Genomic DNA, 576,716 nt, shown 5'->3' with positions numbered 1-576,716 from the left:
ACATGTGTAGTTCTAAGTGCTTCAGGATGAGTTTACGCAACTCCCCTGGCCACCATACTCGCCAGATCTAAATCCATTAGTGAATCTGTGGGACCACCTCGATCGGGGTGTTGACACTGTGGATCCTCAGCCGAGCGGCCTGGAGCAGCTGGAGTCGGCATGGCTGCACATCCCCACCTGGAGCTTCCAGAACCGCACTGACTCTCTTCCTGCGCGTCTCGCAGCGGTCCGCGCTACGAAAGGCGGTCACTCGGGCTCTCGGCAGTGTGTTTCTCCTCTTTTTCTACCCTTCTACGATCATTCCTACAATTATTACTCCTGACCATTAAGTGTCACCTCACATGCCTATGAAACGCTATTCAAACGTCACTATCCCTCCTCCCTCCATGTTATAAATGCTAAAACTTCATAACTGTTTTTAAATTTATTTTTGTTTCTAAAAATTGTTGAAAAATAATATCATGTTACTCTAAGGAACGTTAACTATAAATCCTGCCGGAGTAGATATTCCTTTCGCAACTATAGACATGTATTAGTAGATAACGAGAGGATTTACTCTGCCTACGAAACCTCGACCCTTATCTATTGCTGCAATCATTAGAGTTGAGAACGCAACGGAAACCTCTCGCAGTATGTTCCTTTACGTATGGTTTCATTCTTTCTTGTCGTTATGTAGGTTATAAATGATTCTTCGTTTCCTCTTTTTATTTGATGTCAGTCTGAAGATGACCACTGGCTGGTAGAAACCGATTATGGTGCCGTGGAATGTTCATATGATTGTATCCGAAAGCAGAAATAAAGAACATAACTCACTCACTTAATCATTAAGGCAGCATTTCCTTTTTTTTCCATACAATTGAAAATATTACAAAGGAGAAAAATTCTGGTCAGAAAATGTTGAACGGTTGACACCTGCACCGGATACTTTCCGTTTTAAACAACGCCATTTTACATAGATGTTATTAATATTTCATAAACTGATCCGCAAACTGAAGAAAGTTTCCGAAAATCCCTATACGCAGTCAGTCGTTACCATTCGATATCATTTATCTATGGTGATACGGAAGATTTAATTTTTATTTTTAATAGAACTATATATTTTCTTAGCCACGTAAAATACGTCGTGAAATATAAGGTATCGTGGCAGAACTCAAGTCATTGCTCGCTATGAAACTTTTGGCAAACAAAAACTACTTTTATATCGAAGCTGATACGAGGTCTTCTGGAATAGCACTGTGTCAACCTCATTCTATGACGTTTACATAGGAATGAATATGACAATACCATTTTCTTGGCAGATATCGCAGAAAAATGTAGCTGATTTCTCAATTTTGTCTGAAGTTTCAATATGATTGTCGACACGTGTTGTGTCACTGCTTAATGCATTTCAAGCTATGTCTAATGCTGTTAAAACAGTAAATCGTTCCACCAAAAAAGAGTCTCCATAATCCTCCAGAAATGTTTGCAAATATTGAAAGAAATACTTCCAATACCTTGGCATCTTTTCAGAGCAGAAACCCCAAGTGTTTGCCCCCTTGCATATGACTGGACATTGTTTTAAAACTAAGATTTTTCAGTCAGTGTTACTCCACTCAATCATCATTCCACTTAAGTGCATATATTTCTATTTTTCGGTAGGTTACTTGAGATAAATACAAGAATATGAAGCAAATGGCGTAGCTTCCATGCAAATACATTTTCACAATCCTCTCTCAACAAATAACTACATACACTTGGTCTTAGAGAGCGAGAAATGCGGGCCGCTCATGTTCATTCACTGTTTGCACATCAATGCCAGGCAGGACCTATTACGAAATAATAGAACCATCACTTGGCACCTCTCCAGTGCGTCTCATTTATGGTTAATAATTACGCTCTACATCGCTAATGTGAATTAAAAGTGAACCACAAGATTTGTTCGAAATATATAATATTAAATGCGGAGTTTTACTAGAAACGTTTGGTAATCCCTGTTGACTCAAGACGACTGGTCTCCTACTGATAGCAAAATGAGAAAAGATAACTGACAAGTGGTAAGTCGTAACGAGCGGGATGCAACATAAATGTGCAATTCCACAATAACAGTGGTCTCTGATTAGATTACGAAAACGACCTTCACAAGACAGCCAAAAAAACCATTTTCATTAGTTTACTCATCATCAGTAGTAAGGGGTGATCAGCAATAATTACTTGAGAGAAGGTGAACGTCTTATCCAAGATCACTTGTAAACAGTCTTTATTGTCGAACACCTGCTTCGGTAAGCAAGGCTACCGTCTTCGGTTCTCGATAAAAGGTTGTTACGTGTCTCCTTTTCTAGCTGTACAAATACTCTTTCTAATCCACTGTCAGGTATGCAGTTCATCTCGTCCTCCACATACCTGGCAATGGTTTAGAAAGAGTATCCTCTGGTACAGGAGACATGTAATAACCTTTTCTCAAAATTTTAGGATTGTAACCATCCTTAACGAAACCGGTGATCGACAATAAAGGTAGTTTACAAGTGATCTTGGATAAGAAGTTCACTTCCTCTCTCAAGTAGAACAGTTTTAGGTTTTATGTGAGTTTGACTGTAAGAAAACGAAATTCACATTTTTTAGTAATGAAAAAAATACTTACCAATTACGAGACACTTCCATGGTTACATCATCGGAAAATATTAGCAGAAACGAAATTGAGTAGGAATGGAGTATGGTAAGAACAGAGTTCCACACAATGAAGAAGAGCTGGGGTCAAGTGTAGATCCGAGCCAATTTTTGAGACGGGTTCAAATCAACTCCTGGGGAGAAAACCGCCCGCCAAAGGAAATACCATGTAAGGGTAACGTATTCGTAACATTGTTCTCAGTCTGTCTCGAGACTCAGCACGGTACACAAACAGCGTTCTGTATCTCGTACCACTTTAGAAAAAGAACATTTCCTCTCCCTGTCTAACAATGCACGATGTGCACAAGAAATTTACGTATCCGTCTGCGCGTAGGTTCAAAATGGTTCAAATGGCTCTGAGCACTATGGGACTCAACTGCTGAGGTCATTAGTCCCCTAGAACTTAGAACTAGTTAAACCTAACTAACCTAAGGACATCACAAACATCCATGCCCGAGGCAGGATTCGAACCTGCGACCGTAGCGGTCCTGCGGTTCCAGGCTGCAGCGCCTTTAACCGCACGGCCACTTCGGCCGGCCTCTGCGCGTAGGCTAATCGAATCTATTTACTGATAAATCAATAACTCATTCGGACTAGTTCACCAGTACTTTTCTTTTCATTATATTTCTAGGCAGTTCTCCAGACATCGCAAAAAAAAAAAAAAAAATTTGCTGCAATATACAGTGTAACTTTCCTACAAAAGAGATATATGTGTAGTTTTAAATGAAGCACGTGCTCTGTGAAAACGAAGAATATAGTGATCAACGTAAGAAAGACCACAGACGAGCTGAATGACCAGGTATGTCTGAAGTACCACGAATCAAATAATGAAAGACTTGCACGAGCCTGTAAAATTTGCACTGCGACATAAACCCTAATAACTTTGCGGAAAAAAACCACTCGCGAAGGCAGTATAGTCCGAGGTAGTTCCGTGTTTGCTTGCTTTCTCTGTTCGTCTTTAATCTGGAGGAATGAGGATACTGCAAACTAGACTTCAGTTAAATCTCAAAGAGTGTAATAAGTGATGCGGCCTATTGGTTAAGGCTCTCGATTTTAAATATTACGAAGTAGGATTAAATCTCCACCCAGCCATGGAGGCATAAGTTCTCCGCGGATCCCGTAGATCACTTAAGACGAATGTTGTGATGTTTCCTTTGAAACGGCCCCTGCTGTTTTCTTGCCTTATTCTTGTCCCATAACGTTGGGTGAACTGTCTCTCGCCACCTCATCCCTAACCTTATTTCGTTTTTGCTGCAGTCACATCTTTCACTCAACCGTCGTGTGTGCACTGCTACGTATTTCTTATGGTGTGTGAAAAATATATAATGGCCAGCCAAGCAATCATGTTTTAATAATTTTGTTGGTTGCAATAGTACTTGTCTCGCAACCCTTTGTATTCGCCTTAATGACGATGTTATAGATTGTCCAAAATTCACCTTTGTCATTATCATCTTTTCATGAGCATTACCTGTCAGTGACCATCACACTACCTGGATGTAGATCTCTGATCTTAGCACATGGAACTTCACCGTGCCTTCAGCTTCTTGTTATTTGCATACTCCGCGAGAAAACTGCCATTGGTCTGCATGTGATAAAGAATTCTTTGCATATTACTGTCACTGAACCTTATATCAGTATACGATGGGAGCAGAATCAGAAACTAATTTCATTTTGCTTTCTCGTGATATTTCGTGACAGCCGTGCTGTAATTAGGCAAGAAAATAAATAGGAGAATCTTTGGCAGGGACGTACAGACAGCTGGATTTCGACATCAAGATAGCACAGAGATCATTGTTACCTATGCGCTCGCTTTGAAATCTCTGGAACATTAATAAACTAGAAAATAATTGTAATGTGTATCCCTCTTGGAACTATAAATTCTGTTTGAACCTCAGCTAACAGAGGGATTCTTTTCTCTACATCTACCTAATCCCTAGATTTCGTGTATTTCGTCGCTTCTAACAACTGTTTCTAGTGCGAACAGATACGAGGACAGATGTTGGATACTGCGACTGCCTGATAGACAATTAAAGCCGGATCCAACATGTTACCTGCTGTATACAGCCTGTAGCGTCGTTCTACTTGGGATGACAATGAACGCAGCTCATCTTACCTTTAGGAGAAGCCGTATGGCCCCGGGAAACCAATGGAGACCAATTATTATGTTCTTTTAGACTCATAGCTGAAATCTAACGAATCGTGGGGTCGGTAAAGAATAACCACCAAGCACACTGGTAGAAAGCAAGAAGTTTAAACACCCAGTCACAGCCTCCACAATGGTAAAAAAATACTACTTCCGAATATCGGTACAGAATCAACTTACGGACTACCACAAATGGTAGCTCTCTTTAGATGTTCACAAATGCAGGATGATGCCTATGATAAGGAAAAAGGCCGGCCGAATATGGCCGTGCGGTTAAAGGCGCTGCAGTCTGGAACCGCAGGACCGCTACGGTCGCAGGTTCGGATCCTGCCTCGGGCATGGATGTTTGTGGTGTCCTTAGGTTAGTTAGGTTTAACTAGTTCTAAGTTATAGGGGACTAATGACCTCAGCAGTTGAGTCCCATAGTGCTCAGAGCCATTTGAACCATTTTGATAAGGAAAAAGAACTTGATAATATCAGATTACAAGAATAGTGATGAACTTCTTGAGGACATCACATCGTACAAATATTTAGCGGTAGTACTAAGAAGCGATATGAAGTGAAACAATCAGGTGTAATCAGTATTAGAGAAAGCGAATGTAAGAACTAAATTTTTGGAAAGGTTTTGAGAAAATACGGTACACTGGCAAAGGGAATCTCACGCACGACACTATTGCGACCAGTTGTATATCTCCAGTGCTGAGTAAGCAGGCACGACAGTGGGTATCGAACGAACTTGGAGACGCGCTGTTAAGATCGTAACATGTCGGTTTAGTCCGTACGGGAGTAGCAGAGGAAAGGGATGGGAAATTAAATGGGAATCGTTGGTAGAAAGGCAGTGTAGTTCTCGCTGAACCTGTTGGGTAAATTTGGAGATTATGTGTTCGAGGAAGACTGTGCAGCCATCCTGCTTCCACCAACGTGTTTCTTACATAGAGATCATCAGAACGAGATTACATACGTTAGGATGCGTACAGAGACCAACAAAAGTCACTTTTCCATCCATCGATACTCGACTGGAATAGGAAAGAAAATCAATAATATTGGTACGGTGTATCCTCTGCCACGCCAGTGAACAGTGGTTTGCGGAGTATCCAGGGTGTCCCAAAAAACACTCACAATCTTTGGGGACAGATTCCTTACGCCAAAACAAGAAAAAAGTCCAAAACATGTGCTCCAAAATGCATACGTTAAGAGCTAAGAGCACTTGTCCATCCTCGATACTATGAAACAGATCTCTTCTACTGGAAGGACTTTGGTTCAAATGGCTCTGAGCACTATGGGACCTAACTGCTGAGGTCATTAGTCCCCTAGAACTTAGAACTAGTTAAACCTAACTAACCTAAGGACATCACACACATCCATGCCCGAGGCAGGATTCGAACCTGAGGCCGTGGCGGTCGCACGGTTCCAGACTGTAGTGCCTAGAACCACTCGGCCACTCAGGCCGACGAAGGACTTTGCTTTCCATATTTTGAGAGGAGGTAGCGTGGATCAAAGCACGATAAAAACGTCCAGTGAACATGGAGCCTGAATGCACACTTGAGCCGTGGCGCCATCGAGTCAGTAGGCTGTTGTGTCTGCCGCCAGGTGTAGTGTCGACTATCCCCCTTGCGGCCCCATTGCCAATATCCGTGAGGAAGAGTTTGTATCTGTGGGTTCTGTCCTTAGAAGGTCTTTGCTCGCCGGTATACATACGGCTTTCGCTGGAGACTGGCGGCAGCGTCGCGACAGCAGGTGCTTACCAGGTCCGAGCGTCCGAAGCCACGAGCTGCGCAAGGAGGGCCTGCGCAGATAAAGGGCAGTAACATTCTGTAATCCTCGTGGTGGCTTGTGTCATTGTCTGCCTGCCCTCCTTATTATTTTCTTGTTCGTACCCGACCCTCAGCAGTTTTACTCGGTCGGCTCTTTGGTCGTAAATATAGGCCGTAGTATTGTACTATTGGTGTATTTTAGCTGGATCTTGTGGTTCCGCCGAGTGAGTTCTCTTGTAATAAGTGTTCACAAGTAATGTTTTAAGACGTTCCATCAGAGCGGTCTTAATAACTGACAATCAATTTAACTTTGAAAATATTAACAGCCAGCTGCCACCAGGGCTTTAGTCAAAATTGTCAGAAGGAACGGGTTGGGATCCCGTCGCAACCTAGGTTGCCGAGTGAAGTTAAGAGGTTGGTTGCTTTGAAGTAAGCCTTATCATTGTCATATTGTTTGCTAATCTGTCTAACCTTTAAGCACAGGTGCGTACCTTAACCCCGAAGCTTTCGACATACAGCTTTCAAATTAAAAGATAAGTCATCTGTTTTGAGTAATTAAATCACCCACGTCATCGATGGTGCTTATTAGTTTTCATGTGTTGCAAAAGGGCATTTAATAAGACAGACTGTTTCCAGTGCGATAATAAACACCGCTGTTTCACATTGATTACAAGACTGCCGGACCTGCAGCCCGCCCCTCTTGTAATCATTGCCATATTGTTTGCTGTTTTGCAACACATCACTTCCGATTTCTTTTGTAAAGATTAAAAGCTTATTCAATTTAAGGTTTAATGTCATAAGAATTTTGCAAATTTGTTCATTTTGTCAAAGAAAATGGTTAAATGCTTAGATTATCTGTAAAAACACAGTTTATATATTGTGAAAAGAAAGTTATATGGGTGGTCCTCCCTTCCACGTTTTCCTTAATTCCAGCAAGTACCACGTATCGAGCTGTGAGCACTTGTTCATGTTCTCTAGTGTGAAACACATTTCTCCTACTGAACAAATACTCATAGCTCTTAAGCAACTCATTACAGAGCTAATGTTTACTAAGTCTTTCTTTCTTGTTTTGGTCCATACTATCTCCTCACAAAATATGGAAAACAAAAGGTTTGCAGAACAAGAGTTTTGTTACACAGCATCGAAGATGAAAAAGTGCTCACAGCTCAGCAGGTATGCATTTCGGAGCCCATGTCTACTAGACATTTTTTTCTTGTTTTGGTGTGAGGAAATACTCGATAAAGCTTGTCCGTCTCTTTTTTTTTTTTTTTTTACCCCTGTGTTGGCAATTATCTATGGTAAGGAGGGTCTTTCGTCGCTTACTCTTCTGAGGTGTCTGCATTCATCTTCACCTCTTGATGGTCTTCACTGAGTGGCTGGTGGAATGGACAATGAATGCTCCATGCCGGCAGGAACTCCTCCTTTCCCCAGAGGTGAAACCTTACTCAGCTGCTAAGTGACACGTAACTACACTCCTGGAAATTGAAATAAGAACACTGTGAATTCATTGTCCCAGGAAGGGGAAACTTTATTGACACATTCCTGGGGTCAGATACATCACATGATCACACTGACAGAACCACAGGCACATAGACACAGGCAACAGAGCATGCACAATGTCGGCACTAGTACAGTGTATATCCACCTTTCGCAGCAATGCAGGCTGCTATTCTCCCATGGAGACGATCGTAGAGATGCTGGATGTAGTCCTGTGGAACGGCTTGCCATGCCATTTCCACCTGGCGCCTCAGTTGGACCAGCGTTCGTGCTGGACGTGCAGACCGCGTGAGACGACGCTTCATCCAGTCCCAAACATGCTCAATGGGGGACAGATCCGGAGATCTTGCTGGCCAGGGTAGTTGACTTACACCTTCTAGAGCACGTTGGGTGGCACGGGATACATGCGGACGTGCATTGTCCTGTTGGAACAGCAAGTTCCCTTGCCGGTCTAGGAATGGTAGAACGATGGGTTCGATGACGGTTTGGATGTACCGTGCACTATTCAGGGTCCCCTCGACGATCACCAGTGGTGAACGGCCAGTGTAGGAGATCGCTCCCCACACCATGATGCCGGGTGTTGGCCCTGTGTGCCTCGGTCGTATGCAGTCCTGATTGTGGCGCTCACCTGCACGGCGCCAAACACGCATACGACCATCATTGGCACCAACGCAGAAGCGACTCTCATCGCTGAAGACGACACGTCTCCATTCGTCCCTCCATTCACGCCTGTCGCGACACCACTGGAGGCGGGCTGCACGATGTTGGGGCGTGAGCGGAAGACGGCCTAACGGTGTGCGGGACCGTAGCCCAGCTTCATGGAGACGGTTGCGAATGGTCCTCGCCGATACCCCAGTAGCAACAAGGTCCCTAATTTGCTGGGAAGTGGCGGTGCGGTCCCCTACGGCACTGCGTAGGATCCTACGGTCTTGGCGTGCATCCGTGCGTCGCTGCGGTCCGGTCCCAGGTCGACGGGCACGTGCACCTTCCGCCGACCACTGGCGACAACATCGATGCACTGTGGAGACCTCACGCCCCACGTGTTGAGCAATGCGGCGGTACGTCCACCCGGCCTCCCGCATGCCCACTATACGCCCTCGCTCAAAGTCCGTCAGCTGCACATACGGTTCACGTCCACGCTGTCGCGGCATGCTACCAGTGTTAAAGACTGCGATGGAGCTCCGTATGCCACGGCAAACTGGTTGACACTGACGGCGGCGGTGCACAAATGCTGCGCAGCTAGCGCCATTCGACGGCCAACACCGCGGTTCCTGGTGTGTCCGCTGTGCCGTGCGTGTGATCATTGCTTGTACAGCCCTCTCGCAGTGTCCGGAGCAAGTATGGTGGGTCTGACATACCGGTGTCAATGTGTTCTTTTTTCCATTTCCAGGAGTGTATATCTAACATCCCAAATGGGATAATTAACATTCAGGTCAATCGTTCTAAGATTTAATGGGTAAAGATCTTACCTTCCCGCTTCATGAAAAATATAAATACAATCAATTTGTTTATTTCAATGTGTGTGGTTCCCTGTTAGGCGCGTTACTATCATATTTTTTCCTAACTTCCTAAAATCGATCACTGATGGTTTAAATGTCTGTCTGCTGGCAGTCATTACAAAACAGCTGATAAAATAGGAGTGCTAGCATTTATTTTTTTCTTCGCGACATTTGATTAACAAAAGTAATCACTACACTTTACTATGCACTAACGTTCAAGCAATTCAAGTGTAAAGAGCGTGCACGTACGCCTGTCATTAACAGAGCTAGACTTCGTTTATATCTCAAAGAGCAGTCTATCGTAATTTCATGTACACAACACAATCTGCGAATTAATAAATGCAAATGGTCTAACAAAGGCACGGTTCGTAGTTAAGAGCTCTGAGGGGGAACCGCCACAAATACACACATCAAAAAAAGGTTTGCATCACCACGGTTCCGAGAGTTCCGTAACGTGTACAGAAAATTGGAATGGAGATAATCATGAACATGATTTCCGCCCTTTTATTGCTCATTAAAACCACACATTGCGTCTTGTACCACCGTACAGCGAGACCTTCAGACGTGGTGGTCCAGATTGCTGTACACACCTACCTTTAATATCCAGTAGCACATCCTCTTGTATTGATGTATGCTTGTATTCGTCGTGGCATACTATCCACAAGTTTATCAAGGCACTTTTGGTCCATATTGTCGCACTCGTCAACGGCGATGCGGCGTAGATCCCTCAGAGTGGTTGGTGTGTCGCGTCGTCCATAAAAAGCCCTTTTCAACCTATCCCAGGCATATTCGATAGGGTTCGTGTCTGGCGAACATGCTCGCTACATTGTTCGAGCGATGTCGTTATCCTGAATTGAGTCATTCACAAGATGTGCACCATGGGGGCGTGAGTTGTCGTCCATGAAGACGAATGCCTCGCCAATATGCTGCTGATACGGTTGCACTATCGGTCGGAGGATGGCATTCACGTATCGTACAGGCATTACGGCGCCCTCCATGACCACCAGCGGCGTACGTCCAAAACAGTAGGGAACCTCCACCTGGAAGGGGTGTCTAAGGCGTTCATCCTGATCGGTTTGCCTCGAAACACGTCTCCGACGGTTGTCTGGTTGAAGGCATATGCGACACTCATCGGTGAAGAGAACGTGATTCCAGTCCTGAGCGATCCATTCGGCATGTTGTTGCGCCCATCTATACGGCGCTGCATGGTGTCGTGGTTGCAAAGATGGACCTCGCCATGTACGTCGGGAGTGAAGTTGCGCGTCATGCGGCCTATTGCGCACAGTTTGAGTCTTAACATGACTTCCTGTGGCTGCACGAAAAGCATTATTCAACATGGTGGCGTTGCTGTCAGCATTCCTCCGAGCCACAATCCGTAGGTAGTGGTCATCCACTGCAGTGGTAGCCCTTGGCCGGCTTGAGCGAGGCTGTCGTCGACAGTTCCTGTCTCTCTGTATCTCCCCCATGTCCGAACAAATTCGCTTTGGTTCACTCCGATACGCCTATACACTTCCCTTATTGAGAGCCCTCCCTGTCACAAAGTAACAATGCGGACGCGATCGAACCGCGGTATTGACCGTCTGGACATGGTTGAACTACAGACAACACGAGCCGTGTACCTCCTTCCTGGTGGAATGACTGGAACTGATCGGCTGTCGGACCCCTTCGTCTAATAGGCGATGCTCATGCTTAATTGTTTACATCACTGGGTGGGTTTAGTGACATCTCTGAACAGTTAAAGAGATTGTGTCTGTAATAAAATATCCCCAGCCAACGTCTGTCTTCATGAGTTCTGGGAACCAGGGTGACGCAAAACTTTTTTTGACGTATGTGTTTATTTTCTTGCCTAATTACAGCATGGCTGTCACGAAACATCATGAACACGCTAAGTGAAAATACTTTCCGATTACGCTCCAATTGCATTCTGATATAAAGTTCAGAACCAGAAAAGTTTGTTGTATCTCAACTGCAGATTTTTCAGCACTCGTTTAACTTTAGGACTCTGTATCTCAGAATGAACAAAAATGGACTTGTACCACTATTGAAATAAGCCCTTCAATTAACATTCAGATCAATCGTTCTAAGATTTAATGGGCAAAACTCCTAACTTCTCGATCCATGAAAAATATAAATTACGATAAATTTGTTTATTTCAATGTGTGTGGTTCCCTATTAGCCGCGTCCTAACTAAAATCGATCACTGTTGGTTTATATGCATTGGTCTGGCGACTGGCAGTAATTAAAAAACCGGCTGATAAAATAGGAGAGCTAGCATTTTTTTTTTCTTCACGAGGTTGGATTTACAAAATTAATCACTACACTTGACTATGCACTAATGTTTAAGCTATTCAAGTGTAAAGAGCGTACAGGTACACCTGTCATTAACAGAGTTAGACTTTGTTTATATCTCGAAGAGCACTCTGTCGTAATTTCAGGTACAGAACTCAATCTGAGAATTAATAAATGCAAATGGTCTAACGCTGGCGCGGTTCGTAATTAAAGGTTCTGAGGTGGAACCGCCCCAAAATATATATGTAAAAAAATTATTAATGACGTATAATAGAATTCAAACTACCAGAAAGCATTTCGCGTATTTTCCACGGATTTAATTAATGGGGCTCAACATTTTTGAAACGGTTCATATGTGATGATGATGATGATGAAGACCCATATTCCTTGACAGAGCGTAGGGGAACGATGCGGGAGACCCGCACCGCCTTATTAGGCAAGGTCCTGGCAGAGGTGGTTTGCCGTTGCCTTCCTCCGACCATAATGGGGATGAATGATGATGGTGACGACACGACAACACCCAGTCATCTCGAGGCAGGAAAAAATCCCTGACCCCTCCGGGAATCAAACCTGGGACCCCGTGCTCAGGAAGCGAGAACGCTACCGCGATACCACGAGCAGCGGACTCATATGTGATATCAAGCGATATTTTTCGAACGTGTAGTACCGAGCCTTAAGGCCGCACCTTGAAATGCCTCTTAGCTCTATGTAACAGAGGCTTGGGGGGCACGGTTTCTCCTTCTTTCCCTTTCTTGTTATTTCATCACTCCTGCCCAATGTGGGCAGGGGAGGGTTGACAGAGGCACAACTGCCGCTCTTCAGCCAAGAGACTGTATAAAATAAAACGTTACACACGTAAAACATGGGGATAAAAGATGAAGTTTACACATCAGAAGGGGAATCACTGGGAATTAAAATAACAAAAAAGGGTAGTTCCGGCTTCTTCGGAGTACCGCTCTTATGGGCGTGCCGAAGGCTCTGATGTTTCAGCCCCAGGGTGTCCCACCAAATCGCACACAATTTTCACGTTCCACTGCTTACATCATAAAGGAAAGGAAACTTACCTATCGAGTCCCTCTCTCCATATTATGCTATTATGCTTAAGTGTGTCATTAATGGACGTTTAATGGTATTATTTCTTAGAGCTTTTTTTTTGTCTCCTTTATGCACCGTTGGAGTAAGTTTGCAAATGTCTCGCCAGAGTGCACTACGATATCACCACCTACCGAGTTTCACGAATGATTAGAGGAGAAAGCGAGCGAAATTCATCCCGTGATCGAAGTATGTCCTTTTACTTTAGTTGCTTGCTGACAGCGGGTCATGTGTGTTATTAGCAAGTTTATTTTTGTGAATGTATTGTACATGGGTTTGTTTTCTTGCAAATAGGAGCAATGTACCACAAATTCGAAAACAAGACAGTATGATTTCAGTGTACAATTTGTCAAGTAACATTTCGGAACATACGGTTAGGATGAAAGTGAAGGAACTGGGTACGTCCAGACCCGATGTGCCGCGCGGAGCGGCCGCGCGGTTTGAGGCACCATGTGCCGGATTGCGCGGCCCCTCCCGCCGGAGGTTCGAGTTCTCCCTCGGTCGTGGGTGTGTGTTTTGTTGTTCTTAGCAGATGTTAGATTAAGTAGTGTGTAAGTCTAGCGACCGATAACCTCAGCAGTTTGGTCCCTTAGGAGTTCACACAAATTTGAACATTTAGGTCCAATGTAAACATGGATCAATAACAAGAATTGTCTAAAGCCAGGACAGGGTACACACGAAGTGTTAACAGAGCAATGTACAATGCAGCTGAGTGCTTCTGTGCGCTTTATCATTTAAATACGGTGAGTAAATTACCATGGTGGTTGTTCAGGCTGCTCATGTCAGCCAATGACGGCACAAGATCCGCGACATGGAAAGAAACTATTTCCTTACGCGTACCTCATAAACGCCGCGGTTTGAGCATACAAAACACTAAACATTTGAAGCTTAAGTTTAGAACCGAAGATACCAAAACCATTAAGCATGGTGCGAAGCTAATATACACCGTATTAAAGAGCTTTCCAAAATGAGTACGGTTTGTTGTGGTGAACTGTCAGAACTGTGACATTGGGGGGATAAATAGGCTACTAACAGATCTTATCTTGGAGTTAGCATTGAATGTTATTTGGTAGTTGATTGTGGAACGGGAATAAGATACAGCATGTAAACGTTTGGCTAGAGTGTGATATGCTCTCCCGCTCCCTCCTGATGTCTTGGTTGCGGTGACGTAGCGTAGTCCGAGGTCTAGGTCAGTTCCGATCGATAAATGTCGCAATCTTCCCCAGTGTGGAAACCAAGAGCCTCGCTTTGTCTAACGGACAAGTGATTGTCCTTTAAACACACATTTTTCAACAGCACGATATGTTTCCGTTTGTATAGATTTCGGAGACGAATGCAAGTCTCGCCTTTGTTAATAGTCATCTAAGGACACAGATTTTTTTATATTACATAAAAGAAAATTTCCACCGAAAAAATAATAATTCAAACCTCTTTTTAAAGCGCTGTTTTCGACATTTCCAAGCTTATTTTACGAAATTACATACATTAATGGAAGCTGAACGTCGTTATCAGCACTGTTTGTTTACACCGTCTAGAGTTCCCGGTAACAGTTATCACACGTTTTTGAGATATCACAGACAAACATCGCGTGGGCAGAGATATTCACAAAGAGGCTCTTGGTTAAAAAATTTTCAGTTGTCTGTCTAGGATGGGTCTAAGCTATAAGCTTTCGACAACCTCGTCTGTCCTTCTAACAGACATTTTTCAATAGCACAAGATGTTACCGTTTGTATAGAGTTCGGAGAAGAATACAGGTCTCGCCTTTTATTAACGGTCATCTAAGGTAGATAGTTTTTTATATCAATTTCCATAGAAACAATAATTCAAACCTCCTTTTAAAAACGACTGTTTAAACTGATGCTGTGGTGTTATTTTTGATTGAGTCGGTCAACGTACGTCATGGTGACATCATAGAAAGGACAAGGAATCTGCTTATGCCAAAGGTTATGTTGACGTCCCTGGTGGGGAGCTGGCGGTAACAAGACCGATCTCCCAAATAGTAATCAATTTAAATCTTTAGTAATGATCTAAACTTACGCAGCAAAAAATCCAAGAGTTTCTTCCGAAAAGTAAACATCGTTTCCAAAACAAAAACGTCGTAACACGCTTCACTATTATCATCATTAGCATCTGACATTAACTTCTATTGTTTCCCTGCAGCAAAATCAAATCTCTGATTTGCACCAACACCACTTAGATAGATTGTGTTGTTTGCGCCAAGTTTCTGACAGTAACAGAGTAAAAATTCAACTTGAATATCGTTGCCAGTAGCACCTCGTGTTTCATAATCGGACAGAAACACACTGATATTATTTTCAGCAAAGAAGAAAATTATTATTCATTCTTTTTCCGACGCGTGTTGTTACATCTGTTCAGAAACTGCTTCTGCTTGTTATTTAAACGGACCCCTGGTTAGTACAAATGAATGTTAAAAATGAACTTTCTATCAAAGCTGAAGTTGAAAAACGAGCATTTGAATCCCACTTGTCGAGGATACCGTCTCGGCGTAAACTGGTTCCACACCTCACCCGATACAGAAGAAGAATCGCTGTTCCATAATACGAAGAATTAGTCTATGAAGCAGATAAGAATAAGAGGGACGAAAAGTTAAGGAACTCGAAATAAGGCGTATTCTGGTTATTTCTACGACACTTACCTATCGAGTTCTTCCATAGCGCTTGTGTGTGTAGTCGGAAGAGACAGCAGACTACTTCGTCCTCCTGGAGCAAAGCTATGTCATGTATACTTACCTCCGTGACTTTTCTTTTTCTTTTGTATTAAATCATGTGATCTACGAGATTAAATGTCACAGATAAGAAGACAGTCTCAAAGTCACCTGCTCATGATTCGCTGCGTTTTAGGCAGAGTATGGCGTTGCGCAACTGATTTCTGCCAATTACAATTGCAACATCTCCAGGACGGTTTGACTGGCACTGTCTCCGCCGAAGAAGCTGTGACCTACAGAAAGAGGAAACTAATGGAACGGTACTACAGCTTCAGTGAAATTATAAATGCTAGAACAGAATAATATTAGTAAGATTGTGGGAATTCTGTACACCACGAATTAGAAAACACTACTAAAAAAGAATTTAATCAGTAAGAGCACCTCAGAACCCTTGTATCAGAAGAGAAATGAAACGGACAGGCTTGTAGCATAGACTGACACAAGAGAGGAAATTTACCCAAAATTTCCGTTTCTTGGTCTGGCCCAGTAAAATAAAAAAACTTTGAAAAACTCAGTATATGCAGAGAAATAGTAGAAGAATTCGTATGGCAGTAAGAGTACTCTCGCGGTTTTCCCACGCACCTGACTGCAACTTTGTACGTCATTCTGGTGATTCGACTTCTTATGCTGCCATTCAGGAACAGGATTACAGGGGTGTTTTCCAACAGGATAACGCTCGTCTATATACCGCCATTATAACCGAACAACCTCTACAGAGTGTCGACATATTGCCTTGGCCCACTAGATCAGCAGATCTGTCTGCTATGCTTGCATTCAACATGGTGGTGTTCACAACGGTTATTAATGTTCCAGGATTTCACATTTACAGTGGCTAATCACTCGCTTGCATTTTTCGTGGTCTTGCAATGTTAATCACTTAAATATATTACCTAGACAAATGTATTCCCCGAATTTCATTACTCTATCTTACTTATTTTTTGGTGTTGCGATTTTTTTTCGTTAGTGTATGATTCAGTAGACTCGCACATGTTGAATCAACGCCTTATTTATTGACGTCGGTTGTTGCAGGTTTCGTTCAAACTGGATCAAAAGCTTTCTAAAAACCTACGACTCACTGCAAAGTGGTAACTGTTACTCATACCCATTGCTCCTTTCTATAATTTTTTTCAAGACTGATAAATGGTCGACTGTGCTGTATCAGTTTTGAAGGACCGCTTGCCCCGTTGCTCCAGCAAAAATTCTTTGTCTTTTCTGTACGTTTGATGACAGTTTTGGTGAACATCTCGTGCATTAGTGAGAGGAGGCTGAAATGTCTGTCTTGTCCTTTTTCTTTCTTGTGCAGGAGAATAATTACTTAGTCGTTCCAGTCTTTCTCCAAAGGCATACAGTAAACAATTTTGCTGTAAATTTGCCCAAAGTTTTCACCGTTCTTACAAATACATATTTCCAGACTCCTCTCCTTGCTTTGTACCTCGAAGGGGTTAATATGTCTCATCTCACATTAGTTCTGGGATGTTATTATATATCCATTAATGATTATCTGTACTGTTGACTAGCTTTTCATTACACAAATCCTTAAATGCTTGTATAGTTTTCTCTGTTGCTGATTTAATTATGCCTTCTATCATCTAAACTGATTAAATGCGGTGTCCGCCCAAGATGTATTTCTCTTTTGTCTTCTCCAAATACTTATTGTTTTCAATTGTTTCTCTTCTCAGTTACTTTTTGTAACTAGTCGCCACCTCTTGAAGACATTTCTTCTTTAGTTTGGGTTAATTCAGCATATTCTACCAAGTACCTGTCACCCTTTTCTCGAAATTATCACATTGTCTTTAGAAACTGCCTCGTTCTATTTGAAAATTTCTTTTCTTTTGCTCTCTTAGTGCCATCTTTTGCGGTTCGCGTAAGAACTTTTGTTAAATAACTGCCCAGTTCCTCAATTGTCTGTATAATCTAAAATGACGAACTTGTTACATAATTTTATCAGATACACCTTCCAGTTCTTAAATAAATTCTCAGGCGCTGGCTGATGTTCCTGTTTCATTGCAGATTTGTGTATATTTATACTCTGATTTCCATAGTCACATGAAATCTAATGTGCTTTAGGACCCCCCCCCTCCCCCCCTCCTCCTGCTGCCTGCCTCAGTAGCTGAACCGTCAGCATGTCTGACTACCACACGAAGGACCTTGTTCTAGTTCAAGGTAATGCGAGAGATTTTTTCCGTGCTGGGAGGAGTAGAACGATATGCACTCGGGCTCATGAGCAGTGGAGGTTGTTTGAAAAGTTCTCTGAATACAACAGAAAGATACGCCTTACGTCAGTGACGCGTTTTTAGTTCTCTATGTAGGCTCCATGTAAACGAATGCACTTCCTCCAGCGAGATTCCATTGCCTTGATTCCATCTCGAAAACTAGATTCCTCCAGAGCTGCAAAAAAACTTTGGTTGTCAGTTCTTCGTAGGAAGAGAATCTCCGTCCACCAAGGAAAATCTAGGGCTTGGGAAAGAGAAGGATGTGTGATGGAGCCATATTAGGCGAAGGCGAAGGCGAAGGCGAGTGCGGCAACAATTCGAATCGTAGTTCGTGCATTTTTGTCAGGAGGACGGCAGCTCTGGGTGAACGCATATTGTGTTGATGAAAGATGAGTTTCTTCCTTGTCAGACATGGCCTTTTTTTGTGTCTCTTTGCTGTATCTGGTCCAGGAGGTTACAGTAGTACTGTCCCGTAACTGTTGGATCAGCGGAAAAAATACTCTATCGGCAGAATCCCTTTCACATCTGAGAAAACTGACGCCATGACCTTTATGGCCAAATCGCACTGCCTTTGATTTTTCTTGGTGGTGGTGAACTACATGTTCCCACTGCTATGACGGTTGTTTTGTCTATGCAGTATAGTTGTGGACCCGAGTTTCATTTGTGGTCACAAAACAGCGCAAAGCATCCTGTTGGTTGCTCTGGAAACAGGTCAAACACTTCCATTCTGTTGGGTTTCTGGTATTGTCTTAAGAATCGCGGCACCCATCTAGCAGATGATTTACTCATATCGACTTCCACTGTTATAATTTGAGATGTCCGTTAGGGCGACATCCCTTATAGCTTCAACAATTTCTCGCACTTTCTGTTGGTGCTCCTCCATAATCATTTTATGCACTTTTGCAAGATATTCTGTGCTGGTGTCACATTTTGGCCGACCACTACGCGAACCTCTTGTAAATAGGCTGTTTAGTTAGATTTTTGTGCTGGTAACGTGACTGTGCTGTGTGCAGTCTGTCGCTGGTTTGCATTGTTGGAATTTGCTATTGTAGTGTTGGGCAGCTGGCTGTGAACAGCGCGTAGCGTTGCGCAGTTGGAGGTGAGCCGCCAGCAGTGGTGGATGTTACGACTTTTGAACACTATTAAGGTAAATACATTGTTTGTTCTCTATCAAAATCTTTCATTTGCTAACTATGCCTATCAGTAGTTAGTGACTTCAGTAGTTAGAATCTTTTATTTAGCTGGCAGTATTGGCGCTCGTTGTATTGCAATAGTTGGAGTAACGAAGGTTTTTGGGAGGTAAGTGATTCATGAAAGGTATAGGTTATTGTTAGTCAGGGCCATTCTTTTGTAGGGATTTTTGAAAGTCGGATTGTGTTACGCTAAAAATATTGCTTGTCAGTTTAGTGTTGATCAGAATAAGTAGAGAGAGAAATGTCTGCGTACGTTCATTTCTGCTCAGCTGTTTGAAAGTCAAATAGCGTAAGGGGTTTACCAGCACAGTAATTCATAAATTTTTCTAAGGGGAGGTTACACACTATCTAAGCTGTCCCAACCAAATTTAAAGTTGTTCCTCCACTTGGCAACTGCTGAATACGAAGGAACAGAGTCCCCCAGCCTGTTCTAAAAATCGGCATGAATTTCCTTTGCTTTCGTACCTTTCTTTACGAAATACTTAACCACTGCTCGAATCTCGATTTTTTTCTATCTTCTCGAATCACTACACGGTAGCAACAACAGATTGACGTGCGCGCCATAGATCTCTACCCAGTACACTGACGCATCACGCGTCAGCACGTAAAGGATAACCTATTATCACGCGCGATCCTCATTGCGCTGGCGCTGACATCTGATGGTGACTTCGCGAACTTTTCAAACTACCCTCGTACTTGAATGAGAAGTATTGTCTTCAAGGTCTGGAAAACTGACAACGGGCAGGAGAGCAGTGTGCTTGTCCCAAATCGCGATGGCCACTACACATCGAAAGGTTCTTGCCGGCGACATTTTCTATTTTGTTATTCAGAAAAAAAGTGTTAAGTGCATACGTAAATAAGCTAGTGCTAATATACATGTGTAGAACGCCGCTCTGGTTGTGAAACAGTTGGTCTCCCCCCCTCCCCCTCCTACGCCCCCTCCCTCTCCCATGCTCCCCTTCAGTGTCTTTGCACTGCCGCCTGCCTCGTCTTCCCTCTTCATCTGCTGCTGCCTCCTGCCTCGTCTTCCCTCTTCATCTGCTGCTGCCTCCTGCCTCGTCTTCCCTCTTCATCTGCTGCTGCCTCCTGCCTCTTGGTACACTCTCTGTTCCCCCCCCCCCCTCATCCCCCCTTCCCTCTTTTTTCCTCCTCTCCGACCTCCAGTCCTTCGGCAGGTCCCTACCAGCGATTTTTATTCTTTGTGAGTGTTTCGTCGTTTCCAGTGGTTTTGTTTTTTAAGTGTCTCGCTCTGTGTGATTTTTATACTCTGGCCAACTTATAACTTGTGTTTGACTCCAGTGATTTTAAGTACACAACGAATTGCCAGCTGTGATCTTTTAACTTTATGTCGACTTTTTAATTGTCCCCCAATGTCTCCGTATCAGTGTATATTTTAACTCCCATCATCTCCATTTACTGTATTTTTATGTCCCCCCTTTTTACCCCCAGTTTTTGTGTAAGAGTTCCCTTTGCATTTTTGTTAAACCCATTTCGATGAAGAGAGATGGACTGTGCCGCTGCCATCCCTCCCCTGCCCGTACGGGGCAGGGGAATGAAATTACAATAAAGGGGAAAAAAATTGGTCTCTGTGGCGGATATGTGAAATAGTTTGAACGCTGATGTCTTACACAATTCCTCTTTCATCTCACGCCAAATGATCAGATAGGGACAAAAAAAGCATCAAGTCAGTGGAAACAGTAGCAAGTGCATGACAGATGTCTCAGGGCACACAGACTCCGTAAACAGGGTTAATTTAATAAAATATGGAGAGCAAATTACAATGACACTACCGACTGCAAGCAGTGTCTAAAACTCAGGAGTTGAATGCTCTAAATCAATGGTTCCCAACCTTTCTCTATGATTACACTTGAGTCCAATCAGATTTTAGCTAGTATTCTTCGCCCATCCCTCTCCCCTCCCTCCATCATCATCAGCTTAGGCCTATACTTAAACTTTACAATGAAAAGGAATTTTCTTTGAAGACTTTTATTTCAAAAACGATGAAAGATAAATGGAATTTATTTTATGTAGGTGTTTTATTAAATCACAGACTAATGAGTCGATGAGTCAACTGATACTGCTTATTTCTGACAACCTATATTTCATGGAATGATGTGGCAATTCTCAGTACATCGCACGTACTGTACCTTCATCTCTTCCTCGGAAAAGAAAGCTGACTATCGTCATTGAGGGCAGACACTTGTCACAAAACGTGCTTCTCCTGTGGCACTTCTCTCGCTAGCAACTTGTGCTTCACCAACACCCTGCACCAAAATTGTGTATGCACTACATTTATTCTTAGTAAATCACTTGATTGCTGGACTCCTTACTTCTGACATGGCAGAAATTGCAAGACTTCGCCGGCCGCGGTGGCCGAGCAGTTCTAGGCGCTTCAGTCTGGAACCGCGCAACTGCTATGGTTGCAGGTTCGAATCCTGCCTCGGGAATGGATGTGTGTGATGTACTTAAGTTAGTTAGTTTTACGTAGTTCTAAGCCTAGGGGACTGATGACCTCAGATGTTAAGACCCATAGTGCTCAGAGCCATTTGAACCATTTGGAAGACTTCAGGCTGCCAATGCTTTTTGTCTGATCAGTGTCATCAGTAGTAATAATAATAATTCAACACAAACTAAAAGAAATTTTACCAGACAATAGATAACACACACATTAAAATAGACAATCCACCAAACATAACAGACATGGAACACTTCTGGAGCAACATATGGTCAAACCCAGTACAACATAACAGGCATGCACAGTGGATACAAGCAGAAACAGACACATACAAGATGATACCACAAATGCCTGAAGTGATAATTTTGCAACATGAAGTCTCCCAAGCAATTAATTCTACTCACAATTGGAAAGCCCCTGGAAAAGATAAAATAGCAAATTTCTGGCTAAAGAAGTTCACCTCAACACATTCACATCTAACTAAATTATTTAACAGTTACATTGCAGACCCATACACATTCCCTGATACCCTTACACATGGAATAACTTATCTGAAACCTAAAGATCAAGCAGACACAGCAAACCCAGCAAAATATTGCCCCATAACATGCCTACCAACAATATACAAAATATTAACTTCAGTCATTACACAGAAATTAATGACCATACAACACAGAACAAAATTATAAATGAAGAACAAAAAGTCTGTTGCAAAGGAGCACAAGGATGTAAAGAGCAACTGATAATAGATACAGAGGTGACATATCAAGCTAAAACTAAACAAAGGTTGCTACACTACACATACACTGATTACCAAAAAGCTTTTGATAGTGTACCCCACTCATGGTTACTACAAATATTGGAAATATACAAAGTAGATCCTAAATTGATACAGTTCCTAAACATAGTAATGAAAAATTGGAAAACCACACTTAATATCCAAACAAATTCAATAATATCACATCACAACCAATACAGATTAAGCGTGGAATATACCAAGGAGACTCATTAAGTTCTTTCTGGTTCTGCCTTGCTCTTAACCCACTATCCAACATACTAAATAATACAAATTATGGATACAACATTACTGGAACATACCCACACAAAATCACACATCTGCTATACATGGATGATCTAAAACTACTGGCAGCAACAAATCAACAACTCAACCAATTACTAAAGATAACAGAAGTATTCAGCAAAGATATAAATACGGCTTTTGGAACAGACAAATGTAAGAAAAAGAGCATAGTCAAGGGAAAACACACTAAACAAGAAGATTACATATTGGATAAGCACAGCGACTGCATAGAAGCGATGGAAAAAACAGATGCCTATAAATATCTAGGATACAGACAAAAAATAGGAATAGATAATACAAATATTAAAGAAGAAATAAAAGAAAAATATAGACAAAGACTAACAAAAATACTGAAAACAGAGTTGACAGCAAGAAACAAGACAAAAGCTATAAATACCTATGCTATACCAATATTGACCTACTCATTTGGAGTAGTGAAATGGAGTAACACAGACCTAGAAGCACTGAATACACTTACACGATCACAATGCCACAAATATAGAATACATCACATACATTCAGCAACAGAAAGATTCACATTAAGCAGAAAGGAAGGAGGAAGGGGATTTATCGACATGAAAAATCTACATTATGGACAGGTAGACAATTTAAGAAAATTCTTTCTAGAACGAGCAGAAACTAGCAAAATACACAAAGCAATCACTCATATAAATACATCGGCTAGACTACTGCAATTTCATAACCACTTCTACAACCCCTTAGATCACATAACATCAACAGATATGAAGAAAGTAAATTGGAAAAAGAAAACACTACATGGCAAGCACCCGTATCATCTAACACAGCCACACATTGATCAAGACGCATCCAACACATGGCTAAGAAAAGGCAATATATACAGTGAGATGGAAGGATTCATGATTGCAATACAGGATCAAACAATAAACGCCAGATATTACAGCAAGCATATTATTAAAGATCCCAATACCACAACAGATAAATGCAGACTTTGCAAACAACAAATATAAACAGTAGATCACATCACAAGTGGATGTACAATACTAGCAAATACAGAATACCCAAGAAGACATGACAATGTAGCAAAAATAATACATCAACAGCTTGCCACACAATATAAACTAATAAAACAACACGTTCCCACATACAAGTATGCACAACAAAATGTACTGGAGAATGATGAATACAAATTATACTGGAACAGAACCATTATAACAGATAAAACAACACCACATAACAAACCTGACATCATACTCACCAATAAAAAGAAGAAATTAACACAACTAATCAAAATATCCATACCCAATACAACAAATATACAAAAGAAAACAGGAGAAAAAATTGAAAAATACATCCAACTGGCTGAGGAAGTCAAGGACATGTGGCATCAGGATAAAGTTGACATTATACCAATTATACTATCAACTACAGGAGTCATACCACACAATATCCACCAGTACATCAATGCAATACAGCTACATCCAAACTTATATATACAACTACAGAAATCCGTAATTATTGATACATGTTCAATTACCCAAAAGTTCCTAAATGCAGTATAACATATACCGTACAGTTAAAAGGAAGTCACGCTTGATCAAGGTCCGCGTCACTTTCCATTTTTGACCAGACATAACGTCTGAGAAAAAAAGAAATAATAATAATAACAGTAATAATGTTGTTGTGACTTCAGTCCAAAGATTGGTTTGATGCCACTCTCCATGCTACTCTATCCTGTAAAAGCTGCTTCATCTCCCAGTACCTACTGCAGCCTACATCCTTCTGACTCTGCTTAGTGTATTCATCTCTTCGTGTCTCTACGATTTTTACACCACACCATTACTAAATTGGTGACCCCTTGATGTCTCAGAATGTGTCTTACCAACCCATACCTTCTTCTACTCAGGTTGTGCTGGAGATTTCTTTCCCCCCAATTCTATTGAGTACCTCCTAATTACTTATGTGATCTACCCATCCTGTCATCACCATTCTTCTGCAGGACCACATTTCAGAAACTTCTGTTCTCTTTTTGTCTTAATTGTTTGCCATCCATGTTTCACTTCCATACATGGCTACACTCTGTACAAATAATTTCAGAAACGACTTCCTAACACTTAAATCTATATTTGATGTTAACAAATTTCTCGTCTTGAGAAATACTTTTCTTGGCACTGCCAGTCTAAATTTCATATCCTCTCTACTTCGACCATCATCAGTAATTTGGCTACCGAAATATCCAAACTCACCTACTACTTTAAGTGAGTCATTTTCTCAGCATCAACTGGTTTAATTTGACTTCAATCCATAATGCTTGTTTTGCTCTTGTTGACTTTCATTTTATACAGACTTTTGAAGACATTATCAATTCCATTCAGTTGCTCTTCCAAGTCCTCTGCTTTCTCTGACAGGATTACAATGTCATCGTCAAACCTCAAGGTTTTTATTTCTTCTCCCAGACTTTTAATTTCTGCTCCAAATTTTTCTTTGGTTTCCGTTACTCCTTGTTCAGTGTCAAGATTGAATAGCATCGGGGATAGGCTACACCCCTGTCTCAATCGCTTCTCAACCACTGCTTCCCCTTCACGCTGCTATACTCATAAATGCCATCTGATTTCTGGACAAGTTGTCAATAACATTTCGCTCCCCTCTATTTTACCCCTGCTACTTTCAGAATTTCAGAGAGAGTATTCCATCAATAATAATAACTATGTGTTAGCCCTACATCAGTGCAGTAAACACTGTATAGTTACCGTTGAGTTGTGTTGCAGTTAATTCATTATTGCGAAGTGACTATTTAAGCAATTTATGTTCTATTGCGGAATCTACTTACAATTCGGAGAAAACATTTGCATGAGACATTTAAGCGTATGCTATATATACGTCTCAACTTTATTGTCATCAATGCATGGTACAAAGTAAAAAGTATGTTGTAGTCGCTGGGCTACGTGAGAAAGATGATTGTACATTCGTCCCACCAGCTGTAACGTCAACCTCAATAATATATTGAGGTTGACGTTACAGCAATGGTTAATACTAGTATTTGATATAAAAAACGTCGTTATTTGTTACTTATGTAATCAGTACTACAAACGTACGAAATAGTGATAACAGTGACAGTCTTTTAAAAAACAATGTAGTTTCGTATCCGAAATACAACTGTGCGTTTGATTTTTAGCAGTCAGAAAATTTCATTTTACTCATCAGGGGTAATTATCTTCAGGATGCGAACTTCTGTTCTAAATCATTCAAAACTTTGCGAGGTGGATCACTATCATCAAAGAAAAGAAAACATCAACACTATAACCGTTTCAGTCCATATTTTGCTACCACTGAATATCAAAGGCCTTATAGCACATGATTTCCTGCACGCATAATCCATATGTCTGTTCCAGTAAGTATGCCTCACCCACAGGATGTATTTCATTATAGTACGTCATTGTTATTACAATTTTCACTTTAAAACGAAACAAGCTGTAAGGGAATTTCCTCTTATCATACTGATAACGTAAGATACCTATTGTGAGCATTGTTATCTGTTTCACAAGTAACTCTTTGAGAAGAATATATCAGTTGATTTAATTCCAGCTTTACTTAATTCACAGATTGAGAAAGCAGAGTCCAAGTTTGATAAGTGTAAGGAAGTGTGATGTTGAGCCGCCTTATTGGAGCTATGACTTTGCAGAAAACATCAACGAGAACTGGATTAGATGGAATTAACGAGATGTCATTTCAGGATAGGAGTTTGTCCACTGGATGAGTCACCGGAGCACACTGAATTGATAAAGGTGCCCGGCACAAGCAGTGCTTCCCTTTACGTTAAACAACTCCTGGGCACAGCCTACACCAGCGGCAGCCAGCCTGGCCCATACGGCACACTAGTTGACGTCCCAACTATCATGGTGGGCAGTAGGTGGTAGGGGTTTCAAAAACATTTTCATTAGGTTTTCATAAAATTTTGAGATGAAATATTTGTAAGTAATTATGGTTATTATACGCTTTAACTTGCTGTAACTCTCTTTTATAAATTTTATAAAAGTAATGTTACATTCCTACTTTATAAATTACCGGGACTGTGGAACCGATGGGTGGTTAGAAAAGTTTACTACTAAAAGAGTTAGAAAAGTGGGCGTTAGGTAAAAGAGGTTGACTACCCCTGGTGTACGTGAATGATTTAGTTGTTTTTAGAATGGTATTTCAGGAATGTGTAACTGTGAGAGAATTTATAGTTCTAGTGGGAGAGGATGAAGCAGAAAACACAGTAAGAAAGTTGAAAATATTGTGGGGTTTCGAAGATGTGTCCCGTGTTGAATGAGATGATGTTAGGTATTAAAGTATGGGCTCTACACAGATGAAATCGACAGTTAAATAGAGAGAATGAGGCTATGTTGTTTGCGAACGGAAATTTGGTCCAGTCGATTTCTATCAAAATGTTTTATTTTGGGGCGTGTTTAGTGGCGAGACTCTCATTTAATTTTTTGTCCATTTGCTACCTTCACAGCCACACTGAAATGTCAGTGTAGGCCTACTTTTTAATATGGTGTATGTGAAGGTACAGCTTGAACGATATAACCTGGTACGTGCACAGAGACGTGTTCTCTTTCTCAGCGTTGGGTGAGTCAACCTTTCCGTTTCAAAGGGGCAACCGCCAGCTTGGGCTACACTGTGCGAATGGAGATATGTGCTCACCAGATGCACAACAATTTTTCTCAACCGATTTTAAAGAAACTACACAGCCTCACCGCATTAATGTTATCACCTTTCAAAAGCCTGAACAGCCACCTTTTAGCAGTGCAGACGTGCAGCAAGAGAGTCAGTGAGCACTAACGGTGGTAAGGGCCATGCCAGCTACAGTGCTGTGGAAAATTGCTCCAGGTTGAGGAACTGTGACACCAACAGACTGATGGAGATGATTTCACAGATCCTCAACTGGGTTTAAATTTGGGGAGTTCGGAGGCCAGGGGAGTATGGTAAACTCACCCCGGTGCTCTCTGAACCACACACATACATTGTGAGCTGTTTAGATTAGACTAGACTAGATAAGATTAGTACTTGTTCCATAGATCATGAATACAACACTTCGCAATGATGTGGAACGTGTCAGGTTAATAAAAGGTGTCTATACAAGATATTACTCACACAAAATATTACATGACACTTTTTTGTGGGGTTGGGAAATTACCCACTTACTATATCCAAAAATTCGTCTAATGAGTAGAAGGAGTTGCCGTTAAGAAATTCTTTTAATTTCCTTTTAAATGCTATATGGCTATCTGTCAGACTTTTGATGCTACTAGGTAAGTGAGCAAAGACTTTTGTGGCAGCATAATTTACCCCTTTCTGAGCCAAAGTTAGATTTAACCTTGAGTAGTGAAGATCAACCTTCCTGCTAGTGTTGTAGCCATGTACACTGCTATTACTTTTGAATTCGTTTGGATTGTTAATAACAAATTTCATATTGTGGGGCTACGCTGATGATCTCTAGCTCTTTAAATAAACGTCTGCATAATGATCTTGGATGAGCTCCAGTAATTATTCTGATTACATGCTTTTGTGCAATGAACACTCTTTTACTCAATGATGAGTTACCCCGGAATATGATGCCATACAAAAGCAGAGAATGTAAATAGGCGTGGTAAGCTAATTTACTGAGGTGTATATCGCCAAAATTTCCAATGACCCTAATAGCAGAAGTACCTAAACTCAAACGTTTCACCAGATCCTCAGTGTGTTTTTTCCAGTTCAACCCCTCATCAATGCATACACCTAGAAGTTTTGAATATTCTACGTTAGCTAGTACCGATTTCTAATCGCAGTCTATATTTACTAATGATGTCATTCCATTTGCTGTGTGGAACTTAATGTACTGCATTTTGTCAAAGTTTAATGAGAGCCCATTTGCAGGGAACCACTCAATGATTTTCTGAAAAACATCGTTTACAATTTCACCAGTTAATTCTTGTCTGTTGGGTGTGACATCTATACTTGTATCAGCGGCAAAAAGTACCAGCTTTGCATCTTCGTGAATATAGAATGGCAAGTCAATAATATATTAAAAACAGCAGAGGACCCAAGACCGAACCTTGCGGCACCCCATTCTTGATTGTTCCCCAGTTGGAGAAATCACCAGTTTTTTGCATATTATGTGAACTGCTTATTTCAGCTTTCTGCACTCCTCCAGTTAGGTATGATTTAAACCATTTGAGCGCTGTCCCATTCATACCACAGCACTTGAGATTATCTAGAAGTATTCCATGATTTACACAGTCAAAAGGCTTTGAGAGATCACAACAAATCCCAACTGGTGACTTCCAGTTACTCAGAGCATTTAATATTTCATTAGTGAAAGCATATATAGCATTTTCTGTTGAAAAGTCCTTCTGGAAACCAAACTGACATTTTGTTAAAACTTTATTTTTACAAAGGTGTGAAGCTACTCTACAGCACATTACTTTTTCAAGAATTTTGGATAAGGCAGTCAGAAGAGAGAGTGGGCAGTAGTTGTTGACATCAGACGTGTGTGACATGTTGCAGTGTCCTGCTGGTGGATGCTATTTTTTTCAAGGAAGAAAGAAACTGCATGACAGGTCTCCAAGGATATGCGTACTGGTGTTGATCCATTGTGACTTCCAGAATGAGGATTTCATCCAAAGAATGCCACGAAAACATCCCCCAGACCATAACACTCCCTCCACCTGCCTGCACGCTTCTGATGTTTGTTGTATGGTAGTATACGCCATCGGCCATCTGTCGGATGGAGCACAAAACGTGATCCATTTGAGGAGGCCACCTGTCGCCGTTCAGTGGACGTCCAGTCGCGCCACTGGCGAGCAAACTCCATCCAGCCTTTGTCGCCGATGAACAGTAGTCAGCAAATATGCCGGAGCCTGCTGCAGCGGCCCAAACGCAGATACATTTGATGAATAGTCGTCTAGGAGACCATGTTCGTAGACATTTGGCTCATCTGGGTGATCAACTGTTCAATAGTTCCACGTCTGTTCGCCTGTATACACCCCCACAGCTGTCACTCACCCCTGACACCTGACGCCCGTGGTGCGACACAGTTGCCGTGGTGCGGCTTTTGGCTATCTCCATTTTGCCGTGCACAGTATACCTTAACCACGGTAGCACGTGAACAGTTTACAAACTTAACTGTTTCCACCCTTGACCCGAAAGCCACTGATCATGTCCGTTTGGGCGTGAGATACGTCGATCCGTTTCCACAACACGACTATGACTGCACTGTTCTCCGCGTCCACCTGACACGCTTTATATCACCTCCCACTGCTGGTGCTGCCACGTGCCGTCTGTGAGTGACTATTGCACGTTGACTTCGAACACAGGTCACATTAATGTGACTGGGCTATGCATTCGGTAAAAAAAAAATTGTCTCGCATCTCGTATACTCACTCGTCTGCTCTATAGTGAACTTCCTACCACTTGGTTAACAGGCATAAATATTGTGATATTTTGGTATTTAATAAGGCACTTTGTGAATTTCGGATAGTTTGCAATGAAAAATAGGGGTCACTATGAGTCTGCGTTTGGTGCATGTTAGATAACGCATTGTAATGTCCAAAGTAGAGGTCAGGTATTCAGTTGTTCTTTAAACTTCAAACGAGGTCTATATCTAGAAACAAATTCGAGGAAATGGATTGTATGTTTTGCACTCAATTTCAATCGTGATCGCTAAAGAGTAAGTGAAACATTCATGTCATCCCTCATATGTCATAAGCAGCTCGTGGTACCGAAACGAACTTTTGGCAAATGACAGCGTTCAAAGCGGAGAGAATTTTACCACTTAGGTAATATGCAAAACTTTATCTACTGTTATTTACGAATGACTACAGACTTTTTCAATGAAATAATATAATTCTTTGGAGGACAATTAATTTCTGGTGAAATGAGACTTAATACGGATTAGTAAAATCGTAAATGAAGGAATTTCACTTTTATTTTTATACCGAACATGTGCTTTTCATAAGCCGTTGATCTTAGTTGCCAGTTGTTTGATTAATAGCAGACCGTGTCCGCCCCTGGTAGATGAGTAGTCAGCGAGACGGAATGTCATGCCTAACGGCCCGGATTCGATTCCCGGCTGGGTTGGAGACTTTCTCCGCTCAGGGATTGGGTGTTGTGTTGTCCTTACCACCATCATTTCATCCCCATCGGCAAGCTAGTCACCGAAGTGGCGTCAACTAAAAAAAGACTTGCACCAGGCGAGCGGTCTACCCGACGGGAGGCCCTCGTCACACGGCATTTCCATAGTAGACCGTTCCAGGATTCTGTCGCAAATGCAGCTGAATTATCGTGCCATTGAGGTGATATTATGTAAACACAGATGGTTCGGGAATAGAAGCTAATTTTAACAAGGCAACAAGAGAAAGGAGCAAGGAAGAAAGATTGGGTTTAATGTCCCGTCGACAGTAAAGTCATTAGAGATGGAGCACAAGCTCAGACTGTGTCAAGAATGGGGAAGGAAATCGGCTGTACCCTTTCAAAAAAAACCATGCCGGCATTTCCCTGGAGCGATTTCGGGAAATCACGGAAAACCTAGATCTGGATGGTCGGACGCGGGTTTGAACCGTCGTCCTCCCGAATGCGAGTCCAGTGTGCTAAGCACTGCGCCACCTCTCTCGTTGACACGAGAAAGAAGAAAAGGTGTACAAGGCAGGAGAACATAAATCGCTCCCCCTGCTCCAGTTTCAGCGTAATCCTATATTCCTTTGTTTTTAATGTTAAACGATTGGCTCGTCAAATTATTTGTCATACTGGCATAATCTGATATTATGATCGACTGCAGACTCGCTAGGTATAGTTAGGTATAGTAGCCAACACGTGTTTGTGTGAAGTTTAAGGTAACGTACCGGTGAACGTTTGGAAAAATATTAACAATTTTCGTAAAGTTTGCGCGGGCCCCGCTAAATGACGCGAACTCTCAGTAGGATGAAAATTTCACGAATATAGGAATGTTTCTACGTGAACATTTTGATACATAGTAAATAATATTAGTTTTCACGTGGACTTTATTACAATTTCTTATGATGGCCAGCAAATTACATATTGACACTCTGGTACAAACTGGAAATTTATGCACCTACTATCTTAGATGCTTGAAATTGTAAGTAAACATTAAAATAATATTTTATCTAAAAAGAGGACTAAAATCAAGTCATTTAAGCCCAAAGTTTTTATTCTAGCAATACTTACATTTCATACACAAAATTAAGATTACTTCTTCGTTAGTAATCGGTATATATTTTTCTATCCCGTCGCTAGTATGTTAGTGTACGTAGCCTGCTTGCCTCCAGGTAGGACCCTGAAAGATTCCAATACATATCAGACCTCTAGCTCAAGCAGATTTTTCGTGCATGAAGTAAACGTACCAGAAAATATCATTCTCGGGAAATTCGGTTCAAAGTTATACGAGTATTTGATCTATGACTCATCTACATTCTAATTCACACCAGTTGCATAATCTTCTTGCTTTACATGTTCCTAAACTTTTCTCTTCGCTTTCTTTTTTCTCCTTGTTATTCTGAGGTCTTTAGTTGCCTAAAGGCCCCACTTTTCAGCTTCAGCCACTCTCATGGAATCAACTGCTAAAAGTAACAGCGTCATATTAAAACCAGGATATATTCCTAGCAACTGTAGAACTTCACACCTGCTAATTGCTCCACGTTAAAACAAATTACAGACATAATAACTTTGGACAGTGACAAAGTAGCAGCAACTCAAACTACAGAAGAGTTTATAAGGTAAGCAATGCTCGACAACCAAACATATACAAGGAAAACATAAGAGCGCGGCAAAGCTTATCTTCTAACAAGGCTGTCAATTTGAATAACAGCTGTACAAGGTATACGATCCCCGAGCAGGAGTCTTGTGACGACAGTCTGTGAAAGCAGCAGAAACATGGGTGCGGACGTACACCGAGAGATCATTAAGTTGATTTTCAGACGACTAAATTATATCAAATTCGGTTGTTTTAATTACCATTTTGTTAAAAAAACACTATTGATCTCACACGAAAAACAATCGATTTTTTGAAGCTATCTCACAGAGAATTTCCCTTAAGCTGTAGACGTATGTCTCCCCTCCCCTACCGCACTGTCCCGTCCGCAAAGGAACGCCCACTACTACTACTACCAATGTCCCCTCCCCTGCCATGATTTCTGCACAGCTAGGGGCCATATAATATTGCACGCACTCTACCTTCCCGTGAGTGAATCTAGGCATTTACCCAGGGGGGCGGGAGGTGTGTAAAATTGCCATTTTTTTATACGAGGTGGTCAGTTTTCGAGACGTATCGTGTCACTAAATATAAGTTTTACAAGCGAAAGGAGAAACTTATTATAGCGCAGAGAAAGTATGGTTATCCACTCACTTCTAGAGGTGTGTGAGAATTCTGTAATGAACAACAACTGTGTACTCCAGATTCCAGTGGAAGGGGGGGGGGGGGGAGTCTAAGTGACCTCTCTTGTGGACGTCTTCCCATTCCATTAAAGAACTGTAGTGGATCGAACTGGTCAGAGATGTGGCCATAAAAACAGAGTTTCGTAATGAAAGTTGTTAAAAATCAGTTTCATGATAGGGGCGTTTAATAAGCAATGCAACACTTTTTTTCTGAAAGCAGATGGTTTTATGCGGGATTACAACACATCATGTTATTCCGCACTCTTTTGGCTACAAAACCCTATTTTTTCAACACAATCTTCGTTCGATGCGGCGGCCTCATGGCGCCTTACTGGGGGCACCAGTATGGCCGCACGGCACCACTCCACTGGTCGACGTCTGGGCCAACGCCTCGCTACGTCAGTAAAGCCGCCATCGGCCACGTACTGCTTTCCATGGCCTGCATCCTTCATGGGGTCAAACAGATAGCAGTCAGAAGGTGCGAAATCAGGACTGTAGAGTGGATGACTAGCAGCCCAGTGAAGTTTTGTGAGCTCCCCTCTGGTGCACAGACTTTGTGGGAGGCCTTGCGTTGCCATGGAGAAGGAGAAGTTTGATTGCATTTTTGTGTCGACTGACACACTGAAATCGTTTCTTCAGTTTCCTGAGGATAACACAATATACTTCACTGTTCATTCATGCTCCATGAGGCTTTGAACTTTGTCTTCGGAGAAGAGGTGGTGTGGCCGTTTTGTTCCTGGTTGACACTGATGAACCCTTGCTTCGTCGCCTGTGACGGTGTTCGAAAAAAAAAAAATGCCACGATCAGCCTCATAGCGCGCAAGCAATACCGCACACGTGGTACCTCGGTGCTCTTCACGGACTTCTGCTGGGCGGAGAGGAACACAGCGGACACACACGACTTGAGTACCGAAACTGGTGTGTGTGTGTGTGTGTGTGTGTGTGTGTGTGTGTGTGTGTGTGTCAGCACTACCAACAGACGTCCAGCTGAGCAGCGAGCTGTTTGTGATTCATCGAACACCTCGAACGAGAGCGGCCGCGCCTTCAAACCCTGCAGGAGTCACGACTGTGTGCCGCCGGCCCGGAGGCGGTAAGATCGGACACGTCTGCGCTAGAACTGTTCATATTATTAAAAATATCGTGTATCCGATATATCGATATTTAGGTATAAATTCATTGTTGGCACTCGATACATCGAAAAATTATCGATCTCTCTGAGAATAGACGAGAAAAATATTGACTTTTCGTCCAAAAAAAATCTGCTACACACTGTAAATATACTGCCTGTTTTAAGAGCTGTATATTTAAGTCTTGGTTTATTATTAGACATTCTGTATGTTAAGAAGCTAGCAGCATGTTTAATCCCCTCAGAGCAAGAATTGACAGGAAAACGATGCACCTTCATGCTTGGCGTTAACCACTTTGTTAACAATGACAACTGCGTGTAAATGGGTCAATAAAAGGTGTCCGATGGGCCCATCGTTCACTTCTGTCACGTATCGGATTTGTGTGGAACACTTCAAGTCCACTTCCCTGGTTTTTTTTCTTTCTTTTTCTTTTTCAGTTCTGCAAACGCCAGCGAAGTAGCAGTCGTAGTGTCAAAATTGCGTGGTAAAGTTAAATGTTGCAGTTTCTGATGGTAGCGCCGACCGCCTAGTACGTCAGCATTTTCCATCACACCTGTCCTCCCACCGCAAAGACTAATTGCCGTTTAGGTTTTTGTTCATTTGTTTCAGCAACTTTTTTCGAAGAATGCCGATGTGAAGAAACAGCATCCTAGTTGCGTTAAACATTGTTTTTTAATGCAAGTGGTGTGCTATTTCTCCACATCTTGTTATTCCGTTCATACGTCCACCCCCCTCCCCATGCAATCGGACTTTTTCTTTGTGTCATCTATACTTGCTTCACACAGTCAAAGAGAAAGACTGGACATGATGAGACCTCAAAAAGTTGTAAGACTCCTTTACACAGTGAAAGTAAAATTATTTCCTACTACAATTTCAGAACTATTTCAAATATTGACCCAAAATTGGGAAAAAACTATAAAATAAAAGTATTGGCACTCGATGTTGCCTTTTCGATATCAATATATCAATATAGCTGATCCTCATCAACACTTTATGGAAGAAGTATCGATATTTCGACATTGACAATATTGATCATCTCGGATCTGTTAGATGACCTACTGCGGTATTCGAGAGTGCGAATATCAGTTTACTTGTTCCTAGTTAGTCAATGGTTTACAGCACGCTGCACTTCGTTAAAGTTTGGCGTTTGTGGGGAAATAATTTACAGTGTATATGCTACGTTAGCGATCGGGGACCTAGTGCGGTGCTCTTGATATGGAGAAGTGCAGCGAAAATTGACGGTACTCGGTGATATATTCCCTGGTTGGAGATGGGTTTGACGGAATTATGCCGTGCAAGCAATCGGTAGCATATTGATATGTGGTTGATATCGAGAACAGTCACGTAAATGGTATAATATTGTGGCAAACCAAGTAAAATACGTGAAATTTTGGAGAGTCTCTGTTGATCTATTGTGGACATGGGGCAGCGGCTGGTCAATTATTTAACAAAGAAGTTTGCCACAGAGTTAGCATACTAGGGCAATCTGTCTCTGGATGTGGTGAATTCCAACTGCTTCCTTCGAAGAGTTGCAGTCAAGTATTTGAAGGAAGCACTTGAGAATTCACGACATCCAGAAACAGATGGCCCTAGCATGCCAAAACAAAAAAAATGGCATATTGAACTGCCGAAACCGGTAGCGTAAATAAAATAATATAATTTCTCAATTTGTACCGCTGTTTCGCATTTTTTTGTTAAAATTTCTGGACAGTGGTAACTGTCCGCAAAGAGTGCTCTGATCATGCATCAGGCCAGAGTGTGTGTGTGTGTGTGTGTGTGTGTGGAGGGGGGGGGGGCAGTTGCTTCATCATGACGGTTGGCCGTGATGGATGACCAACCGACCTCGTCGGGCATATCTAATACTGTTTTGGGGTCTGTGTGTCCTCGCCGCGTATGTATGAGTCTTTCGTGGCCGATAGCTACATGCAGAATGCAGAAGTGATGATTTTGTATTGTGCAAGATACGAATTGTGTTTACTACAACTATATGGTACGGTGACACAATCGTTTGTTGCGATATAGCTGGTTGGAGATCAGTTTCATGTCAAAAAATTCAAGCTTTCCTCAACAGTGGCAGAGCATCGTAACTGACAAAGTATCTTTGGGGATAGTTTCCGTATTTCATGATATGCAGACCACTCTTGCAGGGTTTAACTGTCAGTGCAATATCACTGCTGCATGTTTTTCGATTTGTACTAAATAGTTTCCAATTGAAATTCTTGTAATTTTTATGTCTGTAGAACGTGGCAGATAGTGCTCCCACACCAGCATAAGCAATTGGGTGGGTAAATTCAGTAGAAACCTGTCAGAATACTCCATTGACCGGAAGTTACATGATGTCAGAGTGTCACAAGACATCCTTTGTGAGGGGGCATACAAGTCTCTACAGACTGGTCGAACAAGACAGGTGCAGAAAAATGTGTCTATGGAAAGTTCTGTGACGTCAGAGAGTCACGTGATATTTTCACCGTTCGAGTGTTCAGAGGCAACTCCAGGCAGACCAGCTCCCTCCGGTTCCAGCAGGTGGGATGCTGTCCCCCACCCACCATTATGGCTTTCGAGCATCTCCATACCAGCAGCTGTAGGACATCGAAAACTTACCGAAAAATACAGCCATTTTTCTCGTCTGTGGGACGGTGCTTCGAACTCTAGGAGAATCTTACAGACATCTGATCTGCTGTGTGTCTGTGTTTTTTCTCACAATGTGTTGTGGGTTTCAAAATGTCATTAATTTTTAGATATCTAATTATTCTGATTTTCCTGAGTGTGCTTAGACCCGAGTGCGCTTCGAAAAGCGAGGAAAATAAAAAATAACTGCATTCACATTCCTGACTCCAGCAGAAGATATGAGCTAAGTCCACTCAGCGTTTCAGAAAACTGATGAACACCACACCAGCTGTAGGTCTAAGAAAGTTTTCTCTCTCTGACAGTGCCTTCAAAGAAGCAGCCAAAACTCGAAAAGTGGTGAGCATCCTATTTATAGTTACAGATCTATTTATTTATTTCGAGTTGTAGAGTTTGAGTCTGTCTGTGAATTTTTTTCAGCCAGACAACATCAGCTGTCTGACATTGTCAATTTCGAGCTGTTTTGTGATTTTAGTCCGCAGCTCGTGGTTTGGCGGTAGCATTCTTGGTTCTCGATCTCGGGGTGCTGGGTTCGATTCCCGGCGTGGTCAGAGATTTTCATGTGCCACGAGATGACTGGGTGTTCTTGTGTCGTCTTCATCATCATTCATCCCCATTATGGTCGGAGGAAGGCAACAGCAAACCACCTCCACTAGGACCTTGCCTAGTACAGCGGTGCAGGTCTCCCTCATCATTCCACTACGCTATGTCAAGAAGCCTGAGACTTCGTTTCCATGTCCGTTGTGATTTTAGAAATAAATAAACTTCGTGCAAAACATCCCTGGAAATAGCTGAAATAATTAATATTCTGCACTTCCTTGGCTCCTGGAAATTGTTTAAATAAATAATATCCCAGACCTCTGTTTAAACAATATTTCAATGCCTTTAATGAGATCTGATTGACGATATATTAGCATACTGGTGTGAGATCCTTCCAGTCCAACAATCTAATGATAACTGAGCAATTTTTCCCACCTACTTTCAGAAGGGGGATGGGAGGGAGACTGAGGAATTTACCAGAGGAGAAGGAGTTACTTAATTTATCTATTTAAGGAATTAGTCAATTACATTGATATCAAAGTTGTCTTTGTATGAGATAGAGGGTTGGGGAAGGTGAAGGAGAGTCGTGGGTGGATTCTCAGTAGCACATATTATCACCTGGGGCTCATAAGTCGATTAACAGAACAATAGGTTAAGAGGAGGGGGAGGGGGTCGTAAATTAGTCAAGTTTTCCTCGAATTTATGTTTGCCCCTGAATGCGTGCAACCCGCACAAACGAAATGGCCCAGACCATAGTTTACCCTACTACTGACTCAAATCAACATATTCAGCTACTTGGAGACCATTTGCAGCCATTCACGGACTTCACGTTCCGAAACAATGATGGAATTTTTGTGGATGACAAGGCACTGTGTCACAGGGCCAGATTTATTCACCATTAGTTTTGAGAACATACTGTACAATTTGAGTCAAAGATTTGGCCATCCAGATTGTCGAACTTGAATCCAATTGGAATTTTACAGGACTTAATCGAGAGGCCAGTTTGTGCAGAAAATTCTACACTGGCAACTCTTTCGCAGTTACGGATGGCTATAGACTCAGCACAGCTCAACATTTCTGCAGGAACATACAACGATTCGCCGAGTCAATGCCACGTCGGGCTGCTGCAGTTCGTTGGGCAAAAGGAGATTGTACACAATGTTACGGAATATCCTGTGACTTTCGAGACCTCCGTGTAGCTAATAGAACGTTTGAATTTTTCGTAAAGGAGCCAATCAGTGTAGTTAGTCTCTAATTGTTTATCATTCCACACAGTTTATTCAGTAGTAGTCTGTAGTTTACAGTTTTCATTAAGTACATATAAAAAAGATAAAAAAAACGTGTATTTCCGAGCCAGGCACTCTCCATGCTGCTCACTCGAGGGCGGCGGCCATGAAGATCATGCTGCGCGAGCTGGTGATGGTATGGAAGGCGGGGTGCGGCTGGTCGGCGTACACCGCCTCGGCCAGCTCCTGGAAGCCGGCGCGGCGCGCCAGCAGCTGCGACGCGGCCCCCGTGAACATGGTGGCGGTGGCCCTGAGCCCCAGGGCGCGGCCCAGCTGCCAGCGGGCCCGCAGCAGCTGCTCGCCCAGCCCCTGGCCGCGGTGGTCGCGGCCCACCACCAGGCCCAGCGCGTACAGGCACTCCGGCACTCCGAAGCGCTCGAACACGTCCGGCTGCACCAGCGCCTCCACCTCCTTCACCGCCTTCAGTAGATCCGCCAGCTTCTCGTTTTTCAACTGCAACATACAGCGAGCGATCGCTTTTACCTTTAATGTCAGGTGTCTGTGACTTCGAAATTTATTTATTTATTGAGTCATCTCCTGCCTGTTTTGATGCGGACCACCGCAAATTCATCTCACGTGCCGACCTCTTCATCTCAGAGCAGCACTTCCAATCTACGTCCTCAACTATTTGTTAGATGTATTCCAATCCCTGTCTTCTTCTACAGATTTTATCTTCTACAGCTCCCTCTAGTAACGTGGAAGTTATTCCCTGATGTCTTAACAGATGTTCTTTCCTCCTGTCCCTTCTTATTGTCATTGTTTTTCGTATAGTGCTTCCCTCGCCGATTGTGCAGGGAACCTCCTCATTTCTTACCCTATGAAGTCTACATAATTTTCAACATTTTTCTGTAGCACCACACTTACAGCGAAAAATGTGACCTGTCAAAGACGTTTGACTGTGTGAATCACAGCATTCATTTAAGTAAATTAAACTATTATGGCGTCACTGGTAGTGCTGCAAAGTGGTTTCAGTCATATCTTACTAATAGAAAACAAAGGATGTCAATTAAGTAACACTTCAGCAGTAGGCAATCAGACATCACGTGATGGGGAACAAATTACATTTGGTGTTCCCCAAGGTTCCATACTAGGTCCACTACTGTTTCTTGTGTATACTAATGACCTGTCATCTGTTATAGTACCAGATGCCAAGTTTGTCTTATTTGCAGATGATACAAACATCCAATAAATAGTAAATCAAATATAAATATAGAAAGGGCAGCTAATCAAACTTTCATTGACATTAATTAGTGGTTCACAGCCAATTCACTGTCATTAAACTTTGAAAAGACCCACTATATGCAGTTGAGGACTTCAAAGAGATTTCCTTCTGGTGTGTGTATAAAATATGATGACATGGAAATAGGAGAAGTTGAGAGTGTAAAATTCTTGGGATTACAACTTGATAATAAATTCAGTTGGGAGCAACATACTAACGAACTGCTAAAGCGCCTAAACAAGTCTGTTTGCAAAGCGAATGATGTCAGACACAGAAGATATAAATATAAAAAAACTGGTATATTTTGCTTCTTTTCGCTCCATTATTTCATATGGTATCATATTTTAAGTCCACAAACAGAGAAAAAATTTTTAGACTACAGAAGCGTATAGTAAGAGTAAAGAGTAGTGTAAATCCAAGAACATCATGTCAAAACCTATTGAAAGAATTCGGCATATTAACCACAGCTTCTCAGTATATTTATTCCTTAATGAAGTTTGTTGTAAATAATATCTCTTTTTCCAACTAACTGCTTAGTACACAGTATCAATACTAGGAATAAGAACAATATACACAAAGATTTAAAATCACTTACTCTTGCCCAGAAGGCAAAGCATACTGTCGACAAGTCACCAGCAACCATTAAGTGTTTAGTTTCAGACAAGGTACAATTTAAACATAATTTAAAAGAATTTTTGGTGGTCATCTCCTTCTATTCAATCAACGAGTTTCTCAACAAGTGCAGTAGACCATTTTAATGAAAATTCATTATACTTTAATTTTTGACGATACTAGGTTGTAACAGCCAAGTAACTACCTACTGTGTGAATGATTGATGTATGGAAAGCAGATGAAAGTCTCAAGTCTGTAACTAGTGGAAGTTTAATTTTAAATCTTCTACATAATCTGACTGTTCTTAACTGTGGATCACTGAAATGAATAATTTACTTTAATTTTTGACAATACTTGGTTGTAATAGCCAAGAAACTAGCAAATGTCTGAATGATGGATTTAATGAAAGCAGATGTAAGTATTAAACCTGTAAATATTAGAAGTTTAGATTAAGTTCGTGTACATAATTTTACTGTTTATTGACTGAGGATCATTAAAATTAATGAAACTCAAGTTTTTCTAATTACATTTTTGTAATATTTATCTGACAAGTTCCACACTCAGGAGGATTCCCTCTTTTATGGGTCTATGGAATGAATAATTAATCTAATCTAAATATCAAATTTGTTTGTGTTCTGGTTTTCCCACAGTCCATGTTTCACTATCATACAATGCTGTGCTCTAAACGTACATTCTCATAAATTTCTTCCTCAAATTAATCCTAGTAGTGTACACCTCTGACATTCTCACGGGAAAAGTAAACCAGGGTCACTTATCCATTGGAGAAATTGCCTGAAAGTAGAATATTTTATAATGATATTGGAGTCTCGTGTACTGAACCAATTTCATGTCACCTCTGTCATGTCCTTTTTCAATCAATATTTGATTTAATGCCTCCAAAATTCGTGACTAAGTAAAAACTATCATGGAAACTTTTCAGTGAAGAAACCTGATAGTGATCTGGATCTAAAGACTTCGATTGCAGTTTAATTAGATGAAGATGTTATTCATTTACTCAATGCACATGTTACAAGAATATTCTGGGGTGTTCTCAGTTTTTCATAAATCCGTTCATTTATTATTTCCACGCTTTTGGAATATGACTTCAAGTTATCGGCAGCTGCCAGATCAGAGCTATTAAGGACAGCTGTGTGCCAATAATGACCATTCTTGCCGTGGACGACTGCATTTTCTTCATCGCCGCTGAAGATTTCTTAGGTTGATCAGTTTCGCCATTGCCCATGACTGCTACAGGACTAACAGCTTCAAAATCACTTTCATCACGAAAATCACTTACGTCACTTTGGTAACTCAGTTCTTCTAACAACGCTTCCCGATTAGCATCTTCCGTTAGTCAAATATCATTCCTACATGCCATTTTCACATAAATGAACTTCAAGCTCGGCGACAGAACAGTTACACAATGTGTACTCCAGGGTCACACTGACCGTTCAAAAAATATTTCTGTCAGATTAATTAAATAACAATGTCCTACAACTTTGAACGTCTGTCCTCTGCTAGATCTCACTCAGCGCTGATTTTACGAGGCGCATCCAGGAAGTGCTTCCTTACGTTGTTTCCTTTAAAGTAGACGTATGTAGCTAGGAAAACTGCGCATGCGCAGCAAATGTATGGCGTGGCAGTCACGTGCCGGCTGGGCAGGTCCGCGGCAGCAGTGCTCCAAAATCGCGTCTGTTATTCGTTCTCCAGCCGCCTGCGAGCTTCGGCCAGTGATAAGGTTCCTTAATGCACAAAACGTAGTGGCCATCGGAATTCATCCCCAGTTCTGTCCGATCTGTGGGCAGAAATGATGAGCAAACAGATGTTGCGTCGCTGGTATACCCGCAATGAACAGCGTAATGGGCGACCGTCCCTCATCAATGATCACCTGGCTGAGCGTTCGGATGGCTGTGTTAGTTCAAAACCATTAATGTGGTAGCACTATGGTGTAAGTAACGAGTCTTGAGCGGTTTCGTGCCTGTAAGTTATCATCCGTAACTATCAATGCGAATCATTAATTCCCAGTATTCTGCAACAGCGCTTATTTAAATGCGCAGTTTGATTTAAGCATGATATCGGACGTCACGTGGCTGTATATTTCCGAATTGTCAGCGGTAGCTTGCTTAGTGACAGAGGGAACCCAGAGATGCGAGTTTGAGAAATGACTACTTGCAATAGGTGTTTAGCTCCCCACTTTGCTACCATCTATCAGAGTGGAATTACAGTTTCTCTGGTACCGCGCGCCGCGGAATTTGAATCTGCGCCAGACGTCATGGATTTCGAAGACCCCTAGAGGTCTCTGCACCATCACGCCGCTAGCTGTGGCGGCGCGCGCCTCCTGGCCCGCTTTTAGTGTGGGGCGCCACAGTGGAGCACGTGGTCCCAGCGGCCAATAACAGTGCCCCCGATAGAGTACTTGAGCGCCTGCCTCTCTCTCTCAGCCAGCCCCCACCTGTCCCTCTTCTCCAGTATGCTGATGACATCGCCTTCCTGGCTCTATATCCTACCCTTCAACGGTCCGAACACACCCTCCAAACCCACCTTAACCAGTTCACCACTTGGTGTAACCAGTGGTTCCTCCATCTCAACCGATCCACAACCCAGGCAATTGTCGTAGGCCGCACCACCCGCTCCTTCTGTCTCCATGATTTCTACCTCACCCTTAATGGTCATCCCATTCAACTCACCCCCACCATGAGATACCTGGGCTTCACCCTCGACCGTCACCTCACCTGGACCCCTCACCTCCAGCTCCTGAAACTCCTGTCTGGCTGGACACGGGGATTGCATTCTTCCACCATCCTCCACACCTAGAAATCCCTCACCCACCCTATCCTCTGTTATTCCAGCATTGTTGCATCTCCGCACCCACCCACTTTTACAAGGCCCTCCAAATCCTCGAATGCCGTGCGCTCCGCCTCGCCTTCTGTATCCGCCTTCCTTCCCCCACACGGCTCCTGTGTGACCTCATCCCCTTCCCCCACCTCCTCCTGTTCCTCCAACATCTCTGCATCCTTCACATTATCTGCAGGCTTGATCCCCCCCACCCCCTGGTTTCGTCCTTCCTCTCCACCCCATGCCCATTGCCGCGCCTCTATCACTGTATCCCTCCCTCTCTCCACCTCCACACCCTCCATCTCCTTCATCAGGGAAATTTCCAGCACCTCCCATTGCCGGATGATGAACTTCGCCTTGACATCTACCCTTCCTTCCAACTATAACCTGGCCTCGTTCCCCCCCACCCCAGGGCCCCCTTCTTTCCTCTCCCCTCTTTGTTACTACAGCGAATGTGCCTCCTTCCCCCTCCCTGAGCCCCTGCCCCCATCCTTACCTCTTTCCCTCCCTCATCCCTCCCTGCCTGGCCCTCTCTGGGGCGCCCCCACAAATCTCCCCCCCCTCTGTTCCCTTCCCTCCCTTCTTCCCTCCTCCCTCATCTGCTTGCGCCTGGCGGATCCTCTGCTTTGATCATCATCAGTGTTGTGTTTAGTGGTGTTTCTCCTGTGCATCGAGAGGTGTGATTTTAATCGTGTGCTGGCCGTGTACTTTGTGTTACTATCAGTGTTTGTTATGTGCTACGCCATCCATCGATACTTTTATGCTCTGGTCATATTGCGCCTTGTGTTCTTTTAATTGCCCCAGTGTGTGGTTTTTTTTGTGTGTCTACTTTTTTACGGTTTTTATCTCCATTTTACAGTCGCCCCTTTTTTGTCTATTGTCTTCCATGATGTTCCCCCTTTTCTGTATGTATGTTCACCATCTTTTCTCCTTTGTTATTTTTAAATGTCTTCTATTGTTTGTTCTATGTCTTTCGGCTGAACAGCAGCGCATATGGCAGCCCGCGATGGGGAATTGAAATACAATAAAGGAAAAAAAAAGGGCTCAGCCAGCCAGTCTAATCTCGCGTACGTCTATTGACACATCGCCTCGCGTTAGACAGCTTACTTACTTACTTCCTTGTCCTGTGTACGAGTGGACGTGCTTGTCCGGTTTCCTGGAGACCCCGTCTCGTTGTCGCGTCCGTTCCGCTCTCCAGTCGGCCGCGTGTCCCTCCCCTCCCGCTGTGTTGTTGTCCGCGGGCTTCTCCTCAGGTCCCGCCGCGCTTTCCCTCACTTCAACTCCGCGATCGTCCCGGTCGCAGTTGCAACAGTTTCCATCCCTTGCTAATTTCTGTTTCTTTACGGATTCCTTGTTTGTGAGCATGCCCGAATGCCCGATATCGAGTCACGAACCAGATAATTACCCCATGAGGAATTAGAAGAGATTCATTCTGGATCCTAGTGGTATTCACTTCCTCTGTTGATAATGACAGTACTATAGTGCCGTAAACACTCATTGTCTTGGTCATGTTACACTTAATATTTAGCTCGAATAACAAATGTTAAGGTTTTTTAATACAAGTTAATGGTATCGCACATTGATTTCGTTTCCCATATTTATATTGTGTCTGTAAACTATCAAAGAGTGTGTGGAATGAAAGGGGATAAGTTCGTCACTGCACGGTTGCACCTAATCGGAGCATTTCCACTGCGATTACTTATTTGTTTATTGGTCAGTTTCATTACAAAAAGTGTAAGGCCTGAACGTTTCACAATAACCAGTCAGGATTCTGGGCGACCTTCGCACGCGCAGCGAATGATTCAGTCGCACACGAGGCGAGCCACGGCAAGGCAAGCGGCAACATAAGTTGTACTTCCCCAGTTTCTTCACACCTGTCGCCGTGGACGATAATCTCTTGACAAGACAGACCACGAGCAGTTACATACACCTCTTGCAGTACGTCATTAGATGCAACATCATGCTAATTTTTGACTCCCTATTGCAAGGAGTTCCTTAAAAAACTGATACGTAAACTTGTGAAAACCCAACTTGTGGGACATTGGAAAAACTGCAACCGCCGGCCGGTGTGGCCGTGCGGTTCTAGGCGTTTCAGTCTGGAACCGCGTGACCGCTACGGTCGCAGGTTCGACTCCTGCCTCGGGCATGGATGGGTGTGATGTCCTTAGGTTAGTTAGGTTTAAGTAGTTCTAAGTTCTAGGGGACTGATGACCTAAGATGTTAAGTCCCATAGTGCTCAGAGCAATTTGAATTTTGAAAAACTGCAACCGTTCGTTTGGGCTTTGTGTGCGCGGTTTCCTAAAGGACTTTTATCGCTCAAGTCTCGAAAAACAGGTTTCATATTTGTAATCACTGCTCCGGATATCGAGTGCCGGAGTACACTGGCGGAAATTAGTATAAGGCACGTGGTTATTTATGGAGAAAACGTCTTTATTTACGTATTTGGCATTGCACGAATTTCCCCTACAGTTTACAGCAAAGCAACACAAAATATATTCTCACTTCAAAACTGGAATTAGGCAGAGTATTTAAAAATTGATAAAAACGGTCTTTCCGGTGGGACGGGACGGACGTTGGCACAAACGCACGTCCGCTAGATGATGCGCGCCGTGGTGAATGTCAACAGTCTGCTACAGTTAACAGTTTGGAGCTGTGACTGCTGACGTCGTACGGCAGTTACTGTGAAAATGTTCCGTGGAAAGCCTCCATCGGGTGACGAGCAAGCAGGTATTAAGGCGTACAAAGAAATGAAGGTGCCCAGTCGACAGATTGCTAAGAAATTGGGGCGTTCCGGTTGTGTTATTGATGATTTTGTCAGATTTGGTGCACAGTATGACAAAAATCGCGAATATGGCCGGTCACGAAAACTGTCAGCATCAGATATGCGTTTCATTCCGCTTAAAACAAAAAATCAACGGCTTGTGTTACTCTCAAATCGTGGCTGATTTCCAGTTATCAGTCATTTCCACACGCTTTAAACAAATCCTGTCTCAAGACGCGAATCTGGCATTCAGGAGAGCTTCTGTAAAGTTTGGAAGGTAGGAGACGAGGTACCGGCAGAAGTAAAGCTGTGACGACGGGGCGTGATTCGTGATTGGGTAGCTCAGATGGTAGAGCACTTGCCCGCGAAATGCAAAGGTCCCGAGTTCGAGTCTCGGTCCGGCACACAGTTTTAATCTGCCAGGAAGTTTCACGTGCAATACTATATACGTAATACAGATGTTTTTTCCACAAATAAGAGATTGCCTTTACACCAATTTCCACCATTGTGTATGTATGTTTCCCCATGTTGCAGCGCAACTTCTTCTATGCTGCGAGCTGCCCGGTTCTGGCTGCAGAACTGCGTGTTCAAGAATAAGTTTGATATGTTTCTTAAGTACCGAGGCAAGTGAGGAGTCAAATATGCTTACTCAACAGGAATATTTTTCATGTTTCTTGAAATAAACCGCTTTTAGCTGTATATACTCTTTTAGAAGAACACTACCGATTTCGTGATGTTAAATCACATCTTCTGGTGTCCATACGTCGGTAAAAGATTTAAGTCCTGATACGGGAAGGTGGGGGACTCGACCTTCTTAAAATAAAATACACCAAACATGACGAAACTGGTTGTGTTGCTGTAAAAGTTCATATGCAATTAAAAAGGTTTATTCCAGAAATATGACTTACTTTAGTTGCGGCTGCCCTCAACAGGAAACTATTTGAATGGAACACTTTTATTAATTGTTGCCTCCCGTATAGTACCTCGACAGTAGCGACCCAGGCGGCGGTTGTGGTACGTATGTAGTGGGTGGCGTATGCTGAGACAGTAGAGGCCGCCAATGGGCAAAGACTTTGCTGTCCGTGTCGTGTGTCAAGTTTCGTGGCGCACCAAGGCTAGGTGGGTAGGTGCCACCAACCGTGGTCTGTGGCAACTGGCAGAAGGTGTGTAGGCATCATGTCGGACGCAGGACCATCGATGGTGGCTGGAGTGTCGGGCCACGACATCGATTTCGAAGCCTGCAGCCATCGTGGCTAGCTGACACCTCCTAAATCAGCGGCTTCGTGTAGTTGATGCTGATGCTCGATCAGCCTTGACCAGCTTAGCCGTACATTCGACCGATGACTGGTGTGGAGATTGTGGCTGTCTAATGCACGGCGCCAAAGCAATGCTGCCAACAAAAGTGTGCTGTGATAGCGGCTACACTCTTGCCATGTAGTCGGCTGTGGAAATGTTGTGTTCTTTAGCCATTTAGCAACCATGTCAGCCACTGACCGGAGGATGCCGCGTTTCAGTGGGATGCGGCAACACTGTCGCAGCTCACAGTTGGCAGAGCCCTAGTGGCTGGCCAGCATATCAGAAAAGGGTCGGAGCACTGTTTTGTAGAAACAACGAAAAAAGCAAGCCAAACTGAAACGAATGCAAAATCTTCCAGATTAGCGATCTTTATCACAACTTGAAATTAAGCGCGGATGTCATGTTTATATTAGTTTCATGGTTATATTACTTTCCACAACGAAACTTTGTCTCGAAACCTGGCAGAAAATCCAAAGAAATTCTGGTCATACATAAAGTATGCTAGCCGCAAGACGCAATCAATGCCTTCTCTGCGTGATACCAATGGAGATACTATCGACGACAGTACTGCCAAAGCAGAGTTACTAAACGCAGCCTTCCGAAATTCCTCCAGCACAGAAGACGAAGTAAATATTCCAGAATTCTAATTAAGAACAGCTGCCAACACGAGTAACCTAGAAGTAGATGTCATCGGCGTAGTGAAGCAACTTAAATCTCCTAATAAAAGCAAGTCTTCTGGTCCAGACTGTATACCAATTAGCTTCCTTTCAGAGTAAGCATGCAGTATTTCCATTCTTAATAGTCATACACAACCGCTCGCTAAACGGAAGATCCATACCCAAAGACGGGAATGTTGGACAAGTCACGCCAGTATTCAGTGTAGATAGCAGGAGTAATCTACTAAATTACAAGGCCATGTCATTAACGTCGATATACAGGGGGATTTTGGAGCCTATATTGAACTCGAACATTAAATATTTCCTCGAAGAGAACGGTCTATTAACACACAGTCAACACCGATTCAGCCGACCGGCGTGGCCGTGCGGTTCTAGGCGCTACAGTCTGGAACCGAGCGACCGCTACGGTCGCAGGTTGGAATCCTGCCTCGGGCATGGATGTGTATAATGTCCTTAGGTTAGTTAGGTTTAATTAATTCTAAGTTCTAGGCGACTGATGACTTCAGCAGTTAAGTCGCATAGTGCTCAGAGCCATTTGAACCATTTTTGAACACCGATTTAGAAAACATTGTTCTTGTGAAACACAACTAGCTTTTGGCTCGCACGAAGTGTTGAGTGCTATTGACAAGGGATTTCAAATTTATTCCGTATTTCTGGATTTCCAGAAGGGTTTTGACACTGTACCACACAAGCGGCGTGCAGTGAACTTGCGTACCTATGGAATAACGTCTCAGTTATGTGACTGGATTCGTGATTTCCTACCAGAGTGATCACAGTTCGTAGTAATCGACGGAAAACAGAAGTGATTTGCAACGTTCCCCAAGATAGTTTTATAGGCCTTTTGGTGTTCCTTATGTATACGAGGGATGGAGCTTAAATAGAGGCAACTATTTATTCACAACCGATACAAAAGAGTTACATGTTTTCACCTGTTACTGTCCTCCAGAGTAGTCACCAGCGTTGTGTAGAACCCGTTGTCAGCGATGTGGAAGGCGTAGTATACCATTAGCAGAGCCTGTTCTATTGATGGTGCGAATGGAGCGGTCTACTGCCAGTCGAATCTCTGGAACAGTGTTGAAGCGAATGCCACGAAGTGGTTCCTTCACCTTCGGAATCAAATCAAAGTCACAAGGACTTGAGTCCGGGGAGTACGGTGGATGGTACAGTACTTCCCAGTCCCATCGACCGAACGGAGCAGCCACAGCTTGCGCTGTATGCGCCCGCGCATTGTCGTGCAAAATGGTCGGTGGGTTGTGCAGAAAGTGTCACCGTTTCTTTCGCAAAGTTGGTCGCAGGTGATGCTCAAATAACGAACAGTAATACTGTGCACTGACGGTCTGCCGTGGAGGAACGTAATGCTTTAGGATAACACCATCACAGTCGTACACGAGGATCACCATGACTTTAGACCGCTCCATTCGCACCATCAACAGAACAGGCTCTGCTGACGGTATACTACGCCTTCCACATCGCTGGCAACGGGTTCTACACAACACTGGTGACTACTCTGGAGGACAGTAACAGGTGAAAACATGTAAATCTTTTGTATCGGTTGTGAATAAAGAGTTGCTACTATTTAAGTTCCAGACCTCGTATAAACGATTTGGGAGACAGTTTCGGAAGCCATCTTAGGTTGTTTGCAGATGATGCTGTCGTTTATCGTCTAGTAAAGTCATCAGAAGATCAGAACAAATTGCAAAACGATTTAGAAAATGCTAAATGGAATCCGTTAAACTTCGATTACACAATAAATCAGTCAAATCTAAAGCCTGTAAATTCAACTAAATACCTAGGAATTACAAGTACGAATAACTTAAACTGGAAAGAACACATAGAAAACGTTGTGAGAATGGAAAATCGAAGACTGCGTTTTATTGGCAGAAAACGTAACAGATCTACTACAGCGACTGCCTACACTTCGTCCTTTTCTGGAGTACTGCTGAGCGGCCTGGGGTCTTTACCAGATAGGATTAACAGAGTACATAGAATCAGGTCAAAGAAAGGCAGCACGTTTTGTATTATCATGAAATATGGAGGAGAGTGTCACAGAAATGATACAGGATTTGTGGTGGACGTCATTGAAACAAAGGCGTTTTCCGTTGCGGCGGAATCTTCTCACGAAATTTCCATACCAACTTTCTCCTCCGAAAGCGAAAATATTTTGTTGAGGCCGAACTTCATAGGTAGAAACGATGATCATAATAAAATACGGGAAATCAGAACTCACACGGAAAGATACAGGTGTTCGTTTTTTCAGCGCGCTTTCAGACACTGGAATAGAAGAAAATTATTGTGAAGGTGGTTCGGTGAACCCTCTGCCAGGCACTTAAGTGTGATTTGGGAGTACACATGTAGATGTAGATATCCCTGGACTGTTGCCTGATGCCTGGAGGCTCGTGCTGCAACACTCACTACAGTGGAGTGACAAAAGTCACGGGACGCCTCCCAATACCGTGTCGGAGCTCCTTTTGTCCGGCGTCGCACGGACTCAACAAGTCGCTGAAAGTCCCCGGCAGAAATACTAGGCCAGCTGCCTCTACAGCCGAAAGTGTCGCCGGTGCCGGACTTTGTGCACGACCGGACCCAGAAGTGTAGGATGGGATTCATGCTGGGCGACCTGGATGGTAAAATAAATTCGCTCGTGTTGCCCAGAATGTTCTTCAAACCAACCGCGAGCAATTTTGGCCCCGTGACAATGCGGATTGTATTCCATAAAAATTCCATCGTTGTTTGGGAACACGAAATACACGAATGGCTGCAAATGAGTCAACGATCGGTTCAGTTGGACCAGAGGACTCAGTACATTCCATTTAAACACAGCCCACACTATCATGGAGCCACCACCAGCTTGCAAAGTGCCTTTTTTTGGGTCCATGTCATCGTGAGGTGTGCGCCACATTCGACGCCTGCCATAAGCTCTTACTAACTGAAAACGGGACTCATCTGACCAGGCCACGGTTTACCAGTAGTCCAATTTCCAACAGACGTCGCCATGAGCCCAGGAGAGGGACTGCAGGTGACGTCGTGCCATTAGCAGAAGTACTCGCGTCGGTCGTCTGCTGCCACAGACCGTTAACGAAAAATCTCGCCACACTGTCCATCCATAAGCTAGTGCCAATAGTGTATTTTGACTTGTGTAAAGTCTGTGAGCAATATGAAACAACTGTCGGAACATAAGAACATACTATAAATACACCACACACACATTTATAACCTGTTCCAACACTTCGAGGTTCTCGTTATCATTACTTTCGTTAAGCATGTTCTGTGGCTTGCGGTTCAGATAAAACTGCCAATACAATTCCGATTATGAAGTATAACTACTACCTACACGATCTACACACTAAATTTGCTTGCGAACCCTGAACAACAATTGAGCAGCGCAGAGCAACAAAGATATGCTCTGTGCTTTGGGCCCATATTGAAACGAATATGCAAGAAATCAGTGAGACAGCTTTTCGTGAATGTTCACATATACAGTGAGGGGCTACAGATAAAGTTAAAGCTGGTTCACCGTAAGACCAAGAAGTATTAGGAGCATGCATTCATGCAAAAATCTCAAAACTGACGACGATGTGCTCTAGACCTTATAGTTCTCAGTGATTCAGTTGTGTTGCTCCATTAGCTTGAATGAGAATTCATCAGGGAGGCTCTAACAAACATTTGAAATAATTAGTCTTTGTAATGTATGTACCACTCCCAGCATTCCAAAAATCTGACCTCAGTCTCCAGACCCAGGACCCATTAAAATGTATAGGACGGCATGGAAACAGCGAGGAAAACTTGTATCTTTCGTAAAAATTTACACCATCAGTTCCTCCTGGAGAATAACAATATACGTTGCGACTGATATACAAATAAATAAAGCTTATGGGCCTTGTAACACTAACCAAAACGGCCTTGCTGTTCTGGTACTGCGATCGGCTAGAAGCAAGGGGAAACTACAGCCGTAATTTTTCCCGAAGCCATGCACCTTTACTGTGTGATTAAATGATGATGGCGTCCTCTTGGGTAAAATATTCCAGAGGTAAAATAGTCCCCCATACGGATCTCCTGGCGGGGACTACTCAGGAGGACAGAAGAATGCTGAAGATTAGATGGGTAGAACACATAACTAATGAGGAGGTATTGAACAGTATTGGAGAGAAGAGAAATTTGTGGCACAACTTAACTAGAAGAATGGAACGGTTGGTAGGACATGTTCTGAGGCATCAAGGCATCACAAATTTAGCATTGGAGGGCAGCGTGGTGGGTAAAAATCGTAGAGGGAGACAAAGAGATGAATACACTAAGCAGATTCAGAAGGATGTAGGTTGCAGTAGGTACTTGGAGATGAAGAAGCTTGCACAGGATAGAGTAGCATGGAGAGCTGCATCAAACCAGTCTCAGGACTTAAGACCACAACAACAACAACAACAGCAACAACAACAATGCAAAACATATGAAAATTATTATTTCGCGAGTGCGATGTCAGATACATGATTACTACTTTGTTTGTTCAACTGATTGGCACTCCCCTTAAAACTTCTGCAAAGTAGCAGTTTGAAATGTGTTTGATATATGCGTGAAGATAAGACTAAAGTAGTGCCTACGGTCGTCACCAGATGGTGTTGCCGCTTTCCACAGGTGGCTCAGTGCAGCCGAACTTCTTCTGGCTTCCGAGTGCGCTGGTGGTCATCAGTAAGACAACATGAGAGCAGACAGACGACCATGGGCAAATGTGAACAGTATGGTGTCTTTGGAGGGAAGGAGTTGTGGCGTCATGGCCGAACTTTACAAATTTTCCCCTTAATTTTATTAATATAAATGTGTGGAAACAGACATTGTAAAGTGCACAAACGAAAAGTATAAAATTTTAAGAATATATGAACTGTATCAGAGATACCAGAGCTGTAACCATAAATGTAACCTCTATACAGAAAAGGTAATCGACCTAAGTGATTAAAAAAACCACTGCACAAGAGTCCTTCCTCAATCTTATTTTTTGATCTCATTTTTTGCTTGTTTTGATCGCTCGCTCTGTGAGCTCGTTTGCTAGTTTTGATGTGATGTTACTTCAGCTGGGGGTTCAGCTTTAATTTTTATCTGGAGAATAAATATTTAACTAAATTCTTCTGTAACTTTCATGAATTGGCACAGAATTGTTAATTTACAACCAGGAGTTGATTTAAAAATTATTCTAGGGAACCACGGCCCTACTTTGGTGCAGACAAATAATTAAATGTATACGAATCATATAAAAGTATTACGTCCACAGACAGTTCAAAAGCTTAATTCTATAAATCTGTGATCAGTGTTAGACGGTATATGAAACGTTTCTATGATGAATATACGTTATCCCTATATACGCAGTTATGAGTAAATAGGCTGGTACAGTACCTCCCTATTCCGCTGTGGTGCCTCAATGCCCCCTAAGCTCACTTACACGCCATTGATGGCCGAGAATTGCATAATATTATAATAACAGGCCACCGTGTAACCGTCATTGCAGCAATGTATTTCTATTTCACAAAGTAGGCAAGAGAAAGGATCAAATATGTTTAGACAGTCTCTGTAGTATGATTTTGAATACTAGGAAAAAACTAAGGTTAAAGAACAAATAAGCTCTAATAATTTATTTATTTTTCGAAAATGTTTGCGTTCCGATTCTAAAGGTCATTTTACTCATATCGTTGATCGCCTGTACGGTAGATTCCATCAGACTACACACGATAAGGCATCCAAAAACACATTTCACACGATAAGGCATCCAAAAACACATTTCGCACACCAGCACTGGTGTAAGTTCAAAAAACAGATATAACAAAAAATGGTTCAAATGGCTCTGAGCACTATGGGGCTTAACATCTGAGGTCATCAGTCCCCTAGAACTTAGAACTACTTGAACCTAACTAACCTAAGGGGATCACACACACCCATGCCCGAGGCAGGATTCGAGCATGCGACCGTAGCGGTGTAGTGGCCACTGATACTTAAAAGATTGTTTCAGTAATTGTATCACTGTCCATTTATGAGTTGCTAAGCAACATATCAAAAAGCTGACTAAGCAATGATTAATATTTGTCGTATCCCGACAGTAAATTGCTTCTCGCTTGCTTTAAGCATCAAGACGATTACTATGCCGTTCATATAAGTCTTTGATAGTTATTATCAAGCTAATGTCCGTAAATTGCAGTTAATGTTACTGAACCAAACGCCCGATATCCAGCCGCGTATCTTAAACTCCGTACCGATATTTGAGAATCCGCGCGCGATTTGTCTGCACCAAAGTAGGGCCGTGGTTCCCTAGAATAATTTTTAAATCAACTCCCGGTTGTAAATTAACAATTCTGTGCCCATTCATGAAAGTTACAGAAGATCCGCACTCGACGACTACTCGATCGCGCACTCGAGCAACACGGAAGTTTTTCTTTCCTTTACAAAGAGAAAGCATATCAAGCATGATGCAACAAGGTGATTTGCTAGTTCAAAGCATATTTATATCTATCTCATTAAAACTCATTACCTTTTAAATGTGGTACATAATTAAATTCTTTACTCTGCAAATAATCAAAAAATTTAGAAATGAATTACATGTATAAGAAAATCTCAAGTTGATACGACGTCATGGGTCACTACTTGTTTCGACTCCCCTACACTCACGTGACGCAAAGTAGATCCGACTATATTGGACATAATCAGGTAATGCTAAAAAAGGGATAGCAACAGTTATCATGGGGGTTGTGCCACGTGTTCCCCATGTTTACTTCATACTAGCGGCTAATCTTTCTGGTACTAATACGAGGGTAGGAGTAGACAAAATGCAACAGCGAATAACAACATTAATGTGCTAATAGTAAACTGCAGGAGCGTCTATAGAAAGGTCCCAGAACTGCTCTCATTAATAAACGGTCACAACGCCCATATAGTACTAGGGGCAGAAAGTTGGCTGAAACCAGACGTAAACAGTAATGAAATCCTAAACTCAGGTTGGAATGTATACCGCAGAGACAGGCTGGGCAGTGAAGAGGGAGGTGTGTTTATAGCGATAAGAAGTGCAATAGTATCGAAGGAAATTGGCGGAGATCCGAAATGTGAAATGATTTGGGTGAAGGTCACGGTTGAAGCAGGCCCAGACATGGTAATTGGATGTCTCTATACGCCCCCTGGCTCAGCAGCTGTTGTGGCTGAGCACCTGAAGGATAATTTGGGAAATATTTCGAGTATATTTTCCCACCATGTTATAGTTCTGGGTGGAGATTTTAATTTGCCGGATATAGACTGGGAGACTCAAACGTTCATAACGGGTGGCAGGGACAAAGAATCCAGTGAAATTTTTTTAAGTGCTTTATCTGAAAACTACCTTGAGCAGTGAAACAGAGAACCGACTCGTGGCGATAACATATTAGACCTTCTGGTGACAAACAGACCCGAACTATTTGAAACAGTTAACGCAGAACAGGGAATCAGCGATCATAAAGAGGTTACTGCATCGATGATTTCAGCCGTAAATAGAAATATTAAAAAAGGTAAGATTTTTCTGTTTAGCAAAACTGACAAAAAGCTGATTTAAGAGTACCTGACGGCTCAACACAAAAGTTTTGTCTCAAGTATAGATAGTGTTGAGGATCAGTGGACAAAGTTCAAAACCATCGTACAACATGTGTTGGATGAGTATGTGCCAAGCAAGGTCGTAAGAGATGAAAAAGAGCCACTGTGGTACAACAACCGAGTTAGAAAACTGCTGCGGAAGCAGACGACAGAGGAACACAGAAACAATTAAAATAGCTCAAAAGAGGAAAGGCCGCTGGACCTGATGGGATACCAGTTCGATTTTACACGGAGTATGCGAAGGAACTTGCCCCCCTTCTTGCAGCGGTGTACCGTAGGTCTCTAGAAGAGCGTAGCGTTCCAAAGGATTGTAAAAGGGCACAGGTCATCCCCGTTTTCAAGAAGGGACGTCGAACAGATGTGCAGAACTATAGACCTATATCTCTAACGTCGATCAGTTGTAGAATTTTGGAACACGTACTATGTTCGAGTATAATGACTTTTCTGGAGACTAGAAATATACTCTGTAGGAATCAGCATAGGTTTCGAAAAAGACGGTCGTGTGAAGCCCAGCTCGCGCTATTCGTCCACGAGACTCAGAGGGCCATAGACACGGGTTCACAGGTAGATGCCGTGTTTCTTGACTTCCGCAAGGCGTTCAATACAGTTCCCCACAGTCGTTTAATGAACAAAGTAAGAGCATATGGACCATCAGACCAATTGTGTGATTGGATTGAAGAGTTCCTAGATAACAGAACGCAGCATGTTATTCTCAATGGAGAGAAGTCTTCCGAAGTAAAAATGATTTCAGGTGTGCCGCAGGGGAGTGTCATAGGACCGTTGCTATTCACAATATACATAAATGACCTTGTGGATGACATCGGAAGTTCACTGAGGCTTTTTGCAGATGATGCTGTGGTGTATCGAGAGGTTGCAACAATGGAAAATTGTACTGAAATGCAGGAGGATCTGCAGCGAATTGACGCATGGTGCAGGGAATGGCAATTGAACCTCAATGTAGACAAGTGTAATATGCTGCGATTACATAGAAAGATAGATCCCTTATCATTTAGCTGCAATATAGCAGGTCAGCAACTGGAGGCAGTTAGTTCCATAAATTATCTGGGAGTACGCATTAGGAGTGATTTAAAATGGAATGATCATATAAAGTTGATCGTCGGTAAAGCGGATGCCAGACTGAGATTCATTGGAAGAATCCTAAGGAAATGCAATCCGAAAACAAAGGAAGTAGGTTACAGTCCGTTTGTTCGCCCACTGCTTGAATATTGCTCACCGGTGTGGGATCCGTAAGAGATAGGGTTGATAGAAGAGATAGAGAAGATCCAACAGAGAAGAGGGAGCTTCGTTACAGGATCATTTAGTAATCGCGAAAGCGTTACGGAGATGATAGATAAACTCCAGTGGAAGACTCTGCAGGAGAGACGCTCAGTAGCTCGGTATGGGCTTTTGTTAAAGTTTCGAGAACATATCATCACCGAGGAGTCAAGCAGTATATTGCTCCCTCCTACGTATATCTTGCGAAGAGACCATGAGAAAAAAATCAGAGAGATTAGAGCCCACACAGAAGCATACCGACAATCCTTATCTCCACGAACAATACGAGACTGGAATAGAAGGGAGATCCGATAGAGGTACTCAAGGTACCCTCCGCCACACACCGTCAGGTGGCTTTCGGAGTATGGATGTAGATGTAGATGTAGATGCTGGTAATGTGTTCCTACGCAGAGTACGTACACGACGCGCCTCCGGTGAGAGAACGACGGTGCATGTTCCACTGAAATCAACTGTATTGGGTGCTGCATCATATGAATAAACTGGTACGTAGCATAGAAACCACGCATTTCTGGAGATACGTGCGTTACACCTAAAATGTCCTTATCCTCTCCAGTTTACTCTCCTGCAGTTTGTAAAAATACTCCGCACACAGGCTCTTTAGTCGGTATCTTTGTTAAGAAACTATTCCACCATACTTACATTGTGATTTAGAGCAACCACATTAAACAAAATTAATTCCTTGCTCTCCTGAATGGGAGTCTTCTATTCTACTGTTTTGAAACCGCCTTCATAACCTGGAACTACAAATAAAACTCGACTTACTTCACATTAACAAACCCCAAGTTTCACCCTTGTTCAGAGCCTTTGTTTGTAGATCCACATAAAACTGAGACCGGATAAGATAGTTAAAAAGAGGACCGTCTCCAAGAGGATTATGCAAAGCAAAACGCTACACTGTTGCAAGCAACCAGCGGGCTGAAAACAGCCTTACTTCATCCCGGTAGAATTTATAAATCAACCTGACGCCGAGTTTTTCAATAACTTTTTGTAAATAACCTTCTAAAATAATCATCTGACTATCTTTAGTCATAACATCATCCAAAGGTATGCCGGTCATACCATTATTACACTATTACACTACTGGCCATTAAAATTGCTGTTGTTGTTGTTGTTGTTGTGGTCTTCAGTCCTGAGACTGGTTTGATGCAGCTCTCCATGCTACTCTATCCTGTGCAAGCTTTTTCATCTCCCAGTACCTACTGCAACCTACATCCTTCTGAATCTGCTTAGTGTATTCATCTCTTGGTCTCCCTCTACGATTTTTACCCTCCACAATGCCCTCCAATACTAAATTGGTGATCCCTTGATGCCTCAGAACATGTCCTACCAATCGGTCCCTTCTTCTGGTCAAGTTGTGCCACAAACTTCTCTTCTCCCCAATCCTATTCAATACTTCCTCATTAGTTATGTGATCTACCCATCTAATCTTTAGCATTCTTCTGTAGCACCACATTTCGAAAGCTTCTATTCTCTTCTTGTCCAAACTATTTATCGTCCATGTTTCACTTCCATACATGGCTACACTCCATACAAATACTTTCAGAAATGACTTCCTGACACTTAAATCTATACTCGATGTTAAAAAATTTCTCTTCTTCAGAAACGCTTTCCTTGCCATTGCCAGTCTACATTTTATATCCTCTCTACTTCGACCATCATCAGTTATTTTGCTCCCCAAATAGAAAAACTCCTTTACAACTTTAAGTGTCCCATTTCCTAATCTAATTCCCTCAGCATCACCCGACTTAATTAGATTACATTCCATTATCCTTGTTTTGCTTTTGTTGATGTTCATCTTATATCCTCCTTTCAAGACACTGTCCATTCCATTCAACTGCTCTTCCAAGTCCTTTGCTTTCTCTGACAGAATTACAATGTCATCGGCGAACCTCAAAGTTTTTATTTCTTCTCCATGAATTTTAATACCTACCCCAAATTTTTCTTTTGTTTCCTTTACTCCTTGCTCAATATACAGATTGAACAACATCGGGGAGAGGCTACAACCCTGTCTTACTCCCTTCCCAACCACTGCTTCCCTTTCATGTCCCTCGACTCTTATAACTGCCATCTGGTTTCTGTACAAATTGTAAATAGCCTTTCGCTCCCTGTATTTTACCCCTGCCACCTTTAGAATTTGAAAGAGAGTATTCCAGTCAACACTGTCAAAAGCTTTCTCTAAGTCTACAAATGCTAGAAACGTAGGTTTGCCTTTCCTTAATCTTTCTTCTAAGATTAGTCGTAAGGTGAGTATTGCCTCACGTGTTCCAGTGTTTCTAAGGAATCCAAACTGATCTTCCCCGAGGTCGGCTTCTACTAGTTTTTCCATTCGTCTGTAAAGAATTCGTGTTAGTATTTTGCAGCTGTGACTTATTAAACTGATAGTTCGGTAATTTTCACATCTGTCAACACCTGCTTTCTTTGGGATTGGAATTATCATATTCTTCTTGAAGTCTGAGGGTATTTCGCCTGTTTCATACATCTTGCTCACCAGATGGTAGAGTTTTGTCAGGACTGGCTCTCCCAAGACCGTCAGTAGTTCTAATGGAATGTTGTCTACTCCGGGGGCCTTGTTTCGACTCAGGTCTTTCAGTTCTCTGTCAAACTCTTCACGCAGTATCATATCTCCCATTTCATCTTCATCTACATTCTCTTCCATTTCCATAATATTGTCCTCAAGTACATCGCCCTTGTATAGACCCTCTATATACTACTTCCACCTTTCTGCTTTCCCTTCTTTGCTTAGAACTGGGTTTCCATCTGAGCTCTTGATATTCATACAAGTCGTTCCCTTATCTCCAAAGTTCTCTCTAATTTTCCTGTAGGCAGTATCTATCTTACCGCTAGTGAGATAGGCCTCTACATCCTTACATTTGTCCTCTAGCCATCCCTGCTTAGCCATTTTGCACTTCCTGTCGATCTCATTTTTGAGACGTTTGTATTCCTTTTTGCCTGCTTCATTTACTGAATTTTTATATTTTCTCCTTTCATCGATTAAATTCAATATTTCTTCTGTTACCGAAGGATTTCTACTAGCCCTCGTCCTTTTACCTACTTGATCCTCTGCTGCCTTCGCTACTTCATCCCTCAAAGCTACCCATTCTTCTTCTACTGTATTTCTTTCCCCCATTCCTGTCAGGTGTTCCCTTATGCTCTCCCTGAAACTCTGTACAACCTCTGGTTCTTTTAGTTTATCCAGGTCCCATCTCCTTAAATTCCCACCTTTTTGCAGTTTCTTCAGTTTTAATCTACAGGTCATAACCAATAGATTGTGGTCAGAGTACACATATGCCCCTGGAAATGTCTTACAATTTAAAACCTGGTTCCTAAATCTCTGTCTTACCATTATATAATCTATCTGATACCTTTTAGTATCTCCAGGGTTCTTCCATGTATACAACCTTCTTTCATGATTCTTAAACCAAGTGTTAGCTATGATTATGTTGTGCTCTGTGCAAAATTCTACCAGGCGGCTTCCTCTTTCATTTCTTAGCCCCAGTCCATATTCACCTACTATGTTTCCTTCTCTCCCTTTTCCTACACTCGAATTCCAGTCACCCATGACTATTAAATTTTCGTCTCCCTTCACAATCTGAATAATTTCTTTTATTTCATCATACATTTCTTCAATTTCTTCGTCATCTGCAGAGCTAGTTGGCATATAAACTTGTACTACTGTAGTTGGTGTGGGCTTCGTATCTATCTTGGCCACAATAATGCGTTCACTATGCTGCTTGTAGTAGCTTACCCGCATTCCTATTTTCCTATTCATTATTAAACCTACTCCTGCATTACCCCTATTCGATTTTGTGTTTATAACCCTGTAGTCATCTGACCAGAAGTCTTGTTCCTACACCACGAATATGACGTGCTACAGATGCGAAATTTAACCGACAGGAAGAAGATGCTGTGATATGCAAATTATTAGCTTTTCAGAGCATTCACACAAGGCTGGGGCCGGTGACGACACCTACAACGTGCTGACATGAGGAAAGTTTCCAACCGATTTCTCATACACAAACAGCAGTTGACCGGCGTTGTCTGGTGAAACGTTGTCGTGATGCCTCGTGTAAGGAGGAGAAATGCGTACCATCACGTTTCCGACTTTGATAAAGGTCGGATTGTAGCCTATCGCGATTGCGGTTTGTCGTATCGCGACACTGCTGCTAGCGTTGGTCGAGATCCAATGACTGTTAACAGAATATGGAATCAGTGGGTTCAGGAGGGTAATACGGAACGCCATGCTGGATCCCGACGGCCTCGTATGACTAGCAGTCGAGATGACAGGCATCTTATCCACATGGCTGTAACGGATCGTGCAGCCACGTCTCGATCCCTGAGTCAACAGATGGGGACGTTTGCAAGACAACAACCATCTGCACGAACAAGTCGACGACGTTTGCAGCAGCATGGACTATCAGCTCGGAGACCGTGGCTGCGGTTACCCTTGACGCTGCATCACAGACAGTAGCGCCTGCGATGGTGTACTCAACAACGAACCTGGGTGCACGAATGGCAAAACGTCATATTTTCGGATGAATCCAGGTTCTGTTTACAGCATCACGATGGTCGCATCCGTGTTTGGCGACATCGGGGTGAACGCAAATAGGAAGCGTGTATTCGTCGTTGCCACACTGGCGTATCACCTGGCGTAATGGTACGGGGTACCATTGGTTACTCGTGTCGGTCACCTCTTGTTCGCATTGACGGCACTTTGAACGGTGGACGTTACATTTCAGATGTGTTACGACCCGTGGCTCTACCCTTCATTCGATCCCTGCGGAACCCTACATTTCAGCAAGATAATGCACTACCGCATGTTGCAGGTCCTGTACGGGCCTTTCTGGATACAGAAAATGTGCGACTGCTGCCCTGGCCAGCACATTCTCCAGATCTCTCACCAACTGAAAACGTCTGGTCAACGGTGGCCGAGCAACTGGCTCGTCACAATACGCCAGTCGCTACTCTTGATGAACTGTGGTATCGTGTTGAAGCTGCATGGGCAGCTGTACCTGTACACGCCATCCAAGCTCTGTCTGACTCAATGCCCAGGCGTATGAAGGCCGTTATTACGGCCAGAGGTGGTTGTTCTGGGTACTGATTTGTCAGGATCTATGCACCCAAATTGCGTTAAAATGTAATCACATGTCAGTTCTAGTATAATATACTTGTCCAATGAATATCTGCATTTATTCTTGGTGTAGCAATTTTAATGGCTAGTAGTGTATGTCGTGCTTTAGGTGGTCTAAACATTTCCTTCCGCACCTCTTCGTTGTTCTCACCAACTAGCCTAAATTTGAAGCATACATAGTGCTCCTGTGGCCGTATGACAGAACTATTTGAACACTCGTGTGCATTCTAAATCTCAGTCATTCCGACAGTTTACAGGAAATTCTATATAGTGTCATAGAAAAGACTGATTTCTGAAAGAGAATATTTTAGAAGGAGATATTAGGAAAGACGGCCTAAAACAAAAGAAAAATTGTGGAAAATTTTCAGATATGTTTAGAAGACATAACAGTAAGGAAATATCAACATACAATATATTAATACGCATTTTTCCTATACATAATAGTAAGAAAATATCAACGAACAAGATACTAAGACGCATTTTTTACTATCTTATGGTAGCATTCTTATACTTTGCAGCAAAGTAGCCAAATATAATGAAATCGATTTACAGATGGTCTCTTTGTACCAGAGTACATACCTTTGCATCTTTCTCATTTTAAAATTACGAGGCCTATTCAGAAAGTAAGGTCAGTACGGTCACAAAATGGAAACCACTGTGGCAATCAAAAATGTTTTATTTGCAACAGTTAGCTACACATTCCAAGCTACTTCTCTACATAGTCGCCGTTCCGATTTAGACTTTTGCCGCAGCGTTGTAGCAACATTCCAGTACCCTCGTCATAGAAGGCAGCCGCCCGTGCTTCCTGCCGATCCTCTACGCTGGTCTGCAGCTCGTTGCCTGTGCCACAACAATGTCTTCATAACCAGTGATTCATGTGAGCGGAGAAGCAAGTCAGGGAGAATCAGTTATGGGCTCAATTGTGGGTGATCAAACACTTCCCTCCTAAAATGCTGTCGAGCATCTTCATTGACCCTGCAGAGTGCGGCGGAGAATTGTCATGCAGAAGCAAAAGCATGACACCTGTGTTATGTGGGCTGCATGACATCAGGCGAAACCTCACACCAGGCGCTCATACTTGGTGAGGGACGCTGTTGTTGTAAGCATCTCCACGTGCTCCCTTTGTGCTCAGAACTGAACAGAGCGACGTGACGTGATAGACAGGCATACTAAAGGCACCGCCCATCGCATGTGTGCAAAGCTTCGTTGGATTTTCATTGTGGTTTCCATTTCTCACCCCATCAGGCCTTACTTTCCAAATAGTCCTCGAATTACTTGTGACTTGCGTAAAAGAAATGTGGAGATCTCAAAAGACCATACAGTTGTTTCTTTTATTCATAAATATGCGAGGCATAGTATAAAACATCTGCTTCATATGGACATTCATACATTAAAGAGACTGTTTGCCCCCCCCCCCCCCCCCTCAAATCAACCCCAGGTGGTACAGACAAGCCGTGTGTGAATTACTTTTGAACAAATTATCCGAAAACTGTCTTGAGCAGCTAAATCGACAGCCAACGCGGGGACGGAAATATTTTAGATCTGGTAGCCATGAACAGACCAGACCTCATCGACGGTGTCAGTGTTGAGACAGGGATTAGTGATCATGATGGTGTCATTACGACTATGGTTACGAAGGTTAAAATGTCGGTCAAGAAGGCTGGGAGAGTATTCTTACTAGAAAGAGCAGATAAGCAGCTGTTAGCATCCCTCTTAGTAAATGAATCGACTTCATTTACATCCGGTACGATGGACGTGGAAGAATTATGGGCAAATTTTAAACGCATTGTAAATCACGCATTGGACAAGTATGTGCCGAAAAAGTGTGTTACGGACGGAAAAGACCCACCATGGTTTAACAGCGCAATTCGGACAATGCTCAGGAAGCAAAGGCAGTTGCACTCGCGGTACAAGAAAGATAGGGAGAATGAGGACAGGCAAAAGTTAGTAGGGATTCGTGCTGCTGTAAAAAGAGTGATGCGCGAAGCATTCAACCACTACCACCGTCATACCTTAGCAAAAGATCTTGCTGAAAACCCAAGGAAATTCTGGTCTTACGTAAAATTGGTAAGCGGCTCGAAGGCTTCCATCCAATCACTCACTGATCAGTCTGGCCTGGCAACGGAAGACAGCAAAACGAAAGCTGGAATTTTTAAATTTAGCATTTGAGAAATCTTTCACGCAGGAGGATCGTACAAACATACCGCCGTTTGAGTCTCGTACAGATTCCCGTATGGAGGACATAGTGACAGACATCCCTGGGGTTGCGAAGCAGCTGAATGGATTGAAAATAAATAAATCGCCAGGTCATGATGGGATTCCATTTCGGTTTTACAGAGAGTACTCTACTGCATTGGCTCCTTACTTAGCTTGCATTTATCGCGAATCTATTGCCCAACGTAAAGTCCCGAGCGACTGGAAAAAAGCGCAGGTGACACCTGTATATAAGAAGGGTAGAAGGACGGATCCTCAAAATTACAGACCAATATCCTCAACATCGATTTGTTGCAGGATTCTGGAACATATTCTCAGTTCGAATAAAATGAATTTCCTTGAGACAGAGAAGTTGCAGTCCATGCATCAACACGGCTTTAGAAAGCATCGCTCCTGCGAAACGCAACTCGCCCTTTTTTCACATGGTATCTTGCGAACCGTGGATGAAGGGTATCAGACAGACGCCATATTCCTTGACTTCCGGAAAGCGTTTGACTCGGTGCCCCACTGTAGACTCCTAACTAAGGTACGAGCATATGGGATTGGTTCCCAAATATGTGAGTGGCTCGAAGACTTTTTAAGTAATAGAACCCAGTACGTTGTCCTCGATGGTGAGTGTTCATCGGAGGTGAGGGTATCATCTGGAGTGCGCCAGGGAAGTGTGGTAGGTCCGCTGTTGTTTTCTATCTACATAAATGATCTTTTGGATAGGGTGGATAGCAATATGCGGCTGTTTGCTGATGATGCTGTGGTGTACGGGAAGGTGTTGTCGTTGAGTGACTGTAGGAGGGTACAAGATGTCTTGGACAGGATTGGTGTAAAGAATGGCAGCCAACTCTAAATATAGATAAATATAAATTAATGCAGATGAATAGGAAAAAGAATCTCGTAATGTTTGAATACTCCATTAGTAGTGTAGCGCTTGACACAGTCACGTCGATTAAATATTTGGGCGTAACATTGCAGAGCGATATGAAGTGGGACAAGCATGTAATGGCAGTTGTGGGGAAGGCGGATAGTCGTCTTCGGTTCATTGGTAGAATTTTGGGAAGATGTGGTTCATCTGTAAAGGAGACCGCTTATAAAACACTAATAAGACCTATTCTTGAGTACTAATCGAGCGTTTGGGATCCCTATCAGGTCGGATTGAGGGAGACATAGAAGCAATTCAGAGGCGGGCTGCTAGATTTGTTACTGGTAGGTTTGATCATCACGCGAGTGTTATGGAAATGCTTCAGTAACTCGGATGGGAGTCTCTGGAGGAAAGGAGGCGTTCTTTTCGTGAATCGCTGCTGAGGAAATTTAGAGAACCAGCATTTGAGGCTGACTGCAGTACAATTTTACTGCCGCCAACTTACATTTCGCGGAAAGATCACAAAGATAAGATAAGAGAGATTAGGGCTCGTACAGAGGCATATAGGCAGTCATTTTTCCATCGTTCTGTTTGGGAGTGGAACAGGGAGAGAAGGTGCTAGTTGTGGTACGAGGTACCCTCCGCCACGCACCATATGGTGGATTGCGGAGTATGTATGTAGATGTAGATGTAGAACCAACATTAAAGAGAGAGTGCCTTACAGAATGCAAGAGTACGCAGATTAGGAACAGAAAACTGCATACTGCAGCCCCCCACCTCGAACTTTTCGCCGGGCCGGACGACCATCAGCATGTTGAAGGCGGCCAGCGGCCCCGGGCTGCCGTCCGGCTGCTCCACCAGGGCGCACAGGCTGAGGCGCTCCGACAGAACCATCCGCCACACCTCCTGCAGCTCCGCGAACGCCTGCAACGCAGATTGTGGACTACATTGAACCCGAAAATAGGGGCAGTACCAGGACAAAAAAATAATGCTCCGTCGAACAATTCACGATTTTAAAAAAAATTTGTTTTAACTTTGTTGTTGCATGCCCACCGTACCCCCACAGTCTCCAGTAAATGTAATGTGTGAAAGTCTCGTGTGCTTCATCTGTCTTTGAATGGTGTGCGTTATTGTACTTCAGTCATTCCGTATCAAATTTTGTGGCACCGAGTTTGGGAACCACGCCACAGTTTGCGTGGGAGACGAGCTGTAAAACGAACTGAAAACGCGGCTATACCGGACTTGTGGTGGTTAACAACACGCGTAGATTCGAGCCAAAACTGGCAGACTTTCCTGTCTCGTAAGTTTGCGCATTGCACATTCGGCTGTGCGAGCGAGTAGTTTTGCAGTCTCAACCATAAAAAATGCGCCATTTAAAGAGAACTATTAGCATAGTCTACTCACTTTCCTCGGTTACTTCTCACAAAGGTATTTGTGCTATTGACAAAGGATCTCAAATGTTCAAATGTGTGCGGATTCCTAAAGGACCAAACTGCTGAGCTCATCGGTCCCTAGACTTACACACTACTTAAACTAACTTACGCTAACAACAACACACACATCCATGCCCGAGGGAGGACTCGAACCTCCGGCGGAAGAGGCTCAGAGGATCTCAAATTGAAGGCATATTTTTAAATTTCGAGAAGGCTTTTGACAGTATACCTCAACAGTGACATCAAATCAAATTGCGTGCCAATGGAGTATCGTGTCAATTGGGTAACTAGATTGGTGATTTCCTCTCAGAAAGGTCACAACTCGTAGGAACTCACGGAAAGTCATCGAATAAAACACAAGCAGTATCTGGCGTTCCTCTAGCAAGAGTTACTGACCTTTTGCTGTTCCTGATCTACATAAATGATTTAGGAGACAATCTGAATAGCCCTCTTAGATTGTTTGCAGATGATGCTGTCGTTTACCGTCTTATTAAGTCATGAAATGATCAAAATAAATTACAAAACGATTTATACATGATACGGTACGGTGCGATAAGTGGCAGCTGCCTCTAAATAAGTGAGTACCAAAAGGAATCCGCTAAATTTCGGTTACGCGATAAATCACACAAATCTAAAGGCTGTAAGTTCAACTAAATAGTTAGGCATTACAGTTAAAAATAACTTACGTTGAGACGATCACATAGGTAATGCTGTGCAAAAAGCGAAACAGAGACAACGATTTATTGGAAGAACACTGAGGAAATGCAACAGGTGTACTAAAGAGACTGCCTACAATACGCCGGCCGCGGTGGCCGTGCGGTTCTGGTGCTGCAGTCCAGAACCGCGGGACTGCTACGGTCGCAGGTTCCAATCCTGCCTCGGGCATGGGTGTGTGTGATGTCCTTAGGTTAGTTAGGTTTAAGTAGTTCTAAGTTCTAGGGAACTTATGACCTAAGATGTTGAGTCCCCTAGTGCTCAGAGCCATTTGAACCATTTGAGAGCCTACACTACGTTTGTACGTCCTCTTCTGGAGCACTGCTGTGCCGTATGGGATCCACATCAGATCGGATCGACGGAGGGCACCGGAAAAGTTCCAAGGAAGGCATCTCGTTTTGTACTGTCGCAAAATAGGGGACAGAGTGCCACGTATATGATACTTGAATTTGAGCGGCAATCATTAAAGCAATGGTGTTTTTCGTTGCCGCATTATCTTCTCGTAAAATTTCAATCACCAACTTTCTGGAATATTTTGTTGGCGCTCACAGACATAGGAAAGAATGTTCATCGCCATAAAATAAGAGAAATCAGAGCTCAGCTGCCACACAAAGATGTAAGTGGTCGGTTTTTTTTTCCACACAGTTCGAGAGTAGAATGGTAGAGAAATAGCTTCAAAGTGGTTCGATGAAGCCTCTGACAGGCACTTAATTGTGAATTGCAGAGTAATCCACTGAGAAAACAAGAGAACTCCTTGCCGAGAAAGCAAATGAAACTCTCAAGGAAGTTTATGACTGGTCTATAAGCAATGAAATGACATTGAACATAAAGAAAACTAATGACATGAATTTCAGTTTGAAGAGGAAAATTGCCATTGTTAAATTAAATGTAGATAGCACCTCTATTGACTGTGTAACAAATGCAAAATTTCTAGGAATGAATATTGATTCTCAGTTGAAGTAGTGTGAACACACAAAGGTACTTGCAAACAGAATGTCATCAGCATATTACGCCCTTAGAATCCTATCATCGGTGTTTAACATGCAATGTCTTTTAGTTACATATTATTCATATGTACGCTCAATTCTTAACTATATCCTTTTTTGGAGAACAAATGCACAAAATATGAACACAATTTTCAAACTCCAGAAAAGAGCCATAATAATAATAACCGAAAATACTAGTCGAGCTCATTGTAAAGTTCTGTTCAAAAATACTGGGGATTTTAACTGCTCCATGTGAATAGATTTACCACTCAGGTGTACATATCAAAAATAACTTTGGTAATTACTGCACAAACAGATGACCATGCAACAAGAGCGAGATTCAACTTACATTTACCAAGAAAAAATAAAAATAAAACTCAAAACAGCATTTTCTACCAAGTAATAAAACTGTACAATAAATCACCGAAAGAGATTAAAGAAACTGCAAAAATATACTTCTTTAAAAGGGCAACTAAAAAGTACATGTTATGCAATAAATTTTATACATTGAAGGATTACTTATATAAAACAGAGTAGGGGTTTGATAAACAATACTATACAAATAAATAATAGTAATAATGATTATAAAACATCCAACATTCCACATAACACCTTAACTTCATTAACTTTATATTTTTTTCCTTCTTTTTTCCTTTATAGAAATACTTACCACCAAGCTATGCATAGCACAATACTAACACCTCTTCCACTTTCTGAGCTCAACATCTCACTCATTATGGAGGGATGCTGACTCAGGTTTTCAGGATTGCAAATGGGAAGTTGCGGTACAGAAAATGGACCAGAGATCACCAGTGTGTGTGTGTGTGTGTGTGTGTGTGTGTGTGTGTGTGTGTGTGTGTGTGTAGTGAGTGAAGTGTTATGAAACAATGTGTGTATAGTGTGTGTAGTGACTGATAGTGAGATATGAGTGAACAGTGCGGCATTACATTATTTAATAAGTTCTTTGTAAAAAAGTATTGTATACCAAGAGTAAATCTAATGATTGTCTCTAACTAGAAGTTTGTAAATATGTGCGTACACGAATTAGCTTATTTTAAATTGATCTAAATTTGTAAATGTTTTGACATGTCCTATATCCCTGTAAAAAGAGATCTATAGATGAATAAAGCTACTACTACTACTACTACTAATCATGTAGATGTATATGTTGATATGATTATGTGAATACAGCAAAGTAGAGCATAATCAAATGGTTCAAATAGCTCCAAGCACTATGGGACTTAACATCTGAGGTCATCAGTCCCCTAGACATCTGCTTAAACGTAACTAACCTAAATACAGCACACACATCCATGCCCGAGGCAGGATTCGAACCTGCGACCGTAGTAGCAGCGCGGTTCCAGACTGACGCGCCTAGAACCACTCTGCCACATCGGCCGGCACAGTAGAGCACGAGACTTTTGTAATGTTGTCTACTCTGAAGAGGAATGTATCATAGAAAAGACTCCGAAAAATAAAGAGTGCTCTATGAAAGTAGAGTAACATCGTTAGGAAAATTATTAAGATAAACAGTTCCCATAAGTATTGGCACTTTATTTGGCATTGTATAAAATCTTTTAGCTCAAATTTATTTAATTGGTTCTGTGTTGTGAACTGCCGACTCACGGCACAGTCGAAGTCCCGCCACGCTTGGTAGCTGGCACCATGTCGGTAGCTGGTAGTGATGCATCCCTGGTCCAGAAGAGTGTGCGCAAAACTGCAGAATAGCCGAGCGCAGTGCCACGGCACTGGAGGCTAGGAGCAGCCGGGAGTGACAGCGCAGAGTCGTCTGGTGTGGGACGAGAGAGCGACAGTAACTTTGAACTCGCACTGGGGGACGTGGGCAGCAGCTGCTGGTCGAGATCTCGAGTCCCGCGTGGATGGCGCCAGCCAGTCGTGTTTACATCCTGGAGTGGACGGTTCAGGGAGCTGGCCAGAGGGCAGCGGCACCTGGTTGCTGGCAGCCGGTGATAGTGGACCGTGTGTATGGAGGATGCGTTGGCTGCTGTCATCGTGGGGACTCGAAGCTAAACGAGATGTGGACAGCATGCAAAGAGCAAGCGAGCAAGCGAGGAAGCACAACAACAAGCAAGCAACTGAGAAAGGAGTCAGCTAGACAACACACCGGCAAGTTCGTATAGCCAGCAATGGAGGCAGCCTGGTGCAGTTTGGGTCCAAGGTACCAGACACTTGTTATCAACATGAGGGATCACTTCATGTTCCACACGAGCAGACAGTACCTAGGAAAATCGTGCCGATGAGACCCAAGCAGATATTTGCTGCGGTGTGTGCTAGTGGACGACAGCGCACAGGAAAGGTGTTGTGCCGGTTGTGCTCGGCAGAAAACGTTAGTTGCACAGACGCCTGTGTCTGGCTGTGTTTCAGCTTGAGCTGTGCTGGTTATTACGTTGCCGTAACAGCAGGGCTGCCGCGAGGCCTAATGTTTTCTGAAATAAGAATATATGAGAGGATTCTGCGCGAATTGAACCCAAAGGGTACACCTTGTATTATTGCCCTTTTTGTTTCGCTGTTTACCTTCCTGACTTCAAGATGGATGGCCTCAGCTGAATTCCTGGCCTGATAATTTCGTCCCGCAGGCAGCATGGTATGGCCTGGTTCAGTGTCCCTTAATTATCTATTTACTGTGTCTCTTGTTCATTAGTACTATTTGTCTTTGTTTTTTTGGGGGGGTGGGGGTGGGGGGTGGGGGGGGAGGGGGGAGTGTCCACTCCAGTTGGTCCAGTTTTGGATATGGTTTACTGAGGTAGAAACTTGTTATTTTTTTTGTCATTCCTTCCAGCATTTATAGTTATTAGTGATACAGTTGTCCATTGTTAGATGCCCTCCTTGTTATTCTAAAGTTAAAATTATAAAGTTAAAATTATTTTGAAAGTCGGGAATTTTATGGTTTGGCATTTGTATGCTACATTTTCAGTTAATGCGTACTTGCTGACTGAGTGCTGATCATATTCCTTATGTTTTACTTTCATTCATGGGCTCTGACTTATCCATTTCTATTGTTAATAAACGTGTTTATAACTTGTTAACGCGAAGTGCAGGGTGCCCATAAAGTAAGTATCCATTTTTTGGGAAACGTACATGTGGAGTGTTAGAGGTACCGTGAAGAGACATCACAATGTTAACAATTGCCGAAAGAATCACAATTCTGGAACATCGTTTACGTGGCAAAACCTACGCTGAGGTCCAGAGGCCGTTTGAGAGAAAGTATCGGAAGAGTTCCCCTACAAGACTTGCTATTCGGAAACTTGTCAACAAATCTCGGCGTACAGGATCTGTAGCTGATGAGAGACGCGCTGCGCTACCACCGGTCAGCCCACAATCTGCACATCGTCTGAGGGAAGCTGTCGAAGGAAGTTCAACGGCATCTACCCGCCGGCTGAGTCGTGAACTATCCATGCCGAAATCCACAGTGTCTAAAGTGCTTCACCACACTCTTAAAAAGAAGGCATATCATGTCCAGATGCTTCACCAGCTAGACGATGAAGACCATGCGGCACGAGCAGCCATCTGTCATGATCTGTTGGAGGCTGTAGCCGAGGAGGACCTGATGAATGATGTTATGTTCAGCGACGAGGCGTCATTTCATGTCTGCGGTGTCGTCAACAAACACTATTGCCGGATCTGGGCAGACGAGCAACCCCTGAATGCACTGAGTGGCAAAAGGACTCTCCCAAAGTCAATGTGTGGCGTGGTCTCATGAAAGATAGGATCTATTACCGGAGCAACCTACCTGGACATGCTGCAGTTGTTCTTGGAGCCACAGTTCCCCTGGACTTTTTTGCGTGGGGTTTCATCAAGAGCCGATTTTATGCTACCAGGGTGCCACATTTGACTGAACTGAAACGGCGAATACGAGAGGTGGGCTTGCTAATAACCCCTCAAATGTATAAGCGCGGGTTCCACGCAACCACAAGGCGATGGGAAAAGTGTGTTGCCAACGAAGGTGGACATGTTGAACAATATTAACTACTCTCTCTAATATAATGTTTATTGTGTTGTAGAACATCTGGAAAATGAAAATGGATACTTTCTTTATGGGCACCCTGTACATGGGCCCAACTTCATGCAATAAAGTATTTACATCAATTAATTTTACCACCGGGTGAGTAACGGGAAAATTTAGTGCTTTGGGGGGTGATAGTATTGGTAATTTTGAGCACAATACTTATGGATATATGTCCCATTCCGAATGGTCGCTGTGGGAGAACACGTTTACTGTACGTTGTTATTTATCCAAAATTTACCACAGTAGTGTAGAGGAATTCGAGACGAACAGTTTGATACAGGGCACTTATGATGAAGTAGGTCGGGAAACTATCTCAAATTCGCCTACAGATCTACTTAATCCACAGCGCTTGGGCGTCGCGCGAGATTTTCAATATTCTCTTACTTTCTCACGCAAACTATTAGCCGTAGAGTAAAAAATTAATAGCATCTTTTTTGTAGCAAACTGAATGTAATTTAATTTTGTACAGCGACACGCTTTAACTGTGGCCGCGGTTTTCTAGTTATTCATGGAAAACGTACAAAACTAACATTAAATGTTTTCTACTCGGGAAACCTTTCAGAATAGGGCATATTATGTCCATGTACCTTCTCTCCTAGCAGACGACGCATATCTTCGAAAAATATAGAATATTGCTATATGCAGCCAATATTACTTTATTTTCTTGTAAATCAAAGTATAAGTACCAGTATATGTTCTATAAAGTGACGAATTTGCATGAATGTCTTTTTTTATTTAACCACACAAAAAAGTGCCTTCCAGCATCTCACAGTTCTCGTGCTATCTAACCGTGGCTGTGCCATCTGGTGAAAAATACCGTGCAACAACGGTAGGTTCAAATGGTTCAAATGGCTCTGAGCACTATGGGACTTAACATCTATGGTCATCAGTCCCCTAGAACTTAGAACTACTTAAACCTAACTAACCCAAGGACAGCACACTACACCCAGTCATCACGAGGCAGCGAAAATCCCTGACCCCGCCGGGAATCGAACCCGGGAACCCGGGCGTAGAAAGCGAGAACGCTACCGCACGACCACGAGATGCGGACAACAACGGTAGGCCCTGACAAATGTGCGCAGCCAACAGGGTGACTGGAAGTTAAAATGTACGCTCATGCTCATAAATTAAGGATAACTGCAAAATGTGGTGCCACACTACGTGGCACTAAACAAAATTGGCGCTAATAGCATAGGCACATAGGGAGCACAAATGACACAGATCTGTAAGTCCACGGTACTGGTGATAAGTTGAGAAAACCGTCCCGAAACATATGTGCTACAAACGCCACTGTTTCCTACGGATGTACCCCGACAGCAATATGGGATATGATCACCATGAACACGTACACAGGCCGCACAACGGGTTGGCATACTCTGGATCAGGTAGTGGAGCAGCTGCTGGGGTATAGCCTCCCATTATTGCACCAGTGCCTGTCGGAGCTCCTGAAGTGTCGTAGGGGTTTGAAGACGTGCAGCAATACGTCGACTGAGAGCATCCCAGACGTGCTCGATGGGGTTCAGGTCTGGAGAACAGTCAGGCCACTCCATTCACCTGATATATTCTCTTTCAAGGTACTCCTCCACAATAGCAGCTCGGTGGGGCCGTGCATTATCATCCATCAGGAGGAAAGTGGGACCGACTGCACCCTTGAAAAGGGGGACATACTGGTGCAAAATGACGTCCCGGTACACCAGACCAGTTACAGATCCTTTGTCAGAGACATGCAAGGGTGTACGTGCACCAATCATAATCCCACCCCACACCATCAAACCACGGCCTCCATACAAGTTCCTTCTAGGACATTAAGGGGTTGGTATCTGGTTCCTGGTTCACGCCAGTTGAAAATCCGGCGAGAATCACTGTTCAGCCTATACCTCGACTCGTCCGTGAACATAACCTGAGACCACTGTTCCAATGACCAACAGGGGTCAGTGGAATGCACTTTGCTGATAAACCATGTCTGTTCAGTCGACTGTAGACTGTGTGTCTGGAGACAACTGTTCCAGTGGCTGTGGTAAGGTCCCGAGCAAGGCTACCTCCAGTACTCCGTGGCGGTCTGCGGGCACTGATGGTGAGATATCGGTCCTCTTGTGGTGTTGTACACTGTGGACGTCCCGTACTGTAGCGCCTGGACACGTTTCCTGTCTGCTGGAATCGTTGCCATAATCTTGAGATCACACGTTGTGGCATACGGAGGGCCCATGCTACGACCTGCTATGTTTGACCAGTCTCCAATCGCCCTAGTATTCTACCCCTCATAACGTCATCAATATGTGTTCTTTGCGCCATTTTCAACACACAGTCACCATTAGCACGTCTGAAAACGTCTGCACACTTACTCACTGCACCATACTCTGACATGCACCAACACACCTCTGCATATGTGGACTGCTGCCAGCGCCACCGTGCGACAACTGCAGGTCAAATGCACCTCATGGTTGTATCCCGAGGATATTTAAACCCGCAGACCGCCCACCAGAGCGTTGTTTCACCATGTATCAGCATTATCCTTAATTTATGAGCATGAGTGTATTAAGAGTTCAAATGGTTCAAGTGGCTCTGAGCACTATGGGACTTAACATCTGTGGTCATCAGTCCCCTAGAACTTAGAACTACTTAAACCTAACTAACCTAAGGACATCACACACATCCATGCCCAAGGCAGGATTCGAACCTGCGACCGGAGCGGTCACGCGGTTCCAGACTGAAGTGCCTAGAATCGCACGGCCACAACGGCCGGTGTATTAAGAGTATCATTCCTTGTACATCGGTTACTATAAATCAGTATTGTTTGATAGCAATGTTGTTGACTAAAGGGTTAATTATAGTACTTCCCCCACGAACCACGGACCTTGCCATTGGTGCGGAGGCTTGCGTGCCTCAGCGATACAGATGGCCGTACCGTAGGTGCAACCACAACGGAGGGGTATCTGTTGAGAGGCCAGACAAACGTGTGATTCCTGAAGAGGGGCAGCAGCCTTTTTAGTAGTTGCAGAGGCAACAGTCTGGACGATTGACTGACCTGGCCTTGTAACACTAACCAAAACGGCTTTGCTGTGCTGGTACTGCGAACGGCTGAAAGCAAGGGAAAACTACAGCCGTAATTTTTCCTGAGGGCATGCGGCTTTACTGTATCGTTAATTGATGATAGCGTCCTCTTGAGTAAAATATTTCGGAGGTAAAATAGTCCCCCATTTGGAGCTCCGGGCGGGGAATACTCAAGAGGACGTTGTATTCAGGAGAAAGAAAACTGGCGTTCTATGGATCGGAGCATGGAATGTCAGATCCCTTAATCGGGCAGGTAGGTTAGAAAATTTAAAAAGGGAAATGGATAGGTTAAAGTTAGATATAGTGGGAATTAGTGAAGTTCGGTGGCAGGAGGAACGAGACTTCTGGTCAAGTGAATACAGGGTTATAAATACAAAATCAAATAGGGGTAATGCAGGAGTAGGTTTAATAATGAATAAAAAATAGGAGTGCAGGTAAGCTACTACAAACAGCTTAGTGAATGCATTATTGTGGCCAAGATAGACACGAAGCCCACACCTACTATAGTAGTACAAGTTTATATGCCAACTAGCTCTGCAGATGACGAAGAAACTGAAGAAATATATGATGAAATAAAAGAAATTATTCAGATAATGAAAGGAGACGAAAATTTAATAGTAATGGGTGACTGGAATTCGGCAGTAGGAAAAGGGAGAGAAGGAAACGTAGTAGGTGAATATGGATTGGGGTTAAGAAATGAAAGACGAAGCCGCCATGTAGAATTTTGGACGGAGCATAACTTAATCATAGCTAACACTTGGTTCAAGACTCATAAAAGACGGCTGTATACATGGAAGAAGCCTGGAGATAGTAGAAGGTATCAGACAGATTATATAATGGTAAGACAGAGATTTGAGAACCAGGTTTTAAATTGTAAGACATTTCCAGGGGCAGATGTGGACTCTGACCACAATCTATTGGTTATGAACTGTAGATTAAAACTGAAGAAACTACAAAAAGGTGGGGATTTAAGGAGATGGGACCTGGATAAACTGACTAAACCAGAGGTTGTACAGAGTTTCAGGGACAGTATAAGGGAACAATTGACAGGAATGGGGGAAAGAAATACAGTAGAAGAAGAATGGGTACCTTTGAGGGATGAAAAAGTGATGGCACCAGAGGATCGTTAGGTAAAAAGACGAGGGCTAGTAGACATCCTTGGGTAACAGAAGAAATAAAATGGCTCTGAGCACTATGCGACTTAACTTCTGAGGTCATCAGTCGCCTAGAACTTAGAACTAATTAAACCTAACTAACCTAAGGACATCACACACATCCATGCCTGAGGCAGGATTCGAACCTGCGACCGTAGCGGTCGCTCGGCTCCAGACTGCAGCGCCTAGAACCGCTCGTCCACTACGGCCGGCACAGAAGAAATATTGAATTTAATTGATGACAGGAGAAAATATAAAAATGCAGTAAATGAATCAGGCAAAAACGAATAAAAACGTCTAAAAAATGAGATCGACAGGAAGTGCAAAACGGCTAAGCAGGGATGGCTAGAGGACAAATGTAAGGATGTAGAGGCTTACCTCACTAGGGGTAAGATAGATGCTGCCTATAGGAAAATTAAAGAGACCTTTGGAGAAAAGAGAACCACTTGTATGAATATCAAGAGCTCTGATGGAAACCCAGTTCTAAGCAAAGAAAGGAAAGCAGAAAGGTGGAAGGAGTATATAGTGGGTCTATACATACAAGGGCGATGTACTTGAGGACAATATTATCGAAATGGAAGAGGATGTAGATGAAGATGAAATGGGAGATATGATACTGCGTGAAGAGTTTGACAGAGCACTGAAAGACTTAAGTCGAAACAAGGCCCCGCGAGTAGACAACATTCCACTAGAACTACTGACATCCTTGGGAGAGCCAGTACAGACAAAACTCTACCAACTGGTGAGCAAGATGTATGAGACAGGCGAAATACCCTCAGATTTCAAGTAGAATATAATAATTCCAATCCCAAAGAAAGCAAGTGTTAACGGATGTGAAAATTACAGAACTATCAGCGTAATAAGCCACCGCTGCAAACTACTTACCCGAATTCCTTACAGACGAATGGACAAACTGGTAGAAGCCGAACTCGGGGAAGATCAGTTTGGATTCCAAGAAATGTTGGAACACGTGAGGGAATACTGACCCTAAGACTTGTTTTAGAAGATAGTGTAGGGAAGCTGCCTACTCACGCCATAATAAATTCACATCAGTCTTTCCATGGTGTGCCAGCCAGTCCGCTGTAACTAGCTCTGACATCATAAATGTTGCGCAATACTAAATCAAGTAAATAACCTGAAACGGTTCTAGCGTGTCAGGAGTAATACTAAATTAATATGTGTTGAATATCAGTTCGATAACTTTAACCATTTTCGAAATTTGGACGTTTTTCTGTAAAAATCATTAGCGCAACAGAAAAGAGCTAGAGACTTAAAAATTTATATTTAGATTCCTTTTTCATAATTATTTAATAGAAACAGTACTTTGGATCTCACAAATTAAAATTTTAGTTGAAATTCATAATTTTCTGGTTTTTGTCTTAAAAATTAAGGAAGCAAGATAGATTAAGTAGGCTAATAAATAAGGCTAGGATGTTTATATTTAAGTAGAATGGAGATCCGCTATAATCATAAAGATGTGAAAAGTTTCAATTGAATAACTATAAAACTATAGCGATAGCGTATCTCCAAAGGGCAAGTTCAGAGCTCGTCTACTGCGTGTAGTGTAATTAAATTAATTCTCTCGCCCAAAATATTTAACTTAGCCACGTCAAACTTTTATTATGATTACTTACCTGTGTGCTGAATGCACATTTAAATTGAGAGCTTCATCGGCCATCAACAAAACAAGCTATGATTTATTCGGTAACTTAAAGTGGTGCATTACTAGCCCAGCGGCTAGTCGGGAGAGCCAATTTGATCAGGCGTTCCCTTATCCGTCCGCACCGCGGCTTTATATATAAGAACGCTGCGCGAGGAAGAAGGCCCCAGTTCTCTCAAGACGCTGAATAGCACACCACCTGTGTCGGGAGTCGCGTCGCGTCGGTATCATTGCTATAAACAGCCTCGGATGCCGTATTAAGTTAAAAGTTACTCGGGATACGCGTAACCATGAAATCATTTTCGAGTGAAGTGTTAATTCTGGGATGACTTTAATTATCTATCTTCAGTTTGCGTATGTCGTATTTTCACGTGCCGGCGCGGGACAAACATTCTACCATTATTTAGCGTGGCAATTGATCAACATTATCATCAAATTATGGCGAGCATTCACTTAAACATTTAATTTGGACAGTTATAGTTGCATCAGCGCATCAGACTCTGAACTGCTCTGTTAGTCAGATTGTGTGGATTCATTTTTTTCATCTGTGACTTTCAGAATATAGCGAACGTTTTTTCACGTTCGTTTTTGATTATGAATCCCAGACAATCTCCTAATTCCTTGGAACTATAAGCTGTAGTATAAGTGTATTTCTCAGATGAAGTGGGCACTAGGAATTCTAATTACAGGCTTCACATTTTGCTAATCACTTTCTAGTTTCCAATACTGTAGTTAGAGAGCCAGTGTTGAGAACGGCAAAAGACAGCATAAATAATAAGAACATTTATATAACAATTAATTCCACCCGCCGCCCCACATATGGTTAATCGGCCGGGAAATGCATCTGTTTCTTTTCTACATTTAAACAAAAATTGCCACCAGCCGCCCCACAAATGGTGCATCGGCCGGGAAAAACAAACATTTATATAAAACATTAAAATCCACCAGCCGCCCCACAATAGGTTTAGGAAAGACAAACCTACGTTTCTACCAATTGTAGACTTAGAGAAAGCTTTTGACAATGTTGACTGGAATACTCTCTTCCAAATTCTAAAGGTGGCAGGGGTAAAATACAGGGAGCGAAAGGCTATTTACAATTTGTACAGAAACCAGATGGCAGTTATAAGAGTTGAGGGGCATGAAAAGGAAGCAGTGGTTGGGAAGGGAGTGAGACAGGGTTGTAGCCTATCCCCGATTTTATTCATTCTGTATATTGAGCAAGAAGTGAAGGAAACAAAAGAAAAATTCGGAGTAGGTATTAAAATCCATGGAGAAGAAATAAAAACTTTGAGGTGTGCCGATGACATTGTAATTCTGTCAGAGACAGAAAAGGACTTGGAAGAGCAGTTGAACGGAATGGACAGTGTCTCGAAAGGAGGACGAAAGATGAACATCAACAAAAGCAAAACGAGGATAATGGAATGTAGCCGAATTAAGTCGGGTGATGCTGAGGGAATTAGAATAGGAAATGAGACACTTAAGCCGGCCGGAGTGGCCATGTGGTTCGAGGTGCTACAGTCTGGAACCGAGCGACCGCTACGGTCGCATGTTCGAATCCTGCCTTGGGCATGGATGTGCGTCATGTCCATAGGTTGGTTAGGTTTAATTAGTTCTAAGTTCTAGGCGACTGATGATCTCAGAAGTTAGGTCGCATAGTGCTCAGAGCCATTTGAACCATTTGAGACACTTAAAGTAGAAAGGGAGTTTTGCTATTTGGGGAGCAAAATAACTGATGATAGTCGAAGTAGAGAAGATACAAAATGTAGACTGGCAATGGCAAGGAAAGAGTTTCTGAAGAAGAGAAATTTGTTAACATCGAGTATAGATCGAAGTGTCAGGAAGTCGTTTCTAAAGTATTTGTATGGAGTGTAGCCATGTATGAAAGTGAAACATGGACGATAAATAGTTTGGACAAGAAGAGAATAGAAGTTTTCGAAATGTGGTGCTCCAGAAGAATGCTGAAGATTAGATGGGTAGATCACATAACTAATGAGGAGGTATTGAATAGAATTGGGGAGAAGAGGAGTTTGTGGCACATCTTGACAAGAAGAAGGGACCGGTTGGTAGGACATGTTCTGAGGCATCAAGGGATCACCAATTTAGTATTGGAGGACAGCGTGGAGGGTAAAAATCGTAGAGGGAGACCAAGAGATGAATACACTAAACAGATTCAGAAGGATGTAGGCTGCAGTAGGTACTGGGAGATGAAGAGGCTTGCACGGGATAGAGTAGCATGGAGAGCTGCATCAAACCAGTCTCAGGACTGAAGACCACAACAACAACAACATAAAGTGAATAGTAATACAATGTTATGTTTCATAAAGTTGAAGTTGATTCGCTTAAATTTTTATGAACATTGTCTTCCGAAGTCATCCTGCAGATATGGACACTGAAAGCTTGGCTTTCAACATACAGAGCCCATCAGCAGTTCCTAGGTTATAACCACAGTAGACACGTTAATGACCAGTGTCTTGAGAAGTGTGCGGAGGTGTGCTAACTCATGTCTTGCTCGACGTCAAACTACAGTAAGATTTCCACCTTAGTGTTGAAGAAAATGTCTGTCTCCTACATTTCCCCTAGCCTCAGAACAGCTCACCCTGAGTTTGTCACGTAACCGTGTGACCAATTTGCACTTTTAGTTTCACCGATTCAGATGGTAGCTATAATCTGATTTTATGTTGGGCAACTCCCTCCTTTGTGTCTATTTCTCTCCCCTCAGGTCACGGCGCCTTCGTAGACAGCAAGTCATAAAATTTACCTACCTTACTTAACGGTTGGCTACTGACAACTGCCTCTCATTCCGTTGCATTACATTTAAAACAAAATCAGCTCTCCACCATCACCAGCAATCTTACGAAAACTGTAGCAACACACATAGTGTGCATCTGTGTGTCAAGATGGAACATCTGCTAGCCCGTTGAACCTGCAGCAGGATGGAGAGTCACGGACGTCACAGATCGACACATAATCATCGCGAGGATAAAAGAATTTCGCTAAAATATTTTATCACGTGTCTCTTTCTAATGTTCTCCCGATCACAGAGATTTGAACTTGCTTCTTATCCCGAAGAAATGGCAAACGATGCCGTCAAGGTGCTTCACATTCTTGCTTGATTTTAAATCAGAGTAACTTCCTCCGTATTTTGCTTCTCGAGCCGTATTCTTTGTTAACAAAGAGCAAATCAAATCCAGACTGGAATTTTTTTCCTTCCCTTTAAGCTATGTTGTAGTAAAGCTTCCTCACAGATTACACATGGATGACGGACGGATTTCCTTACTACCTACCCTTAATTTACATACATATATTAATTAGATATGAAGGTCTTATTTCAATAGTGGTACAAGTCCATTTTTGCTAATTCTGAGATACAGAGTCCTAAAGTTAAATGAGCGCTGAAAAATCTGCAGTTGAGATACCAGAAATATTCAAGTATATATACTATTCTCTCCCCCAGTCCTTTTCACCAGAGACAAAAAAGTGTTGCCTGTGAAAGACAGTCAGTTTTGCTCCATCCTGAAATTTCATATCAGCGCACATTTCTCTCCAGAGGGCAAGAGACACGGGGTAACACCTGAGCGGTGCATTACATGAGTGCCAACTGAGTCAGTAACGGTGGAGAGCCTGTGCGACGACTGGAAGAGAAGGAGACAGCTACACGTAACCTGAAGCTGGGAATCGGATGACTGGGTGTGGTGTGATCAATCAGTCATTCGAGCTTTTACGATGGAAAACAAAAATTACGGTTTTATTCCTGGTCTATTACAAAGTTTTGTTCTCTCATTTACTCTCAAGTCCGTGTAAAATACTTCTTTATTTACTCGACAAAACTCAGTGCCTAGGCTAATACACAGTCGACTCACATTGATGTGATAACCACTTATGTTCGACGTCAACGTGCAATAACCACACACAGATGACAGGTGGCTGCACTGGCAGTGGAGGGTGTTTATGGGGAACGTCGAAACGACTGGAGTTGCTAACTTAATGTAGAAACTGAGCGATTTATCAGACGTTCAAAAACGTACGATCATTGGCTTTCATCTACATCTACATTTATATTCCACAAGCCACCCAACGATGTGAGGCGGAGGTCACTTTACGTGCCACTGTCATTACCTCCCTTTCCTGTTCCAGTCGCGTATGGTTCGCGGGAAGAACGACTGCCGGAAAGCCTCTGTGCGCGCTCGAATCTCTCTAATTTTACATTCGTGATCTCCTCGGCAGGTATAAGTAGGGGGAAGCAATATATTCGATACCTCATCCAGAAACGCACCCTCCCGAAACCTGGACAGCAAGCTACACCGCGATGTAGAGCGCCTCTGTTGCAGAGTCTGCCACTTGAGTTTGCTTAACATCTCCGTAATGCTATCACGCTTACCGAATAACCCTGTAACGAAACGCGCCGCTCTTCTTTGGATCTTCTCCATCTCCTCCGTCAACCCGATCTGGTACGGATCCCACACTGATGAGCAATACTCATGTATAGGTCGAACGAGCGTTTTGTAAGCCACCTCCTTTGTTGATGGACTACGTTTTCTAAGGACTCTCCCAATGAATCTCAACCTGGCACCCGCCTTACCAACAATTAATTTTATATGATCATTCCACTTCAAATCGTTCCGCACACATACTCCCAGATATTTTACAGAAGTAACTGCTACCAGTGTTTGTTTCGCTATCATATAATCATACAATAAAGGATCCTTCTTTCTATGTATTCGCAATACATTACATTTGTCTATGTTAAGGGTCAGTTGCCACTCCCTGCACCAAGTGCCCATCCGCGGCAGATCTTCCTGCATTTCGCTACAATTTTCTAATGCTGCAACTTCTCTGTATACTACAGCATCATCCGCGGAAAGCCGCATGGAACTTCCGACACTATCTACTAGGTCATTTATATATATTGTGAAAAGCAATGGTCCCATAACACTCCCCTGTGGCACGCCAGAGGTTACTTTAACTTTTGTAGACGTCTCTCCATTGAGAACAACATGCTGTGTTCTGTTTACTAGAAACTCTTCAATCCACCCACACAGCTGGTCTGATATTCCGTAGGCTCTTACTTTGTTTATCAGGCGACAGTGCGGAACTGTATCAAACGCCTTCCGGAAGTCAAGGAAAATGGCATCTACCTGGGAGCCTGTATCTAATATTTTCTGGGTCTCATGAACAAATAAAGCGAGTTGGGTCTCACACGATCGCTTTTTCCGGAATCCATGTTGATTCCTACAGAGTAGATTATGGGTTTCCAGAAATGACATGATATGCGAGCAAAAAACATGTTCTAAAATTCTACAACAGATCGATGTCAGAGATATAGGCCTATAGTTTTGCGCATCTGCTCGACGACCCTTCTTGAAAACTGGGACTACCTGTGCTCTTTTCCAATCATTTTGAACCTTCCGTTCCTCTAGAGATTTGCGGTACACGGCTGTTAGAAGGGGGCAAGTTCTTTCGCGTACTCTGTGTAGAATAGAATTGGTATCCCGTCAGGTCCAGTGGACTTTCCTCTGTTGAGTGATTTCAGTTGCTTTTCTGCTCCTTGGACACATATTTCTATGTCAGCCATTTTTTCGTTCGTGAGAGTATTTAGAGAAGGAACTGCAGTGCGGTCTTCCTCTGTGAAACAGCTTTGGAAAAAGGTGTTTAGTATTTCAGCTTTATGCGTGTCATCCTCTGTTTCAATGCCATCATCATCCCGGAGTGTCTGGATATGCTGTTTCGAGCCATTTACTGATAAGACCATAACTTACTAGGATTTTCTATCAAGTCGGTACATAGAATTTTTCTTTCGAATTCACTGAACGCTTAACGCATAGTCCTCCTTACGCTAACTTTGACATCGTTTAGCTTCTGTTTGTCTGAGATGTTTTGGCTACGTTTAAATTTGCAGTGAAGGTCTCTTTGCTTTCGCAGCAGTTTCCTAACTTTGTTGTTGAACCACGGTGGGTTTTTCCCGTCCCTCACAGTTTTACTCGGCACGTACCTGTCTAAAACGCATTTTACGATTGCCTTGAACTTTTTCCATAAACACTCAACACTGTCAGTGTCGGAACAGCAATTTTCGTTTTGATCTGTTAGGTAGTCTGAAATCTGCCTCCTATTACTCTTGCTAAACAGATAAACCCTCCTCCCTTTTTTTATATTCCTATTTACTTCCATATTCAGGGATGCTGCAACGGCCTTATGATCACTGATTCCCTGTTCTGCGCTTACAGAGTCGAAAAGTGCGGGTCTAAAGGTGAAAACATGTCCGAAACTGCTAAGTTTGTTAACTGTTTCTACACCGTCGTGGTTAAAGTATACCATGGATGGCGAAGCGGCACCATTCAAAACCAGCGCCGAGGCAAGTGGGGCACTACAGGCCATAGATTACAGGGGTGAACGATGGCCGTGGGGATGTGTATGGGCGAACTGTTGTCCAACTGTTAAGCAGCTGACAGCACAGATGAATCAAGGGGCTACTAACAGTGTCTTCTCTGTGACCGTTCCGCGAACGTCGTTGCGTATGGGCCTCCACAGCTGGTGCCTGGCTCATGCACTCATGCTGACTGCTATTGATCGACGACAAAGACTAGAATTTACACACAAGAAACGCAGCTGGACGTCCAGTGAATGCGAGAGGTGAATCACGTTTTTAGGTGAATCACGTTTTATGTTACATTTGACAGATGGCTATTGGCATGTACAGCGTCAAAGGTCTGAAAGCAAAGACGCTGCATACGTTTCGGTCTGGAAGGCCAATGGTTAAGAACAAGTGTGCGTCCGCCCTTGGGGACCGTGCCCACACCCACAAGCCAGTTTGCTTTTCCTCGGTACAATGGTATCCATCAGCGGGACAATCCAACGTGTCACACACCTCGCAGTGCACTGCGTCGTTCAGAGAGTACCAGAATGAGTTTAATGTACTACTCTGGCCAGCAAACGTCCCGGAGTTAAACCCAATGGGCTATATGTGGGCCTACTTTGATCGTGCTGTTGGCGAAATGGATCATCAACCGAAAACCCTAGCGCAGCTAGCTACATCACTGGAGTCGGAATGTCTCCACATACCTTTCGATACTTTCCAGAACCTAAATGTCTCTCTCTCTGCACGACTCGCAGTGGTTCGGGAGGCAATATGTGATTATTCAGGCTTTTGATCGGCGGTCACAGTAACAGTATTGGACAGTGTATTAAGGCTGAAAATGGAATTTCTCAGTCCTCTTAAACTTTACGGTAATTATTTTTCAAATATTTTTTCACTTTTCGTTTCGAGATAGATCTCTTTTGTTCCCTAAACACGATTCAGAGAGTCTTGTCACAAACCACACATGTAGTTCACAGCCTTGACGGAAAGATGCGAAACTAATACTCTAGTATTTTTATGACTGTGGGATATTTTGATCAAAATTTCATCATTGTGAAAGGTTACTTCTTACTTTGTGTGTTTTAATTACAGAAAAAGGTATATCAACCGGTAATGAATGGTGAGTGTTCATGATACCTACTAAACGTGTCTAATGAGTGGAACAGATGGGTATCGAAAGACGTGATATCCGGAGGATGAGCATATGTACCTTATCGCCATCTTTCGGATTTTGTGAAAGGTTGACATGAGAGTATCGTACCGACAGATCGCATAAGCAGTTGGCTGTAGTGCAATTATTGCAGGGCGAATGAAGGCGAGGTGGAGTCAGGACAATAGCGCGATACGAAGAGCAAACACGAGCCCTTCCAAGAAAATTGAACCACAATAATATCACAAGGCAAAGAGACGGATCACAACAACTGAAATCCAAGAAAATTTTACAAACCACCCGGAACAGATTACTGCAACCTGGGTTGAAATCTCGAGTTGCCATGTATCGTTTACAGCTGGCAACATGCCGCAGACAACAGCCTGAAATGCTGCAGAGCCAGAGTGAATTCTTCAGTGATTCTCGCTTCTGTCCGTGTCGGTCAGATTCACGACCTGGCGACAGGTGAAGCGAAGCAGGGATTTCACAGATTCATGCCTCTCCATCTAGCTACTGGAATTGTGATATTGGGAGCTACAGGGGGAAGGAGGATAGAGGGGAGGGGGGGAGGAATAAATATATGGAAACACCGCGAGAAACGCGTGCTTGGGCGTAAATCCAGATGGTAGCCAAGCCTGCAGGTTGCGCTGCTAAATTTGACCACGAGCGGCTCACGTGCCGTGTCCTCAGTGCATCACAAGTGGCAGCTGAGGTCAGTAGTTGTGAGAGCGTTATGTCACAACTGAGTGAATCCGAATGTGGGCAAATTGTAGGTGCTCGTACGGTAGGCACTTCCGTAACCAAGGGAGCCTGAGTGTTTGATGTTTCAAGAGGTACCGAGTCGAAGATTCACACAGCACACAGGGAAAGTGCTAAAATACCATCCACTAGCCGGCCGGTGTGGCCGAGCGGTTCTAGGCGCTTCAGTCTGGAACCGCGAAACCGCTACGGTCGCAGGTTCGAATCCTTCTTCGGGCATGGATGTGTGTGATGTCCTTAGTTTAGTTAGGTTTAAGTAGTTCTCAGTTCTAGGGGACTGATGACCTCAGATGTTAAGTCCCATACTGCTAAGAGCCATTTGAACCATTTCAACCATCCGCTAAGTCAGAACAGAGCTACATGTCGCGCTCGCAAATCCTGACAGCTCCAAAACACTGCTCCATCAGCAGTGCATTTCAAGGCGAGTTGGAACTACAAAACCACTCATCACTGATGCATATGCTGTAAAAGGAAAGCGTGGTGCCAAAGCCATATGGACCACTGGAAGCAAGTAATTTCGTGAGGTGAGTCTTTCACTCTACTTCCAGCTACTGGCCAATGATTTGGGCAGCCATATCGCGGTATTGCATGGGCCCCGCGGTTACTCAGCAACGTCGCATTACTTGCAATGATTTTGTGACCACTTTGTCTGATCAAGTCCATCGCAGGGTACAATGTTTATTACTCCCTGGTACTCCAAGAAGACAGGACCTCTGTTCACACAGCTCGAATCACCCAGGACTGGTTTTATGAGCACGAGGATGAACTGTTGTACACCCCATCGCCACCACAGTCACCGGATCTCAGCATTATTGAGGCTTTGTGGTCTGCTTTAGAGAAATTTGGAAATTTGTGGTAAGGCCTTATGGGACCAAACTGCTGAGGTCATCGGTCCCTAAGCCTACACGATACTTGATCTATCTCAAACTAACTTACGCTAAGGACGACACACACACCCATGCCAGAGGCAGGAGTCGAACCTCCGACGGGGGGAGCCGCCCGGGCCGTGATAAGACGCCTCAGACCGCGCGACTACCCGGCGCGGCTTTAGAGAAAACGATGCGTAATCGCTACCTATCTCCATCGTTGTTATCTGCACTTGCCACAGTTTTTCACCAAAACCGATATTTGAAAATCGTACATGACCTGTGTTTCTCCAATCCGAAAGGTCTAGAGTCTGTTTTGACCGCCAGTCGTTTTCCTACGCCGTGCTAGGCATGGTATGCCGGTGTGTTTTTGGCGATTCCACAGTTTGTCCACCCCTGTAGTTGGTACAACAGCACTGATTTGGTAATTGTTGAACGGAGGCTGAATAGTAACCTATGCTGCGACAGCCTTCATGACCAGTGGATCAACTGGTTTATCCCAGCATGATAATGGAAGCTCCCAAACTCTTTTCTCACCAAATACAGTATACCTGGAGCAATGAATGGATGCTTGACTGGCTTGCCCAGTCCCCCAATTTGTCTGGGATGAGATGGGAAGACCATCCACTAGCGAGAAATCTTGATGAATTTACGCACTAAGTGTTCGATCATGGCAAGAAATTCCTCAAGACGAGGTTCGGAAGCTTTTTGCCTCAGTGCACCAATGAAGAAAAGAGTGGAGGGGGGGGGGGGGGGAGGGGTCACAACTCATTCTGATGTTCGTGATGGACATCAGTTCCAAATGGAGTGAAAGGTTAAACACAAGTTATGTGATGAAAATCTCACAAACGACTGATAATTCACGGAATAAAACTTCCCGTTTCCATTACTGTATAATGTCATAGAAACATTAAGTAATAGAAACTGAAATACGTAAATTAGTGTGACATCTTCATTGTCATCTGTTACGTCCCTAGATAGTATCCCCAGCAGAAGCTAAAAATTTGTCTAATGTTTTCCTTGGCAGCTTCCGGAAGCTGAACTGCCTGTGTCAATGAGGGGTACACTGTCAGATAGGGGGAAATACCGAGCAAGTTGTGGCAGACACAGAAGCTATCGCAGCACATGGGAATGACCAAGTACTCAAGCCTGCATGCGAAGCATAATGACATCTAGTGATACCATCATATTAGTGACAAAGCAGAGTGTGTAAGGAGGCGTACATGCAACGCAACAATAAGTGTTCAGGTGTCGAACCAGCAGAAAATAGCCTTTGTAAGGCGAAGTTGCGAAAGTCCGGATTCACTAGCAGAGCTTACAGTGAGGAAAAACCAGGGCACATGACATCATTGCCATCCCCATTCCTGCAGAGCACACGCGAACATAAATACCCTACTCATCTTACCTAATGTCTGACTGCCGACTGTCCGGTGTGCAATCTCAGTCCTTGTGTCAAGCTGCAGCTATCCACTGAGAGGAAAGGCTACGGAGGTCGACCCTCGGCGTGTCCAGCTGTCTTCGATCGTCTGTGGAGCCGCGAGTCCAGCTGGGAGGACGCTTCTGCTGCCAGATGCACTCACAGCGTACTGGCCACTGCAGCTGGGGCGCAGAGGCCACTGTCACCCTGCGAGCCCGCTCGGCGCGCGTCACCAGGACGCTGTCCGCCATCCACTTTCATCTGAGAGGGCCGCCGCTGCCGCTCGTCCCGTTCCCGAGGCTAACACCGACTTGCCTGCTCCTGTCTCCTAAACGGGGGCTAAGCGCTGACCCCTGTGAGTGAGCGAGTACTTCAGATGGACCTGGGGACGTGACTACGTACCGATCTCGAAAGTAATGTGTTGACGTCAAAGACTTGCAGTCACGAGAGTTTTGGGCTGCTAGAGCTGGAGGCCGCCGATGTCCACGGGTCGAACAATTTGAGCAACACTCAACGTCGAAGGATAGCGTACCTCTGGATCGTCGCGCAAGCCAAAGCACGACGTGATGGGCTCTTCACGCAGGAAGACGTCGGCCATGAGGCGCACGGCCTCCTCGTGGCGGTCGCCGGGCAGCTCCTGGACGAGGTAGGCGGGCGGCGCGTCTCCCCCGGCGCCTCCCAGCGGCCGCCGGCCCACGTGCCGCTGCACGACGCTCGGGAAGGGCACCGACTCGGGCCGCGTCCACGGCGCCATCTCCGACATCGTGTTGCCACCTGCCAGTAATATAAAATACGCTGATGGCCATTAAAATTACAGCTTCGTGAAGGAAGCAAGCATGGAATGTCAAACTGGCACCAACTGACTAACTGCTCGGTTATGCTAATGGTTAACATTTCAGCGCAAAAATAGGTAGGTGTAATGCCGTTTACGGTATGTGTAAGAGAAAGGTTTACACAAGTTCGTCAGAATATTATGATATGCCTGTGGGAAGAAGAAATATCTCGCAACATGTATCGGAATTCGAAAGTGGAAGGATAGTGGGCTACAGAGACTCTAGTTTATCGTTTCACAATACTGCTGCTCGCGTTGGTCGCTATTGGCCCCTTCACACTCACGAAGTTATCCGGCCGACCGATGAACGCACCAATTTCGTGGCAGCCTACACACGTCCCGATCGACTGCACTCACAGATTACAGCGCCTACCTGTTGTTGTGATTTGTTTATCCGAAGTTCATCGAGTATGTGTTTTACGAGATTATCTTTGGTTTTGCACATAACAAAAACTGGGGCTTGACCTGGCTGTTTCAGAGTTAACAACGCAAAAAAAAGCCGAGAGAAAGCTGTGGCCAAAGAAATGGCTGATGCAAAGAAACTCAGCCGCGCTCTGTTACTTAAGGAGCTGAAAGACATTGACTTCCGTGATTACGTAATAATAGATTAAACATGCATTTCAGAGTTGCTGAACATCGTCAAAGAATTCTTAACGAAAAAGAATACAATCCTGAGAGAGGCTGTAATCTGCGAGGAGAGGATGTTAGCTACTTCACGGTTCCTAGCCATTGACGGAAGTTCAGAGGACCCCAAATTCGTCCTCTCGTGTCCCCACAATGTCCGCCTCCGTAGCGTAGCGCTAGCGTAGCGCTAGCGTTACCGCCAACCACGCAGGGGGCCGGGGTTCGATTCCCGGCAGGGGACTGGGTGTTGTGTGTCCTTCATCATCACTCACTCGCAAGTCGCCGATGTGGCGTCACCTAAAAAGGACTTGCAATACGGCGGCTCAACTCCCCCGAATGGGGCCTCCCGGCCGACAGTGACATTCGATCATTTCCATCTCCACAGTTATTATCTATAATAATTCCTAAAACCTGCAACGTGATTTATAGTTACCTGAAGAACTACGTCATGGTCAAGTAAAATAAATAAAACAAAAGTTGTGTATGTAAACTTTTTTAATTTATTTGTGTATCTAGCGTAAAACAGGAACATCAACAAAAGCAAAATAAGGATAATGGAATACAGTCGAATTAAATCAGGGTGATGCTATGTTAATTAGATTAGGACACGAGGCGCTCAAAGTAGTAGATGAGTTTTGCTATTTGAGCAGCAAAATAACTGATGATGATCGAAGTAGAGAGGATATAAAATGTAGACTGGCAATGGCAAGAAAAGCGTTTCTGAAGAAGAGAAAGTTGTTAACACCGAAATAGATTTGTCAGGAAGTCTTTTCTAGGAGTATTTGTATTAAATGTACCCATGTATGGTAGTTGGTTCAAATGGCTCTGAGCACTATGGGACTTAACATCTGAGGTCATCAGTCCCCTAGAACTTAGAACTACTTAAACCTAACTAACCTAAGGACATCACACACATCCATGCCCGAGCCAGGATTCGAACCTGCGACCGTAGCAGTCGCGCGGTTCCAGACTGAAGCGCCTAGAACCGCATGGCCACCGCGCCCAGCTGTATGGAAGTGATAGATAGACAATAAATAGTTTAGACAAAAAGAGAATAGAAGCTTTTGTAATGTGCTGCTAACGATGAATGCTGGAAATTGACTGGGTAAATCACGTAACTAACGAGGAGGTACTGAATAGAACTGTGTAGAAAAGAAATTTGTGACGTTACGTGGTTGGAAGAAGGAATCAGTTAATAGGACACACTGAGACATCGTGTGTTGACCAATTTAGCACTGAGAGGGAAGTGTAGAGGGAGACCAAGAGAGGAATGCAGTAAGCACATTCAGAAGGATGCAGGTTGCTGTAGGTAGCCGGAGATGAAGAGTCTCGCACACGATAGGGTAGCGTGGGGAGCTGTATCAAACTAGTTTCGGAGTGAGGACCACCACCACCAAACCACAACAACATATATATAAGTTCCGGAAATAAAACCTAAAAACTGAGATACAGAAGGCCGACAGATTTTCATTCATACAATATGTATCTTTTACTCTATGTGCACATTAACCGCCGGCCGGTGTGGCCGTGCGGTTCTAGACACTTCTAGACACGGTTCTAGACCGCTACGGTCGCAGGTTCGAATCCTGCCTCGGGCATGGATGTGTGTGACGTTCTTAGGTTAGTTAGGTTTAAGTAGTTCTAAGTTCTAGGGGACTGATGACCTCAGATGTTAAGTTCCGTAGTGCTCAGAGCCATTTGAACCATTTTGCACATTAACCATTATGGACAAATTAAAAAAATTTCGTGCACCTCTATTCCTGTACTCCTCACACGACATGTCACTCAAACATTTCTAGTCCTTAAATTTCTTCAGTACCTCTGTCAAAGTTCCGCCCGTCGCGCACTCTGCACAGTAAGGTCCGAAAGCCCCGGCACTCCTCCCTCTTTTGGTCACGATGTACACTCCTTATACTCCTTATGTCTTTCTTTTCTTTTCAGATGGCGGGCTCAAGTACCTACAGTGTGCGAGAACGTCTTCCTGCAACTGCATGGGCTTATGAACGTGCACACAGCTTGAGAACTATTAGAAATGTGCAACAGGATTTTGCTGCACGATTCCGTAAAGAAGCTCCACCAAAGCGAACGATACTGCGATGCCAACAGAAACTCTTCAGAACTGAATCTACTAGGATCACTTTTTAAGTAAGAACCAATAGCGGCGCATCCTGTCCCGTGATGTCCGTTCACGGACGGCCACTCTTGGCCGGTCTCTCACTAAATTAAATTAGAATTATTTATTAATACCTTCAGCTGCTGACGGGCGTTGATATATATCAACAGGGACAGGTGAAAATGTGTGCCCCGACCGGGACTCGAACGCGGGACCTCCTCCTTACATGGCAGACGCTCTAGCCATCTGAGCCACCGAGGGCACAGAGGATAGGGTGACTGCAGGGACTATCTCGTGCACGCCTCCCGCGAGACCCACATTCTCACCTTATATGTCCACACAGTACATTCGTAGTGCCCCATCCAACACACTCATTACTCGTGGAAGACATTCCCATAAGAGTTCGGGTAATATGTGTGCATCAGCACAGAAGAGGAAGGTCATGGTCGGTATTGCCAGAACGATATACTTATATGGATATGGTGTCTGTACTTTCGGACATGTTCGAAAGAACAGACACCATATCCATATAAGCATATAGTCTCTCACTAGGCCGGCTAACGTTTCACGTCTCTGCCGGTGTTGGTTGTACGCTTATACTGCCTCGCCTGTCGCCATGCCCATTCACGGGCAGCTTGTTGAAGTTTATGGTGCAGGTGAAATGAATGATGGAAATGTGCGTAAATGGTGTGGGTTGCTTTATGAAGGAAGGACAAATGTTCATGATGTAGAACGATCTGGTCGAATTAAGACTTGACACGAAAACTTGACGGGGCAATTCACCAAAACAGGAGCTTCACTGTCGACGAGCTGTATCAGAAATTTCCACAAGTTTCAAGATCATTAGTATTTCACAATTTCACTACAAAAAAGTGTGTGCGAGAAAGATGCCGAAAATGTTGATAGAAGAACACAAAACAAAGTGAATAACACATTGTTTGTCCGTTTTGGAGCGCTATCACAAGGGTGGTGACGAGTTCTTGCGTCACATTGCGACCGGCGGTGAAACGTGGATTGCACGCTACACTCTAGTGAGTAAACGTCAATCGAGTGATCATCATTCAAACTCCCCGACAAAATCAAGAAAATTCAAACAAGAACCTTCAACAAGGAAAATCGTGGACGGTTTTTTGGGACCGGAATGGCATTCTTTTGTTATACCTTTTTTTGCCAAGAGGAATGACAATAAATGCTGAGAGGTACAGTGGAACACTATCAAAGCTTAGGCGCGCCATTCAAAATCGGCGGCGGGACTGCTCTCCAGCTGCGTCGTCCTGCTCCACAATTCCCGGCCTCCGGTTGCGGCGAGGACAGAGACGCAACTGCACAAGTTTCATTGCGAATTACTGCATCATCCGCCATACAGCCCTGACTTAGCACCAGCAGAGTTTTATCTGTTTCCAAAACTGAGGGGATTTCTTGGTGAAATGCGGATGGGAAAGGAAGACATGTTGGAAGAAAATGTTACTAACTTGTTTAACGGTCAGGCGGCAGTGTTCTTTGATGCTGGGATCTAGAAGCTGGAGCCACGAGTTGACAAATGTTTAAATGTTCACGGTGAGCATGTCGAAAAGTGAAAAAAATGTGCATATTGTACCTTGTGATACAATTTACTTTCACAAATAAGATTTCTCTCACTAAATTACAAATCAGGGAAAGAGGACAGATCGACCATCAACACGACAGTAGAAACGTGCAGCAGTGGCAGATTCTTTGACCAGATCTCCCATAAAATCATTGCGGAAAAGATCCGCTGAACTTGGAATTCCATAAACACTATGCTGACACATGAAAGAAGATCTGGAATGAAAATCTTTCAAGTCAAAATTCGTACATGAGTTAAGGACGAGGACACGCGGCGAAAGTATGAAGCTTGCTCAAGTTCTCTCGAACTGTTAGTGACACTCACAAAGAGAGGCATGGTTTTCTTCTCAGACGAATGTGCAATTTACCAGTCCTGTCAGAACAGAGGCATTCTTTCTGAAGAAAGGAAAATCCGTATTATTACCAAGACTTAGAGAATAATCTACCACATGTCATGAATTGGCCTGCAATTTCCAGTAGGCACCTCATAGGTCAGTAGTAGTAGAACTACCTTCGTACAGGAACACTCTGCATTGTTGCCAAATATATTCAAGATGGCGGCGATGACGTCATCCAAGATGGCCATATGTAGACTTGGCAACAGTGCATGACGTCATTCAAGATGGCGGATTTTGGTGGGAAAATAGGGCAATTTGTCTATGTCCACTAACCTAACCCCTAAAAAAAATGGCGGGAAATTTGATTTTTGGCGGGAAAATAGGCCAATTGGGCTATGCCACTAACCTAACCCTCCAGAGAAAATTGGCGCCAAATGCAAAATCCAACAGGATAATGGCTGCAAAAACCGTACTTGTCTTTATTATTATTCATTATTATTCATTATCATTTATTATCATTCATTATCATTTATTATTATTTATTATTATTATTATTGGCATACCTCCACTACAAAATTGCGCCAAATTCAAATACCAACAAGATAATGTCTCAAAAACTGTACTTCTATTTATTATTATTATCATTTATTATTTATTCAAGATGTCCGATTTCGGCGGGAAGAAAGCCATTTGCGTTACATCCAAAACAAAAATCTGTCACAAGTTCAAATTCCAACACCATAATCGATCACACGTACAAAATGGTCCACATGCTACGAACTTCGACTGTCCCTTATCTTTTTTCACTGCTAACCTATCAAAATCGTGTCAAATAATACACTGCACTTGTGCTAACGTAATTCACATCCTCTGATTTAGCAAGGAAAAAGGACTGAAGTCTTTATTTCAAGCAGTACAGTCATCACTTGTTCTCAGACTGACTCAGTACACATCCTCGAGATCGCAGCAGCTCCCAGTGCACTCGCCACTAGGTCCAGGCTCCAACTGACTTAGTTCAAGTCGTCGCCAGCAGAGGAGGCTACCCGTGGCGCCACCGGTCAGTGGTAGCCCGCCACTGGTCCAGTGGCCGCCCGGACTGCGCTACTTGCTGGACCCTGTAAACATGTGTCCGCCGGACACACTGGAACTTGCTGATGCCAACGTCACACACACAACCGCCCATCCATTCGCGATCCACCACGTAGTCGACATAGAATGCACTGCTACACTTTTGGCGCCAAATTTGTTTTGCTGGACAGGTTGGAGCCTGTCCATGCCTACCTCACGACGGTCGGTCAGCCGCTCGGACCACTAAACATGTTTTGCTCGGTCGAACCTGCCAATTCTGATGTCACAACCATTGGTTAGCAATTCACCACGTGGTTTCGTGGTGGACATAGAACACGCTTTGCGGCAAAGTTGTTTGCTGGAGAGTGGAATCTGCCCTGGCGTCACACAACCGCAGGTCCATCACGTGGCGTGCTCGACAAAGAATGCTCTCGCTAAGTTAACTGGCACAAAATTGTCTGCTCTCTCTCTCTCTCTCTCTCTCTCGCGCGCGTGCGTTATAACTGGACACGTGCCGCCGCCCCGCGGGTGTCCAACCACTTACGTTACACAGCCTCGATCGCTGCCTCCATACAAGTGCCGGTCATAGTCTTCTGTAAATATGCTAACACCCACATCGGACATCTAAGCTATCAATTGCCTAAGTACTTAATTTCATTTCAATTTTAATCGTATTAAACAATTCAATCCACAATTTCATAACAGTATCAATTGTGGTTCAATTATCTAATTTCAACTATTTTCAAGGTCGAGACTGCCACCTTTTCCTAGGAACCAGAGTCGAGTTTGAATTCGGGCAGTAAAGAAAGGTCACTAGTGCTTTCTCTACCAACCTAAGAAAATTGTTGGAAAGAAAGGACGCTTGTACTAACCTCAGCGACCCGACTGCCACTTCCTCCTAGGAACCAGCGCCAAGTTTGAATTCTGCCAGAAAAGAAAAGTCACTTGCACTTCCACCACCAACCTAAGACAATTGTTGCAAACAAAGCTCATGACCAGTAACCTAAGCCTCCAGGACGCAATGTCTTCCTATGTGTTTCTGTTAAAAGGACTCACCCTGCACTAGGACCATGGATGGAAAAACGAGTGTACTTTATTTAGGGATGGAGTATATGCATCACAGAACACACGTACTGACATGCCCCACACCATACAGACCTCCAAACCACTCCTACATAAGTCATTTATAATGCTCTACACACATGCTTGCTAATCGTAAACAGTTAAAAATAACACATCGGACAGCCTACAGACATGAGAACCGCTCATAAATAATGCAAAACATTTACGTGCAAATAGCCAAACAACACCTAATTTTCGGAAATAATTTCAGCGCAGACCTGCAAACTGCCCCTAAATAAGACAGCACAATCATGTGTAGACACATTAAGTACTCGTAAACTATTCAAATAGCGCATATTAAGGCCTACAGGGTCCACTCCCGAAATAATGCAATCAACGCGCGCAAGCACAGTCCCTTGAATACAAAGGAGGCAGCGATGAGTGAAGTATATGTCAAACCGCGCACAGCCCCTGCTCGGCTTCCGCAAGCATGAGGTGGCGGCATCTCCCGTTCAAACGTAACACCTGAGAAATTCCCATCCAAGTACGTGTTCACCTACACACACGTGCTGATGTGGTCGGCTGGGAGCGCAACCGCGAGCTGCAGCCGAACGCAGGCCAAAGTTGTATGTAGGCGCCGTTAATGACCGAACGTTCATTTACACACATCGCGCACTCCAAGCAGAGACGCGCGCGTTCGGCCTTCCTCACTCTAACTGCGATCCGGCGAAGGCGCTTCAGAAATCCACTCAGCAACAGCAGAACCTGCTTCCCCCCCTTAGCGATTCTAACGGACCATAAGTGACGATTGACTGACGCTTCACCGCGCACACCACAACCCCGCCTGCCGCCGCCACCGAACACCGGTGAAAGTCGCACTCCAAGCAGCGCTCACACCAGTCTCATATTTGACACATCTCCCGGTGCCGCTTGTCTCTGCTGTTGAATGAAGGCGTGTTGACGCACACACACACGTTTAACCATAACCATACTTAACTACCCAACACGGCTCTCGCCTCGCCGCAAAACGTCTGCATGACGACTCGCCATATAAAACGTTCTCAACATTATTCTTACATCACATGTCTTTGCAAAAAATAAGAACCAAGTCGACCTCTCGGGGACTGTATAGTGTCCCAGAAATAGTTAACGCTTGCTTTCTTCATGCCTCAGCTTGTATGCACAGAAATTCCTTCCATAACAGAACCTGTTTACCAAAATATCGCCTAATCCAGTCTTCCTCCCGGACATAACGTGATAGCCTTCCTGTTAGCAACATACGCAAACGTTCTCACCGCTCCTATATCACATCACAATCAATCGATCATTCTCATTAGCTCTTATCGAATTTACCGGTCGAATTACTAACGCCGTCGCTATCGAAGCACCACCCACTTTTTCTTTCTGGCGCTCTCTCGTTATTTTGCAAAGATTGCTAATTTGCACGGACAGTTCCCTCAATCTATACACACCCAACCTGTTCTTTCTTTCTACAGACGCTACACTCAATGGTAATAACCTATTTTACACCGATCACCATTTTTCACAGACAACTATAACGTCGCAATGTTGTGTACAGGTCATCAAATATAAACCATACTCGCAAGAGAATTGGACCGTCAAACCGAACTCCAACCAGGGAATATCACGGAGTATCGTCAATTTTCGCTGTATTTCTCGATATCAACAACACCGCACTAGCCTCCTGATCGCTAACGTAGCATATACACTGTAAATTATTTCTCCACAAACACCAAACTTTAGCAATGCGCAGCGTGCTGTAAACCACTAACTAGAAACAAGTAGAGTAATCTGATATTCGCACTCTCGAATACCGATGTCGGCCATCTAACAGATCCGAGATGATCAATATTCTGCTGGCCAGAGTGGCCGAGTGGTTCTAGGCGCTTCAGTCTGGAACTGCGCAGCCGCTACGGTCGCAGGTTCGAATCCTGCCTCGGGCATGGATGTGTGTGATGTCCTTAGGTTAGTTAGGTTTAAGTAGTTCTAAGTTCTAGGGGACTGATGACCGCAGATATTAAGTCCCATAGTGCTCAGAGCCATTTGAACCATTTTTTTTAATCAATATTATCTACAAACCAACTAAGGTCGTTCCCACGTCTAGAGAACAGGAAAATGTGTGTCCAACACACCACAATCCATATTCCCTCAACTAAATAAAGGCATCAAATGTGCAGAACCAGTTGACTGAACAATTTACGTGGGAGGGTATAACGCTCCACCGCAAACGCGCCATCTTCTCAAAGTTACACTTGATCAAGAAAGCAGCCCAGGACATACTTAGTTCGCTATTCGGTCGTCTAGAACATGATAAAGTTACCTTTCTCGAACCTATCTGCAACATTAAAAATCCAACATGGTCTTAGTCAGTCCCTACACATCTTGCAACTGTTCCCATTGACACAGCTTTGCACATGTGATCACACCATTTTAAGTCGAGACTGAGGAGAAGTCGGACAAAGCCGTATCCACCACCTTCTGCAGCCCGTCTAGAAACAGAGTGAACTGAGTTACTGCGACAGGACCGTGTTTTGACCATTCGGCGGAAATGCGCGCATTGTGGTGCGTCCCCAAACTATATACAAGCACTACAGATCCACATTCATTCAAATCTATAAGCCCAACATCCTGTCATCGTTATTCTCTACCCCCCCCCCCCAAAAGATAGGTTCGAGAAAGGTAACTTTATCATGTTCTAGACGACCGAATTGCGAATTAAGTATGTCCTGGGATGCTTTCTTGATCAAGTGTAACTTTGAGAAGATGGCGCGTTTGCGGTGGAGCGTTATTCCCTCCCATGTAAATTGTTCAGTCAACTGGTTCTGCACATTTGATGCATTTATTTAGTTGAGGAAATATGGATTGTTGTGTGTTGGACACACGTTTTCCTGTTCTCTAGACGTGGAAACGATATAAGCTAAAATAACTTCATCCGACATAGAACTCACATAGACGCCATTACTCGCGCGTTGACGCAAAGCTGCGTTGGGGGTCCAGCGGGGAGAGAGAGAGACAGAGACAGAGAGAGGGAGATAGAGAGATTTCGCAATGCTTCCCAAAATACCACAGCGCGCAGCCCTAACGGCATACTTCACCCCTCACTGAATTTACTCCTCAAACTGCTGCTGCTGCTTCCTGGGTCGAACATGTGGTGTCACCGCCTGACACCACACTTGCTACGTGGTAGCCTTTAAATCGGCCGCGGTCCGTTAGTATACGTCGGACCCGCGTGTCGCCACTATCAGTGATTGCAGGCCGAGCGCCGCCACACGGCAGGTCTAGAGAGACTTCCTAGCACTCGCCCCAGTTGTACAGCCGACTTTGCTAGCGATGGTTCACTGACAAATTATGCTCTCATTTGCCGAGACGATAGTTAGCATAGCCTTCAGCTACGTCATTTGCTACGACCTAGCAAGGCGCCATTATCAATTGCTATTTATCTTGTGATGCATGTACCGTCAGACCGATGTTCACCAATTATGGATTAAAGTTAAGTATTCCAACAGCTACGTACTTTATTTGCTAGACTCAAATCCTTTAACTGTTCCAGACCTCACGCCAGCCTGCGTGAGCTTAAACGCGTGCCTTTCGGCTTCACCTCCTAGTGGCTTGGCTGTCTTGCCAAGTCACAACAGAACAAACCTATTAAATACACACTTATTGATACACTACAGAGGGTAGTTTAAAGTTTCATCACCTCTACTCTAGGAGAATGATCGTATCCCACGTCCTATACCGTAAATCCCAAGAAACGCCCAGTGTGAACCTGTTTACTTGTTTGAAACACTGTTTTCTAACGCTCTTTGTACACTGCCAAACATTTCTTTTTTCTGCCACGACTTCGACCTCTATGTCACATTCTAAACTGGCATTAAGACGCTCTGATCCATGGCCTCTCACTGAAAACTAGACATCACATTATGTAAATCATATTCTTACTGCGGATAGCATAACACTGAATTATTTTTAAATAAAACACACTTACAACATAAGGAATGTAGAAGAGTTTGGCAGCGTTGTGCGGGGTTTAAAAACTACCGTGCGAAAGTCTTTCATGACCTCTGCATTTAAGTTCATATGTCGCCGTGGCAGAACAGATGATGGCTCGGCGTTCCATTTCCACTCATTGGTAATTTTGCACTCATGTACGCGATCGCTGTTTAGTTGCCAGCAGCCCCCAGAAGTTGTCTCCCACCCACAAAACTCCCCGCCCCCCCAACTCAAATAAGCTATGTCACTCAATTTTTATGTGGTAACCAATGTGTGGATGTGATGGAAAAGACACCTTTGATGTACTGTAATATTAAGCAACAGACTTGATAGTGCGAAGAATTTTACACTAAGTTCAGCAGCGGCCATTGACGTGAAGGCATGCTCCCCCCCCCCCCCCCTCCCCCAATTTCAGTATCACAACTACACCGCCCCTTTTACATCACTTTGCGAGTATGATTGCGAATGTGGGTAGATTACTATGCAGTACGTGCATTCATTGTTAATTCTCGAACACATACATGATCAAAGTATATCAGACAACACTCTACATATTTGTAACACTTCGAGCAGAATGTTTAATTTACGATCTATCTCTCAGCGTATGTGTCACAGAGCATTCTCCCCGACTCAGGGTAAAAGACCAACCTCACACAGTCATTGACCAACACACCTTGCAGCACCGCTAGAGAATTAATCTCCAAGCGATCAGAAAAAGAACGCTACACTCCACGTCTCGTGAATGAATATAGCTCCCCAAGCCCCAAACCATCCAAGAAGCCGAGATTTCTCGAGATGTTACCATGTCGAGGAGCTTAGCCCTCCTTATTGATATATAGTAACAGATTTCAAAGTGCCGTAATGTAATAGCATACAATTAAGAAGAACAAGACAAGACAAGACTTATTTTTATACGCAATGGACTTTGAGACGAATTGAGTTGGATACATGTTTACCTAAATCTGTTTACCGGCAAAAGCTGTCTACAATATTATATCGAAAACCTTTCACCCCTTTCAGACATACCTCCTTCTTCATAGTTTCTCTACGCTGAACTATCTTATCGAATCGTAAAACATTTCCTGTTCATGATACGTGCGCAATATAGCTTTGCGGAGACGTATAGTGTCCATTGTTCACATCCGATCATGGTTTAGAAATTATAAGGCCTACATAAAATGATACTTACTACCGGGGGACACATCCTACAAGGAGACAGATAAACGCAAAGCAGCAGCATGAGACATGTGAAAATTACAACTCATTCCGTCACTAACTCTGTAAACAGCGCATCAGTCGGGCAATGCATACACAGCGATTGCAGCGCGTCACAAGCTCTTACTGCTAAGTTAGTTATGACCCTGAAGTCTCGATTTTACACCCAAATGCAACAGGGGTGAACGCATAAATCAAAGCTCCTTTCGAGGAGTGTGTCAAGTTTATTCACACATAAGATGGAAGTCCTCTGATGACCGACAGGTTTACCGTTAACGGTCGCAAGTAGACAGTGCTTTAAAACACATATGGGACACGTAGCTGTATACGAGTAGAACACAGGCTATGTCACGTGACTGATGCATCCGGTACCTCAATAGACATACAGCATAATGCACCCTCAATGGGAAAAAAAAATTGACTGCCTCCCTTATTCCCTCCGTTTCGATGTCCCCGTTTTTCCAGGATTCCTCCTGTTGGAGCATACTTGGTCTGGTATACGAGTACAAATTGTTCGGTACGAACCAGAAGATAGCAAAGTACCTTCTCAAGTTCACCGCATCAGGCTCTATATTCGGTCGACATGTACCTATTCCCTGGTCACTTTTCGCAATTCTATCGGTTTGAGGTCAGATCTATATATGCGATCATGACATAGCATCTCCTTCTGTGTTCTAAAATGGATTGTAAATGTAGCACAGATGCCACCACCTAACCCAAATGAATTGATCAGGACATGTAATATAGCACTGCAGTCGACTATATCCAGTCCATCCACATTCGGAGAGCGTGACGTCAGAATCGGCGGGTTCGAATGAGCAAAACATGTTTAGTGGTCCGAGCGGCTGACCGACCGTCGTGAGGTAGGCATGGACAGGCTCCAACCTGTCCAGCAAAACAAATTTGGCGCCAAAAGTGTAGCAGTGCATTCTGTGTCGACTACGTGGTGGATCGCGAATGGATGGGCGGTTGTGTGTGTGACGTCGGCATCGGCGGGTTCCAGTGTGTCCGGCGGAAACATGTTTACAGGGTCCAGCAACTAGCGCAGTCCGGGCGGCCACTGGACCAGTGGCGGGCTACCACTGACCGGTGGCGCCAGGGGTAGCCTCCTCTGCTGGCGACGACTTGAACTAAGTCAGTTGGAGCCTGGACCTAGTGGCGAGTGCACTGGGAGCTGCTGCGATCTCGAGGATGTGTACTGAGTCAGTTCGAGAACAAGTGATGACTGTACTGCTTGAAATAAACACTTCAGTCCTTTTTCCTTGCTAAATCAGAGGATGTGAATTACGTTAGCACAAGTGCAGTGTATTATTTGACACGATTTTGATAGGTTATCAGTGAAAAAAGATAAGGGCCAGTCAAAGTTCGTAGGATGTGGACTATTTTGTACGTGTGATCGATTATGGTGTTGGAATTTGAACTTGTGACAGATTTTTGTTTTGGATGTAACGCAAATGGCTTTCTTCCCGCCGAAATCGGACATCTTGAATAAATAATAAATGATAATAATAATAAATAGAAGTACAGTTTTTGAGACATTATCTTGTTGGTATTTGAATTTGGCGCAATGTTCTAGTGGAGGTAGGCCAATAATAATAATAATAATAAATAATAAATAATAACGAACGATATTGAATGATAATAAATGATAATGAATTATAATAAAGACAAGTAAGGTTTCTACAGCCATTATTGTGTTGGAATTTGAATTTGGCGCCAATTTTTTCTGGATGTTTAGGTTAGTGGACATAACACAATGAATTATAATAATGAATTATAATAAAGACAAGTAAGGTTTCTACAGCCATTATTTCTGCCATTTTTTCTGGATGTTTAGGTTAGTGGACATAACACAATGAATTATAATAATGAATTATAATAAAGACAAGTAAGGTTTCTACAGCCATTATTGTGTTGGAATTTGAATTTGGCGCCAATTTTTTCTGGATGTTTAGGTTAGTGGACATAACACAATTGACTTATTTTCCCACCAAAATTCAAATTTTGCGCCAATTTTCTGGGGGTTAGGTTAGTGGAGGTAGCCCAACTGGCTTTCTTCCCACCAAAATCCGCCATCTTGAATGATGTCATGGCGGTGCTCCTAGGTGGCAGGGGTATGAACTAACACAGTTGGACTCCGGACCTTGTAGCGAACACACGTGCATCATGTAAAGAATAATAATAAATGATAATAAATGGTAATGAATAATAATGAGTAATAATAAAGACAAGTACGGTTTTGCAGCCAATCCTGTTGGAATTTGAATTTGGCGCCAATTTTTTCTTGAGGGATAGGTTAGTCGCATAGCCCAATTGGTCTATTTTCCCACCAAAAATCAAATTTCCCGCCATTTTTATAGGAGTTAGGTTAGTGGACGTAGCCCAATTGGTCTATTTTCCCACCAAAATCCGCCATCTTGAATGATGTCAGGTATTGTTGCCAAGTCTACACGCTGCCATCTTGGATGACGTCATCGCCGCCATCTTGAATAAATTTGGCAACAATGCAGGGTGTCCCCATACGAAGGTAGTCCTACTACTGTCGGTATTTCGTTGATGGTGCAATGAATCAATGTTCTTACTTGCGAATGTTCAGTGGACGGTTTATTCCAGAGCCCCAGAGAGTGAACATTCTCGGTGACAGGTGGCTACAACAAGACAGAGCTCGAGCTCCAGTCCACTACGCTCTCCGTGTTCATGAATTCCTGGATGATGTGTTATCCCAGAGGTGTATCTGCCAGCGCCGATCGAGTGGCCTACAGGAAGTCCAGATCTGACATTATGCGGCGATTACCCGTGGGGAATAAATAAGAAACATGTCGCCAGTCAATGATACCAGACTGCTGACAAATTGAAACATGGTGGTAAGCGAGGAAGTCACGCAAATGACATTGTGTATCTTCGGAAAATTTCACAGGACCTGGCGCCGCGTAAGTTTGTGTCGCTAAAATGATGGTGCCCATACTGATATTCTGGATCATTAAACAAGCTGGAACGTTGAGGATCGACATTTGTCAAACATCTGTTATGACATGTTCGAAATAAATAAGCATGACCAAAAACGGAGGAGATAACAGGACTGAAAATCCCACGCGCAGTGACAAAAGACGGCTTTACACAAGACACAATTTGTTGGGTGAATTTGAGAGGGGGGGGAGGGGGAGGGGGCCAGCTGTCGTTTAGGCCGAACCGACCGACATCCCGACAAGGAAAATCCTCCTAACTGACCGGCTGTCGGTCAAAATGACTACACACGTCAAATTTGACGGTCTGTCCGTCGGCCAGTCGCGGGAATATGTAATCGAAGGGCTAAGAGAGAACCGTACTCAACGCTGTGCTGGACACCAACGGCTCTAAGCGATGAGGCCGAGAGAGGGCAGACATACCGTTTACTCGGCCCCTCAGCCGTGTACCATCACAAATCCTGTCACCAACCGTGAGTAAGGAAATGGACTTTTGTTAGTTACTGCACTCTAAGTATCGACATCGACAGTGTGACAACTTCTGGAGGACCGCAGACTGTCTGCACAGAGGTGATTGTAGCGGCTTCAGAGAAGTAACCGACAGCTATGCGACCGACGACAAAATTGGACACAGTAGTGGCACAACGTCGCCTTTTAGGTGAGTATCGGTTCAGCATATAACATCACGATGGGTGGACACGCGACAAAAGTATGGTATAGATATGGGCAAACGTGAAGCTGGCGGCAGTACCGCGTACACAAGGTATAAAAGGGCAGCACACAGATGGAGACGTCATCTGAACTCAGGTCATTCATGTGGAAAGGTTTCCGACCTCACTGTGGGCGCACTGTGGGAATTAACAGATTGTCCTGAATGCGAAATGATACTTGGAGCTAGATGCATGGGACATTCCATTTCGGAAATCGTTAGAGAATTGGATATTCCGAGATCCACAGTGTCAAGATTGTGTCGAGAATACCAAATTCCAGGTATAGCCCCTCACCACAGACAATGCAGTGGCTGACGCCCTTCACTTAACGACCGAGGGCAGCTGCATTTGCTTAGAGTTGTCAGTGCTACTGCGCTGACAGTCACGAAACACAGCAGAAATCAATGTGGGACGTTCGACGAACGTATCCATTAGCATAGCGTGGCGATGATTGGCATCATTGGGCTGTGGCAGCAGACGACCGATGCGAGGCGTGCCTTTGTTAGCAGCGCGACAACACCTGCAGCGCCTCTCCAGGGCTCGTGACCACATTGGTTAGAACCTATGGTGAGTTACGATGGCAGCTAGTAAGAGCCGATGGTAGGGTTCGAGTGTGGCACAGACACCATGAAACAATGGGCCCATATTGTTACCAAGACTCTGTGCAAGCTGGTGTTGGCTCCGTAATGGTGTGGACTGTGTTTGTATGGAATGGAATGGATCCTCTGGTCCACCTGAACCGATCATTGCGAGGAAATGGTTCTGTTCGGCTATCTGGAGACCATTTGTAGCCATTCATGGACTTCATGTTCCCAAATAACGGCAGAACTTTTGTGATCACAATACGTCATGTCATCGGGCCACAATTTTTCGCCATTGGTTTGAAGCACATTTTGAACAGTTCGAGTGAATGATCTGGTCACCCACTGGACGTCTAGGGGACATAATCTAGAGGCCACTTCGTATACAAAATTGTGTACTGGTAACACTTCTGAAACTATGGCCGGCTACAGAGCCACCACAGAAGTGACCCGTTGTGCACGGTTTGTAGCTAAATTATTACAAACGCGAGAAATCTTCGAAAACGTTAACGACGTCTCCTTCCCGACGCCGTGGCAAACCTGCCCTCGGGCAATGCTCGTGGTGTTCGAAACAGCTGTGTTCCAAATGTTTCCACGATCGGCATCATCCAAGGAAATGCACCAAATCATTCGCCAGAATAAACATGTGAATAAAAAATGTGAGAACCGATATGAGAATGAAGTATGAGAGTATGTGAATTTAAAAAGATTGTAACACTCAACATACGATACATACATGCATAATAAATGTATGACACCTATTGTGATGCGTAGTCGTAATTTTACAGTTGAAATAATGCCTAGTACGTTGACTAGGACGACACCAAGACAGGAGCGGTCTCTGCATGAAGAGAATATAAGAGACGCGCAGCTTAGCCGCGGCCGCAGTGGAAGACGAGCCGTCTTACAACGCTACAGCAGTGACTTATGAAGTGTTTTATTTTGCTTGCATTGAAATAGCATACATCGAAGAACACTGCTTATTTGCCTGTCGCCACTTGCTTGAGACACACCTTTGTGAATACGCAAAGTTAAGTATTATCAATTTATCTTACTGTAATAAACTGCATTAATACGATTTGCTCGAATTGTTGTCTAGCTATCCGAGGAAACAGCTTCCTAGGCACACTATGTTAGATGAGTGGGCAGTTTACTAAAATCTTTTTGATCTGAACTGGGATTTTGTGAGTAGCAATCATATTTTGGTAAAATGACATGTTTTTTGTAGCTAAAATGTTGAAGGTGGTGATGAAGAATATATGGTCTCATACCATACAAAAGTTAAGTAAAAAAAAAAAAAAAAAAAAAAAACCGGCTTTGTGTAGCCAGAAGCAGAAGGCACAGTTTGTGTATCACATAAGGACACTGCAATGATTCTGACTTCAGCTTTGTCTACGGCTACCAAAAGATTATATTCTACGTCCAATCAGTTTTGGTAGACTTGATGTTCACTGAAGTGAAATGTATTGTAGCTTGTTGTTGTTGTTGTTGTTGTTGTTGTTGTGGTATTCAGTCCAGTGACTTGGTTTGATGCAGCCCTCCATGCTGCTCTATCCTGCGCAAGCTTCTTCATCTCCAATTGTAGTGGTTCAAATGGCTCTGAGCACTATGGGACTCAACTGCTGAGGTCATTAGTCCCCTAGAACTTAGAACTAGTTAAACCTAACTAACCTAAGGACATCACACACATCCATGCCCGAGGCAGGATTCGAACCTGCGACCGTAGCGGTCTCGCGGTTCCAGACTGCAGCGCCAGAACCGCGCGGCCACTTCGGCCGGCTCCAATTGTAGTCTAAACGTTTGTATTTATATTTAACATCGCATTAATGTTTTATGTGTGATATAGGCTGTTCATTAATGATGCGAAAAATCATAAGTGTTTCACTGTGTACTGTGCATAGTACACAGCAAAACACTTGCGGCACATTTTTAAAACTGGAAGTTCATTTGTTAATTAGTTTGCCAAATTGTTTTTTTCATTCCAAAATGTTGATAAGGAATTATTCTTTTAAAGAAATACAAAGTTTTTTCTGTAAGAAGTAATTTGCACAAAATTATCAAAATTATAATTTTTGTTTCACTCTGTACTATTCTCTCCTATTAGATTTGATGTCATCTACTACATGCTGTTTCCTTGGAAAACACATCTTATCACGTTAATGGATGTATTACATCAGTTTCGTGCTTTCTATTTTTTTATGTTTACTTACATTTGCCGTATCTATCTGGGACCTCGTTGGGACACTTTGAGATGGGGTTGTAGAAACGAAGTAAAAAATTTAGAGTATAACTGCATGGAATTTGTTACGTCTGACGTAGCTGGTGCATCATTTCCAGAAGATTTCACCTTTTTCAGTGAGGCTTTTTTCCCTTTTACATATTTATAAAACTCCATGCAAGCCAGCTGATAGTTAAACGGGCAGTGTAAGACTAATTCCACAGTCCCTGGCAGCATTCGATTATTTCTTTCATGTTGGCGTTGTGTGCGCGAATAGGAAACAAATACTCGCATAATTTTAGCAGTTGGCATTTGCGGTCAGGATTCTCGGTTTCCTTAAGAAAGTAAATCCATCTTTCTTCCACAGAGTGTTTAGACTTCCATTCTTCCGACTCACGCTTAGTTTATAAAAAGCTCTTCAGATACGTAGATTCCTGAAAACAATTGTCAACTAAAAGCCGGCATACCATTTTCAGTCAGGTATAGAACAGTGTTTTCAGTCATCACCCAATCTGGGGTTTCATATAGCGTCATCCTTCTACTAATTAAAAGAAGCAGGCAATTTCTCTAAGTAACCAAATGCTATGATATAAAAAGCCATTCTCTCTTCCTCAGATTTCGACATTAAATTAATTATTTCTTGGTCAGGGTTCTCATTCTTTAATTTGTTCGAATTCATCTTGGCTCGCATGCCAATAAAATTGGCAGTCTTCCTTTCATTCAGATATCTGTTGATAAATATATTTCCTATTTCATTTATCGAGACTATATTCTTCTCCAAGTTTTTTTTTATATTTCTTTTCAAAATATGACTGTAGAAATATGAAGTAAATTTCACTGATCGGAGTACTGGAAAAAAATCTGAAATTATTTTAGATGGCCTGTCTTCGGTATCAAACCTTGTTTTATAGGAATTCTCTCAACTGCGAGCATTACTGGCCCCCATCTTGTTTTTAGGTGAGATGGAAGAGTCTGACGATTGGCATCAACGTATAAGCTGAAAACTTTAAGCTTCTCTGTCCTTACCGTGTATATTAAAAATAAATGTTTTCATGACCATTATTGTAACGTCGACGGTTAAAGACTCCAGCAGCGCTTGATATAGCATTGTGGAGAATATTGGCACGGCATTCAATTTTCTAAATTTTTTCCTAGTTCTTCTTTAATTTGGTGAAACACATTCCGCTGGCCGTGTCAATGAAGCCCTCCAATAATGACATGGTACTGTCTCCATACAAAGCGGTTAATTCATCTAATAGAATTCCTTACAGTGTCTAGACAAAACTTTGCAGTTTTCTCCGATGTTTCGTTATTCAGCGAATCAAACTTCAACAGCTTGTGTTGGATTCCGTCAGATTCAGTAAAGTGCTGAACATTTTAAGGAAATACCTTTTCTCACTTGTGGTTCGATGTGTCGGGGCCTATGCCGTAAAATGAAACTTCTTGTTTTGGGACACTTATTTTTAACAATCGTTACAGCTTTGGTCCTAGCTACAGACTACTTTGCGGCGATTTTGGAATCATGATCCATCGCGGCACTCAGATTTACGGTACAGTCAGGAGAAATGGACTGATGATGCTTGACAGCTTAATAAGCTGATCCGTAGTGCCTTCCCTGACAAAAGACCACTCTTCGGTGTAATCTTCCATAAAGTGAAACTTCCTCTTTCCACCATTTGGCATTTTCGTAAGCTATGATAAGTTGATTAGACGGTAAGCAATAGACAATAACACTTTAGTCATCGAAGTACAAGTCACTATACACTTCATGCCCTATCTATCCGCAGTAAACACTTCAGATATTAGTAACTTTCACTCTTTGTTCGCATTACGTTTGGAAACAATGGTCTTAGCAGATCGCTGTTCCAATGGGAACTGCTCGATTCTTTCGCGTGGCGCTGCTTAGATAGTTCCAACCCCTTACTAATGGAGAAGTCTGCTAGTTTCTCGAATTATAGCACTACATCTAGAAGGTGCTTGCATCGTCAATGTAGGATACACATCTGTGAGACAACCTCGTCAACATAAACTTGTTGAGATAAATAAAATTAACCGAGGCTTTATTTACATGCTGCGCTAACAGATGGTGTTATTTCAGTACTTCAGGCGAGCTCGTAATAGTATTTTGCAAAATCAGGACAAAATAGGGTCTTGTCGGGATAACGGGACAAGAAGGTCCGTAATGGTGGCGGTCGCGATGTAAAGGGACAGAGGGCGACCCTGTGTTTACTTGCATAACTAAAACTGAACAAAATACGTTTTCAAAACTATTTTTTCTTGGTTATACAAAGATTAGCCAACGGCCTGTACCTGATTAGGTGAGCGTGGAAAAGCAAATGGTTCAAATGGCTCTGAGCACTACGGGACTTAACTTCTCAGGTCATCAGTCCCTTAGAACTTAGAACTACTTAAACCTAACTAACCTAAGGACATCACACACATCCATGCCGGATGCAGGATTCGAACCTGCGACCGTAGTGGAAAAGCACCTTACATTATCGTACAGTCATACCAACTCGACCGATCAATTCATACTGGTAGCTCGATGATCGCATGTGGCGCTGTATCACAGCCCGACAGACAAGAGATTTCAAATTACTGGTGAGGTCATCTTTTCGACCTTGAGGTTTCACGTTTTCCCCCCACTTCCAGAGCGTTAAATGGAATTCTCCGTTTCGACTGAAGCGTTTAGACTTCTGGATTAAGTATAGCCGGCTGTGTTCCACTTAGTCTACTACAATACCTGTGCCCTGTAGAGTAATGCTGAATCTGCAAGCCGTCGCGGGTCTCGACTGTCCACAGGATTTTAGATTAGTGAAAAGAAGCACATTGAAACATACTTATAATAGTGCAGGGTCTCCGGGTCTTAGGACGATTGTTGACACACGGCTCAACAAGCAGAGCGAAAGATATGAGTGTTACAGCACTAGCACAAAGCCGCTAAGAAGAGTTGTTCCATGCGTATGTATCACGCTATGCAGAACAGCACATAGGTGTTTGAGATGCAGACTTATAGGAATTTAATCAGTACGGAAGTAAAGAGGAAATGACTAGCAGCACTGTAGTTACCTTTTAACAAGAGAGGCACGAGGACACGCCAAGGCGCCGAACAACAACAGGGTCACGTGCTGACTCGCGCGGGAGGCGACGTAAGTGCCCTTGCCCCCTCCACAGGACTCACGCCCGTGCGTCGCAGTGGACCACGCCAGAAGAGAGCTAAATACGATGCGCCCCCATGAGTGACGTCACTGTCTGCCGTGGCTCGAAACCTGATGCGGCTCCACTTTTTTCCTTGCATGTTAATAACACACCTAACTCATGCTGTATCTAAAGGCCCCTATAAACGATCAAACAATTTGAAAAATATTCCTAGTTCAGACTTCACCAGTTTTGTCAAATTATTTGGCAGCGTGTGTCTTTGAAAGATTTCGTTTAACGTATCTGAAAGACATTGTGATTGATGGTCGATTTGAAGAGGGCGGGCGCTGTTTCTGCTAATGTTTCGTCGCGCATGTTTAGCGAGAAAGAGTTTTTATTACAATTTTATCTCATTGTATTGTGAGTTTCCACAATTGTGGAAAACACGATCAAAGATAAAAACAAAAGAGGACTGGCAATAACCGAAATGGTAGAGGTGTTGCGTCTTTCCCAGCCTTATATTACGCAGGAATACGTGAAGAAGAAAATGAATATTCTAGACACAACATGCAAGCGGGAGTGCGTAAAATAAAAAAATAATAAAAAAATCAATGATCTCCTATTCTTCCATGAACGACGTATATAATTTCCAAGTGTATTTTTTAATGAACTTTCCTTAGGGAAACAAATAGAAGACATCAGATTTCGCATAACTGTGTCGCCTTTTTCAGTGTAACTGCTAGGTAGTTCTACAAAGTTACTAAAAGAGTGACTGTACTTGCGGAGGAAGTTGATGTAATCATCAAGGTCTGAGTTCAATATTTCCTTCGGCGCGTTTTCATCGATGTATTTATCTCTAACTTTCAACCATTCCCTGGACCAGCGTCTTGTTTTCTATCTTTTCATTATACACAGCGCTAAAGTCAACCCAAGAAATGCTCTGTCTACATTGCTACACATTCCCAGGCCCTGATCTAGTAGGGGCAAACCGGGGTGTCTGCCCCGAGCAGCAATTTCAGGGGGCGCTAAATTCATATTCTTGAAGAAAAGAACCTTGTGACACGAAGCGCCTAGCATCCAGCCCACGTTGGCTATCGATTATTCGTTGGCTTTCAAACACCATGGTGGTTTTCGAACATTTTTGAACACAGTCTAAGTTGATTTCTGAACGAATCATAAGTTGATTTTTGAATGCATGCATAATGTACGTGATGCCTCTGCCAGGGGAGTCCCCGTCGCATCTAGAAATAATAAACTTTCCCGCAGACAAAAGGAGACGGGGCTATACGAGCTGAGCCGAATAAACACGCACGGTGGACGACAATCGCTGCTTGCTTATGTGTTTTATTGGGTGTGCGAGCGATCGGAGTTGTTATAATTATTAGCGAAATCCTTAGATCGAGACTACCAGAGTGGAAGTAAACGGAATAACACACAAGAAACGGAATAACATGTGACAAAGTTTACATATTTTCTTCTCGGTATATCCAAGAAAACAAAATTTTGACAGAAAATTTTTGCCAGATCGCTACACTACTAAGGGCCAGTTGTACAGTCCCCGGTTAGCAGCCGCTTAAGCTCAGTTCTCGGAATAGCGCGGAAAACGCGTTGTGTGAACCGGAGAATAAACGCGGGGTAACTAAAACGTTGATTCTGGAAGGGCTAGTGAAGTTAACCGGAGAATAAGTTTTGACAATGGTAGGAATAGCTAGAGAATTAGTGATGACAAAATTGTTTGTTAGAACGAGGAACGAGAAGAAACGGGGACAGCACGCAAAGTATATGGAACAACATGACGATTCCAAATTTATACAAAAATTTCGTACTACAGCTTTTCGATCCCATGCTTGAGAAACTGGAGCGTATAAATGAAATTTTAAACTATTAGGTAACATAAAACCTTTTGCTTGCAGTAGGCCTAATAGGCATTTGATATTGGTACTTCGAGAATTATATGCTGTCGTGTTATTTTTGTAAATGAGGTACATAAAAATGACCATATGTGCCAAAATAGTCTAACTTATTTAGTGTGTGTTACAATTGCTGCAATATTAGAAAGGCCTATTTCGTTTTATCTAACAGACGGTGACAAAACAGACGTAATCAACTTGAGAAACCACACCAGTCTTGGGTACTATTCGTATTAACAGCTTTTTCGGTATTAAAGAACGACATTTTGATTTTTCACCTAGCAAAACGTTTGACGAACTTTGATGAGGTAATACATTCTTTCGCAGACAGGAAAGCACGTAATGTAAAGCTGTAGCAAGATTAAAGAGAAAAAAATTTTGGGATCTAAGGACGGAAGAAATGTGTACCGTCTTGCTTGTCTCTTGTCTTTACAGGTTTTATGTTTCTTATATTCAATTTTACGTCACACAAACGAGAAAGTTATCAGCTAATAGGACACAAAGAGTGCAAATTTTCAAAAGTTCTTATTCTCCTGGGTACAAATAATCCTACCCAGTATTAATTTTGAGTTTTTTTTTAAGGAGTCTAGGTGTAGGATATCAAACCAGGCGACTGACAGCAAGAGAAGCACCGCAGAACATTTTAATCTTACTGTCCTGAATACAGGTTTGATGGCATCCATTACAAAATATACGCGTTTGAATTCCCCAGCGCGGAATACAGTAACGTGCGATAGAAAAATGCTTTGTGAAGTGGCCTGGCACTGCACTTTGGCGCACTTAAGACCAAATAACATGTCTTACATTTATTCCTCGAACATATACGTTTTATATATCAAATTCTTCTGAAAGATTTGCGCTACAAAAATCAACGTATTTTTGAAAAAACGATTTTTATTTTTGTCGTCTTATTTCAAACGCACGAGGAGGGTAAGGTGGGGAGGGGGGGGGGGGGGGTGGCGCCACTGTCAAGCTTTTGCCCCGATTCGGAAATAACGTAGATACGGAGCTGGCCATGCCCACTAGCATGGTTCGCCTGCACGGAAGTGTTGATATTACGCAGGACGATCGATGAACTCTGGTTGCACTGGATTCGTGACCAGGTTAAATGAGTTTGGAGAAGGGAACACGTCTGCTCCCGTAATTTATGTATTTAATTTGTTTGCGGACATTTTTACACATACTCTGCAAACCACTTAGAAATATTTGCTAGGGGCTGCTTGCCACTGTGTCATACAGTACGCTTGCTTCACGTTCCGTTCGCGTATCGAGTGCTGGTTGATTGCGTATGCATTAATACTACTGCTTCATCAAACGCAAGAGACTTTTTTTAAAGCCAAAGATGGGAATTGTGATCTCGAGTACGCTGCTAAGGAAGTTACATTTTCATTCGATACTGTTAAGACACGAGCTCTGTTCCAAAACATCAGACTATATATCTGAACTGGTTAAAAGGTTGTAGGCCTAGTCCCCTCCCGGGGAGGGGATGCCTTTCCTCAATCATTTGACAATAGCTTTCTCAGAATTTCCGAGAATCAAACGAACCTCTGACTATACGCACTGTCTTTGTATGTGTCCGATATCCCCATTAGTCCTATTCGGTACGGGTCCCACACACTTCATTGATATTCTAGGATTGGTAGCACAAATGTTTTATAACCGTTATCATTTGGAGGCTGATTGCTTTTTCCTAGTATCTTAGCAGTGCACCGAAGTCTGCTGTCTGCTTAACCTGCGACTGTGCCTATGTTATCATCAGTGGCGGCAAGTGAGTATAGATTCTGGATATTCACAAATTTTTAGATTCAGATAAATTTGAGAATGTGAAATTAATAGCATCTCCTGTATAACAGTTATGCTTATCAACAAGTTTATACCACCGCAGGCACTGTGAATATTAACAACAATAATAAGACGCATAACTTACCTGACAAAAGAAAGAATTGTTCTTGTGGGTTTTTGTTGTTTTGTACATAATTAAGCACAGTTTAGGGCGATATCGAAATAATGTGTAAGATTTCGCAACTCTCTGTTTCGCATTTTTGTATAAATGCGAGTTTTCGTGCGTTTCCATTTTTTCAGACACATGTACAAGATCCCTAACAGAGGTATTAGTTCACGGATTTACTTCCATGCTGATAATCAGGTATTTTGCGCTGCACCCAAACAACAACTTGTGCTAACTGTGCGCTTCCTTGCTAAACGTTCGCTCGCAGTCACACTTATTTGATTTCGTCACTCTCTCAATCATAGGATCTGTTATTGCAACCCTAGTTCCTTTGCGGCTGACTTTTCCTGGTAACTTATTTTTCTGTTTCCAGAACGAGATTTTCACTCTGCAGCGGAGTGTGCGCTAATATAAAACTTCATGGCAGATTAAAGCTGTGTGCCGGACCGAGATTCGAACTTGGGACCGTTGCCTTCCGCGGGCAATTGCTCTACCGACTGAGCTACCCAAAGCATCACTCATTACCTGTCCCCACAGCTTTATTTTGCTGTTAGCATTTAAAATATATTCAACATCATTCATGTTTACACGGCACATGAAGGCCGATTCTAGCAATGGCAAGAAAAGCGTTTTTGAAGAAGAGAAATTTGTTAACATTGAGTCTAGATTTAAGTGTCAGAAGTCTTTTCTAAAAGTATTTGTATGGAGTGTAGCCACGTATGGATGTGAAACATGGACGATAAATAGTTTAGACAAGAAGAGAATAGAAGCTTTCGAAATGTGCTACAGAAGAATGCTGAAGATTAGATGGGTAGATCACGTAGCTAATGAGGAGGTAGTGAATAGAATTTGGGAGAACAGGAATTTGTGGCACAACTTGACTAGAAGAAGGGATCGGTTAGTAGGACACGTTCTGTGGCATCAAGAGATCACCAATTTAGTGATGGAGGGTAAAAATCGTAGAGGCAGACCAAGAGATCAATACACTAAGCCGATTCAGAAGGATGTAAATTGCAGTAGTTACTCGGAGATGAAGAAGCTTGTACAGGATAGAGTAGCATGGAGAGCTGCATCAAACCAGTCTCTGGACTGAATACCACAACAACAACATGATTGTTGGCAAAGAGCACTAAGGGACTTAACAACTGAGGTCATCAGTCATCAACACAATTGTTTCACTATAGAAGATAAGTAAGACAGTTCATCCTTTTAATGTAGGAAGACTGAATTCAGTACTTCATATTTCTCTGTGACATATTGCATTTCGACACCAGTATGGTCACAAAGTAACTGAGTAGATGATTTCAATCCACTTCGTAATTTTGTATACGATTAAATGCTCTTAGGGTTATTGGTTGGCTCAGTCAGCAGATTTTTACTTTCAAATTCAGTGAATGATTCTGACATTGTTCTCCTTATGTTAATTTCTGCTTCTTTCAGCTTTCATTTGTCATCAACATTTTGACTTCACTTGAATCAGTGATGAAACACTCTTCAGTTTCAGAGCAACATTCTAAAACCACTAGCTGGTTGTCTACAGGTGTACCCGAAACACATAAAACATCAGTGGAAAAAATCTTACATAAAAATCATGTATATAGGCCTACAGGGCAAACACATTTCTTCAGTATACTGTATTTTTTGAAAAAAATGTTAGTTCAGTTCTTTCTTCTTCTTCTTCTTCTTCTTCTTCAAATTTTACAATGGAAGCCAACAATGTTTTTACAGGTGTGGCCTGTTTGCAAATTCTAGCTTTTATATGTTGCCTGCACATTGTAAAAGTAATTTCTACATGAAGCTCTGCGGAGTATCTGCAGAGGTTTTTGTGACATGATCTGAATTTTTGAATAACTGTTTTATATTGTGTAAAATACATTTTTAATAATTTCAACATCTGCAGTGCTGATGACTTGTGTAATGCACACTTTTTGAGAAAAAGTGGAATGAAGAATCTTTGAAAATATTGTTATATGATCTATGTTTATGTCTACATCAACAAACATCGTCAGGAATTTTATATTGTTTTCCACTCACAATCAGGAAGCACTTCTAGAACTTTTAAATAAAATATGGCAGATAGGATAAATCAAAACTCAAGGAGGGAGGCAGTTTTGGTCTCCTTCTTCAACCCATGGAATGACTAAAATATCCCCTTAAATACCTGAGTAGAGAACACTTCAGAGTTTGTGAAAAATTAATGTCTGACATAGATCCTTGAGACTGGGCAGTTTCTTAGTCACTCTCATTGTGGGTTCAGGAGGTATGGATCCAACATCAACAATCCGACAATGCTACAGGTGGCATAACAATAAGCTTTCCTACAGAAATGGGATCTAATAGGCAAATCTTTCAATATAAAAAAGGTATATAATAATATTTGGTGGGACAATATTCTTGACAGCTCCATCAATGTCACAACTAAGAACATTTGCCTATATTCATGTGATCATCCCTATTCCATGATTTATTTTGATACCAAATTGGCAAATTTATTTCTGGTGCATTCAGCAGAAGAAAAGTATTCCTCAAAGCATTATTGTAACTGAAAACTTTTCTATTATTGACACAAATAGTATAATATACACTGTAATGGGCTCTGATAGCAGTACAAGACTAGTAACATAAAAATATTTTAATATCCTAGGTCACACTTTTAAATGCCAGTAGTAACAACAGGTATTGTGAATGAGGTACGCTATGTTACCCACACTCACTATAATGAAGAGATAACTGTATGAAGTGTACTGCTACCTACATGTTCTGAAAATCTGTAGAGGCAATTTTGTGGATGAATTTTTTCTTAAACCTTGGATATGAAACCCTATATTTCTGTATGTTTGTATCTCTTGTGCAAGTTTCTGTCGAGCAAAAATATGGAAATACCAAAAACACAACACATTACCGTGTCTAATGCGAGTAGTAAAGCTGCTGGCATTCAAAACAGATTAGAGGATTAGAGTCTTTTTGGAATGGATGAATACATCACCTGTATGGTTTTCAAGGGAATCTTATACCACTTTTCTGGTAAAGTAGTGGCACGTTCAGGCAAAGATGATGGAGGTCGATAGTGATTACGTATCATTCTCTAAAAGGTTGACCAAAAAGGCTCAATAATATTGACGTCTGTTGCCTTTTGTGGCCGGGGGGGGAGATGCGACAATTCATTTTTGTGCTCACAAAAGCAGTTTTCGATGATGAAAACTGTCCAAACAGAGGCCCTATTATCTTGGAACACAGCATCAGTACTGGCAAACAAATATTGTACCCTGAGATGGAACTGATCATCCAAAATGATTGCACAGTCCTTGGCAGTTTTGCAACCTTGCACAGTAACCATGGCGCCAATTCAGTAAATCAATGTGACTGCCCAAATCATCACAGAATCTCCTACAATGTTTCACTCTTGGGACATACACTCAACCAGAAGTTGGAAACAGTGTGCAGCAAGACTCATCTGACCAAATATCTTTCTTCTCTTGCCCCATAATCCGGGTTTTATGGCTTTGGCACCACATTTTCCTGTTATGGGCATCTGCATCATTGATGAAATGTTTTGGACTTCCAGCTCACCCTGCAGTTCCCCGACTGAGGAGCTCCCTTCACGTTTTTAAATTTGTTAAAAGATGTCTTGAAGGCAAAGCTCTATCATAGGTAAATTTAAATTTAAGTCTGTGGGAAACACATCAAAGTTGCAAAAAACTTTCTTAAATAAATTTTGGTCAGAAGCTGAACAGGGAGAATTAAAAGTGAATTTTTGAATGGTCCTAATTATAGGAATAGGGACGGTACTTTGAAAGAGTTTTGTAAGAACCGACTTAAAAAATTAACACACCTTGTCAAATGATCTGACTAAATAACCTTGATTGATGCACATAAAAGATTACCAGAAAGCTTGCAGTGGGATTTAGTACACAGATCTGACAATTGTCTTGAACAATTTTTACAATATGTTGAAATGCTGGATAGGGCAGTAGAAAGAAGTATGTACCATAATAATTGGAATTATAGAAATCAAAATGGAAATAATTACAGAATCAGAGATAATGGTAACTTCTATCAGTGTGTACTAATAATTTCTACTCTTGATCAGAAAACAGTGTTATTGATTTATGCACTCGTAAATCAGGTGATGACTGTATTGGATCGGAAATAGGTGGTATTTTTTATGTAGGTGTGAATGAGAGCTGTGAAATGGCTGAGTCTGGTAGGTCTGAGACTGGCAAATTATTGGAAATTAATGTAGGTGAGGTAAGTGATTTTGATGGAGATCAGACTTGTATAGTTAGTGATGTTGTTGTTGAGGGAATTTTGGAGGAATAGGATGATTATGACTATTAGATATTTGTGATGTTTAAGAGTAATGAAGTTTCAGAGTTATCTATGAATGAGGTTGACAATACAGGTAAGGCAAGTGATGTTGTAAGTGAGAGTCATGGAATAACAGTCCAGTCAAAACAGTTTTTCATTAATGTCACACAGAGAAATGAACCAAACAGTAAAAGTGAGTTACATGTGAGCCTAGAGAATAAAAGCGAAAACTTTTTGAAGTTTGTTTGGGACCAGATTCATGATAACACAGATAAAGGTGCATTCTAGAATAAGTTAGATATGGTTAGTTAGAATTAGTATCCAAATAGGTGGAATGAAGTGAAAGAAGATTTAAGCAGGAAGTGTAATTTTGACAGTAATGTGTTTTGTGTGCCTTCTGTAGCAAGTGATGTTAGTTGTGCCATGGAATCCATTCATTATGTTCAATCTATAACTGACAACATGAGTAACCATGCTATGATAGCATTGAAGTTGAGAAAACCCTGTAAAGACAGTGTGGATGTAGAATTTGATGAAACTAAAGGTGATCTTTTGCATGACGTGTCTGACAACAGAGATGACAATTCAGGTTTTGGGTGTCCTTACATGGAGATCAAGACTGATCAGCGGGAAGGGATCTGTTTGTTTGATACAGGAACCACGATTTCTGGTATATCTGAACAGTTAAGAGACAAGATTAGGTATAGTAAGAATTTTGTGACCTAAGTCGAACAAGGCCCCGGGAGTGGACTACATTCCATTAGAACTACTGAAAGCCTTGGGAGAGCCAGTCCTGACAAAACTCTACCATCTGGTGAGTAAGATGTATGAGACAGGTGAAATTCCCTCAGACTTCAAGAAGAATATAATAATTCCAATCCCAGAGAAAGCAAGTGTTGACAGATGTGAAAATTACCGAACTATTAGTTTAATAAGCCACGGCTGCAAAATACTAACGTGAATTCTTTACAGACGAATGTAAAAAAGGTAGAAGCCGACCTCGGAGAAGTTCAGTTTGGATTCCGAAGAAATGTTGGAACACGTGAGGCAATACTGACCCTACGACTTATCTTAGAAGAAAGGTTAAGGAAAGGCAAACCTACACTTCCAGCATTTGTAGACTTAGAGAAAGCTTTTGACAATGTTGACCGGAATACTCTCTTTCAAATTCTGAAGGTGGCAGGGGTAAAATACAGGGAGCGAAAGGCTGTTTACAATTTGTACAGAAAGCAGATGGCAGTTGTAAGAGTCAAGGGACATGAAAGGGAAGCAGGAGTTAGGAAGGGAGTGAGACAGGGTTTTAGCCTCTCCCTGATGCTATTCAATCTGTATATTGAGCAAGCAGTAAAGGAAACGAAAGAAAAGTTCGGAGTAGGTATTAAAATCCATGGAGAAGAAATAAAAACCTTGAGGTTCGCCGATGACATTGTAATTCTGTCAGAGACAGCAAAGGACTTGGAAGAGCAGTTGAATGGAATGGACAGTGTCTTGAAAGGAGAGTATAAGATGAACATCAACAAAAGCAAAACGACGATAATGGAATATAGTCGGATTAAGTCGGGTGATGCTGAGGGAATTAGATTAGGAAATGAGACACTTAAAGTAGTAAAGGAGATTTACTATTTGGGGAGCAAAATAACTGATGATTTTCGAAGTAGAGAGGATATAAAATGTAGGCTGGCAATGGGAAGGAAAGCGTTTCTGAAGAAGAGAAATTTGTTAACATCGAGTATTCATTTTAAGTGTCAGGAAGTTGTTTCTGAAAGTATTTGTATGGAGTGTAGCCATGTATGGAAGTGAAACAAGGACGATAAATAGTTTGGACAAGGAGAGAATGGAAGCTTTCGAAATGTGGTGCTACAGAAGAATGCTGAAGATTAGTTGGGTAGATCACATAACTAATGAGGAGGTGTTGAATAGAATTGGGGAGAAGAGGAGTTTGTGGCACAACTTGACAAGAAGAAGGGATCGGTTGGTAGGACATGTTCTGAGGCATCAAGGGATCACCAATTTAGTACTGGAGGGCAGCGTGGAGGGTAAAAATCGTGGAGGGAGACCAAGAGATGAATACACTAAGCAGATTCAGAAGGATGTAGGCTGCAGTAGGTACTGGGAGATGAAGAGGCTTGCACAGGATAGAGTAGCATGGAGAGCTGCATCAAACCAGTCTCAGGACTGAAGACCACAACAATAACAACAAGAATTTTGTTGCTGTAAAGACAAAAGAAGCGACTGGTAAACAAAGCAAACTTGTAAACTCTCAAACTGTTAACTTTTAGGTTTGCACATGGATGCATAATGATGTCTAGTCTACATTTGCAGATTCATATGACTATATAATTGTGTTTTGTTTGTTACGAATGTAGTGTGTGAGATAAAGTGATTTCTAAACTTCTATCTTATCTAGTGACTGAGTTTAAATCCATACAATACTATATTCGCAAATTCATACAACTTTATAATAATGTTTTTTAATAGATTTGTGCTGTATCACCTTACTAGTTCATTTTTTCATTGCATTTAGATATGTTTATTAAAGTTTAATATGTGAAGACGTATTAATCCTATCTGACATTGTGGCGGCCGCACCATTCAAATGCATGAAGGGCTGAACTACAGCACAGTCGACACAAGTAAGCGATGTCCGGCATTCACTAGTGCAGCTATAACGCTACGCCAAATTTTGGCGTGGGCACAGCAATAAAGCCAGTTCTTAGCCAAGCGATCTAAGGCACTGCAGTCATGGGCTGTACGGCTGGTCCCGGCGGAGGTTCGAGTCCTCCCTCGGGCATGTGTGTGTGTGTGTGTGTGTGTGTGTGTGTGTGTGTGTGTGTGTTTGTCCTTAGAGTAATTTAGGTTAAGTAGTGTGTAAGCTTAGGGACTGATGACCTTAGCAGTTAAGTCCCATAAGATTCCACACACACACAAAGCCAGTTCGCTGCACGTTAATGACTGTAAGTGGTGATACCACACATCTCCACTTCACTGGTGACCCCGACGTGATCTGAGGTTAAAAACACATGGTGACGTATGTTCGTTGGTACGAGCGATGTGGAACCGCGAGTAGGCTGGTGCGTACACGCCCGCACATGAACAGTGCTCCGTAGTGATAAACTATCTTTTTTATAGCGAACTCTTTTTTGTATTGTTTTCTGTGTGTTTTTGTTTCATTCGGGAACTGACTAGTGTTATTCTTTTTTTGTGTGTTTTACTTTGTCGTGTTATTTTCATTGTGTGCTTTCCCCTTGTGTGAGGACTCGACTCTAAGCTAAGATGGTGACATTAGAAGAGTTAAGACTGTTTAACACCTGCTCACATGCAACAAGGGGCTGGAGAGTGAGCTACAAGCACAAACTACATGTGCGGATGCCGCGCAGCTACAGACAGCCCAGGGCAATTTTGGCATGCAAATCCCCACCACACTGATGCCTCCTACAATCGCCAGAGTGCCCACAAGCACTGGACAGGTGTTGATCAGGCTGCCGCCCTTTTGGCTGTGTGACCATGTAATGTGGCTCCACCAAGTGGAGGTGGCCTTTATGAGCAACCATGTAACCTGCGGCCTTTGCAAAATTTGGATATGTAGTGAGCCATTTCGACCAGAACTATGCAGCCGAAGTGTGGGATACAATCACTGCCTTGCCGTCGCTGTCACCCTACAAATAGCTCAAGGAAGAGCTGATCTGGCGGATCTCGTCGTCTGAAGAACAAGTCCACCAACTGCTACGGCAAGAGGAATGCGGCCACCGGAGGCCCTCACAGTTCCTGCACCACTTGCGGAGACTCGTGCAGTCTGACACGGTACCAGATTCACTGTTATGCACTATCTGTGTGCGCAGCCTCCCAGCTCAGGTGCAGGCAGTGATAGCAGAACAGACAGAGATGCAGCTGGACGCCATCGCCAACTTGGCCGACTGGGTGCACGATGCGCTGACAATGGCACCTAGCACCGTGGCCGTGGCAGGTTACGAAACCGTCCCCCCCCACCTCCGTGGCGGCATGCACCTCCCACACCCACATCTGATGCCAACCTGCACCAGCTAGTGCAAAACTTGTCCACACAGGTGGCAGCTCTCTCCACGCAAGTCGACCGGTCGGTGCGCTCGCAGAAAGAGGGGAGCAAGCATCGCAGCAGCAGCAGATCAGGCTACAGGTGGCATGGCTCGCGCAGCCAGCAACAGCCGCTCCAACTGTACCCCACAGACATCAGAGCACACATAAAGCAGCTACTGCTGGTACCGTGCCCGTTTTGGCAATGAAGAAACCAGGTGCTGCTCCTTGCTCGCACCCAAATGCCAGCTGCGACCAGACCTAGGTGCACCCAGCTGCTGTACAGTATCGAAGAACTGTTTGTGGCAGAACGGGGTGTGGGCTTGAGGTAGCTTGTCGACATATGTTCAGACCTTTCGATATTCCCGTGTTCTATGTTATGAGACTGCAGGCGGGTCGAGGCACTCTCCCTCACAGCAGAGAACAATTCAGCTATTAGAACTTATGGCACACAAAGCCACAATTTAGATCTATCTCTACGCTGCACCTTCTCGTGGACTTTTACTGTGGCCGACATCAATGAGCCCATCTTGGGCATTGACTTTCTGAGCCATTATGGGCTGCTATCCGACATCGCAAACGGCCAGCTCATTGACACGACAACAAATTTAAAGATAGTGGGACAGCACCAGCAGGCCACATTCTACAGTCTTAAACCTGTGAAGTGCCCCGGACCTTGAAAAATTCCCTGACCTCACCTACTCAGCCAGTGCACCGAGAGATATTAAACATTCAACGGTGCGCCACATAATAACCACACCCGGACCCCCCACATCGTGTCGCTCATGTCGACTCGTGCCTGATAGACTTGCAGCAGCAAAGGCAGAGTTCGAGGCCATGCTGTGGCAAGGCATCGTTCAACCATTGAGCAGCCCATGGTCATCGGTGTTACATTTAATACCAAAAAAAGACAATTGATGGCGCCCGTGTGGGGACTATCGCGCCCTTAATTTGCAAATGGTGCCAGACTGATACCTAGTCCCACACCTTCAAGACTTCAGTTATTCTTTGGTGGGCTGCACGGTGTTCAGCAGGATAGATTACGGAAACCCGTACACCCAAATTCCAGTGGCGCCTGAAGACATTGAAAAAACAGCTATCGTAAAGCCTTTGGGCTTTTTGAAAGCCTGTTTATGACTTTCGGTCTTCGGATTGCTGCCCAGACTTGGCAGCGGTTCCTGGATGGCATCTTGCGAGGCTTGGCATTTCGTTTCGCGTACCTCGAGGACGTTCTGGTGTATTCCAAGTCGCTCGAGCTCCACTGCTGCCAACTAACAACCGACGTTCAGCGTCTGAGTGAAGCTGACATCGTTATTAATCCAGTGAAATGCGAATTTCGTGTGACGGAAATAGAGTTCCTTACCCATTTAATTACCCCCACTGGATTGACGCCACTACCAGAGAAAGTGCAAGTGATACTGAATATGCCCCGTCTGCAGACACACAAAGAATTACACCGTTACCTCGGCATGTTGAACTTTTATCGCAACATCCGCTCAGTGGTGTTGCCATGCAAGAGCTGTTGACTAAGGTGTTACACGGTCCTACCTCAAAGAGAAAGACCCATGTGAATTGGATGGACGCAATGGAGCAGAGCTTCATGGACCCAAAATGGAGTCTCGCAGAAGCGATGCTGCTCGCGCACCCAGTACATGACACAGACATAGCTGTAGTCGTGTATGACATCAGTGCGGCATTACAACAGCGTGTCGGCACGAGCTGGCAGCCTCTCAGTTTTTTCTCTAAGAAGCTATCCAAATCACAATGCGCTTGGAGTGCTTATGACCAAGAGTTGCTTGCAGTGTATGCGGCAGTGAAATACTTCTGACTGTCCGTAGAAGCCTGACCATTTGTCATTTTCACAGTCCACAAACCGATTACTCACGCGTTCCAGAACAATCACACTCAGTGTTCACCGCACCAACTCCAGCAATTGGAGTACATCTCGCAATTCACGACAGACATCCGACACATTTTGGGGATAGACAATATCGTCGCCGATTGTTTGTACCGAGCGTGTGCCGTCATCTCACCCCTGTGAACGTTGAGGACGTCGCCCAAGTACAGGAGAGTGATGAAGAACTGCGACACTTCCGTCACGACATTTCCAGCGGCCTGCAACTGGAGCTGGTGCCTGTCCGTGGCTCTGCCCGGAAGATCTGGTGCGACATCTCAACTCGCATGCACGAACCGTTCCTTCTGGAGAAATTCCAGCGCAGTGCCTTCGACCATTCCCACAGACTGTCACACCCCGGCACCAACACCATTGCGACGCTCGTGGCTGCAAGTTTCGTCTCGCCCAGGCTTCGGAAGGATTGCTGCAAATGGGCGCGCACTTGCACAGCATTTCAGCACGTCAAAGTCGGGAGGCACACCCATGCACCCGTGCGCACCTTTCCTGATGCGACACGCCGATTTGTGCACGTTCACATGAACCTCGTTAGCCTGCTTCCTCTCTCTCAAGGCAAGCAGTATCTCTCAACTATGGTAGACCGCTTCACTCATTGACCGGAAGCAACGCCCGTCACGGACATCACCACGAGACGACCGCCACCACATTCGTCGACACCTGGGTGGCACGCTTTGCCTGTCCCAGTCACGTGACAACTGACCGCAGCCGCCATTTTGACTGTGCGTTGTTCACGCATGTCGCCAGACACTGTGACATCCGGTTACACAGGACAACAAGCTACCATCTGGCGTCAAATGGCTCCACGGGACTCTGAAAGCTGCCCTAACTTGCCACGACACCTCATGGCCAAGGGCACTCCCAATGGTGCTGCTCGGCCTGCGAGTAACGCCGAAGGCGGAGAATGGCACGTCACCTGCCGACCTCATTTACGGACAACCTCTGACAATCCCGGGAAATTTTGCCAAAGAAGTACCACTCCCACACAATACCGCGGCACCCACCCTGGCAGAACGTCTGCGTACTCACATGGCCGGCCTCCGAACGCATGCACCGATGTGGCAAGGCACTGGGAAGGTATTCATACACGCCGACCTGCAGCACTGCATGCATGTCATGTTCGTACCGACGCAGTACAGCCACCTCTCTGGTCGCCCTACTGTGGACTGCGCCATGTGATCACCCAGGGAGACAAAACGCTAGTCATCAAATGCAACGGGAAGCCATCTACAGCGTCAATCGACTGCATCGAGCCAGTTTACATCTTACCTGCTTCAGCAGCAATGCGTTTCTTCAACTCGGTGGAAGATCTGATTACAGACGACACTCCCTCTGCCAGTGGTCAGATGGAGCCCGCACCCGTAGTCGCTGGTGATGCACAGCTGCAGCCTGCTGTCATTGTGCCATCATGTGCGCCTCCCACCACCCCACCTAGGCAGCCGGCATGGCCACTGCAAGCGCCAGCACACTAAGTCTTGTGCACCGGCCACCGTGTCCGATTCAAACAGCCGTGCTGTGTCGCCAACATGCCACGCCACCCCAAACAAAAAACATGTGTCCGAGCCACCAAACGCCATCAGAATCCGGCATCCATGAGCCGTCATCCACTGTAGAGACCTGGCCTCCAGCTGCCCGCACCTTCGGCCAGTAACTCCTGTCGAGCCCCAGAAAATGCGCTCCACACTGCTGACAGGCTTGTCCGTAGCAGCTCCCAGACCCATGTCCGAGTCCCGACGGTACCGCACTCGTGCATATTCTCTGGACCTCAGTTGTCTCGAACATTGAGGTCGGTTCAAGTGTTGTGCTGTGTTCCTGCCACTGAGTCACTCGGCGAACTTGTGGTACAGTGCAACATATGAACACTTGAACTTGACACTCTCGACACCACTCTGAACAATGTAAATAGTAAACTTTTTCTGTAGCTCCTGTGAATACTCGGCGCTGTTACTAAGATGTCAGTGCCTTCGAGACGTCATACGAAATGACCTGCAGCGTGCACCTTCGCTGCGCATTGCTATGGACAGTTGTAGCCAGTGCCTGCCACCGCTGTCACTAGCTGACCATGTGAGGACACGACCACCGCATACTTGCCAGTCTGGTGCGCAGACCTTACAATACTGACTGACCCCAACCAACGCTGCCGCACTGTCATCACGCAGCGCACGAACTTTAAACACATTCATGCCACAGAACGATCGCAGCATTTTCTCAGCTACTGAGCTCCACTCTCCAAGGGGGGATCTGTGAGGCGGCCGCACTATTCAAACGTGCAAAGGGCTGAACTGCAGCATAGCTGACACAAGTAAGCGACACCCAGCATTCATTCATGAGTGCAGTTACACCACTACGCTGGATTTTGGCAACAGTGCATCGTGCACTGGAATGCACAGGACAAAGCAAGCAAACAGTGCGAGAGTGCGAGCTGGTCAACACAATGCGAAACACATCTCAGACTCCCCCACAATCGCGTATGTGCAATCTTAAATGCAGTCGTCTATTTCTCGGTGTGAACACTTCCGTTTGGCAGTGCCTTTCTCCTTTTTGCAGACATCACAGCGCCTCTGGTCACGCCAGGAGCTGAACATTCGGCGACACGGCTTTTGTCTCGCTCAGTCCACACAGTCACGCCATGGCTCATCACCGGAGTGTATACCCTCCGGGATTGGTGATCGAGCCTTACTGTTAGTGCAACACGCCTGTACGGATGGGCATTGGTGATGAATTGTATTTGTAACTTAGTGTAAGACTTGCGAAGAATAAATGTGTCATGGCCAAAACTGCTCTAGTCGTTCCTGTCGCCAAGCCTCCCCCTTGAACATAGTGCATGGGCATGGCAATAAAAGCGGTTCGTTGCACATTAATGACTGTAAACGGTGATGTCACACATCTCCATTTCAATGTAAATCCTAAATACATGGTTTTGTATTATAAATAGGGCAAGCATATGCCACGTGATGGGAGGAAGGTACTGAACAGCATATTTAGTACATAAACCAATGTTTCAGGATTTGATGTGAATGCTAGACAGGAAGTTATCTATGTGTTGGACTGTGTGATGGGTAATATAGGGAGGAAGCTGAAAGATGTGGGTGGATCCACTCCCCATACATTTGTACGGCTGTACCCTGCTGGTCCAGTTGACTCATAAGAGATCACAGGCGCTGGGTAATGTACTCAAGCATCTGTTAGCTACATCAGCCCTGTGACAGATTTGTAAATTGTTAGCCAAGAAATCATACTATATGAAGAATTCATGGAACTATTTGCTTAGGAAAACAATCACTGCTATGGACAGTGTTAATCCACATAAATGTATGTCTTTTCAAGTAGGAGGATTATCTGCCTAATACATTATGTTACTTTAAATCGGAATGATTTTTTTATCAATTGTAAATTAATCTTCTAGGCTGCTATGTATATAGGTTAGTGCATATGAACAATTAGCAAATAATGTGGAAGACATTTATGAGTATAGACAGTATGACAAGATATATACATTTCTGATTTCACACACTGATTTTAGTCCCCAAGCTAATGGATTATGTCATCATTCAAAGGTATTTATGACTCTGATTACCTATATTTATCATGAGCGCTGCAATATCGTATCTCACTGGAACTTGAATTGGGGGCAAACTCATACTTAACTCTGTGTTAGGTGCCCCTGGTCATCATGACTCTGTGAGCATACTCAAGAAGCACATGCAACTATTGATTGAGGCTAGATCCTTCTTATAATTATTCTTTATGTATCATTGATATGATTATGAACTTTATTCATTTTGATATGTTGAAACATTTTTTTGCTGATGTGTACCCAGTGTGGTTTGGATTCATGGGTCGGTCTCCACATCGTAAGCTTAGGCCCTAATATTTCTTCATTATTTTGTTCTTTCATGAGCCAAGATATCCTTGCATACTCCAGTTTATGTGGCTCGTTGTTTCATGTTATATCCCTACTCATGACTGAGTATATTCTACTGCTCTGTACCCATTTTTGCGAGTTTTTTGTGTCGGCACCTCGTCATACATTTGGGTTCAGAGTTTTTTTCTCTTCTCTTTTGGAGAGATGACTTTATGGATGTAAACTCGCAATTTGTAATTCTAGTAATTTACATAGTCCCTGTATTTATTTCTATAGATTAGTGTTGTAAAGTTGCAGCTTTAACTTTGCATCATTTGTCTTGTGACAGAATGTGCCACAGGTCTGAAAATCTGAATGTCATGTCCTGATATACGTATAAATTATGACTTGTTCAGTAGATATTTTTCTTATATTTTCTGTAATAGGTTATGTATCAGATACTTCTGTACATCTGTATTCTATCTTTTGGCACAATTTTGTACACCATATGGTAAACTTTATGGTAACACACAGAAAATTGTAAACACATTGTTTCCAAATTTTGCTAGACGGATATTGTAAAGATACACCCACCTTTAGCATTACTTTTCCTCGACAGAAGTATTTGACACCGGAAGTATTTGTGAATTTTGAATAGGTTAATATTACCTCACCTGTTTTTCTAAAAAATTTCACATGACTTTGTACACAATGTATTATATTACAAGCTAAAATCTGTAAAAATAAATTACTTTATTTTCTTTGTTACAATCAACATGTACTAGCTCTGAATGTACAGTTTTCTTTTTTAGACACATTTAAATTATGAAATATTTGACACACTTAAAATTTCTATTATTAATTATGCAATTTGATACTATGATATAGAAAACTGTGAGAGAATAAAATGTTCATGAAAACAAAAAATGCAGTGCAGGCAGTCTTCGAAATTAATTATATCAATTGGGACCATGAGATCCTAAAATATGGAAATTTCAGCTTCAAGGATCAGCCCCTAGATGTGAAGAACTGCAGCCAACTATGAGAAAAGAAGATAAGTAAAAAGTTTATTGTAAATCTTATTCCTCTCATATTTTTGAATAAAGTGACCATACCATTGGCAGTAGTAGTGACGTCAACAACAAATAGGGGGAAGGGGAGATTACAAGTGGTAACACTGGTTTCCATCAGATCATCAAAGTTACGTCTGATGGGCTTGGCTAGCACTTGGATGGGAGGCTGTCTGAGTCTGTCAATCGCTGTTGGCAAGTGGGATGCACTCAGCCCTTGTGAGGCCAATTGAGGAGCTACTTGACTGAGAAGTAGTGGTTCCAGTCACGAAAGCTGACAAAAGCTGGGACAATCTGCATTGGGTGGTGCATATTGACCGAGGATGAAACAGCAATCAGTTGGGCCTTCCAATGACTGATTGGATGGAGTTTAGTTTAGAATATAGCATAAATCTTTGATATGGCCCCTCTTGAAACATCAAATGCTTTGGCTATCTCAGTTGTGGAAGCACTCTCCATTTGAGTACCGACAATAAGCCCATGTTCCAATTCATGTATCTCCAACATAATGCACCCACACTGACACAGAACACTCTTATGACCACAAGTGACACTGGCAACATACTAAGTCCGCAATTTTGAACCAGGTTGTAGCTCTGTCGGGATTAAACGGCGGCAGTGTCGGTAAGCGTTGTAGAATGTTCGGAAGAACAGATTGAGTTGAGTTCGTCAGAGCACTGCCTGAAACGAGATGTTGTTGCTGTAGTATTCCAGCGGAATGTGCCTTCAGGGGCTGTGGCAACGACGGCTGTTCGGGAGGCAGCATGAAGGTGACACGCTCTGGTTGAGCGCGATCCGTCGCGACACGGTAGGCCGATGCGGCTGCAACACCATAATGCAGCTGCGGAAGCTCAACATGTTGCAGGTGTGTTCAGAGTGACGTGTCGCAGAAGACCAACGTAGATGAGGCACCGAGACGTGCCGAGAACGGTAGCGGAAGTTCGACTGGAGCCGGCACGTGGGAGACAGGTGAGAAAAAGTTAAAACTTTGAGAATGTGAGTTAGTCCGCAGAAACCTCAACGTTTGATCAGAGCCAGGGCCACCTGTGTTGCAGGGAGGCTGAGGAGGTGTGGGCTGTCCAGAAGCACAGTGTGGGAAATGATGTCGAACTTAGGATGGAATGTGCGAATGTTCACTGTTCATAGTCACTCCACTCAAAGCGGTGTGCAGATAAGGTGAATGTCATGGCACAAAACACTGAGGTGTAGGAGTGGGAAGGAGGTGGAGGTCAGGCACAGATAACAAGTTATTGTTTGTGTTGCAGTCCGAGGTATCGAAGTAGGAAGGCATGTGCTGATGCTGAAGCGAGGCAGGCATGGGCGTGGTTGGTTGTTGAGGAGGTTGACCTGTGAACGAAGCAGTTCTGGCCACGTGGGAGGTATCCATGTGGTACAGCACAGATTGCGGCGTAGCAAATCGTTGTCCTGGTGGTGGTAGGTTGTCCAACGAAGCATTTGCAGAAATCGGCATTGGTCCCGCACTGCACGGAGATCCGTAAGAGGTAACTGCACAGTCGATGAGGGAGGGCACATGTGGTGGGAACAAAGGCGTTTGATAGCCCAAGCCATGCACACTCCTAACCTCACTTATTGTTGCAGGCTCAAAAACGTACAGCGAAATCGGCATAATGATCGAGTGAGAGGCATCGTGTTGCAGTCCTGGCGGGTTTACATCGCCCGCAACACGATGCATGTCGATCACAAAATCCGGCATTAGGCGTTGGACCGAAGTCATTGTTCGAATGCTGTGTCGACGTAATACACGCGAAAATAACTGACGCGGAGGTCGCGGACACAGTAAAACGGAGAAAACAGAAGACGTTACAATTCGGGGTCACCAGTGAGGGAGAAGTTCGGGTCGGTTACACCAAACAACACTCCCATTTTGCAGTAGTTCGATTATTCATCTGAACACATCAAAGGCTTACACAGAACTGAAATGGCGGAACTGCACAAAGACAATGTTTATTTTAGTTCAAAGATGATACTCAGATCGATACTGGTGTCTCCCTCATCAGCGTCACAAAGTAAACTATAAACTCCACTTCTGTTACTTTTTCTGCAATTATGGAATAGAATTGCTGGCCAGTTCTTATATCAGGAGACAATCTTTTTAGCATTAATTACAGATACGTATGAAAGTACACAACACTATCCTAGCTTTTGAACTTATTTGTTCCTTCATCAAGGAGGAAAGAGGAATAGGCTGAAAAAGTGAAAAAGGAAGGGCAGATCCCAGGAAGAGAGAGAGAGAGAGAGAGAGAGAGAGAGAGAGAGAGAGAGAGAGAGAGACCCCCAGCTCTTGTGAGGAGGTAAATCAAAGATGAAAGAGAATACATTTTTGCTTTAACCTCCTTACGGGCATAAAATAATTTATAAGTATTCACAAAAAACAAGAATTTTAAATTTTGTTAACACTTATTGTATTACTGTGCTTAAGATTACAGAATAACTCACTTTATGCAATGATATGTATTTATTTACAGCATTTAATTATTTTATTGTGATAGTCACTCCTATTAGCATCAGAGTTGCTAGCATATGGAATGGGCCAGTGCTTTTATAATCTTTACATTCACCAGTTTTTCATAAAATTTATGATAATGGATATGGAATATAATGTAGGTAACACTCAACATTAATTAATATTATATATTAGATAATAAATTATATACCTTCTATAGTTGCTAGACATATATTTTTACTGTTTCTTTATGAATTTATATTTATTTTTGCACTGTCTTAATTTTCTGATATAGAAATGCCTAATCATCTGCAAATGAAAAGTGGTCTATCCTAATACTGATTCTTCCTAAGTTGTTTCCTAAGTTGTTTTCTAAGACAGCTAAAAACTAATGATGAGTGTCTCACTCCTTTTCATTTTCCAAATGTTGTGGAATGCCGCTCTTGAATTTAACTTCGATTTTGTACCTTTTTTGTTTTGCTAAAAATTGCAGTGGTTGTGAGGACCAAGCTTTGCACTTTCAGATTTGGGGAAAGAGATGTATAGTCCACCAAGTCATAAGCACTTTCATAAAACTGAAAAGGTGAACACTATTTTCTTGCTATAAATTTTTTGGTGCCTGACAATTAATTTCAGAAGTAAAATTTGATCTGGGTGAGATGTATTTAATCTGAAAGCTGCTTAATATTCAACAATTTTGCATTCAATTTGTTGTTGTGTGAGGTCCAGGAGACATTCAGATAGATTTTTCTATGGGACAGGAAGAAGGGAAATCCCTCTACAGTTATTCACATCCATTCTGTCTCCCTTTTTATGTACAGGATGTATTAATGTAGTTTTCCATTGATCTGGATGATTTCCAGTTTGTAAATACAGTGTGATATAAAAATGTGACATAACACAAATAACAGAATAGACTTTCTTACACATTATCATGTCATCTGGAACCTACAAAGTCAACAAATTTCATCCTCAAGAATAAACCCCTAGGTGTGACGAACTGGAGCCAATAATGAGAAAAGTAGATAAGTAATAAGATTATTTTTAAAGCTTGCTCCTCTCAAAGCTTATTAAATAAGTTAATTATTTTGAAGAGTGACGAGTAACAACGATGTGAGGGAGGGTAAGACTACAAGTTTGTCAAATGTTTTACATAATCAGTGCAACTTCTCTTAAAGTTTTTGGTCCAGATGATTGCAAGAGTTCTGCAACAATTCCATCTTCACCAAATATTTTGCTATTTTTTTATCCTTTTAATATGTCTAAATTGGTTTTTAGGGGAATTTCTAGTAGAAATATTCTGTGGATCAAGGGAAGTTGAGAAGTTTTTTAAAAATATTTGCAAATTCCTCTTCGGTTTTAGATTGTGATCTGTCAATATTTGCTCCTTTGCACCCTTCTGTATTTAAAATCTGCAAATCACCAATGATTTCCTGAATTTCTTTCTTACATTATAACTGCCAATTAGAAATTTCACATGATTTTATGGAATTTTAGAGGCTCTATTTTCTACCACCTCCCTTGACTTATTTACTTTTTCTGGGTTTGTTTTATTTTCTTGGTTGATTATCACATGTGCATTAATTACTGTGTACAATTTATATGTGCATTTCAAGGAAATTGCCATTAATCTGTGCACAGGCTTTACTTTGATTATGGTTCTCAGAATGTCTTGTAAACCTGTGAGTGCAATTTTAAGATGTGGCCTATTTTTAAGGATTACTGTGCCTTCTTTACTCTTTTTCTGAAATCCATGGTGTTCTAACTGGCAGTCCTGTTTCTTGCATGGCTAAAATTTGATTTTTTTTTTCGTTGACTGTTTTTATATTTTGTAGATCTTTACTGGCCTTGCGAGTAGTTTAATGTTGATTGTACCAAAGTGTTTTCAGAATTTTGATGAGGACTGGGATCACAGGCTTAGAGTAATAGTTCAGTGAAGTCATTCTGCATATGGCTATCAAAAATTAATTTCAACATCTGCTAATGGTCAAGCAATGTGAAATGTTCAAACAGACTACTCTGTATTAATACACATAGTGTAAATCTTTCAGAAAAAAACTGAGCGCTACTGCCAGATAAGGTGGTTTTGGAAGCCCCTCTTTTGGAAAATAATTTTGGTTTAATTTATCTACCAAGGCTCGTGCATTAGCTCCCTTAATAGGGTAAAACTTCGGAATTATAGAAAAAAGTATAAAGGACCACAAACAAATGAGTACACCCTGTTATTGAAATTGCCAAAGTACCTAACAAATCTATTGTTACCAAAACTCCTAGAGCATTGGGTAGTACTAAGTGCACCAAACCTTCATGGGAACAATGGATGCTTTGACACTCTGTCATACACCATCAAAGATGGCCAACCATTTTCTTACTCTTCTCCATATTTTGTCAAAGATTACTGTTTCCTACAATTTAGAAAATAATGTTCCTAGCTTTATAGTGACCATAGCTCTGAAATAAATAATGAATTAATGTATCTATAACTGCTGGGGACAGCATAATTTCCACTCCTCATCATCAAAAGGCTTTCTCCTGAACAATACACATTTATAAGGTGTATAATACTTTTACACAATTCCCTGTGTCATAATACTGTTAAATATCTTTAGATTTTCATCTTAATTCTATTATCTTTTTGGATACTCACACACCTTTCTGATTCTTCTATCTTCCTCTATCCCTGTAATGTGAAATAGCCAGATATTGTTCCCATCTTGCTCCTGTGAGTTCTCCCCATATTTTTCAATAGGCGTTCTATGCGAGGCAGCAGTTCTTCTATTATCCTGTCCTTTTACATACCTAATTTCAGTATCAAGCAGTTCGAGAAATAAAGCATTGTGTTAATCTTGGGTGTTTTAGTCCATAGTTTTGTAAGACACTCAACACTTTGTGATCTGCGCAAAACAACTGTTGCCTAACAAGATATCTCTCAAGTTTTTGAAAACCATAAGTGATTCCCAATGCTTCAAGCTCTGCAATAAAATAATGCTTTTCATGTTAGTGGAGGGTTTCACTAACCTTGTGTTTTATTCCACCATCTGTATTTGTCAAGAGGAATCATTCTACTCCCAAATCATACGAACTGGAGTCAGTTGACAAACAAAATGGTAATAAACAACTGAATGGTAGGGATTTTGCTGTTAAGTAATTTTTCCTCTAATTTTCTAAAATGTTTTTCACTCTCTTCAGTCCAAACTCTTACTGCATTTTTCTTTAATAACTTACTTAGACATGGCTCATTAATTTATTTGGCTCTTGCTTTATTTCCTTTTCATTAACAACATGTACCTAAAATGAAACATTTTTATCACAAATTCTGAGTTATTCAATTTCAACTTCTCACCCTCTATTGATATTACTTTCAAAACCTTATCCAAGACAGCAGAGTACTTACCATAATAAACTGGCTATAAGAATATCATTCTACATATACAATTACTTTAATCAGTAACTAAACAATGGAAAATCCATGATGGAATGTAACAATATTATGAAAAGGAAAGTTGCTACTCACCTTATAGTGGAGATGCTGAGTTGCAGACAGGCACAACAAAAAGACTCTCACAATTAAGGCCTTTGTCAGCAATAGACGATAGGCACACATACACACACAAATGCACTCATGCAAACACAAATGCACTCATGCAAACACAACTGCAGCCTCAGGCAACTGAAACCATACTGCATGCAGTAGTACCAGTGCATTATGGGAGTGATGACTGGGTGGGGGTATGGGTGGCTGGTGTGGGGAGGGAGGGATAGTTTGGTGGGGGCGGCTGACAGGTTAGATGGAGGGCAGGGGAGAGGTGGGGAGGGGTGGGGGGGGGTAGCAGTGGAAAAGGAGAGAAATAAGAAGACTGGGTGTGATGGTGGAATGATGGCTGTACAGTGTTGGAACAGGAACAAGGAAGGGGCTGGATGGGTGAGGACAGTGACTAACGAAGATTTAGGCCAGGAGGGTTATGGGAACATAGGATGTATTGCTGGGAAAGTTCCCATCTGCGCAATTCAGAAAAGCTGTTGTGGTGGGAAGGATCCATATGGCACAGGCTGTGAAGCAGTCATTGAAATGAAGGATATCATGTTTGGCAGCATGTTCAGCAACAGGGTGGTCCACATGTTTCTCGGCCACAGTTCATCGGTGGCTATTCATGTGGACAGACAGCTTGTTGGTTGTCATGCCTACATAGAACGCAGTACAGTGGCTGCAGCTTAGCTTGTAGATAATATGACTGGTCTCACAGGTATCCCTGCCTTTGATAGGATAGGTGATGTTAGTGACAGGACTGGAGTAGGTGGTGGTGGTGGAAGGATGTATGGGACAGGTCCTGCATCTAGATCTATTACGAGGGTATGAGCCATGAGGTAAGGGATTGGGAGCAGGGCTTGTGTAAGGATGGACGAGTATATTGTGTAGGTTTGGTGGACGGTGGAATACCACTGTGGGAGTTGTGGGAAGGATAGTGGGCAGGAATTTCTCATTACAGGGCACAACAAGAGATAATTGAAACCCTGGTGGAGAATGTAATTCAGTTGCTCCAGTCCTGGGTGGTACAGAGTTACAATGGGAATGCTCCTCTGTAACCAGATGGTGGGACTTTGGGAAGTGTTGGGAGACTGGAAAGATAAGGTACATGAGATTTGTTTTTGTACAAGTTTGGGAGAATAATTATGATCAGTGAAGGCTTCAGGGAGACCCTCAGTATATTTTGAGAGGGACTGCTCATCACTGCAGATGCGACGACCACAGGTGGCTAGGCTGTACAGATGGGACTTCTTCGTATAGAACGGTGGCAACTGTGGAAGTTGAGGTATTGCTGGTGGTCAGTAGGTTTGATATGGATGTAGCCATCTTTGAGGTGGAGGTCAACATCTAGGAAGGTGGCTTGCTGGGTTGAGTAGGACCAGGTGAAGCAAATGAGGGAGAAGTTGTTGAAGTTCTGGAGGTACGTGAATAGGGTGTCCTCACCTTCGATCCAGATAGCAAAGATGTCATCAGTGAATCTGAACCAGGTGAGGGGTTTAGGATTCTGGGTTTTTAGGAAGGTTTCCTCTAAATGGCCCTTGAATAGGTTGGCACAGCATGGTGCCATGTGTGTGCCCATAGCCGTACGCCAGATTTGTTTGTAGGTAATTCCTTTGAAGGAGAAGTAATTGTGGGTGTGGATATAGTTGGCCATGACAATTAGGAAGGAGGTTGATGGTTTGGAATCTGTTGGGTGTTGGGAAAGATAGTGTTCAATAGCGGTAAGGCCATGGGCATTAGGAATGTTAGTATACAGGGTTGCATCAATAGTGACGAGCAGGGCACTGTGTGGTAAAGGGAAAGGAACTGTGGAGTCGGTGGACGAAATGCTTGGTACCTTTTATAGAGAAGGGTAACTTCCAGGTAATAGGTTGAAGGTATTGGTCTACAAGAGCAGATATTCTCTCAGTGGGGCCACAGTAACTGCTCACAATGCGGCGTCTTGGGTGGTTAAGTTTATGACTTTATGAAGCATGTAGAAGGTATTGTGCGGGGAGTGGTAGGGGTGAGTAGAGAGATGGACTCCGCGGAGAGGTTCCAGGATGAGCCTAAGGATTTTGGTAGTGACTGGAGATCCTGCTGGATTTCTGGAATGGGTCACTGCAGCAAGGTTTGTGGGTGGAAGTATCTGACCGCTGGCAGAGTCCTTCTGCCAGGTAATCCTTGTGGTTCGAAACAATAGTGGTGGAGCCTTTGTCCACAGGTAGGATTATAAAGTTGGGATCAGTTTTTAGATGGAGAACTGCGGTTCTTTCTGTGCATTTAAGGTTAGTTTGCATGTTGTGGGATTTGGGTAATGGTGGTGAGGCAAGGTTTGAAGTTAAAAAATTCTGTAAAGTTAACGGGGTGGTGGTTGGGGGGGTTTCTGATTTGGGGGCAGTGCAGTTGGATCATCGTTGGATGGAGGAGTGAACTGAGTTAGGCAAGATTCAATATTGGTCTGTGGTTGAGTCTGATTGGTAGGGTTGGTGGCGAAAAAGTGCTTCCCCGTAGGGACCGAGAGAAGGAGAGGTCTTTAAAAAGTCCTGTATGAATGAATTTAGGAGTGGGGCAGTGGGTGAGTTCTTTGAAAAGGACTGATATTTCTGTGGGGCTAAGGCTTCTTGAGGATAGGTTCATGACTGTGTTGCAGGCCTGTTTAGGTTCTGGATCATGTGTTGTGGTGGGAGGGAGCTTTGGAGGATGGGATAAGTGTAGTAGGTCTGTGAGACAGGGTTTGTCAGCTATGAGGGGACTTGGGGGAGGTTCGGAGGTGGTTGTAGAGGTTGTGGACAATGGTATTCCAAGGAGGAAGTACGAAGTGAGCAAGATGGAGAGCTTTTTGAGGTGGTGTTAAAAGCATGTTGCGCAAGTTCCTGCAGGGCAAGAGTTTCAATGCATGTTACAAGTTCCAAGATTTTGGGATTGCATAGCAGGGGAATTTTACGGATGGAGAAAGGTACTCTCATCAAATTTCACACCCACTAATTCTACCTCATCCAGGCACATCTGCCATCTCCCTACTTCACACTTACCCACCCTCAGACCTGCTACCCACAGTAATCTATATCTTCTTATTATTTATTCTTTACTTTGATCCTTGTCACTTTTCGCCAATTTTAGTGAGTTTTTGCCTTTCACTACTATCGACTCCCTCAGATTTCGCCTTGTTTCCCCCTTTTGCATCCATTTAATCCTTTTCATAAATTTTCACAGATTTTCAAATTACTCATATCTGGCTGTCAGCCCTCCTTTCACAATGACCTCCACTTGTTCAGAATTCACAAATCCTTAGCCCTCACGAACATAGTACTGCAATATTGTATCAACCGAGTCCAAACCTCCACCTGCAAAATGCTCCTGCTATGCAATCCCAAATTACCGTAAACCATAACACAAGTTGAAATTCTTGTCCTGTAGGAACTTGAGCAACATGCGCAATGCCACATCAAAAAGCTCTCCATCTTGCTCAATTCCTACTCCCACCTTGGAGTACCGCTGTCCACCACCCCCACAACAACCTCCAAACCTCCCCCACATCCCCTCATAGCTGACAAACCCTGTCTTGCAGATCTACTACACTTACCACACCCTCCAAAACTCCCTCCCATCATCACTCAGAATCCAGAAACCAAACAGACCTGCAATACAGTCATGAACCTATCCTCCAGAAGCCTTAGCCCCACAGGAATATAAGACCCCTCCAAAGGCCTCACCCATTGCCCCACTCCTAAATCATGCATAACTTATTAAAGCTCTTCTCTCCTTCTCCCGGTCCCTACAGTGGAAACACATTTTTGCCACGAACCCTACCAATCAGACTCAACCAGAGATCCATATTGAACCTTGCCTAACTCAGTTCACTCCTACATCCAACTGTGATCCACCTCCACACCCACTGCCCACAAATCACCCCCTGTTAACTTTCCAAAATTTCTTAACCTTGAACCTTGCCTCATCATCATGACCCAAATCCCACAACATGAAAACTAACCTTATTTCCACAGAAAGAACCGCAGTTCACCATCTAAAAACTGATCCCAACTTTATAATCCTACCTGTGGACAAAGGCTCCACCACTGTTGCTTTGAACCACAAGGATTACCTGGCAGAAGGAATCTACCAGCTGTCAGTTACTCCCACCTATAAAGCTTGCCACAGTGACCCCGTTCCAGAAATCCAGCAGGATCTCCAGTCACTACTCAAATACTTAGGCCCATCCCGGAACCTCTGCTCGGAGTCCACCTCTCTACTCACCCCTATAACTCCCCACACTCCTACCTTCTACATGCTTCTGAAAGTCCATAAACCTAACCACACAGGACGCCCCATTGTGGCTGGTTACTGTGTCCCCACTGAGAGAATCTGCTCTCATAGACCAACTCCTTCAACCCGGAACCTACCCTCCTATATAAAAGAGTCACCTTCCTTGATGTTGACCTCCACCTCAAAGATGACTACACCAGGACCTCCTCCATTATCAAACCTACTAACCACCAGCAATACCTCCAATACGACAGCTGCCACCCATTCCATAATAGAAAGTGCCTTCCATACAGCCTAGTCACCAATGGTCATTGCATCTGCAGTGATGAGCAGTCACTCTCTAAATATACCGAGGGTCTCACTGATGCCTTCACTGACCGTAATTATCCTCCCATCCTCGTACAAAAACAAATCGCCTGTGCCTTATCTTTCCAGTCTCCCACCACCTCCAAAAATCCCACCATCCAGTCACAGAGGACTGTTCCCCTCATAACTCGGTACCACTCAGGACTGGAGCAACTGAATTACATTCTCCACCAGGGTTTCGATTACCTCTTGTCATGCCCTGTAATGAGAAATGTCCTGCCCACTATCCTTCCCACAACTCCCACAGTCATACTCCGCTGTCCACACAACCTACACAATATACTCGTCCATCCTTACACAATCCCTGCTCCCAATCCCTTACCTCATGGCTATTACCCCTATAATAGACCTAGATGCAGCACCTGTCCCATACAGCCTTCCACCACCACCTACTCCAGTCCTGTCACTAACATCACCTATCCCATCAAAGGCAGGGGTACCTCTGAAACCAGTCATGTGAGCTACAAGCTAAGCTACAACCAGTGAGCTGCATTCTATGTAGGCATGAAAAACAACAGGTTGTCAGTCCGCAAGAATGGCCACCGACAAACTGTGGCCAAGAAATATGTGAACCACACTGTAGCTGAACATTCTGCCAAACATGATATCCTTCATTTTAGTGACTGCTTCACGGCCTGTGCCATATGGATCTTCCCACCAACACCAGCTTTTCTGAATTGCACAGGTACGAACTTTCCTGCAACACATCTTACATTCCCATAACCCTCCGGGCCTCAACCTTCATTAGTCACTTTCCTCAACCATCCAGCCCTTCCCCTTTACCCATTCCAACACTACACAGCCGTCACACCCAGTCTTTTTATCTCTCTCCTTTTCCGCTACTCTGCCCCCCCCCCCCCCCCCCACCTGTCTCCTGCCCTCCATATACCCTGCAGCACTTCACTGTCCACCACCTCCACCAAACTATCCTTCCCCCACCCTGCCCCTGCCTCCGCCTCCTCCTCCTCCTCCTCCTCACCCCCACCCAGTCAACACTCCCATCATGCCCCTAATGAAACCACACATGTATATTAAGTCCAAGTGGCACTACACAATAGTCATAACACCTGCCTTTATGTAGAAAGGCATTATATTGCCTAGATTCTGGTGGCAGGATAATGTTTCAGCATCTGCAAGTTACAGAACATTATGTTAAGAATTTGAACCCATGGAATTTTTGCACGATTTCATCTATACTCACGGGCTTATTTCTTTCCCTAGTTATAATCTCATTTAATTTTATAGCATCCAAAGTGACCCTAACATGTTTATCTTTTTTATCCCAACGTACCAAAGAATTATTATATGAGGGTTGTACATAAAATAGGTTCTGTTTCTATTTCTATCTGCGGCAGCACTAGACTGCAGTTCCGAGCATGCGTGGCAGTTACTCTGACTCAATGAGAAGACATGTACACCATTTTCAGATCGCTGCTGCTGATGTGTGCTTTGTAGTGCTTCTTTATAATGTCAGCCATAATTGAAAATGCCGCCGCATGTGAAATCAGATCTGTGATTCGTTTTCTAAATACAAAGAAAGTTAAACCAAAGGAAATTCATCAGCAAATCTGTGAGGTTTATGGACAAAATGGTATATGTGATTCAATGGTTAGAAGATGGGTCAGACTGTTCAGTGAAGGACGTTGTCAAGTGCACGATGAAGAACGAAGTGGATGCCCATCTGTGTTTACTGATGAACTGGCTCACACATCTGAAGAGAAGATTAAGCACAATCATAAGTTTACACTTAGTGCCCTTGCTATGGAACTTCATCTCTTCTTACACCTAAAATCTGTCCTTCATGGACAACACTTCAACGATGATGATGAGTGGAAAGAACATGTTATCACATGGTTGAATACACAGGCGGCAACCTTCTATGAAGAAGGCATACAAAAAACTTGTGCCATGCTATGACAAGTGCCTACAAAATTTCGGAAGCTACATAGAAATATAGTTTAACAGTTGCAGATTTCTGTACAATAAATATTTTATTTCTGTATCTGTACACATTTGTCTTATATAACCAAATGGAACTTACTTTGTGGACATACCTTGTATTTACTACTTGCTCTCACGATTATCCCTACTTAACCATTTTCTCTATTTTTTCCCTTGCTGTTTCCCTTTTGGGTACGGGTGTAGGATAGGGTTGTATAGGAAAAAAGAAAGAGTTATGAGATTTCATTTCCAATACACATTCAAAGTCTTGGACTAAAGCTGGTTGTTCTGGAAACACTTCACTATTCCTTACCAAAACCTCTTCTAACTCCCTCTTCTTTCATCTGCTGTTCCATCTACATTTTTTAATTGTTCTTTAACCTCTTGTGTGGCCTGCTTATCTAGACCTTTCTTCTTACTTTCTTCCATAGATGTATGCCCAAAAGGTAAATCCATTTCATCATGTTTTCACTAACCAGTTTCCCTACAAATGGTACTTCATACCTCCTGTTTTCTCTTGCAAAATGAAACATTCCTTGAGAAAAATCCATATTTACCTTGCATTTACATGAAAATTTTGCACGAAGTATTATAGCAATAGTCAACACTGGTTTCAGAAGGATTACCTTCCAACAATTGAGTTCCAACAAAACATGAGATATACCATTCAGTTCACTTCCACTATCTAAAAGACACTTTGTTGGGATCCCTTTTCAGTAGTAACTATAAGCTGCCATACCTCTTTATCGTGACCACATTTTTTTTTCTTTATGCGACAAGTATTCATTTGCTCTGTCTCGAGGTAACTTGCCCTCCAAAGTTTCTAATTCCTCTGTTGCTCTTGTTGTCAAGTGACATGTGAAAGGACTCCTCCCAAGGAACAGTAGATGTCGGTGGTTGAGCGAAAGAATGGATTAAGGAGAGGTTGAACTGGTTGCCATGAGTAAAAAATAATGAATGTGAAATAAAGAAATTGAGCAATAATAACAAAGGTAACTATTAAACTTGCTGAAGCTATTTTTGTAAAAAAAAAAAAAAAAAAAAAAAGGGCTACTGGTAATGAAATTTTCAAGTTAAATTTTGTCAAAGTAAATAGTATATTGTTGTGAAATGATAAATAATGCTTTAAAACTATGTAAAATTTTTTTTTATGGAGATGATCAGCTTTGCTCCAATACAATTCGTAAAAATGGGTAATGTGTATGGTTAAAATTGGCATATACACATTAGCAAAGTACTACCATGTATGGAAAAGCAAAAAGCCACATATAAATCCTAGGATCAAAACCTGGAGAATTTGATTTGAAATGTAGCATTTACCCATTTACCCATTTACCCACTGAGTCACACAAAACTAGTTCTAAATTTCTCAAAGAGGATGCAGTGAGAAAATGATGAAAGTTTGTTTGACAGAAGTAACTGAATATTTTTATATTACGAAGAGAACACAAGTTTTGTTGGGTAGACATCACATTTGGTCAGTTAAAAATGCAAATGATACTGTACAGAACAATTTCTTTTAGTATCAGTATATATATAGTTCAAATTAATGATATGGTTATAATAGAGGGAAACATTCCACGTATCTAAAAACAAAGATGATGTGACTTACCAAATGAAAGTGCTGGCAGGTCGACAGACACACAAACAAACACAAACATACACACAAAATTCAAGCTTTTGCAACAAGCTTTTGCAACAAACTGTTGCCTCATCAGGAAAGAGGGAAGGAGAGGCAAAGACGAAAGGATGTGGGTTTTAAGGGAGAGGGTAAGGAGTCATTCCAATCCCGGGAGCAGAAAGACTCATCCCAGGGGGAAAAAGGGACACACACACACACACACACACACACACACACACACACACACACACACACACACATCCATCCACACATACACAGACACAAGCAGACATATTTAAAGACAAAGAGTTTGGGCAGAGATGTCAGTCGAGGCAGAAGTGCAGAGGCAAAGATGTTGTTGAATGACAGGTGAGGTATGAGTGGCGGCAACTTGAAATTAGCGGAGATTGAGGCCTGGTGGATAACGGGAAGAGAGGATATATTGAAGAGCAAGTTCCCATCTCCGGAGTTCGGATAGGTTGGTGTTAGTGGGAAGTATCCAGATAACCCGGACGGTGTAACACTGCGCCAAGATGTGCTGGCCGTGCACCAAGGCATGTTTAGCCACAGGGTGATCCTCATTACCAACAAACACTGTCTGCCTGTGTCCATTCATGCGAATGGACAGTTTGTTGCTGGTCATTCCCACATAGAATGCATCACAGTGTAGGCAGGTCAGTTGGTAGATCACGTGGGTGCTTTCACACGTGGCTCTGCCTTTGATCGTGTACACCTTCCGGGTTACAGGACTGGAGTAGGTGGTGGTGGGAGGGTGCATGGGACAGGTTTTACACCGGGGGCGGTTACAAGGGTAGGAGCCAGAGGGTAGGGAAGGTGGTTTGGGGATTTCATAGGGATGAACTAAGAGGTTACGAAGGTTAGATGGACGGCGGAAAGACACTCTTGGTGGAGTGGGGAGGATTTCATGAAGGATGGATCTCATTTCAAATATATATAGTTCATGAGATGAATCAGAAACACACAGTTAATACTGAGAAGAATGACATTTTAGAATCAATGGCAGATGAGGGGTATAAAGTTATTAGGGTAATAAAGAAAGGTGAGTTGCTACGAAATAATGATGTTTCAATAGAAAACATCAAAGATAGAGGAACATTTATACAAAAAGAATATTCCAAAGTGTTTGCATGCCGTTAGCAGAAGAGATAAATCCCGAAAACTGGAACAATGGTGTAATTATTGTACTGGACCAGAAAGGAGACAGATAAGGAATACTCTTGGCCTATCAGAAGGTTTTCACTAAAATTATCACCAAATGAAGAGTGAAAAAGTCATATTTCTATCAGGCAAAGAAAGAATCTCAGTTTGAAAGTGAATAACCACAGTGGACCATTTGCATGTTACCTGATGTAAAAGTATGAAACCAGAATTTGGTTGCAATAATTACATGTCTGTTGTTTGAAACTGATAAACAATATTTTTTTCAAAATAACTTTCATTGCTATTTATACATTTCTCCAAACTCTCAAGCACACTATGAACACCACTCCAAAAAAACAGTTCTTTTGAAGTAAACCAGTCAACGATCCATTTTCGTACAAATTGAAGTGTTGTTCAGTGAGAGCGTGTCCCAGTGATGCAAACAGATGACAATTGGACAGAGCAAAGTCTGGAGAATAAGCTGTATACCATTGTATTTCCCAACTGAATGCCTCGATCATTTCCCCAACCCATTTTGCTGTTGTGATGGGGCATTGTCATGGAGCAATACGACTGTGTTGCCTTTCTCCATAATCTCGTAGTTTATCATGTAATGCATGATTTAAATTGATCATTTGCTGTTGGTAGCAATTAGTGTTAATGGTTTCACTAGGTTTTAGCAGATCATAGAGGACACTCCTCTGATTCCCACCAAACACAGAGTATTGTCTTCTTCTCAAAGCGATTTGGTCTTGCAGTGGGTGTTGATGGTTTGCCTGGATTCACGCATGATTTATGAAACTTAGAATTCTCAAAATATATCCATTTTTCATCACCTGTCCCTATTCGATGGAGAAGTGACTCTCTTTTCTATCTGGTGAGCAGCATTTCACAAGTGCTCTTTTGATTTGCTTGGTGTCTTTCATTCATTTCTCGTGGAAGCCATTTTTCCACTTTCTGCACCTTTCCCATAGCTTTCAACTGAATAGAAATGGCTTTCTCTGTCACATTCAATTGTTCCATGAGTTCCTGTTGAGTTTGAAATTCATCTTCATCCAACAAGGCCTGCAATTCATTGTCTTCGAACTATTTTAGTGGTTTCCCTCGCTAGTCGTTTTTCACATCAAAAGCATCACTACTGAATTTTTTGAACTACTCAAAACACTGTTTTTCCCCAGGAGTAAGATCATCAACAGCTTCAACAAACATTCAATGCAATGTGTAGCAGTTTTCTTCAAATGATAACAGAAAACCAATACTGTCTGCAAACCATAGTTCGTAGGGACAAAACTTGACATGTTTACAGGTTTGAAACAGATACCTATGTATGGAACTTGAGTTGCTGTGTGTTGACATTCATCACCAGCCTTAACAGGAAGCAGATGGCACTGCAGACGTGGTCTCATGGGCCCTACACTGATAACTAGCACCATCTACAAGGAAATTCCAGTTTCATGCTTCTACACCTGGTACGCAAAATATTGAAGAATGGAACAATAATAGTAAATAGTAAATAGTAATAGTAATAGTAATTTTATTATCATTCAGCTGATTACAGCAACAGACAAAATCAAGAGCATATATTTCTACATAAACTATTACATCAATGTAAATTGGTTTACATAAAATAGATACACATTAGAATACAGTATTTTCATCTTCAAAAAATTCATCAGTGGTGTAAAACGGATTTTTCACTAGTAGCTTGTATAATTTCACTTTAAAAATATTTACAGGCAGTTCTTTAAAGTCAGCACTTACTCTATTAAACATCCCTAGTCCAAGAACTAGGTAGGAGTTCTGCGATTTTGATAATCTATGATATGGCATGTCTACAGATGTTTTGTTTCTAGTATTATGGCTATGAATATCACTTCTCAACACAAAATTGGAGACATTGTTTCTAATGTACAATAAAACATTGAGGACGAATAAATTTACTACTGTAAGACACTGCAATTTAATAAACAGAGGTTTACAATGTTCTGTTTTACCAGAATCTGTTGTTATTCTTATTACTTCTTCTGAAAAATAAAATGTCATTAGCATGACAGCTACAACTCCTCAGTAAGATTCCATAAGAGATGATACTTTGGAAGAAGGCAAAATATGCTGACCTCACACAGTCATTGGGAACATGTCTTTTAAATTTCTAATTAGATAAATAACTCTTGAAAGCCTAATGTGTGGTTCCCATGTCAATTTATTGTCAATAGTAACACCTAAAAATTTAACAGTTTCTAATTCTTGGTAGTTAGAAATCTCTTTGAGGCTAAAGTAAAGTGTCTGGGTTTTGTTTTCATGTAGTAAGAAGCCATTAGCTTTGAACCATAATGAGGACTGAGCAAGGGTACTTTTGGTCAGTGTTTTCAGTGTATGTAGACCAGAGCTTTTATGTAGAAAAGTTGTGTCATCAGCATACAATATTGTGTGAGAATTTATGAATAAGGGCAGGTCATTAATCATTAGTATAAACAGTAAAGGTCCAAGCACCGACCCTTGAGGCACTCTGTATCTAACATTAACCAAATTTGGTTTCTCCTTACCAATGCACACAACTTGTTGGCGGTTCTCTATAAAAGACCAGAACATATTTATACAGTTGTCATCAAAACCATAGTAAACTAGCTTATTCAGCACAGCGTCATGCTCTACGCAGTCAAAGTCTCTGCTCAGGTCACAAAATGTAGCCTAGGCGCAGTCATTAGCCTTGAACATATCTAGGACTAATTTTACAAGGGAATCCATTGCATTTGTTGTGGATGTGGATTTACCTTTCCTAAATCCAAACTGTTTATCACTAATTATATTTAGTTTACCCAAGCAGACACTAACTTGCTCATACATAATTGTTCCTAAAATTTTTGAAAAAATGGGTTATGAATGTCTGTAACTAGCAGGACAGTTCTTTTCCCCTTTTTTATTTATGGGCACAACTCTAGAAATTTTTAGTATGTCGGGGAACTTACTTTCAACTAAGCATTTCTTAACATACAAAGTGAAAGGACAAATCACACAATCAATAACATCTTTCAACAAATTACATGACATATCATATTAATCAACACTAACTGAAGGTTTGAAATTTTTCACTATTTTTAGGATATTGTTTGGGCTCACTTTTGTGAAAGTGAAGGTGCTTGGGGGAAGCTTTTTAATGCAGCTGTCCATAATACTAAGTGTATTTTCAGGGGGGTTTGTTTATTGAACTACTAATTTCTTCAATGGACTGAATGCAATATTTATTAAATTCTTCTGGGGTAATGGCAATTTCCTCTGTGTTTAGTGTGTGCAATGGAGTTTATTACACTCCAGGACTTTTTGCATTTATTGTTAGATGTTTACTATGTTTGCTATGTTATGCAGTTCCTTTGCTTCATTTATTGCCTTCCTATGGTTGTATTTAGCTTTAGCATACAGTTCTTTATACAGTTGTGATTTACTGGTTTTGTACAGACTAGAATACAGCATAACAGTATTTTTCAGTTACCCTACCTGTGGAGTATACCATTCCTTTGTTTTCCTTTTCTTGTAATTACTAAAAATATTCACTGTACATTTTTTCAGAGGACTGCTATTTTCAAATATATTTAAAAATACAGAGAAAAACTTGATAAAAACAATATCAGCTGAACAGTGTTGAAGCCTAATAAAACGTGTGTCCCAACTGAAATAAGTGAGGGCATGTCTAAACCTATCCATCCTCTCTCTGCTCACTGGTCTAGTAATCACAATTTTAGATTCTGGTTTGGTGTAGTCTGAAGTTACATTATTAAGACTAAGATATACTGCATCATGGTCTGAGAAAGTGAAACTAATTACATCAGTGGACATATACGTTCGCTTAATATTTGTAAATATATTGTCTTGACAGGATGAGCCTATGGTAGGTTTGCAGTTAACATAGTACAGTTTAAATTGTCCAAGCAAGCACATTTTTGAGCTCTGTCACAGTTTTTCTGTCCTGCAGGACATCAAAATGTGAACTGATATCCCTCCAATGACAATATTGTATTTTCTCCATTTCAGTATACATATGTACATTAGAGTTCCTCAAGTTTCTCCAGGAAGATATGGGGTCGCCACTCGGTGCCCTGTACACTACTACTACCACCATTAGTTTAAGGCTCTCAATTACTAGACCTGATATTTCAAAATGCATTTCATCACAAAGGGTATTGAGATCTATCCTGCCACAGTTTGGTGCAAGAGGTGTTTTTGCATATATTGCTACCCCACCACATAGGTGCTGTTTTCTGCAAAAGCAACTAATGTGTGTAATCATCCAACACTTTGTACCCAATTTCATCCTCTTTACACCAATGCTGACTTAAACATAGAATATCTACCATGTTTTCATTTGAAAATTCGTGGACTATTATGTTTTTATCTGCCTTACCCTGAATATTGAGGTAGCATATTTTAAACTCTACTTTAAGCATTTCCTTTTTTTGCATATTCTCTTAGTTAACATGACCTAATGTTACCACATGAAAGTTAACCAGGTTGTATCCTCAAGATACTAGAACACCCAGCCTGGTCTATGCATACAAGTTTTTTGTCATCTCAGTTGAAACATAATCCAAGCACATTACTGGTTTTCTTCTCTGGCTTATCCATTACTATTCCGAGAATTGTATCACTTAAAACACGTTTACCTAGATTACTGAAATGTTGACTATGCTTGGTATGCCATTCTCTGCTGCAACTACTGGTGTTAATTTAGGAGACATTCTTAAAGTGCTTACAGATAGCTTTGTATTCCTTGTTGGTCTGCTCCACTTCCTTATTCACTCATGACCACTGGGGCAGATCACGTCGATGAGGCACATTGACGACAATCACGTTGGTGAGGTTAACACTCCGAGAGTCTTCTTCAGTGTCGAAGTAGCTATCTTCCTCTCATTTCTGCCTGTCACTTGCTCCAGCCATTACCACTACAAAGTCTCTGCCCGTGAGGGCTGTGCTTTCTTTCTTGATTGATGTTGAAATGTCTCGTAAACCAGCTCCTGATTTAATGGTACCTTCTATTTCAAACTCGTTAATTACATGTGGTCCACTTTCCGTTAACATAGCTGCTAATTGTCTGGCACAACTGTCTGAATAAATCTTGATTTTACGTTTTTTCATATATCTTACTTGGCTGTCTGCTAAGTTTTGAGTGTCCTGTGTCCTGCACCACCTTATCAGATGAGTATGCTGATCCAGTTTCTATGTCATCTGTGTTTTGAAGTGAATTATATTTGTTATTTAATGGTAACACAAAGTCCTGCCTATGTTAATGTTAATATGTTTGTAAGAGCTCTCCTCTGATTTTACAGTTACCCATCTACTGTTAGGCCTGTTGTGAGCGGTTTTAGTCGTAGCTTACTTTCCAGCAATCCTTCCATGGGTTTGGAGATATTAAGACATACTTGATGATCACTCTCTTCCAATTTAAGCTTGAGTCTTCTGTTTTCATCACTCAGAATTTTTGTGTCCTCTCGTAGCTCAGCATTAATTAACAACAGATCATTTTCGGAAGATGAAGCACCGATTTTCACATCTTTGGTCGTTGTTTTACCACGCCATTGCTCCAACTTATGTGGATTTAATTCATATTTCTCATGCAGTTTTTTTAATTCGTCCTGCAAGAGTCCAGTAATTGTAATACATGATAGGTTTTCCTTTTTGATTTTGTCGATCTTCCTTGCTGCATTACAAGTACACGTTTCTTTATGATTAAGGGATGCAGCCTTTTGTTCACAATCTTGTTCACAATCCACACAGTTCCACATAGTTGCACAGTTATTGTCCCTTCTCAGGGAAGGATCAACCTTTCCACAATTAAAATGAAATTTATGATTACACTGGACACAAAACTTCCGCAACTGGCGCCATCTTGCACCTGAGTATGAATCACCTTTTTTTTTCTGGGATTCACATATTTTGAGAAAAACATCTGACTCAGTTTGCACAATATTTGAACTGGCAGTTCTTGAAAAACAAGACTGATTCAACTCACATCAGTAAAACCAAAACCAATTTCTTGGAACCAGTGGTACCATAATTGCAATTGGAAGCAGGAGTTAACCTAATATGCCAATGAACCTGCCACAATCCTTGCTAACAGACAATCTTCTGCCCACCAAGCTGAAAGGCCTCATTCCCTGCTCTTCAACAAATGTTTTGCTTTCTCCCAAAACTTCTTTTTTTCAAAATTTATTCCAGAAAAATTCAAAATTTTCCGGTTCCAGAATGTGCCAATATTAAAATGTATTTATTTCCAAAATTCAGTTCCATAGTTTCAAAGCCTGATTATTGTGATTTCATTAAAATACCTGATTTCATTAAAATACCTCATTTCATTAAAATACCTCATTTCATTAAAATACCTCATTTCATTAAAATACCTGATTTCATTAAAATACCTGATTTCATTAAAATACCTGATTTCATTAAAATACCTGATTTCATTAAAATACCTGATTTCATTAAAATACCTGATTTCATTAAAATACCTGATTTCATTAAAATACCTGATTTCATTAAAATACCTGATTTCATTAAAATACCTGATTTCATTAAAATACCTGATTTCATTAAAATACCTGATTTCATTAAAATACCTGATTTCATTAAAATACCTGATTTCATTAAAATACCTGATTTCATTAAAATACCTGATTTCATTAAAATACCTGATTTCATTAAAATACCTGATTTCATTAAAATACCTGATTTCATTAAAATACCTGATTTCATTAAAATACCTGATTTCATTAAAATACCTGATTTCATTAAAATACCTGATTTCATTAAAATACCTGATTTCATTAAAATACCTGATTTCATTAAAATACCTCATTTCATTAAAATACCTCATTTCATTAAAATACCTGATTTCATTAAAATACCTGATTTCATTAAAATACCTGATTTCATTAAAATACCTGATTTCATTAAAATACCTGATTTCATTAAAATACCTGATTTCATTAAAATACCTGATTTCATTAAAATACCTGATTTCATTAAAATACCTGATTTCATTAAAATACCTGATTTCATTAAAATACCTGATTTCATTAAAATACCTGATTTCATTAAAATACCTGATTTCATTAAAATACCTGATTTCATTAAAATACCTGATTTCATTAAAATACCTGATTTCATTAAAATACCTGATTTCATTAAAATACCTGATTTCATTAAAATACCTGATTTCATTAAAATACCTGATTTCATTAAAATACCTGATTTCATTAAAATACCTGATTTCATTAAAATACCTGATTTCATTAAAATACCTGATTTCATTAAAATACCTGATTTCATTAAAATACCTGATTTCATTAAAATACCTGATTTCATTAAAATACCTGATTTCATTAAAATACCTGATTTCATTAAAATAACATGTTAGTTTGTTAATTAATCAAATTTGAAAATTTCACTTTCTTGATATTTTACTAGTGAACTTTGTGAAACTTTTTGATTAATATTGTTCTCACACTAAATAGTGCCACTAATTTGGCAGTTTCCTAATTATACAGCTGTCATTTAAACAAACTTCCATCACTGTCTGTTGTGTCTTTGCCACTTTTAATTTTCGCATTTTTTATGTTATTATGTAACATGTAATAACATGCATTTTACCATTTTGTGTTTCTTGTACTATACACATCTATAAACAGACATAAAAAAGTCTCAGACAGTCACGGCCAAGTTTTGAACTCATGAGCAATGTACATTCCACTGAGTCAACATTTGTGAACCATAATCTAAAGTTATCATGTTATTCATTCAGTGCTTTGGAGAGAAAATGTAAATATCATGTTGTATCTCAGCTGGAAGGTAGCAGTCATTATTCCAAAAATCGATACCTCTCAGCGTCACATAAAATAATGAGTTATTCTGCCATCAGTGAACTATGAGATAGTTCATTAATGAGCAGAAGTTAATGATCTGTATCTGATATTGTGGCTCCTATATGTTACACAGTTGATCATCAACAGTAAAATATCATGAGCTAATAAACATGAAAAGATCAAAGATCTACTGCTGCAGTGCTGTGTCCTTTATTCAACAAATGTTCATGAAGCATATTAATGGCAGGACAATTAGAGCCAACAGACTAATAAAGAGAGAGAGGGGCTGGCCATAACTTACCTCAGCTCAGTAAATCCAATAGATACACAAAACAGAACAGAAAATTTACCTATCCTAGCTTTCGGAACTTTGTTCCTTTGTCAGGGAGGAGAGAGGGGGAAAAAGGGGGAAGAAGGGAAAGTGGATTCATTTACTCACAACCCAAGTTATGAAGCAACTAGGGAAAGGTAAACAGGGAGGGTAGCAAAGATGGAGACATGGGTGTCAGAGGGAAGCCAAAGATATTCTACTGTAAGTACTGTGCCAGCTTCAACCCAAAGAGGATGCCTACAGAAGTAAAGAGGTATATAGTATAAAGATAAACACAACTATGTAGCATGAAAAGATGCACGAATGGCTAAAGAGGAAAGGGAAAGAGGAGAACACTGAAGAGTAAATGGGAGTAAGGTTTGTTAATGTAGGTTCGGTCCAGGAAGGATGGCGAGATGTAAGGATGTGTTGGAGTGCAAGTTCCCATCTCCGCAGTTCCGAGGGACTGGTGTTGGGTGGGAGACACCAAATGGTGTGTATGGTATAGCAGGTTCCTAGGTCCCTAGAATTATGCTGGAGGGCATGCTACACTACTGGATATTGGACATCTCCTAGGCGGACAGTTTGTCTGTGCCTGTTCATGCACTCAGCCAGGTTAGTTATCATACCAATGTAAAAGGCTGTGCAGTGCAGGCATGTCAGCTGATAAATGACATGTTGTTTCACATGTGGCCATGCCTTAAATTGTGTATGTTTTACCAGTAGCGGGGCTGGAGTAGGGGGTTGTGGGGGGGATGCATGGGGCAGGTATGGCAGTGGGGTCGGTTACAGGGGTGGGAACTGTTAGGTAGAGAAGGTGATCTGGGAATATTGTAGGGTTTGACAAGGATGTTACGGAGGTTGGGGGGGGGGGGGGGGGGTGACGAAAGGCAACTCTGGGTGGTGTGGGGAGAATATTGTTAAGGGATGATCCCATTTCAGGGCTTGACTTGAGAAAGTCATATCCCTGGCAGAGTAATTTGTTGATGTATTCGAGGCCAGGATAATATTGGGTGGCAAGGGGGATGCTTCTGTGTGGTCTGGGGGTAGGAACATTGTTGTTGGACGGGGAGGAATGTATTGCTCAGGAGATCTGTTTGTCGACAAGGTCTGCATGATAGTTGCGGGAGAGGAAAGCACTGGTCAGGTTATTGGTATAATTGTTGAGGGATTCGTCACTGGAGCAGATACGTTTGCCACGAATGCCTAGGCTGTAGGGAAGGGAGTGTTTGATGTGGAATGGATGGCAGCTATCAGAGCGAAGGTACTGTTGTTTGTTTGTGGGGTTGATGTGGACAGAGGTGTGGATGTGATCTTCAATAAGATCAAGGTCAACATCCAGGAAGGTGGCTTGGGTTTTGGAGAAGGACCAGGTGAAATTCAGATTCGAAAAGGAGTTGAGGTTATGGAGGAAATTAAGTAGTGTTTCTTCACCGTGAGTCCAGACCACAAGGATGTCATCTATAAACCCATACCAAGCCAGGGAAAGCAGCTGTTGGGTCTTCAGGAAAGCCTCTTCCATGCAGCCCACAAAGAGGTTGGCATAGGAAGAAGCCATCCTGGTTCCCATGGCAGTTTCCCTGATTTGTTTGTAGGTCTGGCCTTCAAAAGTGAAGTAATTATGGGTGAGGATGAAGTTGGCAAGTGTGATAAGGAACAAGGTTTTTGGAAGATCTTCGGGTGGGCATTGGGAGAGGTAGTGGTCAAGGGCAGAGAGACCATGGGTATGTGGGTTGTTTGTGTAAAGGGATGTAGCATCTATGGTGACAAGAAAGTTCACGCAGTCTTTCTGCCACATACTCCACATTGTCAAGTACCACAGTTGTGGAGCCTTTATCCGCCTGGAGGATGACAATAGAGCAGTCTGTTTTCAGCTCCTTATTGGTACGGGATTCAGCTGGGGTGATGCTGGGGGTTGTCAAGATGTTTTTCAAGAAGGACTGGGAAGCAACAATGGATGTGAGGAATTCCTGAAATGTCTGCAAGGGATGGTTTTGGGGGAGGGGAGGAGGATCCATTTGAGAAGGCAGTTGGAACTGTTCTAGACATGGTTCAACACTGGGTATAGTATTTGGGTGGTGAAGTGATATTTCCAGTTGAGGTTCTGGGTGAATCAGAGGAGATCCTTAACCAGGGCAGTGTGGTTGAATTTAGGCGTGGGGCTAAAGGTTAAGCCTTTTGATAGAACAAACGTCTCTGGAGGAGAGAGGGATCTGGATGAGAGGTTTACAACTGAACTGGGAATGGTGATATGTGGCATTTGACTGTGGTTATAGTTGAGATTTGGTCTGTGTGGGGTATGTGCTGAGATTGGGAGTAGAGTAGGGTGGCTAGGCTAGGTACGCCGGCTATGAGGGGGGGGGGATTTGTTGAAGATGCTGTTGTGGTTGGTGTTTGTGGGGGATAGGGAGAGGGACCCCACTTCTTAGGTGTTGCACTAGCACTGTGGATAGTTTTTTTCAGGTGGCGTGTGGCATGGAACTCAAGTTTACAGCTGGCTTCTACGATGATGTTCCCGAGTGTGTTCTCCAAGCAGGGGTTTGAGAGGTGGAGGACTTTCAAGAGAGAGAGGAGCTGTTGGGATTGGTGGTTACACGATGTAGTGTAGAGATTCAGGACAAGTTGGGTAAGGGCTAAGGATTGAAGCTTCTGGAAGTCCAGGAGAGACTGGTGTGAGGAGGTATTGCACCCAGAGATGGGAACTTCTAAGGTAAGTCCCTTAGGGGTCATTCCAAAGGTTAAGCGCAGGACCGGAGGAAAAGTATGTGGGACTGCAGTTTGGCTACAGTGAATGCATGATCCAGAATGAATGTAAATAATGTGTTATAGGATTAGGGTACATAGTGGGTAACTGGTGGGTAGGGAAATTAAATAAATAAACTGAAAATATTAATAATAAGAAGGAATAAAACAAGGAAGGAAGGACAAGAAAGAAGCTGTTACCCAGGGTACCATTCCCTCCATCCAGACTAAGCTGCAGAAAATCCTAAAAATCCAAGGTCCCTCACAAGACCTCACAACGGCTTCCATAGACATACTCACTCCACTGAGCCATGTACCCCTACCTTCTACCTATTAACAAAATCCACAAAGAGAACCATCCTAGCCGTCCCATTGTGGCAAACTTCAAAGCCCCAACAGAACATATCTCAGCTCTGGTAGACCAACACGTCCAACCTATCACTCGCAGACTCCCATCCTACATCAAAGACTCAAACCATTTCCTAGAACACCTCAAATCCATTCCCACTCCCCTCCCACCCGAAACCTTTCTTGGCACCATAGATGCTACATCCCTTTACACAAACATCCCACATACCCATGGTCTCTCTGCCCTTGACCACTACCTCTCCCAATGCCCACCCGAAGATCTTCCAAAAACCTCGTTCCTTATCACACTTACCAACTTCATCCTCACCCATAATTACTTCACTTTTGAAGGCCAGACCTACAAACAAATCAGGGAAACGGCCATGGGAACCAGGATTGCTCCTTCCTATGCCAACCTCTTTGTGGGCTGCATGGAAGAGGCTTTCCTGAAGGCCCAACAGCTGCTTTCCCTGGCCTGGTTTAGGTTTGTAGATGACATCCTTGTGGTCTGGACTCACGGTGAAGAAACACTACTTAATTTCCTCCATAACCTCAACTCCTTTTCGAATCTGAATTTCACCTGGTCCTTCTCCAAAACCCAAGCCACCTTCCTGGATGTTGACCTTGATCTTATTGAAGATCACATCCACACCTCTGTCCACATCAACCCCACAAACAAACAACAGTACCTTCGCTCTGATAGCTGCCATCCATTCCACATCAAACACTCCCTTCCCTACAGCCTAGGCATTCGTGGCAAACGTATCTGCTCCAGTGACGAATCCCTCAACAATTATACCAATAACCTGACCAGTGCTTTCCTCTCCCGCAACTATCATGCAGACCTTGTCGACAAACAGATCTCCTGAGCAATACATTCCTCCCCGTCCAACAACAATGTTCCTACCCCCAGACCACACAGAAGCATCCCCCTTGCCACCCAATATTATCCTGGCCTCGAATACATCAACAAATTACTCTGCCAGGGATATGACTTTCTCAAGTCAAGCCCTGAAATGGGATCATCCCTTAACAATATTCTCCCCACACCACCCAGAGTTGCCTTTCGTCACCCCCCCCCCCCCCCCCCCCCCAACCTCCGTAACATCCTTGTCAAACCCTACAATATTCCCAGATCACCTTCTCTACCTAACAGTTCCCACCCCTGTAACCGACCCCACTGCCATACCTGCCCCATGCATCCCCCCCACAACCCCCTACTCCAGCCCCGCTACTGGTAAAACATACACAATTTAAGGCATGGCCACATGTGAAACAACATGTCATTTATCAGCTGACATGCCTGCACTGCACAGCCTTTTACATTGGTATGATAACTAACCTGGCTGAGTGCATGAACAGGCACAGACAAACTGTCCGCCTAGGAGATGTCCAATATCCAGTAGTGTAGCATGCCCTCCAGCATAATTCTAGGGACCTAGGAACCTGCTATACCATACACACCATTTGGTGTCTCCCACCCAACACCAGTCCCTCGGAACTGCGGAGATGGGAACTTGCACTCCAACACATCCTTACATCTCGCCATCCTTCCTGGACCGAACCTACATTAACAAACCTTACTCCCATTTACTCTTCAGTCTTCTCCTCTTTCCCTTTCCTCTTTAGCCATTCGTGCATCTTTTCATGCTACATAGTTGTGTTTATCTTTATACTATATACCTCTTTACTTCTGTAGGCATCCTCTTTGGGTTGAAGCTGGCACAGTACTTACAGTAGAATATCTTTGGCTTCCCTCTGACACCCATGTCTCCATCTTTGCTACCCTCCCTGTTTACCTTTCCCTAGTTGCTTCATAACTTGGGTTGTGAGTAAATGAATCCACTTTCCCTTCTTCCCCTTTTTTCTCCTCTCCTCCCTGATGAAGGAACAAAGTTCCAAAATCTAGGATAGATAAATTTTCTGTTCTGTTTTGTGTATCTAACAGTTGTACTGAGCTAAGAACTGGGCAGCCTCTCTATCTCTTTGCTAGTATTTGTTTCACATCTTTATATGAGATTTTCCACTAATCATTTAGAGTCAACAGACTGTGAGACCACCAGAGGTGCAGTACCAGGTCAGTAAGCTTATGACATTCCTGTGTATGAAGAGTACTAATCTGTCTCAATCACTTCCAAGAATACTAAATTTATAGAAATATATCTGTAATTAGCTTTGTCATACCTGTTGCCTCCTTTATACAAAGGAAACGCTGCACTCACAATAAGATAGAAGGGATCTTTCCTCTTCCAAATTTATTTACTAAGTATGTCGTGGGTCCTGGTAAGTAATGTGTACAGCTCTTAATTATTCTAGTAGATATATCAACCAACTCCTCTAAGTTTTTTCCCCATCATTTACACCATCCTCTATTCTTCTTTTTGTATAGCATTTTTGTCTTGAGTCATGTAGTGTTCATTGAAAATGGAACTGTTCATTGAAAATGGAACTATGGCGATGTTGGTTTGGATATTAAGGTGTTTTTAACTTGTTTAAATTGGTTTCTGTCATCTTCATTATATCCATAAATGTGACTTCATTGTACACTGAGTTGTCCATTATTCGTATTAGCCTCAAGACATAATGGCTTTTTTATATTGTCATGCAGACGAAGGTGTAAGTAGATGAATGATGAACACTAACTTCACTTAACGAAGGTTCATTCGGCACTTGCACGTACAAAAGTGCAGAGCGAACTGCCTCCAGCCAGAACACACATAGAGCTACAGAACATTCCAGTACAATGATTCTTGCCATTTGTGGATACTTCTAGAATGTACTCGAACCGAATATAGAAATTAAAATATTAGAGTGCAGGTGAGATTTGAACTCCTAACCCTCCATGCAACAGTCTCGTATCATAAGCGCTACACTACAGTGACTGTGCTACTCAGCTTCTGCTGCAACACTCCTCCCTCCTTAACAGAACAGCATCTCGGTGTTGCATCCTCCTAGTCCGGAAATGAGTCATCGGTCCTGCATACTCCGACTCCTGATGACTGATGTTTACCGCGGCAGTGATCTTCTTAGAACTTCTCTTGCCACTACATTCTTTATCATGTTTCCGCCTCTTGCCTGTCGCTGGAGCTTTGAGTTTACCCTGGGTTGCAGGATCCTTATAGCAGTTCATTTGAAGGACATGGACCATATCTCTGATCTTTCGTCGTCTTGTGTCGGGGTTGATATCTTCAACTTCATAAGTAACATCAGACAACTGTCTTACAACCTTATAAGGTCCAAAGTAGCGCCTGAGGAGCTTCTCAGACACACCAACCTTCCGAACAGGAGTGAAGATCCAGACGAGGTCACCAGGCTGGTAGACAACAGGGCAGTGGCTCATGTCATACCTTCGGCAATCTTTTCCTTGAGGCAGCAGCTTGCGGAATCGAGCTAACTGCCAAGCTTCCTCAGCTCTGGTTAACACCTGGCTGATGTAGTCGTCGTCCACAGAAACACGGTGTGCATCGTCGTCATCACCTGACACCTAAGCACCAGGAAAAATGGCATAAATCCTGTGGTGTCTTGTTTGGCGGTGTTGTAGGCAAACGTCACAGAAGGTAGCACCTCATCCCAGTTCCTCTGCTCAACATTGATGAACATTGATAGCATGTCCGCCAAGGTCTCATTAAGGCGTTCAGTAAGGCCATTAGTTTGTGGATGGTAGGCAATTGTCATGTGATAAGTAATGTTGCACCGATAGTTTATCTCTGTCACAAGATTCAATGGAAAAACTTTCCCTTGATCTGCAATTAACGACCTTGGGGCACCATGTTTTAATACAATGTCTTCTACGATGAATTTGGCTACCTCAAATGCTTCAGCTTTTTTCATGGGTTTTGTAATTGCATGTCATGTCAGATAATCAGTGCAAACAATAATCCATCTATTGCCACAACAGACGTTGGAAATCGTCTGAGGAGGTGAATCCCAACACGCTGGAAAGGTTTTTCGGCTGGTGGAATTGGTATGAGTCGGCCAGGTGGTTTCTGAGGAACTGCCTTTCTCCTCTGGCACTCTTAACAGTGCAATACAAAGTGACGGACTCTCCTAAATAAACCTGGCCAGAAAAATCCCTTGTGGATCCTATCATATGTCTTAAGTGCATGTGTTCAGGAATCGCTGGTAGCCACCTCTTTCCAAATGGATCAAAGTTTTTCTTGCAAAGTAATCCATTAACTACCTTAAATTGTCCTTTCACATCCTCTGACAAATTTAAGGCAAGCATAATTTGAGATATCTTGGCATCCCTTTTCTGCTCAGCAGAGAGATCCTGGAGTGCAGTGAGACAGTCACTATCTTCATCACAGTCTTGATGGTCTTGCACAGAGTTTCTTGAGTGATAGTCAGCAGCTTGTTGTTTTCTTCCACTCTTGTACACTATGGTAATGTCATACTCTTTAAAGACCTAGTGCCCACCAGGCGAGTCGTCCTGTTGGATCCTTAAGACCCGTCAACCAACAAAGTGAATGAGGTCTGTAACAACTGTGAATGGCCTTCCATAGAGATATTGTCGAAGTCTGCACATGGCTCAGATCACAGCAAGATTTTTTCTTTCTGTACTTGATTACGTTCTTTCGGCTTTTGTAAGTGTCCTAAAAGCATAGCCTATAACCTTCTCTTTTCCATCCAAAATTTGCACCATAGCAGCACCGATCCCATGCCCACTGGCACCTCTGTGTAGTTCTGTAGGTGGTCTGTCACCATACAGACCAAGTACAGGGTCAGTCGTCATGACCGATTCAGGGATTAGTGAACACAGGGTTGTCTTAGCAGGATTGATTATTGTAATCCCCAAATCCTCGAAAAATAAGAGAAAAATATACCTATTCAAAAAAGCAGATAAAAATTCACTTGACACCTTCCTGAGAGACAATCTCCACTCATTCCAAATTAATAATATAGGTATAGACCAGATGTAGCTTAAATTCAAAGAAATAGTATCGGCAGCAATTGAGAGATTTATACCAAATAAATTAACAAACGGCGGAGCTGATCCTCGTTGCTACACAAAACGGGTTAGAACACTGTTGCAGAAACAACGCACCAAACATGCCAAATTTAAACAGATGCAAAATCCCCACGATTGGCAATCTTTTACAGAAGCTCGAAATTTATCGCGGACTTCAATGCAAGATGCTTATAACAGTTTCCACAGCGAAACTTTGTCTGGAAACCTGGCAGAAAATCCAAAGAGATTCTAGTTGAATGTGAACAACAAGAAACAACCAATGCAACGGAGATACCATCAAAGACAGTGCTGCCAAAGCACAGTTACTAAACTCAGCCTTCCAAAATGCCTTCACAAAAGAAGATGAAGTAATTATTCCAGAATTCGAATCAAGAACAGCTGCCAACATGAGTAACTTAGAAGCAAATACCCTTGGAGTACTGAAGCAACTTAAATCACTTAAACATAATATAATGGGAGACGGTGGCAGAAATAATGAAAAATTTACAAATTATTTTTATTTGCTTATTTGATAGTAAATATAATTGAGATTATTATCCCAAATTTTCTCCTTGAAATTCGAACTACAAATGGCATAAAAAAATTAAAACTCTAAGCAGTGTAATGCGCCATGCTCGCTTTTCAATGTACCAAATGGAGAAAAAATTTTATTGCAGAATTTGGCCTGTGAACCTAGAAAATATAGCTTTAGAAGGCTGTGATTTTTTTGTATACATAACAGCAGTGTTGTAAAGAAGGCTGTGGAGCCATTTTCTGGTTCAATGTGTGGTATAGAAGGCTGTGGAGTGTTGTAAACAAGTTTTGTGCTGTTCAGTGGAATTCGAGTGACGCTTGATTTATTGTGCCATTCCTTGTGCAAGGTTGAATCTGTTGATCCTTTTTACAATGACTAGGCCTGGTAAAGCATTTAAAAAATATAGTAAGTCCCATATTTCCAATATAAAGCGAAAAACTAACACTGAGGTTAGGGTCGGGCCTGCAGATGTAAACATTAGCTTGTCTCCAAGTGCATTTAAAATAAAACTTGGGACAGGGATTGTGTCAGAAGAAACAAATCATGACAGAAATACAGGTTTCAGAATTGTGGATCTGGAAATGGTGGCCGAAGCACTTAGAAAAGCCTGCAAGTGCTCTGTTTGTGGGGGAAATGTGGATTTGGTTGATGGTGGAAAGAGAGAAGGTTTGGTTTGCACATTGCACATTTTCTGTCAAAACTGTGATGCTGACAGACCATTCAAGACATCAAAGGTCAGTAATAGAATCTATGAAGCCAATATGAGATTTGCTTATGGACTAAGATGTATAGGGATTGGAAGAGATGGTGGAAACCTTTTATGTGTTATTAAGAACGTGCCTGGTCCTCCCCTAAAATTTTCTGCAATGAATACTGCTCTCGTCAATGCAGTTGCAGAAGTGAAGAGAGCATGAAAATGGTAGTCCCGTGGGCAATTCAAGAAAATTGTGAAGCAACTAATAGCAACGATACAGCAGTTTCCTGTGACAGTTCTTGGATGAAAAGGGGGCATACATCACTGCATGGAGTTTCAACAATCATTAGTGTCGATACTGGGAAAGTATTAGACTTAGAGGTGAAAATATTGTTCTGCAAGTTCCTTGCACAAGAAATATATTGATGCAAGTAAAGAAACAGAATGGCAAGAAGCCCATAAAGCTGTTTGTAGCAGAAATTATGCAGGCTCCAGTGGTGGGATGGAAGCTACAGGTATGAAATTCATTTTCCATGTATCTTTGCAAAAGTATGGAGTAAGATACGTACAGTATTTAGGAGATGAAAACTAAGTGTTTTCAAGGATGCAGTTGAAAGTCAGCCCTATGGAAAAGATTGCACTATTGAGAAACTGGAGTTCCTACGCCATATTCAGAAGAGGATGGGTGGACGACTCCGAAGACTTGTTGTAGACAATAAAGGCAAGCTACTAGAGGATGGGAAGCCACTGGGAGGTAAAAACAGACTAACAAAGAAGAGAATTGACAGCCTACAAGTCTATTATGGTGCTGCAATTAGAAGTAACCTCACAAGCTTGGACAGTATGAGGAAAGCAGTATGGGCCATTTGGTTTCATTACTTATCGACAGACACTACATCTCAACATGGCCTCTGTTCTAATGAATGGTGAAAATTTTTGAAAAGTAAGGAAAGTGGGGAAGCTTATACCCATAAAAATAACCTTCCTTATGAGGTTTCAATGGCCATTAAACCAACTTTTAGAGCACTGGCTTCACCAGAACTGCTAGAAAAATGTCTGTATGGGAAAACACAGAACCCAAATGAAAGTTTTAATGCTCTTATTTGGAAAAGATGTCCAAAGACTGTTTCCAATTTGGTGGTCAATATTTCTGCTTTGGAAGCTGCAGCAGTGTTTAATGATGGGTATGTGGGCTTTACACCTGGAGTCTTCACTGAGCAGATACTGCACATCATCAATAAGCAAAGAATCGCGAAGGCGGAGACTTCAGTCCAGAACACACAAAAAATTGCTAGGCAATGAGGAAGAAATGGAATATGGATATGGGCAGTTTTAGCTAAGGTATGATAGATTTTTTTACATTTCATCCAAACTTTAAAATGATTTTTCTGCAACTTAAAGCTTATTTCATTATAGAATGAGGCTGTGCAATTTCGTCTCTTACACTGATATTTTCATTGTGTATCTTCCAGCCATTTTCAGCCTGAACCAAGAGACTGGCAATATGGTGCCATGAGGGACCTCCAGTTCTTCACTGTGGTGAAAATTTGCATTTTAGTCTGCAGCACAGATGCTGGTTGCCAGCAAAGAGTATATCTCCTGTGACAGGTGGAGAAAGCTCTCAAATTTTCATATTCTTTTTTACGTATCTTTAGTAGCAGCAACACTATGATAGTGTCTCTGCCATTTAATTATAGGAAGGGCAAGATTCAAGGACACCATCAAAATGACACTGGAATTAATACAAAAATAATTCAAATACAAACTCGTAAGCTAGCACAACAGCAGAACTTAACAGACTTTAGAGTTGATTGGTGCTATAGTTTTATGAAAGGTTATGGACTTGGCATGTGAACCAAAACTAAAATATATCAGAAAATGCCACAAGAGTATAAAGAGAAAATATTATCTTTCTGTCACTTTATTATTCAACATTGAAAGAAAACCAGTGTGGAACTATGCCAAATAGCGAATATAGACAAAAGTCCTTTGACATCTGATGTGCCTAGGAACAGAACTGTTGCCCCATGAAGAGTACTGAAACTGTAACTATCAAAACAAGTGGAATGAAAAGATTCACTACACTGCTGTCTTCTCATGTGGTGCTGACAATGCTAAACTTAGTAAACCAATGATCATTTTCAAGTGCAAAACAATGCCAAAACCTTCTGAACTATAGCCAGATGCTGTTGTTCATGTAAGTGACAAGGGTTGGATGTGTGAGGCTGGTGTGAAATTATGAATTAACAGACTGTGGGAGAGAAGGAAAGATGCTTTATTGAAGAAGAATTATCTTCTTGTGCCAGATCAGTTTAGCAGTCATTTGAAAAATTCTGTTAATGAGAAACTGAGACAGGGAAATACAGAGCTTCCTGCTATTTTGGGAGGACTTATTTCACAATTGCAACATCTTGATTTCTTGATAAATAAAAAAGAGAGAGGAATGGAACAAATGGATGATGGATGAAATCCAATATGAGTTCATGCTGAAGGGAGCTTTAAAACAACCTACAATCAAACAGGTGTGTCAATGGAGGATAAAGCAGTCATGGACTAGAGAGAAGACATTACTGTTAAAACTTTCAAGAAATGGGCATACGCAATGCTCTCGATGGCAGTGAAGACCATCTTATATATGAAGTGGGCAAAAATGACAATAAAGGGGAAGAAGAAGAAAGTTCAGATGACAATTTTCAGGCCTTTTAAAAGTTCAACTTGGCTTTACAAACTAAGAATTTTCTTTGGTCTGGTTTTTTCAGTCTAATACTAAAAATGGTATAAATGTTATTTTTTTAAAAAGTTGTTTAAAAATTACGGTGCTACTTATAGTCCGTAACATATGGTACTGCTACCACCATTAAATAACAGGGATGTAATAAATAATTTAAAGAACAATAGTAACAACTCACCGAACAGTAGAGACACCGAGTCCCTGAAAGGCACATAAGACTTGGCTAGATTGTCGTGACTAACTACACTGTGCCATCAATGCAGCTCCACTGGCGGGAGGGGTGTGCCATGTAGAGTTGGCAAGAGGGAATAGGAGGCAGGGAATAGGAGACATGTTGGGGAACAGTGGCTAATGGCTAAGCGAGAAAGGCAGCAGGTACATGGAATAGGAACGAGTTCTGGTGATCTCATTCTGACCACAGGCAGGGGGAGTTATGAACAGAGGATGATGACATGGAGGAGTTGATGGAAGAGAGAAATAGAACAAAGGAAAGGGGGAAAACTGCAGGTAAGAATCTGTAGGTCTAGGATGTCTTAAATGGGTACAAGACCAGGAGAATGTGCTCCCTGTGGCAACAGTTGCAAAACCCTCTCCACTGAGGTATATCAGGGCACAATGGGAAACATTCTGATTTGTCAAGGAATGTATGCTTGCAAAATTCTGACATCGATACAATGTAAATGACCAATGTGTTTCTTTTGAAAAAAAATAAGAAAATGTTTTTGTGACAAATTATTTTCTGAAAGTAAAGTGTTTTTGTTAATACGTATATATGTTGTGATTCCAATAACATTCAACTGATACAAAATTACACAGCTCTTTAACTAATCAGTTGTACTGAGAATTAGTTGTTTCATAAATAGATCTACATGTATGCAGAACATTTTCCTAATTTTAGAATCAAAAACTTCCAGAATTGTTATTATATAGTACAAAATAATTAAACCTATAACTGTGAACTTTAAAACTTCTCTCAACATTTACCCAATACATTTTTATACCTAATCTGCAAGCAGCAAAATTGAAGAAGATTAAGAAAACTTTATATCACATTCAGTATTCACAATATTCCATCTATCTCAAAAGTAGTATTCAAACAATGGAAAGTCCAGATAGAATAACAACAGTATCCAAAGGATAGATTGACACTTACCTAATAGAGGAGATGAGTTTCAGGAAGGTAAAAAATGTGATCAAGAGACAGCTGGACCTCCCAGTTGCTGAACATGCTGCCCAACAGATTGTGCTTCAAAGTTTGTGTCATTTGGATTCTTCCCACCAGCACCAGCTTTTCTGGATCATGCATGTGAAAACTCTCCCTCCAACAGATCCTTCATTCCTATAGCCCCCTGCCTTCAACAACCGCTAGTCTATCCTCCACCTGCCTATCCCCTTTCCTGCTCCCATCACAGTACATAATAATAATAATAATAATAATAATAATAATAATAATTTTATTGTCTTTAAGCCATTACAGCAATAGACAAAGTCATACATATAATACAATACAGTACGGTACATGCTATAGAAGGACAGAATTGTTAAAAACTTTACAGTTTAATATCACAGGTCATGAAATCCTTTACATTGTAGAATGGGTTTGCAACTAACCAGTACACACATGCCTTCTATGCCATCAACACACCTACAAGTCCTTTCCTCTTTTCCCTCTTCTCTACTCCCCTCTCTCCCTCTCTTCCTCCCCCCACCCCCTCCCACCACTATCCCATCCCCCAGCACAGCCAACCAATGCTGCACCTATTAGCCATATCCTGTCCACACCAAGTCCCTGTATGCTCCAACAGGCAGCACTAGCATCTTTCCTGACCCCTCCCTAGATATCTCTCCCCATACCCTCCACATGCCCGTCCTTACCTCCACTACCACACCTGCTCACATCAGACACAGTCGCAGACGGAGACGGAGCCTTGGCATCTGGAGACTGGCCACGTGTGTGCGAGTTATTTTTGTTATGTGAATGTGTTCTACTTCTGAAGACGGCCTTTGTCGAAAAGCTGGAAACATTTCAAAAGTAATATTCTATTTACAAAACTTCACAGCCTTCTCATAAAAATATAATTAACCACATATATATCAATATAAGATACATGTAGAAAAATGGCAGTGTTGACAAATTGATGATTATGTTTCACAAAAAATGGAAAATAACATGACAAATATCGCTTACTGTATGGAGGGTGTTTATTTAAACTGAAGACATCGAAATATCTCAAACTACAAATCAGATCACACAAAGTTAAAATTATAATTTGTTTGTGTAGAGGCGTACATACATTCCACCCCACCCCACTCCACTCCATGCATGGGTGTCGGAGGGCAACTTTGAAATCTTCAATGGGAACCCCCATTTTTATTGCAGATTATGATTTTTACAGCAAATCTACATATGTTTTGTCTAAATCATTTTCTGCATTTCACCACAGATGGCACTGTAGTTGGAGCAACAAAAACAGGTATGCAACCTTAATTTATGACATGATACTTAATGGCCTTCGAATATCCAGTGGCACATGGGACCCCAACTCCATGCTTTGAGGGTAGGACAGGCCTTTATTTCAGAGCTTTTAATTGGAAACCCATTCAAAATGTCGTATTTCTCCAACACATCAAACAGGGGATGACTCGACACACCACTGTGGCCGTGTAATGAACTATGCCTTATCATAACAACCAGTACACTGAGACCGGAGCTCATGCACCATGCAAGAGCTCATCTGTCATGCAGACATAGATCAGATAACAGCTCTAAACATTACAATACTTGTGCACTATTTGTTGTCTGCACACTTACCCATCATCTAGAAACCAGACATGCAAGTGGACGATGTATGATGCAACCACAGAAAAAAAGAAATGATCCTGATTTACGGAGAATTAGGAGGAATGTTGAGGCTGCAGAACACCTTTATGTCAGATGGCAGCATACAGATCAGCAAAAGGAAACAAAGCAAATATGTTACAGGAGAGGTTCATGAAATAGTTGTACTAGTGACAGCACACCACAATCCAGGACCCAGCAATTACACCATGATTCCTGTATGTCCATGGGTAGTACTGACACAATACTGTCTTGTCATAAGTATCATCCATACCATGTGTCACTGCACCAAGAACTTCATAGCACCAATTTCTGTAACCGGGTAGAGTTTTGCGAATGGGCACATCAACAAATGAAAATGACCCTCACATTCTTTGCTGAGATATTATTATCTAATGAGTCAACATTCACAAACCATGGTAGCACTAACCAGTATAAAATGAATTACCTAAGCATAGACAGTACCCACTGGTTACAGAAAGCTGACCAGCGTTGTCCTTGGTTGGTTCATATGCGGTGTAGCATCAATAGGAACTAACTGGTCCCTATTTTATAAACAGCACATTGAATGGACAAAAATATCAAACATTTTTGGAACAGAAACTACCAATACTACTGCAGGGTGTTGCCCCTAACATTTGACAATTACCCAATTAAAACACAGGAGGTATTAGACTGTGCTTGCACTGGTCAGTGGATTGGCAGAGGTGGCTCTATTAGTTGGCCTGCTACGTTGACAGATTTGACATCACCAGATTTCTTTCTGTGGGGACATTTAAAAGATAAAGTGTACCAGCAAGTGCCAACAGGCCTTGAAGACATGGTCAACTCCATCAGGAATGCCTGTGCTGACAATCCAGCATATATGCTTCTGTCCTGCATATGATCATTTGAAAAGTGGATCACTAAGTGTATTGAAGATGGTGGTACTATGTTTGAACACTTTCTCCAATTGGAAAAGTAGAGTAGCATTCGCCTCGAGCCAGGGTCACAGTGGTGCACTGAGTAGTCCCCTGTTCGATATGTTGGAGGAATACAATGTTGTGAAGGGGGTTTCCAATGAGAAGCTATGAAATACTGGTCTGTCCTACCCTCGCAACATGGAGGTGAGGTCCCATGTGCCATCGGATATTCAAGGGTCATTGAGTAGCATGTTACAAATTACAACTGTGTACCCATTTCTATTCCTCCGATTTGCCCTATTCTCAAAATTAAATAAATAGAAAAGAGGATTCCCGTTGAAGATTTTAAAGTTGCCGCCCCTGCCCCCCTGCCACCAATGCATGGGATGGGAAAGGGGGGATGGGAAAAGGGGTTAGAGTGTGGTGTCATTGGGTGTCCCCGTCAGAGACAAACAAATTGGACTTACAACTTTATTTTTTTTTCCGATGTGCAGTCTTCGAGATATTTCAGTATCTTCAGTTAAAATGAGCACCCTGTATGTAACAACTTTCTCATCCTACAGATTTCAAAAAGACATTAACCAGAATACCACAACTATCTCTTTAGCTAATTATATGTTTGGAAAATTAAAAACATTATAATGAAAAAGTTACCTTTCCGACCACTAATGGAAGAAAATTGAAAATCATCTCATAGCAGTTCCGTGTGTTTCAGAACGTTAATGTTTTACAAAATTTGTTATCTTTTCATACAAATTAATACAGTACAAATTTTATAGTGTTGCATTACAAAATACTATAACCAATAGTTTTTCCATTTCAAAAACAATTTCGTATTTCCTTTTCTAGTATTATTGACACCCCATTCTCTTTTTACAAAAAATTCTTCTAAATAGTCTTAACTTGAGGAATTTGCATTTCTCCTGGTATATTAAGTGTTCAGATAAGTTCCACGAATGCAGCTGGGTAATGTCTTCCACCACTGGACAGGTGCACACCCTGTCATTGTCAAGGCACAAATGCAATGAGGAAGCCCTGTCAATGGGAATTAAAAACCTTGGTATGCAGAGCATATGTGGAAAGATAACAGACACAAACTTTAAACAGTAGCACCAACAAACAACTTAAGATAATGTCAGATGTTATTGACAGTGAATACTGAATTAATAACCAACAGGTGATGCAGCATTAACTCTATTCTCTGACTACGGAGAGAGTAGAATTCCACACAGAATTTAACCAAAAACCTCCATTGCAATGTACAAGATAACTTGCTAATTTAATCTTTACTGCTTTCTTAATAACACTATCCAAATAGCTGAACGTGTATGCCAGAATCTCTGTGTTGTTATATCCCATAGTATGACCAGTGACAATGCAATATTCTGCAATAGCAGATTTGGTCAGCTGTTATAAGCATGTATGACACTTGTGCTCAGTGCACAACTCCTCCAGAGTCCTGATAGTCTGACCAATATATGACATGCCACAACTGCAAGGAATAAATAAAGATCCACCTTGAGAAAACCAAAATCATCCTTTATGGATTCCAAAAGGGCCTGAATTGTAGATGGTTGTCAGAAAACACATTTCCACACAATATGTCTAATCATGTTGGACAAGCTTCCTGTGTAAGGTAAATAGATTGTAGATATAGGTGCCACCTCACTGTTATCATTACTCACCCAATTCACAGTTGATTGAGAGCCTGATGTGTGTCTGATCTGTCCTTCACTATAAACATTCCGAGGAACGGTGTCCAAAACGGACTAACTTGGAACTCCTTCACAATGAGCCAGATGGTGACAACTATCAGTCTGTGGATACAGATCAATGTAAGTTGTTTATAGAACAGCACGTCCCAAGCTTCCTCCTTATCCACAAATCAAGGAAGGGAAGGCTGCCATCCTTTTCCCCCATCCTTTTCCACCTCTATCGTGAAGTGAATATTTCAGCTGATTGAATTCATATGCTCTAAAAAGGCATTTAAATCCTCACTTCCACGAGACTAAACAGCACAAGTATCACAAACATATCTGGGGGAAAAAATGCAGGTTTCAGTGCTACCAACTCCAAAGCATGTTCATCAAACTCTTCCACAAACAAATTGGCAATAACAGGTGACAACACGCTCCCCATCACAAATCCATCTGTCTGTTCACAGACGTGGTCAACGAATAAAATGTAAGTGGGAGTCACATGTCAAAATAGGTTCGTCTCAGTTAACCACAATGAATCAGACAGAGGAATGTGAGTGAAAAGGAGATGAGATCAAAATTAACTTAATACTGTTGCCATTCAAGTGCAATCCCTCTAACCTACATATGAAATTTGCTGTGTTCTTAATGTGATGCTTTCACCAGTGTACTGGTTGGCTCAACACAATACCAAGGTGTGTTGCTAAGTGTTATGCTGGACCATCAATGTTACTGACAAATATGGCTAAGAGGAACGCATTCCTTGTGAATTCCCAGAAGGGTATATAATCCAGGAGGGCCAGCACAATAAGACTTACGAGTCTAAACAGTCTCCTGTTGCAAGGAACTTTTCTTCAGATGTTATTAGTCTTTCTCTCAATGTATTCTGTGAGAGCAATACTGGCCCTGTGACACAATGAGTCAGATACTAAACAATGCATTATTTGAATGTAATATTGCTTGTCCAACAACTGTTGCACTACTCTTGTCTGTGGGTAAGATGACTGACTAGTCCAATATCATAAATGTGATAAGACTGGCACTAAGTAAATAAATAAAATAAAAGAAGGATCCATCCTCAGTGGACACATTGCAGTGCTCCCAGCTGCTGTTGTATTACTCTTAAGTGAAAGTGGCTTAGTCAGCACAGGACATGCTTATCTCCAAACATCCCCAGCAGCTTCAACAGAACTTATGAAATCAACAACTCAAACATTTGGGCATCAGTGCAAACTTTAAACCTCTTTCTGAAAATAGATAATGCTCTTTTTTTCAAGCTTTCTCCTGGAGATTGATCACAGAACACTGAGATGTAGCATTAGACCCCTAGTCATGGAAATATTCAAACTCTGCCAAATGTCAAGCAGTTACAGAATGAAATTCCCAGTCAGGACTGTAGCCAAGAAGCATAGTACAGCCAATCCCACAAAAATGCCTCAATTTTTTATACAATCATTAAATAAAGCTGAAATAATTCCTTGGAAATAAAATCCAACTGTCAGAACATAATGGATCTTTTCATGAACAAGAGCTAAACCAGTATGCTGCTTGATGTAATTTGTGTGGGAGAATTGATATGGTGCACAAATTTGAAAAACATTTGAACAAAACTCTTATCTCAGCAATGTTACTGTGAAGTTGTACTTTATTCCCAAATCATCTCAGGCACTGAAAGTTTGTCAGCTGAGTCACCTTACCTCAGATGGTTATAGTGAAACACAGATTAGTTGCAATGCACAATTGACCAACACTGAATCAGGTTGTTTGATGATAATAATGAGGGGGCACATAAGTCTGTGGCCTTTTTAAGTTTATACAGCACGCATTTTCAACAGGTTTGGCTGAATTCTGCGGAAATTTGATGTGAAACATGTTTTCTGAACACTATCTATATTTGAAGTCCTTTCGGAATTTGTAAAGAATGATCTTGGTCTGCCTAGGGTGGGTGTCTATCAGTTTACTTGTAGTTGTGACATGTCATATTGGTCGCCCCTCAGAACTGTGGAGGACTGATGTACTGGGCATAAGCTTCAAACACGCTTCCCACAGCTGAGAAAATCTGCTATCGTAGAACATTGCTTTTTCATCAGATATCCTACAGAATATAACAAGGAAAGTCTGGCATGCACTTACAACTATTGGGATAATGTTATTAAGAAAGCAGTCGAAATTAAATTAGCAAATGACTTCGTAAGTAGAGTTGCTGGTTTTTACTTAAATACTGCATGTAATCATGCTCTCCACCTGGTCAAAACACAGAGGGACACTGATAATACTGCCTCACCCATCAGTTATTAATGTTCACTATTGATAACTTTTGATGTTCATCATCTTTGGTTGTGTGGTGGCGTTTGTGTTTACGGTGGTTATTTTTGTGTTAACTTTCCACATATGCTCTGCAACTCGGGTTTTAAATTTCCTTGCACAGCACTTTCTCATTGCATTTGTGCCTTGAAAATGGCAGGGTGTGCACCCATCATAATACAAGCAGTTGGTGAAGACATTACTTGACTGCACTCCCATACGTTATTTGAACAGTTTCAGCTATACAGTCAGGTGGTACATAATAGTAGCCAGCAACAACACAACATTATTTATAATTTTACTTCATCACGCCACAACAAATTTTATCATAAAATTATTAGAGGTAACCAACAGAAATTTCTTACAGCCATCAGACCACACTAAACACTCCACAAACCATCTTATTCCATGATATTAACATATATTATATGACACACTTGAAAGTGACATATCAAACTTCAGAATAAAGTTCCCTAATCCTGACTTCATCATCAACAATATATTCAGCATCAGCATTATCTTAACATCATAATAACACTTCAACATAACACGTCAATACAACATTACAATTCATGAAGACTATCAATCGCTCATCATAACAAGAAGGCAATCCAAACATTTCATCATCACATTTCATAAATACTCGCAGTATCAAAACCCACATAGAACACTCCAACATTACAACATGGTACTCATCCTAAAATGTTCAAATGCGTGTGAATTCCTAAGGGACCAAACTGCTGAGGTCATCGGTCTCTAGACTTACACACTACTTAAACTAACTTACACTGCAGACAACACACACACCCATGTCCGAGGAAGGACTCGAACCTCCGGCGAGAGGGGTCGCGCGATTCATGACATGGCGACTAACCGCACGGCCACTCCACGTAGCAACACTCATCCTAACAGGTCCACATTACAAAACATATTCTCACCAGTGTATCCATATCAAAATTATTCTCATCCAGTTCTTGTTCAGTACTTTCAACTTCTTCCCCAAAATACATTAATACAAATTACTCACAAAAACTGCTCATATACAGCCCTATCTTTTACATATGGCCTCTCTCTAAACAGTATCCACTGAAAAATGCAATTGGAACAACATACAAAAGTTGTTAAGATTGGAAATTCCACTTCAGTGTCCTATACTCACAACTTTTCATCAATGCTTCAGTCATTCTATAATGCTTCAAACCCTGACTACAGTTCTACAATGTGACAACAGTAAATCAACAAGTCTGAACACTTTCACACAAATATGGTGTGACAGTTCTCTGAATACTGAGTGTTTTAATGTCTTCGTTACAAATGCCTAGGGGTTACAGATCACATCATGGGAAACAACTTCTGTTGTTGCTGTTGCATTGCTGATGCATTGTGATGGCACTGGCACCAGGTATCCTTTAGTATTCTTCATCCCGGGGATGATGGGATTTCACCAAACTAGCAGAGCCTACTATCCAGGTGTGCAGGATGCAGTGAATTGCTAGAATAATTTCCAACAAACATTTCTGGAACAGTTAGAGGCTCTTGTTGACAAAAGATGTAGTAATCATAGGAGTCCTAGAGGCACAAGTTGGAAAGGACAGAATGAATGATGAGAATGTAGTGGCCCATTTGGCTATGAAAACAGAGATACAGAGGGAGAAAGCCACTGACCACCAAGAACACAATTCAAAATGAGGGACAGCCACAAAACATCAAGAGACAACTGGGATGGAAGATGTTTATCTCTAATTGATTATGCTGTAAATGATGGAACAAGTAGATTGGTGACATGTGAAGGCTATCCCTAGTGAAAACCTGGATGGCAATCAAAAGTTAATGGTGACAACATTGCAAACTGCACTCAGCAAGGTGTGGCTGCAAAGAAAACAGAAGATAAACAGCTGGGAGCTGGAAATGGTGGGAAAGTGGAGTGCCTATGCACAAGAAATGAAATGAAATGAGTGTATGGCACCTATGACTGGGTAGCCCCATCTAGGGAAGTTCGGCCGCCAAGTGCAAATCTTGTTTTAGTCGACACCACATTGGGCGACTTGTGTGCCGGTGATTATGATGAAATGATGAGGACAACACAACACACAGTTCCCGAGTGGGGAAAATCTCCAACTCAGCCAATGTACAAGTAGTAAGGGATAAACTATCAACAAATAAAGCAAGAAGTGGAAAAGAAGAATGGGAAGAATTTAAGGATGCCTTTATTGGAGAAGCAACAGAGATTTGTGGAAAGACAAGCACCACAGTGAGAGAGCAAGAAATACCATGGTGGAACATAAGACTAAAGGAGGAAATTCATGTGAGAAACCAAAGTAAGAAGCTGCTAGACAAAGAAACAAAAACCAGAGGACTCTAGGAATGAAGAATGCATTGAACTACCGACCCAAGAATAGAGGCAATAAAAACTAGTTGTAAAACAAGTAGCAGCTGACAACACTATGGTATCAGAGGAATTGCAAACAATTGGATTGCTACATTCCTAACCAATCAACCGAGTGAGGTGGCGCAGTGATTAGACACTGGACTCGCATTCGGGAGGACGACGGTTCAATCCCGTGTCCGGCAATCCTGATTTAGGTTTTCCGTGATTTCCCTAAATCGCTCCAGGCAAATGCTGGGATGGTTCCTTTCAAAGGGCACGGCGGACTTCCTTCTCCATCCTTCCCTAATCCGATGAGACCGATGACCTCGCTGTCTGGTCTCCTTCACCAAAGCAACCAACCAACCTAACCAATTGGATGCAGAGTCAGCATGAAACACACTAATAGACAAAGCAACTCAATAACCCAAATTCTATCAAGTAATAAAACTGTAAAGCAAGGTGTACCACAGAGCTCAGTATTGGTACCCCTACTTTTCCTCCTGTATATTAATGACTTGAGCCTGAATGTAGATGCACACAAAACAATAATATTTGTTGATGACACAACTGTACTCCTTAAATGGGAGAATACAGAGGCTGTGCAAAAAGCTGTGAACTTCGCCACTGAACAACTCAGCAACTGGGATAAAATCAACAGATTAACTATCAACACCAAAAAACAGCCTCCATGAACTTTCACACGCCACAAAAATGCAAATTTCTCTCAGTCACTTGTCACTGTAAATAACCAGCCAATAGATACTGACACTGTTTTCAAATTCCTGGGTCTGTGGGTTCAAATACCTGAAATGAAACACACATACAAGAAAGGTAAATGCCAGAATTAGTACTGGCTGTTATGCATTGAATGTACTGAGATCATGTGCTATCCTGAAACATTAACCAGCGTGTACTACGCTTACATAAAAGCCCACCTAAAATATGGTGTGATATTCTGGGGAAATTCCCCAACTGCCTTGAGCACATTCAAAATACAGAAGAGAGCAATGAGGATTATTACTGGGAGCAAATCCAGAGTCTCCTGCAAACCCATCTTCAGAAAGTTGGAAATCCTTACACTGCCTTGTCTATACATTCTAGAGACTAAAATTTTTCAGAAACCACACAGTGCCAACTGACTCCAGAGTCATAAAAAATAATGAAATACATAAACACAACACCAGGAAAAACTCAAATCTGCATGTTTTATGTACAAACACTCAACTGTGTAAAAAGGGAGCTTTCCACATGGGCCTCCAACTGTTCAACAACCTTCCCACTAGTATTAGGTCCATCGAAGACAACATAAAATTTAGCAAAGCCGTCAAGTCGTATTTGTTGTGTCACTGTTTTTACTCTGTAAATGAATACTTAGAACAGTAATCTTGCTATTTTCGTTAAATAGAAAACATTGAGCAATATAATACATTAGGATACTAAATGTTAATATAGGTTAACAATGTTAACTGATATTTTCCGACATCTGCAACACATTGTGTACCATCAGATCACATGGAATAAATAAATACATGAATAAAATAAATAAATATATGCTGGGAGGAATTCACAGACAAACTCACACAAGACTGCAATGTCAGTAACAAACCTACAAAGTAATAAAGAATGCTAGGAACGGCCAAGAAACCATAAAAGTAAATAAAGGTAAAGTGAGAGTCTAGTCAGAAACATGACTGATATTCAGTAAGTAACGGGGGATTACTTCAATACACTCTTGAATGGAGACAAAGACAACACCTGGAATGATAAATACAGACCAAATATTATAAAAAGAATGGAAGTGAGAAAGAAGAACCACTACTACGTCAGTTTGAAATAGAGGAAGATTAAAAAAAAAAGTGCAAATGAAATACAGCAGAGCTGTCGAATAAAATGTAGATACGGTGAAGGCAGCAAGAACGCATGGAATCCACTGGTTCTCTGGAGTTGTGGTGCCGATGAGGTCGACACCAGTATCGATCTGAGTATCGTCTTTGAACTATGCTAATCATTATCTTTGTGCAGTTCCGCCATCCAGTTCTTTGTAAGCCTTACTTGTGTATAGAGGTGAATAAATGAACACCTGATTATAAGGTGGTGTTTGGTGTAAATGACCCGAGCATCCACCTCACTGGTGACCCCGAGTTGTAACGTCTTCCGTTTTCGCCATTCGCGGCCTCCGTGTCAGCTATTTTCGCGTGTATTACAGCAACACAACATTCTAACAATGGGTTCGGCCCAACGCCTAATGCCGGATTTTGTGATGGACATGCATCGTGTTGCGGGCGATGTACACCCGCAGGACTGCAACACGATGCCTCTCACTTGACGATTACGCCAATTTCGCCGGACTTTTCGTGCCTGCAACAATAAGTGAGGTTAGGATTGTGCACGACTCCAGCTTTCAGACGCCATTGTTCCCACCACAAGTGCCCTCCCTCATCAATGGTGCAGTTACCTCTTATGGATCTCCGTGCAGTGCAGGATCAATGCCGATTTCTGCAAACGCCTTGTTGGATAACATACCACTGCCAGGACAACGGTTTGCCACACCGCAATCCGTGCAGTACCACGTGGATTCCTGCCATGTGGCCAGAACTGATTTGTTCACAGGTCAACCCCCCTTCAGGCCATGACCACGCCACTCACTGTCGTGGCTAACGACACTCCAACCACTCCCTCCACGTCGGACTTACACACTCAGTCGAGTGACTTTCAGCTCCAATCGTTGAGCTCTTCTCCGACCTTGCCCTCTACTCTGGTCTCACGCACTCCATCGAGTGATCACATGCTCCCCACGTTGAGCTTACCTACAAGCACGATCACGCCCTCGCCGCCAGGACCTACTCCAGTCCCTTCGACCTCTCCCCCATCGCCTGCCTCGCCCTGTCGAGGTTTCTCACCCCCCCCCCCCCCCCCCCAATCTTGAACGTGCCCTCGATCGAGGTGTTTGTACCTGTCGCCCCAGACATAATCCACGACATCTCTGTAATACTACGCGATGACACACTGTTCGTCATGTGTTTCCCTTCATCCGGTGCTCATGACACAACCTCCGCCATTCCCTGCCACCTGGTGAAATGTGTTCCCCTCTTGCCCAATGTCGACCTGGACATGCTTCGTGTGTTCGCCATGCCCACCGGAGACATCATCATCGTTGCTCCATTCCTCCTGCAAACCGCTAGCCTACCTGTCGCCGCACGACCAGCACGCCCAGTACGACGCCCGGCTTGCTTCAATGACTTCCAGGTTCGGTGGCCGGACCTTCCTTCACGACATCTACCAACACAGCTCCCCGATGACGCTGTCGAGCTGACCGTGGTCTGACTCCCGCGGACCACCCCTGCTGATGCCATAGTCGCACCGCACCCCCCCCCCCCCCCCCGGCCTCTCAAGAGTACTCTGTACTGCATGGGGGGGGGGGGGGGGGGGCTATGTAGCGCCGATGAGGATGAGGTCGACAGCAGTATCGATCTGAGTATCGTCTTTGAACTAAGCTAAACATTATCTTTGTGCACTTCCACCATCCAGTTCTTCGTAAGCCTTACTTGTGTATAGAGGTGAATAAATGAACTCCTGATTATAAGGTGTTCTTTGGTGTAACTGACCCGAGCATCCAGTCTGGGAGAGAACAAGATCACTTATGATTGGGTTAAATGTTAAATTATACCATTATCTATAAAAGGTAATAGAAAACTACCTCAAAATTATAGAGGCATAACATTATTTTTGCATTGATTAAAAATTTTGGAAGCAACCACGGAAAAGAGACCTTCAAGGATAACTGAACCTCTCCTGAAAGAGGGACACTGGTGGTTAAAGAAAAAGAAGGGTGCAGTTGATCTGATCTCTGCAACAACAAAATTAATCTAAAAATCTCATAAAGGATAAAAGCACTAAGTTAGTCTTCCCAGACATAGAAAAAGCCTGTTAGTGTCCCAAGATCCAAAACTAGGGAATGAACGGAGAGAAGAAATGACTGAGAAAGTGAAGATGCCCTACAGAAGAAGTGTAAACTATGTTCGAATAGAAAATGGAGAGAATGAATGGTTTGACACTAAATGTTCATTCCAGCAGGGGAGTGCCTTGTCTCCATTGCTCTTCATCATTGTGATGGAGGATATCATGGAAAGGATGAAGGAGCAGTATGGACCTGAGATGAAAGAATTGGTGTTCAGGGATCATGTTATGATCTGGGGAGGTACAAATGACATCCAAGAAGCACTGCATGTATGGAATGGTCACTTTGAGGAATTTGGTCTGAAAGTCACTGAACCAAAGACCATAGCCACAAGGAGAATAGCCTGAGTTACAGCAGAATTCAAGACCTCTGAAGAATGTGTAACATTTCCCATATTTTGGAAGTGTGACAGATTATAAAATCTTAACCCTCAGTGAAGTTCTAAGCCGTCCACATAAAGCTGCCCAGTTTTACAAACTGGTAAGACACCTCATTTGGGACAACCATATACCACACAATATTGATCTGACAATCTTCATTACCTTCTATATTCCTAATTTTAACCTACTCACTGGAAACCTGTGCTCTCTCTCTCTCTCTCTCTCTCTCTCTCTCTCTCACTCTCACACACACACACACACACACACACACACACACACACACACACACACACACAGACAGACAGGACAGAGTGAACAAGTCCTGGCTCCTGAAATGAAGTTTCTTATACCTATGCTGAGGAGAAGAGAGAAGAATAAGATAATGAATGAAAGTAACAAATGGATATAGGTGTAAAACTCAGGGTTCTAGTGAAAGTCTGCCAGTCTAGATTAAGATGGTATGGTCACGTGAAAGAGATGGAAGAAGCAAAGATAACCAAAAAATTCCTTGAAATCACCAAAACCAGGGAAATATAATGTAATTAGTAACATAACACCAACAGCCTTGCCACAGTGGTAACACCGGTTCGTGTCAGATCACCGAAGTTAACAGCTGTTGGGCTGGGCTAGCACTTGGATGGGTGACCGTCTGGTCTGCCGAGTGCTGTTGGCAAGCAGGGTACACTCACTCAAGCCCTTGTGAGGGAAACTCAGGAGCTACCTGATTGAGAAGTAGCGGCTCAGGTCTTTTAAACTGACATACAGACGGGAGAGTGGTGTGCTGACCATATGCCCCTCCGTATAGGCATCCAGTGACGCCTGTGGGCTGAGGATGACATGGTGGCCGGTCAGTACCAATGGGCCTTCCAAGGCCTGTTCGGATGGAGTTTAGTTTTATTAGCAGGATAACACACTCATAAATGCATTGAAATCTGCAATCTTTTGGAGCCAATGGCTCCTCCTTCTGGCAGATGGATTGATGGGGAAGGAAGAGGGAGGAAGGAAGAGGGAGGAAGGAAGAGGGAGGAAGGAAGAGGACTGATCAGGTTTAGGAAATGGAAAGAGTTCGGAAAAGTCAGGTCATGGGACGCTTACCAGATAGGACGAAAAGGAAAGAGTCTGGAGTTGTGATCTGGTGATGACAATCCTTACATCATCATGATGACATCATTATGTCACTAAAACTGAATCCTCCTTCTGGCTGTAGTTGTACTGCAACCACAGAACTAAAATCTTACACACATTCAAGCATTCATTCATCATTTTTCATAGATCCATCAAAAAGGAGAATGTTCAGTGATGTGTAATGACTCTGATCATTGAAAATTAATGTGTATACTGTGTTAATACTATACAGCATAATGATGCACATGGTTAGGGGTTGAATTTAACCAAGAAAATTAGAAAGAAAGCTGATGCACTGAAAATAACTGTTGTTTATCTCTTGTTGACAGTTAAATATTTAGTTGATTACAATGACATTAAAGAAAAGCTTTTCCACAGCTGTAAATACAGATACTGTTTACAGTACATTAGTTTATTACTGCACAGCAGTTGTACAGTGAACACTGCTACATGTCATAGAACTAACCGATTTTCTTCAGTTTTTGAATCTACACGTGCAGATAAGTTGTAGAAAGAAAAACCAACACAGTGAGTTCTTAATTTTCTTTTGAACTGATTAGGATTCCCAAATTTTTACTTGATGTTAGATGATAGTTTGTTGAATAATTTTAGACCTCAATGTTTAACTCCACTAAACACTAGACAAAAGGGCATGTACAAGAAAATCATTTTTACCTTTTGTATTATAGTAATTGTGTGGATCAAAATTCTCAAGAAACAGATTTTGCTGATATCAATAAAAATCATCAAGGAATTAATGAGATAGGAAATGAGTGTAAGAATTAAAGAGGCCTCTAAAAGACATGCAGTTACCTATTTTGCACAATATTCTTACTGCTCATTTCTGCTAAATAAATACCATACTTCATTTGCTTTAGGTGCACCACCACAGAAGACAATTCCATAACACAGCAGGGAGTGAAAATATGTGAAATAAGACAACATAAATGCCAAAAGGTCAACAAAATAAGAGGCATTTCAGACATTGCAGTACGTTAAACTGAGCTCCTTTATTAGTTTTTCTGTGTGTTAACTCCATTTTAACTGATAAGTCATACTTGAATTCCATGGAATTTTATGCACTGTGTGTTATTAATATATGAGTATTAATGTCTTCTTCTGGTTGCTAGCAGGTCTTTTGTGTTTGAATGTGTGTAGTATGAGTCTTTGTGAGATTAAGGCTTACGCTGTTTGAATAAGATGTAGGCCTGAACAGCTGTCATCTTAGTTGTGACTGGTAATGTAGAGCCTGGGGCCATGATTAGTATGGTTGTGTCATTAGCAAATGTTATGGTTCTTCAACCACTTTTTAAAGTTATGTAGGTTGAGAACAAGACCAGAATCAAGCACTCATCCTTATGGGATTTCATATGTTACTGTCTTCCATGATTAGTATCATACCTGTGACAGCCTGTCAGTGGTGGTGGTGGTGGCGGTGGTGATGGTGAGGGTTGTATGGGCACACGACGGCAAGGTCTTCAGCGCCCGCTCAGTAACAGATTGAGACAGGTGTCAAGAAAATACTCAGAACAGTAACATAAAACAGAATGTAAAACACAGGTAACAAGCCTGTCAGTGTAACACTGATTTCTGTTATGAAGGTATGATTCCATCCATGCAATATCACAATATCCCAAGTAGAATTTTGTGATGCATACAATCATTGGCTTTGGTCAGGTCACAAAATATGCCTACGACATAATTTTTCTTGTTTAGCAAACCAGTACTTCATTTGTGAGATCTTATAAAGTTGATTCTGTAGATAACCATGTGAGAAACTCAAACATAGATAGTTTACAAATTCTTGAGGTAAATGAGTGAGTATTGTAACATAGGCCACTTTCTCAAAACTTGAAAATAATGGCAAGTGTGAAACGGATCAATAGTTGGAGTTGTTTTACATATTTCCAGTTTTATAGATGGGCAGAATTACAGCACAGTGGCATCTGTCAGGACATATGCTTAAGTCATAAACTGGTTATAAAAATACCTTTTTCCTAACAACTCAGCAGAAGATTTTAATATTCTGATATGAACGCCATCTCAGCCAACATAATAACTATGTGGAAACAGAAGTACAGCTTCAGAGAGCCAAGATCACTATTATACGGCATTTATTTTGACTGTGTTGCCATCAGAATAGAATAGGATCTTCTGCAGTACGTTTCACTGAATCTTGATCAGATGCATGTTATATCCTGTCACATCAAAGAACGATACTTCACGAATAGAACAACAGGCAAGGCAAGCACAGACTATTACATATAACGATGCACATATTGTACTGATTATACAAGCTCATGTTTGTACATTAGCAGAATGAAGGAGTCTGTTACAATGGGATGTACCCTCTGCCATGCACCTCACAGTGGTTTGAGGTGTATAGACAAAGATGTAGATGCAGAAATTTACTGCAGATGGTCTGATGATGGCAACGAATTATGCTGAAATTGGTCATAACAATAAGTACTGTACGATAGCATACTGACTGAAGTTGTACTTCTGTTTCTATGTTAGTCAAGATAGCCCTCTAATTACATAATGTCAAGTATATACAATAATAACTATGTTTCTATGGTTTGATTAAGTTTGCTATTTTCTTAAGAGTTGCACTCTTTTATACTAAGATCTGTTGATGGTGCACACAGTGTCTCCACAATAAATATAATGCATCTGTATATGGTTGTTTATAAGTGGATGCAAGGTATGCTGTCAAAGTAAGTAATAATTTAACTTGGTGGCCAGTGATTTAAATACATTTCCATTTCTATCAGAGCTGTTTTGCGGGAAATTCATTTTTGTTTGGGTCATTATTTTTGTTTGTTTTTTCTTTACAATTTTCCAAATTTTGCCTTATTCTTGGAGTTTTTGATCACAGAACGTGTGTTTCATTTTTTACATAAGAGGCCGGTAGATTTTAAAATACTGCTTGTCATATGGTTTCAAGTGTTAACTACAGAGTGCTCAGCACATTATGTAAAGTTTACTGTTGATAATACAAGATATTTTTGTTCCTTATCCTAGTTTCTGTTCAATTTTAACCTCGTTGTTTCACCGGAAAACAAGACTAAAGCGCTGTAGGAATGTTTATGAAAAAGTTAGATTTTACATCTTCACTGTTCAATTTATAAAGTTTTTCCCAGTGGTCCCCCAGAGTTTCTCTTTAAACACTGTGGTGAATGAATACATGGTTCTGTAATGCAGTATTTTTCTTCTATGATTGGAATCCAACTGGTCAGTATATTTTACTGTTAACATTTGACTATCATGAAATTTCATGCCATAATTTCAATGGCCAGTTTTTGAAGCACTCCGTAATTTGTGATTGAAGAGAGACTGTCACAAGTGCGCACGGGCTTGTATGTAGTAGATGCCAACCATTCAAGATCAGAAGGTATGTGTCAGTGCCCCCTCAGCACCATAGTTACACCTACAGTCTGGTTGGCCCACTGCCTTCCTCCAATAATTATTTTGTTATTTGCTAACCATAGTGGACCATTTTACATGATGCCCAAAGGCTTTCCCAATTACAGACATTGCAGTAAAGGCTGTGGCCTGGGCATTAGTTAAAGGCTGGATATACTGATTCAGAGTTCCCCAAAAATGACTACAGACCATGGCAGACCATTTGAGTCATTATTATTCCATGAACATTTCTGTGGTTGCCTGCACATTAGAACTGCCACTTATCACACAAGTGACAAGAAGGTGGAGTTGCTACATCACACCTTGAAGGATGCAGCAGTGAGCAATGGACCAAGGCTTTACCTCTAGTACATTGGGGTTTGCAGACTTCATTGAAGGGAGGTGTGAGCTAAAGTGCAGGCCAGCTGGTCTGTGGTGAAAATTTAAGACTACCACCTGAATTACTCTCACAAAACCCTTGGCTGTTATCACAGGAAGAGGAACTTACAGAGCTTGGGAAACATTTACAAAAGAATGTGACCCTACTCCACCCTTACACCTCAGCCACATGGCATAGATTTCATGCCATGTGGCTTAGGTGTAAAGGTGGAGTAGGACAAGGACTTGCATGAAACCTCGCATGTCTGGTTCAGGGATGATACTGTCTGCCCACTGTTAAAGCCACTGTACACCAACCATTCAAAATCATACAGAGGGGAACACACCTCTTCAAGATGAGGTGGAATGATTTGAGGAAAAACAGTATCTACCAAGAGTCTCAAGCCTGTACACCTGGAAGAGGATTCAACAGATTGGCTGCCTCCATTCTCTCCATCTACATCTTCAGGCTCCTCCTCCCACAACTCCCACCCCAAGCAGCTGACAAGGGCCTCATACTGAGTCGTGGAGGAGCAGCTGACACAAGAGCACCTGCAGTTACAATCACCCACACTACAACAACAAGTGATAGCAACAAGAATGGAGTGGGTAAACCAGTCAAATACTTATTTCTGAATAGTCCTGGGGCTCTTGGATTTAGAAGGAGGGTATGAGAGTGTGTGTGTGTGGTGGGGGGGGGGGGGGGGGGGTGATTTGACCTGAGGATCAACTGATCAGTCATGAACAGACAAGAGACAAGAGACAAAGTGTGCGTATGAAATATTTTAGGATTGTTATCTCTGTTCAGTGGGAAGTGCAGGTTCATGCGGTGTTCCTAGGTATTAATGAGGTATAAAAATAAAATGAATAAAAGGAGTACAGCCACACGTTTGGATTATCACTATACCAACAAAAGTCCTAGAAGAGTATCATCAAATACTAATATCTGATCACAAAAGTTTTTTTTATGAGTGTTTCTTCTGTAGGAAAACCATCAATGAGAATTTCAACAATCTTCAGTGTAGCTATAAGGGCATTCCAGTCAAACAAAGCATATACTTGGCCCCAACTAACAGCAAACAAATGAAATACACAGCAAGGTCGTTAAAAAATAAAATCAGGAGGCTATGATGAATTGTCTCTCAACACATTAAAAACGTGAATAGACATCTGATGCCACGGCCACAGCAGTAAATGAACATTTCAGACAATCTATAGGTAACACAAGTAAATCCAACTTGTAAGAAACGTAATGAATCTAAAACTTAAAACTACCGATTCATCTCAATTTGAGGAAGGCATTTATATCAGATTAATGACATTTGTAATAAATCCTAACTTGTTAAAAATGTATGTGATGAATAGAGCGGAAAAAATGTTACGCTTTAATTTCCCTAAATTTCATGAAAAATGTAATAACATGAGTATTTATTGTTATTCTCTAAACGTTCACCTCAAAAGTTCTTTAAGTTTCATACGCAGTTCATGTAGGTTGGTTTATATAACAGTGGTAGGAGAATGATGTCCATTTCAGGCAATAGTACACGTAGTTTAAGTCTGATGTCTCACAATAATTATTATTTGCTTAAAGATGTGGCTAGCTAAGAGCGTGACGACGACTATTCTCCTAAACAGCAAATTACATAGTGGAATATGAGAGCAGAATATGAGCTATTTTATTTTCAGGGCAAATGTGGTTTCTGTATGTACGGCTGCTGATGGCTTACACCACACCGATAAAGTAGTTTGAAAGATTAAAAGAATATGAGCTACATGGTACTTTAACCAATTTGACTGCTTGCATCATTGTATACTTGAAATAATTTAATTCTGATCGTGTGTGCATTTCTTGCACATTTTACTGCACCTGATTCATGAGTTCAGTCCTTCGCGAATATGTGGGCGGCACACCCAGCTTAGGCGAATTTTAAGAATGTTGTAGCAATGGCTGCCAACAATTAACACATCTGATACACTGAAAATGGCAAGAGAAAGGTGATTTACACACTTATGAACATTAAATAAAGTAAGTTATTGTATGTCAACGAACAATAATTATATTCAGAGATAAAAAACAGAAATTATTACATCACAGACCTTTCCATCCCGTATGAAAACGTTAGCGTGCAAGTTGGAGTCTTATTCTTCCAAGGAATCTAACATGAGTAAGTGATACTATCGCAGTCTTTACACAATTAGTATTAACAATGAACATTGTATTTTCTTGTATTTTGTTGCATCGCAGATACGACTATTATCTTAGTTTATTGGATTTTGTGCTTTTGTCACTTCATGTCTTTTCACATGCAAGAAAATATTCATTTAGCTCTTTTTCCATTTCCAGACAATACAAGCCCCCTGGAAAGGTTCGTCCATAAATGTCATTTTTTATGTTCAAATGTTTCCACATTGTCGGCTGGAGAATTATACTTTCATATAGCCAAGTTTCAGTAAACACTTTTAACACAAACACATGTGGAAAAAAAAATGATTCGACGTTAGGCCTGTATTAGTCATTGCATGTTCATTGACTAGTTCCGATAATAACATAGGTAGTGTTTAAAAGTATACAAAATTTGTGTCAACCTACAATTATCTGTGATGTACTTTACTGTGTGTGTGTGTGTGTGTGTGTGTGTGTGTGTGTGTGTGTGTGTGTGTGAATGCGGCTTGCAAAAGACCTCTGATACTTCCCCGAAACTTTAAAATTTGGTCCGCCATCTGGGTTCACAAGCTATAGTTTTGTATGCTGCTTGGAAGGCGGACCGTGGGTCTGCTCCTGTGATCTACAGAATAGGCCCAATGAAGGAGGCGAGTGGGAGCAGGAGAGGTAAAGCAGTTCGGTTCTGCATGTAAAGTAAAAACATATTTAATAGAGAATATTAGTCAATGACATATTCATAACTTTTGGTAAAGATGAGCACGTAGGTGCGAAGCTGTTGTCCATGTATCAAGCTAACAGTTACTAGTAGTTGGACAGACTATCAATGAAGTAACAAAGGCAAAATCTGTAATGGCCAGCTCCCTATGAAGTAGAAGCTGAGTTGCTTGGTCGTCTGCTCTTGACCAACTGGACAGAAAGCAGAGCAGTGCTCGTTGATCACCACAGCATCGACTAGAGGGCGCTGTGGTCGGCTTAGTTTGCTCTCGTAGCACCAACCTACGAGCATGCACCTACACTGTGGCATCAGAACTATCGACGTCACACCCCTCCTCCCTGAAACGGCGCACTGTCGTGGAATAAGGCTTCTGATGGCAGGTGGAGGGACCAAGGGGCCAAACTGAGGGGGGTGGGCGGCGCAACTGAGCGGGTGGACATCGGAACTGCCAGGGCATGTTGCACACCTGTGTCCTCGAATTGCTCCCAAGGGTGCGAGGAAAACACCCCATTCAAAACCTGCCCGGGGTGCACGCCGCCACTGGCTATGATCGGATGAGGAGGCAGAGCAACAACCTTCATGGGCGACGGCAGCCTCAGCATCCATCGACACCGGCACTGCAGAGGAACACGGCGGCGACGGCGGCTGGAGGTGGAGTCGTGGCGGCGGCAAGGGGCGCCCACCTGGCGCTGACGACTGGACCGCCGGCTCAGGCAGGGCCGGAGGCGCCGTCGGTGGAGACGTGGGCTGAGGTGGCGGAAGCCGCGAAGCCTCCAATTCTGCCAGAAAACAACCAGCGGCAGAAAACTGAGGATGGCACAAACGGCTCTGATGCCGGTGTCGCTTGACAGTGCCGGAGGGACCAGAAATGATAAATAAGGCGCGGCCAAACTGGCGAAGAATGCGCCCCTGCTCCCAGCACTACCTGCCAGAGGAAACGCGATAGAACACCAAAGCATGTGGCGCCAAGCCAGAACGAGGCGAGGCAGTGGGAGCACGCAGCGGTGGGTGCGATAGCTGCAAGAGTGACCGATGGGCGTGGCCACGTAGCAGTTCTGCTAGGGAACTGGCGCCTCGTAGCTGGGAGCGACAGGAAGCAACGACAGTCCATGGCGGGCGCTCGCGAAGGTGAGTGGCACACGACTTGCTCATCTGCGACTTAAACGTATGAACAAAGCGTTCAGCCTCGCCGTTTGGCTAGTGGTGGAAAGGGGCTCAGGTCAGATGGCGAATGCCATTAGCAGAACAGAACGCTTCAGACACGGAAGACACAAATTGGGGGCCATTGTGAGAGACAGTAACTTTACGAAGCCCCTCAATGCAAATGTAATGGCAGATGTAGTAGAAAACATGGGTACAACAAAAGGAAAGTTGCTGTACGCATCAATAACTATCAACCAGTGGGTGTCCCAGAAAGGAGCCGCGAAATAAATATGAACACGCTGCCAAGGTGCAGTAGGAGTCGGCGATGCAAAGAAGTGCTGGCAGAGAGCAGATTGATGCTCCGTGCAAGAGCGACAGTCGGCAAGAAAATTCTCGATTTGTTTATCAGTGCCGACCCAAGTGCAATGGCGAAGCACTAATTCCTTCGTCCACACTATACCCCAATAACCAGTGTGAAGTAAGCGGAGGATTTCCGACTACGATGAACGAGGTACAACTACACGAGACTGATCATTGTCAGTTCGTAACAAAATAACACCGTGGTGTGCAGACAAGCTGTGACGTTGCACAAGTAACGTCGAACAAGGGGATCACTAATCTGGGTAGCAGACGGAGGCTATTGAGTACGAAGCAACAGTAAAACAATCTGCCAAGAAGTATAAAAAAGATAGCTCTGAGCACTATGGGACTTAACATCTATGGTCATCAGTCCCCTGGAACTTAGAACTACTTAAACCTAACTAACCTAAGGACATCACACAACACCCAGCAAGAAGTATCGGCGGCCGTCGCGGAAGCAGAGCGACGAAAATCCACCGGAAAACCATCAGCTTATTCCTTATCGTGCCAATCAATAAACATGCATGGCAACTCAGAAGAACCAAACTCGCCGTCAGGACCGAAAGGTAAACAGGGCAAAGTATCGGCATTGCCTTGCTGGGCCGTAGGCGGAAACAATTTCGAAATTGTAGTTCGACAAAAACAAAGACCAGCATTGCAAATTTTGTGCAGTATGGGCTGGAACTGGCTTCGACGGGTGAAGCAATGACGTCAGAGGCTTATGGTCGGTGACCAAATAGAACTTGCGACCGTACAAAAAAAAATCATGAAACTTTGTCACTCCATATACAATTGCTAAAGCTTCTTTCTCGATTTGAGAATAGTTTTGCTCGGCAGAACTGAGCAACTTAGAGGCAAAAGCGATCGGGAGATCGACAGAATTAATGCGGTGCGAGAGAACCGCACCGATGTATTGAGAAGATGCATTGACAGCCAAAACAACTGGTTTAGAGGGGTCGAAAGGAATCAGACAGCGATCATTCAACAAAGCAGATTTGAGCTTGTGGAAAGCAGCATCACATTCCAAAGACCACACAAAAGGAACGTTCTTATGCCAAAGGTGCTGCAAACTGCGCTGCATTTGGTATAAACTAAACATAGTACGTAATTTTGCACAACACAGACTGAAGTTCTTTCAAGTTCCTGTGTGCTGGCAAGTCTCTAATCGCACGGAGATGTGACTGAGGGGTTGTCTGTAAATCATATGTCCTAAATACTGAACCTCAGTTTGAAAAAATTTGCACTTTTCTCTGTTACACTTGAGTCCTGCCTGCAAAAGTACAATAAATAAGGCACGCAAATTCTGCAAATGCCCGTTAGGGGTTCGACCTGACAACTATATTGTCCAGATAATTGGAACAACCAGGGTCAGTGGCATACAACTGCTGTAAGTAAGCCAGAAAAATAGCAGGAGCCGAAGCACTACCAAACGGAAGTCATCGAAACTTGAACAATCCAAGGTGAGTGTCGATCACAAAATAGCGCTGTGACTGTTCGCCGAGCGGAATTTGAAAGTATGCGTCCCACAAGTCAATCGTGGAAAAGAATTGTCTCACACCAAGCTTATCAAAAATGTCTTCAGTTCGCAGTAAGAGAAATGTAGCGACCACTGTCTGGGGATTTACTGTAGACTTAAAGTCAGCACAAATACGGAGACGACTGTTCGGTTTCTTCACAGATGAAGCCGAATGTGAAGCAGAAACAGGTTCAATGACACCACTCTCGTGCAAATGCTGAAGTCGGCGCCGCGCAGTGCGTGCGGTACCTGGCATGCGCGCTGGAAAATAGGCATGGCATTGTCTTCAACTACAACATGCGCTGCAAAGTCCGTGGCAAAACCAAGGCCATCAGAAAAGAGAGCAGTACAGATATTGCATAGTGTGGCTACACTGTCTGCATGGTCACTAGCGCTGATGCAAAGTACATTGTCCTGAATTGAGCGGCCAAAAAATTTCAAAGGCGACCATGCCAAAAATTTTCGTAGCATCACTAGAGCGGACCACATGGAAAGACACTGTACATGTCATTGCACCGTACGTGGCTTCCAAACTACACACGCCGAGCACTGAGATTTCCTGTCCAGTAAATGCAGTCAGCGTGGAATGTGAACGACGAAGCAGGGGTGAACCAAGCAAGTCATATGTTGATCTGTTCAGTAAAGAAAAAGACGCACCAGGGTCCAGCTGCATGCTAACAGAACGTCCACAAATGTTCAAAGTCACAAAACGTTTCTTCGCATCGCGCCGAATGCGAGAGGAAGTGTCTGGCAAAACTTGTTTATGCACACGAAGAACTGAAGAAGCACTTTAAGCAGAAGGCCTTGAAAAAATGGCATTAATGTCCATAGGCTGATGATGTGAATCATGATCACGGCAGTTTCCATTGCGGTGACGCCCACGCGAGTCACGTGATTTGGAAACAGGCTGTGAATTAGAGTTTCTCTTACTACACACAGCTTGCACGTGTACTTTCTTATTACAAAAATAGCTCTGTGCTTGACAGGATGGGCAACTGTCCTGTGGGTGGGCACGAAAACAGTTCGGACGTGATTTCAGTTTCTTAGTGGAGGCCAGGTTGGAAAAGTGTTTGCTTGTGCGCGAGCGGCGTGGTATGGCGCTCTGTGCTGGGGGGCACGCGTTGTGACGTGCTATCAGTACACACACCCGGCGTCGTTTTGAACGCGGAAGTAGCCATGTCTAATGTATCTTGTCTGTCTAGCAAGTCCATTACTTCCTGCAAAGACGGGTTTTTAAATCTTAAAATTCGCTCACGGATGCGGTGGTCCACCACATTCTGCGCAATCGAGTCTCTAATCATGATATCTGCATAGGAGAGTCCACATGAACAATTATGAAACGTCCCCTTAGAAAAATTATACATGACTGTGCTTCAACTGACATACAATATTTTTTGAGCAACGCAATCTGACTTTGAAAAATCCCTACAAGAGAAAGGCCCTGAGTAACATTAACCTATACCTTTCACGAATCACTTACCTCACAAAAATCTTCGCTACTCGATCTACTGCAATACAGCGAGAGCCACTACTGCCAGCTAAATAAAAGATGCAAACTATTGAAGGCACTAACTACTGATAGGCATAGTTAGCAAATGAAAGATTTTGATAGAGAACAAACAATGTATTTACCTTAATAGTGTTCAAAAGTCATTATATATATCTCAGTCCATGATATCCAATATTACAAATTTACTCTTTCTGATGGACACGTCCAGATCGTCCGCTCTCAAAATTCCGCCATTTCTCCCCACATCCACCACTCCTGGCGGCTCACCTCCAACTGCGCAACGCTACGCGCTGTTAACATCCAGCTGCCCAACAACAGTAGCCAACAACAATGCAAACCAGCCACAGACTGCACACAACACAGCCAGTGATTTTCATACAGAGCGCTACGTGGCGTTACCAATAAAAGAACCTAAACAGCCTACTTCGCATTCGGGAGGACGACGGTTCAATCCCGCGTCCGGCCATCCTGATTTAGGTTTTCCGTGATTTCCCTAACTCGCTCCAGGCAAATGCCGGGATGGTTCCTTTCAAAGGGCACGGCCGACTTCCTTCCCCATCCTTCCCTAATCTGATGAGACCGATGACCTCGCTGTCTGGTCTCCTTCCCCCAACAAACCAACAGCCTACTTACACAATTAAAGCCACGATCAGATGTTAGTCCCTGGAGATCCGCTAACCAAGATGTATTGGACTGGGTAGGACGACGCCGGAGACGAAACAACTTGTAGCATGCAGCTGCCACATTTATACTGTCACGGAAGTGGGAGTTCAATGCATAAATTACTTCTGCGTAAGTTTTAGTATCTGGGCGGGCAGTGGCGAACAATTTCACGAGCACAAGAATACCACTACACCCGCGTGGCAATGAAAAAGGCAAGCCGCTCTATACCTGGCATGTGGCGAAGTGTGCCTCGAGCTGGGCGATGTATTCTGGCCAGCGTTCAGTGTCCAGACTGAAGGCACGAAATGGCGGTGCTGTAGGCGGCGTCTGTGGTACCGGCGGGGGCGGTTGAGGCGCCGTAGTAGCTGCAGTTTGTAGTGTGACCAGTCCATTTAGAGCAGCAACAGCTGCATTTGCTGAGCCTGAAACCGTATAAGATCAGACAGCGAAGCCTGTTCCTGTGGCGAAGCCATCATTGACACAAAATAATGTCTTATAGCGACGGGTGGAAGCACACATTCCCTCACTCACACGGATATATGGAAAGAAAGATCAAGCAGTACCGAGAAAACATAGATAGAGGGGGGGAAAAATCCCACTCTCGTCGCCAATTCTTTTGTATCCCGCCTGGAAGGCGGCACGCGGGTCTGCTCCTGTGATCCGCGAAATAGGCCGAATGAAGGAAGCGAGTAGGAGCAGGAGAGGTAAAGCACTTCGGTACTGCATGTAAAGTAAAAGAACATTTAATAGAAAATATTACTCAACGACATATACGTAACTTTTGGTAAGGATGAGCACGTAGGTGCGAAGCTGTTGTCCATGTATTAAGCTAACAGTTACTAGACGTTGGACGAACTACCATTGAAGTAACAAAGGCAAAGTCTGTAATGGCCAGCTTCCTATGAAGTAGAAGCTAAGTTGCTTGGTCGTCTGCTCTTGATCAACTGGGCAGATAGCAGAGCGGCACTCGTTGAGCTCCACGGCGTCGGCCAGAGGGCGCTGTGGTCGGCGTAGTTTGCTCTCGTAGCACCAACCTACGAGCATGCACCTACGCTGAGGCGTCGGAACTATCGACTAAATGATGACTGACAACCTCAGCTGCCGACAAGTGTTGTTATTATACCTCAATGTGGACAGCTGAAAATGTGTGCCCCGACCGGGACTCGAACCCGGGACCTCCTGCTTACATGGCAGGCGCTCTATCCCTCTGAGCCACCGAGGACACAGATGAATAGCGCGACTGCGGGGACTTACTCCTTGCACGCTTCCCGTGAGACTCACATTCCCAACTGTCCACAATTCTACATATGTATTGTACCTTATAGACATTTGCCCACCCACTCACAGTTGGGAATGTGAGTCTAACGGGAAGCGTGCAAAGCCCTGCAGTTGCGCTATTCATCTGTGTCCTCGGTGGCTCAGATGGATAGAGCGTCTGCCATGTAAGCAGGAGGTCCCGGGTTCGAGTCTCGGTCGGGGCACACATTTTCAGCTGTCCACATCGAGGTATAACAACAACACTTGTCGGCAGCTGAGGTTGTCAGTCGTCATTTACTCCAGGGAAAAGCTGCACAATCATCAACAGTAAGTGTTCTTTCGAGAACTAGTTACTGTCTTCGTATATATAGGAACTATCGACGCCACATATAGAAAACTGGAAACAAAACCAGTCAAGAGCCTCTAAACTGAATCATCTAATTGTATATGTGACTATTAACTTAGTGAGTTACGTACTTTCAGGCGACTTTGATTCGTCAGCAGTTAGAGCAGTTTAGATACAAGGTAAAATTGACAATTTAGAAACATACATTACAACTGAAAATAATTTGCTCAAGTACATTATGACAGGTGACGTAAAAGTGTTGGTTTTTAGTATTGGCGTTCATGTGCTCTGCACTAGTAAATATTTTCAGTTCATATCGATTTCCATTGTTTAAACAATTGTACAGTCTTCGTTCTTGATACTTTACTTTTGTGTACGCCATCACTGGCAGTCATCCTCGGGGCTGGAACCCAAAAGTCGAAGGAACCCTAAGAAGGCGTAGCTGTGAGATGGTCTCGGTTTGGAACTTGCGCCATTTCCCTGTCTTGAGTTCACCGGACTGCAAGCCTTCCCAGAATCGCGTCTCATAGGAATTTCATGAAAACAATGAGTAGCATTAGCTGAACTAATTTATTCTGTGATACGCTCCAAGGGGAAAGTTAGTCTTGTGTCCATTCAAATTCCACAATCTGTGGGTATCACTGTTTCTGACTGTACTGTAATTTGCGATAAATAGTCATAATCAACTCGTTTAGGCTTGCTGTTCAATCACTGCACCATGTATAGGGACAATACGCCCTAGGTTTTGCACTATTAAAAGCATCCATCTAAAAGCCAATGTCAACAGTTTATTTGTGTTCCATTTTCCGGAGTCGGCAGAGCTCACAGCTGTGTACTGTGTAAGTATAGATACTATTACACCTTCAAGCTATATTCTCGGCGAATGGTCGTATCCCACCGAATTGACCGAATATACACCGAAATGCGGGGAAACTGAGGAAGTACCTGCGTATCTTCTGGTTTGCGCCGAACAATTTGTACATGGGAACAAGTTTGCGGCAGCAACAGGAATCAGAGAAAACGCCTAGACCTAAACGAAGGGAATGAGTGAGGCAGTCGATTTTTTTTCTGTCGAGGCAGCATTATACTGTATGTCTGTTGAGGTACCAGTGATACACACGAGTTGACTACTGTATATGATGCTTTTCAGGAGGACAGAGAACCATTCACCTCTAAACTTACTTGCATCTGCGTTAAAGGATAACAGAGAGTGGACGGGGTGATCGATTGAGATAGAGCTGTAATGAGGTACGATTTATTGGTTGACTTGCATTCTGGAGAAGGAGAAGTTGCTGCATGTCAATTTTTTTTTTTTTTTTTTTTTTTCTTTTTCTCAGTGCTCTGTCCGGATGCATCAGTCGCGTGACATAGCCTGCGTTCTACCTGTATAGAGCCTTGTGTTCTGTATGTGGTTTAAAGCACTGTCTACTTGCGATCGTTAGCAGTAAACCTGTCGGTCATCAGAGAACTTCCATCTCATGTGTGATCAAACTTGACACAGTCCTCTAAACGAACTTTGATTTATGCGATCCCCTCCTATCGCATCTTGGGTGTAAAATCGAGACTTCAGCGTCATAGCTAAGTTAGCGATAGGTGCTTGTGAGGCGCTGCAATCCCCACGTACACATTTGCCCGACAGATTTGCTGTTTACAGAGTTAGTGACAGAATGACTTGTAATTTTCGCATGTCAGAAGCTGCTGCTATGCTTTTATCTGTTCCCTTGTAGAGAAACATGGAAGAAGGATGTATGTCCTGCAATTGAATATTATTGGAATATTATTTGCGCTACATTCCATATGACTGATAGATTGGAAACGCAAGCAATCTAACATTATAGCCCGTTTTAAACCTTCCAGGTAAGGATGCTAGACTCTAGAATAATACTTTAGAGTTGATAGCTTGGTTGATTTACGTAAAAATGCGTCGAACTCCGTCCGTCTGTAGATCCACCACATATAAAAATCATCCGTTTCTTGTTCTTCTTAACCGTCCGCTGTTCCACCACTACACTTTGAAATCTGTTACTATACATTGATAAGGAGTGCTAACCTCCTCGACATGGGCGCATCACGAGAAATCTTGTGCACTTGGAGGGTTGAGGACTCGGAAAGCTCTATTCAATCACGAGACGTGGAGTATAGCGGTGTACTTCTGATCGGTTGCAGATTAATTCGCTAACGGTGCTGCAGGGCGGGTTGGTCAATGGCAGTGTGAGGAGGGTCTTCCACTTTACCTAAGAGAGCGAGAATGCTCAGTGACACCCATACACAGAGAGATAGATCATAAATTAAAACACTATGCTCGATGTGATAGAAATAGGTGGAGCACTGTCTGGCCTACTTTGGTGATTTATGTGTTCGAGAATTAGGCTAAAACTGAATGGATGTACTGCACAGTCATCTATCCATGTTCGCAATGATACTCGCAAAGTGGAGAAAGGGTGGTTTAGCTATGATACTGAAATTGGAGAAACATGCTGTCACATCATTGGCCTGTGTTGAAGTTGCTGTAAAATTGCTAAAATTGTTCACACTTTCAACTGCGATGATTATTATTAGAGTACATCGATGCCCCCCCCCCCCCCCCCCATGAACCATGGACCCTGCCGTTGGTGGGGAGGCTTGCGTGCCTCAGCGATACAGATGGCCGTACCGTAGGTGCAACCACAACGGAGGGGTATCTGTTGAGAGACCAGACAAACATATGGTTCCTGAAGAGGGGCAGCAGCCTTTTCAGTAGTTGCAGGGGCAACAGTCTGGATGATTGACTGATCTGGCCTTGTAACAATAACCAAAACGGCCTTGCTGTGCTGGTACTGCGAACGGCTGAAAGCAAGGGGAAACTACAGCCGTAATTTTTCCCGAGGACATGCAGCTTCACTGTATGATTAAATGATGATGGCGTCCTCTTGGGTAAAGTATTCCGGAGATAAAATAGTCCCCCATTCGGATCTCCGGGCGGGGACTACTCAAGAGGACGTCGTTATCAGGAGAAAGAAAACTGGCGTTCTACGGCTCGGAGCGTGGAATGTCAGATCCCTTAATCGGGCAGGTAGGTTAGAAAATTTAAAAAGGGAAATGGATTAGTTAAAGTTAGATATAGTGGGAATTAGTGAAGTTCGGTGGCAGGAGGAACAAGACTTTTGGTCAGGTGATTACAGGGTTATAAATACAAAATCAAATAGGGGTAATGCAGGAGTAGGTTTAATAATGAATAAAAAAATAGGAGTGCGGGTTAGCTACTACAAACAGCACAGTGAACGCATTATTGTGGCCAAGATAGACACAAAGCCCGTGCCTACTACAGTAGTACAAGTTTATATGCCAACTAGCTCTGCAGATGATGAAGAAATAGATGAAATGTATGACGAGATAAAAGAAATTATTCAGGTAGTGAAGGGAGACGAAAATTTAATAGTCATGGGTTACTGGAATTCGTCAGTAGGAAAAGGGAGAGAAGGAAACATAGTAGGTGAATATGGATTGGGGGGAAGAAATGAAAGAGGAAGCCGCCTTGTAGGATTTTGCACAGAGCATAACTTAATCATAGCTAACACTTGGTTCAAGAATCATAAAAGAAGGTTGTATACATGGAAGAACCCTGGAGATACTAAAAGGTATCAGATAGATTATATAATGGTAAGACAGAGATTTAGGAACCAGGTTTTAAATTGTAAGACATTTCCAGGGGCAGATGTGGATTCTGACCACAATCTATTGGTTATGAACTGCAGATTGAAACTGAAGAAACTGCAAAAAGGTGGGAATGTAAGGAGATGGGACCTGGATAAACTGAAAGAACCAGAGGTTGTAGAGAGTTTCAGGGAGAGCATAAGGGAACAATTGACAGGAATGGGGGAAAGAAATACAGTAGAAGAAGAATGGGTAGCTCTGAGAGATGAAGTAGTGAAGGCAGCAGACGATCAAGTAGGTAAAAAGGCGAGGGCTAATAGAAATCCTTGGGTAACAGAAGAAATATTGAATTTAATTGATGAAAGGAGAAAATATAAAAACGCAGTAAATGAAGCAGGCAAAAAGGAATACAAACGTCTCAAAAATGAGATCGACAGGAAGTGCAAAATGGCTAAGCAGGGATGGCTAGAGGACAAATGTAAGGATGTAGAGGCTTGTCTCACTAGGGGTAAGATAGATACTGTCTACAGGAAAATTAAAGAGGCCTTTGGAGAGAAGAGAACCACTTGTATGAATATCAAGAGCTCAGATGGCAACCCAGTTCTAAGCAAAGAAGGGAAGGCAGAAAGGTGGAAGGAGTATATAAAGGGTTTATACAAGGGCGATGTACTTGAGGACAATATTATGGAAATGGAAGAGGATGTAGATGAAGACGAAATGGGAGATAAGATACTGCGTGAAGAGTTTGATAGAGCACTGAAAGACCTGAGTCGAAACAAGGCCCCGGGAGTAGACAACATTCCATTAGAACTACTGATGGCCTTGGGAGAGCCAGTCATGACAGAACTCTACCATCTGGTGAGGAAGATGTATGAGACAGGCGAAATACCCTCAGACTTAAAGAAGAATATAATAATTCCAATCCCAAAGAAAGCAGGTGTTGACAGATGTGAAAATTACCGAACTATCAGTTTAATAAGTCACAGCTGCAAAATACTAACGCGAATTCTTTACAGACGAATGGAAAAACTGGTAGAAGCGGACCTCGGGGAAGATCAGTTTGGATTCCGTAGAAATGTTGGAACACGTGAGGCAATACTAACCTTACGACTTATCTTAGAAGAAAGATTAAGAAAAGGCAAACCTACGTTTCTAGCATTTGTAGACTTAGAGAAAGCTTTTGACAATGTTAACTGGAATACTCTCTTTCAAATTCTGAAGGTGGCAGGTATAAAATACAGGGAGCGAAAGGCTATTTACAATTTGTACAGAAACCAGATGGCAGTTATAAGAGTCGAGAGGCATGAAAGGGAAGCAGTGGTTGGGAAAGGAGTGAGACAGGGTTGTAGCCTCTCCCCGATGTTATTCAATCTGTATATTGAGCAAGCAGTAAAGGAAACAAAAGAAAAATTCGGAGTAGGTATTAAAATTCATGGAGAAGAAGTAAAAACTTTGTGGTTCGCCGATGACATTGTAATTCTGTCAGAGACAGCAAAGGACTTGGAAGAGCAGTTGAACGGAATGGACAGTGTCTTGAAAGGAAGATATAAGATGAACATCAACAAAAGCAAAACGAGGATAATGGAATGTAGTCAAATTAAATCGGGTGATGCTGAGGGGATTAGATTAGGAAATGAGACACTTAAAGTAGTAAAGGAGTTTTGCTATTTAGGGAGTAAAATAACTGATGATGGTCGAAGTAGAGAGGATATAAAATGTAGACTGTCAATGGCAAGGAAAGCGTTTCTGAAGAAGAGAAATTTGTTAACATCGAGTATAGATTTAAGTGTCAGGAAGTCGTTTCTGAAAGTATTTGTATGGAGTGTAGCCATGTATGGAAGTGAAACATGGACGATAACTAGTTTGGACAAGAAGAGAATAGAATCTTTCGAAATGTGGTGCTACAGAAGAATGCTGAAGATAAGGTAGGTAGATCACGTAACTAATGAGGAGGTATTGAATAGGATTGGGGAGAAGAGAAGTTTGTGGCACAACTTGACTAGAAGAAGGGATCGGTTGGTAGGACATGTTCTGAGGCATCAAGGGATCACCAATTTAGTATTGGAGGGCAGCGTGGAGGGTAAAAATCGTAGAGGGAGACCGAGAGATGAATACACTAAGCAGATTCAGAAGGATGTAGGTTGCAGTAGGTACTGGGAGATGAAGGAGCTTGCACAGGATAGGGTAGCATGGAGAGCTGCATCAAACCAGTCTCAGGACTGGAGACCACAACAACAACAACATCGATGGTGTCCTTTCCATCCCATCCGTGCACTTGTACGCTGTTGGTTGCCACATAATGACTGACTGATAGCGTTTGTTTGAGTTGTGGAAAGAGTTTTGGTGGATGGACAGCACCTTCTGCAGTGGACAGCACCGAAACACTGATCGCGTACATGAGTGCGATATGAGGAATGAGTCTAAAGGGAACGCAGAGCCATCAGATGTTCTGTCAGTGTGAGGGACGAGGCTAAATGTAGAGCTCGTGAATCACTTTCGGACTGTAGTTTGGAAACTTACGTCAACGCCGTATAACTCTTCCAGTTTGCTTATGTTGAAACTGTCTTTTATTTAAAATAAGCCGATGTGTGGCGTGTTATGCTATCCGCCGTAAGAATATGATTCACACCGTGCAACGTGTAGTTTCCTGCGAAAGGCCGTGGATCAGAACTTCTTAATGTCAGTTTAGAACTTGGCACAGGCCTCGAAGTCGTGGCAGAAAAACGAAATGTTTGACATTGTACAAAAGGGTGTTAGAAATCAGTGTTTCAAACAACTAAACAGGACCAGAGGGGGCGTCTCATGCGATTTAGTATAGTCTGTGGGATACGATAATTCGCCTAGAGTATAGGCGGTCAAACTTTAAAGCGGCCTCTGCAGTGCCTGTATATTTAATAGCATCGTGCCACAGAGGCGGCAGCAGCAGCAGCAGCAGTTTGAGGTGTGAATTCGGTGAGGGAATGGGTAGGAATGCTTGGAGGGCTGCACGCTTCACTATTCTGGGGAAGCATTGCGATATCTCTTTCTCTGCGCTGGACCGCACTGCAGCTATGCGTCATCGCGCGGGCACTGCCGCCTAGGTGACTTCTATATCAGATGAAGTTACTGCAACTTCTATAGTTCCTAAGTTTTCTCTGTTTGGGGGTGGAGAATAACGATGATAGCATGTTGAGGGTGACAGATTTGAATGGACACGGATCTGTACTACTTGTAAGTAGTTTGGGAATGCACCACAATGCGCGCATTTCCATCGAATGGTCGAAAACATGGTCCTGGCGCACTGACTGAGGTCGCTCTGTTTCTACACGGGTTGCAGAAGGTAGTGGGTATAGTTTTCTCCAACTTCTGCTCAGTTCAAACTTAAAATAGAACTAACACATGCGCGAAGCTGTAGCAATGGGCGCAGCTGCAGGATGCGTAGGGAATGGCTAAAACCAGGTTGTAATTTTACCGTAGCAGGCAGGTTCGGGGAAGATGACTCGTTGTGAGTTATGAGAGTGCCAGAAATGTAATTGAGTTGTGGTTGTAGTCATTAAAGGAATTGTCAGTAGGATCCAAAGCAGGTATGTGCTTGAATGGAAAGAGCTCTGTCCAAATCACGCACATCATTTCTAGCGGATAGCGTAACACTAGAGATCTGAGAAGGTAGTGTACATTTTCTTACGACCTCAATCGGCACATCATCTACTACTACTGAAACTTCCTGGCAGATTAAAACTGTGTGCCCGACCGAGACTCGAACTCGGGACCTTTGCCTTTCGCGGGCAAGTGCTCTACCAACTGAGCTACCGAAGCACGACTCACGTCCGGTACTCACAGCCTTACTTCTGCCAGTACCTCGTCTCCTACCTTCCAAACTTTACAGAAGCTCTCCTGCGAAACATGCAGAACTAGCGCTCCTGAAAGAAAGGATATTGCGGAGACATAGCTTAGCCACAGCATGGCGAATGTTTCCAGAATGAGATTTTCACTCTGCAGCGGAGTGTGCGCTGATATGAAACTTCCTGGCAGATTAAAACTGTGTGCCCGACCGAGACTCGAACTCGGGACCTTTGCCTTTCGCGGGCAAGTGCTCTACCAACTGAGCTACCGAAGCACGACTCACGTACGGTACTCACAGCCTTACTTCTGCCAGTACCTCGTCTCCTACCTTCCAAACTTTACAGAAGCTCTCCTGCGAAACATGCAGAACTAGCGCTCCTGAAAGAAAGGATATTGCGGAGACATAGCTTAGCCACAGCCTGGCGAATGTTTCCAGAATGAGATTTTCACTCTGCAGCGGAGTGTGCGCTGATATGAAACTTCCTGGCAGATTAAAACTGTGTGCCCGACCGAGACTCGAACTCGGGACCTTTGCCTTTCGCGGGCAAGTGCTCTACCAACTGAGCTACCGAAGCACGACTCACGTCCGGTACTCACAGCCTTACTTCTGCCAGTACCTCGTCTCCTACCTTCCAAACTTTACAGAAGCTCTCCTGCGAAACATGCAGAACTAGCACTCCTGAAAGAAAGGATATTGCGGAGACATGGCTTAGCCACAGCCTGGGGAATGTTTCCAGAATGAGATTTTCACTCTGCAGCGGAGTGTGCGCTGATATGAAACTTCCTGGCAGATTAAAACTGTGTGCCCGACCGAGACTCGAACTCGGGACCTTTGCCTTTCGCGGGCAAGTGCTCTACCAACTTTTTTTTTTTATTTTTTTATTTTTTTTTTTTTTTTTTTTTTTTTTTTATCTAGCGTCCCGATGCTTCCATAGTCAGCTGCTACGAAATAAAAGTATGCCCCAGGTGAATTTTGAAACAAAGCTTTGTATTTCCGACTCGTTTTAAGGTTGTGGTGCTCTTCCATTATATACTGTATGTTCTCGTCTATACTCGCATGTGTATTCGTAACTGCAAAATATGCAAACTGGCCGATAGTCCAAACATAGCTATTGTGCTTTGTTGCAGGAAAGAAATGCCAGTCTGGTTGAAGTACATCTTTAAGTGTTATAGCAGAGTCTGTGGTTCTAGTAATTATTGCGAGTTTTTTTCTAGTCCAGTTCCATATGTGGTATTGGTCGCGGCAGATGAGAATGTGTGCCAAGGTATCTACAGTATGGCAATGATCGCAGTACGGACTCTGCTTCATTTTGATATTGTGCAACTTTTCACCTGTGGGGACCTTCTCGTTCACAATGTCATACCACGTGGACACTACTTTGGAGTGGAGGATGGGATTGTTAATGTTTTTCCAGACGTTACTCCAGTTGACCGCTGGATATTTCGCTTCAATTGGGTTTTGCCTATGGTGTCTCGTGAGGTGGTAATAGGTCCTTCTGGTGTTAAGCAGCTGTGAAGTGTCTTGAATATAGCTCATTTCCAGGTAATAAGTCCGGACGTGATCGAGTTGAGCGCTGATGCGACCAACATCGACTGGGGCCTTTTTGCTCGTTGGGGCTAACCTGTTGAATAACGTTTTCGTAATTGTCGGATGGGGTGACTGCAGTATTTTGCGGATTCGGTCCATATATACGGCAGTGCATTGGTTCTTGATGTCTTTGACGTCCAAACCACCAGCGGCGCGGGTTAACACTATGGTTGGCATAGCGACTTTAAAGATGTTTCCGCTCCATATGAACCAATACGCTGCAGCTAAAAGCTTTTGCGCTGTATCCTTGGGTACTGGTAACACTGCTGCGATGTGATATATTTTGCTTAGCGCATAGCTGTTAATCAATAGAGCTCTCTGTATCCGATTGAGCGTTCTAGTTTTGTGTTCACGGAGAGTAGCCCTGAATATATGCAGTTTATGGTCCCAGTTGGCTACTGTCATCTCTCTTGGGTTGGCCATTAGAATCATACCTAAGTGGTTCGTCTTCTCTGTTCTTTGTAGCCATGTTCTTGGAATGGTCTCCATATTGGGTCCGACAGGTAAAATTTTCGATTTTTGTTCATTGAGTTTGGCTCCGGAAGAAGTGGCGTAAGCGTGGATGATTTGTTGAACGACTTCCATTTCTGAGTGCGTGTTAACTAATACACTGACGTCATCAGCATAAGCGTGACACACGGTTTTTGTACCCAACACCTGTAGACCTTGTAACCTGTGATGCAGGTTTAACAGTAACGGTTCTACGGCGATTGCGTATAGTGCCATAGAAAGGGGGCAGCCTTGTCTCACTGATTGCTTGATCGGGACTGGTGAACTTAGCTGACCATTAATTTTGATTCGAGAGGAAGTGCCGACTATACATTTGCGTATGATCTGAATAAAATGAGCACTGAATCCCATCCGTTGCATTACAGTTAGTAGAAAGTGGTGGTTGATGCGGTCAAAAGCCTTATCGAAGTCTAAAAACATGAGACCAACATTGCATTTGCATAGCCACGACAAATATATTATGTCTCTATATTCACATAGTGCATTCGACATTGATCTCCCTGGGACAGCACTCATTTGATAAGGGCCAAGTACTTTCGGCAGTACCGTCTTCAGTCTACAGTTTATGAGTCGGGTGAAGATTTTATAGTCGGAATTGAGGAGTGTTAGTGGTCGAAAATCCTTCAGCGTAGCGCTACGTGGTTTTTTGGGGATCAGTACAATCATTCCTTCGGTAAACTGAGATGGCATCTGCACGTCTCCCAATAATTCATTGCATATTTTGGTGAATTCCGGTCCTATGATGTGCCAAAAACAAGCATAAAATTCTATGGGTAGGCCATCTAAACCAGCAGATTTCTTTGTAGGCGAGTCTTTGATTATGGCACATACTTCTTCCTCAGTTATGTGGGCTACAAGGTCGGCGTTGTCAGTCGGATGGACCGTGGATTGAATGTTGGATAAAAGCGGCTCACTTGCCGTCGCGTCAGTCGCCGATGCGGAGTAAAAATCTGTATAATGTTGCACCACGTAGTTTTTAACTGTGACTTGTTGATCGTATTCGTTCCCCTGTTCATCACTGAGAGTGTGGATTAACTTTTGTTTACCTCTCTTGGCTTCCCGTATCACGTGATATACGGACGTATTCTCCTGCGTCAGTTCAATCGGAGGACGCGATCGAACTTTTTTCCCCTCTAGTGATTGTCGTACCAACGCCGTTATTCTTGCTTTGGTGCGTTTTATTCTAGAGCTGCTTGCTACTAATCCCATGGGGTCATCATATAGTTCGCGGAGGCAAAGAAAGTGATACTCCAAGGTGCGTTTTCGCCAGTACGCTTTCATGCGACCATATCGTGCGATGCATTTTTTTATCTGCGGTTTCGCAGACTGTAGCCACCACATGATGCGTGTAGGATATCTGGATTGCATCCGAAGACAACGCTGCCATGTAGCATGGACCTCCTGTTTCAGTACTGCGTCCTCCAAAAGTGACACGTTTAGCTGCCATACGCCCCTTCCCAGGAATGTTTTTTGTTTAGTATGCTTCGCGGTTATATGAAATGCGCAGTGATCCGAGAAGTTAAGAGGTCAAATTTCACAGTCAGTTACATTATGGATAAAACCTTTCGTTACATACAGCCTGTCTAGTCTGCTTGCCGAAGTACTGGATACGTACGTGTATCCTCGGGTGTGCGGGCGAAGGTGGCACCAAGCATCTGTCATATCGAGCCCGTTAATTAACAGCAACAGCTCCTCACAAAAGTTGAAGTTCGGGATTTGATCTTCTGGACGCAATACGCAGTTAAAATCTCCACCCAAAATTATGTGCAGTCGAGGATCCGTTATTAATGGGACAATTTCGTCCCGGAACAGGTTGCCCCTTGCTCGTTTTCCGCTGGATCCAGAGGGAGCATATATATTAACAAGAAGCAGATCATATATTTGTGCAGTTATGCCTCGTCCAGATTCAAGTATTGCTTTTGCTGTACATGGTATGCCGTGTTTGAACAGTATTCCTGTTCCACATTCATGGCCTATGTTTAAGATCGCCTCATATCCGTACACATCCGCTATTTTGGTTGTAACTACCTCTTGTAACATCGCTATGTCAATGTCGGCGGCATATAAGTAGTCCTTCACAGATTGTAACTTTACGTCCGAAACTATTCTGTTTACATTGAGCGTGGCGATTTTATACGCCTGCGTCATTCGGTAGTCCAACTAAGCGCATTCAGTGTCGTCAGACCATGCTGTCCCCGTATCAGTTCCGCAGCGGTCAACAGTGTCCATTGGTTCTTCAATTGGAGGGGCGAGGTTCATCTGTACGTCCTCATTCGGGTTGGGGATGTCTGGTTTTCCGATGTCTACCACGCCTTGCTTTCCGCTTCGATCTGTTTTAAGAATTTTTTTTGGTACGGGAGAGTTTTTTCTCCAGTTCTTGAATCTCTTCAGGGCTCGTTTTCGTGTTTGCCGTTTAGGTTTCACCGGCTGCTGTCTGATGTTGTCTTCCGCAGCATTCTTCAAATCTTCTAAGCGGGTGGTGTTTCGAGCTAAATTGTCGACCGTGCTCTTGGTGGATAATGGTGTCAATAGAGAAATCGGTTCACTATGAGGTTGCTCATTCCGGGATGGTTCTTGCATGTCATTCTCAACCGCGGAGGAATCGGATAATTTGCTGTGGCTCCCAATTTCTTTCGGTGTCCGTTGTATTGAAACCGTTACAGCTGTCACGATTTCCTTAGGTTCGGGTGGTCTAGCTTCTGTTGTGTCAGTGGTGGCAATCTGAGCTTCTTCTCGGGTCGGATGGTTCTCCGAATTCACATCAGGGCTTGGGGTCAAGACTTGGCCGCGGGCAGCCGTAGCGGAAGTCGCCGGCAGCGCAGTCATAGCCGGCGGTCGCGGCGCCTCGCCAGCCGGCAGCTGCGCCACTCGCCGCTGTAAACACTCAGCGCGGACGTGGCCGGGAGAGTTGCGCGCCGCGCACGTCCTCGGCTGGCCGTCGTATATAACGATGCCTCGGTATCCACAGACGCTGATGTATGACGGTACATGTTTGTGCAAATCGACCTTTAATTGCCTCACTCCGTTGAGAACTTGGAATTTGCGCGCGTTGGACCACCGTTCGGCAACATTGCTGAGAACTTTACCGTACGGCGCTATCACTGCGTTTATTTGTTCCGCCGGTACTTCGAATGGTAGTTCGAATATCCTGATAGGTTCGTATTCCAAACCCTGCATGTGTTACGGTGACTTCGCCTACGTTTCCATCACAATGCTTAAATTTCATACTTCCTCCGCAAGACTCAACTATTTTGTCACATAAGTTAGCATTCCTCAATTTCACAAATACAACGCTGCTCACTATCGAAAGATGCATTCCAATGACATCCTCTGAATCAACTTTCACTTCGTATTCCAACCAATCTTCGATTTCGTGTAGTTTAGGTCGGGCGTAATTGCGATCAAACGAGAATTTCAAAGTATCTTGTCTGTTCAAGTGGGCCATCACGGATTCATATTTCAAATTTCAATATGCGTAGAAGTTCTGCAACGATGCAAGACGCACTGCGACTTACCACGCCGAAGCACAGCAGACCGCGGCGCACGAAACTCAGCACACGTCCGCACAGCACGGCTGACGCGGCGAGACTGCGCTACCGAAGCACGACTCACGTCCGGTACTCACAGCCTTACTTCTGCCAGTACCTCGTCTCCTACCTTCCAAACTTTACAGAAGCTCTCCTGCGAAACATGCAGAACTAGCACTCCTGAAAGAAAGGATATTGCGGAGACATGGCTTAGCCACAGCCTGGGGAATGTTTCCAGAATGAGATTTTCACTCTGCAGCGGAGTGTGCGCTGATATGAAACTTCCTGGCAGATTAAAACTGTGTACCCGACCGAGACTCGAACTCGGGACCTTTGCCTTTCGCGGGCAAGTGCTCTACCAACTGAGCTACCGAAGCACGACTCTCGTCCGGTACTCACAGCCTTACTTCTGCCAGTACCTCGTCTCCTACCTTCCAAACTAATCTGCCAGGAAGTTTCATATCAGCGCACACTCCGCTGCAGAGTGAAAATCTCATTCTGGAAACATTCCCCAGGCTGTGGCTAAGCCATGTCTCCGCAATATCCTTTCTTTCAGGAGTGCTAGTTCTGCATGTTTCGCAGGAGAGCTTCTGTAAAGTTTGGAAGGTAGGAGACGAGGTACTGGCAGAAGTAAGGCTGTGAGTACCGGACGTGAGTCGTGCTTCGGTAGCTCAGTTGGTAGAGCAATTGCCCGCGAAAGGCAAAGGTCCCGAGTTCGAGTCTCGGTCGGGCACACAGTTTTAAATCTGCCAGGAAGTTTCATATCAGCGCACACTCCGCTGCAGAGTGAAAATCTCATTCTGGAATCTACTACTACTGTTTGTGTTCCTTCTCAATCAGTCATCGCCTATAACTCACTGGGTATATCGCGGAACTTCTGGTTTGGTCTCGAGACAGAACGCGCTACAAATACTATAGAATTATCTAGCTGAGGAGGTGTGAGGGAGTCGCAAATAGCGCTTTCATACCAAGTTCCTTAGCGGAATCAATTTCAAAATGCAGTAAGTTTATGGTGAGGTTGCATCGTGGCCTACGTTTTGGTCTGATAACAGACATTCCTACGGTCACTATCACGGTATTTGTCCGGAATGCAGAGGTAATGTCGTACCTCGATTTGTAAAGTGGGTATAGCTTTTAACATGGCTACTTGTGTACACCTGTAGAACCAAGACCGCTTGTGACAGTAACATACAGTAGTTGTTACAGTCGAGGTATTTTAACATCTGGTCGATAACGTCTCTCTTTCTAGTACACAGTGGTAGGACTTGCAAGGAAAAAACTTATGAGACGTGTCCACCCATGGCTAATTTTGTCTCACCATTATTTCGTATTGTAGGCAATCAGCTATTGACGAAGTATTATAATTAACAGCAAGGGATGCGTGATAGGTCCGCGTTTGAGCTTAAGGTTTATAAAGTATGTGTTTGTGCACAGGAAATGACTATGTCCAGTCGTAAAGAGGGTATGGATTTTGTGGTGTCACCGCCAGACACCACACTTGCTAGGTGGTAGCCTTTAAATCGGCCGCGGTCCGTTAGTATAGGTCGAACCCGCGTGTCGCCACTATCAGTGATTGCAGACCGAGCGCCGCCACACGGCAGGTCTAGAGAGACTCCCTAGCACTTGCCCCAGTTGTACAGCCGACTTTGCTAGCGATGGTTCACTGACTACAGACGCTCTCATTTGCAGAGACGACAGTTCAGCGTAGCCTTCAGCTACCACCTTTGCTACGACCTAGCAAGGCGCCATATTCAGTTACTAGGTCTTCTGAACAGATAATATTGTAACTCATGCACCGTCAAGAGCGACGTTCATCATTAATGGATTAAAGTTAAGTATCAAACTAATTATGTCTGCTTTCTGAATTCTAATTCCTTGCCATGTTCCAGACCTCACGTGAGTATAGTCCTTCCCCCCTCACGCCAGCCTGCGTGAGCTAAAACGTGTGCATTTCGGCCTCCTCTAGTAACACGGTGTTGGATCTTCTGCCAACACAACAGATTTGACTTGGAGTACTCTGATAGCAAAGGGAGAAGTATATCGAGTCATAAGGAAGGTAGTGATATTTATATTTCCAGAGCCACTGCTGGCAGCAGGGTGTATTTCGGATACTTCACTCATTGTCGAATGATTTTCAATTGAGACTGCGATCGTAAGATGGGCGGCTTCCTTGATCAAGTGGTAATTTGAGAATATTGAGTATGGAGGTCCATTTGCACAGGACCGATATTCTCTCCCATGTAAATTGTTCGGTTGACAGCTTCTGCACATTTTGCGCCCTTATTTAGTTGAGAGAAGATCCATTGTGGTGTGTGCATCTGGCATGAAGAAGACACGGTTGCCTGTTCTGTAGACATGGGAAAGACCTTAGTTGGCTCGTAAATTATAGTGAAGATTTGGAATCTGTTACGTAAGTGAGCTCGGTATTCACGGGTGGAAATACCATTCTTCATCTGTGTGTTTCTAGTTACTCAGTGGTCTAGAGCACGCTCCGCTTAGCTAAAGTCTCGGGTTTATAGAGAAATAACTTCCAGTCTATATTTTCAGAATTATGTTGCGTGAACAATCGGGAGGTTACTTGTGTGTGCTTGATATCGAGAAGTACCGCGAAAATGATATAATATTATGGCAAACGATGGGGAAACACTTGTTTCCGTGTAATCCCAGAGTCTGGAGATGGGTGTAGAAACACAAGCAAGGAAGCAGCAGTGTTTGGACCAGAAACAGCAGCGCATTTGTACTGAGGGGAAAGGAGCCTGTCTTTGCACATCAGTTCTGAGAGTGACTTCGATTCACTGAGGGCTTTCCGATGTACAAGGGGTGACTTTGTGTGGCACAGGATACGAATTGTGTGTTTACTACATCGACACGGTACTCGTCGATATATTGCTGAGTTGGGGATCGGATTCACGCACTAATATTCAAGCTCCTGTCCCCAGTGGGAGGACAATGTAATTGTGTAGGTGTCTTCCCGTATTTGACGATATGTATGGCACTTTGCGAGGATTAGTTGTCGGTGCAATATGGCGATCAGTGTAAAATAGTTTAATGCCGCTGAATGTCACGTCTGTAGAAAGAAAAAAAAAAGGTGGACGGTGCTTCCCTGGGACTAAAGAGCATCATGATGTAAAGGTGGTGTGAGTGTAAGCACATGATAATTTTTTTGGGTGCTGTAAAGATATATAGAGTAACTGCACTGTTTGTGTAAAATATGTATATATTGCATTGTAAAGTTACTGTTGCTTATGTTGTCTAAAATGTGTCTATATTGCATTGTAAAGTTACTGTGGTTTATGTTGTGGTATGACTAGAGAGGATGACTGTGTGTCCTATTGAGAGGGATGTATAGATCAGCACATCGCTAACAGCGAGAGATTTTTTATGTGGAAAATCACGTGCGCTCTAGATAATGAGATTGGTTCCAGAAGCACAGCCGTCAAGAGATACATTAACTGTACAACGATCGGAGTCAGACTGTAGCAGCAATCGTATAATGTAATTGTAGTTACACTGTCCTAACTTCCAATATCCTTGTGAGTCTGGTTTTTATTTGATGATCTACAGACAAGTTTATGGGTTTAACTGTCAATGCACTTTAGCGATCTGTGAAAATTAATTTTACCGCTGAAATCCCAGAAAGAAGAGGTGGATGGTGCTTCGATACTGGCGGCATCAGTAATTCGGCGGGTAAATTCGATAAGAGCCAATCGTAATGCTCGATTCATTCACATCCTTTGTGCTAGGATATAGGAGCCTCTACATAGTGGTGAGAATATTTGCGTATGTTGACAGCAGGAAGGGTAGCACGTGATAGAATAAGTACCACATTAGGTCTGCGAGGAAGACTGCATTAGACGTTATTCTGCGTTATTTTCGTAAAGAGGTTTTGTTAGGGCAAGAGTTTCCGTACATACAAGCTGAGACAACACAAAAACTCCTACAAAATTGCATGTTAAGTATTTCTGGGACACAATGCAATTTACTAGAGTTCGACTTGGTTATTATTCCAGATAGCAATGTGGCTTCAGTATAACATTGAGAATGTTGCTAGATGCACTTGCGATGGTAAGTAGCTAATCGAGACTATGCGTCAGCCACACGTCACACATGGGCCGTTAGAATCGCTAAGGAGAAAGCAGCTTGTGCTTTTCTGGAATGGATTTCTGCAGCATCTTCGACAGACCGCAGTTAGAGGGAGGGTAGCGACGAACCCACATGCATGGCCCAGCTTGGAGTATCTGACCTCTGTAAATAAGTCTTCGGCCCCATCAGATCGCGTCATCAATGCCGCCTAGGTGATTACGTATTCTGAAAAGAATTTCTCAGGTACCAAATATGAAAGGAATGCCACTGCCTCATGCGCGCAGGCATCTGTACATGGCTTTAAAGCTGACGGGGTCTGGTTGAGAGGGGGCGGTGTCTGTGTACGGAGTTTGCATGTCTGTGGCATTATTTTGTGAGCAGGTCTGTAAGCTGTCCTATGCATTATTTGGTTAGTTCACGAGTTGATTTCATGTCTGCACATCTGTCTACTGCATTATTTAGGAAGAGTCTGCATGTCTGTAATAAAATTATTTTGGTAATGTAGGAGTTGTTTGCGTGCCTGGAGAGCGTTATTTAGGAGTAGTTTACAGATCTGTGGGTTATGTGGCGTGACCCCAAGGATGTGTTTTGTATCAGTGTGATAAATACACTCCATCCCTAAATAAAATGTTTCAAAATAAATAGAGTGCACTCCTTCCTTGCTCTTCCCAGCAGCCCAGCGCAGCCTGAGTCATTTTCGCGCCATTTTCCCCTTACAGACCATCATCTGGGATTAGGTCACAGGAGGGATGACAGTACCATCTGGTGGTAGTAATGTGTACTAGGTCAGGTGGAGTCCAGATCGCGTGGTGGAGACATTGCTTGCAAAATAAAAACTTATATCCATCATAGGCAGAGTCATTTTCCCGCCATTTCGCCCCACCATCTTGGATGACGTCATGTGCTGTGCACGTTAGTACACTTTAGTACATGTTAGTGTATGTTAGCCTGACAACATTGGTTGGTAAAGGGACGTGGTGGTCAGTTGAGGATCACGGTGGAGACTTTACTAATTCCCTCTAAGTCCAGGTGGGCGTGACTTTCGCGAAAATACATTTCAGGTCCACGGTAGTGCTCTCTGGTGGTGTCAATATGTACTAGGCCTCGTGGTGAACAGAATGTATGTGGCCATTTTGAATAACGGTAGCCGAGTCATCAGATGACGTTACGGATGACAGCAACCTCTAGTGCACTCCTAAGTCAGTTGGAGTCTGGAGCTGTTGGTGAACACAATGTATGCCTCCATCTTGGATTACATCACAGATGAGAGCGCCCTCTGGAGGTGGCGCTGTCTACTAAGTCAGTTGGAGTCTGGAGCTCTTGGTGAACACATTGTATGGTTCAAATGGCTCTGAGTACTATGGGACTTAACATCTATGGTCATCAGTCCCCTAGAACTTAGAACTACTTAAACCTAACTAACCTAAGGACAGCACACAACACCCAGTCATCACGAGGCAGAGAAAATCATCGACCCCGCCGGGAATCGAACCCGGGAACCCGGGCGTGGGAAGCGAGAACGCTACCGCACGACCACGAGCTGCGGACAACACATTGTATGCCGCCATCTTGGATAAAGGTACTTGCGTCCTCACCTCACGTCATGGTAGCGCCTTCTGGTGCCGGTACTGTGTACTAAGTCAGTTTGAGTCCAGACCTCATGGCGAAATCACTGTTTGCCGCCATCTTGGATTACATCACAGATGAGAGCGATTCTGTTGGTGGCGATGTGTGCTAAGGCAGTTGGAGTCCAGAACTTGTGGTGACTACACTGGATGGCCATACTGCATGAAAATGATTAAATAAAGACTCTTGTCCCAGTCCTTTTCCCACGAGGTGGCGGCCGTGTGACTGATGTTAGTAGAAGTGTACTTGCTTTCGCGCCATTTTCTTAGCTTAGTAGAGATATGCGAATTGACCTTTGTTTACCCCCAAAATTCAAACTTGGGGCCAGTTTATAGGAAGAAGTGGCGGTCGGGTGAGTTAGGTTAGTGGAGGTAGGCCTAGTGAGCTACCTTCCCACGATTTTCTTTGCATAGTAGAGACAACCGGGGTGTGGTGCATTATCCTGTTGGAATTTGAACTTCCCGCCATTTTTTTGTGGGAGGAGGGGGTTTGGTTAGTGGAGATAGCCCAACTGACCTTCTTCCTGCCGAAATATAAACTTCCCTTCGAAAGCAGCCACCTTGAATGGCGTCATGGCAGGCATCTTGGATGACATCATGCACTTTTGCCAAGTTTACACACCGCCATCTTGAATGACGCCATCGTCGCCATCTGGGATACATCTGGCAACAATGCCGTGTGAGCCAGAAGAGGCTTTTTTTCTAATACTAGTATGGACGTCCTTTGTCTACATATCTGCTTCGAATGTAGGATATTAAAAACAAATAATCCATATTCGAGAACTGATAGGATCGACAGAACCAAATAAACATATCCAGTAAACAAGAGCAATGATGAGCACTTCTTCACCTTTACTACTGTGAAACACATCTATTGTTCTACTTAAAACACTTCTTTTGTACTGAAGAAGTGCGTGTAGCTCCTACGATATGCAGTTTGTCTAGTTTTAGTCGATACTGCCGACTCGCAAAGTATGGAATACCACTTTCCTTAACACCGTGTATATACAGGGTGGTCGGAAATTCCCGTTAAAAACTACTATTACATGTAGAGGGTAGTGAGTACAGAACATTTTGAATAGGAACCCATGTCCGGAATCATATCGTTTCCGTTCGACGACAGTTTCAATTCAGAGGTGTACCTCGTCAACGTCTGCTTAGGGCAAGAGAAACGTCTCGGAGTTCCCTGTCCTGGTATGCAACAGGGTAGACACGATGACGTGTACTACGTCAGACGATCCCCAGATATCACTTATTGTCCGCTTTGGTGTGAGACCGAGTCAATTACCTGTGCTTCACCGATAGGGGAAACATGGTGCAGTACACGTTTGCGGAATACACAGACATGCTCCTTGAGTATGGCGAAGCTGGAGGTAACGGAAGAGCTGCTAGTCGGCTGTATCACAAACGTTTTCCACACCGTCACCCTCCATCGCACAAACTGTTTGCCCAAGTTACACAACGGCTACGAAAAACGGGTGAGGAGGCAGGACTGTGGTGCTCCACGGCGACCCAGCACTCCCGAATTTGAAGGAGGTGTACTGGGTTGCACTGAAGATAGCCCGTCAACGAGATCGTGAACAACTGCGCGTGCAATGGCTGTTAGTCACAGTACAGCCTTGGACGTCCTGCATGAGCAACAATTACATCTGCACCACTTACAAATGGTACACACTATGGGTCCAGCAGACTATCCACAACGCGTCGCCTTCTGCACATGGTTCCTGCACCGTTGCATCGACGCGCCCCTGTTGCCACGTCGAGTTCTTTTCACAGATGAATGTAGGTTCACAAGGGATTGTGTTCTGAATGCTCGAAATAGCCATGTCTGGGCGGACGAAAACCCTCATGCCACGCATGTTCAGGGATTGCAAGACAGGTTTGGAATTAACGTCTGGGCAGGTGTTCTGGAAGGCCACGTGATAGGACCATACCTCCTTCCATCCAAGCTCACGGGTCCCACAGACTTAGTCTTCCTACGACACGTAAAGGCCCCGTTCTTGGAAGCTCTGCCATTGAATGCCCATCAGGAAATGTGGTTTCAGCATGACGGAGCACCACCTCACTTTTCACTGGCTGTCCGGAGAAATCTCAACAGATGTTATGGTGAAAGATGGATAGGCCGTGGTGGTCCAACTGCGTGACCGCCTCAATCGCCGGATTTAACCCCTATGGACTATGTGGTGTCACAGCCAGACACCACACTTGCTAGGTGGTAGCTTAAATCGGCCGCGGTCCATTTAGTACATGTCGGACCCGCGTGTCGCCACTGTGTGATCGCAGACCGAGCGCCACCACAACGCAGGTCTCGAGATACGGACGAGCACTCGCCCAGTTGTACGGACGACATTGCTAGCGACTATACGGACGAAGCCTTTGCTCTCATTTGCCGAGAGACAGTTGAATAGCCTTCAGCTAAGTCCATAGCTACGACCTAGCAAGGCGCCATTAGCCTTACATAGTTTGAGAGTTATCGTATAAATGTCTCAAGAAGAACGTTGTAAACCAACAAAGAATAAAGTTAAGTATTCGAGGAGCTGCATACTTTTCTTATTAGAATTCACTATTTATCCTGTTCCAGAATTCACGCCAGTCGGCGTGTGTGTACGCGTGCCTTTCTTTCGGCTACCCGTCACTGTGGACTGGCTGCCTTAGCAGTCCACATCAGACTACTTCTTGGGGGGTCGTATGAAGAGACTAATTTATGAGACACCTATAGAGACAGAGTAAGATCTGCTGGCACGAGTTCTGGCCGCTGCACAAGACACAGAAGAGACACCAGGTGGGATGGAGAGAGTGTACCAGAACATGCTTCGGACGTACAATGTGTGTAACAACGGAGGTGGTCGCCACATCGAGCCGCTGTTGCAATGCATCGGTACGTTGCGGCTGGTGGCGTAGGTGCTGGGTCTTGTTGTTGACTAATTTAAACCATAGGATTCAAGATGTAATGCAAATGCGTAAGTAATAACGGAACGAGCACCAGCAGCAGCGAGTACTGTTTGTATAAAGCGTTTTTGTACTTATTTGCTGCGCTTAGCTTTTAAATAGTTTTTCTGGGAAAACCTAGCGTAGTTTTCGCGTCTCGTATTTCAGTGAGTGTTTCTTGATTATCAGAGTAGCTCATCAGAAGATTATCTTGGGAATTTGTCACCGTATAGATTAGGGTAAACATAGTCATGTGTAGGGACTGTGGTTGTTGTGAGCGGACGCAAGGAGAATTGGCCACTCTTCGGGGGCAGGTGGAGGCTTTGTCTGTTAGGCTCATCGAGCTCGAGGCGCAGGCGTCGGCTCGTAGTGGCGTTGGGGCAACTGTGGTGAGACCTATGCCTACTTCGGTGGCCTTGGAATCACATGGAACCCCTGATGTCGCTGCGTCTTCCGGCAGTGAGCATCTTACCGGTCAGCCATCACTCCAGGGTGAATGGCGGACAGTGGTGGGCTCGCGCGTGCCTGGCCGAAAGGCGAAGGTGGGATCTGGCCGCGTGGCAGCTGCCTTACCCCTTTCCAACAGGTACGGGGTGCTTCCTAGTGGTGATGACATCGTTTCCGAGCCACCACAGGATGCCTCGCCTGTTGGGCCAGTGGCCGATTCTCCGGCAAGGTCCCGACAGTCACAGAGGGCGGGCCTATTAGTTATAGGGAGCTCCAACGTTAGGCGGGTTATGGAGCCCCTCAGGAAAATAGCGGGTAGGTCGGGGAAGAATGCCAGTGTGCACTCGGTGTGCTTGCCGGGGGGTCTCGTCCGTAATGTGGAGGAGGCCCTTCCGGCAGCTATTGAACGCACTGGGTGTGACCGGCTGCAGATAGTAGCACATGTCGGAACGAATGACGCCTGCCGCTTGGGTTCTGAGGCCATCCTTGGTTCCTTCCGGCGGCTGGCTGATTTGGTGAAGACAACCAGCATCGCACGCGGAGTGCAAGCTGAGCTTAATATCTGCAGCATAGTGCCCAGAGTCGATCGCGGTCCTCTGGTTTGGAGCCGTGTGGAGGGTCTAAACCAGAGGCTCAGACGACTCTGCGACTATAATGGTTGCAAATTCATCGACCTCCGTTATTGGGTGGAGAACTGTAGGGCCCCCCTAGACAGGTCAGGCGTGCACTACACACCGGAAGCAGCTACTAGGGTAGCAGAGTACGTGTGGCGTGCACACGGGGGTTTTTTAGGTTAGAGGGACCCCCCCTTGGGTGAAACGATAAAATACCTGACGGCTTACCAGAGAGGACATTATCATCGTCGATAAAGAACGTCCGTCCTCAGAGACCAAAAACAGGAAAAGTTAACGTAATATTGGTAAACTGCAGGAGTATCCAGGGCAAGGTTCCTGAATTAGTATCTCTTATTGAAGGAAATAGTGCGCATATAGTATTAGGAACGGAAAGTTGGTTAAAACCGGAAGTGAACAGTAACGAAATCCTAGACACAGAATGGAATATATACCGCAAGGATAGGATAAACGCCAATGGTGGAGGAGTATTTATAGCAGTAAAGAATTCAATAATATCCAGTGAAGTTATTAGCGAATGCGAATGTGAAATAATCTGGGTTAAGTTAAGTATCAAAGGTGGGTCAGATATGATAGTCGGATGCTTCTATAGACCACCTGCATCAGCAACCGTAGTAGTTGAGCGCCTCAGAGAGAACCTGCAGAACGTCGTGAAGAAGTTTCGTGATCATACTATTGTAATAGGGGGAGACTTCAATCTACCAGGTATAGAATGGGATAGTCACACAATCAGAACTGGAGCCAGGGACAGAGACTCTTGTGACATTATCCTGACTGCCTTGTCCGAGAATTACTTCGAGCAGATAGTTAGAGAACCAACTCGTGAAGCTAACGTTTTAGACCTCATAGCAACAAATAGACCGGAACTTTTCGACTCCGTGAATGTAGAAGAGGGTATCAGTGATCATAAGTCAGTGGTTGCATCAATGACTACAAGTGTAATAAGAAATGCCAAGAAAGGAAGGAAAATATATTTGCTTAACAAGAGTGATAGGGCACAAATCGCAGAATATCTGAGTGACCACCATCAAACGTTCATTTCTGAGGAAGAGGATGTGGAACAAAAATGGAAAAAATTCAGAAACATCGTCCAGTACGCCTTAGATAAGTTCGTACCGACTAAGGTCCAAAGCGAGGGGAAAGATCCACCGTGGTATAACAATCATGTACGAAAGGTACTACGGAAACAAAGAAAGCTTCATCATAGGTTTAAGAGTAGTCGAATCATAGCTGATAAGGAAAAGCTGAACGAAGCGAAAAAGAGCGTAAAGAGAGCAATGAGAGAAGCATTCAACGAATTCGAACATAAAACATTGGCAAACAATCTAAACAAGAACCCTAAAAAGTTTTGGTCATATGTAAAATCGGTAAGCGGATCTAAATCCCCTATTCAGTCACTCGTTGACCACGATGGCACCGAAACAGAGGACGACCGAAGAAAGGCAGAAATACTGAATTCAGTGTTCCGAAACTGTTTCACTGCGGAAAATCGTAACACGGTCCCTCACTTCAGCCGTCGCACGGACGCCAAAATGGAAAATATTGAAATAAACGATATCGGAATTGAAAAACAACTGCTATCATTTAGTAGCGGAAAAGTATCCGGACCAGACGAGATACCCTTAAGATTCTACAGTGATTATGCTAAAGAACTTGCCCCCTTTCTATCAGCAATTTATCGTAGATCGCTGGAAGAACGTAAAGTACCTAGCGACTGGAAGAAAGCGCAGGTCGTTCCCATTTTCAAGAAGGGTCATAAATCAGATGCGAATAATTATAGGCCTATTTCGCTTACGTCAATCTTTTGTAGAATAATGGAACATGTTTTGTGTTCTCGTATTATGACGTTCTTAGATAATACAAATCTCCTTCATCATAACCAACATGGATTCCGCAAACAGAGATCATGTGAAACTCAGCTCGCCCTATTTGCCCAAGAAATTCACAGTGCCGTAGACACTGGCGAGCAGATTGATGCCGTATTCCTGGACTTCAGGAAGGCATTTGATACAGTTCCGCACTTACGTTTAGTGAAAAAAATACGAGCTTACGGAATATCGGACCAGGTTTGTGATTGGATTCAGGATTTCCTAGAAGAAAGAACACAACATGTCATTCTTAACGGTTCAAAATCTGCAGATGTAGAGGTAATTTCGGGAGTACCGCAGGGAAGCGTGATAGGACCTTTATTGTTTACAATATACATAAATGACTTAGTTGACAACATCGGTAGCTCCGTGAGGCTATTTGCAGATGACACGGTTGTCTACAAGAAAGTAGCAACATCAGAAGACTCGTACGTACTCCAGGAGGACCTGCAGAGGATTAATGCATGGTGCGACAGCTGGCAGCTTTCCCTAAACGTAGATAAATGTAATATAATGCGCATACATAGGGGCAGAAATCCATTCCAGTACGATTATGCCATAGGTGGTAAATCATTGGAAGCGGTAACGACCGTAAAATACTTAGGAGTTACTATCCGGAGCGATCTGAAGTGGAATGATCACATAAAACAAATAGTGGGAAAAGCAGGCGCCAGGTTGAGATTCATAGGAAGAATTCTAAGAAAATGTAACTCATCGACGAAAGAAGTAGCTTACAAAACGCTTGTTCGTCCGATTCTTGAGTATTGCTCATCAGTATGGGACCCTTACCAGGTTGGATTAATAGAAGAGATAGACATGATCCAGCGAAAAGCAGCGCGATTCGTCATGGGGACATTTAGTCAGCGCGAGAGCGTTACGGAGATGCTGAACAAGCTCCAGTGGCGGACACTTCAAGAAAGGCGTTACGCAATACGGAGAGGTTTATTATCGAAATTACGAGAGAGCACATTCCGGGAAGAGATGGGCAACATATTACTACCGCCCACATATATCTCGCGTAATGATCACAACGAAAAGATCCGAGAAATTAGAGCAAATACGGAGACTTACAAGCAGTCGTTCTTCCCACGCACAATTCGTGAATGGAACAGGGAAGGGGGGATCAGATAGTGGTACAATAAGTACCCTCCGCCACACACCGTAAGGTGGCTCGCGGAGTATAGATGTAGATGTAGATGTATTCTTTTCAAATGGATTGCAACAATTGTACTGGGTCACACCTAAGTATATTCCTCACGTGGGTGTGGATGAAATTATCATCTGCATTGGAACTGTCGTAGAACGGAAATGATACGTTTCCGGACATGGGTTCCTATTCAAAATGTTATGTACTCACTACCCTCCACATGTCCTAGAAGTCTGCAACGGGAATTTCCGGCCACTCTGTATATTACAGAAGCAATACAAACAACAGAACAGGAAACATTAACAGTCAAATTCAATTGCGAAAAGATACGCTGCATCATATTTGTTAACAATTTCCTAATAGTTCCAGATTTAGAAACAAAATAAACAACATTTTGCAGGTAGTATCCGAAAATCGAGAAGAAAATAACAGTGGAATGTAAGAACAACAAAAAATGGTAATGGCAATGAGAAAAAGTAATAAACATATGAACACAGCAATAAAAACTGATGGCATTAAAACTACAGCAGCTCAGCCACTTCAGGACCAGAATGAGAGAGAAATAGATGCTTAACAAAAGTAAGGCGAAGAACAGCGCTAGCAAACCATTTATGCTTAAGTATAATAGTCTTTCAAGTAAACATAAAAGAGATAGAAATATAGAAACACACTTCAAAATGGATGATGTGGAGTACTCTTTTCTTTGGAAGTGAAAGATTGGATCTGAAAAAATAAAGTATGGCCCGCCTAAGATAACAGGATACTGACTGTAGTGGAAAATGACCAAAACAAGGTAGAAGGAGATAGAAACGAACCGCACAGTCGTATAAGAAGTAACTCTGGAGGGAAGCCTAAGAAGAGAAAATCTAAGTAGGAAAATGAAAAATATATATATCAATTATTTATACACAGCGTCTTCCTTACACATACAATTATGGAACGAGGCACTAAGGAAGAAACTAAGATGATGCCCGGGAAAGCTATCTTTCACGGCCATCAATATCAAAGCAAGGTAGAGAAATCAAAAATATACGACTGACAAAGTAGAGCAGTCGCTTCGATAAGAAATAGAGCTTATAAAAGTAATGAATAAATCGTAGGAATAACCGGAAATACTCTTAATTGTTCCACACGTCCATTGTTCATACCTGCAGAGGATATATTTCACCGTCTGGGTACAGAATTTTAGCACTCGGCTTCATAATGGAATTCAGTATGTTAATGAAGGCCTCTCCGTTGAGAATTCGCTCTATTCTCCAGAGAGGACCTGCCCCATGAGCCGAAAAAATGTAGCTCCATACAGCTACAGAGAACCGTCCACTTCTTTGTCTTTCGTTAAGACACATTGGCTGGAAGCGTTGTCCTCGTGGGCGGTATACCAAACGCAAAAAACATTTGCGTGTTAATGCAAACATTCACAAATTCAAGGGGTCACATTTACTTATCAGATGAGGGATGAACTACTAAAATAATGATACAGGGAACTGTTTATATTTATTATTTAGTTCCTACTACAAATGTAAAGTCACTAACAGCACAAAGTTATAACTTTATGGAGAAAATTTCTTGTCTCACCTGAACAGGGGCGTCACTAAAGGAAGAAAATATTTTTTCATCCGAAAAGATTACTCTACTCCAGCCAAAGTCGATACATTCTGCTGCAAAAGCCATGCGGCCAATCCTCTGATAGTCAGTTAACGGCTGCTTTATACAAGAGCTAGCTACAAAGTACATTACGTTTTGGAATTAAAAATAAATAAAGTATTGGAAATTTTTTTTATTATATACAATTGAAAGCCACACTTAAATACTACTTTTCTACATAGTTGCCATTTAAATTAAGGCACTTATCGTAGCGATGGACGAGCTTGGAAATTCCTTCGTCGTAAAATTCGGTCGCCTGCACCTTCAACCACGTGGTTACCTCTTCTTGAAGCTGTGCGTCGTCATCAAAACGCTGCATAGCCAACCACTTCTTCATTGCTGGGAATAAGTGGAAGTCGCTCGGTGCCAGGTCGGGACTGTACAGCGGATGAGGAAACAACTCCCACTTAAAAGATTCGAGAACTTCACGAGTGGCATTTGCCGTGTGGGCCCGGGCGTTGTCGTGAATCAGCGAGATCTTTGAGCCCAACTTTCCACTGCGCTTGTTTTGTATTGCTCTTCTGAGGTTGTGCAGAGTTTGGCAATACCTTTGAGAGTTTATTGTAGTGCCTCTTTCCAGGAAATCCACAAAAATCACACCTTTTCTGTTCCAAAAGATAGTCGCCATCACCTTCCTTGCAGACATTGTCTGCATGCATTTCTTGGGTTTTTGGGGGGAATTTGTGTGCCCTCACTGCATTGCCTGCAATTTTGTCTCGCAGTTCACATGCTTAACCCATGTTTCGTCACCAGTAACGATGCGATCGCGTAATGAGTCGTCATCTTTCTCGTAAGCGTCCAAAAACCTTAACGCTGCAGCCATTCGCTGATTTTTGTGAATCTCTGTCAAGATTTTTGGTATCCATCTTGCACAAAACTTGTGGTAACCAAGCTTTTCGGTAATGATTTCGTGCAACAAACTTCGTGAAATTTGTGGAAAACTCATAGAGAGTTCCGTTATTGTGAAATTACGGTTTTCACGGACCGCGGCATCGACTTTTCCGACAAGTTCGGCAGTCACTATGCTGGGTCTTCCACTTCGCTCTTCGTCGTGAACGTTAGTTCGCCCAGTTTTAAATTTTATGACCCATTGACGCACTCCACCTTCAGTGATTATGTTGTCCCCATACACTTCACAAAGCTGCCGATAGATTTCTATCGGTGTACAGTTTTTTGCAGTCAGAAACCTTATTACAGCACGCACTTCACACTTCGCGGGATTTTCAATTAACGCTGACATTTCAAACTGTCACAGTAACTCAACGGAGTACAGCACGAACCTCTCACTAGCACGGCAGGATGCTGACTGAATGGCGGAATGCCACGACACCAAGATGGCAGCGCTAGCCCCGCCCCTAACGGACACAAACGAAAACGTAATGTACTTTGTGGATAGCCCTCGTAGCAGCTCTCCGACAATATAATCCGGCGTCTTTACCTCTGCTCGTAACAGTCTTTCCGCTGCCGGGAAACTGAGACATCTCTTTCAGGGCACGGCAACTGTGGAATGGATTAGCACGTATATTCTCCAAAACACGTTGATCATGTACTGCAGTAGACACGCGGGGCCGTCCACTTCCTGTTCTCCGCCCTATATAGCCCCTTTCCTGGTATTCTTTCTACCAGCGTCTAGCTGTTCTTGCCGGTACTCCACACTTTTCTCCGGCTTCTGATGCCGAGTAGTTGCCATGCTCAATCAGTGCAACCACACGCACCCTACTCTCTCGATTCCACCGCGACTGCATTGCGACTGTCGCCCTTGTGACGTTACCACGCTTTGTATAAGGAGAACCATTCACAACTCAGTGGAGAAACGAAGACTGGCAAAATAAAAGAATATCTTTTTTCAGTTATCTGACACACAAAAATATAAACTTCGTCAAAATGCTTTGTCAATAATCACTATTAAGAAAGAAACGACAATCATGAGGCAAGATATTAAACGATGCTGTTGTTCATTTAAGTCAGACCACAAATAAGCAATAAAAGGTTAATTAAGGTTTCTGTCCCACTTATAATATTCATGTAATCCATTTGACTTGTTACTTGAGTAACATGTTGGAAAAACACCGCGCCCTCTTGACACTGCCACTCGCAGCGTGTGACGTGACGAGCAGTGGGCCCGGTCACGTGGTGTTTGTGTTGGCGAAACAGGAACGCTGCGGCAGCCTCTGTGACGTAGAAATAGCAGTCGGCCTTGACCATGATCACATCACTCGACTGCCCAAAAACTGACTCCCATTCTCAAATACAACGGAACTAGTGAAATCTGCGTTACCCGGATTTTTATCATCACAAAAACACCCTTCGCATACGCTACCAGACTCGAAAGCATTCATGAAACGAGTTTTTCGAAAAGCGTATAAATCACTTCTGCATCTTGTGACGTAAAGCATGGGCATTGTTACTGCCCACAGTGTTGTATTCCAGGGCTTGCTGTCAGCAGGCCCTTCTTCAGAAGTGGTCTTTCGTATTTTCGAATAGCTGCTCAAATGATTTGATGCTCTACAGAAAGTCAGAGCTTTATGGGTGTCTAACTTACGGTGCGACTAACACACGATATAACGCTTTAGGAAATCTCTTAGGTAGGAAACAATGAGAAAAGTTCGAAAATATTTCAGTACGTCATCAAGGAATGGGCTGAAACTAAAATTAGTGCTGGCCGCAAGCGAAAAGCTACCTAACGTGACCAGGTATTCTGTCAATTACACGTTGGAAGTAGTGCCCACGTGAGTACGCTGATGCTTTTGTATCAAGATCACATTTTGGTCTATCGGAACTAAATTCGACGGAAACTCATCCAAAAAATAGTTCAAATGGCTCTGAGCACTATGAGACTTAACTTCTGAGGTCATCAGTCCCCTAGAACTTAGAACTACTCAAACCTAACTAACCTAAGGACATCACACACATCCACGTCCGAGGCAGGATTCGAACCTGCGACCGTAGCGGTCATGCGGTTCCAGACTGTAGCGCCTAGAACCGCTCGGCCACACCGGCCGGCGAAAGTGGTCCAACTTTACGGCACTACATCAAACCCACTCCATGCTCGCTATGGTCAACTTGCCCCTCTTAATATTATTTCCTTTCATTCGGTCTGGAGTGTGCTGCAAATTGAAAGGCTCGTTCAGCGGTTCTGAGCGCTTTTATAAGCAGAATTTCCTGATTGCATCACGGTAAACATTGCACGTAGATGTTATTTCTCTTTCCTTGGTGTATAGCCTTTAATAAAAGGGTAATGAGCAGTAGTAAATATAAGTAAGGCTATGCAGAAGGTATTAGGTCAGGAAATGGGACGATGGTAGTCGTAGGCGTGGTTTCCGATGTGGGCAACAAAATAACTGCTGCGGCAGAAGTAAGAAGGATATAAAATGCTGCCTGGAAATAGAAACAATAGTTTTATTGAAAAAGAAAACCTGCTACATCCGAAAATGGATTCAAATATGAAGGCGGCTACCCCGAAAGTATTTCTCTCGGTTCCTGCTGTTATTTGATGATGTAGGTCATAGTCGGTAAGCATGGACAGTCGTAATAAATGGGCTTCAACCATGATGCGAATGATAGACGTGGGAATATTACTCAAAGGGTTGACAATTAGGTTTTCTGCTCTTTTTACACACGTAGGCATACCTTGAAAGTCTCTTCGGGTTTGCTGCCGGATCCTAAAATCAACTTGGCTCGATATTTCGGCGATCCAACTGTTCGCCATCTTCATGAAATGCTACTTCTGCTGATGAGTCCCGCTGAGAACTGACACAAGATTGCAAATCTACGTCCTATACAGGCCACCGTTCAGTACACGGCGCATGCGCCTATATAGGACGTGGATTTGCAATCTTGTGTCAGTTCTCAGCGGGACTCATCAGCAGAAGTAGCATTTCCTGAAGATGGCGAACAGTTGGATCGCCGAAATATCGAGCCAAGTTGATTTTAGGATCCGGCTGCAAACCCGAGGGGACTGTCAAGACTTATTACGCCGGGAAAGCCTACGTAATCACATGTAGGCATATCGCCATATCTGTCGTTCTGATTGTATTGTATCCGCATCCGTTCGTGAAGAATTCCTGCTAAGAAAACGGAATCTTCTTGCCTCTAACGCAGTCGAGGACTCACGTCGTACGCCTTATTTGGCAACTGTGTTGGCATGAGAATGATTTGCGGCTGTGGGACTGTGTTGTACACTACTGGCCATTAAAATCGCTACACCACGAAGATGACGTGCTACAGACGTGAAATTTAACCGACAGGTAGAAGATGGTGTGATATGCAAATGATTAGCTTTTCAGAGCATTCACACAAGGTTGGCACCGGTGGCGACACCTACAACGTGCTGACATGAGGAAAGTTTCCAACCGATTTCTCATACACAAACAGCAGTTGACCGGCGTTGCCTGGTGACACGTTGTTGTGATGCCTCGTGTAAGGAGGAGAAATGCGTACCATCACGTTTCCGACTTTGATAAATGTCGGATTGTAGCCTATCGCGATTGCGGTTTATCGTATCGCGACATTGCTGCTCGCGTTGGTCGAGATCCAATGACTGTTAGCAGAATATGGAATCGGTGGATTCAGGAGGGTAATACGGAACGCCGTGCTGGATCCCAACGGCCTCGTATCACTAGCAGTCGAGATGACAGGCATCTTATCCGCATGGCTGTAACGGATCGTGCAGCCACGTCTCGATCCCTGACCCAACAGATGGGGACGTTTGCAAGACAACAACCATCTGCACGAACAGTTCGACGACGTTTGCAGCAGCATGGACAATCAGCTCGGAGACCATGGCTGCGTTTACCCTTGACGCTGCATCACAGGCAGGAGCGCCTGCGATGGTGTACTCAACGACGAACCTGGGTGCACGAGTGCCAAATCGTCATTTTTTTGGATGAATCCAGGATCTGTTTACAGCATCATGATGGTCGCATCCGTGTTCGGCGACATCGCGGTGAACGCACATTGGAAGCGTGTATTCGTCATCGCCATACTTTCGTATCATCTGGCGCGATGGTAGGGGGGTGCCATTGGTTACACGGTTGGGTCACCTCTTGTTCGCATTGTTGGCAATTTGAACAGTGGACTTTACATTTCAGGTGTGTTACGACCCGTGGCTCTACCCTTCATTCGATCCCTGCGAAACGCTACATTTCAGGAGGATAATGCACGACCGCATGTTGCAGGTCCTGTACGGGCCTTTCTGGATACAGAAAATGTTCGACTGCTGCCCTGGCCAGCACATTTTCCAGGTCTCTCACCAACTGAAAACGTCTGGTCAATGGTGGCCGAGCAACCGGCTCGTCACAATACACCAGTCACTACTCTTGATGAACTGTGGTATCGTGTTGAAGCTGCATGAGCAGCTGTACCTGTACACGCCATCCAAGCTCTGTTTGACTCAATGCCCAGGCGTATCAAGGCCGTTATTACGGCCAGAGGTGGTTGTTCTGGGTACTGATTTCTCAGGATCTATGCACCCAAATTGCGTGAAAATGTAATCACATGTCAGTTCTGGTATAATATATTTGTCCAATGAATACTCGTTTACCATCTGCATGTCTTCTTGGTGTAGCAATTTTAACGGCCAATAGTGTATCTGCTACATCCATTTAATATTTTCTTGTCATCTCGATCAAAATTTGTGAATTATTACCACAGAAGGAGTGGTTTTGAGTAAGTAAACGTATTTCAGTTGAAAATGGTCGCTTCATGCAAAAGGTGGCCGTTGTCTCATGTTTCACGTCACGAGCTGTACACGTCAGCTACGATTATGGTAAGGGCAGTATTTACTACTGTGCGAACAAGGCACTGCTGCAGTAAAGTGCTCAATTTATGTAACTATAGCTGTTTTTTTCATTAGTTCTAGTTTTTCAGTAAAAGCTTTATCTTATCAATTCCTTCCGCTACTGCTCTTTTTTAAGTTCTAATGCCTAAGGGACCAAACTGTTAGGGTCATCAGACCCTAGACGCAGACACTACTTACACTAACTTAAACTAACTTATTCTAAGGACAACACACACATCCAAGCCCGGGGAAGGAGTGGAGCCTCCGGCGGAAGCGGCCGCGAAATCTGTGACACGGCGCAACTGTTATTCTAAAGGTCACAACTAAGAGACTATTCTTAACCCTCTGTATCATACGTGTTCTGGAAACCTCTCAGGATTTGCGACAGTACTATTCTTCGTGAATACCAATTTACATCAACAACAAAACAAGACTAATTCCATGAAGAGACTAGAATTAACTGTCAGTGACACGAATTTGTATCGTTTACATCACCTCGGTGTTCAAAAATGGTTCAAATGGCTCTGAGCACTATGCGACTTAACTTCTGAGTTCATCAGTCGCCTAGAACTTAGAACTAATTAAACCTAACTAACCTAAGGACATCACACACATCCATGCCCGAGGCAGGATTCGAACCTGCGACCGTAACGGTTGCGCAGTTCCAGACTGAAGCGCCTAGAACCGCTCGGCCACACTGGCCGGCTGGAAAGGGTAGTTGCTGGTTCACATTATAGTACACTAGCGAGAAGTACCGAATTTTCCTTTTTCTCTGTAAACATCCAGAACTAACTTCTGTAACAAATGCTAAGAAGATATTTGTCAGTTTGGCTGTGTCAGTTGCAACAGACACATAGGCTAAGATCAATGAGGGTGTACTTTGCTGTACAGAAACTGTCCGTGTCGTTTGGCACCGTACTGTATGAATAATTACGGTTAATAACAAAGTGTGACTATAAACATATGACTACCTGTAATACGGACATACATACTGTGTGTACATGTTATTCTTTTGTAATTTTAGGTGTATAGTTTGAGACGGGCGTGTCAGCTCGAAACTGGTAACCACTGCAGCAGAATTTTATAGCAGTGCAACTAGAGTTCCCCTTATTCCGCCTCCGTTACACTATGTCGGCGATTATTGCACAAACACTTTCTCCACGTACGAGTACACCATAATTTCTCTGCCACGCAAACAATCGTCTGGTGTGTGACGTTCGCGGGGGGTGTCCACTGGGGGTCGAACCACACAACAACCCTAGGTGCAGTGCTGTAGCCTGTTGTGAACCACTGAGGGCTACGGCGGGGACGAAGCCTCTCCGTCGTTTCTAGGACCCCGGTTCCATACAATACAAGACAGTACAAGACAGACACAATAAAAAAATTATTCAGTTTCCTCAGAACTGAACAGTTGCGGACCTACCATCCCGTGGCAGCATAAGTAAACTTTTCTTTGATTTTATAAGCAAAATTTTACAGCTTCTCTTATCATTTCGCGTCTACTAACTGACAAGTCGTCTCGCAAAATATCAAATACATGGTTACGAATTCGAAAGTTCTTCCGGTACTGTAACAGATCACCTTTTAACGCTTCTACCCTAAAAGGGAATTTGATACGAAGTAAAGAATGACCATTGCGTAGTACTTCTTCAATTTAGATTAATCTCTCTTTTTTGGCTTGGCTCTGAGCACTATGCGACTTAACTTCTGAGGTCATCAGTCGCCTAGGACTTAGAACTAATTAAACCTAACTAACCTAAGGACATCACACACATCCATGCCCGAGGCAGGATTCGAACCTGCGACCGTAGCGGTCACGCGGTTCCAGACTGAAGCGCCTTTAACCGCACGGCCACACCGGCCGGCAATCTCTCTTTTTTATGTAGCCCTCTGCACGTATTATAGTAGCAAAAAAAATGGCTCTGAGCACTATGGGACTCAACTGCTGAGGTCATTAGTCCCCTAGAACTTAGAACTAGTTAATCCTAACTAACCTAAGGACATCACAAACATCCATGCCCGAGGCAGGATTCGAACCTGCGACCGTAGCGGTCTTGCGATTCCAGACTGCAGTGCCTTTAACCGCACGGCCACTTCGGCTGGCTATTATAGTAGCAGTGACTTTTTATGTACCACGGAAGACTTCATCTCGACAGTTTTGTGGTTACCGAACACAGTTGTTAAACACTACAGATGTGCACTGCAGTGCCTTTGTAGTTCATTACTCTCTAGTGACATAAGCATTCCCTAATGTAGGAACAGATAGGCCCACTCCCAAATTTCTGTTTCTTTGTTCACGAGTCTTTCTAGAATGCTGTAACAGCAAGGGTCATGGTACTGCGTGGGTGGATTGCATCGTGCGCTACCTCTGCCTTGGATCCAGTAGTATCTGGTTATAATGCTCGGCTACACGTGCTCCGATTGTTCTGCTGGCTCAGTGTGTAACGTTTCCCTCGAAAGCTCTTAAGCTCTTCATAAATCTAACCTACACAGAACATACGCAGTGAATCTTGTGAGTAGCAACAGGTCTTGCTGAGTGAAAAGAAAATCTCTAGAAATCAGAAATAACAGCCTGTACGTTTTGAAGTTATTGATATACTGTGATTTCTCAAGAAAATTTAGAATTGATGAGGTGTCATGTTCAATCCATCTAGCACGTGTGTCTTCATTGATAGCTTGCCGTTTCTGGCGTAATATTAAAAATAAAAATATACCTTTGCTATATTTACAGCAAAACATAAAGAATTATTCTAATTAAACAAAATATTCATATTTGAGACACAACAAATGAAGAATACTTTGCATTTCTACAAAACATTTTAGTTTTACATCAGTTACTGTACTTACGATTTGTGATGGTTTTCAGCTATTCAGGAAGGAATCTCACTTTTACATTGTAATAGTGATCTGTGCTGGCTGAAGTATTTTGTAGCTAAATGTTTTGCAACTAAGCACCATAGTTCAATTCTTTGTACACTTTTCGTGGCATAAAACTAGTCCTTACTTCCACAAGTGTACATTTAGTTAATGGTGACAGCTGAACTTCGTCAATGACCATCTTTATAATCTCAGTACACAAAAAATAAACGTAAAACTCTTCTTTACTCGTTGCGCTCAATGACTTTTTTTTGTTTTGAAGGAGTTTTTGTGGGCTTTTATCTCGACCCACTAGGGTATCTTGGTTATAATGTTAAAAGATAGTTGTTTAGAGTGTGCGATGTCAATGAATATCTAGCGCTTCATCTCCCCAAGACTTTTTGGAACAATCTCCGAAACAGTTGGAATATTTTGAAGAGTTTCGTTGTGCTATGTATTCATATAAATTTGTTTGCGAATGGGGATGAAAGATTCGTTGTAATAATTCATATGAAGTAGACGGGGGTATAATTACTTCAACGAAATTGTTATTTGCAAAAAACAATGAACGCTCTGATATAAGAGGACCGTGTAATTTTAGATCAGAACCCATACTGCAAAAATTTGAGCCATGTGTGCTAAACTGACAAATTTTATTTGTATTTACAGAACTGTTATGAGCTTGTATCCCATCCAGAATATACATCCTGTTTTTGGATACTACTTTGTGGCTGGAGAGCTTGCGTTGTTTTCTATAACAACTGTTCTATCGAGTGTGGTTGACAATACGTGAGCACATCACTAATTTGCGAGCACTATCTTTTCTGTCTTCTACAAATATCTTTAGTTTCCTCATTAAAATAACGTCGGTCCATTTGTTCATTATGGCCTGTTTCTTTTTACTGCATTTTAATTTATCGTATTTCATGATAAAGAAAATGGTTGATCTGCAAAGCTTTCCAGAGGGACATTGATAACACCGACAATGAGCAGACAGACCATTCCACCAGAACCACCTGATGATGGCAGAAAGGTTATTCGCCGAAATATCTTGGGACTTCAACGATCGCATCCGGCTGGACACCCGAGAGCCCTGGAAACATGTCTGGGATGCCATGCAACGTGCTATTCAGCCATGCAGGATTCATGGTGTCAGTTCCCTACAGCACTACTTAGGACATTAGTTGAGTCCATGCCACGTCGTGTTGCGGCACTTCTGCGAGCTCGCGGGGGCCCTACACGACATTAGGCAGGTGTACCAGTTTCTTTGGCTCTTCAGTGTATGCCATTGTCATAAACGAATGTTTCACCATCGGTGATCACAACGAAACGATAGACATCGACGAGACGTACCTCGCAGTTCCTAAGTATGGCAAAGAACGTCTCCTGAAAAACGAAATCTAACACATTTGGGTCTCTGGTGGAAAGAGACAATCGAATTAGTGCTTTATTCTTCGTGTGTTCTCTCTCGGTAAAGTAAGTTTAGTGCCCCTGATCAATCGTTTTATTTGACCTGGTACTGATAGGTGAAACTCTTCATCTACATATATATACTCCGCTAGCCACCAAGTGGTGTGTAGCGGAGGACACAATTCGCGCCTAAGTCACATCCACCGCACTCTCCCCCACCACTGTTCCACTCGCGGATCGCGTGAGGGAAAAAAAGACTGTCTGAACGCCTCAGTACGAGCTCTAATTTCCCTTATCTTCGAATGGTGATCATTGCGCGATTTGAAAGTTGGTGGTAATAATATATGCTCTGCATCCTCGGTGAAGATCGGATTTCGGAATTTAGTGAGCAGCCCCTTCCATTTAGCGTGCCGTCTATCTGCAAGTGTGTCCCACTTCAAACTTTCTATGAGATTTGCAACGCTCTCGCGATGGCTAATTGTACCAGTCACGAATCTTGCCGCTCTTCTTTGGACCTTCTCAATCTCTTGAATGAGACCCAACTGGTAAGGGTCCCATACAGACGAACAATACTCTAAGACTGGACGAACTAACGTATTGTAAGCAATTTCCTTTGTTGAAGGACTGCATCGCTTCAGGATTCTACCAATTAACCGCAATCTAGAGTTCGCCTCGCCCGTTACTTGTGTAATCTGGTCATTCAAAAATGGTTCAAATGGCTCTGAGCACTATGGGACTTAACATCTGAGGTCATCAGTCCCCTAGTACTTAGAACTACTTAAACCTAACTAACCTAAGGACATCACACACATCCATGCCCGAGGCAGGATTCGAACCTGCGACCGACAGCAGCGCCGTTCCGGACTGAAGCACCAGGAACCGCTCTGCCACAGCGGCCGGCTCTGATCATGCCATTTGAGATCATTTCGAATAGTCACACCCAGATACTTGACGGACGTTACCGCTTCCAAAGACTGGGCATTTATTTTGTACTCGTACATTAACGGGGATTTTCGCCTTGTTATACGCAGTACGTTACACTTACCAACATTGAGAGATAACTGCCAGTCATTACACCACGCATTTATTTTCTGCAAATCCTCATTGATTTGTTCATAGCTTTCGTATGATACTACTTTCTTGTAGACTACAGCATCATCAACAAACAATCTAATGCCGCTGTCAATACCGTCAACGTTTATGTAAATCGTAAAAAGCAGCGAACCTATTACGCTGCCCTGGAGCACACCTGAAGTTACGCTTGTTTCTGTTGAAGTTACCCCGTTCAGGACGACATACTGCTCCCTGTCTGTTAGAAAACTTTCTATCCAACCGCATATTGCCGGTTTCTGCAGATGAGCTTCTCAGAGTCTAGAAAGGTCATTTTGTCTGAACACAAAATATGTTCCATGATTCTACAACAAATCGATGTCAGTGAAATTGGCCGGTAATTATGTGCATCCGATTTTCTACCCTTTTTTATAGATTGCTATGACCTGGGCCTTCTTCCAGTCCCGTGGAACTTTCCGCTGTTCCAATGATCTCTGACAGATGATGGATAAGAATCGTGCTATATTTGTAGCATAGTCAACATAAAATCTTACGAGGGTACCGTCTGGGCCAGATGCCTTTCTGGCGTCTAAGGATCTTGACTGTTTTACAATCCCACATACACTAAACATGATGTCAGCCATTCTTTCGTTTGTTCGATAACTGAAAGAGGGAACGGTGCTGCAGTCCTCTATCGTAAACGAGTTTTTGAAAGCTAGGTTTAGATTTTCGACCTTCTGTTTATCATCATCAGTTACATTACCCGTACTGTCAGCAAGAGAAGGTATTGAATTATTTGTAGCGTTCATAGATTTTACGTACGACCAAAATTTTTTGGGTTATTTTTAGAATCAGCAGATAAAATATTGCTTTCAAATTCGTTAAACGAATCTCTCGTTGTCCTTCTGACAGCTGCTTTCATTTCGCATAATTTCTGTTTGTCAGTGGGGCAGTGACTACGTTTAAAACGACGATGCCAAATTCTCTGCTTTCTCAGCAACTTCCTAATATCTTTGTTGAACCAAGGTGGATCCTTTCCCTCCCCTATATTTTTGCTAGACACATACTTCTCTAGCACATGGTGGACAATACCTTTAAATTCCGACCAAAGATACTCAATATCTTTGTGTCGCGCGGTGAATGCTTGGAGCTGACTATGAAGATATTCATTAATGACACTTTTATTTGCTTCCCAAACCAGAAAACCCTACACTGTTTCTTTGGTTTTTTTGCAACTTCCACTGACATAGAAGCCACAACGACAATATAGTCGCTAATACCTTCTTATAGATTAACTTCCTCAAAAAAGATCAGGTCTGTTTGTCGTCAAGATATCTAATGTGTTCCCATCTCGAGTTGGTTTTCTATCCAATTGCTCAAGGTTGTATGTTGAGAGCGCTTCTATAATAACTTCACACGGATCTTTGCTTCTGCCCCCTGCAATTAAAAAAAAAAATAAAAATAAATAAATAAAAGTAAAAAACCACTCCGTCTACAGACCACAAGTGGCCCATCGGAACCATCCGACCCCCTGTGATAAACGTGTAATTTTCTCAGTCAATGGATGCCGGATTAAAGTCTCCACCTATAACTAATGGATAATTTGCATATTTATTTCCTATGTACTCAAGACTTTCCCTGAAACGTTCTGCGACGTTTGTTGCGGATGCTGGTGGTCTATAAAAACGTCCTAATACAATGGTAAATCCTTGTGTGATTAATAGCTTTATCCAGACTATTTCACAGTCCGACCCAGTATCGATCTCAACGGCGTTTAAGCAGCTTTTAATTGCAATGAACACACCACCTCCCATAGAATCAGTCCTATCCTTCCTAAACATTGTCCAATCCGAGTTCAAAATTTCACTGCTTTTGTGTCAGGTTTCAACCAGCTTTCGGTACCTAATACAATATTGGCATTGCTACTGTTTAATTCGGAGAGTAACTCGGGGATCTTGCTACAGACACTTCGACCATTTACTAACATGAGATGAAGCATATTTAAATCCCTTGGAATAACCTGTTAAGGAGAACTAACAATTTTTATAGTTGGCACACCCACATCAGTGACATGAACTGGTAATTTTTCAGGCCAACGGTTTGTTTCCCGCCGGCCGCGGTGGTCTAGCGGTTCTGGCGCTGCAGTCCGGAACCGCGGGACTGCTACGGTCGCAGGTTCGAATCCTGCCTCGGGCATGGGTGTGCGTGATGTCCTTAGGTTTAAGTAGTTCTAAGTTCTAGGGGACTTATGACCTAAGATGTTGAGTCCCATAGTGCTCAGAGCCATTTGAACCATTTTTTGGTTTGTTTCCCGTGGGGAGGAACCTAATGTAGAAAAACCCCCATGTGCACGCCACAAGTACTGTACTACCCATGTCGTATCGCAGTTTGCGAAAAGAAGGTGTCGACCACGATTTTGCCAACTACTCTGTAGTGTCCTTTTCATCCGACGATCCATCTGCCCACACGGAAAACATTCAGCGTATACGGAAATCCTTAGAGGCATCTATTAAAAGAGGAAGTCGCCTGGGAGAAAGAAATGAATTGTGTTTTCCAGTACTAACCCCTGTCAGGGAAATATCTTCCATCTGAAAGTCTCCCCTTATTTCTCACAGATATTGCCCGAGTTTATTCAGCTGCCTTTATCACAAGGGGCATGGTCTACGGTAAGTATGTCGCTGACGAGGGAAGTAAATAAAATTATTCCTTTTCTTTACTGCATCGCTGTAATGTTATTCTTCCATTGATCGTTTCCTTTAGTTGATAATACGTTGGTGTTTTGTCGCTTACGTCGGCAAGTGTTCGACCGTGAGGCATTCAATACATATCGCTCATGATGCGCACGTGACTTCGAAGGGTTCTTACTAACTACCAAACTATTTTATGCACAAGAAGGATAGGATTTTAAAGAGATGTAGGGGAAAAGAAAAAAAAAGCTCCAACATAGTTTTGTTTCAGTATAACCATGTTCCAGAATTAAAGAAGTAAACTGGGCAGGAGCGAAGATCTCGCAACAGTAACGTTCTAAGCGAAAATAAAATAACATAAGCACTGAAGTCACTTATTGACTTATCACAGAGGCGATTTTTTTATTTGCGAAAACAAGTGATATCTGCCCACCAAGTTTGAAACAAGTCGTTACATTCTGAGAAATACCCAACAGGGGATCAAAATTTACTCAGCAGATTCCGAAACGAACATCGGCAAATAACTGACACATGAATATATATATATATATATATATATATATATATATATATATACTCCTGGAAATGGAAAAAAGAACACATTGACACCGGTGTGTCAGACCCACCATACTTGCTCCGGACACTGCGAGAGGGCTGTACAAGCAATGATCACACGCACGGCACAGCGGACACACCAGGAACCGCGGTGTTGGCCGTCGAATGGCGCTAGCTGCGCAGCATTTGCGCACCGCCGCCGTCAGTGTCAGCCAGTTTGCCGTGGCATACGGAGCTCCATCGCAGTCTTTAACACTGGTAGCATGCCGCGACAGCGTGGACGTGAACCGTATGTGCAGTTGACGGACTTTGGGCGAGGGCGTATAGTGGGCATGCGAGAGGCCGGGTGGACGTACCGCCGAATTGCTCAACACGTGGGGCGTGAGGTCTCCACAGTACATCGATGTTGTCGCCAGTGGTCGGCGGAAGGTGCACGTGCCCGTCGACCTGGGACCGGACCGCAGCGACGCACGGATGCACGCCAAGACCGTAGGATCCTACGCAGTGCCGTAGGGGACCGCACTGCCACTTCCCAGCAAATTAGGGACACTGTTGCTCCTGGGGTATCGGCGAGGACCATTCGCAACCGTCTCCATGAAGCTGGGCTACGGTCCCGCACACCGTTAGGCCGTCTTCCGCTCACGCCCCAACATCGTGCAGCCTGCCTCCAGTGGTGTCGCGACAGGCGTGAATGCAGGGACGAATGGAGACGTGTCGTCTTCAGCGATGAGAGTCGCTTCTGCCTTGGTGCCAATGATGGTCGTATGCGTGTTTGGCGCCGTGCAGGTGAGCGCCACAATCAGGACTGCATACGACCGAGGCACACAGGGCCAACACCCGGCATCATGGTGTGGGGAGCGATCTCCTACACTGGCCGTACACCACTGGTGATCGTCGAGGGGACACTGAATAGTGCACGGTACATCCAAACCGTCATCGAACCCATCGTTCTACCATTCCTAGACCGGCAAGGGAACTTGCTGTTCCAACAGGACAATGCACGTCCGCATGTATCCCGTGCCACCCAACGTGCTCTAGAAGGTGTAAGTCAATTACCCTGGCCAGCAAGATCTCCGGATCTGTCCCCCATTGAGCATGTTTGGGACTGGATGAAGCGTCGTCTCACGCGGTCTGCACGTCCAGCACGAACGCTGGTCCAACTGAGGCGCCAGGTGGAAATGGCATGGCAAGCCGTTCCGCAGGACTACATCCAGCATCTCTACGATCGTCTCCATGGGAGAATAGCAGCCTGCATTGCTGCGAAAGGTGGATATACACTGTACTAGTGCCGACATTGTGCATGCTCTGTTGCCTGTGTCTATGTGCCTGTGGTTCTGTCAGTGTGATCATGTGATGTATCTGACCCCAGGAATGTGTAAATAAAGTTTCCCCTTCCTGGGACAATGAATTCACGGTGTTCTTATTTCAATTTCCAGGAGTATATATATATATATATATATATATATATATATATATATATATATATATAATTATTATTATTATTATGTGCGATTGGACCCATACGGATCACGCAAAGCTTTTCCGATTCAATTTTTTAATTCTCCAAACTTCTCTCATTCTTTCCCCATGAATTCTCTTTCTTTCCTCTGTCCATTTTGTCCCCTGTCTCTTGCAAACTTCATTCTCGGGTTGTACTTTCCAACTATTGATTTTTTGCCTGTATACATTTCTGTTTATAACTTCTGAAGAATTTATTTGTGCATTTGCTAGATCTGTTTTGGTTTCTTGTATCCAGGGTATGGTTTTCAATTTTTGAATGTATATTAACATTTTGTGGGAGAGTCTGGGTGTTGGGAGTCTGTGGATATGACCGTAAAATTTTAGTCTTCTTTTCCGGATGTCTGCGGCGAGGTTAGATAATTTTTCTGTAGTTTTCCGAGACTGTAACCTGTATCCATCTTCCGTTCTTTTTGGGCCAAGAATCTTTCTGATAATTTTGCGTTCCTCTTTCAGGATGCCTTCCAGGTCGCCTTTTCTATGGAGTGTGAGTGTTTCGCTGGCATATAGTGCTTCGGGCTTGATTATTGTATTGTAGTGTCGTATTTTTGAGTGAATGGAGAGACACTTTTTATTGTAGATGTTGTGGGTTTTCCAGTATGCTCTTTTCAGTTTTTGCAGTCGAACTTTTTGTGCAGTTTTCTCTCCCCCTGTGGGTTCTAGGACCTCGCCTAAGTATTGAAAGAATGGAACTCTCTCAATTTGTCCATATTTTGTAGTCAGTTTTTGAGTTTCAAATTTTGAGCAGATGAATTTGGTTTTTTGGAAGGAAATTTGTAGCCCAACTTTTTCGGCGCATTCTTTGAGAATGACTATATGTTTAATTGCTGTGGTCTCGTTTTCTGCTAGAATGGCCACGTCATCTGCAAATGCCAAGCATGAAATTTTAATACCATCTTTAGATCTTCCTAGTTGTATAGGCTTCCAGTAATTTTGATTCTTCAGTTCTTTTTCCCATTCTCGGATGACTTTGTCTAAGACAAGGTTGAAGAGGAGTGGAGACAAGCCGTCACCTTGTCTGACGCCGGTTTTGATCAGGAAGGGCTCTGATATTTCACCCAGGAATTTTATCTTAGAAGTTGTGTTTGTGAGCGTTTCTTTGATAAGGTTTAGGGTTTTCGGATCGAGTCCTAGCTCCTCCAGGATAATAAAGATAGATTGCCTATCGATTGAATCATAAGCCTTTGCGAAATCAACAAAGGAACAAATGATCGGACTGTTTCTGACTGCTTTGTATTTTAGTGTTGTCTTCAAATTGAAAATTTGTTCTGCGCAGGATCGGTGAGGGCGAAAGCCAGCTTGGTATTCACCAATACTGTGTTCGAGTTGTTCTTGTGTTCGTTGAAGAAGACAAGCTGAGAGGATTTTATAAGTGACTTGGAGAAGGGAGATTCTTCGATAGTTGTTTATATCTGCCATGTCTCCCTTTTTATGCAGTGGATGAATTAGGGCGCATTTCCAATCTTCTGGTAGTTTTTCTGTCTGCCAAATGTCTGTGATGATTTGAGTGAGTTCTTTGAGGGAATTTGGTCCAAGATTTTTAAGTAGTTCTGCAATGATATTATCTTCTCCGGATGCCTTGTTGTTTTTCAGTCTATGAATATGTCTTTCGATCTCCTCTAGTGTAGGTGGTGGGGATTCTGGATTTGTGTAGATAGCAGTTTCTTGAGGGAATCTTGAAGAAGGTTCAGGGCAATTGAGGAGTCCGGAAAAGTATCTTGCCAGCTCCTCACAATTTTCCCGATTTGTAAGCGCTAGTTTTCCATCTGGTTTTCTGAAACATAGATTTCGTGAGCCGTATCCATTGATTCTCCCAGCAAAGGTCTTATAGAAGTCTCGTACATTATAGTTACGGAAATTTTCTTCAATAGACTCACACTGTTCCTTGAGGTACTTCCTCTTGACTTGTCTGATTGTTCTTGCCACTTGTCTTCTGGTGTTGTGGAAGTGATCTAGATTTTCTGGGGATTTTCTACTGTTATACTTCAGAAAGGCTTTCTTTCTTTCTTCCAGCGCTTTTTCACATCCAGAGTCCCACCAGGGGTGTTTTGTGTTCTTTTTCAATGGGATCAGTTCTTTTGCCTTCTTTGTAATTTTTGTTCGAAATTTTTCCCAAAAGTCAGCTGGTTCCTTTTCCCACTCCTCCTTCAGATTGGTTTCTTTGATTGTTCGTGTGTCAAATTTCATCATGTGTGTTTTCTTCGGATATAATTTTTTTGGGGTGAATTTCACTTTAATGCGTGTCAAGTAGTGGTCTGAGTCAATGTTCGCCCCTCTGCGGACTTGGACATCATGGATCTCTTTCTGTACAAAATAGGAGATGGCAATGTGGTCAGTCTGATATTCGCCGATCTCTTGTATGGGGGACCTCCAGGTCTTTTGTTTTCTAGGTTTTTTTCTCAAAGATGTAGACATTATTTTTAGATTATTTTGTTGGCATAGTTCAATAAATCTCAGTCCGTTTCTGTTGGTGAATCTGTGTGCTGGATATTTTCCTACAGTTTTTTGGTGTTCTTTCTCTCTCCCAATTTGTGCATTGAAATCTCCCATTAAGATTTTGATATTATCCCGGGGTATTTTGGCCATGACATCTTCAAGTTTAGTCCAGAATTTTTCAGTTTGTAGTTGGCGTTTTTTGTTGTCTATGTTTGTGGGTGCATGAACATTTATCAATGTGTATTTCTTGTTGGCGCACTGGATACGCATGGTCATGAGGCGGTTATTTATGGAAGAGACCTCTCTAATTGAGCCTAATATATTTCTGTGCACCGCAAATGCCATGCCCAGGAGTGGCGTACCATTGGCAATTCGTTTGTCAGTCTTGCTCTTGAAGATGCGATAGTTTCCATAGTCTATTGTATTTTCATCCGTGAATCTAGTTTCTTGTAACGCTAAGATCTTAATTTTTTGTTGGTCTAGCTCTGTTACTAAGTTGTGTAATTTTCCAGGTTGAATTAGGGTCTGAATGTTAAAGGTACCAATGTACATGGGAACCTTGGGACAAAGTTTGCTTGAGAACTCTGATCGTGATGGCCCGGGTTCCCCAGAATCCGAAAACCCAGTTGTCGTCTGTCGACGAGTGGATTGGTTACCACCTGGGGTAATTCTGTCATTACTCTCACGAATCATGATAGATTGTAAGTTTGGGGTCCAGTGTTTCCACTGGGTGTTTAGAACCAGGGATTGTCAGTTCCTGGAGCATATAATACAGCCGCACCTACTAGATGGACAGACGCTGACCTCGCTACCGCTCGACTCGAGTACAGACGCATTGAGGATTTGGAATGTGAGATTTTTTTTCAAGGTTTTCTCCTATAGATCCACCGTGTTCTGCGTTAACAGGGTCACCTCGTGTAGGATGTGGCTCTTCACCACGCACGGACGGTCTTGGACGTAGCTTCCTCAGAGGCAAAGGTCTTGCATACCTCCTCAGCTCATCCCTGGGGTGGTGAGGACCAGTACTGAGTCAACCCCAAGCAAAGGTGCTACCTCTACCAACCACCTTGACCCCATATATATATATATATATATATATATATATATATATATATATATATATATATATATATATGTGTGTGTGTTTGTGTGTGTATGTGTGTGTGTGTGTGTGTGTGTGTGTGCGTGCGTGTGTAGCAGATAGAATTCAGAATAGGCACGAGTGTCAATAAATTTAAAAATAAAAACTACACACACAGCTGAAAAAGGACAATCAGGGAAATGCAGAGATTTGAATTAATCTTACGTCTTTGTAGCAGACGTTTGCATCAACTAAGATCAATCACAGATGGTAAAATTAGTACTAAAATTTTAAAGCTTTATGTAGCAGGCTGTGAAGCAACCAGAAGGAATTGCTCTGTATTTATTTATTCATTTTAGATGTTATGTTCTGTAGGACTACATTGAGGAGTTAATCTCCATGGCCATCGAACCAGTCAGCACATGAAATTGTAACAGAAGAGTAATGAAAAGATAAATGAAATCTATATGTATCCTATGAAGACGAAAAGCCATAAGTTTAAATAAACATAATCAACAACGTAATTACTTAATCTTTCCAGGCGTTCCTCGACAGGGTAGAAGGCGTGAGCCACGAGGACACTTCAGTTTAGACTTGGAAGTGGGTTGCTACCGCAAAGACTTTTGAATTCACGTAGCAGCTTATTGAAAATGGATGCAGCAGAATACTGCACTTCTTTCTGCCTAAGAGTCATGGAGGTACATTCCAAATGTAGATTGGATTTCTGTCTAGTATTAACTGAGTGAAAACTGCTAACTCCTGTGAATAATTTTGGTAAACATTTTTGGAAAGCAGTGATCAATTAATTGTTATATTTTGACTAAAGTTCAGTCTTGATCACATCATGTATGTTTTAATAATATAGGTTTATATATTATTAAAACATACATGATGTGAACAATAATATGGGTTTATATATTATTAAAACATACATGATGTGATCAAGACTGAACTTTAGTCAAGATATCCTGTGAATAAGCTCATTTTGTTAACAACTAACGACATTAAAGAAAATATGCATTGACAGGCCAATGTCAGAATTCCAAGAATACTGAATAGGGCTCGACAAGAGGTTCACGAACTTACGGCTCATATTGCTCAAAGGGCCCGTTTCTGAGTCAGAAATACCGTTTTTGAATCAGAAGAGCTAGCCCAAAAAATAATACCGTACATCATAAGCGAATGAAAATAAGCAAATTAGACTACTCTTCGCGTTGAACCATCACCTAATTCAGATGCTGCCCTAATGGTAAATAAAGGAGCAATTAGTTTCTGAACGAGATCCTGAACATGGGCTTTTCACAGGAACTTACTATCTATGTGAACGCCCAGGACTTTGACTTGTTGAGACTCACTAATGATGTGCCCATTATGTATAATCAAAATGTCAGTTTTTGTTTAACTGTGTATTATAAACAGTAAAAACTGAGTCTTAACTGTGAATTAGCATCAGTTATTTTGAACAAGGCATGAACTTACACCTTGAACTGCGTTATCTGATACTATGTCAGCATTGCAGACAACATCCTTTACTACCTACCTGGTGTCGTCTGCAGATAAATATTTTAGAATAATTTTTAATATTAGAAGAGCTATCATTTACATAAATAAGAAACAGTAGCAGACCCAGCACCGAGCCCAGGGGCACCCCACGATTAATTGAGCGCCATTGTGCGTAGGCATTCTCAAAATTGTGGAGAATGACCTTCTAATGTCTGTTCTTAAAATAAGAGGTGAACCAATTGTGAGCCACTGCTCTTATTCATAATGGTCCAACTCCTGCAGTAACATTTTGTAATCAACGCAATGAAACGCCTTAGTTAAACCAAAAAAAGAGAGGCATAGCCTTCACAATCTTTTATTTAATTCGTCCAGGGTCTCAACTTTAAGTTGTTAAACCACTTCTAAAACCAAACTGTACATTTGACAGCAAATTATGTGAATTGAAACAATTTACTATCCTTGCTATACAGCCTTTTAAATAACTTTACCGAACACCAACGGTATGGAAGTAGGTCTAAACTTGTCTACATTGTCCCTTTCTCCTTTTTTATAAAGTGGCTTCACCACTGAGTACTTCAACCAGTCAGGAAACTGACCATTCCGGAAGGAAGGCTCATCGCCACTGATAGCCATATAAAATAATGTACACGCGTTTGAAGCAGACTCAGAAGGTTTACCAGGAACATTTGTGAGCGACGAAATCTCAGACAAGCAAAGGGCCTCAGGCATAGGAAAATTGAGTGACGGCCCGATTTCGGCTGACTTTCCAGAGAGTTGCTAGACAAATTCTAAAACAGACAGACAGAGTATAAATTAAATTTACAGAACAATTTAACACAACAGAAATATGAGGGCATATAACTGAGTCCATTTGGTCCAGTAATATCACATACAAAAATAAAAATCAAATAGCACTTTAAAAAAAACACACCCACACACACACACGTCTCCCGGAACTCTTACAATTGAATGAGTATTTCTCTTAGACAGATCCTCCACACAAAGGCATCGGCCAAATACTGCCAGTAGAACGCTCTATATCACTTTCATGTCAAAATAACAAACGGCGCTCAGAAATGACGGGACAGGGAGGGCGTGTTGTCTCTAGACACTTGAGGAACACTTAAAATGTTGCTCCCCGTCGTTCCTGTATCATGCCGAGCCAAATCATGGCCAGTGTATGTGGCCACGACCATCAACCAAGGCAGCAGGAACACCCACCAACACCCACCAAGTCCAACTGCACACCGTGACCCGTCACCGCACAGGCGGGGTGAAGCTGCGAGTCCCCAGTGGGCGAAGTAAACATCAAACGAGCAGACGCTATGTGAGCGACCACCACGAGCCCAAGTTGCAGACCGCCGCACTGCGCGACGTTCCACCAAAACAGCCAAACTTGGTCGACCGCGCCTTTTTTAAACTTGTTGGGGAACCGCGCAGGCGCTGCAGCCAAACAGCGGTACGCAGAGCGTTTCCTCAGACACAGACAGGAATCCTCAAAAGTACGCGCGTGTCCCGAGGAGTTGACAACGATGTGAAAATCTTTCAGGACCTGCAAAGTTCAGTTCATGCGAATAGTTGTTGCAACACGGTACATGTTCTAAGAGGGTCTACATTATCTCGGCAGTTTCAATATTTTTAACGAGAGTACGGTCAAGCCCGCGCATCATCTCGTTTTTCTTCTTTCCTTAGGAAGTACAAAATAATCGAAATGGTTTTGCAAATAAAATTATGACGTCTGTTGAGTAGTGAGATGGATGGCTGCGACGTCATTTACTTCCATATCTAAATTGGAAATTTGAAATTTACCCTGAGGTGACAAAAGTCACGGTATAGCTATATGCACATAAACAAATGGCGGTAGTATCGCGCATACAAGATATAAAAGCTATAACGGATCTTTTACTTTGGGATAAATTTATTTTATTTTTTGTTAGATGTTTCCGTTAAATAGCTGAATAAATTGTAATTAGAAATAATTTAATTAAGCAGAGTAGAAAAGATAAAGTCAAAGAGATGTTCATTGAGCGGACATTGTCGTAATGTAACGTCATTGCGTTGTTCGGTTGTTAAAACAAGTCGTTTGTGTTCCGTTCTGCAGTTCGGTCGTGCGCGTATATGAAAGGAATTAATTCGGCGAATAGAATAAACTTTTACATAATAGTTACGATTCGATGTTCTGACAACAGGGGTTAACGTCAGTGTTAATTTGAACTGTGGGCGACAGGATTAGTTTTGACAGATACGTGAAAACGGACGTAACGAAAGTTGTTCGCATATCGCCCTTGAACGTGACTTTTTATTTAATTAACGATAGCGGGCTCATTAAAAGCTATTATCTCATGATTAGGATCAATCACTCTTTCCTCCTAGATAGTGATCATTCATTAACATTTACGTCATAAGAAAAAGGATTATTAATAAAAGTGATGTTAAATGACAATTCGTGTTATTCCGTTAGTGTGGAACCGACGTAATATCTCTGAAATGACATCGATATATAATTTGTGTTAAATACTGAACTGAGATAGGAAGTAAATTGAAATTAGTGAACATTTGATAGTGAGACTCTAGAAGCAGAAGCGCTTAAGGTTTCTCTTCTCTAAAATGGCAAAACAGGTACGAACTTTAACTCAATAGTCGACATTATGTATTGCAAACACATTAGCATTTCATACTTATTTTGACGACGCGCTGTTAAACAAAGGAACGTTGAGTCTCTGTACGAGTAATAAAATTAAATCTAAAAACATAATTAATAACGGCGAACTCCACTTTAACAAACTGTATAGCGTGTCGTCATCGGGCAATAACTGCTCAACCCTGGAGACTTGTGTGGTGAAATTAGAAGTCGGGCATATAAAACAAACTTAAAAATCCATTCAAGCTACAGTGGAGTCGGCACAACACGACGTGGGCAGTTATAAAGCGCAGTGCGTCATTTGTACTCAGATCATTCACGTACAAACATTTCCAATGTGATTACGGCCGCATGATGGGAATTTACAGACTCTGAACACGGAATGGTAGGTGGAGCTAGAGAAATGGAACAGTCCATTTCGGAAATCGTTAGAGAATTCAATATTTCGCAATCTACAGCGGGGAGAATTTGCGGAGAACATCAAATTTCAGGCATTACGTTTCCGCATTTTCAACGCAGTTAACGACTGAGAGCAGCGACGTTTGAGTAGAGTTGTCAGTTCTAACAGACAAGTGACACTGCGTGAAATAAGCTCAGAAATCAAAGAAGGACCTACGACGAAATTACTCGTTAGGACAGTGTAGCGAAATTTGGCGTTAATGGATTATGGCAGCAGACCGCCTTTGCTAACAGCACATCGCCTGCAGCGTCTCTATGGGACCCGTGACCGTATCCGTTAGGCCCTTGACGACCGGGCAACCGTGGCCAAGTCAGATGACTTGCGATTTCAGTTGGTAAGAGCTGATGGTAGGGCTGGAATGTGGTGCAGACCCCACGACGCTATGGACCCAATCAACAAGGCGCTGGCTCCACAAAGGTGAGGGTTGTGTTTGCACGGAATGGACTGGGTTCTCTAGTTGTTCGGCTACTTTGAGACCATTTACAGCCATTCGTGGATGTCATGTTCCCGAACAATGCTGGACTTTTTAAAGATAGCAATGCGCCATGTCACCACGCCACAATTGTTTGTGGTTGGTTTGAAAAACATTCTGACAGTTGAAGCAAATGTTTTGGTCACCCAGATCGCGCGCCATGAATCCCACTGAACATTTGTTTGACCTAATGGAGAGATCAGTCGGTGCTCATCATGCTGCACCGGCGAGGCTTTCTCAAGTAAGGACGGCTGTAGGGTCAGCATGGCTCATTATTTCTGTATGGAACTTCCATCGACTTGTCGAGTCCACGCCACGTCGAGCTGCTACGCTACGCCAGGCCGAAGGAGGGCCTCCACGATGGTAGGAGGCAGCTACCTCATGACTTTTGTCACCTCAGTGTGTACCAGAGGTAAGTTGCCTGAGACACAGCTATTTCTAATTTGAAAGTGACATTCGTCTCCGTTACATATAGATGTCTCTGTACAAGCAAGTAAAGATTAGTATTCCGTAGGATTCTCGTACTTCGATAATACATTCTGAAGCTATTCTGCAGCGGAATGAAAGCTACATTGAAACATTCAGACCGCCTAAGATCGCGAATCGGACCATGATTAAAAATATGGATGTATGGTCTCTGGAGAAACATTCTAAAACTTCTTTTCACCAGTTATCCACGTTCTATGATGTTTGGAAGTGGAGGAAACTGAATATGTAGAAGTCATTCTAACAGCTAAAATATACATTGTTGCGTTCCTATCAGATCTAACACCTACATTGTTGCTTTTCTATCAGATGAATATGGTGTTACAAATACTCGAAAATTGTCGTCAAAATACGTTTGGTCGTTTCATACCAGCTGCAGGAATGTAAGGAGGGTAACGAGATAAGTTCTTTGTTTACAAGGGACTTTCCTTAGCGACCTTCATCTGACCTGCGTATAAAGGACAGCGGGCACATTTGTTTCAATGAGACTTCAGCTGCTAAATGTGCGTTCATGTTCATGGAGACTTGCTTACAACTATAGTTCAATTCTTTTATCTTGGCGGCTCGCGCATACCCGCCCAGACGCTGGAGATTTAGACACTGGACTCGCATTCGGGAGGACGATGGTTCAATCCCGGGTCCGGCCATCCTGATTTAGGTTTTCCGTGATTTCCCTAAATCACTCCAGGTAAATGCCGGGATGGTTCCTCTGAAAGGGCACGGCCGACTTCCTTCCCCATTCTTCCCTAATCCGATGAGACCGCTGACCACGCTGTCTGGTCTCCTTCCCCAAACAACCAACCAACCAACGCTGGAGATTGTTGCGTTGCCAGTTGCATACGACGCACGCGCCAATAGAAGCAGCGCCGTAGTATAGCATAGTTCGCAAGTTTACGTGTAGGGAGGAGCGCGCAGTTCATGAAGTAAAGCCACCACGGCCGCATTAACCCTTTCGCTGCTACAAAGACGTGCTCCCTGCATTCCGCGCTGTGGGCGATTTTGTCACTGCACTGCTCGCCTGTGCAGACACATTGTGTTCCGACTGCTTTGACACTCTTTATCATTCGATTCCACAAAAACTATTTGGCTCAAAAATTAGATTTTTACCTATCTTCTTGACTGATACCTTCCCCCCATAAATGACTTAATTTTGTTTCGATGTTCAACGCAGTTATTATGCAGCATTAAATATAGTAAACCTTTGCACGAAATTTTGAAGAGTTTGCAGAGGTAAAAGTCCATAGAGTATACTTTCCGTATGGTCGATTGTAGTTGCCACAATGTTGAGAATGAAATGTGGACAAGATACCTATATATTTCATTTAATTTAAGTACCACATAAGTTTCGTATGTAATATTGAGAAATATTCCACCTTTCGCGACTGTAACAAAAGTTTTACTTACACTGGGCACATTTGGCTTTATTTTAAAGCACTTCAATCAATCAAAAGGAAGTAGACAAAATACATTAAACAAAACTGTGGACTTACAAAAACATTAGGACTTGAATATACCGTCTGTCAGTGAAGTGCTCAGAGCTATGTCAAATATAATTTTTGTGTGTGGCACACACAAACATCATTTATTTGCTAAAACACTGATCAGCCAACACAAACGTTGAATATTGTGCTACCGCAGCACAAAACTACGAAAGGTGACTTGGCAATGGAGGACACAAAATACAGCCCTCTTATGATGCTTCAAAAGACAGAAACGCGTCTGGTCTAAATAAGTCGCTTATTACAGTTGCAGAAGAGGGATATATTTCAATACCAATGGTAAAACTGCGACTGTGGAACAAAAACAAGAAAGAGAACATGAATACCATTGTGTATGTGCCATACCTTTCACCGATGGAAGTGCTTTAAAATAAAGCCAAACGCGCCGTGTGTATATAAAACTTTTATTACAGTCGCGAAAGACGGAATATTTCTCAATATTACATACGACACCTATGTGGTACTTAAATTAAATGAGATATTGTTATACAGTAAATATTATATAAAATTTAGGTATCTTGTCCACATTTAATTCTCAACATTGTGGCAACTAAAATCGACCATACGGAAAGTATACGCTATGGACTTTTACCTCGGCAAACTCTTCAAAATTTCGTGCAATTTACTACATTTAATGCTGCACATCAATACAAAATTAAGTCGTTTATGGGGGGAAGGTATCAGGCAAGAAGACGTGTAAAAATCAAATTTTTTGGCCAAATAGTTTTTGCGAAATCGAATGATAAGTGTGTCAAAGCAGTGGGAACACCATGTGTCTGCACAGGCGAGAAGTGCAGTGATGACAAAATCGCGCACAGCGCGGAATGCGGGGAGCACGTGTCTGCAGCAGCGAAAAAGTTAATGAAGAGGCAAAGCACTAGAAATTTCATTCAAACGAATAAAATTCGTGAAGTAAGGCACTCCAATATTGTTTTTAAATAAAGAAAATATTACGCACTGCACAAGGTTTGTACTCATAACCTTTCACTTGGCAGCCCAACACCTTAACCATTCCGCTACCTCAGCTCATCGAACAGTGGAACTCCATAAGGACTCTAACACCTCACGCAACTACTTACAAACACTGTTGGTATGACTATGAATTACTCACGCTTCGTCGAAATACAATAAGGAATAAACAATACCGCTGTTCTTTATTGCGAAAAAGCAGTTCGTGAGATTGAAACAAACACCTTTCCTTGCTATCGCCTGAATTAGGAGTCTTATTGCTTGTTTGGTTTAATTAATAAATAGAATATGAAGCAATTGGTATAAAGAATGTTTTTTCCAAACTTTCTGTAAAAGAAAGTCTGCTTTCAAGACATTGCTTTTGTTCTATTACTTTATTTATGACTGAACGTTTCTAAAACTGAAGACACTCGTCCGTGCTCTGCACTGCTGTCGAGATCTGGCAACGTCGTTCTCTGTTCATTGGCTGACTGTGTTTTGTGACGTCAGATGCGCAGAACGAACCTAAACTCGGCCGCCAAGATATATGACGCGCACTTTAGTATCTATAGACTCTTTTTCGTCTGCGCTGCCTCCTGTACTGCGATCTTGACATTGGCCCTATGATGGGTCTTCAGTTGATATGTGCCATGTAAACCCACTAACTTCTAGTATAGCTCAACTGCCGGTTAGTTCCTTACATCCCAATGGCCGATATGGTATATTAATATCTAGACAGTGATCCACTCAAATCTCCATGACTTCAAGGACCCAGGGGACAAAAACCACAGTATGTACGACAATGAAAAATGCACCACATTGTAGAGCATCTCAAAGAATTTCTTATCAATACACCTCTATATTTGAAACTCATTTATAGCACGTAGAATATCGAGTCTATATTGAATTTCTTGCCAAGTTCTTTGTAACATTTCCTCTGTTACTATTGCAACGGCATTAGTGATACGGTGTCGCGACGTAGGAATATAGTCCACTTTGGCCGCATACACGCGGGCCTTCACGAATCCCTACATGAAGAAATCAAGCGGCGTAATGTCGGGTGAACGCGTAGACCAGGCAATGGGTCCTCCGCTTCCGATCCACACGACTGGGAAATTTCCTGTGCGGGAACTTGCGAGCAGCCGTTGACCAATGCGGCAGAGCTCCATCTTGTTGCAAAATGATGTTGGGATGCAAGTACACAAACTGCTCCAACATGTCCAGATACACTGACCCATTCACTCTTTGTTCCGCAAAGAAGAACGGTCCAACACTCCTGGCGTGCATTAGCCCGCACCTGACTTTTAGTTTAAGGCTGTCACTAACATGTTGAATGACAACGTGCGGATTTTGCGAACCCCAAATTGGAACATTACGGCCATTAACCCTTCCTGATAGATGAAAGGTTGCCTCATCTGAGAATAAACATCTTCCCAGGAAGTACATTACGCAAACTTTTGTCAGAAATAAAATATTTACAATCAAAAAGCACATTTTGCACACTGCTATTTCCGTATTCCGTATATGTAGCGCTCACAGATGATAGTTAAGTTTTAAAACGCACATTTCATTGTATGTTGTGTTTTTTAAGACTTAACGATCATCTGTGAGCGCTACATATACGGACACGGCTAAGCGCACAAAGTGCTTTCTGATTGTAAATGTTTTATTTCTGACAAACCTTTACATAATACGCTGCGTTTTATCAACCAATGGGACAACTTGCTGTGAGGTTCCAAATCACAATGGACACGTTTTGTAACAAACATTTTGGAAGACCAGGAGATGACAGCAAACCTTGTCGAAACCGGTTATCGATAATAAATAAGTGTTTGCGAAACTTCTTTGTAGATTACCATCAGCTGTTTATCTCTATGCTCATTGCTGCCAGTTTCGATCAGTAGACCATTATCAAGCCGAAGCAAAGTGTAAGCAGCTTCAGCTTAATAATGGTCTACTGATCGAAACTGGCAGCAATGAGCATAGAAATAAACAGCTGATGGTCATCTACAATACTGTGTCACAATTATTTGACGGCTGTAAAGCCCCACCTCATCGTAAATCTAAATAATTTATGTGACCTTGGATATAGAAAGAATTTTACCAAGTAAAACAGATCGCTCATTGTCATATCTCAACATGAAAAATTCCAATCAGAAATTTGTGCTGCTGCTGTAGGTTAACATTAATCACACACTTCCTGTTGCCCAGTGCTAAACAACGAGGGAAAAAGAAAACAGAAATAAAATAATCAAAAACATACAGATGAAAACTACACAAACACGTTGCCCCTGTTCCGTCCCCAAACGATCAGAAGCAAGTGACAAGGTGTGGCGGAACCGGCAGCCATTCCTCTGCATCGACGTCGTCACCGCTCGTTCCGAGATCCCCTGAGGAGTTTAAAAACGCCAAGTCCAACACACAGGTCTAAAATAACGAAAATATTCGTCAGTCATCAAACCTCGAATACTTTTGCAGTGCCGGACGTTATCCCGAGCCGGCCGAGGTGGCCGAGTGGTTGTAGGCGCTACAGTCCGGAACCGCGGGACCGCTACGGTCGCAGGTTCGAATCCTGCCTCGGGCACGTATGTGTGTGATGTTCTTAGGTTAGTTAGGTTTAAGTAGTTCTAAGTTCTAGGGGACTGATGACCACAGCAGTTAAGTCCCATAGTGCTCAGAGCCATTTGAACCATTTTGAACATTATCCCGAACAGCACTACACAAACTAAGACGTGTGGTAAGCGTACAGCATACGTTTTCAAAATCGTACTGGAAATCGACGTCAGTCATATGTGTAGGAGTAACTCCGTGTGCGGACAGCCTATGGCACCCAGATTCAGTAAGTGTTCTTCATTGGTCACCCCACTGGCCACATTCGGCACTGTAGGCAGGAAAGCTCGCTTCTGAGCTCGGCGCCACGGCGACTGAGCTCCTGGTTGCCGCCTGCACCAGAAGGAAGCGCTGGTGGAGGTCTCGTCGGCGCTGTGATACGTAACGCACGCAGGACACACATGTCCTCGTTGGCGTAGTGGGGGGAGCGGGAAGACTGCCTTAATAGTGAGTGCAGCGCGCGGCCGCTCCAGTCTGCAGAGGCGGCGCCGGGACGACGACATGGAGGGCGCAGCAGAGAAGGCGGAGCAGGGCCCGGGGCAGGGGCCCAGGCCCACGGTGGGCTTCAGCGACGAGGCCGTCGCCTACGAGGTGACCAGCCTGGAGTCCGAGTCGGTGATTTCCGACCAGCGCGCCATGGGCACCCCCAACCGCAGGATGAACCCGCACCCCAGGGCCTCCGCCAGCCCCATCTCCATCCTGCTGCTGTGGTAAGCGAGAGGCGCCCAGATTTTAGTGTTTCCACGTTTGTGACTGGCCTGCCTGTCAGTCCTTTTCATTTGTGTGTTTCGGGTGTCCTCTCCAGTGCTCTACAAATGAGGTGTGAGGTTACTTTGCGTACCTTTGTGGTAGACTATAAACGAGGAAGCTGCTACAAAGGCGCAGAAACGCAGGCACAGGCAATCACAGAGTAATAAGGGAGACAAGAGCACAGGCAAAAAGGTCATCTACATCCACTTGAGTAGACCACATAACTAATGAGGAGGTATTGAATGGAAGTGGGTAGAAGAGGAGCTTATGGCACAACTTGACTAGAAGAAGGGACCGGTTGGTAGGACATGTTCTGAGGCATCAAGGGATCACAAATTTAGCACTGGAGGGCAGCGTGGAGAGTAAAAATCGTAGAGGGAGACCAAGAGATGAATACACTAAACAGATTCAGAAGGTTGTAGGTTGCAGTAAGTACTGGGAGATGAAGAAGCTTGCACAGGGTAGGGTAGCATGGAGAGCTGCAACAAACCAGTCCCAAGACTGAAGACCACAACAACAACAACATCCACTTATTTAGGGTGTCTCAGAAGGAATGGTCTGTATTATGGGATATGATGGGAGTGACCATTTGAAGCAAAAAGCCCGAGAAACATGAGCTCTGAAATGCATACCTTAAGACCTATGAGCACGTCTTCATCTTCAATGCTGTGCAACAAATCTCGTCTCCTGCAGACAGTTAGTCCTAAAGAACAAACACGCCATGAAGGCTAGCTAATACGATCATTCGCTAAAGAGCACCCCTCACCTGATCTGGTGCGGGACTTCGTGTGATGTGGCGACCAAATAGTGGGGAAAGGGCTGTGAGTGGTAGTGTGCGGCAAGTGGGAATTTGGACTGAGGCAGCGAGTGTTTATGAACCCGAATATGTCAATCCGTAAGTTTAAGTGAAAGCAATCAACAATACAACAAGAATCAGCTTACTTTTTCAAGGAACTCCTCGACAGAATAGAAAGAGTGAACCATGAGGACACTCTTCAGTTTCGATTTGAAAGCGCGTGGATTACTGCTAAGATTTTTTAATTATCGTGGTAGCTTGTTGAAAATGGATGCAACAGTATACTGCACACCTTTCTGCACAAAAGTTAAGGAAGTCCCAACCAAATTCAGGTTTGATTTCTGCCGAGAATTAACTGAGTGACAGCTGCTTATTCTTGGGAATAAGATAATATTGTTAACAATAAATGTCAGTAACGAATATATATATTGAGAGGCCAATGTCAAAATATCCAGACTCGTGAACAGGGGTCGACAAGAGTTTCGTGGACTTCGCCACATATTGCCCGAACTGCCTGTTTCTGAGCCAAAAATATCGTTTCAGAATGGGAAGAGTTACCCTAAAATATAATACCGTACGACATAAGCGAATGAAAATAAGCAAAGTAGACTAATTTTCGTGTCGAACGATCACTCACTTCTGATACCGTTCCAATACTAAAAATGGCAGCATTAAGTCTCTGAACAAGATCCCGAAGGTGGGCTTTCCACTTTAGTTTACTATCTATCTGAAGACCTAGAAATTTGGACTGTTCAGTTTCACTAATCATATGCCCATTTTGTGAAATTAAAACGTCAGGTTTTGTTGAATTGTGTGTCAGAAACTGTAAAAACTAAGTCTTACTGTGATTACCGTTTGTTTATGTTCTACAAGCCATTAACTTAGGTCACGAAGTGGACTATTTGAAACCGGAGCAATGTTGCACACAACATCCTTTACTACCAAGCTAGTGCTATCAGCAAATAGAAATATTTTAGAGTTACCCAGAATACTAGAGGGCATATCATTTATATAAATAAGGAACAGAAGTGGCCCCAACACTGATCCCTGGGGCACCCCCCACTTGACCGTACCCCACTCAGACCCCACATTACAACCATTCTCAACAATGCGAATAATGACCTTTTGTTGCCTGTTGCTAAAGTAAGAGGCGAACCAATTGTGAGCTGCTCCCCGTATTCCATAATGGTCCAACTTCTGGAGCAATATTTTGTGATCAACGCAATCAAAAACGCCTTAGTTAAATCAAAAAATATGCCTAGCGTTCGAAACCTTTTGTTTAACCCGTCCAGTACCTCGCAGAGAAAAGAGAATATAGCATTTTCAGTTGTTAAACGACTTCTAAAGCCAAACTGTACATTTGATAGCAAATCGTGTGATATAAAATGATCAATTATCCTTACATACACAGCATTTTCAATAGCTTTAGCAAACACTGATGGCATAGAAATAGGTCTAAAATTGTCTACATTATCCCTTTCTCCCTTTTTGTAAAGCGGCTTTACTACTGAGTACTTTAATCGTTCAGGAAACTGACTATTCCCAAAGGAAAAATTACGAATATACAGGGCAAACATGTGTAGCACAGTACTTTAATACTCTGCTACACGCTCCATCATAGCCATGAGAGTCCTTAGTCTTCAGTGATTTAATTATTGACTCAATCTCCCTCTCGTCTGTATCACAGAGGAGTATTTCAGATATCTCAGAAAGGCATTTGCCAAGAAAGTTATATGATTTCCTGTAGAAACTAAATTTTTATTTGATTCATCAGCAATGCTCAGAAAATAATTGTTAAATACTGTACATATATCTCATTTATCAGCAACAGAAATATTTTTACTGCGAACTGACTTTATATCATCGACCTTGTGCTGCTGACCAGACACTTCATTCACAACTGACCATATGGTTTTAATTTTATCCCGTGAATTAGCTATTCTATTTGCACGCCACATACTCTTTGCTTCCTAATAAAACTTTTAAGCACGTTACAATACTGTTTGTAATGGGCTACTGCAGTTTGATTGTGACTACTTCTAACATTTTGATGTAATTCCCGCTTTGTTCTACACGATAATCTTATCCCACCAGTCAGCCACCCGGGCTGCCTATTACTGCCAGTACTCTCAAAGAGCATGAGAAATGTGTTAAGCAAAGCTTTAGATTTATCATCATGTCGTCGGCACTGTAAACATGCTGCCACTCTTGTTCCTTGACAAGATTTAAAAAACTCTCTATTGCTGTTGGATTAAGTTTCCTACATAGACTGTAATTACATGTGACATTTGTTTGAGTACAAAAGCCTTTTAGTGTTAAAATTTGTGCATCATGGTCTGAAAGGCCATTCACGCTTTTACTAACAGAATGCCCATCTAGTAATGAAGAATGAATAAAAATATTGTCTGTGGCTGTGCTACTGTTCCCCTGCACCCTACTTGGAAAAAACAGAGTCTGCATCAGATCACATGAATTTAGGAGATCCACCAACATCCTTTCTCTTGCACAATCATACACAAAATTTATATTGAAGTCACCACATATAACTAATTTCTGGTACTTCCTACAAAGCGAATCAAGAACCCTCTCTAGCTTGGGCAGAAATGCTCTGAAGTCGGAGTTAGGGGACCTATAAACAACAATTAGAAGTTTAGTTTCACTAAATTCAGCTGCCCCTGCACAACATTCAAATATCTGTTCAGTGCAGTGCCGTGATACGTCTATGGACTCAAATGACATACTGTTTTTTACGTACATAGCCACTCCCCCACGCCGCAAGGAACTCTTTGAGAAACAGCCAGCTAATACGTTTGTCCAGGCGAGCGTGACGATGTTCTGCAGACGGGTACGCGCAGCTGCGGCGGCTTACACCACCGTTCAGGCTGAACTGAGCCTCGTCAGGCCAGACAACCGACCATCCCTGCAAACCGTTCATCGGCGCGAAGCACGCCTGCAAACCACTCGCAGTACTCCATCCTTCGATCCGGGTCGTCCTCGTTTACTGCGTGCAGCGATTTCAGAATGTACGCTTTCCACTTCGCAGCTTTCAGAATTCGTCGTACGTTTGTTCGGCTTACCCCGCTTTCACGTGAGCCCTGCATCACAGATTTTTGAGGTGACCCAGTGAAATGTTGCAACAACTGCACTGGATGCTGGCCTTGATGTTTTTGGTCAGCCAGACCTTCCCTTATGCGCATCCCGAACAGTACTGTCGGTTTCGAATTTATCCCAATTACGATAAACTGTTGTACATGCTGGTACCTGAGTTTCGTACACATTACACCATTTCCGTTGCACCTCCATCACGTTTTCGTACTTCCAGTACCATTTCTGTACGGTTTTGCGTTGCTCACACAACAATCTTACTTCATTCATTGCTGCACTGTGATCTGCTGGAAAATGCGGACCAAGATCTGTTGTGGGAAAAAGAAAGAAAAAAAATGGACTACGCTACTGCGCAAAATTGTAACGATGTGTCATTTTGTTCCAAAGATATTTACTGTCAAACATTGTCTACATTTTTCTGGTCTCCTCTGTATTCTCCAAAATCATTCACCATTTTCTCTCTCATCTGCATACCCTTTGTATCCTCAAACTGGCTTCAGCGTGACACCACCCCCTGATACTTCTACTTTTTTCTAGATATGAGAAGAGGAAGACTGACAATATGAAAGGAAAATTAAATAAGGTCACTGGTAAGTCAAGTGCCTGGTGATCGTCAGTCACCTAGCATTGCAAAGACTGGAATGCCCTCTGAGGTATTTTTCCCCCAGCTCCTATTCTTGGTGTAGATATCCCTTTAGGTCAATAATACCGTGTAATCCTAACGGCTTTCCTCATTTCCAATATTCCAAATTAATTTTATTGGAAGAATTTTGGGAAAGCGTAGCATATCCTTTAAGGACACGGTGTATAGAAGGCTAGTGCAAACCATTCTTGAGTAGGTACGATATTGCACTGTCTGTGTTATTCAGAAATGCGATGCGAAGCTACAAGGCATCACTTGCTTGAAGCATAAATAAATGTCTGCGTGAAGCTAAATGTTATTAACTTTACACCAAGAAAAATATTATCGTGGCAATAACCTTCAAATCGTGTGCTACTTACATGAGTCTTCTATATGAATTAGTGAATTTACTCACGGCACTTTTGTTGCCTTATGCATGTAATCACTTTCAGAAGTCAAAGTACTAATCAAATTAACTAATTTAATAATACTGAAGCTTAATTTGCTTGTTTAGCCATGTACATCCCCAATAAAATAAAAACAGTGAATAGTAGATGGGGAATGAATGAGAACAATGGCGTATTTATGTTTACAAAATAATGACAGGTTTTATTAAACGTTTAGTAACTACAAATTTCTGGAGAACAGCTGATAGATCTTAAACAAAGATGACGAACACAAGTACGTTTAATAGGCAAAGCATACATTGGGGGTGGAAGCTATATAAATTCTTTCCTGAAATAGTCCCTTTTACAAGGTAGTCTGACTTTGTTTACACGAGTCGCTTGTGTGGGCCAACTCTGGGCCGATCCAGCAGTACTCTTCACCCTTTCGACCTCGACTCAGGCGGCAGCCAGAAACTGCGCGCTCTGGGCGAGGGGCGGTGCGCTGCGCCACTTGCGCTGTTCTGGCGCCTCCACGAAAACTTGCGAACTGCACGGTCTGGCGTGCGGATTACCAGAACGTGGGAAACTTCCCCATCAGAGCCCTGAAACCCGGCAGATTTCGGTGTGAGGTGCACCCATCCCTGGTCTGACCCAACCAATTTGACTCAGAGGCACGATGGCGTGTGCTGGAGTTGTCAAATATAGGACTGCTGATTCAGGACGTGTAACTTCACCCTCGTGACACACGCTATATCTGAGATGATATGCAGTTCCACAGGCTCTTAGTCCGCAGAAAAATACAGGGAAATGACCTGAAGTTCTCCACCAGGGGAGGCCCAGAAGAAGAAGTCAGCTGAAGAATCACAACCACTTTCCACCAAGCCTCGCTACGGGAGCCAAATTAGCAAACCAGTCTGACTGCACTCTACTCACTGAATCTCCCCTCTTGACTGTTCTGTTGGCCTCGTAGCCAATCCAGACACAGCACTGGTTTTCTCACACTGGGGAACAAGTCTCTCCTTTGCATATACCGCGAGGAGCCAATCAGCGCCTCCAAATCTCTCGTGTGTGAAAGAAGAAGACTTTAGACTAAGCAAGCGTTGTTCTCGCGTTAAGAATGGCCACATTTTGGCGAAAAACGTCTGTCTAGACAGGTCCACAGCGCCTCACTTTTGAGGTCGACCATTTGCAGTTTGTGAAAGAAGGCTGTTAAGCTTCCCAGACAGTGCCACGGCCGTGAAGTATCCGTTTATGCCGCTCAGTATAAGAGCCTGGCGTCACGGGGGAGGGGGACAGTCACAGTCCTACCTCCATTAGACGCGTACCCCAGCTGCTTCTAACATGAGAGTCCATGGAGTTTAATGACCTTCCCACCATTTTCACAAAAGCTCAGTTTACAGCGGTCTCTCAAAAGCCACCGACTACCAGCCATCCCACCCATCTTCCACGATAGACTGGCGCCCGGCCCAGGCGAAATGTTTTGCGAAAAGGCGTCCTCCTGTCGGACCCTATGGCAAGGAGGGGAGAGCTTCGACCCCAAGTCCCTCTGCAAGTAAGGACCACTGAACACAGTTTCCCAGGATGACCAGCACGACCAAGACGCTGCGCTCACTATGTATGGCCCCCAATTTAGCTCACTCCGTGTTCTCGTTGCCTCTGCTATGGCCCTCCCAAGTACAAGCTCCCTACAGGTCACAAGAACATTCTGCACCACAAACTCTTTATGAAGAAAAAGTCATTAACCACACATAGCAGATGTAGTACTAGCGAACACCACCGACAATGCGGCTAAAGTGAGGAGTGGAGTGCCTCACCGAAAGAACACGCGCTGCAGCGACTGCAGCCGTCATGAAATACATTCACAACTGCCAATATGGCAATCGTCAGCTGTATAATGGAATGACAATGGAAATTTGTCCTCGGCCTGGACTCGAACCTGGATTTCCGGCTTATCACGGGCAGTCTCCTGAGGGTGACTCATGGCCAGACCCAAACTCCTGTATGCCATCAACCGTGAATCTATACATCCTGTACTTCTACGTACACTATGTACACTACCGGCCATTAAAATTGCTACACCATGAAGAAATGCAGATAATAAACGGGTATTCATTGGACAAATATATTATACTAGAACTGACATGTGATTATATTTTCACGCAGTTTGGGTGCATAGATCCTGAGAAATCAGTACCCAGAACAACCACCTCTGGCCGTAATAACGGCCTTGATACGCCTGAGCATTGAGCCAAACAGAGCTTGGATGGCGTGTACAGGTACAGCTGCCCATGCAGCTTCAACACGCTACCACAGTTCATCAAGAGTAGCGACTGGCGTATTGTGACGAGCCGGTTGCTCGGCCACCGTTGACCAGACGTTTTCAGTTGGTGAGAGATCTGTAGAATGTGCTGGCCAGGGCAGCAGTCGAACATTTTCTGTATCCAGAAAGGCCCGTACAGGACCTGCAACATGCGGTCGTGCATTATCCTGCCGAAATGTAGGGTTTCGCAGGGACCGAATGAAGCGTAGATCTATGGGTCGTAACACATCTGAAATGTAACGTCCACTGTTCAAAAGTGCCGTCAATGCGAACAAGAGGTGACCGAGACGTGTAACCAATGGCACCCCATACCATCACACTGGGTGATACGCCAGTATGGCGATGACGAATAAACGCTTGCAACGTGCGTTCACCGCGATGTCGCCAAACACGGATGCGACTATCGTGATGCTGTAAACAGAACCTGGATTCATCCGAAAAAATGACGTTTTGCCATTCGTGCACCCAGGTTCGTCGTCGAGTGCACCATCGCAGGCGCTCCTGTCTGCGATGCAACGTCAAGGGCAACCGCAGCCACGGTCTCCGAGCTGAAAGTCCATGCTGCTGCAAACTTCGTCGAACTGTTCGTGCAGATTGTTGTTGTCCTGGAAACGTCCCCAACTGTAGACTCAGGGATCGAGACGTGGCTGCACGATCCGTTACAGCCATGCGGATAAGATGCCTGTCATCACGACTGCTAGTGATACGAGGCCGTTGTGATCCAGCACGGCGTTCCGTATTACCCTCCTGAACCCACCGGTTCCATATTCTGCTAACAGTCATTGGATCTCGACCAACGCGAGCAGCAGAGTCACGATACGATAAACCGCAATCGCGATAGGCTACAATCTGACCTTTATCGAAGTCGGAAACGTGATGGTACGCATTTGTCCTCCTTACACGAGGCATCACAACAACGTTTCACCCGGCAACGCCGGTCAACTGCTGTTTGTGTATGAGAAATCGGTTGGAAACTTTCCTCATGTCAGCACGATGTAGGTGTCGCCACCGGCGCCAACCTTGTGTGAATGCTGTGAAAAGCTAATCATTTGCATATCACAGCATCTTCTTCCTGTCGGTTAAATTTCGCGCCTGTAGCACGTCATCTTTGTGGTGTAGCAATTTTAATGGCCAGTAGTGTATATTCCAGTACAGGGGAAACATTTTGCTTGGAAGTCGCTTCCCCGGCGTCAGTGGAAAACTACGATATTGCAGTGCCTGTGTTATTTAGAAATGTGATGTAGAGTTCCTTCAGACACGCATTCTCAACCAGCTCCAGCAATAGACTCTACAAGAGATGCGTTCTGCGTCACGCAGAGGTCTACTTTTGAGATCTAAGAGAGCGTGTGTTCCGAGAACAGACCAGCAACATATTACTTTCTCCCGTATACGGCACAGTAAATGACCACAACGAGAAAATCAGAGGAATCAGAGCTCATGTGGAGCTTCACCAAAAACCATTCGCGAACTGAGCGGGGGAGGATGAAAAGAGAGTGGCACCAGAAGCACCCTCGGCCAGGTGTCTTGCGAAGTCCAGACGTCAGTGTAGACGAGGCGTGTCGTCAGCGGGACTTCTAATCTACATTCCGTGCTTTATTTTTTTCACAGCGACGTGTGGGTTCGGAACAGAAGAAGGAGCAACCGTATATGAATGCAGAAAAGATGTTGAAGAGTGTTTGACCTATGAAAGAACTTCCAATTTTGGCAGAGTGTACAATGTAACGATTGATAGTTCATTTTTATAGAAAAAACGTGTCAAGAAACATACCAAGCCCTTCTTTGCGATCCGTCATATTTCTATTCATTGTTTCGCGATCAACGTTTCACATCACATTATGTTAATTTGTAGTTTTGTTCTTAAGGAAATTGTAGGGTCTCAGGTTGAGAGTATGTAACGTGACGTAACAGCAGGCCTACATCTACATCTACATGGTTACTCTGCAATTCACACTTAAGTGCCTGGCAGACGGTTCATAGAACCATTTTCATACTACTTCTCTACCATTCCACTCTCGAATGGCGCGTGGGAAAAAGGAACACCTAAACCTTTCCATTCGAGCTCTGATTTCTCTAATTTTATTATTATTATCATTTCCCTCTACGTAGGTGGGTGTCAACAAAATATTTTCGCATTCGGGAGAGAAAGTTGATGATTGAAATTTCGTAAATAGACCTCGCCGCAAAGAAAACCGCCTTTGTTTCAGCGACTCGCGTATCATATCAGTGACACTCTCACCCCTATTGCGCAATAACACGAAACAAGCTCCCCTTCTTCGCACTTTTTCGATGTCCTCCGTCAAAACTACCTAGTAAGGATCCCAAACCGCGCAGCAGTATTCCAGCAGAGGACGGACAAGTGTAATGTAGGCTGTCTCTTTAGTGGGTTTGTCGCATCCTCTAAGTGTTATGCCACCAAAGCGCAGTCATTGTTTCGCCTTCCCCACAATATTGTCTGTGTGGTCTTTCCAGTGTAAGTTGCTCCTAATTTTAGTTCCCAGATATTTAATCAAATTGACAGCCCTTAGATTTGTGCGATTTATCGTATACCCAAAATGTATCGGATTTCTTTTAGTGCCCATGTGGATGACCTCGCACTTTTCTTTGTTTAGTGCCAATTGCCACTTTTCACGAAATACAAAAATTCTCTCTAGATCATTTTGTACCTGGAACTGATCGTCTGATGATTTTACTAGACGGTAAATTACAGCGTCATCTGCAAACAATCTAAGGGGACTGCTCAGATTATCACCTAGATGCAAATCAGAAACAGCAGAGGGCCTGTGACACTACCTTGCGGAACGCCAGATATCACTTCTGTTCTACTCGATGATCACTACGAACTGTGACCTCTCTGAGAGGAAATCACGAGTCCAGTCACACGACTGAGACGATACTCCATATGCACGCAATGTGATTAACAGTCGCTTGTGAGGAACGGTATCAAAAGCCTTCTGGAAATCTAGGTGTATGGAATCGATCCGAGATCCCTTGTCGACAGTACTCATTACTTCATGGGAATAAAGAGCTATCTGCGTTGCAAAAGAATGATGTTTTCTGAATCCGTGTTGGTTATGTAGCAATAAGCCATTTTCTTCAAGGTGATTCATAATGTTCGAGTACAGTATGTTGTTGTGGTCTTCAGTCCTGAGACTGGCTTCATGCAGCTCTCCATGCTACTCTATCCTGTGCAAGCTTCTTCATCTCCCAGTACCTACTGCAACCTACATCCTTCTGAATATGCTTAGTGTATTCATCTCTTGGTCTCCCTCTACGATCTTTACCCTCCACGGTGCCCTCCAATGCTAAATTTGTGACCCCTTGCTGCCTCAAAACATGTCCTACCAACCGATCCCTTCTTCTAGTCAAGTTGTGCCACAAACGTCTCACCAATCCTATTCAATACCTCCTCATTAGTTACGTGATCTACCCACCTTATCTTCAGCATTCTTCTGTAGCACCACATTTCGAAAGCTTCTACTCGTATTCTCTTCTTGTCCAAACTAGTTATCGTCCATGTTTCACTTCCATACATGGCTAAACTCCATACAAATACTTTCAGAAACGACTTCCTGACACTTAAATCTATACTCGTTGTTAACAAATTTCTCTTCTACAGAAACGCTTTCCTTGCCATTGACAGTCTACATTTTATATCCTCTCTACTTCGACCATCATCAGTTATTTTACTCCCTAAATAGCAAAACTCCTTTACTACTTTAAGTGTCTCATTTCCTAATCTAATTCCCTCAGCATCACCCGACTTAATTTGACTACATTCCATTATCCTCGTTTTGCTTTTGTTGATGTTCATCTTATGTCCTCCTTTCAAGACACTGTCCATTCCGTTCAACTGCTCTTCCAAGTCCTTTGCTGTCTCTGACAGAATTACAATGTCATCGGCGAACCTCAAAGTTTTTACTTCTTCTTCATGAATTTTAATACCTACTCCGAATTTTTCTTTTGTTTCCTTCACTGCTTGCTCAATATACAGATTGAATAACATCGGGGAGAGGCTACAACCCTGTCTCACTCCTTTCCCAACCACTGCTTCCCTTTCATGCCCCTCGACTCTTATAACTGCCATCTGGTTTCTGTACAAATTGTAAATAGCCTTTCGCTCCCTGTATTTTACCCCTGCCATCTTTAGAATTTGAAAGACAGTGTTCCAGTCAACATTATCAAAAGCTTTCTCCAAGTCTACAAATGCTAGAAACGTAGGTTTGCCTTTTCTTAATCTTTCTTCTAAGATAAGTCGTAAGGTTAGTATTGCCTCACGTGTTCCAACATTTCTACGGAATCCAAACTGATCTTCCCCGAGGTCCGCTTCTACCAGTTTTTCCATTCGTCTGTAAAGAATTCGCGTTAGTATTTTGCAGCTGTGACTTATTAAACTGATAGTTCTGTAATTTTCACATCTGTCAACACCTGCTTTCTTTGGGATTGGAATTATTATATTCTTCCTGAAGTCTGAGGGTATTTCGCCTGTCTCATATATCTTGCTCACCAGATGGTAGAGTTTTGTCATGACTGGCTCTCCCAAAGCCATCAGTAGTTCTAATGGAATGTTGTCTACTCCGGGGGCCTTATTTCGACTCAGGTCTTTCAGTGCTCTGTCAAACTCTTCACGCAGTATAATATCTCCCATTTCGTCTTCATCTACATCCTCTTCCATTTCCATAATATTGTCCTCAAGTACATCGCCCTTGTATAAACCCTCTATATACTCCTTCCACCTTTCTGCCTTCCCTTCTTTGCTTAGAATTGGGTTGCCATCTGAGCTCTTGAGTACAGTATATGCTCCAAAACCCTACTGCAAATTGAGGTCAGTGATATGGGTCTGTAATTCAATGGGTTACTCCTATTTCCTTTCTTGAATATTGGTGTGACTTGTGCTACTTTCCAGTCTTTAGGAACAGACCTTTCGTCAAATGAGCTGTTCTCTACGATTGCTAAGAAAGGCGCTATTGTGTCTGCATACTCTGAAAGAAACCTGGTTGGTATACCATCTGGACCGGAAGACTTGCCTTTCTTAAGTGATTTCAGGTGTTTCGCTACACCATAGATATCTACTTTTATGTCACTCATGCTAACAGCTGTTCTGGTTTCGAATTCTGGAATATTTACTCCGTCTTCTTTCGTGAAGGAATTACGGAAAACTGTATTTAGTAACTCCGCTTTGCCGGCCGGTGTGGCCGTGCGGTTAAAGGCGCTTCAGTCTGGAACCGCGTGACCGCTACGGTCGCAGGTTCGAATCCTGCCTCGGGCATGGATGTGTGTGATGTCCTTAGGTTAGTTAGGTTTAATTAGTTCTAAGTTCTAGGCGACTGATGACCTCAGAAGTTAAGTCGCATAGTGCTCAGAGCCATTTAACTCCGCTTTAGTGGCACCATCATCGGTAACATTTCCATCGCTATCGCGCAGTGACGGTTTTGACTGTTTTTTTGCCACTGGTGTACTTTACCTACGACCAGAATCTCTTTGGGTTTTCTATCATATTTTGAGACAATTGACATCCGCACTAAATTTCGAGCTTCCGTGAAACTTAGCCAGTCTTGGGGATTTTGCGTTCTTCTGAATTTGGCATGCTTTTTTCGTTGCTTCTGGAACAGTGTTCTGACGTGTTTTGTGTACCATGGCGGATCAGCCCCTGTCTCTTATTAACTTATGCGGTATGAATCTATCTATTGTTGTCGATACTGTATCTTTGAATTTGAGCCATATCTGGTCTACACTTACATAATTAGCTTGGAATGAATGGAGACTCTCTCTTAGGAAGGCATCAGGCCAATTTTTATCTGCTGTTTTAAATAGATATATTTTGCGTTTATTTTTAGTGGTTTTGGTTGATATGGTTTTGAGCCTCGCTGCAATGGCCTTGAGTTCACTAATCACTGTATCCGTCATGACGCTCTCTATTAGATTAGGATTATTTGTGGCTAAGACGTCAAGTCTGTTTTCGCAACCACTTACAACTCGTGTGGGCTCATGAACTAATTGTTCAAAGTAATTCTCAGAGATAGCATTTAGTACAATTTCGGAAGATGTTTTCTGGCTACCACCGGCTTTCAACATATATTTTCACCAACAAATCGAGGGTAGATTGAAGTCTCCACCAATTATAACTGTATGAGTGGGGTACTTATTTGCAATGAGATTCAAGTTTTCTTTGAAGCGTTCAACTATTATATCACCTGAGTCGGGGGGTCGGTATAAGGAGCCAATTATTATTTTGGTACGGCTGTTGAGTATAACCTCTACCCACAGTAATTCGCAGGAACTATCTATTTCAACTTCACTACAAGATAAACTACTACCAACAGACACCAACACACCACCACCTGCTTTATTTAATCCATCCTCTCTGAACACGGTTTGCGCCTCTGTAAAAATTTCGGCAGAATTTATCTCCGGCTTTAGCCAGCTTTCTGTTCCTACAGCGCTCCTACAGCAGATTTGTAACAGCATATTATTGTACCTCGTAATAGAGGAATGGCAAAATCCTTTGGGAAACACTGTCGAATTCGACCAGCATGCACATCATTCTTGATACTCGCCGATACCCTTTTTTCATTCGGACAAATTTCAGATTCGCCATCCGACAGGGACGTGGGGAACAGTGCAAACGCCAAGAAGTTATTAAACCTCATCCCTTCGAAACGGAAGATCAAAATACTGACAGACAGGGACCGTCAGCACATTTCATGTGTAATAACTGGTCAAGTAAATTTGGCAAACTTCATAGGAAACCATGACCTATGAGACATAAATCTTCCATTCTCGCGGAATAAATGTTGCAATGATTAAATTTGAAAATTTAACGTTATCGGCCTTACTGGGAACCGAGGCCATATACCTGCCATGTCGCTGTTGTGGTATTCATTTTGCAGCTAAGCTACTATTCGGACGTCTCTTCATATCTGCGTAAGGAGACTGCCTACACTACGGTTGTCCGTCCTCTTTTAGAATTCTGCTGCGCGATGTGGGATCTTTACCAAATAGGACTGACGGAGAACATCGAAAAAGTGCGAAGAAGAGCAGCTCGCTTTGTATTATCGCGAAACATGGGAGAGAGTGTCACAGAAATGATACAGTATTTGGAGTGGAAGTCATTAAAAGAAAGGCGTTTTTCGTGTCGACGGAATCTTCTCACGAAACTCCAATCACCAATTTTCTCCTCCGAATGCGAAAATATTTTGTTGACAGCGACCTACATAGGGAGGAACGATCACCACGATAAAGTAAGGGAAATCAGCGCTCGTACGGAAAGATCTAGGTGTTCTTTCTTTCCGCGCGCTATACGAGATTGGAATAATAGAGAAATGTGAAAGTGGTTCGGTCAACCCTCTGCCAGGCACTTACATGTGATATGCAGAGTATCCATGTAGATGTAGATGTAGCTGTAGATGAACTACTGCATCGTACATCCATCTGAACCTACATACTAACGTCAAACCTTGTTAGCCTCCTCTACAACTGTTAGTCTCGACACTTTCATCAGTTATCAAAGCAAACATTCTTAGATGTCGAAGACCTTGTCCTATCCAGCGGTCCCTTCTTTTAGCCAAAAACGTCAGCCTGTCATAAACGGAGTGTGTGATGATGACAATACAAAGTTTTATGAATGTGTCAATGTTAGAGTGCGAAGCCTGGTTCGGAAACTATAACACTCCCCGTCTGCTAACTACTGTACCACAACCTCAATGCCAGAAGCAGGTTGTAACATAAAACAATTTTGTAAAAGTAACTATGGCACAAAGCAACAGAGCAGTGTTACCCTCTGAGAGGAATTTTGTTAAGTTGACCGTATTGTTCCTAATGGAAGTGGCTTATCGGAAATGAAAGTCAGAATTACGTTAATATTGGAATAGTGACAAACAAAATTTTGCCTAGCAATACTATTTATAGAATAAGGGAAACGGTCGCCAGCCTAATTAGGCAAGAGAAAGATTAACATTCTCGTTTATGAAAGTAGGTATAAGTAACTATAATGGACAACACAACAGACACAACCTAGACTTAGCAACACGCGAGTGCAATGAACTCTAACACACATATGTTTTAAGATTGAAGCTAACAGTTAGAGCAGCAGGAACTATTTTCAAAATTATAACAGGTACAGAAAAACACTATCACTTTCAGGGTTTATACAAACTGAGTGATCTTTATACTGTTAATATGCACACAAGAGAGACAAACACTTGGCATACATGAGAATGTAACGTTTCACAACTGCAGCTTTCTCACTTTTACTACAACGAAACACAATGTTGACAAAATTGCAAGAACTGACTCTCCTTTTTAGAATTTACTACAGACAACAACGTGATCATTTACTTTATAAGACTCAGCCTAAAGTTTGAAGTTGGTAACAGCACTTTAAATAACAGTTTCAATAGGAAAATTATTATTGGACAAATAACCTTTGCTTTAACTCACTCTGTTACCACATTAGCTTTAACTATCTTTCTAATAAGTTCAAGATGCATTATTTAACCAAGCTCTAGGCTTCAACGTACTTTCAGTAAGGACACTCGGTAATCTCTTTACTTCAAACGGAGAGGACCCTGAGAGGTGTTATGATGAGGAGTAAAATCAAGGTAGGTAAATAAATTCCGATATGAATTACCTTATATTTCAGCACACTAACACATCCATTAGGCTGATCCTTCACTGTACATCAATATAGTATTACGTTACAGTGATTGCGCAATGTGGTGGCAACTGCATGTTGGTAGGTGGAATTACAGGTAGAATTGCCGGACTTTATCGTATCTTCATGGCGATGATTCATACAAATTCCACTAGGCCAACCACAATTTGCGCGCGCTACACAGTTCCGTTCCCGAGGGGAACCACACTACCTCTTACATACAAACTAACTAAGAACCCTAAGTGAGGATCAGCAATTTACATAACAGCAAACAAATACATTAAATAAAACAGAACATTTTCACATATTGACACTTCTACAAAAAATTATTCACACAAAATTACAATTACATACAATAAGTTCTGTTCCCTCCAAATGGGACAAAGAATACAAATTGCAGATACACTACTTTGCATAGAATCAAATCACGACATCAAAGGTTTGACAAAGAAAAGAATACACAATTTTATGCTATCGATTTGAACACATTCACAGGCGATCAACAATGTAACATTAAATAAAGCAAAATGAATCCATACAGCATAAGAGCTGTGGTGTTACAAAACCACTGAATCGGAAGTTATAAGCGTATATCAGAAAATTTCTAATTCCTCATTAGTCTGCCCTGATGCTAAGAATACAAATAAGTACATTAATGAAGTACTTTTAGTTATTTTTAGGGTCTGTTCTGAGCAATGTACAAACTGACCCCTCTAAACTCCAACTGGACTCGAGAATCGGAATGCAATCGCTAAAGAAACGAACAAATCAATAAGTAGCGTCGTATCAGGATTTTAAGAATGCTGGATAGTACACTAAGGAATATCACGCAAACGAATATTGATGTAACTGAATTACGGGCAGCAAGCAACTCTCAATTCTGAAGTACATCGAAAGATATCCTTAGTTTGACAGAACTGTTAATGTATTATCTGCTGCAATGACTCTGAAACAAATCAACGGTGTGGAATTGGACCAAGTAGTATATAGAACTATTCACAGCTGTACATCTCATCGTCATCAGCTATAACGATATATCGCATAGTCATTAAGGAGGGGGAGGGGGGAGGATGTCACCGAAAATGAAAAAAATTGCTCAAAAAACATTGCAGCCGTAGTTATTAATGTACAGATCTAAAATTTTGCATATGTAATGAAAAAGAGTTGTACGAGATCTGTTCAAAAAATTCCGGAACATTCGTAATTTCGCGCCAATAATGTGTTGGAGCGAAATGCGGTTGGTATCCCTGCACAAGCCAGTGTTTAACGTGTAGCTGCCGTAAGTTTCCGCTCATTCATGCCTGTTGGTGAGTGACTGTTGCACAAAAACGCCACATCACTGCGCTGCCTCATACTCCGTACTCTTCTGATCTGGCCCCTGAGGACGTGACTTTATTTCCATAGTTGGAAACCTCGTTGAAAGAACGAAGAGTTGCAACGATGGAAGAGAGAAACGAAAATTCGGAGACGGTGCTTCGCGCGATCGAGCGGGAGGCGGACCGAGGCTGGTTCCCGAAGTGGAAACGGCGACGGGAGCGGTGCGTCAGTCGTGGGGGAGAGTATTAGGAGGCGACCGTGCACAATAAGTAAAACGTGAGCGCAGAAAAAAATTTGAGGATGAAGTTCCGGAATTTTAGAACAGCCCTCGTATTTCAACGGAAAAACATAATGGCCGGACGGTGTGGCCGAGCGGTTCTTGGCGCTGCAGTTGGGAACCGCGCGACCGCTACGGTCGCAGGTTCGAATCCTGCCTCGGGCATGGATGTGTGTCATGTCCTTAGGTTAGTGAAGTTTAAGTAGTTCTAGGTTCTAGGGGACTGATGACCTCAGAAGTTAAGTCCCATAGTGCTCAGAGCCACTTGAACCAAAAATATAATAAAAGAGGTAGGATTAATACGAAGGTGAGTCAAATGAAAACCTTAAATTTGTAATAAGAAATCGAAATTTCACGCCGTTATCCTGTAATTTGGTGAGCGTGGTACAGACAGCGTGCAGAATGACCTGTAGGTGGCAGCATAGTGAAGATGCACACATACCGTCGCACTATCAGTATGAAAATGGCCGCCCCACTTGCGACTTGCACTAGGGAAGAGCAGCGTTCTGTTATTCGGTTTTTGCGTAGTGAAGGTGTGAAACCTATTGAAATTCATCAACGAATGAAGGTTCAGTACGGTGATGTATGTTTGTCACAGCAGCAAGTCTACGAATGGAGTAGGAAGTTCGCAAATGGTGTGACTTCAGTGGAAGACGCTCCTCGTCCAGGTCAGGCTCACCGAGTTGTGACTCCACAGAACATTGCAGCAGTTGAAGCCATAATGAAGGAAAACAGCCGAGTGACACTGAATGACATTGCAGCATGTTTACAGATTAGTCATGGCCCAACACACCACATTGTGCATGATGTGCTCCAGTTTCACAAAGAGTGTGCAAGATGGGTGCCGCGGCAGCTGACTCCTGAAATGAGAGAACGACGTGTTGATGCTTGTGAAGAACTTCTTCGGCGCTTTGAACGAGAAGGCGATGGCTTCCTTGCAAGAATCGTTACTGGGGACGAAACGTGGGTTCACTTCCACCAGCCGGAAATGAAGAGAGCGAGCAAGGAGTGGCGCCATTCCTCATCACCAAAACCAAAGAGGTTTCGAACAGAACCATCAGCAGGGAAGGTTGTGCTGACTCTCTTTTGGGACGAGAAAGGCGTCATTTTGGAGCATTACATGCATAGAGGGACCTCTGTCACCAGTGCATCATGTACAGATCTCCTAAAAAATCATCTACGGCCTGCAATCAAATCAAAGCGATGTGTGTTGCTGTCAGCAGGTGTCCTTTTGCAACATGACAATGCAAGGTCCCACACTGACCATACAACAGTTGCGACAATCACAGACCTGCATTTTTAGTGTCTTCCTCATCCACCATACTCACCAGACCTTGCCCCACGTGATTTCCATATGTTTCGACCACTCAGAGACGTAATGGGAGGAAAGAAGTTCCGTTCTGATGAACAGGTACGCCACGCGGTGCATGAGTGGTTGCGCTGACTACCGAAAGAATTTTTTCTGAAGGAATTTATGCACTTTGTATGCGCTGGAGGACTTGCATTGAGCGTGGGAAAGATTATGTTGAAAAGTGACACAGCGTTGTACAATAAATAATATTGTAAAAAATATTTAAGGTTTTCATTTGACTCACCCTCTTATTTTGTCAGAAATTTGAAATTTTAATTCTTTTATTGTCTTTTTTATAAAAAGCCATAACTCAGATTCTAATAATGCAATGAATTTGAAAATTTTATTGAAGTGTCCGAAGCAGGTTATAAGACCACTGAATACACTCATTAATTTATAGTGCAATTTGTATTATTAACAGAGTTTTGAACTTTGCACATCCAAAATTAAACTTTTTTCTACATACGATCCCAAAACATCAGAATTTAATTTAAGGGACTCGTCTTTTTCAGTTACAATCAGACAGCAACATGTTTCGAACAGCTCCTGAAAATTTCGTAGCATTAGCGCATATGCTTTTCGAGAAAAGGCTGCTGATAATGCAAAAGATGCAAAACCGACAAAATGGGGTTGAAAGATTTTCTTCTCATACTTCTACGTCTAATAAACTTCTAGTTTTAAGATCCTCCATACTCCTCATTCTCCAGGCTTCTCTTCTCTCCCCTTCGAATCTGCCTGGCCTGTATTTGTAGGTAAGACAATGATCTTTCAGCTTTCTTGATCCTGCCGTCATCGATGGTGTAAAATGCCTTTGTTGTGAGAACACCTGGATCTAGACCAGCTCTCTTCAGCACTTCCATTCTGTCATCATTTGCATCATTAAACCGTAAAACTGCGTGATAGACACCTATTTTGAGTGCCTCAAATGCAAAAAATTGTCCTTTTTGAGCGTCTAACCTAAATTAAATTACTGAGGCGTTCATTTGCATTATGTGTCTTTCGATGAAGGCACTTCCTCGGAAAATCACTGTCTGCAAGAAACCTGAAATTTGGCTTAATTGCATTCATCAATTACACTCGCAAAAGTTCTGCTGAAGCAATCAGTTTCCAAATGTCGGAAAAGGTGAAAGTGGTTGCCAGTGCACAATTTAAACAGTTAGACATTTTAACGGAATCTCTAAAGCTGCTACCACGATATAATTCTCACACAACTCAGACTAAACTCTGTACATTAAGAAAATATCATTTTTGAAAAATCTAGCCGGCCGGTGTGGCCGTGCGGTTCTAGGCGCGTCAGTCTGGAACCGCGTGACCGCTACGGTCGCAGGTTCGAATCCTGCCTCGGGCATGGATGTGTGTGATGTCCTTAGGTTAGTTAGGTTTAAAGTAGTTCTAAGTTCTAGGGGACTGATGACCACAGATGTTAAGTCCCATAGTGCTCAGAGCCATTTGAACCATTTTGAAAAATATATTTTTCGGACGCGAAGCCATTACATTGCTCTACCACAGACAGGAAAATTTGGCTGTGTTATTCCCGTGTCCCTGATAGTATCGAAGGCTGTACTGAAGCCAGCTCTCCATACATTCGTGACTGGATGTAAGCTTATGACACAAATCTCTGAAATGACCGACAGCCAGGTTTTGCGCGCCTTTCCGCAGAAGACTACAACATAGAATTCACACAACTCTTATCTTCCTACACGTGTGTTGCAAGGATAGCTTGTTATTACTCCGATGGTATTCCGAACAATAAGTTTTATGCGTATGTTACTCGCTGCCAACAAGAACCTGCTTTGTTATTAGCATAATGTCTGTTCTGCCCAGCGTAGCCTTCACGGTCCAAGGTCAAATGTTAAATGGTCTACAGTCTATATAAGATTACAGAGCCTGTAACTGGGGTACGGGAAACCTGGACAACGAAAGAAACTAATGAGATGTGTTACAGACGGATGCTGAAAACTGAGTGGACACATGTTTAAGAAATGAGGAGACCTCCACACAATCGCCCAGGAAATGAATGTGAGGAAAACGGTAACAACAAAAAGGGACAGGATGACAGAACTTGTGTTAAGACATCGGGGAATAACTTTTAAGGTACTATAGGAGTCGTCGAGTTTAAAAACTACAATGAAGTTTATGGCTGGAGGGTTCTGAAAAGAATCGTGTGAGTCCATGTCTCGTGATCACTTCGTTACAGCCAGGATATCTTTGAGATCATATGGCTCCCTCTGCTTCTCGGCTTTACACAATCATTCTGCTCGAAGTGTCACGTGTGACTGGGCAATAGCTACCCAACGGAAAACCTTCGGAGCAAATGAAGAAATCCTAAGTTTTGAACTACACGTCTTAAGCCAGTACGCCCGTAACTGAAGGTTACAACCTGACTCAAATAAAACAGAAGTTACATTTTTAATCCGCTCAGTAAATTGCCACACAAAGCCCATTATGCCAATTTTGAGGGAGAAAAACTTCGCCAAAACATGCATAAAAATACCTTAGGATCGCGACAGACACGGCACTTTCTTTTACGGAGCACCTGACACGAATAACTGCTAAGCTCAAGGGCAGAAATAGTGTTCTCCTTGACTTCGGTGGAACTTGCTGGGAAGACTGGTATACTCAATGGCGTAGTACTGTATGTCCCTCTGACTTAATAGTCCATATATTAAAAAGACAGATATACTGATTAATGAAACCATGCGCACTGTTATCGGAGCCATACGATATATTTCCACATAGTGACTACCTATCTTCCTGATATCAGATGGAAGAGCGAGCTACTACGCGAATACCAGAAGATGGCTGATTCCACCGACCTTCCAATACTGAGCGACGCATTCCTGTGGAGCGAAAAAGGTTAAGATCAAGACATCCGACTCATATCACAGCCGGATTCTTACCGAAAACGAATTCAATGCCTTCGGCGAATGGGGACGCTGTTGCCAACAAAACTGTCATCCACACTGCCTGTAACTTCCCCGCATCCTGTAGAAACCCCAGGATTTGACCAGCCTCGGACAATTTGGTCTGTCCTGAACAGCATCCAGACGGGCTATGAAAGATGTGCAGACACTCTCCGTTTATGACCACAGAACTGGTGCCATTGCTATAATGTGTAGTCGTACAAATATCTTTGTAAACTGCGCAAACTCCGTAATTACATACAGTGTCCTCAGTTATTTGTTCTACATCTACATCTACATCCATACTCCGCAAGCCACCTGACGGTGTGTGGCGGAGGGTACCCTGAGTACCTCTATCGGTTCTCCCTTCTATTCCAGTCTCGTATTGTTCGTGGAAAGAAGGATTGTCGGTATGCTTCTGTGTGGGCTCTAATCTCTCTGATTTTATCCTCATGGTCTCTTCGCGAGATATACGTAGGAGGGAGCAATATACTGCTTGTCCTCGGTGAAGGTATGTTCTCAAAACTTTAACACAAGCCCGTACCGAGCTACTGAGCGTCTCTCCTGCAGAGTCTTCCACTGGAGTTTATCATCTCCGGAACGCTTTCGCGATTACTAAATGATCCTGTAACGAAGCGCGCTGCTCTCCGTTGGATCTTCTCTCTCTCTTCGATCAACCCTATCTGGTACGGATCCCACACTGCTGGCCAGTATTCAAGCAGTGGGCGAACAAGCGTACTGTAACCTACTTCCTTTGTTTTCGGATTGCATTTCCTTAGGATTCTTCCAATGAATCTCAGTCTGGCATCTGCTTTACCGACGTTCAACCTTATATGATCATTCCATTTTAAATCACTCCTAATGCGTACTCCCAGATAATTTATGGAATTAACTGCTTCAAGTTGCTGACCTGCTATTTTGTAGCTAAATGATAAGGGATCTATCTTTCTATGTATTTGCAGCACATTACACTTGTCTACATTGAGATTCAATTGCCATTCCCTGCACCATGCGTCTATTCGCTGCAGATCCTCCTGCATTTCAGTACAACTTTCCATTGTCACAACCTCACGATATACCACAGCATCATCTGCAAAAAGCCTCAGTGAACTTCCGATGTCATCCACAAGGTCACTTATGTATATTGTGAATAGCAACGGTCCTATGACACTCCCCTGCGGCACACCTGAAATCACTCTTACTTCGGAAGACTTCTCTCCATTGTGAATGACATGCTGCGTTCTGTTATCCAGGAACTCTTCAATCCAATCACACAATTGGTCTGACAGTCCATATGCTCTTACTTTGTTCATTAAACGACTGTGGGGAACTGTATCGAACGCCTTGCGGAAGTGAAGAAACACGGCATCTACCTGGGAACCCGTGTCTGTGGCCCTCTGAGTCTCGTGGACGAATAGCGCGAGCTGGGTTTCACTCGACCGTCTTTTTCGAAACCCATGCTGATTCCTACAGAGAAGATTTCTAGTCTCCAGAAAAGTCATTATAGTCGAACATAATACGTGTTCCAAAATTCTACAACTGATCGACGTTAGAGATATAGGTCTATACTTCTGCACATCTGTTCGACGTCCCTTCTTGAAAACGGGGATGACCTGTGCCCTTTTCCAATCCTTTGGAACGCTACGCTCTTCTAGACACCTACGGTACACCGCTGCTTTCCTATAATAAATAATAATATTTATCGCATGGCATACGAAAATGGTTAAAATGGCTCCAAGCAATTTGGGACTTACATCTGAGGTCATCAGTCCCCTAGACATAGAACTACTTAAACCTAACTAACCTAAGGACATCACACACATCCATGCCTGAGGCAGGATTCGAACCTGCGGCCGTAGCAGCAGCGCGGTTCTGGACTGAAGCGCCTAGAACCGCTCGGTCACAGCGGCCGGCGCATGGCATACATTAAGAGTTTTTAAATCACAAGAACAGCCGTACATATATACTGCGCAAAGAAATTATCACTCTTCCGAAACCCCGTTACTGTCTCCCATTGCGACGCATAATTCTGAAATTTGGCCCAAAGATGCTTGCAATATTTCTCTGTAATGGCGAAAAAGTGTAGCGCCACGAAAAAGTTGCGGCCTGCAACGTCACCCTCTGGCTCAGCGGCGCTTCAAACAACAAGCTGTCGACACATGCGAAAAAAAGGACGTATCTCAGTCCATGTGAGCTCTAAGACGGGCTGACGGTGTCACATCGGCGCCAGATTTCAACACATTTCTGCTAAGAGCGATGGTGGACACGTCACACGATGAGGTGCTTCTTACACCCACTCTTAACCACGTTTCACACCTTCTTTTGACGCCTCTGCAATGAGGCTTAAGGACCGCGACACCTATTGCTGAAACCAGGTAGCCGAAGAAAACATTTCAGATACGCTGCCGCTTGGAACAGACACGAGAAACCCTAAGATGGTGGCACGGAGGGCGTCGATAAAACCACCTCTTCCCTTGGTGCGTTGATTCTCACGTATTTCGTGGTCGAAGTAACAGTTCGCAGTGCTACGAGCAACAGGACGGTGTTCTTGCCAGCGCTCGACGCTGGTGACAGCCCTTGGACGACTCAGTCCTACTCAGAGGGCATTGTGGGGCTGTAACCTCACGAAACGTGATCTGATCCCTCTGGAGAAGTGTGGCCGTAATTTTTGCTCTGGTATACAGAGTGGAACCACCAGCGACGGCTCAAAATGATACAACGAAATTGAGTTAAAGGGTGTGACGCATTTTCAGCCCTCCCTTTTCACGCCCTCCTGTGGTGTGAATACATAGGAGTGCAACACTGACATGTGCGTAAAAAGGGAAATGGTCCATCTAAGACCCCCAGTGTGGCAAAACTCTCGATGCCACCGACGTAGCTTTGTTGAGCACGTCTAAAATGTACTTGTCCGCGCTGAATCGTGCCTCTTGGCTGCTGAAGCCCTGAGGGTAGGCAACCCCCATGAAGGACCCCTAGGTTTGGATGGCCAAGGCTGACGTCGGAGAACGCCACGCTTTTGCACCGTTGCAGACTAAGGTTGGGGCGCCTCTGAGCCGAATTTTTCTTCGCACTGGGAAACAATTACAGGGGTTTCGAAAACGTGGCAGTTTCTGCGCAGTGTATATGTGTGGTTATTCTTGTGATTTAAAACTCTTAATGTATTCCATACGATAAATAATAAGAATTTTAAATATAGGGAAGATTAGTGCTCAGAGCCATTTGAACCAGAGCGATTTCTTGGTAACAGCTATGGCCTAATTCTTATTCCATCCTTGATTATTCCGAATTTGTGCACCGACTCAGATAACCTCTCTCTCATTGATACTTTAAACCGTAGTTATTTCATTGTTTTCCGTCATAGTGCAGGTGCTTCCACCCCTGTTAAACAAGCAGCTAATGTTACGCTTTCCTAAACGTAATTGAGTGAGAAAACGTTCGTTTACAGTATTCGCTCCCTTGACCCTACAATCATCTTTTGTGTGCACATTGACGCAAAATACACACTAAGAATAATATCTCTATCGACCCTGTTAATTCTGAATTGTTTGCGCGTCATGAACTTTAGCGACGGTTTTCTCAAGACCGGAAGAATGTTGACCCAAAATTTCTTACAGTCTTTCGTTTTAGGTTGCATGCAAGCTACCTGCTAAATGTGAGCAGAATTGATCGGCCATGTCCGAGACCCTCCCCTTGTTGGAAGAGCGTGCTTCACCAAGTCCGTTGCGATATACGTAACTTCGAAAATGACCACGGTTTAGTGTCATTCTTGATAAGCTAGAGGTGCTGTATGTGACAAAGCTGGTTTTATGTAACCAAAGGAACCTTGTCGTCAACTAACGCGCAGCGACTGTCTTTAAACTGCACTCTGGTATTTGCCAATCTTCTTGCAAAGCCTTCTGATGTAAGATTAAATTTATTATAAAATTTTGTGTGTGCTAATTTTATAATTAAAAGTCTGTTCACACTGTTTCTGTCGCAAGAAAAGTACATCTTCGTCTTTGCATTTGACACTGTAGTTATTTTTATGAGTTTCTCTTGACTGAGATTAGACATACCGCTGTATTATATTGACGGCATAATTATTTAAAGATACTCTTCAGTTTTATGTTATTGACTCCAATAAAAAAATACAATCATTGATTATCAAAATCGTGTTTGGAGTTTTGCCCATAACTCAGTGCCTCAAAAGTTATTCCACTGTAAAAAAAAAAAAAAAAAAAGGGTGTCTTATGGTGACGGCCACTTTGTGCTCTTCTGATTGTGTTCAGTAAAAGCACATCCCACGTAGTCGTTCAGTGTTCAGTCGGATCTGTCAGCGCAGATGAAATAAGGAGCAACTGTGCGAAAGTGCTGAACAGGTATGTGAAGCCCATACTCTGCAAACAAGAAAAATTCTAAAAAATGACTGGCCTTCGGTATAATCTTTATTGTCCCGTCTCAGAAACTGTCAGTATGTCCAAATCTTGTATTCTGGAAACAATACTAGTATTTTAAGTTCCCGAAGTAGTCGAATTCGTGACACAAGAAGTGGATTTAGTTGAGGCTGGAAAATTTCCCATAGGGCTTCAGTTTCTTGAACAAATCAAAGACTATACCCCGCTAATCAGCGTAAGGTGTGTGTGAAAAGGTACATTTCTTGTACCATAACCGTATATTAAAATTTATACCCTTCTATCTAGAGACGGACATGAGAAGAATGATTTCTTCTGCCTATCTGTACAAGTTATTATTAATGTAATTTTGTATTCACAATCTCTACGAGATCAACAGAGGGGAAGTTGAAACACATTTGTTGTTTCCGCCCTGGAATTGGAGTTTTCTAAGTAGGAAACACGTCGTCTTTCGTTGAGAATCCGTCAGCTACGATTTTTCAGCATTATCTTGTGTGCAACCTCGCCAGCCGAACAAACTAGTGAATTCACACCACCTTTCTTTGCCTATGCTCACTAGCTACACTACTGACCATTAAAATTGCTACACCAAGAAGGAATGCAGATGATAAACGGGTATTCATTGCACAAATACATTATACTAGAACTGACATGTGATTACATTTTCACGCAATTTCAGTGCATAGATCCTGAGAGATCAGTACCCAGAACAACCACCTCTGGCCGTAATAACGGCCTTGATACGCCTGGGCATTGAGTCAAACAGAGCTTGGATGGCGTGTACAGGTACAGCTGCCCATGCAGCTTCAACACAATACCACAGTTCATCAAGAGTAGTGACTGGCGTATTGCTCGGCCATCATTGACCAGACGTTTTCAATTGGTGAGAGATCTGGAGAATGTGCTGGCCAGGGCAGCAGCCGAACATTTTCTCTATCCAGAAAGGCCCGTACGGGACCTGCAACATGCGGTCGTGCATTATCCTGCTGGATTGTAGGGATTCGCACGGATCGAATGAAGGGTAGAGCCACGGGTAGTAATACATCTGAAATGTAACGTCCACTGTTCAGAGTGCCGTCAATGCGAACAAGAGGTGACCGAGACGTGTAACCAATGGCACGCCATACCATCACGCTGGGTGATACGCCAGTATGGCGATGACGAATACACGCTTTCAATGTGCGTTCACCGCGATGTCGCCAAACACGGATGCGACCATCATGATGCTGTAAACAGAACCTGGATTCATCCGAAAAAATGACGTTTTGCCATTTGTGCACCCAGGTTCGTCGTTGACTACACCATCGCAGGCGCTCCTGTCTGTGATGCAGCGTCAAGGGTAACCGTACCCACGGTCTCCGAGCTGAAAGTCCATGCTGCTGCAAACGTCGTCGAACTGTTCGTGCAGATTGTTGTTGTCTTGCAAACGTCCCCATCAGTTGACTCAGGGATCGAGACGTGGCTGCACGATCCGTCACAGCCATGCGAATAAGATGCCTGTCATCTGGACTGCTAGTGATACGAGGCCGTTGGGCTCCAGCACGGCGTTCCGTATTACCCTCCTGAACCCACCGATTCCATATTCTGCTAACAGTCATTGGATCTCTACCAACGAGCGGCAATGTCGCGATACGATAAACCGCAATCGCGATAGGCTACAATCCGACATTTATCAAAATCGTAAATGTGATGGTACGCATTTCTTCTCCTTACACGAGGCATCACAACAACGTTTCACCAGGCAACGCCGGTCAACTGCTGCTTGTGTATGAGAAATCGGTTGGAAACTTTCCTCATGTCAGAACGTTGTAGGTGTCGCCATCGGCGCTAACCTTGTATGAATGTTCTGAAAAGCTAATCATTTACATATCACAGCATCTTCTTTCTGTCGGTTAAATTTCGCATCTGTAGCACGTGATCTTCGTGGTGTAGCAATTTTAATGGCCAGTAGTGCATATGCTTATCAGGTGTAGACAATAGATATTCTAAATGCCTTATCCTAAAATTACCTTGAGGAGCTACTAAGATAGTACACTCTTATTAGACCTCCGGGCTACAAATAAAACCAAACTTTTTCACTCTGATAGCGCAGAGCAGGGTATCTTGTGTTCGTAAGGTCATTATAGCATCACTGACTTCAAGGGAATGTAAAGAAAGCTAGAAAGATATTTCTCTTTAGTAAATGCAGTATGATACATTTTAGATTATCTGAACAGTTAACCTTAAACATTCATCTCAGAGACTGAAAACTTGAGTATAAATGGACAAAGTTCAAGAACAGTTTACAGTACGCCTTACACATGTATGTGCAACGCAAATTTGTGAGGTATGGGAAACATCCGCTGTGGTTCGACAGCCGTGTTGGAAAGCTGCTCCGAATGCAAAGGGAGCTTCACTGTAGATTTTAAAATAACCAGAGACGCACTTATTACAAACAAAATCTGAATGAGACGAAATTTTGTGTAATGATGTAAGTGCCTGAAGCGTTCAAACAAAATGCTAAGAAATATTGGTCTCACATTAAATGAGTAAACCAATCAAAGGTATCTGTCGAGGCACACTGTACCAAAGTGCCATCAGAACTATGGATGATAAGAGGAAAGACCAAAACAATAAATTCGTTTCTCCTAAATAATTTCTACTTTTCGATCGTCACACGAACACCAAAATGACAGATATCGAAAATACTTGAGCGCTTGGTAGAAAAGCAACCAGAATCGCTCAACAGCGGAAACCGAATGAGCTTTGATGGGACACCTGTACAGTTCTACACAGGGTGCGTGGAAGAACTTGCTCCTCTCGTAACAGCAGTCTGTCGTAGGTCTCTGGAAGAACGAAGCTATCCTAGTGGTTATAAATATGGATAAGTCGTTCCAGTTTTCAAGAAGAGTCATTGAATACACTATAGGCGTGTATCGGTGACGTCAGACTTGAATTTTTTCACTCGCGTACTATGACATTTCTGGGTGTCAAAAATCTCCTCTGTAGGAGTCAACGTGATTTCCGCAAGCAACGATCGTCTGAAATTCGCAAGGGGAGGCCGCGACGTTGGGATCACAGATTTGCTTCTGACTTTCTACACGTTTAGTCGGGCATTAAAACAACATAATGGGCACTACTCTGGCAATTCCGACAAAATCGCAAGAGAAGAGTGTTACGTAGTAACTGATGTGTCTGTGCGTAGGTGGCGGATAGTAGACGTTATAGGCATAGTACGAGAAGAAGGTCGACAGTGCTGCGACGCCAGACGGCCAAGTCCTTCCCGTATCTCGTCAGTGTCCCCTTGACCGCTGGTTTGGCGCAGTTCACCCACCGTGTCGACGTCGAGCGGTAGTGGGGAAGGCGTCACTCGAAGGCTCCCCACGCCTCATTGACTTGCTGGCGACAAGTCAGGTCATATACAGATGACAAGTAGCCTGCATGGCGCACGGCTGCGCCGTACAGATTGGGGCGGAAGGAGGACCGTGCAGGTGTAAGCGCAATGGTTGGAAACGGCCAGTGGCCAGCGTTCGGCGCTCTTTATCACAGATCTAAGATTATGTGAGGCATACACCTTGTCTAGACGGCTTGCGGAATGACTGGTAAGAAAGGGATGGCCAGACCGGTCGCCATGTTGGACTCCCCACGTATCGCGAAGCAGGTGGTCCTACACAAATATAGGTAGTTCCTGGCACGTAGTATAGCGTGGAACCTATTCTCCGGGGTGCAGAGCGCAGTTAGATTCACCTCGTAGTAGGCAGTGGTCGTGTCGCCCTAGAAACAGCGGGGTGGTTTCCGGTGAATAGAACTGGGCGTGTTCGTGTCAGCTTGGGCATTAATGATGCGTACCCCCACGGCAGTGGGGAGCTGTTGGAAGGAAGGCGACGTCGGTGACGGAAATCTCGTGGCGGACGCGGATGGCCACTGTGTGGCCCGTAGGATCCACTCGCGGAGGCGTGGCCGGTGTGGTCAGACCGGCCGAGCGAACTTCCTGCAGGAGAGGGAAATCATTATCAAAAGCTCAGAGCATCTCCTACAGCAGGCGGATTTTCACCATGAGAACGAATGTCGTCGGTGTCGATTGTTGCTATCCGGTGGGCCTGGTGAAGGACTAATGGAGGCTGGTCCACTGTGTCGTCAGCGCGATGCCGCGGGTGTCGCAGGGGAACGCCAACCCGCCGGCCCCTGGGGCGCTCTGAGGAGAGTGCGGTTCGTGGATCGGCCCCGACGGCGCGGGCTCCTGTAACAGGCCTTCCTCCTCGCGCCACGCCACGCCGCGGGTGCGGGCACCGGCGTGTCGTCCGTTTTGTCTTCAGGAGACCATGTAGTGCGTCGTGGTGTAGTTTCAGCTACGATACGTCCACGAACCAGTTCAGCGTCCGCATTGGGCGATGGGGAGACGGGCGCGGGCACGCCGGTGGATGTCTCCGCGCTCATGTAGTGGAGTGAACTCTAGCGTGCGGTACCTACACACACGTACAGACGCGTAAAACTTCTCTCGTGATTTCCTCTGAATTGCCAGAGTAGTGCACCTTACTACTGGCACGTTATGTTGTTTTAGTGGCCTACTAAAGGTGCAAAAAGTCTGAAGTAAGTCTGTGAGCCCAGCATAAGGGCCTCCCTTTCGTCAGTTCGCACTGTTCGTCCACGACACCCAGAAAGTAGTAGATACCGGCGCCCAGATCTACGCAGTGTTACTCTATTTGCAGAAGGCGTTCCACAGAGTTCCACCAAATGATCAAAATGCGAATGCCCCGAATGAGAGGCAAGATTTATATCTGGACTGAACAGTTCCCGGTAAATAGAATACGGCATGCCATTTTTAATGGAGAAAAACTTCGAGATGTAAAAATAATTTTTGGCGTACCCTAAGGGAGTATTATAGGACCATAACTGTTGACAATATGTACTGTATAAATGACGTAGTGCATGACGCTGAAAGCTCCAAGAGGCTAATATGCTGATGTGCAGAGTGGTTACAATCAAACTATCGCTACTTGACAGGGACTCTAAGAAGAACCAGTGGTCGCAGGACAGTGAAACTTTGAGCAAATACCTGTAAGGACACACCGATAAGAAACAACGAATAAACCAGTGAAAGAAATACATTTCAATTTCCACATGGGAAGGTAACATCTGTTAATTGCGTACGATGTTTACGTTCCAGTTTACAGACGTTGCCCACTGTGACGACCACCTGCATCCATGACACACTGGAACCGCACTGCAGACCGCCATTCCAAGAGAAACTGTTGGCACGACCTTCTCAATGGCGGACCGTGGAGTGTTCAGCTGTCGTGGCACCGCTCGTGAACTGGAGCAGGTTACGGTGGAACGACCACGTAAAACTAATCACCGGAGAGGCAAATGCTAGTCAGCACAATCCGAAGAATCCTCAGGAAGCGTCGTCCATGAACAAAAGAGGTAATTCACAAAATACACGTTCGACCGGTACGCTAGTTCTGTTCGTCAATCTAGGACTCATACCAGACAGGACAGATTGAGGAAGTAGAGAACATCCAAACAGCAGCGCATTTCGTTAGAGGTTTGCATAGTAAGGACGGAAGCGTCAGGGAGATGCTCATCCCAATGACAGACGCTACAACAGAGGCATTGCGCATCACAGTGCAACTGACGGTAAGAAACTGAGAAGTAGTTCCTACAACACTCACCCAATGTATTGGCTTCCTCCATCGCGAATCTCGTGAGACGACGCCGAAGTTTCGTGCTCACACGGAAACCTGAACCATTCGCGACTGTAACAAGCAAGTGGGAAGTGAAAATACACTCCCCCACGTTTCTGAAATAAACCTCTTTCAGTTGTATACGAACTTTTACAGGAACACGATCGGTTTCGTAATGTCATATCAAATCTTCAGATGTACATCTACAGATAGGAAACGTACAATCGATATTATGATAAAAACAGACACCTAACAACCTTTGCTCACACGTCAGTAAAACATCTAAATCCGGATAGGGAAGGAGAGCTTGGAAGAGCAGTTGAACGGAATGGATAGTGTCCTGAAAGGAGGGTATAAGATGAACATCAACAAAAGCAAAACGAGAATAATAGAATGTAGTCGAATTAAGTCGAATGATGCTGAGGTAATTAGATTAGGAAATTAGACACTTAAAGTAGTAAAGGAGTTTTGCTATTTGGGGAGCAAAATAACTGATGATGGTCGAAGTAGAGAGGATATAAAATGTAGACTGGCAATGGCAAGGAAAGCGTTTCTGAAGAAGAGAAATTTGTTAACATCGAGTATAGATTTAAGTGTCAGGAAGTCATTTCTGAAAGTATTTGTATGGAGTGTAGCCATGTATGGAAGTGAAACATGGACGATAAATAGTTTGGACAAGAAGAGAATAGAAGCTTTCGAAATGTGGTGCTACAGAAGAATGCTGAAGATTAGATGGGTAGATCACATAACTAATCCGCTACGGTCGCAGGTTCGAATCCTGCCTCGGGCATGGATGTGTGTGATGTCCTTAGGTTAGTTAGGTTAAAGTAGTTCTAAGTTCTAGGGGACTTATGACCACAGCAGTTGAGTCCCATAGTGCTCAGAGCCATTTGAACCATTTTGAACATAACTAATGAGGAAGTATTGAATAGGATTGGGGAGAAGAGGAGTTTGTGGCACAACTTGACTAGAAGAAGGGATCGGCTGGTAGGACATGTTCTGAGCCATCAAGGGATCATCAATTTAGTATTGGAGGGCAGCGTGGAGGGTAAAAATGGTAGAGGGAGACCAAGAGATGAATACACTAAGCAGATTCAGAAGGATGTAGGTTGCGGTAGGTACTGGGAGATGAAGAAGCTTGCACAGGATAGAGTAGCATGGAGAGCTGCATCAAACCAGTCTCAGGACTGAAGACCACAACAACAACAACAGGGAAGGAGGGGGACTCAACCTTCCCAAAGTAAAATATTGTTACCCGCAACAATCAGTACATCACAGGCCAAATTGACGATCTGAAAAACTGACATGTTAAAAGCGCATTTACCAACAATGAAACGAGCAAAATAAGAAAACAAGAGAAGGTAAAAAATCAGCCCATTTTTAAGAAAACTCACTTTATATCACAAAGCGGTGGACAGCAACCCTTGAACCGCCTCGCCGTCCAAGGCCACACCGCTAGTCAATATCCTCATTTGTGTCGCGTGGCGCACTAGCTCCACCACACATACAGCGGGGAAAGTTACTAACATTTTCACGCATATACAAATATCATGGGAATGACTGAGGCCCCCGTTACACAACGTAACCATATAAACTATAAATACTTCAGCGTAAGTATCGTTAAAACCAAATAGACTAGATGCAAGAGACCGAGCGGGGTGGCGCAGTGGTTAGACACTGGACTCGCATTCGGGAGGACGACGGTTCAATCCCGCGTCCGGCCATCCTGATTTAGGTTTTCCGTGATTTCCCTAAATCGCTCCAGGCAAATGCCGGGATGGTTCCTCTGAAAGGGCACGGCCGACTTCCTTCCCCATCCTTCCCTAATCCGATGAGACCGATGACCACGTTGTCTGGTCTCCTTCCCCAAACCAACCAACCAACTAGATGCAAGAGCATATAACAACAAGCGCAGAATCAATAACCAATCAGTCGAACAACTACTGCATTATGTCCTTGAAAGGCAATCAAAGTTTGACAATATATTCTAATGTCCTAACTTTACCTCATTGTTAAGACTGTGTTGGAGGTATAGCTTTAGACACCACATAACTTCAATATATTCCGGAATGTTTAAGGTCTGCCTCTTTCACTTCTCGGTGTATGACTTTTACATTATTAGTTTCACTTGTTAGGAAGTGGCCAGAATGATTTAAGTGGTTACTTAAAGTAGGCTTGGAATTCCTGAGACTGGTGTTGTCGGAATTTGATACATAATCCTCTGCCAGTCTGCCCCACACACCTGGCAGTACAGTTGTCGCAAATGATGCAATATAAAAAAGTAGCTGCGTGCTTTTCACATGCTACCTTCTCTCTATGTACAAGTTTTTGGCCAAGATTCTGTGGGATAAAGAACGCTGGCCTTATCTTTCTTGTCCTTAACGTTTTGCCTACTTTCTGTGAAACTGTGCCAAAATAGGGTATCCTATTGTAACCAATGAACTCGTCTTCCCCTCGTCCAAACTTTAAGTGTGATTTGATCCCCATTTTACATCAATCTATTCCTAGCGAATTCTTTTTTACGCAGTACACCATCATTAATTTCATTATATCACTGAATTCGTATCCGCTGACATGTGCAAATTCTCGATCGTTGCCCCACACGCCGTGAAGTGGCTTGAGGAGATGTAGATGCAGATGTAGATGTGTGATCAATGGCCATTGTTAGTCCGTCCCAATACGGTTCCCAATTGGGCCTCATTCCGTTGTGGGAGATGCAAATGATTTGCAAGAAACCTACTTTATTGGATAAACTGCACTTTTCCATTATGCTACCATTAAACCAAGGCCAGTTATTTGCTTTATCTGTTATTGAGCCTACTTCATATTTATACGTGTATCATTTATGTGATACTCTCTCACATATCTCGCGATAATACAAAACGTGCTCCCCTCCTTTGAATTTTTTCGATGTACTCCGTCAGTCCAATCTGGTATGGATCCCACGCCACGCAACAGTATTCTAAAAGAGGACAGACAAGCGTAGTGTAGGCAGTCTTCTTAGTAGATCTGTTACATTTTCTAAGTGTCCTGCCAATAAAACGCAGTCTTTGGTTAGCCTTCCCCACATTTTCGATGTGTTCTTTCCAATTTAAGTTGTTCGTAATTGTAATACCTAGGTATTTAGTTGAACTTATGGCCTTTACATTTGACTGATTTATCGTGTAACCGAAGTTTAACAGATTCTTTTTAGCTTTCATGTGGATGCCCTCATACTTTTCGTTATTTAGGGTCAACTGCCAATTTTCGCACCGTACACTTAACTTTTCTAAATCGTTTTGCAATTTGTTTTGATCTTCTGATGACTTTACTAGTCGATAAACGACAGCGTTATCTGCAAACAGCCTAGGACGGCTTCTCAGATTGTCTACCAAGTCGTTTATATAGATAAGGAACAGCAAAGGGCCTATAAGACTACCTTAGGGAACGCCAGAAATCTTTCCGTCAGTTACTACGAACAGTCACCTCTTTGACAGGTGACGGCCGCTGTGGCCGAGCGGTTCTAGGCGCTTCAGTCCGGAACCGCGCGGCTGCTCCGGTCGCAGGTTCGAATCCTGCCTCTGGCATGGATGTGTCTGATGTCCTTAGGTCAGTTAGGTTTGAGTAGTTCTAAGTCTAGGGGACTGCTGACCTCAGATGTTAAGTCCCATAGTGCTCAGAGCCATTGGAACCATTTTCTGACAGGAAATCACCGACTCCAATCACATAACTGAGACGATATTCCATAGGAAAGCAGTTTCACTACAAGCCGCTTGTGCAGTACAGTGTCAAAAGCGTTCCGAAAATCCAGAAGTGCGGAATCAATTTGAAATACCTTGTCAATACCAGTCAGCACTAACAGTGGCAACATCCCACACCTCCTCCACTGGTGAAATCCAAAGCTGTTCACGAAAGTTCTGGTCAGGGCCCTCTGCTCGTCGAGTTCCTCGAGCGTGGAACCAGAATCAGTGCACAGCGTCATGAAGACACTCAGCAGAAACGCCCAGGAATGTCATCGATCAGGAACATCCTGTTGCACGATAGTGCCCGCACCCACACTGCCGATCGGACAAAAGCTGCTCTTCAGCGATTTAGTTGGGAAACACTGCAGCATCCTCTGTACAGCTGGAATCTGTCACCGTGTGATTTTCACGTATTTGGCTTCCTGAAGAAAGGCTTGAGTGGACGCCTGTTTCTGTCGGACGACGAAGAGCGAAAATGGCTGCGGTTGTGGATCCGTCAGCGGCTGACCGCGTTCTACGAAACAGACTTTGATCGGCTGACTTATCGCGTGTGGTGACTGCTTTTGAACGGAACCACTCCATGTTCCGTTGTGGCGGCTGTTTGCTTTTCATTTGGTTACCCCTTATGATTGGTATTTTCAATGAAACAAGTGTTTACATCTGAGACTACTTGACCAGGATGGAAGACTAACTGAATGTGATCCCCTGGAAGCAGTTGCCTGCGTATTTTAGAAACGTTTGTCAAGGAGCTGAAATAACGGTCATGTGGCTTCGAGTGCAAAGAAAGATTAATTCTCTCTTGGTATTTTCTCAGAAACTGACATTGTGAGCCCGTGGCTGTGTACAAAATATAGGTTGACTCCCAGACAGAAGATTACGGCAACGAGCCACTTTTTACAATGCTATTTATTTATTTAAACACCGCCGTTACGGGTTTCGAAACGACAGGTTCATCTTCACACGGCTAGTTCACGTTTTACAATACATTTTGTGTCTTGTTTCCCCATCTGTCGAATCTTCCTTGGGGTGGTGATGCCCTACAACCAAAATAAGATGTGAGACAACGTCTTTTTAATTATAACTGTGTCTCAGGTCGATTTTAATTCGGCCGGCCGGTGTGGCCGAGCGGTTCTAGGCGCTTCAGTCTGGAACCGCGCGACCGCTACGGTCGCAGGTTCGAATCCTGCCTCGGGCATGGATGTGTGTCATGTCCTTAGGTTACTAAGGTTTAAGTAGTTCTAAGTTCTAGGGGACTGATGACCTCAGATGTTAAGTCCCATAGTGCTCAGAGCCATTTGAACCATTTTTTTTATTTTAATTGATGTAAACAAATTATTGTTATTGAATGGAAACTGTTTCGATCGTGAGGCACAATTACAGTTAAAAACAATTTGTCTGACATCTTATTTTGGTTGTAGGGCATCACCACCCCAAGGAAGTTTCGTCAGGTGGCGAAACAAAACACGAAATCTAATGTGAAAGGTGAACTAGCTGTCTGAAGATGAATCAGTCGGTCCGAAACCCGTAACGGCGCTGTTTAAATAAATAAATAGCATTGCAAAAAGTGGCTGGTTGCTGTAATCTTCTGTGTGAGAGTCAACCTATACTTCCCTCCTGGTTGGAAAGGTAGCAGGGTCCACTGGGATGCTCCCCGGGTAGAATGGGAATGGAGAGGATACGTGTCAGTCGGGGGATATGTCGACCACTGTGTGTCTCAGTGTGGAGTACGTCCGCCGAGCTTGTCACTACGTCCGCAGGCTAATGAGTGAAGTTAATCAGCTGGCGAAGAGTGCCGACATCTCAGACGACTACATGATGGAACACTCGGTGGGTGACATGTGCAGGTGTCCCTCCCTCTGCACCTTCTGAGATACCAGTGTTGGTCCGTTCTGTGTCGCTGATCAGCAATAATATCTTTCTGCCAATGGTTGATGCTGTTGCTGATTGTTCAAACTTCATAGATCCACCAAGTGGTTGTTTTCAGCCGGTCGCTGTGGCCGAGCGGTTCTAGGCGCTTCAGTCCGGAACCGCACTGCTGCTACGGTCGCAGGTTCGAATCCTGCCTCGGGCATGGATGTGTGTGATGTCCTTAGGTTAATTTAGTTCTAAGTTCTAGGGAACTGATGACCTCCGATGTTAAGTCCCATAGTGCTCAGTGCCATTTGATTGGATTCGTTTTCTTCAGTCCCCACGGTTCATTAGATGTTAACAGGTCGTCAAAAAAGCCGTATGTGATTTTTATCAGTTTCTAGGCATTATACATCATCTCCTACAGGAAATATGGGCTGTGTCCAGGGTAGAGAAACACAACACTGTAGGGGTGTGCGTCAGCGGAATGGACCTCAACTGTTCACGGGCTAGCGTCTCGTGTCTTGGTATCTGTTCACGTGAAAATCGGTGGTGAGGGAGGACTGCAGCGAGTGTTGAAGCTGCCCTCGGCTGCAGAAAGTTACACGATTGGGCAAGTGTGAGACAGCGAATTTTTGGCTGTTTTGTCCAAAATATTATGGTTGCCTCGCTATATGCAATCACCCTGCATTCACTCGTGAATATTTAGCATAAAAATCTTGCATGTGCCCTTATTTGGCTGTGCGCTATCCTTTCACTAGAAAAATCGAAGTTATCCTTTTCATTCCCAACACTGAATTTTTCTGTATTCGTCCCATTTAACATCGCCTAATAATTGTAGGCCTACATGTTAACCAATGCGATATAGTCCAAAAGTGCAGCAGTAACGCTGTAAAAGTTATCGGAGAGTAGCTCGTGGTCTTGCGGTAGCGTTCTCGCTTCCCGCGCACGGAGTCCCGGGTTCTATTCACGGCGGGGTCAGGGATTTTCTCTGCCTGAGATGACTGGGTGTTGTGTGTTCTTCATCATCATTTACCCGCAAGTCGCCGAAGTGGCTCCAGCTAAGAAGGACTTGCAATACGGCGGCCGAACTTCCCCGCATGGGGACTCCCGGCCAACAATGCGATACAATCATTTCATTTCATTTTGTTATTGGACATTGTTAACATTCTTGTGGAGGTAATGCATTTATCATAAGGCAAGCACCTCTTCACTGCAGAACGTGCATATACTAAGTCATTCTCAATTTCCCTGTGAAAACACAACGATAATACTGTCATATACACAAGTGAAGCGGCAGCGAACAATTGGAGGCTGCTGATCACAATGTCAGCCAAACTGTTTACATACAATTTGCACTACAGCGATTCTGATCGTATCATTCGACCTTATGGACTCTCGACGTTACCGGTAGTATTGACAGCGAAATTTGTTTCTTTGTGCACTACAGTGATGTCGTTGCCTTCCGTACTAATCTCTCATAACACGAGAGTGGTCAAAATTTATGAAAATAATAAGTTATTAGAATTAAAGAATATCATTTCCCTTAAAACCACATATAAACGCCCGCTCTCTCTCTCTCTCTCTCTCTCTCACACACACACACACACACACACACACATACACACAAACACAATAAGAACTTACCTGTTAGTTCTAAAGCTTATGATGAAAATGAGAAATTCAGCACAGAAGGATCTAAAATAATACAGCAGAGAAGAAGTGGTTGGCTCATCACTGAAGACTCTGCGCCACAGTAATTTCTCCAGCCTTTAAGCTGGAATGGAGACTAGACACAAAATCGCTAAGTTTTAAAATTCGCCTCTTCGTCAGTTGAGTTTGCTTCTACCTTTTTGTCGTGATATAAAAGGTGCTCCATTAAAACGTGGTGTGTCGTGACCCAGGCGCCGGAAGCGCCACTGCTGGAGGCTCCTCCTGCTGCAGTGAGAAATCTCGCGAAGGAAGGCAGAACTCACTTTGGTGTGAGGTCTGGGTGACTTCATCCTTACAAGTGATGTGCATGAGGTCTGTCTGATAGTCCCCGACGCCATACTTCATTGTGATGAACCCACGCCATGCAGCTCAATGCACTTCACCCTAGACGAGTCGCAAACACAGTTTCATCTCGCCAGGCATCTCTTATGTATAAAGCGTCCACAACACGGAGGCTTTCGGTGCAGCGATAAAATATCGCTGCAATTCTCAGACTAGTTGCTGTCGAGGTCGCACGCTCCATGTGGAGCGAAGCCAAGCAAATAGACAACTTGAACTGTTTTAGATGGCTCGGGAATGGCAGACTGACTTTTCATTGTCTGTGATACCTCACTACACTGTCATCCCAATGATCCATAGCACATACAGTGAAGAAGCTACTGGTTTCCTAATTCTATCAAGTGCGAACGAGAGTAATCGACCCAGCTACGAGCGTATTTGTTGAACGAATTTCAAATCCAAAGGTTCGCGGTTGGGTCACCGTAATTTCATAGATCTAAAATAACACAGCAGAAAAAAACCTGTGCGTCACACTAATATCGCGATCCCGAAAGTTCCTCATGTGGAAAATACCTAGTTGTATCGAGGCTCGGATACCGTCTTAAACTACAGCCCAGCACCGCCCCCTCTTCCCCGCACCCTTCCCCCTCCCCGGACACTAAACCTCCCCCCCTAAATGAACACCTGCAAACCCCCCGCCCCCTCTCCTACCCCACTCCCTTATAGCTAGGTACCGTAGGTAAAGCAATTTTTAGATTGCAAGAAGACAAAAACATAACAGTACAACTAGATCATGCCTCGTAAACTACTGTGACGTTTATATTAATCATCCGAATTACGATCGATTTTCCATTTACTATTTACTCGTGATGGAAACGAAGTATACCGTAATCCCTCGCAGGTAGGCAGATGTGACATCAGATGACGATTAGTATCATTTGCGTACCCTACCAAGGCTCTGTGACCAAACAAATTATTTATGTATATATAGACATGTTGAGCAAGATGTATGAGACAGGCGAAATACCCTCAGACTTCAAGAAGAATATAATAATTTCAATCCCAAAGAAAGCAGGTGTTGACAGATGTGAAAATTACCGAACTATCAGTTTAATAAGTCACAGCTGCAAAATACTAACGCGAATTCTTTACAGACGAATGGAAAAACTGGTAGAAGCCGACCTTAGGGAAGATCAGTTTGGATTCCGTAGAAATGTTGGAACATGTGAGGCAATACTGACCCTACGACTTATCTTAAAAGAAAGATTAAGGAAAGGCAAATCTATGTTTCTAGCATTTGTAGACTTAGGGTATAAGATGAACATCAACAAAATCAAAACGAGGATAATGGAATGTAGTCGAATTAAGTCGGGTGATGCTGAGGGAATTAGATTAGGAAATGAGACACTTAAAGTAGTAAAGGAGTTTTGCTATTTGGGGAGCAAAATAACTGATGACGGGCGAAGCAGAGAGGATATAAAATGTAGACTGGCAATGGCAAGGAAAGCGTTCCTGAAAAAGAAAAATTTGTTAACATCGAGTATAGATTTAAATGTCAGGAAGTCGTTTCTGAATGTATTTGTATGGAGTGTAGCCATGTATGGAAGTGAAACATGGACAATAAATAGTTTGGACAAGAAGAGAATAGAAGCTTTCGGAATGTGGTGCTACAGAAGAATGCTGAAGATTAGATGGGTAGATCACGTAACTAATGAGGAGGTATTGAATAGGATTGGGGAGAAGAGGAGCTTGTGGCACAACTTGACTAGAAGAAGGGATCGGTTGGTAGGACATGTTCTGAGACATAGAGGGATCACCAACTTAGTATTGGAGGGCAGCGTGGAGGGTAAAAATCGTAGAGGGAGACCAAGAGATGAATACACTAAGTAGATGCAGAAGGATGTAGGCTGCAGAAGGTACTGGGAGATGAAGAAGATTGCACAGGATAGAGTAGCATGGAGAGCTGCATCAAACCAGTCTCAGGACTGAAGACGACAACAACAACACATATAGACATGCTTATTAAAAGAAACATAACTACTCAGATAGAACTTACCACTAGAGTTGCTTAACTGGAGCTGAACAAACGGTGAAGTGGACGGATTGAGCGGTAATGAAACGTTCGACTTTTGCCACCGAGTTCATTAATTCCTCGGAAGGTATCTTCAATTCACAAGTGTGTTTGGTTGTAACATTTAGGTCACTTCCATGAACGAATTGCCGAGATACGTGAGTAATGCATTTAGATTAATCTCCTGGAAGAATCGGCAAGATACGTCCGAAATGTGTTCACGGGAGTAATCTAATTATTTCATCTAAACAAACCTGAAGATGGAAGGTACCTTTCGAAACATGTCACTGACGATGTCAAATATTTTATTACTGTTTGGGGGTTGGGTTGTTTTGGGGAAGGAGATCAGACAGCGAGGTCATCGGTCTCATCGGATTAGGGAAGGAAGTCGGCCGTGCCCTTTCAAAGGAACCATCCCGGCATTTGGCTGGAGCGATTTAGGGAAATCACGGAAAACCTAAATCAGGATGGCCGGACGCGGGATTGAACCGTCGTCCTCCCGAATGCGAGTCCAGTGTCTTACCACTGCGCCACCTCGCTCGGTTTTTATTACTGATTACACAGTTTGCCATGTACGTCACCTTCTACCTACAGAGATGGACAAGAAAATGACGGACAGTGTGTTCTTGATGACAACGTAACAAGGTGCCATATGCGCACCTATTCTTTTGCGAATGATTTTTCAGTATTGCACAAAGAGAGAAAGAAGGAAGATATTATACCTCTCGGCGAGACTAGTACTTGCTCTTGAAGTAATACCACACAAGTGTGATGTTCGGAGATGCAAGGCCAACGAAGAAGTTTGCTACGAATGGTGCTGGAACGGAGGCTAAAGTCAGGGGCGTACTTGTCGCCAGTGACCTTGTGCTCTGCTATGAGTGTTTGTTTCCGAGTACACAATTAAAAGAGGCCAGAGGTAAAGACTGAAATTACCAACAGACTGCTTAGTTGTCGGTGGGTTAAAAAATGGTTCAAACGGCTCTGAGCACTATGGGACTTAACATCTGAGGTAATCATTCCCCTACCACGTAAACCTAACTAACCTAAGGACATGACACACATCCGTGCCCGAGGCAGGATTCGAACCTGCGACCGTAGCGGTCGCGCGGTTCCAGACAGAAGCGCATAGAACCGCTCGGCCACTACGGCCGGCTAGTTGTCGGTGGGAACTGCAAGGTTTTCCCCTCATGAAATTAATGCGGTGAGGTGCGTATCCGCACGTGTAGTGCCTGTTTGCACGCCTGCATTCGTCTAGAAAGCGCTACTGCATGCGAACGTTGCGTGTGATTCGCCTTATCACGGATACGCACTGCAAACAAGGGCACCTGGCAACAGACTGTTCAAAAGGCAGTAAATCACAGACTCGGAACAAAGGTGGGTTTCGCTGCGTAACGAAACACAACGAACATTACATAACTGAAGATGGGTGCGCATCGTGCTGTATCCCGACCTTCCATACAAAAGATGTTACTCATCGCTGCATTTACTTCAGTGATGTCAGTTTCTGAAAAGTGTACTGAGAATAGCGATCTTTTTTTTTTGTGGTTGAGTTTCTTCCCTTTTGGTGCCAACACACAGACTGAGCCTTACAAATAGAGAACTAAGACAAAATGAGAGTAGTAATAGGCCACGGCCAGGTTGAAGAAACTGCTCCAGCGCTAGGTTATGGCTGCTAGCAGGACGACACTGCCTGTCTTTGCATTTGACTTCTACCGAATACATGCCCCGCAGGCCTATATACCACACAGACCAGCTTTGTGGAATTCAGACATCTCATCACAGTTACTTAATCAGAAACGTGACTGAATTTCAATACCAGTGTCCTTTATCTGCATTTACTTAATTTAGCATTACTGAACTGGATCAGAAACGACTGGCCAGCATAGTGCAGCAGCCCCTCTCGCGTCGTGCCACGGGCCGCGTGAGACGCCGACAGCGTTGGGGATCCACCGTATTGCTTGACCGCGCAGTCGCTGCCCAGCAGTCACGGACATTTACCAGAGGCGCGAGCACTTGCTCGATGTCATCACGAGTATACTCAGCAGGACGGGATCAGTTGGAGAGTTCTCCCAAATAACTCAGCTGCAATCAGGGAGCAAAGGGATGTACCTCACACCCTGCACAACAGCTGTGCCCTCTTGGCCAGTTGTGGTTTTCGATGCATTTCTTCCCTGCCATCGGCCTTTAACTACGTATGTACACACGATTGGTGTCAACTTCGTGGCCAATGGGCTGCATGCGGCCCGTGACGAATGCGATCGCCAAACAATGTTTTCTTTCTTTTGTTGAAAAACAGATCTTTACATGTGTACAAGAGCCAGTCAGTCTTTCATTGAGTAATGAGTGAGTTAATCCCAGAGGAAGTCATGATGTGGGGAATGGCTATGGAGTAGGTTAGACCAGCTGGAAGGGTGAATGATTCGGCGATGTCATTGTCTGGAAGAGATGCTTTTAAGTTACTTAGGAATGGGGCATGAAGAGTGTGTAGTTATTGTGTTACTAGGGTATGTTGGTACTGGTTTAGCAACTGCATCTACATCCACGTGACTACTCTGCAATTTATACTCAGTTCTTAGCCGGGGGTTCATCGGACGAACTTCAAACTGTTTCTCTTCCACTCCACTCTCGAATAGCCTGTGGGAAGGTAGTGGCATGGTATTGTGTCTTACGGCAGGTCTCGTCATGGGTTAAGCCTCTTCCACTTTTGTCTGTCCATAGCCAGTCTCTCCATTTCTGAATATTTGCCTGCTTTGATATTTCCAGCATTTGATATCTTCTTTTTCCTCTTCCCCTTTCTCCCTCCACCATTCCTTCTATTAGTTCCTTCAATAAACAGTCCCTCCTTAGACAATATCGAATACGGTACCGTTTTCTTTCTCTGATGACTTTCAGTATGTTTCTTTCTTCTCCAACTCTTCTTAATACTTCTTCATTCCTTACTCGGTCATCCCATTTCACTTTTTCCATTCTTCTCCATTTCCACATCTCTAGTGCCTCCAATCTTCTTTCATCTTCCTTCCTCAATGTCCAGGTCTCCGCACCGCACAGTGCAACGCTCCAGATGTAACATTTGGCAAGTCGTTCCCTCAGATCTTTGCTTAGTGGTCCACAAACTTATTTCTGTTTCCTCTTGAATCCTTCTTTTGCCATTGCAATTCTTTTCCTAATTTCTGTTGAGCAATACATATAATCCATTATTACACTTCCCAAGTAACTGAAGTTATTCACCTGCTCTATTTCCTCTCCCCCTATTTTCATACGGCATTTTCTCCCCTTTCCTCCAATTACCGTGCTTTTCGTTTTCTTCTTGTTAACCTTCATTCCATATTCTCCTAATTTTGTGTTTAGATCATGTAACATTTGTTCCATCTCTCTTGCACTCTCTGCCATCACAGCCATGTCGTCTGCAGATCTTATACACTCCACGCTCCGACCCCCTATACAAACTCCTCTCTTTCCATCAAAGCTCTCATTCATAATTTCCGCCAGATAGGTATTGAACAGTGTTGGTGATAAGCAACAACCTTGTCTTACACCTCTTCCCAGTTCAATTTCTTCACTCATCACACCTCCTATTCTTACTCTTGCTCTCTGGTTCAAATATAAATTTCTAATCCGTGGGAAAAGGGAATAGTTAAATCTTTACGTGCGAGCTCTGATTTAATTATGAAGAACACTCCTCCCTAGGCAGTAGGCGTTAAAAAAATATTTTCATATTCGGAGCTTACTGCGTGGCCTGGAAATTAGAGAGGTAAGAATGGATCTTTGGAGACTAGTTCTAGTGTGTACAAGATATATGCATGTTCAGAGGGAGGAGGGGCTGGAGGGGACTGACACGATGCTGAAGGATTCGTGTAGAGGGTAAATGGATGTGTGAAACAGAGGCAGGAAGGGGGGGAGGGGGGGGGGTGCTCGTCGTTCAACGATTTGGACAGAGTTTTGGCATAGGCGAGGATGAGATGGGTAAAGGCTTTCCAGGTATGGAGGATGGTAAAGGGTTGCAATACCCATCTTCGGACGATTCGCAGTTTTAGTGTTTGTAGCCCACTGGGGGTCAACGAACTAGCCGCAGTGATAGCACCGGCTTCCCGTCAGACTACAGAAAGTAGGTGCTTCTAGGGTAGCACGTCGATAGGTGACCGACCGGTTCTGCCGAGAGCTGCAGGCAAGCGGGGTGCGCAGCCCTTGTGAAACCAACTGAAGAGCTACTTGACTGAGAAATAGCGGCTCTCGTCACGAAAATTAGCAATTGTCAGGAAAACTGTGTGCTGACAGCATGTCCTCCCATACCCGCATCCACTAATTCCTACCGAGTGTGGAAGAGACGCCGGTCGGTCGTTACCGTAGGGCCTTCCGAGGCCTGTTTGGACAGAGTTTGAGTTTTAGAGCCGGTTGCGGGCTTTCTGTTGGATGGTTAGTTGGCGGGGTTCCCATGGTAGTTCACAGACAACTCTATATGATAGGACGGTGATAAATGTTTAGGGAAAAGGTATGCAGACGGAAGTGGCGAGTGCTTCGTCCTGTAATTATTACCTGGCTTTTGGATGAGTTTACCTAAGGGAGCCACTGCTTTTTCAGGAGTTAAACTTCTAAGATGGAACGCAAGGACCAATTGGTGTTTCTTGTTCCGATGCTACAACCCAGACCAGTAATAGATACGTTACTTCAGTTGCGTCTTCACGATGCTGAATTCTGAGAGAAAGGCTTACCAACCATACCCTTCATTATAGTACATTTTCCATAAAACGTTTCCTAACGGACACTGTAGGTCTAAAATTTACCGCGATTTGTGATGCTGTCGTCGTGCGCTCAAGAGATTATAGTGAAGTGATTCAGGACTTGAGACATGATACTATATGTACTTCATTATAGTATTTTTTCACAAAACGTTTCCTAACGAACACTGTGTGTGTAGCACTCGCCGTGATTTGTGATGTGGTAGCCGTGCGGTCAATAGCTTATTGTGAGGTGATTCAGGGCTCAGGCGTGACACTACACACATCAAAAAAAAAAAACTTTTGCATCACCCCGGTTCCAAGAGCTTCTGAAGATAGACGTTGACTGTGGATATTGTATCGCAGACACAGACCCTTTAACTGTTCAGAGATGTCACTAAACCCGCCCAAAGATGTAAACAACCATGCGTGAGCAGCGCCAAATAGACGGAGGGGGTCCGACAGCCGATCAGTTCCAGTCATTCCACCAGGAAGGAGGCACACGGCTCGTGCTGTCTGTAGTGCAACCATGCCTAGACGGTCAATACCGCGTTTCGATCGCGTCCGCATTGTTACTTTGTGCCAGGAAGGGCTCTCAACAAGGGAAGTGTCCAGACGTCTCAGAGTGAACCAAAGCGATGTCGTTCGGACATGTAGGAGATAGAGAGAGACAGGAACTGTCGATGACATGCCTCGCTCAGGCCGCGCAAGGGCCACTACTGCAGAGGATGACCGCTACCAACGGATTATAACTCGGAGGAACCTTGACAGCAACGCCACCATGTTGAATAATACTTTTCGTGCAGCCACAGGACGTCCAGTTACGACTGAAACTCTGCGCAATAGGCTGCATGATGCGCAAATTCACTCCCAGCGTCCATGGCAACGTCCATCTTTGCAGCCATGACACTATGCAGCACGGTTCAGATGGGCCGAACAACATGCCGAAAGGACCGCTCAGGATTGGCATCACGTTCTCTTCATCGATGAGTGTAGCATATGCCTTCAACCAGACAATCCTCGGACCCGGTCAGGCTATCCCTTAGACACACTGTCCAGCGAGAGCAGCAAGGTCGAGGTTCGCTGCTATTTTGGGGTGGCATTATGTGGGGCCGACGTACGCCGCTGGTGGTCATGGAAGGCACCATAACGGCTGTACGATACGTGAATGCCATCCTCCGACCGATAGTGCAACCATATCGGCAGGTTATTGGCGAGGCATTCGTCTTCATGGACGACAAGTCGCGCCCCCATCGTTCGCATCTTGTGAATGAGTTCCTTCAGGGTAACGACATCGCTCGACTAGAGTGGCCAGCATGTGCTCCAGACATGAACCCTGCAGCACATGGCTGGGATAGATTGAAAAGGGCTGTTTACGGATCACGTGACCCACCATTCACTTAGAGGGATCCACGCCGAATCGCCGTTTAGAAGTGGGACAGTCTGGACCAACAGTTCGTTGATGAACTTGTGGATAGTATGCCATAACGAATACAGGCATGCATCAATGCAAGAGGACGTGCTACTGGGTATTAGAGGTACCAGTGTGTACAGCCATCTGGACCGCCACGCCTGAAGGCCTCACTGTATGGTTGTACAACATGCAATGTGTCGTTTTCATGAGGAATAAAAAGGGCGGAAATGATGTTTATGTTGATCTCTATTCAAATTTTGTGTACAGGTTCAGGAATTCTCGGAACCGAGGTGATGCAAACCTTTTTTTTATGTGTGTGTGTGTATATGCAGCTGCTGTCCGGAAGCACCAAGCAAGTACAACGTTCTTGTACCGACACTGGCTCGCAGCCTCCTCCACAGCGGTTGAGAAATTCGAACTCAGTCAGCCTCTGATGAAACGACGTGAAACATTAACCATCCTTCCTTACTTTGTAATTGGCTTTGCTGTCATGTACAAGTGATCTATTCAAACGCAGTATTTCTAAATCACGTTTTTAAAGGTGCCCACTTTTAATTTACCCTGGCGCAGTGGGAACATAGTCTTTCGCTGATTAGTTCATAGCATTTGCCTTTCACAGATATCAGTTCTAAACAAGGAGGGCATAAGGGAGTTAATTCGATCTTAAACTGATCGAAAATCTTGAGAATCACTTGTGCACAGCCTAGTTCGCGTTTTGGAGACACCAGTCCCACTGTTCACGTCCTGCAGGCTTACAGCGTTTTGCCGTTCAGTACAAAAACCACGCTTTTGTGTACAAGCAGGCGCTTACATACCTGGCAGGGTGCGTCGCTGCTGGCCGCTGGGGACGACGTGCTCCACCGTGGCGCCTTCACATTATATACGCGGGCCAAGAGAGACCTGTAGTGGTAATCGAGGTCCACGCCGTGTGGCGCGGATTCGAAAGCCGCGGCGCTCGGTGCCTCTCAGCACTATGGGACTCAACTGCTGAGGTCATCAGTCCCCTAGAACTTAGAAGTACGTAAATCTAACTAACCTAAAGACATCACACACAGCCATGCCCGAGGCAGGATTCGAACCCGCGACCGTAGCAGCAGCGCGGTTCCGGACTGAAGGCGGCGCTCGGTACCAGAGGCTACTAAAATAACAAAGCAGTGAATTGAGATAGCAGTTGTTATAAACTGCTGGAATGATTCATGATAATAATCTTGCATCAGCGATATCAGGTAAAGCAGCTAAAAAGAAGCTTTATATCTTAATTGGTTGGTAGTGTCCCGAATTATAAATGTTCTTTCCTATGCTGCATTAGCATCAATAATTGAAAGTGCGAAACATGGACAGTACAGAAAATCCTTCCAGATATGACTTCCTTTGCATGTGTTAATACAGAAAGGGAAGACTGTTTTGTTATATAGTTAACCGTCGTGGCTTACAATTATGATGTGTATATATGTTGTTACGCCCTGTTGCGAACCACTGCAAACAAAGAATTAACCAACCTCAACCTTATTTCCTTTCAGAAGAACTCTTCCATCTTCTTACTTACGTTTCTTCTACCTACCACTATATAGGATCTACTGATTGTTTCCTCTGGGACTCGATTATTTTCAATCAGTTCTCTGTTACTTCTGTTTTCTAATATTCTCTGTGATTCCAATTTCAGAAGACAGGCTCACATTATCTAACATATTACAAGAAAGCAAAATTGTTTGCAAGACAAGGAAACTGACCAAACACTAACTGGTAGAACTTCAAAAGGGATATTCCTACGCTGAAAATAGGAACCCTTTGGTATTACCGCGGAAGTACGTCAAGGGGGAGAGCTTTGTTCCCTGGTGTACAGCGCCGTATTGAGATACGCGATCAGGACCCAAGAGAAAGAAGTAAAAGGAATAAAATTTAGAAGGCTGCGCGAAACTAAAAATCGTCTACAACAGAAAAGATGCGAACCTTACAAAATACGAGAGCGTCCTGAAAATTAATGCCCCTAAATATTTTATTCTGTTCTCAATATCTGTTGAGGTATGACATGTCATGCCTATTACTCGGTCGACTTCGCTACGTTAAAACCTCTGCCGCTCGAGGGCTCCGAATTGTAGCGAGTAGCATGGCGGCGTGTAACGTAACTACGTCGGTGCGTGAGAAACAGCCTGCTGTTACCGAGTTTCGAATTCTAAGAGTTCCTCCACACACGAGAGTGGCATACCGCATACGAGCGCTGCGACATCCGCAGCAACCCGACGCCGTGGGCTCACTCACCGTCATCGCTCACCCTCCGTGCAGTCCCGACCTGGCCCCACCCGACTTTCATCTCTTTCCAAAACTTAAAGAACACCTTCGAGAAGTTTACTTTGATGGATGTGAAGCGATGCAAGAATAGGTGAGGTTGTTACTCCGTCAACGAACTCAAACATTTCACAGTGACGGTGTCAACTAAATGGTCTCTCGTTGGGAGGGATGGGTACGTCGCCAGGGTGACTATTTTTGAGAGATGGAGAGTAAAGCTGTAGAATGTTACTACTAACGTTTGCTTTATTTAGAAAGCATTAAGACTTTTCAAATTAAAAATTCGGAGGCACCACTTCTTAGCACGCTCTCGTAAACGGAGCAGTCCACTCCGTTGAAGAATTCCTAGAAATAGCTTTAGAAATTTGGCAACAATTCTCATGTATTCTCCGTCAAACCTGCTGGATGGGCGTGCCCTCTGAAGCTTTCCGCACGTAACACCCACCTGTATGCAACCCTGCCGCTCCCATATGTTTTTAATCACATCCACTAAGTCCTTTCGTATCTCTTGGAATCCGGCAAATAACTATCTCAGACCATGTGTTCACCTGGGCATAATTCTCTACAGTGGCAATTATGTCTCCTACTTCAGATTTTTCCCTCATCCATTTCCTTTGTTTTCCAATCTTTTAGTAATTTCAGCATGCATCTCCTCTTTGCTTGCTGAACAACCCTCAGCTTTTGAGAGAACTTCGCTTCATCAGACCATGACTCATTACTAACAATCAATAAACTTCTCATTTTGAAACTATTTAAAACTTAGTGTTGAAAACTATTTCGTTTTCACAACAGCGCTCTAGGCCATTAATGGTCTTCCTTCTTATTCCGTGCATCCAGTCACAGTCTTGAGTTACCCTGCGTACAAACACTCACATTGGCTGTCTACACTATCTGGTCGACAGTATCAGGACATTATGTGATGCGGAACTGACGAGTAGGTGGCACTCCGGATGGATCTGCCAGTACAAATAGAGGCAGGGAGCGTTGAATGTCAGAGGAGAAGCAGTCACAGAAGAGTGCATCGGCGAGGACAGCTCAGTGAGTTTTAACGTGGACTGGTCGCTGGTTGTTAGCTCAGTAACAAATCATCATCAGCATCATTCCAACCCTTCTAAAGCCGCCAATTCGACAGTCGGTGATGTGACTGTGAAGTGGAGAGGCGAAGCAACAATTGTAGCTGAACCAAGGCCAGACAGATCTCACGTACTGGCGTACAGGGACTGCAGTGCACCGCAGAGCGTCGTTGTAAGAAACGGTATGAAATCAGAAGAAGGAGTCGCTAGTGAGATCGAAAGTACTGGCAGCAGTCCAGCTAACACAGTGGCTGTGCGCAGCGAGTTTAAAAGAGCGAGGTCAACTCGTCCAGCAGCTCCTCATGAATCACACACATTCGTGTGGCCAGTGACATGGCGTAAAGGGAGAAGATGCCACTGGACAATGTAGTGTCAACAGTGAAGAACAGGGGATGGGAGGGGGGGCGTTACAAGAAGGAAGGCGGTGTTTCTCGAGGTCAGGGCGTGGTCGGTCGCCTTACTGCAGTTAAGTAAACATTAAATGCGGAAGGATATGAAGACATCACATCTTACAGCACTGCGTACTCCGTACAGTAGAGGAAGAGTTCCAAGCCTGTCTCACCGTACCAGTGCACCCTGCCAGAAACCAGCATCTCTGAGCCATGTTTTGGGGACAATAGCATTCCCGGAATGGACTGGCCTATCAAAAGTCCCGATCTGAAAGCAGTGGAACACCTTCTGGATGATTTCTAACGTAGACTTCGCTCCAGACCGTAGTGTCCATCACTGCCCTCTGTGGTTTCGGCTCTTGGGAAAGAATTCGATGCCGTTCCTCCACAGACAATCGGACACCTCACCGAAAGCAAACATCAATCCGTCATAAAGGTGACGCGTGAACGCACCCCTTATTAACGTCTGGATACTTTTGATCAGATAGTGTATACAGGGTGGTCCATTGATCGCGACCGGGCCAAATATCTCACGAAATAAGCGTCAAACGAAAAAACTACATAGAACGAAACTCGTCTAGCTTTCTGGGGGAAACCAGATAGCCCTACGGTTGGCCCGCTAGATGGCGCTGCCATAGGTCAAACGGATATCTACTGCGTTTTTTTAAAAATAGGAACCCTCATTTTTATTACATATTCGTGTAGTAAGTAAATAAATATGAATTTTTTAGTTGGACCACTTTTTTCGCTTTGTGGTAGATGGCGCTGTAATAGTCACAAACGTATAAGTACGAGGTATCACGTAACATTCCGCCAGTGCGGACGGTATTTACTTCGTCATACATTACCCGTGTTAAAATGGACCGTTTACCAATTGCGGAAAAGGTCGATATCGTGTTGATGTATGGCTATCGTGATCAAAATGCCTAACGGGCGTGTGCTATGTACTCTGCTCGGTATCCTGGACGACATCATCCAAGTGTCCGGACCGTTCGCCGGATAGTTACGTTATTCAAGGAAACAGGAAGTGTTCAGCCACATCTGAAACGTCAACAACGACCTGCAACAAATGATGATTCCCAAGTAGGTGTTTTAGCTGCTGTCGCGGCTAATCCGCACATCAGTAGCAGACAAACTGCGCGAGAACCGGGAGTCTCAAAAACGTCGGTGTTGAGAATGCTACATCAACATCGATTGCACCCGTGCCATATTTCTATGCACCAGGAATTGCATGGCGACGGCTTTGAACGTCGTGTACATTTCTGCCACTGGGCACAAGCGAAATTACGGGACGATGACAGATTTTTTGCACACGTTCCATTTAGCGACGTAGCGTCATTCACCAACAGCGGTAACGTAAACCGGCATAATGTGCACTATTGGGCAACGGAAAATCCACGATGGCTGCGACAAGTGGAACATCAGCGACCATGGCGGTTTAATGTATGGTGCGGCATTATGGGACGAAGGATAATTGGCCCCATGTTATCGACGGCAATCTAAATGGTGCAATGTATGGTGATTTCCTACGTAATATTCTACCGATGTTACTACAAGATGTTTCACTGCATGACAGAGTGGCGATGTACTTTCAACATGATGGATGTCCGGCACATAGCTCGCGTGCGGTTGAAGCGGTATTGAATAGCATATTTCATGACAGGTGGATTGGTCGTCGAAGCACGTTCACCGGATCTGACGTCCCCGGATTTCTTTCTGTGGGGAAAGTTGAAGGATATTTGCTATCGTGATCCACCGACAATGCCTGACAACATGCGTCAGCGCATTGTCAATGCATGTGCGAACATTACGGAAGGCGAGCTACTCACTCTTGAGAGGAATGTCGTTACACGTGTTGCCAAATGCATTGAGGTTGACGGACATCATTTTGAGCATTTATTGCATTAACGTGGTATTTACAGGTAATCACTCTGTAACAGCATGCGTTCTTAGGAAGATAAGTTCACAAAGGTACTCGTATCACATTGGAACAACCGAAATAAAATGTTCAAACGTACCTACGTTCTGTATTTTAATTTAAAAACCTATCTGTTGCCAACTGTTCGTCTAAAAAATTGTGAGCCATATGTTTGTGACTACTACAGCGCCATCTATCACAAAGCGGAAAAAGTGGTCCAACTAAAACATTCATATTTCTTTACGTGCTACACGACTATGTAATAAAAAATGGGAGTTCCTATTTAAAAAACACAGTTGATATCCGTTTGACCTATGGCAGCGCCATCTAGCGGGCCAACCATGGCGCCATCTGGTTTCCCTCTTCAAGCTGGACGAGTTTCGTTCTATGTAGTTTTTTCGTTTGACGCTTATTTCGTGAGGTATTTGGCCCGGTCACGATCAATGGAACACCCTGTATAGTTTGTTCACGACATCCCTCCGAATTTTAAGGGTGTGCGCAGAGTGGAGGAAGCAAGGTCTGTCCACCGTTGCCCGACACATGGACAGCCAAGGGAGAGTGGCGGTGCGAGTGGACGAGCTGTGCTTTGCTCAACCAGAGCTGACACTGCGTACGCACTTAGAACTTGGGCACGGAACGGCACGGCAGTGATTTCGCAGTGTCCGCTGTACACACAGGTACTGTACTTGCAGATCGCTGATGTTGGCAGGAGTCGGACACGAAACGCTCGTGCCCAGGAGTTGACAGAGTTCTGTCGGTGTCAGCCAATCCAGAACTAGGAGCCCCTCATTGAGGACATTACGAGAGTTCTTCAATATGCACTCTGTATATTAAAACAAGAAGAATTACCACATTATTTCGCAAGAACTATTAGATTTCGTATAAATTGATCTGGAGCTTCCTCAAAAACCGATGAATCCCAGGCAATGTAGTAATTCATACTGGTCAGTTTATATTCATTGTCCCCCTATATGATCTCTTCCACGGCATTGTATTCTATCCACTTCTAAAAGCAGTTTGTGCCTTTGTTTGCTCACATAATGATGCGGCATTAACAGAGACTTACAAAGACTTAACCTGGTTATAAGTTATGAGCTAAACCTTGGAACATCTGTACTAATAATAAAGTGACATAAATTATTCTGACAGAACATACGGAAGTTAAAGAGATGACAACATACATTACGTAAGGCAAACCTTGAAGAATAAGTGTGGGGCACTGCTTTGTTTGTTGAGGTTTAGATGCAGGTGACAACGATATCGCTCCGTGCGCAACCTTTGCTAAGTTTGCAAGCAGTGATAAAATAGTTGGCTTACGTTGCGGCAGTACACTCACACGCATTCAGCCAGAGTGATATACACACAACAAGGAGCACCGAAGCATGTGCGGCGTTACAAGTTCCAGTCCAGAGGGCAACTGCTATGTTAGCAGGTCGAGCAGCAGACTGTTACTGAGGTTAAACTTATTCAAACGTAGCAGTAAAACAGTATAACAAATTTCCCCAGTTTCTCGGTTCATACAAATGCAACGTAACTTCTACTTGATTAAACCAGTGTCAGCTGCTAATAAGAAGTATTTAATTACATAAACAGATTGTAAGAACGGAAATATTCAGTTGATGACTAAAATCCGTAACATGAGTTTTTATGTTCCCGATCAGGTTGTACAAACTTGTAGGACTTGTAGAGGGGACTAAGTACACAATATTTTGAACTGGAAACTATGTCTGAAAACGTACCGTTTCCTTTCTACAGCCGTATGAAATCATCTTTGCTAGGTAGATGTGCCACAGGGTAGTCATGGTGGGGACACGGGGGAGATGTACTTACGTCGATGTCCTTTGACGTCTATCCCTCCGCTCTGATGTGGTTCCAGCCTCATTCACGAGTCTGTGAGTGTTGGAGCAACATGGTTGAGTACCCGTTTGCAGAATACTCGAACACGGCCCTTCTGTATGACGAAGGTCACGGTAATGGAAGAGCTGATTAGTGAATGAGGTTCGAACGAGGTCAGGAACGTAGGATGGACGTAAAATGACGTCAGCCGATCCGACGTAGCACACCCCCTCCCCCCACTATGACTATCCTATTGCTTACCTACCCAGCAAACAAGTTTTCAAACGGCTGTAGCACAGAAATGATACGTTTCCGAACGCGTCTTCCAATTCAAAATTCTGTCTACTCACTCCTCTCTACAAGTTTATAAGTTTGTAAGGGCATTTTAGAGCACCCTGTGTAGTGGTACCATGTAGGCCTACAATGCGAAATGCTGTCTTATGAGTTACAATTATGAGCACAATGATGATGACGACGTGAGATCTCGAAACCACTTTCCGTAACGCATTATCTGTTATCAGTGAAAAAGTCCTACGTGGGGGTTGTGAGGTCCATTGAGGAAGTAAATAAATGTTATTGGTCCTCCATACCTCTACAGACCTGCTGTATTCTGTGTTAGCAGCTGGGAAGGTCAATCGCCTGATCTTTGCTAGCTTTGTATACCAGTTGTTTTGTTGTGGTCTTCAGTCCTGAGACTGGTTTGATGCAGCTCTCCATGCCACTCTACCCTGTGCAAGCTTCTTAATCTCCCAGTACCTACTGCAACCTACATCCTTCTGAATCTAACTTCTCTTCTCCCCAATCCTATTCAACACCTCCTCATTAGTTATGTGATCTACCCATCTAATCTTCAGCATTCTTCTGTAGCACCACATTTCGAAAGCTTCTATTCTCTTCTTGTCCAAACTATTTATCGTCCATGTTTCACTTCCATACATGGCTACACTCCATACAAATACTTTAAGAAATGACTTCCTAACACTTAAATCAATACTCGATGTTAACAAATTTCTCTTCTTCAGAAACGCTTCCTTGCCATTGCCAGTCTACATTTTATATCCTCTCTAGTTCGACCATCATCAGTTAGTTTGCTCCCCAAATAGCAAAACTCCTTTACTACTTTAAATGTCTCATTTCCTAATCTAATACCCTCGACATCACCCGACTTAATTCGACTACATTCCATTATCCTCGTTTTGCCTTTGTTGATGTTCATCTTATATCCTCCCTTCAAGACACCATCCATTGCGTTCAACTGCTCTTCCAAGTCCTTTGCTGTCCCTGACAGAATTACAATACCAGTTGGTATGTTTGAATTAATACAAATTTGCCTTAATGGCCTAACTGAGTCAATAAACTGGATTTAATTCTGCAACGCAACGGATAATGACATTACGATTGAACCTAATACATGGTGGGCATACAGGCATAAGAGGAAGATGACGTCGTAGTTAGTCCAACGATCAGTGTAAAGTGAGTAGGCTAACCTTTCTGTAATATCTTCAGAGCTGTTGATGCGATTCAAAAAAGTGACTGGGAGGAGAAGAAGGTGATGGTGGCGAGATGCTGGGTGCGATTATTCATTTCGAAGCTAATTGACAACAAGCTTTATTTATTACATAATGCTACAGACAAACGCCCCTGAGTACCCATCACAGGACGGCACAAAGTTCAACATAGCTACTAACAGGGAACTGACCCATTAATTAATATGATCCCTGATACAGCAATGAAATCGGGAGGAATCTGATTTAACTAGGGTCGCACATTTCACTTACATAAAATTGTAGCAAATAAGATGGAACAGTTTTCTGAAATTAATCATTTTTCCCAGAGAGTCACCTGTGACATTTACACAATAATGCTAGTAATCAACGACAGCATGTTAAATGATCAGTCCCTCCTCCATGAGCTCTCCCACCGAATAGTAACACATCTGTATCAGAACAGTAAACTTCTTTTTCTGTAGTCAGATGTTCATGTTCGTATTTTTTTAACCTATTGAAGATTTTTATTTTCATATGTTGAGGAACTTGAGCGTATAATTGTAATCAGTGTAAAGGAAATATAAAATTTTACCTTATTTCTTGTGCTATATGAATGATTAAAAAGATCCTCCATGAGTACTTTTGGTTTGTTGTATAATAAGATTGTTATCTTAGAAATACATAAGGACGGGACTGTTAAAAGTTACAAATTTTTCAGTAATGAACGACATAATTTTGGTGGGCGTGTGACACACATATTTCTGATGAGTTATCTGGTGCTTCAGTATACGTAATATATTGATGGAATTTCTCTAAAAAAGAATGTCATACTTGATCACTAATTAAAAATGGCTGTGGTGTACGTGCAGTGGCGCTGGATAGTATTTCCATTGCAGATACACAGCTACGAAACTATCACTAAATAACAATACTCCAACTGTAACGCCACATTCCTTGCAAGGGTGCTGACCCGTCACGTGTGTTTGCTAGGGGCCAGTAACAAACAAAGAAACACCAGGTCATTAAAAATGAATATATGTCATTGCAGATTACGGACCTATTTTTAATGACTGACCCACTGGTGAAATTGTTATGTTAACAATAACATTTTGAAGCACCTCAGACATTTAGCACAACTTCACCACTGCTTAAAAAATCAGACAGACAAGAGACACGAATACGTAGGTTCGTGCTGTACTGAGGAACAGTATGGCGGAACCTGTATTCTGATGTAAACATTCTGATGATGTGATTGTTTGCTCAAGATGGCGGCACGCGACAAAACCCAGATAAATATTCGAAGTGCTTTTCTTTTTCCTGGAGCAGGTGCAGCGCTATAAAAACTGTTTTGATGGTTGGAGTCAAGGGAGAATAGGAAACCCTGCAGATAAAAGACCATGTCTATTCTCTTAAGTCCCAGCAGACAGTCATTCTTCACTTGCCCGCCCAGCAATTGGTACTATCGTTATTTTTTGAGGCCACTCCAGCCTCAGTTTTACAACTTCTCTTTGGACCAAAGGTTGCAGCAAGACGACACACGCGCGGTAAACACTCGACACTTGACGTCTTGAGTCAGATATCAGTTTGCCTGCTCATTACCTTGAGCAGAATATAGGAATAACTGCAATCAGCGCGAATTGTACCGTATGAGTTTTTGAGAAGTTGAGAGTCAACCCGTTTAGGTGAAACCATGTTTCTACCGAGTGTACTAACAATATTAGTGATGTAATTGGGAATATTTTGAACATCACCGTTTTCAGCCAACATAAATGATTCATCTGTACCCATGTACAGTAAAATCATAAACACAGGGCAGAATAAAAATAGGGCTGTGAGCAGACCCTTGAGTGTCATGTGACAACGCACACAAAGGCTCACACATTTTCATTTTTGTCGTTAGCGCCCACATGTTGTATTACATCATGGCAACTTCTCCCTTAAAAAATTTTGTGTGAATGTGGCCAATTATGAGATGATCCAGGTTTTATAACGACAAAACGAGTATTTTTTGAAACGTTCGAAAAATCAACGATTACTCACGTAGCTTTTCTATCGGAAAATTTAATCAAACAACATAGTTTTGGTACTCAATCCAAGCAGAATTTTATGCTCTGCAGTTCTGGTAAACTTGGCTTTTTCGGTTCCATATTTAAGGGGGTATTTGAAAATAAACAGTCCGAAACTTTGGCTATTTTCTTCTCATAACGACTGAAGCTCCATTTAGAAATCGGGGCAAACTCAGATTATTGGTATCAGAGGCCTACTTGAGCGATTCAAAACAGTTTCCAGAATTGCACTAACTTTTTGGAAGGCAACTCCCCTTTTCGAGATGATTCTACTGGTTTATTAGTAATTCCGCTTTATTGGCGTTATCATCTGTAATATTACCTTTGGTATCGCACAGTGAAAGGTATTGATTGTGTCTTGCCGCTCGTGTACATTACCTACGAACTGAATTTCTTTGGAATTTCTGCCAGATTTCGAGACAGAGTTTCATTGTGAAAGCTGTTAAAACCGTCTCGGACTGGAGTGCACGCTATGTTTCGAGCTTCAATAAAACACAGTCAGTCTTGGAGATTTCTCATTTTTTTGTGTCTGCCATGCTTTTTTCCGTTGGTTCTGTAACAGTGTTCTGGCCTGTTTTGTGCTCCATGGGGGGATCAGTACCATCTTTAATTAATTCGTTTGGTATAAATCTCTCAATTAACACCAGTGCTTTTTCTGTGAATTTAAGCCATATCTGGTCTATGCTTACATAGTTATTTTGAATTCCTTGCCGCAGTGATAACACCATATGAGCGTGTGGGTTGCTATTCTGTCATTCTGCGCAACAGATTAATCTGAGATGTACCCTTTACCCTGTGGCTCCTGCAAGATGCAATTTCTACCCCCACTCTACTACAGAAGTCAGACAGAGAAATGCCTGAAAAACTTTCAGCAATAAATATCTTCTGGAGTCGTCCGCTGTAAGGAAATGACACAAAAATTCACAAAATTTCTTACGTAACTAGTGGGATACTTGGATACTGGAGTAGTGCTAGTTAGAGTAAGAAAAACATGAAACTAACGCCGGCCGCGGTGGTCTAGTGGTTCTAGGCGCGCAGTCCGGAACCGCGGGACTGCTACGGTCGCAGGTTCGAATCCTGCCTCGGGCATGGATGTGTGTGATGTCTTTAGGTTAGTTAGGTTTAAGTAGTTCTACGTTCTAGGGGACTGATGACCACAGAAGTTAAGCCCCATTGTGCTCAGAGCCATTTGAACCATGAAACTAACGAAAATTATTATTTATATTGCAAAAATTCTGAGAAATCACAATGGCACTTTTAGTTATGAACTGAACACGTTATTTCTGGGTTCTTTCCGGAATGTGAAGTTACCTCTCAAGGATAGGATTCGCTAATGAAATTTCTATACAAAGTTTAAGATCGTTATTGACTTGGCAGAATGGCTGAGAGCCGCACCTGCTCAACTTGAATAATTATCCGTTAGAATGTTGCTAGGTACGGTCGAGGCTGTTGCATGTGAAATGCAGTGAAGTGTACTGTTGTGGAGGAAATATGGGGCTCGCAAGAGCTGTAGCGCACAATACCGTAAGCTGCGATGACTGCTGTCTGCGCCGCTCGCTGCTGACAAATAAGACAACTCTCGTTCTATCTGGATTGACCTTCGCCAATCAAACTCTCTGTACGCCTTGATGAAGTCAAGGATTCCTATTCGCCCCTAGTCTAACTATTGGCGTGGTACACCGGTCAGGTAACCAGTCCACCACGATGCCACTCAAAAACTCGTCGCAGTCATTTAACTATAACTCTGTCCGTTCATACCACACAATAAGTGTGTCGGCCAACACAGTGAACAATGCTTAATCGCAAGGACTCAATATAGAGTCGCACTTCGATTCACTCTCGACAGTGGTGCTCTCCCAGTGAAGTACTGAGGAGAGACTTGTTCATCGCCCTTGGAGTACACATACGAGCGTGCACGCTCTCGTTACGTGTTCTCGCTCCAAGAGCGACAACGGAACGGTCCCTCTCCACGCCAGATGTGAAGGGGTATATCTTTCGGTCTCTTCCATTACTCCTTCAGCTCGAGGCATCAGAAATATCGTCTGCCAATCAGCATTGCTCTTTTAAAACGAGAGAATGACGTTTCGTTTAAGGTGACCAATCCGGAAATCTGTAGCATAGGCGTTTGGAGTTTGCTGTCTCCCTGTGAAAATATCTGAAACTGTGTGCTACGTGTAAAGAATGTGTAGGCTGGCCGCTCCCACACAATGTAGCGGAATTTGCTTTCAACCCGAACATGGGGTCGTTCTCCCTTTTCACTCGGGTCAACGCTGTCTGCTCTACAGGCGGTCACCGGCTGACATAGATAGGCTGAGTTGTCCTCTGAAGGGACCGGCCCCCTGGCGTGCGGTTTGCATCTCCAAGCTAAAGCTCTTGCCACTGTCATGTCTGGAACGTATGTGTGTACGCCAGCCTCGAGTATTTCAACCACAGTGCGCTTACTTGTTATATGCATATCGTTTACATGAATTCATACAACACTGACTTTATCTTATCGAGTTTGGGTTCGAATGAAGCGTCTCGATGTGCGAAATATGATTGTGAGGGTGGAATATGTAAGCAGTGAAGGTCAGGAGACCACGACGTCTTACAACCAGTTCCCGTCAGATCACTGAAGCTAAGCGCTGTTGGGATTGGCTGGCACTTGGATGGGTGACCGGGTCTGCGGAGCACATTTGGCAAGCAGAATGCACTGAGCCCTTGTGAGGGCAAATGAGGAGCTACGTGACCGCAAGGTGGTGGCTCAGGTCACGAAAGCTGACAATGGCTGGGTGCGCGGCGTGTTGACCACACCTAGTGGTGCCTACGGGCGAGGATGACACGGCGGTCGGTCCATACCGATGGGCGTTCCGAGGCCTCATTCGGAAGGGGAGAGAGAGAGAGACAGAGAAACTATGTCTCTGAAAAGTGTTTTAATGTATGTATTTTGCGGTTATTTCAATAGTGACAATGAATGGGTCTGCCTCACACCTTTCCTGATTCTCTTGCAGGCTTTCCGTAGGAGCTGACAACACCAGTCTGCTGAGCATAAAAAAATTGTGTTATCCAAGGAAGGAAGATTGGGATTAACGTCCCGTCGACATCGAGGTCATTAGAGAGGAGCAAAAGCTCGTACTTTCTCAAGGATGGGGAAGGATGCTGGCCGTGTCCTGTCAAAAGAACCACTCTAGCATTTACCTGGAGCAGTTTAGGGAAAACCTAAACCTGGAAGGCCGGCCGCCGATTTGAAACGTGGTCCTCCCGAAAGCGAGTCCAGTGTGCTAACCACTGCGCCACATCTCTCGGTACTGAGTTATCCAATCAGCCCTGTAGCGACCGTTTCATTTAAGTTTATCAAAACTCACCAAATCTAGAATGTCATGTATGTTTCATTAGATTTCCGAAACCTACCTTCCGATTTTGGAAGCGGTATTAAAGTTGCCAATCGAATCACCTCCCTCTTCTAAAACCAGAGTAGTTAAGCAAATTCCAGGGACTAGTGACAGTATTTATCATACTCCTCCCTCGCCCAAATGAGCTCAGGTGATGAAATTCACGCGTGCAGTCAGATTTCGTGCCTCCTATTCCCCGATGGACAATCACATCACCACTCTTTAGCGGAAAGTGTCCTCGGAGGCTGGCGAAATCCAGTTGAGGATAAGAGAGATGAGATTGCCGACAGCTTCCAAGCGACGAAGTAGTTGACATTCAGTTAAACCTACTATCAGCACCTAAAGAGTTTTCTTATTGTCGCCTACGTCACAGACGTCTCTGTAATCAGTTTCGATAACATCTAGATATTATCTCAGGTTCTTCAATAGCTTCTTTAAAGTAAGTTTTGATTATCACATCCAAGGCCGATTTCATTGCTGTTAGACTACAGCGGATAACTCAAATTAAGTGATTATCACGACACATATCTGTGTAGCTACTGTTATGAAACAAGCTATCAGCCACAGTAGTTCATCATTGAAACTGTACTGATAAACGACTTGTAACGTTCGTAGAAGAACACAAATCAAGTTAGATTTCATGCAAACTTTTATGGCGAGTAAGAAGAAAGTAGTATTTAATTATCGACAGCAAAAAAATTTTAGGAGATGGTAGAGGAAAAGTGAATTGGTGAATAAAGTTTTACGTTTCGTCGGTACCTCATCGAAGGAGCCATCCCTTATCATTCGCGCGCGCTGATTTGACATGAACATGGAAAATTTCAATGGAGAACACTAATTTGCCTGCAGATTCATCCGAATGGGAATATATATGTATCCTTAGCGATTAAGCCACTATAGCATCTTCAAGTACAGTAAAAAAAAAAATCCCGCACATGGAAATAAATGTGTCTGCGTATGGCATTCCTTCGAGCAGGATAGCACAACAAACGAAGACGCCGATGTGACGGGTACAGGTCACACAGCGTCTGTAGTATTGAGCAGTTCACTGCACGATAAACATGTCGTCTCGTCACGAAAAAGCAATTTTCGTTGTTGATCAGTGTTTTGACAGTCGTTCGTGTGCGTGTGTAGTAGATGCATTTTCTGGAAAACATCCAGATGCCGCAGTGTCGAGCAATTCAACAATAGCGAGATTAGTCGCTCGTTTCTGTGAATGCAGGCCAGCCGCCGACAAGAGGGGGACCAGGGGAACACGGCCTTCCTCACGACCGCTACATTGACTGAGGCGAGGGATGGGACGCTGCATTCGCGTTCAAATATTTTGAGGAGACTATCTGCCAATCACATGGTAGTGCTCAGAAAACGACGCAGGAGGTATAATATCGTTCGTATCGTGTTCGTACCATGGAATCGCAGAACTGGGCAGTGTTTTCTTGACCGCTGAGGTGTGGTTTCATCTTAGTGGACACCTGAATAGCCAGAAAATAAGAATTTGATCAATCGAAAAACTGCATGCCTCTCATGAAAACACCTTGCACTGTCAGAAAATTGGGGTGTGGTGTGCCGAATGGCGTCGTCGAACAGTAGACATGTTTTCTTTGAAACTTCAGTGAACGGTGTTGTGTACCAAGACATCACTACACAGTTTTTCACTTCGTGAAGCAAATGAAGGCTATTGTTGGTTGTAGCAGGACGGTGCCAGTTGTTACAAATACAGTGAAACAACTAATTTCGATAGTGAATTTTTCAGTGATAGAATCATTTCCAAAGAATTATGGCCCCTACGTTCTCCCGATTTATTTCCCGACTTCTTCCTGTTGTGCTACCTTAAATGAAGAGTCTAAAGAAACAGGATGCAAGCACGGTCGGAACTAAACATCAACAGGGCAATGGATAGTAATAATATCTATGTTAACTTGCTCCACAAAGTGACCTCAGGAGTGATAAAACGACACTGTGCGCGCTGAGTAGCTGCAGGAGGATACAGGACAATTTAGACAGGATCTTTATTACGCTGGTGCGTAAGTTCGCAGCACGTTTGTTTTGAATGTTGGTGTTCCAGCTGCTACGGTTTTATTTATCGATTGTCATTAATTATTTGTAGTTCAGAATTGTTAAGGCTTTCGTGGCCACTTGTTGACAAACTGCCTATTGGCTTCTGTCTCGGGTTCTTCGGCCGACGTTCATCTAATGATTTTTTCTGACGTTTCGCCAGCACGAGTGGCTGGCATTGTCAAAGCTTCACCCTCCATTGCCGGTGGTGAACTGGAGGCGAGCTCGCGGCCGCGGACTATATGTACCTGGCGCGCCAACATCCGAGGGCTTCTCCGCGGTCATTTCCGGTGCGGTTCTCCTCTTGCTATCTGCGACGGTCGTTCGCTGCAGTACGGGCACCCAGGATCCGTTTACCTTAAGTCTTTCTTCTTTCTTGTTGAAACTGTTCGCGTGTTTTTGGATTTCTACAGCTTCTCTGAACAAGCGCGTGTGATAGTGCTTCTCTACAGCCAGAACTTCCGTGTCGGCGAATTTTATTACGTGGTCGGTCTCATTCAGTGCGTGCTCTGCCACGGCCGATTTCTCCACCTGCCCCAACCTGCAATGTCGCTTATGCTCTTTGATCCTGGTGTTAATTGATCGTCCAGTCATTCCGACATAAACTTTACCGCATGTGCATGGTATACGGTATATTCCCGACATTTCAAGTGGGTCTCTTTTCTCCTTCGCCGATCTAAGACACTCTTTGATCTTCCTTGTCGGTTTGAAAATCGTCTTTACGCCGTGTTTGCGCAATATACGGCCGATTCTGTCCGTCACTCTGGGAATGTATGGCAGAAAGGCCATACCCGACGTTTCTTTTTCTGGTTCCTTACTTCGCCGAGTGTTTGGCTCTGTTACACTTCTAATGTAATTTGTGGAGTACCCATTGCTCCACAGAACAGTTTCCAGGTGTTGCATTTCTCGTTTGAGGTGTTGAGTTTGTAGTTCAATATTGCTATTTGAGTTTACATATTGTCACTTTGTCATTTGGAGATACTGAGTGCAGCTGTGGATGCTAGAAAATAAAAGAGTATGAAGTGGAGAAATCAGAACATCTCAGACATATTCTCCTGTTTTGAGTTCAGTAGAGGGGTGACAGCAGCAGGGGCAGACAGGTAAATTTGCGCCGTGTATGGGTAGAGTCCCATTGGACAGAGCACGGCGAAAAAAATGGTTTCCTCGTTTTAAGGAGGATCGTTTTCACATTAGTGGTTCAGCAAGACCTCGGGATTTGATGAGAATCGTTTAAACGCATTAACTCACAATGTTGTACTTCAGTGTGCTCGAGAACTGATAGATGTGATGGAATGTGATCATTCCACCATCGTGCGGCATTTGCAAGGAATGAGGAAGGTTCAAAAATCGGGTATAGGCATCACATTCTCTAAGCCAAAATCACAAAAAACAGCGGGTGGCCATTTGTCGATCTCTGCCTGCTCTTCATCAGTTGGCTCGTGGACAACAACACGCGTTCCTATCCTGTCCCATTACTGGTCACGAGGAATGATGTCTTGCGCTAACACAAGCAAAAGAAAAGAGTGGTTGAGCCCAAACAAAGCAGGAACTCCCCGTACAAACCTGCGAACATCCACAGAAGAAAATGTTATGCATCTGATGGAATAGCGACGGTGTGGCGTACTACGAATTGCTTCCCCGAGGTGTAATCGTCAGTGCTGACATTTATTGTGAACAAGTGAGACCTCTTGCAGACGCAGTCCAAGAACAACGACCAGGAAGACTGCGTGAAGTGGTGCTACTCCACGGTAACGGTCACCCACGTTCTTCTAGACGGACAAAGAACACTACACACCAATTGGGTTGCGAAGTCATTCCACACCCATCTTACTCACCTGATCTTGGGCCCTAAGAGTTTCAGCTTTTCATCTTTCTATCGAACAACCTTCTTCCCCGATAAAAATGCGCGTCGAACATGGTTCGACGAGTTCTCCGCCTCAGAGCCACGTGCTTTCTACAGTCTCGGAACCAAAAAATTACCCCCGTTTTGGCATACTGTCATAAATAGTGAAAAAGAATATACTATAGATGAGTAACGTCTCTATTTTGTGTATCTGTTGTGTTTATTAAACTTATGGAAAAGCGCTACCAGCTCATGCACCATCCCAGTACTTGGTGTGTTGAATGGCAGCTTGTTCTAAACGTAGAAAAATATAAGTGATTGCAGGTGGCTAGGGAGAATAATGATTCAATGTCCGAATACAGTATTAGTGGTGTGTTGCTTTACAGAGTCATATCGGTTAAATATCTAGGCAACACGTCGCAAAGAGATATGAAATGGAATGAGCACGTAAGGCCAGTTATTAGGGAAGAGATTAATGGTCGACTTCGGTTTATTGGACTGATTGTAGAAAAGTGTAGTTCGTCTAAAAAGGACACTTTTCTGAGTGCAGCTCCAATGTTTGCGATCCCCACCCAGGACGGATTAAAGGAAGGCATCAAAGAAATCCATAGGCGTGCTGCTATATTTGTTACTGGGAGGTTCGATCAACAGGTGAATATCACGGAGATGCTTCGTGAACTCAAATGGGAATCCCTTGGGGGGGGGAAAAATCGAGAAAATTTAGAGAACTGGCATTTCCGGCTTAGTTATTAGGGCTCATACGGAAGCATATTAACGGCCGTGTTTTCCTCGCTCCATATTCGAGTGCAACCCGAAAAGGGAGTGACTAGCAGCGGCTGAAAGTTCACTTCACGAGGCAGAGTATGTTGGCTTGCAGAATACGTGTCTAGATGCACGAGGGTTGCCCAGAAAGTAATGTATCACATTCTTTTTCTCAGCCGACAACAATGCTACGAATGCTGTATGTATGTATTATTTCAAGTATCCCGAGTGAGTGCTCAAAGTTTCCGTCACTTCCGACAGATACCGTAGGTGCAGGACAGTTTCAAAGTGGCATCTGTAGGTGATGTACGTTACAAGCAACGTGCCGGAAGATTCACAAACGCTTGTACAAAGTCTATGGAGCATCCGCAGTCGACAGAAGTGCAGTCAGTCGCTGGGCACGGGAGGTGAGGTCATCAGAAGGCCGCTCGGCGGAGCTCCACGATTTGCAGCCGTCGGGGAGAATGTTCACGGCTGTCACACCTGACACGATGCAGCCATTAAAGGACGCCATTCGTGGAAGACATTTTGAGGAAGATGAGGAGGTGATTCACACAGTGAAGAACTGGCTCCGCCACTGGACAAGGACTGGTACCGGCAGCGCATACACGCCCTCGTTTCGCACTGGAGGAAGGCCATATAATGAGATGGAGATTACGTGGGGAAATAGGGTGTGTAGGTAAAACACCATTCTTTCGTGTGTAATTCTCATTATGTGCAATAAAGAGTTCTTGAAGAAAAACTTGCGGTGCATTACTTTCTGGGCAACACTCTTAGATATCTTGATGCAAAGGGCATATTTTACTTGCGGAAACAGTAAGAGATTAATGTAGTCCGCTACGGTGACTTTAACCAGCAAATACAGTGAATAATGATTGATGTAACACCGAATAGATCTTCCTTTAGCAATCACCAAACCGGAAGGCGCAAAAACTGGAGGAGTGAGTGTGCAGCTTCCGTTTGGGGATTCAGATATTGGTTTTCCAATGCTTCCATAAATAAAGGCGAATGCCAGTACAGTCCCTTTCAAATGAACAGGATCTATCTTATTTGCTATATCTACTCACGCCAAGCTTTTGCTTCTTGCCTAGTGATATTGTCATTGACGGGAGGTAAAAACTCCAATTCCGAAACTAGAAACAAATGAGGTGACAATAGTTAGTCAACGGGTTCACAATCTGAAGCAATCAAGTTAAAATTCCTGGCCAGCGACCCAGAATTAGGTGTTCCTTTATTTTCGTAAATCATTTCAATCGTACCTAAATAGTTCTTTCAAAAAGACTGCAGTCTATTTGCAGCGCTGTCCATGTCCTAAAAAGGAGCTTAAGTAGTGGGGGATGGTGCATAAAAGCCCAGATAACGACCTTATCTCACGCTCATGGCCCCACTTCCAGGGAGATCGCCTTCCCTCTGCCCATAACAGCTTGCCAATTGCGAGAGGTAATTTTTAGGTCAGTATTTAAGCTGTACCTGTGATGTGTCACACCCACAGCTGTGGGGACGTTGTGTATGGTACATTCAAGGTCAGGATGTAACCTGATACCCCCGCCCATGTATTTTGGGCAGTTATGTCACTAAAAGCGAAGGTCACAAATCGACTGTGCCGGTTCTGATACCGATAATGATCTGATACAGGGAGGCGCACGAAATGTGTCACCATTTTGTTTTTGAATATAAACTTTATTGTCAATACAATCTGAAAGGAACATACACTACAATGAATAGCCGTCCATGGAGATTTGTTCTAACTCAGCACATGCTCGATATGTTCACCATTTCGTTTCCTAACTTCCTTCAAACGAACACTGAAGTTAGTGATTACCCTACGCACATGTCTTCCATAATTTCACTGCAGGCTTGAAGAATAAGTCTTCTGAGCTCCATTAAATCACGTGGACGTTTCGGGAAAAATTTTTCTCTTAGGTTCCCCCAAAGAAAAAAGTCACATGGATTGAGGTCTGGACTATTGGGGGGGGGGGGGGGGGGCAATTTTGTCCATCATAGAAGCCACCTGGAAACCTGAGTGAAATGATCTGCATGTCGAAATGCTCGTGTAAAAACTCCAACACAGTGTTTGCAGGATGTGGCCTTGCTCCATCTTGCACGAACCACTGTGTGTTGAAGGGCAAGGCAGTAGCAAGAAGCTGTGGAATGAAGCTATTGCGAAGCATGCTCAAATAACGATCGCTGTTCACAGTTTCTCCAAAGAAAAAGGGTCCAATAAGTCCGTGACTGGATATTGCTGCCCACAATATAATCCTCGGAGCATAATGTTGTCGTTCATGAAGCACTTGTGGGTTTTCAGTGGCCCAAAAGCGTACATTTTGTTTGGTAACCACACCGTCTAAATGAATATGCGACTCGTCTGAAAACCAAACGTTGTTGAGAGTTTCTTCCCTATCCTCAGCCCACTGAGCAAACAGTAGTCTCTGCTGCTCGTGTTTTTCAGTCGGCTTCTGTGCACAGGTCATCTTGTATGGGTACATATGGAGGTCACTTTTAAGAGTGCGTTGAACGGAGCGTCTGGGTATTCCCAGTTGCAATGCTGCTTTTGTACACGATTTCCCGGGACTTCCCTGTACAGCAACTCGTACCACTTCAATATTCTCCGGCGAACAAAGAGGATTAGGCCGAGGTCGCTTCGCTTCCAATACTGTTGCTTCCTGTACAGATTTATCGTACAACCTGTGGATGATCTTCTTGCAAGAGACCCATCGTGTGTTAGACTGTTGTCGAAAACGCCTCTGAGTCACACCAAGGCTTTTCGTTTCATGAAAAAGTAACACAATTGCCGATCGTTGCTGTGCCGTCAGTCTTCCATTGTCAGCCATTGCGGCTTACTAGTCTCCTAGCGGCAGTGTGGTGAATTACGCGTAATTTCCTAACTCATTTCTTTTTCCAAGCTCTGCTGGTACTGCTGTAGAGATCCCAGTGGGATATCTAATGTGCGTCGTAAACTGTGAAAGAAAGAATTGGTAACACATTTCGTGCGCCACCCTGTAGGAGATCACTCTCTCACTGACTGATCTAGGGCAAAGATGCTTTATAAGAGTACTTCATAGTAGAGGGTGCCCCATACCAATGTTTCACTCTCTCACTGACTGATCTAGGGCAAAGATGCTTCATAAGAGTACTTCATAGCAGAGGGCGCTCCATACCAGTGTTGTGTGGTAGAGGACAGGGTGTTCTGTACAAATGTTGTATGACAGGGGATGCTGTATGCTGATATTGTGTCGTTGCTAGTGCTCTGCTCCAGTGTTCCGTGCCATAGAGTGCATTGTACTGAGTGTGCGTGGCAGAGGGTGTTTAGGACCAGTATTGCGTGGCTGAGGGTGCTTAACACCAATTTTGCATGGCAGAGAGTGCTTTGTACATATACTGTGTGGCAGAGAGTACTTGCTACCTGTGCAGCACAGGATGTGGGGGGGGGGGGGGGGGGATGAGGGGGTGCTATCCGCACACCCTAGCCTTTTCAAAGTCTTGTGATATCTATTGTTTATTTCTGTAGTATGTAGAGAGAAACGATGCAACAATGTTTTTCTTTAATCCAATGTCAATAGCTGCTACTTGTTCAACCCAAACTTAGCTTGTGAAATTCTGCACCTAATCTCATGGTTGCGTCTACCATCCTTCATTATGCTGTTTAGTTCCTCGAACTGGGTACTTGTTTTACGTCCTCTTCATTCATATTGACACTTTAATACCAGGTGATTATAATTAAAGTGCAGTTACTCAGGGAGGTCCATTGTGGGCTGTAATTATCGTACGGCAGCCAAACACATTAGATGCTCTAATACGCTAATATAGAAACAGTTTACATCGAAAAAATTAGTTCTAATTTTGGCCACCAGGTACAATTCTGGCGCTGTACAATATCTCTTCGACGTCTCCGGTGCACATATCAAACGAACTGCGTAAGTGGTGGTTCAATAATAAAATTAACATTATGACTTTCTCGCTTGTCTGACCTTTGCTGCCCACATCCCGTTCCTAATCCATTTTACGTATAAAAACATTTCTATACATCTTTCTTGCATTCGCAGTGCGAGACTTGTACTTCATGTCGAAAATTGGAACTATTATTTTTTCCAGTGTTAATGGGGTCCGCATTAACGTTTTAGAATATTGACCAAGTTTCACTGCCATACGATAATTGCAGCCCGCACTGGACCTCTGTCACTAACTAAACTTAAATTATAACCATCATATCAAGACTCCATCTTTCTTATTGTCTTCATATGTCTCCCAAAAGACATTATTTCTGCCCTCTGTAGCTTTTAGAAACTGTTCAGATTCATGTCTTTTATCGAAACAGTTAACTTAGTTACCAGTACCTCAGATCATTCGACGCCAGTTTCTTTCCTCTTTCTTCAAGCTCATAGAATTCAGTTATAATTTCGTTCTAGCACGATAAACGTGATAAGCCCCTTCGTGAACCTAAAAACGAAGATGCAGTGCAAGTGAGCCTCGGTGGATATGACTTACAGCGAGATCAACCAGCATATTCCTGATTCTTCATTCCTCGATTCACTACAGTACTCCTGTTGCACTCACACACGTACCTTGTCGCTTATCAATACCAGGCAGACCAAAGTCCGTGCAGTCTTGTAAGCCTATCAGCTACATAGTCTCCATAATTAGATAAACACCGTCTTATCACAGAGACAGCGGTAAAACGACTAGTATGTAACAATGGTAATGATAAGCTTAGTTGCGTTTTGTAGTACACTACAATCTGCTGTCTAGGTGTAATCTTCTCCCGACCTACTTCCAAATGAATACAGTCGGATCAAGAGAATAGCCGACTGTAAATCAGGAGAAAAAGGAGACCCCTAACCTACGAGCCATCGATAATTTAATCAGTCACCAACGCAGAACCACGAATCTAATAGTTGTACATAACAGAGTGTGATACCACTGAAACAGTCTAGTTAATATCATAGCATTTTAAAGTCAGTAGTAAGTAACATAGTGTCTATATAAAAATGGAGTTAAAGTTCAGACCTTAATGATTAATGAATATTCTGATGAACGGTTCTAAATGCTGTGCTAAAATAGTGCTTCTGGAAACACATGCCAGTGTAACAGAATGCAAGCAAACACAGAAAATAAACTGGAATTTTAGTGAGGTAATAAATAATTGACGAGGGATCATTGAGAGCTGCGACTTACACGCTGGTATTTTCTTTCAGATAATAGTGGACGACAACAGCTGAAGTTTTTGGCTTCCGCCTTTGTGTTATTTCATACTATAAAACTTTCAACAATGAGTTAAAGGTCATAGTGAAGCAGCCAGTGACAACTTATTACACCCAAGATGCTTCAGTGATTGAAATGTAACAGCAATATTAAATTGTTTATTTGACCATTAATTGGTGTTGACTGACATCATTCAGTTTTTCTGACTATCCTATGCTTGTATCGTACAGTATTAGGCGACGGGAGACATTCTCATAGCAGCCAAAGTTAGTTAGTTTGTTACGTGTTCAGTTGATCAGTCTCATGGTAACCGTTACGATGTGGAACGTGTCAAGTGCATAAGAAATGCACACATGAATGAAGGTTTTTTTTAAGCTTAAAATTTTTGTTACCTACTCCAGGCCCTTAAATGGCACAAAAATACATAAATATAGATTTATTTATTCCTATTGAAAAATTCATCTGTGGTATAGAAGGAGTTGTCAAGGATATATGATTTCAATTTATTTTTAAGGCTGTTACTGCTGTCTGCCAGACATTTTATTTCGTCTGGTAATTTATCAAAGAGCATATTTTACCCCTTTCTGTGCCAAAGATAGGTTAAGTAGAGGATAGTGTAAGTCTTTATTTCTTCTGGTATTATAATCATGAATGTCACTGTTGTTTTTAAACCGGTCCATGTTGTTGACAAAAAATTTCATTACTGAGTAAGTGTACTGTGAGGCTGTTGTAAGAATTCCTAATGTTTTAAAGAGATGCCTACAAGATGTGCGACTATGAGTCGCATACATTATTTTAACCACTGTCTTTTGAACAGTGAATACCTTTTTGCCTAAGTGTTGAGTTACCCGAAAATATTATTCCGTATGACATCAGAGAGTGAAAGTATGCAAAGAATGTTAGCGTGCTAATTTCTATATTCTCAAAATTAGCAATTACTCTGATTGCAAAAGTTGTTGAACCTAGTCGCTTTAGGAAATCCAAAATATGAATTTTCCAATTAACATATGTACACCCAAAAACTTAGTATGCTCTACCCTGTCCAATGACTTCTGTTGATGTGATATATTTATTGAAGGAACTGTACTCCTTGCAGTAGAAAATTGGACAAACTGTGTGTTTTCAAAGTTCAGAGCAAGCTCATTCGCAGAAAACCAATCAATAAATTTTCCAAAGACGTAATTTGTATCATTTTCTATTGGAGTTTCTTTCACTGGATTAATAATGATGCTTGTGTCGTCAGCAAATAGTGTCAGTTTAGCTTCTTGTTTCAGATAAGAAGGGAGGTCATTCACATATATCAAGAACAGAAGGGGACCCATGATTAAACCCTGCGGAAAAACATCTGTGTGTTCAGATAGAAAACGTTTTTTACTACATTTGTGTGATATTTTCTGCAATTAATGAAAAATGAATATTTTGATGCTGTCTGTCGTTCTGACTTGTTCTCAAGCATTTACAATATGCCAGTTCTGAGAAAAATTATCTACCTCTCCTTTTCATTTTTTTCGCGCTGCCTTGCGCGTCTGAGTTTCCGAACAATATGATGTAAATACTCATACATTTAGGCACTGAAACACGGAAAGTCACTAACCTGTAATATATCACGTTAAAAGATCTCTCTCAAATTCTGACTAAAGTGCTCACATTGAGCTTTCACTTCTTACTAACGTGTTCAAGCTGATATTCGCCTTATAAGGCACAGTGTGAAATATAATATTGCATATTGTCATTTACCCAGTATGGGAGGTCACCCTAAAATATAGAACATAAGTAACATTCCTGTCATTCCAGAATATATCAGAACATTCCTGAAATTTCCAGAACATTTTCAACAGATAAACTTCATTTTAATACGTTATATACCCTTTACCTAAAAACGAAAAAATACAAACAAATAGAACTAACACACACACACACACACAGAGGCTGATATGTGGTCGTGGAGATAAACTGTCACGAAGGGATCTACGGGTTCAGTTTTATTCATGAATAAATACGACTTTCCCACCACTTACCAGCAGATCTTAAATGACAAATAACAGTATCTTAATGAAGAACTCGGTCATGGTGTTTAGAGCAAACATACAGAGGAGAAAGCACTGAGATGATATTTGCCAAGCAGCCGCACTAGGTACCGGTACATAAAATTTTCTTAAAAATATTCTCATAGCCCTGTTCTGTTCCCTTCTAAAAAATAAGGTAAAATTAAGCTGAAGTAGAAGGAAGGGATCGATACCACAGAGATTACAGAATTTTATGGTAGATTGAGAGAGTTCTACCTAATCCAGAGGAACGGCTGCGCCATTATTTCAAAATTACTCATGTCTTATGAAAACAAAACACCGCATGTACTATGCACAAATAGATTGTACTCCAAGGTAGACAGAAATGTAATTGTGCAGTTACTTTTTTTTAAAAAAAAGAAAAAGGGACAAGTACAAAGAAGCGATGGAAACTGAGTTTCTAGACTAGGCCCATGTAAGCAGTGATGCCCAGATGCGGTAGCTCCGACTGGGCTCCTGCTTTTTGCAGAGAGGAATGGACTGTGGGGATGTCGCAAGGTGAGAGCACAAAGGAAACGGGAATTAAAGTCAGGCACTCTACTGTGAGCCGACTAAAACTGCTTCGCAGCGCACACTCGTCCTTCAGTCAGAGCTGTCAGTCTCACACATGAACTGTCAGGCACTGCCACAACACCACACTAAAGTGCCAGTTCACTTGCAGTGTTCTATAGTGATGGGACATCCGATCGTTTTTAACGACTGATTTTGGCCAGTAGATTTCTTTTTCTGTTTCAGTCGAATGAAACAACCGAATGAAACCAGTCTCCGCGGCCACATCAGCTATATGTATGACTGACACCAGTCGATTTCAGTCAGTTGTATGAATGTTTTACTCAATCTCTGGGTAGCTTATTTCAGGAAGAGGTGATTTCTAAAAGTCATATATTTTCAAATTTTATATATTATTTACTTGAATACGAATTTTTTCTACTTCGGGCTTTAAATATGGATTTTTGGTTGCTTTTAAATGGTTAATAATAGTGTTACATTATAAGTTTCTGCTTAAATACACGAACATTTAATTTATATTTAAATTTATTGAAGATCTGACTTTCTTTTGTCGCAGGTTTGCACCCATCATCGATAACTCTCTTTTGGCAAATGCTGAGGTGACGTGAACACGAAATGTATAAAATACAAGTTCTTTAATTGTTTGGTAATTTTATCTTGCTTTTTAAGCAAAGACTGAAACTTGTCGAAAAATATTTGGCATCATTCATTACTTCTCTTTGAATTTCGTTAAAAAACTTTCAGAATATTAATCATCCTTGCAGATACTATATATCGCATTGAATTTATCGTGAGGATCACATTTTATCCAGTCAGATGATTTCTTCCATTCCCACGCCGCTGAGCGTTTCTGGATTTTGATCCAGACACAAAAGTTCACTACTGAGTGAAGGCCTATTCCTAAACTGAGCCAAAAGCTACTTATTGGCCCTCAACAAAATGTGAAAATCAGAACGACATTGACAGTGGCGACAGGCGATAACAAGTGCAGTCAACAACAGTAATTTAATAACGCCAAAATGATAGAATGTTTCCGCCCAGAACTGAATGTGAAGAGGATCAGGAGCCTCCTCCATTTGTCACTCCTAGATGTCCAGAGAGGGAAAGGGGGGGGGGGGGGCAAACTTAGTTACAGACTGTTTACATTGGTGGCTAGAGAAGAACTTAACTGTGAAACTGAAGTACCAATGTGTGAACATGAATAATACTTCTTCAGCCCTTCTCCTTCTCTACGACAACCTTGTGTTCACTAACCTCTCTATCCGTTTTGACGTTCTTTGTTAGCTCAGGATTATTTGTTGCTAAGAGGTCAAGTGCGTTTTCACAACCCTTTACTATTCGAGTGGGCCTGCGAACTAACTGCTCGAAAAAATTTTCAGAGAATGCATTGAGCACAATATCGGCTGATGTTTTACGCGTACCTCCGGATTTAAATACGTATTTTTGTCAACATGTTGTTGTTGTTGTTGTTGTGGTCTTCAGTCCTGAGACTGGTTTGATGCAGCTCTCCATGCTACTCTATCCTGTGCAAGCTTCTACATCTCCCACTACTTACTGCAACCTACACCCTTCTGGATCTGCTTAGTGTATTCATCTCTCGGTCTCCCTCTACGATTTTTACACTCCACGCTGCCCTCAGATGCTAAATTTGTTATCCCCTGATGCCTCGGAACATGTCAAGCTTTACGTATCTTTCAGTGCTTATGACGATTTGAGCATCAGTGCTTTCTATCAGGGTCTGGAGCTCTGCTACTTTCCCAACACGGCTACGACAATTTACACCTTTTATACCAGTGGATCCTACATCTACGTTCTTCCTGTGTCCGGCCTGCACCCTTTTCGTCTTTCCCCGAGATACACTAACCTGAAAAACCACACACTCCGTGCTGCACAGCTCCCGCTACCCGTGCAGCAGACTCCTGCGTGTAATGGACTCCTGACCTATTCAGGTGAACTCGAAAACCGACACCCTGTGGCGCATTTTGATATTCAGCATAGGCCTACCAGTTTTTGGAATTAATTTATCAGTTCCATCGTCTTTTTCTAACAAAATTTCAGGAGAAACCATTTCTATAGGCCACGGAATGTGACAAACAACTAAAACATCTGCTATTATGGGCGCTCCATACTTAGCTATAACAATAGCCGAAGTGCCTGCCTTACTTATAGATAGTTCAAAAATATTGCTCACCTTTCCCCCCATGGTCACGATCGACAAGTGTCGATATGAGGTAACTTAAGTAAAATATTGTTGTTGTTGTTGTGGTCTTCAGTCCAGAGACTGGTCTGATGCAGCTCTCCATGCTACTCTATCCTGTGCAAGCTTCTTCATATCCCAGTAGCTACTGCAACCTACATCTTTCTGAATCTGCTTAGTCTATTCATCTCTTGGTCTCCCTCTACGATTTTTACCCTCCACGCTGCCCTCCAATACTAAATTGGTGATTCCTTGATGCCTCAGAACATGTCCTACCAACCGATCCCTTCTTCTAGTCAAGTTGTGCCACAAATTTCTCTTCTCCCCAATTCCATTCAATACCTCCTCATTAGTTATGTGGTTTACGCATCTAATCTTCAGCATTCTTCTGTAGCACCACATTCCGAAAGCTTCTATTCTCTTCTTGTCTAAACAATTTATCGTCCATGTTTCACTTCCATACATGGCTACACTCCACACAAATATTTTCAGAAACGACTTCCTGACAATTAAATCTATACTCGATGTTAACAAATTTCTCTTCTTCAGAAATCCCTTCCCTGCCATTGCCAGTCTACATTTTATATCCTCTCTACTTCGACCATCTTCAGTTATTTTGCTCCCCAAATAGCAAAACTCATCTTCTACTTTAAGTGTCTCATTTCCTAATCTAATTCCCTCAGCGTCACCAGACTTAATTCGACTACATTCCATTATCCTCGTTTTGCTTTTGTTGATGTTCATCTTATATCCTTCTTTCAAGACACTGTCCTTTCCATTCAACTGCTCTTCCAAGTTCTTTGCTGTCTCTGACAGCATTACAATGTCATCGGCGAACCTCAAAGTTTTTATTTCTTCTCCATGGATTTTAATACCTACTCCGAACTTTTCTTTTGTTTCCTTCACTGCTTGCTCAATATACAGATTGAATAGCATCGGGGAGAGGCTACAACCCTGTCTCACTCCCTTCCCAACCACTGCTTCCCTTTCATGCCCCTCGACTCTTACAACTGCCATGTCTTTTCTGTACAAATTGTAAATAGCCTTTCGCTCCCTTTATTTTACCCCTGCCACCTTTAGAATTTGAAAAAGAGTATTCCAGTCAACATTGTCAAAAGCTTTCTCTAAGTCTACAAATGCTAGAAATGTAGGTTTGCCTTTCCTTAATCTATCTTCTAAGATGAGTCGTAGGGTCAGTATTGCCTCACGTGTTCCAACATTTCTACGGGATCCAAACTGATCTTCTCCGAGGTCGGCTTCTACCAGATTCTCCATTCGTCTGTAAAGAATTTGTGTTATCATTTTGCAGCTGTGACTCATTAAACTGATAGGTCGGTAATTTTCACATCTGTCAACACATGCTTTCTTTGGGATTGGAATTATTATACTCTTCCTGAAGTCTGAGGGTATTTCGCCTGTCTTATAAATCTTGCTCACCAGATGGCAGAGTTTTGTCAGGGCTGTCTCTCCCAAGGCTATCAGTAATTCTAATGGATTGTTGTCTACTCCCGGGGCCTTGTTTCGACTTAGGCTTTTCAGTGCTCTGTCAAACTCTTCACGCAGCATCATATCTCCCATTTCATCTTCAAGCTCTTCCATTTCCATAATATTGTCCTCAAGTACATCGCCCTTGTATAGACCCTCTGTATAGTCCTTCCACCTTTCTGCTTTCCTTTCTTTACTTAGAACTGGGTTTCAATCTGAGCTCTTGATATTCATACAAGTGATACTCTTTTCTCCAAATGTCTCTTTAATTTTTCTTTAGGTAGTATGTATCTTACCCCTAGTGATAAATGCCTCTACTTCCTTACATTTGTCCTCTAGCCATCCCTGCTTAGTCATTTTGCACTTCCTGTCGATCTCATTTTTGAGACGATTGTATTCCTTTTTGCCTGCTCCATCTACTGCATTTTTATATTTTCTCCTTTCATCAATTAAATTCAATATTTCTTCAGTTACCCAAGGATTTCTACTATCCCCCATCTTTTTACCTACTTGATCCTCTGCTGCCTTCACTATTTCATCTCTCAAAGCTACCCATTCTTCACCTACTGTATTTATTTTCCCCCGTGCATGTCAATCGTTCCCTAATGCTCTCTCTGAAACTCTGTACAACCTCTGGTTCTGTCAGTTTATCCAGGTCCCATCTCCTTAAATTCCCACATTTTTGCAGTTTCTTCTGTTTTAATCTACAGTTCATAACCAATAGATTGTGGTCAGAGTCCACATGTGCCCCTGAAAATGTCTTACAATTTAAAAACTTAAATCTCTGCCTTACCATTATATAATCTCTCTGAAACCTTCCACCATCTCCAGGGCTCTTCCATGTATACAACCTTCTTTCATGGTTCTTGAACCAAATGTTACCTATGATTAAGTTATGCTCTGTGCAAAATTCTACTAGGCGGATTCCTCTTTCATTCCTTACCCCCAATCCATATTCACCTACTATGTTTCCTTCTCTTCCTGTTCCTATTATCGAATTGCATTCACCCATGACTATTAAATTTTCGTCTCCCTTCACTATCTGAATAATTTCTTTTATCTCATCATACATTTCATCTATCTCTTCGTCATCTGCGGAGCTAGTTGGCATATAAAGTTGTACTACTGTAGTAGGCGTGGGCTTCGTGTCTATCTTGGCTACAATAATGCATTCACTATGCTGTTTGTAGTAGCTTACCCGCACACCTAATGTTTTATTCATTATTATACCTACTCCTACATTACCCCTATTTGATTTTGTATTTATAACCCTGTAGCCACCTCACCAAAAGTCTTGTTCCTCCCGCCACCCACCGGCCACCGAGCGAGGTGGCGCAGTGGTTAGCACACTGGACTCGCATTCGGGAGGACGACGGTTCAATCCCGTCTCCGGCCATCCTGATTTAGGTTTTCCGTGATTTCCCTAAATCGCTTCAGGCAAATGCCGGGATGGTTCCTTTGAAAGGGCACGGCCGATTTCCTTCCCCATTCTTCCCTCACCCGAGCTTGCGTTCCGTCTCTAATGACCTCGTTGTCGACGGGACATTAAACACTAATCTCCTCCTCCTCCTCCTGCCACCGAACTTCACTAATTCCCACTATATCTAACTTTAACCTATCCATTTCCCTTTTTAAATTTTCTAACCTACCTGCCCGATTAAGGCATCTGACATTCCACGCACCGATCCGTAGAACGCCAGTTTTGTTTCTCCTGATAACGACGTCCTCTTGAGTAGTCCCCGCCCGGGGATCAGAATGTGGGACTATTTTACCTCCGGAATATTTTACCCAAGAGGACGCCATCATCAATTAACGATACAGTAAAGCTGCATGCCCTCGGGAAAAATTACGGCCGTAGTTTCCCCTTGCTTTCAGCCGTTCGCAGTACCAGCACAGCAAGGCCGTTTTGGTTATTGTTACAAGGCCAGATGAGTCAATCATCCAGGCTGTTGCCCCTGCAACTACTGAAAAGGCTGCTGCCCCTCTTCAGGAACCATCGTTTAAATTACGAAAAAATTGTGGAGAGTGGTAACAAATGACTCGGTTTTTATCAACATCGAGAATCGATGTACTGTATTTGACATCGATGTTACGATCTTTCAGTGACTTGAGTATTGATAATATTGAAACATACATATATATTTATCAACGAACATTCCTAGTTTGGTGCACTTCTCGAAGCCGCAATCGATGCGTTGCTAACATGCACGTGGCAACGCTGAGTTACCATTCACTGAGAGCGTCAAATAAGAAGTAGTTTTTATCAAACTGTAGAGCAGTACAGTGCTACGTCAGCATAACAAATTGACATCCCGACCTTGTGACATAGCAATTTGTTTCCTTACGACATGTGTTGTATAAGATTTATGTTCTGCGTAAGGTACAGCGTGTTATTCGTTAATACACTTTGCGGATACGAGAGTTACCGTAAGTTTTCGTATCGTTTGCTGGTCACGGAAAGTTCTTAATACGACACAACACTATTACGTGTACAACAAAATCTGTTTGAACGCCGTTACAATATCAGCCTCAAAGTGGACATAATCCACTTGCCTTCTGACAGGATGGCAACATTTCTACGAGTGAGCGGGAAAGAGGAGCTAAAGTACCCACTTAAAAAGTCCAACAATTCAAAGCAAATATATAAAAAGTTAGCACAGGATCAACATCGTCGGCTACACCGTCGAAGTACTAGAGTTATTTCAATTTTTGGTTGTATTCGTGTACGCAATGTTTCTTATGTATTGCGAAATAAAAATTAACACAGTGGGTGTGGCAGCAAACTCTTATTCGGAAGAGAGAAACGTTGCTAACATCCTTTTGATCACCTTCATCAATTTTTTCCTTGGCTGTTTCATTAATTTAGTTAAAAAGACCTGGACCTATTCCGCCCTAGTTTGCTTGAATACTATATTCATAACTTGAATGCAGCAGGGTCTTTACACTCGAATTTCTGCTGGTTCGGCTACGGACAACAATGAGACTGTATTCTTCTCATAACTGAAATGAATCAAATACCAATGGCTTTTTGAAAATACGTCTTTATTATGTAGTTTTGAAGCTGAAACTACGAAAATTGGTATTTGTTTCTCAGTAAGAAATAAAATATTGCGAGACTCAACATTTTTGGAAATTCAGCTACTAGGGGATAAAATAGTGAGTGAAAGGTTTGTTTTAATAAATCATTATTAAAAAGCTACGAAAACATTTTTAGAGCTACATCTATAAAAATTGGTATTTGACTTCACGGTTAGAAATAAAATTACGTGTTACAGTGTTTTTGAAGCCCCTGCCCCCTAAGGGAGTGAAATATGGCATAAAAAGTTTTCATCTACATCTACATTTATACTCCGCAAGCCACCCAACGGTGTGTGGCGGAGGGCACTTTACGTGGCACTGTCATTACCTGCCTTTTCTGTTCCAGTCGCGTATAGTTCGCGGGAAGAACGACTGCCGGAAAGCCTCCGTGCGCGCTCGAATCTCTCTAATTTTACATTCGTGATCTCCTCGGGAGGTATAAGTAGGGGGAAGCAATATATTCGATACCTCATCCAGAAACGCACTCTCTCGAAACCTGGACAGCAAGCTACACCGCGATGCAGAGCGCCTCTCTTGCAGAGTCTGCCACTTGAGTTTGCTTAACATCTCCGTAACGGTATCACGGTTACCAAATATCCCTGTGATATGAAGATATATATGTGGCGGTAGCATCGCATACACAAGGTACAAAACGGCGGTGCATTGAAGGAGCTGTCACATGTACCCAGGGGACCCAAGTGAAGAGGCTCCCGAAGTGATTATGACCGCACGACGGGAACTAACAGAACGGTAGTTGCAGCTAGACGGGAAGGTAATTCCATTTCGGAAATCGTGTTCCGATGTCCAGTGTCAAGAGTGTGCCGAGAACATCAAATTCCTGGTATTACCTCTCACCACTTAATGACCGAGAGCAGCAGCGTTTGCGTAGAGTTGTCAGTTCTAACATGCTAACATACAAGCAGCATTGCGTGGAGTAACCTCACAAATCCAAGTGGGACGTACGACGGACGTGTCCGTCAGGACAGTGCGACTAAACCTGGCGGTAGTGAGCCGTGGCACCAGACGACCGACGCAGATCCATTTGCTAACAGTCTAACATTCTGCGTGGTGTCTGTTTGTTCTAAGTCGTGTCTCCGTACCACTTTCGCGCAACTACACCCTGAGCGTGTTTTTTAGGGAATTGACTAGTTTGAACCTGGGACCTGTTGCTGGTAAGGAGACGCTAGACCACACATGACATGTAGAGTTCAGAAGAGTTCAGTGAGACTAGCCATGATATAACCAAATACTTAATGATTTCAGCGTCAGCTCCACTGCACTCGCTGTAAAAGAATCTTAATACTAACTAAATTTAGTGGAAGGGGTTCAAGGCTTTCCTATTTTTAGTTAGCTGGTAAAATAACGTCGAAAAAGCAGTTAAGTTTACCATTGGAAATTTTATTCTACTCACAAAACATTGTTTATAAATTGCACTATTGATAAAAGGGAATGTTTTAATACAGGATGGTAAAAACCAACTGCGTTCAACAAAAATGTGAACGAATATTCCCTGAATGGGTTTCCAAGTTCTACAGTGGATCGAAGGATGACGTATGCCATATCACATCTATAATCTAGGTTTAAATAAAGTTTCACAAAAGAGAAAACTATCAAAATGGTCTACAGTGGCCCTCAATTATCTTTAATTACTTATCTAACTTGTCGTAAATTACAGTGGCTGATGTGGCTTCTCAATAACTATGTAACAGAAAAATCATCGCGTTTCAGATTTTTACTTCAAGTGGCAAATGTGAACACCACGAGCTTCAATTGACGATCGACACTAGTATTACGCAAAAAGGGGATGTAACAGATGAGACTTCTGCAGTTCTGAGTGAAGCCTTATGCGCTCAAAAATGCAGCATCGCGTGCGTTCATTTCCTTGTCGGTGTTCGTCAGGGGGCGGCGGCCGGCGCAGCTCCATACAGCTCGCTGTCTCGGAAGCAACTGTCTCCTAACTTCTCCTTACTACAATTTACCGAAGTTGGTTTAAAAAAAACTATCTGGCTGTGTTTTCATCTGACCAATCAGGGTCTCAATGTTAACCTTAAGCTCCGCCAACAAAAATTCTGTCTATCCAATGAGAAACGTTATACTTTTCGTGGTGGGGCAATGTTTTTAAAGTTTGCAACGTAACAGAGACGGGAAAAAGTCTCACGCTAAAACTTGCAGCTGGTGTGGTCCTTTAGTGTTATCGTAAGATCTATACTGTTCTTCTGGAGGGCTCTAGCTTTTAACGTGGGTTGGGGGGTGGTCGTAATGTAACAGAGACGCGAAAAATTCTCACGCTAAAACTTGCGGGTGATGTGGTCCTAGCGGTTAGCTGGCGGCGTAAGTGTCCATCCGTCCCTTATCGTAGGGCCTTCCAGCTTAACACGGTTCTGCTCTCGGCTTCTGTTCTCGTTTCTCCCCTCGGAACTGCGTCTGTCTCTCGGTGGGAAGGCATGACATGCATTTAGGCATTCTTGTGTTAGTCTGTGGTATTCCATTTGCTCACTCGTTACTCGTATTACTTTGGTTAATTTAATGTCACGATTTATTCGGAGCTATGTGACATACTACTGGATTTGCTTATCATGTCAGGGTTTTCATGGAAGGTGTTGGATTTGCCTGACACCTTACAACAGTACGTCATCGTCTGCATCGACTCTCCTGGACTCATGACCATGTCGGGTGGAGACGACTGGGAAACAGTGGTCTGGTCAGATGACTCCCGATTTCAGTTCGTAAGAGCTGACGGTAGGGTTCGAGTGGACCCAGGTTGTCAAGAACACAGTGTCCAAGATTATGGTGGCTCTGTAATGGTGTGGGCTATGTTTACATGGAATGGACTGGGCCCTCTGGTTGGTTCAAATGGCTCGGAGCGCTATGGGACTTAACATCTATGGTCATCAGTCACCTAGAACTTAGAACTACTTAAACCTAAGTAACCTAACGACATCACACAACACCCAGTCATCACGAGGCAGAGAAAAATCCCTGACCCCGCCGGGTCTGAGCACTATGGGACTTAACATCTATGGTCATCAGTCCCCTAGAACGTAGAACTACGTAAACCTAACTAACCTACGGACAGCACACAACACCCAGCCATCACGAGGCATAGAAAATCCGTGACCCCGCCGGGAATCGAACCCGGGAACCCGGGCGTGGGAAGCGAGAACGCTACCGCACGACCACGAGATGCGGGCTGACCCCGCCGGGAATCGAACCCGGGAACCCGGGCGTGGGAAGAGGCATTCTGGTTCTAGTCAAACGATCACTGACGGTACATGGTTATGTTCGACTACTTGTAGGCCACATGCAACCGTTCATGGATTTCATGTTCCCAAACAACGACGGAAGTTTTCTGGATGACAATGCGCCTTGTCAGAACATTCTCGGTAGCTCAGTCACTTGATTTGGCCATCCAGATAGCCCGACATGAATCTCACCGAAGATTTTTGGGACAGAATCGAGAGGTCACTTCGTGCACAACATCCTGCACTGGAAACACTTATGCAATTATGGTCGGCTCTGTGGCTCAACATTTCTGCAGTGGACTCCCAACGACTTACTGAGTCCTTGTCACGTTAAGATGCTGACCTACGCCGCGTGAGGTCCGACACTGAGTTAAAAGGCATCCTCAGTGTAAATGCACATGTTGGCCAAACCGCTGATTGTGCTGTTGTTCTTCACCACGAACGGCACCCACGCAGTGTCCTCAAGACATTGCAAGTGTCAACTGTTCTCAGAAAAGTGTTATTTGCAGTTGAGAGTGCATTATGTCGAAGCTACATGAATTCGAACCTGGGAAAATTGTTGGTGCTCTTACGGTGACTCATTCCGTAATGAAGGCAGCCGAAGTGTTTTCAAGAGGCACCGTGTCCAAGTTTTATGCCGCATGTAGGGAAAGCGGAAAAACGTCATCCCCTAACACACAACACGGACGTAAGTTGTGTCGAGTGATCGTGACGGACAGTCACGAAAGAGGACTGTAACGAAAAATAAAGACTACGACAGATGCAAAAGTCATTGCAGCACTGAATGTTGCACTCAAAAACACTATAGGCACCAAAACAAGAAGGAGGGAGCTCCACAACCAAGGAAATGCTGGGAGAGCTAAATTCCAAAACTACTCATCAATGATGTAAAATTCCCGTAACAGGAAAAGATGGTGCCGTAAGGCCTGGACTATGGAATAGTGGAAGAATGTAATTTGGTTGGATCAGTTTTCTTTCAAACTGTTCACAACTTCTGGCAGAGTTTACGTACCAAGAGCGAAACACGGCAATGGTTCAGTGATGGTTTGGGCTTCCATATCGTGGTGTTCCACACACCCAATGGTTACTCTGCAAGGTCACATTACTGCCAAGGACTATGTGACCCTTTTGGCTGAACAAGTCCACCCTGTGGTACAATGTTTGTTCCCAAATGGTAATACTGCGTTCCAGGACGGCAGGGCCCCTGTTCCCACAGCTCGCATCGGCCCGAACTGGTTTTGTGAGTACGAGAATGAAATGTTGGGTCTCCCTTGGACACCGCAGTCTCCAGATCTCAATATTATTGAGGCTTTGAGGGTACTTTGGAGAGAAGGTTGCTTGATCGCTATCCACTTCCATCATCGTTATCTGAATTTACCGCTATTTTGCAAGGAAGAATAGTATAAGACTCCCTTGAAAACTACACGTGACCCATGTTTATCCATTCCGAGACGACTAGAAGCTGTTTTGAATGCGAACAGTTTTCATACAACCAATTAGGCATGCTAATGTGTTGTGTTTTTGGTGTTTCCATGTTTTCATCCACACCGTTTACATACTCTGCAAGCCATCGTACGGTGCATGCCGCTGTATACGTTACACCACTACAAGTCACTTCATATCTTGCGGGCCGGAGTGGCCGAGCGGTTCTAGGCGCTACAGTCTGGAACCGCGCGACAGCTACGGTCGCAGGTTCGAATCCTGCCTCGGGCATGGATGTGTGTGATGCTGTTAGGTTAGTTAGGTTTAAGTAGTTCTAAGTTCTAGGGGACTGATGACCTCAGAAGTTAAGTCCCATAGTGCTCAGAGCCATTTGGACCCATTTTTGAACTTCCTTTCTTGTTCCTCTCGCAAACAGAGCGAGAGAAAAACGACTGCGTGCATGCCTGTGTGCAAGCCCCAATTTATCTGATCTTCATGGTTCTTACGCGAAATGTACCCTGGAAGAAACGGAACTGTTCTGCAGTAATCTTCAAATACCGGTCCCCTAAATTGTTCTAAATGTTTCATGAGAAGAACGTCGTCTTCCCACCAGGAATTTCCATATTCACGAGTTGATCGAACCTGTTGGTAACAAATGTAGCATCACGCCTCTGAATTGCTTTGATGTCTTCCTTTAATTCGGTCGGATGGGATGCTTAACACTCGACCCGCACTCGAGAATAGGTTGCACTATTGCTGTAAAAGCGTTCTCTACGTTATAGAAGAGAGATGATCACAATAGTCCTAAAACTGTGGCAAATCCATTGACTTGCAAGGAACTCTCTTAAGCTAGCGATCATCACATGTCACTAGAGATTATCGAAAACATCTGATCTCAATCACAGGTGGTACAGAACGCTTATTGATACCTAGTTACATATCGGGATATATGATGGTGTCTATTCGATTTAAACCAGGAGTCTAAATGACAGTCGCTAAACCCATGTAAATTCTGAGTGCTCTTGAAGATGACTACACAGTGCGAGTGCTAAACGTCATACAGGGTGTGCAGCTCTTTGATTTTGCATTGTCTTTTATTGAGAGTGTCATTTATAACAACTGGCGCGGTGATTTTCGCGTCTTTGGCATTTTGGTCAATCTTTGTGGTTCACGTAACAGAGAATTTAAAAAGCGCCCGGAGCCACCGTTCCAAATACCGCCCGGATGTGCTACGTAGACAGTATACTACATGCCCGATCATTCCACGGGTGTACTGCCGGTCCGTAGTGTCCAACGGGCACAATATTTCGGCGATCAGACACGTCGCCATCGTCAGGTGCGCTGACGAACTGAGCTCCTGGGGGCGGGCCACGTCTTCGCGACCGCCGGCGCGCGGGCGCGGACGGCGAAGAGGGCGGCCCGCGGGGGGAGGGGATTTAAATCGGCCGCCCGCCCCCAGGAGCTCAGTTCGTCAGCGCACCTGACGATGGCGACGTGTCTGATCGCCGAAATATTGTGCCCGTTGGACACTATGGACCGGCAGTACACCCGTGGACTGTTCGAGCAACAAATACGCCGGGAGAAGCTGAAGAATCACAGTATACTACATCTTTGCTGCACATAAACAAACAAATGAAAACCTTTCAACATTCCAAATTTTGTTGAATATAGAGACGTGCGCGATAAAACGCTGTTTCCGGAACGAGGAGGTACGCCAGCCCTAGATCGAATCCTCCTCTTGGATTAGCAACGGCCGGCCGCGGTGGCCGAGCGGTTCTAGCCGCTTCAGACCGGAACCGCGCGACTGCTACGGTCGTAGGTTCGAATCCTGCCTCGGGCATGGATGTGTGTGATGTCCTCAGGTTAGTTAGGTTTAAGTAGTTCTAAGTACTCAGAGCCATTTGAACCATTTGATTAGCAACGAGGTTGGAGTGACAGCCAGAGTGGAAGTGGTTTTTAGGCGGTTTCCCATATCCCTCTTGGTAAATGTCGGTCTAGTACCCCAAGCCCGCCTCGGTTACACAATTCGTAAACATTTAGACAACTTTTAGCTCACATTCACATAATAACACTACACGCAGACAGCTGGGGTACACATATCCCGTGCCGGGGCTTACAGGGTGGCGACAGGAAGGTCATGATTCCACCCCTTAAACTAACCACGCCAAATCCATAAATAACCATGTCCTCCCTACGCCTATGCAGGGAGAGAGCACAAGAAGAAGCAGAAACTGAATAGCGAACATCTCTGGTGCGGCCATTTCATGATATCCCACCATCTTTGAAACTTGTAAGGAAACTGGAAAAACCAAAGACAAGTCAGACTGCAGGAGCCACACTCAAGTTAGATGTAACACAGATTATTGTACTCCAATAAAAACAGGAAAAGAGATTATAGCAGTAAGATTAGCAAGTAGCGCAACAGGAGGATTTATTCTCAGTTGCAAGGAGTGCCGCAGAGCGAGTTACTGTAGCGACCTTAGAGAGCTGGCACAGTTGTTAGGCCACTGGACTTATATCTGGGAGAAGCGGGTTGCAGATCCTAGGGTGATGAATCTAATTTAGATTTTTCAGTGGTTTCCGTAGCTCCCCTTTGATGGCTGATTCTTTATCTTACCGCCGCGCGGGATTAGCCGAGCGGTCCAAGGCGCTGCAGTCATGGACTGTGCGGCTGGTTCCAGCGGAAGTACGAGTCCTCCCTTGGGCATGTGTGTGTGTGTGTTTGTCCTTAGGATAATTTAGGTTAAGTAGTGTCTAAGCGTAGGGACTGATGACCTTAGCAGTTAAGTCCCATAAGATTTCACACACACACATTTTCTATCTCACCCTAGGCGACGTGCGCTAGTATTTCAGCTTCTTATATCTTCGACATTGATTGAAAGTTAAATTCGAACCTTCCTTCCTTTCTCTACGAACATTGCGGCGAATAGGTTTTCTTCTCGGAACTGGAGCAAACTTTTCACCAACCACTATCCTACACGCCAACATGTACACGCAACGAGGAAGCGATGAACCGAAGAAATTAGTATAAAATATTTAGTTTCTGTAATTTGATCTTGTGCAAATGAAATGGGACTGTGGCTGGTCGAAGTCTCGAAGGCAATAAATACCAAGAGCCGTAATTTTATGCAATATGTTTATTTAGCTGCCAGTTTGAGTGCCTCGTTGGTACCACCTTCAGGCCTCTAGACACGTAACTAGGTAACTCATCTAAACGTCTGACCCATTATAGATGCCACTATATTCAATTTGTTTCTGTAGACTTTTTCTTGGTAGACGCAGGCCCTTCACAACTCTAACGACAAGAGGTATGAATGCTGGATGTCTACCGAGAAGAAGTCTACGAAAACAGTTGGACATAGTGGTACCGCCTCGCTCGGAAATAGGGTGGGGGCGTAGGGGTGGGGGGCGGAGGGGGCGAGCTTCTGCTCACGGTACACAGCGGCCTGCTGCTGGCTGAGTGCTGCCACAACCAGCACTGAGTTCTTCTCCTCCCACCCAGCACCCTCCACTCCCAAATGATCGTTAACCTCCCTGAATATGTACTCCACAAAGGGGGACAGCTTTTGGGGTTACCAAGAAAATTCATTCGAAAACAGTATAATAGCCCAGCATATTATTACTGCAAGATTTTTAGATGTGAAAGATCGCGGTGGCCGAGCGGTTCTAAGCGCTACAGCCTGGAACCGCGCGACCGCTACGGTCGCAGGTTCGAATCTTGCCGCGGGCATGGATATGTGTGTAATGTCCTTAGGCTAGTTAGGTTTAACTAGTTCTAAGTTCCAGGGGACTGATGACCTCAGAAGTTAAGTCCCATAGTGCTCAGAGCCATTTGAACCATTTTGAAGGATCCCATTTTATGGTTCCATGGAAAGAAATGTCACACTGAATCAGTGGTTCCAACCTGGGGGTAATTACCTCCTGAGGGGCAAAATGAAATTTTCTGACGGGTAAAAACTAAACGATTCGATTCCGTTTCAGTCACGAAACTAAATTACTTTCAAAAGATCATTACCATTACCAAAATATTGATTATATAAGTTATCAACAATAACTTTTTCTCAGTTTGCAGCATTAATGCTGAGGAGGTCACTGGTTCCTCACTTAGTCCAGCCACTTCACACATATGAAGCGCTCTCTCCCGTACATCGCTGATGATAAAAGTGAAACATATACGTAACAAATACTAAATATCTCAAGAAAATGTCCTCTCCAAGTTGTAGATAGTATCTGCAGTAATCGAGAAATTGCTTCATTACTTCCTTCGAAACAGATAAATGGATTAATTGACAGCATGACACAGCAGTAACTACGTAAGGACTCCTATAGTGCTGTTCACAGTTTTATTATTATTCTTAGAGTGGTAGACAAAAAGCATTAACAAGCTGAAGTCGTCCAATTTCTGCCAGTTCAGAAGTAAGGGGTGCAGCAATGAAGTGATTTAAGAACAGTATGTATAGTGCACACATCTGAACTTGTTTGGTTTTAAAAGTGGTTGCAGTAGATTAGATGATAGATCCGTGCTGAGAAGATGCTCTTGGATGTGGAACATGCAGTCTGCAGGTCAAGCAAGCGCCGCAGTGGAGACGAGTAACGCAGGCTAAGCATTTTTTGTAACAAGTGTGTACCCTCACTGTGGATAGTTAATTTTGTTTTCTGAGGAGTTGTGGATCGCCCTTGTGATGCACCATGAACTGCTCCGTCATTCATTCTGAGACACATGCACACACATACAAACTGAATGTCATTCATCTTTCATCATTTTAAAAATAAAAGTGTTGCAAGAAAAGTTTTTCATTCTACAGTTTAGTTAGGTGATAAAGTTGGTGATAATGTGCGGCAGGGGGGGGGGGGAGCAGAAGTCAAGGAGGGGGGGGGGGGATACTAGTTAATGTCTAACTGCACCCAGGGCAGGGGTAATGGCCTAAGAAACGCTGCGAATCACTGCACTGAATGATACGCATTCATACAGACGTGTGGAATCGCCTGATGAGATACGATTCGCATTGACCAGTGTGTTTTGTGAAAATAGTAAAATTCAGTGAAGCTGTTTATCTAGACTTTCATTCGGCCCGTTATTTTTGTGATCGTTTCATAGCTTTGGTTACTGATAATAACCTGACACCAGTGCCTATGAGTTTAATTTGTTCACCACAGCGCTGAAGATGGTCACTATATGATTGAAAATCGATTTCGCTGTGAATAAACCATCAATATTACGGCCAACGCTGACCTTCTTTCTAATTAAGAATGAGCACTGTAATTCACGAAAAAAAAATATCACTATCACGCTCCCCACTTTATAGCAAGAATTTGGAGCACATGGGTTTTAAAATGTGTTGTCTACGCAGGCACGGGAGTCTTACGTTCTTCTTGCTAGGGAATAAGTAAATACGGTCATGTCGCACTTGGTTAAGAAAATCTTCCTCTCTTAGCACCCCTTTCACTGGTAATAAACAGTCACGATGCAGCACACGTAGAGTCACTTATTCTTTCCACTACGATCATTCTATCGCAATATTTGCACCTGTCTATCATCAGGAGATTTAATAAGATGCTCTGTCATGATCAGATTTGACCATATGCTCATTTTGACGACGATCTGTTTGTTTTAAAATTATCGATGTTGCAATAACTAGTCTGTTTTACATGTTTATCGGAAGGCCTTTGGCGTCTAATCAAAAACGGAATTCCCACATTCCTTTAATATTAGATAAGTAGATATTAAGCCACGTAACTGAACGCAAGGCCGACAACAGCAAGGTCGAAGGCAGCTACGTTACAGCTTAGCAGATTTGCTGAAATGTTAGGCGAGACAGACACCTAGTTAACTGTACAAGAGAATCTTAAAAGCAAAACAGTGGGATTAACACTGGCTACTAACAGTGGCTATTTATGGCCACTTAAAGTGCCTCAATAAATTGCGACCCACAAATTTTAGAAAACAGGAATAATGGGGAAAAAGATAGAAAATCCTTTGAAGAATCCTGGAACTGCAAACAGATACAACTGACTGCTTCATATTTAGAAGGAACAATGAACCTAATAGAAATATCCCTGAATAGTCACCTCCCAAGCAACCTTGTTCCGTCGGCGTTCGTAATCTTAGTTTTATTCCTGCTATCAGTCCACGTATAATCTTTTACCAGTTGCCTGTACCTGTATATAGCATGCACTGCTTGTATGTGATTTTTCCCTTTATTCCAACTGCTTTTCACATTCTCTTGACAAGTACATGCTTTGTTTTTTACGCCTGTGAGAAAAAGGGGGAACAAAGATCAGCCTAACAAATTTTACAGTATTTCAGAAACAAAAAGAATAACGATAAATGGATCACTGTCCCTCAAAGGCTAAGAAAGCATAAATATATCACACTAAGACATTCGAAATGGAAAAAAAACTCAAAACAAAAATCTAACACTTTCAAGGTTTTCAAGAAGAGGTAAAAATGAATGAAGATGAATCTCCACTGAAATGTGCAAAAGACAGTAGGTCGATATAATGAAAAATAAATGTGAATAAAGGAAAAATAAAATGAGCCAAAAGAATAAAACATGACTAACAGGACTATGTGTCTCTAAGTTGGCTGGGTTCTAATCAAGAACTGCTATTATGTAACTAACCCAACAGGGTCAAGTATCAACAGATAGTTCAAAAACGATATATAAGTAAGTATCCCCGAAACGACATACTTCACGTGTTGGGAAAGTAACAACAAATATACATCAAATATAGTAATGTTATGTCGAGAATCCCAGCCTGTTACAAAGTTTTAACTAGTTACATGTAATCAGTGTTGTGTTGCTTCTATCTAAAAGTGTAATACATTCGCCGAAGCAGACGGAAAACCGCCTTAGAAACCATCCACAGACTGGCCGGCACACCGGACCTCGACACTAATCCGCCGGGCGGATTCGTGCCGGGGACCGCACGGTTAACCGGGCGCGCTAATAAAGCATTATTTATTCGGAAATTAGAGAGCAATGAAAGCATCGAAAGTAAATGATTGTTGTGCTCGCCTTCCAAAAACTCGATTTTTTTTCATGCTGCTAATTTAACCCTTCTGATGTAAATCTATGCTCTCCGAGTGGATGTAATGATTGGATGCACATTAATCACGTAATTTTAACACATGAAAATAGCCCAGCACATAGGCACTCTGTGGTGACTTATCTCGCACGAAGTAAAGCGGCTCGTAGAATAGATATAGACTTATTGTCTCAACATCAAAAAGAAGTGAATTACTGGAGAAATGTACGCAAACGGATTGTAGCTGCTGTAAAAATTTTGGCATCGAGAGGACTTCCATTTAACGGTGACAATGAAATCCTAGGATCTCCCAACAATGGAAATTATTTCGGATGTGTGGAATTATTGAATGAATTCGATCCATTTCTTGCAGATCACTTACAAAAATTTTGGAATTCTGAAAGAGGTAACACTTCTTATTTATCAGCGAATATCTGTAATGAGTTTCTCGACGTAAATGGAGAACAGGTCCTAAAAAAGTTATAAATGAAGTTACATCAGAAAAATATTTTTCCATTAGCGTTGACAGTACGCCCAATCTGTCTTATGTTGAGCAGCTAGATTTTATAATTCGGTACGTAAAAGACCGTGGTCCTGTTGAAAGGTTCCTGAAATTTATACCTGTTAAAGACCACAAATCTGAGTATTTAGCGGAAACCATCTTGAACTTTTTTAGATAATCATGATATTCCTAAAAAATAGCAGAGGAGAAAGCTACGAAATTGCTTCAAATATGTCGGGGAAGTATACTGTTCTACAAGCAAGAATCAAGGAGAAATGTGAATGTCCCCTTCTGTACCATGTGCGGGACTTTCACTAAACTTAGTAGCTGTTGGGTGTGTATCAGGAGCAATAAAGTTTTTTGAAAAGATTCAGAAAGTGTACAACTTTTGTCGAACTCTAACCACCGGTGGAATATATTGACAGAACATTTGGTTTCAAAACAAATTGTTAAAAATCTTTCAGAAACCAGATGGTCAGCCCGAGCTGATGCAGTAAGTGCCTTGCATGAAGGTCATTAACAAATTATAGAGACTTTGATGTCCATCACAGTAGATACAGAACAGGCAAGAGAAACTAGAGGCAAAGCCCTTAGTCTGTCCAGAAAAATGGGAAAGGTAGAATTTATTATTCTAATGGATATTCGGAGCTCCATATCCGAAAGAATAGACAAGACAAGTAATTAACTCAGGAAGAAACAATAACACTGCACATTGCAACTAATTTGTTCGCCTCACTTGTGATTTTATCATCAACTTCAGAGATACATTTTATGAGTTCGAATCGTGCGCCAAAGACACAAAACCCGGAATCTGATTACAAGGACCTACCTCAAAGAACAAAACATAGAAGCTCACGCCACAGATTTTTCGATGCCCCTGCACCGTCAGTCCAACTGGATAGAAAAGAGAAATTCAAAGTAGAAACCTTTCTTCCGATATCTGATAACCTGAGCGTTCATCTAAAACAGCGATTAAGTTCGTATGAGAACATTAGTCAACGTTTTGGTTCATTTTATCGCTTGAAAACTCAGAATTCCGAAGAGCTGAGTCGAAGTTGCAAAGAATATGGTGAAATTTATTATGAAGACGTTAACGAGCAAGAGATGGAAACGGAACGTCTGCATTTAACGGAATACTTGAAAATAGATTTAAGTGTCAGGAAGTCGTTTCTGAAAGTATTTGTATGGAGTGTAGCCATGTATGGAAGTGAAACATGGACGATAAATAGTTTGGAAAAGAAGAGAATAGAAGATTTCGAAATGTGGTGCTACAGAAGAATTCTGAAGATTAGATGGGTAGATCACATAACTAATGATGAAGAATTGAACAGAATTGGGGAGAAGAGGAGTATGTGGCACAACTCGACAAAAAGAAGGGACCGGTTAGTAGGACATTTTCTGAGGCATCAAGGGATCACAAATTTAGCATTGGAGGGCAGCGTGGAGGGTAAAAATCGTAGAGGGAGACCAAAAGATGAATACACTAAGCAGATTCAGAAGGATGTAGGCTGCAGTAGGTACTGGGAGATGAAGAAGCTTGCACAGGATTGGGTAGCATGGAGAGCTGCATCAAACCAGTCTCAGGACTGAAGACCACGACAACAACAACTTGAAAATTGTTCACAGTAAAAATGGGGGAACTAATAGTATATTGGAAATATATCACCTTTTGAAAGAAAACAAAACTGAAAACTTTTCCAAATGTAGAAATCGCATCGAGAATCTTTTTAAGCATGGCGGTAACCAACTACAGTGCGGAACGCTCCTTCTCCAAACTGAAAAAATAAAAAATGAACTAAGAAGTACAATGCTGATAGGTGTCATGCATAATTTTGGTATCTGAGTTTTTGGTAACTGGATCCATTGTGAGCGAGCAGCGATGTTGTAAGCTGTTTCGCAGAAGTTAAGTGAGTATCTTTGAGCTGTGCAAGGGCGCAGAGGAGCAGACAACGTTTATCTTTGGTAGAGTCGAGGTTCAACTGTGTTAGAGTTAGGCTGATAATATTAAGCAGTGTTAGTGAGGAAGCTATGGAAATATTATGATTCAAATTTATTGCCTCAGTTTATCATTTTGTTCAATCGACATGATTGTGAAACTGATTTGGAGGAAGAAACCTAATAGAACCTCAAGTAAATACAATAATGACGTTACTTTTTCTTTCACTATTGCTGTGCCATCGGACTAACTTGGTTATTGTAGTGAAAGTTGTTAGATTTGAGAGATAGGAAAGTGTATTGCTTGGGATGTTAAGAAGTTCATTAATTTTAAAATCTGCCTTGAGTTCTTTTCTGAATATACAAGAAAAGAACATAGTGGTGTCATTTTTGCGCATATTTCATTTTCTTACCAACCTTTCTCTTACGATTCTTTTTAATGAATTATCCAGCTAAGTGTGTTCGATTTGCAATTGACAGAGAACTCATTGCACCTCTCGAGTTTCTCTGTGTAGATACAGTAATTTGCAGCATTAGCATAGCGGCGGGCAAGGCAGGGCAGTACTGCAACGCGTTATCCAGATTAGCGCAAAATAGAGGCAAGGAGAAAAGATTATGATTTCTTTTATTTATTCAATCAGGGCCAACTTGTGATACAATCTTGCAAAGCCAATTACTCTAGGTTTCATGTCCAAGTTAATTATTCAGGCAGTTTATACTGTTCAAAATTCTCGCAGTCAGACTGCTAACTTTTACAGTATGAAAGACTTGCATTACGACAAGAAGATACTACTACAATGCAGCTTTGCTTTCACATTACGACAGTTGATTTATTATCACAGCTCAGTTTACAGCCAGAAAGGGTATTCTGCAGCTTACATTTTTATTTATTTAAATAACTTTCAGTACTTCAAGAGAGATTAACCAGTTTATCGTTGAGGTCCATAGAATGTGATATGCTCAAAAATACAGATTTTGAAGAAGTGATTAACGATTTTGCCCATCTCAAAGCTAGGAGGGTACCTCTTCAATCGACACACATTTATAAGCACTAACCTGCGAATGCTAAAAGAGTTACTTCTGTGGATTATATTTTATTATCTATTCATTTAATGTGACTGTAAAGAAATAAAAATATATCTAGAACCTCGACTATCTGCTTTCATTGTCTATTCTAACAAAATAGTGCTCTGTCAAGGTCATAGGGATCCGATTATTCTATGTACGCAGGGCCTCCAATAGGTGAAAGACGGCCTTGCCGGTGTCGGCGGATAAATACGATATTGCAGTGGCTGTGTTATTTCAAATTACGATGAAATGTCCCTGTGCTCGGATTGCCTAATGGAGCCGCCTCGGTAGCTCAGCGTGTTCGGTCAGAGGGTTAGCTGCCCTCCGTAATAAAAAAAGAACTGACCAGTGATGAACTTGAATAAGCGTCATGGGACGTCCGCACAGAACGAACAAAATGAGATAAAAAAATGGCAAGACGACCGGTCGCGATAAGCGGGAAATCCCGGTTCGAGTCCCGGTCTGGCACAAATTTCCACTGTCTTAATTCCATTATATGGATGATGGTTGTCCATATGCGCAATTCCGAATACATTTAACGAATTTCATAACGGCTGCAGTCGCTGCAGTGTCTGTCACTTTGGACATGCATACTTGTCGAAGTTTATGTTACCGTCTGCTGGTTAGCAAACAGCGTTTACTTGCAGGACTGGGTGTCCAAAACAATGCACGAATTGATGACAGCCTCAGTCGCTGCCTAAGGATGTAGAAGTTTTCTCAAAATTCCGCAGGTATTTTACACACACCGAATTAATCATAAGAACAATTCCGGAAAAGTTCATCTTGCAGCGCTGAGAAGAATGAAAGGCAGTTTGACATCTCACTGACAGATCTTAAGATAAGAGATGGCCATGGGGCTGGCAGCTTTGGTCATTTCGTTCTGAAGCATGTAATTAGTATTGGTTCAAGTGGCTTTGATTATGGATTCATAAGTAATTTTTAACAATGACATGCCAACAAAATACAAAGAGTAAACATAATATTTATACATACGGGTAATGTTATTGCTTTCAAATTTAGTTTGACAAGGATAAATACATTGTGTCCAATGCTCTTGTTTAAACGAATTCGCAAAGAAGTTGGCCGATACAACTAAATTAATTTTACAGTTTATCAAGACCATTGCACTCACTTGCTCACTCTCGGTGTTCTTCAGAACCACTACGATTTTGTTGCCTTTCTATTACATTCTTCATGCTTTAAAACTTGACTGAGCAAAAGGTCAGGCTCTCTCCATAAAAAACTACATTGATCTTGCGAAGATGTTGGACTTAATATTTTCCGTTAAGTTGCATTGTACGATAGAAATATATTGCAGGAAGGTATTTTATTACTAACCCCTACCCTACGTTACGTAGACAGCTCTGGATTATTTCGAACAGTGGTTCCCAACTTGGGGGGCGTTCCACTCCTGATTAGCGCTTGGAATATGTGAACACACAAATGTCTCCGCGGAAGCTCTAATTTCTCTTATTTTATAAGATGGTCATTTCTCCCTTGTGTAGGTGGGAATAAAAAAAAATATTTTCCCGTGCTGAGGAAAAAGTTGGTGTTGTCTTTGGTTCGCCTATCCTTCAATATTTTCTGTGTTATGGTTACAATTTAAACTGTTCATGATTGTAATCCGTAGGTATTTAGTTGAAACGACAGCCGTTAACTTTGTATTATTGATCGTGTAACGGATTCGTTTTAATACTCATGTGGAGGACTTCGCCCTATTTACTGTTCAGGGTCAGTTGCCACTTTTGGCACCATAAAGATATATTGTCTAGATCATTTTGCAGTTGCTTTCGATACTCTGATTCATAAGTAGACCGTAAATGACAACATCATCTGCGATCAATCTAAGGGCTGCTCAGATTCTGTCCTAAATGGTTTATACGGATTAGGAAAAGCAGAGGGCCTATAGCACTTCCTTGCGGAATACCAGATATCACTTTACTTGACTTAACGTCAGTTACTACGAACTGCGACAATTCTGACGGGAAATCACGAATCCCGAAGCACAACTGAGACGACAGTGCATAGGCACGCAATTTATTCCGAAGTCGCTTGTGAGGAACAGTGTCAAAGCCTCCTGGAATTCTGTAAATATGGACTCAACTTGAGATCTGACGATAGTCCGATTTACTTCATGTGAATAAAAAAATCTAGATGCGTTTCAAAAGGACGAATGAGTTATTTCATAATGTTCGAACATAGTACATGTTCCAAAACCCTACAGGAAATTTATGGCAGTCATATGGGTCTACAATTCAGCACACTATTTCTGTTTCCTTTCTTTCGTATTGGTGTGATCTTTGCAACTTTCCAGTCATTACGTACGGATTTTTCGTCGAGCGATCGGTTGTCTATGAGTGTTAAATGTCGAAGTATTACATCAGCATACTGCGAGAAGAACCTAACTGGTATATAAACAGGGCCGGATGACTTGCCTCTGTTAATAGACTTAAGTTACTTTCCTACCCAGGTGGTATCTATTTATAGTTATTCATGTTGGCAGCTGTTCTTGGTTCGAATTCTGGATTATTTACTGCATCTTGTTTGGAGAAGGACTTTCGTAAAACCGTCTTTAGCAATTCTGCATTGTCATCAGCGACATTTCCATTGCACGGTGAAGGCACTGACTGTGTGTTGCTACTGATGTACTTTAAATGTGACCAGAATCTCTTTGTGTTTTCTGTCAGATCTTGAGACAGAGTTTCATTGTGGAAACTATTAAAAGCATCTCGAACGGAAATCCGCTCTAAGTTTCGAGCTTACGTAAAACCTCTTGGAGATTCTGCGTTACTTTTTTTTATCTAGGATGCGTTTTTGGTTGTTTCTGACCTGTTTTGTGTACACTGGGGATCTGTTCCTTCACTTATTAATGTACTTGGTACGAATCTCTGAATTGCCGTCAACAAGGTAAGAGACCCTAATATAATCCTCGCTCCTAATTTTGTCCTCCTAGGAATTTTCCGGGTTTCCAGAGCTGGTAAGAAATGTTTAGCAGCGCAAACATGAGTTATCATTGTCTACTTTATTGTTGCGAGAGTTTGTTGTGTGGAGCACGTGTAGCATGCGTCTACGAAGGAATTAATTTTTTTACACTGAGGTGACTTACTGTAGTAGTCAAATTACCAGCCTACGATTTCTAGAGCCGGCCTCTGTGACCGAGCGGTTCTAAGCGCTTCAGTCCGGAACCGCGCTGCTGCTACGGTCGCAGTTTCGAATCCTGCCTCGGGCATGGATGCGTTTGATGTCCTTAGGTTAGTTAGATTTAAGTAGTTCTAAGTTCTAGGGGACTGATGACCTCAGATATTAACTCCCATAGTGCTTAGAGCATTTTGAACGATTTCTAGTGCGAGGACTGATTTCTGTTCAAATATTGGGCTGTATTTCAGTCGTGTGTCATAGTTTCTGGTGTGTAACCGTTAAAGTCGAGGGTGTGGCTTATGTTGCTGTAGCGGCCAATGAAATAAATCTGGGAATGTTCGTAGTTTTATCTTCTGTGCAGTCTCTATTTTCGTTCCAGCGACGAAATTTGGAGCTGTTATTCAACACTGATTTTGTTTGCTGTTAATGAAGGTTACTTTATTTTTTTATATGGGAAAACGCAAGGGGAGAGAACTGGATTCGTTACACGAAATGCTTAGTTTCTTATCGCGAAATATACTGCTTATCTACACAGACATACAAATTCATATGGTACACAGATTTGGGAGGCTGAAAAAACTTGAAAAAATTGTTTATTCATGACATTCAAGTGATTCATAGTAGTGCAACTGTCTGGCAATGTTAGGAAGAAAAACGCACTTAAATTAATTGTACTTTAGAGAATGTTTATGGACGACGTGAATAAGAACACGTCTTCTGTATTTCCGTTTTTGCAGTGTTAACGTTTACGTCACCTTCAGGACTTAAAGATGACGAAATTTGGGGCACCTATCTTACTGTTTCTTCGAATTTAAGCCACATCTCGTCTGCGCTTACGTGGTTAGTTTCGAAAGAGAGGAGACTTTCTCTTAGGAAGGTGTGAAGCAGAATTTTCGTGTGCTTTTTTAAATATAAATATTTTGCCCTTGTTATTGGTGGTTCTGTATTAGGGGTGTTGATAAAATATCGATATAACATTAATTAAAAAAAAAATAACTATATATGACGGCGATCTTTTTTCACCGATGAATCGATACATCGATATCAGAATGGCAATACCGAGTGCCAGTATTTTTATTTTATATTATATTTCTTTCGCAATTTTCGGGTAAATATTTGAAGTTGTTCTTCTGAAATTACAGTAGAACATAATTTTACTTTCACTGTGTGAAGCAGTCTTACTGCTTTTTGAGCTTTCATCGCGCCCAGTCTTTGTCTGTGATGTATGAAGCAAGTATAGGTGGCACAAAGAAGAAGTCCAGTTGGACTAGAGGCGGGAGGGGCGAATGGCGGTGTGAATGGAATAACAAGATTTCCGATGTGAAGAAATATCATATACCTGCTTTAAAAAACAATTTCTAAAGCAACTACTGTTCTATTTGTTCACACAGGCGTTCTTCAGAAACAGTTGCTGAAAACGACGAACAACAAAAGTCTAGACGACAAGACTGGGTTTTGCGGTGGGCCGTCTCGGCGTTCGGCGCTACTAACAGAGACTGCAACATTCAACTTCAGCACGCAATTTTGACACTACGATTGGTAGGTCGCCGGCATTTGCAGAAACGAACAACAGGGAAGTTGACATGAAGTGTTCCGGACAAATCCTGCATGCGACGAAACCGAACGGTGGTCCCCATCGAACTTCTTTTATTGTGTCACTTTTCATGCAGCTGTCACTGTTAGCAAAATGGTTAACGCCAAGCGTGAACGTGCAACGTTTTGGTTTCAGCTCTTGTTCTAAATGGAATAAGCAAGCTGCTTGCTCGTTGACGTACAGAACATCTAATAATAAACCAAAACTTAAATATACCGTTCTAAAAGCGGCAGTATATTTACAATGCGCAGACGATATTTTTCTGTCGATATATCGATACATTTTATCGATGTATCGGTGATCGAATTTGACGGTTTCTTAAATATCGATATGTTGCGTTCCCGATATTTTTAAAAATATTAACAATCCTAGTATGGATGTTACGGGCGCAATCGGAATATTATTGTTTCAAACGGTGAACGCATTCATCGGATCCGATGTCGCGAGATCAGTGCAAAGCCGTCCACGTGTACGTTATCTGAAACGCCGCGATTGTTGCGGACGATGGCGAGGCCGGCGTAATCGCGAATCCAGTGATAGGGCGGCTCGCCGGGGTCAGTCGGTGTCCAGACAGTCGCGAGAGCGGCCGCCGGCAGCACAGCAGGCGAGCAGGATGGACGCCTCCATCTCCAAGGGCAGGCCGCGCGCGCCCAACCCGATGGTCACAGCCGGACCACTCTCCATCCTCACGTTCTGGTAAGCCTCGCTGCACCGCCTGTTGCACGACCCTTGATTCAGTTCTCAAAAATCTGCCAAGCCTCACCGCACCCACTGAATATATCTTACTGGACCATTGGTCTAATCCTCAAAACTTGAATCTCACCGCGAAAAGTGGAGGATGGCGCACGATAAACTACTGCACTGCTCATTGTCGCCGCCAGCTGTCATCTATTGTTTCGAAGCTGTTGCTACTACGTTTTGTATTGTCAATATGAAAGCCGTTGTGATTTAGTTAAGACGTGCGAAGTAAATATCTCATCAAGGTTTACCCACTTCAAGAGAGAATCGCAGTAGTGGATGCCTACTGGTTCATTTAACAAAACGGGGGACATTTTTGAAAAGAAGGTTCCTGGCGCTCCCGTTCCAGCAGGATTTGGTGAGAAAGCGGCGCAGTTCGTGCACCCGCCTTAATAGCGAATATTCGAGCACGAATGATGACACGTAGATTGTCGCCACAATTGAACGTTTGTGTAGGTCTTCTTAACGTGTTTTACACCATACAGGGATGATGCCCTACAAAAATACACGTGTCCAAGAACTGAAAGAGGACGATAAAGCAAAACGTGTGGATTACTTCACGTGGCTATGTCAAACAGTTGAGTGGAGTGCTGGACCCGTCGCTGCTGTACTGTGAGGAAGCCTGGTCCCAACTGACATGACATGTGAACCCCCACAACACCAGATACTGGCCAACAAACAATCCTAATACGATTAATGAGGCATCTCTTCAAGGTGAAGAAAATCGGAGGGTGGCGTGCCGTGTCAGCAAGTCGGATTGTGGGTCCCATATTTTTTTAAACAATAGTAAACGCTGCTGCATATATGCGTATGTTTGAGGAATTTTTCGGACAGTCGACTGCCTGCCCCCCCCCCCCCCCTCCTGTCCCCATGAACTTTCGTATCCTGTCTCTCAACAGGATGGGACGATCTGTCACTTTACGCGAGTCAGTCTCTCGAATTCATAAAAGATCCACAGAAGAAAGGACTGTCAGCAAAGCACTGTGGCCGCCGCGTTTGACAGACCTAACTACTTGCGGCTTAGCTGTGGGGGTAGTCTAAAGGGGGAAGTGTACGCAAATAACCCACTAACGTTAGAATTGAAGGACACTATTTGTAATTAAATTTTGAGAACTGATGTGACACAGTTACGCAAACTGTACATCATCTTAAAGGCGCGCGTAAAATGGCACTGAAGCACGAGGAGGTCACTTTCAGCACCTAATGTAATGATATGCATTTGTTATTTCTTTACTATCCGGATATTACATATTTGTCAATTTGTTGTATTACCTCGTGGCGGGCAACAATTCCATAGTAATTAGCGGAGCAGTCTGTACTCGGAGCCGGCTTTGCTATCGCCAGCACGTAATAAATAGTGTGCTACCGACAAAGAACGCCCATACGCGGAGGCAAGTGGAGCAGCTTTCCCGCACCCCTCCCCCAACCCCTTGCACTTCCTTCCCACCCCCCTCCCCCCAGGGTGACAGAGTAAGGAAAAAGTGCGTGTCGTCAGGTATTTTTCGTTCAGGGAAATGATTTGAAAGACATTATTGCTCAAACTGTATTATGGCTGCTTAGAAGTCGCCATCCGTTTTCCAAAACATTAAAGATGCTCCATACTTCCCCTACAAATTATAGTATGTAGAACGCTTAGGACAACACTAAAATCGTATGACGTTGAACAGGCACACAGTTCGTGTGTGTGTGTGTGTGTGTGTGTGTGTGTGTGTGTGTCTGAGGAAGAGAGAGAGAGAGAGAGAGAGAGAGACGCAATATAATTTGTCGACCACTATCATTTCCTCTAGAGCTACGATCTACCAAAGGTATGGTTCTGCAGTTTCGGTTAAGTGCATAAATGACATGGTAAACGGTAGGATTACTCGTAGCACTGATAGCATTGGTAAAGAAAGAAACATAAATTTTGTGTAAGAGAAGAAACGGGAGCCGACGACTTGTCTTGGCTTGTTTGTGTTGCACATAATTAGAACCGCACACGTTAGTTCGTTGTGTATTTTATATCCTTGTAGAATATATTTTGCATTTTATAAGTAATAAAATTTAGTTGATCGCGCAATTTCTGCGCTTTTATGGAACCAAACCAATTACTTTTGGTGCAAGAACGGTTTACATGCACAAACATAAAAAAATGTGAATAACTGTTGTCGTTATTTTGTAGTCAATAGAAAGTTTTTCATCATGATAAAAAGCAAGACCGCTTATCACTGATAAATGCGAAAGTTGTTTATGAATAACAAAACATGTTTTATGTAAGTTCGATTAAGTTTTGAAGCGATGTTTGATGTATATTTTTTGCATTTTCTTTATTTTACATAACTTTCTTTAAGAAATGCATTTTCTAGTGCTGTTTAATAAATCTGCTTTTTGTTTATTTTTACTACAACATGCCTCTGTTTCCCAACATTAATCAATAATTTTTGAATAAAACTTGATTTAAACATTGACGATTTCAATTTTGTTATGAATACTGTTTATTTTTATGTCACAGACAGAAGGATAACTATACACGACAAAATGGTTTAAATGGCTCTGAGCACTATGGGACTTAACTTCTGAGGTCATCAGTCCCCTAGAACTTAGAACTACTTAAACCTAACTAACCTAAGGACATCACACACATCCAAGCCCGAGGCAGGATTCGAACATGCGACCGTTGCAGTAGCGCAGTTCCGGACTGAAGCGCCTAGAACCACTCGGCCACTGCGGCCGGCTATACACAACAAAAATGTTCCGTAGGTTATACGGTCCTTTATGTATGCTCTCAGTTTATAGACGTTTCACTGCTTCCGGTCTTGTAGGAGAATCAAGTAAGCCACTGATCACAAATGTAAGCAAAGCGATCGATAGGAGGTAACGCCCAATAGGTATGCAATACACCTAACGTACAGGTAATGCGGGTACAGCCTTAACTGATCAATGCTACTAGGAAACCTACCATAGCAGAACGCATACTTTTAGATAGTCTACCGTAACCCGCCGTGGTTTTATAACTCTTAATTTTCTCCCCTCCGTGTTTAATTCACGAATGACGTGAAAAGAGCGACTGTTCACAAGCATCAATATGAGCTACAATGCGTCTAATTTTGCAATCATGGTCGTTCGCGAGATGTATGTAAAAGGCAGTGATGCGTTGATAGTTTGTTCTTGGAACGTATACTATTGGAGCAAGTGCAGTAAACATCCCCCTGACAAAGAAAGCTCCTCCTGCAGCTCCGGCCATTGTCGTGTGACGACCGCCTCTGTGACTGAACGATATGATGACGAAATGTGCTGCACTTCGCTGATCTCTACCACTCCTAGAGTAGACTGCTCAGTAGAATGGCGCCAGTGGTGAGTTGGGAAAGGGAGAAACACCCCGAGGGTGTTATTGGCTGCCCTAAAAACATTGCCGTGCCAGTAATTTCATTGTCGGCTTTGTTATGTTTCATTGTCTGCCTTCTATGATGTCACAGTTAGTGTTGCCAGGTACAAAAATGGAAAAATCCGACTCAATGTTATATTTAGCCGGATACTTTGTCTTGAAAACAGGACTGTCTGTTTTAAACAGAAATATGGTGAGGTGTATATTTGTAGTCGTTTACTGAGAATGACGTAAGTTAGATTTTTGTGACACTAATCTCGAATGGATAATGGAATGTAGTCTAATTAAGTCGGGTGATGCTGAGGTAATTAGATTAGGAAATGAGACACTTAAAGTAGTAAAGGAGTTTTGCTATTTGGGGAGCAAAATAACTGATGATGGTCGAAGTAGAGAGGATATAAAACGTAGACTGGCAATGGCAAGGAAAACGTTTCTGAAGAAGAGAAATCTGTTAACATCGAGTATAGATTTAATTGTCAGGAAGTCGTTTCTGAAAGTATTTGTATGGAGTGCAACCATGTATGGAAGTGAAACATGGACGATAAATAGTTTGGACAAGAAGAGAATAGAAACTTTCGAAATGTGGTGCTACAGAAGAATGCTGAAGATTAGATGGTTAGACCACATAACTAATGAGGAGGTATTGAACAGAATTGGGGAGAAGAGGAGTTTGTGGCACAACTTGACTAGAAGAAGGGATCGGTTGGTAGGACATGTTCTGAGGCACCAAGGGATCGCCAATTTAGTATTGGAGGGCAGCATGGAGGGTAAAAATCGTAGAGGGAGACCAAGAGATGAATGCACTAAGCAGATTCAGAAGGATGTAGGTTGCAGTAGGTACTGGGAGATGAAGAAGCTTGCACAGTCTCATGGAGCAAGTTATTTATATACATCGTGGTCACGCTCTCATAACATTCTTGTAATAGTTAGAAACTGCTTTCACGTCTGTCAATATCTGCTCATTAACATCTAAGTGCAGAGTTCGACTGACTAGGAAATATTCATTCTATTCAGAATGCTCATGAGATATTCCTTAAGCTCATACTTGGTTCACTAAGTAACAGCGCGTAACTGGAATCACCTTGGAAGCCGTTATCTACACGCTGCGTCTTAAAGACGAATAGAGCGAGCTGAATTTTAATAGATCACTTATTGTGGAAACCATGTTCATTCCTACAAACAGATTTTCATTCTCCAAAATAGGTCGTAATACGCTAGCATAAAATATTTTCCACGAGTGCACAAAATACTAACGCCTTCAATAAATAGTAGTAGTTATTCATATCTGCCCCACAGCTGTTCTAGAAAACGTAAATGGCATGCGCCTTTTTCTAACAGGTTGTAGCGCTTCGATTGTGCAGCTACTTACCATAAACTACTGCTAGAAGGGGAGCAAGCTCTTCAACGTAATCGATGCAGCATTGTACAGGTAGCCTACATCTTTCCTACGTACGGCGATTGTAGAGTGAGATCAATTCTCTCAACAACCGTTGTTCCACTACTCGTGCGGTGATTGAGAGATGGAACCGTATTACGATCTTCTTCAGTGGAACAATTCAGTGTTTTAATTTGATCTGTATCTCAGTGTCACTTTCATTGTCAGTGTGATCACTGAGCGACTGTGTAGATAACTTTGATAACACTGCACACTAAGAAATTGAAACGTTACTAGAAAGCAGACTCACGTTAAGCTGCTCCACCACATTGGTGAAGGAATCATCTTCTGAAGACAAATTAATACTGTTGCGTCACAGGGTTGGATATTGTAAGGGCGTTCAAAAAGTATCCGTTTGAGGGCGTTGCTGCAGTGTAAATGCAACGTAGCGCGACTCCGATGCGGGTGTATAAACACCGACTTGCAGGAATGGATCAGTGTGGCACTTGTGTCTTTCCGATGCACATGAGGGAAACGCTGAAACGTGAGCTTTGGCGACGTTTTTACCAAACGCGTCCAAACAGGACCAACGTACTTTTATTCTTGGCTGCTGAAGGACAAACACCGGTAGACGTCCATCGGAGAATGAAGAACGTATATGGAGAGAAATAACGGCGTGCAATGAAAGCGAAACTTCCGTGAAAATTGAGACAATGGAAGCTGCTGCTTCGTGATGACGCACGTCCCCATGTCGCAAATGTCGTGACGCGTAAGTTTCTCCTAATCTATTCTGTACGATTATCACGCCTTCAGCCCCTCAAAAAAGGCCTTGAAAGGTTGACGATTTCTGTCGGACGGGGATGTGCACCAGACAGTCACGGACTTCTTCACGCTAGCAGGACACGGTGTTTTGCCAAGCGGGTGACTTCAATCTGGGGCGCCGGTGGGATAATTTCCTCAACGCTCGACGGCTATTTTACCTATTTGGTGTACCGATTCTGGACTGTACGGACTTCGAACGGAAACTTTTTGATCGATCCTTATAGTTTAACTCTTGTTTGTGCCGTGTATAAATGATGTCCTTGCTTTATTGATTACTAGGGAATCCCACTGTTGTTGCATCAAAATCAAGTCAGAAACATATCCAAAACAAGACGGACAATAAGCGAAATTTTCGCTAACATTGTCGATTTTTTTGCCCAATGTACAATATTTACGTGGCACAGTAACTGCATCTGAGGGTTTAACGCAGTCTCCTCCATTTTTCACGAAATTTCTTTTCAAGAGTTCCATTTAAAAACAGCAGAACTGATGCAGCGTATTGGTAGATAAGAACAACGGCCATTGGTCATACTGTAAAGCTACACACCAGGGGGCACGACGAAAAAAGAACCAAGCTCTAATGCTAAGTGGTAACTGCTAACGAAGAGAACGTGTTATACGTTAATATTGTGATTTTAGTTTACAACTGTGACAACTATTTATTCATGTGACAGTCGTGCAGTTCCGTATACATAATCGAAAAAAATGGTTAAATGCTGAACTGATAATTATAATAAATTACTGGGTGTTACATTGTGATTTCAGCTGCCGGTCTAAACTGGACAACAAAAATTTTAGCACATCGCATCAGTCGAGAACAGTACGAAAATTGCTTGATATGCAACCACAGTATCACTTGGACTGGGACGTAGGACGAACTCGCCTATGACCAATAGAGGGGAACATTCGTGCGGTCTCCTGATGTACATCTACATCTACATCTACACAGATATTCCGCAAGCCATAGTGCGGTGAGTGCCGAGGTTATCCTGCACCATTAATAGTCATTTCCTTTCTTGTTCCACTCGCAAATAGTGCGAGGGAAAAACGACTGTTTAAATGCATCGGTGCGAGTCTTAATTTCTCGTATTTTATCTTCATGGTCCTTACGCGGCAATAGAATCGTTCGGCAGTCAGCTTCAAATGCAGGTTCTCTAAATTTTCTTGACAGTGTTTCTCTCCAGGGATTCCCATTTGAGTTCCCAAAGCATCTCCGTAACTCTAAGCTATTGTTCGAAACTACCGGTAACAAATCTACGAGCCCGCCTCTGAACTGCTTCGCCTTCCTTGAATCTGATATGGTACGGATGCCAAACACTCGAGCAGTACTCAAGAATTGGTCGTACCAGCGTCCTATATGCGATCTCCTTTAGAGACAAACCGTACTGCCCTAAAATTCTCCCAGTAAACCGAATAATTTTATAATATAGGCAACTCACGATTAAAAATTAAGAATGAGTAGATGAGCGTTCTATGGCGATTCTCTCGAGTACGAGTTTGTTTGCCTTAATTCTCTTCTTCACGTAACAGAATAAGGCCGTTCTCTAACTAGATTTGCTGGACATTTCTGTGTGAGATCGACAGTCCATACTGCAGAGCCCCGAACCATCTACTTTGGGACACGATTGCCAGACAATAAATTTCTGTTTCTAGTACTCAAATAAATCAGTGTATCAAGCAATGGAAATGTCAGTGCCACAGTGTAACATTTATTGAACGTTCATACTAAATGAAGGGAAAAAAAACAGCACTGTGAGTCTACCCTGGCAGGCGAAGTGGGTGAGGGCACAAATGATCATTGTTGACATAATACCAACACCGTGTACACCTCGCGCACACACGGAGAGCCGGCTGGAGTGTCCGAACGGTTCTAGGCGCTTCAGTCCGGAACCGCGTGATTGCTACGGTCGCAGGTTCGAATCCTACCTCGGGCATGGATGTGTGTGATGTCCTTAGGTTGGTTAGGTTTAAGTAGTTCTAAGTTCTAGGGGACTCATGATCTCAGATGTTAAGTCCCATAGTGCTCAGAGCCATTTGAACCATTTTGAACACACGGAGAGCTAGAGGGAGAGGAATAGGGAGAGAGAGACAGATTTCTATATTTCAGGATAGTAAAGCAGAGAGGCATTTGATGTGTTTCTAAATAAACGTGTGCCACGCTGTTCCTCAAATTCGCAACAACTCTGTTCTTCGATCATCGTCCATAACATTTCGTAGCATGATGCCTCTCCTTCGTCTAGTATATCGCTGCAAAATCCTTACTGCTACAAGAACATTAACTTCGATGACAGTGGGTGTCTTAATACAGATACGGTCGCACGATCCTAAGATTAGTTGCGTTTATTAACAGATATCTCCTGTATGTGTTCACATGGTGCTCGTGTATTCAGCTGATTGCACCTATCTTTATATGGATATTCCCGATAACCGTACAAGACGAGACATAATGATGCAGTAAGCCGTGAACGTCGCAGATAACCTCGGGTACTACGAACCAGCAACTACTTACGTAGTGAGCAAAATCGTACTGTGAGGCATCCAAAGGCCATCAATAAAATACCCAATCAGATAATGCAAATTATTATATAACAGCTTTCTTCACTCAAGAAAACATGAGATATCATTCCTGGCGTTCCTTTTCGGGTAAACATGTCATCTACCATGATCTTCTTGAACCAAGTTATTTGACAGCTACCTTAATGGCTGATAGAAATGTAGATATCTGAAGACGGCGGAGCATGTGATATTTCTGAATTACATCGTTGATGGTTCCGTGAAGAAAAAGACGTCATTAACCTCAGCGTGTTATCACAAAGCACTCATTTTTACCAACAAAATCACCTCAGCTAATATGAAAGCATTTTTCTTTATATCTACGTAAACGTGATACCCTTCTAATGATTCAGTTTAGAGTTTTCTTCGTTCGCAATTGCAGATGTGGCAGATGGCTCTTATTCGTCGATTGGGTGATGTTTTACCGGGAAAGAAGACCAATAGTTCGAACATGGCCACTCACAAGCGATAGCGAAAACTTGGTGAAGTATCCTAATCAACGGAAGCACCGATAACGCACACACAAGTGCTTTACCGGCGTCATACACACCCCGTGTCCCTGTACTCGAATCTTCCTCAAACGGCAGAACTACGAAAAACTTGCACTATGTACCTAGTTGCGTTCAAATGATGTGGTCCGAAGAGTGAATAAATCATCTGGTGTTTTATTCAAGCAGTAAAAAGGACTCTACAGAGCGAGGTAGTGCAGTGTCTAGCACACTGGACTCACATTCTGGGGGACGACGGTTCAAACCCGCATCCGGCCATCGTGATTTAGGTTTTCCGTGATTTCCCTAAAACGCTTCAGGCAAATGCCGGGATGGTTCCATTGAAAGGTCACGGCCGACTTCCTTCTCCATCCTTCCCTAATCCGATGAGACCGATGACCTCGCAGCATATCAACCACCCAACCAACCAATAACGGCTCTGAATGACCCTGTGTATGAACTGAAGGAGCAGAGAAAGCGATGGCCAGAAATACTTTGAATTTATCCGTTTTTTTTTTCTTGAATATTCGTCATATGTTTCTCTGTAATAGCTGCCTAAATGATTCTCATACTTTAACAGCCAGAGTTTTCATCACGAGGTTCTATCAGATTAATCCAAGAATAGATCAAATTCGTTATGGGAACTAATTAATAGTCTCCAGAAAGATATATTAGATTCCTCTTCATACATGGATTAGTTACAACCAACGGAAATGAAGTGTCAGTAACTGTGGTAAGGTGCCACACATTAGAGCTGTAACCAAGCATCTCCACAGTTACAGGACATAGAACGCTAGCAGAAATGAGATGTTTACTAACGAGTGGAAAGTATCTGACGTTGGTTGGATTGATTTACAAGCAGTCTTTTTCTCGCTTGCTCAGTTTCAGAATCGACAAAAATATAAATCACCGTGATTAGAAACCTATGTAATAAAACTAGAGATCCAAAATAATTTGTAAATCTGTATAAAGATAAGACGCAAATAATTAAAATATCTGGAGAACAAAAAAAAAAACGAAAATAATTCAAAACTAAAATGACGTAAAAGTAAAGGAACAAAATAAGAAAAAAAGAATGTCAAAGTAATTTAATACCTAGCAGGATTCTTAAATGGATCAAACTTGTCTGTTCAGCCAAGTTTGGCAGCACATACGTTTGATAAGATAGTGATGAAACAAGGATGGAAATTCTCAAATCTATTTCTCGAATGTATGCTGCGGAAGAATACTCACGCACACCTTAATTTAGATATTCTCGCACGGAGAAAGATGCGAAACGTAGACAGCTTTCCACTTAACTACACAGCATTTAAATTTGCTAGACAAACAACGAAACTGCACGTGGAATGTTGTGTGTCGTATTCTGATTGCAATTCACAACACGCCCCTTGTCTGACGGACCTTATCGCGTAAGAAGCAGTTTCTTCCATGAAAATTTAAGAGTGCACAACTCGTTCCCTTGTATAAGAAAAAAAAAATACTTGAGCCATTCTCAGAACTACTACAGTGCTGTAGTCTTTATTGAAGTGAGGTTCACAGTCCACAGTGATACACTCTCACACTGTAACGTGATGTTATGTGACGGTCTTCAGTCCGCAGACTGGTTTGATGCAGCTCTCCGCGCTATTCCATCCTGTGCAAACCTCTTCATCTCCGAATAAGTACTGCAGTCCACATCCATTTAAGCCTTCTTGTTGTAGTCATATTTCAGTCTTCCTCTACAATTTTTACTCCTCAACCTCCCCCCCCCCCCCTTCGCTCCTCCCTCACCGCGCCCACACACACTCCCTTCCAATACCATGCTGACAATTCCTTGATGAATCAGAATGTGCCCTGTCAACTAATCTCTTGCTGTAGTCAAGTTGTACTCTAAATTTCTTTTCTTCCCAGTTCGATTCACTGCCTTCTCATTAGCAACTCGATCTGCCCATCTAATCTACAGTATTCTCCTATAGCACAACTTTTCTAAAGCTTCTGTTCTCTGCTTGTGTATCTGAACTGTCTATCGTGCACGTTTCACTTCGTACAAGTGTATGCTACAAAAAATATACTTCTTAACACTTAGATGTTAACAGACTCCTCTTCTTCAGAACTGTTCTCCTTGCTATACCCAGTTTCTATTCAGTGCCTCTCTTCTCTGGCCATCATCAGTTATTTTGGTACCCAAATAGCAAAAATCATATACTGCTATTAGAGTTCATTTCCTAATCTAATTTCCTCAGCATCGCGCGATTTAATATGATTACTTAGCATTACTTTGGTTGATGCTCCTCTTATGACCTCTTTTCAGGACACTATCCATTCCATTCAGGAACTCTTTTAAGTCCTTTTTGTTGTGTCGACCATTGTTGGAGTCAGCATGGACACAAACAAGGAAGGAGAGAGGCTGCGATGGACGGTGGCAGGATCCTAAATAATCTGTACATAACAGTTGTAGATCAATAGAACAATTTATTTCTATAAAGAAAATAAACATAACTTAACTTGCTTCCTATGCCTCCTATATGCAAGTACTTTTCATTATTACTAGCCGAAGAACGCGGCCAAGTGTCATCTTGATAATACTTAGCATTGACGCTCTCGAAGTCTGCGACCGAACTGGGTCTACCAGCGATGAGTGGCCGGTTGGGTCAGCGTTGAGAGGGGGCGCTGAGCTCTCGTCTTCCTAGAGGCGTGGCGGTGCCTGCTCTTTCCACTGGCGCTCGGGTCACCGCCTTCTCGATGCCGCCTCGCGGCGCTGCACTGGTCGGAATGCAGTCGATGTCTTAGAACTGCACACTTTTCTGTCTCTGACAGAATTACAACTTCGTCATCAAAAGACATAGTTTTTGTTTCTCCTCCCTGAACTTGAATTCCTTCTCCAAATAGTTCTTTTGTTTCCTTTATTGTTTGCTTAATGCACAGATTGAATAACATTGGGGATAGGCTACAATTCTGTTTCAGTCGTTTCTCAACCACTGCTTTCCTCTAGTGCCCCTATATTCTTATAACAGCTGTCTGGTTTCTGTACAGGGTGTATATAATCTTTCGTTCTCTGTAGTTTACCCCTGCTAAATTCTGAAATTTAAAGAGTATATTCCAGTGACCATTGTCAAAAGCTTTCTTTAAATCTACAAATGCTATGATCGTACGTTTGCATTTCTTTAACCTCCACATATCTTCTAAGATAAGCCATAGAGTCATTATTGCCTCGCATGTTTCTACATTTCTTCGTGACTCAAACTTATCTTACCCGAGTTCAGTTTCCAACTAGTTTCTCCATTATTCTGCAAATAATTCGTATCAATATTTTGCAACCATTCCTGTTACACTGATAGATCGGTAATATTAACAACTGTAGGCCCCTACCTTCTTTCGAATTGAAATAATTTCATTCATCCTGGAGTCTGTGGGTACTTCGCCTATATCATATTTCTTTCACACCCGGTGAACTATTTTTGTCACGCTTGGTTCTCCCAAGGATCTCGATAATTCACTGTTGTCAGCCACTACTTTCTTTGAAATCGCAATAGTTACATGCTTCGTGATGTCTGAGGGTTTTTCGCTTGTATCATATACCTTGTACACGAGATGGACTATTTGTTTCAATATTTTACAACTATGACTTTACTGAACTGATAGTTTGGCAACATTCTCATGTGGCGACACCTGCTTTCTTCGTGATTATGATCGTTACATTCTTCTTGAAGTCGGCAGGTATTTCACATGTAGCGTATATCTTGCACACCAAGTGATATAGCTCTGACGTAGTTCACTGTCCCAAGAACCTGAATTATTCTGAGGGAATGTCGTCTACTCCAGACACCTTCTCTTAAAGCGTTCTGTCACATTCCGCTCGCAGTATCATCTCACTGTATGTAATTTTACATTGTCTTGAAGACATTTCCCTTGTAGATCCCCTCTATACAGGGTGGTCAGAAACAGTCCGAAAATCTTATAAGGCTATTGCGGGGGTGATTGCGCTCAGAAATAATTGTTCAGAAAAAAAGTCCGATATGTTGCGCCGTTTCCGAGTTGGTTGGCACTGAAGTTAACCAATGAGGATGCCACGTGCACAACTTCCAAGCAGCCTGCCAGGGACAGTGTCGCCAAACGTGTTCTTCGCTTGGTTTCCCCAAAACGAACAAACGTAGGTTTTGTTTACCTAGCTTCAATTTATCGCTTCCGAAAAAGGCGCATATCACTCGTAATGAGCATTTCAACAAGTGGTACCTTAGCGCATTACCACATTTTAGCGCGTGCAACAGCTTGAATTTGCGATCTAATTCGCTAACTTCAACGCTAAATAACTCGGAGACGGCGCAACATGTCATTTTTTTTCTTAGCAATTAATTCTCAGCACAATGTCCCCTGCCACACCCTTCGAAGCTGTTTCTGGCCACCTGTGTATTCTTTCCACCATTCAGCTTTCTCTTCTTTGCTGAGCATAGGCATGCCATCTAGGCCAGGCTGTCCCAACCGAGCTCCAGGGAGCCGGAGCGCTCCGGAGCGCTCACTGCGGCAGCTCGGAGCCCGCGTGGAGGGGGAAAGCGAACTCACTGCCCCCTGGCCGCATGCAGCCGTCCGTAATAATCCGTGCTCAATGACAGCTATGACTAGCCGCGGGAGCTCTGTACCTCTATTGGAGGATGCCTTTCTATTCATTGAGAGGCATGGTCGACCGCAGTGTTTTGTATGTCATAAAGTATTTAATTCTGCGAAGAGGTACAATATACAGAATTAAATACAGTCAGGTAGAAGGCGTTGCACGCAGAGAACTGGTAGCCAGGCTTAAGAACGACATACCAGTAGACGTATGTTTAAAAACAGATTCGTAATACGGAGGGTGTCAAAACATGCAACATAGTTCGTGTTCTGTAATGCACCAAGAGGCACTGTGTGCTGAAACAGTAGAGCTAGGTGGCGTAATGAAAGATGTCGTGAACTGTGTGAATTTTGTGCGTCGTCAAAGGATTCCTGAAAGATGTGGAAGCGGAGTATGGGGATATATCTTACCACAGTACAGTTCGTTGGCTGAGTCGGGGAAAAGTTCTTGATGTTTTCTTTGCCATTAGTGAGGAAATACCCATTTTCTCGAAATGAAAGGAGAAGAAATGCGTTGTCTGAAAGATATAAAATGGATATCAGACCTGGCGTTCCTAGCTGACATAACTGTGCATCTGAATAATTTAAATCTGTCATTGCAGGGCAAAGGGCAGCTAATCGTTGACATGCACGACCAGATCAAAGCGTTCATGGAAAAGTTACGTTTATTTGAGAGGCAGATGAGTAATGGACATCTAACGTTCTTCAATCATCTTGCTTCTTTAAAACTACCTGATGGTACTACTTTCGGCGATTACCAAGTAAAGTTAAAGCAGCTCATCACGTCGTTTGAAACACGATTCCGAGACCTCACTAGTTTGGAAATGGAACTTATGGTATTCAGCACTCCTTTTTCAGTTTCCACCGATGACTTGTCATCGTCGCTTCAATTGGAGATTATTGATTTGCAAAATTCAACTTTGTTGAAAGAGAGGTACCACATCACGTTGTATTTGTTACGATGGTAGTTTTCATTACAGAAAAAAACATTTCCTAAACTTCACAACAATGCCGCTCAGATCATGTGCATGTTTGGATCTACGTTTTGATGTGAGCGGCTTTTCTGAGCGATGAAAACAGTTATAAAGTAAGGAACGATCGCTTCTTCAGGATGCAACAATGAAGGCCATCCTCCGCATTAACGCTGCGAACACTTTGACGGCTGATATTTCCGATCTTGCAATGAAAAGAAAATTTCAAACTACAGAGGCCCAATAAATTTAGTATGCAATTTCTTGTAAAACATTTGTTTCTTATTTATTCCCTGAAGATCGTATTTCCTGGTGTAGCACGTCGCCACGTCTTAGCAGCTAAGAGTGTGAGGTTGTCGATCTTGTAAGACGCAGCTGGCCCACCAAAACGCTTGCCTTGCCGCCTGCCTCAGCCAGCCGTGCCACGTGCCGGCCCACTTGACTGGTCACAGCGAGCGACGCGGCTCTCTGGAGCAGGGAGCGCTCCGCGGCTCACAACGGAGCCCACGAGCTGGAACAGCCTGCTCTAGGCTCTTGCTGTTTGTACAATTGCTTTTCTTTTCTCCAAAGACCACATTAATCTTTCTATAAGCGCTACCTATCTTTCGCCTATAGCCTTTAATGACAGACTCTAGAGATTCCTGCTTAGCCATTTTGCACTAACTACTAGTCTTAGAAGTCCGTTTTCCCTTTCGCCTGCTTTATTTGGTGCATTTTCAAAATTTCTCCTTTCGTACATTAAATTCAAAATCTTCTGAGTTTCCCAAGGCTTTCTACTAGGTCTTTTACTTTTATCTATGTGATACTCTGTTGCCTTCCCTATTTTATCTTTCAAAGCAACCTATTCGTTTCCTATTGTATTCGTTTCCCCTGTTTTAGTCTAACATTACCTGATGCTCCCACTGAAACTATCGACAACCTCTGGTTCCTTGTATTTATTCAGGTCTCATTTACTTAATTTCTTACCTTTTTGCGTTTTTTTTATTTTTTATTTTTTTTTTACTTTTACTCTGCAATATAGCAAATAAATCATAACTAGAGTCCACATTTGCCCCAGGGAATGTCTTACACTTTAATACTCTGGTCTCGAAAGCACTGTCACACCATTATAATTACAGTCAGTGTTAAACCTCGCGGTGTCCCGATGCCTCTTCCAGTATACAACCATGGTTGTTTAAGCAAGTATTAGCAATGATTAATGAATGCTCTTTGTGAAGTTCTGTCAGGCGGCTTACTCTTTCGTTTCATTCCCCCCAGTCCACGTAATTGTACAATTTCTCCTCCTCTTCCCTCCCTCCTACCAAATTCCAGTCATCCACCAAAATTAAATTTTCATCTCCTTTAACTACCCGAACAATTACCTTTATTTCATCATACATTTTTTCAATCTCTTCATCATCTGCGGAGCTATTTGGCATATAAACTTGTACTACTATGATGGATGTTGACTTCATGCCTGTCTTGGTTATGATTAAGCATTCAAAATGCTGTTAATAGTAGCTATTACCAGCATTCCTGTCTTCTTATTCATTATTAGACCTATCCCTTCATTATACCATCTGATTATGTGTTGAAAACCCTTTACTGACTTGCCACAGGGCTTTATTAATTCGTACTATATCTGACTTCAACCTATCTATTTCCCTTTTTAAATTTAATAACACACCTCTCCAGTTAAGGGATCTAACATTCCACTCTCCCACCCATAGATTCGAGTCCACTCCCGTAGATTCAATTGGAGGGTTATTTACCTCCGTAATATTTTACCCAAGTGTATGCTATCATTACTTAAGCATACAGAAGAGCTGCATGCTCTCGCAAAAAATGACGGCTATAGCTTTCCCTTACTTTCGGCTATTCAAGTACCAGCAGACAAGGCCAAATTCCCTGATGTTACAAGATAAGTCGGTAGGAATCACTTGTGAAGTGCTACAGAACTAACATTACTAGCTAACATCCATCCTACATCCCAGAATAATGAGTGCACCAGGATTAAACCAACTATAAGTAATTCCTTTAAGTCGATCACATGTTGTAAACAATTCACGCCACAATCAGTGCTTACATGTTTCGTTTGTATATATTGCCACAGCCACAATGTTTCAGATATGCAATGTGTGCAACCTGATGATGAATCACTAGACGATTCGAAACAGGTCATGTTAAATAAAAATGAAGAATCACGAAACGTAACTGGTTGCAGCAATTTCTAGATACCTTCATTCATCACAGTCGCACTGTTTCACGTCTATAATGGATAAAAGTCCTGTGGAGCAAGTTTAAGATGCGCTGAGGCGAATGAATTACGAGCACATATTGTTAGTAGACACAAGGACATTTCGAGACCTCAGCTCCGTGTGTTTCAAGAATAGATTGAGTGCCAATATGGCTTTTGAAGAGCCTCCTACGGACCTTCTCACATCACTGCGAGATATGTATAAGGGGCGAGCAAAAAGTTTCCGTGTGAGGGCGTTGCTGCTGCGTATGTGCAACGTAATGCGACACCGATGCGGGGAAATAAGCACCGACATGGTCACAGCACAGGACACAAAACAAGCACCTCGCAGGAAAGGCAACGTATCCCCTATTCACGACAGTATTACCTGTCGACACCTCAAAGACTGTCCTCTCTCCTGTCTCATCGCACTTGCAACCCTATATATACCAATATCTTCTCCACAGGCTACTACCCTGGCCTGTGGGAAACCTTAAAAGTCGTACTTTTCCTCAAGCTGAACAAACCCCTTACTGACATCTCCTCGTAGCGCTCCATCTGCCTCACCTCAGTGTTTAGCAAGGTCTTTGAATCCATCCTCTCTCAACACATCCACCGACATCTGCACCAACACCATCTGCTTCCCATTACCCAAAGTGGTTTGTGTCCCTCGTTGTTTACTGATGATGAACTCCTGAATCTAACCCATCTCCTATCCCAACAGCTAAACAACCGTCAATCCGCCATCCTTGTCTCCCTTGACTTAGACAAAGCATATGACTGCATGCGGGATTCCAGTCTCCTTTTCAGACTCCAGACTTAAGCACTTCCAACCAACTATGTCCACCTTACTGCATCCTTTCTCTCCACTCACCCATCCTATTTCATTGTCAACAACACCAATTCCCGTACCTCCCACCCCAATCCAGGAGAGTTGCAAGGTTCCATTCTCTCCCATCTCCTTTACGTCTTATACACTGCCGATAAGCCGTAACCACTTCCTCCCACCCTCCCACTTCAGTATTCTGGTGACACTGCTTTCCTCACCCTCTGTCATAAGCTCCAGAAATCGCAACGATCCCTCCAAATCCATCTCGATCAGTTTACTTCCTGGTGTAACCAGTGGCTCCTTAAGATTAACCACTCCAAAAACAGGCAAAAATTATGAGGCCCACCATCCACAACTCCCATCTCCACGACCTCTACCTCACCATTTATGACCACCCCATTCAGGTAACTAACACACTAAAATACCTTGGACTAACCTTCGATCATCAACTAACATGGAAGCCTCACCTACTAACCACCCAACAGAAAGTTCACAATAGACTAAAACTACTAACTGGCCGAACATGGGAACTACACCCTTCCATAGTCCTTAACATGGACAAATCCCTGATCTACCTCTCCTTTTGCTATGTAAATGTTGCGTCGATATCCACCCCTCCCAAGTTCAAAAGGCTCTCCAAATCCTCTAACGTCATGCACTCTGCTTCACTTTCTGTATCTGTTTATCTTCCCTCCACCGAACCTTTTCCAACTCATCAGATTCCCTCCTCTGCTCACTCACGCTGAACACTTCTGAACAATATACACCATCCACACTCTCGACTCCAATAATCCTATCATTTTCTCTCTACTGTACAATCCTCATATGCAGCCGCGCCTTAATTAACACAATCCTCCACCCCTTCACCTGTACACCTGTACACTCTCCCAAAGAAACTTCAACCTCTTCCCCCTTCCCAGATCGTGAACTCCACCTCAACGTTAGCTTTCCTACCAGCTGTAAGTCCACCCCACCCATTCCACCCCGTCAGAGCTTCCTCTCCCTCCCCTCCCTGCATTTTCTTACCCCCCCTTTTTTCCCATCTGCCTTTCATTCCGCATCCCCCTTTTCCCAACAACTATTCGAATCACCAATTTCTCAGTCTGGAACCGCGCGACCGCTGCGGTCGCAGGTTCGAATCCTGCCTCGGGCATAGATGTGTGTGATGTCCTTAGGTTAGTTAGGTTTCTAAGTTCTAGGGGACTGATGACCTCAGATGTTAAGTCCCATAGTGCTCAGAGCCATTTTTTCACCAATTTACGGTATACTCCATTCCTTCTCCTATCCCAACAGCCACTCCTCCATCGCTGCTATGCACCAGTCCCCCATCTTTACATCACCACATTCCTACCTTTCTCATTCGCCAAAATTCCCCACTTCAGCAACAGCCTCCCTGTCCTGGGGCATGTCCGTCCAGTTCTTAGTCAGAGAGAGGGTGCTTCTTTTAAATATCAGTGTTTTGGCATCAGTTTATAAATGTTTTTAAATGAGCACTTATTGTGTTTCGTTTTACCTTTTAGTATTAATGTTTTTAACTACCAGTGCAAGAGGTCATATTTTTCATACTTCCATTTTATTTTTCCCCTCGAAAAGTTTTAAATTCAGTTTAAATATCTCCCCTAATTGTTTCTTCTTTCTTGTTAATCTAATTAAAATTTATATTGTCAACTGGCTGGAGAAGGGGTTGCCTATACCGCTGATAGCCGGGCCCAACATCCCGCCCATATAAAAATAGTGTGACATTCGTGTCTTTCCGAAGTGCGTGCAATAAATGCGGAAACATGAACTATGGTGACGCCATTACCAAATGTGTCCAAACAGGACCAACGCACTGTTATTCTTTTCATGGCTAGCTAAGGACAAACATCGGTAGACATCCACTGGAAAATGAAGAACGTGAATGGGGCCCCATGTCTGTCAGAAACCACTGTTGTGAAGTGGTGCGTCACATTCCGTGGTGTTGCTCCATGAAAACTCACTAACCCGTGTGGCAAATGTCGTAACACAGAAGTTACGGCAGCTCGAGTGGGGGTCACTCATCGGGCACCCGCCTTGTAGTCCTGACCTCTTCCCACGCAAATACCACGCCTGCGGTCGCTTAAAATGGGGACTGAAGGACCGATCGTTCCTGTCGGACGGGGATGTGCAGCAGGTGGTTACGGACTTCTTCATACAATTAGGACACAGTGTTTCACTAAACAGATTTCTTCAGCCTGGTGCGTCGGTGACATGATTGCTTAAATGCTCATGGCGATTTTGCCTGTTTGGCATATCGATTCTGGACCGTAAAGCCTTCGTCCTTTATATGTTGACTATGGGTAGTGTTGGCGCACCTAAGGTGGCCACCAGTTCCTCTATGAATTGAAAGCCAAACAGTCAACTAATCGTAGTCCAAGGAATGGATGTCAACAGCAAGTGTTAGAGCTATACCACAATCATAACACCGGGAGTAGCCCAAATTTGAGTCGATAATTAAAATAAACTGACGGAACTCCAAGAAGGAGTTGTGCGCTGTAAGCGAAAGTTGGTAAGCGTGTTTCTCCTTCTGAAAGAAGATGCCTGTTCAGATTTCGTGCCAGATGCATGAGTGGCGCTATAGTAGCGCCTCTATGAGGATGCAAATCAGGTTTGCTATAAATATACTCTGAAATTGGACAATCGATGTTAGTCAAGATTGCCTTTAAGGCGACGAAGACGCCGTTATCAATTCCTCACAGAATTTATACGAGGTTGTGTAATGGAGCTACGAGAAGATGGGTATTTCTTTTGCGATTTTCGCTGCTGGCAGCGGTGATCACAAGAATGTACGGCCGCAAGGTGACTGGCCTCCGGACGGCCACGCGGCAGTGCTGGGAGGGAAGACCACCGAACTGCATCTGCAGCAACAATCTGGGCAACAGTTCCCACCACAGCGACACAACAACTGCTGTAACTCTGTTACTTCAAGGACAGCTCCGATCCAGACGCCCTGAAGGGTGCGTTCCACAGACCCCATAGCTCCGCCATTTGCGACTCCAGTGGTGTAAAGTGAGAGCTCATTGGAGGCCAGGGTGGAAGTCTGTCGCGCTCTCTGACGGAAGCTGGTTCTGCGTCTGTGCCAGTGAAGAAGGCCAGTCGAGGGCCTGCAGCCAGCCCGTCTTGCCGCTGGGCACACCGGGCCTACGTCTGGAGTTGTGGTCTGCCGTGCGACTTCGTATGACAGCAGGAGCACACTCGCGGTGATCCCACGCACCCTGACTTCAAGTTTGTACGTCAATCTGGTGATTCGACTTGCTATGCTGCCATTCACGAACAGCATTCCAGGGGGTGTTTTTCAAGAGGATAACGCTCGCCCACATTCCGCTGTTGTTACCCAACTTGCCCTACAGAGTGTCGACATGTTTCCTTGGCCTGTTCGATCACCAGATCTGTCTCCAATCGAGCACGTGTGAGACATAATCGGACGACAACGCCAGCGTCATCCACAAGCGGCATGAACAGCCCCGTATTGACCGACTAAGTGAAACAGGCATCGAATTCCATCCCACAAACCGACACCCTACACCTATACGACGCAACGCCTACACCTTTCCACTGCTGCGTTCCACATTCTGGCGGTTACACCCACTAGTAATGCACCGGCATTTCACATCTGCAACAGCTTATCTCGCTCTTACATTAACCTGTGGTCCTGCAATGTTAATCATTTAAATATTTTTCCTAGACAGATGTATTTCAGAAATTTCATTACTCTGCATTAATTATTTGTTGGCGTTGCGATTTTTGTTTCCGTCAGCGCACATTGCGTAACAAACAATTACATATGCCTTGATAAATAACCACATCGGAAAAAATTAGTCACCCCAATGAGACATCGGCCTAACAACGGGCATAATTACGTTAGGCTTGCTAATAGCCTCTTTTCGGCGAGGGAGATAGGTATGGCTCTTTCAGCTGCAGCAACTCATTGATGATGAGATCCCATAGAACGGCCAAACTGCAGTGATACTGACTGTTGTGTTTCACACACTGTTCCACATCACCTGAGACATTTTCTGTGGTATGAAAATAGCGAACTACTCGGGGTGCGATAGCGTACCTCAGTTTTGGTCAGACCAGGAAACTGGACGTGCCGCCCTGTGAACATGGCTGTTTCATCCTGGAGGACAAGAGTCTCAGCATGTTCGCCTCAAAGATGTAGAACAAAGGATCACAGAAATTGTTTAAGTAAACAACCTGGTTCATGCTCATGGTAATCTGAGTGAGGTCCAAGTAATGGCACAAGAAACACTCCCAAAACATCACAGAATCACCTCTGATATGAACTTCATTCTCCACATACTAGGGGTTAAAAGTTTCATTGAGCCGTATGGGCACTGGACGCCCTGCATATTTGAAAAGAGGCAAAATCGCAACTTGTCAGACCACACACTGCACACTACACTCCCCAATCAGCTACAGTCTATGAAACTTCCTGGCAGATTAAAACTGTGTGCCCGACCGAGACTCGAACTCGGGACCTTTGCCTTTCGCGGGCAAGTGCTCTACCATCTGAGCTACCGAAGCACGACTCACAAAGGTCCCGAGTTCGAGTCTCGGTCGCGCACACAGTTTTAATCTGCCAGGAAGTTTCATATCAGCGCACACTCCGCTGCACAGTGAAAATCTCATTCTAGCTACAGTCTAGTTTCTGTGTAGTTTGACGCTACGAAAATATACCGCTTCATGTATCACTATGAGAGCGGTGGCCTTTTGAGAGGTACCTCAGAGCAAATGCACCAATCAGTGACCTCCTCAGTTGGAAACTGCTTCAGATAGATCTACAGTCATTGACAGCAGAAATTCCTCTCGGGTTTTAAACCGACTGTCACTGACAAGGCGTACCCTTTCCTCTCGCTCCCATCTTGGTTGGGATCTTTTTGCGTAAACTGTTCCTACTCCATGTTACGTCACAGCGAGTGCTACACCAATCCTTGTAGACATTTTGGTCACACCGCGCTGATACACCAGCAAATAGGAAGGCTTCAGTCTCGGCGTGGTACTGAGCCCGTCCAAACGCAGTAGGTCCTTTCTTCCAGCTTGCCACGTTTCACGTCATGTCGCCTTACTCACCTGGTACCGACAACTGGCTGGCACATACACACCACTTCACTACCATAACTTAAAGTCAACGGTGGAAGATCATATGACCGCCTGGTCTACTTCTACACAAAGTATGCTCTTCAGAGACAGTGGCTAATATGTCGTCCGGTGAGCTTATTTTCCACTTCAGTCGGAAGAACGGGATGTACGACTACTAGTATTACTTGTCAGATTTAACTGTTTAGCATACACATCAGTTTTTAGGAAAAACGGCTACAAAATCGATATGCTGATATTTAGTAAGGTACTGAGGGAGAATGACGTGTGTCAGATAGCCTGTAGGTTGTTCGGCTCGGCGCCTAGCTTACGATCGTGTGAACTGTGAAGGTGATTTACGGCTCGCAAGCGGTAAGCGTCAAGCTCTACCATTAGAGGCTCTCCACAGCTCCTCTGAGCGCGAAGCTCTCAGTACTGGACTTTCGCTTAGCGCGTGAGAGGTCCATTGTAGTGGCAACAGACTAAACGACGCGGACGTTGGATGTTAGCAACAACTTCATTAAAATGACAAAAGCTTGCCTGAGTGAACCTGCTCATTCGTACGTTAAGACCGAGTGCCGGCAAGAAAAACCACATTGTTGTGAAATATTTTCTGTTTTTGTCTGAAATTAACGGCCCAATCTCAAACGAACTCTGAGGTATCTCTGGAGATTTCCTGCCAACAGGCTCCCTACAGAGGTAGTCTGTAGTCTTGTTCTCACGGTGCATAAGAAATAACTACCCAATGGACACCACTATCTCGTTGAATATTGAGAATTATAGAGTGAGAGGAGATATATCAAAACTAAAATCATCCAAAAATGTGTTTGCACACAACAACTAACATGATCTAATTTCCAGGTCTCTCCCTTCCTCCCTCTTCCCCCCCCCCCCCCCCCCCCCTCTCCTCTCTCTCTCTCTCTCTCTCTCGTCTCGGCAACAAATAGAAAATCGTTATGGCAATGTTATCACTGGAACCCGAATTCCATGCAAATGCATGTTTGCATGTTTTGGACATTTGGGGATAGAATGCGCATTTCGAAGATTTCATCGATGTAACTGGATGAATTTAGACATTTGTAATGCACATTACATCATCATTCTAGGATTAGTGCATATGTTACAATAACTAGCGTCATAGCACCTTTTTCTGTTGAGTTTCTCATATCAGTTACCCCAAAAGAGCAGAAAGTAATTTCGTGATTTTTGTTACAGTCAGTCAACGCCATAGTGACCTCAAGCGTCCTAATTCGGCTCGGCAGATGCAGGCAGAAGTCAGTATGCTTCGTGCCAATAAATTCAAGTAAAAAAGAGTCCTATTGTTGTTAAGGATGCTTCCACGTGTGTGATGAAGGCCGGGAAAGAAATTAAAATATTTTATCCTTACCTAAAGCGCGTTACATGTTTAAATAAATTACCGCAAATTTATTTAAATTAGCATCTCTTTGCTTCAGTCTTTTGAAAAGTCCTAAGTTATAGCCCCCTAACTGTTTTTTTCGGTTTTAGTTCGTAGACACTTTCGAAGACACTGACGCAGCTCGCGTTAAAGATGCGAAAGAGCATTCAAGAAAATCAATATGAAGCAAGACCATATTTACATCAAATCAAAGTTTGCAAATTTGTCCACAGCAATAACGAAGTTGGAAGACACAGCTAACCAGTGGAATCTTTGACACATATTGAAGAAATTCAAAAATTGAGAGGTGTGTGCTACAGCAAAATGCAAGATCAACAAAGTTACCTGATCAAACCTTGGTTTTGAGTTCATGAAGGTGACACGAAATCTAAAAGATTTCCATCTTGACCTGACTTTGTTCGAAATATGCTAATTTAACTATGCACCTGTCACTTCTTGTGACGTAGAAAAATAATTTTCTATGTCTCGAATGTTCAAATGTGTGTGAATTTCTATGGGACCAAACTGCTGAGGTCCTCGGTCCCTAGTGTTACACACTACTTAAACAAAGTTAAACTAACCTATGGTCAGAACAAAACACTCCCATGCCCAAAGGGGGACTCGAACCTTCGGCGGGAGGTTCAGCTCGGTCCGTGACATGGCGCCTCAAACCATGCGGCCACTCCGCGCGACTCCTATGTCCAGAAAAATGTTCTATCTGATAAATGCATGAGCCCAAATGAAGAAAATTTGGAAAAATTGTTTAATTTATACTGTTTTAGAAGAAAATAGAAATAAATGTAGAACTGAATTTTGATGCCACATGCAGTATTTATATTGTTTTGCTGTCTCATAGCGCTTGCTTAATGATATGATATTGCATGAATGTGTGCAAGTTTTACGACTTGATAGAGGATGAAAGTCTGCGCTCTAGTTATCACTTATTAATTAAGAACTCACTGGAGAAACAAAACATCATACTTCAATTTCATCAAGTGTCCCTGAATTGTAGCCCTACATTTGTATCAAAATCTTTACCTCTTTCTAATGTCCAACCCTTGTATTGTAACTTTTGTTCCTGCGGCAATTTTCTTCTTTATTGCGCTTATTAATATGTGTTCATTTTAAGCACTTTTTTGTTTTGAGCACTATAGCATGTGTGTAGTGATAAAGCTTTACCTCGTCCCGATTATGAAATGTGCCCTCATTTCTTTATTGTGCTTTATTATCGTGCACTAGTGTACTGACTGATCTGCATTATTGTATTTTGTTCTACGTTGCATTTGTTAGAAGGTACCCTAAATTTTGTTTCAGGTGGCTGAAAGACCTGTTCATACTCGGTTCCAAGAAAGACCTTGAAACCGACGACCTGTACGACACACTCGAAGGAGATCTCTCGGAGAAGCTGGGCACCAGACTGGAAAAGTACGTCGACTTTTGTACACCCGCCGTAATGGGCTGTCATTGTGTTTCCTATTCTAGTTTTACCTGACAACTGCTTTATCAGATTTTCATTCTAAACGGATCTGTATTAATTTTTGCATTTATCGCTTACCCGGGGAAGTCGGAAACATGCTAACTAACCTATTGTCTATTACAAATTTTCAGTAGGTTGGATTTTTGACACTCGTTCTAAAAGATAACACTGAATCATTATTTGGTTTCAGAGTAATTTAACAGACACATCTTAGCGCAGCTGATTCATAATAAACTAATAAACACAATTGTTAATAGAAATACCTTGAAACAGAAAGTGTGAAAATTGTGAAAATCAAGTGCATCCAGTAACAAAACTACACTGAACCGCCAAAGAAACTGATATAAGCATGCGTATTCAACTACAGAGATATATAAACAGGTAGAATACGGCGCTGCGGTCGGCAACGCCTACATAAGACAACAAGTGTCTGGCGCAGTTGCTAAATCGATTACTGGTGCTACAGTGGCAGGTTGTCAAGATTTAAGTGAGTTTGAACGCGGTGTTACAGTCGGCGCACGAGCGATGGGACAAGGCATATCCGAGGTAGCGATGAAGTAAGGAATTTTCCTGTGCGTCCATTTCACGAGTGTGCCATGACTATCAGGAATTCGGTAAAACATCGGCCAGCAAAAGATCCTGCAAGAACGGGACAAACGACGACTGAAGAGAATCGTCCAACGTGACAGAAGTGCAACCCTTCCGCAAACTGCTGCAGATATCAATGCTGGGCCATCACCAAGTGTCAGTGTGCGAACCATTAACGAAACATAATCGAAATGGCCTTTCGGAGCCAAAGGCCCACTCGTGTACCCATGATAACCGCACGACACAAAGCTTTACGCTTCACCTGGGCCCGTGAACACCGATATAGATACCGTATAGATACGACTCTGACACGTGACACGAACGTAAGCATGCTGTCTGATTACCTGCATCCATTCATGTCCATTGTGGATTCAGAAGGACTTGGCCAATTCCAGCAGGACAATGAGACACCCTACACGTCCAGGACTGCTACAGAATGGCCCCAGGAACACTCTTTTGAGTTTAAACACTTCCGCTGGCCACCGAACACCCCAGACATGAACATTACTGAGCATATCTGGGATGTTCGGAAGAGATTTCCACCCCCTCGTAGTCTTACAGATTTATAGTCAGACCTCCAGCACTACTTCAGACATTAGTCGAGTCCATCCCACGTCGTGTTGCGGCACTTCTGCGTGCTTGCGGAGGCCCGACATACATATTAGGCAGGTGTACAAGTTTTTTTCGGCTCTTCGATGTATAATTTTCGTAGGATAAATAAAAGCTATTTCCCATTCAATAGATCGATGACTCTCAAACATTTAACTGCCAATCAAACATACATGTCTTGTAAGGGCTGATCATGGCAGCCCGCAGAATTGTTACACCCCTAATTATTGGTGTAGTGGAACCTTTCCGTATTCTGTTATCAGTCTGTCCATATATAGGCTTGTCTTCAGAGGAAAGTCTAAGTACTGGAAGTAATGTACAGTACCCGTCACCTCGTTTCCAATGTTCTCGGAGAATTTCTGCAAAACACGTATTGTACGAGGGCGTGCTGAATTTTTTGCGTGAAACTCTTAAAGGATTTTAAAGGAAACAGACGCTATTAATTCTCTACATCTTACAGGGCAACCTCCCCATCGCACCCCCCTCAGATTTAGTTATGAGTTGGCCCAGTGGATAGGCCTTGAAAAACTGAACACAGATCAATCGAGAAAACAGGAAGAAGTTGTGTGGAACTATGAAAAAAATAAGCAAAATATACAAACTGAGTAGTCCATGTACAAGATATACAACATCAAGGACAGTGTGAGTTAAGGAGCGCCGTGGTCCCGTGGTTAGCGTGAGCAGCTGCGGAACGAGAGGTCCTTGGATCAAGTCTTCCCTCGAGTGAAAAGTTTAATTTTTTATGTAATCAACTTTGCTCTCCAAAATTCCAGGACATGTTCAGATTTGCTTGGACATATGCAGGATTTGACGGTCTGCACACGGAACAATTTGAAAACGTTAAAAACATATGTTTTCACAGATCTCAGGGAAAACTGTGTGACCGTGAATCTGTTGCAAATGGTTCAAATGGCTCTGAGCACTATGGGACTTAACTTCTTTGGTCATGAGTCCCCTAGAACTTTGAACTAATTAAACCTAACTAACCTAAGGACGTCACATACATCCATGCCCGAGGCAGGATTCGAACCTGCGACCGTAGCGGTCGCGCGGTTCCAGACTGTAGCGCCTATAACCGCTCGACCACTCCGGCCGGCGAAACTGTTGCATTCATTTGTTGCAGTTTATGTGACACTCTTATGTTTTCATCACTTTTTTGGGAGTGAATATCACGTCCACAAGAAAACCTAAATCGGGCAAGGTAGAAGAATCTTTTTACCCATTCGCCAAGTGTACAAGTTAGGTAGGACGACAACATATTCCTGTCATGTGACGCACATGCCGTCACCAGTGTCGTATAGAATATATCAGACGTGTTTTCCTGTGGAGGAATCGGTTGACCTATTACCTTGCGATCAAATGTTTTCGGTTCCCATTGGAGAGGCACGTCCTTTCGTCTACTAATCGCACGGTTTTGCGGTGCGGTCGCAAAACACAGACACTAAACTTATTACAGTGAACAGAGACGTCAATGAACGAGCGAATAGATCATAACTTTGCGAAAATAAAGGCAGCAAATTTTTCAATTTTTCACTCGAGGGAAGACTTGAACCGAGGACCTCTCATTCCGCAGCTGCTCACGCTAACCAGTGAACCACGACGCTCCGGAGCTCACATTATCCTTGATGTTGCCTCTCTTGCGCATGGACTACTCAGTTTGTATATTTTGCTTATTTTTTTCGTAGTTCCACACAACTTCTTCCTGTTTTCTCGATTGATCTGTGTTCAGTTTTTCAAGGCCTATCCACTGTGCCAACTTATAACTAAATCTGAGGGGGGTGCGATGGGGAGGTTCCCTTGTTAGTAACTTATTCTTCGTGACTACATTTTTATTTCTCAGCAAAGTCACCTTGGGGACAAGCACATTTCTCCCAACGAGAGACCAGTTTGTTGAGAGAGTCGCTGTTGAATGTTTGACTTTGTTGACGAAGCGACGACCTCACCTCTGCACGGACGCTTCATTGCTGTCAAAGTGAAGACTTCGAAAGCGTTCTTTAAATTTTGGAAGCAGATGAAAATCGGGTGGATCCAAATCGTGACAGTATGGAGGATGATGTACGACAGTGAACACAAGGTGTCGGACTGCTGCAGACGTCGTCGTGCTCGTGTGTGTGCTGGCATTGTTGTGATGAAGCAGGGAGTGCTTCGTGTGTGGACAAACTCTTCGAATTCCAAACTCGATTACAGCATCCTGTTTCTCATGCATCGAGGAAGTTACGTTACACACACCGTATTACACGCTACAATTCGAAGTACTCTCTCACCAGATGGCTGCAAATGTGTAGTCATGTAGAATAAATATGCACTCGTAGAATGTTAATGACGTTGGTTCAATTAAAAAAGCTTTAAGAGTTTCTACAAAAAATTTGAATCATTACTTTTCAGCAGTATTTGCTGATTTTGAAACCTATCGACATCAGTTTCTGAAGCAAAACAAAATATAGCTTCTACTACCATTTCTGTCTCATCCCATAGCGTTATATCGTAGTAGAAGAATAGTGTTGGATCCTTTCTTCTGACTTATTTTAAAATTTCGTCAATTATGTTCATGGATAAGAGTTGTGAGAGACAATTTGCTTGTTGAATCCTGCTTTTATTTTGAACCCGTCTGACGTCTGCTCTGAAGATGCACAGATGCCATGCTATCCTCATACCATTTTCATACTGTAGTGTTGATGTTCTAAGGCATTTTTTACTCACAGACAGTCCCATACATATTTATCTGGTACACAACTATAAGTTTTCTCCATTTCCAAAAGGCAATTAAAAGCATTTTACTTTTCTCCAACTGCTTCTCATAAAGTATTCTTGTAGTAAAACCGTGGTTAATAATTGACTTATGAAGTGCAAAATAACTCTGTTCTTCCTCAAGTGTAAGTCCAAGAGGTTTTCTAATTCTACCCTGAATAACTGACTCGCACTTTCAGACTGTGTGAGAGAAAAAGCAACAGCTCTATGGCTGGTGTGTTTCTTCTCATTACTTTGTTTAAAAGGTGGTATGACGATTCCCTGTTACCAATAACTGGATACTGCGCTTTCTTTCCACGCATTTTGAAAACTCTACTCTTTCTTTCCACACCGTATTGAAACTCAACACAGACACTGTTCACCAATCCCCCACATTGTTAGGTCCAGTAGAGTCTTATGTTTTTCCAGTACTGATAACGTGAAACATTGTGTCAAGAACACACGAACAGCTACTGGTATCATATGTCCTCTGTAGCTACCTTCTTGTTGTTCTGTTTATATGCTGTTGTCTCCACTTACAGCAAGATCAAACCCTAGTTTATAAATATAGTTTTTGAGAAGGACTAAATGTAGTATGTTCAGTAATGTTAATATTAATCACGTATACATTTCCAGTGAACTGACACATTCCACATTATTTCGTTATCCTCTACGGACCAGGTAACTAACAAATTGGTGGCAACCGTTTCGGACAGCTGTAAACTGTCATCACACCAGAAACTGTACAGAAAGTGTTGGATCTGATTCCGCAAGATCGAAGAAACACCACCCAAGACCACTGAAAGACATCTGAAATAAGTTTTTCTACATGTGAACCTATTCTGTCAGACGAACTGAAGATGAGAAAATTTGCTGCGAAGTTTGTGCCACAGGGGCTTTGGAGATGATCAGGAGCAACATTTATTTATTTAGCATCCAATAGATCACAAATGTGCTATAGGGTTTGTCATTTGATTACACATAACACATAACACATAACAACACATACACGTAATAAATGGACAAACATATACAAACAGCAAAACAAATTACATACATATAGTACATAAATAGTGTACATGAACTTATTATACAAAAACAAAAGTACGTGCTCATGATAAACAATTATAGATCATGAACTACGCCTTATACACAAAACGTATTGCGGATATTTAACAGATTTTTCAGAAGTACCATAATTACAAAGTTGAAAACATAATTAAATTTGTTTAATTTTTTAAAAAATAAGTACAGGTTTCAATCCACAGTCTGAGACAGGTATTCATTTACACTGTAGTAGCATTTTTCCATCAAGTATTTTTTTACTTCACGCTTGAAATTATTTTTGCCTTTCAATTCTTTAATTTGAGATGGAAGTGCGTTTAAAAGCTATATTCCTAAGTGGCTAACATGTTTCTGACTTCTAGTTTTTGCTAAATAGGGAATGTGGAAGTCTTTACAATTCCTTGTATTGTGATCATGGTAGCTTGAGTTGGTTTGGAGAACGCAGTTATTTTTACTGATCATTTCCAGGCATTTAAAAATATATATCGATGATATTGTCAGTATCTTTAGTTGTCTGAATAAGGGTCTACAGTGAGTTTGTGGTGGGCTATGTGTCATGATACGAATAGCTCTTTTTTGCATACTAAAAATGCCATTTAGTCTTGACCTGGATTTTCCCCAAAAACTTATGCCATAGCTTGCAACTGATTGGAAATAACTAAAGTACACCGCTCTAATAGATTCCTTGCTACATACCTTGGATATTATTCTTAAGGCAAAACATGCTGAGCTAAGTTTCTGAGTAAGATATACACTGTGTTCATTCCAGTTTAAATCTTGGTAAATTCGCATTCCCAGGAACTTTGTGGTGCACACTTTTTCTATTTGTTTGCTATCCAGCATAAGGCACATATTTTCCCCTTGACACTTGCTTCCATACTGTATAAAGTTTGTTTTCTTTGTATTTAATGTCAGCTTATATGAATAAAACCGTGGCTGTATGGATGAGTGCATTTTTTCTGGTGTAGTACACAATGATTCTTTTATATCACTAATTATGATACTCGCGCCATCTGCAAATAGTAGAATTTTGGCTGTGCTGTCTGGAGCCTGTATATCACTGATATAAATTAGAAATAACAATGGGCCCACAATGCTGTCCTGTGGAACACCTATTTCAATTTGTTTTGGTTCAGATATGAGTTTAAAATTGTGAAGATTGTTGGATGACCTCAGCTCAACAACTTGTGACCTGTTTTGCAGATAAGATTCAAACCATTTTTTAACGGTACCTCTGATACCTGTTGCTTCAAGTTTCCCTAGTAATATTACATGGTTCACAGTATCGAAGGCTTTGGATAAATCTAGATGAATTACAACAACCTGTTTATTTGACTGAACATTTCTCACTATTTCTGTTGTGTAGTCCAATATGGCTGTTTCTGTACTGTGCCCTGCTCGAAAACCATGTTGACTGTTATCTATTAGTTTATGTTTTCCTAGATATTTTGTAACCCTGATTTTCATTAATTCCTCACGTATTTTGGAGAAGGCTGGGAGGAGAGATATAGGTCGGTAATTTTCTATTTTATGTCTGTCACCATTTTTGTATACAGGTATCACTTTAGAGATTTTAAGTTTATCCGGAAATATCCCTTCACTAAGGGACAAGTTTGCTATGAGCACTATAGGTTTGGCAACGCATGGAGCAATTTTCTTAATTATTGATACAGGTACATCATCCAACCCAGCTGACATTTTGGATTTCATGCATTTAATGACTTTTAGAACTTCATGTTCATCTGTTGGGATTGCCATCATGCTGGTATTTACCATTGGAGTCGTCACTGTTGGTTGTTGCTTAAATTTACTACTTAAAGTAAGGGGAATATTTACAAAATAATTTTTTGCATAGTTTGCCATGGCATCTTTTTCTATGAGGATATTTTCATTATTTTTAAGATTGATTTCCTGTTCTTTAGTTTGACCCCCAGTTTCTTTTTTACCATTTTCCACATCATTCTGAACTTGTTACTCACATCTCATGACTGTCCTTATGGGAACTTAAACAGATGCTTCCAGTTGATGCCAATTTTCAAAGATTATCAGTGGTGCCAAAAGATGAATTTATGACTATGACCCTGAAACTAATCTATAATCCAGGCAGTAGGAAAGTCCTTCTTCACATCAGCGAAAAAAAGTTGGACATGTCAAGAGTAAGTCCTTACTGAACAGATTTTTTTTAGTATTGGAGAGTATTGTACCTAGAGGATAGTGTAGCTAGGAATATGTTACGTCTTTTTGGTTGGTGCTTCAGTTTAATGACTGATTTTAGAATCACATGAAGGAATGCCTCTTCGTGAATCAATAGTCCTACAACAGCTCTTGGTGGCCAGGCGACACAGACTCACAGATTGATTCACGGATCCAGTTATATGGCTCCTTCCGTCTATAGCGATTTTACGACTATGACGAGTGAGGCCTGAAGATGGCATCAATGTAATGCCGAAACTGGTAGCAGCACATAGAAGTTCATAAAATAATGTAAACATCTAGAAATCATACGGCTGTTGGTAAATTATTGCAACAAGAAGTTATATAACATGTGGATGGCACAGCAATACTTTGTACGTCGTTCACCATCTTCTATCTTGGAACAGAAAAATGTCTTTTCCCATGAAACATGACATATTTGAAAATTAAGCGACTTTCGTTAATGTCTTAACAATTTTACTTATTTTAAAACGTGTTAGTTCACAATAGCCTTAGTTTGAAAATGTATTTAACTGGTATCAGGTTTTCGATAATACTGCTACATAACATGATTTCTTTTACTGATTATTGGTGTGTAGCAGAGCAACAATGTAACAGATACATGACTAGACACAGTACTGACAAGGCTTTCTCGATGGCAGCCCTTTTAAATTTCGGTGGAATATTTGTTGCTGGGTAAGTGAGTATGTGGAACCTTGGAACATGTATTTACATTTGGAAAAACCTTAATTTTCCAGAATAATTTTTGTAAGTTTAGAAAGGGTGCAGCACATAAAAAGTGAATGCCACAATTTAAAAACAGAATAAGGACGTGTATTAAACTTCTCTTACAGCGCTGGCTAGACGCAAAAGTCTGAAAAGTATTGCAGCAAACAAAATTCTCTCGTATATATTGATGAAATTGTTCATACAAAGTTCGTCTCTGTGGGTCAGATGGCTAATATTGTGTTCTCTTGCTGTGTTCTAAGAAGTGTGATGGAGAACTTGAGAGAACGAATGGTCAGGGCTTCCATTGTGACAGTGCACCACCACATACAGTATGTTGTGGTCTTCAGTCGAGAGACTGGTTTGGTACAGCTCTCCATGCTACTCTATCCTGTGCAAGCCTCTTCATCTCCAAGTAACGACTGCAACCCACATCCTTCTGAATTTGCTTACTGTATTCATCTCTTGTGATCTCCCTCTACTGTTCCTACCCCCAACACTTCCCTCTAGTACTAAACTGGTGATCCCTTGATGCCTCAGAATATGTTTACCAACCAATCCCTTCTTCTAGTCAAGATGTGCGAGAAATTTCTTGTCTCACCAATCCTATTCAGTATCTTATCATTAGTTATGTGATCTACCCATCTAACCTTCAGCATTCTTCTGTAGCACCACATTTCAAAAGCTTGTATTTTCTTCTTGTCTAAACTGTTTGTCATCCATGTTTCACTTCCATGTGCTTCCTGACACTTAAATCTATATTCGATTTAACAACTTTCTCTTCATCAGAAAGGCTTTTCTCGCCATTGCCAGTTTACATTTTATATCCTCTCTACTTCGGCCATCATTAGTTAATTTGCTACCCAAATAGCAAAACTCATTACTACTTTCAGTTTTCATTTATTAATATAATTGCTTCACCATCGCCTGATGTAGTTCGACCACATTCCATTATCCATTATATTTGCTTTTGTTGATGTTATATTCTCCTTTCAAGACACTATCCACTCCGTTCAATGATCGTCCAAGTTCTTTGCTGTCTCTGACAGAAGTACAATGTCATAAGCAAACTTCAAAGCTTTTATTTCTTCTCGCTGGTCTTTAATTCCTAGTCCATGTTTTTTGTTTCCCTTACTGCTTGCTCAGTATACAGATTGAATAACATTGGGGATAGGCTACAATCCGGACTCACTCCCTTCTCGACCATTGCTTCCCTTTCGTCCCTCTCTACTGTTATAACTGCCGTCTGGTTTTTGTACAAATTGTAAATAGCCTATCGCTCCCTGTATTTTACCCGTACCACCTTTAGAATTTGAAATAGAGTATTGCAGTAATCATTGTCAAAAGCTTCTCTAAATCTGCAAATGCTATAAACATATTTTTGCCTTTCCTTAACCTATCTTCTATGAGAAGTCATAGCGTCAGTATTGCCCTGTGTATTCCTACATTCATTGGTTTTACAATCTTGTAGTTTATCACAGCTAATGCAGAAAACTTCCTGAAATTTGGAAGTATTTTGAACAATCTAGGGTGTATTGATGTTTATAAGAAACAATAATTAAGAAAATTATGAACAAGATTTTCTAAAATGCTTCTTTAAATTCTGATCCCATTTAATCAAATAAGGTGAAAAGGAACAAATTTTTACCACATATGTATGATATATTGGCTGAAGTACTAGACCTGTTCAGTTCTACACTTGAAGAATATTAACCAGAATAAAAATTATGATTTGTTTTAATTTTTAGAGTATTTTGCCTAGTTAAAAAAGTTTATTACTTTGTAATTCAGGTGAATCTGCAATAAAGTCTGGGTCTGCCAGGTAGTGATAGACCGTTAGAAGTTCCAAATAACAAATTAGTGCAGTATGTTAGAAATGTGAGGACATATGTGCAACTAAATTCAGAAAAATACAACTTACGAGAAAATGTGATAGAAGATTTCAGTTATATTAAAATTTGCCTCTGAACATCACTGAAGCATACACTTCATGCTACAGCATTAAAATTCGCCTTGGCATTCTTTTTTACCCGTGGCTTCACTGGTGAATGTATATTAATTATGTTTATATCCACATACGTCTGCAAAAATAACCATTAAATTCTTTTTGTTGCATGAGGTTTCTATAGAGATAAATACATTGTATAAACGAAAACATAATTGTTTAAAAGAAATTATATCTGCCTAACCGTAGATTCCTACAGGTAATCGATCTCTATGTGTAAAATTCTGGGGGTATTGCGATATTACTTCACAATCAGTTACTGATTATCAAAGCGTCTTCTTTGATAAAGGAAGTGGCGAAATGCAGACAGATGTGATGGTGTAGACTGCCTGACAGGAACAGAACAACAAACTAGTAAGAGTTTAGGATCCTCTACAAACAGCATCACTGGTAACAAAAGTTGAATCATTCTTGAAAAACTGACACGTATGTTCGTCTCAGTAGTGTGGACTACTTTGTGGGTAAACTAATTACTGGTACTACAGAGTTTTCTTTAATAGAATTTCTTGATGTGGGGCATTGGTAGTATTTATTACACATTGATGAGCATCTAGGGTGACAAAAATCTGTAATAACACGTAGGCAACAAACTTTCAGTTGGATGTAAACAAAACTCTTTACCAAAGCGGAAATAAACAGGATCAAAAATGATCATTTACAGATGCTAGCAGTGTTTCCAACATGTACAATGTTCTCCAAATATAATCATTGGAAACAAGAATTTTCCACCAGTTTTGAGATATACTAATGTTTTTCTATCGTTTGAATAATGGCCTCATGGCAGCATTCACGATGGTGACTCTAAAATTTAGTATATAGCTGTAAACCTCTCATCTGCAGTAATCGCCATTGTTAATGTGCAGGGCGAACACATGCTCCGAGATTATAACGTTTTTTGATGTGATAGTAACCTCTTTGACTGAAGGGCCCAACACTGCTTTATTGCTACATGTACATGTTAGTATTTCTAGGTATTTATGTATTATATTTTAATATACAGAATTAATAATGACTTCGTTAAATACAATGTTGATTTACGAGTAAAGCAGACTGCACTCGGTACATACGAGGTTTGAATTTTAGAACTTAACAGAATCCTACACATTCTACAACAACTACTTTGTTTTCAGCTACGGGTAAAAAGAGTAAATTCACTCTTCACCTTGTGAAACAAGCCGACAACGGGTATATCATATAAAATCACCGGAAGAAGATTCTAGTCAGGTTCCTCCTTGTCCTGCACCAAAAGAGAGTAGACCCACAAAATGAGGGTAAACCGTAGTTTATATTGTTGTAACTTCAAGTAAGATCCTTGTTTGAAAGTTGAGGTGATTAAATTATTTAAATATTATTGATGACATTATTTTTTACACTACAGATAATCCGGAAAAAGGAGCCAATACAGGGGCGAATTCCACTTCTGAGTTTGAAAGTCTTTTCGAACAGAGCAGGGAGGATGATACCTCCAGTGGCAGTAGTGATGTGTGTGATCCAAATAAAAACAAAAATGACCATAGAAATAACAACAGCACGGAAGATGACGACGACGATGACGAAGTTGATGTGGGAGTAAAAAGTACTAAGCAGCGCCGTAAAAGGAAAAGCAATCAGTCACTTCAAAGTTTGCAGAAAGAAAAACGTATGATGGGACAGCGTCATTTAGGAATCCAAAAAGATGAGTATGGCAAAAAGAGACCAACAATGAATAGAAGTAGGAGGGAAATGAACCACGATGTACTTGTAAACATTCTTCCTTAAATCGGAACAGGAATTGCAAGGATATTACAGAAGAGCAGAGACAGCTAATATTTAATCATTTCTTGGGGTGAAAGAAAAATTTTTGTTGGAAGCCATGTCTACTACGTTCCAGTTAAAAGACGCAGAAATAATTCAGAATCTAATAAATCTCACCGTTCTAACACACTATATTACAATTTTGTAATAGAAGGACAGAGAAAAACTGTCTGCAAGACAATGTTTCAGAATACTTTGTGCTTAGGCGAATGGAGTGTCAGAACATGGGCATCTAGCGCATCAGGAAGAATGCTTGCAAATGGGGTCTCAAATGCAGGAGAGACCAACGAAAGTTTCAGGTGAACGACAATCAGTATCAGATTTTTTTGCAGAGTTGCCGAAACTGGAATCGCATTACTGCCGTCGTTCTTCCACAAAACTCTACTTGGAGCCTAGCTGGCTGAGTAAATCAGAACTACATAGGGAATATATAGAATTTTGCAAGAAAAGAGGACAAATCCCAGCTGCTTACAAACAGTTCTGTGAGGTATTCGATGAAAATAATCTTAACTTATTTTCGCCTAAAAAGGACCAGTGCGATCTTTGTTGTTCTCACCAGACAGGCAATCTCTCAGACAATCAATACTCTTTGCATATGGCCCGAAAAACTGAGGCAAGGGAAGTGAAAGATAGTGATAAATTAGGACCAGCTAGAGTGTTTACTATGGACCTTCAAGCACTTCTGCTTTCTCCCAGACTAAAAGCATCTGCACTGTACTATAAAAGCAAACTAAAGGTCCACAACTTTGCCAACTATGATTTAAAAAGTAACGATGGTTATTGTTACCTTTGGCACGAGAGTGAAGGTGGACTGACAGCTTCGAAATTTGCCAGCATACTCGTGTATTTTATAGAAACGTACGTTCAAAATGATTCAGACGCTATTTTCTACAGCCGCGGATGCACGTACCAGAATCGAAACTCAGTCATGAGTAATGCACTGGCTCATCTCGCCAACCAGAAAGGCATTACGAACGTGCAAAAATTTCTGGAGAAAGGTCACACTCAAATGGAGTGTGATTCTATGCACTCCACCATAGAAAGAAAGTTAAAAAACAGACACATTTATACTCCTGCTGGCTATGTAGAAGTTTGTACTACTGGAAGACAAAGTTCTAGACCTTATGTTGTCAATTATTTGGACCACACGTTTTTCAAGTCCTATGATAAACGCTCGTTGTATTCGTCTATTCGGCCAGGATTCAAAATTGGGGATCCAACAGTGACTGATATCCGGTGTCTCAAGTATGATCCCTCCGGAAAAATGGAATATAAATTGAAATTCAGCGATACGAGGGAACCACTCCCAAGAAGGATGTCAAACATACCCAGCTCATTTACAGTGCACCCTCTCTACAGTTCACCACTAAAGATCAGTGCAGAAAAGTTTACGCATTTGCAACAACTACGGCTGGTCCTTGCTAAGGATGTGCATTCATTTATGACACACTGCCTCACATTTGTAATGAAAGAACATGTCTGTGCCTAAAAACTGCAACCGAAAAAATCCTTACAGATGTTTCATAATACACAAATAATGCAAATTTTAAGTCAGTATTTTTTTAAAGAAATTCAACATTCATTCATTTCAATTCTTAACCGTGCACTCGTTACATGCCTCTTATCTCCATCACTAACAAAAAAGTAACTGTAAAAACCTCGTAACTCCAAAAACCAGCAGACAATATGAATTGCAGAGTAAAGTCTTATGTACGAATGACCGGATCCATATTGTGTAGCAGAAACCACTACATTTGACTAATTAGGTCCCCATGTGATTTCTGAAATTAGTTTTTTGTTTCTCCTGTAAAATTTGACCAATTTGAGTTACGAGGTTTTCATTGCCCAGCGACGATATTGGCTTCCAAGAGATCTACTTTTAAGCCGATAGTTTAAAATAAAACGTAATAATTCTATTTAATATATTTCAGGAAAATTAGATACCGTCTCGCATAGGAAAGTAGGTGCTAGTGAATGAGTGATGAAAATGTGTCCCAGGAACCCTTTTGCCTTCCCGTATCCCAACTTGGTCGAAGGATACTGATGTCTAGCGTTAAATTTACAAACACCTATGGCCGTAAGAGTGGAAAAGAAATGAATACTTACTTTTATATTGCTCATAATGTCTATAGAACTCGCTGATGTGTAGAATTATAACGATACGATGAAACGAAATGCACAACATTCAAGAATGTCACAAATTCCTTCAACAGATGATTTATTGGGTCGTAACTGGTTTCAGCCCTGTGCCTGTCTTCAGACAGCGACATACATTTACTGTGCATAATACATATTTTTTCTTGTAGAAAGAAAACTTTTAATGTACCACGGTGGACAGAATACATTTTGTGCGGCATGTCAACTCAGAAGCGAGACTCTGTCGCCTAGCTGAACGCTGACCATTAAAATTACAACGCCACGAACAACTGAACGGACTGTCCGTACATCATCTGCTAAAGCTTGCTTCTAGCTGTTCAAAAAGAAGCTCCCACTGATTTTGTGCGGGCTGTCTGTTCATGGTCAAGTTGCCTAAGTATGGCCTAGAAAGCCAAAAGCCGGTTCGCAACGCAATATACGTTTGAAGGCTTGTATTCAAAGAATATTAAGGATGTCGCACATGGGCCATATGAACATATGCATGTTATATATAGTCTCTTCTTATATTTATTCTGTTAGGCACGAAAACCGATGTGGAGGCAGATGTCAATCATAACAGTGCTTAGTGCTTCTCTGCAAGAACAACTACTGTTGTGCAGTTTCCCTCATGCAACATTTTTACGATTATTGATTCGTCATAGGACAGCGAAATTAAAGTGCAAGTGCCAAAAAAGAAACAGAAGTTGAAAACTAAGTTCGAGAGTGAATGGTGTGAAGTTTACTCGTGGCTTCGAAAAGGTGAAGATGAGCATGATACTCACTATATCGTGTGTCTCTCATATTTTATTGATTCTCATGGAGGCGAAAATGACTTTAAAAACACACACAAACACTGTAACACACAGAACTTCTCCTCGACAGCCGGCCTCGAAAACGCAGGTGAAAATAAGTTCACTTTTTAGGCCTATGCGTGTTTTGTTCAGGTTTCGTAAAAATCCCGATTTTGTTTAGAAAAGACCTGGCATCACTGATTAATATGATTAGTAAATTGCCGCATAATTTTACGATAGAAGTTCCGCTTTTGGTGAAGTCTCAGAATTAATTTGTGTTTTTAATAATACTAATGAACCTACTTTACTAGGCATGTAAAGCTTGTAGAAAAAAGCATTATTAAGCGGAATGGTTGTCGTATGACAACAATATACAGACCAGGGAATTACAACTGAACATTGTTAACTCTATTGAAGGCTATTTAGAGTCAAATAATGAAGTACTTTGGACTATCAAGGAGAGACAAAAAGACGTAATGAGTGCTGCTATCAGACGCCTGAAATCAGCAGCCAAGATCAGGCGACATTTAAGAATCTTGATGACACTGTTTCCGTTTTTCTTGCTCAGGCTGTTGTAATACTGGCCGATGGAATTTATTTGCTACTGTGTGGAATAATTATCTAAATGATACTGAGATAAGGAATCGTGTTAAATAGTCAGATTATGTTATCTGAGAATTTATGAAAAAGGTAGAGTGCCCACTCGCGATCCCAATATTTCACACTGCAGGAATCTTGTGGACCTGATTTCGATGTAATCTGCAGAAAGAAACTGCCAACGAGGACAATGTAGCGAAGACTGCTGGACTCCAATAAACGTATGGCAGATTTCCGTAATCGATACAAGGAGACGTACCTTAAACATAGACGTCAAAGAGGGAAAAAAGGAACTACGGAAGATATCCTATATCAGTTATCTGTTGTTGACAAGTAGGTGCTGACCGTGTAATGAGTCAAGTAAATAATAGTAACCAAAACTGAGAACAAATTCTGACTGAAGAATAAAATCACAAATGAACTAAGAGTCCTTTCTCCTTTGACTGTTTGACGCATGTGAATATGCATCAAGGACATACGGTATTAAACCTTCCCCTTTAGATGATTTCTTCTCGGTAATGGCAGTTAAAAGAGTCGAAGAACATGAAAAGGACTCAGTACTTGAAAAGGAGTGAAACAGGCTTGTAGGCCGCTCCCCATGTTATTTAATCTGTATACTCACCATGTGGTGAAGGAGACCTGGGGGAAATGGGGAAATCTAGAGAGGAACTGAAGAATAGAGAACAGAAATTAAAACTTTGAGGTTTCCCGATGGCATTGTAGTTCTGTCAGAGACCAGCGGACTTGAAAGAGAAGTTGAACGATATACATATGTGTTTAACCATCATCTTCCAGTGATCCATTTTTAGACTCTATTGGTTTTTATTTTATTACTAATAACAGGGCATTTATATAGAATTCCACATATTACATTATAAACCTACATTATTGATGGTAATTGTTGCAATTTTTTATTAGTGAACACACAAACAATGGGATTTTTCTTGTATTTTAAAATGAGCCCACAATTTCCACAAATGCTTAGATCACTGGGAGGAAACAGTATCGTCTGGTGACACAGCTGTAATAAAAGCCATTCAGTAATAGCATTCAGATCTGGCAGTGCAGTTGGTGAGTGAAGTTTTCTTTATTTAGTGTAGCACAATTGAACAGAGAAAATGTAAGCACACTATGATGTAGTGTTTAAAGGTATTACAATGAATGATGTATTAGACATTATAAATAACGATAGTTTTGAAGGACTGATTGAGGAAAACAGTGAAAATGTTGATGTGGTTGTTGTTTCTCCGGATAATGATGCTTTGAAAGAGAAACCTGAGGCAGATGATGGTGCAACATGCACTGTGAATGTTCTGGATATTCCTGGATCAGTGGGAGTTAATTTTCAAAGTACTGAAAATATGCGTTTGGGACTGTAGGTAATGGAGTAATGGCTGCAGGGGATTGAGTAAACTCAAGAAAACAGAAGCCAACTGATGACTTACAGTAAAATGAAGCCAATATATACAAATCCTGAAAACGACGTTTCAGCTGATGCATTTCTAGATGAAATGAAAAGCAACATAAAGAAGCTTACTCCATTTGAAGTCAGAGAAAATACCTTGAATTTTAACACTTTTAACTACATCTTGAGGGAATCGGTGCGATATTAACAAGCAGACAAATTCCCAGATCATTATTCGCATGCAGGTTTATTAATTATTTTAAGCATATTTAAATACTTCACCTTTCTGTTATAGAACCAAAGTTGTAGATACTTTAATAGGAAATTGGTTAGTATTATTTACATAATATGGTAGAATGTAGCTTGGGAAATTGTCTCATTCGATATCCTGTGGTATGTTCACAACATGGATCACAAGGACACGAATTAAATATATAAAATATCGAAAATAATACAGACCAATTATAAAAGCACTAACATGGAAAGAAAGCTACCAGTACAAAAATACGTATGTAAATTACCTGATTATTACATGTTAATAGGGAGATGTACTAAAAGGGAGATGTTTCTTTTTACCCCATTCTTCTATACTTCCTCCGATAAATATTTTCCATAATGTCTATGACGGTAAGTTCGAGGTATGCAGGGTTGTGCACAGGGGTACCGACTACATTTCTTCCTGAGTATTGAAAATGATTCACATACCTACACAGTGAACCCTCTGTCACACACCATGCAGAAATTACAATGAAGCTGTAGAAAATAAGGACCTCTGTTTATACCATTTGTGCTAATTAATTCAAATTCTCTTTTCAGTAACTGGAATAAAGAGATAGCAAAGGCCGAAAAGGATGCTACATACAAACCAAGTCTCCTTAAGGCTCTTATAAAGACATTTGGTCAACAATATGGCCTCTTGGGGATATTTGTTGCAGTGTACATTGTAATAGTGAAGTAAGTACCATTTACACTTCTTATCCCTTCACTAAAGATAAAAATTCATGTTTAGTTACACAAAAAAGATTATGATTAAAGCAAATTTTGGTTGTTAAGTTTTCTTGTAACTCGTGATGCTAATACAAACCAGATTTCATGCCTGGTAGTCTTTTCACTGCATATTCAAAAGCCTAAAAATATTGTCAGAAATATTTCCACTTTTAATCAAACCCACTAAAAAAAAGTTGCAATAGGTACTAATAATTTAAGAGAAGCCCAAAGCACTATTAAAAAAAAATTTACAGTAGTCAGTGAATGTAAGCGAACAGCTAAACTACATAAGTCTGCTCTTCAAGCTTTATACAGCATAGAACATTACACGTAGGTAGTTTTTGCTCTCATTGTATGCTGGCAACAGGAATCTGCTTGACCAACTCTTCTTATAATCATCAACTTTGTTAATGCAGTCAGTACACTGGACATCTCATAAATGAAATGTCCTCTATACTATGCAGTTTAAACATAGCAAGGCCAGAAATCAGTCTGTCAATTTTAACTGACACTTCCTGTTGTTTCCCTTAGTCACAAATGGCTAGTATCAATATGTCTTCCCCAACAAGGCTCCAATTTCTTTCCATATACTTGTCAAATTGAGCAAGGAAACCATGGGAACCCTATATTGGGATGACTAAAAAAGTATTCAGTAGGGACACCACCATCTACACATAAAATGCATACACAAACTAGTGGTATGATGATTACACCTTATTATGCACAGCCACAAAAATACATATGTGAAGACATTAATGAGCTACAGAGAAAAGGAAGCAGCAAAGAAAATGAGAAGTTAAAGATACACTGTACTTGTCACTATCAATTAGCCAATTGGATCATTCTCACACTGCCCCGTCCCCAGGTAAGGTAAGCTTGTGTGTGGACAGCTGGTAGGAGATAGCAGGGTAGTAGTGCGAGATCTTGGTTCCCCTGTTGTCATCGTGGTGCCATCAAAAGTTGGTGGAAAAGCCCAGGGGGGGGGGGGGGGGGTTAACCTGCATGATGGAAGCATTGGTCTCACGTAGTTGTTGGAGTACAATCTGAAGGACGTGTCATGAAACCAGTGAACCATAGGTGGTACAAATGTGATGCATCATTGTGTGTATGGTTACACTGCTGCTGTGTGAGAAAACTGTTGCACTGGTGAGTTGTCTTAAGCATCCATAATGTTATGAAGCTGCTTGTAGTTCCCATTCCATTTCCATCAGAGTGGCTTCTAACACACTGTTCTCCATAATTATGTAACTTGTTAGTTCGACACGACTTTCATGATAGTTAACCATATTACGAAGATTGTGTACAAAATTGTGATGTTAGGACTCCCAGTAGCATCAATCATTGTTTGAAATAGAACTACTTAACTTGTCCCCCCTGTGAGTGGTGTGTGTCTTCGAACAATCATTTACACTAGGAATAGTGCAACTACTGATGGAATGTATCACTTGGACATTCTGTAAATCTACAGTCAAAGTGGTCTGCATGAGGGAACGAGTGGCCAAAGTAGGTTGAGCAATATCAGTTAACATGGAAGTCCACTTGTAGCTATTGGTGAGACCAACATCGAACACCAAACTTGTGACCATAAATGCGTATTATGGAATTAACTGCTGGTAAGGGGACCATACTGGTTTGTTTGGCTTCCAGGTAGTACATGGGTAGCAGCATGCAGGTCTGCAATGCTGTGTTATTAAAAACATTAAGCCAGAAGACTGGATGGTGATGAAGAGCCTCTGTGATGTAGTGGAGTGTCATGCTGGATGTGACAACGTTGTCATACTGCAGCTGTCAGCTCAGTGAGTAGTATTGTGAGGGTTGTGTATCATAGGACATCGATGGGTATTTTGTGGTAGGTGTTGTAGATCAATGTCATTCTGTGCTCCACCTAAAACAGATCACATTATGGTGCCTGGGTGCGAACACGGTTTTGTGTACTTTGTAGTTTTATAGCCACAACATCTCTGAAACTAGCAAATAACCACCCAAATTAGCTTGTAACGGCATGGTGCGGAATGGCACGGTGTATACGTGTGCTATTTGCAGCCGCAGTCTGTAGTTGCAATGTTTCTATCTTCTTAACCAGCTTCTCAGTGGTGGCTGTGAGAGTTCAGAAGTACTTGGGTATCCTCAAAAGTTCTCAGGTGGAGGCAGCATCACAGCAAAACAATGATGCATCAGACTCATCCAGAATGGATTGGCAGTCTTTGGTAGGAACAGGAGTTGTCATGGTAGCCACTGTGTTGTGCAAGTCAAGCTATGTGTGTGTTCTATTGGCAATGTGGTGCAACTTCCATAATAGTTGTCATTTGAGGGCAATTAGCATTAGCTGCATCTGAGTTGAGAGTTGTTGTAGTATGTAGTAGCAAAATGTCCCAAATAGTATCAGTTACTCCATGAAATGTCATCTGAATTCCAAAGGTTTCTTGTCACAAAGCCTCTCATACAGGATTTGCATGCACCTTTGATCTGTGAAGAAATAGCTCATTGAATGAGGTTACTGATCGCTAAAGTGGCATGTACAAAATTGTCTCAGATTTGCTGTTGGTTGAAAATGTTCTCCATGATTGAAAAACATATTTATGGTTGATTTTGTGCAATTGGAGGGGACCATATTTGCAAACATAATTTGAAATGACTGTGAGAGCTGACAGGCAGAAGTCTTTTGCTTTCAAAAGTGGTGTCAGCATGGGTGAAAGGACCAGGTGCATATTCACACTGGGATTAATGTCACTTGACACTACTGTATGGCTGTGAAAAGCATTGTTCTGTGGCTGAACATTGTATCTGGTGGCACAACTTATGGAGTTATTACCATGAAATTCCTAGTTGGATCAATATGCCTCACAGAATCCAGTAGTTGAAGTACAGAATCTAGGCGTCATAGAACCTCATTCTTATTTTTAATGTTGTGGATGGTGCTGTCGATGATGGGCATTAGGTATGGTAGTCATGACTTTAAGTATCTGTGCAAATTGTGGCAGAAAATCTATCCACAAGAACACAATTTCCTTCCCAGGTCTCCAATTAGATTGGGACATGAGGGAATAGGATATAGTTGTAGGTAAACGACTAAAATTCTCTCAGATACAGATTTATTAGCACTTCGCTTCTACACAGATACAAGTCCGGAGGCTAACTGCCGTTAGCAGCCAACGTCCTCCCAAAGCCTTCTCCTCAAAGATAACACACTTATACACTGAACAAATATCAATATTTATGGCACTCTACGCCACATTACAAGATGTAATCGATGTGACGAAAGCATCGTGGGGGCGGATCAGCCGCAGGATTTTTTATGGCAGGAACCAACAGCTTGTTAACAGTGAGCACATAGAAATCTCGTCCCTCAACATCAGTTCTGAAGTGTCTTATGGCCTCGTAAACTGCAAGTAATTCTCTGTCGAATGCTGGGTATTTCTTCTGCGCGTTGTATAGCTTTTTTGAGAAAAACTGCAGGGGGGTCGTAATATCATTGTATGTCTGACTCAGTACTGTGCCGATAGCATTGTCACTAGCGTCAGTAGTGATAAACATTGTGGCGTCCACACGTGGGTGAGCAATAGTGACAGCGGAGGCCAACAGCTGTTTTGAGTTCGTTAAATGCCTTGTCCATGTCTGGTGTCCATGGGACCTGGCAGGTGCCAGAAGTTTGTGGGCCAATGAGAGCATCTGTGAGAGGAGCCTGCACCGCAGAAGTGGCTGGCAAATGTTTTCGGTAATAATTAACTGTTCTGATGAACCTGCGTAATTCCCTATAGGTCTGGGGGCGTGGAATCTCTAGAACAGGCTCGATCTTGTCCTGCGGTGGTGTCAGACCGTCCGACGACACAACGTAACTTAGGAATGTGATGGATGACTGGTGCAATTGAGTCTTTTTATTGTTCAGTCCAATACCAGCAGCTGCTAAAATATCTGTCACGACTAGAACATGCTCCTCACTTTGTTCCAAAGTAGAAGCAAAAACCAATATGTCGTCCATGTATACGAAACAAAAGTCTAGATGGGATAAAGTTTGATTGATGAAACACTGCTGCGTTTTGGGGGCGTTTTCCAACCCAAACGGCATAAATTTGTACTGAAACAGCCCGAAGGGAGTGGTTATGGCAACTTGGGAAGTTAATTGTCCATTCAGAACGCAAGGAACATGAGCACTCGGGCATACACTGTCATTACAAGAGGGGGTGCTGATACAGTTTACAGAGTTCACAACATTGTCGTTAATGTGCGCGGGCACGGGAACACCAGATTGGCACGGACTGACCTTGTCTGTAGCCGACAAGTCGTCTGCTTGTAGTGTCGAGGCGGTGTTGTGTGGAGACCAACTCGTGGTGTATGTTGCGGAGATGCAGCAACATTTCCACGTGTTCCATCCGCAACTTTGAAGCCTCGGTGCACTCTACTAGCCACTTGTTTGTCCAAGATTGCAGCTCCAAGGATAGGTTTACACAGTTCTTAGCACAGCACACATGTTTGGTGTTAGCCGAACTGTCACTCGGCGAAGCGAAAGGAATATGTATGTTAAGGGGGGGGGGGGGGTAAAACACAGTATTTTGCACAAAATCTAGTGAAAACTGATAGTGCTTGAGGAAATCAATTCCGAGAATAGGTTCTTCAATTGTTGACACTAGAAACGTCCACTCCAGCTTGGACTCGGGCGAAAGTTTCACTGTATACAGAGTGGAACCCGAACACTGTAGGGTAGACAAGTTCACTGCACGAAGTACTGTTTTGTGTGGTTGCACTTTATTGGTTGCTAGGCGAACCGGCAGCAAAGAGACGTCTGTGCGAGTGTCTACCAGAAAACGTACACCTGATCGTAAATCGCGAAATAAACTCGACCACACTTACTGTTGTTGTCCGAAACGGAGTGCAACGTGGGATGGTGCCCGTTGTTTACATCGCAGGAGGTGGCACCGTAGCCTACCTGCGGTTGGAGTTTGGGTAAGAACACGGTGACTGGCATTTGCGAGCTTCCTCCCCGAATCTCGCGTGGAAGAAACAGTAAGGTTGGGCGGGCCTGTGCCCTTGTGGGTAGTTGCTAGGTGATGGAGTATGTGCCCCAGAGTCTTCCACAGAGGCCGATGCACTGTCATTGCAGGGAGTTGAAGGTGCAGGCAGGGCGGCTAGTTTAACGAACTTGTTATTAGCAGCACCAGACAAGGGCGTGGCGTCAGAAAGCGTCTTAGTGCAGTCACTTCCAGAATGCAGTGCACGGAGCTCACGTTGCCTGGCGGAGTATGCTCTGTCGGCGGCGTGTAAACGTTCATTTACTGGCCTATCTTCATATGCAGAGATTGCAGTCTGGACAGGCAAAGGCAGCTTTTCTGTCCAGATTTCTGTGAGTGTGTCATCAGGCATAACTTGCTCATCGATGAGAAGACGGATGCACCGCCACAGCTGGGACGGAGACCTGTCACCGATGCGCTCTTTGTAGATGAGCTGTTGCACATTTTCTCTCCTGATTTTCGAGACATGCTCCAGTATTGTCTGTTTCGCCACAGCATACTTCCCTGCTAGGTGGGGTGCTTTGACCAGACTGTAAATTAAATCGACGCGGTCCTGAAGATGGTTCATGAGGCAGGCGATGTGTGCGTCGTCGTCCAAAGCACAGACATTGAATGTTTGCTCAACCAGGTTAAACCAGAACTCTGGGTGAGCAGGTTTGAAGTCTGGTAGTTTCAGCAGATTCGGCCCGTAATGCGGGTATCGCGAAATTCACTTGACGCTGGGGGTCAGCTGAGAAGTGATGGACACTCGAACAGTGTGAGGATCGTAGTCAAAATGTGCATTCTCATTGACATGGTAGCTTGGAGAGAAGCCAAAAGTACTTAAGTATGCCGGTGAAAGTCCGTTATGCACACAGTATTCACTCGACCGTGAGTGGTGGGGCTGGTTGTAGATGTCGGAGTAATTACTGTCCATCCCAGAATTGTTGACTTGATTAGAAGCAACACAAGGATCCCACACATGTCCACTAGGGTGCACAATCGGTGTGACATTCGCTGTTTGGCGAGCATTGAGCACCTGTTGACTAGCCGGCGCGGAAGGATACACACGTGGCGGGAACTGATTCGAGTTTGAATTTACTACAGGATTTTCGAAAGTAGCAAAACTTTGCTCGACGCCACGAACTGTATTGAATTGTGCATTCGACACAGGAGTAGGAATGTTCCAAACAAAACTCTGTGGAGAACACGTAGAAAGGTCTAGGCTAACAAAGCCAGAGTCTGCGACCATTGACGGTTGGAAGAAACTGGCGGCACTCGATGAATTCCACTGCATGTTCTGGCTGAAGGATTCCGAAGAGTCTTGCGGCATGTCCACTACGATGGCAGGAGTGCTGGAGAGATGTTACTGAAATTCGGGTGGCGGTGAGTGCTGAAAGGCCATTGTCTGAAGCTGAACAACGGCCCTCGCGATCACGAAGAAACCCGACATGGTAGGCGCGTAAATAACCTTTGGGTGGTAACTCGGAAGCATATTACACAAAAAACAGGGTCACCAGTGAGGGAATAGGATATAGTTGTAGGTAAGCGACTAAAATTCTCTCAGATACAGATTTATTAGCACTTCGCTTCTACACAGATACAAGCCCGGAGGCTAACTGCCGTTAGCAGCCAACGTCCTCCCAAAGCCTTCTCCTTAAAGATAACACACTTATACACTGAACAAATATCAATATTTATGGCACTCTACGTCACAGACATTATAAACTGTAGATAAAATGCATACATGGACTTGTGGTATGATAATTATACAGCTACAAAAATTAAAGTGTGTAGAAATTAATGAGTTATGGAAAACAGGAAGCAACAAAGAACGTAAGTTAAACATGCATTGCACTTGTCAGATATCAATTAGTGATTGTGTCACTCCCACAAGTATATAGTCTTAGTTACTGCAGTATCTCATTGAGTGAACACTGGAACAAGTTTGAATTGCAGGAGAATGAATCATTTGAAAAGTTTGCTTTTGGATGCCACACTATTGTTGAGGATACTAAGCTGCAACTGAACACGGGAATGGGTAACATGATGTTTTCTCTGATGCATCTAATTGCAGTCCTAATTCAGATTATGCTTGAGGAAGTCTTCATGTATGCATAGAATAACACAACATTCAGCAGTTGAAAATAATGTGATTACTGTAGTTGAGTTAACCCTTTGAGCACCAATGATTTCTGCCTGAAACCACCATTTTATTAATTTTATTTTGAAGTACCAGTGCCTTTTGCATAAAATCACCAGTCCTATTGCAAAGCAGAGACATCTAGTGGCACACTGAGATAGTTAGTGATCATCCAATGCAAACCAAATGGGATAAGGCCTACAGTAAATCTTTACATCATACACCTGCTGGATGTGTAACGCATATTCTGGCTTCGCACATCATGCAGTGCAATGTATGCAGCAAGAATATGCACTACACCTCCAGCATGTTTATGATGTAAAGATTTACTGTAGGCCTGATCCCATTTGGTTTGCATTAGACTGTACCACTTGCTGTAATAAGGACACTGTGCAGTGTTTTTAATGCCATGACAAGGGGCATTTATTTACCTGCTGGGATATTTTATGCACAGTACCCCATGTACCCATCACTATCAAATATCAGCCAATCTGAAGATGCCTAAATAAAGGTGAAACACATCATTGGGAAATAATAAAAAATTTTAACACTGCAACACGGCCTGTTTGTTTCTTTACATCATACATACTGGTTGCTGTCATGAACTGGAAAACGTTTGGCAAGTTTCAAAAACTAATGTTAATGAAGAATCTAGGAATTCACTATGGCTCTGCTGCCTCCCCCTAGTTTTACTTCCATAGAGACTGTGAAGGCTCCCTCGTGGACTGTGAAGACAAGATTATACTAACTGCAGCATGTACAGAGGCTTTCAAGCAGTCTTTCTAACCATACCCTATATGAAAATAGAACAAGAAAAACCCTAATATGTGGTACAATCAGAAGCACCCTCTGCAATGCACTTTACAGTAGTTTGCATGGTATGGATGTAGAAGACATTGTATATATTTGTATGTCTCAGTGCCTGGTAAGTAAATACTCCTCTTCTGAATCAAATGATTTAGTGTGTGTGTTATAGGGACTGGTGACATTTTGTATGACAGAAATAATGGTAATTTTCATTGTATGTTAGTGTAGATCTTTAGCTTTAATTGATTATTGTCATTTAATGTTCATTTGACAAGTAACACATTTTCATTCAAAAGTGTAAGAAGTTGCTCCTTGTTTCACTTGCTTGTATTTTGCAAAAATGTAGCTCCTGCTGTACTGAAATCAAATTGTACTGTTTACACAGCACTTCCAGGCCAATACTTCTAGGTCTCCTCTTGCAGTATTTCACACCTGATACAACAGTCACGAAGGAGGCAGCTCTCTGGTATGGAGGAGGGCTAATCGTCGTATTGTTTCTGTGTCTCTTCATGGGTCATCACAGTGGCTTCATTGCACAGCAGATAGGGATGCGTATCCGTGTAGCTATTTGTTCACTTATCTACAGGAAGGTGAGTTTGTTTCACTGTGCAGTCTCTTCTCTACATCTCCCTCCTATTCTCAACTCCTCCCTCTGGTTCTCTTGATCTCTTACTTTATTCTGTTGGAGTGTATTTATAAGCAGACATTATCATTAAAGGAAAAAAAAATGGTGCCCAATTATTGAATAATTTCATAAGGTTATATCTTCACTAGCACTGAATATAAGTTCTTCGTCTTACCACAATTTCAGGCAGTTTGAAGTTTTTAAACTGATGCATTTAATCCAGGCCTTATGTATGCAACAGATGTCGACATGGTAGCCTCACTCTCTAGCCCTTTTTAGAAGGTCTGGTGAATAATTTCTGAAGGCTGTGACAATGCATTTCTTTAATTTGTTTGACATTAGTGTCACTTGTAAATCATGGGCTTAACAAATAGTCGAGGAATGAATCTAACAGTTAAATACCCACAGAGCAGCATGTTTCATTACAGGTTCATTTAGTAAGCATGAAAATATCACGGAGATGCTCAAATAACTCTAGTGGCAGATGCTGCAAGAGGGGATCGTGCACCTTGGTGTGGTTCACCCGAGCGTACGTTCCTAGGAGAGTCAGTTTATACATTGCTTCCTCTCACGTATATCTCGTGCAAAAACTGTGAATGTAAAATTATAGAGGTCAGGCCCACACAGAGGCTTACCAACAGTTGTTCTTCCTGTGAACCATTTGGGACTGGGACTGGAAAAGGGGAAATCACAATGTGCACGGCACACATAGTACCCTCTCCCACACACTGTAAGGTGACTTGTGGAATATAGATATAGAAGCAGAGGCACAGTGGTCAGTTGCAGAAGGTGTTCTAAGTTTGAAGATATATCAGGTAATGCCTATAACTAATGTCATAGGATATTCTACATTGTTGACAGTAGATGTTCCTGATGGACTTCCGCCTGCAGTGATTTTTGCGGACTTCTCACTCTCAGTTTCATCATCATTTCCACTTACAATAGTCTCCAAATGTGTCTTCTATCAAAGAATTATTGATATCACCTACAAAATAATACTGCAAAAAGAGTTCAATTTCCAGATTTTCACCAGAATGTCATGTGAACCACATCACAGTTACTCTGCACATATTCAGACAAATTCGGATATAATCCCTCCTATCTGCACTCACTTATGTAACTGGCATAGTGCTGCAGATTAACTAAAGTAGTTATATAAGCACTTAACTCACAACAAGAAAGTGCTTGTTCCTTGAATTTCTGCATCCTTAACAGAGTTTTCACAATGATTTTCTTGACATTAGAAGTTAATTTGTCCACATCACAGTAATATGATTATACCCCCTCTGCAACTCTGTGTAACACAAGTGCAAGGCAAGTAATGTACAAAACACAATCTCATAAAACTAACACACCAGCTGAGCATAACAAACTGGGACAAATTATTTCAAAACTATGATTCCAGTGCCCAAACAGTTTATGAAACATTCCACAATTACTTAACAGGTATTTTAAAAGCCCTTCTTGTTCAAAAGAAATACCATTAAAAGAGAAAGGGTAAATTGTGGTACACCAAAGAACTGGAGAATCTAAAAAATAAGCTACTGCTGTTGAAGCGCCTGGCCAAAGTAAACAATTCTAATGAAATTAAGGATCTCAAAAAAATCCCTAAGAAACTGTATAAGAAAGAGTTGCAGTCGGCGAAACAAAGATGCAACACAAATTTCATAAAAAATAGTAAAAACCAATACAAAACAGCCTGGTCAGTAATTAATACTGTTAAAGGTGAAGTCAGAAACTTCGACAAGACAGTCCCAATACCAGCAGATACGTTCAATAAATATTTTGTAAGCTGTGCTGATGATATCAAAAAGCTGATCAGTAAACCCAATGTAACATGTATATATTATCTGAAGAGAGCAAACCTAAATCATAATAGGGCCAGATCATCATTGAAATGCTTCAAAGAGGTACGCCGACATGAAGTTCTTAAAATAGTCAAAGAAATGAAAAATTCATACAGTACAGGTATTTTTAATATGTCAAACAATCTATTGAAAGAAATCATACATTACATTGCAGCACTATTATCATATTCTATAAACCTGCGTCTCATAGAAGGGTTTTTTCCTGATCCTCTCAAACTATCCAAGGTAACTCCAGTCTTTAAGAAGGGTGTCAAATCAGATCCTGCAAACTACAGACCAATTTCACTAATTCCAGTACTAGGAAAAGTCCAAGAAGGCATAATATATAAGCAGATGTATGAGTACCTAGAACTAAATGGTATGTTAAGTGAATCGCAGTTTGCTTACAGAAAAGGAAGGTCAGCTATACATGCCATAGAGCTCTTAGTCAGAGACATTCTAGCAGCATTTGAGGACCATGCGCACGCACAGGTAACCTTATGTGATCTGAGCAAAGCTTTTGACTGTGTTGACCTCTCACTTCTGCTCTCTAAACTTGAGTACTGTGGAATATGTGATAAAAGTTTAAAACTCATCAAATCATACCTCAATAAAAGGATACAGGTGGTGAGTTCAGGAAGTCATCTGTCAAACATATTTGAGGTTCAATATGGAGTGCCACAGGGATCTAAATTGGGACCACTTCTTTTCCTTGTACACATAAATGATTTACCAGGAAATATAGATGTAAAGACATATATGTATACAGATGACACAACTTTTCTATTTGTAAACCATGTACTTGATAACCTTGTAAGTGATATGAAATTGGCAAAAGAAAATGCAACATCATGGTTTAATGCCAATGGTCTGCTATTAAATGAGGAAAAGACCCAGAATATGTGGTTCAGTCTATCAAAGACTACAAAAATAGAAAAACAAAAGGCAAAGTTTTTAGGTATTGTACTTGACAACAGTCTAACATGGAACTCTCATGTTGATCACATAGTGGTTAGGTTGTCAAGAGTTATATATTTGTTGAAGAGACTGATGTGTTGTGTGACATTTGAGTACGTAAGGACAGCGTACTTTGCCTTCTTTCAATCTGTTTTAAGGTATGGGTTAATACTCTGGGGAAGCAGCAGAAAAATAAATGAAATTATGGTGATCCAGAAGAAAGCAATCAGAGTAATGGCTAAGATAGATAATAGAGCACATTGTAAACCATTGTTCATTAAATATAGCATTTTAACAGTAATTAATTTATATATTCTTGACAGTGTTAACTACATACTTGCTGAACTACCTAATTTAAGTGTAACAAATGAAAGACATGGCTACTATACAAGAACGTGTACTTCTCTGCTGTTTATTTATTTATTTATTTATTTGTGCTGTTGCCACAAAATAGGTTAGCTAAAACTAACAATAGTCATAAGTATATGGCAATTAAAATATATAACAAATTGTCTAAAAATGGGTCAATCAAGCCTGACAAATTATTTAAAGACAATGTTCATAACTTCTTGTTAACTAATCCATTCTATTCATTAGAAGAATTTTTAGAAATGCCTAATATCAACTTAAATATATAAAATTTTATTTTGTAAAATTAATAGGTTAAGTGAACTGATGAAGTCTATAGCATGTAATAATGCTGAATGACTAACAAAGAATCTGAATCTGAATACCACATACTGGGGCAGAGAATCTGAAGTCCCTTGGCTGCTGTAGCCATGTATGAAGTACTGTATTCTTAACAGCAGCGAAATACTGTCTCTGGTCGCACTATCTGGCCACAGTAGCTTCATAGAGTTGTCAAACAAAATGGCAGATGTCAAGTTGTTTACTCTCTTGAGATCTTCTCATATTAGGAGGAAAATTTCTCCAGGCCCATCAAATTTTATATCACCAGCAACACTTGCAACCAAAGATGAGATCCTATTTGGTTACATGGCAGCATTGTCAGACACTGCCATGTTACACAACAGAATCTACATTCTATACGCATATCTCACCAGATGACCCTAATCAAGTGATAATATAAACAAATATCGTTAATGTTCCTCTTTGACGTAGTTGTAAGTAACGTATTCAAGTTACATTCAGTGTTGGTGAAAACATAGCCTTATGAAATTGTATATTGTAAATGTTATTTAATTTTTTGTAGGGAAAATACTGACTGATTTATACAGAGAAATTGACTGAAATAATTTCTTTGTGGCCTTTCATGTGTTATTACTTTAACATTGTTACTTTACTGTTTCTTAAGACTTCCTATCTGGTTAAAACATATTGCTCGTATTTATAATATTTTCCAGACAATTCGTTTGAGTAAAGCAACGGCAGGACAAACAGCCACAGGAAAGATGATAAATCTTCTTTCAAATGATGTTAATCGGTTTGATTTTGTAACATTTTTCCTTCACTACTTCTGGATAACTCCATTAGAGACAGTTGTGGCAACATATTTCATATGGAAAGCAGTTGGATGGGCAGCTATTATAGGAGTTGCTGGAATTTTTCTTCAGACAATGCCTGTTCAAAGTAAGTTTTACATTTTCTGGAAGATCTTCCTTAGATGCTGTTGTTCATTTTGTAGCCATGGAACAGTCTGTAATCAGTCTCCTACTTGATGTATGATTTTAACAATAAACTTCTTATGGCATCCTAAAAACACACAAAGATGCCACTTCCACATTTTGTACCATGAGACTACTTTCTGAAATGTTAAATGAGACTCTAGATATTTGTATGTTTCTGTACTTAAGCGAACATTTTTCTGAAAAATGCTATTTTAGTGTCACATCCCTGGACATCTGGATCCTCCCCTTCATCACCAACTTTTCTGCATTGTGCAGATGGGAGTTTTCCTTTCTGTTCCCCATTTCTCCCCTCCTCTCCCTCCCCAGCAGCCTCTCAATGCTACACCTGTCAGTCCCGTCCAGCCAACTCTAGACACCGCATGCTCCACCAGGCAGCACCAATTCCTCTTCAACCACCTGTACCCTGCTGTCCCTCTCCCTTGAGTTCCCACTCCAGATTGTTGCTTCCGTTCAACATGTTTGTCTCACCAGAGTGGCTGGAGGTAGAGCCATGTGCCTCTGAGATGTGCTCGCTTATATGAATGTTGTGAGTTTCTCTTTCCCTCTCTTTCTTTCTTTTCTTCCTGAAGAAAGCTTTGGCTGAAATCTAATGTGTAATAGTCTTTGCATTGTGCCTGTTTGCAGCTCAACATGTTATTTTTATGGTGAGTATCAATCTATCCTTTATGAAACTTTTGAAAGGATGATGCAGTTGAATGGATAAAAAATCTTCTCATGAAGTGCCAGCAGGGGAACACATATATAAAGGTATTTAAATCTGCAAGCTTTCAGAGTCAGTGTTCCCTTCATCTGGCAGGAGGGTTGAAGGGGAAGGAAGAGGAATGAAGGAAAAGGACTGGTGAGGTTTAGGGAATGGGAAGTGTTCAGAAATGTCAGCCAGAACCCTGAGTCAGGGGGAACTTACCAGCCAGAATGAGAAGGAAAGAATGATTGTTCAGATGTAAAAACCTGAGTCCCCAACAATCAATATTTCCCTCTCATTCCATCCAGTAAGTTTCCCTTGATCTGAGGTTCTTGGTGATTTTTCCCAACACTCCCCATTTCCTAAACATCACAAGTCCTTTTCCTTCATCCTTCTTCCTTCTCCTTCAACCCTTCTGTCAGATGAAGGAGTCACTGGCTCTGAAAGCTTGCAGATTTAAATGCCTTTTTATGTGTGTTCTCCTGCCACCACTTGATGAGTAGATTTTTTACCTATCCAATTACTTTATGAAACTTCATATTAAAATAGTGGGAATATTGCTTATGTTATAGCTTATGTTAATTTAAAGTGTCTGTGTGAGAACACTCATAAGTAAATAAGGAATTGCCCAATGGGAAATTCTGTAATTCACTCTTAAAATGTCATTATATTACCCACAAGACATTTTATGGGCTACGACAGGTTGTCATGCACATATGTGCCATTGTGTATGACTCTTTTCTGTACAGCGATTGTTTTTGGTCCTAGTATTAGACATACACTGCAGTGTTATTTGTGAGAAATGTGAGACTTGGCAATGATGAAGGACATCAGTGAATATATGCAGTTTATTGTGACACAAGTGCCAAAATATTGTTTTTGAAAGAGGACAATATGCTTCTGTTTTCTAAAAAATATATCTCTGTAAGAACAGTTTTCCAAAAACTGATTCTGTGGCTCATTAATAAATGTAAATACACGTAGTAAACTAATTCATTTCATTTTCAAATAACCTACAGCTATAATTAAGCATACTGCAAAAGTAGTTGAACTAACATCCTCCTTAGATTTTTTTTGTGTATGGCACTTTTGATTCAATTCAAGATCTCCCTGCAGTCTTAAAACATGAACGTTGCCAACAAAAGTAAGGAATTTTACTCACTGGTGAAGTCTTTTCAAAATATAATAAACGTATTTTCTGTCTACATCAGTAGTAAAATCGGGGTTGCAGCATCAAACTGTTTCATGTATTAATAAGTTCCTTCCCATTTGGCTGCACTGTATTGTGTCATTAATTGTAATTTGATCAGTCTCAAAATATCAGTGTTCTATCATTAGATGCCAACTACTGTGACAGTAGACCTCTGCACTTATGTCAAACAAATTGCCATTACTTGAACGAAACCAGAAGCAGACACTATAGATCAGGGAAACTAGAGTTTAAAAACGTATCAGCTGAAATACGAGTGCATACTGAAAAATAATGCCACAGAATTTTGTATGAGAAAACTGCAAAAGTTTTTTAAATGAAACAAATATTATTGACATTCTATATCTTTACAATATCAAAGTGGTGTCCTCAAAGATGTTCTTTAAGTTTTTTAAATGGATGAAAATCAGATGGGATCAAGTCGGGACTGTATGAAGGATGACTGATGACAGTGAGCCCGAGGCATCAGACTGTTGCTGATGTTGCAGTGCTTTTATGTGGTCTGGCATTGTCATGCTAAAAGAGAAGGTGCTCCACGTGTGGATGATGTCTTTTAGTTTGGAACTTGATTACAGCATGCTGTTTCTCATGCAGAGAAATAGATAAGTTACACACTACAATTTGGAGTCCTCTAGCGACAGAGAGGTGCAAAATGTAGACATGAAGAGTAAACGTGTAGAATTCTAATAACATCTGTTTTACTTGAAATGTTTTAAAACTTATCAGATAAAAAATTCAGAAGCATTACTTTCCAGCATGCCCTTGTGTATAGGGCAATCTTGCACAGATACTGTAAACTACAACCTATTCATATTTTTTACCATTGTTAATACTTCCATAAAATAAAAAAATAATAACAGATACAGATGTGTTATGTACTCATTGCAGTGAAACTTTCTAGGTCATTATTTTGTTTTTTATTTTAGCTTACATAACACGGATGACTACAATGTATCGTTCAAAAATTGCTGTAAGAACTGATGATAGAGTTCGGCTAATGAATGAAATCATCACAGGAGTCCAAGTAATTAAAATGTATGCATGGGAAAAGCCATTTGAAAAAATGGTTGAAATTGCTCGAAGGTATGTCTTTATGCAATAACGCATCTTAAGAACTGTTTGTAATTGTCACAGTTGTAAATATCCTTGTATTTTATTAAGTACTGAGCAAGCCTAGTAGCACTTACTGCTTAGAAAAGCATCTACATGTAACAAGAATTTTCATGTATTATGTTCAAATGTTGTACAATGCAAAACAGTTGTAGATTTACATGTTAATCTGCAAGCTATTAAATTTAACAGGTTGTGGACTCTGGGTAGTTGGGTAGCAGAAATGACAATTGTGTTGGTTGCAGGCAAATCATTAATAGTATTTATTCATGGAATTGTGGAGCATATGTGCTAAGCATTCACACTATCATCCAGATAAGAATGAACTGATCTCTCAGGTAGCACTCCAGAGATGTCACTAAACTCAATGGTAACTACACACTGAATTTGTACACGATAAGTTGTCACTTGGAGTGCATGAGACAACCCCCACATCCACCTCCACAGCAGTGGTCGGGAGGCCTGGCAATGGTGTTGGAACCTCTTGTTCCTCTTCACTTCCTGCCTGAGCATCACTAGACATGTTGTGGCAGGCTAGAAAGCAGAGCATGACTGGACAATTTCTTTGACATGCTCTTCTGGCTAGTTGTTATTGTGACTGGTTGTTCAGGAATTAAGAGGCTGACAATTTGCACGTAAGTGGTATGAACCAACTTTCTTTCTGGCACTAAATGTATGGGGGATGCCCAAGGGCTGTCCACAGGGCATATTATTCCTGCCTGTACTAATTCATCAATAGCAGCCTTAGTAGCTCATAACCTGTATGGAGCTAGCCAATGCACCTTTTGAAAAACTGGTGGGGAGAATTATGTCAGATGTAGTTGGGAGCTTGAGGAAGAAGCACATGTTTTTGTTTTTTCGCTAAGTACCCTAATGTAAAATTGGCGAGAGGTAGAAATGGACCCTGCAGGGGTCTTGGATACTGTGACTGTTGAAGACCAGAGGTCATATATCCAGATTGAAACTTTATGCAGTAAAAAAGAAATCCACAGTGCATTAAGTGAAGTTTGTGGTGAGTTTACAGTGGACCACAGCACAGTTTCACTTTGGGTTAATTGTATTCTTGGTGGTTGTAAGACCTTAGATGATAATTCAAGACCTGGAAGGCCAAAAATATCAACAGATGCATGACGTGTGAAGCTTGTGGCAGATGCTCATGAAGAAGATCACAGTGTGACTTGTGAGGAACTCTCTGAAGACACAGGAATTCCCCCTACATCAGTATTCCATATTATGACAAATGGTCTGAAGAAGAGTAAAATTTCTACAAGATGGGTCCCACACTGTCTGACTGCTAAGAGAAGCAGAAATGCCTGGACATTGCAACTTTGCTCAAACAATGATTCAACCATGAAGGTCAAGAATTTTTGTGTTAAATAGTTGATATTGATGAAACGTGGATTAGAGATTTTGAACTGGAGTTGAAATCACAGTCCAGTGTGTGGAGAGCTTCAGATTCTCTACATTAAATAATAATTTTTTCCCCCTAAGGTAAGTCTTTCCGCTCCCGGGATTGGAATGACTCCTTACCCTCTCCCTTAAAACCCACTTCCTTTCGTCTTCCCCTCTCCTTCCCTCTTTCCTGATGAGGCAACAGTTTGTTGCGAAAGCTTGAATTTTGTGTGTGTGTTTTTGTGTTTGTTTGTGTGTCTATCGACCTGCCAGCGCTTTTGTTCGGTAAGTCACCTCATCTTTGTTTTTGTTTTTTTTATATATAATTTTTCCCACGTGGAATGTTTCCTTCCATTATATTAAATAATAATTTAGTGCACTCAATCAAAGCCAAAGCAGATGATATGATGATTTTTGCTTATGATCTCTAAGGAGTCATCATGAAAGACAGCATCCAATGTGGAACAGTTGTCACAGCAATTATCATAACTTCATGCACAATCTGCACAAAAAAATGCACAAAACTCAACCTCAGTTGCATAAGGCTAGGCCAGTCATATTGGCAATGTTATAGCCCCAACACCATGTGGTTACAGATGGGAAGTGTTGCCACATCCTCCCTACAGCCTGGATATTACTAACAGACAGTCATGGCAGATATCTATCCAGCATGCTCCAGGAAAAAATTGTGACATATAAGTGACTAGTGTAGTGAAACCTGGAGCAGGATGTAAAAATGTTGTAGACACTAACTCTCAGACGAAATTAATGCAGGAAAATGACTTTATCATCTGTATAATCGGTTCAAATGAAGTGGCAAAAAATGAAGCAGAGGTTTGCATGAAAACACTGCAGAATTTTCTACAAGCTAGCAAATGCAGAAACACATTAGTTGTCACACTGCCTCATAGGCACGATCTAATTTATAGTTCATGTGTAAACAAAGAAATTCGGAGAACAAACATTAAAATAAGAAAACTGTGTTCTCAATGTGCTAAGTGTGATGTACTGGATATAAGCAAGCTGCATCAAAATCTGCACATGAAGCATGGAATGCATTTGAACTATGAAGGGAAAAGGTTTATTTGCGATCGTGTTAGTGAAATAATTAAAGAAAGACTTCTAAGGAATAGAACAATCTATCAGCTTCCTGTACATCCTTCCAACAACAGCGATGGGACCCAACCTGCTTGAGCAAAGCAACCACCATCAAGAAATGAGGATTTTTACTGGCCATAGATGAAGACAGCACTTCCATAGTCCATCCTAGAAGTGTTCTTCAGATTAAAACAAAAGGAAGGCAGAGACAAATAAAGGTAGGTGATGAATCAGATATGCCAAGCAGAAACCCCAAGTTATTTTGAAATCTCTGCTGTAGAACTAACCTCAATAAAAATAATCATCGTTTGCATGTACAGAAGTCCAAACTCAAACATAAAAATATTCTTTAACCAACTTTAAGGTAGTTTTGACAGTATCAGAACCTAAACAGAACAGTTATAATATGTGGAGACTTTAACAAAGTTTCAAAAGATAGAGAAGATCTTATGGTTATTTGTGCAACATACAACCTGCTCCCAATTATAAATGCCCCTACCAGAGTTACAAGTGTATCCAGCACCACTATTGATATGATACTGATAAACAAGGATAGCCATGAATATGCAGGTAGAAACTTCAACACAGCCTTCAGTGACCACTATGCACAGCTTCTTGAAATATCTTCAATGCCAAACTTAATTAAACAAACAGAAACAATAAAAATAGGAAGGACCTTCAGCTGTCAAAACATTGAATACTTTAGGAATTTACTAAAGAAGGAAACATGAACTGAAATGTACGGATACTAAAACACAGATGAGAAGTTCAACATATTTATGGATATATTAACACATTATTTTAACATGTCATTTCCAGCTAAAAATCAGAAAATCAAATGTAGCAGGCTTAACAGAAAAAATTACTCGTTGACAACAGGTATAAAAAAGAGATGTGCTGAAAAACGAAGATTATATGAGAACTCCATGTCTTTCATAGTATTCAATGAATTCCTTGCATATTTCAAGAATTATAAAATGATATTTAAAAAAGTGATAAAAGAAGCCAAAGTAATGGCAAATGACTGCTATATAAATAATGCCAAAAACAAAATGAAAGCTGTGTGGAGTATAGTGAAACAGCAAACTGACAATGTTTCTCTTCAAAATTCCAATATTAAATTGAATTGTAATGGCAAAGAAATTAATGATCCTAAAGAAATAGCAAATGTGTTTGACACTTATTTTAGCCATATAAGTGAGCAATTAATCGCTGAAATCAAACGTTGCAATATAAACTGCCCAGTATCATTTGTAAATACATAAATCCTACTTCACTGTTTCTCTTTCCAACAACCCAGAAACAAATCCTGTCAGTTATCAGAATTTTACAAGTGAATCATTCCACTGAAGTAGATGGCATCCCAGACAACCTTATTAAAAAATGTGGAGATCTCATTAGTGAACCATTAGCTCACCTTTATAATAGTTCCTTTCAAATTGGAATTTTCCCATCATGCCTAAAAACAGCTAAGCTCAAACCACTATTCAAAAATGGAAAAAAGGATGAAGTCGCTAACTACAGGCCCATTGCTCTACTATCTGTATTCTCAAATATCATAGAAAAAATTTTTCAAAGAAGAGTAGTAGATTTTCTGGAAGAGCACCAAATGCTATCCACAGCATAACATGGTTTCAGGAAAGGCTGATCAACTGATACAGCAATTTTTGAACTATTAAGTGAAGTACTTCAGAGACTAGATAATGGCAAAAATGTCATTGGAATACATCTAGATCTCTCTAAAGCTTTTGATATCATAGATCACACAAAACTATTGCCTAACCTTGACAACATGGGGATTACAGGAACATCTAACAACTGGATAAAGTCATACCTAAGTGGTCGAAAACAAGTGGTTGAAGTGCAAAATCAAAATTTCATCAAACTCACTCAACACTATTCAAACTATGAAACCATTAAATATGGAGTGCCACAAGGTTCAGTTCTGAGACCTCTTCTATTTCTGTTATATGTGAATGATCTAAACAAATTCTGCAGGAACGTCATCCAGCTTGCTGACTATACAAGTGTGCTAGTGAGTGGGAAAGAAATGCAAAAGCTTCAGAAGTCTACAACAGAGACACTGAGCAATACTGAAAACTGATTGAGTCACAGCAAATTGGTAATAAATGCTAGTAAGACAGTGGCACTAAATTTCTATAATGTGAAAAAAGGTGAGCAAACTGTTCAGATTCAGATATATGACAAAGACCTTCAGAATGTAGACAGCATTAAGTTCGTAGGAGTATGGCTCCAAGATAATCTTAAATGGGGGACGCATATTGAAAAAGTTTGTCAGAAGTTAAGCACTACATGCTACTTAATGAGAGTATTAGAGGGATGCTGCAACAAAGATTCTCTGAAAACTTTGTATTATGCCTATATGTACTCACACAACTGAAATATGGAATTATTTTCTGGGGTAACTCTTCTCTTAGCCAAAAACTCTTTAGGCTACAAAAAAGAATTTAAGAATAATGGAAGGTGTAAAATGGAACAAAACCTGTAGACCACTCTTTAAAAAGCTAGAAATCCTCCCACTTCCATGTGTAAATGTGTATGAGATAACTGTGTTTGTGAAAAAATATTCAATGGAAAATCCCACTCTCTTCGAGAAAAATGAAAATATCCAGTCCTATAACACCAGGCAAAAAGGAGACTTTCATCTAGAGCCCACCAACACCACCTTTAATAAAAAAGGAACCCTATATTATGTGAAAGTTATTTATAATAAACTTCCCCCACAAATTAAATCAATAAATGACCTGGCAAACCTCAAGTCAACTGCTAAGGAATATTTGACTCATCACTGCTTCTATAACCTCCACAAGTTCCTTCAGAAAGTTCACTAAAGATTTGTGTCTTCGCCTTAGTGATGTATCACATAAATGTTACTAGAACTTTAATGGTTTACCATGTAAATGTTACTGTAATACAAATATTAATCTGCCAGTACAGTACATGCTCTTTCTGCTTTTAAATATCTACTCTTTATTTTTGTACAATATTTGCTCTGTGTATTGTAACACAGTGATCATTTAATGTGGAAATAATGATATTAGTGCAAATTTAATATTTTGCTATGCATTGACTTGTACTACATCAGAATGTACTATTTGTGTACTATATGATTACCAGGACCGATAAAACTCTACTCTTCTCTACTCTACATGAGTCCACCAGACTTTGACTTGTTCCTGAAGTCGAAAAAACCTACTATTTCTTTTTCATTACATTTAGATTGCTTTAAAAAGCATGATATGTATGTTTTGATTATGAAAGGTCTTCTAAATTAGAATCTGGAGATTCAGGATTCATCTTGACTACCCCTAGCATCACTGCATTTGTGTGCAGTACATCAGCAGAGGTGCCACTCTGGGGAAGGCGTTCATCTCTGAGCCAGTGTCAGTGACATCTTGTTCAGAAATACAGTTGCAGCTGTGCTAGATTGTGCTAAACTTGTTCGGCCAACCTGGCTTTACTGGTGACCCATTTTTGTTGTGTCATAACCTGTAGCAACTATTGTGCATCACACATGGTGTATGACTGACTTTATGGCATGGAACATTGGTGTGTGTGATTCCTGTAGTGTGTGTGAAACCAACACAATGATTCCAGAATGAAATTTTCATTCTGCAGTGGAGTGTGCGCTGATATGAAACCTCCTGGCAAATTAAAACTTTGCGCCAGACTGAGACTTGAAGTTGGGTCCTTTGCCTTTCAAGAGCACATGCTCTGCTGACTGAGTTACCAAAGCAAGACTCACGACCCATCCTCACAGCTTTAATTCTACGAGGACCTCATCTCCTACCTTCAAAACTTCACAGAAACTCTCCAGTGATGTCTGTTCTTTCTTGTAGCTAGTAGTCTTGGCTGCTGGGAGCACATATGGTGTATACAGCTGGCATACTCCTGCCAGTTGATGCACCTAGGTGTTTAAATGTGAAATCACTATTATTTGCTAACTTCAGTGCTTGGTTCCCTTTGGCAACTGATTGCTATGGCAGGTTAGCATTGCTGTTATTGCGTAATTTGAAAAGTTCTGTACACTATTTATAATTTGATTTCCCACATGTCATTTCCATGTTAAGTCATTGCTGATTGAAGGCATCCTGCTGCCCAATTTTTCTGTGTATACTACTTGCTGTATCTGCTGTTCCAGTGGCCTAACTAATCATTGGAACAAGATTTTTTTTCTGTATCAAATTTGCCATTGGCAGGCGGTGGTTGTATCTTATCACATTTAATAAAAGCATATTCACAGACATTGCTGAGTATTAAGGAAAACTTGGAATCATCTTCCTGATTTATGTGATGGCAAACTGTGTCATCAGGCGATCTGGCTAGAAAGAATCTGTGTTTAAACTACTAACTGTAGACTGGCCAATCTGGAAAAGAAAAGTATGAAACTTGCTATGCAACAATGAAGGTGTTTTGCATGTCACTGACAAGAGATTAGTGAAGACCCAGCCACTGGAAGAAAGTGTTACAGAATTATGAATAAAAATCACAAGAACTGCAAGAAAAAGTATGATTTTTATTGTAAGGGAAACAGTTATGCAAAATGTATGATGACAAGTAATATTAGTGATGAGGTGTATCAAATGGTAGAATACAAGAAAACAGCTAGTGGTACATCAGATTCCTTAAAGCAGCAATTACGTCACATCAGTTGTTAAAAATTTATACAGACTTTTTTTCTTTATTTGGATACCAGGTGAATATATTTCAGCTAGCATAGCAAAACTAAAAATAATTGTGGAATGAGTTGAAGAATGGACTTGCAGATAAAAATGTAAATGTCTTGCCAGTCCAAGAAAAAGTCTAAACAGCAGTAATGATAGCTGTGAAGATGTTAGTGCTGTGCTGATGCTAGATAGGATAAATAACTGTGTGAGCAATATGTTACAGGTGATCATTTTCATTTCCTGCTCTGATTTTGACTCTTCTTTGCCATTTTTGTTTCAGTCATTTTTAAATTTGTTGACACTGTCAGACATACTTCTGCTATGAAATTGTAATGAAATGCAGACGTTTAGCTGCTTAAAGGCATTGATAAATATCAACTGGGACAATTGAAAAATGTGTGCCTCGACCGGGACTCGAACCCGGGACCTCCTGCTTACATGGCAGACGCTCTATCTGACTGAGCTACCGAGGACACAGACAATTGTGTGGCTGCAGGGACTTATCTGTGATTATATGGACAACAAGATATACCTCAAATAAAACTATTACAAACAACATAGTGAATGAACAGTTGATCGTACAATTAGAACTGGAATGAAAGCCACTGTCAGCCATTCTCAAACGAATCTACGTGCATAAATCAGAGGCTGTTGATGATGAAACAGAGAAAATGCAAAGTGAAATAGAGGCAGCACTAATATTGTCTGTTGAGAAGGAGCATAAGGGAAAAGAAATTTCTGGAGTTCTGAAGTAAATTTCAACTGTGTTCATTGTGAACACTCTTGTCCAAAACTACATAGAAAAATCTGAGAGGTGCAAAAATAATGCACTATTAATAACAACTACAGTTATAATTATAACACTGCAAAGAATACGCAGATGCAGGTGCAAATGAAGAATGTAACCTATATATCTTAAACAGTAGGCCTAAAGGAAAAAAAGGGGAGGACCCATTTGTACATATACAAATTCAGAAATTTTAGTTGAAGACAAGGCATTTAAGGACACTATTACCAAATATAATATAATAGAAAAAGGCAGACCAGTCTGGGTTTATGTTTATTTGGATAACTGGTTTCGACCTTTGTTATTGTCATTTTCATATCCAATATCAAATTACTGCAAACTGCAGTTCATCTGCAGGTGGATATTCAGTTAACTACTATTTTTCATTTTTAAGTTTAGAATGAATTTTACATTGTTACTGATATTGAATTATTAAAGTGGATATTTGTGTTCCTTTTGTATCTATGTTTAAAAGTTGTGTGTGTAGATAGCCTCTTTTATCTTACTAAGGTGTTTCTTTAAGAAAGTTATTTCTACATAAGCTACAGATTTTCCTTCATTCTAGCTTTATCTTTTCAGGAATGAAGTCAAAGTACTTAGAGGAGCCAATTATCTGAGAGGTTACAGTATGGCATTTATGGTTTTTACTGAAAGAACATCTTTATATATCACTGTTGTTGCCTATGCTCTTCTTGGAAATGTTATAACAGCTGATATAGTATGTATAATTATCAACATATTTTAATGAACATATTACTCTCCCATTTTCAGAATGAAGTTTCTTTACTCTGATTTTACTTTTTTTTTCAGGTTTTCACTTTAGCACAATTTTTCAACCTTCTGCAACTTTGTTTGGCCTTATGTCTTCCACTAGCAATGCAAATGTCAGCAGAGGCCAAAGTTTCAATCTTCAGAATTCAGGTAATCACATTCTTCGTTATTGTCAAATTCAAGTACAGTGACAGATGTATATAGAAAAAAACAGAAATCAAACAGTACCTCCATATTACTATGCTACATAGCATTAGAGAAAATGAACTTTGCTATTCAAGATGTCAGTGATAAGTGTGGGTTCAGCAGCTTAGCACATGAATATAGTGACAGAAAAACACAACTTGCAGTAACCACTTACATGACCACTGCTACGTGGGCATCCGTGTGTAAGTGTTTTCCAAGTATCCTAAACCATTGGGCCAATTTCAACCAAACTTGGTACACACATCCCTTACTGTCAGGCAACAACTGCCATGGGGGTAAGAACAACCTACCTCCCATAGTTCAGGAGTTATGATGTCATAAAGACTAGGATGCATGAAAAACTGTCACATGGTGCATGCCGTTTAAATTTATTACTTCTTTTTACTAATTCTATTTGGAAACAGTGTCCACATATGCCTCTGAATGTACTTACAAAATTATATCATGTATGACACATATATCAGGAAATATGATGTCATAAACAGTGAGATGCATGAAAAACTGCCACATCCTGCAGGACATTTAAAATTATTACTTTGTTGCTACTTACTCTATTTGCAGCAAATTTTGCTGACAGTATTCACATAAACTGCTGAATGTACCTACATAAATACATCATGTGCAACACATAGTTCAAAAGATATGATGTCATAAACACTGAGACATATGAAGAAATGCCACATCATGCATGATGTTTTCATACTTTTCTTCTTTATTGCTAAGACACTTCTACAGTGATGTCAACTTAAGGAAATCCCTGACATCTAGGAGCACTTTTGACAGCTTGAACTGTGAAGTACAAACAGCTGTAGGTGAAAATGATAGCCATCTATAGAGCAATGAAAGGGTGTGCCATAGAGGCATTTACAAAATTTTGTTGTGAACACATGAGGAATCTGCACCAAGTGTATGGAAACTGTCAGTGACCATTTTTCTTAATTTGAATACTCTACTTACTCATTTGTACATTATGAGTTTCTTTGCAATATATGCCTCAGAGTTGGTATGTTTTTCTCATTCTTAGCACTTCCTACATTTCTCTTTCTTCCCTTATTCTTTGAAGTACCTCTGTATTAATCAATCTTTAGTCCACTTTGCTTTAACAATTTCCCCCCTCAACCATATTTAAAAATTATTCAAGTATTTTTTCTGTTTCTTTTGCACTGTCCATGATTTTCTGTCATATATCTACACTAAAGATGAAATAAATGACAAGGTACCTTACTCCAAGTGTCCATTGTGAGTGGTTCCCTTCATTTTCTGCTCAGAAAGTGGTTAAATTTGGCATTAATTCACTGGCAGAAGCAATTCCTGATGGGTTTAAAACCAGTTGTCATTGATAAGATGTGACTCTCATCTCTGGTCCCTGCCAAGTAGTATCTTTTTATGACTGCTGTTGTTATACTGTGTTAAATAGCTGCAGGTGCTACATCGTTGGTTCTAAACACAGTGGACAGTTTACACTGATACAGCAACAAATCAAATTCCTTCACTATATGCTCATGGACACATCCAAATTGATAGCTTTTTTCTGTCATTCTGTCATACCTCATCGTTGACCCATCTTACAGTGCTGATTGCGTACAACCAACTGGCACATACACACCACTTTGCTGCCATGACTTATGTGAACAGAGGAGGTTGGAGTGTGGGTCACATGGAACTTTTGTCCAGCTGTATGCCTATAGCACTTAAAAGTTAAAATTGTGGGACTTTAGGGGTGGGGTGAATATTTTGCCAGGTGAGATTATTTTCAAAATGCAATATTTAGCTGCCCTTTCAGATTTCAAGAAATATTGTTGTTTGTCTTAGTGTAAGACTAGTGTAATTAGTTTGAAACAGTACCCACTTTTTCCAATCTTTAAACCAAGTAATGCCTACTCTCATGTAACTAATTCCTTTTTTTGCAATGTTTTTATTACAGGAATATTTTGAAAGTTTTTCATCTTAACTAGTAACAATAACTGTATTCTATTCTATATTCATGTTGCAGGAATTTTTGTTGCAAGAGGAACATGTACCAGTACTACCAGCACCAGTCACATTAAGAGAAAGTGATAAAGAAAAACTCAAAGAAACGAAGACAGGGGTACAAATGAAGAAGTGTTCTGCTAAATGGTCTCCATCATCTATAACAGAAACATTAACAAATATCAGTATGGAAGTCCTGCCTGGGAATTTGTGTGCTGTTATAGGTCCAGTAGGTGCGGGAAAGGTATGTACAGCATAATATTGTTCCCAAAAGGTAGCATAGTTTATTTCATTTTAGTAATCCACATTCTCTCAAATACTCTCACTAACCATTATACAGGTATATGAATAGCTTTATGTTGCTATGCTCCAGATATTGTTAACACACCACTGTGCTACGTACATCATAACACTTCAACAATACCAAAACTAGCATAGATCAAATACACAGACCCACACACACACACACACACACACACACACACCACACACACACACCTGAATATCCTTTGTGAGTACAGTGGAACTTCACTTAATGAGCACCTCCCATAATGCGCAATTTGCAAAACAAGAAAAAAATCGTAAAAAAAAGACTCACTTGATGAGTGATGTTTTGCATAATGAGTGCTGATAATTTACTGTGACATCACCAACCATTCGCATGCAACAGGTGAAATGTTCAACAATATAAACACCTTTCATTTTTGGCAGCAGCATATGAACAATGTCTTTAGTCCGTATTGCTGTATGGGTTTTGTGCTCTTTCTGGTACAGTCTTAATGCAGCTTGTGATCACACATTTTTCTAAACTTGTGTTCACACAATGTATTTTTTTTTTTTTTTTTTTTTTTTTTTTTTTTTTTTTTTGTGCGCAAATTTTAATAACCTTCATAGAAAAGTCCCCGAAGATAAAGCTGCAAGAAGACGACCATAAGAGAAAGAAAATGACCTTAGAAATGAAACATAAAATCATTGAAAAACACGAACATGGTGTGATCATTGGTGATTTGGAATGCATATACAATCAGTCTGCATCAACTATTTGCACTATCCTCAAGAACAAGGACAAGATTAAGAAGATAGATGCTTCAAAGGAAATGTCAAGAGTATGTAAACAATGGTTTTGTATTCTGGACAATGTCGAAAGGTTGCTCCTTGTATGGATAAATGAAAAGTAATTGCAAAGTGACTCTGTTAACGAGAACATTGCTTGTGAGAAGGCAGGAATGATTTTTGCTGACCTCGTTAAGAAGGTGCCAGGATCATCAGTGCCCAAAGAAGTGTTTAAGGGAAGCTGTAGCTGGTTCAAGAAGTTTAAGAGAAGAACTGGCATCAACGACATTGTGAGGCAAAACAAAGCAGCCAGCTCTGACATAAAGGCAGCAGAGAACTTCATCAGCAACTTCAAGATGCACATAGATTCTGAGGGTTATTTGCTGCAACAGGTTTTAAATTGTCACAAGATGGGTTTATTCTGAAAAAGATGCCGAAGAATACCTTTAAAACAGCAGAGGAGAATGCACTGCCCAGTCACAAGCCACTGAAAGACCATCTTGCTCTGCTGTTCTGTGCCAGTGCAAGTGGTGATTTGAAAATTAAATGCTGCTTGCTTACCATTCGAAAAAGCCCGTCCAGCTAGCCAAGTGGTCTAACGCACTGCTACCCAAGTGGGAAGGCATGCTGGTCCTTGGCACGAATCCGCCCGGTGGATTAGTGTCGAGGTCCAGTGTGCTGGCCAGCCTGTGGATGGTTTTTTAGGTAGTTTTCCATCTACCTCAGTGAATGTGAGCTGGTTCCCCTTATTCCACCTCAGTTACACTATGTCAGTGATTGCTGCGCAAAGACCATTTACACATATGCGTACACTATAATTATTCTACCACGCAAACATTTGGAGTTACACTGACAAGGGGGCCAAACAGCACAATAACCCTGGGTTCAAGGTGGGTCGGTAGTGGGGTAGGTGGACTGCTGTGGCCTGTTGTGGGGTTGTGAACCACTGAGGGCTATGGCGGGACGAAGCATCTCTGCTGTTTCTAGGTCCCCGGTTGAATACATACGTACATACATACATACCATTCAGAAACTCCACGAGCCTTCAAGAAGTGTAAAGTCCAGAAGAGCAGGTTAAATGTGATGTGGAGGTAAAAAAAAAAAAAAAAAGAAAAGGGCTTGGGTGACCTGTGATCTTTTTTGTGGTGGATCAATGAAGTGTTTGGTCCTACAATGAAAAAATATCTGCTTGAGGTGAATTTGCCATTTCATGTCTTGCTTGTTATGGACAATGCTCCTGCCCATTGTACAGGACTAAAAGACCACCTCCTTGAAGAATTTCAGTTCATCAGCATCCAGTTTCTGCCTACCAACATCACTCCATTACTCCAGCCTATGGACCAGCAGATTATTTCTAACTTTAAGAAGCTCTACACCAAAGCACTCTTCAAGTATTGCTTTGAGTTGACTGAAGCTACCATTATCACTCTCAGAGACTTTTGGAAATATCGCTACAACATCGCTATCTGCATCAAATGATCGAAAAAGCTTGGGAGAAGCTTTGTCAGGAGTGCACTGTCGAGTGTGACTCTGAGGCATTTGAGTCAGTACCTGTGGAGCCTGTAGTCAACAAGGTTGTGTCTTTGGTCAAAAGAATGGGACTAGAAGTAGATGGCTTGTGGAAGATTGCAGGCAAGAAATGACCACTGAAGAGCTAATGGAGTTGCAGTGAGTTTCGCAGCGGGAAGTTGTGGAGAGGAGTTGCTCAGAGGAGGAGGAGGAGGCAGTAACAGCAAATCAGCAGTCTTCTGGCACAATAAGAGAAATAATGAAAGCATGGGAAGAGGTTGCATTGTACATTGAAAATCATCACCCTGACAAAGTAGTGGCTGCATGTGCCACAAATTTATTTGACGATAACGCTGTGTTGCATTTTCTATAGATAGCTTCCTACTAAAAAGAATTTGTTATGTGTTATGAATAATAAAGAACATAAAACAGTAAGTTTAATTTTCTTTGAATAACTGGCATGAATAAGATGAAACTCTTAGAACTTGTTCCGCATGAAACGTGTTATCAGATTTTATATTAATTTAAGTCAGATAAATTGTTTCATTTAATGATAGTTTTGCAGTAAATAAGTAACATACTGGAACAAATTATGCTCGCTATGTGAGGTTCCCTTAATTTCATAGCACCTAAAACAGCCTATTTTGTCTGTTTTTGCAAAATCCTAAAATATACCTATTTCTTTAGTGTAAGATAAAATTCTTGTATTTTCAAATGATTATAATTGTTTGGAAGCTTTGAGGATTGCAGGATTCAAGGTGATATCTGAAAAAAAATCTGTAGCTTATAGAGTCCTGGTCGACTGCCATTTTCCACAAAGAAAGTTTTTCATAGGGCTTGAACTGACCTCAGATGAAAAAAAAAGTACAAGAGGAGAGTTACAGGTTTCTAGCCATTGTAGTGAAAAAAAGCCTCACCTCTCCTCTTGGTGATATGTGGGCTCTCATTGTAGGGAAGCAAGGCCCTTGTCAAAGTTTTGTTATCCACCCGCCAAACTAAACTAGTAAGTAATGAACTGACAAGCGTATAATGTGTAACATGTTCACTGTTCAAAATCTATTCTAGTTTCAGTGTGTGAATAGTTAAACAGAAGAAAATGCTGAAAACAACTAGTTCAAAGCTTAGTCGTATAAGACAGAGGCTGCCAACCTTACTGCACTGTATGACAGATTGTAGATTATATTCTGAAAAGCATGCAACAGAGAGATTAGTTGTTATGTTTTTATGCCTTCTAGTTCTCACAGAACTGGATGTACGGGAGGGGGTGGGGGGCAAGCCGGGGTATCTGTTCCGGGTGGCAATTTCAGGGTGCACCAAATTCATATCCGTGAAGAAAAAGACTGTGTTTCACAAAGCACCAAGCATCCAGTGCACATCATCTATTGATTATTCGTATGATTTTGAAATGCATACCTGTTTGTTCTTGAACATTTTTGAATACATTCTAAGTTGATTTCTGAACAAATCATAAGTTGATTTTTGAATGCGAGCATAGTGTATGTGATGTCTGTGACTAGGGAATCCCCATCGCATCAAGAAATAAAAAACTTCTCTGCAGACAAAATGGGACGGGGCTATACCAGCTAAGCTGAATAAATCCTAACTGGTGAACACCAGTCTCTAATGAGAAAGTTTACATATTATCTTCTTAGTGAAGCCAAGAAAATGAAATTTTTACAGAAAATTTTTGCCAGAGCACTCCCCTACTAAGGGCCAGTTGTACAGACCCCGGTTAGCAGCTGCTTAAGTTCTGTTCTTGGAATAGCACGGAAAATGTGTTGTACAAACATGTAATGACGCCTAACTGGAGAATAAACATGGGATAACTAAACCAGTGATTGTGGCAGGGTTAATGAAGTTAACTAGAGAAAAAGTTTTGACAATGGCAGGAATTAGTGATGACAAGATTGTTTGCTAGAATGAGGAAGGAAAAGAAACAGGGACATCATGTAAATTATACAAAATAATGTTATGATTCCAAATTTATATAAAAATTTCGTTCTATTGCTGCTTTTTGATCTCGTGCTTGAGAAACTGGAGCATATGACTGAAATGTGGAACTATTTCCTAATATGAAACTTTTTGCTTGTAGCAGGTCTCATAGGCATTTGATATTGATACTTCATGAATTATATTCTGTTGTGTTATTTATGTAAATGAGGTAGATAACAATGATCATTTGTGCCAAAAAAGCTCGCATGTGTTACAATTGTTAGAATATTAGAAAGGCCTATTTCATTTTATCTATCAGGCAGTGACAAAATAGATGTAATCAAATCGAGAAAACACACTAGTCTTGGGTACTACTCGTATTAACAGCTTTCTTAATATTAGACAACAACATTTTGATTTTTGATGTAGCTAAAAATTTGAAGGAACTTCAATGAGATAAATGATTCTTTTGCAGAAAGGAAAGCACATTGTGTAAAGCTGTAACAAGATTACGGAGAATAAAAGTGCTGGGACCCAAGGATTGAAGAAATGTGTAATGGATCCTTGTCTCTTGTCTTATTTAATTTTACATCACCAAAAGAGAAAGTTATTAGCTAACAGGCAATGAAAAGTGCAAATTTTCTGAAGAGTTCCTATTCTCCTGGTCACAAAGAATCCAACCCAGTATTCACTGTGGGGAGCTTTTTCCTAAAAAACAAAAAAAACCCCAACAATAACAACATTGTCCTGAATATAGGTTTGATGGCTTCCATTACAAAATATGCTTGTTTGACATGCAATAGAAGAATGCTGTGTGAAGAGGCATGGCACTGTAGTTTAGCACACTTAAGACCAAATAACATCTTATGTTTCCTTGAGTGTATATGTTTTATGTATCAACCTCTTCAGAAAGATTTGCACTACAACATGAACATATTTTTTATTTTTTTTAAACTTTTGATGTCCTGTGGCGAATGCTCGATCAAGTTTTTGTTGCCCCAGGTCCAGAAATATCATAGATCTGGGGCTGGTTTCTCAAGTCATTTTGGAATTGCAAATTCCTTCTCACATCTTTCAACAGCTCAGCATATGTGAAGCAGATTATTTTCTAAATATTGTTTAAAGCTGAACTAGACTCAGCTGTTCACTTTTATTATAATTTTAAAGTTGCTGAGTCCACCTTTGATATAAAGGAAAAGTAAGCAATGTGAAAATGTCACACTGGTAGGACAAGGCATAAATATTTTTAAAATGATGCACCTAGGTTTCATTTTTTTGTAAGTTTTGAGTTGTAACGAACATCTGTTCAGGATTGAGGATAGTTCTAAAACTAAAGTTGCTAGACTGTATTGTATGTTTTTTTAAATTTTATTTTTCCAAAATTAAGTGCAGTGTCCCTTAACAAAACCAAATACTTTTTATGTGCCCTTCATTGTAGCACCTTGTTTCTTTCTTGTATTAGGTTCCCAGTGATAGAAAAGTCTGCCAGCATGCAGTGGTACTTAAAGAAAATGTTGGCAGAAAGAAAGACTAAAGCAAATGCTTTTAATTAAGGTAGCTGATGAATCCACAAAAAAGAACCAGTTTTGCAGTGTCTTATGCCATACTCTTGAGGCTGTAAACACCCCTTTTCAAAAACAAAAAAATTCCATTTTAAATTGTTTTCTTGAGAAGCACTGCCAATCAGTTTGTTCCTGCAGAGTCAACATTACCTAAAAATTATGTGGATTCATCTTACAGTGACCCATTGCACAGAATGCACAGCTATTGGGGAGTCTTGCATATGGATTTCTGTTTATGAAACTATTGACAATGTTGGTCAGTGCACTGTAAAATGCCATCCTTAAATGTGTGTGAGGAGGGAAGCATTTTGATTACCACTGATGCTGAGTGAGAAAAAATTTACAGTTTCTCTCATTCTATCTGTAGTCGGTCAGTGGTAATACTGAATTCTCAATCATATCACTGGAGCAACTTAATAATTTGGGCCTCCACCATTCACAAGTACAACAATGAGTGAAAACTAGAAAATTTTAATCACAGTTAATGAAAGTACACATAATAATTTAGCTGTCCCATATGATGGGATACTCAACTTTAATATCCGCAGGGGGTTTTGCTTGAGAAAGTCCCAGAATTTGGTGTCACTGTTGTACTAATTATTAAATAAAACACAGAGCATATCATTTTTCTCGCCGTATACTTGGGCTGATTGTCATGTACAGTGGTGGAATATACATTGGCCATTTGACAGCATCTGAAAGACTCTCACAAAAACAACTTCCGAAAGACAATAATTCAGACTGACTTTGTAACTCATGCACCTCTTCCTTTTATGGGACTCTGGATATGAATCGTAATATATGTAATAAACAGTCCCCAAGTCTTCTATATACACATATATTTTACCATAAATACTGATCCATTTGAAAACTGCATGAAATACGAAGGAAAACTGAATTAAACATGGCGGCTCATCAGAGCAGTTAATATTCCAAAGATTGTAATTTGTGTGGTCGATGTGACCTATTGACGCCACACAGTCCCCCATGCCCTCCCACCCCTCCACAGTACGGAAGAGGCCTATGAGACCTGAGGGGGCGGGGGGGTCATGTGGGTGTCAGCGTCAGTGTGAGTGGTGTGAGGCGGCAGGCGCACAACCGGAAGCTCCATCTCCATTGGGTCGGCGTGCGAAGGTGCGGAAGATGACCACCGGTCCAACTCATAATCCGAAAACCAGAGGGCGGGAATGATGCATAGGCTAACTTGGGAGTAGTGGTACAGGAGAGGAGGTGATGTGTGTGAGCCTTCCCCGAATGCAGACTGAGCCGTCCGAAGAAATGAAAGCTCGAACACATGACGGGTCGCACTCTTGTGGGAAAGACAAGCTGTGCACTATCTTGACGTTGAGTTCCTTGGTGAGGTCAAGTCTGTGCTGTTGGTGAGCAGTACAAGCACATGATTATCTAACACCATAATCAACACGTCGTCGACGTGGTCAGGTGGTACATTGCAGCGCAAAATGAAGGACGGGGCGTCCGCATCTCTAGTACCTGTAATGTCTTCAAAACCTATGATTGGGAATGATGATGACATGCCTGAGGAACCCGTGAACTGCGGTGGTGAATCGTTGGGTGGAGAAAGCCCAACCGTAGGTTGAATGGACTCATTAACGGGTTTGTCAGAAGAACACCTGCTCACGCAGTCTGACTGGGACGGCAGAGAGGGGTCAGACTATGAAGGCAGGCTTGAGCCTGTGTAGAGAAACAGTTTGCAGGTGATCTTTTATCATGATGTCAAATGTCGTCTCGCCCCTCCGGAGCACTTAGAAGGGGCCGAGGTAAGGGGGTTGTAAGGGTTGTCTGACAGAGTCATCGCTGAGCATGATGTGTGAGCAAGAGCTGAATGCAGTTGGCATGTAAGTGTCAGGTGGGGAATGGCTGACAGATGGGTGTAGACCAGATGTGGCCTAAATTCAAAGAAATAGTCTCGGCAACAATTGAGAGACTTATACCAAATAAATTAACAAACGACTGAGCTGATCCTCCTTGGTACACAAAACAGGTTTAAACACTGTTGCAAAAACAACAAAACAAACATGCCAAATTTAAACAGACGCAAAATCCTCAAGATTGTCCATCTTTTACAAAACCTTGAGATTTAGCGCGGACTTCCATGCGAGATGCTTATAACAGTTTCCACAACGAAACTTTGTCTCCAAACCTGGCAGAAAATCAAAAGAGATTCTGGTCCTATGTGAAGTATGTTAGCGGCAAGAGACAATCAATGCCTTCTCTGGGTGATAGCAATGGAGATAGTATCAAAGACAGTGCTACCAAAGCAGAGTTACTAAAATCAGCCTTCCGAAATCCCTTCACAAAAGAAGACAAAGTAAATATTCCAGTATTCGAATCGAGAACAACTGCCAACATGAGTTACGTAGAAGTATATATCCTCGGTGTAGTGAAGCAACATAATCACTTAATAGAAGCAAGTCTTCTGGTCCAGACTGTACACCAGTTAGGTTCCTTTCAGAGTATGCTGATGCATTAGCTCCATACTTAACAATCATATGCAACCGTTCACTCGACGAAAGACCCATACCAAGAGACTGGAAAGTTGCACAGGTAACACCAATATTCAAGAAAGGTAGTAGGAGTAATCCACTAAATTACAGGCCCAAATCATTAACGTCGATATGCAGCAGGATTTTGGAACATATATTGTGTTCAAACATTATGAATTACCTCAAAGAAAACTGTCTATTGACACACAGTCAACATGGGTTTAGAAAACATCGTTCCTGTGAAACACAACTAGCTCTTTATTCACATGAAGTGTTGAGTGCTATTGACAAGGGATTTCAGACCAATTCCATATTTCTAGATTTCCAGAAGGCTTTTGACACTGTACCACACAAGTGGCTCGTAGTGAAATTGCACACTTGTGGAATATCATCTCAGTTATGTGAATGGATTTATGATTTCCTGTCAGAGAGGTCACAGTTCGTAGTAATTGATGGAAAGTCATCGAGTAAAACAGAAGTGATTGCAGGCGTTCCCCAAGATATTGTTATAGGCCCTTTGCTGTTCCTTATCTATATAAACGATTTGGGAGACAGTCTGAGCAGGCATTTTGGGTTGTTTGCAGATGACGCTGTCATTTATCGATTAATAAAATCATCAGAAGATAAAAACAAAATTGCAAAATGATTTAGAAAAGATATCTCAATGGTGTGAAAATTGGCAGTTGACCCTAAATAATAAAAAGTGTGAGATCATCCACATGAGTGCTTTGGTTACACGATAAATCATTCTAATCTAAAAGCTATGAATCCAACTAAATACCTAGGTATTACAATTACGAACAAGTTAAATTGGAAGGAAGACATAGAAAATGTTGTGGCGAAGGCTAACCCAAGACTCCGTTTTATTGGTAGGACACTTAGAAAATGTAACAGATCTTCTATCGAGACTGCCTACACTGATGCGCCGTGTGGGATCCTTACCAGGTAGGACTGATGGAGTACATTGAAAAAGTTCAAAGAATGGCAGCATGTTTTGTATTATCACGAAATATGGGAGAGAGTGTCACAGAAATGATACAGGATTTGGGGTGGACATCATTAAAAGAAACGCGTTTTTTGTTGCGACGGACTCTTCTCACGAAATTCCAATCACCAACTTTCTCATACGAATGTGAAAATATTTTGTTGATACTGACCTATATAGGGTGAAACGCTCACCAAGATAAAATAATGGAAATCAGAGCGCATACAGAAAGATACAGGTGTTCGCTCTTTCCGCGCACTATACGAGATTGGAATAATAGAGAATTGTGAAGGTGGTTTGATGAACCCTTTGCCAGGCACTTAAATGTGATTTGCAGAGTATCAAGGTAGATGTAGATAATCAATACATCAAACTACGCAACACAACATTTCCACTGTATCATGAGGGTTATTGCAGGACTATTATTGGTTATTATCTGTGTTATTGTTTCCATGGCATGTAAATGTGACTTCAGCAAAAAATAATATTGACGGAATATCATCACAACTGGTGTTTGACCAATGCTAAAATTCCAGTTGTATGGCTCTTTCTCCTGTATGAATATGAAGCTAAAGTGTAGGACAAGAAGTGCAGCCTTTCTGCGTGTAATTTACAACATACATGTCTGCCATTGATCTCCAGGTCCACCCTGCATTCCACCCAAATGTGCGTATGCACGTACCATGGCACCCACAAAGAATGGTGTGATCCATGAATGTCCTATGAGGAAATACATGAAGGAGGTCACTGGGATTCAACCATTGTTCGGTACAGACATGTTAGAAGCCACGGAGAAGTTTAGTGCTGAAGATGATTTAGCAGACGTGAAGGCTTTCAGCTTTTGATCCTCAAGGGTGTGAACAAAACATAATGGCAGTCCATTTGGGGTTGGATGGAAAGGATATGTGGTAAGATGTTTAATACTATTGTTGGTCAAAAGCTTCAGAAACTGTCCAATGTGAACTGTGGCCTGTTGTCAGCGATCAGCATGCAGGACGCACCTTCTGTTGCGAAGATCTGCACCAGGGCTCCCACTGCTGCTTCCGTTGTCTGCTGGAGATGGATAGCATTTAAGGGAAGTGGGGGAAGAAGTCGATGATGATGAGCCACATGCACCCCAGGAAAGTGCCTGTGAAGCTGTCACGAACTCACTTCAGTGGCTGTGTCAATTCAGGCCACAGTAAGAAGGACTCAGATGGGGCTGGTTGGTGTGCTTGGTAAACAGTACACTGTCGCACAACCTGCTCGATATTGTTGCCCATATGGGGCAGTGGACGTAGCTGTGTGCCAGTTTCTTCATTGTGGAATTCCTCTTGTGGGATTGGTGCATGAGCTGAAGCACCCAACACTGCTGGGAGAACAGCACCAGCACCTGCCCTGGCATCTTCCATAAAGAGCATCACATCTAGCCAAACCTGAAGATGGTGTGACCAGTGAAATAAACAATGAAGGCATCTGCACCAGAAAGCTTGGGAGGCCAATATGACCAGGCATATTGCAGGACCTGTTAATGAAACTGGTCACACTTAGTTGTCATTGCAGTGTCCAAGGAATTTGATAGGGAACTCATTAAGTGATCGCTCCAGTTGGCTATCTAACTGAAAACAAAATATTTCCTGACTGTCAAATTCAAGATCTGGACTCATCAGGTCTTAAGATAGCACACCTGTGTTAGAATGCTAAGCACAGATGCAATAATAAATGGAATATTGAAATTCGACCAAGTAGGGACCTATCGAAGAAGGTAGTGCGCCTTATGCTCTGTCAGTTTAACCGTGGGTCCAAAAAGTGATTTATCATCAGAGATGAAATGAAATTTTCAATCATACAAAAAATGCATGATATAACACGGAAAACTATCTAATTTTGACCATATAATGTACTGGATAGATAAAAAATCTACTCAACAAGCAGCAGCAGAACACACACATAAAAGGAGGTTATAATTGGACAAGCTTTTGGAGCCATTGGCTCCTTCTTCAGGCAGAAGAGTTGAGTGAGTGGCTACTTCCTCAGGCAGAAGGGTTGAGCCCAATTGTAACCTTCTTTTATGTGTGTGTTCTGCCGCCGCTTGGTGAGTAGATTTTTTTATCTATCCAATTAAAAAAAATGCATGATGTATGTTTACCAAATGTCATGGCCAACACTTCTATTTCAATCTGCGAGCAGTGGTGGAGTAAGTTCCTTTGACATAAATGCGATTTGCATCTCCTTTCTATTCTCTTAACTTATGAGAGAGAACAATCCATATGGTATGTGGAGGTGTGTCTATGGACAGCTGATTTTAACCTCTGATTTCACTCTGTGGATTATTATTGAAAAGATGCACCTTTCTTATGGAGACAATTTAACAGCTAGGATGCATAGTAGTTCATTTTTCCTAGATACAGGCAGATGATTAATGGATTTAGGCACAAGCACATTCTGAATAGTAGTAGTAGTAGTGGTAGTAGTAGTAGTAGCTTTATTCATCCATAGAGCTCTTTCTACAAGGATATAGGATATTTGAAAGTATTTACAAGTTTAGACCAATTTAAAGTAAGCTAGTTCGTATACACATACATTTACAGACATCTAGTTAGAGCCAATCATTAGATTTACACTTGGTATACAATACTTTTTTTTTACAAATAACTTATTAAATAATGTAATGCCACACTGTTCAGTCATATCTCGCTACCACTCACTGCACACACTACACACACATTGTTTCATAACACATCACTCACTACACACACAAACGGAAACACACACTGGTGATCTCTGGACATTTTATGTACCGCAACTTCCCATTTGCTATCCTGAAAAACTGAGTCAGCGTTCCTCTAAAATGAGTGAGATGTTGAACTCAGAAACAGGAAGAGGTGTCAGCATTGTGCTGTGCACAGCTTGGGGATACGTTTTTCTAGAAAAGCAAAAAAAGAAGGAACAAATGTAGTGTGTAGATGCTATGTGGATAGTTGGATGTTTTATAATTATTATTATTATTTATTTGTATAACACTTTTTTTACCAAACCCCTACTCTGTTTTATCTAAGTAGTCCTTCAATGTATAAGATGTATTGCATAACAAGTAATTTTTAGCTGCCATTTTAAATAAGTGTATTTTTGTAATTTCTTTAATCTCTTTTGGTAATTTATTGTACAATTTTATTCCCTGGTAGAAAATGCTGTTTTGAGTTATATGTTTATTTTTTCTTGGTAAATGTAAATTGAGTCTAGCCCTTGTTCCATGGTCATGGACAGAGCTGTTTGTGCAGTAATTACCAATGTTATTTTTGATGTGTATAACTGACTGGTAAATGTATTCACATGGAGCAGTTAAAATCCCCAGTATTTTTGAACAGATCTTTACAATGAGCTCGACTAGTATTTTTAGTTATTATTCTTATGGCTCTTTTCTGGAGTTTGAAAATTGTGTTCATATTTTGTGCGTTTGTTTCCCAAAAAAGAATTCCATAGCTATGAATTGAGTGTACATATGAATAGTATGTAACTAAAACACACTGCATGTTATACACTGATGATAGCATTCTAAGGGCATAACATGCTGATGACGTTCTGTTTGCACGTACCTTTGTGTGTTCACACCACTTCAACTGAGAATCAGTATTCAATTCCTAGAAAATATGTATTTGTTACACAGTCTACAGAGGTGCCATCTACATTTAATTTACTTGTCATTTTCCCTCTTCAAACTGAAATTCATAGCATTAGTATTCTTTACCTTTGTTAAGCAAAGCTACAACTCTTCCCTGATTTTGCTGCTCTGGAAGTGTCCCTGATGTGAAGGAATCATTTATTATACTTGTTAAGGGATCTTGTATAATCTCTATGTATTGTTTCAGTACACATATTTTTTAGTTTTTGAAGAGTTTTTTTGACTTCATTCTCTGTGGTTGGAAGTAACATCATTGTATTTAGTGCAACATTATTTACAGGTGTTATATTTGTTTTGGGGAATTTTTGCTGTAACTTCTCTGCAATACTCGAGAAATGCTCGTTTACATAGTTTGCTCAGTGCTGTGGATCAGTTATTACTTTATCCCCCTCCCTTAGCAGTATGTTGTTCTGCATTTGTTTGCTTCTCCCCATTTCCTTTTTCATAACATCCCAGACTATTCTCTGCATTATACAGGGTGTTACAAAAAGGTACGGCCAAACTTTCAGGAAACATTCCTCACACACAAATAAAGAAAAGATGTTATGTGGACATGTGTCCGTAAATACTTATTTCCATGTTAGAGCTCATTTTAGTTTCGTCAGTGTGTACTGTACTTCCTCGATTCACCGTCAGTTGGCCCAATTGAAGGAAGGTAATGTTGACTTCGGTGCTTGTGTTGACATGCAACGCATTGCTCTGCAGTACTAGCATCAAGCACATCAGTACGTAGCATCTACAGGTTGGTGTTCATCACGAACCTGGTTTTGCAGTCAGTGCAATGTTTACAAATGCGGATTTGGCAGATGCCCATTTGATGTATGGATTAGCACGAGGCAATAGCCGTGGCACGGTACATTTGTATCGAGACAGATTTCCAGTACATAGGTGTCCCGACAGGAAGACGTTCGAAGCAATTGATCGGCGTCTTAGGGAGCACGGAACATTCCAGCCTATGACTCGCGACTGGGGAAGACCTAGAACGACGAGGACACCTGCAATGGACGAGGCAATTCTTCGTGCAGTTGACGATAACCCTAATGTCAGCGTCAGAGAAGCTGCTGCTGTACAAGGTAACGTTGACCACGTCACTGTATGGAGAGTGCTGCAGGAGAACCAGTTGTTCCCGTACCATGTACAGCGTGTGCAGGCACTATCAGCAGCTGATTGGCCTCCACGGGTACACTTCTGTGAATGGTTCATCCAACATTGTGTCAATCCTCATTTCAGTTCAAATGTTCTCTTTATGGATGAGGCTTCATTCCAACGTGATCAAATTGTAAATTTTCACAATCAACATGTGTGGGCTGACGAGAATCCACACGCAATTGTGCAATCACGTCATAAACACAGATTTTCTGTGAACGTTTGGGCAGGCATTGTTGGTGATGTCTTGATTGGGCCCCATGTTCTTCCACCTACGCTCAATGGAGCACGTTATCATGATTTCATACGGGAGCACGTTATCATGATTTCATACGGGATACTCTACCTGTGCTGCTAGAACATGTGCCTTTACAAGTACGATACAACATGTGGTTCATGCACGATGGAGCTCCTGCACATTTCCGTCGAAGTGTTCATACACTTCTCAACAACAGATTCGGTGACCGATGGATTGGTAGAGGCGGACCAATTCCATGGCCTCCACGCTCTCCTGACCTCAACCCTCTTGACTTTCATTTATGGGGGCATTTGAAAGCTCTTGTCTACACAACCCCAGTACCAAATGTAGAGACTCTTCATGCTCGTATTGTGGACGGCTGTGATACAATACGCCATTCTCCAGGGCTGCATCAGCGCATCAGGGATTCCATGCGACGGAGGGTGGATGCATGTATCCTCGCTAACATTTTGAACATTTCCTGTAACAAAGTGTTTGAAGTCATGCTGGTACATTCTGTTGCTGTGTGTTTCCATTCCATGATTAATGTGATTTGAAGAGAAGTAATAAAATGAGCTCTAACATGGAAAGTGGGTTTTTCCGGACACAAGTCCACATAACATATTTCCTTTCTTTGTGTGTGAGGAATGTTTCCTGAAAGTTTGGCCGTACCTTTTTGTAACACCCTGTATATTATTTTGTCATTAAATGACTTTTTTGCAGCAATCAGCACTTTCCTATGGATCTTTTTGTACCTATGATAGAAATTTATGAATTCTGGATCATTGCGACTCTTTCTCATGGAACTAAGGCATTTAAGTGTTTGGGAGGACTTCTCAATACCTGTTGTTATCCATCTGTTTTTGTGAGATGTTGATACGGACATGCATACTTTTCGAAATGCCTTTTCAAAGTTCAATTTAAATAATGTGGAAAATTTAGAGAATTTCATATTCACATTGGTTTCCTTATACATTTCATCCCAGCTTTGTTTTGCTAATTCTTTTGAAAAATCTTTTATTTTGATTTCTGATAGATGTCACTTGTAGGCTTGTAGTTTAGGGAATTATTTGAGGCCTGATTTTACTGTTGTTATTTGACAGAGGTGGTCTGATAGTCTGAGATCTTTTACAGCTGCATCACATTTATCCCTGTCCATATTTGTGGCCACGTGATGCAGTCACTGATGCAGCCACTGTACTAATCCTTGTTGCACTCTTGACCAATAGCCTTTACATATTCTGTGGCTTGCAGAAGGCCCTTTTTGCTGAGGATATAACCTAAATAAATGAGCAAATGTTGGAAGAAGGTGCATCTTAAAAGTTACACTTAAGTCCTTTATGTGCAAAGGCCACAAAAGCCGCTTGGATAATCCACAAATGTTTGTCTGTTGTGCAGCTAGTGCCCAGAATATCAATAGGGTAATTTACTCAATATAGAATTGTGGCAAGAATCTGTTACACAAATCTCTGGAATATGGCGAGGGCACTAGACAGGCCAAAAGGCAATCTGTTATATTGATTTGATGTAGTGTAAATTACCCGATCAAGACCAATATCTCCAGTGATTCTTTATCGAGACACACTTAAAAACATGCCTTTGTGAGAACAATTTTGTAGAATAGTTTACTAACAGAAATTTTAGGAAAGAGTTCGTCTAAATGAGTTTAGCGTTAAGAATCAGTGTCTGCCTGATTGTAGCCTTCATGTTTCCTTCCCAACAATCTTAACTTCATACTTATTGTTCAGTGGGATGAGGTAGGCTTTGCAAAATCCTGGACATGCTGCTGGCTTTAAGACAATATGCGACTGAAAAGCAACTGCTTTCCCTAAACCAGATATTAAGTATAAAAATGTCAATGACAGCATACCTTACTGATGAGCTGATGGAGTTTATTAAAAATGTGATGAAAATCCAAAAGCAGAATATGCATCAAGGTCAAATATATTCTCAACCAACAGATTCACAGCGACCAAACATGACAATATTTTAAAAGCCTGGTGATAAGTGATCATCAGTTGCATATGACCTAGAAGTGGCACCTTACGGTGGCCATCAGCCCGAGACTTTGTGTGCTTTGTACTGAGCAAGGTACCTTGCACACTCTGGGTGGTTTATCACCGTAACTGATACACTGGTATCTAAAAAAAAGTCACTGGAATGTATTGCACTGTTGCGTGCTGCAAAATTTTATGTGGCAACAACATATAACCACTGCCTGAAATATTATTAATGTGCATCAAATGGTATTAATGTGCATCAAATGGTACCACTGCTTGGTGCCTGTTGTGCTGTGGCATGCCGCTGCAATGTGACACTCACAATACTCATCCTTATAATGTGGACATTCCTGTTTGGAATGTGAAGAAAAACAATCTAGACAACTTGGACACAAATTTTATCACCATGAACACCACCTGCTACCAGCTTGTGGTTGTAGAGAATGCAGCTAGGTGGTTGCTGCTGAATGGAACATATTCCCTATTTTAGAGTCTATGGCCGCATCTCACTGCACTGTATCACTACAGCTCTGGACCACCTGGGAAATATCAAAGATGCAGACAAATTTGGTTGCACTGCTTGCAATATTTCAAATTCATTCAGAATTGGCAGCACTTGAGATAGGGAGGGATCTTATTAACTTAAATCTTGCATGAGGATCTCGTCATCTGGGGCTAAGTGAGTCACTATATCACAAATTAAACTTTCTGTTTATGAGTGATCTCATTCTAACAAATTTGTGAATATACTGAATCCCTGCAATTCCTTAGTCCAAGCTGCATAACTGCAGTGTATGACCTGCATTGTCATAAGAATCCTAGCTCCATTGCTGGATGAGCACAACATTACACATATTGATATGTTTGTACAGTTAATTTGCACATCTGATGTGGGTACAAAAATAGTATTCACTTAGTCATCTAATCAAAATGCCTGCATCATTACTATTTGAAGATGTATAATTTTGCATACTAATGACCAACACATATCTACATATGCAAAAAATGAAAGTTGACATCAGTGCCATCTCTGTCAGCCAGATAACTTAATGAATGGAAAACAGAAGGCTTTTGTCTACAAACTAACTAGTGGAGGAATTTTAAAGAATGGCAGAATGATGTTAGCATCATATTCGTGCAGAATCGATGCAGGGTCCACCATGGAGTTGAAGATGTAGATGAAAATCATAATGATGGTTGGAAAATTTCACTAACGTCCTGTTGTAGACTATATTTTAACAGTGTAATGTTCCGAAATGAATGAATGGAGAAAAGTATCTCATCTCTCACATAAATATAAAATGAGAATAATTTCTTAAAAAGCGGATATTTTGTGTGACTAAAAAAGCACCATTTTTTTCAACCCAGCACTTTTTCTGCCAAATCTATTCTGCTTAGGTGCTCTCTAACCAAAGATTATTCAAAGTTTATTAGTGACAGTTAACTGTCAATATATCTTACTAAAGAATTATATTATGAAAAGGATAATTCCTACTCATTATACAGCGGAGATGCTGAGTTGCAGATAGATACAACAAAAATTAAGCTTTCAGTAAGTAAGCTTTCAGCCAACAGGGCCTTTGACCAACATAGACAATACACACACTCACACACACACACACACACAGCAGTACTCTGGATTTGTTTGTAGGTAACACCCTCAAAGGAGATGTAATTGAGGATGAGGATATGGTTGGTCATGGCGGCTAGGAAGGAGGTTGTTGGTTTGGAATCCATTGGGGCATTGGGAAAGGTAGTGTTCAATAGCAGTAAGGCCATGGGCATGTTAGCGTATAGGGATGTGGCATTAATGGTGACCACATGGTGCCCTGCTTTTCTGAACAGTGCAACAGGAACCCCCCTGCAATACATCCTACATTCCTGTTATCCTCCTAGCCTCAACTTTCATTAGTCACTGTTCTCATCCATCTATCCCCTTTCCTGTTTCCATTCCAGCACTGCACAGCCCTTTATTTCACCAACTCACCCAGTATTTTTACTTCTTCTATTTTCTGCTAGCCCCCTCCCCCCCTCTCCCCCATCCACCATCTAACCTCCCAACTATACCTAACTGCCGTACTCTCCATCTTGTCCCTGCACACTCCCACTAGCAGCACTTTACTATCCCCTACCCCTACCCTGCTATACCTCCCCCTCCCCACCCCAGTCTCCTCCTTACCCTTACCCAGCTGCCTCTCCCATCATGCACTGCTGCTCGCAATCTAGTTCCAGCTGCCAGAGACTGTGGTCATTTGTGTGTGTGTGTGTGTGTGTGTGTTGTGTGTGTGTGTGTGTGTGTGTGTGTGTGTGTGTGTGTGTGTGTGTGTGTGCCTGTGTCTGTGTTATCTATATTCGACAAATGCCTTGTTTGCTGATAGCTTACTTTCTGGCAGTCTTTTTGTTGTGCCTATCTTCGAAACAGCATCTCTGATATATGGTGAATAGGAACTATCCTTTTCATGGTATTGTTACATTCCATCCTGGATTTTCAATTGTTTGTTTTTACTGAAGAAGTATTTACAGTTACTTTTCAGTGTCAATGTTAAGTTGCAAAGAGACAGGATGAGAAATTTTAAGTGCTTAAAAGTAAAAAGAAATGTTCTTAGAGTTTGGAACTTTTAGTTCTTTCCTTAGATAAGGCTGGAAAGGAAGGGCACATCATTCAGACACCACATTGAGAGGGACCCAACTGTTGTGAAGTTGATGCAAGACCATGATAAAGGAGAAGGTATCAAACAGAGTGAAAGTACAGAGATATTGCATTGATAAGCATTGTAAGGAGATGATAGAAGAATAGAGTGGGAAGTAAACATAAATTAAAGGAGAAGAGAAATGAAAAGAGGAATGAATAGCAGAAGAGGAAAACAAAAAGAAAAGAGAGTGCGCAGCTTTGTATATTGGAATGGCCACCACTGAGAGCATTTAAATGGACACAAAAGAATTGTCCACCTTCAGGAGACCAGCAATCAGCTCTTGTAACACATCATCATCATGGACTTAATGCCTACTAACAGTCCCCACTTTATTCTCACTGGTAGATTTTCATTATTTACTCAGTTGTTTACTCTGGTTTGAATTAACCAATGATGGATTTGGAGAAAGTTCTAGTGGATGGTTGCTTGCTATATTGACGTGCATTTGAATCTATTCCACTACCATAAAAGTACTCCTGCATGGTATGATTTAAAGAGTGTGGTACAGGATAAATGAAATAAATATGAGCCATAGCTTTACTGAAGTTGTTCGTATCAAGGAAAAAGAGAAAAAGAAATTGCTTTCATAATGTTATCTTCTTATTGTTTCAGAGCTCACTACTTCATGTTCTTCTCCGAGAACTTCCTCTAACTTCAGGATCAATAACAACAGACAGAAAAATTTCATATGCTTCTCAGGATGCTTGGTTGTTTGTTGGAACAGTACGTCAGAATATCTTGTTTGGACAGCCATATGATCACAGAAAGTATAAAGAGGTAGTAAAAGCATGTGCACTGAAAAGGGATTTTGAACTATTTCCAAATGGTGATAAAACTCTTGTTGGTGAAAGAGGTGTCTCTCTAAGTGGTGGTCAGAGAGCACGAATAAATCTTGCAAGGTAAAAGCAATCATGCATTTATCATTATTAATCCTGCAACTTTACATTTAGATACATACTGAGTTTGGAAGTAAGATAGCTGTAAGAGTAGTAAAATACAGGGTGAGCAAAATAAAATTGGACCAGGAAATATGTATAACAGTGGCAGGGAACTGAGCTTTGTTAATCAAAAGGAGAAGTATCCATCATTGCAAATGCTGACAACTGTGATTTATATGCATTGGTTGCTGTCACATGTCTGCATTTGCATATCTTCCACGTGCTCTGTGCCAAGTACTTTGCTATGTCATTATCTTTGACTGATTGATAGGAACAGATATTTTTAGTGGCCAGGTGAATATATCACAAAATAGTGTGTGTGATAAAACATTGTGTAGGAATAAACTTTTCATGGAGACATTGGGTCTCAAATTTATCTTCGATAAGAACACATGCAACAGTAATAAATTAAAACTTGTGCTGAGGCTTGGACTTGAACGTGGGTCTCCTGTTTACTAGGCCAATATGTTATCCACTACAGCACCCTGGCATTGTGGCCAACATCACTGCATTGATGATCAGTCTTTATCAAATGTACTGTTGAGACGCAGTATGTCTCCAGGACAATGTTATTCCATCAGGTCAACAGATCACCTACATGTGAGGTATAGGTAGGGTTTCTCCATTATGTACAACGCTGGGGTGCCATATTGGAGAGCCTCAGCAATACTGATGATTTCAGAATGGGAATTTCAAGGTGGTCTGAGGTGCAAACTGAAGTTCATATTAGGGAGGGTATTGGACCAGGGTAGTTTGTGTAGCTGTGTTAGCCACAGTGCCAGGCTGGTGTAGTGGATAACATATCTGTCTAGTAACCAGGAAACCTGAGTTTAAGTTGTGGCCTTGGCACAAGTTTTTTTTTTTTTTGTTTTTCATTACTTCAGCTATTATCCTTGTCAGAAACAATATGTGTTCATTCTTGAGTGTTACGCGAAGCACAGCTCATGAAAAAACTGTGCAGAGATGTTTGGTTGGCTCTGAGCACAATGGGACTTAACAGCTATGGTCATCAGTCCCCTAGAACTTAGAACTACTTAAACCTAACTAACCTAAGTACAGCACACAACACCCAGCCATCACGAGGCAGAGAAAATCCCTGACCCCGCCGGGAATCGAACCCGGGAACCCGGGCGTGGGAAGCGAGAACGCTACCGCACGACCACGAGATGCGGGCAGAGTTTAAGACTATATGTGTTTTGGCAAAGCCTCTAGTAAAGTTTACAATGTAAAACTTAGTGGAAAAATTGTGTGAAATGGGCTCTGTTGAGAGTAAATCCAGAACTTTCCAAAAAGAGTTTGAACATAAGAAAATGTTGCTTGGATCTAGTTGTAAATATTTTACGGGCCAGTTTTATTTCTTCCAACCTTTATACTTCAACATTAAAAGATGTAAGCTACACAACTTATTTTATATTTCACTTAAAAAATAGGAAGAACACATTCACTCAGAATAAAATTTAGAGCAGAATATGAAAGAAATTAACTTTGATTCTGAAACTACTGTGAAAGTTACCTGCTTACCCCTCATACTAACTGATATCCTCAGCTCTTGAATCTAAAGAACCTGAAAATTTGCAGGAGTGGCTTATAACATGGTTTTTAATTTTATTTTGGATTACATCTGTTGGAAGCTTGATGAAAACCTCATAGGAGATAGGACTGTACCCATTTTTGTCAAATTCCCTGTGTACCAACCAATTTCAGACTTTTTAAGGTCTAAAATGTAGCCACTACATGTTGTTCTCGATCCAGTGAAGGACCTCTAAATATGCAATACATATTCATATACTGGATATTTCGAATTTTCAGCATGGTTTTCATTTAGTTCCACATATCGTACAATTTTTGAGCTCTGAAGCTCTGAATGACTTATCTTCTATTTGAAACATATATCAATATTTAATAACATTCTTCTATTTACAAAATCTATCACCTTTCAAAAATTTTCCTTCTTTTTCTTACATTTTTTAATTTTACAAGAAAGAAAACATCTCTTACTTCTGTGGAACATTTTGAATATTTTGTTATCTCAGCCCATCCTTCATAGTTTTCGCAGATATCATCATTTTTTAATCTATGTTTAACAACTGTCTGTTGTAGCATTTAAAAAGTATTCAGTTACTATGTAACACAACTAATTGAACAACATTTATTCATTGTGTTTTGCAGGGCAGTCTACAGAGATGCAGATATATATTTACTAGATGATCCTCTGTCTGCTGTTGATGCACATGTTGGTAAACATCTGTTTCAAGAATGTATCAATGGTTATTTATGTAGAAAGACACGAATTTTAGTCACTCATCAACTGCAATATCTCAAGGATGCTGACTTGATTGTTATTCTCAACAATGTGAGTTCAACATTTGAACCAATGTATTGGTGCTGATACAAATAATAAGAATGCAGCAATGTTTTCCACACAATCTTGATAATTGCTTTTGTGCAGTTTCAGCATGTCACTCAGTGTGTTAGTCTCCAGCCATTACATAATTTAGCTGTAAGTCAGTACTCTTAGAATGAGTGTACCAGTATTGAATTAGAGAAGCGCTAACATGTCAAAGAACAATAAGTCAGTGATATGCACAAATCACACCAGATCACATCATACAGCAGGCTGAGACAGTTTCAGTCTGAATCCATTGCATATTCACAGAATTTGGTATACAGTTTCAAAATTTCTGCCTAACAAAATTAATACTGTGCAGAATTTCACTTATAATGAGTGAGCTTTCTCACAAATCATGCACAAAATTCTGATGATGAGCAGCAACAATGTAGATCAACAATCAGCTATTGTAGGAACCTCATATTACATTTGCCCATCATTCGGGAGTTGCATTTTGCATTACCATTAGTAGAATAAGTTAGTAGGTCTTGCAAACCACAGTGTGGTCTGATGACTCACAGTGTTGCCTGTTTTTCAAATAATGAATGATCTCAAGTGCACCAAAGAGTCAGTGAGCTGTTTGACCCTTATTGTGCAGATGGATGTAATTCAGGCCAGAGTAGTTTTTCTGATGTTTGTCATAGCATGACTGGTCCATCAGGTGTGACCAAGTGTTACTCATTCTTCTACACTTTCATGATGTGTAAGCTGTGGAGGTTCCTGTCTCCAAGATCACAACAGCCACGTTCACTAGGTTGATGCGTATTCCTGGTTTGACGAACTCTCATGCTTCCTGTTGCACCCTGATTGGTCTGATAAACCGTGCAATGTCAATACCATAGAAAAGTATGGGACTGTTTGGAACAGCAGGTGAAATGTAGGAATCAATATCGCCTCCATTTGCTTGAGCGACAAGATCTAATCATCACTATATGGCTTCAGTTTCATACGGCATACCTGAAGAAACTTATGGACTCTCTTCCATGCCACACTGTTCCATTGTCAAGGCTAGAGATGTAGTTACATGATACAGGCCTGAAGTCTCCTGTTTGTTATATAGTGAGCATATATGCAGTAGACAAAGTTTCTAAATAACAGTCCACAAGTTCAGAAATACACTCAAGTATATACAGACAACATTTTAATGACTAATCAATCGTCCATAAAATAGTTAATTACACTTATTTGCGAGATAACTGTAAAATGTTTTCTTTTGTGCAATCAAATACCTTAGCCAGACACAGACACAGACACTTCCATTTGGTGACACTTTGTCATTTTAATATCTTATTACAAGCTGACACACCTGGCATTGTCCAGGTATTCATTTTGCCAGTGTTTGCAGTCTAATATCAAAAAAATTTCATTTCCATATATTCATGAAAACACCTTTGAAATTATGAAAGAGTCATATAAAGAAATATGCATAATGTACAAATGTATAAGTACAGCTGCTTCACATATCTACTACTCGACATTTTTAAACGACTTTGTGGTAGTGCCTCTTCATAGCTCTATAGGTGGATATTGTTTTTGCCTACAGCTGTTTGTGCTTTGCAGTTGAAAGCTGTCAAAATCACTGCCAGGCATCAGGGATTTCCTTAAGTTGACTTGATTATAGGAGGGTTGTAGTAGTAAAGAATAAATGTATTTAAGCTTCATGCATGATGCGGCATTTTTCACAAATCTCAGTATTTATAATGTCATATCTCCTGTTCTGTGTCTCATAAAATAAGTGGTACATGTAGATACTGCATAAAATATGTGTTGCAAATAGAGTTAGAAGCAAAGAAGTAAATTTTAAATGTCATCCGTAATGTGGCAGTTTTTCAGGCATCTCATTGTTTATTAAGTCAAATATTCTGAACTATGATAGGTATGTGTTTCTTACCCCAACAGCTATTGTTGCTGACAAAAAGGGTTACGTGTTGCACATTTGGTTGAAATCAGTCCAGTGGTTTAGGAGAAGATGTGGAAACTACACACACACACACACACACACACACACACACACACACACACATACACACTTTTATAATATGTATAGATGTGAATAACTGAGAGGAGGACATTTTGAATTGAATGACTCTTCTAACATCCAGTCTGTCCATAATCCCACCCTTATTTTTGAAGAAATGCTCAAACAATCTCTGATAAATTAGTGTATCTGAATATTATTTAATATTTTGGAACCTCTTTCCATAGCTTTTTCGTTGAAAGGAATTTATTTTTTCTTACACTTTATTAAATTCTTGACTAAAACAAGCCTCACTAAGTGCTTGTGATTCTGCATCATACCTGTACTATAGTGCTTTTATGTTTTTGGTTGTATCAATTTTCACAGTTGTCTTAAGGAAGTGATTGTTATAAATGTTTGCTGCTATGTGCTGCCATATTGTTGAACAACCACTGACATAATATTTTCTTACAGAAATGGAAACTCAAGTAAACTTAAAGAGATGTGATGTATTCAATTTTTTTGCTGGAGAACAATATTGATACAGCTTCTGCTTCTTTTTATAGGGACGAATCGAAGACCAGGGTACTTTCAGTGAACTTATGACACAAAAAACTGACTTTATAAATCTGCTTGTCAGCAATCAAGAAGAATCAGAAAAGACTGTGGAACCATCAATGAAAAAACAACTGTCAGTAGGATCCACATATGTACGTTTCATTTTTTGTTATTACAATTAGAATATTGTCAGCTAACATTTGATTTTCATCACATAGTTTTATGTAATCTACACTGACTTTTAGAATTAGAGATTCATATTTTAGAAACTGTGCTCTTCTGGGACTGTACCAGAAAGTTAAGCCCTACTTTTCCTGATCCTCTGTCCTGCATGACTCTCATACTCAGTGCCTCATTCTCTCTCTCTCTCTCTCTCTCTCTCTCTCTCTCTCTCTCATTCTCTCTCTCTCTCTCTTCTCTCTCCCCCCTCTCTCTCCCTCTGCTCTCTCCACCCCACCCTCACCCCACCACTTGCCAACCAATTTCCCTCTTGTTCCTCAAGGGCCACTAGTTCTGAAAGCTAATATTTGTATTACATTTTATTAATGTGCATGCCGCTGACGAATAAGTGTATGCTTATATCTATTATAAACGATTTATTGCAGCAAAATAGCCATTATGGTTATACATTAGATTACAATCAATTGAGAGTGGATTACAAGGATGTATTGAGTGTCTGCATAATTCTTAGTAGTAGATTACATTCAGTGCAGGTATTATAACAGATTATCATTTGAACCATTTATTGCATAGTCTCTAATTGGTCTTGTCCTCTTGTTGCATATTTCTATATGGTATCTCTCACAAGACTGTCCACATAGTGTACACTTGCAAAGGTTTGATGGTTCGTGGTATGTTGTATTTGCACAAATTTCATGGTGGAATACATGTACTGCGAGTCTTGTAAGTACGTGTCTCATCTCAAAATTTGCTGCTGTCCAAGTGCGGTCGATCATGGCCCCGGATCCATAGAATTCCGTTGGTACTTCCTCTCTTTTCTTGAGTAGTGATCTTAGTAGGTTCTCCGATACTGATGTCTTGGGAAGTAAGAACCTTGTCCTTAGATCCTCTACGAGGAAAGATTCTCGGGCGAGAAGGTAGACTAATCTTGATCTTGTGGTTTTTGCTACCCCTAGTGCTCTTTTGATATAGGTTGCTTTTACTCTTTCCAATGTTTCTAAGTTCTTTTCATTTAGGTGTATCTGTATGATTTCTATCCCATAAGCCAGTATCGGTATTATTTTTGATTTGAAGAGTGCCATAGCTGTGTCTAGATTTAGTGTTCTGATGGAACTTATTTCGTTTATCGCTCTGATGGCCTGTGTCTCTTTCTCTGTTGTGCGTTTAGTGGAGCACTTTGCAGACGGCTGGAGTGTTATCCCTAGATATTTGTAATCTTTTGTGATAGATATTTGCTTTCCTTGTAGTGCAATTCTTGTCGTTTTAGGGATTTGCCTGCCTGGTCTGAATACCATCATTTCCGTCTTGTCGGTGTTGATTATGAACTTGTGTTTTGTGCACCATTTTTCCACGTCTTCTATAGTCTCCCGTAGTTTCTTTAAGTTATATCTATTCTTATGAGATTATCGTTCTCTTTAGAAAATAATTATCCTTTTAGGCATTTGATCAATTATTTCTTTTTATCCAGTATAGGCCACACTACTTTGTATACAAAGTTAGCTGTCACATTTCATATAGCAAAATTATGTTTATTATGTAGATAACAATAAATAGTATCCATCTTTCACAACTCAATGTTTAGTATTGTTTTCAACCAAACATTCAGTTATTTACATTAGGCATCATCAATGGCCTATAAAAAATAAAACATATAACTGAATGACTGTAAATAATTTGTTATGATGTGTGTAGTGTTCTCTGGCAGCACATTTAGGTTATCTTATTGTTTGCACTATTTGCAATTACAAGAGTGTGATCTAGCACATACTTTTATGTCCCATAATATTTTCATGTACAAAAGACAGATGATATTTATTCTTATGTACACAATAAACTTGACAGAAGAAGCACCTGAGGAAGAATGACTACAAATATTCATAATGTACATTGGCAAATGAAAACATTTTGACCACCGCCCTCTGAATTGTGCCAGTAGATTAATGCCTTACCAGTTTTTCACTGAACTTGAAGACAGACAGAAACTATCCTGAGGAAGCCTACTTATAAAGCTTCAAGAGCCAGTTTTAAATGATGAATGTAGGAATACACTAGAACCCCTTACCTACTGCTTCCATAGGGATCATGAAGACAGGATTAGATTAATTATGGCATGCACAGAGGCATTTTGACATCCATTCTTCCCACACTCCATATTTGAATGGAAATGGAAAAGGTCCTAATAACTAGTACAATAGGAAGTACCCTTTGCCAAGCACTTCACAGTATTTTGCAGGGTATGGATGTAGATGCAGATAAAGATGTAGTGGTGTCTTTTGACAACTTTATTTTTCATTTCAGAGCTCCGTTCCTGATGAAGATGAAGAAGATGATTTTGATGAACCTGATGAAACTGCTGAAATGATAGAAAGAGGAAAACTAAAAGGTACTCTTTACAAAGATTATGCCACAGCAGGATCAAGTTATTGGCTACTTGCTTGGTTAGTTCTTTTTTGTCTTCTGGCTCAACTTTCATCGACTGGGGCAGATTATTGGGTATCATTTTGGTAAGTGGTGCATATTTGCTACACTGAATTATCAATAGCAGTTTTCCTAATTTTATAGATGCAGTACCAGTAGCATTTAATGCCTACCATTTCATGAATGTGCCTTATGAAAATGAGTATGGTAGTAGGTCCTGGTAGAATGCAAATGTTTCAGGAGTAAAGGTAACAATGGACTGAATAGTAGATGTGTTGAATCACAACAGGTACAAGACTTGGATGAATCCTTTTTAGCCTAAGGAGCACACACATGCACACACGCACACACACACACACACACACACACACACACACACACACACAACTCAATACATTGTGCTGGCTGTGACTGCTCAAAAAATTATTCATCTGAAGAAAAGAAAAGTTTTCTGCCTTGTTCATCTGCCTCTCAAGACTCAGGACATGTGCTATTAGATGAGTTCTTACTTTTACTCCTATGTTATGTACAAGTAGATGATGAAGAATAAATTTCCATCCATTATTTGCCTCTTTTTCAGTTTTATGGCCTTTATTATTTTGGCATTTTGATTGAATTCACACACATTGCTAATTGGTGGTTTACTGTGAACCCAACCAAAACAAGTGAAATTGTTTTAATGTAATAATATGTAATGTTGTTCCAAGTTTGTGACAAGAAAACCAGAATTCCTTCTCAGACACAAATGATGTTAATTTAAAATGGGTGTTTGGTAAGAACGTAAATCATGAATTATGATGGAAAACATGCTGCCTGAATATAAAAGAACTTCAGGAATATGTGTGTTGTCTAGAATGAGAAAAACACAACTTGTATGGTAGTGTTAATTCCAAAACTGCATAAAGATTAGTACACAAGAGTTTCACTCTTCACCTAACTGCTGGGACTAACTTCTGAATTATTTCTTGCACCTTAAATCTTTCCTGATTTAGACTTTACAGAGCCATTTATGTTTCTTCCTTTTCTTTTCTTTCCTTTGATTATAGAATTGTAAAGGCTCTATCAACATTTCTTATTTTTCAAAAAGTTTTCCTGTTAGTCCCACATCAACTGTTTATGACTTAGCAGCTTGCAACTACACACTGATAAGCCAGAACATCATGACCACTGACCTGCCATCAGTGCAAATCCATTCAGGTGACAGCAACATCACCTGGTGAGGAATGACTGCTAGTCAGACACAGATACGGTGCTTGTGGCATCAGTGAGTGTGCTGTTTGTGTGTAGAATGGGGAATACGCACGATCCATCTGACTTTGAGGGCAGATTGTGATGGCCCGAACCTCTGCATGAGCATTTCAGAAACTGCACAACTTGTCGGGTGTTTGAGAAGTGCTGTGGTGACTGTCTTCAACATGTGACGAAACCAGTGTGAAACCACATCCAGACACCGTGGGGTGGGGTGGCCACCCCTCATTACAGATGTCGGATGTCATTGGCAGAGCAGACTGATAAAACAGGACACGTGGTGAACTGTAGTGGAACTAACATCAGACTAATGCTGGGCAGAGTACAAGTGTATCTGAACACCCAGTGCACCATACACTCCCAATGATGGGCCTCTGCAGCTGACGTTAATACAGTGACATTGGCAGCTATGACTGGGATGGGCACATGACCATAGGCACTAGATTTTGGCACAGTGGCAGAGCAATGCATGGTCTGATGACTCCTGATACCTTCTTCATCATGCTGATGGAAGGGCACAAATCTGTCGTCTTCCAGGGGAACAGCTTGTTGACACCTGTACCAGAGGATGGAGACAAGCTGATGATGGCTCTATTATGCTCTGGGGAGCATTCATGTGGGCATCCACGGGTCCAGTAGAGCTCATGCAAGGCACCAGGACAGCCAAGGAGTATCGTTCACTGGTTGTGGACCATGTACACCCCTTCACGATGATTATGCTTCCCAATGACTGTGGCACTTTTCAACAAGATAATGCTCCAGTCATAAGGCCAGGGGTGTGATGAAATGGTTCGAGGAACACAGTGCTGAGTTCCAACTGATGTGCTGTCCTCCCAGATTGCCAGATATGAACCCGATTGAACATGTCTGGGATGTGACTGAACATAGTGTCAGAGCTCATCACCCCCAGAGCAATTATGGGAATTAGGTAACTTGTTTGTGCAGAAATGGTACCAACTCCCTCTTGCAACCTATCAAGGCCACATTGCTTCCATGCCATGATGCATCACTGCTGTGGACATATTTGCAATCCAGCAGGTGGTCATAATGTTCTGGCTGATCATTGTATGCTTTCCATCCATTAAAAATATCATCATCATAAGAGGAACAAAAATAACCTTTCTTCGAAAGTATCATAGGTCATAAAGTCAGTTATTATTATTGTACCAAGCATGCTGTTTTGGAGATGATGAATTACAATATGTTCAATATGAAACAGTTGACACTGGACTACTGTGTCAAATGGGTTTGTATAATTCTGTTCTAAAAATTGTTTCATTTGTAATTGGAAAGAAACTTGACACTTTCCATCAACATTATGTTGTCACATGAAAGACGGGATGAGCAGTATTTTTTGGGCTGAATCCAGAATTAAATTGCAAATATCTGTGAAACAGTAGAGAAAATGTGGCTAAAGACTCCTAGGAAAGACAGTGTGTGTATATTAATAGGGGTGCAGCAACTACAGGTGGAAAGGTTCCAGCTTGCTCTGTTTCAAGGTGAGTTTGTGCTGTGGGTTACCGCAACAGAGGATGTCCTGGACAAACAGTTTCCATCTGTTCAGTTCAGTTCAGAGGAGCAAGAGCTGGGAATGGGTGGGATGATATAAATCTTAAAGCAGCTGGTGATGGTTAAGGCATTCATATTGTGCTCAATTTCATGGTTGAGTTTCTTGCTAGCAACATTTGTGGATATGAATTTATGTTGATAGATAGTTAAGGGGAGGTTTACCATCTTTGGAGTGAAAAAAGGATGTTTCTTGAAAATTTTTTTCTTGGGATGTGTTGTAGATATTAATGTCAACTTTATTAAAATGTTTATTGACGTTTCCTCCACAAACTGGAATTTTTTCGACCGGAATTGTCGAAGAGCAAAGGCGGAAGTGGCATCGGAACAAAACAAAATTTCGATGTAGACCTCCACACGCGATATGTCACAGGTCAGTTGGCTTGTCTGAAATCAAAATTGAGATGATGTTAGCGAAGTATATAAGATTCTATAGGAGTTGTACCTTGCGTAAGTTATTTGGACCAAAGGAAACAAAATGGCGGCCATTGGGAAAAAAATAGGGTTTTTGTCATCGATTTTTTGACTACGTCAGCCAAGTAAAAATATTTATAGTTGATGGATCGGAATAAAAGTGGCACAACTCCTAGACAATTTAGTTGTCAGAAACAAAGAATCATGCCAATCAGTTCAGTAGAATTGAAGTTACCATACCGCGCGAGAAAAAAAAAAAAATCATTTCGAGAAAAATGCGTTTGAAGTTTTGACTACATATAAATGCAATATTATGCAACTTACGTTAAATCTCCTATTCCAGGTCCATAAACTAGTCCTTCCTCTTCCTCATAGAGGTTGTTCTGCTCGACCTGGGCCATCCTGCGCTGCTCCAGAGCTGCTCGTACGGCGGGTGACAAGCGGTTTTCGGCCACTTGAATCCGGTGGTCGTCCGCATGCCTGGCAAACTGCATCGAATAGAGTCCCAGTGTGATGTCCATCATTGTCATGGCCTTCAGAATTGCTGAATACCCTTCTTTGAAGCTGCTCACTGACAGGGAAGTCACATTCTCCACAGTCTTCGCACCAGGATGCAAATCCTTGGGGGCTAACTTCCAAACACATGCGTTCAAACTTTCATTTGAATTTTGTGTGTTTCCTTCCAAGTACCAGTACAATAACTCGTCCTCTGAAAGGACCTCGTAGATCGGATGAATCACTTTTTGAACTTATCTGGAGAGTGGCTGGTCATGTTGATATTTGTCCAGATGTCCAGTAGCCTCTACAATGCAACAGTTACACCAACTAGTTTCCCCAGCCAGACAATTTTGGTGTCATGGGTGGTCATCCATCAAATACTTGTGGAAATACGTTGCCCAAATTGCCTTCTTCATCTGTCCCACTGAATTGGAATGCTGTCGGATTGCCAAGCCACAGTATGTTATAAGCTCCTTGATCACTTTATCCGTAAGCTTCCCTTGTCCTTTTCCTCTGATGCCTTTTCTTTTTTTGGCATTTCTAAGCCACGTGCCCATTCTTTTGTCTACATGTCCTACGCATTCTTTCTTCTTGATGGTCACGTCTGGGTACGGGTTACAATCAATGAGGCCTTTGAAAGTTTTTGTATCGCCGTCCCCAATATAGTACTTGTACTTCACACCCAATAACTCTTCTGAACGACCAAACATCTCCTCCATGGCATCAACCTCCATTTTGCCTGCACTTCCAGAATGATTCGTGCTGCATTGTGCTTCATGAGACTCATACCATTTTTCATACTCTGCGGGATCTGGTGACGCTCTCTTATCACAAAAACTCTGACAGAACAATGACTTTACTTGACAATCTGATACTTTCTTAGGATATTTGCCGATTAGTGAAGTTATTCCAAACAATGAGGGAAAGCTGCGCTTCTTCCATGATCCATCACCTGAGATTGATAAATGCATTCGTTCCTGACCCATCTGTCCATTTAGTTCATCTTCCTCAGATACTGCTCCCATCTGAACCACCTCAAAGACAGCCTTCACAACAATGTACACATTTTCCAGGCAGTTGTAATACAGAGTAATAGAGAAGCCAATTGACACACCCATGACCCCGCAAACGCAAAATAAGTTCACACTGCATATACCTTGTTCTAACAGATGCATAATGAATGTACAGTGACGATTAATTTCATACGACTGGTTCACCATCGGAGATGATTTGACATGACGTACGGGACACTTGCATTGTATAGTCAGCTTGAAACCAAGGCCTCATTCACTGGTCCAGGTGAATTTGACGTCACCATTGTAGGTCTTGCATTTTAATATTGTTGATAAAAAGATGAAGACTGCCAAAACGTCCAGCATTACATAGGAAAATCCAGGATCAATCTCGATGTCATCGTAGCCAGTCAATTTCAGATTTTTCATGGATGTGCTCGTGAATGTAGTCTCATGCTCAGCCATATGCTGGTTCCCTTTGAATTTCCTCTCAATCGAGCGACGGTCTCTCCTGGATTTTTGTGGCATTTTTGTCACACTTGTCACATGTGTGCTTGTTTACATGCCAGGAACACAGACTAAACTGATCCAAGAAGTGAATCTTACGTAGGAATGTATATCACAATATTTACCCATGGTCAGTAAATGAAGTAGACAGGCAGTGGCATCTAGTGATCACTTGAGTCAGTTTTAGTCATGGGAAAGCACATAGAATAAGTTTTCATGGCTACAAAGTCGAACTACCTGAAAAAAAATGGTTCGTGTAAAAGGCCGATTTCAGGCAGGTGTATTTTTTTCTTCAACCGAGAATAACAAACATTTCCGTTCTGTATTCAGAAAAACTGTTTCAGGGGTGGATTCTAAACACTTTTATGGATCCAAAAATGCAATTTTTAAAAATCAATTTTTTGAACCAAAAGATAGTAAACCTCCCCTTAATAGTCATATTCACATAAATCTCTTTACAGTAATGTTCTCTGTTGGGTGTGTGCTTGAGAGAGAAATAATTTATCCTGATACTTTGGAAAGAGCGTATGCTCAAAAGATGGTACAGTTTTGTGATTCCGTAATTGTGTCAAACTGCCACTGATTATTGACATGTAGGTACCTTTTTTATTTTGTTGTGGAATTTAAGTCTATAACTATACCAGTAGAGCTTGAAATGTTTTGATTTGCCATAAGCTTAAATCTATGTCCTCAACTGAGGCCTGTAACTATTGGCAAAGAGTGTCTGGATTTAATACATATTTTCGTTCTGTGAGGAAGATTAATTTTTGTACGTGCCTAGTGCCACAGTGAGAGCATCATTGTAAAACCAATCACTGGAATGTGTCTAAGCTGTTTTACATTATCATTGCTTAATGTGTTCAGTATGTTAGTTTTTAATGTAGATGCAGTTGGTGTTATTGTCACTCTGAGCAACTGTTAGTTTTTGATCTTTTGTAGTAACTTTAACTTTCTAAATATTTATCCAGAGACTGACCACTTAGATATTGTTTATTCAGTTTTTAAATAAAGTACAAACACCTTGCTCCTTCATATCCATGTTTGGTATAAACCAGTAGTTACATATGTCACTGCAGTGAATGATGAAAATATAAGATGTAATTTATATGTATTTACTAATTTTAGGACAAACCAAGAAGAAGCAAGGGTGAAATTAATGGAAGCAAATATCTCTGCTTCCATTTCACATGTCCAAAACATTACTGATTATGTCAGTACGGAAGATACTTTCACTGGACTTTTTTCTGCATTTCTGGATCCAAACAACACTGAATCAGTAAATGCTCAGTGGAAAAACGATACGGCTAGAAATGTTTCATTTGAAACATATTCAGAAGAGAATTTAAATGTTATTGGAACTAATTTTAATGCAGCATCTGGTGAACATTTATTAACAAGAGATCAGCACATTATAATTTACACAGTCTTCGTTCTTGGCTGCTTGGTTATAACTACATATAGAGCGATGCTTTTCTTTAAAGTCTGTATGAATTCATCTCAAGGCTTGCACAATAGAATGTTCAATAGTGTGTTAAAAGGATCAATGAGATTCTTTGATTCAAATCCTTCAGGTATGTACTTTATGACTCAATTAGATGTCCACATGAAATATTCTACACTGTACATGTTATTGTCATATTCAATAGCTCTTGTACATTAAATTAATTTCTTCATAAGCAACAAACTAATTCCATCAGTAAATTAGTATCATTTTATTTTATAAATGCTTCTAAATTTCAGACTTAAAAGCAGTATGTTTATGAGAATTTGCATTCTCCATTTCTTCTGATAATCTGTCTGTTGTACTTTTAACACTAATCTCTGATTTTTACTTTATTATTACCATTCAGAATTTATCACCATCTCACACCTTTTCAGTTTATGATTTAGGTATCAACTGTGGAATGCTGTATCTTAATCACATTTAATAGCTGCTGATCTTTCTCAGTCTTTTTTTTTTCTTTAAATCTGCAAATGATATTCATCTTCCTGATGATAGTAGATGATGTTACATTCACATTATTGGCCACTAGATTCAATGAATTCTTCCTAACATTATATGAAAGCAATAGGTTTACAAACTATTGCTGATGTCTCCCTTGAGTTTTTTCCATATGCTGGTACAAAGCCTTGATATTAATGTTAAGATTGCAACATACACAATCAATGCACAAGACAGACTCATAGTTTTTGCAGCTTTCACAAAAGTATAAATGTGGATTATCCACTCTAGGATAATATACATGACAGTTTTTTCTGTAGAAGATAAAGCAGAACATTAATAATCCACAGATTTTCACAGAGAAACTGCAAGTTCTCAAACACTGCAAATAGAGGAATTTTTAGACCTAGTCTTTAAAGCTAGACTCAGTCAACAAAAGTAATCACTTAAAATTAACTAAAAAGATTTACTTCTGTGTCATTTGCTCACCTTATTTAGTTCAGTACCGACAGTAATTTTTATTGCTTCTGTGTGTTATGCACAGCCTGCAATACCTTTTTTTCTTTCAGTGCAGTTCTTTGGTGTTTGTGCTTTTAAACATTTCTGTGTAAAGAATGCCATGTCTTTCTTGAAAATAATGTATGAAGCATCTCTTACCCTCTTGCTAAAAATCCATTTCTAAATATTTTTCGTTTCTAATGTCCACATGCACTGTACCTTTATATGGGTCTTTATTTCATATGTTAATCATATGTTGCTTTAAGGTCCTTATAGTAAATTATCACTGATTCCTTCATCATTTGGTATGTGTTTAATCTAAATTACTCTGATGTATTGAAGTTTAATCTTCACAACTATATCATAGTTATTCTGTACAAAAATTCCTAATTTTACTTATTCCGTCTTCATTTGCCTTCGTACTTTAGTTGTATCACCCTATCTCTCAATTTATGTTTCTTTTATTTGTTTTCTTTTTTGTACTTATTTCTTTTCCCCCAGTTTGCAGTCTTTTTACATATTCTCAATACCAGCACTTGCTATGTTCATTCAGTAGGACCTAATCATTATCTTATATTTAAATACTGTGCTGATTTAGTAAGATATTTAGCATATGGTATCTTGTGAAATGGATTTAAAACTTATCAGTTTATATGATACTGAATCATCACTTATGCACTAACCAGTGTAACTGTCACCACATTAATAAAAAATGAAGATCTTATATACAGCTTATATACAGGATGATCAGTCCTCAACACAACCACCTGACAGGTGACAGGGATTTCCCCCCCCCCCCCCCCCCTCACTTCCTGCACCTGCACCCATCCCACTGGTGGGCCTATTGTGAGGACTTTGTCTGTGTAAAAATCTTGTGCAGGTAGCATGTGTTTGTTAAATGATGCAATACAGTGTATTGACTGAAAGTGTTTCAAGTAAAATGGCAAAATACAAGTATTAAGTATTCTATTCACGAAAGAGTATTCGTTTATGACTCATAAATATGCACAGAATGAGCATCTGCAATAAGGAGGTTATTTATAGAGGAATTTCCTGATGTTTAAGTTCCTGATCAGAGTATGATTCATTGATTGATAAATACATTTCATGAAATGGAAACCATTGATGGGATACATAGGCAACCATGTACAGTACTCACAGAAGAAACTCTGGATAACCTTGGGAATGCTCTGGAAAGCTCTAGAAAATCAGTTCAGTGTTTCACAGCAAATGGGAATTTCCTATGGCTCTATTTAAGTAGCTACAAAATTACTGATGTTACAGCCCTACAAAATAAGTGCGGGGCAAGAACTTAAAGCAGGTTTTCTGAATTAATTTTGAATAGGGTGCATGTTGGAGAATTTGACCCTCATCTAACTTTATTTTCAGTCGAATCATGGTTTCACGTAAGTGGATACATTAATTCACAAAATAACCATTACTGGTGGTCTAGAAAACCTAATGTAATATGCAAGGCACCCCTGCATGGTCAAATAAAAGGACTGTGGTGCACTATTAGTGGTGGGAGAATAACAGGCTTTATTTTTTTCCAAGAAACAGGGAGAAATAAGTGGATAATATTTTGCAGCCTCTTTTGGCCGTTTAACTGAGAGAGAACATGCTTTCATGACCTTTCAGTAGGACTATGCAGCTGTGCATACGGTCAACTTCTCATTACAGGAAATTCATGATATTTATAAGATAGAGTTATTACTAACAACACATGGGTGCCTTATAGCCCTAATTTAACTCCCTGCAGTTTTTAAAGAGAAAGGGTGCACATCAAATCCACACACTTTAGATCAACATAAAATGAACATTTGTCAAGAAATTTCAGTCATTTCTCAGAGGGAACTGCAGTGTGTAATGAACAATTTCCTAAGCAGATGTCAGAACTGCATGAGCAATGAAGGAAGGCAGTTCCAGTGTCTCCTTGCTTAATTGACCTAAGTAATTTACTTTTCTTTTTAAATGTTTGTGTTAGGTATGATAGAAACAACTTATGCAACAATCTCTACTGTATTTAGTCTGGACCTCATTTCACCTGCACCCTGGGCACAGCAGCTAACCTTGCTCTCCAGTCACATGTCACGAAAGTGATTGTGTTAAGGACTGATCACCCTGCAGAAAACACCTATTCTTTCACAAAGTAATAATGTAATTTCCATTTTATCTTCTTACCTGGGTTCAAAAACTTTTATTTTGTAGGTCGAGTCCTGAATCGTTTCTCTAAAGATATGGGAGCTGTTGATGAACTGTTACCAAAGGCATTACTAGATTCTATGCAGGTAAGCCACGTAACTGATGACTTGTGACAACTTTTTTTTGTTAAGATCTGTAATTGAAGCAAATTCTTCACAATCCTTTTTCTTCTGTGTCTCACACATAATTGTCTCCAGAATGAAGCTAAAAAGCACATTACAATTTTGTAAAAAAAGAAAAAAAAGAAAAAAAAAGATCAATAGTTTTCTATTATTTTTTACAGATAAGTTTGACTGTCATTGGAGTAATCTGTATGGTAGTCTTCGTTAACTACTACTTTACTATTGTAATAATCATTATTGGGCCACTTTTCTACAAGATACGTCAGATATATCTACGTACTGCACAAGACATAAAGCGATTGGAAGGCAACAGTAAGTAAAGGAATTTTAAGAGATAATGTATGTACTTTGCTTCAAAGGACAACACACATAAAGATATTCAGCTATTTTACTACTACTACTATTACTACTGCTACTACTACTAATAATAACAATAATAATAATAATAATAATAATAATAATAATAATAATTTGTCAGTAGATTCACATACTAGTGCATGTCACTGTTGATCCTGTAGTTATCTGCTCAAAATGTAATGATAGTTTCCTCCTAGGTGAAACATTGCGGAAGTAAATTAGTCCTCATTCAGATCTCCAGGCAGAGACTACATGGGAGGATATATCAGCCAAAAACAGAATGTTAACTAGGTTGGGATTATGTAATGTTGCACTTACAAGGCAATATGTGAAACTAGACAGTATAAGGGAAGAAATGAAAAGGATCCAGAGAAAATTTCACGAATCAATGAAAGGTTATTGTCCAAAGAGGGAGTTTTGCAGTGAAGATCATAAGGGTATTTATGTTAGTGCAGAAGTAGCAATAATAATGAATCAGGAAATTTGCAATAGAGCAAACAGTTATCTGAAGCACCCAGTCGACAAATTTGTGATGAAATGGAATGGATATCCAACAGACATTGTAATTATACAAGTTCTCATTTGAAACAGTGGTAGATGACAGTAAAATTGAAGAAGTGTATCATAATATTAATTAACACATAAAATATGTTAAAGGTGATGAGAATTTCATCATAATGGAGACAGGAATGCAGTTATCAGTGAAGGTACCTATATGAAAAATAATATAATGGGAGAGACTGTGAACACAAGTTGGAGGAAAAGACTAATAATGGTAAGCAAAATAAGAGGAGAGAAAAGTTAGTATAATTCTATGAAGAAAACTAGTTGTTCTTGGAAATACATTTCTGGAGGACCACGTGAGAAGGTAGTATTTTGGCAGATTATACTTTTGAAGAACGCAAAGCAGGTAAATAAGTAAAATATTACACAGTCAATCTAGTAACATGTGCATCAACAATCCTCACAGAGTGCTACCTCAGAGAATGAAACTGATAATAAAATTAATATTTTAGTAGGACTAGGAACAAATGACAAGTAGTTTTTGTATTATGGTTAATAATGCTCTGCTGTTTAACTCCTACTGTTTTTATCCTACAACAGATGAAGAGATAATAAAAGTGATAAAGAAATTTTCTAATAGAACCTCCAAAGAAATAAATGGCTTTCTAATAAAATTAGAAAGTTAACAACAAATGAAATTGCCAAACTGCTTCACAACCTAGTTGATTCATGTCTGATGGAAGGTAGTTTTCCAGATAGAATGAAAATAGATAGTCTTACCATAAAAAAAAAGATCTACTAGCTCTGTCAACTTCATATCAGTTTGCCTACCACCAATTTTTTAAATTTCTTGAAAATATAATGCCTTTTACATTTATGCCATATTTTGAAATAAGTGACATCATAAATAGTACAGAGCTTGGATTCCAGAAAGGAAAATCATTTCAGTTGCATCTCAGAAGGATTGGGCAATGCCATAATCCTCATGGTATATTTTGTCACATATTTAAAGCTTTCAGTCTAGTTAATTGTATCATCTTAACAAAGGAAACTTAATGACTGTAGGATTAGGGGAACAGCTCTAAGCATCATTAAATCATACCTGCAAAATAGAAAACAAGCAGTAGAGATACAATTCAAACAAAAGGTATAGTTATCAGTTTCAGTTGAACTGTTACCCACATAGTTACAATATAAAATGAAAAAATAATTTTCTTGTAGAGTTTACCTCCATGTCTAGGGTTCAGAATGAAGGTATGTACTATGACTCTAAGCATACAACAAATTCATATATAACATTATATTAGACTCTCTTTATACAAATTATGGTATTTGAATATCTAATTCAAGGACTGAAAAGCTCTGTTAGTCACCTGCCACATTATATAACTTATATACACAATGTTTTTTTAGTGAGTGTATTTCATAATGAGTGTGTACCAATGTATTGTTTCTGGTTTGCATGAAACAGTTACAAAATATTGTCATTCAGAATGGTTAGTGCTGTTCAACACTTTCTCAATAGAATAAATGTTGCCTGTGCCTTTAAGCACTATGTTGGATGGTGTTTTCAAGCTCTATAATTATTGAATGAAGCAACTATTCATCATCTTCAGGCGATTTCTTCCATAATGAGCGGGTGCTTTCATCAATGTATTTCAGTTTTGTATCACTCTTATGTAAAACCTGAGAGCCAACAGCCGGCATTGGAAACACTGGTTCCCACACGATCACCAAAGTTAAGCCATTTCAGGCCTGGATAGAACTTTTATGGGTTACCATCTGGGTATCCTGGGTGCTGTGGGCTCATGGACATGTTAAGTTGACAAAGTGGCATTGTATTCAAAGACTTGCTCTGGGCCAGTGAGTCATGTGCCATTATTATTATTATTAATTATTATTATTGTTATTCAAAATCTGAGTGTTTGCAAGTTGTTCACTATGCTGTTCTTCAGCAACTTACATCCAGGTTCCAAGATCAATTTATTATAAAATTTTATTAGCTGTACCAGCAAATGTAACAGATTTTCTGATTTTTAGCTAGAAGTCCTGTTTTCTCATACATCTCTGCATCCTTAAATGGCCTCACCACGATAAGATCATCTGAAGCTGATCAGATAGTTGTGAAGGAATTTGACTATCTGCAGGTATGTACCATGAAAATTCATCTTTTTCATTTCAAAAAAATCATTACGTAACCAGAAATGGCAGACAGCACATGTATACATGAGGATGAAGTATTTTAGATTGAATCACTCACTTTTAATTTTGGGAATTCTTAATTTGAAATACCTGACTGATGTTCTTTCAAGAAAATACATTTGATTTCAACATCACTCCAGATCTGTTATTAGTGTATTTTGTTGTCAATTCACTTTACTGCTCTTTTACAAAGAATGAATGGGCTGATCCACTCATAAACCAATTGATAATGATGCATTGGTTATCCCTAATTTCATCCTCAGGTTGGAGAGTATTTAACAGTTAACAAAGTACATCTTTTTTATTTACTCACAATAATTTGTACATCTGTGTATCTTACAAGTATCATTAATGGATGATGCTATGATACCTCTTCCTCCTAAACTGAATGAGCTGGCTTACTGGTTAGCAGAGTGAACCCACATTTGAATGATGAAGGGTTAAATATCATCAGGCAGTCCAGATTTAGGTTTTTCAAGATTTCCCTTAATCATTCCAGGTGAATGCTGGGATGGTTCCTTTCAAAAGGTCATGAGTCATCCTTTCACAGTTTGATCTTGCGCACTGTCTGTAATGCTCATCCTGTTGATGGGACATTAAACTCCAATTTTACTTCCTTCCTTTCGCTCTTTCTAAATTATAATACACTTAAGTTGAATCGCATGGGTAAACCATCAGTTACATGAGGGTAATCCCAAAAGTAAGGTCTCCTATTTTTTTTTTATAAGTACATAGACCTGTTTATTTCTACAATGGTTTACATCAGTTTACAGCTTGAACATTTAGTTATTTTTCAACATAATCACCATTTCTGTCGATGCATTTTTGTAGATGCTGTGGCAGTTTTTGCATGCCCATCTCATACTAGCTGGCCGCTGTGCTGTTCAGAAAGTTATGAACCTCTTCTTTCACCTCGTCGTCTGAGCTGAATTGTGGGGACCACAATTAATGCTGACAGGTACTATGAGACTCTGAAAAAACTCAAACGGGCAATTCAGAACCGGAGAAGAGAATGTTGAGCAAGGACATACACATCATGACAATGCTTGCCCACACATTGCTCAGCAAACCATTGATCTCCTGCAACAGTTTCAGTGGAACATAATCACCCACCCACCCCATAGTCCTGACCTGGCGCCCAGTGGCTATCACCTGTTCCCTAGGTTAAAAGAACATTTGGCCGGAAAGCGATTCAGCTCCGACGGTGAGGTGAAAGAAGAGGTTCATAACTTTCTGAACAGCATGGCGGTGAGCTGGTATGACATGGGCATACAAGAACTGCCACAGCATCTACAAAAATGCATCGACAGAAATGGTGATAATGTCAAAAAATAGCTAAATGTTCAAGCTGTAACCTGATGCAAACCATTGTAGAAATAAACAGGTCTATGTACTTATAAACGAATAGGAGACCTTACTTTTGGGATTACCCTCATACATTGCAACTAACATCCATTATACATGTAGTCTGGTCAATAATGCTATAATTTCAGTGTGCACAAATACTGACATTAATAAGCGTAAGAATTTATGTTCACAAAATAACTTTTAGGGTTTGGGTTTGGGTTTTCGAAGCACAGTTACAATGCTTTCATATAGATCTCTTGAAGAAAGTTCCAGCTGTACTCAATTTCCATATACACATGTGCCAACACCTGTGGTACTGATAGTGTAAATACCATGACCTCTGAAGTTCTTAAAAGCATTGAATATAATGACATAAATAAAACCCTAGATGTATTCCCAAGAAAATAAACTGAGGGCTGTCTCTTTAGTATAGGTCTAGCTCATTCCATCCACTGTCCTGGAAAAGTTTCATCAAGATCAAGTGGCACTTGCAGTAGCAAGAGGGTTTGGTCACCATCCCACCAACATCATGTGCGCCAGTTATGCAAATGCATATTTGTGCCAACACACTGATGCTGTGATGATCTTTTCTGCGAATAAAAATACCCAAAGATCACATTACAAGTCAATCCACCTGATATTAACTTTGGAGATATTTGTAACGTGTTTCTGAACATCACATCAATGTTTTCAGCCTCATATTACATCATTCTGTGTATCACCTGCTCATACAAAGTATGACCTTATCAGGTAATGTAAAGTATATGTGATGATGTTTTGGGATTGGAGCACATTATCATTTGCTTCCCAGCACGATATCTTGACTATATATCTGTTAGGCGAGCTAGCAGAGGCTGACACAGGCTTCCCACATCACAATATTTATTGGCTAACCATATATCTTTTGCACATATGTCAATATGATTTACGTTAAGACCATCAAATCTTCTGATATATGGGCAGCAAAGTGCAGAACTAGTCTTCATGACAAATTGTCACTGCCAATGCCTCAGACACAGTTTAACTTGCTACAGTTTTCTGGCCCTCTTTACTGAAATATTGGAAGGAAAGGCAACAAATTGGATATTCTTATGAATTAGGCCTCCCCAAAATGGTAGAACAATAAGATAAAAAATATTATACACTATGTTTCTCTCTCTCTCATTATTTTTCCCTCCCACTCCTATCACCACAACTTGCCCCTCCTACCATATCCCACTACTAACATTATTCCATCAAGTGCCATTATTTTTATTTAGTTTCTACTATTAAAATTATGCCACACTGTAAATTATAGTTTAATATTTTCTTGGTTTTCAAGCGACGTCAGTTCGAATAAGTTCTCAAACTTTCGACTGCTATCTCTGCCATTGTCGTCAGGAGAAAAAACCTCTGACTGCCAGGCTTGGTGTGGTTTTGTGTTTATATAGGTAAGATTGCAACCTCTGGCACCAGTCAGACAGGACTGAAACAATTCATGCATGGGAAGTGAGCTGGCCACTCGTAGCAGCCTCGGCCCACTGCAGGAGCAAGTGACATCGGGTAGTGCGAGGGGCTAGCAGCACATTTGAAATTGCCACTCCTGCCTCCCTACGTCAGCCTTCTGTCTTTGCTTCCTTTTGATATCCAAAGCTCGCACTCACGCCCTACGATGTGTGTACCTCTGGTCTCTGTTAAAATTGTTTCTGTTTATTTTAATCTCAGCCACCTTCTTTATAATGGAATCCCAACATGTTGATGCATCAGCCAAGACTCTGACGTTTTCAAACTGTATTTTGTGTCCATTTTTCAGGCAGTACTCCGCTATGGTTGACTTGTCAAGCTGCCTTTGTTTAAGATGTCGCCTATGCTTAGTATAATGTTCTGCAACTGTGCAAATTGTCTGACCTATATCAATGCTTCTGCATTTGTAGGGGATAAGGGACACCATACACATTGAGCACACAAAGAGCTATTTCATCTCTAACAGGGCGCAGCATATCTTGTGTCTTGGGATGAGACAGAACACTGTTCTCACTCCATGTCTCTGCTGCATGCATCCTAACATGCTGCTCATTCCCCCACAGTCTGACAGGAAAGTAGCTGGCTTGGCCTCTTCTGCCAGTCCACAAGTCATCCATCTTCAGTGGCACTTGAAAGTATTGGCAACATTTCTCTTTCAATAACCATTCCCTCTGAACGCATCTCTCAAGTGCTGCAATTCAGATTGTAGTTGACCGTCATTAGGAATAACGTTTGCTCTATGTATTAACATGTTCAGGACAACCATCAGCATTCAAGTACTGATCAGTTTGCATTGGTTTCCTGTACACTGAATCACTAAGCAGGTCTCCTGCCTTACACTCAACTAAAACATTCAAGAGCAGTAGCTTGCCATCCACCTCCATCTTGATGGTAAATTTAATGTTGGGATAGACAGTGTTAATGTGATGATGAACTGTTGCCATTCATTTTCACTGTGAGGCCATATCAGCAAGGAGTCATCAACATACGTTAGGCACATGTTCAGAGAGAATGGTTATAGGAAGAGAGACAGTGCAAAGGTTTTCAGACGGCAACGTAGGAGCACACTTTGTGAATTGGCAGAAGAGGTCAAGCTGGCTGCTTTCCATCCATACTGTGAGGCAACAGGCTGCAGGTTAGGGTGTGTGCTGCAGAGGCACGTACTGAGATCACTGCTTTGGCCTACTCTCAAGATACAAGATATGCTGCACCCTATTAAAGATGATGTAGCTCTTTGTTTGCCCAGTGTGTATGATGCCCTTGAGAATGTGACAGCATTTATATAGGTCATACAGTTCGCACACTAGTAGAATGTCATACCGAGCAAAAGCAACATATTAAACAAAGGGAGCTTGACAAGTCAGCCATAGGTGAGCATTGCCTGGAAAAAGGACAACCAAAACCGTCTGAAAACATGAGAGTCTTGGCTAATGCAGCAACATATTAGGATTCCGTTATAAAGGAGGTGGCTGAGATTAGAATAAAGAGCAACATTGTTAACACAGCCAGTGGTACACACCCATTAGGGCATGAGGTCGAGTTTTGGACATTGAAAGGAAGCAAAGACAGATGCTCGATGCTTGTAGGAGGCGGGAGAGGCAGTTTCAAGTGTGGCACCAGCTTCTCGTGCCTCCTGATAACACTTGGTCCCACACCATGCTGGAGCTACTAGGAGCTGCCCGACGCACCTTCTGCACACGTGTTATTTCAGCCCTGTCTGACTGGCACCAGAGGCTGTGCTCGTGCCCATATAAGCAGAAAATCGTGCCAGCCCTAGCAGTCAGTGGTTTTTATCCCTGATAACAGTGGCAGAGATAGCCATCAAGAGCTCAAGAATTTTATTGGAACTGACATGGCTTGAAAACCAAGAAGATTGTATTCAGAAATGCCGCCTCGAAGACTCTGAGGGCACAATGAATTATTGACACCTAAATATATTGGTAATGATGACACGTTCCTTAGTTCTGTGAAGGTTAGATGCACTAATAGCTTCCAGATTTATTCTCGTAACAAAAATTTATTTGTAATATTCTTACTTGTATGCTTAAAACTAACACTGAAAACTAATTTTGAATGAGACATGTAAGTTACTTGTGTACTAATCACACAAGGGTGTGGCGGCAGCACCATCCGACGCACAAAGGGCTGAACTACGGCACTGCCGACACAAGCAGGGGCAGCTGTACCGTTACGCAGAATTTTGGCAACGGTGCGTTGCACACCGGACCGAACGGCGACAAAGCAGGCGGACAGTGCGAGCTAGTCGACGCGACGCGACACACGTCTCTCAGTTCTCCCGCCACGGGCCACGTGCGTCGAGTCAACGTGACTCCGCCGTAAATGCGTACACCCGGTCGTAAGCGCAGTCGCCGTTAAAGTGTCTTTCGCTCCTTCGTGGACATTATGGCGCCTCCGGTCGCACCAGGAGCAGATAATTCTGTGACGCGGCCTTTTGCCTCGCTCGGTCCACGCGGTCCCGCCGCGGCTCGTCATTGGAGTGTGTACCCTCCGGGATCGGTGACCGAGCCGTATGGGCGGACATTAGCGACGAATGTTATTTGTCATTTATTGTAACGGTAGGAAAAATAAATGTGTCCTGTCCAGAAACCGCTTTAGTCGTTTATTGCCACAAAGCCTCTCCCTTGAGCATAGTGCGTGGGCGCGGCGATAAAGCCGGTTCACTGCACGTGAGGGACTGTAAGCGGAGATACAACACGTTCCCGCTTCAAGGGTCTTCAGCAGAGATTATTCAGTTTTTTTGCTCTTGGCTCACCAATAGAGGACATACAATACTAATGACATGATTATAATAGTGAAGCTAGTTGTCATTAGTGGTCATTTAGGAAGCAACCATAGACATGTATGGAACTTGCAGTACTAAACTTATTTTTAAAATGAAACTTCTTTTAAAAATGGAAATCTTCAGATGGTGGTCTGTTTATTTGAGGGAACTGTCTATTCTCTCCTCCCCATTCTTTCCCTCTGTATATTCTTATTTCTTCTCCACAGATGAAGTATATCAGTTTACAATATCTATAATAACTGAACAATATGCCCCTGAATTCAATTTCTTTATTGTTTGGATCACAATAGCTCAATTTAAGTAGTACAGTAATCAATCAACTTGCTCGATGCATTCCTTTGATTTCTTGGACGTCATTCATAACCTGAATAATGGTTACCAAAACAGTGTATTTGGAAGTGATTGGTTTAATATGTTCTCATTGATGAAGTAATCAGAAATAAATACCTGTTGCACTTCAGAGGATGCATACATATAATGCACGTTATCTTTCTTCACATGTTTATGTACAAATTTTATATAACTGATTAATTACAAAATTTCTGTCAAAATATTAAATATTGAAACTAAAAAAATACCAGTTTTAATGTTCTCCTGTTTTTCAGGATCGACATTCGTCGGCTTGGCACACGAGTATTGCATGTAACACAGCATTTGGTATATGCCTTGACCTCATTAGCACATCATTTGCATCCTTTGTCATTGTGGTGTTTTTGACTATTGAGACAGGTAGGTTTTGCAGCTTGTTTCATTTCATTGTCTCATTATTTCATTAAAATAAGAAACTTTTGTCCATTCATTTATTGCACAAATCCTAAGCACAATTTCACATATTTATACTTTATGTTTACTTGTAATCATCAAATGTATTTGATATAAATAGCTTTAAAATAGTCTATGCTATGCTGTTCACCAGTGTAAATTACTAAAATAATTTTTGATTAGATGCTTTCTAATACTCATAATAATTAATTAATTTGAATGGCAGAAGCATTGTCTGTGTGTGTGTGTGTGTGTGTGTGTGTGTGTGTGTGTGTGTGTGTGTGTGTGTTTGCACTCCAGCTCAATAAAGGACTGATTTCAAAAGCTAGCAATTCTTCTTCCTCTTTTGAGTATGTCTGTGTCAAAGACTCAATGCTTCTGCTATTCAGTGAGTGGTCTCCTTTATGCCAGATGATTTACATTCTACCAGAAGTTTCCTAATATACTCATAACAATTTAATATTTTATATTAATAAATTCAAACAATTACTTCTCCTTTGAGGGCATTACCTACATACAAATCAGGGGTACATGTATGGGCATCTGCATGGGACAATCCTATGCCAACCTATTCACAGGTCATATAGAGGAATCCTTCCTAAATACACAGAATCCCAAAGCCCTTACCTGATTCAGATCCATTGATGACATCTTCGTAATCTGGATTGAGGGTGAGGACACCCATTCCATATTCCTAAAGAACCTCAGCACCTTTTTCCCATTCGCCTCACCTGGTTCAACTCAACCCAACAAGACACCTTCCTTGATATTAACCTCCACCTCAAAGATGGCTACATCAGTATCTCTGTCCATATCAAACCTACCAACCATCATTAACACGTCCACTTCAACAGCTGTCACCCATTCCATACAAACAAGTCCCTTTCCCTGAGTTATCTTTCGAGTCACCCACCACCTCCAAAGCCTCACCATCTGGCCACAGAGGAGCATTCACCTCGGGCTCAGTACCACCCAGGACTGGAGCAACTGAGTTACATACTCCACCAGGGTTTTCACTACCACCCATTGTGCCTTGAAATGAGAAATGCCGTACTCACTCTCCTCTCAAGACCTCCCACAGTGGTATACTGCCACCCACTGAACCTATACAATATTCTCATCCATCCCTATACAACCCCTGTTCCCAACCCCTTGCCTCATGGTGCATATTCCAGCAATAGACCAAGCTGCAAGAGATGTCCCATAATACATCGTCCCAACACCACCTGCTCCTGTCCAGCGAAAAACATCACCTATCCCATCAAAGGCAGGGCTACTTGTGAAACCAGTTATACAGCCTACAAGCTATGCTGCAACCACTGTGCTGCATTCTATGTGGGCATGACAACCAGCAACCTGTCTGTCCACATGACTGGCAACCAACAAACTGTGGCCAAGAAGCAGCTGGACCACCCTGTTGCTGAGCGCACCACCCAACGTGACCTCCTTCATTTCAGTGACTGCTTCACAGCCTGTGCTATCTGGATCCTTCCCACTAACACCAGTTTTTCTGAACTGCACAGGTGGGAACTCTCCCTGTAATATATCCTATGTTCCTGTAACCCTCCTGGCCTCAACTTTCATTAGTCATTGTCATTACTCACCTATCCCCTTCCATGTTCCCATTCAGACACAACACAGCCCTCTACGCCATCAACACAGGGTCAGTTTTTCCACTTCTCTCCTTTTCTGCTCCCCCCCCCCCCCCACCTCCCCACCCTCCATCTAACCTCCCAACTCCACCTAACTGCACTACCCTCTCTCCACCTTGTCCCCAACCCGGCCTCTCCCTTACATTCACCACCTTGTTGCCTCGCCCACCACTCGTTGCTGCTCACAGTCTGGCTTGGGCTGCCAAAGACTATGGCCACATATGTGTGAGTTGCATTTTCATGAGTGTGTGTATGTTGCCTATTTTTGATGAAGGCCTTGTTGGGTGAAAGCTCACCTTCTGACAGTCTTTTTGTTGTGCCTGTCTGCAATTCAGCATCTCCTCTGTATAGTGAGTAGCAACTATCCTTTTCATATTGTTATATTAATAAAGATATTTATATATGTAAAAACAAAGATGATGCGACTTACCAAACGAAAGTGCTGGCATGTCGATAGACACTCAAACAAACACAAACACACACACAAAATTCAAGCTTTCGCAACCAATGGTTGCTTCGTCAGGAAAGAGGGAAGGAGAGGGAAAGACGAAAGGATGTGGGTTTTAAGGGAGAGGGTAAGGAGTCATTCCAATCCCAGGAGCGGAAAGACTTACCTTAGGGGGAAAAAAGGACAGGCGAGTGTATACCTGTGTTTGTTTGAGTGTCTATCGACATGCCAGCGCTTTCGTTTGGTAAGTCACACCATATTTGTTTTTAGATATGTTTTTCCCACGTGGAATGTTTCCCTCTGTTATATTCAATAAAAATATTTAAGTTAATATGTAAGGGTTGTTTTTAAATTACCGCTACCAGTCACAAACTTTGTCAACTATTGTATTACTAATTTATTTAGCGACGTGTTTCGAGGGTTAAACCTCATCTTCATGCTAAATGGCATTACAAAAACAACTTTACAATAAGGTCATACTGATAGTCTTTTCGTAAATGCTGTGGTCATCCTGTGGAAGAAGAGAAAACTTAGTAAGAGGTGGTCTCACTTTGGAAGCTGGACTGATGTTTGCATGAAAATGTTTAGTAACAGTCACTCACTTTGTTCTTCTGGTGTGGCAGTCTCGCTGTGATGCGTTGCGGTGTTTCCATTTCCATGGCTCTCTTGGTCACTGTTCACCAATATAGCAGCTAACTTGGAAACACGATCACAAACAGTTCTGTAGTGCGGTGGACAAGATTGCGGGGACGAGGTGGAGAGAGGGTAGTGCAGCTAGGTGGAGTTGGGAGGTTAGATAGGGAATGGGGAGGGGGGACGGAGCAGAAAAGGAGAGAACTGTAGTGTATGGTAGCTTGTGAAGTATGTATGTATGTATGAATGTGGTTTGAAAAGTTCTCAGGATCACCACGAGATTCGTAAAGAAAGGTATGAAAGCAAAGGACATTCATGCCAATTTCCAGAGTACACTAGGGACTCTGCTCCTTCAAATTCAGCTGTATCCAAGTGGACAAATGAATTTAAATTTCGTTGGGAGAGCTTAGATGATGATCCGCACAGTGGTTGGCCAAGATGTGTCACCACTCCAGAAATCATTGCAAAAGTGCACAAAATGGTCATGGAGGATTGCCGACTGAAAGTGTGTGAAATTTATCATGCTTGCCAGATGTCATCTGAAAGGGTGTATCACATTTTAACCCGAAGAATTAGAAATGAAAAAAATATGTGCAAGACGGGTGCCGCAACTCTTGACGCTGCATCAGAAATGTATAAGAAGGGCCCTGTCGGAACAATGTCTGGCCCATTTCAGGAGAAATGAACAGATGAAACTTGGGTGCACCACTATACCCCAGAGACAAAACAACAGTCAAAGCAGTGAAAAAATGCTGATTCTCCACCACCAAAGAAAGCGAAGACAATTCCTTCGGCGGGAAAGGTCACGGCATCAGTGTTCCGCGATACAAAGGGGATGTTGTTTATAGATTATTTCTCCACTGGGCAAACTATTACTGGAGAATATTACACTAACCTCCTGGACAAATTGCAATAAAAGATACGTGAAAGAAGGCCTTCCCAAAACTGGAAATTTTTCTTGATGGACGAAGATTCACTTCAAACAAAGAACTGATAGCCGGAGTTGACAGCTATTTTGCAGGCCTGGAGGAAACTCATTTTTGAGATGGTATCAAGGCACTGGAACATCGCTGGACCAAGTGCATTAATCTACAAGGAGACTACATTGAAAAATAAAAAACGTTTCAGTGATGTAAGTACTTTTTTTCTATTTCATTCCGAGAACTTTCCAAACCACCCCCGCAGAGTAGATGTAGATCTTATAATGTGCCATCTTCTCTTCAATGGTGATCATTCCCTCCCTCACTTTCCCACCCACTGACCGAGCGGGGTTGCACAGTGGTTAGACACTGGACTCACATTCGGGAGGGCGACGGTTCAATCCTGCGTCCGGCCATCCTGATTTAGGTTTTCCGTAATTTCCCTAAATCACTCCAGGCAAATGCCGGCATGCTTCCTTTGAAAGGGCACGGCCGATTTCCTTCCCCATCCTTCCCTAATCCGATGAGACCGATGACCTCGCTGTCTGGTCTCCTTCTGAAAACAACCCAACCCCAACCCACCCACTGACAACTTTGTGGGAACTCTGAAGTTTCCTGTCTCAGATGTCTTCCCACTGATTCCAAAATCACAACTGGGCAATGAACAGTGATACAGCACATAAAAACTGATCCTGACCTAATAATTCTTTCCGTTGACCACCAAAGTAATCATGAGTTCAGCAACTATGTGGCCCTGAGTCTCTGTCAGCCCTCTGACACCTCCTGCAGTGAACTTCATATATATGATTCAGTGTCAGAAGCCCAGTGTGACTTCCAGACTTTCCTCCAAACAGTGAATCCACCGAAAATCAGGTTTCTTCTTCATACGCACACCTAAAACTTCCCCATGTATCTCCTTTCACTTACTCTCATAGCTACACAAATTCAATTCCATGGGTATGTGGGTGTTTTGGCTATAGCAACAGACCACACACAGAAAACTCCAACTTATTACGATAAGACATTTTTATGAATGTTCGTATAATTGCAGAAAGCACAAGAAAAACAATGCAGAAATTCATGACACACGTATCACTCAGTCAAGTCATAGACGGAACTCCAAAGAAGCTCCAGTCTCCAAAGACCATTTACTCTGCACTTCGCTGATGAAGTTACTGGTGGTCGACTGTCGCCACAGGTACTCCTAATGAACACTCCCTTATAGACTGTTGTAACAGTCTTAAAAGAACATACCCCTTGCTTTCATTGTGGATATTATATTCTTATACACACTTCCCATCCCTGTGATCTTGCTGTTAAGCAACACTCATTCCTAGTACACTTTTTTTTCTTTTTTTTTTCACAAAATCTACAATCTCCTTTTAACACATGTGGCCAGCCACATTCCTACTCAGTTCAGATTCAGATTCTGTATTAGTCATTCAGCATTATTACATGCAATAAACTTTGTCAATTCACTTAACCTATTAATTTTGTAAAATAGATTTTTACATATTTCAGCTGATATTGGGCATTTCTAAAAATTCTTCTAATGAGTAGAATGAGTTAATTAACAAGAAGTTTTTTTACTTTTCCTTAAATACTTTGTTTTGCATGCTTGAAGCATGTTTAGACAGTTTGTTGTATGTACGTATGACTATTGTTTGTTTTTGCTAAGTGTTTTGTGGCAAGAGCAGGGAAGTACAGATTCTTGTGTGTAGTCATTCCTTTGATTCCTTACTCCTAGTTGGTAGTTCAGCAAGTATATAGTTAACACTATCAAGAATGTATAGGCTAATAACTGTTAATATTCTATATTTAATGAACAGCGGTTTACAATGTGTCCTATTACCTACCTTTCCCATTACTCTGATTGCTTTCTTCTAGATCACAAGAATTTCACTTATATTTTCCTGTTTCTTCAGAGTATTAACCCATACCTTAAAACACATAGAAAAAAGGCAAACTACACAGTCCTTACATATTCAAATGTCACAGAGCACATCAGTCTCTTGATCAGATACATAACTCTTGAGAGCCTAACCACTATGTGTCCAACATGAGAGTTCCACTTTAGTTTTTTGTCAAGTACACCTAAAATTTTGCATTTTGTTTTTCTATTTTTACAGTCTTTCATAGACTGAAGTGCATATTCTGGGTCTTTTTCTCATTTATTTTCTTTGAATGTTGAATCGACAAATATAGCTTCAGAACTAACATGGGTTCAGCCACAGAACTCACTATGTCAACTAGTTTATGAATGACAGAGAGTAATCCTCTCTATCTCCTCTACCGATTAACCAACTTGTTTGGTACAGGTTCACTGATGTCTGCTTAATTGTATAGATCCCTGGCACAGACACCAATTGGCTTTCCCTCTAAAACTTCAGTACCTACTCTCAGATACCTTTTCTTCTGATTAATAAGCTACCTTTCTGTCTGTTGACCTCACATCTTTGATGATATCTTAGCAAAATCTTTCCTCGTCGTACCACATAACTACCTACCTACATGTTTTGACAGTTGGCACCCATTTTACATAAAATGGTTCCTCCTATGAGTCTAGGCACTTGTAGATGCTTCATTTGTAGTACAAGGGAACATTAGCTACAAGAAGTTATCATAAAGTTTTAGTTGGAATTTCAAAAAAATATAATTACATAACTGTTTTGTTTGTGTATAGGTACATGTCTCCAGCTCTGGTACACAGTCCCCACATTACAGTACTGTTGTATGCCACTATAGGAGCCAAGCAATATGGTACAGCCCATTAATAAACTGGAGTGTTGTGCAGTAATTTGTTTGTGGCAGCAGTGAAAATGTTGCAGCTGTGCCAGTCCAGTACAATGACTTCATCACTTGTCTGGTCTGGCCCGACACAGCTGAAGCATACTTGGGCTTTCCCTGTGTAGTAGGACTGCAGATGTCTACATGCAAAAAATGAACAAACAAAAGTTTAATTAACTTTACTTTTTAAGGTGGTGATTAAAACTTATGAATATCCTTCACAAATTGGAAAACTCACACTCTAGACTTAATTAAATGCCTTAGCTAATTTGCAGTACGCATGATAGCCTACTTCCATTCACTAATGAGTTATGGAGTCATCTTTTGAGGAAACTCCTCTCACAAAGAGAACATTTTCAAAAATCAGAAACGAGTCATTAGAAATGAGTCAGTCTTAGATCATGTCGTGTAATATGGTGACAACCCTGTCAAGGCTCTCAGTGCATAGACAACACTGCCCCCCCCCCCCTAATCCACAATACATTTCCAACTCCATTTCTTACTTTATCCTCAGTTAACTCTATGCCACTAGTAAGCTGCCACTGATCAGTACTGTCACATTATCCAATTACTCATTCACATGCTTTGCAGGGCCTTCAACAGCAGTCCACCATGTACTGAATGAAACACATCACACTGAAAGTCAAGCATTCATTCCACAAACTTGTGTATTTTGCCAACCTGTGCAATACTGTGGTCTGTTCCTTTGCCATGCCTGCTCCTAATGTCACATCCCATGGGCCTTCCCAGTATGCACAACCTGTATGCGAGAGCTGTCTCATTCGCCACTTACCACCTCTCATTGCAATTCTGTTTCAGACATTTCCTGCCCCTGTCATGGGTAGGACCCTTTCTGACAGCAAGCACGTCATTTACCAGCTGTGCTGCAACTATTGTGCAGTATTCTGTGTAGAAACGATAGTTTACCACCTACCCATCTACATGAATAGCCACTGCCAAATTGTGGGTAACACAAGCTTGACTGCTTCTTTGCTGAACAGTTTTGTCACCACAGTACTATTCAACAGCTTCCTTAATAATAATGACATTTGAATCCAGTCCTCTAGCACTTTCCTTTTCCCCAGTTACGAAAGTGGAATTTTTCCTACCACTAACACATCCCCAGATCCTGCAATCTCCCAGGCATAAACCTCCACTAATCCCATCCTGGCCATCTCTTGCTCAGTTTTGTCATCGTTAATGACACAGTTATGCCACTGCACGTAAAAGCTATGTGATTATTGATAGAGCTTCTCAATAGTCCCCATTTGCTCATTATCCCACTCATTTGCCCTTCCCTCCCTAGCCATAAGATGTGATTGTTGATAATGTAGAATGTACCAGTTATAATTACATCTAAAGGCTAATTGAAAAGCAGCAGAAATGGAGGACTGTATCAAACCAATCTTATCTTTGTTTGTTGTTTTATTTTTTATTTTTTTATTTGGTGTGCATATTCCACAGATCCGTACATGCGAGTGATTCGCCTGGATGTGGAGCGTATCAATACAATTGTACACAATTAATGCTACAGATTAGTAATATAATACAATGATATAGATATTAACAAGTATCACTTTTTCTCATTTACAAGCTGACATTTAACTAGTAGAGCAATTATAACATAGGAGTACACTGGATGGCCAAGCAGGTATTTTTTTAATGTACCTTTGAACAGCATTTCATTTGGTCTTGTACATTGAATATAATTAGGCAATGCCTTAAAAGTCCTTATAGCAGCATACTTTACTCCCTTCTGTACAAGTGATAAATTTTTTAGCTTGACATACAGATCATCTTTACCTCTAGTATTGTAGTTATGGTATGAACAATTTGTTTCATACTGAGCATAGTCTTTATTAACTTCATTCATCAGAGAGTATATGTACTGACATGTTGTGGTCAGTATACCTAAGTGTGTGAAAAGTTTTCTGCATGAGGGTCGTGGAGGAACCCCACACATGATTCTGACTGCTCTCTTCTGAGCAGTTAAGATTTTTTTTTTTTTTTTTTTTTTTTTTTTTTTTTTTTTTTTTTTTTTTTTTTTTTTTTTTTTTTTTTTGAGGCTGGTGAATTACCCCAGAAGATTATTCCATAACTCATTAATGAGTGAAAGTATCCAAAGTAAGCTGATTTTAAAATGTTGATGTCCCCAAAATGAGTAATGATTCTTAGAGCAAAAGTTGCTGATGACAGCCTTTTTAGAGTAAGGGACACATGCTGTTCCCAGTTGAGCCCTACTGTCAATGTGAACCCCCAGATAGCAATTACTATATTTTCTAGAGTTTTATTTTTTGTGTGGAACTGTATAAAATTAGTTTTTTTAATATTAACTGAAAGAGAATTAATTGAAAACCAAGCTGTAACTTTTGTGAGTATATCATTAACATCAGTCTCCAAATCAGCAATAGACTTACCATCTACTACAATGCTTGTATCATCAGCAAACATTGTGAATTCACAATTTTTACTAATGGACAGGGGTCCCAGGAGAGATCCCTGGGGAACTCCATGCTGAATTTTGCCCCATTCAGAATCCACTAGACTAGAAGATCCTTTGTTGCAGCCATTTAGAACCAACTTTTGTTTCCTGTCTTTGATAACCAAAGAAACAATAAAAATGTAATACAATCTGCAAATAAGCCCCCAACTCCATGTTTCCTGAGTGATAAAATCTATTTCACAGTGATCAAAAGTATATCGATTTTTCATGTGAAATAATATCACATAAGTCAAGTCCAGGATGTAAGTTTTTCATATGAAGTTGTGATAACCCAAAAGTGTAAAAATATTTTTTCCTGTTTTTCAGTATTTATAGAAGTTAAACTGAGGACAAAAGGTGATTTGCAATGCATCTGCACTATGCTAGAAAGCCACACATGGTCTTAAAGTTTTGTTTGTAGTTCACCTCCAGAATGTTTTATAGTCTCTATAGTTTAAGTTCTGGTATGTTTTGCTGTTAATTTTCTCTGAAACTTTGAAAAATGATGCCTCATGGGGAACAATGTTTATAAATGAACCCAGTATTGAGCAAAGGGATCTTGTTACAGGTATTCCAGCTGGTTTTGTTGGTCTCGCCATCTCCCAGTCATTAATGATCACTGGTCTGCTTCAGTATGGAATTAGGCAGACAACAGAAGTTGTTAATCAGATGACAGCAGTAGAAAGAATTCTTCAGTACAACAACATTGAGATGGAGGGTCCATTTGAATCAGAGCCAGGTAATAAAATTAACCAGTGATCAGCTCTGTAATTACCTTTTCTATAGCATTATGTTGTTTGTATGTGTTCTTATTTATTTTTTGGGTTCTGATTTCCGACTTTCTTAAGTATCTTACATTATTATTGAGAAAATATTAGCCAACTTTAACAAAGGATGTTCAATATTTGTTTGACTTGTCCTGTAGATTCTGATGTGGGGAGATGTGATGTAAGAACGCAGTCTGACACACTTGTAATATTAAGCAGTCACAAGTTCAGTGTATATACATCTTGAAAAACAGTAGCAAGTGTTGTATGCACCATGCAGCTATAAGCCGAAAAACAAATTTCAGTAATTAACAGAATCAAGATATGACCTCTGGTTTGATATATCAAATACATCTTAGAAATGATGTTTACAAGACAACCAGAGATCCCGTTAGCCTACAGCATAGGTGGAAGTCCATAAGTGACGGCACAGGACTTATGCCTGTGAACTCAGATGAATGCAAGACTGAACATAACATAATGCTTGCATTATGTCTGTCAGAGTGATGTTTTTGGATTGATATTTTATGTGTGCTGTTTCATCACATGCCGTTCACAAGGGTCCATTCATGGTCTGTATATTGCATATAACATTCACTAAGCTTTCTTGAAAAGTGATATCATCTGCATTCATGAATGCCATTTGTTCTGGCAGTCATAACAGTAATTTTTGAATATATGTTGTGATTAAAAATTTTATTAAAAATCAAGTGATGCTATCAAATGTAATTACATTGTTTGGCATCAAGTACAAGGCAGATACTGAAACACCATACATAAATTTTAAACAAAGTGAACCTCTGCCTTTAAAATCCTATGCTCAATAAGTTATTCCTATATACAATAATCTGCTATCAGAAATGAAAAGCTTGAAGTCTCTGGCACTGTTTACTGGAAACCCAAAATCCTTCTTCCCAGTCAATGACTCTGTACTGGCTTTACATGAATATTAGTTCAAACAATTTTGAAATTACAAAATTCAGGAACAAGTTTCAAGGTACCTGCTTAAAAAAATGTTTTCAAATAGATATGATTTTTGAGAATCTCAACATTATCTTAAATTTAAGTTGAAAAGAAGTCGTATAACTTATTTTTGTAGGTTTTTTGTATGTGTGTGCATGTTTGTGTCTTGCTTAATACCATAGTTTCCATACATCAGACTTAATATCAAACAACTGAATATACAGAATGAAATAAAAATAATTTTAAGATGATTAGATTCACTCAACACATAGAAGAGGCATTGGGCAACAGACAGGCGGATAGATCCTTCTCGAGATACAGGAAAACACACAAATTAAAACACGCACACAATTCACACACATATGGCCACAGTTATCTCTGAACCCCAAGGCCCAGGTGTGTGTATGAAAGTGTATGTGCATTTTTCTACGTATAGCTTAGTCTAACTTTGATTGTAGTTTTAAATAATGTGCTTTTGTCCTCTATGTGGCAAGTAGCAATCTGTCCTATTTCATATTACTGTAGACTTGGTATCGTCACACAGTAACCATGCTGAAGTCCATATCCAAAAGTGGGGTTGCCAGTAAAGTATAATAATTAGCATGAAAGCACTTTTATTACTAACACCTGTATACTGACAGAACAGAAATGAACACCTGGATGGAGATTACTGCTGTTTATACAAACACTGAATATTGCAGAATATGCAAACATTACAAACATAAGTAAATTTGAGAACCTTCCAGAAATAAATAACAAATAATTGCTGTTGGTCAGTTTTGAACTGGCAACCCACAGCATGCCAGATGGCGACACTAATCATTACACCACACTGCATACAGCATGGCCTGCAGGACTGCTCCTTCCCGTGGAGAAACAGTGGCCTGCTGTTTCACAGGTTTTCACTGGAGCCGACTACACCACCCTGGATCTATATCTTGTCAGAGGTTCTCTGTATGGCAGCACTGGCTGATCCTTGCTTTCTGCCTGTGTTGTCACATCCTCTTCACTGTGATGAGCATCCTGTTCAAGCTTTGCTTTTGTTGAATGGGTCTTCAGTTTCCTTCAACAAGAAGCCCCCATCATCAATCTGTGCCTCAGAACTGTAGCAGGGTTTCTGATGGAGGATATGGATGACATTTCTGTACTTTTGTTTAGATTAGATTAGATTAGATTTACTTTCATTCCAATTGATCCGTAGTGAGGAGGTCCTCCAGGATGTGGAACATGTCAGAAAAACAACAATAGATGACAAATATTTAAACTAAAACAAATAAGCTAATGTACCACAGGTCCCAAGTGGAATGATCGTCATTTTTTAATGAACACTAAGAGTCATTTTACAAATACTATTGCACTGAATTTAAAATAAAAAAGTTTTATATTTATTTATAAGGTAAGAAACATGTAATACAACTACTGTAATACTTATTTACAATGAACACATTACTGCACTGAAATGGTGCAGAAGTTAGATTATACTTACACACACACACACACACACACACACACACACACACACACACACACACACACAAATTTTCAGTGAGCACATTACTGCACTGAAATTGTGCAGAAGTTATGTTGTACTTATATACAAATCAGTTGGTTTTCCTCAGAAATTCATCAATGGAGTAGAAGGAGTTGGCCACCAATAAATCCTTTAGGCTTCTCTTAAACTGAATTTCATTGGTTGTTAAGCTTTTTATGGCTGCTGGCAAGTTATTGAAAATGTGTGTTCCTGAATAATGCACACCTTTTTGTACAAGACTAAGTGACTTTAAATCCTTGTGAAGATTATTCTTATTTCTAGTATTGATTCCATGAATTGAGCTGTTGGTTTGAAAAAGTGATATATTTTTAATGACAAATTTCATTAAGGAATAAATATATTGGGAAGCTGTAGTTAGTATCCCTAGTTCCCTAAACAGGCTTCTGCAGGATGTTCTTGAGTTCACACCACATATAATTCTTACTGCACGTTTTTGTGCCCGGAAAACTTTAGCTTGGCTTGATGAATTACCCCAGAAAATAATCCCATATGACATTATGGAATGAAAGTAAGCATAGTATGCCAGCTTTTTCATTTTTATATCCCCTATGTCTGACAAAATTCGCATTGCAAACAGAGATTTGTTAAGACGCTTCAGCAGTTCTGTGGTGTGCTCCTCCCAGTTGAATTTATTATCAAGCTGTAATCCCAAGAATTTAACACCGTCCACTTCTTCTATCTTCTTGTCATCATATGTTAGACATATACTCTTGGGACACTTCTTGATGAAGGGTCATCATCCCTGGCTTAATATGTGGCATCTGACAAGCAATGAAAGTTATGGTATGGCTCATAGTCACACTTTCTTCATAGGCGTAAAAATCCATACAAGGCTCCTGGTCTGTATCTCAGTGGCTGGTGCATGATGTTACAGCACTCTTGCTCCTTCTCCTAGTTGTCCAGGGTGTGTATGGGAGCCACCAGCTGTACTTCTTTGGCCCAGAAGATTAGGTGTTTCACATAGTCATTCTGAGTATTGTTAAGTTGAAACATGTGCAGTGTATCTTTTGTATTTCAGTCTTGTGACTGTAGAGCAAAAATAATGGTGTGAAGCTGGCAGTGCCTCACTTTGCAGTGTTACGTCTGAATGTCATGATGGGCAGTATTGTACCTCAATCTCTGTGTTCAGCCTCAGCATACACTGAAAGCATATCTGACAATGTCTTATTAGAGTGGCTGTTGGTAGTATGCAGTTGCCGTCCTGTGGGGTGACATTGCAGTGTGAAATTACCTCTGATAATTGTCTCAACTAGAAATCTTTTTTATGATTAAAGATAATCACAGAGGTGCTTTGCATTTCAAAATGATACTTTCTACAAGGTATCTAGCCTTTTTCAGAGATTTGACACTCAGCACAGCACAGTGGGTGAGGCAGTCATATCAGACTATTAACCTGTTTGTTGACTTCAAGAACCTCCTCAAGAGCCTTCACAAATCCCAGGTAGCAAGATGGTAGAGCATCACAAAGAAACTTCAAGATGACTGACCGTACATGAGCTATGATGACGAGCAACCATTTCTGCCCCATTAGATCACAGTTTCACTTATTCAATGCTCCATTTACTAATTGAAATTCTCCTTTTGTCATTCCCTTCTTTTTCAAGTCTTCTGTGGTTGTCATCAATACTGGATCTTCCCTCTGTTTAGCAGCAGTGTCATTTAATGCAGTGATGACTGAGATTTTGTCCATCCTGTTGTGGTCCACTAAAGGATTCCATGAAAGACAATTGGCATACTTGGATTTATGGTGATTTTTGTATACCATTGTGACAATATACTCCTGAAGCATCGATATCCAGCTTGTGAGCTGTCTAGAGAATGGTAGTCTATCATTTCATTCAATGTTTTGCCAAATAAATATGGCTGGAACTTGTTGATGGGTCAAACAAATGAATGGTATGCTTTCCTGGTTGTAGAGTAGTTAACGTCAGACTTGAAAACTACTCTAATGTAATGTAAGACTTGAAAACTACTCTAATCTAATCTAATCTACTCTGGCATCATAAGCTATCACCTTCTCAGCACCTCCAGAATTTGTACTTGAACTGCATGTATTCTATAATCACTACTGCCAGTGCAGTACACAGAGGTGAGAAAAGTCATGGGATGGCGATGTCCACATACACAGATGTTGGTAGTGTCATGTACACAAGGTATAAAAGGGCAGAGCATTAGCAAAGCTGTCATTTGTACTCAGCCCATTCATGTGAAAAGGTTTCCAACTTCATTATGACTGCACAGGTGGTAATTAACAGACTTTGAATGTGGGATGGTAGTTGGAGCTAACAGACAAGCAACATTGTGTGAAATAACCACAGAAATCATTGTGGTATGTACAACAGATGTATCTGTTAGGACAGTGTAGTTAAATTTGGCATTATTGGGCCATGGCAGCAGACAATCTATGTGAGCACCTTTGCTAAAAGCACATCATCACCTGCAGTGCCTATCCTGAGCTTGTGACCATATCAGTTGGACTCTACATTTACACCTACATCCATACTCTGCAAAACACCATGAAGTGTATGGCAGAGACAACCGAAAAACCTTGACCTGGTCAGATGAGTCCCGATTTCAGTTGGTAAGAACTGATGGTAGGATTTGACTGTGGCGCAGAACCCACGAAGCCTTGGATCCAAGTTGTCAAGGAGGCACTGAGCAAGCTGGTGGTGACTGTATAATGGTGTGGGCTGTATTTATATGGGTCCGGTGGTCGAACTGAACCAATCATTGACTGGAAATGGTTGATACTTGGAGCCCGTTTGCTGCCATTCGCGACCTCATGGTCCCAAATAATGATGAAATTTTCATTGATGACAATGTGCCATGTCACCAGGCCACAGTTGTTTGTGACTGGTTTAAAGAATGCTCTGGACAATTTGTCTGAATGAATTGGGCACCCACATCATCCAACAAGAATCTCATTGAAAATTTATGGAACATAATCAACAGGTCAGTTTACACACAAAATCTTGCACCAGCAACAGTGTTACAATTATGGGTGGCCATAGAGGCAGCAAGATTCAATATTTCTGCAGAGGACTTCCAATGACTTGGTGAGTCCATGCCTTGTCGAGTTGCTGCACAATGCTGGGTAAAAGAAGATCCGACACAATATTTGGAGGTATAACATAGCTTTTGTCACCTCAGTGTACGTCTTGCAAAGGACATGCCTTGGTACAGAATACTTCTTGAATTTACAGTAGTATCAGCACATCCTGTGAATACTACTCACATCACAAACATGCTGAGGAGTTAGAAAATCTGTGACTGCTATTATTTTTTCTGAATCAGGGCCGACCCCATGGGAATTAGCTAGGTATTCCAAGATTTTTATTTCTTAGGCTACAAAAAGGCACTTTTTCAGATTCAGTTGGAGGCCTGCAGACAGAATATACTTCAATATGCATGTCATATGGCTCAGACATAGGGAATGGCCCCTAAAATGCAGAATAATCAGCAACGATCAACAGCATGAAGATGCAGAAGGCAGTGGAAACCACCACAGCATTAAAGAGACATAAAGTATATCCACAGGATATGTGGCCTGTAAATGAAAAAGTATCTTGATAATCTCCTCAGTGGCAAAATATTCAAGGCTAATCCCCTTTTGGATCTCCAGGAGGGGACTGCCAAGGGGTGAAGACCATGAAAGACTGAACAACCAATGAAAGGTTAATACTCTACAAGTGGGGGCATGGAATGTCAGAAGTTCGAATATGGTAGGGAAGCTAGAAAATTTGGGAAAGGGAAATGCTAAGGCTCAATCTAGATGCAATGGGAGCCAGTGAAGAGAAATGGGAAGACAAGGGTTGATGGTCAGGTGAGTATTGGGCAGTGTCAACAGCAGCAGGAAATGGTATAATGGGAGTAGGATTTGTTGTGAATAGGAAGGTAGGGCAGGAGTGAGTTACTCTGAACAGCTCAGTGATAGTGTTGTTCTCCCCAGAATAGACAGCAAACCAACACCCACAACAACAGCACAAGTATACACGCCAATATCACAGACAGAAGATGAACAGATAGAGAAATTATATGAGCATATTGAACAGCTGATTCAGTGCGTAAAGGGAGATGAAAATCTAATAGTCATAGGATTGGAATGCAGTTGTAATGGAAGGAGAGGAAGAAAGGGCTATGGGAGAATATGGACTTGGCACTAGGAATGAGACAGGAGAAAGACTAGTTGAGTTCTGCAGTAAATTTCAGGAAGTAATGGTGAATACTCTGATTGAGAATCACAAGAGGAGGAGGTATACTTGGAAAAGACCGGGTGATACACCAATATTCGTTAGATTATATCATGGTCAGCCAGAGATTCCAAAATCAGATATTGAATTGTAAGGCATAGCCAGGATCAGACATAGACTCAGATCACAATTTAGTACTGATGAAGAGTAGGCTGAAATTTAAGAGACTAGTGAGGAAGAATGAATGCACAAAGAAGTGGATATTAAAAGAAAGGGCAGTAGCATTAAGAGTTCAATGGTAATTCCTCTGCTAAATGCAGAAGAGAGAGCGGATAGGTGGAAAGAGTATACTAAAGACCTCTTTGAGCTCTGAAAAACTTAAGATCAAATAAGGTGGAAGGGATAGATAACATTCAGTGGGAATTTCGAAATTCATTGGGAGAAGTGGCAACAAAACAAGTGTTAATGTTGGTGTGTAGAATGTATGAGAGTGGTGATACATCATCAGACTTTTAGAAATACATCATCCACCCAATTCCAAAGATAGCAAGAGGTGACAAGTGTGAGAATTATCACAAAATCAGCCTGATAACTCATGCATCCAAGCTGCTGATAAGAATAATATACAGCAGAACAGAAAATAAATCCGAGGATCTCTTAGATGATAATATAATCAGTTTGGCTTTAGAAAAAGTAAAGGCACCAGAGAGGCAGTTCTGATGTTGTGGTTGATATTGGAAGCAAGACAGAAGAAAACTCAGGACACTTTCATAGAATCTGTCAACCCAGAAAAAGCATTTGACAATGTGGAATGGTGCAAAGTATTCAAAATTCTGAGTAAAATAGAGTTAACCTACTTAAAGATGGGAAATATATAATATGTACAAGAACCATGAGGTATCAGTAAGACTGGAAGACCAAAATGAAATGCTGTTCAATTTATACGTTGAAGAAGCTACAACAGAAATAAAATAAAAGTACAAGAGTTGGATCAAAATTCAAAGTGAAAGAATATCAGTGATAAGATTCACTGATGACATTGCTTTCCTGAATGGAAGTGAAGAACGATTACAGGATCAGTTGACTGAAATTAACAGTCTAATGAATATGGAATATGGTTTTGGAGTAAATTGAAGAAACACAAAAGTAATGAGAACTAGGAGAAATGAGAACAGCATGAAACTTAACATCAAATTTGAGGCTCACTAAGTAGATGAAATCAAAGAATTCTGCTACCGAGGCAGCAAAATAACCTGCAATGGATGGAGCAAGGAGGACACAGAAAGCAGGATGGCACTGGCAAAGAGGGCACTCTTACTGGGCATCACATGTAGGTCATAATTTGAGCAAGAAATTTCTAAGAATGTATGTTTGGAGCACAGCATTGTATGGTAGTGAAATATGGCATAACTGGAGCAGATGAGAATTGAAGCATTTGAGAAGTGCTGCTACAGAAGAATGTTGAAAGTTAGATGGACTGTTTAGGTAAGCCATGAGAAGATTCTCCACAGATGTGGTGAGGAAAGGAATATATGGAAAACACTGACAAGAAGAAGGGACAGGATGATAAGATGCATGTTAAGAGATCAGGGAATAACTTCCATGGTGCTAGAAGGAGTTGTAGAGGGTGAACTCTGCAGAAGAAGACGGAGATTGGAATACATCCGGCAAGTAATTGAGGACATTTGTTGCAAGTGCTACTCTGCGATGAAAGGTTGGCACTGGAGAGAAATTTGTGGTGGGCCGCATCAAACCAAATACAGTGTGCTCAGAGCATTCACTGTAGGTCATACAAGGCATGATGTAATCTGTTCTCCAGATGTCTGTTCTTCTGTGGGGCATTATACTTTGCAGAGGAGTTGGTTGTACATGCATTGATCAGATGTTGGGTTGTTGACTGCTGTATAAGTCCGAGTTGACCAAGTCCAATCTTCCTGACTTTTACTTAAGGCAAATATTCATGCTAAAGTTTTACAGACCTCTTTATCAAAATTATCTATTACATGTTAACAACAGGGTCAACATTCATTGCAGTTATCTCTCGCTTTCTTGGTTTGACAGTCCTGCCTGCCATAAAATCTCTTCTCTTACAACCTATCATATGAGAGAGATGGGTCTTGGTAGTCTTCCATAACAGCCATAGGGACCACATTCACCAGTTGGTCATAGCTATTTCACTCAACACACATACATAAATGTACTCTCTCTCTCTCTCTCTCTCTCTCTCTCTCTCTCTCTCTCTCTCTTTCTCTCTCTCTCTTCTGTTCCATGCCCTCAATGCACTGGCACCACTTGATGCATTTCTCTGTTAATGTAACATCCTGTACCAGAAGAGGTTGCTGGATGTCATCAGTGACTCTTTTCATCAAGTGTTAGATTTTAGTGGCTTCCATTATTCTGTTACATTTGGATTCACAATGTGGCATAAGGCCAAAAATTCTGCATGTAAGACTGTGTCATTTCTTCATGTCATCGGGCCCTGATTTTCAGTTGTTCTTCCACTAAGCAGACTTGCTGCTGATTTTTGCCTAAAGTTTTCTTCAGTTTGGCATGGAATTTTCTGCAGCTATTGATCTTCTCTTTGTTATTCTTGAACTACTACTGGGCTATGCCATACAACTAAAAGTACACATTTGCCAAACACATCATGTCATCCTACGTCTCATATTTGGCAGCGTGGTCAAATACTTTCAGCCATTTTGTCATGTCCTGTCTAGTGTCTCACAGCTGACTTACAGGTGGTTTGGAATCTATTGGTGTTTTAAATATACAGAACTTGGGAACAGTGTGCTGCTTGTATTCGGTTCCTGTCTATGTAGGCAGTGGCTTTTACTTTGCCTGATTGAAGCCATAGCTACGTAGATGTTTTGAAGTACCTGGTGTCTCCATCAAACAATGTCATGTCATAATTACAAACAAATCCCAATCCAGAAGCAGGGTGAAAGCACGTTTATTACAGACATCAACATACATAACGGACTGAACTCTTGGACACAGAGTGCTGCTGTTTGTACAATCATCAAACATTTCATAATATGCAAACATTATAAAAACAGTAAATTTTGAGAATCTTTCAGAATACTAAATAACCAATAATTGTTGGTGGTCAGGTTTGAACTTATGCCCTGCAGTACCTTGCAGCAGTATTAATACTCAGTTGTTCACTGATAATAGAACACAGTAGCAATACTTCTAATGATAGGAAACTGGATCATATCTTTAGTATAAATCATGAAGCACATTTTTCCAAAGTTTTAAAACATATGAAAATCCTGATATTGTTTCTACTATTCATTCTTTTGGCTCCACACTTTTAAGAACCTTCAGTTCTTGTGGAATGCCCTTTATTAGAAATTTAATTGTTTTGTAATATGAAGAATTAGTGTCTATATTTCAGTGTTATGAACAAATATCTGGTTAGCTTTTGGAACTATTATGGTATGTGATGGCATTGTTAACCAATTTGCAGTAGAAGATCACTCATTTCCTGAAAAATTCTACTTCATTAAGTACTGGCTACCAAGGATTGTGCTACTGGATGATATTAAAATTTCAAAATAAACTGCAAGGTTATCATTTGCTAATATGTTTTCAGGAACGAAACCACCTCCAGGATGGCCAAAACAAGGTGCGATTAGATTTGAGAAACTATCTCTTCAGTATATACCAACAGATCCACCAGTTCTCAGAGGTCTAGACTTCAGTATAGAACCTGGACACAAGGTAAGTTGAAGTCTCATGAGAAAATCACTGTAACAGTATTCAGCTATTTGGAAGAATAGTTAAGAACACTGAGTGGCCAATATTTATTAATCTACATTTAAAGAGTGTCACCACTCAGTGTAACAACTGGTAATATTGCATACACCATTCTACATTTCAGTAGTCATATAAGGCTGATATTTTCCTAAAGACGATGGCATTGTGGTCCAACAAACTGAGACTGTTACTTTTATTTATTTATTTTTATCCATCTTTCAGCATTAACATGTGCAATCGATCTCGTCAGAAGAATTACAGCTGTTTGTACATTATGTTTTACATAACAAAATATTACATGGTAAAAATATAGCAGTGTTGTACCCTATTAGCTTATAACTGCCTCTACACCCATATCTATACATGACAGTAAGCCTTAATTTATCAATAAATTAGGTCATCTTTACAACTACTCTTAAATTCTTCTATACTATAAAAGGTATTTTCCTTCATCAACACTGGTTTTAGTTTTGAAAATATCCAGTGAAACCAATTGAGCCTGTACGGGTAAAGTGTTGAATAATTTTATGCTTATGTATTCATAGATAGATTGGGTATTCTTAAGCCTGGTTGTGGGTATATCAATCATATTTGTTTGTTGAGTATTGTGTTGATGAACAGATTTCCTTATGGTGTAGTGGTTTAAGTTTTCTTTTATGTTTAATAGGCAACAATACATGTAAAGAGGTGGGACTGTGAGAATTTTTAAGTCTTTAAAATATGGTGTACATGAGGTCTTGTTGTCAGTGATTCCATAAAGACGTCTAATTGCTTTTTTCTGCCAAGTGAAAATTTTTTTGGCTGCTGGGAAGTTACCCCATAAAATAATGCCATATTGCAGATGGCAGTGAAAGAAGGTGCAGTATGAATGAAGTAATAAGTCTTGTGTAACACAAGTGTGTAGTTTGGCTAATAGGTAGATAACTCGTGATAACTTTCGACATACATAATCTGTATGTATGTCCCACGTTAATTTCGAGTCAATGTGTATTCCTAGTAGTTTAACAGATGATAACTCAGTGTTACTGTTTGATAGACTGAAGATTAACTTGACAGCCTTTTCATGGTTCATACTTAACTCATTAGCTTTAAACCAGATATTAGACATTTTGAGATATTCTTCACTTTCCTCCTTCAGTTGGTTTATATACTTTCCTGAATTAGCTAATGTCATGTCATCAGCACAGAGGATAGATTTACAGGGTAAGTTACTCGGAAAGTCATTCACAAATAATATAAATAGTAAAGGGCTGAGCACTGAGCCCTGAGGAACAGCTCGTTTTATACTTAGAGTCTGTGACTTTTGGCCATTATGCTTTACAATTTGATTTCTATTGATGAGGTATGGTTCAATTAGTGAGAGTTCCAAGTGTTTGATTCCATAGCAACACAGTTTATCTAATAATAATTTGTGGTTAACTGAGTCAAAAGCCTTACTCAGGTCAATGAAAATGGCTTCAGCAGATAATTCTGACTTGAATGAGCTTAGTACAAAAGAGATAAGGTTTTCAACTGCTTTGATTGTTGATAAGTTTGATCTAAATCCATACTGAGAATCATTTAATATATTATTGGCTGATAGGTGTAGGCATATTTGCTGCATTATGCAATATTCTATTATTTGTGAGAGAATAGGCACAAGTGAAATTGGTCTATAATTATTGATATAGGACTTGTCACCATTTTTGTAAAATGGTATGACAACTGTCTTTTTGAGACATTCTTGAAAGTGTCCACTAGAGAGCATCCAGTTTATCAGTATGCAAAGAGGACATCTACAATTTTTTTAATTAAAAAGTTTGACAGGCCATAAACATCTTCAGATCTGGAGTATCCTAATATAGAGGTTGCTTTAATTATATCAATTACTTGTACTTCTCTCCATTTACAAGCTGACACTATATTTGTAATGTGTTGTTGAAAACTTCTGCCAGATGTGCGGTGAGCAATAGTGTATGTGCAAAACTGGAATTCTGGTTGCCCTGAGATGAGGTGCTAAGTTTGGAAGAGTTGACAAAAAAGTGATGGAAATCATCATCAGTGATGTTAGTAGCTTTGTGTTGTCTTTATAGTTCATACCCATACCTAGCTCTGCTTTTATTACTTTCCGTGCAGCCTTACATTTATTGTGTGATTTTTTAATGAAATCACCATTTGCCTTACACTTGGCTATTTTAAATTCAGATCCGTATTTTCTTTTCAGGTTTTTGTAAGTTTCTTTATCTACTGCTCCCTTTTTGACCTTATCATGGCAAGTAATTACCAATAGTCCAGTCTTTGTAATTGAGGTGAAAATCACTTTTGTAAAGTTGAGTGGCTAGGTTTCCTGACTATTTTGTTTTTTTGTTTTTTAACCAGTGGACAGCATGTATGGAAGATTTCAGAAATGATTTTGAGGAATGTGCTGAAGGCTTCATCAGCATTTCTGGAGGACTGTATGACAGAATTCCAATCTATAGACTTAAGTTCCTCTCTATATTTGCTAATATTTCTATCTGTAAATAGTCTCACACACTGAGTTTGTTCCTGGTCTTCTTTTGGTTTTACAGTAATTAGTCTCACCCATATACCTCCATGGTCCGACAGGTAATCGACATTAAATAAGCCTTGCTGAAAATCACATTTTTATACATTTGTTATCAGACTGTCAAGACTGGAGAAATGCCTTGTAGGACTTTCATTAGCACATAAGAGATAATAGGATGTTAACATATTTACTAAATTAACATTTCTGGCTGTCATTTTCCTAATGTCTATGTTTAGATCCCCAAAAATTAATATTTTGTATTTAGTATACTTCTGTATACTGATTGCAAGTTTTTCTAAACATTCTATAAATTGTTCTACATTACTTTCAGGAGTGTGATATAAAGATACAGTTATGAGCCGTATACTAGGTATAATCAAAGCAGCTGCTTCAAAAACATCTTTAATACATAAGTCACTAACCTCAAGAACAGAAAATTTTAAGTCTAGATCATTGCTAACTTATATGGATGAACCCCCATAAGATTCACTGGGTCTGCAGTAGTATGTAGCTGTAGTCTATAGGAAAGTACTATCACACGAAAGTTGTGAACAAATCAATGAGAATTTGCAGAAAATTAATGTGTGGTGTAATGACTGGCAGTTATCTCTCAATATTAGTAAGTGTAACCTACTGCATATAACAAGGCCAAAATCCCCATTAATGTATGAGTACAAAATAAATGATCAGTCTTTGGAAGCGGTAACATTCTTCAAGTATCTGGGTGTGACTATTCGAAATGATCTCAAATGGAATGATCAGATTAAACAAGTAACGGGTAAGGCGAACTCTAGATTGAGGTTTATTGGTAGAATCATGAAGCAATGCAGTCCTTCAACAAAGGAAATAGCTTACAATACGTTAGTTCATCCAGTCTTAGAGTATTTTTCACCTGTATGGGACCCTTACCTGTTGGGTCTGATTCAACAGATTGAGAAGGTCCAAAGAAGAGCAGCAAGATTCATGACTGGTACATTTAGCTATCGCGAGAGCATTGCAAATCTCATAGAAAGTTTGAAGTGGGACACACTTGCAGATAGATGACGCGCTAAACAGAAGGGGCAGCTCACTACACTCTGAAATCCAATCTTCACCAAGGATGTAGAGCATATATTATTACCACTGACTTTCAAATTGCGTAATGATCATCATTCAAAGATAAGGGAAATAAGAGCTCGTACTGAGGCTTTCAGACAGTTGTTTTTCCCTCGCGCGATCTGCGAGTGGAACAGAGGGGGGGAAATATGACTTAGGCACGAATTGAGCCCTCCGCCACACACCGCTTGGTGGCTAGCGGAGTATATATGCAGATGTAATTTGAAACCTGATGGTACATACAGTTTTATATCTTCTTCCTTTAACCAATGTTCATTTACACATAAAATCATTCTTTCATTACTTTTTAATAGTATACCAAGCTCATCAGCTTTATTTTTCAGAGACCTGACATTTAAGTGCAGAAATAAGATACAGTGTTTGTCACAGGAGGGGAGGAGTACAGTTTTATGGGGCAATGGATAACGTTTAATTGTTTATCCAGCCCTGGAATCTCTGTTAGGTGGTGGTTGGAATTCCTTGGAATAATCCATAAAAAATCTCCATTTCTCTTTGGTAATTTTTTGGGTCTGCTTTTGCTTGAAACATGGTTGGAAGTTTGTTTCACTTCACTGTCAACAAGTTTTATAGGAACATGTTTTCCCAAATCCAACTAATGAGTTATTTGAATATAACAGAGGGAAACATTCCACGTGGGAAAAATATATCTAAAAACAAAGATGATGTGACTTACCAAACGAAAGTGCTGGCAGGTCGATAGACACACAAACATACACACAAAATTCAAGCTTTCGCAACCAGCGGTTGCTTCGTCAGGAAAGAGGGAAGGAGAGGGGAAGACGAAAGGAAGTGGGTTTTAAGGGAGAGGGTAAGGAGTCATTCCAATCCCGGGAGCGGAAAGACTTACCTTAGGGGGAAAAAAGGACAGGTATACACTTGCGCACACACACACACATATCCATCCGCACATACACAGACACAAGCTTCCAAGTCCTTTGCCACCTCTGAGAAAACTGCAATGTCACTGATGAACTTCCAAGTTTTTATCCCACCTGAATTTTAATTCCCTTTGCAAATTTCTCTCTGGTTTTCTTTACTGATAGCTCAATGTACAAGATGATTAACACAGAGGAGAGGTTACAATTGTGTCTCACTCCTTTCACAACTGCAGTTTCCTGTCATTTTCATCTCTTATACAGCATGTAGTACCCCTTCTTTTCTAGATTTTTGTAAGTGACATGAAATATTAAACAATGGAAACTCAACATTGGATTATCAATAATATAAGGAAAAGCATAGATTGCTACTCACTGTAAAGATGACACATTGAGCCGCTGACAGGCACAACAAAAAGACTGTTACAATTTAGCTTTTGGCCAAAGCCTTCTTCAGTGAAGAAAACACACACACACACACACACACACACACACACACACACACACACACACACACACACACATATTCATTCACACAAGCAAGCACACCACATGCATAAATGATCACACTACCTCAGAAGCTTGGACTGGCTTCCCCAAATTCAAAGATAATTCTGTACATATGATACATCTATTGTGTGCAAGCATAAATTATAAATATAATGCAGCTTGTATTACAAATTAAATAATTGAGTTCCTCAAGGAAAATCATTTTAGTGCCAGCACCAAGGAAATAGCAGTGATTGATTTTAACCCCACTCAGTTTTGCATTTTCACTCTCTGTCAAACTAACTGCCTAAAAATATATTTGCAATAAATGTGCTTAGCAAATACTGCAATGATACCCTTGCACTGCGGACTGCTTATCGTTCATTGCTGTCATCCAGTACAAATTATGTAATAGAAGTGAGGGAATATGGAATAGTTGTAGGTAAACAACTAGGATTCTCTCAGATACAGATTTATTCACACTTCACTTCTACACAGATACAAGTCCGGAGGGTAACTCTCGTTAGCGTCCAACATCCTGCCCAAAGCCTTCTCCTCAAAGATAGCACACTTACGCACTGAACAAATATCAATATTTATGGCACTCTATGCCACATAGCCACATAGCCTGCCCCCCCCCCCCCCCCCCCCCCCCGCACAGTATGGAGTACGTCCCTGCGAACGGGGGGGAGGGGGAGGGGGAGAAGTTAGGAAGGTAACGTACAGTTCTTCCGCATCAGGCAGAAGCGGTCAACTGGTAAGAGACCGGGGGGTGAAACCCGGTACGTCGACTGCGAAGTCAGCAAGCGACGCCGGCGGCGGAAGACGACGTCCCGTCCTGGAGTGGAGGTGTAGCACTTCGTCAGCCGGCAGGCAGAGAATCACCTTGCCAGAAGGCCTAACAAAGGCACGCAAATTGCCACACGCAGCACTTCTGCTCAATTTAAAGCGGCACACCACACGAGATTCTGCACTTCCTCCCTCAACATTGTCACACGCGAGTACCACACACACCATATCGCCATCTACGACAACAGATAATTTATGTATGTCATCAGGGTGTACATGTGTTGTGAATTTTTGGGTGGCACCTGTACGAGCAATGGTAGGGAGGCAGGGAGGTGTGGGAAAGCCATGGCAGGGGGAAGCATCTGCTAAGAGGGGGGTGGCAGGTGCACTAGACTGCGCAGGAGACAACCTCGGGCGATCAGCTGACAGACGGGGGACCGTGACCGAAGGCAACGAGGAGCCAGCGTGGGTTGAACGGTGTGACAAAGAGCTGTCACACGAAGATGGTAACACAATGGTAGAATCCGAGTGGTTGGCAGTTCGACTGCGAGAGCTGCGAGGAGTGAAGCCCCGAAAAGATTGGCCACTCGAATTAGATGAACGCGGAGATGGAGCAGTGCTCGGCAGAGAAGCACGCTGTGGAGACTCAATACCCGAATGCATGGTGTGGGAAGATGGATGGCCGCTCGAAGCAGCAGTGGGAGAAATAGGGGCAGAATCAGGGAGGTTCACCTGAGGCTCAATGAAAGCTGGTTTCACTCGGTTGAGTGAGACCGTGGTTACAGAGGCTTTTATGAGGAGATCCATGTTATTCTCAGAGCGTTTGACGACCTTGTAAGGACCTGTGTAGGGCGATTGAAGCGGGGCTTTGACTGAGTCGTCTCTGGGAAACATGTACTCACAAGAGTCTAGCGTGCGCGGTATGTACACGCGCGGAGGTGTATGAGCAGCCGGAGGTGGCGGCTGAATTTTGCTGCAGTGCAAGCACACCCGCTCGAGAAGTGAAGGGAGTTCAGAGGGCCGTGGAAGTGGGGTCGGAGTGACTAATTCTCCAGGCAAAACCAGAGGTTGGCCATACACAAACTCGGCTACGGAACCCTTGAGGTCTTCCTTGAAAGTCGCACGAAGGCCAAGAAGCACGAAGGGCAGTGCCTCTGTCCAAAGTGAGTCATGGCAACGCAGGGCAGACTTTAAGGTGCGATGCCATCACTCGACAAGCCCATTGCTTTGGGGGTGGTATGCAGAAGTATGAATTTTGACAATACCACACATTTTACATAAGTCAGAGAAAACTGAAGACTCGAATTGTCGCCCCTGGTCAGTGGTGAGGTAAACAGGTGAGCCAAATCTAGAGATCCACGAATCTAAGAATGCTTGACTTACTGTCTCAGAGGTAATGTTCAGAATAGGCACAGCCTCAGCCCACCGAGTCATCCTGTCAATAGCTGTAAACAAGTAACGGAAACCCTCGGAGGGGGGAAAAGGGCCTACGAGGTCGACATGAACATGGTGAAACCGGCCTGGCGGTTGGGCAAAACAGCCAAGGAGTGGAGAAGTGTGCCTGGAAACTTTGTTCTGTTGACACACCATGCCTGCCCTTGCCCAAGACTGACAGTCACGGCGCATGTCTCTCCAGACAAACCGTTCAGCTACCAGACGGGTGGAGGCTTTGACACCGGGGTGTGCTAATGTGTGTAGTTTGTCAAAGACCTGGTGTTGAAGGGGCTTAGGAATGAATGGCCGCAACATACCAGTCGATTCATCACACCACACTAAGTCAGTTATGCCAGGGAAAGTAGAGTGTACCGGTTGGAGAGAGGAGCTGTGGTCTGAAATTAAGTGCATGGTATCGGGGTCTGCCGATTGCAACCGAGGTAGGTCCGTTAAGTCAATTAAGGTTGTGACAGCACCAACACGCGAGAGAAAATCAGTGACCACATTGTCCGCTCCTCGGATGTAGCGAATGTCATTTGTAAATTGCAAGATGTAATCGATGTGACGAAAGCGTCGTGGGGGCGGATCAGCCACAGGATTTTTTATGGCAGGAACCAACGGCTTGTGATCAGTGAGCACATAGAAATCTCGTCCCTCACCATCAGTTCTGAAGTGTCTTATGGCCTCGTAAACTGCAAGTAATTCTCTGTCGAATGCTGAGTATTTCTTCTGCGCGTTGTTTAGCTTTTTTGAGAAAAACTGCAGGGGGGTCGTAACATCGTTGTATGTCTGACTCAGTACTGCACCGATAGCATTGTCACTAGTGTCAGTAGCGATAAACATTGTGGCGTCCACACGTGGGTGAGCAATAGTGACAGCAGAGGCCAACAGCTGTTTGAGTTCGTTAAATGCCTTGTCCATGTCTGGTGTCCGTGGTACCTGGCGGGTGCCAGAAGTTTGTGGGCCAACGAGAGCATCTGTGAGAGGAGCCTGCACCGCAGAAGTGGCTGGCAAATGTTTTTGGTAATAATTAACTGTTCCGATGAACCTGCGTAATTCCCTGTAGGTCTGAGGGCGTAGCATCTCGAGAACAGGCTTGATCTTGTCCTGCGGTGGTGTCAGACCGTCCGATGACACAACATAACTTAGGAATGTGACGGATGACTGGTGCAATTGAGCCTTTTTATTGTTCAGTTCAATACCAGCGGCTGCTAAAATATGTGTCACGACTTGAACACGCTCCTCACTCTGTTCCAAAGTAGAAGCAAAAACCAATATGTCGTCCATGTATACGAAACAAAAGTCTAGATGGGATAAAGTTTGATTGATGAAACGCTGCCACGTTTGGGGGGCGTTTTTCAACCCAAATGGCATAAATTTGTATTGGAACAGCCTGAAGGGAGTGGTTATGGCAGTCTTTTCAATATCCTCCGGAGCCATATGGATCTGATGAAATGCGTGCTTACAGTCCAAAACAGAGAAGTACTTTGCACCTGCGAGCGCATGATTGAAGTCTGCAATGTGTGGGACCGGATATTTATCAATGATGGTGCGGGCATTTAAACGCCTATAGTCAGCGACCATATGCCAAGTACCGTCTTTCTTTTGGTCAAACAGGATAGGACTAGCCCAGCAACCGGAAGAGGGTTCAATTATTCCCCTTTGTAATAGATCATCCAATTGTTCTCTTGCAATTTTCATAAATTCCGGCTTCAGGCGGCGTGGGCATTGCGATATGGGTGGCCCATCGGTTAGACGTAACCGATGAACTGTGCCATTAGTGACCACTGCAATATGTGTTGCGGCCCGACAGTCGGATGTCCGTGAAGTGGAGCAGGCAGTCGCGGACGGCCAAAGCTGTGGCGCTGAGGGCACGGAAGTACAGGTGTGCCAACCGCTCATAGGCTGCGTAAAGGCCGCACGCGTGTTAACATGGGCGAGGTTGGTACACTGGTTCTTGGTAGCGGGCCGTGCTGCTACGAGTGCTGTAGGCACGAGTGGGCGTGGCCGGACAGCAGATGGCCGTAGTTCATTGCCACGAGCTTGGCAAGTTAATTGTCCATTCGGAACGCAAGGAGCATGAGAACTCGGGCATACACTATCATTACAAAAGGGGGTGCTGACACAGTTTACAGAGTTCACAATATTGTTGTTAACGTGCGCGGCCACGGGAACACCAGATTGGCACGGACTGACCTTGTCTGCAGCCGACAAGTCGTCTGCTTGTAGTGCTGCGAGGCGTTGTTGTGTGGAGGCCAACTCGTGGTGTATGTCGCGGAGATGCAGCAGCATTTCCATACGTTCCATCCGCAACTTCGAAGACTTGGCGCACTCCACTAGCCACTTGTTTGTCCAAGATTACAGCTCCAAGGATAGGTTTACACACTTCTTAGCACAGCACACATGTTTGGTGTTAGCCGAACTGTCACTCGGCAGAGCGAAAGGAATATTTTTGTTAAGGGGGGGGGGGGGGGGGGTTAAAACACAGTTTTTTGCACAAAATCTAGTGACAACTGATAGTGCTTGAGGAAATCAATTCCGAGAATAGGTTCTTCAATTGTTGACACTAGAAACGTCCACTCCAGCTTGCACTCGGGCGAAAGTTTCACTGTAAACAAAGTGGAACCCGAACACTGTAGGGTAGACAAGTTCACTGCACGAAGTACTGTTTTGTGTGGTTGCACTTTATTGGTTGCTAGGCGAAGCAGCAGCAAAGAGACATCTGCCCCAGTGTCTACCAGAAAACATACACCTGATCATAAATCGCGAACATAGACTCGACCACACTTGTTGTCTGAAACGGAGTGCAACGTGGGATGGTGCCCATTGTTTACATCGCAGGAGGTGGCACTGTAGCCTACCTGCGGTTGGAGTTTGGGTAAGAACACGGTGACTGGCATTTGCGAGCTTGCTCCCCGAATCTTGTGTGGAAGAAACAGTAAGGTTGGGCGGGCCTGTGCTCCTGTGGGTAGTTGCTAGGTGACGGAGTATGTGCCCCAGAGTCTTCCACAGAGGCCGATGCACTGTCGTTGTGGGGAGTTGAAGGTGCAGGCAGGGCGGGTAGTTTAACGAACTTGTTATTAGCAGCACCAGACAAGGGCGTGGCGTCAGAAAGCGTCTTAGTGCGGTCACGTCCAGAATGCAGTGCACGGAGCTCACATTGCCTGGCGGAGTATGCTCTGTCGGCAGCGCATAAACATTCATTTACTGGCCCATCTCCATACGCAGAGATTGCAGTCTGGATAGGCAAAGGCAGCTTTTCAGTCCAGATTTCTGCGAGCGTGTCATCAGGCATAACTTGCTTATCAACGAGAAGACGGATGCACCACCACAGCTGGGACGGAGACCTGTCACTGAGGCGCTCTTCGTAGATGAGCTGTCGCACATTTTCCCTCCTGGTTTTGGAGACGCACTCCAGTATCGTCTGTTTCGCCACAGCATACTTCCCTGCTAGGGGGGGTGCTTTGACCAGATTGTAAATTAAATCGACGCGGTCGTGAAGATGGTTCATGAGGCAGCCGAAGCGTGCGTCGTCGTCCAAAGCACAGACATTGAATGTTTGCTCAACCAGGTTAAACTAGAACTCCGGGTGAGCGGGTTTGAAGTCTGGTAATTTCGGCAGATTCGGCACTGCAGCCACTGCGGAGGTGCGCCCATCACTTCGGATGGAAGTAGAGCATGCAGAAGATAGCGAGTCCGAATTATTGGCGTCCCGTAATGCGGGAATCACGAATTTCAGAATTTCACTTGACGCCGGGGGGGGGGGGGGGGCGGCGGCTGAGAAGTGACGGACGCTCGAACGGTGTGAGGACCGTAGTCAAAATGTGCATTCTCATTGATGTGGTAGCTCGGAGAGAAGCCACAAGTACTTAAGTGCGCCGGTGAATGTCCATTATGAACACAGTATTCACTCGACTGTGAGTGGTGGGGCTGGTTGTAGATGTCGGAGTAATTACTGTCCAGCACAGAATTGTTGACTTGATTAGAAGCAACACAAAGATCCCACACACGTCCACTAGGATGCACACTCGGTGTGATACTTGCTGTTTGGCGAGCATTGAACACCTGTTGACTAGCCGGCACGGAAGGATACACACGTGGCAGGAACTGATTCGAGTTTGAATTTACTACTGGGTTTTCCAAAGTAGCTAAACCTCGCTTGACACCACGAACTGTATTGAATTGTGCATTCGACACAGGAGTCGGAATGTTCAGACCAACGCTCTGTGGAGAACACGTGGGAAGGTCTAGGCTAACAAAGCCAGAGTCCACGACCGTTGGCTGTTGGAAGGAACTGGCGGCACTCGATGAATTCCACTGCATGTTCTGGCTGAAGGATTCCGAAGATTCTTGCGGCATGTCTACTACAATGGCAGGAGTGCTGGAGAGATGTTGCTGAAATCCAGGCGGCGGTGTGTGCTGAAAGGCCATTGCCTGGAGCTGAACAAAGGCCCTCGTGATCGCGGAGAAACCCGATGCAGTAGGCACGTAAATAACCTTCGGGCGGTAACTCGGACGCGTATTAGACAAAAAACGGGGTCACCAGTGAGGGAATATGGAATAGTTGTAGGTAAACAACTAGAATTCTCTCAGATACAGATTTATTCACACTTAGCTTCTACACAGATACAAGTCCGGAGGCCAACTCTCATTAGCGTCCAACATCCTGCCCAAAGCCCTCTCCTCAAAGACAGCACACTTACGCACTGAACAAATATTGATATTTATGAGGTGACAAAATTGAAGCAAACCTTTACAAACTTTTAAAGATACAGAAGAAAGTTGTAAGAATGATTTTTGGTGCAAAACCAGGAGACTCATACCATGATCTAATCCCGAAAGATGGGATTTTAGCTGTTATAAATATGTATCATTTTAAATTGTTGTAGTTATAGTTGATTGTTTTATCCATAGATCATATTCGACAATGATATTAGACATGTCATGTTGCCAGTATTATTCAAAGTAAACAAATTTCTTTGAAATTTTGTCAGTGATACATAATAACAATTTTTTTATATAATGATAGCAGATAATCAATAGCAATCCCAGTTTTAAGGAACATATCATGGCATGAGTCTCATGATTTTGCACCAAAACTTATTCTTCAAGCTTTCTTCTGTAACTTCAAAAGTTTGTAAAGGTTTGCTTGTGTTGTGTCAGCCCATACTTTTATTCCGTAATTTATACTGGATGACAGCAACGCATGATAAGCAGTCCATAGTACATGGGTACCGTCTCATATTTGCAATGATGATATATTCTAATAAAAAAAAAAAGCACTCCATCTTCAGGCCACAAGTGGCCCATCAGGACCATCCAACCGCCGTATCATCCTCGGTTGAGGATGCGGATAGGAGGGGTGTGGTTAGCACACTGCTCTCCCGGTCGTGATGACGGTTTTCTTTGACCGGATCTGCTACTGTTCGGTCGAGTAGCTCCTCACTTGGCATCACGAGGCTGAGTGCTCCCCGAATAATGGCAACAGCGCATGGCGGCTGGATGGTCACCCATCCATGTGGCGGCCACGCCCGACAGCGCTTAACTTCGGTGATCTCACGGGAACCGGTGTATTCACTGCGGCAAGGCCGTTGCCATATATTCTAATAGCCTGCATTAATTTTTGCATCAGTATTGGGTACACAAGGAAAATAAACAAAGTTAAGTTTTTTTTGCCATATTGCTGAAAATGCTAAAATGCTAAAATGTATTTATATAAAGTGAAAACTAGTGTTTTTAGATCATGTATGTTTATATGTACTGCATAAAGTTGAGACAATTATACATAGTGAAAACTCATTTAAATCATATTTGCAAGAAATACACTTAGTCCATATGTTCTTTTCCATACTTGCAGCACAGCACTTGTTTCCCTTTCCTTCTTTCAGTAAATTTGTTTCCACATGCAAAAGGAAGTGTTTTACTCCATTTACAACTTTATATTTACATTTGGCTACAAATTTAAATGCAAGTACTGCTTCACCTTATACCACCAACATCCAGAGATGATATGTTCCTTCAGTGTTCTTTTGTAGGTGCTCAGTTAAATCAATCACATTGACCTGAACACATAAACAAAATGTAAATTATGACCTGCACAGACACAACACAGAAGCAATGACCAGTCCATCTCATAAGCCATAGAACTGCATAATATGAAAGAAACCCACTGTATACAGGATTGAAGCTTGCCAATACATTATTGAGATCAGTCACATCTCTCACCACTGCAAAATTTAAAGCCAGAATATTTTCACCCAGTTTTTGTTCAGACATTTATTAAATAACTAAACTAAAATACTAGTCACTAAGGTGAAAAGCTCTGTACCTTCATAACAAGCCCCACCTATAAGTAAAATACTTGTAAACCTGTCTTGTTACATCATTGTTCATAACAAGAAAAAATAGGGACATATGTATATTCACTTGTTACAAACTGATGAATTCAGAAAAATTGCTCTTGTGTCATCTGATGTTCAATAAAGTCATTATTATTATTATATTATAATAGTAATTATTATTATTTTCATCTGTAACATACATCTAGAATTCGTAAACAATGGAAGATTGCTAGTGGGATTCTTTTGTGAAACTTTTGATCTGTTGACTCTTTACTCAAGATGCCAGAGAATTATGGCTCAGTATGATTTGTAGGGCTGTGGTTCAGATTGTGTCTAGATGACAGACAGCAGATGACAGCTGCCACCTCTGTCTAGGATAACATGAATTGTGAGGTTATGTTGGGTTTGTGTTTGGATCATTACTACTCTTGATCTTTATAAAGGACATTACATGGTGTACATGTCAGAAAAGATATCATATTTCATTTTGCTCATAGACCACACCACTCTTATGATGAATGCTTTATCTAGCTGTGAATTGAACACTGCTTCCCTAACTTTGCAGAGCTTCTAGAGTGGATAACTTCGAATTGTCTGACATTCAACATCAAAAAGACACACGCATTCAGTTACACTAAACCAAGAAAGAGAGGTGAAGTTGTGGATATAAAAATTGCTTGTGCTACTTTGATTCACTTGTGACACATCACATCATCTTCTGGGATAAGCAGTTATAAACAAATACAGTTTTCAACTCACACAAAAAGAGCCATCATAATCATAAATATTCCTACGCACTATTGCAGGAAGCTGTTTAAGCAAGCATTATGCTAAGCTAATTACTTATTTTTAATGATGCTTCATTGCTAAGAATTACTCCATTTACAACACAAACAGTGCAGACCATTATCATGAAACAAGAAGTAATCATAATTTATATGTAGAAGGAAAATATCTCAATGTGGTATATGAATGCATTATAGTTCACCTTACTGAATTTAAACAACAGCTTGAACTCTATCTTTTGAATAAAACTTTTAATTTTGACCAGTGAATAAATTTAAGTATACCCACATAAATATAGTACCTGAAAATCATATAGCACTATTCATATTGCTGTTTCACAGGTTACTATACACTGAGCTAAACTTTTTCTTGGTTCAGTATACAGTATGTGCCATAAATACAACTGTTATTAATTGGCATTAACTCACTTGATAGAGGACATACAATTCTCTGAAACATGTAGTGGGAAGTATTATATAATTAAATATGACTGGTTACAAAATTTCTATTTTCAGTTGACAGTCGCAATGGTCACAAGCATACTTAACTTCAAATGTTTGCATTTAAAGATAAATTTCAGTTTTCAACTCCACATTACCAACAAGCACTTAATTATCAGCATTTTACATAATGAATGTACGTATTATAAAATAGTTGTCAAAATTACAAGTATTTGAAAATATTTCAGCAGGATGTTGAAGAACTAATACCAAATATAATTCTGATTACACTGCTCTGTATTCTGCAAATATTAATATCTGTGTAATTTGAATTACTGGTATCCAAAAAATTATTCTTAACCCATTAGTGAATTAAAATGTGAAGAATAAATCAATTCCTTCACTTTTAAATCACCTGTTGCTGTGATCTTGCATACTGAAAATGCGGCTGAAATAAAGTGCTTCATTAACTTTAGGATGTGGGTTTTCGAGTTAAAGACTATGATCCATATGCAGTCCTAAGAACTTGATCCTATTTACTTCTTGCATCTCACTGAAAAGACTATTTTTCAGTTTGTGGAATTATGTGCAAAATTGTGAATTATATGTATTGTGCCTAGTTGAAATTTAGTTATATACATTTTTCTTAGCTTATAATTATTATGATATACAAGTGGTCATTTAATATTAATGACTGAGAAAGTGAACAGAGTCCATATTAGTTAAAATATAACATTAAAAAATGCTAACTTCAATTTCAGGTTGGCATTGTTGGTAGAACTGGAGCTGGAAAATCATCTCTCATTGCTGCACTATTTCGACTGGCCAAACTTGAAGGAGCTATTTATATTGATGATGTTAACACACAGTCTATGGGTTTACATGATCTCAGGAAACGAATTTCAATCATCCCCCAGGAACCAGTTCTGTTTTCAGCAACTCTTCGCTATAACTTGGATCCTTTTGAAGAGTTCAAAGATCATCAACTATGGAGTGCTCTTGAAGAGGTTGTATAGTCTTCTAAAACATATTCTGTCCTTTTGTAATTTATTAGCATTAAATTGCAGTGATGTTTAATCTGTCTGTGGTGATATGAAATGTGTGATCTGCTGTTTCCGTACATCAAAATCTGTTACAATAATAATAATAATCCCCGTGGAGGCCTGGGAAAAGAATAGGCCTTCGGTATGTTCTGCCAGTCGTAAAAGGCGATGAAAAGAATAAACCACTAATAGGGCTAACCCCCCTTTTAGTGTGATTAGTTGGTTCAGGACAGAACTAATGAAGCCTCAGACAAGCACTGTCATTGTCGAGGACGACGCTTGAACCCTATGCCCGTCCTCAATGGTAACAACACTGCTAGCCACACGGAAAATGATTTAAATCCAAATAGAGGTGTTTTGCAGGATTTGCTTCCTGCAACCACTCTAGAAGGAAAACAAAGACAGAGGATGAGATGGTCAGATGAAGTTAACAGACACCTCATGTTCTGTTATTACCAAGCAACAAACTTAGGAATCAACACAACTGGATACAGACCACAAGTATACACAACATTTATTACCAGATACCCAGAATTAAACTTTCTAACAGAACAACGACTAGCTGATAAGATCCGTGTAATAATAAAAATAACAGGATACCCCAGTCAGAACTAGAAAACATCAAACAACAAGTACACCAAATACTCGAACAAAATAATGTGCAATCAGAAGAAGAAGAAAATACAGTAATGGACTCAAACATCCCAGAGCAAACAAACAAAGAACACCACACATCAATTAAACAATCAGAGGAAAATGAAATCTTAAGACAGCCACCAGAACAAGTACAAATAGAACGTGAAGTGACACACATGTTAGATATAGAAGAAAAATTTCAGCTAACATATATAGAATACAAAGACACAAATACAGACATTAGATCATTCTTGCATAGACCACCAAATAACCCACAAGTCGAAACAACAATAACAACTATCAACACAATCATACACAACAAAATAAATGAAAATACAACTATGGAAGAGTTACAACTACTGGTTTATATAGGAGCACTCACCACACTAAATATACACATTAGGCAGAGATAAGAACAAACCAACAAACAGAAGAAACCCACAAAACCAGCATGAAAACACAGGCTACAGATCAGAATAGAAAAACTGAGAAAAGACATCAGATAGCTAACACAATTTATAAGAAATGAAATATCAGACAAAAAACGAAAAAGGTTAGGTAAAATCTCACAACAAGAAGCGATAGAGCAGTTAGATGAAAAGAAGCAGAAATTACAAGCATTGGCCAAACGACTTAGAAGATACAAAAAAAAGTGAAAATATAAGGAAACAAAACCAAACATTCAACACAAACCAAAAGAAATTTTATCAGACAATAGATAACACGCACATTAAAATAGACAACCCACCAAACATAACAGACATGGAACATTTCTGGAGCAACATATGGACAAACCCGGTACAACATAACAGGCATGCACGGTGGATACAAGCAGAAACAGACACATACAAGATGATACCACAAATGCCTGAAGTGATAATTTTGCAACATGAAGTCAGCCGAGCAATTAATTCTACGCACAATTGGAAAGCCCCTGGAAAAGATGAAATAGCAAATTTCTGGCTAAAGAAGTTCACCTCAACACATTCACATATAACTAAATTATTTAACAGTTACATTGCAGACCCATACACATTCCCTGATACACTTACACATGGAATAACTTATCTGAAACCTAAAGATCAAGCAGACACAGCAAACCCAGCAAAATATTGCCCCATAACATGCCTACCAACAATATACAAAATATTAACTTCAGTCATTACACAGAAATTAATGACACATACAACACAGGACAAAATTATAAATGAAGAACGAAAAGGCTGTTGCAAAGGAGCACGAGGATGTAAAGAGCAACTGATAATAGATGCAGAGGTGACATATCAAGCTAAAACTAAACAAAGGTCGCTACACTATGCATACATTGATTACCGAAAAGCTTTTGATAGTGTACCCCACTCATGGTTACTACAAATATTGGAAATATACAAAGTAGACCCTAAATTGATACAGTTCCTAAACATAGTAATGAAAAATTGGAAAACCACACTTAATATCCTAACAAATTCAAATAATATCACATCACAGCCAATACAGATTAAGCGTGGAATATACCAAGGAGACTCATTAAGACCTAGAAGCACTCAATACACTTACACGATCACAATGCCACAAATATAGAATACATCACATACATTCAGCAACAGAAAGATTCACATTAAGCAGAAAGGAAGGTGGAAGGGGATTTATCAACATAAAAAACCTACATAATGGACAGGTAGACAATTTAAGAAAATTCTTTATAGAACGAGCAGAAACTAGCAAAATACACAAAGCAATCACTCATATAAATACATCGGCTACACTATTGCAGTTTCATAACCACTTCCACAACCCTTTAGATCACATAACATGAACAGATACAAAGAAAGTAAATTGGAAAAAGAAAACACTACATGGCAAGCACCCGTATCATCTAACACAGCCACACATCGATCAAGAAGCATCCAACACATGGCTAAGAAAAGGCAATATATACAGTGAGACGGAAGGATTCATGATTGCAATACAGGATCAAACAATAAACACCAGATATTACAGCAAGCATATTATTGAAGATCCCAATACCACAACAGATAAATGCAGACTTTGCAAACAACAAATAGAAACAGTAGATCACATCACAAGCGGATGTACAATACTAGCAAATACAGAATACCCAGAAGACATGACAATGTAGCAAAAATAATACATCAACAACTTGCCACACAATATAAACTAATAAAACAACACGTCCCCACATACAAGTATGCACCACAAAATGTACTGGAGAATGATGAATACAAATTATACTGGAACAGAACCGTTATAACAGATAAAACAACACAACATAACAAACCTGACATCATACTCACCAATAAAAAGAAGAAATTAACACAACTAATCGAAATATCCATACCAAATACAACAAATATACAGAAGAAAACAGGAGAAAAAATTGAAAAATACATCCAACTGGCTGAGGAAGTCAAAGACATGTGGCATCAGGATAAAGTTGACATCATACCAACTGTACTAACAACTACAGGAGTCATACCACACAATATCCACCAGTACATAAACGCAATACAGCTACACCCAAACATATATATACAACTACAGAAATCTATAATTATTGATACATGTTCAATTACCCGAAAGTTCCTAAATGCAATGTAACATATACAGTACAGTTAAAAGGAAGTCACACTTGATCAAGGTCCGTGTCACTTCCCATTTTTGACCAGACATAACGTCTGAGAAAAGAAAGAATAATAATAATAATAAAACATCAGTTTGCTCATTGCAAAGTTAAACTACATTTTAAAATTAAACTAAGTGCTCATATCAGAAAGTATTTAATCTTTGATTTTCTTCTATAACTGATATTGCATAATAATTTTGTTGATACCATCCCCCGACTTTTGAATGTCATTCTGTAGCCTGTGAAATTCATCTTCTGTTCCCGTTCCAAATTATTAATCTAGGTCAAGGAACATAGGACAAAAAAAGAGGCTTTAGTTGGAAATATCTAACACAATGGTGAAAATAATTTTAACCATTTTATTTACAGAAGATCAGATTTTTAAATTTTTTGGACCTTTCCTTTTCTAAAAACAACAAATCCCTCAAAATGTGACCCAGTTCTGTGTCAGAGGCTTTCTGGTGGCTGGGTCACTGTGAGACAGCAGAGGCACCCAGGTGCAAATACCAGACGTGCATCGGGCTGGCAGCAGTCTGATGTGAGTAGTGGCCTCACGACAGAAGCTGACATGATGATGGTAAATGACTCACCAATCCAACCGATGAACCAATGACCAACCCGACCAGATAGGCAGTCTTTATACACACGACAGCAAGTCTGTTGTGCATCTGTAGCTGCTAAAATCACGTTTGCCACATATCGAAGTGCTACTTGTTATAGTAAGCATCAGGCCACCTACTGAGAGGCAGATGGCAACATTGTGGCTCAATGTTAGGTTTATATATTGCTGCAGGAGGCCCCCTTCTTGGCATCCAGCCCGTCTAACTAGACCTATGCCTTTATAGCATAAATAGTGTGACATATAGAGAATTCAACAAAAATATGTTGTTTTCCAGAACATTTCAAAAGAGCATCAAATAAATTAGATTTAATGCTAGCTTAACCGAAACTACATTTTAACTAGCAACTTTCATTTGAATCTTTTCACAAAGTAAAATATAAAGCTACTTGTTTCAAACACGTAAAGAAATTCTCTGAAGGACAAAATTTAATCTTCGATGCATGTCCTATCATGGGAATCCCTGGAGGAAAGAAGACATTCATTTTGAAGAGCACTATTGACAAAGTTTATAGAACCAGCATTTGAAGCTGATTGCAGAACGATCCTGCTGCTGCCAACATACATTTTACATAGGGACCATGAAGATAAGATACGAGTAATTAGGGCTCATACACTGATTGCAGAATGATCCTGCTGCCACCAACATACATTTTGCCTAGGGACTGTGAAGATAAGATACAAGTAATTAGGGCTCATATGGAGGCATATAGAGTGTAAAAGGAAAGGTAATGACTATTTGTGGTTCAGGGTACCCTCCACCATGCATCGTACGGTGACTTGCAGAGTGTATGTAGATGTAGATGTTGAAGTAACAGAATGTGGCTTTTATAAATATCCTGAAACATACAACTTGAAGTTGTACAACATTAACTCTATGGATACTTCTCACAGAATCCAAATTTAATTTGTGGAACACACTAAAATCTCACTAAAGCATAACTTTAGTAAACCTCAAAAAAAAAAAAAAAATAAAATAAAAATAAAAAAAATAAAAATAAAAAAAATAAAAAAAAATTTATTGTGATAGATCAGATATCTACTCATTCGGTACAAAATTTCATGCTATAGAATGTATGGCAGAGTAACTTCTCCTGTGAAATATAAAAATGCATACAGTAGCATAAAAAACTAAAATCTGGCTTTTTTGTGATAGCTTGAATACATGTAGAAAATTGGCACAAACTTTGAGATCTTCTATTAACACATGGTTAAAGTTATTAAAATGATATCCAACTCCCTGTAAATTATTTCCAAGCATCGCCTTTAGTTTCTTGGACGTACCCCAGATGTTAAATTTTGTTGTCCACAATGATCTGTTCTCTCAGAGTGTAAGAAAATGTATCTGGTGATATGTTCACATCAAAGTTAGTTGTTACATTTATGCTCATATTACACCTTCTTTGTTATATCTCACTCTTGTGCAACATGAGTTGCTCAGAAACTGCTAACATTGTCAATAAACATTCAGGATACCATCGAAGCAGCTTACTCTAGCTTGTAGTAGACATGATAACATTGTCATTTTTCCAGGTAAATTGTTTCCTTTGCTTTCTGAATTAGGACCTTTAGATATGCCTTCTTCTGATGTGCACTTCTTAAGCCCACTGGAGTTGTCTGGTGATAAAGACAGTAGATTTATAACTGGGACAAGCAGTGTTCACATCCCCATCCTGTCAATCTGATTTAGATTTTCCCAAATCAATTTTTTGAGTGCCTGAAAAGTAACTTTGGTGAAGTCCATCCCTATTGTTCAACTTTTTATTAGTGTTTGATCTTTAATTACTTTAGATGAATTCAGTATGAATTTTTACAACTTTATTCATTGCTGTCTTCATCTAACATCCACCCTGTTTCACTGGCTTAACCACCACTCTGAGTTTCATATGACTGATGCACTCTAAATACATTTTAGTCTTTTTTACTAACTTACACCAATAGCACACACAACAAAAGTATTTCATCAACAAGCTCTGTAATGTCTTAGTGACAGTAGGTATGATAACAAAAACAGAAATTCCATGATGTACTGCTAGACCTAAGTCTGTAATTTCCAATGGCATACTGCTTCATAAGAATCACACTAGCTTCTTACCAGGTACCCAGCATTTCCATTTTCTAGAAGTTTGAACTAAACAGGCCACCTAGGAAATACACTAGTCTTATAATCCTTTAGAAGCACATGAGATTAATACACATATCTTGTAGATCTTGCATCTACTGACATTCTTCTTACAGCAGCTAAGCTTTTCAAGCAAAATTATTATATGAGCCGTAACATAATCCATTATTTCTAAGTATTAGTAAAATATTATTAATATATTCCATGACTACACACCTTATTTATATAAAGGCAGTTAATAATTATTTTGCCAAATTTACCTATTCTCAAGTGTGGGTTACTTTTGTTGGGAGAAAGGGGAGGGTGAGAAATAGGGAAAAATATTTAAAATGTACAACTGCTGGAGAGTGATGAATACGAATGAAGATGGAAGTAACAGTGAAGTGATAAATATGGTACATTTGCACTTATTACACTTTGTTTCAGGTTTCTGTCCTTATTTTTGCTGATATGTGAATTACATGATAGTTACTAAAACTAGTGATTCAGTATCTTTCTAATAATGTATGTGACCCTTGTACTGTTTAATTGTACTATGTGATAATGAGTTAATTGACACCTTTCTTTTATCTCAAATATTGTTCGCATTTATGTATTTCTATTTTTACAAAAACTACTTTCTTTCAAATATTTAGGTAGAGCTCAAGGATGCTTTTGACTCTTTGGAATTTCGGGTGTATGAAGGAGGCAGTAACCTCAGTGTGGGACAGCGACAATTGATATGCCTTGCTCGGGCAATCCTGAGAAATAACAGGGTTCTTGTTCTTGACGAGGCTACAGCAAATGTTGATCCACAGTAAGTTGTTATGATTTTCTTCTCAAAAACGTCACTTTATGTTTGACTATAGAGATCAGATTTGCTTGGTGTAACTACTTGAAAATATATACATGTGAAATACATGTACCCATCAAGTGGTGGTAGCAGCTTAGTAGACACATAGATAATCTGATATTGTTTCACACAGTTAAAAAAAAATAACCTGTCAATTTGACCTTCTGTTTGAGATGAAAGGGAGATTAGAACATGTGACTCTTTAGGTGCTCCTGCTGTATTTACTGACAGAACAATCCATGGGTGTACTGCCAATTCTTGGTGTCCAACAAGCAATCAGCTGTGTTGCCATTATCAGGTTTGTGGATGAAGTGATCTCAGGGGGCCACGCAGGTGACATACACCCCTTCCTCCTGACTGGACTCGCATTCGGGGGGACGACGGTTTAATCCTGCATCCGGCCATCCTGATTAAGGTTTTCTGTGATTTCCCTAAATCACTCCAGGCAAATGGCAGGATGGTTCCTTTGAAAGGGCATGGCCGATGTCCTTCCCCATCCTTCCCTAATCCGATGAGACTGATAACCTTGCTGTTTGGTCTCTTCCCCCAAACAACCCAACCCATCCCATCCCCTCCTCCCATTTCTTTGGAGTGGTATGCCATACATGATCTGCAGCAAACCTGCTGGGCTGATGGTGATGTTTGCGGCAGTGGCAGCAGAGGCACTATCAACAGCTTAGCTTGTAGTGTTTGCTGAATACTTCATCTTTTTCCTCAATCCTACTGAGGTGGTACCAATTCATGCTGAGACTATAGCCACAGTTGGTCATAATATTTTGAACCATTTATAAAATCCTGGTGCCCATATTTTTGGACAAATAGTGCTCTCCAGCTTATGGCTTGTTTGGCTGTAGTAAATAGGGGTTGCTGCAGGTGTTCATGCAAGTGTTCTTCTTCAAATGCCTTCTCTGTTTGCCCAGTACTATTAAAAATGCAAAGGTCCCAGGTTGAGACCCCTCCTTTCCACATCAGGACTAAAATGTTTTTCTGACGTATGTACACCTGAAGATGTGTTTTGAAAACACAAACCAGTCACATCCCGTTAAGGTCATATACAGCTGAAAGTGGTTTATTTCAGAAACATACAATTTATATTTTCTGTGCTTGTAGTACATAAACAAGTAATTGTTTTGAAAAATGCTACACAAATTAATGTTTTAAACATTGCTTTTCTCAGAAAGTGACTTTCAAGTGTTGTGTATTATTTTAAAAGTACAAAAATTCAGATAGAATTCAAACATCAATAATTTTGTAGCTTTAGTGTTACAATGCAATTAAAACATGAAATATTTTAATAAGAACTCAATATAGCACGTTTGACAAGATTCAAAGTGCTTTGCAAATACTTCATCTTCAGTTTTCAGATTTGCAGGGTATTATACGAAGTTGTGTCTCATAAATATTGTATAACAATTCAGATGGCCTTTCAGTCTCTTACAAATATTGTGACAATTATAAGACTAAATGTAGTTGTTACCTTGGCTTTGTTAACAAAACTTCAATTTTTTGCTATCTATTGAAGTACAATCAGGAAATTATGGTGCTGTAAGTATAGAGGTCAAAGACAGTTTTCAAAAGTTCATTATGTAAGTTATATATTTCATATTCCACCAACTGAGAGTGGAAAATGTTAGTAAAGAATCCGATTCACAGTAACAGGTAGTGTTTGATACCAGACCAGATTCTTTATTGAAAAAACCAATACCCAACCTAAAATGTTACAACACACCCCTAAAATTCCATAACAGATGGATTCTATCAACTTTCTCCACATGTAGGTTAGAATTTCATTGTTCAGAATACAACCATATTTGTCACAGTGTTTACAATGTTTAAATTTCTTCAAGATTCTATATTTCCAAGTGTGTAAATAATTACACATGTCAGCATCAAAGCATTAAAATAATCATATCAAAGCATTTAAATTGGTAAAGAAATATTAAAAGATTTCCTTTGCAAGTGGTGTTCCTGAGGTTTCTCTTGAATGACAAGATCTAACCTTTCCTCAGCTTTATTGGTTGGTCCCACTCTTGGTATCTTGATTCATTCTGGTTATGGAAGTCCTTCTTTATCCTTTCATGCTTGCTTCCATGATTTCAGCAGATCTTTCCTGTATGATTTAATTTTCCAGTTATGCTATTCTGTCCTATGACAGTAAATGTTTTCTCAGCAACGTAGCCCAGATTGCCACATCTACTTATTTAAAAATGTAGTCTCCCAATTACTGAATTCACACATGCACAAAAACAAAAATAAAGAAATGCTGGAACAGAGTGCATACAACCTGGGACAACTGGGAAATCTGGGAAAACCTGGGAGTTTTTTCATCCAGGAGAAATCCAGAAGAAACCCTGGAATTGTTTAGACTTTCGTGTATTTTCCATTAGTTAAGTTTTCAGTTAATTTTTTGTAATTTTGACTGGTAAGAACAGAAACCATAAATGAAGGAATAACACCAAAATAAAACTATGGTTGCAAAGAAAATGCACCCTTTACAACAACAAAAAAAAAAAAAAAAAAAAAAACAGTGCACAAACAAGCATCTGCTGACAGCAAAATATGTCAAAGAGCATGCAGTACTTGGTAACAACAAACAGATTTTGATGCATCTTTATCATGGGTCTTTATCGATGAACTGGTTACATATCTAACAGATCATAGGAAATTATTGTGAATGATGGTTTGAGAAGGATTACTTTCAAAGTAAATTTCCTTTTACACACGATGAATTATGTTACACGCGAGAATGTGAGATGATTTTTTTAAATCATAGGGCATTAGACTCTCATTCAAAACTTAACACTGATGACCAGCCACTCGAAACATTTTCGGCCACATTTGTGTTTGCTATATCTTAAAGGGTAATGTGTGCGAAAAACACCAAGTTTCAAGGTTACTTTTTTGTATTTATTTTAGTTCTTTCACAGATTACAAATTATGCAGTAACAATGGCAAAAATATAATTACCCTACAAAAAGAGGGTGAAGTGAGTTCTTGAGCAATAGCCCATGTAATTGGCTTTTCTATGGAAAAGTCAAAGTGCTCGACAGAACATGAATTCAGCCAGGTAACCCACAGCAGTGAAATTTATTCATTAGGCTTGCCAGAACTATTCAGCTGCTGCAATTTTAGCTGTTTTCTTAGGACCACCCTAATCACACTCTCAGGGAGGAGGAGTTGGGGGGGGGGGGGTGAGTGGCAGCTGGAAGGGGGGGGGGGCAGCAAAAAAAAAATTTTAACAACCAATATTACATGGGATAGGTTAGCTTTTCTTGCAGCTATGCTGTATATATATCAATTTAAATGATTAACTTTTTCTATTTGTGTGTTCATGCTACTTAACAGTGATATTGCAATTGGCTGACTATAACGTGTGTTCTAAGCTATGAATACCTGCTGTCATTGGCTACCAAGATCACATGACATGAGCTATGATTGGCTGAGAAAAGTGCATTGCAGTCTCCATTTCAGTGCTTTGGAAGCTACTGTTCTATATTCAGTGGAATTCCTGTTTATTGTTTTGTAATGTGAACATACACAGTGTAAATGTTGCTGCACATCAACAATCTTTCCAAAACACATTTTTCTTGCTGGGTTTCATTTCCTACAGTGCCACGAAGTTCTATGCCGGTGCATAAAACTGTCACCATTCAAAGGACTGATAAGTTTTACAGCTTTAAAGGAAAGTATAGTGTCAATATGGGAAAAATGCGCCTTCATCATAGGTGCAGTGTATTTTCACCTGAAAAAGTGCAAATTTTTAAACAGGAAATCCAGGAACTTTTTTTCTTGTCTGCATAAATGCGCTGTGAGATGAAATTTCTTGAATAATGAACATTGCAAGGCACATGAGATTCAAAGAGTGTGTGCCCACTGAGATCATGTGTTTAAATTTCATTTTTCCATATAATAGACATCAAATACCAGTGGAAAAAAATTAGACCTTTTGTACATAATGTTTTAAAGCTGTTATATTCCTCAGACCAAACAGCTTCCTAGATCTGAAGTAGACTTGCATACATTTATTTGGTTGAGGATTTTTTGACAACTTCAAAAGGTCCAGTGTGGATATGAAAAAATTTCTTCAGTATGATGTAATTAATTTTGTCTCTCATGTGTTTTTGCTATTACTAAATCTCCCTCTTTATCAGTATAACTTTTACCCTCATATAATTGCAAAGGCTTCTGTGGCTAGAGTCAGTTGTCATAAAAGTTTTTTGAGTGTGGTACCACATCATAATGTCAAAAAAAAAAAAAAAAAAATTACTGGAGAAACCAACACTTGAGCAACAGTTACGTTGGCCATCTTCTGGATCTAGTGGCATATTTAGCTGTGTAGAATCAATTATATTTTGTCTTTACTATTCACTGAACATGGCATTACATCACAATTTTAAAAGATCATTGTTATAGTTGGTCTCTTAAGGGGAAAGGTGTCATAGTAATAGGTCAGTGTGATAGAGGGGATCTGTTGTCATTTACTGCTTCCTGCATTGTGTCTCATGACCTGTGGCCATCATCAAATGAGGTGTGGGCTCCTGTTTTCCTCCTGCTGGATGCAAGCTTCACTGTGGCAGTTACTGGCAGTTACTCACCAGTAGTGCACATATCTTGTGCTGTTGGTTTGTCCCGTTGGACCCTGAAGGCTGGCAGCATGAGTGGGGCAAGTCTGAGTCAATCTGTTCTATTCATGTTGATAGTGTGTTTAAGTAATTTGATGGCTTCTCTGATCTTGCCTTTCACCAAACTCATATTCTTGGCAAGTATGCAGGTTATGTTAAATTTTATTTTCTTGCTACAGTCTTGCTGGTGCTTGGCAACTGCAGTGCGGATTTGTTGTGTCGACCCAGATGAGTGTAGTGTATATGTTCCCATATGTGCATTGCTATTGGCCCACCAGTCCCACAGCATTATGCTTCTCCACACTGACACTCCACTTTGTACACACCTGCAGTGTGCAAAGCACCTGCCCTGTCCTTGATGAGCCTAGCACACCCTGGGTATTGCTGTTGCTCTAGAAGACAGGCTGGACACCAATCTGGAGAAGGTATTTTCTAATCTGGTCAGTGACATTTTTTGCATATGGTAAGCATGGTGCTGGCTGCAGTTTGCTCATTTCTTGCTTATATCACTTTCTTTTGTTGATTTCCACTGCCATTGTCACTGCCATTGCAACTTATAGTGGCATCCATTGGTAAGAATGTGCTACACACCCCTATGTTATGTTGTCAGAATCACTTAGGTGCCATGTGCAGGTACCCAAAGAACAGAGTTGTTTTGCATTGTTTGGTGGTGGGTTTTGGCATAGAAATACCTGGCTTCCTATATACTCTTGGCTATATATATATATATATATATATATCAATATAATGGAAGGAAACATTCCACGTGGGAAAAATTATATATAAAAACAAAGATGAGGTGACTTACCGAACAAAAGCGCTGGCAGGTCGATAGACACACAAACAAACACAAACATACACACAAGATTCAAGCTTTCGCAACAAACTGTTGCCTCATCAGGAACGAGGGAAGGAGAGGGGAAGACGAAAGGAAGTGGGTTTTAAGGGAGAGGGTAAGGAGTCATTCCAATCCCGGGAGCGGAAAGACTTACCTTAGGGGGAAAAAAGGACAGGTATACACTCGCACACACACACATATCCATCCACACATACAGACACAAGCAGACATATTTATATATATATAGAAGAAAACATTCCACGTGGGAAAAATTTGGATGTTTTTTTTTAGTTTTTTTTAGTTTTTTGATAGTTTTTTGATAGTAGAACAGCATGCCACCCTCCACCTCAAAAAACTATCCAATCTCTTGGTTTCCCACCTCCGGAAAGGCAACTCACTCACCCTTCACAACCTTTCCAGCAAACCTCAACCTCCTCTCATTGCACACAAACCCAGTCTCTCCCATCTACTCAATCTCCCACTTCCAGCTCCACTCCCTCCAAAACCTCAAAATTCCGATCAACACAATCTGGAACCACAACACCCTAATTCAGTAGTTAACCTTTCCTCCAAACCTCTCTCCCAATCCGAAACCTCTGTCCTATCCAAAGGCCTCACCTTCAGCCCCACTCCCAGATTCAACCAAACAGCCCTTGTCAAAGATTTACTGTCCTACACTCGTACTCTCTGCTGGAAGTATCACTTTGCCACGAAGAAAAATGATCCTAATCCTACTCCTAATGATCAGACTCCTCAAGACACCATCCAAATTGAACCCTGCCTGGAACAATTCCGTCCTCCGTCACAGCGGGACCCACCTCCTCTTCCTCAAAATCACCCTCTCCAAACCTTCCAGGAATTTCTGACTTCCAGCTTTGCATCTCAATCCTTCTTAAAAAACCTTAATCCTACACCCAACATCACCACTGCTGAAGCCCAGGCTATCCGTGATCTGAAGGCTGACCGATCCATCGTCATTCTTCCGGTGGACAAGGGTTCCACGACCGTGGTACTTGATCGTCGGGAGTATGTGGCTGAGGGACTGCGTCAGCTTTCAGACAACATCACATACAAAGTTTGCCAAGGTAACCCCATTCCCGATGTCCAGGCGGAGCTTCAAGGAATCCTCAGAACCTTAGGCCCCCTGCAAAACCTTTCACCTGACTCCATCAACCTCCTGACCCCACCGACACGCCGCACCCCTACCTTCTACCTTCTTCCTAAAATCCACAAACCCAATCATCCCGGCCGCCCCATTGTAGCTGGTTACCAAGCCCCCACAGAACGTATCTCTGCCTACGTAGATCAACACCTTCAACCCATTACATGCAGTCTACCATCCTTCATCAAAGACACCAACCACTTCCTTGAACGCCTGGAATCCTTACCCAATCTGTTACCCCCGGAAACCATCCTTGTAACCATTGATGCCACGTCCTTATACACAAATATTCCGCACGTCCAGGGCCTCGCTGCGATGGAGCATTTCCTTTCACGCCGATCACCTGCCACCCTACCTAAAACCTCTTTCCTCATTACCTTAGCCAGCTTCATCCTGACCCACAACTTCTTCACTTTTGAAGGCCAGACATACCAACAATTAAAGGGAACAGCCATGGGTACCAGGATGGCCCCCTCGTACGCCAACCTATTCATGGGTCGCTTAGAGGAAGCCTTCTTGGTTACCCAAGCCTGCCAACCCAAAGTTTGGTACAGATTTATTGATGACATCTTCATGATCTGGACTCACAGTGAAGAAGAACTCCAGAATTATCTCTCCAACCTCAACTCCTTTGGTTCCATCAGATTCACCTGGTCCTACTCCAAATCCCATGCCACTTTCCTTGACGTTGACCTCCACCTGTCCAATGGCCAACTTCACACGTCCGTCCACATCAAACCCACCAATAAGCAACAGTACCTCCATTATGACAGCTGCCACCCATTCCACATCAAACGGTCCCTTCCCTACAGCCTAGGTCTTCGTGGCAAACGAATCTGCTCCAGTCCGGAATCCCTGAATCATTACACCAACAACCTGAAAACAGCTTTCGCATCCCGCAACTACCCTCCCGACCTGGTACAGAAGCAAATAACCAGAGCCACTTCCTCGTCCCCTCAAACCCAGAATCCCCCACAGAAGAACCACAAAAGTGCCCCACTTGTGACAGGATACTTTCCGGGACTGGACCAGACTTTGAATGTGGCTCTCCAGCAGGGATACGACTTCCTCAAATCCTGCCCTGAAATGCGATCCATCCTTCATGAAATCCTCCCCACTCCGCCAAGAGTGTCTTTCCGCCGTCCACCTAACCTTCGTAACCTGTTAGTTCATCCCTATGAAATCCCCAAACCACCTTCCCTACCCTCTGGCTCCTATCCTTGTAACCGCCCCCGATGCAAAACCTGTCCCATGCACCCTCCCACCACCACCTACTCCAGTCCTGTAACCCGGAAGGTGTACACGATCAAAGGCAGAGCCACGTGTGAAAGCACCCACGTGATTTATCAACTGACCTGCCTACACTGTGATGCATTCTATGTGGGAATGACCAGCAACAAACTGTCCATTCGCATGAATGGATACAGGCAGACAGTGTTTGTTGGTAATGAGGATCACCCTGTGGCCAAACATGCCTTGGTGCACAGCCAGCACATCTTGGCACAGTGTTACACCGTCCGGGTTATCTGGATACTTCCCACCAACACCAACCTATCCGAACTCCGGAGATGGGAACTTGCCCTTCAGTATATCCTCTCTTCTCGTCATCCGCCGGGCCTCAATCTCCGCTAATTTCAAGTTGCCGCCACCCATACCTCACCTGTCTTTCAACAACTTCTTTGCCTCTACACTTCTGCCTCGACTGACATCTCTGCCCAAACTCTTTGTCTTTAAATATGTCTGCTTGTGTCTGTATGTGTGGATGGATATGTGCGTGTGTGCGAGTGTATACCTGTCCTTTTTTTCCCCCTGATGTAAGTCTTTCCGCTCCCGGGATTGGAATGACTCCTTACCCTCTCCCTTAAAACCCACTTCCTTTCGTCTTCCCCTCTCCTTCCCTCTTTCCTGATGAGGCAACAGTTTGTTGCGAAAGCTTGAATTTTGTGTGTATGTTTGTGTTTGTTTGTGTGTCTATCAACCTGCCAGCGCTTTCGTTCGGTAAGTCACCTCATCTTTGTTTTTTTTTATATATATATATATATATATATATATATATATATATATATATATATATATATATATATATATATATATATATATATATATCAATATAATGGAAGGAAACATTCCACATGGGAAAAATTATATATAAAAACAAAGATGAGGTGACTTACCGAACAAAAGCGCTGGCAGGTCGATAGACACACAAACAAACACAAACATACACACAAAATTCAAGCTTTCGCAACAAACTGTTGCCTCATCAGGAAAGAGGGAAGGAGAGGGGAAGACGAAAGGAAGTGGGTTTTAAGGGAGAGGGTAAGGAGTCATTCCAATCCCGGGAGCGGAAAGACTTACCTTAGGGGGAAAAAAGGACAGGTATACACTCGCACACACGCACATATCCATCCACACATACAGACACAAGCAGACATATTTAAAGACAAGGAGTTTGGGCAGAGATGTCAGTCGAGGCAGAAGTGTAGAGGCAAAGAAGTTGTTGAAAGACAGGTGAGGTATGAGTGGCGGCAACTTGAAATTAGCGGAGATTGAGGCCTGGCGGATGACGAGAAGAGAGGATATACTGAAGGGCAAGTTCCCATCTCCGGAGTTCGGATAGGTTGGTGTTGGTGGGAAGTATCCAGATAACCCGGATGGTGTAACACTGTGCCAAGATGTGCTGGCTGTGCACCAAGGCATGTTTAGCCACAGGGTGATCCTCATTACCAACAAACACTGTCTGCCTGTGTCCATTCATGCGAATGGACAGTTTGTTGCTGGTCATTCCCACATAGAATGCATCACAGTGTAGGCAGGTCAGTTGGTAAATCACGTGGGTGCTTTCACACGTGGCTCTGCCTCTGATCGTGTACACCTTCCGGGTTACAGGACTGGAGTAGGTGGTGGTGGGAGGGTGCATAGGACAGGTTTTGCATCGGGGGCGGTTACAAGGATAGGAGCCAGAGGGTAGGGAAGGTGGTTTGGGGATTTCATAGGGATGAACTAACAGGTTACGAAGGTTAGGTGGACGGCGGAAAGACACTCTTGGCGGAGTGGGGAGGATTTCATGAAGGATGGATCTCATTTCAGGGCAGGATTTGAGGAAGTCGTATCCCTGCTGGAGAGCCACATTCAGAGTCTGGTCCAGTCCCGGAAAGTATCCTGTCACAAGTGGGGCACTTTTGTGGTTCTTCTGTGGGGGATTCTGGGTTTGAGGGGACGAGGAAGTGGCTCTGGTTATTTGCTTCTGTACCAGGTCGGGAGGGTAGTTGCGGGATGCGAAAGCTGTTTTCAGGTTGTTGGTGTAATGATTCAGGGATTCCGGACTGGAGCAGATTCGTTTGCCACGAAGACCTAGGCTGTAGGGAAGGGACTGTTTGATGTGGAATGGGTGGCAGCTGTCATAATGGAGGTACTGTTGCTTGTTGGTGGGTTTGATGTGGACGGACGTGTGAAGTTGGCCATTGGACAGGTGGAGGTCAACGTCAAGGAAAGTGGCATGGGATTTGGAGTAGGACCAGGTGAAACTGATGGAACCAAAGGAGTTGAGGTTGGAGAGGAAATTCTGGAGTTCTTCTTCACTGTGAGTCCAGATCATGAAGATGTCATCAATAAATCTGTACCAAACTTTGGGTTGGCAGACTTGGGTAACCAAGAAGGCTTCCTCTAAGCGACCCATGAATAGGTTGGCGTACGAGGGGGCCATCCTAGTGCCCATGGCTGTTCCCTTTAATTGTTGGTATGTCTGGCCCTCAAAAGTGAAGAAGTTGTGGGTCAGGATGAAGCTGGCTAAGGTGATGAGGAAAGAGGTTTTAGGTAGGGTGGCAGGTGATCGGCGTGAAAGGAAATGCTCCATCGCAGTGAGGCCCTGGACGTGCGGGATATTTGTGTATAAGGACGTGGCATCAATGGTTACAAGGATGGTTTCCGGGGGTAACAGATTGGGTAAGGATTCCAGGCGTTCAAGGAAGTGATTGGTGTCCTTGATGAAGAATGGGAGACTGCATGTAATGGGTTGAAGGTGTTGATCTACGTAGGCAGAGATACGTTCTGTGGGGGCTTGGTAACCAGCTACAATGGGGCGGCCGGGATGATTGGGTTTGTGGATTTTAGGAAGAAGGTAGAAGGTGTCGGTGGGGTCAGGAGGTTGATGGAGTCAGGTGAAAGGTTTTGCAGGGGGCCTAAGGTTCTGAGGATTCCTTGAAGCTCCGCCTGGACATCGGGAATGGGGTTACCTTGGCAAACTTTGTATGTGGTGTTGTCTGAAAGCTGACGCAGTCCCTCAGCCACATACTCCCGACGATCAAGTACCACGGTCGTGGAACCCTTGTCCGCCGGAAGAATGACGATGGATCGGTCAGCCTTCAGATCACGGATAGCCTGGGCTTCAGCAGTGGTGATGTTGGGTGTAGGATTAAGGTTTTTTAAGAAGGATTGAGATGCAAGGCTGGAAGTCAGAAATTCCTGGAAGGTTTGGAGAGGGTGATTTTGAGGAAGAGGAGGTGGGTCCCGCTGTGACGGAGGACGGAACTGTTCCAGGCAGGGTTCAATTTGGATGGTGTCTTGAGGAGTCGGATCATTAGGAGTAGGATTAGGATCATTTTTCTTCATGGCAAAGTGATACTTCCAGCAGAGAGTACGAGTGTAGGACAGTAAATCTTTGACGAGGGCTGTTTGGTTGAATCTGGGAGTGGGGCTGAAGGTGAGGCCTTTGGATAGGACAGAGGTTTCGGATTGGGAGAGAGGTTTGGAGGAAAGGTTAACTACTGAATTAGGGTGTTGTGGTTCCAGATTGTGTTGATCGGAATTTTGAGGTTTTGGAGGGAGTGGAGCTGGAAGTGGGAGATTGAGTAGATGGGAGAGACTGGGTTTATGTGCAATGAGAGGAGGTTGAGGTTTGCTGGAAAGGTTGTGAAGGGTGAGTGAGTTGCCTTTCCGGAGGTGGGAAACCAGGAGATTGGATAGTTTTTTGAGGTGGAGGGTGGCATGCTGTTCTAATTTACGGTTGGCCTGTAGGAGGATGCTCTGAACAGCCGGTGTGGATGTGGGAGAGGAAAGATTAAGGACTTTTATTAAGGATAGGAGTTGACGGGTGTGTTCATTGGCTGAGTTGATGTGTAGGTGAAGGATTAGGTGGGTGAGGGCAATGGATTGTTCAGTTTGGAACTGGTATAGGGACTGATGGAAGGAAGGGTAACCCCATTCCCGATGTCCAGGCGGAGCTTCAAGGAATCCTCAGAACCTTAGGCCCCCTGCAAAACCTTTCACCTGACTCCATCAACCTCCTGACCCCACCGACACCCCGCACCCCTACCTTCTACCTTCTTCCTAAAATCCACAAACCCAATCATCCCGGCCGCCCCATTGTAGCTGGTTACCAAGCCCCCACAGAACGTATCTCTGCCTACGTAGATCAACACCTTCAACCCATTACATGCAGTCTCCCATTCTTCATCAAGGACACCAATCACTTCCTTGAACGCCTGGAATCCTTACCCAATCTGTTACCCCCGGAAACCATCCTTGTAACCATTGATGCCACGTCCTTATACACAAATATCCTGCACGTCCAGGGCCTCACTGCGATGGAGCATTTCCTTTCACGCCGATCACCTGCCACCCTACCTAAAACCTCTTTCCTCATCACCTTAGCCAGCTTCATCCTGACCCACAACTTCTTCACTTTTGAGGGCCAGACATACCAACAATTAAAGGGAACAGCCATGGGCACCAGGATGGCCCCCTCGTACGCCAACCTATTCATGGGTCGCTTAGAGGAAGCCTTCTTGGTTACCCAAGTCTGCCAACCCAAAGTTTGGTACAGATTTATTGATGACATCTTCATGATCTGGACTCACAGTGAAGAAGAACTCCAGAATTTCCTCTCCAACCTCAACTCCTTTGGTTCCATCAGTTTCACCTGGTCCTACTCCAAATCCCATGCCACTTTCCTTGACGTTGACCTCCACCTGTCCAATGGCCAACTTCACACGTCCGTCCACATCCAACCCACCAACAAGCAACAGTACCTCCATTATGACAGCTGCCACCCATTCCACATCAAACAGTCCCTTCCCTACAGCCTAGGTCTTCGTGGCAAACGAATCTGCTCCAGTCCGGAATCCCTGAATCATTACACCAACAACCTGAAAACAGCTTTCGCATCCCGCAACTACCCTCCCGACCTGGTACAGAAGCAAATAACCAGAGCCACTTCCTCGTCCCCTCAAACCCAGAATCCCCCACAGAAGAACCACAAAAGTGCCCCACTTGTGACAGGATACTTTCCGGGACTGGACCAGACTCTGAATGTGGCTCTCCAGCAGGGATACGACTTCCTCAAATCCTGCCCTGAAATGAGATCCATCCTTCATGAAATCCTCCCCACTCCGCCAAGAGTGTCTTTCCGCCGTCCACCTAACCTTCGTAACCTGTTAGTTCATCCCTGTGAAATCCCCAAACCACCTTCCCTACCCTCTGGCTCCTATCCTTGTAACCGCCCCCGATGCAAAACCTGTCCTATGCACCCTCCCACCACCACCTACTCCAGTCCTGTAACCCGGAAGGTGTACACGATCAGAGGCAGAGCCACGTGTGAAAGCACCCACGTGATTTACCAACTGACCTGCCTACACTGTGATGCATTCTATGTGGGAATGACCAGCAACAAACTGTCCATTCGCATGAATGGACACAGGCAGACAGTGTTTGTTGGTAATGAGGATCACCCTGTGGCTAAACATGCCTTGGTGCACAGCCAGCACATCTTGGCACAGTGTTACACCATCCGGGTTATCTGGATACTTCCCACCAACACCAACCTATCCGAACTCCGGAGATGGGAACTTGCCCTTCAGTATATCCTCTCTTCTCGTCATCCGCCAGGCCTCAATCTCCGCTAATTTCAAGTTGCCGCCACTCATACCTCACCTGTCTTTCAACAACTTCTTTGCCTCTACACTTCTGCCTCGACTGACATCTCTGCCCAAACTCCTTGTCTTTAAATATGTCTGCTTGTGTCTGTATGTGTGGATGGATATGTGCGTGTGTGCGAGTGTATACCTGTCCTTTTTTCCCCCTAAGGTAAGTCTTTCCGCTCCCGGGATTGGAATGACTCCTTACCCTCTCCCTTAAAACCCACTTCCTTTCGTCTTCCCCTCTCCTTCCCTCTTTCCTGATGAGGCAACAGTTTGTTGCGAAAGCTTGAATTTTGTGTGTATGTTTGTGTTTGTTTGTGTGTCTATCGACCTGCCAGCGCTTTTGTTCGGTAAGTCACCTCATCTTTGTTTTATATATATATATATATATATATATATATATATATATATATATATATAATAGAGGGAAACATTCCACGTGGGAAAAATATATCTAAAAGAAAGATGATGAAACTTACCAAACAAAAGCGCTGGCAGGTCGATAGACACACAAACAAACACAAACATACACACAAAATTCTAGCTTTCGCAACCAATGGTTGCCTCGTCAGGAAAGAGGGAAGGAGAAGGAAAGACAAAAGGATATGGGTTTTAAGGGAGAGGGTAAGGAGTCATTCCAATCCCGGGAGCGGAAAGACTTACCTTAGGGGGAAAAAAGGACAGGTATACACTCGCACACACACACATATCCATCCACACATACACAGACACAAGCAGACATGCTGTCTGCTGTCTGCTTGTGTCTGTGTATGTGTGGATGGATATGTGTGTGTGTGTGCGAGTGTATACCTGTCCTTTTTTCCCCCTAAGGTAAGTCTTTCCGCTCCCGGGATTGGAATGACTCCTTACCCTCTCCCTTAAAACCCGTATCCTTTTGTCTTTCCTTCTCCTTCCCTCTTTCCTGACGAGGCAACCATTGGTTGCGAAAGCCAGAATTTTGTGTGTATGTTTGTGTTTGTTTGTGTGTCTATCGACCTGCCAGCGCTTTTGTTTGGTAAGTTTCATCATCTTTCTTATATATATATATATATATATATATATATATATATATATATATATATATATATATATATATATATATATATATATGGCTTCCTATATACTCTTGAAGTACACCATTCTTCTCTACCTCAAGCATGAACTGTATCTTCCTGCACATTTGCTCAAACATTTGTGTGAAACCTGTGTAGCTCCCTTTCACCATGAGACCATATTGCCCACATTCCAGAACCAGCATTGTGGGCATAAGGGAGCAGAACAAAATGCTGTTGCTTTGAAGGCATCTACAAATATGCTGGTTACTAATGGGGATGGGGAGACCAAATTGCTATGCTGTCTGTCTGCTCAAGGCACACTACTTGCCATTTGACATATGTTTAAGACAAACATAATTCAGTGGAGTCACATATATCTGGCAGGATTTGCTCTTGTAGGAAGCGAACAGTTTCATCTACTGGCAAGCTTATGAATGACTTCACACTGAAGTTGTCCCGATGTCCTTGGGTAAATTGTTTCTCTTTTTGTGTATTCTATAATGTGCAATGAGCTCTTCGCATAAGGGAACATTTTGCCAGCTAGAGGTCTTAATTTTCAGGCTAGATGCTTGCCAAATTGTATGTGGATGAGTTGATGCCTTCTTTCTAGCTTCACCTTTTTTTGCTCCCTTTCTTGATGAGAGATTGGTTTACAAGCAGGGAGCTCAATAACCTCATTTGCAATATTTTCTGGACTCCTGTCAAACATTGTTTTATACGGAGAGAAACCTGTAGAAGAATATAGCAGACTTTTTATCACACCTTCAAAGTTTGCAACATTTCAATCCAAGATGGGTGTTTCCAACTACAGTAGCCTCAATACAGTCTCCCTAATTCCCATGCATATCTTTCTGCTGGGTTACTGGATGGATTGTATGTCAAAATTTGAATATGTTTTATCCCTGTTCTTCTAATGAATAATTTCCTCTTTTTAGAAATAAACTGTGGGCCATTATAAAAAAAATGTGTTTATCCTCTATCCTTCACATTATAGCGTGACTGATAGGTTTCCTTACAGGGTAAAGTTTAACAGACTTGGAAAACATATGTGTCATCACTAAGAGAAAACTGTATCCACTCTTGAAATTGGGAGTGGACCACAAAGATAAACAGCAATAACACTCTTATGTTTTAGGCAATTATATTTTGCATTTGTCTCAGACAAGTTTGGTCACTCATTTTTACACTACTGCATCTATCACAAGCTGAAATTTGCTTCCTTATGTGCTTTGCCATGCTCTAAAAATAGGCATTCTCCTGTAATTTTTGTAAATACTGAAAATCCCCTCATTTCTTTCTTGGTGCATACTGACAACAGTTATAATAAAATACACTGAAATCACTATACGTAGAGCTAATTACTGAAGCGACAGAGCAGATGCAGAAAAACAACAGTGAGGTTAAGGCATCTCACAACTGTGTCAGTGCTGCCAAACTGAACAGCACAACAAAATTTGCCTTTACTGGCTGACTTGCCAATATATATGTCTCTGATCTAAGTGTGTTTGTTTGTTTGTTTTTTTCATTAATTAATGTGTCTTTAAAACAGACAAATCAAGTTCAAAAATCTTAAAAAAGTTAATTGTATGCTTAACATAAATGTATTTATAAATATTTTAGAGTATGTAACATGAACTTCATAGCACATTAGCTTTACAGTGTTGTTTGTTTGCACAGAACTGATGGACTCATTCAAACCACAATCCGTACAAAGTTCAAGGCATGTACAGTGATAACAATTGCTCACAGACTGAACACAATTATGGATTCTGATAAAGTACTTGTTATGGATTCTGGGACTATGGTGGTAAGTATACACAATAAACAGGAGTATTATTAAAAACATCTTTTGCCACTATTCATTGACACAGTATTTCTATACATGTATTAATAAATTACTTGAGGTGTGACAAGAATGTCTGTTGACACTTATGAAATGATTGGGGTAATATATCTTAGTTCCATACGTACTTTAATTAGTAAAAGTAACACCTCACTGAATAGTTGAGCTGCTGCATCACTGACAGGCGCATAAATAAGTCATATATCCTTGCTAGATTTTGAAATCCTACTTGAGAGGTAGGTACAGACCTTATAAATAAATAAAATACAAATACAAAACTTTTTTATTTTAAATTCAGTGCATTAGTGTTTGTAAAATGATTCTTTTGTATAGTGTCCATTTAAAAAAATGACAATCATTCTACTTGGTACCTGTGGAAGGTACATTAGCTTATTTGTTTCAGTTGTAAATATCTGTCACGTATTATTGTTTTTCTGACATGTTCTACCTCCTGGAGGACCTCCTCACTGCGGATCAATTGGAATGAAAGTAAATCTGATCTAAAACACACAACCACAAAACTGTACAGCTATATTCCCCCAACTGACTATATAGTTCACGCACTGCAACACAACTAGAGTGAGAGGTTATGTCATTTGGAATGAACGAGAGGAAAAGGAAGTGGGGAATCTGAAGAAGGATGTAATAACACTCCAGCAGCGGGAGGACAGGTTAGGAAGGATTGTGGATAGGATGTTTCTCATTTCCAGGCATTACGATATGTATAATTGGCTGCTGACAGATCTACAGCCACACTCACTGTTGCACTTCCTCATCCAACTGAATCCAATGTCCATATATGTCTTTCTTCACGTCCCCAAAGACCTGAAAATCACATGGTGAAAGATCCAGGTTGTACAAAGATGTTGCAGAATTTCCCAACTACATAGCCAAAGTGTAGCCTTCATCTGATTGGCAATGTGGGGGTGTGCATTATTGTGCAACAGGATGACCCTGTCTCACAACATTCCTGGGCACTTTGGCTTTATGGCATGTCACAGTTTCTGTGAAGTGTCTTCATAGCACTACACATTGATTATGGTTTCATCCTCGAGGAACTGGACAAGCAGGATGCTCTGAAGTCAAAGAAGGAGGTCATCATGGCCTTACTGGAACTTGTGTGAACAGCTTTGGATTTCTTTTGTGGTGGAGATGTGAGATGTCTTACTGTTGGCTTTGCTGTTTGCCCTCAGGCTGTTGGAATGCTGTCAGATAGACTTATTCTACTGCACAGTATCACCCCCCCCCCCCTCCCCCCCTACTGCCAAACAGACAAAGGGTACGCTTCAGCAGATTTGCTTCGGAAACACTGCAACATACTCTGTACAGCTTGATTTTCACATCTGTGACAACCAGAAGAGAGATATGTGCAGACATCAGCTCCAGTTGGATGAGGGAGAGCTGGAGTGGATGCTGTTGGGCAGCTGACAGTGGCCAGCTGAGTTTTCTAAAAAATAGAAATTGATCATTTCATCTCCCACTGGGATAAATACCTTAATGCATGTGGTGTGATTTTGAATGGAACCATTCCATGGTCCTATTTTGGTTGGTGTTCAGTTTTCATTTGACTGCCCTTCATAGTTGAATCACCTATTAAAGATATGTTTCAGTTGTTTCAATCCAAGATGATACTAAGTGATGATGGAAGTTCTCCTCTGCAACTGGTTCCCGGGGGCGATTGACGGATATCTTTTGCGGGGCTTTGGCTACTTATTATCATGCCCAAAAATTAGGAACATCCTACTCACAATACTTTCTATCCCTCCCAAAGTGTTATAGTATCACCCAACCTCTTTACACAATATCCTAGTCCATCCTTATGCCACAGGTACTCACGACCTCTTGTCCCATTGATCATAACCTATGGAAGACTCAGGTGCAAGAGCTGTCTGAAACATCTATCCTGCATATATTACTCCCGTCTCATCACAACTTATCCTGTCCTATCAGAGCAGTCACATCGTGTACAATTTTTTCTGTAATTTCTGCACATCAGTTTTTTGGAGAGTTGGGGAGGGGTTGGAGAAGGAGCATAAGGTTCATGACCTAATGAAAACCATTGTGCTAACCACTGATGTAAACAAATTATCATTATTATTTATATGAATACATTGTGTCTGTCCTTTCAGGTAGCCAAAGAAGTTAACATGACCACCCACATAAAGCAGGAAATCTGGGTTCAAATCCCAGTCTGGCACAAATTTTCATTGTCATCATTCCCTTATACAGCTTATCGGTATTTGTATATGCAACTGTGAATATACTTCATAATGGACCATAGTCATCACAGTGCGTGCATGCCTGTCCAAAAGAACATTGCATCATTCTTCTTAACAACACAGGCACTGCAATATCGTATTTCCATTGTTGTTTTACATTTTATTTTCCCTATTTTTTCACAAATGTTGCTGATAATCATTGTAAAAAGCACAAAACATTTGACTTTAATGGAAAACATCTCTGCTCCTAAATTTCTGTGGGTCCAAGTGACCAAATTAACAATATTAGAGAAGGAAAGTTGCTACTCATCCTATAGCGGAGATACTGAGTTGCGATAGTCACAACAAAAAGATTCACACAATTATAGCTTTTGGCCATTAATGCCTCTGTCGGCAATAGACACACACACACACACACACACACACACACATGCACACACTCATGCAAATGCAACTTGCACACACGGCACTGAGAGTGGTTTCAGTTGTCCGAGACTGATGACGTGACTCAGCATCTCCGCTACATGGTGAGTAACAACTTTCCTTCTCTAATATTGTTACATTCTATCCTGGATTTTCCATTGTTTGACCAAATCAACAGTATTATGAAAAGGATAGTTGTTACCTACCATAAAGTGGAGATGCTGAGTGGCAGATGCGCACAACAAAAATACTGACAGAAAATAAGCTGTCAGCCAACAAGGCCTTCATCAGAGTCAGAACATACACACAAACACTCACACAAATGCCACTCACACACACACACACACACACACACACACACGACTGCACTCTAAGGCTGCTGAGTGTTTTACTGGTGTTACTTATTTTCATGTTCCATGGCTCATTTTTATGACTAATTGTAATGATGTGGAATGAGACATTTTGCAATCACATTAGACATCTAGATGTAAATTTGGCTACATGCTGACAATTCACAAGCTCTTTTTTTTTTCAAAAAAAAAAAAAAAAAAAAAAAACAGACAGGACTCACTAATTCCTACCCTACCTTCTACTTATTACAAAAATAGAAACCCTCCTACAACAGAAGGAGTTGTCTATGAGAAACTTTTTCAGTTTGTTTTCAACTTTAATTTTGCTGTCTGTCAGACATTTTATATCACTGGATAAGTGATCAAAATTTTTGCTGGTGGCACTGCGCATCCCTTTTTCTACTAAAGGTAACTTTAAGTTGTTTTAGAAGCTGCAGAACAAATTTTATTTAGTAATTTTGTAGTTCCCATCCTAGTTATTATTTCCTCACCAAGAGATACATTTATCATTAGTGTAGTGCATCTTGATGTACAGCACTGAATAGGTTGTGTTTGAAACAGAGAGAGAGAGAGAGAGAGAGAGAGAGAGAGAGAGAGAGAGAGAGAGACACCATTTATAGAAAAGCATCCACAAACTTCTTAGGAACATTATTTATCATTTCTTCTGTTGCCGTATGTGTGTGAATTCATTACAATATTTTTTATTTATTTATTTTATTTGTTGGTTGCAGTCCATAGACAATCAGTTTTTGGACATTGTCATAGATTTTAGTTCACACATACAAAGGTTTAGTTAATGTATGTAAGTGCACACATTGGTATAAGTAGTGAAGGCCAGAAATTATCTTGTTTTGTTGCAAAAACAAACTTATGCTTTATACGCTGTTGCCTGAGACTGCAGTCATGTGTGTGTTAGTTGCATTTGGGTGTGTGTGTGTGTGTGTGTGTGTGTGTGTGTGTGTGTGTGTGTGTGTGTGTGTGTGTGTTTGTTGTCTAATTTTGACGAAGGCCTTACTGGCCAAAAGCTATATTTGTGACAGTCTTTTTGTTGAGCCTGTCTGCGACTCAGCATCTCTGCTATATGGTGAGTGGCAACTTTCCTTTTCACAACATTGTTACATTCCATCTTGGATTTTCCATGTTTGCTCTTACTTTGATATAATGTGTGAAGATCAGAAATTATCATTTTTGTATTGCAAAAATAAGCTTATATAAAATGTTTTACAAAGGGATATTACAACTTGAAATCTTCTACTGAATTATAGCTTTTCTCCATTAATAAATACTTAAAATTTATTCTTTAAAGTGTTTAAATTAACTGTCTTGAGGTCAGATGGAAGTCTCTTATAAAAGATGGTTCCTATTGTACGTGGCCTATGGTCTGCAACATTTTTTTGCTTGAAATTCTGTCAAAATTTTCCTTTCCCCGTGTATTGTCCCTATGTACATATTTATTGTTACATTATATTCTTGATTTTGTTTCACAAAATTATTGCCTACAGGATGTATATAGCATAGGTGGGTAGCATTTTATATTTTCTGAAGATTTCACTATAAGGCTCTCTCCTGTTTACCTTGGCTATCACTTACTGCCTTTTTTTTTGCAGTCTGAAAAGGCTGTCTATATAGATAGCTGGTGCCCCACCCTGTATCTCAATACCATGCTTAAGATGTGGATGTATCACTCCAAAGTATATTTGTCTCAAACTACACTCCTGGAAATGGAAAAAAGAACACATTGACACCGGTGTGTCAGACCCACCATACTTGCTCCGGACACTGCGAGAAGGCTGTACAAGCAATGATCACACGCACGGCACAGCGGACACACCAGGAACCGCAGTGTTGGCCGTCGAATGGCGCTAGCTGCGCAGCATTTGTGCACCGCCGTCGTCAGTGTCGGCCAGTTTGCCGTGGCATACGGAGCTCCATCGCAGTCTTTAACACTGGTAGCATGCCGCGACAGTGTGGACGTGAACCGTATGTGCAGTTGACGGACTTTGAGCGAGGGCGTATAGTGGGCATGCGGGAGGCCGGGTGGACGTACCGCCGAATTGCTCAACACGTGGGGCGTGAGGTCTCCACAGTACATCGATGTTGTCGCCAGTGGTCGGCGGAAGGTGCACGTGCCCGTCGACCTGGGACCGGACCGCAGCGACGCACAGATGCACGCCAAGACCGTAGGATCCTACGCAGTGCCGTAGGGGACCGCACCGCCACTTCCCAGCAAATTAGGGACACTGTTGCTCCTGGGGTATCGGCGAGGACCGTTCGCAACCGTCTCCATGAAGCTGGGCTACGGTCCCGCACACCGTTAGGCCGTCTTCCGCTCACGCCCCAACATCGTGCAGCCCGCCTCCAGTGGTGTCGCGACAGGCCTGAATGGAGGGACGAATGGAGACGTGTCATCTTCAGCGATGAGAGTCGCTTCTGCCTTGGTGCCAATGATGGCCGTATGCGTGTTTGGCGCCGTGCAGGTGAGCGCCACAATCAGGACTGCATACGACCGAGGCACACAGGGCCAACACCCGGCAATATGGTGTGGGGAGCGATCTCCTACACTGGCCGTACACCACTGGTGATCGTCGAGGGGACACTGAATAGTGCATGGTACATCCAAACCGTCATCGAACCCATCGTTCTACCATTCCTAGACCGGCAAGGGAACTTGCTGTTCCAACAGGACAATGCACGTCCGCATGTATCCCGTGCCACCCAACGTGCTCTAGAAGGTGTAAGTCAACTACCCTGGCCAGCAAGATCTCCGGATCTGTCCCCCATTGAGCATGTTTGGGACTGGATGAAGCGTCGTCTCACGCGGTCTGCACGTCCAGCACGAACGCTGGTCCAACTGAGGCGCCAGGTGGAAATGGCATGGCAAGCCGTTCCACAGGACTACATCCAGCATCTCTACGATCGTCTCCATGGGAGAATAGCAGCCTGCATTGCTGCGAAAGGTGGATATACACTGTACTAGTGCCGACATTGTGCATGCTCTGTTGCCTGTGTCTATGTGCCTGTGGTTCTGTCAGTGTGATCATGTGATGTATCTGACCCCAGGAATGTGTCAATAAAGTTTCCCCTTCCTGGGACAATGAATTCACGGTGTTCTTATTTCAATTTCCAGGAGTGTATTATGGTCTAGGAAGGCTTACATTCTTTTTATTCAGTAGATACACTTTGTACTGGTTTTCTTACAAATGTGGTCTATATGGTCTTTCCATGACAGGTGTTTGTCAACAATTATGCCCAGAAATTTGTGTTTGTTTGTGAAGAATTAAGGGCAAGGGAAGTGTAGATAGATTTCTGTTGATGTTATGACTATAGCTAGTGTCATCTGTAAAAAGAACTAACTCTTCTTGTTGAATATTAGTTGGAACATCATTTAAACATAACAGTAGTAGACCTATGATTGGGTATTGTGGAACCTTATAAGTGATTTCCCCTTGTAAGAAGAGTCTTGCCTATTTACATTGATAAAATTATGAAATATAACTTGCTGCATTTGGTTAGGTATGATATTATCCATTGGTTGGCTATACCACCAATTCCATTATACTTCAGTTATCTAGGAGAATATTGTGATTCACAATATAAAATACCTTAGACAGGTCCCAGAAAACAGTAGCTGCTGTTATTTTGTTTTTTAATACCTGTAAAATTTGGCAAATGAATGTGTTGGTTCTGACATCTTTCTTCAGATGTTTCTGTGTTTATTTTATAATACTCTGTAATTTCAGTAGCCAAAGTTATCTCATAACTGTATTTATTGATTTGTGTATATTCTCATTAGCATTACAAAAATAATATTTCATGCTTTTTATAGGAATATGCACATCCTCATGTACTGCTACAATTCCCAGAGGGCTATTTCTACAAAATGGTTGAGCAAACAGGGGAGTCAATGGCTGCCCAATTGGCTAAAGTAGCAGAAGAGGTGAGTGGAATGTTTTATTTGTTGGGATTTTTGCCCCTCTCATTGGCAATATTTTAGAGAATAGCTTTTAACAGTTTCTCAGTACCTATAAGCAAACGGACAAGGAAATCTGTTGTAGCAAATGCTGGCTGACATTTAAATAGGATAAATGCAATATAATCCACACCAACAAAAAGAGAGGTTTATTGTCTAATTACAACATATTCATCTATCATTCATATTCTGCTATTATGCCACATGAACTAATGCATGTACGTCAGTGTAATATATTGTAATATATTTTCAATTTTACTTTGGAATCTCCTTGATTCAAGTAGTAAATTTCACATGTTAGGCAGCTTTGGAAAGAACAAACTAGATCCAAAAGAATGATAACACAATTAGAAAGAAAATGGGTACAATGGTTTTAAACTGGTTACTTTGAAGATTTCCAAGAGTGGTAGTATTTCTGTCTCCATTACACAATATTTGAAATATTGTATTTGCTATGACTACAACAGTACATATTTCGCTAACCACCCACTTTACATTGTTTAAGGAGGAGAAGGCCACTTATCATTTTATCTTACTTGTCCACTCTTTGTAACAAATTAAAAGTTAAGTACCACCTATAGTGATCTCCCTGTGCAATCTCATCCTTTTCTCCATATGAGCATAATTCTGTAAATGTTCTCATATGCTTTGCCTTGAAGTAAGCCAGCTTAGTACCAGAATACTACTTCTTGATGCTGAACGACAAGGCTTGAATTCTCACCATATGGCTTGCATTTTTGAACACTTTGAAGACAAAAGCTCATGTCTTTCACTTTCTTTAATTTTTTTATCTTTTTCATTTATCTTTGGTTTTCAGATTTTAGTTGAAAGTAATGTTTCAATGAATTGTACTTTTCTGATTTTCATAATTATAGCACATAAATATTTCTTCGTGAATATTCAGCTGTTCTTTATTTACCTACAAGTCAGCTTTTGGCTCACAAGGCTGTGGAACATATTATGATTTCTTTTTAGGTCCATTGAGTTCTTGGTTATCTGAAAAAGTAACCTATAACGTAACTCTAATATCTGGCAAATTCAAAATATTTCATATTTCAGTAACGTATACTCTTTTCTCATTCCAGGCCTACAACAGGAAACCTTGAGGCAAATAAAAACAGAAAAAAACTATTTGAAGCAGTGAAATCCTCATACTGCAGCTAGCTGGTACATTTTTGGAAGCTCAGTAACTGGAGAAGAGAGAAATATTCATGATGATGCCTAAGTTCATACATAATTTTGCGATAACAAACTCACGAGCACCACAAAAGATGTTCAGAGAACATTCCTGTTGTGAAATAACAGCTTGGCTGAAAGTTGGGGAAACTTGTGGTTCTTTTTCTCACATAATGAATAGTGTAAATACATGGAGCCATAGATCTTTACAGTAATCCAGATTAGCTGTTGCAGACTGACTCAACACTGGAAAAATTGAGACATATTGACAAACAACAAAAAGTTGCATTGCACTCAGCAGCATGTGCCCTATATGCTATACTCTAGTCATATTGTATAATGTGGCTGTGTTTTTCTTCTGTGAGATGTGTGTTCTGTGGTCTGATTATTGTGTGTGAACAGAATGATGTATGAAAATCTGTTTGTGCAATTAATAACAGTATTATGAAAAGGATAGATTGCTACTCACCATATAGAGGAGGCAATAAGCCACAGACAGGTACAAGAAAAAGACTGCAAAACATTTTAGCTTTTGGCTAAAAGGCCTCCTTCTGAAGCAGGAAAGCACAAACACATTCACACAGGCGCAACTCCCATACAAATGATCACTGCCTCTGGCCATAGTGGTAAGTGACAGTGGTCATGTGAATGTGAGTTGTGCCTGTGTGAATGTTTGTGTGGATGTGTTTTCTGCTTCAGAAGAAGGCCTTTTGGCTGAAAGCTAAAATGCATAGTTTTCCAATTTATCCTTTTCATAATATTGTTGTTATTCCATCCTGGACTTTCCATTGATTGGTTGTGCAATTAATAAGCTAGTTTTTATTTTTCTGTGTCCTGTGCATTTTCTACCCCTATCTTGTACATATTTTCTAATAATAAACATTTAATTTTCTTTAATAGAAGTTTTATCATTATGTATAACTACAAATATCTGAACTAAATGTGTTACAACATGTACATTATATAACATGAAAAATTCAATTAAGAAAATTATTAAATTTTTGGAGAGACTAAATGCTGGTCACTAGGTATCTACAGGAGGTACAATAACATTTTTTTTTATAGAAACATGTAAAATATGTCACAGCATATCTAGTTTTTCTTCAGAGAGGATAGAAAAATTAACTGTAGGAGATTGGACAGGGGTGGAAATTTATTTAAAGTCCAGGCTGAAGGGGGCCCATCCCCATCTCATATAGTGACGTCTATTAAATGGACGCAATGTAAACACTGCTTTAACTGAAGAAAAGTTGAAACTAATAGAACCGCTAATGTTTAAAAGCATTCCTTACTTGGGTTGATAAATGCTATATTACACAATATTTCAGCATTAGCACTACTGATTTCTCATGATTCTCTGTAACTTCATGCTCACTACGCTTTAACATTCTATGGAGGGCCAAAGTTTTCCAAACAAGCTGCATAATATTGGCCACTGGAGCTCTGGGATGTATGACTAACCCCTATCCCTGTTCACCAGGCCCCACACTCAGGTGACTGTGGGCCTTGCTATGAAATTATAAGGACTAGAAGTTATAGTTTTTATTCTGATGCTAAGGAAAATATGCTCATGTTTAAGTTAAAAGATATGTGTGGTATATTGGTTTACATTATCTCAACTTCAAACACTGCCTTAACAGCTTATAATAAATGTCAGTTGGGTATACTGCAGGTAAGCAACTGACCTCTATGTGTATCATAGTGCTACAAAGAGAAAACATGGAAGCCCAAGCAGGGCAGTGGCAGTATAGCTGTGTATCTGCTGCACAACTTGGCTGCTGACTGTTTCCAGAGGTGGATAATAACATATTGCAGACTTTCATCTGAATTATCCATCACAACTCATGGGAAATCTTGCATGTAGCATTTAAGTATGCAACTCTACATCAGCATCAGCTGACAGGATGCCCTAATATGCAAAGCTATACTGTGTGTCCAAGTAATTTATTTACAAATGATATGCCTGGTTAAAATCCACATCGACATCTATGCTCTGCAAACAACCACGAGCTTCATGGCAGAAGATACGTCACATTGTACCAGTTATAAGGGTTTTTCCCATTCCATTCATATAAGTATATGGAGTGCAGAAGAATGATTATTTGAATCCCTCTCTGTATGCAGTAACTATTCTAATCTTATCCTCATGATCCCTATGTAAGTGATACATAGGAGGTTGTAGTATATTCCTAGAGTCATCATTTATAGCTGGTTCTTGAAACTTTGTTAATGGATTTTCTCGGGACAGTTTATGTCTTTTTCGAGAGTCTTCCAGGTCAGTTTCTTCAGTATCTCTTGACACTTTCTCATGGAACAAACAAACCTGTGAGCATTTGTGCTGCCCTTCTCTGTATACATTCAATATCATATTATTTGGTACGGGTCCCACACAGTTGAGCAATATTCTAGAACCAGTCACATGAGTGATTTGTAAACTGCCTCCTTTGTAGACTGATTGTTCACCTGTATTCTACCAATAAACTGAAGTATACTACCTGCTTTACCCACAAATGAGCCTCTGTGATCATTCCATTTCCTATCCCTACCAAGTGTTACACATACGAGTTGGCCAGTTCCAACAATGACTCATCATCAGATACTATGCTTTTTTGTTTTGTGACTTGCATAATTTTACATTTCTGAACAATTAATTTCTTTGCACCACTTTGAAATCTTATAAAGATCTCACTGAATATTTATGCAGCTTCTTTCTTTCTTCTCCATTATAGACAAATGCACCATCTGCAAAAAGCCTGATTTTGCTATTAATATTGTCCATAGGGTCATTACTAGACAGCATGAACTTACCTGGGGCACACCCAAAGGTACTACTTCATCTGACGATGACTCTCCATCCAAGATAACATGCTCCATCCTCCCTACCAAAAGTCTTCAGTCAAGTCACAAACTTCACTTGCTAACCCATACAATTGTACTTTTGACAATAAGCATAGGTGTGGAATTAGTCAAATGGTTTTTCGGAAACCAATAAATACTGCATCTACATTACTGCCTTCATCCAAAGCTTTTAGTGTCACGTGAGGAAGGTATGAGTTGGGTTTCACATGATCAATGTTTATGGAATCCATGCTGGATGGCATTGAGGAGGTCATTTTGCTCAAGATACCACATAATGTTTGAGCTCAGAATATGTTCTCGGATTCTACAACAAATTGATGTCCAGGATATGGATGGTAGTTTTGTGGACTACATCTATTACCTCTCTTGTACATGGGTGTGACCTGTGCTTTATTCCGATTACTGGGCATGGTTTTTTTATTTAAGGAATCTACAGTAGATAGTAGAAGAGGTGCTAACTCAGCCACAAATTCCATATAGAATTTGACAGGGACTCCATTGGGCCTTGGAGCTTTGTTCAACTTAAACAATTTCAGCTATTTCCCAACAACACTGAAAATACTTATTTCATTAATCTTTTCAGTGGTTTGAGGATTAAAGTGGGGTAGATGTCCTGGATTTTCGTCTGTTAACAAACACTTGAAAATGGTGTTAAGTATTTCATCTTTCTGTACCTTACATTATGTAAGCTTCACTGCTTTCCATGAGCAATTCAAACTCTGGCACTTACTTGTGAATGCTTCAGCAGTTTACCATTAGGATTTTAATACCCTCAACTGCAGGAGGCACTTCCTTCGATCTTACACTGATACTTCTGGGTTTCCTACAGCTATCAGTATCTGGACAGGATGGACAGCCACCTGATCTATAAAAACCTTTGTGTGCTCTCCACACACAATCTGCTACCTGAGTAGCAGCCTCTAATGTGTAGTGCACACTTGACCCACATAGGAGGACCCTACAGTTCTCAACCCTATGTTGCAAGTTGAGGAAGTCACAGCCTAGCTTGTCACAACCTTTGAAGTCTCTGGTTCTGTCCTTTCAGTTGACTTAGAACCAAAGTGTCACGGTTAGTTCTGGTGACAATACTGCAAATTGTGAGCTTTGTTGATACTCCACACACAACGCTGGTCTTCTCAAACTTCTCTGCCAGTTGCTGGAATGAGCCAAGTATGACCTCAGAACCCAGACAATAGACATCATTTGTTCCAACATGCACCACAATCTGCAGTTGGTTGCATCCTGTTCCCTCGATGGCTGCTGGAATAGCCTCTTTGACAGACTGAATGAGGCTCCCGGGCATACACATCCATTGCAACCAGTGTCCTTTGTGGCCAATTCCCTAAGGGGTACCATCATTCACCATATGTTTGAACTAGCAACAATTAATTGACCCCTATGGCTTTGTGTTTGCCTCCTCTTGACACTGTACAAAACAGATAACATGGGCTTAAATGTAGAGGCAATCTCCTTTGCAGAGCTGTTTGGAGATGTTCCGCAATGCTGCAAAGTAATCTACATATATATCTATTAGATACTCTGCAAGCCACACAGGGTACCCTGTACAACTGCTTGTCATTTCCCCTCTCGTTCCACTTGCAAATAGAATGAGGGAAAAACGGCTATCTGTAAGCCTCTGTATGAGCCCTAATTTCTCATATCTTATCTTTGTGGTCCTTAATGTGACGTATGTTGGGCAGTAGAATCGTTTGACTGTCTGCTTCAAATTCTGGCTCTCTAAGTTTTCTCAATAGTGTTTCTCCAGGGATTCTCTTTTGAGTTCCCAAAGTATCTCCATAACACATATATGTTGTTCAGCCCTACCAGTAATGAACCTAGCAGCCACTTCTGAATTGCTTCACCGAGCGAGGTGGCGCAGTGGTTAGCACACTGGACTCGCATTCGGGAGGACGACGGTTCAATCCCGCGTCCGGCCATCCTGATTTAGGTTTTCCGTGATTTCCCTAAATCGCTTCAGGCAAATGCCGGGATGGTTCCTTAAAAAGGGCATGGCCGATTTCCTTCCCCATCCTTCCGTAATCCGAGCTTGTGCTCCGTCTCTAATGGCCTCGTTGTCGACGGGACGTTAAACAGTAATCTCCTCCTCCTCCTCTGAATTGCTTCAATATCTTCCTTCAATCCAACCTGGTTCAGATCCCAAACACTGGGGCAATACTCAAGAATGCATCGCACCAGTGTCCTACATGCAGTCTCCTTTACAGGTGAACCACTCTTTCCTAAAATTCTCAACCATTTGCCTTCCGTAACACAGTTTTCACATGCTCACTACACTTCATATCACTTTGCAACGTTATGCCCAGATATTGAAACAACTTGACTGTGTCAAGCAGGACACTAGTAATACTCTATCTGAACATTACCAGTTTGTTCTTCCCACTCATCTGCATAAACTTACATTTTTCCACATTTAGGGATAGCTTCCATTCATCACACAGACTGAAATTTTCATCTAAGTTGTCTTGTATCTTCCTACAGTCACTCAACTTTGACAGCTTATCGTACACCACAGCATCCTCAGCAAACAACCGCAGATGGCTTTCCACCCTTCCACCAAATCATTTATGTATATAGAAAACAACAGTGGTCCTATCACACTTCCCTGGGCACTTCCAATGATACCCTTGTCCCTGATGAATGTTCGCTGTCAAGGGCAACATACTGGATTGTATTATTTAAGAAGTCTTCGAGCCACTCACATATCTGTCAACGTATTCTGTATGCTCATACCTTCGTTAACAGCCTGCAATGGACTGTCAAATGCTTTCTCAAAATCTAGACGCATGAAATCTGCCTGTTGCCCATCATCCGTAGTTCTCAGTACATAATAAAAGAAAAGGGCAAGCGGAGTTTTGTACTAGCGATGCTTTCTAAAACCGTGCTGATTCGTGCACATAAACTTCTTAGCTTCAAGAAAGTCTGTTATATTCAAACTGAGACTATGGTCCAGGATTCTGCAGCAAGCAGAAGTTAGGGATATTGACCTGTAATTTTGTGGGTCTGTTCTTTTACCTTTCTTATATGCTGTAGTCACCTGCACTTTTTTCCAGTCACTCCACATGAGCCTGAGGATTTATTTGTTTTCAACTCTTTGAGTTGCTTCTCTACTCCAGGTATGCTTATTTATATGTCATTCAGTTTCCATGTGTTGTGATATCTTCCATATTTTTGTCAATATGAGACACCACTTCCACCTTTTATTTCAAGCAACCTGTGTATTGTAGGAGCAGCTTAACTTACACCATGCGATATTCAGCTTTCTGTGACAGCTGATGGATCGAAAGGTGTTAATGCTGGTTTAGCGCTTGACTGGGACTTCAGAGTCAAGGTGGAAAAACAAAATGTTCGGCAGTGTACAAAGCTGTAGTCATACACTGCTTGGATGTGTTTCAGCAAAAAAAAGAATGTATCAAACTGCTTATGAATGAACAACATAGGAATCTACTCTTGTGACTGATAGTCTGTGGGATATGGTTCTCCTACAATATGTGGAATAAAACTTTACACAGGTCTGCAAGTGACATGGAACTGATACATGTATTGGATCACCAGATATGCTCAATGTCAGCATGCAGACGGAAGAGAGGGATGTGGTAATATTGAGTTCTCTACCAGGTGACCTTAGTGAAGTTTTTATGGTTTCTGGTTTTACTCCATTGGATCTTATAGAAATAATGAGGGGACACACGGACACACACACACACACACACACACACACACACACACACACACACACACACACACACGGACACACACGGACACACACACACACACACACGAACACACACACACACACACACACACACACACACACACACACACAGAGAGAGAGAGAGAGAGAGAGAGAGAGAGAGACTGTGCTGTCAGCGAACTCTCTGACTCCATTACCCTGTCATATTTCTAATGTAGTAATTGTAGGAATACAATAAAGTAGATCAGAACATATACAGGGTGATATTTGTAGACCATCGTTTGATATTAATGAAATGTAGGTGTTACACTTCTGTATTTCTTCGTGCAGTCCACATATGCCTCGCTTGGTTGTGAATTTTGTCCTCTACGATAGTATGCTATTTTTCGTGTTGTGGTAGCTCTCTACCTAGTCAGTGATGGGTGGAGGACTAGACAGCCTTCTAATTGAAGAGTGCTATCAGAACATAATGGAATGGAGAGATATAGCAGGGGTTCGTGACTTGGTGGGGGACATCTCTTACTCGTGGAAATCAGGTGGTTTCAAATGCTGTACATCAAAGACTGGAATATTCGTGAGAATACAGAAGGTAAGCTTATTTGTTTCAGTTCTAGATATTTGTCATTTATTATTGTTTTTCTGCCATGTTCTATATCCTGGACGACCTCCTCACTATGGATCAGTTGGAATGAAAGTAAATCTAATCTAACCTAAGCGCTGCTATTATGAAAGGGGAGTTGAGATGCGACCTCTTTACCCCTTCCTCTAAGTGTTGCGGGCAAACATATTACAACCTCTAACATAATTCTTGAGAAGTAAGTGCAATGAGAAAATTAGGAGCTAATACAAATGTTTTTACTGAGAGACAAAGAGCAGCAGAAGTTTCATCTTTTGTTTACTTTATAAATAAGACAACATTCTTCCTTGTGTTTTGTGAGCCTATAAATGGATGATGTGACATCTTAATAGGTAGACTAGACTGGAATGGAGACATGCCTTCACAGTATAATTGGTAATGTGTGTAGGAATCAAGTAGAGTGGGATACCATCAAATTAGGACTATCTTACCATGATGGCATATGGCTCAAAATTGGAAATCTGACACTTCATGATACCAGGATGCTAACTACATATAGAGCTCTCTAGGAAGAGAATACTGTAGTAATGAGAAATGAACTGAGTAGAATAGAATTGGCTGGAATACTAACCATCGACAAAGATATAAATGAAAGCTTTTCTGTGTTCATATCCAATATAAAAAATACATTAGACAGTAACTTCCCTCTTATTATCCTCTTCTTATTAAGAGATGTAACCCTAGCAATATGCATAGACCACAACATACAAAAAAATGGCACACCCCACACATCAAGAAAATCAGAATCCTTCTACTCATGCTGAAGGACAAAATTCAAGGCAGTCAAGAAAACAAGAATAGATATATAAACTTAAGAAAAATATACAATTCTTATATTAAAGGGGCAAAAATGAAAGCAAATGAAGACTATATTTTAAATTCTGAAAACAAATGTTAAGCTGCATGGAACATAGTTAAAAGTTAGATAAACATGAGAAAAGACGAAATCAGTAACCCAATTAATTGTAGCATTCTCAACAAACACTTCATAAATTCAGTAAATGCCCATGTTCCAAAAAGTGACGATTTAACTGAGGTAGAATAACTGCTACAGATGTAAATAACTGCAACTCCAGCTGTACAACTCCAAAACAGAAGAATACTATGGATTCAGTAACTTTGTAATAAAGGCTATAATTAAGGAAATTAGAACTCCTATACTCTACCTTGCAAACAAAATCCTTGATGATGGCATTTTCCCTGATTGCCTCAAAATTATGGTTGTACTCCCCATATACAGAAAGGGTGATGGAGGAATACCAGATAAGTATAGATCAATATCAGTTGTCCCTATACTGGCGAAAATCATAGAGATCTGCTCACACACACAGACTTACATGTATTTTGAGAGCAATAAATTACTTAATAACAGCCAGTTTGGATGCAGAACTAATCAGTCAACCATAAAAGCTACTGAAAGTCTGATAATTGAAATCCACAGTGCTTTTGAAAGTAAACTGACCGCCTGTGTGACCTGGTAAAGATTGCGTCAGCATCGAGACACACCAATGTTGAATTTGTATCTGTCCTGAGACGCCATGACCGGCCTCATTTGAACTCTTCTGTTGGGAGAGTTAATTTGGAGTTGGAACAGCTGCTTGGGTCGGGTGCGGGGGCTCATATTGGTGTGGTTCCTGTTGATTATCTCAGTAGGTGGGACTATACCAGGCACGGCCTACATCTCAACAGGAAAGGGAAGGGGAAACTGGCTGGGGTAATAGCAGGAAATTTAAGGGGGGGAGGCACTACCATGAATGGTAAAATACCAGTGGTTACAGGTGTTGGAGCAGCACCTTTTTTAGGATAGGTAAGACAGAAAGATGTCAAGTTCTACGAGAGGTCAGGATTGAAACAAATCTTCAGTTTAGGAAAGAAATTAAACAGCACAATTCTAGCACATTGGATCACCAATCACAGCTATCAATTATAAATTTTCACCAATCACCAGAAATTTTATCTCCACCAAGTTGTATCTCAGTCCTAGGTAATTGCATTGATGAATTAAAGTCACCCAACCCAGTTGACATAATCTGCCTCTCTGAACACCATGTGACCACTGGTATAGGAACTAGGCCTAAGCACAATGAGAAACTCAGACAGGAGAGTACTGCAAATGTTAGAATAAGGAAAGGTTCTCATAAAAGTATAATTAAAAATAATGTAAGTATATTTCATCAAAATATTGGGAGTTTAAAGAATAAAGTAGATGAGCTTCTGGTTTGCTTAGAAGATTTAGAAGCTGAGAATGAAATAGATATACTATGCCTGTCTGAGCATCACATTGTTACTAATATGGATAAGGTAAATGTAAGTGGATATAAGCTCTCTGCACATGTAATGAGAGAAAATATGGAGAAAGGAGGAGTTGCCATATATGTCAAAAGTTATCATTGTGCAAAAAGTATAGAAACAAAAAAGTTTTGTGTAGAGAAACATATAGAAGCATGTGCCTGTGAGCTTAAATTAAATAAATGTACATTTATAATTGTAACTGTATATAGGTCCCCATCAGGAAATTTTCATCTATTTCTGAAAAATTTGGACTCCTTGTTGTGCTATCTGTCAGACAGGGGGAAGCAAATTATTATTTGTGGGGTCTTCAATGTAGATTCTCTGAAAGAGGGTAATAGGAAAAATGACCTTGAAGTATTACTCGGTTCTTTCAATTTGACACCCGTTATTGATTTTCCTACTCGGGTGGTAAAGGATAGCAGCTCACTGATAGATAACTTCTTTATAGACCAAGATAAGTTTAACCAGATAAATGCTCAGCCTGTTGAGAATGGTCTTTCTGATCATGGTGCACAGCTAGTTACAATATATGACATAGCTCCATTCAGCAATACTAAACAGTCCTCCAAAGTAGTACGTTCAGTCAACGATTTAACAATTGCAAATTTCAGGGAAAGCCTACAGCAGTTAGACTGGGATGAGGTGTACCGTGAACCTGATGCCAATTTAAAATATAATTTATTTCATGACATTTTTGTAAGTGCATTTGAAAACTGCTTCCCCAAGAAAATAGTTAAATATACTCGTAAGAAACCTTGTAACAAACCATGGCTTACTAAGGGTATAAAAATATCTTGTAACCGGAAAAGGGAAATGTATCTGACAGCAAGAAAGAGTAGTGACCCAGAAACTATCAAAAATTATAAAAACTACTGTGTTATATTAAGAAAAGTTATTAAAAAATCTAGGAGTATGTGTATCATGTCTGAAATCAGCAACTCTGATAATAAAATTAAAACAATTTGGAATATTATTAAAAGAGAAACAGGTCAACCAAGAGCAGAGGAAGACAGTATTACCATCAAATTGAATGAAAACTTTACGAACAAAAAGTCAGAAGTTGAAAATATTTTTAATAATCATTTTCTAAATGTTGTGGATATAGTAGGATCCAGGTGTTCATTAGAAGATGCTAAGCTGTTAATGGAAGAGGCCATACCTATGCAATTTGATACAATTGAAATCTCACCCACTTCTCCCTCTGAAATTAGGAAAATAATAAACTTGCTTAAAAGCAAAAACTCACATGGAATTGATGGCATTTCCAGCAAAATACTAAAAGCTTGTTCTCAACAGATAAGTAAGATTCTCAGCCACCTGTGTAATAGCTCTCTGGAACAGGGCATTTTCCCTGATAGACTGAAATATGCTATTGTTATACCTTTGCATAAAAAGGGGGATAGATCTGATGTCAACAATTACCGTCCAATCTCCCTTCTAACAGCTTTATCCAAAATTTTTGAGAAAGTAATGCATTCAAGAGTAGCTTCACATATCTGTAAAAATGAAGTACTAACAAAATGTCAGTTTGGTTTCCAGAAAGGTTTTTCAACAGAAAATGCCATATATGCTTTCACCAGTCAAATTTTGAATGATCTGAATAACCGAACACCACCCATTGGGATTTTTTGTGATCTCTCAAAGGCTTTTGATTGTGTAAATCATGAAATTCTGCTAGACAAGCTCAAGTATTGTGGCATGAGTGGGACAGTGCACAAATGGTTTAATTCGTACCTAACTGGAAGAGTGCAGAAAGTTGAAATAAGTAGTTCTCGTAACATGCAAAGATCAGCACATTCCTCAAACTGGGGAACTATCAAGAATGGGGTTCCACAAGGGTCAGTCTTGGGTCCTTTGTTGTTCTTATTATATATTAATGACTTGCCATTCTATATTCATGAAGAGGCAAAGTTAGTTCTCTTCGCTGATGATACAAGTATAGTAATCACACCTGAGAGACAAGAATTAACTGATGAAATTGTCAATACTGTCTTTCAGAAAATTACTAAGTGGTTCCTTGTAAACGGACTCTCACTGAATTTTGATAAGACACAGTACATACAGTTCCGTACAGTGAATGGTATGACGCCATTAATAAATATAGACCTTAATCAGAAGCATATAGCTAAGGTAGAATATTCCAAATTTTTAGGTATGTCCATTGACGAGAGATTAAATTGGAAGAAACACATTGATGATCTGCTGAAACGTTTGAGTTCAGCTACTTATGCAATAAGGGTCATTGCAAATTTTGGTGATAAACATCTTAGTAAATTAGCTTACTACGCCTACTTTCACTCATTGCTTTCATATGGCATCATATTTTGGGGGAATTCATCACTGAGGAATAAAGTATTTATTGCACAAAAGCGTGTAATCAGAATAATAGCTGGAGTCCACCCAAGATCATCCTGCAGACATTTATTTAAGGATCTAGGGATATTCACAGTAGCTTCTCAGTATATATACTCTCTTATGAAATTTGTTATTAACAACCAAACCCAATTCAAAAGTAATAGCAGTGTGCATAACTACAATACTAGGAGAAAGGATGATCTTCACTATTCTAGATTAAATCTAACTTTGGAACAGAAAGGGGTGAATTATACTGGCACTAAAGTCTTTGGTCACTTACCAAATAGTATCAAAAGTCTGACAGATAACCAACAAGTATTTAAGAAGAAATTAAAAGAATTTCTGAATGACAACTCCTTCTACTCCATAGAGGAATTTTTAGATATAAATTAAGAAAAAAAAAATATTAAAAAAATAAAAAAAAAATAAAGTTGTTATATTAACTTAAGTAAGTTGTTAAATTAACCTAATTATGTCATGTATTGGAAAATTCGACTCGTTCCACATCATTATGAAATATCGTATTCATGATCCATGGAACTAGTATTAATCTAATCTAATCTAATCTAATCACAGACTTAGGCAAAGCATTAGATTCAGTATCACATGAGATAATTGTTAAAAATTAGAAAATTACGGTATTGCAGGCAAACCACTTAATTTGATTAACTCATACCTAAATAACAGGTAATAGTTAGTGTAAGTGAACAATGAATGATCACAACTAACGAAAATTAAGAGAGGAATTCCATAGGGCTCCGTTCTTGGACCCTTCCTCTTTATTATCTATGTTACTGACTTCTCAACGTATACAGCCTGGTCCGCAGCTCGTGGTCGTGCAGTAGCGTTCTCGCTTCCTGCGCCCGGGTTCAATTCCCGGCGGGGTCAGGGATTTTTGCCTCGTGATGACTGGGTGTTGTGTGATGTCCTTAGGTTAGTTAGGTTTAAGTAGTTCTAAATTCTAGGGGACTAATGACCATAGATGTTAAGTCCCATAGTGCTCAGAGCCATTTGAACCATTTTTTATACAGTCTGCAAAAATGTTTTATATGCTGATGATATGACCACGGTCTCCACAGGTGAGAGTATGCAAAAGGTGGTGGACAAAAATAATGAATAATCAAAATATCCACGGGTGTACTGCCGGTCTACAGTGTCGAACGGGCACAATATTTCGGCGATCATACATGTCGCCTCAACAGGTGAACTGACGGACTGAGCTCCTGTGAACGTGCCGGCACGGAGATCCGTACGCTATGGCTGCTCAGAGGGAACTGGGTTCGGTCGCGGCGGCGGCCGATTTAAATACCCTCCCCCTGCGGCGCGCTCCCCCCGCTGTCCGCGCCACGGTCGCGCGGTGGAACAGCTTGTGACGGCGTCTGAGATGACGTCGGAGTGATGGCTCAGTCCGCCGTGGTCGTCACAACTATACGTTGTTCGATTTACTCTTGATTAACCCAATCGCGGGTTCCCAAGCCTTGCTAAGATTATAGCCACAGTCACGGTTTATGAGGTTGTCATTCGTGCGAATTTCGATGGCCTCTCTAACAACGCTGTCCCAGTATCTCGACGTCTGTACCAGAATCCTCGTGCGTTCGTACTCCATGGCGTGATTTTCCGACAAACAATGTTCAGCGACCGCCGACTTGCTCGGATACATCAGTCGAGTGTGCCTCTGGTGTTCACGGCATCGATCCTCGACGGTACGCATCGTCTGACCAATATACGACTTGCCATATTGACACGGAATCTGGTACACGCCGGCCTTCCTCACACCGAGGTCATCTTTGGCGCTCCTCACCAGTGCACCAGTTTTATTCGGAGGACAAAACACAGTTCCGACCCGGTGTTTCTTCAAAATGCGGGCGATTTTCCCCGAGAGTGCGCCTGTATATGGAATAAACGCAGTGCCTACCTCCTCCCTCGTGATTTCATCGGTCTCCACAGGTTGTGCTGTAGTGGTTGGGTGGAGAGCACGTTGAATCTGCCACTCTGAGTACCCATTTTTTCGAAATACACTTCTCAGATGTTCCAATTCCTGGGGTAGACTCTCTGCGTCAGAGATAGTGCGCGCCCTATGTACTAGAGTTTTAAGTACCCCATTCCTCTGTGAAGGGTGGTGGCAGCTGTCTGCATGCAAATACAGATCAGTGTGCGTTGTCTTCCGATACACCCCATGACCTAGGGTGCCGTCAGCTCTTCTCTTGACCAAGACGTCAAAGAAAGGTAATTTACTCTCCGTTTCAGTCTCCATAGTGAATTTGATGTTGGGGTGTATGGAGTTTAGATGTGTAAGGAAGTCAAGGAGTTTATCCATGCCATGTGGCCAGGTGACGAACATGTCGTCCACGTAACGGAAAAAGCAAGTAGGTTTCCATTCGGATGACGACAGGGCTTCCTCCTCGAAGTTCTCCATGTACAAATTCGCTACCTACGGTGAGAGTGGGCTACCCATGGCGACTCCCTCCGTTTGTTCGTAGTATTCTCCATTAAAAAGAAAATACGTGGAAGTCAAGACATGCCTAAAAAGTTCAGTGGTCTTCTCGTCAAACTTCTGACTAACCAATTCTAGTAACTCTCGCAGGGGTACCCTCGTAAACAAGGAAACGACGTCAAAACTCACCATGATATCTGACTCATCCAACGTGAAGCTATCAAGGCGTTTAACAAAATCCACGGAATTACGGATGTGATGAAGGCATTTACCCACGTAAGGGCTTAATATTCCCGTCAGGTATTTGACCAACAAATATGTAGGTGCCCTGATGTTATTGACAATGGGGCGTAATGGTGCCCCCTCTTTGTGAACCTTCGGGAGTCCATATAGTCTAGGCGGTACCGGACCTTGGGATAACAATTTCTTAGCGTCACCCTCCGGTAAATCTGCGTCCTTGAGAAGCGCCCTCATCTTGTTCTCCACCTTCTTTGTAGGGTCAACGCTGATCTTCCGGTAGGAATCGTCATTTAGCAGGTTCTGCATCTTATCAGCGTAGTCCTTACGGGAGACAACAATTGTAGCATTGCCTTTGTCAGCCGGTAAGACAACAATATCAGAGCGCTCCCTCAGATCGCGAATGGCCACCCTCTCTTTACTGGTGATATTTGACTTCCTCGGCTTGGATTTCGTCAACGCACGACAAGTTTCACGACGTATTTCCTCAACTGATTCAGGCGGAAGTCGAGCTGCAACCTGTTCAACAGCACTAATAATTTCTGCGACCGGAGTGAACTTGGGGGTGGGAGCGAAGTTGAGACCTCTCTGCAAAACCGAGACTGCATCATCACTCAACACCATGCCACTCAAACTGATGACAGTCTTGCACGGAACTTGCAGAGATGGTTTGTCAAGGAGACGTGAGAACTTAGCTGTTTGACGTCCCGTTGCCTTCTTATGGGCGGAATCAGCTGCAACCCAAGTGACATCATCAATCCAATCCCAGGAAAAAGAAGTGAACTTACTAGCCAGTTGCAAATGTAGTTTGAGTAATTCCTGTGAGATAAACTCAAGGCTCCAGCGGGTGAACTGCACTCTCTCACGTACCAATGCGAGGCTGGCTCGTTTCTTGATTCTCTTAGCTGCTGCAGAATCGATGTGATGCATAACCTTAGCAAAATTTGGAACAACGTTCTCGGAACGACATCTCTTTAGAAAGGCAAGAGTACTTAGCAAACGACATCTACGGTGGCGCAACTTTTCAAATTTCTTCATGCTGCGGTACATCTCCTCCCCGTAAAGGTCTATGTTGTGATTCTTGAGTTTCTCTCGGCGTATCTGATAATCAAAATATCCACGGGTGTACTGCCGGTCTACAGTGTCCAACGGGCACAATATTTCGGCGATCATACATGTCGCCATCATCAGGTGAACTGACGGACTGAGCTCCTGTGAATGTGCCGGCACGGAGATCTGTACGCTATGGCTGCTCAGAGGGAACTGGGTTCGGTCAACTCAGACGCCGTCGCAATCTGTTTCACCGCGCGACCGTGGCGCGGGGCGCGGACAGCGGAGGGAGAGCGCCGCGGGCGGAGGGTATTTAAATCGGCCGCCGCCGCGACCCATAGAGGGCTACTCTACAAGTTGTACACACAAGGGTTTCCCGGGAGCATAGTTCAGCTCATCAACAGCTATCTCACGAATAGGACTTTCTCCGTCAAAGTAGAAACTGCCACCTCCACCAGAAGGCGTATTCGTGCCGGGGTGCCACAGGGATCGGTCCTGGGGCCCGTATTGTACAGTTTGTACACTGCGGACACTCCAACGGCCCCCCTGGTGCACACTGCACAGTACGCTGACGATACAGCCTTCTGCACGAGAAACGCGAACAAGGACCTGGTCATCCGTAGGCTACAAAAAGTTTTAGATGACACAGAAACTTGGGCCCGTCGCTGGCGCATCACCATCAACTCCGAGAAGACGCAGGCAATGCTGATTACCCGCAGGCTTGGAAGGCGCGAACCTCCTCAACGTCCCCCCCTCCACCTTCACCTAAATGGAATCCAACTCCCCTGGCGCAGAACCGCCAAGTACCTTGGCGTAACCTTGGACTCCCGTCTTACGTGGAAACCCCACATAGACGAGGTCCACAGGAAGGTCTGCGCCAGAATGTCCATTCTATACCCTATCCTGAACACAACCAGCTCCCTTCCCTGCCCAGTAACAGTAAATGTCTACCAGGCCCTGATCCGGCCAGTAATTGAGTATGCGTGCCCTGTCTGGGGATACGCGGCAAAGCAGCACCTGGACAAACTCCAGAGGCTGCAGAACCGCGCCCTCAGAAGGGCACTGCACCTACCTCTTGGATTCCCTACAGACGACTTGCACGCCGCAGCCGAAATCCCACTCCTGAGAGAGCGTTTCCAGGATCTGGCAAGGGCCTTCCATGAGGGTTCTTCCAGATCCGGAAACGCGCTCATCCACTCCCTAGGTCGGTATGACATGTCCCGCGATAAGCATAAGCGTCCTATGACGATCTTCGACGATTAAGTCGAAGAGAAAATCCCAATACCCAATCCCTAATCCAGTTCCTTCCCATATAACACCAATCTTTTCGCCTACCTCAGGCAAGTACCAGATTCACTCACAACAAACATCACAAGTCACAGACACCAAAAAACTATAGAAAAATCACACACACACGTTCACAGGGGAGTAAAAGCCGAAAGACTACAGACTCCCCCTCACACTTCCCCAAAGAGGGGAAAGTAACTGATGTGAGCAGCAGCAGCAGCAGCAGCAGCAGTAACCGAACCCAGTTCTCTCTGAGCAGCCATAGCGTACGGATCCCCGTGCCGGCACGTTCACAGGAGCTCAGTCCGTCAGTTCACCTGATGATGGCGACATGTATGATCGCCGAAATATTGTGCCCGTTGGACACTGTAGACCGGCAGTACACCCGTGGATATTTTGATTATCAAATACGCCGGAAGAAACTCAAGAATCACAAAAATAATGAATGTTTTGAAAAATGTAGTGTGTGGTGTATTGCTAACCAGTTATGTATAAACACAAAATGGAGGAAATTTATTTTAATCGGAAGGTATAGAAAGAAGAAAATCATATTGCCAAACTATTGGGAGTTAAAATAGACCAAAGGTGTCAAGGGATGACCGTATAAGCTATCTGACAGGCAAATTTGCATATGTGGTATTTCTGCAATATAAATTAAGGTATTCAGTCAGTAAATGTTTATTGATGCTTTGTTACTACGCATTCTTTAAGTCACAGCTACAATATAGGATTATGCCACGGGGTAATTCAACAGGCACAAACCGTGTATTCAAATGGCAAGAAAAAAAAAAGCAGTTAGATGTATACAAGGATTGGGTCCAAGAGAAACCTGTAAGGAGCACTTCAGCCTAATAAACATAATGACCCTCCCAAGTCTCTATATGTTCTGTTTAATATACATAAAAGAAAATGTGCAACAATTTACACAGAGAATGAATTTACATTTGCACAGCATTATAAACAACTGCATGCTTGGTGTACTGTATTCTAGGCTGTCACTGACACACAACAGTCACAAACACCAAAGTCTAAAGTTATATAACAAACTGCCACAATCAGTCAAAAGCCTCAACCTCTTTAAATTTAAGGAGGTATTAGACATGTGGTTTAAAAATAAAGTATACTACTCAATTGAAGAATATCATGGAAGTAATTTGGAAGGAATGTATAAACAATGAAATACTGTAATTATGATTAACTAAATCTTTAAAACTGTACAATTAATTCTTGAATGAAATGAACAGTTAAACAGTGTAACTATCATTAACTAAATGTGTAAAGTTGTATAATTAATTCATGAATGTAAAATGTATAATAATTATTACTGAAATCTTCTGATTAATAAGAATTTTATGTATTTATGTGTATTTATGTATATGTAAAATTATTACGTGTGTACAACGTAAAAATTACTTACTAAAAAGAAGTGTGTGTGTATATATATATATATATATATATATATATATATATATATATATATATATATATATATATATATGCATAATGTATAATGTAAAATTAGTAACAACTATACTTTTATGAATATGTAAAATGTATTTTGACGAAGTCAATTGCATTGTAAAGATACTGAACGGCTAATAAATGACAATATGAACTGATCTGAATTTCTTGTCATGAGATCCTTCCTCTCCAGCACATACTGAGTCTTTTTACTGCGAATTTTTCTCTGGGAGGTGTGGGGAGGGTGCGAACATTGGGTGGATTGTGGGACATCGTCTGTTGGTGACACTGTATACTAGCTCACTCGAACCCTGCAAGTCAAGGTGAGCACACACACGAAAATCTTCCATCAAGACAACACCTCCAATCTGCAGCAGTTAGTTATGTAATTAGGACATGTTGTATCTAAACAAGATAATCCTTGCACCTCCGAGCCCAACAGCTCAGCACAGAATGAGCATTTCTCGATTTAATTACTTCTTTACTGGTGTATTTTACAAGTCCCACATCTTCCAAAACATGAGCTTTTCCTATAAAATCTACATCTACATGACTACTCTGCAATGCACATTTAAGTGCTTGGCAGAGGGTTCATCGAACCACAATCATACTATCTCTCTACCATTCCACTCCCGAACAGCGCGCGGGAAAAACTAACACCTAAACCTTTCTGTTCGAGCTCTGATTTCTCTTATTTTATTTTGATGATCATTCCTATTTATGTAGGTCGGGCTCAACAAAATATTTTCGTATTCGGAAGAGAAAGTTGGTGACTGAAATTTTGTAAATAGATCTCGCCGCGACGAGAAACGTCTTTGCTGTAATGACTTCCATCTCAACTCGCATATCATATCTGCCACACTCTCTCCCGTATTACGTGATAATACAAAACGAGCTGCCCTTTTTTGCACCCTTTCGATGTCCTCCGTCAATCCCACCTGGTAAGGATCCCACACTGCGCACCAATATTCTAACAGAGGATGAACGAGTGTAGTGTAAGCTGTCTCTTTAGTGGACTTGTTGCATCTTCTAAGTGTCCTGCCAATGAAACGCAACCTTTGGCTCGCCTTCCCCACAATATTATCTATGTGGTCTTTCCAACTGAAGTTGTTCGTAATTTTAACACCCAGGTACTTAGTTGAATTGACAGCCTTGAGAATTGTACTATTTATCGAGTAATCGAATTCCAACGGATTTCTTTTGGAACTCATGTGGATCACCTCACACTTTTCGTTATTTAGCGTCAACTGCCACCTGCCACACCATACAGCAATCTTTTCTAAATCGCTTTGCAACTGATACTGGTCTTCGGATGACCTTACTAGACAGTAAATTACAGCATCATCTGCGAAAAACCTAAGAGAACTGCTCAGATTGTCACCCAGGTCATTTAAATAGAACAGGAACAGCAGAGGTCCCAGGACGCTTCCCTGGGGAACACCCGATATCACTTCAATTTCACTCGATGATTTGCCATCTATTACTATGAACTGCGACCTTCCTGACAGGAAATCACGAATCCAGTCGCACAACTGAGATGATATCCCATAGGCCCGCAGCTTGATTAGAAGTCTCTTGCGAGGAACGGTGTCAAAAGCTTTCCGGAAATCTAGAAATACGGAATCAACTTGAGATCCCCTGTCAATAGCGGCCATTACTTCCTGCGAATAAAGAGCTAGCTGCGTTGCACAAGAACGATGTTTTCTGAAACCATGCTGATTATGTATCAATAGATCGTTCCCTTCGAGGCGATTCATAATGTTTGAATACAGTATATGCTCCAAAACCCTACTGCAAACCGACGTCAATGATAAAGGTATGTCGTTAGATGGATGTAGTTAGAGAGATCCAATCCCAGCAAATTGAATTATTATAGACAATCCAGCAACACTTGGTAGTCATTCCTCAAATTGTATAAAAATAAATAAACACTGTGAAATTGTTCCTAATTGTTTAAATAAATGAATAAATAGGGTGAAATTGTTTCCCAGTCCAGCAGCTCAACACAGCCTGAGCCAGTTTCCCACCATTATTTTCCAGGTGGGGGAAGAGAGTGGGGAGGGAAGGGATGGGCGATGAGTCAGGATTTCCCAGACTGGTGGGGGAAGTGTCCCACATGCCAACTGTGGAAACTCATGACGTCGTCAGGAGGTGGGTGTAATTGATCAATTTAATTAATTTTTGCATAATTAATTTAATATCAATTTTATATCAAAAGTGCACTCCTACCAGCTTTGCCCTACTACTCGCATAGCAGTAGTCTTGTCAGCTCGTCATGAATTGTATACTATGTGGTATCGATAGTGGTGGGTGATTTATTGTTAAAAGGAAGTGAAGATGATGTTTTAGGTGCTAACTCAGACATGTTTTGCTTCTGCCATAAATCAATTTTTGCTTGCTATCCTATATGTGTATGTATCGATTCCACTGAGGAAGGCATTCAATGCCTGATCTATGGGGATTCAGGAAGTCGTATGATTATTGTTAACTACACTACAGTCGTATTTCCACAGCTATCGTCCTTCAGCACTGACAGTGACTGCCATATGACACATGTCTGGCGCAGTACTTGGCCAAGAGCCTCATGAATTTCTGAAGTGGCGGCTGGATTGCGAACGATCCAATTTCGACGCTAAAACGCCGATCACGTGCCGTGTTTGTGATAGTGAAGTACTACAGTGTGGTCAAAGGAAAAGATGCTATCAAATGAGCACAAAAGCGCTAAAAGCTTTTTAAAAGATAGGGATGAATCGAAAGTTACTTGAAAATTTATGTATTTATTTGGGCATTTAATTAGGGGAACGGAGGGTGTTATGAGCCATTTAAGAAAAAATGTAAATTACAAAATATGTTTGTAGATTAACTCAGTTATGAGCGAAAAAAATCATATTTTCAAATTCTTTCCTCTATGTAGTAAAAATAAATTTAACAATATATGGAGGGAACATAATACGAAATGTAATTAGAATTATCCTTGCATTTTGGGCATTTTAAAAATTGGCAGGTAGTATGAGCCACACCAATAAGATTATGTTTATAAACTAAAAAGATTGTTTTGAATAAATGTTTTATACATAATGTGTAACATGTTACAGCTCATTTGCCCTGTCATTTATTTAGCTTACAGAGATCACAAAAGTAAGTCGTCAATGTCTGCACAGAGCTCATGTGCCCAGCCTTCACACTTGTTGCACTGAATCCAGTTTTCCACATAGCTTTCTCCACTCACGATACATTTTAAATCTACACGTCTTGAGAAATGCTTGGTGTAGTACTGTCATTATGAAAATTTCTGATTTGTTCATTTTTCTTCTTCTTATTTTCATCATTAGTTCTTGTTTTGAAAATTTCATTTGTCTCTTTTTCTGTTGTTCTTTTTCCTTTTGATCCTCTGAATACTTCTTGTCTGTCAGCATATTTTATATTGATGTCAATATTTCGTTTCTCTCTGCCTTTCTTTTCCAACATGTCAACCTCTTTTCGCTGCATGAGGGCAAAGGCGACATCTGTTTTAAAACAATTTCAAAAACAGAATGCTCAGTTGAGTGTAGTGCATTGGAGGAACTGATGCTCTCTCCAGAAGTGATTGTAGATTCTGCCTGGGAAACAAGGTGAGTGGGGGGGGGGGGGGGAGGGAGGGGACTACCAGGGCTGTTGGTTGCCGGTGTAGCAGCAACAGCCCCATCAGACATCTAGGGAAGGGGTTCCTGTACGATGTTGGTAACATCAGTGCCCATGAAGTCCCCAAGCAGTAAATATGTTTGGGTTTGTCGGGTAAATGCCAGTGCATCTAAATTCATTTTCAGCAATATTTAGTCGAAACACTTGCGTTTTAGGCTTCAGCTACCAATTTTGTAACATCAAAGTCATTAATTCTTGACTCTGGATTAGCCATCATTCACAAACTGCGAGCAGTGTTGTAGCAGTTTTTGAAAGGTTTCATGAACGTCGTATCCAGAGGGAGTAAATTATGAAAAGTGTGTGGGTGAAAACTTAAAACATGGACATGGTTTTCCCCAGCAAACAAGATGACATCTAAGTCCTTGTGACTGGCATGTCCACCTACAATCAGCAAAACAGGATCTCCCACTGAGCGCTTTGTGAAGGAAACAAAGTGTCGAAGCCACTTAAGAAAAGCCTTAGCTGTCATCCAATTGCTAGAAGTTGGAAAACTAATGCTATCGATTGGAGCACCAATCATGAGACTGTCATTCATTCGTTTCCTTGGGAGAATAAAATGTGGAGGAATAAACAGCCTGGTTGCACTCATGCAAAATATAAGTGTAACATTACGACTGCTCTCTCCAGAAGTAATTTTCTCCACTTGACGTTTGCCTTTCACTGTAATGACCTTGTCATTTTCATGCACACACGATACGCCATTCTCGTATGCACTAAAAATTCGGGAAGGACGAAAGGAATGCTTTTTTAAGGGAATTTCAAACTGGGTGAAGAACCTTTCGACACGTGGCTTATTAAACCCTACAGACCACTTAAGATTAGGTGATTGTGGTTTTCTGTAGGTCAAATTTGGGTGGTTCTTCAAAAACGGGCAAAAATGTTTTCCAGCATTTTTTGTCCTTTTGTTGAATCTGTGACTGAAATTTAATTTTTTTGCCAGGTCATAGGCCAGTTTGAAAAGTTCTGTTTTGGACAGGGGCATTAGTCTTAGATAGATTACATATTGGTAAGACAGAGATTTAGGAACCAGGTTTTAAATTGTAAGACATTTCCAGGGGCAGATGTGGATTCTGACCACAATCTATTGGTTATGAACTGCAGATTGAAACTGAAGAAACTGCAAAAAGGTGGGAATTTAAGGAGATGGGACCTGGATAAACTGAAAGAACCAGAGGTTGTACAGAGTTTCAGGAAGAGCATAAGGGGACAATTGACAGGCATGGGGGAAAGAAATACAGTAGAAGAAGAATGGGTAGCTCTGAGGGATGAAGTAGTGAAGGCAGCAGATGATCAAGTAGGTAAAAAGACGAGGGCTAATAGAAATCCTTGAGTAACAGAAGAAATATTGAATTTAATTAATGAAAGGAGAATATGTAAAAATGCAGTAAATGAAGCAGGCAAAAAGGAATACAAACGTCTCAAAAATGAGACCGACAGGAAGTGCAAAATGGCTAAGCAGGGATGGCTAGAGGACAAATGTAAGCATGTAGAGGCTTGTCTCACTAGGGGTAAGATAGATACTGCCTACAGGAAAATCAAAGAGACCTTTGGAGAGAAGAGAACCACTTGTATGAATATCAAGAGCTCAGATGGCAACCCAGTACTAAGCAAAGAAGGGAAGGCAGAAAGGTGGAAGGAGCATATAGAGGGTTTATACAAGGGCGATGTACTTGAGGACAATATTATGGCGATGGAAGAGGATGTAGATGAAGATGAAATGGGAGATAAGATACTGTGTGAAGAGTTTGACAGAGCACTGAAAGACCTGAGTCGAAACAAGGCCCCGGGAGTAGACAACATTCCATTAGAACTACTGATGGCCTTGGGAGAGCCAGTCATGACAAAACTCTACCATCTGGTGAGCAAGATGTATGAGACAGGCGAAATACCCACAGACTTCAAGAAGAATATAATAATTCCAATCCCAAAGAAAGCAGGTGTTGACAGATGTGAAAATTACCGAACTATCAGTTTAATAAGTCACAGCTGCAAAATACTAACGCGAATTCTTTACAGACGAATGGAAAAACTGGTAGAAGCGGACCTCGGGGAAGATCAGTTTGGATTCCGTAGAAATGTTGGAACACGTGAGGCAATACTAACCTTACGACTTATCTTAGAAGAAAGATTAAGGAAAGGCAAACCTACATTTCTAGCATTTGTAGACTTAGAGAAAGCTTTTGACAACGTTAACTGGAATACTCTCTTTCAAATTCTGAAGGTGGCAGGGGTAAAATACAGGGAGCGAAAGGCTATTTACAATTTGTACAGAAACCAGATGGCAGTTATAAGAGTCGAGGGGCATGAAAGGGAAGCAGTGGTTTGGAAAGGAGTGAGACAGGGCTGTAGCCTCTCCCCGATGTTATTCAATCTGTATATTGAGCAAGCAGTAAAGGAAACAAAAGAAAAATTCGGAGTAGGTATTAAAATCCATGGAGAAGAAATAAAAACTTTGAGGTTCGCCGATGACATAGTAATTCTGTCAGAGACAGGAAAGGACTTGGAAGAGCAGTTGAACGGAATGGACAGTGTCTTGAAAGGAGGATATAAGATGAACATCAACAAAAGCAAAACGAGGATAATGGAATGTAGTCAAATTAAATCGGGTGATGCTGAGGGGATTAGATTAGGAAATGAGACACTTAAAGTAGTAAAAGAGTTTTGCTATTTAGGGAGTAAAATAACTGATGATGGTCGAAGTAGAGAGGATATAAAATGTAGACTGGCAATGGCAAGGAAATCGTTTCTGAAGAAGAGGAATTTGTTAACATCGAGTATAGATTTAAGTGTCAGGAAGTCATTTCTGAAAGTATTTGTATGGAGTGTAGCCATGTATGGAAGTGAAACATGGACGATAACCAGTTTGGACAAGAAGAGAATAGAAGCTTTCGAAACGTGGTGCTACAGAAGAATGCTGAAGATAAGGTGGGTAGATCACGTAACTAATGAGGAGGTATTGAATAGGATTGGGGAGAAGAGAAGTTTGTGGCACAACTTGACTAGAAGAAGGGATCGGTTGGTAGGACATGTTTTGAGGCATCAAGGGATCACAAATTTAGCATTGGATGGCAGCGTGGAGGGTAAAAATCGTAGAGGGAGACCAAGAGATCAATACACTAAGCAGATTCAGAAGGATGTAGGTTGCAGTAGGTCCTGGGAGATGAAGAAGCTTGCACAGGATAGAGTAGCATGGAGAGCTGCATCAAACCAGTCTCAGGACTGAAGACCACAACAACAACAACATTAGTCTTGAATCTAAATCCATCAAATGAGCTATTAACAGTTTTTCACATCTTTCATCAAAGGTTGATTTAAAAGACCCCATTTGTGATTTCATTATTTGCTATAGCTTTTAACTTTCTTTACATAGTGCTTCCAGGTATATGGAATCGATCAGATGCTGCTCTTTCGGAAATTTCGGTTACTAGTACACTTGCAACAGCATTTTTCATATCATTCTCTGACCGTTTTCCCCGACCTTCACCTTCTGGTTTTTTTCTTAAATGCTGGCATAGTAAAAAAAACTCACACTGATATGAAAACATGGTAGTAAGCGAAACATTGTTAGAGCAATCGAAATGCGTCAGTGTCTTATATGTCTTATATTAATAGAGTAAAATAAACATTTTCGTAAGTATATTCTTACCTGTAATAATTCAGGGTGATGTTAACAAGTATTCGAGGCAACAACTTGCAGAAGCACAAACAAACAATAATCACTCAAAGACGATACGAAACTGGGAATCAAACAAACTCTCTGCACATGGCGAAATGGCCCTGGCGGCAAAGATTACATTGTGTACAGTGCTGCTACCTAGTAGTGAACAGCTGAAGTACCAATTGGCCCTCACTACCCAGTGGGCCGTACTACACGCCGTTCCCCTAATGTGCAGTAATTTCTATAATTTGTGTTAGATTTAGTAAATGTATGCTGATAAGATGTTACGACACATATTAGGAGGTACATGCTGTTTCATACATCCGACACGCTAGTAGAGTATTTTGTTTGTTATGTTATGTATGTATGTGTTATGTTACGTATGTCAAATTTGGTGCGACTTAATGTGCCAAGTTAGCAAGCTAATGTGCCACATTAAGTGTAGGAGTGTAGCGTTATGCGTATGTAGGGGAGCTAATTGACCGCCTAGCACTGGTACAAGTAGAGGTGAATTTGCTTGCTGGGCTGGGTGCAAGTCGCCACGAGGCAGCCCCAGGCGTGCTCAGGTGCAGGGACAGTGAGTGCCTATCCGGAAACAAATAAATCCTAGAGCTGGGATGCTCGCATTGCCTTTCTGCGTAATGTGCTCCAGTGGCGGAGTATCAGATACTCTAAAGGACGGCCAAGTTACAGCTCTTTGAGATTCGACGATAATTCACATCAAATATTAAAGAAAATCTGAATACGTATGTGATCTCAAAAAACGAAGCACACCCAGTGACACAATCGTATAAACTATAGACACTAATACTTGAAAGTGAATAAACATTCTCGCAATGAATCTCTCAATCAACAACTTTTATCGCTTGATGCTATTTCAAAAGACGATATCTCACATAATAGCATTGTACTATAGCTATCATCGCTGAGAGCTACGTATCTGTGTCTATTTTATTTCCTGATTTATTACGTCTTTTATCTCTTTTTTACTACGCAAATGTTAGTCACAACATCGTATTCTCCACATGTGCACAGCTAATGAACACAGCATGAATGACATATTGTTATACTTGTGTTTCCATTTAATGAACAGTTAACTATTTTGCCAGTAACTTCATTTAAATGCTGATGGCAAGTGTTATTAAAAAACTACGTTAATTTAAAAATGATCAGCTGCACGTGTTAGAGAACACCACAATTGAAAGTAGAACCAAAAGACGACTCTGTCAATAACGCAAAAGTAATTGTGTAAACAATATAGAAAGACGGTCTGTTGTCATTTATCGTGAGCACACTTGCAGAAGAATGCTGGCTTATTTGTCTATGAACCAACTATTACTTATATTTATTGCAAATGATCTGAGTGTTACCGAATGTTTATGACATTTCTTTATTTAAATATTGTTGTAATACATTAATTTAGTCCGGGAAGTGGTCGACTTGAATCAAATCATGTCTGTAGAGCTTAAGTACGATGTATTTTTGGCGGGGATGGCCTTCATTCAATGGGTGAGGAGTTAGTGGCGGAACATTACGGGAATCAAGTGAAGATTGGGCCTTCTCGAGTGACGAGCTCAAGCAACCATCATCACGGGGTATGCTGCAGGTGAAGACGTATTCATTCGTCGCATTCCGTTGGTACCGAGTGATTTAAATATGTTCTTGGGTTTCCAGCAATTACAGTTTCCCATCCGATTTGCATTTGCTATGACTATTAACAAGCCATGGGACCAATCACTTTGTGTGGCAGGTAATAGCTTGCACAGGCCATGTTTTTCACATGGCCAATTATACGTGGTTTGCACAGGATATTTACACTCCAGACGGACAAATGGATTCAGTTGACACCTAGTGATTCAAACATGCCTTTCGGTTTAAAGCGATTGCAGTTTCCCACGTGGCGTGCATTCGCTTTGAATATCAACAAGGCACAGGACCAATGTGTGCCACACATGGAAACTTCTTTGTACGAAATTCAGTTTAGTTTTGTACTGGGAACCTTTTGCTCTAGAAGCTGCGATTTTGAGTTACTCAAGAATAACTTTAAAAAGTGACCTTATAAAGGCCCCTCCCCTTACCCCCACTCTCAAACCCCAGCGGTGGGAATTTTTTGGATGTTGTTCAAGGCACAGCCTCTTACCACTGTACAAAAATTTGCGACTACGCAAGTTTTCCCCCCTAATTTTCCATCGTTGACTGGACTATCATAAGTCGTCTACGAAACGGTTTGGGTATTACTCTCCATTCACATATTCGTTTTCACTAAAGCGTCTGTCCTTCTTCTGTAGCTAATTTGAACTTGGGACAGTTTGCGGGAGAGGGGAAGAAAATACCTACCCCCTTAACATCAGCAAGAATTTTCACTGTACTAATTCTTTAAACATAATTCAAATTGCTTTTAGGAATGTGAAACAAACTAGGGAAAAGCACATGTTTATACAGGGCTATTCAAAGAGGAGGAACAGATTTCAAACATTTTTTGCTTCTGAACTGCAAAAAATTGAAACACAATTGCAACGTTCCTGGAAAGAGAAACGTTCAATTTTTTATGCACTCAATGCGAGCACCATATGTCGCTCGAAGTAATAGCGTCCCAATTACTCTGCACGTATTTGTTATACCTGTGCGTTGTGATGCAAAATCGTGCGACGCTTCGTCACCCAATGGACATTAGTCCTTGTCTCGTAGAATACTTTAATGAAACACTCAAATGCAGACCATTAAAGGCCCTGCACACACACACACACACACACACACACACACACACACACATACATACCGCTTATCGGCCGACCGACAGATCGACCAGTTTCGTGACAACCTGCACATGTTCCTAACGACTGCACTCAGCGATTACATCCCTGCCCTCTTGTTGTAATTTGTTTTTCTTAAATTCATTGAGTTTGTGTTTTGCGATATCCTGCTCGGTTTTACACAGAAACAAAAACGGGGCTTTGTCCCAGCTGTAAGGAAACAAAGTCAAAAGAAGCCGGGAGATGGTTTTGGGCAAAGAAGTGGGTAATGCACACGAAGAAGTTTACCCAAGTTCTGTTACTCAGGCAGCTGGGAGCCGATGATTTTCGTAATTAAGAATGGACGAATCAAGCATTTCAGAGCTGCTGAACAGAATCAAATTGTTCTTAACAAAAAAGAATGGAGTCAAGAGAGAGGCTGTAGTCTGCGAGGAGAGGCTGTTAGCCAAGATATATAGAAAAAGGAGGCAGACCATTTTGGCCCCTGGCGAGGTAAAAATTCCCAGACACCCTTGTGCACCTTGAAGTCAATTTGAGGATTGTTAAGTCTGTGCTTTCAGATTAATACAGGATTTGTGATGTGGAGGTCACTGTAATTGCTCTTTGGCACAACGCATTAATATTTTTCTAGAACGACAACCGTTATTTATCATGATTTCAATAGATCAAAACTTGCAACATGAATGGATAATTCGATTCAAACGTGCGGGCGAAGTGAATATCAAAATTGCACGTATGTGGTCAGTTCATTTTCGGTTTGAAGATAGGGACGAGATTTGAGAAACGAACTCCTAGTGTTACCTTCAATAAAGGAGCTACGACCCACAGCAATGCCCAGTGTAAACATTCCAAATTGATATGGGGAATAAATTACAGAAAGCAGGAATTCAAGCGGGAATATGAGAAGTTAGTACATAAATAACACTCAAAATAATTATAACTCAAAAATTACATTCAAATAAATTCATTCACATAAATTTCATGCTTTTTTGCACGTAGTAGTGAATTACTTTACGACAATGAATGATTTGCTACATTACGCAGGAAATAAATAAAATATGTTGCTCATGTTTATTAGCTTTTGCTCCTGAGTATTACAGCTACATTTTGCTTGGAAATAGCACTTAATTTTTTCGTCTTCTTAAGATGTATTAATTAATTCAGTGTATGAATGTTGTGGAACTTCCTATTAAAATCTTGTACCTGAACGTTTTGTTTGGTGCAGTGGGGCATTAATAATAACTACGTTGGCCAATATACCGGGTGATCAAAAATTCAGTATAAATTTGAAAACTTGATAAACCACAGAATAATGTAGATAGAGAGGTAAAAATTGACACACGTGCTTGGAATGACATGGGGTTTTATTAGAACCACCCCATATTGCTAGACGCGTGAAAGATCTCTTGCGCCCGTCGTTTGGTGATGATCGTATGCTCAGCCGCCACTTTCGTCATGCTTGGCCTCCCAGGTCCCCTGACCCTCAGTCCGTGCGATTATTGGCTTTGGGGTTACCTGAAGTCGCAAGTGTATCGTGATCGACCGACATCTCTAGGGATGCTGAAAGACAACATCCGACGTCAATGCCTCACCATAACTCCGGACATGCTTTACAGTGCTGTTTACAACATTATTCCTCGACTACAGCTATTGTTGAGGAATGATGTTGCACATATTGAGCATTTCCTGTAAAGAACATCATTTTTGCTTTGTCTTACTTTGTTATGCGTAATTATTGCTATTCTGATCAGATGAAGCGCCATCTGTCGGACTTTTTTGAACTTTTGTATTTTATTTGTTGTTGTTGTTGTTCTAATAAAACCCCATGTCATTCCAAGTATGTGTGTCAATTTGTATCTCTCTATCTACATTATTCCATGATTTATTCAGTTTTCAAATTTATACTGACTTTTTGATCACCCGGTAGTTAAAAAGCGTAGTGGGGAATATCCTTGCCTGACACGGTGAAGGTTGAGAGTTCGAATTCTGTCAACTGCATGAGTTTTTGCTTTTAAATTTTATCGAAATAGGCTACTGGGCCGGCCGCGGTGGTTTAGCGGTTCTGGCGCTGCAGTCCGGAACCGCGGGACTGCTACGGTCGCAGGTTCGAATCCTGCCTCGGGCATGGGTGTGTGTGATGTCCTTAGGTTAGTTAGGTTTAAGTAGTTCTAAGTTCTAGGGGACTTATGACCTAAGATGTTGAGTCCCATAGTGCTCAGAGCCATTTGAACCATTTGGCTACTGGAAGTGCGTTATCTGACGGATATCTTATCGCTTTTGTCTATTATTTATCTGATTAATAATGAGAAATTAATGTAGTTTCATAGTACCTAGTAATAATTCAACGACCAATAAAAACAGGATCATTCCTTAGAGATCTGGAAGTCGCGCACATCGCTGTTTGCTTGCGAAAGCGAAAAATGTCTTTGCCATCCAGGGCAACATTTCAGAAATGGGCGAAGGAATTTAAATGGAGACCGGGTATTCTCGAAGATATCCTGTGCTGGCTAAGTCGAACACTTTCACTACCGAAGAGAGACTAACGGTTTTGACATTTGAAAAATACGAAGAAGAAAAACTACGCATTGAGGTGGCGCATATCATCTAATAAGGACGACAACAGGTACATAAGAAATGAAGCATTTAGCATTTGTTAGGACTTAAGGAAATAAATCCATCACTTTGTTCTCCGTAACAGAGGCCTTGGATATAGGCTGGACTTTGTTAATACTTATGACAAATGACAACGAAGTAAGTATAATTTATGAAATAGCAACCACTGTATGTCGATATTTCGGTTTTTATATTTGGTTTCCCTTAAGTATCAGAAAGACACAATTTTATTTCCTGTATGTGCCACACACAATCATTATGGATTTGTTACAAATATAAAAAGTGCTTCGTTTACATCAGTTTACAGCTTGAACATTTAGCTATTTTTCGACATAATCACCATTTCTGTCGATGCATTTTTGTAGACATTGTGGCAGTTTTTGTATGCCCATGTCGTATCAGCTCGCCGCCATGCTGTTCAGAAAGTTATGAACCTCTTCTTTCACCTCGTCGTCGGAGCTGAGTCGCTTCCCGGCCAAATGTTCTTTTAACAGGTGATAGTCACTGGGCGCCAAGTCAGGACTATAGGGTGATTGGATGATTACGTTCCAACTGAAATTGTTCTACTACCTACATCTACATCGATACTCCGCAAGCCACCCAACGGTGTGTGGCGGAGGGCACTTTACGTGCCACTGTCATTACCTCCCTTTCCTGTTCCAGTCGCGTATGGCTCGCGGGAAGAACGACTGTCTGAAAGCCTCCGTGCGCGCTCTAATCTCTCTAATTTTACATTCGTGATCTCCTCGGGAAGTATAAGTAGGGGGAAGCAATATATTCGATACCTCATCCAGAAACGCACCCTCTCGAAACCTGGTGAGCAAGTTACACCGCGATGCAGAGCGCCTCTCTTGCAGAGTCTGCCACTTGAGTTTATTAAACATATCCGTAACGCTATCACGGTTACCAAATAACCCAGTGACGAATCGCGCCGCTCTTCTTTGGATCTTCTCTATCTCCTCCGTCAACCCGACCTGGTACGGATCCCACACTGATGAGCAATACTCAAGTATAGGTCGAACGAGTGTTTCTTGCATGTATTGCTACATCCGTCGCACAGCGTGTCCTACAAACATCTGCAGTTCCTTAAATTTCTCTAGAAACTCTGTCTTTGAAGTTTCGTCCGCCTTGCCCCCTGTCATGTGTATTAGAACAGCACTTATTTCCGCATGCAGTGAGGCAAAAAAAAAAAAGAAGGGAGATGGCACTATAGACACACGATGTACGTTGTTTTGAAACCAGAATGGGCGGGGCCTACCGACATCTTAAATAGCTCAAAACATTGGCAGACTACAGTTTACGATTGCTTCTTGTTCGTTATTTCTGACGCGTGCACGCAACAGCTATTTAAATATTAAAAATTACAGTCCTCACACGAAAGACATAGTGTCAGGAAGGCAATTTCGAACGTTTTTCGGTTCTAAAATGCGTATTTGCTCTACTAATACGACACAAATGGCTCTGAGCACTATGCGACTTAACTTCTGAGGTCATCAGTCACCTAGAACTTAGAACTAATTAAACCTAACTAACCTAAGGACATCACACACATCCACGCCCGAGGCAGGATTCGAACCTGCGACCGTAGCGGTCGCTCGGCTCCAGACTGTAGCGCCTAGAACCGCAGGGCCACTCCGGCCGGCCCATACGACACACTTGGCATCGTTAACGTATCTTGTTTTTTGTTGACTTATTTCGAATAACTAAGAAAAGAAGGAAGTGATGCGGAAAGAATGCTTTCGTAATCCATTTAGTTCCGCTTTTACTGTGTTCGTACCTATAGCAAATAAAGCTGGAACCCCGAAACCAATACTTGTTTGCTTATCGGTACTGTTCTTGTCCGTTACATTTTCAGGTTTCAGATCGTATGCACAACATTTTTTTAATGTTCATGTTTACAAAAAATATACCTACATTCTCTCTGCTAGCCCATACATGTGTGCAATGAATAAAGTAGCAAGGCAAGCTATCGTATCTTGTGTAGGATGGTTGAAACGATTTGACTTTTATCGTTCATAATATTGTTGTTTATAAACCAATCGACGATGATGATATGTCAAATTAAAGAGCGTGTTTGTAGCTGCGAAACGGCTATACCACTTTTGTTCCCGAGGTGCAATTTTTAAAAAAGAATCAAAATTAAAAAAAAAAAAATCTGCTTTGTTCCAGTCGTCTCCATACTAGGGCTATTGAAACAATGATTGGGGTCAGTTGAAACACATGCAAATAATACAAAATATAGTATTGCAACATGTTTTTTTATCATTATTCTAGTTATATGCATAATTATGGCACCATCATTAATCAGTCTTAATGGTTTTAATAATTATAAAGATACTTCTAAGTAATAAACTAAAACATTTCTTCAATCAGATAAACATAACCTACAGAAAAAACTGAAACCGAATATTTCTTCAATCAATCATTTAGCTTGTGGATCAATCTGAGTATTCTGAGCCACAATTGTGGCAAACGTAGGTAAGAGCAACATCTGGGCATTCTCTGTGAACCCACTGTTTACAAATGGTGCACTGAATCCACTTTTCTCTGGATCTGCTCTCTGAATATGGTGATAAACAAACAATGCAGTAGCATTCTTCCTCTTCTGATGAAATTTCCTGCTGAGTATTATTTTTTTCCTTTTTGATTTTTTTTATCTTTTCCTAACTATATCCTTGGTCCGTTTCAGTCTTGCTTCATGTTCTTTTCTTACCTCCTCTTTCTCTGGTGTATCAGTGTAAATTGTAGACTTCCTAGTTTTTCGCCCTTTAGACCCATTATAATTCATCGGGGGAGCTTCCGGTAATGGCCGTACTGCTTCCGGTGTAAATGCAATAGCATCATTAAAAATTGTGCACTTGTAGACGGTCTCAGTGAAACTTCATGAATGATAACGCTGCTGCAAAGTCTAGGTGGTGTAACCAACCCTATTAAAAGTTTCTTGACGTTCATCAATGTTTTCTTGCTGGATTGTTGTAACAGGTGAGTTATTGATAGCCAGTTATTGAACCGTTGTGTCTGCTACTGCAGACTCAGCTGTATTTTCAGGATTAGGTCTATCCGTTACAAATGCAGGAGTAAAATCGAACTGAGTAAACAGATGCCGGTTATATGGGTAAATTCCCGTTTTGCGAAAGCCAGTTTGAATGTTGGAAGATGTCAGAGCGAGGGGCTTAGCAGACGTTACAATCGACATTGCTTTTCCTGTATGGCTTTGCATCCACGCATCACAGATCGATTTTACAGCCTTCTTCAGAGGGCCATATGCAGATCGACCAAGTAGCTGGAGTTTGTGAGAGCAATGGGGAGGGAAGGACAGTAAAACAATGCCATTGTTCTTGTAAAAGTCCAGTGCGGTGAGGAGTTGTTATAAAGTATGAGTGACACTTTATGAGACGGAGACACATTTGCGTGCTTCTTGAAGCGTTCCTGGAAATTCGTGTATGATTCATCCTGCATCCAACCAGAGGGATTTGCAGTTCCAGCAGACCCTACTGGCCCATCCCTAACAAAACAGTCTTGGAAACGCACTCATGGAAAAATAAAGAATTGAGAAATAACAACACTGCCAATGGCGTTTGCTGCAAAAGTCACAGTCACTGAAGTACCCCTTTCAGCTGAAGTTACTGAACTTACTTGACGAGTACCTTGTCTAGCAACAACTCTATCTGGTTTTTGAACGATTGTTGTGCCTGTTTCAACAGTGTTATATATGCCTTGGGGTTCAAAGTTATGACGATCCATGGCAATGGTCAAGTTGTCATAGAAAGCATCGACGTTAGTTTTATTAAAGCTAGTAGCCCTGGACAGGCTTCTAGCTTGCACGTCGCGTACGGACACTTCAGAGCTTACTGTCATAAACATGCGAAACCGTTCCTCACCAGCCATTTCGTTGTCATCCCAAGTTCGAGTTCGTGATAAATTACACTTAATGCTAAAAAATGGTTCAAATGCCTCTGAGCACTATGGGACTTAACATCTATGGTCATCAGTCCCCTAGAACTTAGAACTACTTAAACCTAACTAACCTAAGGACAGCACACAACACCCAGTCATCACGAGGCAGAGAAAATCCCTGACCCCGCCGGGAATCAAACCCGGGAACCCGGGCGCGGGAAGCGAGAAGCTACGGCGCGACCACGAGCTGCGGACACTTAATAGTAAGTTCGTATGCCAATTTTCTCACCTCTTTCTTAGACAGTGCAAAATATATAGCTGCACAGCGAGTCAAATATGTTGATAATTCTTGTTCTTGTTCTTCATTAAAAATTATGTTGTGTGCTCTGTATCCCATAACTTGATTATCCTTACCAGCCGCATCTCACTTTCGTATACAGGGTGTTACAAAAAGGTACGGCCAAACTTTCAGGAAACATTCCTCACACAAAAAGAAAGAAAATATGTTATGTGGACATGTGCCCGGAAACGCTTACTTTCCATGTTAGAGCTCATTTTATTACTTCTCTTCAAATCACATTAATCATGCAACAGAAGTTACCGGCGTGACTTCAAACACTTTGTTACAGGAAATGTTCAAAATGTCCTCCGTTAGCGAGGATACATGCATCCACCCTACGTCGCATGGAATCCCTGATGCGCTGATGCAGCCTTGGAGAATGGCGTATTGTATCACAGCCATCCACAATACGAGCACGAGGAGTCTCTACATTTGGTACCGGGGTTGCGTCGACAACAGCTTTCAAATGCCCCAATAAATGAAAGTCAAGAGGTTTGAGGTCAGGAGAGCGTGGAGGCCATGGAATTGGTCCGCCTCTACCAATCCATCGGTCACCGAATCTGTTGTTGAGAAGCCGGCTGGAGTGGCCGTGCGGTTCTAGGCGCTACAGTCTGGAACCGAGCGACCCTTACGGTCGCAGGTTCGAATCCTGCCCCGGGAATGGATGTGTGTGATGTCCTTCGGTTAGTTAGGTTTAATTAGTTCTAAGTTCTAGGTGACTGATGACTTCAGAAGTTAAGTCGCATAGTACTCAGAGCCATTTGAACCATTTTTTGTTGTTGTTGAGAAGCGTACGAACACTTCGAGTGAAATGTGCAGGAGCTCCATTGTGCATGAACCACATGTTGTGTCGTACTTGTAAAGGCACATGTTCTAGCAGCACAGGTAGAGTATCCCGTATGAAATCATGATAACGTGCTCCATTGAGCGTAGGTGGAAGAACATGGGGCCCAATCAAGACATCACCAACAATGCCTGCCCAAACGTTCACAGAAAATCTGTGTTGATGACGTGATTGCACAACTGCGTGCGGATTCTCGTCAGCCCACACATATTGATTGTGAAAATTTACAATTTGATCACGTTGGAATGAAGCATCATCCGTAAAGAGAACATTTGCACTGAAATGAGGATTGACACATTGTTGGATGAACCATTCGCAGAAGTGTACCTGTGGAGGCCAATCAGCTGCTGATAGCGCCTGCACACGCTGTACATGGTACGGAAACCACTGGTTCTCCCGTAGCACTCTCCTTACAGTGACGTGGTCAACGTTAGCTTGTACAGCAGCAACTTCTCTGACGCTGACATTAGGGTTATCGTCAACTGCACGAAGAATTGCCTCGTCCATTGCAGGTGTCCTCGTCGTTCTAGGTCTTCCCCAGTCGCAAGTCATAGGCTGGAATGTTCCGTGCTCCCTAAGACGCCGATCAATTGCTTCGAACGTCTTCCTGTCGGGACACCTTCGCTCTGGAAATCTGTCTCGATACAAGCGTACCGCGCCACGGCTATTGCCCCGTGCTAATCCATACATCAAATGGGCATCTGCCAACTCCGCATTTGTAAACATTGCACTGACTGCAAAACCAGGTTCGTGATGAACACTAACCTGTTGATGCTACGTACTGATGTACTTGATGCTAGTACTGTAGAGCAATGAGTCGCATGTCAACACAAGCACCAAAGTCAACATTACCTTCCTTCAATTGGGCCAACTGGCGGTGAATCGAGGAAGTACAGTACATACTGACGAAACTAAAATGAGCTCTAACATGGAAATTAAGCGTTTCCGGACACATGTCCACATTACATCTTTTCTTTATTTGTGTGTGAGGAATGTTTCCTGAAAGTTTGGCCGTACCTTTTTGTAACACCCTGTATAACTCAGCAGAGAACAGTAGCTTACTCGCCGCATGTCTGCTGCTTTTCATAGTGTGTTCCCAGCTTTTACCTCTCCATATGCATCTTTATACCTCTACAAAGCAATCTGCCCTCTGGATTTCTCGCCAGAACATTAGGCACCTACAAAACAAAACAAAGGTACTATATTGACTGTTTCAACTGTACCCACAAAAATTGTTTCAACCGTCCCCAGCCCCAACTTTGGTAAAAGACAGTTTATAGTACCAGTGGTAATAACAACACATTAAAACTAGTCATTATTCCGAACTCTACAAGCTACATAAAGGACACAAACGATCACTCAATATTTTTGGGTTAAATAAAATATATATCATCATAAAAGTCAGAAAAAATACTAACTTTTGGCTATTAAAACACAATAGTGCCTCGTGCATGTCACAACAATGCTGGAGCGGCGCAGCACCGAGATTCGTGTTCAGACCCGTCGCCCGCATCGTTGTCCCATTACGTCTCACACTCCCTGAGTAACCGTTCCAGAGATATTTACTTCGCTTCAACCGTCCTTAGTTTCAACCGTACCCAGTCTACCCTATACC

The 576,716-nt window shown here is 41.9% G+C and overlaps 2 protein-coding genes and 4 non-coding genes across 7 annotated transcripts; 3 read left to right on the top strand and 3 right to left on the bottom strand.

Annotated features, from left to right (window-relative positions):
* Nucleotides 1-38,519: 38,519 nt before the first annotated feature.
* Nucleotides 38,520-111,126, bottom strand: LOC126456733 (uncharacterized). The gene is made up of 4 exons (XM_050092478.1): nt 110,993-111,126; nt 89,137-89,378; nt 65,813-65,959; nt 38,520-39,007 (listed from the first exon to the last, which is right to left on the bottom strand). Exons 2-4 carry the CDS (start codon nt 89,365-89,367, stop codon nt 38,642-38,644), a joined length of 744 nt encoding a protein of 247 aa, XP_049948435.1. The 5' UTR covers nt 89,368-89,378; nt 110,993-111,126; the 3' UTR covers nt 38,520-38,641.
* An 83,034-nt stretch (nt 111,127-194,160) lies between these two features.
* Trnat-ugu (transfer RNA threonine (anticodon UGU)) lies at nt 194,161-194,234 on the bottom strand. Its single transcript has one exon. It is a non-coding gene; the product is annotated as a tRNA-Thr (tRNA).
* A 185-nt stretch (nt 194,235-194,419) lies between these two features.
* On the top strand, nt 194,420-194,493 carry Trnat-ugu (transfer RNA threonine (anticodon UGU)). Its single transcript has one exon. It is a non-coding gene; the product is annotated as a tRNA-Thr (tRNA).
* A 13,861-nt stretch (nt 194,494-208,354) lies between these two features.
* Trnas-cga (transfer RNA serine (anticodon CGA)) lies at nt 208,355-208,429 on the top strand. Its single transcript has one exon. It is a non-coding gene; the product is annotated as a tRNA-Ser (tRNA).
* Nucleotides 208,430-252,614: 44,185 nt separating this feature from the next.
* On the top strand, nt 252,615-539,869 carry LOC126458622 (probable multidrug resistance-associated protein lethal(2)03659). 2 transcript variants are annotated; one of them, XM_050095789.1, is made up of 25 exons: nt 252,615-252,770; nt 379,648-379,758; nt 397,263-397,400; nt 405,754-405,958; nt 410,162-410,387; nt 413,265-413,421; nt 421,993-422,131; nt 422,224-422,334; nt 424,385-424,606; nt 444,258-444,544; nt 446,753-446,936; nt 449,496-449,639; nt 451,966-452,171; nt 458,457-458,902; nt 461,980-462,059; nt 462,257-462,407; nt 464,997-465,103; nt 471,417-471,540; nt 481,064-481,234; nt 491,563-491,690; nt 507,285-507,530; nt 514,223-514,383; nt 530,691-530,820; nt 537,675-537,785; nt 538,904-539,869. In XM_050095789.1, the coding sequence occupies exons 1-25, from the start codon at nt 252,697-252,699 to the stop codon at nt 538,922-538,924; spliced, it is 4,080 nt and encodes a 1,359-aa protein (XP_049951746.1). In that variant the 5' UTR covers nt 252,615-252,696; the 3' UTR covers nt 538,925-539,869. The 2 variants fall into 2 exon arrangements, with proteins under 2 accessions (XP_049951746.1, XP_049951745.1); XM_050095788.1 differs by lacking the exon at nt 252,615-252,770 and adding an exon at nt 354,478-354,600.
* Trnat-ugu (transfer RNA threonine (anticodon UGU)) lies at nt 421,026-421,099 on the bottom strand. The gene has a single exon. It is a non-coding gene; the product is annotated as a tRNA-Thr (tRNA).
* Nucleotides 539,870-576,716: the final 36,847 nt, after the last annotated feature.

This window comes from Schistocerca serialis, chromosome 2 (genome assembly GCF_023864345.2).
Source record: "Schistocerca serialis cubense isolate TAMUIC-IGC-003099 chromosome 2, iqSchSeri2.2, whole genome shotgun sequence".
NCBI lineage: Eukaryota > Metazoa > Arthropoda > Insecta > Orthoptera > Acrididae > Schistocerca > Schistocerca serialis.
Note: the sequence above shows the minus strand (reverse complement) of the source record. Positions and strands in the feature narration are given on the sequence as shown.

Bases quoted from the DNA above. Each gene is read 5' to 3' on its own strand.
- LOC126458622 (XM_050095788.1), top strand. From the start codon at position 354,518: ATGGACGCCTCCATCTCCAAGGGCAGGCCGCGCGCGCCCAACCCGATG. The intron at 422,335-424,384 runs GTAATCACATTC...TTCATGTTGCAG, and splicing joins TTTCAATCTTCAGAATTCAG to GAATTTTTGTTGCAAGAGGA. The intron at 449,640-451,965 runs GTACGTTTCATT...TTTTCATTTCAG, and splicing joins TGTCAGTAGGATCCACATAT to AGCTCCGTTCCTGATGAAGA.
- LOC126456733 (XM_050092478.1), bottom strand. From the start codon at position 89,367: ATGTCGGAGATGGCGCCGTGGACGCGGCCCGAGTCGGTGCCCTTCCCG. The intron at 65,960-89,136 runs GTACGCTATCCT...TCTGCGTTGCAG, and splicing joins GCTTGCGCGACGATCCAGAG to GCGTTCGCGGAGCTGCAGGA. The intron at 39,008-65,812 runs GTGGGGGGCTGC...TGTATGTTGCAG, and splicing joins GGCCCGGCGAAAAGTTCGAG to TTGAAAAACGAGAAGCTGGC.